This window comes from Elephas maximus, chromosome 2, assembly GCF_024166365.1.
Source record: "Elephas maximus indicus isolate mEleMax1 chromosome 2, mEleMax1 primary haplotype, whole genome shotgun sequence".
Lineage (NCBI taxonomy): Eukaryota > Metazoa > Chordata > Mammalia > Proboscidea > Elephantidae > Elephas > Elephas maximus.
Window position 1 is genome coordinate 216,546,675 of NC_064820.1, and position 559,575 is coordinate 217,106,249.

General features: G+C 41.6%; 3 protein-coding genes and 1 long non-coding RNA gene across 12 annotated transcripts; 3 read left to right on the plus strand and 1 right to left on the minus strand.

Annotated features, from left to right (window-relative positions):
- Positions 1-51,885: 51,885 nt before the first annotated feature.
- On the plus strand, positions 51,886-457,940 carry LOC126070537 (zinc finger protein 420-like). Of its 9 annotated transcripts, XM_049874810.1 has the most exons (10): positions 51,886-52,205; positions 68,567-68,817; positions 134,228-134,478; positions 186,268-186,518; positions 213,496-213,622; positions 214,551-214,701; positions 225,258-225,333; positions 452,379-452,505; positions 453,586-453,646; positions 454,510-457,938. In XM_049874810.1, the coding sequence occupies exons 4-10, from the start codon at positions 186,516-186,518 to the stop codon at positions 455,714-455,716; spliced, it is 1,752 nt and encodes a 583-aa protein (XP_049730767.1). In that variant the 5' UTR covers positions 51,886-52,205; positions 68,567-68,817; positions 134,228-134,478; positions 186,268-186,515; the 3' UTR covers positions 455,717-457,938. The 9 variants fall into 9 exon arrangements, with proteins under 9 accessions (XP_049730767.1, XP_049730765.1, XP_049730763.1 ...); XM_049874808.1 differs by lacking the exons at positions 134,228-134,478; positions 186,268-186,518; positions 213,496-213,622; ... (3 more) ...; positions 453,586-453,646; positions 454,510-457,938 and adding exons at positions 99,677-99,803; positions 100,888-100,948; positions 101,813-105,784; XM_049874806.1 differs by lacking the exons at positions 51,886-52,205; positions 68,567-68,817; positions 134,228-134,478; ... (2 more) ...; positions 453,586-453,646; positions 454,510-457,938 and adding exons at positions 100,888-100,948; positions 215,567-219,859.
- LOC126070539 (zinc finger protein 345-like) lies at positions 157,192-161,254 on the plus strand. Its single transcript, XM_049874812.1, has 2 exons — positions 157,192-157,495; positions 158,373-161,254. The coding sequence occupies exons 1-2, from the start codon at positions 157,323-157,325 to the stop codon at positions 160,441-160,443; spliced, it is 2,244 nt and encodes a 747-aa protein (XP_049730769.1). The 5' UTR covers positions 157,192-157,322; the 3' UTR covers positions 160,444-161,254.
- Positions 332,449-348,135, minus strand: LOC126070544 (carbonyl reductase [NADPH] 1-like). The gene is made up of 3 exons (XM_049874820.1): positions 347,847-348,135; positions 347,233-347,340; positions 332,449-332,885 (listed from the first exon to the last, which is right to left on the minus strand). Exons 1-3 carry the CDS (start codon positions 348,133-348,135, stop codon positions 332,449-332,451), a joined length of 834 nt encoding a protein of 277 aa, XP_049730777.1.
- On the plus strand, positions 430,535-452,371 carry LOC126070547 (uncharacterized). Its single transcript, XR_007516216.1, has 5 exons — positions 430,535-430,603; positions 431,126-434,034; positions 441,481-441,592; positions 443,440-443,690; positions 452,299-452,371. It is a non-coding gene; the product is annotated as an uncharacterized LOC126070547 (long non-coding RNA).
- Positions 457,941-559,575: the final 101,635 nt, after the last annotated feature.

Consider the following 559,575-nt stretch of genomic DNA (forward strand, 5'->3'; position numbering starts at 1 on the left):
GTGGACTGTGATTCCATTCAGGTATGGCAATGTTACCCCTTCAGCTTTTTCATAACAAAATGGATCCCGTACTAAGCTAGGTTGCCTCCCCATGACTCCATTCCAGATTCAGGGGTGATTAATGGTAGGTGTCTGAAAACGATCAGTATCCCTCTCTCCCCTCTACTTCTGCTACTTGGCCATGGCAATACAAGTTTAAAAACTGGGAAGGAGATAGTTTTGTTTTGAGGTTTAATGTTTAAATAGCATCTCAGGGCTATAGTTTCAAGGGTTCATCCAACTTCACTGGCTCCAGAAGCTTTTGATTCCACTGAAAATTTGAAATTCCGTTCCTTAGTTTTCTGCCTTTTGATTCAGATTCTTCTATAGAATATGTGATCAAAATTACCCCCCTGAAGTCTTCTTTGAACCAAGCAATAGTTTCACTTATTTGTAAAGCCTGTCTGCCTTGAGAATTGTTGTCTTGTAAAGAATTATCTATGTGGAATAAATTGGTAACGGCAACTCGAAAGGTTAAATGGAAAGCTAAGGTGGCAGTAAGTTTATATTAATGGTAGTGGAATCATTTGAAAGAGGATAGAGAGAATGATTGCATACCTTGAAGAATATAATCAACATCACTGAGTTGTCCATGTAGAAATTGTGAATCTTTTCCTATACGTATTTTCACCAAAAAATAAGTTAAATGTAGAAAACAAGCTGGGAAGGAATACCCTGCTGGGAATACCTTTCGGAAGCAGATGTTGGGCTTACTGGTTTAGTATATCCAGAGCCTCACATAATGTCTGGCAGTTGTGCAGGTGCTCAGGAAATACCCATTAAATGAATGATCAGACCAGACCAGCAGACTACCTTACCAAAAAAACACAGAAGAAGAGGTTATGTCTTTCTCATCTTTGGATCTCTGGAGCTACACTATCCAATGTGTCACCCATGAGCCAGATTTGCCTGCTTGAAACTAATATAACACATCCATTCATTAATTCAGTTAAATTCAATAAAAGAAAACATCCAATCCTTCAGTCACACTAGCCACATTCCAAATGCCCAGTAGTCTTACGTGCTAGTGGCTGCCATACTGGGCAATATAGCAAGAACATTTTTATCATCACAGACTTCTGTCTTGGAGAGATTCTGTGAGCCTGTCACTGAGCTTATTCATTGACCTCACCTAACCCATAGCATGCTCACAACAGTTGGAATATCCAGTTGGTAAGATTAGAATTTCAGGTTAATAAAATCACCCCACAGTGAATCTGATCAGATGGAGAGTTTCCGTGAAAATGCAGGTCCCATCATCTCACTCCTCCAGTAGCTCCCCATTCCTTTCAGAGTGGCAGAGCTACAAGGCTCTGTTTGCTCTTGCCATGAGAGCTATAACGTTCCAGTGAAAATGGGGAAAAGGGAAGATGAAAGGGATTCCTTTACTTGATCTCTCATTTCAAGGTTTGCAAACGTCAGCAATGTCCTGTAGAAGTCCTCTACCTTTAAAAGCCAAAGAAAGGTCTGAGAACCCAGGGGGAACAACTGTGATGATCTTGCACAAGGCAATATGGTCTCAACTGAACAGGGAAGAATGGGTGTAGAACTCCTTCTGATATCTTTCTTGTTGATGTTTGTGTTTCTAAAGACTGCATGGTGGAGAACATATACTATTTGAGGAGCAATGATGAAGATGCTACAGGTAGGTAACAACACTCGAGCTAGGATCCAATAGGAGAAGGTTCAAGGGAACGGTCAGGTTACCCCTGACCTATGAGAGGGGGATGTAAAGGAAGAATGAAAAAGGCAATGCATGAGGTCTGCTTGATTCTTTTTCTTATCTTAGTGACATAATACTAAGAGATATTGTGAACTTGAATGCTCTGGGTTCATAAACATCTTGTTTTGCTATAAAATATGACCTTTCTCACAAGCCCTGAAGTTTCTACCAAACTTGGAAATATCAAAGCCTTTTGTTTTGTTGGTTTTATTTGGGAATTGAGCACGAGAAAATCTTTTTTGGATTTTGGGTTGAGCTATGATGCTGTGAATGCAGTGAGACATAATCTACTTACTTGAACCTGGAGACACAGTTCTAGTGTGTGCCAAGTAGAGGTTGGAGAGTAGACCTTATGCCTTCTGCATTTCTAGGTCTCATAACAACACCTTCATGTTTTTGACTCCTTGTTAACTTCTGTTTAAAGGGCACTTCCAGGGTTGGATGATGTAAATAATATTTGCTCTGGGCTTCTTATGCAAGGTCCCTTGCCCTGGAGAAGTGAAGTGGGAAGCATAGCATTCAGCACATTTTTAGCTTCCGTTCTACACCTTCATTTATGCCTAGAAGTATCCAAGGCTACAGTGAGCCTAAACAATGTCCATCATCATTAGTAGCCTCTTCGTTTTTTTTTTGTTGTTGTTGTTGTTGTTGTTCACATGGGGCCCTGTGGCACAGTGGTTAAGCATTTGGCCGCTAAGCAAAAGGTCAGCAGTTCGAACCCACCAGCCACTCTTTGGAAACCCCATGGGGTGATTCTACTCGACCCTATAGGGTTGCTATGAGTCAGAATCAACTCTATGGCAACAGTTTTGGCTTTTTGATTTTGTTCACATCGACCAAGGTAGCTATTCAATCATATTACTGCAGACTTCATCATAGTCATTAGTGTGAAAAGCACATAGAAATCCCACATGTTTCCAGTCAGCTCACAGTTCTGAGTTTTGAGGCACCAATAGGGTCGCTATGAGTAGGAATCAACTCAAAGGCAGTTGGTTGGATTTTTTCTTTTTTTTTTTTTTTTTTGTAGGACAGTTTAGATCTCCCTCTGTCAATGCTGTGGTCATCCCTCAGCAATGTTTCTTTTTGTGAGGTAGATGTGTTGCTTTTTAAGGTTCCTTTCTTTTATAATAAAATTGAGAATTATGGTGTGTATTTAAATGCCATTTGCAGATTGACTATTTCAATTTGCTTTAAGCTGCCTTTAGTTACAAAGCCAATGCCTGTCTCTCACTCTTCCTGCGCCTCTCATTTGCCGTCCTTCTTCCATCAGATAGGACGACCCAGCAACAATTCAGTCTATGCTTGTTAACCAATCACTTCGATATACTATAACCTTGTTCAAGTAAAGCAAATACCCTGAATAATTCATGAGTGATAACAGTAATATATTGTCAGCTAATCTGTGTCCTCCTAGCTCCTCATGATGATTCATTGGAGATAATTGATCTGGAGAATACAGATCATGAGGTCTCATCTGATGGCAAGGTAATGCTGCCTTTCTTTTTCTAAGTTACGATTGTTGTTTTCTTGGGGTCTTCCTTTTTCAATTGAATCAGGTATGAAATTGTAACCATTTAAACTACACATCATATACACGGTTTCCTTGATGAGGTGTGAGTAAAGAATTTCTTACCAACCCTTAGCTTATCTGAGAGACCATACACAAATGGCAGCGTGAGGTCTTTAACTGTATGGTAGGGGGCCTTTCCTCTGCAGTGATTTCTCCTTGGATTAAGAATTCTATAACTGTCATACAAAATGGATATGACAGATATGGCCTTAAGGAAAATGTTGAACCTCTTCCAGAGGTGTGCTCTATGCTTCCCTTGGGGGCCTTAGACTCAACCGCTTTTTCTAATCTGCTTTTCTAAAATCACCAAAAGAATATAAGAGTTCTGTTTAAACACTACACAACGTGCTCTGATTCTCATATTGCCTTCTTTAATTTCAGATGGCCTCAAGTACAAACAAAAATGGTAGGTATTCTAGAATTAGTCAATTTCTGAGGAAAAATATAGGTAAGAGGTGGGGCTTTCTTGCTGGCTTTTATCTGAAGAGTCACCCTGATTTAAGCTTCCTGGCAAGGATAAGAATTGGGGATGGGATTGAAGAAAAGTGATTTTCTAGGTAAAGGACCATGGACATGTTTCTACAAGCACCTATGTTCCCTTCAGTTGTTGTGGTTTGTGTGCCTGGCAGAGAAGTGTATCTACATGTAAACCTACATGGTGTGATTCTCAGTGAACATGTGTTTGCGTTTCCCTAAATAGAAAATTGCTAATATACACATTCTCAATCAAAATGCCCATCCGAATATATATGAGTATATATTATATTGAAATTTATCAAATTCTGTGCTTTAAATATGAGCAGTTTATTGTATGTAAGCCATACCTCAATAAATACTAGGCGGAAAATTGAATCATCACCCAGGAAAATGTTCACAAGGTTTTAAAAGCACAAGAATTTGTTTGAGATTCATCATAACTGGGTCAATAATTTAATAATAAATCTCACTCTGAGTAGGCCCTCATATTTCCTCATGATATTCTGATCAATCATGATATAAGAAAAACAATGATAACTGTCTTTATTTCAAATTTAATAAAAGCAGGTCTTGAGAATACAAATGAATTAGGCAGGGTCAGAAAGACAGCAACAGGGGAACCAGGTACTACAGTTTAGGCCCCATAATCTCAGTTGACATATACTTCCTCTCAAGCCTCTACCGCCTGAGGAAAAAATCCCATTGCTGTTGAGTCAATTCCAACTCATGACAACACTATGGTAGAGCTGCCCCATAGGTTTCCAAGGAGCCGCTGATGGATCTGAACTGGCAACCTTTTGGTTAGCAGCCCAGCTCTTAACCAAAGCACTCCTACTGACTGAGAGAAACTGTAAAGTGGCACTACGGAAAATGTGTCTCCAGTTACTAGTGCCACACATGGCTTTTGTGTGTTGGGGCAAAAAAGTTAGGTAAAATGAAAAGAAACAAAATATTCTTTTCAGGGACTGAGCATCAGGGTAGGCACTTGACTTCCTTCCTAGGGTAGAGAAAGATAAATTCAGCAGCGTGATAGGAAAATCGTAGTCATATCTTCTGTGAAACCTGCTAGTTGAAATAGGTTTTTGGTTTCTTCAGAGGGCCTTTGCTAGGAAACAAGTCAAGGTGCTCATTTTACATAAGTGCAAATGTAAAATGAGACGAATTATAGCTTTACTTTAAGATTATGAGCACTGTGCATTGTATTTTAGTAGAATTTGATTACACTCTAGGTATCAATATTTTTTCCCTACAAAACAAAAATATTACACAGTACAATTAAAAAATGTCACTTGTTTACCCCAGAAACTATCTTCTGAAGACAAGATTGTTCTAGAAATTCTTAATCTCTAGATCACATTATCTCAAAGGTACTGTGGGGATCTCTGCTGTGTGAGATTAAATGTGCAAATGAGTGATACCAGCAGTGAGGACCCTAAGAAATCAGAGATAGCTTCCTAATGGGCTCCCTGGTTGAGACCAGGACGCAGAGCTTTGCACTGAACCAGACGAGGAATGAAATTTAGAGGCACAGAGAAAGACAAAAAATAAAAAACAAACATATCATGAGAGGCCGGGTGGATTCCAAGATTTCAAGATCAGGAAGATTCATACAACATGATCACCTGAGCTATCCTTACAATGATATTCATTCTCCTTCTAAGTGAGAATGAGGCAGGACTCAGCCATCATGTCTGGTGTGAGCGTTGTATAGACATCTTCCTAAAATCCTGGGGAGAGTATTTCCTTCCTCTTCCATCATCTCCATCTACCTGTGTGACATACCAGGCTCTTTGCCTTGTGCCCCAGATGATTACAATTTCACCAACAGAAATTGGTGAGAGGCAGAGACTAGATATCAGGTGTCCACTTTTCCAACCCCGACTGGCCAGGAGGTGGGTCATCAGGGATGGAATAAAGGGTTGGGCCAGAGACTTAGAGTTTCTAAGGCCTATTCTCCCTCAGCCAGGGCAGAGACCAGTTTTTACATTTCATTTGCTTCTGGAAATCTGAAAATCATTTACAATCTAGATACTGTTATTCAAGGATTCTATGGGCCAGAACATGTTTAAATTGAAAGCTGTCTGGCAAGAAATGTCTGATGAATACATTTGTGGACTGTGATTCCATTCAGGTATGGCAATGTTACCCCTTCAGCTTTTTCATAACAATTGGATCCCATACTAAGCTAGGTTGCCTCCCCATGACTCCATTCGAGATTGAGGGGTGATTAATGGTGGGTGTCTGAAAACAATCAGTATCCCTCTCTCCCCTCTACTTCTGCTACTTGTATTGCCAGGCCATGGTTTTACCTCTGTTTGAGAATTGGGAAGGAAATAGTTTTGTTTTGAGGCTTAATGTTTAAATAGCATCTCAGGGCTATAGTTTCAAGGGTTCATCCAACTTCACTGGCTCCAGAAAGCCAGATTCCATCGAAAATTTGAAATTCCTTATTTTTCTGCCTTTTGATTGAGATTCTTCTATAGAATATGTGATCAAAATTACCCCCCTGAAGTCTTCTTTGAACCAAGCAATAGTTTCACTTAATTTGTAAAGCCTGCCTGCCTTGAGCATTGTTGTCTTGTAAAGAATTATCTATGTGGAATAAATTGGTAACAGCAACTTGGAAGGTTAAATGGAAAGCTAAGGTGGCAGTAAGTTTATATTAATGGTAGTGGAATCATTTGAAAGAGGATAGAGAGAATGATTGCTTACGTTGAGGAATATAGTCAACATCACTGAGTTGTCTGTGTAGAAATTGTAAATCTTTTAGTATATGTATTTTCACCAAAAAATAACTTAAATGTAGAAAACAAGCTGGGAAGGAATACCCTGCTGGGAATTCCTTTGGGAAGTAGATGTTGGGCTTACTGGTTTAGTATATCCAGGGCCTCACATAATGTCTGGCAGTTGTGCAGGTGCTCAGGAAATACCCATTAAATGAATGATCAGACCAGACCAGCAGACTACCTTACCAAAAAAACACAGATGAAGAGGTTATGTCTTTCTCATCTTTGGATCTCTGGAGCTACACTATCCAATGTGTCACCCATGAGCCAGATTTGCCTGCTTGAAACTAATATAACACATCCATTCATTAATTCAGTTAAATTCAATAAAAGAAAACATCCAATCCTTCAGTCACACTAGCCACATTCCAAATGCCCAGTAGTCTTACGTGCTAGTGGCTGCCATACTGGGCAATGTAGCAAGAACATTTTTATCATCACAGACTTCTGTCTTGGAGAGATTCTGTGAGCCTGTCACTGAGCTTATTCATTGACCTCACCTAACCCATAGCATGCTCACAACAGTTGGAATATCCAGTTGGTAAGATTAGAATTTCAGGTTAATAAAATCACCCCACAGTGAATCTGATCAGATAGAGAGTTTCCGTGAAAATGCAGGTCGCATCATCTCACTCCTCCAGTAGCTCCCCATTCCTTTCAGAGTGGCAGAGCTACAAGGCTCTGTTTGCTCTTGCCATGAGAGCTATAACGTTCCAGTGAAAATGGGGAAGTGGGAAGATGAAAGGGATTCTTTTACTTGATCTCTCATTTCAAGGTTTGCAAACTGTCAGCAATGTCCTGTAGAAGCCCTCTACCTTTAAAAGCCAAAGAAAGGTCTGAGAACCCAGGGGGAACAACTGTGATGATCTTGCACAAGGCAATATGGTCTCAACTGAACAGGGAAGAATGGGTGTAGAACTCCTTCTGATATCTTTCTTGTTGATGTTTGTGTTTCTAAAGACTGCATGGTGGAGAACATATACTATTTGAGGAGCAATGATGAAGATGCTACAGGTAGGTAACAACACTCGAGCTAGGATCCAATAGGAGAAGGTTCAAGGGAACGGTCAGGTTACCCCTAACCTATGAGAGGGGGATGTTAAAGAAAAATGAAAAAGGCAATGCATGAGGTCTGCTTGATTCTTTTTCTTATCTTAGTGACATAATACTGAGAGATATTGTGAACATGAATGCTCTGGGTTCATAAACATCTTGTTTTGCTATAAAAGATGACCTTTCTCACAAGACCTGATGTTTCTATCAAACTTGGAAATATCAAAGCCTTTTGTTTTGTTGGTTTTATTTGGGAATTGAGCACGAGAAAATCTTTTTTGGATTTTGGGTTGAGCTATGATGCTGTGAATGCAGTGAGATATAATCTACTTACTTGAACCTGGAGACACAGTTCTAGTGTGTGCCAAGTAGAGGTTGGAGAGTAGACCTTATGCCTTCTGCATTTCTAGGTCTCATAACAACACCTTCATGTTTTTGACTCCTTGTTAACTTCTGTTTAAAGGGCACTTCCAGGGTTGGATGATGTAAATAATATTTGCTCTGGGCTTCTTATGCAAGGTCCCTTGCCCTGGAGAAGTGAAGTGGGAAGCATAGCATTCAGCACATTTTTAGCTTCCATTCTACACCTTCATTTATGCCTAGAAGTATCCAAGGCTACAGTGAGCCTAAACAATGTCCATCATCATTAGTAGCCTCTTTGTTCACATGGGGCCCTAGTGGCACAGTGGTTAAGTATTTGGCTGCTAATCAAAAGGTCAGCAGTTCGAACCCACCAGCCACTCTTTGGAAACCCCATGGGGTGATTCTACTCGATCCTATAGGCTTGCTATGAGTCAGAATCAACTCTATGGCAACAGTTTTGGTTTTTTGATTTTGTTCACATAGACCAAGGTAGCTATTGGTTCATATTACCGCAGACTTTGTCATAGTCATTAGTGTGAAAAGCACATAGAAATCCCACATGTTTCCAGTCAGCTCACAGTTCTGAGTTTTGAGGCACCAATAGGGTCACTATGAGTAGGCATCAACTTAAAGGCAGAGGGTTTTTTTTTCTTTTTTTTCCGTTGGACAGTTTCAGTCTTCTTCTGTCAGTGGTGTGGTCATCCCTCAGCAATGTTTCTTTTTGTGAGGTAGATGTGTTGCTTTTTAAGGTTCTTTCTTTTATAATAAAATTCAGAATTATACTGTGTATTTGAATTCCATTTGCAGATTGACTATTTCAATTTGCTTTAAGCTGCCTTTAGTTACAAAGCCAATGCCTGTCTCTCACTCTTCCTGCGCCTCTCATTTGCCGTCCTTCTTCCATCAGATAGGACGACCCAGCAACAATTCAGTCTATGCTTGTTAACCAATCACTTCGATATACTATAACCTTGTTCAAGTAAAGCAAATACCCTGAATAATTCATGAGTGATAACAGTAATATATTGTCAGCTAATCTGTGTCTTCCTAGCTCCTCATGATGATTCACTGGAGGTAATTGATCTGGAGAAGACAGATCATGAGGTCTCATCTGATGGCAAGGTAATGAATGTTGCCTTTCTTTTTCTGAGGTATGATTGTTCCTTTCTTGGGGTCTTCCTTTTTCAATTGAATCAGGTATAAAATTCTAACCATTTAAACTACAGATGATATACACAGTCTCCTTCATGAGGTGTGAGTGAAGAATTTCTTATCAACCCTTAGCTTATTTAAGAGGCCATTCACAAATGGCAGCATGAGGTCTTTAACCGTATGTTAGGGGGCCTTACCTCTGTAGTGATTTCTCCTTGGATTAAGGATTTTGTAAATGTCAAACAACATGGATATGACATATATGGCCTTAAGAAAAATGTCAAGCCTCTTCCAGAGGTGTGCTCTATGCTTCTTCAGCAGCCTTAGACTCAACCGCTTTTTCTAATCTGCTTTTCTAAAATCACCAAAAGAGTAAGCGTTCTGTTTAAACACTACACACAACATGATCTGACTCTCATATTGCCTTCTTTATTTTCAGATGGCCTCAAGTACAAACAAAAATGGTATGTACTATGGAATTAGTCAATTTCTGAGGAAAAATATAGGTAAGAGGTGGGGCTTTCTTGCTGGCTTTTATCTGAAGAGTCACCCTAATTTAAGCTTCCTGGCAAGAATAAGAATTGGGGATGGGGTTGAAGAAAAGTCATTTTCTAGGTAAAGGACCATGGACATGTTTCTACAAGCACCTATGTTCCCTTCAGTTGTTGTGGTTTGTGTGCCTGGGGGAGAAGTGTATCTACATGTGAACCTACATGGTGTGATTCTCAGTGTACATGTGTTTGTGTTTCCCTGGGTTTATGTACCCTAAATAGAAAATTGCTTACGTAGACATTCTCAGTCAAAATGCCCATCCCAGTATATATGAGTATATATTCTTTTCAAATTTATCAAATTCTGTGCTTTAAATATGAGCAGTTTATTGTATGTAAGCCATACCTCAATAAATACTAGGCGGAAAATTGAATCATCACCCAGGAAAATGTTCACAAGGTTTTAAATACACGAGAATTTGTTTGAGATTCATTGTAAATGGGTCAATAATTTCATTTAATAATATATCTCACTCTGAGTAGGCCTTTATATTTCGTCATGATATTCTGATCAATCATGATATAAGAAAAACAATGATAGCTGTCTTTATTTCTAATTTAATAAAAGCAGGGCTTGAGAATACAAATGAATTAGGCAGGGTCAGAAAGACAGCAAAAGGGGAACCAGGTACTACAGTTTAGGCCCTTTAATCTCGGTTCCCATATACTTCCTCAAGCCTCTACCGCCTGAGGAAAAGATCCCATTGCTGTTGAGTCAATTCCAACTCATGACAACACTATAAATGATGGATCTGAACTGCCAACCTTTTGGTTAGCAGCCCAGCTCTTAACCAAAGCACCCCTACTGACTGAGAGAAACTGTAAAGTGGCACTACGGAAAATGTGTCTCCAGTTACTAATGGCACACATGGCTTTTGTGTGTTGGGGCAAAAAAGTTAGGTAAAATGAAAAGAAACAAAATATTCTTTTCAGGGTAGGCACTTGACTTCCTTCTTAGGGTAAAAATAGGGTAGAGAAAGATAAATTCAGCAGCATGATAAGAAAATCATAGTCATATCTTCTGTGAAACCTGCTAGTTGAAATAGGTTTTTGGTTTCTTCAGAGGGCATTTACTAGGAAACAAGTCAAGGTACTCATTTTAAATAAGTGCAAATATAAACTGAGACCAATTATAGCTTTACTTTACTTTAAGATTATGAACACTCTGCATTGTATTTTGGTAGAATTTGATTATACTCTAGGTATCAATATTTTTTCCCTACAAAACAAAAATATTAGATACTGCAATTAAGAAATATTACTTGTTTACCCCAGAAACTATCTTCTGAAGACAAGATTGTTCTAGAAATTCTTAATCTCTAGATCACATTATCTCAAAGGTACTGTGGGGATCTCTGCTGTGTGAGATTAAATGTGCAAATGAGTGATACCAGCAGTGAGGACCCTAAGAAATCAGAGATAGCTTTCCAATGGGCTCCCTGGTTGAGACCAGGGCCCAGAGCTTTGCACTGAACCAGACGAGGAATGAGATTTCGAGGGACAGAGAAAGACAAACAAAACAAAACAAAAACCACCATATCATGAGAGGCCAGGTGGATTCCAAGGTTTCAAGATCAGGAAGATTCATACAACATGATCACCTGACCTATCCTTACAATTATATTTGTTTTCCTTGTAAGTGAGGATGAGTCAAGACTCAGCCATTATGTCTGGTGTGAGCATTGTATAGACATCTTCCTAAAATCCTGGGGAGAGGTATTTCCTTCCTCTTCTATCATCTCCATCTACCTGTGTGACATACCAGGTTCTTTGCTTTGTGCCCCAGAGGATTAAAATTTCACCAACAGAAATTGGTGAGAGGCAGAGAGTAGGTATCAGGTGTCCACTTTTCCAATCCCAACTGGCCAGGAGGTGGGTCATCAGGGATGGAATAAAGGGTTGGGCCAGAGACTTAGAGTTTCTAAGGCCTATTCTCCCTCAGCCAGGGCAGAGACCAGTTTTTACATTTCATTTGCTTCTGGAAATCTGAAAATCATTTACAATCTAGATACTGTTATTCAAGGATTCTATGGGCCAGAACATGTTTAAATTGAAAGCTGTCTGGCAAGAAATGTCTGATGAATACATTTGTGGACTGTGATTCCATTCAGGTATGGCAATGTTACCCCTTCAGCTTTTTCATAACAATTGGATCCCATACTAAGCTAGGTTGCCTCCCCATGACTCCATTCGAGATTGAGGGGTGATTAATGGTGGGTGTCTGAAAACAATCAGTATCCCTCTCTCCCTCTACTTCTGCTACTTGTATTGCCAGGCCATGGTTTTACCTCTGCTTGAAAATTGGGAAGGAGATAGTTTGGTTTTGAGGCTTAATGTTTCAAATAGCATCTCAGGGCAATAGTTTCAAGAGTTCATCCAACTTCACTGGCTCCAGAAAGTTTGGATTCCATTGAAAATTTGAAATTCCATTCCTTATTTTTCTGCCTTTTGATTGAGATTCTTCTATAGAATATGTGATCAAAATTACCCCCCTGAAGTCTTCTTTGAACCAAGCAATAGTTTCACTTAATTTGTAAAGCCTGTCTGCCTTGAGCATTGCTGTCTTGTAAAGAATTATCTATGTGGAACAAATTGGTAACAGCAAGTTGGAAGGTTAAATGGAAAGCTAAGGTGGCAGTAAGTTTATATTAATGGTAGTGGAATCATTTGAAAGAGGATAGAGAGAATGATTGCTTACCTTGAAGAATATAATCAACATCACTGAGTTGTCCATGTAGAAATTGTGAATCTTTTCCTATATGTATTTTCGCCAAAAAATAAGTTAAATGTAGAAAACAAGCTGGGAAGGAATACCCTGCTGGGAATTCCTTTGGGAAGTAGATGTTGGGCTTACTGGTTTAGTATATTCAGGGCCTCACATAATGTCTGGCAGTTGTGCAGGTGCTCAGGAAATACCCATTAAATGAATGATCAGACCAGACCAGCAGACTACTTTACCAAAAAACCAGAGATGAGGAGGTTATGTCTTTCTCATCTTTGGATCTCTGGAGCTACACTATCCAATGTGTCACCCATTAGCCAGATTTGCCTGCTTGAAATTAATATAACGCATCCATTCCTTAATTCAGTTCTGTTCAATAAAAGAAAATATCCAATCCTTCAGTCACACTAGCCACATTCCAAATGCCCAGTAGTCTTACGTGCTAGTGGCTGCCATACTGGGCAATGTAGCAAGAACATTTTTATCATCACAGACTTCTGTCTTGGAGAGATTCTGTGAGCCTGGCACTGAGCTTATTCATTGACCTCATCTAACCCATAGCATGCCCATAACAGTTGGAATAACCAGTTGATAAGATTAGAATTTCAGGTTGATAAAATCACCCCACAGTGAATCTGATCAGATAGAGTTCCCGTGAAAATGCAGGTCCCATCATCTCACTGCTCATTAGCTCCCCATTCCATTCAGAGCGGCAGAGCTGCAAAGCTCTGTTTGCTCTTGCCATGAGAGCTATAACGTTCCAGTGAAAATGGGGAAGTGGGAAGATGAAAGGGATTCTTTTACTTGATCTCTCATTTCAAGGTTTGCGAACTGTCAGCAAGGCCCTGTAGAAGGCCTCTACTTTGAGAAAGCCAAAGAAGGTCTGAGAACCCAGGGGGAACAACTGTGATGCTCTTGCATGAGCCAATATGGTCTCAACTGATCAGGGAAGAATGGGTGTACAACTCTTTCTAATATCTTTCTTGTTGATGTTTGTGTTTCTAAAGAGTGCGTTGTGGAGAGCATACACGATTCGAGTAGCAATGATGAAGGTGCTACAGGTAGGTAACAACACTCAAGGTAGGATCCAATAGGAGAAGGTTCAAGCGAATAGTCAGGTTACCCCTCAGTGTTTACAGACTAGGAGAGGGATATAAAAGAAGAGTGAAAAAAGAAATGCATGAGGTCTGTTTGATTCTTTTTCTCATTTTGATGACATAATACTAAGAGATATTTTGCACATACATGTTCTGGGTTCATAAACATCTTGTTTTGCTATAAAAGATGACCTTTCTCACAAGACCTGATGTTTCTATCAAACTTGGAAATATCAAAGCCTTTTGTTTTGTTGGTTTTATTTGGGAACTGAGCACCAGAAAACCTTTTTTGGATTTTGGTGTTGACCTATGATGCTGTGAATGCAGTGAGACATAATCTACTTACTTGAACCTGGAAACACAGTTCTAGTGTGTGCCAAGTGAAGGTTCGAATGTAGACCTTATGCCTTCTGCATTTCCAGGTCTTATAACAACACCTGCATGTTTTTGATTCATTGTTATCTTCTGTTTAAAGGGCACTTCCAGGGTTGGATGATGTAAATAATATTTGCTCTGGGCTTCCTATACAAGGTCCGTTGCCCTGGAGAAGTGAAGTGGGAAGCACAGCATTGAGTACATTTTTACCTTCCATTCCACACCCAAATCCCAAATCCTCAGAGTAGAAATAAAACCTAAGTTTCCTTCCAGTTGAGAGAGACCTGTGTCCAGTTGCCTCTCGAGACTGTGCATTGCCTGGTAGGAATTCTAAAAGACTTGTATGAAGGAGCTTCTGGGCTTGCTTCACACACTTGCTTTCACAGTTCCATTAACCTGGTTTCCTGGAATTGACCAAATACAGGACAGAGCCTCTGGCAGCAGGGTCAGGTGTTTCTGCTCCTCTCTGAATACAGTACTCGTCTCAGAATCTACTGCTCCCCAAGTTAGTCTTTACTCCACTCATGCCCCCCGCCCCGTACCCTTTCATCAATCCTTCCCAAGTGCCGTTACTTATAAGTCCATCCAAAGCCTGGTGAAAACGCTGGTAGATATCGTTTATTTACGTGATCACTCCTGCTGTGGAAACCTTATTGCCGCATTTGCAGACCAAGGGATATTGGACAATTTACATCTAATCTTGTGTTCATCTTTTATAATAGTCTAGGAAACTTATGGGGTACTTGTGAATATCAAATATCTACCAAGCATCTAAGGCCATACTAGGCACAGACAAGTCTCTCAACATGTGGGGTTGGTTGTTCCTTTCTCTACCGCAAGGTCTGTCTTAGTTGCCTAGTGCTGTAACAGAAATACCACAAGCGGATGCCTTTAACAAAGAGAAATTTCTTCTCTCACAGTCTAGGAGGCTAGAAGTCCAATCTCAGGGTACCAACTCCAAGGGAAGGCTTTCTGTCTCTGTCAGGGCTGGGGGAAGGTCTTTGTCATCAATCTTCTCCTGGTCTAGAAGCTTCTCAGTGCAGAAACCCTGGAACCAAAGACACGCTTCCCTCCTGGTTCTTTATTCTTGGTGTCACGAGATCCCTCTCCTCTTTGCTCAATTCTCCCTTTTATATCTCAAAAAAGATTGACTCCAATTACAACCTAATCTTGTAGATTGAGTCCTGCCTCATTAACATAACTCCCTGTAATTTTGCCTCATTAACGTCATAGAGGTAGGATTTGCAACACATAGGAAAATCACATCAGATCACAAAATGGTGAACATTCATACAGTACTGGAAATCACGGCCTAACCAAGTTGACACACATTTTTAGGGAACACAATTCAACCCATAACAAGGTTCAACACAAAGCCAGGCCCTTTATAGGTGTTCCCTGGATAGGTTGGATTGCTTAATTTATCAGTTAATTAATTGGAGATGTTGGCAGTATATTCTTGATATTTTCTCCAATATCTCTAAAACTGAGAACAATATATATTGGTGGAGGCTGACAAGGAAATGGACAGTAATTAGGAGATAGAAACCATGTAGGAAAGAAGTGAGGGAGGCAAGAAGAGGAGGGCAATGCCAAGCACCAAGGCATTAAGACAGTAATTGCCTTTTTGGGTGACATGATGACACAGGTATTACTTCCTCCTCAAAGTTATAGAATTTGAGACCTGGAAAAGTACTCTGCAAAGATTGGGGTCCAGAGGAGGCTAAATCCCTCCATGAGCAGCAGGGGCCCAAGTTCTCACCTCAAACCTAACTCTTCCCTTTCCTTACCCAAGGCCAACCTGTCAAGGTAGATACCGAAGACTACTTTGCAGACAGTGAGGAGTCAAACCTAGGGAATGGCAATCTGCAGGTAATTTATTCCCTGTCTTTTTTGTAATCCTCGGTCTTATTCAGAAGCTGTTCTTTTAGCTCTTCCCCAGTCCCTCTTTTCATGGTCTCATCTAGGTAGTTGAAGTCTTTGGATTGTTATTTAGATGCTCAACATTAAGATTCAGCACTTCATAGATGCACATTTGGTGTTTGTTGAGAGGTGACCATATCAAGGCTGAACCATTTGGAGATGCAATGCAGGGTGAGATACACTCTCATCTGAGCCTCTGCGACAGGTGACAGATGCACTGATGTTGATGGAAACTTGGTTGTAATGTATCTCAGATTTGGTCAATATTAATTTGCCTTCATAGGCTCACTTGTTCATTCATTTTTTTGAGGACCCCCTATGCTGAAAATTGCTTTTAAGATTTAGAGAGGGGTGAATAAGACAAAGTCCCTGCCCTCATGGGTCTTATATTCTAATCTGGAGATAAAAGAAATAAGTGAGGTAATGAATGAATAAATAAATAATGCAAGATGATAAACCACGCAAAGGGAGCCTAGAAGGAGGTGATCGAGAACAACAGGAGAGATTTGTGTAGAGAGAGGAGTCAAGGAAGATCTGTCTGAGAAGGTAACAGCAAAGTTGAGACATGAATGGTGAGAAGGAGGAAGTGATGTCCAGATTTGAAGATCGTTGTAAGCACAAGGAAGAGTAGATTCAAAGGCCTTGGGATAGGAACAAGCATGGCCAAGACGAGGAAGAGAAAGTGTGTGGTTGAGGCCAAAGGAAAATTAATGCTTACGTGTCTAACTGCCACCCTGCCCCCACCAAGTCTCAAAGGTAATGGGAATGTCTTGATTTCCCTCTTTTAGGCCTTGATTTAATTAACATGTCCCCAGCTTCATTTCTATCCCTAGCCATAACCATCACCTTTTGACTGGATGATTGCAACAGGCTTATAAAGTGGGTCTCCACTCTTGTTTCCATGCCCTGATACCCATTCTGTCAGTTTGTGAATATATCAAGATCTTTCTTCTTTGAAGTTCAGAGGATCCAGCCCTCTCCAGCTTTCCCCTTCTCAGTTTGCTTGTTTCATAACCTTTATCATATTTTTCCCTGTTTAGATAATTTGTGCTTTTTAATTAAAACATTTCATTCTGTTTTTGGTGAAAGTTTACACAGCACATTAGGTTCCTACTTAACAATTTTTACACAATTTGTTCAGTGACGTTGGTTACATTTTTCACAGTGTGTCAACTTTCTCATTTCTGTTCTGATTGTTCTGTTTCCAATAATCTAGATTCCCTGACCCCTTGCCTTCTTGTCTTTGGTTTTGAGTAAATGTTGACTATTTGGTCTCATATAGATGATTTTTTAAAGGATCACAGTACTCTAAGTAATATGAAGGCATAGGAGGAATTTAAGTAGGGGAGGGCTGTATTCATATTTATGCTTCAGAAATACACAGTGATGTGTATAGAAAGTGGTGGAATGGGGAGACAGGTCCATAAGAATATAGATCATAGGACAACCCTGTCATGGCCACCCCTGGGAACTTACAGCCAATCTCTGTTAGTGAACATGTTACAGTCCTTTACCATCATGTCTCTGGGGCTGTGACGATTGCAAAGCTTCTCATCCTAGAACCTTACTGTCTGTTACTCCACGGAAGTTACTCTAGCTTCCATCTTCTCTTTCAATGTCCAGGTGAAACCACCAAATTTGGCAGAGGAAGGCCTTAAGTAATTTGAGGTTGGCTTCTAAAGTGCTGCGGGAAGACCTGAGCCCCAGGAAGGAGGGTTTCCAACACGAGATGCCACCGTAAAGAAGATCTTGTTATCGCCTAAAGGGCTATCTGCTGAGCAGCTGCTGCTCTCCACCTGGCTCCTGGAAGAAGGGATGCAGGACCGGGCAGCCCTCTGCAGCCACGTGCCCAGATATCCATGTTCAACATTGAAATGGAACTCTAGGGGTTGACTGGGAGTATCCAGGCCTCCTCTCCTAACTGTATCACTGTCATCTGGGCATCCCTTGCTTTCTGGAAGTGTAACAGGGGCAGGGGAAAGTATCCAGATAGTTATAGTTGTCTACTGTCTCTAAAGTTTCCCCATTTTTGTGACAACTATATAATTTATAACTCTCCCCCAAAGCATTCCTAATAAGTAAATGTATTTCATGGAGAAATTATTTGTCATAAGAAGAAGTAGAATTAACTCACCCATTTTTACTTTAGGCACAAAAAAAATAAATAAAATTTTTATTAAATATGACCCTGGGCCTGGAGATTTATATACATTTGATTATTTAGTCCTCAAAATAACCCTATTGATTAGGTTTATTTACCAATTTAACGAATTCTTTCAATTTAGCAGAGGTTCAGAAAACATTAGTAATATGACAAAATTATATAGCTAGACAATTACATAGCTAGAATTTGCTCTGCCTGCCTCCCAACTTAATAGTTACACACCACACCTAGATTTTACCTGGAGTCTCACCTCTCACATCAATAATCACAGGCCTCAGCCTGTTATTCCACACATGTCTCACTGCTTTTTCACAAAATTACACCCTATACCCAGGATCTCCTGCCCCACAAAAACCTCCGGTGCATTGATTCCACTTCCCAACTATTAGCCACTATCTCTTTTCATTTTTACTGCCCAGTTTAATCCACTCATGTCCAACACACAGTTACCAAGACCAGCATTTCTTATGCCCTTGTGGCTGTTTATGGCATCTGCTGATCAAGACACCAATAGAAGGTGATACCAAATTCATCCATGACTGCATCTGACATGGATCATAACTACAGTGTTGTTCCTAATCTAAGCATAGTCACAACTCCTAGTATCTTTCAAATCTGACAATCTCAGTAATTTTCCATGCTCCATAAAGTTCTCAAATCTTCTCTATGCCTTTTAAATCTTACAGATTCTCGATGATCTCCTACTAAGAAGATGAATGACATAAGTCAACAAATTAGCTTATCACCAAAATATCTATAAACATTCCTGCAATCACACCCATGGGTTACTCTCTACTATTAAGTTGGAGACTCATCTTTACCCCAGGTTAAGTCCAAGGCCTCGAGTTGAAACTCTTTCTTTCCTGGTTTGTCAGGAAAGATAATGGATTATAAATTATAATCCTTTACCAGCAGCCTCTGCCTCTTTTCACAATCTACCTCATCGTTTAAATTTATTATGCCTCTTCCATCTTGAAACAAAAATCTTTATTTAAATAATATTTTATTGTGTTTTCGGTGAAAGCTGACACAGCAAATTGGATTTCCATTTGACAATTTCTATACAAAGTGTTCAGTGATACTGGTTCTTTTTTTCACAATATGTCAATATTCTCTTTAATTCCATTCTTATTGTTCTATTTCTAGTATTCTAATTTCTCTGTCTCCTTATTTTCTATTAGGATGAGGCTGGCTTCATAGAATGAGTTTGGGAGTATTCCTTCCTCTTCTATATTTTTGAAGAGTAAGAGCAGAATTGGTATCAACTCTTCTCTGAATGTTTGGTAGAATTGCCCAGTGTAGCCATCTGGTCCTGGGCTTTTGTTGTTGTTGGCTTTTTTTTTTTTTTTAATGATATCTTCAATCTCTTCTTTCATTATGGGTCTGTTTGGATTTTCTACCACAATTTGTGTGAGTTCAGGTATGCAGTGTGTTTCTAGAAGTTTGTCCATTTCATTTAAGTTTTCCAATTTGTTGGAGTATAATTTTTCATAGTGTTATGATCCTCTTTATGTCAGTTGGGTCTGTTGTAACATCTCCAATTTTGTTTCTTATTTTGGTTACTTGTTTCTTCTCATGCTTTCTTATGTTTGTCTATTTTATTGATCCTTTACAAGAACCAACTTCTGGTTTTGTTGATCCTTTCTATTATTTTTCTGTTTTCTATTTCATTTATTTCTGCTCTGATCTTTATTATTTCCTTTCTTCTGGTAGCTTTGGTCTTCTTTTGCTCTTTAAGTTTTTGGTTTAAGTTTTTGACTTTGGATCTTTGTTTTTAACGTGGGCATTTATTGCTGTGAATTTCCCCCTGAGCGCTGCTTTCGCTGTGTCCCAAAGTTTTGATGTGTAGTGTTTTCACTATCATTTGAGTCTAAGTATTTATAAATCTCACTTTTGATTTCTTTGGCATCCCAATAGTTTTGTATTTAGTTTCCATGTAATTTTTTCCCCCTTATTCCTCCTGTTGTTGATATCTAGCTTCATACTGTTAAGTTTAGAAAGGATGCTTTGTATGATTTCCGTATTTTTAAATTTGTTGAGACTTCTTTTGTGACCTAGCATATGGTCTATTCTGGAAAATGATCTGCGTGCACTGGACAAAAATGTATTGTTCTGGTGATGGCTAGAATGGTCTATATATGTCTGTTAGGTCAAACTGACCTATGGTTTTATTAAGTCCTCAGTGTCCTTACTGATCTTCTGTTTCGATGTTCTGTCTAGAATTAAAAGTAGTATGTTAAAGTCCCCAACTATTGTTGTGGAGTTATCTATTTATCCTTCCATATTATAAGTATTTATTTCATGTATTTGGGAGCACTGAAGTTAGGTACGTATATAGTTATAATTGTTATGTCTTGCTGGTTTGGCCCATTTATTATTATGTGATGTCCTTCTTTATTTGTTGTAATACATTTTACTTAAAAAGTCTATTTTATCTGTTATCAGTATGGCCACCCCTGCTCTTTTTTGCTTACTCATTGCATGGAATATTTTTTTCCATTCTTTTATTTTTAATATGTTTGTGTCCTTATGTCTAAGGTGACTTTCTTGTAAGCAGCAAAAGGATGGATCATGTTTTGTGTGTGTGTGTGTGTGTGTATGTGTGTTTGTTTTTAATCCATTCCATCACTACCTTTTGCATGAGGATTTTCTACCATTTACATTTAGGGTTATTACTGAAAATGGAGTATCTACACCATGCATTTTGCTGATTGTTTTTGAGTGTCTTATATCTTCTTTGACTTTTTATTCTCATTTTTCTGTTATTTTTTTGTGCTTAGCTGGTTTTTTGTGAGCAGCCTTTTTGATTTCTTCCTTCTTCTGGGTATTTTTTCTAGGTGTTCTCTTAGTGTTTACCACAAATATTACATTATACAACTTGTGATTGCAACAATATTTAACATACAAACAACAAGTGACATACAACATTGACATACTAAAAGTATTCTCATTTTCCTCCTTTTCTGTTGGTGAGTCTCCATTGACATCATTGTATATCTTATATCTGGTAGGTTTAATTTGAATTTATTTCTTACACACTTGATGTTGTATTCCCTGTTGAGTTTATTTCCTGAAAATATTGTATATTTGGACCTTTTATTTGCCTGTGCTGTTACATTTTTTTGGAAATGTCTTTCTCTGTCTATTTCTTTTTATTTTCCATGTGTAGATTTGAGCGTTTGTTTAATGTTCTCTCCTTTCTATTTAGAGAGTGCCCTTAAGTAATACTTGCAGAGCTAGTCTGGTAGTGACAAATTTCCAGAGCTTCTGTTTATTTGGGAATGTCTTGATTCTCCCTTGTTTTTGAATGACAGCTTTGCTAGGTAAAGAATTTCTTTTTTTATTGTGCTTTAAGTGAAAGTTTACAAATCAAGTCAGTCTCTCATACAAAAATTTATATACACCTTGCTATATACTCCTAATTGCTCTCCCCCTAAGGAGACAGCACACTCCTTCTCTCCACTCTCTATTTTTGTGTCCATTTGGCCAGCTTCTGACCTCTCTGCCCTCTCATCTCCCCTCCAGACAGGAAATACCAACATAGTCTCATGTGTCTACTTGATCCAAAAAGCTCATTCTTCACCAGTATCATTTTCTATCCCATTGTCCAGTCCAATCCCTGTCTGAAGAGTTGGCTTTGGGAATGGTTCCTGTCTTGGGCTAACAGAAGGTCTGGGGACCATGACCACCGGGATCCTTCTAGTCTCAGTCAGACCATTAAGTCTGGTCTTTTTATGAGAATTTGGGGTCGGCATCCCACTGCTCTCCTGCTCCCTCAGGGGTTCTCTGTTGTTTTCCCTGTCAGGACACTCATTGGCTGGAGGCAGGCACCATCTAGTTCTTCTGGTCTCAGGCTGATGTAGTCTCTGGTTTATGTGGCCGTTTCTGTCTCTTGGGCTCATAATTACCTTGTGTCTTTGGTGTTCTTCATTCTCTTTTGCTCCAGGTGGGTTGAGACCAATTGATGCATCTTAGATGGCAGCTTGCTAGCATTTAAGACCCCAGACTCCACTCTCCAAAGTGGGATGCAAAATATTTTCTTGATAGATTTTATTATGCCAATTGACTTAGATGTCCCCCGAAACCATGGTTCCCAAACGCCTACCCCTGCTATGCTGGCCTTCAAAGCATTCAGTTTATTCAGGAAACTCCTTTGCTTTTGGTTTAGTCCAGTTGTGCTGACTTCTCCTGTACTGTGTGTTGTCTTTCCCTTCACCTAAAATAGTTCTTATCTACTATCTAATTAGTGTGAATACCCCTGTCCTTCCCTACCTCCTTCCCTCCCTCCTTCCCCACTTTGATAACCATCAAAGAATATTTTCTTCTCTGTGTAAACGACGGGTAAAGAATTCTTGATAGGCAATTGTTTTCTTTCAATTATTTTGTATATGTTCCTCCATTGTGTTCTGGCCAACAGGGTTTCTGGGGAGAAATCCACACTAATTCTTATGAAGGATCCTTGATATTGTGTTTTCGTCTTACTATTTTCAGAACTCTCCTTGTCTTTGGTTTTCCAAAATTTTAGTTTGATGTACTGTGGGATTGACCTCTTTGTATTTCTTTTGATCTGAGTTTTGTAGCTTCCTGTATTTGCTGGCTTGGTTCTTTATTCAGGTCTGGGAAATTCTCTATGATTATCTCTTGGAAAATTCTTTCTATGCCTTTATTATTATCATGATGTTCTGGAATTCTAAAAATCCTGTTAGGTTTCTTAATAGAATCCCACATTTCCATTTGGCTTTGTTCACTTTTCTTTGTTCTTTTATCTTCCTTCTCCTGAGACTTAATAAGTTCAGTTACTCTGTCTTCTAGTTCACTTTTTCCATATTATCTGTTTGAGTCTATTGTTGAATGTTTCCTTTGCATTTTCTAAGTCAATATTTTATTGTTCATTTACAGTATTTCTCTTTTTTTAAAACATTTTTATCTCTTTATTGAGTTTCTAATTTTGTATATAATTTTGTTTCCTGATCTCCATTAGTTTGTTTTCTCTGTGCTCTTTGCTTTCTTTAAACATGTTTAACACTAGTGTCTGCAAGTCTTCAATTTTTTCTGTTATCCTGATCTCCATAGGAGAAATTTCTGCTTCATGTTTTTATTGGGCCCTCTTCTCTTGTAATTTTGTACGTCTCATTATTTTTTGTTGAACATGACCACATTAATATCTTATTGTGATACTTTGGAATTTTCTGTCTGGCAAGAAATTGTTTTTCTTAGGTTTACCTCCACTACCTTCTCCTAAGTTCCACTATAGCATACTGTGGCCTTTAGGCTCTTTCAGTGCTAAGCCTGCAGCTCTCTGGAGATTTATCTCTGTTACTATCTTTTTTTAGTCTACATCTACAGCTTTTAGGTATTTTGGAAAGTTCTAAGTCTCTGGGTTCTTACTTTGGCTGGTTCACTCTAAGGTGACCGACTTTACTGTTGTGTGAGGGTCCATCTGTCTTCTGTGGATTTGGCTGTAGCACAGACTGTACTCCTAGGGCTGGATTCATTCACTTCCCTCTGTAGGATTGAGGCATGGTTTTTCCTCCTTGGCTAATTGTACATGCATAGGAGTTTTCTGCTCTCTGCAGGAGGAAGTAGTGGGACTTGGATTTCCTGAGGCTGAGGTGGTGAGTGCTTTATATTCTTCCCTCACAGGCTACCCTGAGTAGGCTCTCCTGGGATCCCTGTTTGTGGGTAGGAAGCCAGTTGTTTTCTGCTGTGTTGCCTGTTTGATATATTTTTCTCACCCTGGCTGATGGATGGGTTCCACAACTCTTCTGTGGATCAGGGCCTCAGGGTCCTGGTGTCCTCCTATCTCTGGTTTCAGTGAGATTCAATAGCACTCACTTGCAGCACCTTGGCCTTCCTGTGCCCTTTCCTGAGTGCGTAGCTTGTGAATTACAATAACCAATCTATGTGAACTTGATGGGATTACATTTTCCTCAGTTTAGCTTCTTTTCTGCTTTCTTTGTTCAAGGTGTTGTCTGTCCTCTTCTCAATGGTGAATCAAGACCTCTGGATGCCAGCAGTTAGAAAATTCTAGATTCCCTACCAACACTTCTATTTCTCTCCCCTGTTTCAGGAATAACACTAGGCTTTCCTGCACCTCCACTGCTATCCAGAGCTCTGAGATCTCAGTTTGTGGTTGTTTTAATGTTATTCAGTGGGTTAGTTGCAGGGAGATAAATGGGAGCAACTGCTTGCTCCATGATCTTGTTCTGCCTCTTCAAAAAAAAAAAAAAAACCTTCTGCTCTCCTGTTCCTTACTTCACAAGCAAACTGAAAGTGCAGTTACCACTTCTTCACATCCCCCTCACACTTTGATTTACTAAGATCACCAATGATTTCCTCATAAATATATCTTAGTAACATAACCAATGATATCTCCATAGATAAATCCAACGAGTGTGTCTCAAGTTTTTACTTGGAACCAAAGAATTGAACCATTGTCTTCTTTGGAGAACTAATATTTCCCTAGACTTTTCTGTCTTCTCATTCTCCTGACTGTTTTCAGAGTACTCTAGTGACTATTTTCACATGTCCTCTGCGAACAGTTCTTCAAACAAAACTATTGGAAGTCTCAAAATTCAATCCTATCCCCTCTTCTCCCTCTTTCTATACACTGTCATGGTACTCTCACACATTTATTCACATTTATTGCTAGCTCTAAACTGAAAGTGATAAAACTCTTATCTGGATTTCATTTCCAAGTTATCATCTCTAACTGAAAATTTGCATGCACCCAGAATGGAATATATCTCAGGACATTACCTCTCTTCCAAAAAAATATAAAAATCATGCCTCCTCTACAATCTCATTTAATAAATCCACCAAGAAACCAGGATTGATATCTCACATGCCCTGTCAAAACCACACAAACAGCAATTAAACATTGCTATGTATCTTTTTTTTATGTATCTACACTGAATGCTATTATCATCCTTCATTTCCACCCCGATCCATGATATAATCTACCAACAATCTTTCAGACTGTGAGGGTAAGTATGACTCTATATAAATAGAAATATCCGTGCTGAAAAAAAATGCGTATGTTCGTATAAAAATATTTTCTGGTTTCTATAATGTGTATCAATACCGTAATTCAAATGCATCAATTCTTCAGTCTTCATAATTCATTGTCCAGGTTTGCATGCATATGAGGTGTTTGAAAATACAATGCCTTGGGGAAGTTGCACCTTAGTCTCAAAGTGACATTTTTGCATTTGAATTATGGCATTGGCAAGGAATACTGAATATATCATGGACTGCCAGAAGAGCAAACAAATCTGTCTTGGAAGAAGTACAACCAGAATGCTCCTTAGGAGCGAAGGTGGTGAGACTTCGTCTCACATATTTTGGACATGTTATCAGGAGGGATCAGTCCCTGGAGAAGAATATCACGCTTGGCAGAGCACAGGGTCAGCGGAAAAGAGGAAGACCCTCAACGAGGTGGATTGACACAGTGGCTGCAGCAATGAGCTCAAGCATAACATCCATTATAAGGATGGCTCAGGAGCAGGCAGTGTTTCGTTCTGTCGTGCGTAGGGTGACTATGAGTCGGAACTGACTCGGTGGCACCTAACAACAACAACAACAAACTAATTTTTAAAAACAAAAATAAACATTTAAAAATCTTAGGGCCTATCAGAGGGCATGTTATATCTGAAGAAAAAATCAAGCAATGTGTTTTCATTCAGGTACAGCTATTTGAGCCCATAAGGAATATTTTGTCATTTTCTTGTTTTAAATTCACTCTTCTAAAATTACAAAAATGTTGTAGTATGTATTATTTTAGTATTAATCATTTTAGATTATTAATATTCAGCCTCTTGGTTCTTTTATCTGTCCTTATATCTTTTTTTTTAATTATTTTTGTTGTGTCCTAGGTATAAGTTTACAGAACAAGTTAGTTTCACATTCAATAGTTTGTGTACAAAGCGTTCCATGACATTGGTTGCATTTCCCTCAGTGTGTCAGCACTCTCCTCATTTCTGCCCTGCGTTCCTTGTTTCCTTTTGTCCAGATTTTCTACTCCTTCCTGACTTCTCATCTTTGCTTTTGGGCAAATGTCCTTTTGATCTCATATAACTGATTGTTCTAAGGAACATGTTCCTCTCAGGTGTTATTGCTTATTTTATGGGCCTGTTTATTGTTTGGCTGAAAGGTGGTCTCCAGGAATGGCTTTAGTTCCAGGTCAGAAGGGTGCCTTAGGGCCATAGTCTTGGGGGGTTCCTCCAGTCTCTGTCAGAACAGTAATCCTGGTCTTTCTTGTGAATTTGATTTTCTTGTTCTACATTTTTCTCCTCTGTCCGGGACCCTTTGTTGTGATCCCAGTCAGAGTCAAGTGGGTAGTGGTAGCTGAGTACCATCTATTTCTTCTGCTTTCAAGGCTGTGTAGGCTGTAGTTCATGTCCTTTGCACTAACTGCTTGCTTGAGTCTTCAGTTTTCTTCACTCTCCTTTGCTCCAATCAGAAGAGATCACTAGTTGCATCTTAGATGGCCACTTGCAATTTTTTAAGACCCCAGACACTATTCGCCAAAGTAGGATGCAGAACATTGTCTTTATGAACTATGTTGTGCCAATTGATGTAGAAGTCCCCTGAGTCTATGGTCCTTCACCTTTGAGCCTAGGAAATTTGTCCTGTGAGGTGTTTGGTTATATCTAAGGAGTTTCCGTGACTGTGGCCCATGTGTGCTCTATTATCTTTATTAATATACAATATTGCAACATTCTTGAGGTAAGTGATAACCTCTTTTTATTGTAAGTGAATATATGTTTTAGGTTAGCTTTGAGCCACACTTGTCTCAGGGAGTGGTATTACACTGAAAATAAAACAGACAGATTTTGTGTCACTGTGGAGTTCAAGTAGTTTAGAAGAGATTATTTAAAGAAATAATGACCACAATTCTTTGGGTACATATACCAAAGGATTTCACTTATGAAGATGAGAAACCTCTTTTTAAAGTGTCTATCAAGGTGTACTATATCATTTTATTGCCTTCTCACTCAGAATTGATGTTTATATATTTGAGTGTAAATCAAAGGTTTTCCTTTTATACTTCCCTATTTTTGGTTTTGTTTTATCTGAATATCATTGTGAACACTTACTGCAAACATGTGTGAGAAACATAAGCTTTTGTTAAAGTTTAAAAATATACACAAGAAAATAGTTGTCTTTGATTAAAAAGTATATAGGATTTGTGCTTTTGACATTCTGGTTTTTTTCTTTTAATTTTTATTGCACTTTAAGTGAAAGTTTACAAATCAAGTCAGTCTCTCACACAAAAACTTATATACACCTTGCTACATACTCCTAATTGCTCTCACCCTGATGAGACAGCCCGCTCTCTCCCTCCACTTTCTCTTTTCGCATCCATTTCGCCAGCTTCTAACCCCCTCTACCCTCTCATCTCCCCTCCAGAGAGAAGATGCGAACATAGTTTCAAGCGTCCACCTGATCGAAGAGGCTCACTCCTCACCAGCATCCCTATTAAACCCATTGTCCAGTCCAATCCCTGTTTGAAGAGTTGGCTTTGGGAATGGTTCCTGTCCTGGGCCAACAGAAGGTCTGGGGCCATGACCACCAGGGCCTTTCTAGTCTCAGTCAGACCATTAAGTCTGGTCTGTTTATGAGAATTTGGGGTCTGCATCCCACTGCTCTCCTGCTCCCTCAGGGGTTCTCTGTTGTGCTCCCTGTCACAGCAGTCATCCGTTGTAGCCGGGCACCATCTAGTTCTTCTGATCTCAGGCTGATGTAGTCTCTAGTTCATGTGGCCCTTTCTGTCTATTGGGTGTAATTACCTTGTGTCCTTGGTATTCTTCATTCTCCTTTGATCCAGGAGGGTTGAGACCAATTGATGCATCTTAGATGGCCGCTTGCTAGCATTTAAGACCCCAGACGCCTCTCTCCAAGATGGGATACAGAATGTTTTCTTAATAGATTTTATTATGCCAATTGATTTAGCTGTCCCCTGAAACCATGGTCCCCAAACCCCCACCCCTGCTATGCTCGCCTTTGAAGCATTCAGCTTATTCCAGAAACTCCTTTGCTTTTGGTTTAGTCCAATTGTGCTGACCTCACCTGTATTGTGCGTTGTCTTTCCCATCACCCAAAGTAGTTCTTATCTATTATCTAATTAGTGAATACACCTCTTCCACCCTCCCTCCCTCTGCCCTCTCATAACCATCAAAGAATATTTTCTTCTCTGTTCAAACTATTTCTCAAGTTCTTATAATACTGGTCTCGTACAATATTTGTCCTTTCGCAACTGACTAATTTCACTGAGTGTAATTCCTTCCAGATTCCTCCATGTTATGAAATGTTTCGCAGAGTCCTCATTGTTCTTTATCGGTGCGTAGTATTCCATTGTGTGAATATGCCATAAATTATTTATCCATTCATCCGTTGAAGGGCATCTTGGTTGCTTCCATCTTTTTGCTATTGTAAACAGTGTTGCAATGAACATGGGTGTGCATGTATCTGTTTGTGTAAAGGCTCTTATTTCTCTAGGATTTATTTCAAGGAGTGGGATTGCTGGATCGTATGGTAGTTCTATTTCTAGCTTTTTAAGGAAGCACCAAATTGATTTCCAAAGTGGTTATACCATTTCACATTCCCACCAGCAGTGTATAAATGTTCCTATCTCTCCACAGCCTCTCCAACATTTATTGTTTTGTGTTTTTTGGATTAATGCCAGCCTTGTTGGAGTGAGACACAATCTCTTTGTACTTTTCATTTGCAATTCTCTAGTGGCTAATGATCGTGAGCATTTCCTCATGTATCTGTTAGCCAGCTGAATGTCTTCTTTAGTGAAGTGTCTATTCATATCTTTTGCCCATTTTTTAATTGGAATGTCTTTTTGCAGTTGAGTTTTTGCAGTACCATGTAGTTTTTAGAGATCAGGTGCTGATTGGAAATGTCATAGCTAAAACCTTTTTCCCAGTCTGTCGGTAATCTTTTCACTCTTTTGGTGAAGTCTTTGGATGAGCATAGGTGTTTGATTTTTAGAAGCTCCCAGTTATCTAGTTTTTCTTCAATCTGCATATTTTTTAATGCAGATGTTTCCCATGTTACATCATATACTCTAAGGCATTGGATCTCAAACGTCTCTGCACAACAAAATCATCTTTGAGCTTCAAAGAACTTTGAGGCCTTGGTTCCATCTCCAGAAAATCTGATTTAATTGCTTGTGGGTGAGGAGTGGGCACAGGACCCAGGGGATTCCAATAGCAATCTGTGTTTGAGAATCACTTCTCTAAAGCATTGAGAACCAAAACAGGGTTTTGCTATTCATAGTATATGGTACGTGGACCAAAAGCATCAGCACATCCTGGGATCTCGGTAGAAAAGTGAAATCAAAGGCCCTATCCCAGACCTACTATGTTAGAATCTGCAATTTGACAATATCCTGGGAGATTCATATGCATGACACAGTATGAGAAGCACTGGTTCTGAATCTGCCTTTTAGATTCTCCACCGCTATGCAAAAAAAAACCTGCAAAAACTAAGGATACTGCCCCTGCTTGGTTAAGTTCATAAATAAATGAATCTATGCTGAAAGAGAATATAACCATTTTCAGGGATTTTGCCTACTTTAATAACTGAGCTACCCTGACCTTGATGCTAAGCCTCCAATTTTCTGAAAGGCTTTCCTGTGCTTTGGGTGTTGGCTCAAAATACTCTCACTTTAAAAGATTGAATAATACAGTCAGGCTTAGAATGACAGAGAAGAGTGTCCTGCTTGTCCTCTTTTTCTACATTTTCTGCTCCAGTTCCCAAAGGTAACTGTTGCAAATTATTTTAACTCTTCTTGTATATATCTCCAAGTTTTGGTTATATGTATTCATTTTTAAAATTGATCTTTCTCAGTTTATACTTAACATACTGACTTAATGGTTCCTGGGTGGCACAAACAGTTTGTACTCGACTACTAACTGTGAGGTTGGCAGTTCGAATCCACCAAGTGGTGCCACTAAAGAAAGGTTTGGTGGCCTGCTCTCATAAGACTAGAGCCAAGAAAAACTTGTGGAGCATAATTCTACTTTGAAATACATGGGGTTACCATGCATCAAAATTGACTGGACAGCAAAGTGTTTGGCTTAGTTTAATTGACTTATTACGGAATTCAATAGCATATCCTACAACTTCCAGAGCCCAATACTTCCAAAACACGGAAAGCACGATTTCAGTTACATTAATTCAATTTTACATCAAAATGTAAATGTGACAATGATGTAAATATTATTACTGCAGTTGGCTGTGCTTTCTTGTATAATTATTTTTCTGAAATTAATGGTTACATTTGTCATTTGTTTCATTTTTCGTTTGTTATTTATGGTCTCAATTTTCCAATATAATCGTAAAATTATTCCCATTGTTCTGATTTAACTAGTCAAACTATTTCAAATTATTTTGTCCAAATTTTGCCCCTGGGAATGTCTGCTGTGACTTGAGGCCCACTCATACTTTGTTTCCACATGCCTTATGTCAGTGAGAATCATAGTTATCTTCATCTACTTTTCTCTCTCTTGTCTCCTGTTTTCACTACCCTCCAGTGTGGGGTGGACAGGTATTATTGTCCCTCTCAAATTCTTTTTTTTTTTAAATTTATTATGCTTTAAAGTTTACAAATCAAGTCAGTCTCTCATACAAAAATTTATATACACCTTGCTATATACTCCTAATTGCTCTCCCCCTAAGGAGACTTTTTTAAGGAGACAGCACACTCCTTCTCTTCACTCTCTATTTTTGTGTTCATTCTGCCGGATCCTGACCCCCTCTGCCTTCTCATCTCCCCTCCAGTTAGGAAATGCCAGCATAGTTTCAAGTGTCTACTTGATCCAAGAACCTCATTCTTCACCAGCATCTTTTTCTATTCCGTAGTCCAGTCCAATCCCTGTCTGAAGAGTTAGCTTTATGAATGGTTCCTATCTTGGGCTAACAGAAGATCTGGGGGCCACAACCTCTGGGGTCCTTCTAGTCTCAGTCAGACCATTAAGTCTGGTCTTTTTACGAGAATTTGAGGTCTGCATCCCACTGCTCTCCTGCTCCTTCAGGGTTCTCTGTTGTGTTCCCTGTCATGTCAGTCATTGGTTGTAGCCAGGCACCATCTAGTTCTTCTGGTCTCAGGCTGATGTAGTCTCTGGTTTATGTGGCCCTTTCTATCTCTCGGGCTCGTAATTATCTTGTATCCTTGGTGTTCCTCATTCTCCCTTGCTCCAGGTGGGTTGAGAGCAACTGATGCATCTTAGGTGGCCGCTTGCCAGCATTTAAGACCCCAGACTCCACTCTCCAAAGTGCGATGCAGAATGTTTTCTTCATAGGTTTTATTAAGCCAGTTGACTTAGATGTCCCCTGAAACCATGGTCCCCCAACCCACGCTGTTGATATGCGGGCCTTCGAAGCATTCAGTTTATTCAGGAAACTCCTTTGCTTTTGGCTTAGTCCAGTTAGGCTGACTTCTCTTGTATTGTGTGTTGTCTTTCCCTTCACCTAAAGTAAATTTTATCTAGTACCTAATTAGTGAAACACGTTTCCCTCCCTTCTTACTTTCCTCCTTTTCTCCCCCTCTTGTAACCATCACAGAATATTTTCTTCTCCATTTAAACTATTCCTCGAATTCTTATACTAGTGGTCTCATACAATTTTGTCCTTTTGCAGCTAACTAATTTCACTCAGCATAATGCCTTCCAGATTCCTCCATGTTATGAAATGTTCCACAGATTCATCACTGTTCTTTATCGATGCATAATATTCCATTGTGTGAATATACCATAATTTATTTATCCATTCACCCATTGCTGGGCACCTTGGTTGCTTCCATGTTTTTGCTATTGTAAACAGTGCTGCAGTGAACACGGGTGTGCATATATCTGTTCGTGTAAAGGCTCTTATTTCTCTAGGATATATTCCAAGGAATGGGATTGCTGGATTGTATGGTAGTTCTATTTCTAGCTTTTTAAGGAAGCACCAAATCGACTTCCAAAGTGCTTGTACCATTTTACATTCCCATCAGCAGTGTATAAGTGTTCCAGTCTCCCCACAACCTCTCCAACATTTATTATTTTGTGTTTTTTGGATTAATGCCAGCCTTGTTGGAGTGAGACACAATCTCTTTGTACTTTTCATTTGCAATTCTCTAGTGGCTAATGATCGTGAGCATTTCCTCATGTATCTGTTAGCTACGTAAAAGTCTTCTGTAGTGAAGTGTCTGTTCATATCATTTGCCCATTTTTTAATTTGGTTATTTGCCTTATGTAGTTGAGTTTTTGCAGTGTCATGTAGATTTTAGCGATTAGGCACTGATCAGAAATGTCATAGCTAAAATCTTTTTCCTAGTCTGTAAGTAATCTTTTGACTCTTTTGGTGAAGTCTTTGGATGAGCATAGGTGTTTGATTTTTAGGAGCTCCCAGTTATCTAGTTTTTCTTTTGCATTCTTTATAATGTTTTGTATACTGTTTATGCCATGTATTAGGGCTCCTAAAGTTGTCCCTATTTTTTCTTCTGTGATCTTTTATCATTTTAGATTTTACATTTATGTCTTAGATCTATTTTGAGTTCTTTTTTGTGCATGGAATGAGGCGTGGGTCTTGTTTCATTTTTTTGCAGATGGATATCCAGTTATGCCAGCACCATTTGTTAAAAAGATTGCCTTTTCCCCCATATAACTGCTTTGGGGCCTTTGTCAAATATCAACTATTCATACGTGGATGGATTTATGTCTGGATTCTCAATTCTGTTCCATTGGTCTATGTATCTGTCGTTGTACCAGTACCAGACTGTTTTGACTACCGTGGCAGTACAATAGGTTCTAAAATCAGGTGGAGTGAGGCCTCCCACTTTGTTCTTCTTTTTCAGTAATGCTTTGCTTCTCCGGGGCCTCTTTCCCTTCCATATGAATTAGGTGATTTTTTTCTCCATCTCATTAAAGAATGTCGTTGGAATTTGGATCGGAATTGTATTAAATCTATATACCGCTTTTGACAGAATAGACGTTTTTACAGTGTTAAATCTTCCTATCCATGAGCAAGGTACGTTTTTCCACTTATGTAGGTCTCTTTTGGTTCCTTGCAGTAGTGTATTGTAGTTTTGTTTGCATAAGTCTTTTACATCTCCGGTAAGATTTATTCCTAAGTATTTTATCTTCTTGGGGGCCACTGTAAATGCTATTGATTTGGTGATTTTCTCTTTGATGTTTTTTTTTGTTGGTGTAGAGGAATCCAACTGATTTTTGTATGTTTATCTTGTATCCTGATACACTGCTGAACTCTTCTATAGTTTCAGTAGTTTTCTGGAGGACTCCTTAGGGTTTTCTGTGTATTAGATTATATCATCTGCAAGTCAAGATACTTTTACTTCATCCTTGCCAATCTGGATGCCCTTTATTTCTTTGTCTACCCTAATTGCTCTGACTAGGATCTCTAGCACTCTGCTGAATAAGAGTGGTGATACAGGGCATCCTTGTTTGTTTCCCAGTCTCAAGGGGAATGCTTTCAGACTCTCTCCATTCAGGATGATGTTGGCTATTGGCTTTGTATAAATGCCCTTTATTATGTTGAGGAATTTTCCTTTTATTCCTATTTTACTGAGAGTTTTTATCATGAATGTGTGTTGAACTTTGTCAAATGCGTTTTCTGTATCAGTTGATAAAATCATGTGATTCTTGTCTTTTGTTTTATTTATATGATGGGTTACATTAATTGTTTTCCTAGTTTTGAACCATCTTTGCATACGTGGTATGAATCCAACTTGGTCATGGTGAATTTTTTTTTTGATATGTTGTTGAATTCTATTGGCTAGAATTTTCTTGAGGATTTTTGCATCCAAGTTCATGAGGGATAAGGTCTGTAATTTTCTTTTTTTTTTTGGTGTCTTCACCTGGTTTTGGTTTCAGGGATATGCTGGCTTCACAGAATGAGTTTGGGAGTATTCCGTCCTTTTCTATGCTCTGAAATACCTTTAGTTAACAAACTGTTCTCTGAAAGTGTGGTAGAACTCTGCTGTGAAGCTGTCTGGGCCAGGGCTTTTTTTTTTGTTGGGTGTTTTGGATTACCTTGTCAATCTCTTGTTATATAGGTGTATTTAGTTGTTCTATCACTGTTTGTGTTAGTTTAGGTAGGTAGTGTGTTTCTAGAAATTCATCCTTTTCTTCTAGGTTTTCATATTTGTTAGAGTACAAATTTTTATAGTAATCTGATGTGATTCTTTTAATTTCAGTTGGGTCTGTTGTAGTATCACCCATCTCATTTCTTATTTGAGTTATTTGCTTTCTCTCTTGTTTTTCTTTTGTCAGTTTGGCCAATGGGTTATCAATTTTGTTGATTTTTTCGAAGAACCAGCTTTCCGTCTTGTTAATTCTTTCAATTGTTTTTCTGTTTTCTATTTCATTTTGTTCTGCTCTAATTTTTATTATTTATTTTCTTCTGGTGCCTGAGGGTTTCTTTTGTTGTTCTCTTTGTATTTGTTGAAGTTGTAGGGATAATTCTTTGATTTTGGCCCTTTCTTCTTTTTGGATGTGTGCATTTATTGATATAAATTGACCTCTGAGCACTGCTTTTGCTGTGTCCCAAGGGTTCTCATAGGAAGTGTTTTCATTCTTATTGGATTCTATGAATTTCTTTATTCCATCCTTAATGTCTTCTATAATCCAGTCTTTTTTGGGAAGGATATTGTTCATTTTCCAAGTATTTGATTTCTTTTCCCTGCTTTTTCTGTTATTGATTTCTACTTTTATGGCCTTACAGCCAGAGAAGATGCTTTGTACTATTTCAGTGTTTTGGATTCTGCTAAGGCTTGCTTTATGACCTAATATGTGGTCTATTCTAGAGAATGTTGCATGTGCCCTAGAAAAGAAAGTATACTTGGCTGCTGTTGGGTGGAGTGTTCTATGTATGTCTATGAGGTCAAATTGGTTGATTGTGGCACTTAGATCTTCCGTGTCTTTATTGAGCTTCTTTCTGGATATCCTGTCCTTCACTGAAAGTGGTGTATTGAAGTCTCCACTATAATTGTGGAGCTATCTCAATTTTCAATGCCGGTAGAGTTTGTTTTATTTATCTTGCAGCCCTGTCATTAGGTGCATAAATATTTAATATGGTTATATCCTCCTGGTATATTGTCCCTTTAAGCATTATATAGTGTCCTTCCTAATTCTTTATCATGGCTTTAACTTTAAAGTCTACTCTTTCAGAAATTAATATTGCCACTTCTGCTCTTTTTTGATTGTTGTTTGCTTGATATATATTTTTTTCCATCTTTTGAGTTTTAGTTTGTTTGTGTCTCTAAGTCTAAGGTGTGTCTCTTGCAGGCAGCATATGGATGGATCGTGTTTTTTAATAGCATCTGCCACTCTCTGTCTCTTTATTGGTGTATTTAGTCCATTTACATTCAGTGTAATTATGGATAGATATGCATTTAGTGCTATAATTTTGATGTCTTTTTTCATATGTTGTTGACAGTTTCTTTTTCCAACTTAATTTTTTGTGCTGAGTAGTTTTTTTTTTTTTTTAGTTTATCTTTATATATTGTCCTTTCCTCATATTTGTTGTTGTTGATTTTGTTTCTGCTGAGTCTCTATTTTTTTCTTGTATTTTATTTTGATGTGTAGGATAGTTTGTCTCCTTTGTGGTTACCTTAACATTTACCCCTATTTTTCTAAATTTAAACCTAACTTTTATTTCTTTGTATCACCTTTTCATCCTCTCCATATAAAAGATCTATGACTGCATTTCTTAGTCCCTTTTTATTGTTTTAATGTTGTCTTGTTTCACATAATGAAATTGCTGTTTCCGTGTTTTGAGCATTTTTTAATCTTCTTTATTTTTGTGATTTCCCTGTCTGGGTTGACTTCTGATTGCTCTGCCCAGTGTTCTGGTCTTGGGTTGATAGCTGATATTATTGATATTCTAACCAAAGAACTCCCTTTAGTATTTCTTGTAGTTTTGGTTTGGTTTCTACAAATTCCCTAAACTTCTGTTTATCTGGAAATATCCTAATTTCACCTTCATATTTGAGAGACAGTTTTGCTGGATATATGATTCTTGGCTGGCAATTTTTTTCCATCAATGCTTTATATAAGCCATCCCATTTCCTTCTTGCCTGCATGGTTTCTGCTGTGTAGTCCAAGCTTATTCTTATTGGCTCTCCTTTGTAGGTGACTTTTCCTGTATCCCTAGCTACTCTTAAAATTCTCTCTTTATCTTTGGTTTTGGCGAGTTTGATTATAATATGTCTCGGTGACTTTCTTTTAAGATCTACCTTATGTGGAGTTCAATGAGCAACTTGGATAGATATCGTCTCATCTTTCACGATACCAGGGAAGTTTTCTGCCAACAAATCTTCAACAATTCTCTCTGTATTTTCTGTTATCCCTCCCTGTTCTGGTACTCCATTCACTCGGAGGTTATTCCTCCTGATAGAGTCCCACATGATTCTTAAGTTTTCTTCATTTTTTAAATTCTTTTATCTGATTCTTCAAATACATTGGTGCCAACTGCTTTTCTTCAAGTTCACAAATTCTGCCTTCCACTTGCTCAATTCTGCTCCTCTGACTTTGTACTAAGTTGTCTAATTCTGTAATTTTATTGTTAATCTTCTGAATTTCTGATTGTTGTCTATGGATTTTTTCCTGGTTATTAAATTTTTCATTATGTTCCTGAATAATCTTTCTAATTTCTTCAACTGCTTTATCTGTGTGTTCTTTGGCTTATTCTACGTATTGCCTGATTTCCTTCCTGATGTCTTGAAGGGTTCTTTATATTAATCTTTTGTATTCTGCCTCTGGTAATTCCAGAAAGGCACTTTCATCTTGAAGATCCACTGATTCTTTGTTTTGAGAGCTTGTTGAGTTGATCATGGTCTGTTTCTTTATGTGACTTGATATTGACTGCTTTCTCCAAGCCATCTATAAGTTATCGTACTAGTTTGTTTCATGTTTGCTTACTGTTTCGTAGCTTCTTCCTTTGTTTTGTTTTGATATGCCCAAAGGGGTTGATTGAGTGAGCTAGTTTGATTATTTTCACCTTCGGAGCGCTGACGTCCTGTGTCCAGATGGTTAGAGCTGTTATTAGGTATATCAGTCTAGGAGTCCATTCACTTTTCTTGTATGAATTCAGCTCAGGTGATCATCAAGTGTGTGGTATAGGCTCTGTCCTACAGTCTTAGAGGACAAGGGTGATTGGTGTAGGTACTGGTATCTAGTTATGGTAGGGGGTCATGCTCTGAAAAAGGCAGGGGGCTGAGAATCGTCCCCCAAGTGTCTCTGAGGAAAGCGCATCCATCTTCCCTAGAGTGTACAGGTGGGTGTGTCCTGCAGACCATGGGCACCCAAAGCTTTTGGTTGTAAGGACTGGGTGGTACCAGTTATCCTTGAATCCCTGTCATGGGTGGCTGGGTGACCTGAGTGAAGCCAGCAGTCCTTAGGTCCCTGATGTGAGTAGGCAAGGACTCTGTTTTACAGGCAAAGCAGTGTCAGACATCAAACACCCACCTCTACCACACAGCTGAAATGGTTGGAGTCTGCCAACAAGGGCCTATTCTCCTGAAATAGGCCCACACAGGTCTATGCAGGGGGGAAAGGTACTCAAAGTCCACAGACTGTTCATGCCTGGACAGGAGCCACTCTGTCCTGAGCTCATCTGGTTAGTGGAGCTGGCAGTTTTCTTTTCCCACAATTGAGAATTTATTCCTTCTCCAAGGCCAAGAGGATGGCTCTAAGTACTCAACAGGGCCTATCTCAGGCCCAGGGAAATCAACAGCCACTGAAGCAGGCTTGGGGGTGGGGCCTGGTAAAGTATACGCAAGTGTTTAACTTTTGCCGAGAGCGCCATTCTTCTCTCATTCTGGAGGTGTGAATAGGCTGTGCGGCTGGCTGCTTCTCCCTGAGGAAACTGCAGCCAAATGCTAGTACCAGCCCGCCACTGCTCCTGGGAATGGTGCCTTAGTGGTTCCAGTGATTCAGGTCTGGTAGCTCCTCTCCTCTTCTGAACCATCTCTTCGTCCCCCTGCCACTCAGTTTGTTTTCTAACTTTGCCTTTGACGTTCAGGAATCCTAGCTTGTCATAAATATACTTGTTTCACTTGTTTTTTTGGGTCGTGGTTGTAAGAGGGCTTGCCGGAAGCATCTGTCTATTCCGCCATCTTGGCTCCACCTCCTCTAATTTTTAATATGAGAAATATGTTCATCAATTTATACAACTCTTTTTACATACATAAAGAACATATTTCAACATTTTAACATGTCTATTATCAAGTTAACACAATGAAACTCCACTAAAAATCCCCACCACCTTTATTGAGAATCTTTTTTTTTAATTATTGTTGTTGAAAATATACACAACAAAACGTACACCAATTGAATGAATTACTTCTACATGCACAATACAGTGACATTGATTACATTCTTTAAATTTTGCAGGCATTCTCACCCTCATTTTCCAATTTGTTCTTCCCCCATTGACAAAAACTCAATTCCCCCTAAGTTTTCTAAACTTTCAAGTTGCTGTTAATAATTTGGTGCTGTTTAGTAAGTTCTTTAAAAGAGAACAGCGCTCACAGCAGACATTCTTTACTAGTTAAGCTAGCCTGTGGTTTGGTTTTGTGAAATCAAATCATAAGTTTTGCTTTACGACGAAAGAGTTCCCTTGCTCATAACACAAAAGGTCATTTCATTAAATGATAGAAAACCATGTACTGTATTATACATAATTTTTAAAGCTTATAGTTAAGCCTTGGAAACCCTGGTGGTGTAGTGGTTAAGTGCTACAGCTGTTAACCAAGAGGTCAGCAGTTTGAATCTGCCAGGCGCTCCTTGGAAACTCTACGGGGCAGTTCTACCCTGTCCTATAGGGTCACTATGAGTCGGAATCGACTCGACGGCAGTGGGTTTGGGTTTTGGTTATAGTTAAGCCTTAAACTGTAAGTAAACTTTAGAAGCAGCTTGTCTAGTTTCACAAAATTATATTTAGGTAATCACGTTCACTGAAACAATTGAAACGTATTCTTTATTTTTTTATTGTACTTTAGATGAAGATTTACAGAGCAAACTTGTTTCTTATTAAACAATTAATATGCGTATTGTTTTGTGACATTGTTTGCCAGCCCTGTGACATGTCAACACCCTCCCATTCTCGACCTTAGGTTCCCCATTACCAGTTTTACTGTCCCCTCCTTCCTTCTCCTCCTTGCCCCTGGGCTGGTGTGCCCATTTAGTCTTGTTTTGTTTTATGGGCCTATCTAATCTTTGGCTGAAGTATGAATCTCAGAAGTGATTTCACTACTGAGCTATAAGTGCCTCCAGGCCATACTTTCAGGGTTTCTCTAGTCCCTGTCAGACCAGTAAGTCTTTTTTTTTTAATATGAGTTAGAATTTTGTTCTACATTTTTCTCCAGCCCTGTCCAGGATCCTCTATTGTGATACCTGTCAGAACAGTCGGTGGTGATAGCTGGGCATCATCTAGTTGTGCTAGACTCAGTCTGGTGAAGGCCATGGTACTTGTGGCCCATTAGTCTTTTGACTAATCTTTCCCATGTGTCTTTGGTTTTCTTCATTCTCCCTTGTTCCAGACAGGGTGGGAGCAGTGGAGTATCTTAGATGGCTGCTTATCAGCTTTTAAGACCCTAGACGCTGCTCACCAAAGTAGAATGTAAAACATTTTGTGTATAAACTATGCTATGCCAATTGAGCTAGATGTTCCCTGAGACCACAGTCCCCAGCCTTCAGCTCAGTAGTTTGGTCCCTCGGGGAGTTTAGATGTGTCTATGGAGCTTCCATGACCTTGCCTTAGACAAGTTGTGCTGGCTTCCCCAGTATTGTGTCCTGTGTTACCCTTCATCAAAGTTACCACTTATCTATTGCCTATTTAGTATTTTTCCATCCACCCTGTCATAACCACAAAGATTGTTTCTTTTTGCGTATAAATCTTCTCGTGAGTTTTTATAGTAGTTGTCTCATACAATATACATCCTTTTGTGATTGACTTATTTCTCTCAGCATAATGCCCTCCAGATTCATCCATGTTGTGAGATGCTTCCCAGATTCATCATTATTCTTCATTGTTGCTTAGTATTCCATTCTGTTTATGTACCATAGTTTTTCTATGCATTCATCTGTTGATGGGCACCTAGTTGTTTTCATCTTTTTGCTTTTGTGAATAACGCTGCAATGAACATGCATGTGCATATGTCTATTTCTGTGGTAGCTCTTATTTCTCTAGGATACTCCTAAGAGTGGGATTGCTGAATCATGTGGTATTTCTATTTCTAGCTTTTTAAGGAAGCACCATATTATTTTCCAAAATGGTTGTACCATTTTGCATGCCCAGCAGCAGCGCATAAGACTTCTAAATCCCCCCAGCCTCTCCAACATTTGTTATTTCCAGTTGTTTTTTGATTAGTGCCAGTAATGTTGATGTGAGATGGTATCCCATTGTGGTTTTGATTTGCATTTTTCTAACGGCTGGTGATCCTGAGCATTTTCTCATTTGTCTGTTAGCTACTTGAATGTCTTCTTTGGTGAAGTGTCTGTTCAGATCCTTTGCCCACTTTTTAATTGGATTATTTGTCTTTTTGCTGTAGAGGTGTTGGAAATTCCTGTAGAGTTTAGAGATTAGACCTTTGTTGGATTCGTCATAGCCAAAATTTTTTTTTCCCAGACTGTAGGTTCTCTTTTTACTCTTTTGGGAAGCCGTTTGATGAGCACAGGTGTTTAATTTTAAGAAGCCCCAGTTATCTAGCTTATCTTCAGGTGTTTGTGTTTTGTTAGCTATGGTTTGTATCCTGTTAATGCTGTGTATTAGGCCCTCTACCAATGATCCTGTTTTTTTTCTTCTATGATCTTTTTAGTTTCAGATTTTATATTTAGGTTTTTGATCCATTTTGAATTAATTTTTATGTATGGTGTGGGGTATCGTTCCTGTTTCATTTTTTGCAGATGGACATCCAGTTTTGCCAGCACCATTTGTTACGAAGAATGTCTTTTCCCCATTTGATGGACTTTGGGACTTTGTCGAAGATCAGGTGATTGTAGATGGATGGATTTACATCTGGGTTCTCAATTCTGTTTCTTTGGTCAATATATGTGTCATTATAGCACTAGCAGACTGTTTTGACTACCATAGCTATATAGTAGGCTCTGAGTTCACATAGTGCAAGTTCTCCTGCTTTATTCTTCTTCAATAAAAAACAAAACAAAACCTGCTGCTGTCAAGTCAATTCTGACTCAGAGATGCCCTATAGGACAGAGTAGAACTGCCCCGCAGTGTTTCCAAGGAGCTGCTGGTGGGTTTGAACTACCAACCTTTTAGTTAGCAGCCAAACTCTTAACCGCTGTGCCACCAGGGCCTCTCTTTTTCAATAGTGCTTATCTGGGGCCTCTTCCCTTTTTATACAAAGAGAGTTTTTCCATTTCTTTAAACAATGCTGTTGGTATTTAGATCGGGATTGCATTATATTTGCAGACTGCTTTGGGTAGAATTGACATTTTCACAATCTTAAGTCTACCTATCCATGAGCATGGTATGTTTTTCATTTTATGTAGGTCTCTTTTAGTTTCTTGCAGTAGACTTTTGTTTTCTTTGTATGGGTCTTTTACATCCCTGGTTATATTTATTTCTAAGTATTTTATTGTTTTAGGGGTGAAACGTATTCTTTCAGAAAACAATCAAAGATTAATGAACATGTGCTGTTTCTAAGATTCCAGAGGTCTTAAAATCATGGCTCACTGAACCTGTGATTGTCTTAGTGTAGTTTCTATTTTTCTATTCTTTATGATGTTTAAGCACGTACTGGTCTCTTATAAGATGTGCGTATTCTGACATAATCATCAGTCAGTCAAAACTTTTTGTTCAAAGTTCTTGATGGAATTATATATTAGTTGTTGTTAGACGCCATCGAGTTGGTTCTAACTCATAGCAACTCTATGTACAACAGAACAAGACAGTGACCAGTCCCGAGCCATCCTGACAATCATTGGTATGTTTGAGCCCATTGTTGCAGCCATTGTGTCAGTCCATCTCCTTGAGGATCTTCCTCTTTTTTGAGGGCCCTGTACTTCACAACGCATGATGTCCTTCTCCAGGGTCACTCCTGATAACATGCCCAAAGTACATGAAATGAAGTCTTGCTATCCTCCCTTCATAGGAACATTCTGGCTGTACTCCTTCAAAACAGATTAGTTTATTCTTCCGGCAGCTTATGGTATATTCAATATTCTTCACCAACACCATAATTCAAAGGCATCAATTCTTCTTCAGTCTTCCTTATTTATTGTCCAGCTTTCACATGCATCTGAGGTGATTGAAAATACCATGGCTTAGGTCGGTTTACCTTAGTCCTCAAAGTGACGTCTTTGCTTTTTAACACTTTAAAGAGGTCTTTTGCAGTAGATCTGTACAACATAATGTGTTGTTTGATTTCTTGACTGCTGCTTCCATGGTCATTGATTGTGGATCCAAGTAAAATGAAATCATTGACAACTTCAATCTTTTCTCTGTTTACCATGATATTCCTTATTGGTCCAGTTGTGAGGATTTTTGTTTTCTTTATGTTGAGGTGCAATCCATACGGAAGGCTGTAGTCTTTGCTCTTCAAATCCTTTTCACTTTCAGCAAGCAAGGTTGTGTCATCTGTATATCGCACGTTGTTTATGTAACTTCCTTCAATCCTGATGCCACCTTCTTCTTCATATAGTCCAAATTCTTGGATAATTTGATCAGCACACAGATTGGATAAGTATCATGAAAAGATACAACTTCAACTTTATTTATTTATTTATTTTTATTGTGCTTTAGGTGACGGTTTACAGAGCAAATTAGTTTCTCATTAAACAATACACATATTGTTTTGTGACATTGGTTGCCAACCAAGTGACATGTCAACACTCTCCTCTTCTCGAGCTTGGGTTCCCCATTATCAGCTTTCCTGTCCCCTCCCGCTTTCTCATTCTTGCTTCTGGGGTGGTGTGCCTGTTTAGTCCAGTTTTTGTTTATAGGCCTGTCTAATCTTTGGCTGAAGGGCGAACCTCGGGAGTGACTTCAGTACTGATTTAAAAGGGTGTCTGGGGACCACACTCTAGGGGTGTCTCCAGTCTCTGTGAGACCAGTAAGTCTGGTCTTTTTTTTTTTTTATGAGTTACAATTTTGTTCTACATTTTTCTCCAGCTCTGTCTGGGACCCAGTATTGTGACCCCTGACAGAGCAGTTGGTGGTGGTAGCCAGGCACCATTTAGTTGTGCTGGACTCAGTCTGGCAGAGGCTGTGGTACTTGTGGCCCATTAGTCCTTTGGACTAATCTTTCCCTTGTGTCTTTAGTTTTCTTCATTCTCCCTTGCTCCAGACAGGGTGAGGCCAGTGGAGTACCTTAGATGGATGTTAGTCAGCTTTTAAGACCCCAAATTCTACTCACCAAAGTAGAATGTAAAACATTTTCTTTATAAACTACGTTACGCCAATTGAGCTATATGTACCCCGAGACCGTGGTCCCCAGCCCTCAGCCCAGTATTTTGGTCCCTCAGGGAGTTTGGAATGTCTATGAAGCTTTCATGACCTTGCTTTAGTCATGTTGTGCTGACTTCTCCAGTGTTGTGTACTATCTTATTCTTCACCAATGTTACCACTTATCTATTGTCTAGTTAGTGTTTTTCCCTACTCATTCCTGTCCTTCCTTGTAACCATCAAAGATTATTACTTTCTATGTATAATCCTTATCTTGGGTTTTTATATTAGTGGTCTCATATGGTATTTGTTCTTTTGTGATTGTCTTATTTCACTCAGCATAATGCCCTCCAGATTCATCCATGTTGTGAGATGTTTCAGGAATTCATCATTGTTCTTTATCATTGCATAGTATTCCATTGTGTATGTACCATAATTTGTTTATTCATCTGTTGATGGACACATAGGTTGTTTCCATGGTTTTGCTGTTGTAAATAATACTGCAATGAACACGGTTGTGTGTATGTCTATATGTGTGATGGTCTTATTTCTCTAGGCTATATTTCTAGGAGTGGGACTGCTGGATCATATAGTATTTCTATTTCTAGCTTTTTAAGGAAGCGCCATATCATATTCCGAACTGGTTGTACCATTTTACATTTCCACCAGCAGTGCATAAGAGTTGCAATCTCCCCATAGCCTTTCCAACATTTGTTATTTTCTGTATTTTTTGTTTCATGCCAGTAATGTTGGGGTAAGATGGTATCTCATTGTGGTTTTGATTCACATTTCTCTAATGGCTAGTGAACACGGGCATTTCCTCATGTGTATGTTATCTACTGGAATGTCTTCTTTGGTTAAGTGTCTATTCATATCCTTTGCCTATTTTTTAATTGAATTATTTGTCTTTTTTTTTTGTAAAGATGTTGGATTTTCCCATAGATTTTAGAGATTAGAACTTTGTTGAATTTGTCATAGCCAAAAATTGTCTGCCCAGTCTTTAGGTTCTCTTTTGGTGAAATCTCTCTTTTTTTTTTTTTTTTAATAATTTTTATTGTGCTTTAAGTGAAAGTTTACAAATCAAGTCAGTCTGTCACCTATAAGCTTATATACACCTTACTCCATACTCCAACTTACTCTCACCCTAATGAGTCAGCCCGCTCCCTCCTTCCAGTCTCTCCTTTCGTGATGATTTCGCCAGTTTCTAACCCTCTCTACCCTCCTATCTCCCCACCAGACAGGAGATGCCAACATAGTCTCAAGTGTCCACCTGATACAAGTAGCACACTCTTCATCAGCATCTCTCTCCAACCCATTGTCCAGTCCCTTCCATGCCTGATGAGTTGTCTTCGGGAATGGTTCCTGTCCTGGGCCAACAGAAGGTTTGGGGACCATGAATGCTGGGATTCCTCTAGTCTCAGTCAGACCATTAAGTCTGGTCTTTTTATGAGAATTTGGGTTCTGCATCCCACTGATCGCCTGCTCCCTCTGGGGTTCTGTGTTGTGCTCCCTGTCAGGGCAGTCATCAGTTGTGGCCGGACACCATCTAGTTCTTCTGGTCTCAGGATGATGTAAGTCTCTGGTTCATGTGGCCCTTTCTGTCTCTTGGGCTCTTAGTTATCGTGTGACCTTGGTGTTCTTCATTCTCCTTTGATCTAGGTGGGTTGAGACCAATTGATGCATCTTCGATGGCCGCTTGTTAGCATTTAAGACCCCAGACACCACATTTCAAAGTGGGATGCAGAATGTTTTCATAATAGAATTATTTTGCCAATTGACTTTGAAGTCCCCTGAAGCCATAGTCCCCAAACCCCCGCCCTTGCTCCGCTGACCTTTGAAGCATTCAGTTTATCCCGGAAACTTCTTTGCTTTTGGTTCAGTCCAGTTGAGCTGACCTTCCATGTATTGAGTATTGTCCTTCCCTTCACCTAAAGTAGTTCTTATCTACTAACTAATCAGTAAATAACTCTCTCCCACCCTCCCTCCCTCCCTCCCCTCCTCGTAACCACAAAAGTCTGTGTTCTTCTCAGTTTATACTATTTCTTAAGATCTTATAATAGTGGTCTTACACAATATTTATCCTTTTGCCTCTGACTTTTTGGTGAAATCTTTTGATCAGCGCATGTTTAATTTTTAGACTCCCAGTTATCTGGCTTATCTTCTGGTGTTTGTGTATTGTTAGTTATGGTTTGTGTCCTATTTATGCCGTGTATTAGGGCCTCTAGCTTTGACCCTATTTTTTCTTCTATTGTCTTCATAGTTTTTGGTTTTATATTTAGGTGTTGACCCATTTTGAATTAGTTTTTGTGTGTGGTGTGAGGTATGGGTCCTGTTTCTTTTTTTTTTTTTACAGATGGACATCCAGTTTTGCCAGCACCATTAGTTAAAAAGACTATCCTGGAAATGTCCTAATTTCACTCTCATATTTGGGGGATAGCTTTGCTGGATATATAATTCTTGGTTGGCAGTTTTTTTTCTTTCAAGGTTTTATATATATTATCCCATTGCCTTCTTGACTGCATGGTTCCTGCCAAGTAAGCAGAACTTAGTCTTATCAATGCCCCATGATAAATGATCTATTGTTTTTCTCAAGCTGCTTTCAGGATTCTTTCTTTGTTTTTGGTTTTGCAAAGTTTGATTATGATATGTCTTGGTATTCTTCTGTTGGAATCTATTCTATATGGGGTTCCTCATGCTTCTCGTATGGTTATGTTATCATCTTGTATGATATTATGGAAGTTTTCTGTCAGCGTATCTTTGACAATTTTCTCTGTGCTTTTTGTTGACTCCTCCTTTTCTGGGGTTCCAGTCATGTTTAAAGTTAGTCCTTTGATGGTGTCCCACGTAATTCTTAGGCTTTCTTTGGTGTTTTTTTTTTTGGGGGGGGGGATTGTTCCTCAAGCAGATTAGTGTTAAGAGATTTGTCTTCTATTCTGTTGATCCTGTCTTCTGTTTTTTCAATTCTGCTCCTATGACTTTCCATTGAGTTGTTAATTTCTGCAATTTAATTGTTAAGCTTCTGGATTTCTAGTTGCTATTTATGCATCAATTCCCATTGTCTATTTATTCTGTCATTTTGTTCTTGTATTGTTTGCCTGAATTCTTCTAGTGTTTTGACTGTGCTTTCCTTGGTTTTGTCTGTGTTCTCCATAGTTTTGTGTGTGTTTTCCTTGATTTCTTTGAGGGCCCTATACATAAGCTTTTTGAATTCCTTATCAGGGAGCTGCATGATCTTTTCTTCCTCAGAGAGGATTTTTTGCTTTTTATTATGGTCACCTGCTGGAGGCATCTTGCCCTGCTTCTTTAGGTGGTTTGTTATTATCTTTTGTCTCTGAGACATTAAGGGCTTATTGTATTCATTTTTTATTTTTATAATTTTTTTTTTTTTTTTGTGATTCCTGGAAGGCGTGGCTAGGGTCATACTCTGGTTGCTGGACTGGCCGTGCTGTCTTCGAGCAAGTGAAGTGGCAGGTAGGTGTGGGTATCTCAGGTCTCTCTTCACTGATCTTTTGGGGCAGCTGAGGGTGGGTTGATTGGGCTTTGACCTCCATCTGTCTTAGGTTCGGTGGCTCAGGAGCAGGGAATGGTGCTCTCCATGCAGGTTGAGCAGTTGGTGTGGTGCGTGAGTGGGAACATGTACATCACCTCTCACTGGTGGAAGGAGGTGTGGCTGGTAGAGAGGAGTGTCAGGTGGACATTCACACAGTCACTATACCTCCACCTCTTTCTCAGCAGGGGGATGGAGGAAGGAACAGCAGGCGGATGTTCATCAGTCTGGCTGTATCTGTCTGTTGGTGGATGGGGAAAGGGAGGAAGGTGCAGCAGGTGGGTACCCCTGCACTCACTCTTCTTCTGTTCTGTGCTGGGCAGGGGGAGGGAGAAAAGGACTTCAGGGGGAATGCACACATAGTCATAGCTCCTCTTCCCCTTGCTGGGCTGATTAAGGGATGGAGTCATGCCTGACAGATGTACACACAGTGGTGCTGCCTCCAGTCAGTTCGGGGAGGGACGATGGGGCTGCTGGGGACTGTGCGAACAGTTGTGTCTCCCCTGCCCCTCGCTGGATGGATCAAGAGAGTTGCACCTGGCAAATGTGAGCGCAGTGTTGCCACCTCATGTCAGCTGTTGGAAGGTAGGAAGGAAGGGGCTGTCGTGGGATGTGCGCACAGTCACGACTCTTCTACCCCTCACTGGGCGGGTTAAGGGAGATAGTCGCATCTTGTGGATGCAAATACAGAGGTAGCAGAGGGGCGGGGTGGACAGAGGAAGGAGCTATGGGGGGATGCATGCACAGTCATGGCTTTTCAATTCCTTGCTGGAAAGGTTAAGGGATGGAGTCGCACATGGTGGTTGTGTACACAGAGGTGTTGCTTCACAGTGCATGGGGGTTAAGGAGGAGGGAGCAGTGGGTGAGTTCTCTTGCTGTCCCACTGTCACTGGCCTCCATTGGGCCCTTGGGGGAGGGGTACTTGGAAGGTGGGCACACACACAGGGAGGTGTCCGTAGTCTTGCTTGTCCGGTGGGCAAGAGGGCTGGCTGATGGGGTTTGGTGGGGTAGGCGGAAAAGAATAGGCTCACGTTATGTTCCCCCTCCAGTCAGGCAAGGTGGTCAGAGTATGGGACTCTCTGCCACCTCTGGTCAGGAAGATAGGTTGAAGAGGAATGGGTTCCTCTGGCTTGGATATGTGGGTGCCGAGGCACCTTGCATCTGCTGCAGCCAGGAAGCAGGACGTGTTCCTCTCTTGAGTACACAGGGAGGGGTTGCTGCCTGGAGACCATTTGGGTGGGAGAGCTCCTGCTGGCACTCCATGGGTCTACCGCCTTGTGCAAGCCACTTACCTCTGAGATCAAGGGCTGCCACTCCTGAGTATCTGTGGTTCTGGATCTGGCACCCTCCCTGTCTCTGCTTCTTTCCTTGCATATCTATAGAGAGTCTCTGTCCCTTTTGGGAAAGCCGTGAAGTTACTTTGCTATTTTCTTCACCCAAGGTTGCTGTTGGCTTTTTCATAAGTTAGCTGCGGCGCGCAGGACGGCTGACTGAGCTCCTCCGTTCCGTGTTACTCTCTCTCGCTGCCTTCCTTATTTCTTCCAATCAGTGTTCTGTTCAGTTCTTAGGTTTTCTTTTTCGATGTTCAGGGTCCTGGATTGTTATGTTTCTATTTTGCCTGGTTTTCTGGGTCTTTGGAGCAGTGGGAGGTTATGGTGCTTGTGACTAATCCACCATCTTGGCTCCACCTCCCGAGGAAACATTTTAACACCTTCAACAAACAATTCCTCATTCAAGCTAGAAATTCTGACCCCTATTCCCTTTTTGTTACAAGTAGTTAAACTTTTACAAAAAGGCTGAATTGTCTCTTTAGAAAGGTAGAAGTGAAGGTTTCATTTTAACTCAGAATGGAGTTTTAATTTAGGCCATTGCAGTTATGCCAGTACCTCAGTTTTGAGGTTCACATATACACTACCTTGGAAACCCTGGTGGTGTAGTGGTTAAGTGCTATGGCTGCTAACCAAAGGGTCTGCAGTTTGAATCTGCTAGGTGCTCCTCGGAAACTGTATGGGGCAGTTCTACTCTGTTCTATGGGGTTGCTATGAGTTGGGATCCACTCGATGGCACTGGGTTTGGTTTGGTTTTATACACTACCTTAGGGTCAGTCTCATTGGTTTTGAATACAGGTGGTCCCCGACTTACAGTGTATTTGAGTGACAATGAACCACAGTTACGACTGTCCTTTTATGTATATACATATATATATTATCAGTAATATGTACTACATACAGTGTTGCAGTGCATAATTTGCTGATGTTATGATTCTCAGATGTTTACTTATAGATGTTCAATGTTATGATTTACTGATCAAAAAACACTGTCCAATAACAGCCCTGGCCTGGTCTGTAATGAAGTCTGTGTTGGTGTTTGTGTAGGGTGTCGTAATGGATAGAACGTTGGGTAATGTTCAGCTGTAATGACATACGACAGTTGATGCCATCAGGACTTCAACTTCATTGTTATGACACTGAGGCCAACAAATAAAGATTGGATTTATAAAGATTCTGATAATAAAAGGCAATAATAATAAAAGAAAAAAAAGGAGGTATTGACTTACATCATCACCATGTTACAACAGAGTCATTGGAACATAAGCCCGTGGTAAGTTGTGGACTACCTATACCATTAAATAGAGGAGCATGTTTTGTTTGATACAGGAAACACAGCTCACTCTTGAATAATCACAATCCATACCCACAGCCACTGAGTCATTGCTATGCTTGAACCCATTATTGCAGCCACTGTGTCAGTTCATCTCTCTGAGAGTCTTGCTCTTTTTCATTGGCCCTCTACTTTACCAGGCATGATGTCCTTCTCCAGGGACTGGTTCCTATTGATAACATGTTCAAGGTACGTGAGAATAAATCTCACCATCCTCTCTTCTAAGGAGCATTCTGGTTGTACTTCTTCCAAGACAGATTTGTTTGCTCTTCTGGCAGTATATTCAATATTCTTTGCCAACACCATAATTCAAATGGATCAATTCTTCTTCAGTCTTCCTTATTCATTGTCCAACTTTTGCATGCATGTGAGATGATTGCAAACACAATACCTGGGGTCTGGCTCACCTTAGTCCTCAAAGTGACATCTTTGCTTATAGTCTAGGAAACCCTATTTGGCAGCTCTACTGTCCTATAAGTGGAAACCCTGGTGGCATAGTGAGTGGTTAAGTGCTAGGGCTGTTAACTAAAAGGTCGGCAGTTCGGATCCGCGAGGTGCTCCTTGGAAACTCTATGGGACAGTTCTACTCTGTACTATAAGGTCGCTATGAGTCGGAATCGACTCAACAGCAGTGGGTTTGGTGGGGTTTACTGTCCTATAGAGTCACTATGAATTGTAATTGACTCCAGGACAGACAAAAACAACAACTACATGGAAGGAGGAAAACACCTTAGCTTCCAGTACATGTGACTTACACAACTCCTCTTTTACTTAAATTGTTGGAAACGTTAATGGAAGTAGCTCTGATCCTTAAGACCTCAAAGATGTTGAAATGGTTCAAAAAGAGGAGGATTAACTTCTGTTGGGAGGGCAGAAACTGAAAACCCATGGAGTGGTGGGAGGGAGGGGAGCTCAGGCCTAGCCTGTGCCCTTCTGTAACCGAACTTGGGTTCTTGTCTTGTCCTATTAGCTGACTGAAACAAGATGGTTGCCACACCACCAGCTGCACGGGAAACAAAGTGGAAATGTCTTCTTTGTGCAAACAGGGAGCAATGTGGGGCCTAGCAGCTTGAAAACCAGGGGCTGTCTGCCCCAGGGGAGCTCCAAGGTTTTATGCCCTCAGTCCCCAGCGGGCGGGATTGGCACCCAAAATTCTACACCGCAATCCCTCCCATGTCCATATTCAGAGATCCAGGTGCTGAGTCATTTAGCAAAGGAAGGGACATTTCACTGTGCAAATGGGCTCGGACACAGCTGTGTGCCTGCGAGCATCTTCCTTTCTGGTGAAGTTCAGGTCTGGGGTCAATTTCCGGCCATGGTTCTTCAGGTCCTGCTCAGGTGCCAAGATCTTGGTTTGTGCATGCTCGAGATTTCGGTGCCAAATTCAAACCGCAGTTAGGGCTGCAGTGCGGTGGTGCCAAACCTCAGTAAGAAACCGAAATTTGGCGGGCTGCAAGTGGGGAAAAACTGCGGAGAAGATGGGGACGCCACAGCAGTATCTTCAATTCCATTCCCAAACCCTCTGTCTGAGGCCGTGCCCACTGCACAGCCCTGACCCTTGCCATCCCAGGGCCCACCCCCTGCACAGCCCCACCCCGCCTCTTGCCTTCCCAGGGTAACCAACGGGGTTAAACTGTTTCCCCTCCATCTATCAAGCCCCTGGTCTGTGGTCTGATAAGGCATCCTGTGTAGCAGCCCAAGGCCACTTCATTGCTCCCTCTTCATTCGGACATGTGCAATAAGCAGCAAAGCTGTCCTCAGATAAATTTCATACGTCACACCCCGAAAAACACACCCCCTAGTCGCCCTGATACTGCACCTCCACACATGTTAATTAGTTCCTGAAATTGCCCACCTGGTCTCAGAAGCTTTACGCGTAACTTCCTTATCTAGAGCCTTATAACTACCCTGGAATCCCAAGCCTCAGGGAGCTTGATTGGAGGCCTAGCCTCCGAAGCTCCGTGCTTGACTGGCTTGCAGTAAAGTCTACTTTGTTTTTCTCAAAGGCCTAGTGTCTTTCAATTGACTTTAGGGGTTGCAGGGAGCAGGGACACCCTGATAGGGTTACACTAGGCCCCGCCCCCTGCACGGCCCCGCCACACCCCTCCTCGTCCCTTTCCATCCCAGGCCCCGTCCCCTGCACCGCCGGCCCCGCTCCTTGCTATCCCAGGCCCGCCCCCTCCGGGTACCCCGACTGCGGCGCCATTTCCTGCCCACTCGGAAGAGGCTCCCTCCGAGCGACAATCCCACGAAGTTAGCAGTCTTTTTTCTAATTCAAAGCCGCGCTTTACGTCCCCTGCAGGCCCGCGTCCTCCCCGTTCGGAGTCCGGGGTCCCTGTGGACGCTGAAGTCCGCACACCCGCCCGGCTCCCGCCCCGGATCCGCGTCCGTTTCCTGTTAAAGCAGCTCAGTGGTGCGCCCGGCCTCCCCCTCTCCGGCCGGTGACCCACCTGCCCCCTTTCCTGGGGGAGCCCTTCCCCGACCCCTCCCCGGAGAGGCCCCGCGGGGTGGTCGCCCTGTGCCGGCAGCCCGGTCCCCTGGGCTCTCAGGGCGGCGCCGGCCGCGCCCCGTGCCGCGAATCAGGTAGTTTTGTTTATTTCGTCAGTTTCAGTCAGATAATCTGTGTCTTCATTTCATTGTTGAAGCTTATTTCTGTGCAGTTTTATTGATATTTACTTTTTAATATGAAATTTGGGCTTTCTTTTTCGCAGTTTTGGTTTACAGATTTGAAGTCTTGTTTATTTCTTTTCAACCCCTCCCACCCCTTTTTTCTTTTTTTGAAGTTCCCTGGGTGGCCCAGAAGGTTTTTGCTGGTGTACTAACCTAAAAAAAAGGATGGCGGTTTGAATCTGGCAGGTGACACTGCGGGAGACGCCTGTGCTTTGGTGAAGATTGCAGCCTGGAAATCCTGTGCTGCATTTCTGCTCTGTAACGCGTGGGGTCGCCAGTGAGTCAGAATCGATTCCAGGGCAGTGGGTTTTTGTTTTCTTCTTTTTTTAATGTTATGTTTTTAAAGATACACATATTTCAAGATCATTGCTTTGACCACATTCCATGGTTTCTTCATGGTGACAGTGACTTTAAGTTGGTCATTTAGCAGTTGTCCCATAGATCATAAAAAACTTTTTCGTAATCACATTCTAAGTATATAAACTGTCTTTCGCTTTTTGTTGTGTTTCGTTTTGCTTGCACTGTCTGACTGGTTCACTGTCATTTTGATTTCACTGGAAGAACTGTGGCCTCCTCAATGTCTCTTTTTATTTTTTGAGATTGTTTCACAGCTTTGTTTCTAGTTGAAGACAACACAATAGCCAGAGGTAGGAGAATTGTTAAATTCGGTGAGGTCTTGTCTTATTTGAAATTAGCTGACATTTTCTGTATGACTCTTTCAGGGTCATATTTGATGAGTGTTCAATCAGTGTATCCAAATGTCTTTGATAAAGGTTCAGTTTGTATTCACTGATTTGTTGTTGTTAGGTGCCCTCAAGGTGATTACGACTGATGACACCGTGTGACAGAGTAGAACTGCCCCATAGAGATTTCTAAGCTGTAATCTTCATGGACACGTACTTTGGACATGTTTTTAGGAGGGACCAGTCCCTGCAGACGGACATCATGCTTGGTAGGGAATCAGCGAAAAAGAGGAAGACCCTCAAGGATGTGGACTGACACAGTGGCTGCAACAGTGGACTCCAACATAGCAAGGATTGTGAGGATGACGCAGGACTACGCAGTGTTTCGTTCTGTTGTACCTAGGGTCGCTATGAGTCAGAACCTACTAAGTGGCGTCTAACAACAACAATCATCTTTATGGGAGTAGATTGCCAGGTCTTGAGTTCGAATGGCCAACCTTTCATTTAGAAGCCCAGCATTTAACCATTGTGCCATCAGGTCTCCTTATTCACTAATTTAGATACACTAAATTCTCAATATGCTTACGTTTCATTGCATTATAGACATGGTGATTTCACTGGGAATTGTTTTTAATTTTGCCATTTAGGCTTAATGATTAATCAATTTTTCTTTAATCCATGTGTTTCTATTTATTCATGTTTCGGGCATACATTTTTATGTGCTTACATAGACATGAATATCCTATCTTTATGTTTAATTTTCCCTTTTGTTAATTGCCATTGATTCTGTCTCATGACAACCCCATGGCTATAGGGTGGAACTGTTCCAAAGGGTTTTCTTGGCAATAGTTTTAATAGAAAATGAAGGCATTATTTGTTTACTGTGGGGCCTTATTGCAGCAGGGATGCTCTAATAGGCAGTCATGTTGTTTTCTCTTGTAATCCACACAAACGTCCCAAGAGCAATCTTCGTTCTTCTTTTTTTTTTTAAAGATAATTAAATTAAATACTACCGGAGTTAAAGTACTACCATAGCTGGCCAAACTCACTGTGCTCCAGACTGCCAAATCTGTGTGAGATATCTGACACCAACTGCAAGTTAGGAGTTTACTAAAACCACCCTCAGATTTCATATAGACTCTCAGAACTCATTGGAAGCCATTAGACTCTTGAGCACGTTTTTACAGGGAAAACACAGAAATTAGAACTAGCCAAAGAGACGCATAGGGCAGAGTATAGGAGGGTTCCAAATGCCAAGTAGAAACATCCTCGGGATGTGATCAGTGGCATTAATGGTGACAATACCCATGGGTTATTGTCAACCCTAGATGCTCACATGAACGTCGGTGTCCAGAATTTTTTTTGAGTCTTCATCACATAGGCATGACTGATTGAATTATTGCTCATGGGGCTGAACTCCAGCCCTCCACTTGCCTCCCCATCCCCCAAGTCAGCCTGGTATCTTGGGGCCCAAAGCCCTGTCATAAGAAACCCAAACTCCGTTTTGTAAATGCCTCGGCATCCCTTTCCTTCCAACCTGTGCTTAAATATTACTTATTTCAAAAGAGCAGGTGTGCTCGCCTTCATTATCAACTTGCCATCACATCCATATGTAAAATCCCAGATAACTGTCCAGAGGAATCTCCTCCCCTCACTGGTTCTCCTTTTGCCTGCCCACATGTCACATCTGGGAACCCGGATGAGAAATCCATGCCCTCCGCCAACTTTGCATCCACTAGACCCCCAAGTTTCCTGCCACTTGTTTTAAATTTGGCAGTATTCCCTAAGTTCATGAAATAACGTGCACTCCCCCCACCTCCAGACCCTATTAAAGGCTGAGCCCACATCTGTCTGCACTCTTTGATTCTTCCCTTCTTTGGCTCTCATATGAACTCTGTGTGGCCCTCAAGTGTGTGCCCCTCTAGGTTTTGTGAGTAATGAACAGTCATTTCTTCATTGTGATTGTTGCATGTTAAAGTGCAGCTTTGTAACCAAAGAAACCCCCACCTGATTACTGCACAGGTGGTCTCACCAGCTGACCCCCTCTGGGTAGCTGTGTGTTTCCTCCTGCAGTGGGCTCTCATTTACCTGTTCATATTTGTCTAGTATTAACAGAAGCCCCAACTCTAACCACATGGCCAGCTTCTACCTCTTCAGTATAAACTATTAGGTGTGGGGAAGCCCTGGTGGCATAGTGGTTAAAAGCTACAGCTGCTAACCAAATGGTCGGCAGTTCGAATTCACCAGGTGCTCCTTGGAAACCCTACGGGGCAGTTCTGCTCTGTCCTGTAGGGTCAGGATGAGCTGGCATCCGCTCACAGCAATGGGTTTGGTATGGGTTTTATTAGGTGTGGACAAAGGGGTCCACCACGAATCACAAAGGTAGTCCTATCACTCCAGAAATTCCAAGGGTTTAGAGATTACCTCCCAGGAGCCAGGACAAAGGCCAGACCTCGCTTTGTTGTTTTTAGTTGCCATTGAGTCCATTCTGACTCATGGTGACCCCGTTGTGCAGAGTAGAACTTCTCTATATGGTTTTCAATCCTGTAACTTTCTGAAATCAGATCACTAGGCCTGTCTTCCAAGGAACCTCTGGATGTGTTCAAACCAACAACCTTTTGGCTAGTAGTCAGCACTTAACTGTTTGTGTCTCCCAGCCACCACAGTGCTCTCTTTAGGTGAGATTGCAACTGAACAAGGGTTCTTGTCCTGTCCTATGAAGCAGTTGAAATAAGACGGATGCCACAGCTGCAAGGGAAACAGAAAGTAGAAATTTATTATTTGCACAAACAAGGAGCAGTGTGGGCCCTAGCAGCCGAAAGACCAGGTGCTCCAGCCCCAGGGGAACTTTTATGCCTTCCAGTCCCCAGGGGGCAGTATTGGCACCCAAAATCCAACACCCTGATCCCTCCCATGTCCATAGTTGGAGATCCAAGTCAGAGTCATTTGCAAAGGAAGGGAACTCTCACTTTGCAAATGAGCTTGGGTGCAGCTGTGTGGGGGGAAAGCATCTTCCTCTCCAGTGAAGTTCAGGTCCGGGGTCAAGTTCGGGGCCACAGCTCCTCACGTCCTCTGCATATGCCAAGATCTTGGTTTGCGCATTGCGCATACTCAGAATTTTAGCAACCCGGTTAGGGCCTGTCACACAGTGGGGCCAAGCCACAGTTAGGAACTGCGGCTTGATGTGTTACAAAGTCAGGGGGAGGGGGGGCTGCGGTGGAGCAGGAGGAACCTCGGTGGTGGCTTCCTTACTACAGAAGTAGAATTTAAACATGTCCGTTGTACTAAAATACTAAAAAACATCAACAGAAAATGATAATGAAAATCCAGCCAGAACAGGCATGATTGAGAGACAACTGCTCTAATTTTGGTCGATTATACTGTTGGTTTGCATGCACCATAGGTTTCTTTAAAAGACATTTTATCATTTCATAAACAAATTTAATGTATTTTTCCCATAGTATTAAATATTTTTGTACTATCATGCTAATGAAGAGCCCTGGTGGTGGAATGGTTAAGCGCACAGCTGCTAATTGGTGGTTTAACCTGCCCAGCTGCTCTGTAGAAGAAAGACCTGGCAATCTACTTCTATAAAGATTACAGCTTAGAAAACCCTATGGGGCAGTAGTACTCTGTCACATGGGTTTGGTAGGAGTCAGAATTGACTTGACTGCATCTAATATCAACAACAACAACATCATGTTAAAACCAGAAAAGCCAAACCTGTTGCCGTTGAGTCGATTCTGACCCCCAGCAACCCTATAGGACAGAGTAGAAATGTCCTATAGGGTTTCCAAGGAGTGGCTGGTGGATTCAAACTAATGACCTCTTGGTTAACTGGTGAGCTCTGAACCACTGTTCCACAAGGGCTCCGAAATCATGTTAAAAGTAGTAAAAATGTTGTTTTTGTTGTTGTTAGGTGCTGTCAAGTTGGTTCTGACTTCTAGCGACCCTGTGTACAACAATGAAACACTGCCTGGTCCGGTGCCATCCTCACAATCATTGCTATGCTTGAGCCCATTGTTGCAGCCACTGTGTGAATCCAGCTCATTGAGGGTCATCTTCTTTTTTGCTGTCCCTGTACTTTACCAAGCATGATGTCCTTCTGCAGGGACTGGTCCCTCCTGATAACATGTCCAAAGTACGTGAGATGTCTCACCTTCCTCGCTTCTAAGGAACATGCTGACTGTACTTCTTTCAAGACAGATTTGTTCTTCTGGCAGTCCATGGTATATTCAGTATTCTTCACCAACACCATAATTCAAATACACCAATTTTTCTTCAGTCTTCCTTATTCATTGTCCAGCTTTCATCTGCATATGAGGGAATTGAAAATACTATGGCTTGGATCAGGCGCACCTTAGCCCTCAAAGTGACATCTTTGCTTTTTAACACTTAAAAGCAGTCTTTTGCAGCAGATTTGCCCAATGTAATGACTGCATTGTTTGGCTTCTTGACTGCTGCTTCCTTGGACGTTGATTGTGGATCCAAGTAAAATGAAATCCTTGACAGCATCAATCTTTTCTCCCTTTATCGTGATGTTGCTTACAGCTGCAGTTGTGAGGATTTCTTTTCTTTATGTTGAGGAGTAATCCATACTAAAGGCTGTGGTCTTTGATCTTCATCAGTAAGTGCTTCAAGTCCTCCTCACTTTCACCAAGTAAGGTTGTGTCGTCTGCATATTGCAGGTTGTTAATAAGTCTTCTTCCAATCCTGATGCCACATGCTTCTTCATATAGTCCAGCTAGTTGGATTATTTTGCTCAGCATACAGACTGAGTAAGTGTGGTGAAAGAATGCAACCCTGGTGCACACCTTTACTGATTTTTAAACTGTGCGGTGTATCTCCTTGATCTGTTCAAACGACTGCCTCTTGGTGTATGTACAGGTTCTGCATGAGCACAGTTAAGTGTTCTGGAATTCCCATTTTTCACAGTGTTATCCATAATTTGTTTTGATCCGTACAGTTGAATGCCTTTGCATAGTCAATAAAATACAGGAAACCATCTTTCTGTTACTTTGTGTGTTCAGCCAATATCCATCTGACATCAGCAATGATATCCCTTGTTCTACATCCTGTTCTAAATCCAGCTTGAATTTTTTGACAGCTCCATGTCAGTGTATTGCTGCAACCGTTTTTGAATTATTTTCAGCAGAATTTTACTGATGCGTGAAATTACTGATATTGTTTGATAATTTCCACTTTCTATGTCTTCCAGTCAGTTGACCAGGTAGCTGTCTTCCAAATTTCTTGGCATAGATGAGCAAGCACTTCCAGCACTGCATCCATTTGTTGAAATATCTCAGTTGGTATTCTGTGAATTCCTGGACACTTGTTTATATGTGTGTGCATATATAATGACCTCTTAACTACTTCTTCATTGTTGCTTTTTCACTTGTTCAAGTTATCTCAATTAGGAAACCTGCTGCCAATGTCATTTCAATAGCATATATTTTACTTGACTTTTTGATTCCTTGGGTTCAATTCCAGAACCCAACCATCTGCATTCTGCCAGTTATTAAGATGTTTGACTCAAGGCAAGTTAGAGTCTATGACACAGTTTTTATCTCTCTCTAATGAGAACAGATGATTTCTGTTGTGATCACAAGGTTAGATCCTAACCTTTCTTAAAAGACTCTTATTGATGTGTTGTCATCCATAATGGGATGACTTGTTGGTCTTACTCATCTGAGAAATTATACGTCCCCTGGTGGATACCAAAACCAGTAAACCAAACCCATTGCCATCTAGTTGGTTCTGACTCATAGCAACATTATAGGACAGAATACAATGCACCATGGGGTTCCCAGGGAGTGGCTGGTGGATTTAAACTGCTGACCTTTTGGTTAGCAGCCTTGGTAAAGAAAACCACTTGTTGAATTGTTTTTTCATTTCTATATTTGTTTTATTCTCCACACAAATATAAAATCCACAGTGGATCTCGTATCCTTGGTGTCCCTCAAGCAATAACTCCCCATTCTCTCCTCCCCTGATTCCCTGGTACCAACAAGTAAACTTTGGTCTCTGTGCTTTAATCATAGATTAAAATTAGGGATCTATAACTTGCCCAGAATTATCTTACATGGGCACATCCATGCACTTACCTCAATCAAAACTGATTCATATACCTCTTGCCTCCCCTCATAAAAATAGCATGTGAAAATAAAAACAACCCTCCCACCACCAACACCACTCTGTGGACCATTGGAAAAATGTATTTTCCATGTTAGCTACCATTGATATACAAGGATTTGACCCTAGATTTCCCCCGGAAGGAGTGGGTATGTTTGGATCCTGCTCAGCAGGCTTTGTAAAGGGGCATAATGTTGGAGAAATACAGGACCTGGTCTACCTGGTGAGGTGGGAGAAGCCAGGATCTACCCTTAAATGTCTGTGCATTTTCTGTTTTGAGTCTCTTGAGAGCCCCTGCCTTTCTTGACTGAGTTTCTGTTCCCTTCTTTATGCGAATGATTGAGGTTTCGTTGATTGGGAACTGAAGAGCTTCATAACCTGGCATCTGGACTTCTACCTTCTCCTTTCTTCAAATGATCTGCCCTGAACTGATGGTGGTTCCAGAACTTGAGTGTGGGTAAAATCTGTGGCCAGCATTTCAAACATCCATTGTCCTGGTTATTCCCCTGTGCTTTTGATTTAGTAGTTCATAGAAGAAGAGTGCTTAGAGGTCTGCGCCTTTAAAATGATCCCTAAGCATTTAGGAGGAAGAGGGCAGTGGCTTCTTCTTGTAAAAAAAAAAAAAAAATTATAACTAAAATTTTGCTGTTTTCACAGTTTTTAAGTGTACAATTCAGTGACATTAAATATATTAACAATGGTGTGTTTCCAAGTCCACCATCTAATTCCAAAACTTCTTCTTCATTCCTAACAGAAACTCAGTACCCCTTAAGCAATAACTCCCCATTCCCTCCTCCCTGAATCCCTGGGAGCCACTAACAAACTTTAGTCTGTATGCTTTTGCTTATTCTGCTTGTTATCACGTAGGTTATATCGTGGAATATTTTGCCTGTTGTGTCTCATTGACTTCATTCAGTATCATGTTTTCCAGGTTCATCCATGGTGAAGCATGAACACAATTTCTTTTATGACTGAATAAAATTTGATGGCATGTGTTTTTTTTTAATTTCAATCCATTCATCTGTTAATGGACACTTGAGTTGTTTCCACCTTTTGGCTATTGAGAATAGTGTCGCAATGAGATTTGGTTTAAAAGTATCTTTTTGAATCCCTGATTTCAAGTCTTTTGGTTGGGTTCAAATGGCCAGTCTAGGAGTGGAGTGTCTGGGTCATATGGAAATTCAATGTTTAAGTTTTTGAGAAACTGCCAAACTGTTTCCACAGTGGTTGTGCTATTTTACATTCTTACCCACAGTGTGTGAGGGTTCCAATTTCTCTACCTCCTCACCAACACTTCTTCTTTTCCATTTTTCTAATAAGAGCCATCCTGGTGGGTGAGAAACGTTATCTCATGTGGTTTTGATTTACATTTCCCCTGTGACTAGATGACACTGAGCATCTTTTCATGTGTTTGTTGGACATTCGGTTATCTTCTTTGGAGATATGTTTATTTAAGTACCTTGACCATTTTTTAAATTTGGAAGTAGATTGCCAGGCCTTTCTCCCTAGTTTTTTTTAGTGTGGAAACTCCATGGAAACCTCTTTAGCATCATAGCAACATGCAGGTCCCCACTGACAAACGGGTGGTGGCTGTGTATGAGGTACACTGGCCTAGAATTGAAGCTGGGTCTCCCATGTTGGAGGTGAGAGTTTCGCCACTGTCTTAGTCATCTTGTGCTGCTATAACAGAAATACCACAAGTGGATGGCTTTAAAAAAGAGAAGTTTCTTCTCTCACAGTCCAGTAGGCTAGAAGTCCAAATTCAGGGCACTGGCTCCAAGGAAAGGCTCTCTCTGTCGGCTCTGGAGGAAGGTCCTTGTCGTCAGTCTTCCCTTGGTCTGAGGGCATCTCAGCACAGGAACCTCAGGTCCAACGGACGTGCTCTGCTCCCGGCACTGCTTTCTTGGTGGTATGAGGTTCCCCTGTCTCTCTGCTTGCCTCTCTCTTTTGTATCTCAGAAGAGATTGGCCCAAGACCCTACCTAATCTTGTAGACCTTGTCAGTATAATTGCCACTAATCTATCTTATTACATCATAGTAATAGGATTTACAAAATACAGGGAAATCACTTAAGAAGATAAAATGGTAGACAGTCATACAATCATACAAAGGAATCATGACCTCACCAAGTTGACAGATATTTTGGGGGGACGCCCTTCAATCCATGACATTCCACCCTTTGGCCCCTAAAAATTCATGTCCTTGCCACACGTAAAACACATTCACCCCATTATAGCAAAAGTCTTAAATCAACTCCAAGTCCAAAATCCAAAAATTCTTCTTCACTGTGAAATCTAGAATACAAGTTATCTTCTTTCAAAAGTACAATGGCAGAACAGGCACAAGCTAGACATTTCCATTACAAATAGGAGAAATTGGAGGGAAAGAAGGCATAACAGGCAGCAAGCAAGTCAGTAGAACATATTAGCCCTCAAGGCTTTGCAAATAATTCTCTGTTCTCTTAGACAATTTACACAATAACCCTGCCCTCCAGACTATAGGTGTTGGCCACACTCTCCAGATTCTGAGTGGAGGCCCCTCAGCTCTGGGCTTCAGCTCCCTCTTCCAGGCCCACTGGGACTGCAACTCTGCTCCCTCAGCTTTAGACTCACCATTTTCCTGGTCCATCTGAGTGGTGACTCTACCCTTAGAAACACCAGAGGCCACAGCTCCACCCTTTGCAACCCCAGAGGTCATGGCCATACCTTTTTTTTTTTTTAATTTTTATTGTGCTTTAAGTGAAACTTTAGAAATCAAGCCAGTCTCTCATGCAAAAATTTATGTACACCTTGCTATATACTCCTAGTTGCTCTCTCCCTAATGGGACAGCACACTCCTTCTTTCCACTCTATATTTTCATGTTCATTTGGCCAGCTCCTGACCCCCTCTGCCCTTTCATCTCCCATCTAGACAGGAGCTGCCCACATAGTCTCATGTGTCTGCTTGATCCAAGAAGCTCACTCCTTACCAGTATCATTTTCTGTCCCATAGTCCAGTCCAATCCCTGTCTGAAGAGTTGGCTTTGGGAATGCTTCCTGTTTTGGGCTAACAGAGGGTCAGGGGACCATGACTTCTGGGGTCCTTCTAGTCTCAGTCAGACCATTAAGTCTGGTCTTTTGATGAGAATTTGAGGTCTGTATCCTTCTGCTTTCCTGCTCCCTTAGGGGTTTTCTGTTGTGTTCCCTGTCAGGGCAGTCATCAGTTGTAGGCAGGCATCATCCAGTTCTTCTGGTCTCAGGCTGTTGTAGTCTCTGGTTTATGTGGCCCTTTCTGTCTCTTGGGCCCATAATTACCTTGTGTCTTTGGTGTTTTTCATTCTCCCTTGCTCCAGGTAGGTTGAGACCAATTGATGCATCTTAGATGGCTGCGTGCTAGTGTTTAACACCCCAGACGCCAGTCTCTGAAGTGGGATGCAAAATGTTTTCTTAATAGATTTTATTATGTGACCATACCTTTTCAGATTGAGGCAGTTCAGCTTCTTGTGTTCCTTGTCTCTTCAGCTTCTGCTTCCTGGTTTCTTGGCCTCTCGGCCCTGGGCCCTCACACCCGCATCTACCCTGCTGGGGCAAATGTTTCAAAGCTCTCTGTAGCTCCACCAATAAGTGCCTGGAGGCACCCCACTCCACCAGTAGACTTTGGCCAGAAGGCAGTCAGCTCTCTTGCTCCATGGTTCAGCAAGCCTAGCTCCACCGATAAGTGCCCGGAGGCACCCCACTCCGCCAGGAATCCTCCTGCGCACAGGCACTCAACTCTCTCGCTCTGTGGGTTGGCTCCAGCGCTGTGTGGCGCTGGTCTCCTGGTTCTGCTGCTATTGGTTCTCTGCTGCCGCGGGTTCTCAGCTGCTCCTGCTTCTCTGCTGCTGCCATTTCTCTGGTGCTGCCGGTCCTTTGCTGCTGCCAGTCCTCTATCCATTCACAGTTTGAAAACCGCTTTCAAATTTTAGGTTGGGCCAGCACCCCACTCCCAGTACCAAATTCTGTCTTAGTCATCTAGTGCTGGTATAATAGAAATACCACAAGTGGATGGCTTTAATAAAGAGAAGTTTATTCTCTCACAGTTCAGTAAGCTATAAATCCAAACTCAGGGCACCAGCTCCAGGGAAAGGCTTTCTTTCTCTGTTCTCTCAGGAGGAAAGTCTTTGTGATGCATCAATCTTCCCTTGGTCTGGGAGCATCTCAGCGTAGAAAACACAGGTTCAATGGATGCACTCTGCTCCCAGCACTGCTTTCTTGGTGGTATGAGGTCCCCAACTCTCTTTTTGCTTCCCTTTCCTTTTTATCTCTTGAGAGATAAAAGGTGGTGCATGCCACACCCCAGGGAAACTCCCTTTACGTTGGATTAGGGATGTGACCTGGGTAAGGGTGGTGTTACAATCCCACCCTAATCCTCTTTAACATAAAATTACAATGACAAAATGGAAGACAACCACGCAATACTGGGAATCATGGCCTAACCAAGTTAATACACACGTTTTTTCTGGTAGGGGAGACATAATTCAATCCATGGCAACCACTGAACAACCAACATCCCAATTTTCTATTACAGTAAGGGTGGCTATTCGACACAGAACTTGCCAATAACATAGACAAAGTCACTGGGTCTCATACTTTTGCATATAAACAACGCAAAGCCCAAGAAGGAAAAAACAGGCTTTTCCCTCCTCCTTCAGCCTTACTCTTTCTCGTACAGCAGCCAGCTCGCCACAGTGAGAATGTAGGTTGTGTGGTAACGTAGGCAGAGTAGGCAGAAGGAGGGAGCCTGCCTCACTGATTGCTTCACAGAGCACCTGTCTCCTCCTAAAGTGTAACCTCTTGTTATATGAGGAGATAAAATGATAAAGTTCTTAGGTGTTTCAGTTTTCCAGGTGTTTTGTCACTCACAAAGAAAAACGTTCCCACCTGACCAATGAGATTGTTATTTTGTGTTGAGAGATTATGAACATTGTTAATTTTGTGCCTTAGAAAAATGTCATGAAAACCTTCCTACTTTGTGAATGAGAGGGAGTGGCTACAACTAATCTTCTCTTTACGAGTAAATTTTCAATTGGCCTTCTACCTTTCATCTTTCTATTTCCTCAGTCCTTGTGGCTTTTACCTATAGTTCTTGGCTAAGACAGTTAAGACAGTAATATCCTGGTGTTTAAGTTCAAGACTCACACCTAAGGTCGATATTACTGTTAGTCTCAACCATCTGTGATACTGTAGACCACTATTCACTGTGTTTATATGAGAATATATCATATTGTTGTACTGTTAAGTCGGTTCAGACTCATAGAAACCTCATGTACAACAGAATGAAACACTGTGGGCCTGTGCTGTCCTCACAATTGTTGTTATGTTTGAGCCTGTTGTTGCTGCCCCCGTGTCAGTCAATCTTGTTAAGGATCTTCCTGTTTTTCACTGACCATCACTTTGCTAAGCATGATGTCCTTCTCCACGGACTGATCCCTTCCCGTAACATGTCCAAAGTACGTGAGACGAAGTCTCACCATATTGCTTCTAAGGAGCATTCTGGCTGTACTTCTTCTAAGACATATCATATAAATATGTGTAATTATTACTCTAAGACATATCATATATATATGTGTAATTAATGTTATAAATAACAGTAATTATTAAATGTAATCTAACACCCCAATAGACATAATGTGCCTCCCTTTGTATGCTATGCTGTTGTTAGCTTTTGAGTTGCTCTGACTTATGGTTACCCCATGTGCTGTGGGATGAAATGGACCCTTGTAACTCATAGGATTTTTAATTGGCTGATTTTCACAGAAGTAGGTTACAAGGCCTTTCTTCCTAGTCCATCGTAGTCTGAAAGCTCCTCTGAAACCTATTCAGTATCACAGCATCACAGAATCCTCCACTGAAAGATAAATGGTGGCTACATCTGAGGTGCGTTGGCTGGGAATCGAAGCTAGGTCTCCCAGATGGAAGGTGAGAATTCTACCACTGAAACACCAATGCTTCCCCGAGTTTTGAGAAATCTGCAAAATGTTTCCCGTAGAGGCAGTACCATTTTAAATTGCTACCATTGCTAATAGCCATCCTAGTATATGTGAAGTGGTATCTCACTTTTGTCTTGATTTGCATTTTCCTAATCACTAATGACTTTGAACATCTCATGTGCTTATTGGCCATTTGTGTATCTTCTTTGGAGAAATATCTATTCAGATCCTTTGACCATTTTTTATTGTGTTGTTTATTTGTTGTTGAGTTGTAAGAATTTTGTATGCATTCTGGATATTAAGCCATTATCTGATACATAATTCCAAAACATTTTCTTCAATCTGTAAGTTGTACTTCACTTTCTTGATAAAGTCTGATGCACAAAAGTTTTAATTTTGATGAAGTCCAATTTATCTACTTTGTCTTTTGTTGCTCATGATTTTGATGTCATGTCTAAGAATCTGTTGACAAAAAGTAGGTCTTGAGGCACTACCCATACGTTTTTACCCTAAAAGTTTTATAGTTTTAGTTTGCATGTGGTAATTATTCTGTTCCAAGTTAATTTTCATATATGGTGTGATGTCTGGGTCCAGCTTCATTGTTTTGCATGTGGAGACCCAGTATTCCCAGCCCCATTTGTTCAAGAGAATTTTTTTCACACAATAGATTATTTACCTTTGTGGTAAATCAACTGACCCTAAATGTGTATGTTTATTCTGGCCTCTCAGTTCTATTCCATTGGTCTTTATGTCTGTCCTTATAGCAGAACCAGACTGTTTGGATCATTGTAGTTTACAGTACATTTTTTGATACAGATGGATTCATTGCCCTACTTTGTTCCTCTTTTTAAGATTGCTTTGGATTGATTCATGTCTTCTTGCAATTCCATATGAATTCAGGATTTGCTTTTGGCTTTTAGAATTTTAATAGGGATTGCAGTGAATCAGTAGATCGCTTTGGGTACTGTTGACATCTTAGCAATATTAAGTCTTCCAATCCGTGAACACAGGATTTCTTCCCATTTACTTAAACTGAAAAAAAAAAAAAAAAAAAGCCTTTGAGTTGATTCTGACTCATGACCACCTCGTATGTTTCGGAGTAGAACTGCACTCTGTAGGGCTTTCAATAGCTGGGACTTTTGGAAGTAGATCTCCGGGCCTTTGTTCTGAGGTGGCTTCCGTTTCTTTAGAGCTTTTGAATTTCTTTCCGTCATGTTTTATAGTTTTCCGTGTACAAGTCTTTCACCTCCCTGGTTTAATTTATTCCTAGGTGTTTCTTTTCTTTTAGATAACCGTTTTCTGGAAGGGTTTAAAAATGAATCAAGCCTCAGAGAAAGAGGGCTGGCCAAGATGGGGCCTGGAGGTCGAGCTCCCTCTGCACCCTGCCTGCCTCAGAGCCCTGGGACTGAAACCTGAACTTGGGGCCTGAGGGAGCAGTGAGCTTCACGAGGCAAACATGCGTGATGGCAATGCGAGGGAAGGAAGGGGTCTAAAACAAGTTGTGCACTTCTCTAGTAGCCTGGCCTTTGTTGATCAGTTTGTTATGGGCCCTCACCCACACCCTCATCCTGCCACAGCCTCCTCAGGCCTCTCAGCCTTCCACAGCTCCCTGAGGGTGGGAAAAGGGCAGTGCTGAGGGTCTCTAACCAGCCCTCCCTATCCAATGACCCCCTCCTGTCCTCTGGCACAGCCTTTCCCCATGACACTCCTTTTGTCCACTCCCCTCTCTCTAGGCTCCTGGTGGGCCATGATCTATGGTCTCTACCCTCAGAATGAGAGCTGGGTGCTGATCTCTTCTCCTCTCCCAGGAAAGGGAGGCTATCACAGAGGCACCATGGAGCCATGGTCAGTCGCGCCCTCCTCCCTGCCTTCAGCTGCCACCTGTCAGCCTCTCTTCACAGGCTTCCATTTTAGGTTCAGCCAAGGTGGGGGAGCAGCTGATTGGGTCCCTCTTTCCTGGATCCTTCATAGGCACCTCATGGCCTCTGTCCTTACCTTGGCCCTTGGCACCCCCTCTTCACCAAGCCCTGGCCATGTCTGGGCTGCAGGGAGCAGCTCCCAGTCTTTCCAGGAAGGCCGAGATTCTGGATACCCTCAGACTCACGAGCTGTGGAGGCTAGGAAGGAGGCAGCCCTGAGGGCCTGTGTCCTAGTTATGGGATGGCTCTGTCCTGGCCCAGGCTCCTCCAGGGATTCTCTGTGTCTCCTGGTATCTGGCTGTCCACCTCTGGGACAAGTTTCATTGGTAACCTGCATTCTGCTTTGGAGACAGCTGTGGGAGTGTGCATCGTCTCGCACTACCCGCTCAGGCCTTTCTCCACACACAGCGCGCTCTAGCCACAGGGATGCGGGGGCACTGGGATGGCATCTATCTTCAGTGATAAGCCCAGTGTGGGCCAGAGCCTGGAACAGGCGAGCAGGACCCAACTGGACCACCAAAGCCAGCCAGGGAGTGGGGGGCTTGGACCTGGTTAGTAGAGCAGGCTGAGACATGGCGTCTATGATAGAATGTTCCTTTCTTCAGTTACAGGCTCTGGAGCAGGGAGCACTTGGATGTGGATACCCCAGGGATCTTGTGCAAATGCAGAGTTTTATCTTGGGTGGGGCTTGAGAGTCTCTGTGTGTCACAAGGTCCCGGTTTAAGCTGAAAATAACTATTATAGATGTAGGATGTAGCCACTGGTACACAGATCACGTGAGAGTGAGAGAAAACATTTACACCAAGACCAAAATAAAAGAGTATGAGACAGCTGCATGGGGTAGTGAGGAGAAAAGAAGTGGGAGCAGACTGCTTCTCAGAGGAAACGTAATGATTTTCTGATTTACTGGTTGAGCGATTTTTATAAGGTTGAAAGAGAATGGGTTCGGGAATTCTCCCAGGGTTCTGGAAAGCTGGTGGTGTCATGGTCAAAAAGTGAAGAAAAACAAAGAAATTAAAAACCTCAAAGGGAAGAAAGAAATGTTAGTTGCAAAATCAGCAGGAAAAATACTGATCACATATTACCGTGCTATAAATGAAAAGTTTTTTAAAAAACAAAGCACAACAGAAGAGTTTTAACTGCACATAATTAGAAATTATTGACGCATGATGAGTTCATTGACTTGAACTTGAAAAATATATTCTCCCTGAAAATTCACCTATGTTGATAATCAAATAAAATGTGTGGGTTAATGTCATAGGCAAACCCTCAACCTAAGCCACGGGCCCTGATGCCCTGCGGGAAGCGGGGCTCATGTTCCCCAGCCTGGGCAGGCCTGGATGCCTTTCCTGCTCTGGGATGAGGAGGCCCCTCCTTCTGTGACTTTGTTCCCAGAGGAAGAGGCCTGTGGAGCTGCATGAAGAATTCAAATGTGTGCTCTGGAAGGCTGGAGCAGGATCTGCCTTAAATGCAAACATCCTCAGAGTGGAGCATGGCCCTGAGCCTGGGGGAAAGCCCTACTCAGGGAAAGGGCTGAAGGCCAGGAAGCTGTCTCTTCCTCCTTACCCAGCACTGTCTCCTTCTTCCATTTCAGGTCCCAGGAGTGGCACAGGGAGAGCTAGTGCAGTCTAGGCAGCGGGGGACTGAGGGTGACCGTCCTGCCCATCCATGCAATCACAAGTAAGGATTTTCACTGCTCTGACTGGCTGTGTGGACTGAACATCATTCATCTGCCTCCGGACTGCCTAGTAGCCCTGCTTCCACTGCCATCCCTCTTCCTGAAGTGGCTTCTTGGGCTTAGAGAGCACATTCGCATTGACTTCCAGAAGCGGGAGCCAGGAAATGGTGAGTCCTACAGAGAGCTGGGGTAATGTTACTGCAAGGGGAGAGGCTAGATATGAATTGTTGGGGGACCATGTGCTCCTGGCCTTGTGCTTCTCAGTGAGGTAAAAAGGTGGCAGAGGAGGCTAAGGCACTGAGCCCTAAGAGGCCTCCTGCGGCCCTTTTGCACTGTCGCTGGGCCCTTTCTCTACACACACAGGGATTTTCAAGCCTTGGAAGCCTGGGGCCGCCTTCCTTATATGACTGTCAGGACTGGCATCATGGGGCGTTAACATCCCTCTCCTGGGTCTTGGTTCTCTGCGTTGAATGACAGAATCTCCTGACCAGAGTCTGAAGCAGAGCAGCTGTGACTGAGGAGACCAAGGCCAGGTCCTCCAGAGCCACCCTTGTCCCATCCTGCAGTTTTCTTGGCTTCCACCAGGCACTGGAGCCTTTTCTGTGCAGTTGTAAAACTACAGGTCCCCCCTCACACTGTGTGGTTTGGTGGAAAATGGGGGAGAGGCTGGTAGCAGAAGGCCCTGACTATTAATGGGATCCTCAGCGGGGCTTGGTCCGCTCGTGAATTCACCACTGAAATAAGGCGAGGGACAGTGAGTGCAGCTGGATCGTGTATGGGGCCTCTAGTTCCGTCCTTTTGGAGGGATGCTTTTTCCTTGAGGCTTTCAGATGTGTGAGCAGTATGTGTCCCCAGTCTGAGTCTTTGTCCTCCCACCCGTCTCTGCTAGAGCTGATATTAAACCCAGTGCCGTCGAGTCAATTCCAACTCATAGTGACCCTATTAGGTCCCTATAATTTTCACCTGATCTCCACCTTCTCTCCACAGTCTTGATTTGGAATCTAAAATAAAAGTGTTCTTTTTTGCTAGACAGGCTCACCTTACGAGGTGGTATTTTTAACTTCTTGGGTTTAGTTTCCAGTTGGAGAAAATTTCTAGATCACTTTCTGTTTGTACTGAGAATTTTTCAGTTTTTTTCATATATAATTTATTTTATTTTTATTATTTTTGTTGAGAATATACACATCAGAACCTACACCAATTGAACAATTTCTACACGTACAATTCAGTGGCATTGATTAGATTTTTTTGAGTTTCTCAACAATTCTCACCCTCCTTTTCCCACTTGTTCCTCCCCCACTGATGTAAATTCACCCCCCCAAGTTTCCTACCTAACCACTTTCTAATCGTGCACATATCTAATAAACATTCTTTTTTGTCCTTCAAAAATTGCAGCTCTTTTATTCTTAAAAAGTTTTACATAATATATACAAATTTAGTAATCCATAAAACACCTTTTCAGAATTGCTAATATGAGTTGAATAGAGTTCATTATAATAGTTTTAAATTGCTTTCCAATTTTTTTTTTTTTAATTTTTCTTATGCTTTAAGTGACAGTTTACAAACCAAGTCAGTCTTTCATACAAAAACCTGTATACACCTTGCTATATACTCCTGGAAACCCTGGTGGTGTTGCGGTTAAGTGCTACGGCTCTTAACCAAGAGGTCAGCAGTTCAAATCCACCAGGAAACTCCACGGGGCAGTTCTATGCTGTCCTATAGGGTCGTTATGAGTCGGAATCGACTTGACGGCAGTGAGTTTTTTCTTTTTTTTTTTTATACTCCTAGCTGCTCTCCCCCTAATGAGACAGCACACTCCTTCCTTCCACTCTTTATTTTCATGTCCATTTGACCAGCTCCTGACCACCCCTGCCCTCTCATCTCTTCTCCAGACAGGAGCTGCCCACATAATCTCATGTGTCTACTTGATTCAAGAAGCTCACTCTTTACCAGTATCATTTTCTATCCCATAGTCCTGTCCAATCCCTGTCTGAAGGGAATGGTTCCTGTCTTGGAGTAACAGAAGGTCTGGGGACCATGACCTCTGGGGTCCTTCTAGTCTCAGTCAGATCATTCTTTTTACAAGAATTTGGGGTCTGCATCCTATTGCCCTCTTGCTCCCTCAGGAGTTCTCTGTTGTGTTCCCTGTCAGGGCAGTCATTGGTTGTAGCCGGATACCATCCACTTCTTCTGGTCTCAGGCTGATGTAGACTCTGGTTTATGTGGCCGTTTCTGTCTCTTGGCCTCATAATTACCTTATGTCTTTGGTGTTCTTCATTCTCCTCTGCTCCAGGTGGGTTGAGATCAATTGATGCATCTTAGATGGCCGCTTGCAAGCATTTAAGACCCCAGACCCCACTCTCTAAAGTGGGATGCAGAATGTTAATAAATTTTATTATGTCAATTCACCTAGATATCACCTGAAACCATGGTCCCCAAACTCCCACCACTGCTACGCTGGCCTTTGAAGCATTCAGTTTATTCAGGAATCTTTGCTTTTGGCTTAGTCCAGTTCTGCTGACCTCTCCTATATTGTGTGTTGTCTTTCCCTTCACGTAAAGTAGTTCTTATCTACTACCTAGTTAGTGAAAACCCCTCTCCCTCCCTCCCTCCCCACTCTCGTAACCATCAAAGAATATTTTCTTCTCTGTTTAAACTATTTTTTGAGCTCTTACGATAGTGGTCTCATACAATATTTGTCCTTTTGCATGTGACTAATTTCACTCAGCATAATGCCTTCCAGATTCCTCCATGTTATGAAATGTTTCACGGATTCATCATTGTTCTTTACTGATGCATAGTATTCGCTTGTGTGAATATACCGTAATTTTTCCATTCATCTGTTGATGGGCACCTTAGTTGCTTCTATCTTTTTGCTATTGTAAACAATGCTACAGTGAACATGGGTGTACATGTATCTGTTCATGTAAAGGCCCTTATTTCTCTAGGATGTATTTATGTATTCCAAGGAGTGGGATTGCTGGATTGTATGGTAGTTCTGGAAACACTGGTGGCGTACTGGTTAAATGCTATGGCTGCTAACCAAAAGGTCAGTAGTTTGAATCTGCGAGGCGCTCCTTGGAAACCCTGTGGGGCAGTTCTGCCCTGTCCCGTAGGTTCGTTATGAGTCAGAATTGACTCTACGGCAGTGGGTTTGGTTTAGTTTGGTTTATGGTAGTTCTATTTCTAGCTTTTTACGGAACCGCCAAATTGATTTCCAAAGTCATTGTACCATTTTACGTTTCCACCAGCCTTGTATAAGTGTTCCAGTCTCTCCACAACCTCTCCAACATTTATTATTTTGTGTTTTTGGATTAATGCCGGCCTTGTTTTTGTTGGAGTGAGATGGAATCTTATTGTAGTTTCGATTTGCGTTTCTCTAATGGCTAATGATGGTGAGTGTTTCCTCATGTATCTTTTAGCTACCTGAATGTGTTCTTTAGTGAAGTGCCTGTTCATATCCTTTGCCCATTTTTTAACTGGGTGTTTGTCTTTTTGTGTCGAGTTTTTGCAGTATCATAGATTTTAGAGATCAGATGCTGATCAGAAATGTCATAGCTAAAAACTTTTTTCCCCAGTCTGTGGGTAGTCTTTTTACTCTTTTGGTGAAGTCTTTGGATGAGCATAGATGTTTGATTTTTAGAAGCTCCCAGTTATCTAGTTCTTTTGCATTGTTAGTAATGTTTCGTATACTATTTATGCCATGTGTAGGGCTCCTAATGTTGTTCCTATTTTTTCTTACATGATCTTTATCATTTTAGATTTTATATTTAGGTCGTTGATTCATTTTGAGTTAGTTTTTGCACATGGTGTGAGGTATGGGTCTTGTTTCATTGTTTTGCGGATGGATATCCAGTTTTGCCAGCACCATTTGTTAAAGAGACTGTCTTTTCCCCATTTAACTGACTTTGGGCCTTTGTCAAATATCACCTACTCATATGTGGATGGATTTATGTCTGGATTCTCGATTCTGTTCCGCTGGTCTATGTTTCTGTTGTTGTACCAGAACCAGGCTTTAGTAAAGATTTTTCATAATAAATCTTTGTACATCCTTGATTTTTTTCCCTTAGGACTAATTACTATAATTATGATTATTATGTCAAAGAGGAGAAATCATGTTTTTTTTTTATATATATTTTGACAATTTGACTTCTGGAAAACTGGCTTCATCTTACTCCCTAGTAACTTATGAGGCTGTGTTTCCCTATGTTCTTGAGAAATTTGATTCTTTTTTTTTTTTTTGACCATTTTGATGTGTGAAAAATTTTGTTATTCTGCATTTATATTTCTTTTTTTATTGTAGAACTGTGAATTTCTCTTTTCAGTACTGTTAGAATTTGTTTTATGTACTTGGGAGCCCTGTCATTGGGTGCAGAGGTGTTTATTATCGTTAAGTCTTCATGATGGATAATCCCTTTAATCATCGTATAGTGCTCTTCTTTGTCTTTTATGGTGTATTTTGTTTTAAAGTCTATTTTATCTTAGATTAGTATTGCCACTTCTGTCTTTTTTTTTTTTTTTGGAAGTTATTTGCTTGATATATGTGTTTCCATCCTTTGATTTTTAATGAATTTACATCTTTGTTTCTAAGGTGTGTCTCTTGTAAACAGCATAGTGATGGATCCTGTTTTTTTAATCCATCCTGTCACTCTCTATTTCTTTGTGGGTGCATTTAGACCGTTTACATTTAGTGTAATTATTGATAGTTGTGAGTTTATTGCTGTTATTTTGTAGTGCTGTTTTTTGTGGTGCTGACGTTATCTTTGTTTCTCTTACTCTTCTGTGCTGAGTTCCTTTTGTTTGTGGATTTCTTTTTCATTTCTTTTGTTTTTGTAGATTTTGTTCTTATTGACAGTTTATGTTTTTCTTCTTTTGATGAGTAGGTTTGTTAACTTTCTTTTTGATTACCTTGAAATTTACCCTTATCTGCCTAGGCTTCAACCAGTCTATTAAGAGAATTTTTCAATTTAATGTATATAAACTTCTCAAATACTGAGAATTGCCTTCTTAAACTGATTTAAGTATAAAAATTTAAATGTGAAGCACATTATTTCTCCTCTGTTAAACAAAGGGTAGCTTGGAATTTGTATTTGGTTTTTAATTAACAAAATTTTTATATTTTTATAACAATACATAGAGAACTTAAATCTAAATTCTTATAAAACTTCACAGTACTGCATATGGTTGATCTTTGTTTGTTTGTTTTGACCATACCGCCACCAGTGGACACCTGGATTGTATCCAGTATTTTGCTCTTACAAAGCTTGCTCTAAGTGAAGGTAAATGTAAATTTCTGAGATCCAAGTATTAAAAGTTTAGACATGTAAGTCGTTCTGAACTAAAACAAGTTAAATCAGAGTGAAAGGGTTTTCACATGACTTTGTAAAATTGTTATATGAAAATTACGTTTCATGTTTTAAGCCACTGCTTTAAGCTTTTTTTGTCAACTGTATCATAAACAAGGAGTGCATAAATGGCTCATGTATAGTTTAAGTAACAGGAATCTAAATCCCTGATTGTAAATAGGCCTTGTCAGTTTTTATGGCCTCCCAGTGTGTCCCACCCTGATCTGGTCTATTTCCTGCCTGGACATAATATCTATCTGCATTTGAGGAGTTTATTATTGTTACAGTTATTATATCTTTGACACCCAAGTCTTTTATTTATTTATTTTTTAAATAGCATTTTGTCATTTTTTCAGTAAAGGTTTACACAGCAGTTTAGGTTCCCTTTCAACAATTTCCACACAAATTGTTCAGTGACGTTGGTGACATTCTTCACAATTCATAAACATTCTCAGTATTTCTGTTCTGGTCGTTCCCTTTCCACTAATCTAGTTCCCCTGTCCTTACCTTCTTATCTTTGTTTTAAAATAATTCTTGACTGTTTGGTCTCCTATAGATTATCTTTTAATGGAGCATAGTACTCAAAGGCAATATTCTTTATTACGTGAGCCAATCTGTTATTTAGTTAAAAAGAGACCTCAGGGGCTAGTTTTGACTCAGGGTTTAAAGAGTATCTCAGGGCAACAGTCTTCGGGAGTCCCCAGTCTCAACTGGTTTTTTGGGGGGGAATTTGAAATTCTTCACATTTTTCTCCCTTTCTATCAGGGTCCATCTACTGTGGCCCTTGTCAGAATGGCCAGTAATGGTAGCCAGATACCATCTCATCTGGTACTTTAGGTCTGAGGTTTATGTAGACCCTTAGTCCTGTAGACTAGTTTCTTCTTTGAGTCATTGGTTTCCTTCTTTCTCTTTTGCTCCAGACGAGTAGAGACTAGATGGCCCTTGTTAGCATTTAAGACTCCAGACATTACTCGTGAAATTTGGCTATAGAACATTAACTTTATGAAGTATATTATATCAGTTGCCCGAGATGTCTCACAACAGTGTGGTCCTAATCCTTCAATCCCAGCAAACCAATCCTGCTGGTGGTTTGGTTACATCTAAGAAGCATCCATAAACGTGGCACCTAAGTTTTAATCCATAATCTCTGTATTGGTTGGTTTTGCCTCTTTCCAGCTGTTTGTAAATTTAATTATAACTGTGTCGGGTTCTTCCATGACTTGTTTTCCTCAGAATGCTTTTGAGTTTCATACATGTTGTCTGTAGCTCTACTCTCCCCAAGTTGCTATGTATGCTTGCGTTCATACAGTGGGCCAGCATTTATCTACCCTTTGTAGGGTTTACAGGATTTGGGTGGTTCAGGTGTAACTTTTGTTCTTGTGAATATTGCTTCATTCTCTTTCTGAACTCCAAGTGCAATCACTCTCTAGTGAAGGAGAAATCACTGAGTTATAGATCATAAAAGCCTGTTGCTGTTGAGTCGATTGCAACTCATAATGACCCTATAAGACAGAGTAGAACTGCCTCACAGGGTTTCCAGGGAACAGCTGGTGGATTCCAACTTCAAATTTTTGGTTAGCAGGTGAGCTCTTAAACACTGCACCGCCAGGACTTCTGTAAATCGTAGCCAAGTTCTAATTTACTAAAAGAACTGATGCATTTTTCAAATTTTCTCTCCCATGAAGTATACATATATATCTTATTTGTCCCATGTGCTTATCTGATGAAGTAATTTTTGATCTTGTAATCAGTGTATAAAACCATATCTGGCTTTGATTTCATTGTTCAAGCCCCTTACTCTACTCCATTATTGAAAAGGCTGTGCGTATTTTCCTGTTGTTCATTTATATCTCTATGACTTTTTAGGGCTTCTTTCTAAACTTGGGAAAATTTTCCACTCTTGTGTAACTTCTCACTCATTTTGTTGCCCTTTGATGAACTGTGAATTTTAATATATTGGAATTTGGCCAATCTTTTCCCTTATGTCTTAATCTTCTTATTTAAAATTTGTTTCTCTGTTCTAATATCATAAGATCATTTGCTTTTAACTTCTCAAAGTATTAAAATTTTACGTTCTCGTGACTAAAACTGACCCATGTGGAATCGATTTTTGCATGTGGAGTACATAGGAGTAGACTGTTCCAATTAGGTAATTATTTTATAAAAAATAAGCCTTTTGCCTTCTGCTTGATTCCAGCTTATGGTGACCCCATGTGTTTCAGAGTAGAATTGCACTCCATAGGATTTTCAGTGGCTGATTTTTTGGAAGTAAATCATCAGACCTTTCTTCCAACATGCCTGTACCTTGCCTTCAACCTCCAACCTTTTCTTTGTATGAGCAATTAATCGTTCACCCAATCCAGGGACTCCAAGTAGTTGATTCTTCCCCACATATTAAAGTGTGAGTGCTTTCTGTCTCTGCCCTGCAATGCTTGCTGTGTCATGAATCAACTTTCCATAGATATGGGTGGGCCTTTTCTGGGGCCATTTATTTTTTTTCTGTTGGTCAATTATGTATGCTTATAATGATATTATACTGTCTAATATATTATAGCTCCATTTGTAAAATTAGTATGTGTGAATACAATTTTATATACGTGTGTGGAGAAGCCCATTCTTTCCTTATTTCTTAGAATACCTTGGCTCTTTGTGGACATTTGCAGTTACATATATATGTTTGAAGAAATTTTTGTGAAGTTCAAAAAAGATTGGTTGGAATTTTATTGAAGTGCATTGGAAATAATGATCTATTTGTAGAGAACAGTTGTCTAAGAGTATGCACTGTGTTTTCATTTATTTCAGTCTATTTACCCAGCCCACCAGTGCCCTCAGTCTATTTAGATGTCCTTTAATAATGTTTTATAATTTTCTCATTAGGATCGCTTGTTAATTTTTAATTACACTTCTTTTCGATGCCTTTTATCCTTACTAAAAATATGTTATCTTTTTAAAATTAATTTCACCAATGGCTGGTGCTAGCATATATAAATGAAATAGTTAAAATAAATCTTAACTTGATATTTATTTTGTAACCTAAATACTCTCAGTCCTATAATCATCTGTACCATCTTTAGGGGTTCTACATATACAGTTACTTAACCTAAAAATATAGGTTGGGTGCTTTTTTAATCTTTAACATCCTCCTTTATTTTCTTTTTTTGGTATGTATTGGCTACAACCTCTAGGATAACGTTGACTAGGAATGGAATAATGGGTATCCTTGTTTCTCACCTCTTACTAGAAAAGTTTTGACATTTTCAGTATGTTCTTTGGTATACATTTTTGTATATGCCCATTTTTATCATTTCTTATCTGATTATGTCCATAACCTTCTAGCACGTCTCCCAGCTTTTACGTTTGCCCCCACACACAGTTTCTTTAAGTTCTTTAAGTGCTCTCATGTCATTTTCCATCTCTGCTCAAAGGCATACAGTTGCTCTGCGTGTCACTCGGATGGGAAGCCTGGTCTTTTCAGAAGCCAGCATGTTCCCCAGAGTATTATATGCACACTGGCTCCAATCCCCTTTCCAAACTACCATCACTTTCCAGGTTCTCACTTTGCTCAGGCCAAGCTGGGGTTCAGGTCTCCCTGAAACATACGACGCACACGTCCACCTGCTGGCCTGTGCTCTGGCATTCCTCCTCCTGGAACAGTCTCTTCTCAGCTATCCCTTGAGTCATTTCTTCACACCTTTCAAGTCTTAGCTCAGATCGTTCTTCTCAATGAAGCCCACCCTGAATATCCTAACTCATACTGCTACTTGCATCGTCAGCACTGTCAGTACTCTGCATTCCAGTAATCAGGTCTCAGTCTTTTAGTGAACTTGGGCCCCTGGGCAGTGACTCACTTGTGCTTCTCTCCCTCCATCTCCCCCACTGTGGTGAGACAAGAAGCCCTGATGGGGCTGAGGTTGGGTATGTCACCGCTCCAGGTCTGTTAGACTCCGGTAAAACAGTTTCCCTTGAGAGCAGGCCTTGTGAAGCAGAACAGAATGCTCTGAGCGAGTTTCAGAATGGCTGCTTTTCTACTGGTCCCCACTAGCAGGACAAGGGAGTTTTTCTCTGATCTTCACACTGTGGAGGTTGTAGGATACATGGTGGTAAAACTCACAAAACTGTGTGGGTCTCCCTAAGGTCGGCCTCCTGGCGTATTTATCCCTGAAGCTTGTGCACACCAAGCATGGTACTGATCCTAGCAATGGTTTTTGCTCTTGGGCTGCTGCTCTGGAATGATTGGCGTATGGTTCCCTCCAGGGCTGGGAACAGTCGTTTGCCCTGTGACCACAGTACTCTGAGTTCAGTATGTTCAGCTTTTTTTTCTTGAGGATGATGGGAGTGATGACTTCCAGGCTCCTTTCATATCGGACTAAAACCTGACAATCTTCATTTGTGTTTTGTATAATTGCTGTTGTCTGTTTTCTTTTACTTTCTTGATAGTGTTTATCCATGCTGCTTTTATTCTTCCAGTGCCCCAGTGTATGTGTTTACCCTTTGCTAACGACTGTTTCATTTTGTGAATAACCAGTGCATCTTCCCTTTCCCAGCCATGAAGGGCAGTGGTGCTGTTTGACTCCTGTGCCTCTCTGCTGGGAGTTGTTGAAGTCAGTGAACCTCAGAAATCTGTATGAGTGTTTGCAAAATCATCACAGAGTTCCCCCAAGTCTTTAGAATTGAAAGCGTGATTTTTTTGTCCTTACCAGCCAGGTTTCAGTAGCCAGTGTTTCCTAAAATGATTGTTTTGCTTTTATCTGCACTAACTCACTAAGATACATATGCTTGTGTTACTGTTTATTCCATTATTGTTGTGCATTTTTCATAGAACTTACCAGTATTTGGCATCTTGTTCTTGTTGCTGTGGTCAGTTCCGACTCATAGCAACCCCATATGTGCAGAGTAGAAGTGCTCCATAGGGTTTTCAAGGCTGTGGCCTCTCAAAGTAGATTACCAGGCTTGTCTTCCAAGGAAACTCTGGGTGGCTTTGAAATGCCAGCCTTTCAGCTTGCAGTCAAGCACTTCACTAGTTGCATCACCCAGGGAACTTGGCATTGTATTTTCTTAACTGCCGCTCCCAAGGAAGTTATGATCCATGTGCATCTGGATATTTCTGTTTTGTTCGGTGCTATATCTTCTTTGCCCATTTGAAGTAGGCTCTGTGTCAATATTACATAAATCAATTTTAATGAATGAAAAAGCCAAATATAAGGCCTGAAGGGAAACAGTCTTGCCTGACACATGGGGCTCTGCCAGGAGGAGATTCAGGTTGTCTGAATGGAATAGGATGTTTCCTTTGTCACCTCTCCCTGCTACCCAGTAGGCTCAAGATCACCCGTGTAATTGAGGATTAACAGCCAGAATGAAAAGCACACTGTAGGTATAGGAACAGAAAGGGAGGTGTCAGGGAGGATATTAGTCTCAGGCATGTAGACCTGCATTGTGACTCTGGCTCAGCAACATACCATTTGGTCAATATTGAGCATATGATTAATAAATTGTAACTTTCCTCAGCTATAACCTCTTTGAAGCAATATGTGCTTAAGAGAGGCATGAGGAATAAATGAACTGGGGTGCTGAAAGCTTTCTGCAGATTCCTTCAAGTATAGTAGTTGCTCGATAATTGCAACATTTTATCATGAACGTATTGTAGGAATGGAAGTTAGGGCTTTTGATGGCTTTAACATGTGTAGCCTGGTCTACAGCAGTGGAGGAGACTTTGAATGTGGTACTAGATTAGAGTTTGTTGTCACATTGTCATACCTGGATTGATTAGGTGATGACCTTGACAGCTCACTTCACCCCGTAGCCTATCTATTCTATAGCTGCTTGGCTGTTCAGTAAAACTGCAGCAGCAGCAGTGCGGTGTAGAAGCCTTTTGTGTCCTCACCACATGTGGGAGCCAAAGGGTTAATGGCATTTTACAGATGCCAGTCCTACAGCTCAGAGGTCAGGGTTCAGGTTGTCATGCCTGTGCGCATTCCCAGGGCTGCACGTGAGAGAAGAATTTGGAGTGGAGCGTCTAGAGGATTGGTGTATAATCTCTGTTTCCTGGAACACACAAGCTGTTCAACAGCTAAATCCCCTGTACTTCAGTGAACTTACCAGAAAACGTGAATTTTAACCCCTTGTTCCTGGTCAATAAACACAGTGCCATTTTGGTTCTACAGAGATTGGGCTCTTTCTCATCCTGTAAAATTAGCGTGTGTTTGTGTGGGTGTCTGGCTGTGTGTGTTGAGTGGAGCAGTAACTAATCATTGCTGTACAGTAGGTTTGGGTCTCAAAGTTTGAAAATTGTGATGATGTCTGGATTCTATTTTTTACTCTGTCTCACCTGAGCTCCGTTTACCTGTTTTTTTTTTTTTATATATAAATTTGTTTTCATTGTGCTTTAAGTGCAAGTTTACAAATCAAGTCAGTCTTTCATACAAAATATTATATAACCCACCCAAACCCAGTGCCCTGAGTAGATTCCAGGTCGCTATATGTATTATATACACCTTGCTATTTACTCCTAGTTGCTCTCCCCTTAATGAGACAGCACACTTCTTCTCTCCACCCTGTATTTTCTGTGTTCATTCAAGCTATCTTCTGTCCCCCTCTGCGTTCTCTCCCCTCTAGACAAGAGCTGCCCACATAGCCTCATTTGTCTATGGGAGACAAGAAACTCACTCCTCACCAGTATCATTTTCTGTCTTACAGTCCACTCCAATCCCTGTCTAAAGAGTTGGCTTTGGGAATGGTTCCTATCTTGGGCTAACAGAATGTCTGAGGACTATGACCTGCAGAGTCCTTCCAGTCTCAATCAGACCATTAAGTCTGGTCTTTTGACGAGAATTTGAGGTCTGCATCCCACTACTCTCCTGGTCCTTCAGGGGTTCTCTGTTGTGTTCCCTGTCAGGGCGGTCATCCGTTGTAGCCGGGTACCGTCTAGTTCTTCTGGTCTCAGGCTGATGTAGTCTCTGGTTTATGTGGCCCTTTCTGTCTCTTGGGGTCATAATTACCTTGTATCTTTGGTGTCCTTCATTCTCCTTTGCTCCAGGTGGGTTGAGACCAACTGATGCATCTTAGATGGCCGCTTGCAAGGGTTTAAGACCCCAGAGGGCACACACACCAAAGTGAAATGCAGACTGTTTCCTTAACAGATTTTATTATGCCAATTGACCTAAATGTCACCTGAAACTGTGGTCTCCAGACCCCTGCCCCTGATACTCTGGTTTTTGACTCGTTCAATTTTTTCAGGAAACTCCTTTGCTTTTGGTTTAGTCCAGTTGTGCTGACTGCTCCTGTATTGTGTGTTGTCTTTCCTTTTACCTAAAGTAGTTTTTGTGAACTATGTAATTAGTGAATACCCCTTTCCCTCCCTCCCTCCCCACTCTCATAACCATCAATTTTTTTTTTCTGTGTTTAAACTATTTCTTGAGTTCTTATAAAAGTGGTCTTATACAATATTTGTCCTCTCAGCTGACTAATTTCACTCAGCATAATGCCTTCCAGATTCCTCCACGTAATAAAATGTTTTACAGATACATCATTGTTTTATATCGATTCGTGGTATTCCATTGTGTGAATATACCGTAATTTATTTATCCATTCATCCATCGATGGGCACCTTGGTTGCTTCCATCTTTTTGCTATTATAAACAGTGCCACAGTGAACATGGATGTGTATATATCTGTTCCTGTAAAGGCTCTTATTTCTCTAGGATATATTCCAAGGCCCCCACATGTTTGTCAGTTTGTCGTAGTGTGGGGGCTTTCATGTTGCTGTGCTGCTGGAAGCTACGCCACCTGTATTCAGATACCAGCAGGTAGTTCTATTTCTAGCGTTTTAAGGAAGTGCCAAATCAATTTCCATTTTACATTACCACCAGAAGTGTATAAGTGTTCCAGTCTCTCTGCAACCTCTCTAACATTTCTAATTTTGTGTTTTTTGGCTTAATGCCAGCCTTGTTGGAGTAAGAGGGTATCTCATTGCAGTTTTCGTTTCTACTTCTCTAGTGGTTAATGATCCTGAACATTTCCTCATATTATCTGTTAGCTGCCTGAATGTCTTCTTTGGTGAAGTGCCTGTTCATATCCTTTGCCCATTTTTTAATTGGGTTATTTGTCTTTTTTTTGTTGAGTTTTTGCAATATCATGCAGATTTTAAAGATCAGATGCTGATCAGAAATGTCATAGCTAAAAACTTTTTCACAGTCTGCAGGTAATCTTTTTACTGTTTTAGTGAAGTCTTTGGGTGAGCATAGGTGTTTGATTTTTAGGAGCTCCCAGGTGTCTAATTTGTCTTCTACCGTTTGTGCATTTTTAGTAATGTTTTCTATACTGTTTCTACCATGGATTAGGCTGCTAGTGTTGTCCCTATTTTTACTTCCATGATCTTTATCATTTTAGATTTTTTATTTATGTCTTTGATGCATTTTGAGTTAGTTTTTGTGCATGGTGTGAGGTATGGGTCTTGTTTCATTTTTTTTTTCTTTTTTTGCAGATGGATATCCAATTGCATCAGCACCATTTGTTAAAGAGACTCTTTTCCCCCTTTAACTGACTTTGGGCCTTTGTCAAATATCAGCTACTCATATGTGGATGGATTTATGTCTGCATTCTCAATTCTGTTCCATTGGTCTATGTATCTGTTGTTGCACCCGTACCAGGCTGTTTTGACTACTGTGGCAATATGATATGTTCTAAAATCAGGTAGCGTGAGCCCTCCCACTTTGTTGTTCTTTTTCAGTAATGCCTTATTTATCTGGGGCCTCTTACCGTTCCATATGAAGTTGGTGATTTGTTTCTCCATCTCATTAAAAAATATCATTGGAATTTAGATGGGAATTACATTGTATCTATAGATCACTTTTGGTAGAATAGCCATTTTTACCATGTTGACCTTTCCTATCCATGAGCAAAGTATGTTTTTCCACTTATGTAGGTCTCTTTTGGTTTCTTGCAGTAGTTTTTCTTTTTTCTTTTTTTTTGTACTTTAAGTGAAAGTTTCCAAATCAAGTCAGTTTCTCACACGAAACCCATACACACCTTGCTACACACTCCCAATTACTCTCCCCCTAATGAGACAGCCCACTCTCTCCCTCCACTCTCTCTTTTCGTGTCCATTTTGCCAGCTTCTAACCCACTCCACCCTCTCATCTCCCCTCCAGGTGGGAGATGCCGCCATAGTCTCAAGTGTCCACCTGATCCAAGAAGCTCACTCCTCACCAGCATTCCTCTCCAACCCATTGTCCAGTCCAATCCATGTCTGAAGAGTTGGCTTTGTGAACAGTTCCTCTCCTGGGCAACAGAAAGTCTGGGGCCCATGACCTCTAGGGTCCTTCTAGTCTCAGTCAGACCATTAAGTCTGTTCTTAGGAGAATTTGGGGTCTGCATCCCACTGCCCTCCTGCTACCTCAGGGCTTCTCTGTTGTGTTCCCTGTCAAGGCAGTCATCAGTTGTAGCTGGGCACCATCTAGTTCTTCTGGTCTCAGGATGATGTAGTCTCTGATTCATGTGGCCTTTTCTGTCTCTTGGGCTCGTAATCACCTTGTGTCCTTGTTGTTCTTCATTCTCCTTTGATCCAGGTGGGTTGAGACAATTGATGCATCTTAGATGGCTGGTTGCTAGCATTTAAGACCCAGACACCACTCTTCAAAGTGGGATACAGAATGTTTTCTTAATAGATTTTATTATGCCCATTGACTTAGATGGCCCCTGAAACCATGGTCCCCAGACCCCTGCCCCTGCTATACTGGCCTTCGAAGCATTCTCTTTATTCAGGAAAATTCTTTGCTTTTGGTTTAGTCCAGTTGTGCTGACCTCCCCTGTATTGTGTGCTGTCTTTCCCTTCCCCTAAAGTAGTTCCTATCTACTGTCTAATTAGTGAATACCTCTCCCCCACTCTCCCTCCCTCCCCCCTCTTGTACCCACAAAAGAATGTGTTCTTCTCAGTTTAAACTATTTCTGAAGATCTTATAATAGTGGTCTTATACAATATTTGTCTTGTTGCAACTGACTAATTTCACTCAGCGTAATGTCTTCCAGGTTCCCCCATGTTATGAAATGTTTCACAGATTCCTCATTGTTCTTTATTGATGCACAGTATTCCATTGTGTGAATATACCATAATTTATTTATCCATTCATCTGTTGATGGGCACCTTGGTTGTTTCCATCTTTTTGCTATTTTAAACACTGATGCAATAAATATGGATGTGCATGTATGTGTTCGTGTAAAGGCTCTTATTTCTCTAGGATATATTCCAAGGAGTGGGATTGGTGGATCGTATGGTAGTTCTATTTCTAGCTTTTTAAGGAAGTGCCAAATCAATTTCCAAAGTGATTGTACCATTTGACATTCCCACCAGCAGTGTAGAAGTGTTCCAATCTCTCCGCAGCCTCTCCAACATTTATTATTTTGTGTTTTTTGGATTAATGCCAGCCTTGTTGGAGTGAGATGAAATCTCATTGTAGTTTTGACCTGCATTTCTCTAATGGCTAATGATTGTGACCATCTCCTCATATATCTGTTAGCTACCTGAATGTCTTCTTTAGTGAAGCGTCTATTCATATCTTTTGCCCATTTTTAAATTGGGTTATTTATCTTTTTGCAGTTTTATGTAGATTTTAGAGATTAGGCACTGATCAGAAATGTCATAGCTAAATACTTTTTCCAAGTCTGTAGGTAGTCTTTTTACTCTTTTGGTGAAATCTTTGGATGAGCATAGGTGTTCGATTTTTAGGGGTTCCCAGTTATCTAGTTTTTCTTCTACATTCTTTATAATGTTTTGTATACTGTTTATGCCATGTACTAGGGCTGGATATATGATTCTTGGCAGGCAATTTTTTTCCTTCAGTTTTTTAAATATGTCATCTCATTGCCTTCTTGCCTGCATGGTTTCTGCCGAGTACTCCAAGCTTATTCATATTGGCTCCCCTTTGTATGTGACTTTTCGTCTGTCCCTCGCTGCTCTTATAATTCTTTATCTTTGGTTTTGGAAAGTTTGATTTTAATATGTCTCAATGACTTTCTTTTAAGATCTACCTTACGTGGAGTTCGATGAGCATCTTGTATAGATACCTTCTCATCTTTCCCAATATCAGGGAAGTTTTTTTGCTTACAAATCTTCAACAATTTTCTCTGTATTTTCTGTTTTCCCTCCCTGTTCTGGTACTCCAATCACTCGTAGGTTATTTCTCTTCATAGAGTCCCACATGATTCTTAAGGCTTCTTCATATTTTTAAATTGTTTATCTGATTTTTCAAAAACATTAGTGCCAAGTGGTGTATCTTCGAGTTCAAAAATTCTAGCTTCTACTTGCTCAGTTCTGCTCCTCTGACTTTCTGCTGAGTTTTCTAATTCTGTAATTTTATTGTTAATCTTCTGAATTTCTGCTTGCTGTCTTTCTGTGGCTTTTTCCAGCTTAGTAAACTTTTCATTATGGTCGTAAATAATCTTTCTAATTTCTTCAGTTCCTTTATTTGTGTGTTTCTTGGCTTGTTCTGCGTATTGCCTCATTTCCTTCCTGATGTCTTGAAGGGTTCTGTATATTAAACTTTTGTATTCTGGCTCTGGTAATTCCAGGAATGCACTTTTATCTAGAAGATCCCTGGTTTCTTTGTTTTGAGCACCTGTTGAGGTGATCATGGTCTGCTTCTTTATGGGACTTGATATTGGCTGTTATCTCTGAGTCATCTTTAAGTTATTGTATTAGTTTATGCTTGCTTACTGTGTCGTAGGTGCTTGCTTTGTTTTGTTTTGGTATACCCCTATGGGTTGCTTGAGTGAGCTAGCTTGATTATTTTCGCCTTGGGAGCTCTGGTGTCCTGTCCCCAGCTGGCTAGAGCTGTTATCAGGCCTATTAGTCTAGAAGTCCATTCACTTTTCTTGTATGAATTCAACTCAGGTTTCCAGGTAGCTGATCATCAAGTGTGTAGTACAGGCTCTGTCCTACAGTCTTAGAGGGGCAGGGGTTATTGGTGCATATACCAGTATCTGATTGCAGCAAGGGGTCACGCTCTGAATGAGGAAGGCGCTGAGAACTGACCCCCAAGTGTCTCTAAGGAAAACGCCTCTCTGTTCCCTAGAGCGTGCTGGTGGGTGTGTTCTGCAGAGGAACCATAGGCACCCAAAGTTTTTGGTTGTAAGGACTGGGAGGTACCAGTTATCTTTGTACCCCTGTCACAGGTGGCTGGGTGACCTGAGTGGAGCCAGCAGTCCTTAGGTCCCTGATGCAGGTAGGTGAGGACCTTGTTTAATGGGCAAGGCAATGTCAAATGTCAAACACCCACCTCTCCACCGCACAGCTGAAATGGTTGGAGTTTGCCAACAAAGGCCTATTCTCCCGAAATAGGCCCACACAGGTCCATGCAGGAGGGAAAGGTGCTCAAGGTCCACAGATGGTTTATGCCTGGACAGGAGCCGCTCTGTCCTGAGCTCCCCTGGTTAATGGAGCTAGCAAATTACCTTTTCTCCCCAATTGCAAATTTTTTCCTTCCCCAAGGCTGGGAGGATGGCTGTAGGTGCTCACCAGGGTCTATCTCAGGCCCAGAGATTTAGCTGCTGAAGCCGGCTTGGGGGTAGGGGGGCGCAGTAATATATATGCAAGTACATAGCTTTTGCTGAGAGTGCCGTTCTCCTCCATTTCCAGAGGTGTGAGTAGGCTGTGTGGCTGGCTGCTTCTCCCTGGGGAAACTCCAGCCTGAACGCTAGTACCAGCCCGCCGCCGCCACTCCGGGAGTGGTGCCTGAGGGCTCCCCGTGATTCAGGTCGGGTAACTTCTCTCCATTTCTGAACAGTCTCTTCCTCCCCCAGCCCCTGAGTTTGTTTTCTAAGGTTGCCTTTGATGCTCAGGGCTCCCAGCTTGTCACAGATATCCTCTTTTCACTTGTTTTTTCGGGTCTTTGTTGTAAGGAGTGCTCGCTGGAAGCATCTGTCTATTCTGCCATCTTGGCTCCACCTCCAGTAGTGTTTTATAATTTTCTTATTATAGGTCTTCTACGTCTCTGGTTAGATTTATTCCTAAGTATTTAATCTTCTTCAAGGTTATTGTAAATGGTATTGATTTGGTGATTTCTTTTTCAACGTTCTCTTCATTGGTGTAGAGGAATCCAACTAATTTTTGTATGTTCATCTTGTATCCTGCTGCTCTGCTGAACTGTTGTATTAGCTTCAGTAGTTTTCTTGAGGATTCTTTAATGTTTTCTGTGTATAAGATCATGTCATCTGGAAATAAAGATGGTTTTACTTCATCCTTACCAATCTGTATGTGCTTTATTTCTTTATTTAACCTAATTGCTCTGCCTATGACCTCCCGCAGAGTGTGGAATAAGAATGGTGATAAAGGGCATCCTTGTCTGGTTCCCTTTCTCAAGGGGAATGCTTTCAGACTCTCTCCATTTAGGATGATGTTGGTTGTTGGCTCTGTAAAAATACCCTTTATTATGTTGAGGAATTTTCCTTCTATTCCTGTTTTGCTGAGAGTTTTTTTGTGATGAATGTGCATTGGACTCTGTCAGATGCCTTTTCTGCATAAATTGATAAGATCATGTGGTTCTTGTCTTTTGTTTTATTTCTATGATGGATTACATTAATTGTTTTTCTAATGTTGAACCATCGTGTATACCTGGTATGAATCCCACGTTGGCCATGGTGGGATTTCTTTTTTTGTGCTGTCTTTACCTGGTTTTGGTATCAGGGATATGCTGGCTTCATAGAATCAGTTTCGGAGTATTCCATCCTTTTGTATGTTCACAAGTACCTTTAGTAGTAGTATTGTTAACTCTTCTCTGAAAGTTTGTTAGAACTCTCCTGTGAAGTTGTCAAAACTAAGGGTTTTTTTTTGTTGGGAGTTTTTAAAGTACCTTTCCAATCTTTTCTTTTGTTATGTGTTTATTTAGTTGCTCTACCTCTGTTTGTGTTAGTTTAGGTACGTGGTGTGTTTCTAGAAATTCATCCATTTCTTCTAGGTTTTCAAATTCGTTAGAGTATAATTTTTCATAGTAATCTGGTATGATTCTTGTAATTTCAGTTGGGTCTGTTGTGATATCACCTAATTTCTTATTCAGTATTTTGCTTCCTTTCCTGTTTTTCTTTTGTCAGTTTAGCCAGTGGTTTCTTAATTTTGTTAATTTTTTCAAAGACCAGCTTTTGGTCTTGTTAACCTTTGCATTGTTTTTCTGCTCTCTATTTTATTTAATTGTCCTGTAGTTTTTATTATATGCTTTCTTCTCGTGCCTGAGGGTTTCTTTTGTTGCTCTCTTTCTATTTGTTCAAGTTGTAGGGATAATTCTTTGGTTTTGGCCCGTTCTTCTTTTTGGATGTTTGTGCTTATTGCACTGCTTTAGCTGTGTCTCACTGGATTCTATGAATTTCTTTATTCTGTCCTTAATTTGTTCTGTAACCCAGTCGTTTTTGAGGAGGGTGTTGTTCAGTTTCCAAGTGTTTGATTTCTTTCCCCGGCTTTTTCTTTTTTTATTGATTTCTACTTTTATGGCTTTATGGTCAGAGAAGATGCTTTGTAATATTTTTTGATGTTTTGAATTCTGTTAAGCCTTGCCGTATGTGGTGTATTCTAGAGAATGTTCCATGTGCGCTAGAAAAGAAAGTATACTTGGTTGCTGTTGGGTAGAGTGTTCTGTATATGTCTATGAGGTCCAGTTGGTTGATTGTGGCATTTAAATCTTCCATGACTTTATTGAGTTTCTTTCTGAATGCTCTGCCCTTCACCAAAAGCAGTTCCGTAAAAGTTTCCTACTGTTATTGTGGAGCTGTCTATCTCACTTTTCAATGCTGTTAGAGTTTGTTTTATGTATATTGAAGCCCCATCACTGGGTGTGTAAATATTTAACATGCTTATATCCTTCTGGTATATTGTTCCTTTAATCGTTATAGAATTCCCTTCCTTACTTTGTGGTAGATCTAACTTTAATGTCTATTTTGTCAGAAATTAATATTGCCCCTTGTGCTGTTTTTTGTTTGTTGTTTGCTTAATATATTTTTTCCATCCTTTGAGTTTTAGTTTCTTTGTTTCTTTACATCTAAGACGTGTCTTTTGTAGGCAGCATATAGACGGATCATGTTTTTTATCCATTCTGCTGTTCTCTGTCTCTTTGTTGGTGCATTTAGTCAATTTCCATTCAGTGTAATTATGCACAGGTATGAGTTAAGTGCTGTCATTTTGATGTGTCGTTGACAGTTTCTTTTTTCCACTTAGTTTGTTGTACTGAATAGTTTATCTTTATATGTTGTCTCTTGCACTTATTTTTTGTTGTTGATTTTGTTATTGTTGAGTTTTTATGCTTTTCTTATGTTTTATTTTGATGTGTAGAATCATTAATCACTTTTTTGGTTACCTTAATATTTACCTGTATTTTTCTAAGTTTAAACCTAACATTTATTTCTTTATATCACCTTGACTGCCTCTCCATAGGAAAGATGTATGACTACATTTTTTATGCCTTCTTTATTGTTTTTAATGTTATCTCTTACATGATGATACCGCCGTTTCCCTGTTTTGAGAGTTTTTTTATCTTAATTTTGTGATTTCCCCATCTGGGTTGTTAGCTGGTTGCTCTGTCCAGTGTTCTAAGTCTTGAGTTGGTATCTGATATTATTGATTCTCTAACCAGAGAACTCCCTTTAGTATATCTTTTAGTTTTGGTTTGGTTTTTACAAATTCCCTAAACTTCTGTTTATCTGGAAATGTCCTAATTTCACCCTCATATTAGATAGACAGTTTTGTTGGATATATGATTCTTGGTGGCAATTTTTTTCCTTCAGTGCTTTATATAAGTCATCCCATTGCCTTCTTGCCTGCATGAATTCTGCCGAGTAATCCAAAATTATTCATGTTGACTGTCCTTTTTAGGTGACTTTTCATTTATCCCTAGCCCCTCTTAAAATTCTCTCTTTATCTTTGGTTTTGGTAAGTTATTATATGTCTTGGTGACTTTTGAGATCTACCTTATATAAATATTTGAATACCATAACAATTCTCTCTGTATTTTCTGTTATCCTTGCCTGTTCTGGTACTCCAATCACCCATAGGTTATTTCTCTTGATAGAGTCTTACATAATTCTTAGGGTTTTTACATTATTTTTTTTAAATATATTGGTGCCAAGAGCTTTATTTTCAATCTCACTAATTCTGCCTTCCATTTCCTCACTGCAGCTCCACTGATGTTCTATTGAGTCGTCTAATTCAGCAATTGTATTGTTAATCTTCTGAATTTTTGATTGCTGTCTCTCTATGGATTCTTGCAAGTTATTAAATTTTTCATTATGGTCTTGAATAACCTTTTTGATTTTTTTCTACTGCTTTATCTGTGTGTTCCTTGGCATATTCTGCATTTTGTCTGGTTTCTTGATCTCTTGAAGAGTTCTGTATATTAATCTTTTATATTCTACATCTGGTAATTCCAGGAATACATCCTTATCCAGAAGATTCCTTGTATATTTGTTTTTGACATTTAAAAAAATAATTTTTATTGTGCTTTAATTGAAACTTTACACATCAAACCAGTCTATCACACAAAAACTTATATACACTACATACTTCCAATTACTCTCCCCCTAATGAGACAGCCTGCTCCCTCCCTCCAGTCTCTCTTTTAGTGTCCATTTTGCCAGCTTCTAACCCCCTCCACCCTCTCATCTCCCCTCCAGGCAAGACATGCCAACATAGTCTCAAATGTCCACCTTATCTAGAAGCTTACTCCTCACCAGCATCCCTCTCCAACCCATTGCCAGTCCAATCCATGTCTGAAGAGTTGGCTTCGGGAATGGTTCCTCTCCTGGGCCAACAGAAGGTCTGAGGGGCTATGACCACCGGAGTCCATCTAGTCTCAGTCAGACCATTAAGTCTGGTCTTTTTATGAGAATTTGGGGTCTGCACCCACTCCTCTCCTGCTCCCTCAGGTGTTCTCTGTTGTGTTCTCTGTCAGGGCAGTCATTGGTTGTAACTGGGCACCATCTAGTTCTTCTGGTCTCAGGATGATGTAGTCTCTGGTTCTTGTGGCCCTTTCTGTCCACTGGACTCGTAATTACCTTGTGTCCTTGGTGTTCTTCATTCTCCTTTGATCCAGGTGGGTTGAGACTCGTTGATGCATCTTAGATGGCCGCGTGCTACCGTTTAAGACCCTAGATGCCACTCTCCAAAGTGGGATGCAGAATGTTTTCTTAATAGATTTTATTATGCCAGTTGACCTAGATGTACCCTGAAACCATGGTTCCCAAACCCCTGCCCCTGCTATGCTGGCCTTCGAAGCATTCAGTTTATTCAGGAAAGTTTTTTGCTTTTGGTTTAGTCCAGTTGTGCTGATCTCTCCTGTATTGTGTGCTGTCTTTCCCTTCACCTAAAGTGGTTCTTGTCTACTATCTAGTTAGTGAATACCACTTTCCCACCTTCCCTCCCTCCCCCATCTCGTAACCACAAAAGAATGTTTTCTTCTCAGTTTAAACTAATTCTCAAGTTCTTATAATAGTGGTCTTATACAATATTTGTCCTTTTGCAACTGACTTATTTCACTCAGCATAATGCCTTCCAGGTTCCTCCACGTTATGAAATGTTTCACAGATTCCTCACTGTTCTTTATCGATACATAGCATTCCATTGTGTGAATATACCATAATTTATTTATCTATTCATCCATTGAAGGGCATCTTGGTTGCTTCCATCTTTTTGCTATTGTAAACAGTGCTGCAATAAACGTGGGTGTGCATTTATCTGTTCGTGTAAAGGCTCTTATTTCTCTAGGATATATTCTGAGGAGTGGGATTGCTGGATTGTATGGTAGTTCTATGTCTAGCTTTTTAAGGAAGCACCAAATTGATTTCCAAAGTGGTTGTACCATTTTACATTCCCAGCAGCAGTGTATAAGTGTTCCAGTCTCTCCACAGCCTCTCCAACATTCATTACTTTGTGTTTTTTTTGATTAATGCCAGCCATGTTGGAATGAGATGAATTCTCATTGTAGTTTTGATTTGCTTTTTTATAATGGCTAATGATGGTGAAAAAAAAAAATTTTTTTTTTTTTAATGATGGTGAGCATTTCCTCATGCATCTGTTAGCTACCTGAATGTCTTCTTTAGTGAAGTGTCTGTTCATATCTTTTGCCCATTTTTTAACTAAATTGTCTTTTTGTAGTTGAGTTTTTGCAGTATCATGATTTTAGAGATGAGGCACTGATTGGAAATGTCATAGCTAAAAACTTTTTCTCAGTCTGTCGGTAGTCTTTTTACTCTTTTGGTGAAGTCTTTGGATGAGCCATAGGTGTTTGATTTTTAGGAGCTCCCAGTTATCTAGTTTTTCTTCTGCATTCTGAATAATGTTTTGTATACCGTTTATGCCGTGTATCAGGGCTCCTAACGTCCTTGTTTTTTATTCTGTGATCTTTATCATTTTAGGTTTTATGTTTTGGTCTTTGATCCATTTTGAGCTCATTTTTGTGCATGGAGTGAGGTATAGGTCTTGTTTCAGTTTTTCAAAGGTGCATATCTGGTTATGTCAGCACCATTTGTTAAAAAGACTGTCTTTTCCCCATTTAACTGTTTGGGGGCCTTTGTGAAATATCAACTGCTCGTATGTGGATGGATTTATGTCTGGATTCTCAATTCTGTTCCATTGGTCTCTGTATCTTTTGTTGTACCAGTACCAGGCTCTTTTGACTACTGTGGCAGTATAATAGATTTTAAAATCAGGTAGAGTAAGACTTCCCACTTTGTTCTTGTTTTTCAGTAATGCTTTATCCAGGGCCTCTTTCCTTTCCATATGAAGTTGGTGATTTTTTCTCTCCATCTCAGTAAAGAATGTTGTTGGGATTTGGATCAGAATTGCATTAAATGTATAGATCTCTTCAGGTAGAATAGACTTTTTATAATGTTAAGTCTTCCTATCCATGAGCAGGGTATGTTTTTCCACTTATGTAGGTCTCTTTTGGTTTCTTGCAGAAGTGTATTGTAGTTTTCTTTGTATAAGTCTTTTACATCTCTGGTAGGATTTATTCTTAAGTATTTCATCTTCTTGGGGGCTACTGTAAATGGTATTGATTTGGTGATTTCCTCTTCGATGTTCTTTTTGTTGGTGTAGAGGAATCCAACTGATTTTTGTGTGTTTAACTTGTATCTCGATACTCTGTTGAGCTGTTCTATTAGTTTCAGTAGTTTTCTTGAGGATTCTTTAGGGGGGTCTGTGCATAAAATCATGTCCTGTGCAAATAGAGATAATTTTCCTTCTTCCTTGCCAATCTGGATGCCCTTTATTTCTTTGTGTAGCCTAATTGCTCTGGCTAGGACTTCCAGCACAATATTGAATAAGAGCAGTGGTAAAGGGCATCCTTGTCTGGTTCCCATTGTCAACAGAAATGCTTTCAGGCTCTCTCCATTTAGGATGATGTTGGCTTTGTATAAATGCCCTTTATTATGTTGAGGAATTTCCTTCCATTCCTATTTTCCTGAGAGTTTTTATCATGAACAGGTGTTAAACTTTGCCAAATGCCTTTTCTGCATCAATTTTTAAAATCATGTGATTCTTTTCTTTTGTTTTAGTTATGTGATAAGGATTACATTAATTGTTTTCCTAATTTTGAATCATCCCTGAATGCCTGGTATGAATCCCACTCGGTCATGGTGAATTATTTTTTTGATATGTTGTTGAATTCTATTGGCTAGAATTTTGTTGAGAATTTTTGCATCTACGTTCATGAGGGATATAGGTGTGTAATTTTCATTTCTTGTGGTATCTTTATCTGGATTTGGTATCAGGGTTATGCTGGCTTCATAGAATGAGTTTGGGAGTATTCCTTCCTTTTCTATGCTCTGAAATATCTTTAGCAGTAGTGGTGTTAACTCTTCTCTGAATGTTTGGTAGAACTCTGCAGTGAATCTGTCCAGACCAGGGCTTTTTTCTGTTCGGAGTTTTTTGATTACCTTTTCAATCTCTTCTTTTGTTATGGGTCTATTTAGTTGTTTTTACCTCTGTTTGTGTTATTTTAGGTAGGTAGTGTCTTTCTAGGAATTCATCCATTTCTTGGTGTTCAAATTTTTTAGAGTACAATTTTTCATAGTAATCTGATACGATTCTTTTAGTTTCAGTTTGGTGTGTTGTAATATCACCCATCTCATTTCTTATTTGGGTTATTTGCTTCCTCTCCTGTTTTTCTTTTGTCAGTTTGGCCAATGGTTTATCAATTTTGTTGATTTTTTCAAAAAACCAACTTTTGGTCTTGTTAATTCTTTCAATTATTTTTCTGTTTTCTATTTCATTTATTTCAGCTCTAACTTTCATTATTTGTTTTCTTCTGGTGCCTGTGGGTTTGTTTTGTTGCTCTCTTTCTGTTTGTTCAAGTTGTAGGGGTAATTCATTGATTTTGGCCCTTTCTTCTTTTTGGATGTGTGCATTTATTGATATAAATTGACCTCTGAGCGCTGGTTTTGCTGTGTCCCAAAGGTTCTGATGGGAAGTATTTTCATTCTCTTTGGGTTCTGTGAATTTCTTTATTCTATCCTTAATGTCTGCTATAACTCAGTGTTTCTTGAGCAGGGTATTATTCAGTTTCCACGTGTTTGATTTCTTTTCCCTCCTTTTTCTGTTGCTGATTTCCATTTTTATGGCCTTACGGTCAGAGAAGATGCTGGTAATATTTCATTGTTTTGGATTCTGCTAAGGCTTACTTTATGACCTATTATGTGGTGTATTCTAGAAAATGTTCCATGTGCACTAGAAAAGAATGTATACTTGCTTGCCGTTTGGTGGAGTGTTCTGTTTATGTCTATGAGGTCAAGCTGGTTGATTGTGGCATTTAGATCTTCTGTGTCTGTATTGAGCTTCTTTGTGGGTGTCCTGTCCTTCACCAAAAGTCATGTGTTGAAGTCTCCTACTGTCATCGTGGGGGTGTCTATCTCACTTTTCAATGCTGATAGAGTTTGTTTTATTTATCTTGCAGCCCTGTCATTGAGTGCATAAATATTTAATATGGTTATATCGTCTTGGCATAGTGTCCCTTTAATCATTATATAGTGTCCTTCCTTATTCTTTATGATGGATTTAACTTTGAAGTCTATTTTGTCAGAAATTAATATCACTACTCCTGCTCTTTTTTGATTGTTGTTTGCTTGATATATTTATTTCCATCCTTTGAGTTTTAGTTTGTTTGTGTCTCTAAGTCTAGGGTGTGTCTCTTGTAGGCAGTATATAGACAGATCTTGATTTTTAATCCATTCTTCCACTCTCTGTCTCTTCATTGGTGCATTTAGTCCATTTACATTCGGGGTAATTATAGATAGGTACGAATTTAGTGCTATCATTTTGATATCTTTTTTTGTGTGTTGTTGACAGTTTCCTTTTCCCACTTAATTTTATGTGGTGAGTAGGTTATATTTATATATTGTCCTTTCTTTATATTTGTTGTTGTTGATTTTGTTTTTGCTGAGTCTCTATTTTTTTCTTGTATTTTATTTTGATGAGTAGGATAGTTTGTCTCCTTTGTGCTTACCTCATTATTTACCCCTATTTTTCTAAATTTAAAACTAACTTTTATTTCTTTGTGTCCCCATATCTTCCTCTCCATAAGGAAGATCTATGATTACATTTCTGAGTCCCTCTTTATTGTTCCAATGTTGCTTTCTTTTATATATGATAACATTGCTGTTACCCTGTTTTGAGGGTTTTTTTTTTATAATCTTCCTTTATTTTTTTGATTTTCCTGTCTGGGTGACTTCTGATTGCCCTGCCCAGTGTTCTAGTCTTTGATTGATAGCTGATATTATTGATTTTCTAACCAAAGAACTCCCTTTAGTATTTCTTGTAGTTTTGGTTTGGTTTTTACGAGTTCCCTATAGTTCTGTTTATCTAGAAATGTCCTAATTTCACCTTCATTTGGAGAGACAGTTTTGCTGGAGATATGATTCTTGGCTGGGAATTTTTTCCTTCAATTTTTTATATATGTCATCCCATTGCCTTCTTGCCTGCATGGTTTCTGCTGAGTAGTCTGAGTTTATTCTTATTGGCTCTCCTTTGTAGGTAACTTTTCGTTTTTCCCCAGCTACTCTATAAATTCTCTCTTCATATTTGGTTTTGGCAAGTTGGATTATAATATGTCTTGGTGACTTTCTTTTAACATCTACCTTATGTGGAGTTCGATGAGCACCTTGCATAGGTACCTTCTCATCTTTCATGATATCAGGGAAGTTTTCTGCCAACTAATCTTTAACAGTTTTCTTTGTATTTTCTGTTATACCTCCCTGTTCTGGTACTCCAATCACTTGTAGATTATTTCTCTTGATAGAGTCCCACATGATTCTTAAGGTTTCTTCATTTTTTAAAATTCTTTTATGTGATTTTTTTCAAATATATTAGTGCCAAGTGATTTATTTTCGAGTTCAGGAAGTTTTGCTTCTACTTGCTCAATTTTCCTCTTGCTTTCTATTGAGTTGTCATCTTCTGTAGTTTTATTATTTAATCTTCTTAATTTCTGATTGTTGTCTGTTGGTGGCTTTTTCCAGCTTGTTAAATTTTTCATTATGTTCCTGAATAATCTTTCTAATTTCTTCAGTTGCTTTATCTGTTTTCCTTGGCTTGTTCTGCATATTGCCTGATTTCGTTCCTGATGTCTTGAAGGATTTTGTATATTAATCTTTGTATTCTGCATCTGGTAATTCCAAGAAGGCACTTTCATCTAGAAGACCCCTGGATTCTTTGTTTTGAGAGCTTGTTGAGGTGATCGTGGTCTGTTTCTTTATGTGACTTGATATTGACTCTTGTTGCAAGCCATCTGGAAGTTATTGTATTGGTTTGTGCTTGCTTACTCTATCGTAGCTTCTTGCTTTGTTTTGTTTTGATATGCTGAAATGGGTTGCTTGAGTGAGCTACCTTGATTATTTTCACCTTTGGAGCTCTGATGTCCCGTCCCCAGATGGCTAGAGCTGTTATTAGGCATATCAGTCTAGGAGTCCATTCACTTTTCTTGTATGAATTCAGCTCAGGTTTCCAGGTAGCTGATGATCAAGGGTGTGGTACCGGCTCTGTCCTACAGTCTTAGAGGGGCATGGGCGATTGGTGTAGGTTCTGGTGTCTGATTGCAGCAGGAGGTCACACTCTGAACAAGGCAGGGGGCTGGGAACTGACCCCCTGGTGTCTCTGAGGTAAGTGTGTCCGTGTTCGCTAGAGCTTGCAGGGGGATGGGTTCTACAGATGGACCATTGGCACCCAAAGTTTTTGATTGTAAGGACTGGGAGGTTCCAGTTATCTTTGGACCTCTGTTGCACATGGTTGTGTGACCTGAGTTAAGGTACCTGTCCTTGGGCCCCTGATGTGGGTAGGTGAGGACCTTGTTTAATAGGCAAAGGAATATCAAACATCAAACACCCACCTCTCTGCCACACAGCTGAAATGGTTGTAGTCTGCCAACAAGGGCCTAGTCTACCCAAATAGGCCCACACAGGTCCATGCAGAAGGGAAAGGTGCCCAGAGTCCATAGACCATTTATACCTGGACAGGAGCTGCTTTTGTTCTGAGCTCCGCCAATTAGTGGTGCTGGCAAATTATGTTTTCTTCCAATTGCAAATTATTTCCTTTTCCAAGGCCAGGAGGATGGCCCTAGGTGCTCAACAGGGCATAACTCAGGCTCAGGGAATTCAGTCGCTGAAGCCGGTTTGGGGGTGGTGGGGGCATGGTAAAATATACACAAGTGCTTAGCTTTTGCCAAGAGCAGCGTTCTTCTCAGGTTCTGGAGGTGTGAGTAGGCTGTGTTGCTGGCTGCTTCTTCCTGAGGAAACTGCGGCTGAATGCTAGTAGCAGCCTGCCTCTGCTGCTCTGGGAATGGTGCCTGAGGCCTCCCCACAATTCAGGTCCGGTAATTCCTCTCTGGCTCTGAACCATCTCTTCCTCCCCCTACCCCTCAGTTCATTTTCTAAGGTTGCCTTTGAAGCTCAGGGCTCCCAGCTTGTCACAAATATACTCATTTCACTTATTTTTTGGGTCTTTGTTGTAAAGGGGGCTCACTGGAAGCGTCTGTCTATTCCACCATCTTGGCTCTGTCTCCTGTGTATTTGTTTTGAGAGGTTGTTGAAGCGATGTTTATGTGATTTGGTAGTTACTGTTATCTCTGAATCATCTATAAGTTATTGTATTAATTTATTTTTTGTTTGCTTATTGTATTCTAGCTTCTTGCTTTGTTTTGTTTTTATTCACCCAAATAGGCTACTTGAGTGACCTAGCTTAATTATTTTTGCCTTTGAAGCTCTAACGTCCTGTCACCAGATAGCTAGAGCTGTTACCAGGTATATGAGCCTAGGAGTCCATTCACTTTTCTTATATGGATTCAGCTCAGGCCCACACAGGTCCATGCAGGGGAGAAAGGTATTCAAAGTCCGCTGACCATTTCTGCCTGGACAGGAGCTGCTTCTGTTCTGAGCTCCACATCTTAGTGGAGCTGGCAGATTATCTTTTCCTTAAATTGTTCATCTCCAAGGCCAGGAGAATGGCTCAGGATGCGCAGCAGGACCTATCTCAAGCCCAGGGAAATCGACAGCCACTAAAGCTGGGGGCACAGTGAAATAATGCAAGTAGTTAACTTTTTCTAGGAACAGTGTTCTTCTCTGGTTCTGGAGGCTGGAAAGACTGTCCGACTCACTGTCTGTCTGAAGAAACTGCATCCCACTGCTACCGGCAACCTCACCACTGTGGCTTCTGGTGGTTGTGCCTGAGGGGCGCTGGTTTCCACCAGATCAGGTCCGGCAGCCTCTTGTCACTTCTGAACCGTCTCTTACTCCCCCTGCCACTCAGTCCGATTTCCTAACTTTGTTTTTGATGTCCAGGGCTCCCAGCTTGTCATACATATAATCATTTCATTTGTTTTTTGGATCTTTCTGGTAAGAGGGATCACCAGTAGCATCTGACTACTCTGCCATCTTGGCCCTGCTCTCCATTTACCTTTTTAATAGCATTGCCTCTCTCTGTGAAAGGACAGACTATATGAAAAAATATATATATATGATAGCGCAGCAGTAAAAACTAGGTGACAGACATGTAAAAGTTTATGCTGCCCCAAAATAATATTCCCTTTTCTTCTGGTGGTCCTGTCAGCTCTTGATCACCTGGGGTTCTTTAATAAAATACTGCAAGCTCAGGGCCTTGGGTTGTCCCTTTGTGGAGGCCACTGTGCTTTTCATGGCAGATGAGGGGAAAATGAAAAACTACCAGTCCTGCAGTGTTTCCCAGTTGTTATTATCTCATCCTGTTTTCACCCTGTGCTTCATATTTTGTCAGATATTCTGATGGGTCCTGTGCAAGGAGGTCAACCTTCTTTTTTTTCCCCCACAAGGGAAAGATGATCTGAATATAGAAATAAGGCTTCATTGTAGAATATTTCTGTAATTTATTCTAAGTGTTCTGAATGTTCTAAACCATAGAGATAGAGAGGAATGAGGCTGGAATTGGTCACAGTCAAACTGTGGGGAGATAAGTTCATTGTGGTAAAAGTATTGTTAAGTGTAATAGAGAGGATTCAATTAGTGAGAAGTGAATGTAAACAGTGAAGGGATGAGGCTGATGGCCAAATTGTAGAGTAGACCCTAGTATAACAGAGAACCCTGTGTCAAACCCCCATGAAATCTCCATTCCCCAGACCCAAGGGTCTCACCTTTCTTTTCACACATGTTGGAGTACATGGTACCTTGCTGAACCAGAAAATTTGGAATGTTTTAGGACTCAGTGAGTGTTGAGGATGTGGCTGTGGACTTTACCCAGGAAGAGTGGGCACTGCTGGATCTTTCTCAAAGGAAACTCTACAGAGATGTGATGATGGAAACCTTCAGAAACCTGGCCTCAGTAGGTATGGATGGGTTCATTTTTTAAAATTTATACTTTAGTCATCAAATATGTCATACTTATAGATGTTACTCCAGTATATGGGCCGAGAAATGGGAATACATTGTTAAATAAAACAGCTATTTTCATTTTTTCTCTGGAGCATTCATATCCTGGCCTCCTCATGAATTCAAAGCTCTGTGTATTTAATTGACTTCTCATTTCAATTGTGGTTGAAAGCCTTAACGTTCTATGTATTGTAAGTGTGAGCACTGACATCAGGGGTTTCTTTGGTGCACAGAGAGAATATTTGTTGTGTGGGACCTTGTAAACTTTCTTACTGTGTTTATTACAAGCTTGCCATGATTATTTTGGTATACATAAATTCATACTTCCTCACCACCAGAGACCCCGAGGACCAAAGTATTGGCTCAGTGTCAGGGAAGTGTTCATTGTTCTTCCCTGTCTTCCCACATGATATGCCTTTTCCATGAGCACCATGTCAGCTAACTCATTTGTCCTCCCAGAGTAGGAATAGAGACACCTAAGGAGCCTACAGGTAGCAGTCATCCAAGACTACAGTGTCGGGGGCACCAGGAGGCATTAGAGAATAGGTCTGCATGGAAGGAATGAGATTTGAATAAATCCGCTAGAAAAATTCTCTTTTGTGTTGAAGAGTATGTACTTCACAGATACCTGAGCTTGCTTTTCTGACTTTCATCACTCCTAACACACCTGTGTTCATGGAAAAAGACTATCCCTCTTGCCTTTTTTAATATTCTGTGTGCATTGTGTCCAATGCCTTTGTACTTTGCTCTTGTAATTATACCCTGTTTATTGTACTATCACTCCCAATCTTCATGGAATTATTTCCTAGTAAATTCCTTTTGACCATTGCCAAAGTTCTGAAACAGCAAAATGTATCAAAGCCTTTCTTTTCTTACAGCTACGTTTTCACTCTGAGTAATTCTTTTCCTTTTTGTTTCATATTTGAACCTCACCTTAAATTAGTGGGGCAGCTTCTCAAAACCTTAATGATGGAGAAAAGCTATTCACTGAAATTACAGTAGTACAATTCATGAAAAATAACACCTGGCTCTTCATGGTAGGAGAAGTCTGTGAACTGCGTGACATTGAAGATCAGGATAACAACCAGAAAATACATGTGAGGTGAGTGATATTCATTCTAGAGACAGCAGTGCTTCAGGAGACAGTCCTAAAAAGGTATTACGGCATTAAAATATTTATATAAGGAGCAAAAGTGGCACAAATATTTGAGCACTCCACTGCTAACTGAAAGATTGGCAATTCGAACCTACCTAGTGGCTCTGCAGGGTAACTATCTGGCAGTCTGCTTCCATAATAATTGTAATGCGGAAACCCCTATGGGGCACTTCTGTTCTTTTATATGGGGTCACTATGAGGTCCAGTTGACTGACTCAACAGCGCCTTACAACATCTATATACACACAAACACACATGCACACACACGTACTTAATCTGCATATATATGTATATATACTCCCTTTGCTTGGGAGTCTGTTCCGACTCATACATAGTGATCCTATAGGACAGTGTAGAACTCTACCCCGTGGGGTTTGCAAAGCATACACACACATGGGCACACGCACACACACATATACATATATCTCAAACCCGTTGCCATCAAATCGATTCTGACTCAGCAGTCATGCTGGGTGTGTTCAAACCACTTTAGATTCTAGTTGAGTGCAAACATTTTGTGCTATCCAGGTATCTTACATACGTATATAAAACGAGCTCTAATACTGTATGTTCACAAAACTTTCACAGTGCAATATTTTCATAAATATGGCTCAGATATTGAATATTTGATAATATAATTCCTTTATATACAATTATGAGAAAGCCCCATATTTTAGAAACACAGTAAAAATAATGGTAACATCTCTGCCAGATAATTTAATCTTTGAAACATGAGACAATTCAGGGCAAAAAAATACATGTTTACTGTGTATGGTGATGGTGAAACGGTAACAAATTTGTATCCAACAGCATGCTGCCTATTTTTAAGAGAAGACATATTGTAGAGAACATCTGTGAAACTACTGAAGATGATCAATGTGAGCAGACCTTCAGCTGGATTCCAAATCTTTTCATGTTCCAGAGAACTCCTGTGGAAGAGTATCCCTCTGAATGCCTTGAGTGTGGAAGATGCTTGATTGTTCATTCCTCACTTAGGCATCGTATGAGCTCCCACTCTGGATGCAAGGTCTATCAGTGTAAGGAAAGTGGAGAAGCCTGCAGTTGTCACTCTTACCTCCACACTCCTGTGAGAAATTTTACTAGAGGGAAACCCTATGAATGTAAGGAATGTGGCAAAGCCTTTAGTCGGTCCTCATACCTCATTGTACATTCAAGAATTCACAGTGGAGAGAGGCTGTATGAATGTAAGGAATGTGGCAAAACCTTTCGTTATTCTTCAAGCTTCACTAGACATAAGAGAATTCACAGTGGAGAGAGGCCTTATAAATGTAAGGAATGTGGGAAAGCCTTTAGTCAGTCTTCAGACCTCACTGTACATGTAAGAATTCACAGTGGAGAGAGGCTTTATGAATGTAAGCAATGTAGCAAAGCCTTTCGTCATCCCTCAAGCTTCACTAGACATTTGAAAACTCACAGTGGAGAGGGGGCTTATAAGTGTAAGGAATGTGGGAAAGCCTTTAGTTGGTCCTCAGACCTCACTGCACATACAAGAATTCACAGTGGAGAGAGGCTTTATGAATGTAAAGAATGTGGGAAAGCCTTTAGTTGGTCCTCAGACCTCTCTGCACCTATAAAAATTCACAGCGGAGAGAGGATGTATGAATGTAAGGAATGCGGCAAAGCCTTTAGTCATTCCTCAAGTTTCACTAGACATTTGAGAACTCACCATGGAGAGAGGGCTTATAAATGTAAGGAATGTGGGAAAGCCTTTAGTCAGTGTTCAGATCTCGGTGCACACATAAGAATTCACAGTGAAGAGAGGCTTTATGAATGCAATGAATGTGGGAAAGCCCTTAGTCAGTCCTCAAACCTCATTGCACATGTAAGAAATCACACTGGTGAGAGGCTTTATGAATGTAAGGAATGCGGCAAAGCCATTAGTCATCCCTCAAACCTTGCTAGACATATGAGAACTCACAGTGGAGAGAGGCTTTACGAATGTAAGGAGTGTGGAAAAGCCTTTAGTCAGTCCTCAGATCTTGCTGCACATATAAAAGTTCACAGTGGAGAGAGGCTGTATGTTTGTAAGGAATGCAGCAAAGCTGTTAGTCACCCCTCAAACCTTCGTAGACATATGAGAACTCACAGTGGTGAGAGGCCTTATGAATGTAAGGAATGTGGGAAAGCCTTTAGTCAGTCTTCACACCTCGCTATACATATGAGAGCTCACTATGGAGAGAAGCCTTATGAATGTAACGAATGTGGGAAAGCCTTTCGTCAGTCCTCACATTTCAAGTCACATATAAGATCTCACAGTGGAGAGAGGCCTTATGAATGTAACGAATGTGGGAAAGCATTTAGTCAGTCGTCAGACCTCACTGCACATATGAGAACTCACAGTGGAGAGAGGCCTTATGAATGTAGGGAATGTGGGAAAGCCTTTAGTCAGTCCTCACACTTCACTGAACATAAAAGAATTCACAGTGGAGAGAGGCCTTATGAATGTAAGGAATGTGGCAAAACATTTATTCGGTCCTCACATCTCACTACACATATAACTCACTGTAGAGGGAGGCCTTTTGAATGTAAGGAATGTGGCAAAGCGTTTAGTCATTCTTCACACTTCACTACACATATGAGAACTCACTGTAGCAGGAGTCCCTATAAATGTAAGGAATGTGGCAAAGCCTTTAGTCAGTCCTCACACCTCACTACACATATGAAAACTCACAGTGGTGAGAGGCCTTATGCATGTAAGGAAATGTGAGAAAGCCTTTAGGTACCCCTCACACCTCACTGAGTGTATAAGAACTTATAATGGAGAGAGGCCTTATGAATGTAAGGAATGTGTAAGCCTTTCCTCAGTCCTCACATTTCACTGCACATTAAAGAATTCATAGTGGAAAGAGGCCTTAAGTAAGGAATGTGGAAAAGACTTTTTGTCAGTCTCTGGTGCTTACTGAACATAAATAACCTTACAGTGGGGGAGACTTTATGAATGTAAGGAACGTGGGAAAGCATTTAGTTATTGCTGATGCCCTACTGAATACATAAGAAATCACCCTGGAGAGAAGCTTTTTGAATATCTGGAATATGGGGATTCTTTTGTGCATGCTCAAACCTCACTGATCTTAAAAAAATTCACACTGGAGAGATGCTTTATAAATGTAAAGAATTTGTCTGTATGTATAAACTGTTCTGATGATACAGCCAATGTTCAATTGCAGACATTCACTTCACCCTTTAATAGAAGCATGCATCTCCTACAAATAAGGCCAGTTTCCTACCAAAAAATCCCAGATCTTTATTGTTACATATAATAAATGAAAATTTGTCCACTTGTCCATTAAGTATCTGTTATAGTTGTTGGGTTTTTTGAAGTTAATATCCAAATAAGATTTCCATGTTGCCTTTTCGTTTGCAAATCTGTTTAATCTGTCTTACACAGAAACGTTCTCCTGTCTTGTAAAATGTTAAAATGTTTGGCATTCTCATACAGTAAAACCTGTGATAGTCAGAACCTGTGAAAGTCAGAAACCTGTCAGAGACTCAGAAAAACAAGGCAGCCCCATTGAGTGCCAGCTCTCACAGATTTCACTGTATTTGTTTTGTCGTGATTTCATTTAATTAGTTTGTCTTCTGTATTTTTTGTAATGTAGAATTGAGTATAGCAGAGGTCTGTATAGTATAAGTGTAATGTAAGTCAAAGATGTAATTTAAAATATTTCAGTAGCCATATTACCTGTTCCTGTCGAGTCGATTCTGACTCATTGCGACTCTATAGGACACAGAAGGACTGCCCTAGAGGGTTTCTGAGGAATAGCTGGTGAATTTGAACTACCGACCTTTTCTTTAACAGGCGGGCTCTTAATTACTATGCCACCAGGGCCATGTTAGAAAATTAAAAACATTTAAGTGTGAAATTTTTAATGAAAAATTTTACTTAACCCAATATATTCAGTTATTTTCAATGCAAAAATTGTAAATGAAATTGACAACTGGAGTAATCAATATAAATTTATTTATGGGACATTTTACATTTCCTTTCTTTTGTACTCATAGGTCTTCCAGAATCCAGAAGCAGCATATCTCATAAATATTACTGTTGAAAAAGTAGATTCACAACCCCGGGTTACGCCAAACATACTTTTCCAATAATTGAGTCAAGTTTATTGTTATATTTAAATTAATTAAAGTTAATTCAGTTTCTTTGTTTCACTAGCCACATAGGTTTTTTGCACAACACTATTAACGTTTGAATCCAAAAGAAGTCCATGGATCACTTTGTAGTTTCCTTTTGCAGACCTGGAATCAACAATTTCTCTCCAAACCTCTAGTTCATTTTGAAAATACATGCCTGTGCAATACATGGGCTCAGTGCTAAACCAAAACCTGTTGCCATTGAGTCAATCTTGTCTCGGCCTTTCAGTGAACATCTAAAATACATATTTTCTTACATCGTAAATATGTATTCTTATTCCCAGTACAAATTTAAGATTTTAAGTTTTTTTTTTTAAATGTGAAAGAAATGATGCTGAACAATGTTAAGTAGGCAAACTAAACTTTATTCAGGCTGTTGCGATATGAGAGAGACCTCAGCATAAGTCTGACTTCAGTTCATAAGAGTGAAGTAAGGCAAGGGTTTTTAAAGTGAGTTTTGCGTGACATGGGGCACTGGAAACTTACTAAGTAGAAGTTGGCAAGCAAAGATTGGGCAGGAGGATGGGTTTTAGGCAAGAATTCTAATAGTTTTCAGAAGTATTTGCTCAAGGCTGATTTATTAGGCTGAAGCAAGGAACATTCATAGGGTAAGTGGTATAAATGGGCAAATCTTGTCACTTTGTTATTTTATATTAGTATCTTTTTTTTTAAATAATAAAAACGTTGGTTCCTAGTAACATTTAAATAGTTTCAATATAATTACACTAAAGTTCTACTAACTAAAAACATACTCTGTGAAGTATTGAGTTTTTTCCCCCTCTCTTTTTGTACTTACTGTTTACACATTTACGTTAAGGACGTTAACACAAGTTTACCATGCCCAAACATTGGCTGGAGCACAAACTCTCTTCTGCACGGTTATGTGATTAGTTTGATATTTTTTCCTGCTATCCACTTGGCTCCAGCTTGTGGTGACCTTACGTATGTTGTTTCTGTGTGCTGTGGATTCAGTTCCAACTCATAGCGACCCCATGTGACCACAGAACTGTCCTGTGAGGTTTTCTTGGCTGTAATCTTTACAGAAGCAGATTGTTAGGTCTTCCTCCCATGGAGCCGCTGGGTGGGTTTGAACTGTCAAGCTTTCTATCAGTAGCCAAGTGCTTAACTAATTGCTTAACCAGGGCTCCTTGACCTTATGCATAACAGAACAAAATGTTTCCCAGTCCTGCAGTATCTTTGCAGTCATTGGTATGTGTCATGGATTGAATTGTGTCCCCCAAAAATATGTGTATCAATTTGGCTAGGCCATGATTCCCACTATTGTGTGATTGTCCACCATTTTGTCATCTGATGTGATTTTCCTATGTGTTGTAAATCCTACCTCTATGATGTTAATGAGGAGGCATAGGTGGCAGTTATGTTAATGAGGTACAGCTCAAAATCTACAGGATTGGGTTGTGTCTTGAGCCAATCTCTTTTGCGATATAAAAGAGAGAAGTGAGCAGAGAGACAGGGGAACCTCATACCACCAAAAAAGGAGCAGAGAGCAGAGCCGGGAGCAGAGTGTGTCCTTTAGACCCAGGGTTCCTGCATGGAGAAGCTCCTAGTCTAGGGGAAGATTGATGACAAGGACCTTCCTCCAGAGCTGACACAGAAAGCCTTACCCTGGAGCTGACCTGAATTTGGACTTCTGGCCTCCTAGACTGTTAGAGAATAAACTTCTTTCTTGCAGCTATCCACTTGTGGTATTTCTGTTATAGCAGCACTAGATAACTAGATAACTTCCAAACTGGGGGTCATCTTCTCAGCCCTATGTTAGACAGTGTTATGTTGTGATCCATAAGCTTTTCATTGATTGATTTTCTAAAGTAGGTTGCCAGGCCTTTCTTCCTAGGCTGCCGTAGTCTGGAAGCTCCACTGATACCTCTCCACCATGGGTAACCCTGTTGGTATTTGAAATACTGGTGGCATAGCTTCCTGCATCAGCAACATACCAGCCACCACAGTATGACAGACTCACAGATGGGTGGTGGCAGTTTGATAGGCTGTAATGTTTGTTTGTGTTTACATTTAATATCCAGGTATGCTTTCCTTTTGAATTACTCCCTTAACACATAAAACTTTCACATGATTCAGAATTTAAAAACTATATGAAAAGATGTAATCAGAAGGCTGACTTCCTCCTATACTACCTGTGTTCTGTTAATATCAGCACCATTTGCTAACTATGTCCATTTTAATTGTTTCCTGTGTAACCTTCCAGTGTTTCTGAGAAAATCTCTCCCCCATAATACACAAATACATACATAAATGTATGTTGTTTATCATGTTTTCTTCACATAAGTGTATTGTTGCCCACCAAATATATGCTGGACATCAGTCTATCTCAGTTCATAGTATTGAGAAGGCCAAGGCATTGGCGTTGGCAAAAGCTGTGCATGGGTGTGGTAGAGCTCAGGAGGGTTGGTGGGCGTTTTACTTCTGTCTCAGAATGTCCTTAGTCAATGTAGTTGTATGCTGTTGCATCCATTCCAATTCATATTGACCATATATGACAGGGTAGAACTGCCGCATTGGGTTTCCTAGCTTGTAATCTTTATGAGAACAGATCTTTAGGTCTTTTCTCTGGTAGCATCTGGTGGGTTCTAACTATTGGTTAGCAGCGAAGTGCTTAACCACTGTACCACCAGGGTCAGTAAACCGTGTGTAAATATCCTGACAGTTTGCCTGATAGTCCCTTGTTAGGTTGTGCTCATCAAGTGCTGAAGACAAGAATCAAACCCCTTAAAGTCTTTGTTTTTTCGTTTTGCATGTAGATTGAAAATTTTCTGTTTTAAACATATGGTTCAAATGTTTACCTTTAATATCAATGATACAATCCCTAGCAATTTAAGGCCCTTCTGTTTGTGGACTGGTATTTTATGTAGGCTAGTCTCTGTGAGAAGGTATGGTGGTGCAGTGGTTAAGAGCTACAGCTGCTAACCAGAAGGCCGGTAGTTCGAATCTACCAGCTGCTCCTTGGAAACTCAAAGGGGCAGTTCTACTCTGTCCTGTAGGGTCACTATGAGTCGGAATCGACTTGACAACAATGACTTTTTAGTTTTTAGTCTCTGTGAAGAAGCCCTGGTGGCATAGTGTTTAAAGCATTTAACTGCTAACTGAAAGGCTGGTGATTCGAACCTACCAGTTGTTCCTTGGGAGAAAGATGTGGCAGTCTGCTTCCGCAGAGATTTACAACCTCGGAAATTCTATGGGGCTGTTCTACTCTGTCCTTTGGAGTCACTGTGAGTTAGAATCGACTCCACGGCAATGGTTTTTTTTTTTTTTAATTTAGTCTCAGTGAGCCACCACCCATCTCTCACTTTGTTGTACTGTGGTGGCTTATATGTTGCTATGGTGCCTGGAAGGTATGCCACCAGTATTTCAAATCCCAGCAGGGTCACCTAAATGGTCAGGTTTCAGTGGAGGTGCCTGATTAAGATGGGCTAGGAAGAAAGGTCTAGCCATCTATTTCCAAAAATCATCCAACGAAAAATGTACGGATAAGAACAGGATATTGTCTAACGAGAATCAAACAGATGTTGCAGGACCTAGCAACTTTTCATTCTGTTATACATAGAATTGCCATGGGGTGGAGCCTAATGGACAGCTAATAACTAAGTCTCTGTGAGAGGCACACACAGACAGAAGGGGTTGAGATTTCTCAGCTACACATCTGCAGTTCTGAGGGGCTCCATTAAATAATGCTAATGATCCTCTTAGCCATTCTTAAATCCTTCTGTGTTTATGCAGGTATTTTATTCATGTGGTGTCTGAGGAGGGGACAAAGAAAGGGATATTGAGTTCTTTTAAATCTCTGTTTTATGAGCCCTGGTGGCACAGTGGTCAAGAGCTATGGCTGCTAACCAAAAGGCCGGCAGGTCAAATCCACCAGCCGCTCCTTGGAAACACTATGGGGCAGTTCTACTCTCCCCAGTAGGGTCACTATGGTTCAAATGGACTCCATGGCAACCAGTTTGCGGTTGCTTTTTTTTTTTTTTGGTTTAAAGGTAGTAATAACAACAACCTTTCAAAGTACTAAAACTGATCTTTTCTCTGCCATTAGAGTTGAGACTTTCAGTTTTAAACCCACCGTTCTGATTGTGCAGACATAATTGTCAGCCTCCACCTGGCCCTGAGAGGATCACATTTCTAGGTGTGTGATTGAAAGTGCTGTGGAGACCCTTAGCTTTTAAATACCTGGGTTTGATTGTTTAAGTTGGAGCCTGGACAAAAGGATCCCTGACCTCTAGGGATCCTCAGGTCTTTGCCCATGGAGAGGAGAGGGGACAAGGAACCCACAGGTGGGTTCGTAGTGAGTGAGATGTGACCCTTGGACCTCTTTTCCCTTGCAGCTATCCAGTCCCCTTTTTGCCTGGGGACCCCTGTATTTTCCCTGGCGGAGACCTGCTGACCCCTTTACATAGCTATTTGGCCATGAGCAAATTACTGGACTTGCTCTGCCTGTATTTCCTCATTCTTAAAAATGAGTAAATAACATCTCTCTGGCACAATCATTGCCCTAACTCTAAGAAACTGCTACTTGGCCCCACAGCTCAGACTCGCTCCCCAGGCCACCCCAGCCGTATGCAACAGCCCCCTCCACCTCTCTGAGATCTCACCACATTTCTGCTTTCAGCCTGTAGGTCTAAATACATGTTGGGATGGTCAGGCCCTTGGATGCTTACTGCACTGGGGCCAGTGGAGCGGCCTGAAGAGGGAGGGGGGGTTACCACCAGGGAAGACATGGGCTCACACTGCTGTCCAGTTAGAGGGGCCCCCTCGTCAGGCTGAGTGACCCTCAGGAAACCACTGTGCTTTCCTAGGGCTGTAGTCTCTCCTGAAAGTAAGATTAGTTCAATAGGCAGTGTTTCTGAGGACTGCCTAGAATATCACCTCCGCAAAATGTCAGTTCCACTTAGAAGTTCCACCACCCAGACGTTTGAGTCACACTGGCCTCACAGCACAGATGCCTCCATCTGCCCTCAGAAAGGCCTTTGATTTAATATTTTTTCCCATTTTTATGAGGAAACTATCTCAGCTTCCAATATAATGTGGCCGACACGACGCTACTCTCTGACCCTACAGTTTGAGACATTAGGGAGGCAGGAGTCCTGATCCACAGGACACCAAAGAGATGCCTATGGATGAGAAGGGTGAGAATAAAGCTCTCTTGTGCTTAATGACCTGCAGGCCCAGGAAGTCAGGGAGTCCTGGAGGGAGGATAAGGCCTCGCCTTGTGCTAGTCCCGCCCCGTCCCCACCCAGCTTCTGCAGCAGCCACGCCCCATTCAAACAACCTCCCGCCCAGGCCTGGTCACTGTCGAAGCCTCGCCCCCTGCACTGCACCACCTACATCCTGCTTCCCTCCACTTTCCTGCTAAACTGGAAGCCCGCTGCTCTGAGCAAAGACCCCGCAGGTGAGTTTCCGTCTTTGCAATTCAGACCTGGGCTTGTGTCTTTCCAGCACTCTTCCTCACCCTATACTCCACACCCGGACAGGGGCTCCTGCAGATGTTAAAGTCCCTGCACCGACCGCCCCACACAGGTCCCGCCCCACCGCACAAGCCTCCTCAGCTGGCCCAACCCTGTCTTGTGGTGAACTGGCCCTTTATTAAAAATGGAAATCCGGTGGCTTAGTAGTTAAGAGCTAAGGCTGCTAACTAAAAGGCCAGCGGTTCGAATCCATCATGCACTCCTTGGAAACCCTATGGGGCAGTACTACTCTGTCCTGTAGGGTCGCTATTAGTTGGAATCCACTTCATGGCCAAGGCTTTGGTTTTTTTTGCTACTGTTGTTTTTTATCAAAAGCTCTGCTTTAAAAAGTCAGCCTAGAGAGGAGGAGCCAAGATAGCAGAATGGACAGACGCTTCCATCCAGCCCTTTTTTTCGCAAAGACCCGAAAAAACAAGTGAAAGGAGGATATTTGTGACAAGCTTGGAGCCCTGAGCTTCAAAAGCAAGCTTAGACAACGAACTGAGGGGGCAGGGGAAGGAAGAGACTATTCAGAAGTGGAGAGGAGTTACCGAACGTGAATCGTGGGGAGCCCTCAGGGACCATTCCTGGAGCTGCGGGGGCAGGTCCTAGCATTGGGCTGCAGTTTCCTTAGGGAGAAGCAGCCAGCCACATAGCCTACTCACACCTCTGGAACCGGAGGAGAACAACGCTCTTGGCAAAAGCTAAGTACTTTCATATATTTTACTGCGCCCCCCCACCCCCAAGCCAGCTTCAGTGGCTGAATCCCTGGGCCTGAGATAGACCCTGGTGAGCACCTGGAGCCATCCTCCCAGCCTTGGGGAAGGAAAAAATTTGCAATTGGGGAGAAAAGATAATTTGCTAGCTCCATTAACCAAGGGAACTCAGGACAGAAGCAGCTCCCATCCAGGCATAAACCGTCCGTGGACCTTGAGCACCTTTCCCTTCTGCATGGACCTGTGTGGGCCTATTTCGGGAGAATAGGCCCTTGTTGGCAAACTCCAACCATTTCAGCTGTGGGGTGGAGAGGTGGGTGTTTGACGTTTGACATTGCCTTGCCCATTAAACAAGGTCCTCACCTACCCACATCAGGGACCTAAGGACTGCTGGCTCCACTCAGGTCACCAAGCCACCCGAGACAGGCATCCAAAGATAACTGGAACCTCCCAGTCCTTACAACCAAAAACTTTGGGTGCCCATGGTCCCTCTGCAGAACTCACCCACTAGCATGCTCTAGGGAAAGAGACACGTTTTCCTCAGAGACACTCGGGGGTCGGTTCTCAGCCCCCTGCCTTGTTCAGAGTGTGACGCCCTGCTGCAATCAGATACTGGTATATACGCCAATCACCCCTGCCCCTCTAAGACTGTAGGACAGAGCCTGTACCACACACTTGATGATCAGCTACCTGGAAACCTGAGCTGAATTCATACAAGAAAAGTGAATGGACTTCTAGACTAATAGGCCTGATAACAGCTCTAGCCAGCTGGGGACAGGACACCAGAGCTCCCAAGGCGAAAATAATCAAGCTAGCTCACTCAAGCAACCCATAGGGGTATACCAAAACAAAACAAAGCAAGCACCTACGACACAGTAAGCAAGCATAAACTAATACAATAACTTAAAGATGACTCAGAGATAACAGTCAATATCAAGTCCCATAAAGAAGCAGACCATGATCACCTCAACGGGTGCTCAAAACAAAGAAACTAGGGATCTTCTAGATAAAAGTGCATTCCTGGAATTACCAGAGCCAGAATACAAAAGTTTAATATACAGAACCCTTCAAGACATCAGGAAGGAAATGAGGCAATACGCAGAACAAGCCAAGAAACACACAGATAAAGGAACTGAAGAAATTAGAAAGATTATTTACGACCATAATGAAAAGTTTACTAAGCTGGAAAAAGCCACAGAAAGACAGCAAGCAGAAATTCAGAAGATTAACAATAAAATTACAGAATTAGAAAACTCAGTAGAAAGTCAGAGGAGCAGAACTGAGCAAGTAGAAGCTAGAATTTTTGAACTCGAAGATACACCACTTGGCACTAATGTTTTTGAAGAAAAATCAGATAAACAATTTAAAAATATGAAGAAGCCTTAAGAATCATGTGGGACTCTATGAAGAGAAATAACCTACGAGTGATTGGAGTACCAGAACAGGGAGGGATAACAGAAAATACAGAGAAAATTGTTGAAGATTTGTAAGCAAAAAAACTTCCCTGATATTGGGAACGATGAGAAGGTATCTATCCAAGATGCTCATCGAACTCCACATAAGGTAGATCTTAAAAGAAAGTCATCGAGACATATTAAAATCAAACTTTCCAAAACCAAAGATAAAGAATTATAAGAGCAGCGAGGGATAGACGAAAAGTCACATACAAAGCAGAGCCAATAAGAATAAGCTTGGAGTACTCGGCAGAAACCATGCAGGCAAGAAGGCAATGGGATGACATATTTAAAAAACTGAAGGAAAAAAATTGCCTGCCAAGAATCATATCCAGCAAAACTGTCTCTTAAATATGAAGGTGAAATTAAGACATTTCCAGATAAACACAAGTTTAGGGAATTTGTAAAAACCAAACCAAAATTATAAGAAATACCAAAGGGAGCTCTTTGGTTAGAATATCAATAATACCAGCTATCAATCCAAGACTAGAACACTGGGCAGAGCAACCAGAAGCCAACCCAGACAGGGAAATCCAAAAAATCAAAGCAGGATTATAAAAAAACAAAAGCCCAAAACAGGGCAACAGTGATGTTTTTATATAAAAGAAGACAAAATTAAAATAATAAATAGGGACTAAGAAAGGTAATCATACACCTTCCACATGGAGAGGAAGATACGGCGATACAAAGAAATAAAGGTGAGTTTTAAATTTAGAAAAATAGAGGTAAATAATAAGGTAACTACAAAGGAGACAAACTATTCTACTCATCAAAGTAAAATACAAGGGAAAAATACAGACTCAGCAGAAACAAAATCAACAACAACAAATATAAGGAAAGGACGATATATAAAGAAAATCTACTCAGCACACGAAATTATGTGGGAAAAAGGAACTGTCAACAACACACAAAAAAAGACATCAAAATGATAGCACTAAATTCATACCTATCCGTAATTACCCTGAATGTAAATGGACTAAATGAACCAATAAAGAGACAGACAGTGGCAGAATGGATTAAAAAACAAGATCCGTCTATATGCTGCCTACAGGAGACACACCTTAGACTTAGAGACAGAAACAAACAAAAACTCAAAGGGTGGAAAAAAATATATCAAGGAAACAACAATCAAAAAAGAGCGGGAGTGGCAGCATTAATTTCTGACAAAATAGACTTTGAAGTTAAATCATCAGAAGAGATAAGGAAGGACACTATATAATGATTAAAGGGACAAAATACCAAGAAGATATAACCATATTAAATATTTACGCACCGAATGACAGGGCTGCAAGATACATAAAACAAACTCTATCAGCATTGAAAAGTGAGATAGACAGCTTCACAATAATACTAGGAGACTTCAACAGACCACTTTCGGTGAAGGACAGGACATCCAGAAAGAAGCTCAATAAAGATACGGAAGATCTAAATACCGGAATCAACCAACTTGACCTTGTAAACATATACAGAACACTCCACCCAACAGAAACGAAGTATACTTTCTTTTCTAGTGCACATGGAACGTTATCTAGAATAGACCACATATTAGGTCCTAAAGCAAGCCTTAGCAGAATCCAAAACATTGAAATATTACAAAGCATCTTCTCTGACCATAAGGCCATAAAAGTGGGAATCAATAACAGGAAAAGCAGGGAAAAGAAATCAAACACTTGGAATCTGAACAATACCCTGTTCAAGAAAGACTGGATTATAGAAGACATTAAGGATGGGATAAAGAAATTCAGAGAATCCAATGATAATGAAAACACTCCCTATCAGAACCTTTGGGACACAGTGAAAGCAATGCTCAGAGGTCAATTTATATCAATAAATGCACACATCCAAAAAGAAGAAAGGACCAAAATCAAAGAATTATCCCTACAACTTCAACAAATAGAGAGCAACAAAAGAAACCCACCGGCACCAGAAGAAAACAAATAATAAGAATTAGAGCTTAACTAAATGAAATAGAAAACAGTAAAACAATTGAAAGAATCAAAAAGACCAAAAGCTGTTTTTTTGAAAAAAATCAACAAAATTGATAAACCACTGCCCGAACTGACAAAAGAAAAATAGGAGAGGAAGCAAATAACCTGGATAAGAAATGAGATGGGTGATATTACAACAGACCCAACTGAAATTAAAAGAATCATATCAGATTACTATGAAAAAGTATACTCAAACAAATATGAAAACCTAGAAGAAATGGATGAATTCCTAGAAACACACTACCTACCAAAACTAACAGGTATGCAGTGATGGTTCAACATTAGAAAAACAATATAATCCAGACGAACTAGATGGTTCCCAGCTACAAGGGATGACTGCCCTGACAGGGAACACAACAGAGAAACCCTGAGGGAGCAGGAAAGTAGTGGCATGCAGACCCCAAATTCTCATAAAAAGACCAGACTTAATGGTCTGACTGAGACTGGAAGGACCCCAGAGGTCATGGCCCCCAGATCTTCTTTTGGCCCAGGACAGGAACCGTTCCCGAAGCCAACTCTTCAGACATGGATTGGACTGGACAATGGGTTGGAGAGGGATGCTGGTGAGGAGTGAGCTTCTTGGATCAGGTGGACACTTGAGACTATGTTGGTATCTCCTGCCTGGAGGGGAGCTGAGAGGGTAGAGGGGGTTAGAAGCTGGCGAAATGGACTCGAAAAGAAAAAGAGAAAGTGGAGGGAGAGAGCGGGCTGTCTCATTGGGGGGAGAGTAACTGGGAGTGTGTAGCAAGGTATATATGGGTTTTTGTGTGAGAGACCGATTTGATTTGTTAACTTTCACTTAAGGCACAATAAAAATTATAAAAAAAAGAAAAGTCAGCGTGTTCCACACACAAAAACATCTGTATTTAAACAATGACAAAAGAAATAGACATGGTGTTTGGAAAACGTATGAAATAGTTTTCAGATGTGTAACAGTGAAGATTTGCTGCCTGCCCAAGGACCTTGTGGTAAACTGCTCTTAGCTTGGCCTTGCCTGACCAGATGTTTTATGTGCACTATGTATGCGCTTTGTACGTTTATATTGGTGTCATTTTCAACATTACCAACAGGGACCGAACACTGCTCCTGTGTAGCTGTGGCGACCGCTGTGGAGGGAGGGGCCCAGCTTCAAGCTGCAGTCATGGTGTGTCCTGGCGGCTCCTACAGGGGAAGGCGTGGGTGGGACTTGTTTCCTGGGCCAGGCAGGTGTATGGTGTTCGTGAGGAACACCGTGACATGTGACGCATCCTCGCCTGGCTGGAGTCACTGGGCCCTGAGGCAGCTAGCAGAGTCAGGGTGGCCGGAGGCCCACTGTCTCTAGACAGGTGACTCCACCCTGAGCACGCACCTCTCCTGTAAAGAGGATGTTGAGGTGTGGATCTTTGTCCAGCGCAGCCCCTGCACTCCTCCTTAGCGCCTCCTGACCAGCACCTGTGCCTCCACAGAGGAAGTGACAGCGGCAATGTGAATGAATGCCTTCTCTGATGACCACAGAAGCTAGGGGGTCTGCAGGCGAACTAAGAAAAGTTACTGCCCTAATGTCACCTTTGAACCCAGAACTGTGCCGTCTTGGGGGAGTCGCCCCACAGTGCCTGGGCTTCAGGGGAGCTGTCAGGGACTTGGTCCTCATGGGAAGTGGACGTGTCCCTAAATTCCCTGTACCGTACATTAGGCGTTAAGCACTTGTTGGGGCTGTGCAGGGCGGTGTTATGGGGGTGAGGAGGTCTTTGGTGTGCTTTCCTTTGCTTTTTGAATAATGGTCACTTCCCATCTGCCTCAGGGAGACACGTGCCTCACCTGGACCCTAGGTCCTGAGTGGCCTCAGAGTTTGTCTGCAGCCACTCAACTACTCTCTCTGCCTATCCACTCCACACACACCTGCCTCAGGACATTTGCGTGTGCTACATCATACACCCAGAAAGTCCTTTTATTGTCCCAGGAGCCATCAGTCTTTGTTCAGTCATCATATTTACCCCTGGCTGCCTTGAATACCCAGGTGTGCTCCTGCCCCCCAGCCAGCTTTGTTTTCTTCAGTGTGTTTCTTCTCCCCTGGAGGTAACCCGTGAGGGCAGGCTCTGTGTATCCCAGGCTGTGTAATGAGGTAGCATGCACAGACCAGGTGCATAAGCAGGCAGATGTCAGTCTTCCACCTGAACTGATAATTAACGCCCTCCCACAGGTGTTTGCTGCCCTCACACCCCCTTTGTAGACCTGCTGGGGGGTACGTATTATCCACCCTGCGTGCCTGGGAGGAATGGGTCTCAGCCTCCCCTTTCTCCTTCAGGAAGCTATGCCTTGGACATTTGCCTTCCCCAGCGTACTCGCACTCTGATGTAGTGGACAGTGGCAGCCTGGCTTGGGGGAGTGGAGTGGCAGAGGCTTTCCCTCTCCTGCCCTCAAATGCCTGCGACAGACTGATCTTTTTATTGTCTCTAGTTTTATCTTTTGTATAGTGTCTTCATTCAATTAGCAATATACACTTAAGGTTCACTCATATAATTCTATGGCTTGATAACTCAGTTTTTAAAAATTCTTTAGTGGAATTCCATCATTTATATGTACCACAGGTTGTTAATTCATGCACCCACTGAAGGATATCTTGGTTGCTTCCAGTTTCTGGCAATTTTGAATAAAGCTGCTATAAACATTTGTGCAGCTTTTTTATGTAAGCATACATTTTCAACTTATTTGGATAAGTACTGAGAGGAAAGATTGCTGAGTCACATGGTGTGATGGTTAAAGTTCTGTGCCAACTTGGCTGGGTCATGATTCTGTGGTTTGTCAGTTATGTAATGATGTAGTTTGGTAGTTACGTAATGATGCTGTTTGGCAGTTATGTAATGATGTCATCATCCTCCATAATGTCATCTGATTTGATCTGCCAATCAGTTTAAGGGGAATTCCTTTGGGGGTGTGGCCTGCATGCAATATATATATGGACGTTCTGGCGAAGCTTGCTTGCTTGCTCTGGATACTATATCTGGCTTGTCATCATCTGACCCTCGTATTGCCGGCCATCTTGGGATTCATTGGCCTCCATGACCCGTGAGACAGCGGCCTGCCAGCTGACCTGGCAATCTTGGGTTCATCAGCTCTTGCAGCTGCGTGAATCAGGAGAAGCCCCCAGCCTGATGCCTGACCCACAGACTTGGGATTTGCCAGCCTCTTCAATTGCATGAGTCATTTTCTTGAGATTAAATGCTCTCTCTCTCTATATATGTGTACTTCACTGGTTTTGCTTTTCTAGAGAATCCAGCCTAAGACATATGGGTAGCCTACGTGTAGCTTTGAAGAACCTGCTGGACTGTCTTCCAAAGTAGCTGTATCATTTTGTGTACCCAGCAGCGATGAATGAGAGTTCCTGTTGCCCCACATCCTCACCAGCGCTTGGTGTTGTCAGTGTTTTAGATTTTAGCCATTCTAATGGACATGTAGTGGAAAATGTGATGGAAAACTCAATGGGATGTCCTCATTTAGATATTTATGAAGGACATATGGCCTTCCCAGATATTTGGGTTCAATCACGAAATCTCCACATGGTGTGCATTGTCATCTAAAAGAGGGTTGATTCCAATAGATCTCAGAAGGAAGTCTTCCAGATAAAACCACCTCAAAGACCAGCTTATCTACTTGGGGATGAGGAGCTTAAGAGGAATTTTAACAAAACTGAGGATAAGATTCGACTTATAAGTCAAGAATTCCTCAAGCAAAATAATGAGAGGGGCCAAGAGCCTGCTGTCCACAACTCATCACTGAAGAGTGCAGCCAGGAGTTTCCTCAGCTGTGCTGCTCTCCCGTGTGCCCATAAGCCACACATTCCAACATGGAGTGAGGGGGGTCAGTGTGCTTGAGGAGGACTTTTTGGGCCAAGACATCCACGAAGCTCTACATATCTGTTGGCAGCTCAGTATGAGATACTACATGGGACATCCACCTTTGCATTAGGCCTGTACACACATTAAAGAAACACTTGCAATATTGTTCAGTGACATCACTGTTCACTCTCTCTGAACTTAAGGCAGCCTCCTTGGCCCCATAAAGCATCCAAACATCTGAGAGCTGAAGGAACAGATGCCTTGAGGAGAAGATCCAGGTAATCCAAGCCACCAATCCATATGGCCTTTGTCAGGCTGGGTTGGGACCTGGTTAGGGAATGAACCACAGCTGGAAACCCCTCAGGGCACCCAGCACTCAGGAAGCCACCATATCTGTAAGAGTAAGGGAACTCTTGAGCGTAAAGAGTGAGGTGTGTGGGAAGACGGGTGACAGGGCCCAGCAGGGCCAGGATGATGAAGTCCTGTAAACCCAGGACCTAAAAGCAAGATAAACATTGTCCCCAACCTCCTGACTTAGTCAACGCAGGCTCAGCCTTGCAAAACTCCCTAGATTAGGATGCACCAAAACTGTGTTGGGGGATGAAGGGGTTGAAGAAAACCTCAGTTCCTTTCCAGAGTCAACCATGGTGGGTTCACAAGCCAAAGCAGCAAATAAGACCCAGCTCAACCCTGGTCCGGTCTCCTCTCTTTCCCTCACCATTATTCAAAGAGGACCCTGTTTTAGGATCTAGGAAAGGAAGACCCTTCTCATTCTGTCACCTGGGGACAAAGGTAAAGACCTGAAGGCAGTGAATCTAAAAGAAGCATCCCAATCCTCTTACTTTCACCAATAATAGAAACCCACAGGACGCCACAGAAGAAACGCTGCCTCCTGAAGGGAGTTTCCTAAAACTCCAGCATACCTAACTGGAAGCTAGTTACAGATGCTAGCATAGATTTTTGCAGCTATCCTGGCCCAAATGACTACTGACCGTTGACACTGCCTACCTGTTGGAGTTTGTGAATAGTAATATGGCCTTGGGCTCTTCACATAAAGAATTAAAGCAGAACTAAAAGTGTGAAAATCAAAGTGAATTAACTAAACTTTCATCTAAACTGAAAATTTTGCCAGCTTAGAGCTGCAGCAGTGTTTCCAAACTTTAGCATATAAAACATGGATCCCGCGGAGGGCCTCTTAAAGGCATTGCTGTACCTGTGTTCTTGTGATCAGCCCCACTCTGCCCCTCGCCATCCCAGGCCCCACCCCCTGCACCGCCCCACTCCCCTGCACCGCCCCTCTCCAAGCCTTTGCATTTCTCGTCCCCGCCCTTGCTCAGCTCCGCCTTGCCTCACCCCGCCCTTTGCTATGCCAGGCTGGCCCCCGGTACATTCCCGCCCCGCCCCTTCCTACTCCAGGCCCCGCCCCTGCGTAGCCCCGCCCCTGGGCGCCGTTTCCTGTCCAAACGGAAGAGGGTCTTTCGGAGCGACGATCACACGAGGTTAGTTGGGTGTGTTTTTTCTGATTCATATCCACGCTTGGCGACCATCCCAGCCCCACCCTTCCCGCTCGGAATCCGGGGGTTCCTGCGGACGTCGAAGTCCCCGACCCGCCCGGCTGCCGTCCCGGATCCGGGTCCGTTTCCTGTTAAAGCAGCTCAGAGTGGTCCGCCCGGCCTCCCCCTCTCCGGCCGGTGACCCACCTGCCCCCTTTCCTGGGGGAGCCCTTCCCCGACTCCTCCCCGGAGAGGCCCCGCGGGGTGGTCGCCTGCGCCCCCAGCCCGGTCCCCTGGGCTCTCAGGGCGGCGCCGGCCGCGCCCCATGCCGCGAATCAGGTAGTTCATTTTGTCATTTTTAGTAAAATAACCTGTTTCTTCATTTTATTCCTAAAGTTTATCATTTCTTTAACGTTGTTTTGGTATTTACTTAATTTTTAATATGAAATTTGGGTTTTCTTTGTTTTTTGGTTTACAGATTTGAACAGTCTGTTTCGTTTCAAACCGCCCCCCCCCACACACATTTTCTTTTGTTTTTTGAAAGTCCCTGGGTGGCCCAAAAGGTTTTTGCTGGTGTTTGTTGTTGTTAGGTGCCGTCGAGTTGGTTCCGACTCATAGCGAACCTGTGCACAACAGAATGAAACACTGCCCAGTCCTGTGCCATCCTTAAAATCCTTGTTATGCTTGAGCTCATTGTTGCAGCCACTGTCAGTCCACCTAGTTGAGGGTCTTCCTCTTTTCCGCTGACCCTGTACTCTGCCAAGCATGATGTCCTTCTCCAGGGACTGATCCCTCCTGACAACATGTCTAAAGTATGTAAGACGCAGTTTCCCCATCCTTGCCTCTAAGGAGGATTCTGGCCGCACTTCTTCTAAGACAGATTTGTTCGTTCTTTTGGCAGTCCATGGTGTACTCAATATTCTTTATCAACACCACGATTCAAAGGCATCAATTATTCTTCAGTCTTCCTTATTCATTGTCCAGCTTTCACGTGCATATGATGCGATTGAAAATACCATGGCTTGGGTGAGGTGCACCTTAGTCTTTGAGGTGACAGCTTTGCTCTTCAACACTTTGAGAAGTCCTTTGCAGCAGATTTACCCAAAGCAATGTGTCCTTTCATTTCTTGACTGCTGCTTCCATGGCTGTTGATCGTGGATCCAAGTAAAATGAAATCATCGACAACTTCAGTCTTTTCTCTTTTTATCATGATGTTGCTTATCGGTCCAGTTGCGAGGATTTTTGTTGTCTTTATGTTGAGGTGCAATGCATACTGAAGGTGTGGTCTTTGATCTTCATTAGTAAGCGCTTCAAGTCCTCTTCACTTTAAGCAAGCAAGGTTGTGTCATCTGCATAATGCAGGTTGTTAATGAGTCTTCCTCCAATCCCAATGCCCGGTTCTTCTTCATGTAGTCCAGCTTCTCGGAGTATTTGCTCAACATACAGATTGAATAGGTATGGTGAAAGAATACATTCCTGATGCACACCTTTCCTGACTTTAAACCAATCAGTATCCCCTTGTTTTGCCTCTTGATCTATGTAAAGGTTCCTCGTGAGCACAATTAAGTGTTCTGGAATTCCCATTCTTAGCAGTGTTATCCATAGTTTGTTATGATCCACACAGTCGAATGCCTTTGCATAGTCAATAAAACACAGGTGAACATCCTTCTGGTATTGTCTGCTTTCAGCCAGGATCCATCTGACATCAGCTATGATATCCCTGGTTCCACGTCCTCTTCTGAAACCAGCCTGAATTTCTGGCAGTTCCCTGTCAATACGCTGCTGCAGCCGTTTTTGAATGATCTTCAGCAAAATTTTGCTTGGGTGTAGTATTAATGATATTGTTCTATAATTTCCACATTTGGTTGGATCACCTTTCTTAGGAATAGGCATAAATGTGGATCTTTTCCAGTCAGTTGGCCAGGAAGCTGTCTTCATATTTCTTGGCATAGACGAGTGAGCACGTCCAGTGCTGTATCTGTTTGTTGAAACTTCTGGTGTACTAACCTAAAAAAAAGGATGGAGGTTTGAATCCAGCAGGTGACACTGCGGGAGATGCCTGTGCTTTTGTAAAGATTGCCACCAGGAAATCCTGTGCTGCATTTCTGTCCTGTAACACGTGGTGTCGCTCTGAGTGGGAATCCACTCCAGGGCAGTGGGGGTTTTTTTTTTTCTTCCATTTTATAATGTAAGTATTTTTCAAGATACATCTGTTTCAAGATAACTGAGCACATTCCCTGGTTGAATGCTTTGATTCTTTCTGGCAACAACGACTTTAAGTTGGTCGTTTTCCAGTTTTCACATAGATTATAAAAAGCGTTTTTGTAATCGCATCATATGTATATAAACTGTCTTTTGGTTTTTGATTTCTTTAATTTTGCTTGCACTGAGTTATGTTTACTTTCATTTTGATTTCACTGCAAGAACTGTGGCCACCCGAATGTCTCCTCTTTTTTTTTTTTTTAACAAGATTGTTTCAAAGCTTTATTTCTAATTGAAGACAACACAATATACAGTAGCAGAAGAAGTGAGGTATTGTCTTATTTGAAATTAGCTGACATTTTCTTTATGACTCATTACAGGCTCATATTTGATGAGTGTTCAGCCAGTGTATCCAAATGTCATTAATAAAAGTTCAGTTTGTATTCCCTGATGTGTTCTTAGGTGATTTCAAGTTGATTCTGACTGATAATGACATCATGTGATGGAGTAGAACTGCCCCATAGAGATTTCTAAGGTGTAATCTTTCTGGACACATACTTCGGATATGTTATGAGGAGAGACCAGTCCCTGCAGAAGGCCATCATGCTTGGTATTACCATAGTTGGCCAAACTCAATGTTAAGGGTACTGTCCTCCAGACTGCCAAATCTGTGCAAGACATCTGACACCAGCTGCAAGTTAGGAGTTTACCAAAACCACCCTCAGGTTCTGTTTAGAAAGACTCTCAGAAATCACTGGAAGCGATTATACTCTTGATCACGTTTTTACAGGGAAAACATAGAATTGAGAACCAGCCAAAGAAAAGACACGTAGGGCAGAGTATAGAAGGCTCCCAAATACCAGGTTTCCACGTCCTTAGGATGTGATCAGTGGTATTGATGGTGACAATACCCATGGGTTATTGCCAACTCTAGCTGCTCACATGAGCTTCAGTGTCCAGAAATTTTTTTTGAGTATTCGTCACATAGGCATGACTGATTGAATTATTACTTTTGGGGCTGAACTCCAGCCCTCCACTTGCCTCCCATCCCCTAAATCAGCCTGGTATCTTGGGGCCCAAAGCCCTGTCATAAGAAACCCAAACTCCATTTCGTAAATGCCTCGGCATCCCTTCCTTTCTAGCCTGTGCTTAAATATTACTGTGTCCAATCCCAGATAACTGTCTGGAGGAAGTTCCTCTCCTAACTGGCTCTCTGTCTTCCCGCCTACGTGTCACATCTGGGAACCCAAAAGAGGAACCCAGGCCCTCTGCCACATTTGCATCCCCAGACCCCCAAGTTTCCTGCCACATGTTTTAAATTAGCCAGTAGTCGCTAAACTCATAAAAGAAAGTGTACTTCACCCACTTGGACACTGTTAAAGGCAGAGCCCAGGTCTGTCTGCACTCTTTGATTCTCCACTCCTTTGGCTCTCATGTGAACTATGTGTGGCCCTCGAGTGTGTGCTTCTCCAGGCCCTGTGAGTAATAAACAATTGTTTCTTTGATTTGGTTGTTAAATGTTAAAGGGCAGCTTTGTAGTCAAAGAAACCCCCACCTAATTTCCACACAGCTGATCTCACCAGCTGACCCCCTCTGGGTGGCTGTGTGTTTCCTCCTGCAGTGGGCTCTCATTTGTCTGTACATATTTGTCTAGTATTAACACAAGCCCTAACTCTAATCACATGACCAGTTTCCACCTCTAACTATCAGGTGTGGGGAATCCCTGGTGGCATAGTGCTTAAGACCTACAGCTGCTAACTAAAAGGTCAACAGTTCAAATCCACCAGGCTCTCCTTGGACATCCTATGGGGTAAGTCTTCTCTGCCCTGTGGGGTCGCTATGAGTTGAAATCAACTCATGGCAATGGGTTTGATAAGGGTTTAATCATGTGTGGACCAAGGGGCCCACCAGTAAACACAAAGGCAGTCCTATCACTCTGGAAATACCAAGGGGTTAGGAGTTACCTCCCAGGAGCTAGGACAAAGGGCAGACCTCTCTTTGTTGTTATTAGTTGCTATTGAGTCCATTCTGACTCATGTTGACCCCATCCTGCAGAGTAGAGCTGCTCCATACGGTATTCAAGGCTGTGACTTCTTGAAATAATATGGCTAGGCATGTCTTTCGAGGAAGCTCTGGGTGGGTTCAAACCACCAATCTTTTTGCTAGTAGCCAGCACTTAACTGTGCCATCTAGCCGCCAGAGCGCTCTCTTTAGGTGAGATCACATCTTCTACTAAAGAAAAAAAAAAAACTAAAGAAGCAGTACTTAAATGTGTCCATTGTACTAAAATACTGAAAAACATCAACAGAAAATGATAATGAAAATCCAGCCAGAAAATCCATCATTGAGAGACCACTGCTCTTAATTTTGGTTAATTATACCATTGGTTTGCATGCAGCATAGGTTTCTTTAAAAGACCTCATTTCATGAATAAGTTTTATGTATTTTCCCCATGGCATTAAATATTTTTACACTATCGTGTGAATGAAGAGCCCTGGTGGTGGAATGGTTAAACGCACAGCTGCTAACTGGTGGTTTAACCTGCCCAGCTGCCCTGTAGGAGAATGACCTGGCAGTCTACTTCTATAAAGATTACAGTTTAGAAAACCTTATGGGGCAGTTGTTCTCTGTCGTATGGGGTCACTAGGAGTCGGAATTGACTTAACCGCACCTAATAACAACAACATAACAACAACAGCAACTACATGTTAAAAATAAACCAAACCCGTTGCCGTGGAGTCAATTCTGACTCCTAGTGAACCTATAGTACAGAGTAGAACTGCCACATAGGATTTCCAGGGAGCAACTGGTAGATTCAAACTGAAGACCTTTGGGTTAGCAGGTGAGCTCTTAAATGCTGTGCCGCCAGGGCTCCAAAATCATGTTAAAAGTAGTAAAAATGTTCTTCTTTTTATTGTTAGGTACTGTCAAGTTGGTTCAAACTCCTAGCCACCCTAAACACAGGAGAACGAAAGACTACGTGATCTTGCGCCATCCTCCCAGTCATTGCTATATTTGAGCCCATTGTTGGAGCCATCGTGTCAATCCATCTCATTGACGGTCTTCTTCTGTTTCGCTGACCCTGTACTTTACCAAGCATGACGTCCTTCTGCGGGGACTTGTCTCACCTGATAATGTGTCCAGAGTACACGAGACGAATTCTTAACCTTCCTCACTTCTAAGGAGCATTCTGATGGTACTTCTTTCAAGATAGATTTGTTCATTTTTCTGGCAGTCCATGGCATATTCAGTATTCCTCACCAACAATGTAATTTAAATGCATCACTTCTTCAGTCTTCCTTATTCATTGTCCAGCTTTCACATGCATTTGAGGGAATTGAAAACACCATGGCTTGGGTCAGAAGCACTTTAGCCTGCACAGTGACATCTTTGCTTTTTAACACTTTAAAGAGGTCTTCTGTAGTAGATTTGCCCAATGCAATGAGTCTCTTGATTTCTTAACTGCTGCTTCCACAGGTGTTGATTGTGGATCTAAGTAAAATGAAATCCTTGACAACTTTAGTCTTTTCTGCATTTATCATGATGTTGCTTATCAGTCCACTTGTGAGGATTCTTTTTTTCTTTATGTTGAGTAATCTGTACTGAAGGCTGTGGTCTTCGATCTTCATCAGTAAGTGCTTCAAGTTCTTTTCACTTTCAGCAAGCAAGGTTTGTTATCTGCATACCGCAGGCTGTTAATGATTCTTCCTCCAATCCTCAGGCCTCATTCTTCTTCATATAATCCAGGCTCTCAGATTATTTGTTTAGCATACAGATTGAGTAAGTGTGGTGAAAGAATACAACCCTGATGCACACCTTTCCTGATTTTAAACCACGTAGTATCCCCTTGTTGTGTTCGAACAACTGCCTCTTGGTCAGTTTACAGGTTCTGCATGAGAGCAGTTAAGTGTTTTGGTATTCCCATTTTCTGCAGTGTTATCCATAATTTGTTATGATCCATACAGTTGAATGCCTTTGCATAGTCAGTAGAACACAGGAAGCCATCTTTTTGGTATCCTCTGCTCTCAGCCTATAGCCATCTGACATGAGCAATGATATCCCTCGCTCTACATCCTCTTCTGAATCCAGTTTGAATTTTCTGGCAGCTCCCTGTCAATGTATTGCTGCAACCATTTTTAAATTATCTTCAGCAGAATTTTACTTGTGTGTGATAGTATTGATATTGTTCAATAATTTCCATATTCTGTTGGATTACATTTCCCTGGAACGGGCACAACTATGTATGTCTTCCAGTCAGTTGGCCAGGTAGCTTTGTTCCACATTTTGTGGCATGTCCTGGTGAGCGTGTCTAGCACTGCATCCATTTGCTGAAACATCTGAATTGGTATTCCCATCAATTCCTGGACTCTTGTTTTAAAAAGCAGTAGTAGTAAAAGTAGTAACTAATTCTGTATGTGCATATGTGTGTGCTTACATAGTGACCTCTTAATTTGTTGTTGTTGGTTCATAACTTGTTTCAAGTTGCCTCAGTTTGGAAACCCTCTGCCAATATCATTTCAATGGTGTATATTTTACTTGATGTTTTGATTCCTTGGGTTCAATTCTAGAACCCAACCCTCTGCATTCTGCCAGTTATTAAGATGTTTGACTCAAGGCAGGTTAGATTTTGTGAGACAGTTTTCTTCTCTGTCAAGTGAGAACAGATCATTTCTGTTATGGCCACAAGGTTAGATCCTGACCTTTATCTAAAGACTCTTATTGACACTTTGTCATCCATAATAGGATGACTTTTTGGTCTGGTTTATCTGAGAAATTATACGTCACTTGGTGGATACCAAAACCAAGAAGCCAAACCCATTGCCTTCAAGTTGATTGCGACTCATAGTGACCCAGTCGGACGGAATAGAGCTGCCCCATGGGATTTCCAAGGAGTGGCTTTTGGATTTGCACCGTTGACCTTTTGGTTAGCAGCCTTGGTAAAGAAAGCCACTTGTTGAATTGCGTTTTCATTTCTATTTTTATTTTATCCTCCACACAATTATAAAGTCCACAATGGCTCACATATCTTTAGTGTCCCTCAAGCAATAACTCTCTGTTCTTTCCTCTCTTGAGTCCCTGGTAGCAACTAGTAAACTTTGGTCTCTGTGCTTTAATCATAGGTTAAAATTAGGGATATATAACTTGCTCAAAATTACCATCCTTACGGTTTCCTTAATCAAAAATGATTCATATACCTATTGCCTCCCCTCATATTATGTGCGAATAAGAACACCCCCCACTGCCAACATTGCTCCATGGACCATTGGAGAAATGTGTTTTTCATGTTAGCTACCACTGATATACAAGGATTTGTCCCTAGATTTCCCCCAGAAGGTGGGGTATGCTTGGATCCTGCTCGGCTGGCTTTGTAAAGGGGCATAATTTTGGAGAACTACAGGAACCTGGTTTACCTGGTGAGGTGGGAGAAGCCAGGATCTGCCCTTGGATGTCTTTGCATTTTCCATTTTGAGTCTCTTGAGAGCCCCTGGAAACCCTGGTGGCATAGTGGTTAAGTGCTACGGCTGCTAACCAAAGGGTTGGCAGTTCGAATCTACCAGGCGCTCCTTGAAAACTCTATGGGGCGGTTCTACTCTGTCTTATAGGGTCGCTATGAGTCAGAATCGACTCGATGGCACTGGGTTTTGAGAGCTCCTGCCTTTTTTGACCGAGTTTCCATTTCCTACTTTACGTGTATTATTGAGGCTTTGTAAATATGGCATCTGGACTTCTACCTTCCCCTTTCTTCAAATGATCTGACCTGAATTGATGGTCATTCCAGAACTTGAGTGTGGATAAAATCTGTGGCCAGCATTTCAAACATCCATTGTCCTGGTTAATCCCCTGTGCTTTTGATTTAGTAGTTCACAGAAGAGTGCTTAGAGGTCTACACCTTTAAAATGATCCCTAAGCATTTAGGTGGAAGAGTGCAGAGGCCCCTTTTTTTAAACAAAAATCTTGTACGATGTATATAACTAAAATTTTGCTGTTTTCACCATTTTTATGTGTACAATTTAGTGACATTAAATACATCAACAATGGTATGTGGCCAAGTCCACCATCTAATTCCAAAACTTCATCATTCCTCACAGAAACTCAGTACCCTTAAGTAGTAACTCCCCATTCCCTCCTCACTGAGTCCGTGCAGCCACTAATAAACTTTGGTCTTTATGCTTTTGCCTGTTCTGCTTGTATCACGTAGGTTATATTGTGGAATGTTTGGCCTGTTGTGTCACCCTGATTTCACTTAGCATCACGTTTTCAACGTTCATCCATGGTGAAGCATGAACAGAATTTCTTTTATGCCTTAGCAATATTTCATGGTATTTTTTTTTTTTAATCCATTCATCTGTTGATGGGCACTTCAGTTGTTTCCACCTTTTGACTATTGTGAATAATTTCTCAGTGAGCATTGGTTTACAAGTATCTTTTAGAATCCTTGATTTCAAGTCTTTTGGTTGGGTTTAAACTTTCAGTTTAGGAGTGGAGTGTCTGGGTCATATGGTAATTTTAATGTTTACTTTTTGAGGAATTGCCAAACTGTTTTCCACAGTGTTCATGCTGTTTTACATTCTCACCCACAGTGTGTGAGGGTTCCAATTTCTCTACATCCTCACCAACCCTTCTTTTCTGTTTTTTTCTGATAAGAGCCATCCAAGTGAGTGTGAAATGTTCTCTCATGTTGTTTGGATTTACATTTTCCCATTTACATTTTGATTTACATTGTGACTAGTTGACAGGGAGCATTTTTGCATATGTTTCTTGAGTATTTTGTTATCTTCTTTGGAGAAATGTCTAAGTCCCTTGACCATTTTTTAAGTTTAGATGTAGATTGACAGGCCGTTGTTCCTAGTTTTTCTTGGTCCAGATACTCCCTAGAAATCTGTTTAGGATCATAGCAATATGCAGGTCCCCACTGACCAAGGGGTGGTGGCTCAGCATGAGGTATGCTGGCCTAGAATTGAAGCTGGGTCTTCCATGTCAGAGGGGAGAGTTTTACTTCTAACTATCAACCTCCCCGTTTTCCATTATAATAAGGGTGGCTATTCCACACAGAACTTGCCAGTAAGGTAGACAAAGCTACTGGCTCTCATACTTTACCATGGAAAAAATGCAAAGCCTAAGAAGGAAAAAATCGGCTTTTTCCCCCCTCCTTCAGTCTTATTCTTTTTCATACAGCAGCCAGGTAGCTTACCACAGTGAGAATGCGGGTTGTGTGGTAACCTAGGCAGAGTAGGCAGAAGGAGGGTGCCTGTGTCTCTGATTACTTCACAGAGCACCTGTCTCGTCCTGAGCTGTAATCTCTGGAACTTCGTGTTATAGGAGGAGATAAAATGATAAAGTTCTTAGGTGTTTCAGTTTTCCAGGTGTTTTGTCACTCACAAGGAAAAACATTCGCACCTGACCAGTGAGATTGTTATTTTGTGTTGAGAGATTGTGAATGGATTGTTAATTTTGTGCCTTAAAAAAATGTCACGAAAACCTTCCTTCGTTGCAGATGAGAGGGAGAGAGTACAGTTGATCTTCTCTTTATAAGTAAACTTTGAATTGGGCTTCTACCTTTCTATTTCCTCAGCCCCTGTGGCGTTTACCTATAGCTCTTAGCCACCCACCCCAGTGCTGTCGAGTCGATTCCGACTCATAACCACCCAACCAACCCATAGCTCTTAGCAGATACAGTAAAATCCTGGTGTTAAGCTCAAGACGCACACCTAAGGTCTATATTACTATTATAAGAATTTGTGATAGACCACTCTTCACTGTGTTTATGTAAGAATATATCATATTGTTGTTGTCAGGTACTGTGGAGTCGGTTCAGACTCATAGCGACCCCATGCACAACAGACCGAAACACTGCTGATCCTGCTCCATCCTCACTAAGATTGCTATGGTTGAGCCCATCGTTGCAGGCCCTGTGTCAGTCCATGTCGTTGAGGGTCTGTCTCTCTTTCACTGACCCTCTACTTTGCCAAGCGTGATGTCCTTCTCCACGAATTGATCCCTCCCCAAAGTATGTCTAAAGTATGTGAGACAAAGCCTCAGCACACTCGCTTCTAAGGAGCATTCTGGCTATGCTTCTTCCAAGACATACGAATACGTGTAATTATCACTCTTAACATAATTAAGAGTAGTTCTTTCATGTAACCTAATTCCCAAATAGACATAATGTGTTTCCCTGTGTATGTTCTGCTGCTGCTGTTAGCATGTGAGTTGGCCCTGACTTAGATACCCCATGGGCTACGGAATTAAATGGACCCTTGCGATTCATAGGATGTTCAGTTGGCTGGTTTTCAGAAGTAGGTCACCAGGGCTTTCTTCCCAGCCCATCATACTCTGAAAGCTCCCCTGAAACCTGTTGAGTATCACAGGATCCCCCAAGCCTCCACTGACAGGTACGTGGTGGCTCCATGTGAGGTGCATTGTCTGGGAATCAAAGCCGGGTCTCCCACGTGGAAGGTGAGAATTCTACCACTGAACCACCAACGCCTCCTAAGTTCTTGAGAAATCTCCAAAATGATTTCCGTAGAGGCAGTACCATTTTAAAATGCTACCATTAATAATAGCCATCCTAGTAGGTGTGAAGTGGCATCTCAGTGCTGTTTTGATTTGCATTTCCCTAAGCACTAATGATTTTGAACACCTTCTCATGTGCTTATTGGCCGTTTGTGTGTCTTCTTTGGAGAAATACCTGTTCAGATCCTTTGACCATTTTTTATTGTGTTGTTTATCTTTTTGTTGTTGAATTGTAGGAATTATGTATATATTTGGATATTAAACTGTTATCTGATACATAATTCCTAAATATTTTCTTCAATCTGTAGGTTGTATCTCCCCTTTCTTGATGAAGTTCAGTGCACAAAAGTTTTAATTTTGTTAAAGTCCAATTGATTATTTTATTTCTTTGCTCATGATTTTGATGTCATGGCTAAGAATCTATTGTCAAAAACTATTTCCTGAAGCACTACCCATATGTTTTTACCCTAAAAGTTTTAAAGTTCTAGTTTATATACGGTAATTATTCTAAGTTAATTTTCATATATGGTGTGATGTCTGGGTCCAGCTTCATTCTTTTGCATGTGGAGACCCAGTATTCTCAGCCCCATTTGTTCAAGAGACTGTTTTTTTCACAGAATAGATTTTTCACCTTTGTGATAAATAGTTGACCGTAAATGTATAGGTTTATTCTGGACTCTCAGTCCTATTCCATTGGTATTTATGTCTATCCTTGTACCAGAACTGTTTGGATCATTGTAATTTACAGTACATTTTTTGATACAGATGTGTGTGTTGTCCTACCTTGTTCCTCTTTTTAAGAATGCTTTGGGTTGATTCATCTCGTCTAGCAACTCCGTATGAATTTCAGGATTTACTTTTGGCTGTTAGAATTTCGATAGGGATTGCAGTGAATCACTAGGTCACTTTGGGTACTATTGACATCTTAACAATAGTAAGTCTTCCAACCCATGAACACAGTATGTCTTCCAATTTCCTTCAGTTAAAAAGGTGAAAGAAAAACAAAAGCCTTTGAGTAGATTATGACTCATGACCACCTGGTATGTTACAGAGTAGAACTGCACTTTGCAGGGCATTCAATAGGTGGGACTTTTGGAAGTAGATCTCCAGGCCTTTGTTCTGAGGTGACTTCCGTTTCTTTAGAGGTTTTGAATTTCTTTCTGTCATGTTTTATAGTTTTCCGTGTACAAGTCTTTCACCTCCCTTGTTTAATTTATTCCTAGGTGTTTCTTTTAGATAACCGTTTTCTGGAAGGGTTTAAAAATGAATCAAGCCTCAGAGAAAGAGGGCTGGCCAAGATGGGGCCTGGAGGTCGAGCTCCCTCTGCACCCTGCCTACCTCAGAGCTCTGAGACTGAAGTCTGGCCTTGGGGGCTGGGAGAGCAGTGAGCTTCACGAGGCAAACATATGTGATGGCAATGCGAGGGAAGGAAGGGGTCTAAAACAAGTTGTGCACCTCTCTAGTAGCCTGGCCTTTGCAGATCAGTTTGTGTTGGGCCCTCATCCACACCCCCATTCCTTCACGGCCTCCTCAGGCCTCTCAGCCTTCCACAGCTCCCTGAGGGTGGGGAAAGGGCAGTGCTGAGGGTCCCCAACCAGCCCTCACTGCCTGATCACCCCCTCTTGTCCTCTGGCACAGCCTTTCCCCGTGGTACTTCTTTTGTCTGCCCCTCTCTCTCCAGGCGTCTGGTGGGGCATGGTCCACAGTCTGAACCTTGGGAATGAGAGCTAGGCGCTATTCTCTTCCCCTCCCCCAGGAGAAGGAAACTATCACAGAGGCACCCCGGAACTTGGTCAGCCACACTTGCCTCACCACCTCAGTTGCCACCTGTCAGCCTCTCTTCACAGGTTTGGCTAAGGTAGGGGAGCGGCTGATTTGGCCCCTCTTTCCTGTATCCTTTCCAGGTACCTCATGGCCTTTGTCCTCACTTTGGCCTTTGGTACCCCCTCTTCGCCACGCCCTGTCCATCATGGGCTGCGAGGAGCAGCTCCCAGTTTTTCCAGGAAGGCTGAGATTCTGAACACTCTCAGACTCATGAGCTGGGATGGTGGGAAGGAGGCAGCCGTCAGGGCCTGTGTTCTAGTTGTGTGATGGCTCTGTCCTGGCCCAGGCTCCTCCATGGATTCTTGCTGTCTTGCGGTGTCTGAGTATCTACCTTTGGGACAAGTTTCACTGGTAACTTGCACTCTACTTTGGAGACAGCCGTGGGTGCGTGCATGGGCTCCCACCGCCCCTCAGGCCTTTCTCCACGTGCAGTGCATTCTAGCTGTAGGGGTGCAGGGTCACTGGGGTGGCATCTCCCTTTGGTGATAAGGCCAGCATGGGCTAGAGGCTGGGACAGGCCAGCAGGAGTCAGCTGGACCATGAGAGGCAGCCGAGGAGTGGTGGGCTTGGACCTGGTTAGTAGGCAGGCTGAGACAGGGCATCTATGATAGAATGTTCCTTCCTTCAGTTACAGGCTCTGGAGCAGGGAGCAGTTGGATGTGGATACCCCAGGGATCTTGTGCAAATGCAGAGCTTTATCTTGGGTGGAGCTTGAGGTTCTGCGTGTGACACAATTTCCTAGTTTAAGCTGAAAATAACTATTACAGATGTAGGGTGTAGGCACTGGTACACAGATCATGGGAGGGAGAGAGAGAAAACATTTACACTGCGACCAAAATAAAAGAGTACGAGACAGCTGCATGGGGTGGTGGGGAGAAAAGAAGTGGGAGCAGACTGCTCCTTAGAGAAAATGTAATGATTTTCTGATTTACTGGTTTAAAGAGAATGTGTTCAGAAATTCTTCCTGGTTTCTGGAAAGCTGGTGGTGACATGGCCAAAGGGTGAAGAAAAACAAACTAAAAACTTCAAGGGGAAGAAAGAAATGTTAGTTGCAAAATCAACAGGAAAAATACTGATCACATATTACCGTGCTATAGATGAAAGTTTAAAAAAACAAAGCAAAACAGAAGAGTTTTAACTGTACATAATTAGAAATCATTGACATATGATGAGTTCATTGACTTGAACTTGAAAAATATATTCTCCCTGAAAATTCACCTATGTTGATAATCAAATAAAATGTGTGGGTTAATCTCATAGGCAAACCCTCAACCTAAGCCACGGGCCCTGATGCCCTGGGGGAAGCGGGGCTCATGTTCCCCAGCCTGGGCAGGCCTGGATGCCTTTCCTGCTCTGGGATGAGGAGGCCCCTCCATCTGTGACTTTGTTCCCAGAGGAAGAGGCCTGTGGAGCTGCATGAAGAATTCAAGCTCTGGAAGGCTGGAGCAGGATCTGCCTTAAATGCAAATGTCCTCAGAGTGGAGCATAGCCCTGAGCCTGGGGGAAAGCCCTACTCAGGGAAAGGGCTGAAGGCCAGGAAGCTGTCTCTTCCTCCTTACCCAGCACTGTCTCCTTCTTCCATTTCAGGTCCCAGGAGTGGCACAGGGAGAGCTAGTGCAGTCTAGGCAGCGGGGGACTGAGGGTGACCGTCCTGCCCATCCATGCAATCACAAGTAAGGATTTTCACTGCTCTGACTGGCTGTGTGGACTGAACATCATTCATCTGCCTCCGGACTGCCTAGTCGCCCTGCTTCCACTGCCATCCCTCTTCCTGAAGTGGCTTCTTGGGCTTAGAGAGCACATTCGCATTGACTTCCAGAAGCGGGAGCCAGGAAATGGTGAGTCCTACAGAGAGCTGGGGTAATGTTACTGCAAGGGGAGAGGCTAGATATGAATTGTTGGGGGACCATGTGCTCCTGGCCCTGTGCTTCTCAGTGAGGTAAAAAGATGGCAGAGGAGGCCAAGGGACTGAGCCCTAAGAGGCCTCCTGCGGCCCTTTTGCACTGTCACTGGGCGCTTTCTCTACACACACGAGGATTTTCAAGCCTTGGAAACCTGGGGCTGCCTTCTTTCTATGGCTGTCAGGGCCGGCATCATGGAGCGTTAACATCCCTGTGCTGGGCCTTGGTTCTCTATGTTGAATGACAGATCCTCCTGACTAGAGTCTGAAGCAGAGCAGCTCTGACTGAGGAGCCCACGGCCCCGGTCCTGCAGAGCTATCCTTGTCCCATCTGTGCAGTTTTCTTGGCTTCCCGCAGGCACTGGAGCCTTTTTTTTTTTTGCAGTTGTAAAGCTACAGCTCCCCTCTCAGACCATGTGGTGTGGTAGAAAAGGGGGAGAACCTGGTGGCAGAAGGCCCTGTTAATGGGGTCCCGGGTAGGGCTGGGTCTGATCATAAATTCAGCACTGAAATGAGACAGAGGACAGTGAGTGCAGCGGGATTGTGTATGGGGCCTCTAGCTCCATCCTTTTTGGAGGGATGCTTCTTCCTTGAGGCTTTCAGGTGTGTCAGCAGCATGTGTCCCCAGTCTGAGTCTTTGTCCTCCCACCCGTCTCTGCTAGAGCTGATATTAGGTCCGTATAATTTTCACCTGCTCTCCACAGTCTTGATTTGGAATCTAAAATAAAAGTGTTCTTTTTGGCTAGACAAGCTCACCTTATGAGATGGAGTTTTTAAGTTCTTGGGTTTAGTTTCCAGTTGGAGAAGATTTGTAGATCACTTTCTGGTTGTACTGAGAATGTTTTAGTTTTTTTTTCTTAGATGATTTATTTCATTTTTATTATTGTTGAGAATATGTAGAGCAGAACCTACACCAATTGAACAATTTCTACATGTACAATTCAGTGTCATTGGTTAGATATTTTTGAGTTTTTCAACAGTTCTCACCCTCCTTTTCCCACCTGTTCCTTCTCCATTAGCATAAGTTCACTCCTGCCTAAGTTTCCTATCTTACCACATTCTAATCACAGATATATCTAATAAAAATTCTTTTTTTTTCTCAAAAATAGCAGCTCTTTTATTCTTTTTAATGTTTTACGTAATGTGTAGAAATTTTATAATCCACAAAACGCCTTTTTGGAATTGCTAATATGAGTTGAATAGAGGTCATTATATAGTTTTAAATTGCTTTTCAATTTTTAAAAAAAAATTTTATTGTATTTTAAGTGAAAGTTTACAAGCCAGGGCTGTTTCTCCTACAAAAACCTATACGTACCTTGCTATATACTCCTAGGTGCTCTCGCCCTAATGAGAGAGCATACTCCGTCCCTCCACTCTCTGTTTTCATGTCCATTTGTCCAGCTTCTGACCCCCTCTGCCTTCTCATCTCTTCTCCAGACAGGAGCTGCCCACATAGTCTCATGTGTCTACTTGATTCAAGAAGCTCATTCTTCACCAGTATCGTTTTCTATCCCATAGTCCAGTCCAATCCCTGCCTGAAGAGTTCACTCTGAGAATGGTTCCTGTTGGACTAACAGAAGGTCTGGGGACTGTTACCACTGGGGTCAGTCTAGTCTCAGTCAAACCATTAAGTCTGGTCTTTTTACAAGAATTTGGGGTCTGTATCCTATTGTCCTCCTGCTCCCTCTAGGGTTCTCTGTTGTGTGCCCTGTCAGAGCGGTCTTCAGTTGTGGCTGGGTACCACCTAGTTGTTCTGGTCTCAGGCTGATGTAGACTCGGGTTTATGTGGCCGTTTCTGTCTCTTGGACTCATAATTACCTTGTGTCATTGGTGTTCTTAATTCTTCTTTCCGCCAGATGGGTCGAGACCTGTTCATGCACCTTAGATGCCCACTTGCTAGCATTTAAGACGCCAGACACCGCTTTCCAAAGCGGGATGCAGAATGTTTTCTTAATACATTTTATTATACCCATTGACTTAGATGTCCCCTGAAACCATGGTCCCCAAACCCCCACCTCTGCCAAGCTGGTTTTCGAAGCATTCAGTTTATTCAGGAAACTTCTTTGCTTTTGGTTTAGTCCAGTTGTGCTGACCTCTCCTGTATTGTGTGCTTTCTTTCCTTTCACCTAAGAAAGTTCTTATCTACTATCTAATTAGTGAAAACCCTTCCCCCTCCCTCCCTTCCCACTCTCGTAACCATCAAAGAGTATTTTCTTCTCTGTTTAAACTGTTTCTTGAGTTCTTATAATAGTGGTCTCGTACAATATTTGTCCTTTCTTTTTCTTTAAATAATTTTTATTCTGCTTTAAGTGAAAGTTTACAAATCAAGTCAGTCTCTTACACAAAAACCCACATATACCATGGTATACACTCCCAATTACTCTCCCTCTAATGAGACAGCCTGCTTTCTCCCTCCACCCTCTCTTTTCGTGTCCTGTTCGGCAGCTTCTATCCCCCTCCACCCTCTCATCTCCCCTCCGCAGGAGATGCCAACATAGTCTCAAGTGTCCATCTGATCCAAGAAGCTCACTCCTCACCAGCATTCCTCTCCAACCCATTGTCCAGTCCAATCCATGTCTGAAGAGTTGGCTTCGGGAATGGTTCCTGTCCTGGGCCAGCAGAAGGTCTGGGGACCATGACCACTGGGGTCCTTCCAGTCTCAGTCAGACCATTAAGTCTGTTCTTAGGAGAATTTGGGGTCTGAATCCCACTGCTCTCCTGCTCCCTCAGGGATTCTCTGTTGTGTTCCCTGTCAGGGCAGTCATCAGTTGTAGCCGGGCGCCATCTAGTTCTTCTGGTCTCAGGATGATGTAGTGCCTGGTTCATGTGGCCCTTTCTGTCTCTTGGGCTCGTAATCATCTTGTGTCCTTGGTGTTCTTCATTCTCCTTTGATCCAGGTGGGTTGAGACCAACTGATGCATCTTAGATGGCTGCTTGCTAGCGTTTAAGACCCCAGATGCCACTCTTTAAAGTGGGATGCAGAATGTTTTGTTAATAGATTTTATTATGCCAATTGAGTTAGATGGCCCCTGAAACCATGGGCCCCAGACCCACCCCTGCTACACTGGCCTTTGAAGCATTCATTTTATTCAGGAAACTTCTTTGCTTTTGGTTTAGTCCAATTGTGCTGACCTCCCCTGTATTGTGTGCTGTCTTTACCTTCACCTAAAGTAGTTCCTATCTGCTGTCTAATTAGTGAATACCTCTCCCCCACCCTCCCTCCCTCCCCTGTCTTGTACTACAAAAGAATGTTTCTTCTCAGTTTAAACTATTTCTCAAATTGTTATAATAGTGGTCTTATACAATATTTGTCCTTTTGCAAGTGACTAATTTCACTCAGCATAATGTCTTCCAGATTCCCCTATGTTGTGATATGTTTCACGGATTCATCATTGTTTTTTATTGATGCGTAGTATTCCAGTGTGTGAATATACCATAATTTATTTATCAATCCATCCGTTGCTAGGCATCTTGGTCGCTTCCATCTTTTTGGTATTGTAAACAATGCTGCACTGATTGTATGTGTCCTTATACCTGTTCCTGCAAAGGCTCTTATTTCTCTAGGATATATTCCAAGGAGTGGGATTCCTGGATCCTATGGTAGTTCTATTTCTAGCTTGTAACGGAAACACCAAATCGATTTCGAAAGTGATTATACCATTTTACATTCCCGTCAGCAGTGTATAAGTGTTCCAGTCTCTTCACAACCTCTCCAACATTTATTATTTTGTGTTTTTTGGATTAATACCACCCTTGTTGGAGATGTTGGAGATGGAATCTCATTTTCATTTTGATTTGCATTTCTCTAATGGCTGATGATCATGAGCATTTCCTCATGTGTCTGTTAGCTACCTCATGTCTTCTTTCATGAAGTGTCTGTTCATATCCTTTGCTGATTTTTTAATTGGGTTATTTGTCTTTTTGTAGTGGAGTTTTTGCAGTATCATCTAGATTTTAGAAATCAGATGCTAGTCGGAAATGTCATAGCTAAAAACTTTTTCCCAGTCTGTAGGTGACCTTTTGACTCTTTTGGTGAAGTCTTTGGATGAGCTTAGGTGTTTGATTTTTAGGAGCTCCCAGTTATCTAGTTTCTGTTTTGCATTGTTAGTAATGTTTTGAATGCTGTTTATGCCATGTATTAGGGCTCCTAGCATTGTCCCTGTTTTTTCTTCCATGATCTTCATCGTTTTAGATTTTATATTTAGGTTTTTGATCCATTTTGAGTTAGTTTTTACACATGATGTGAGGTATGGGTCTTGCTTCATTTTTTTACAGATGGATATCCAGTTATGCCAGCAGCATTTGTTAAAGAGACTGTCTTTTCCCCATGTAACTAACTTTGGCCATTTGTCAAATATCAGCTGCTCATGTATGCATGGATTTATGTCTGGATTCTCAATTCTGTTCCATTGGTCTATGTATCTGTTGTTGTGCCAGTACCAGGCTGTAATAAACATTCTTAATGATAAATCTTTGTGTACATCTTTGATATTTTCTTAGGATTAATTACTGTAATTATGGTTATTATGTCAAAGTGGAGTAATGATATGTTTTTTGATACATTTTGACAATTTGACTTCCGGAAAACTGGCTTCGTCTTACTCCCTAGTAACTTATGAGTCTGTGTTTCCCTATGTTCTTGAGAAATTTGATTCTTTTCTTTTTTGACCATTTTGATGAGAAAAAAATTTGTTATTCTGCATTTATATTTCTTTTTTTGTTGTAGAATTGTGAATTTCTCTTTTCAGTGCTGTCAGAATTTGTTTTATGTATTTGGGAGCCCTGACATTGGGTGCGGAGGTGTTTATTATGGTTAAGTCTTCATGATGGATCATCCCTTTCATCATTGTACAGTGCCTTTTTTTGTCTTTTATGGTGTATTTTGTTTTAAAGTCTATTTTATCTGAGTTTAGTATTGCCACTCCTGTTTTTTTTTTTTTGGAAGTTAGTTGCTTGAAATATGTGTTTCCATCCTTTGATTTTTAATAAGTTTACATTTTTGTTTCTATGGTGTGTCTCTTGTAGACAGCATAGTGATGGATCTTGTTTTTTTAATCCATTCTGTCACTCTGTATCTCTTTATGGGTGCATTTAGACCATTTACATTTAGTGTAATTATTGATAGGTGTGAGTTTATTGCTGTTATTTTGTAGTGCCGTTTTTTGTGGTGTCATATTATCTTTGTTCCTCTTACACTTCAGTGCTGAGTTCCTTTTGTTTGTGGATTTCTTTTTCATTTCTTTTGTTTTTGTAGATTTTATTCTTATTGAACTTCATATTTTTCTTCTTTATTTTGTTGAGTATGTTTGTTAACTTCTTTTGTGGTTACCTTGAAGTTTACCCTTATTTTCCTAGGTCTCAACCAGTCACTTAGGAGAATTTTTTGATTTAATGAATATAAACTTCTCAAACGCTGAGAAGTGCCTTTTTTTTAAACTGATTTAAGGGTAAAAATTTAAAAGTGAAACACGTTATTTCTCTTCTATTAAATAAAGAGTAGCTTGGAATTTGTATTTGGTTTTTAATTAACAAATTTTCCTGGGGATCCTTTTTAACAGTTCATTTGTTGTTGTTAGGTGCTGTCGAGTCAGTTCTGACTCATAGCAACCCTGTGCACAACAGAAGGAAACACTGCCCGGTCCTGAGCCATCCTTACAATCGTTGTTATGCTTGAGCCCATTGTTGCAGCCACTGTGGCAGTCCACCTCATTGAGGGTCTTCCGCTTTTCCACTGACCCTGTACTTTGCCAAGCATGATAACCCTCTCCAGAGACTGATCCCTCGTGACAATATGTCCAAAGTATGTAAGACGCAGTCTCTCCATCCTTGCTCCTAAGGAGCATTCTGGTTGTACTTCTTCCAAGACAGATTTGTTCGTTCTTTTGGCAGTCCATGGTATATTCAATATTCTTCGCCAGCACCACAATTCAAAGGCATCAACTCTTCTTCGGTCTTCCTTATTCATTGTCCAGCTTTCACATGCATATGATGCGATTGAAAATACCATGGCTTGGGTCAGGCACACCTTAGTCTTCAAGGTGACATCTTTGCTCTTCAACACTTTAAAGTGGTCCTTTGCAGCAGATTTACCCAATGCAATGCATCTTTTGATTTCTTGACTGCTGCTTCCATGGCTGTTGATTGTGCATCCAAGTAAAATGAAATCCTTGACAACTTTAGTCTTTATTCGGTTTATCACGATGATGCTCATTGATGCAGTTGTGAGGGTTTTTGTTTTTATGTTGAGGTGCAGTGCATACTGAAGGCTGTGGTCTTTGATCTTCATTAATAAGTGCTTCAAGTCCTCTTCACTTTCAGCAAGCAAGGTTGTGTCATCTGCATAATGCAGGTTGTTACTGCGTCTTCTTCCAATCCTGATGCCCCATCCTTCTTCATATAGTCCAGCTTCTTGGATTATTTGTTCAGCATACAGATTGAATAGGTATGGTGAAAGAACACAACCCTGACACACACCTTTCCTGGCTTTAAACCAATCAGTATCCCTTTGTTCTGTCCGAACAGCTGCCCCTTGATCTATGTAAAGGTTCCTCATGAGCACAATTCAGTATTCTGGAATTCGCATTCAATTCATAGAGAACTTAAATCTAAATTCTTGTAAAACCTCATAATACTGCATACGTTTGATCTTTGTTTGTTTGTTTTGAGCATATGACCACCAGTGGACCCTTGGATTGTGTCCAGTAGTTTGCACTTAGAAAGCTTGCTCTGAGTGAACATAAATGTAAATTTCTGAGATCCAAATATCAAAGTTTTAGACATGTTAAGTCCTTCTGAACTAAAACAAGGAAATCAAAATGAAGGGGTTTTCACATGACTTTGTAAAATTATTATATGAAAATTACATTTCTTTCATGTTTTAAGCCATTACTTTAAGCTTCTATTGTCAACTGTATCATAAACAAGGAGTGCATAAATGGTTCATGTATAGTTTAAGTAACAGGAATCTATATCCCTGATTATAAATAGACCTTGTCAGTTTTTATGGCCTCCCAGTGTGCCCTACCCTGATCTTGTCTTAATTCCTGCCTGGACGATATACCTATCTGCATTTGAGAAGTTTATTATTGTTACAGTTATTATACTTTGACACTGAAGTCTTTTATTTATTTTTTTAATACCATTTTATCATTCATTCAGTAAAGCTTTACGCAGCAGTTTAGGCTCCCTTTCTACAGTTTCTACACAAATTGTTCAGTGACATTGGTGACGTTCTTCACAATTCATAAACATTCTCAGTATTTCTGTTCTGGTTGTTCCGTTTCCATTAACCTAGTTTCCCTGCCCTTACGTTCTTATCTTTGTTTTAAAATAATTGTTGACCGTTTGGTCTCCTCCAGATGATTTTTTAGTGGAGCACAGTATTCACAGGTCATATTCTTTATTGTGTGAGCCAATCTGTTATTTAGCCCTCAGGGGCTAGTTTTGATTCAGGGTTTAAAGAGTATCTCAGGGTAACAGTCTTTGGTTGTCCTCCAGTCTCAACTGGTTTCTTCTTTTCTTTTTGGAATTTGAAAGTCTGTTCCAGATTTTTCTCCCTTTCTTTCAGGGTCCATCTGTTATGGTCTTTATCAGAATGGCCAGTAATGGTAGCCAGATACCATGTCAGTTAGTACTTCACGTCTGAGGTTCACGTACACCCCTAATCCTGTAGGCTAGTTTCTTCTTTGAGTCTTTGTATCTTAGATGGCCCTCAAACTAGGCTATAGAATAAAAACTTGAAGTACTGTATTATATCAATTGACCGAGATGTCTCACAACACCATGGTCCTAATCCTTCAATCCCAGCAAGCCAATCCTGCTCATTGTTTGCTTACATCTAAGAAGTATCCGTAAATGTGGCACCCAAGTTTTAATCCATAATCTTTATATTGGATAGTTTTGCATATTTTCAGCTTTTTGTATATTTAATTATAACTGTGTCTGGGTTCTTCCATGACTTGCTTTCCTCAGAATGTTTTTAAGTTTTATACATGTTGTCTGTAGCTCTACTCTCCCCAAGTTGCTATGTATGCTTGCATTCATACAATGGGCCAGAATTTATCTACCCATTGTAGAGTTTACAGGATTTGAGTGGTTCAGGTGTAACTTTTGCTCATGTGAATATTGCTTCATTCTCCTTCCAAACTCCAAGTGCAGTCACTCTCTAGTGAAGGGGAAATCAGTGAGTTGTAGATCATAAAAATTTGTTGCCATTGAGTCGACTCTAACTCATACTGATTGTATAAGACAGAGTAGAGCTACCCCATAGGGTTTCCAGAGAGCGGCTGGTGGATTCCAACTTTGAAGTTCTGGTTAGTGGCTGAGCTCTTAAACACTGTACCACCAGGACTTCTGTAAATCATAGCCAAGTTCTAATTTACTAAGAACTGATGCATTTTTCAAATTTTTTGTCCCACAAAGTATATGTATATATCTTATTTGGTCCATGTGCTTATCTAATGAAGTAATTTTTAATCTTGTAATCAGTGTATAAAACCATATCTGGCTTTGATTTTATTGTTCAGGTTCCTTACTCTACTCCATTATTGAAAAGGCTGTGCATATTTTCCTGTTGTTCATTTATATCTCTATGACTTTTTAGAGCTTCTTTCTAAACTTGGGAAAATTTTCCACTCTTGTTTAACTTCTCACTCATTTTGTTGCCCTTTGATGAATTGTGAATTTTAATATATTGGAATTTGGCCAATCTTTTCCCTTGTGTCTTAATCTTCTTACTTAAAATTAGTTTCTCTATTCTCATGTCATAAGATCATTTGCTTTTAACTTCTGGTAGTATTAAAATTTTCCATTCTCGTAACTAAAGCTCACCTATGTAGAATCGATTTTGGCGTGTGGGGTACATAGGAATTGCATTGCCATCGAGTCAATTCCGATTCATAGTGAATAGACTATTCCAATTAGATAATTATTTGACAAAAAAAGTAAACCTTTTACCTTCTACTTGATTCCAGCTTATGTTGACCTTGTGTGTTTCAGAGTAGAATTGCACTCCACAGGATTTTCAATGAGTGATATTTTGGAAGTACATCGTTAGACCTTTCTTCTAGCGTGCCTGTAGCTTGCCTTCAAACTCCAGCCTTTTACTTTGTACAAGCACTTAAATCGTTTACCTAACCCAGGAAGTCTGAGTAGTTGATTTTTCCCCACAAATTAAAGTGTGAGTGCTTTCTGTCACTGCCCTGCAGTGCTCGCTGTGTCATGAGTCAACTTTCCATAGAGATGGATGGGCCTTTTCTGGGGCCATTTTTTTTTTTTCTGTTGGTTGATTATGTATGTCTATAATAATACTATACTGTCTAATATAGCTCCATTTGTAGAATTAGTATGTGTGAATACAATTTTATATACGTGTGTGGAGAAGCCATTCTGTCCTTATTCCTTAGAATATCTTGGCTATGTGTGGACATTTGCAGTTGCATATATATGTTTGAAGAACTTTTTGTGAAGTTCAAAAAAATTGGTTGGAATTTTATTGAAGTACATTGGAAATAATGATCTGTTTGTGGAGAACAGTTTTCTAAGAGCATGCACTATCTTTTCATTTATTTCAGTCTGTTTAGATGTCCTTTAATAATATTTTATAATTTCCTCATTAGGATCTGTTGTTAATTATACTTGTTTTTGATGGATTTTATCCTTACTAAAAATATATGTTGTCTTTTAAAAACTAATTTCACAAATGGTCGGCACTAGCATGTAAATGAAATATTTAAAATGAATCTTAACTTGATATTTATTTTGTAATCTGAATACTCTCAGCCCTGTAATCATCTGTATCATCTTTAGGGGTTCTACATATACAATTATTTAACCGAAAAATATAGATTGGGTGCTTTCTTAATCTTTAACATTGTTACTTCTTTACCTGTTTTCTTCCATTTTCTTTTTGGGTAGGTATTGGCTACAACCTCTAGGATAACGTTGAGTGGGAATGGAATAATGGGTATCCTTGTTTTTTACTTTCTGTTACTAGAACGGGAAACCCTGGTGGCGTAGTGGTTAAGTGCTACGGCTGCTAACTAAAAGGTCAGCAGTTTGAATCCACCAGGCGCTCCTTGGAAACTCTATGGGGGGCAGTTCTATTCTGTCCTGTGGGGTCGCTGTGTGTCGGAATCAACTCGATGGCACTGGGTTTGGTTTTGGTTTTGGTTACTAGAAAAGTCTTGACATTTTCACTAACCCAGCCTTTTCACTAAGTATATTCTCTGATACACATTTTTGTATACGCCCATTTTCATCACTTCTTATTTGATTATGGCCATAACATTCTAATATGTCTTCAAGCTTTTACATTTGCCCCCACACACAGGGTCTTTAAACTCTTTAAGAGCTGTCATATCATTCTCCATCTCTGATCAGAGGTATAAAATTGTTCTGCATGTCACTCAGATGGGAAGCTGGATCTTTTCAGAAGCCAGCACATCCCCCAGAACATATGTCCCCTGGCTCCCATCCTCTTTCCAAACTACTGTCACTCTCCAGCATCTCACTCTGCTCAGGCCATACTGGGGTTCAGGTCTCCCTAAAACATACCAGGCACACTCCCACCTGCTGGCCTGTGCTCTGGCATTCCTCCTCCTGGAACAGTCTCTTCTCAGCTATCCCTTGAGTCATTTCTTCAAACCTTTCAAGTCTTAGCTCAGATCGTTCTTCTCAGTGAAGCCTACTCTTTATACCCTAATACTGCTACTTGCATCGTCAGCACTGTCAGTACTCTGCATTCCAGTAATCAGGTCTCAGTCTTTTAGTGAACTTGGGCCCCTGGGCAGTGACTCACTTGTGCTTCTCTCCCTCCATCTCCCCCATTGTGGTGAAACAGGAAGCCCTGATGGGACTGAGGTTGGGTATGTCACCGCTCCAGGTCTGTTAGACTCCGGTAAAACAGTTTCCCTTGAGAGCAGGCCTTGGGAAGCAGAACAGAATGCTCTGAGCGAGTTTCAGAATGGCTGCTTTTCTCCTGGTCCCCACTAGCAGGACAAGGGAGTTTTTCTCTGGTCTTTACATTGTGGAGGTTGTAGGATACATGGTGGTAAAACTCACAAAACTGTGTGGGTCTCCCTAAGGTGGGCCCCCCTGGCATATTTATCCCTGAAGCTTGTGCACACCAAGCATGGTACTGATCTTAGCAATGGTTTTTGCTCTTGGGCTGCTGCTCTGGAATGATTGGCGTATGGTTCCCTCCAGGGCTGGGGACAGTCGTTTGCCCTGTGACCACAGTACTCTGAGTTCAGTATGTTCAGCTGTTTTTTCTTGAGGATGATGGGAGTGATGACTTCCAGGCTCCTTTCATATCAGACCAAAACCTGACAGTCTTCATTTGTGTTTTGTATAATTGCTGTTGTCTGTTTTCTTTTACTTTCTTGATAGTGTTTATCCATGCTGCTTTTATTCTTCCAGTGCCCCAGCGTATGTGTTTACCCTTTGCTAACGACTGTTTCATTTTGTGAATAACCAGTGCATCTTCCCTTTCCCAGCCATGAAGGGCAGTGGTGCTGTTTGACTCCTGTGCCTCTCTGCTGGGAGTTGGTGAAGTCAGTGAACCTCAGAAATCTGTATGAGTGTTTGCAAAATCATCACAGAGTTCCCCCAAGTCTTTAGAATTGAAAGCGTGGTTTTTTTGTCCTTACCAGCCAGGTTTCAGTAGCCGGTGTTTCCTAAAATGATTGTTTTGCTTTTATCTGCACTAACTCACTAAGATACATATGCTTGTGTTACTGTTTATTCCATTATTGTGGTGCATTTTTCATAGAACTTACCACCATTTCACATCTTGTTCTTGTTGTTGCCAGGCTTGCAGATAGCCAGGCTTGTCCTCTGAGGAACCTCTGCTTGGCTTTGAACTGCCAGCCTTTCGGCTTGCAGTCAAGCACTTAACTATTAACTATTTGCATCGCCCAGGGAACTTGACATTATATTTCATTTAGTAACTGCCCACACCCAAAAAGTTACGATCCATGTGCATCTAGATATTTCTGTTTTGTTCGGTGCTGTGTCTGGTTTGGCCAATTGAAGTAGGCTCTGTGTCAGTATTACATAAATCAGTTTTAATAAATGAAAGAGCCAAATATAAGGGCTGAAGGAAAGCAGTAATGCCTGAAACACAGGGCTCTGCCAGGAGAAGTTGATCCAGGTTGTCTGAACTGAATAGGATGTTTCCTTTGTCTCCCCTCCCTGCTACCCAGTAGGCTCAAGATCACCCATGTAATTGAGGATTAACAGCTAGAATAACAAGCACACTGAAGGTATAGGAACAGAAAGGGAGGTGTCAGGGAGGATACTAGTCTCACACACCTAGGCCTGCATTGTGACTCTGGCTCAGCGGCATATCATTTGGGCGACACTGAGCATGTGATTAATACGTTGTAACTTTTCTTGACTGTAGCCTGTCGGAAGCAATATCTGCTTAGGAGAGCCATGAGGAATAAATGAACTGGTGTGCTGAAAGCTTTTTGCAAATCCCTTAAAATATCCTAGTTGCTCGATAATTGCAACATTTTATCATGAACATATTGTAGGAATGGAAGTTAGGGCTTTTGATGGCTTTAACATGTGTAGCCTGGTCCACAGCAGTGGAGGAGGCTTGGAATGTGGTACTAGATCAGAGTTTGTTGTCATATTATCATACCTGGATTGATTAGGTGATGACCTTGACAGCTCAATTCACCCCATAGCTTATCTGTTCTACAGCTGCTTGACTGTTCAGTAAAACTGCAGCAGCAGCAGTGCGGTGTAGAAGCCTTTTGTGTCCTCGCTACATGTGGGAGCCAAAGGGTTGATGCTGTTTTACAGACACCGGCCTACAGCTCAGAGGCTGCCAGCGGTCAGGGTTCAGGTCGTCATGCTTGTGCGCATTCCCAGGGCTGCACATGAGAGAAGAATTTGGAGTGGAGCGTCTAGAGGATTGGTGTGTAAGTCTCTCTTTCCTAGGATGCAGAAGCAGTTCAACTACATCCCCTGTACTTCAGTGAACTTATTAGAAAACGTGAATTTTAACCTCTTGTTCATGGTCAACAAACAATGCCATTCTGATTGTTCAGTGATTGGGCTCTTTGTCACACTATAAAACTTGTGTGTGTTTGTGTAGGTGTCAGGGTGTATGTGTGTTGAGTGGAGAGCAGTCACTAGTAATTGCTGTACAGTAGGTTTAGGTCTCAAAGTTTGAAAATTGTGATGATACCTGCATTTTCTTGTTTCTGGTGTCTCACCTCAGCTCCATTTATCTTTTTTTATTGTGCTTTAAGTGAAAGTTTCAAATCTAGTCAATCTCTCATAAAAAAAAATGTATATACACCTTGCTAGTAAGACAGTACACTGCTTTTCCCTACCCTGTATTCTCTGTGTCCATTCACCTCGCTTCTGCCCCCCTCTGCCTTCTCTTCTCCCCTCCAGACAAGAGCTGCCCAGATAGTCTCATGTGTCTACTTGAGCCAAGAAGTTCACTCCTCACCAGTATCATTTTCTGTTTTATAGTCCAGTCCAATCCCTGTCTGAAAAGCTGGCTTTGGGAGTGATTCCAGTCCTGGGCTAACAGAAGGTCTGAGTACCATGACCTCTGGAGTCCTTCCAGTCTCGGTCAGACCACTAAGTCTGGTCTTTTTATGAGGATTTGAGTTCTGCATCCCACTGGACTTCTGCTCCATTAGAGATTCTCTGTTGTGTTTCCTGTCAGGACAGGCATTGGTTGTAGCTGGACACTATCTGGTTCCTCTGATCTCAGGCTGATGTAGTCTCTGATTTATGTGGCCCTTTCTGTGTCTTGGGTTCATAATTATCTTGTGTTTTTGGTGTTCTTCATTCTCCTTTGCCCCATGTGGGTTGAGACCAATTTATGCATCTTAGCTGCTTGGTAACATTTAAGACCCTAGTCGCCACTCACCAAAGTGAAATGCAGAATGTTTTCTTAATAGATTTTATTATGCCAGTTGAACTAGATGTCCCCTGAAACCATGGTCTGTAGACACCTGTCCCTGCTACCTGGCCTTTGAAGTGTTTGGTTTATTCAGGAAACTTCTTTGCTTTTGGTTTAGTCCAGTTGTGCTGACCTCTCCTGTTTTATGTTTTGTCTTTCCCTTTACCTAAAGTGGTTCTTGTGTACTACCTAATTAGTGAATACCCCTCTCTGTCTCTCCTGCCCCCCCCATAACCATCAAAGAATAGTTCTGTCTGTGTTTAAACTATTTCTTGAGTTCTTGTCATAGTGGTCTCATACAATATTTGTCCTTTTCAGCTTACTAATTTCACCCAGCATAATGCCTTCTAGATTCCTCCATGTTATGAAATGTTTCACGAATCCATCCTTGTTCTTTATTGATGAGTAGTATTCCACTGTGTGAATACACCATAATTTATTTATGCATTCACCCATTGATGGGCGCCTTGGTTGCTTCTGTCTTTTTGCTGTTGTAAACAGTGCTGCAGTGAACATAGGTGTGTATATATCTGTTCACGTAAAGGCTCTTATCTCTCTAGCATATATTCCAAGGAGTGGGATTTCTGGATCCTATGGTAGTTCTCTTTCTAGCTTTTTAAGGAAGTACGAAATCGATTTCCTAAGTGGTTGTACCATTTTACATTCCCACCAGTAGTGTAGAAGTGTTCCAGTCTCTCTGCAACCTCTCTAACATTTATTATTTTGTGTTTTTGGATTAATGCCAGCCTTGTTTGAGTGCGAGCGTATCTCATTGCAGTTTTCATTTCCATTTCTCTAATGGCTAATGATCCTGAGCATTTTCTCATATATCTGTTAGCTGCCTGTATGTCTTCTCTGGTGAAGTGCCTGTTCATATCCTTTGCCCATTTTTAAATTGGGTTATTTGTCTTTTTGTTGTTTGTTTTTGCAATATCATTTAGATTGTAAAGATCAGACACTGATCGGAAATGGCGTAGCTAAAAACTTTCTTCCAGTCTGTAGGTAATCTTTTTACTCTTTTGGTGAAGTCTTTGGATGAGCATAGGTGTTTGATTTTTAGGAGCTCCCAGTTGTCAAGTTTCTCTTCTAGTGTTTGTGCGTTGTTAGTAATGTTTTCTATACTGTTTGTGCTGTGTATTAGGGCTAGTGTTGTCCCTATTTTTTCTTCCACAATCTTTATTGTTTTAGCTTTTATATTTCGTTCTTTAATGTATTTTGAGTTAGTTTTTGTGCATGGTGTGAGGTATGGGTCTTGTTTCATTTTTTTGCTGGTGGATATCCAGTTACGCCAGCACCATCTGTTAAAGAGATTGTCTTTTCCCCATTTAACTGACTTAGGGCCTTTGTCAAATATCAGCTACTCATATGTGGATGGATTTATGTCTGGCTTCTCAATTCTGTTCCATTGGTCTACGTATCTTTTGTTATACCAGTACCAGGCTGTTTTGAGTACTGTGGCAGTATAAAAAAAAAAAAAAAGTATGTTCTAAAACTGGATAGTCTGAGGCCTCCCACTTTGTCCTTCTTCTTCAGTAATGCTTTACTTGTCCGGGGCCTCTTTCCTTTCCATATGAAGTTGGTGATTCGTTTCTCCATCTCCGTAGAAAATGTTGGAGTTTGTATGGGAATTGCATGGTATGTATACATTGCTTTTGGTAGAATAGCCATTTTTGCAATGTTGAGTCTTCCTATACTTGAGCAAGATGTTTTTCCACTTATGTAGGTCTCTTTAGGTTTGTCTCGGTAGTATCTTGTAGTTTTCATTTTATAGGTCTCTTAAATCTCTGGTTAGATTTATTTCTAAGTATTTTATTTTGTTTGGGGCTACTGTAAATGGTATTGATTTGGTGATTTCCTCTTCGACTTTCTCTTTGTTGGTGTAGGGGAATCCAACTAATTTTTGTATGTTTATCTTGTATCCTGATAACTCTTCTAAATTCTTGTGTTAGTTTCAGTAGTTTTTGTGAGGCTTCTTTAGGGTTTTCTGTGTATAAGACCATGTCATCTGCAAATAGAGATACTTTTACTTCTTCCTTACATTCTGGATGCCCATTATTTCTTTATCTAGCCTAATTGCTCTGGGCAGGATGGTAATAAAGGGCGTCCTTGTCTGGTTCCCGTTCTCGGTGGAAATGTTTTCAGGCTCGCTCCATTTAGGATGATGTTGGTTGTTGACTTTGTATAAAGGCCCTTTATTATGTTGAGGAATTTTCCTTCTCTTCCTGTTTTGCTGAGACCTTTTATCATGAATGTGTTTTGGACTTTGTCAAATGCCTTTTCTGCATCAGTTGATAAGATCACGTGGTTGTTGTCTTTTGTGTTATTTATATGATGGGTTACATTGATTGGTTTTCTAAGGTCGAACCATCCCTGCATACCTGGTATGAATCCCCCTTGGTCCTGGTAAATTAATTTTTGGTATGTTCTTTAATTCTGTTGGCTAGAGTTTTGTTGAGGATTTCTGCATCTAAGTTCATGAGGGATATAGGTGTATAATTTTCTTTTTTTGTGGTCTCTTTATTTATTTATTTTTTATCAGGGATATGCTGGCTTCGTAGTGTGAGTTTGAGAATATTGCATACTTTCCTATGCTCTGAAATACCTTTAGTAGTAGTGGTGTTAAGTCTTCTCTGAAAGTTTCGCAGGACTCTCCTGTCAAGTCGTCAGAGCCAGGGGTTTTTTTTTTCCTTGGGAGCTTTTAAATTACCTTTTCATTCTTTTCTTTCGTTATGTGTTTATTTAGTTGTTGTACCTCTGTTTGTGTTAGTTTAGCTAGGTAGTGTCTTTCTAGAAATTCATCTATTTCTTCTAGGTTTTCAAATTTGTTAGAATATAATTTTTCCTAGTAATCTGATATGAATCTTTTAATTTTAGTTGGGTCTCTTGTGATATCACCCATCTCATTTCTTACTTGGGTTATTTCTTTCCTGTTATTCTCTTGTCAGTCTGGCCAATGGTTTATCAATTTTGTTAATTTTTTCAAAGAGCCAGCTTTTGGTCTTGTTAACTCTTTCAGTTGTTTTTCTGTTTTCTAATTTAATTCTGCTCTAATTTTTATTGTTTTTTTTTTCTTCTGTGGCTGAGGATTTCTTTTGTCGCTCTCTTTTTGTTCAAGTTGTAGGGATAATTCTTTGTTTTTGGCCCTTTTTTTCATTTTGGATTATGTACTTATTGGTAGAAATTGATCTCTGAGCACTGCTTTAGTTGTGTCCTAAAGGTTCTGATAGAAAGTGTTTTATTCTCATTGGATTCTATGAATTTCTTTATTCCGTCTTTAATTTCTTCTATAACCCAGCCGTTTTTGAGCAGGGTGTTGTTCAGTTTCCATGTGTTTGTTTTCTTTTCCCTGCTTTTTCTGTTATTGATTTCTACTTAATGGCTTTATGGTCAGAGAAAATGGTTTGTATGTATTTCAGTATTTTTGATTCTGTCACGGCTTCGTTTATGTTGTGTATGCTAGAGAATGTTCCATGTGTGTTGGAAAAGAAAGTGTACTTGGGTGTTGTTGGGTGGAGTGTTCTGTGTATCTCTATGAGGTCAATTTGGTTGATTTTTGCGTTTAGATCTTCCGTGTCTTTATTGAGCTTCTTTGTGGATGTTCTGTCCTTCACCGAAAATGGTGTGTTAATGTCTCCTAGTATTGTTGTGGAGCTGCCTATCTCACTTTTCAGTGATGTTAGAGTTTGTTTTATGTATCTTGAAGCCCTGTCACTGGTTGAGTAAATATTTAATAAGGTTATGTCCTCTTGTTATATTGTCCTTTTAAGGTTTATAGTGTGTGCTTCCTTATCCTGTGGTGAATTTAACTTTAAAGTGTATTTTGTGAGAAATTAATATTGCCACTCCTGCTCTTTTTTGGTATCTGTTTGCTTATTATATTTTTTCCATCCTTTGAGTTTAGTTTGTGTCTTTAAGCTTAAGATGTGTCTCTTATAAGCAGCATATAGGCAGATCATGTTTTTTATCCATTCTGGCGCTCTCTGTCTCTTTATTGGTGCATTTAGTCTACTTACATTAAACATAACTATGGATAGATACGACTTTAGTGCTGTCATGTTGATGTCTTTTTTTTTGTGTGTTGTCAGTTTCTATTTTTCACTTAATTTTTGTGTTGAGTAATTTATATTTATAGACTGTCTTTTCCTCTTATTTTGTTGCTGTTGATTTTGTTTTTACTGAGTTTTTATGCTTTTCTTGCATTTTATTTTGGTGTATAGGATTGTTAATCGCCTTTTTGGTTACCTTAATATTTACCCCTGTTTTCCTAAGTTTAAACCTAACTTTTATTTCTCTATATCACCTTGACTGCCTTTCCATATTAACGATGTATGACTACATTTTTTAGTCCCTCTGAAAAAAAAAAAATTTTTTTTTTTTTATTGTTTTAACATTGTGATTTTTTTACATGATGACATCTCTGTTGCTGTTTTGAGGGTTTTTTTAATCTTCGTTTTTTGTGTGTGTGATTTCCCTATCTCGGTTGATATCTGGTTGCTCTATTCTGTGTTCTAGTCTTGATGTGATGTCTGATATTATTGACTTTCCAACCACAGAACTCCCTTTAGTATTTCTTATAGTTTTGGTTTGGTTTTTACAAATTCCCTAAACTTCTCTTTATCTGGAAATGTCCTAATGTCTCCTTCAAATTTGAGAGACAGTTTTGTTGGATATATGATTCTTGGCTAGCAATTTTTTTCCCTCAGTGCTTTATATAAGTCATCCCTTTGCCTTCTTGCCTGCATGGTTTCTGCCGAATAGTCCGAGCTTATTCTTATTGACTCTCCTTTTTAGGTAGCTTTTCCTTTATCCCGAGCCACTCTTAAAATTCTCTCTTTATCTTTGGTTTTGGCAAGTTTGTTATACTGTGTCTTGTTGACTTTTGAGATCTGCCTTATATGGGGTTCAATGAGCATCTTGGATAGATAGCTTCTCCTTTTTCACTATATCAGAGAAGCTTTCTGCCAACAAATCTTCAACAATTCTCTGTGTATTTTCTGTTATCCCTTCCTGTTCTGGTACTGCAGTCACTCGTAGGTTATTTCTCTTGATAGAGTCCCACATGATTCTTGGTATTTCTTCATTTTTTTAAATTCTTTAATGATTTTTCTTGGAGTAAATTGGTACCAAGTCCATCATCTTCAGTCTCACTAATTCTGAGATTCTCCTGCAGTGTCATTCTATTGAGTTGTGTACTTCTGTAATTTTATTGCTAATCTTCTGAATTTCTGATTGCAGTCACTCTCTCTATGAATTCTTGTATCCTGTTAAATTTTTAATTATGCTGTTGAATAACCTTTTTAATTTCTTCGACTGCTTTATCTGTTTTCCGTGGCTTGTTCCACATTTTGCACGCTCTCCTTCTTGATCTCTTGAAGAGTTCTGTATATTAATCGTTTGTAGCTTATGTCTGGTAATTCCATGAATACATCTTCATCTGAAAGACTCCTTGATTATTTGTTTTGAGAGCTTGTTGAAGCAATCGTGTTCTGCTTCTTTATGTGTTTTGATAATGAGTGTTGTCTCTGAGCTGTCGATAAGTTATTGAATTAATTTATTTTCTGTTTGCTTGTTGTATTGTAGCTTCTTGCTTTGGTTTGTTTTCATATGCCCAGATAGGCTGCTTGAGTGATCTAGCTTGATTACTTCCACCTTTGAAGCTCTAACCACCTGTCATCAGAGGGCTAGAGCTGCTACCAGGTGTATGAGCCTAGGAGTTCATTCACTTTTTTTGTATCAGTTCAACTCAGGTGTTCAGGTATTTGGTTATCAAGTGTTTGGTACAGGCTCTGTCTTACAGTTTTAGAGGGGAAGTGGTGATTGGTGTAGACACAGGTATCTGGTTGCAGCAGGGGGTCATGCTCTGAATAAGGCAGGTGGCTGGCAACTGTCCCCTTGAGTGCCCGTGAGCAAAGTGCATCCATATACTCTACAGAGCACAAGTGGGTGGATTCTGCAGCCAGATGATGTGCACCTAGTGATTTTTGTTGTAAGGACTGGGAGGCACCAGTTATCCTTGGACCCCTTCGTGGGTGGCTAGATGAGGCAGGTGTAGCCACCAGTACTAAGGCCCCTGACGTGGATAGGTGAGAATCCTGTTTAATAGGTTAAGCAGTGTCAAACATAAAAAACACACCTCTCCACCACACAGCTGAAACAATTGATGTCAGATGTCAAGCACATACACTGTTGCAGTAACAAGGGCCTAATCTCCTGAAATGGGCCCACACAGGTCCATGCAGGGGTGAAAGGTATTCAAAGTCCGCATACCATTTGTGCTTGGGCAAGAGCTGCTTCTGTCCTGAGCTCCCCAGCTTAGGGGAGCTGGCAGATTATCTTTTCCCCCAATTGTTAATTTTTTCCCTCTCCAAGGCCGGGAGAATGCCTCAGGGTTCATAGCAGGACCCATCTCAGGTCTAGGGAAATCAACAGCCAGTGAAAACTGGCTCGGAGGCTGGAGGCATGGTAACAAACACAAGTGCTTAGCTTTTACCGAGAATACCGTCCTTCTCTGGTTCTGGAGATGTGAGTAGACTGTGTGGCTTGCTGTCTCTGCAAGGAAACTGCGTCACGAATGCTCCCGGCAGCGCCACTGCTGTCACTCCAGGTGATTGTGCCTGAGGGGCCCTGGTTTCCACCGAGTCAGCTCCTGCAACTCCTTGTCCCTTCTGATCCATCTCTTCCTCCTCCTGCTGCTCAGTCCGATTTCCTAACTTTGCTTTTGATGTACTGGGCTCCCAGCTTGATATATATGTAATAATTTCACTTGTTATTCGGCATTTGTAGTAAGAGGGATCACCAGAAGCATCTGACTAGTCTGCCTTCTTGGCCCCGCTCTCTCAGTTTACCTTTGTAATAGTATTGCCTGTCTCCATGAAAGGACAGACTGCATAATAGCGCGGCAGTGAAAACTACATGACAGACATGTAAGAGATTATAATGCCCCAAAATAATATTCCGTTTTCAGCTGGTGATCCTGTCAGCTCTTAATCACCAGGAGTTCCTTAAAAAAATACTGCAAGCTCATAGCTCTCGGTTTCAGATTTGTCTAGGCCACTAGGCCTTTCATGGCTGATGAGGGGCAAAAGGAAAAACTGCCAGTCCTGCAGTGTTTCGTGGTTATTATTATTATCTCATCATGCTTTCACCCTGTGCTGCTTGTTCTGTCAAATGTTCTTCTGGGTCCTCTGCAGGGAGCTGAACTTTTTTTTTTTTTCCTACAATGGAAAGATCGTCTAAATGTAGAAATAAGGCTTCATTTTAGAAGAGTTCTCCAATTTATGCTAAGTGTTCCGACTGTTATAAACATAAAGATGGAGAGCAATGAGAATGGAAGTGGTTGCAGTCAAACTGTGGGGGAGATAACTTCATTGCAGTAAAAGTATTGTTAAGTGTAGGAGACAGGATGCAATTAGGGAGAAAGTGAAAGTAGATACTGAAGGGATGAGGCTGATGGCCAAACCCTGGAGTAACCTTAGTAGAACACAGAACCCTTTGTCAGACCCCCATACTGTCTCTGTTCCCCAGGCCCGTGAGTCTGACCTTTCCTTACACACACTTTGGAGTACTTGGCACCTTGATGAGCTAGAAAATTTGGAATGTTTTAGGACTCAGTGGCTGTTGAGGATGTGGCTGTGGACTTTACCCAGGAAGAGTGGGCACTGCTGGATCTTTCTCAGAGGAAACTCTACAGAGATGTGATGATGGAAACCTTCAGAAACCTGACCTCGCTAGGTATGAGTGGCTTCATTTTTTTAAAATTTATTCTTTAGTGGTCAATTGGAAACACTGGTGGTGTAGTGGTTAAGTGCTACAGCTGCTAACCAAGAGGTTGGCAGTTCGAATCTGCCAGGGGCCCCTTGGAAACTCTATGGGGCAGTTCTACTCTGTCCTATAGAGTTGCTATGAGTCAGAATCAACTTGACGGCAGTGAGCTTGGTTTTTTTTGGTTTGAGTGGTCAGATATGTCATAATCATAGATGTAACTCCAGTATGTGAGCTGAGAAATGGGAATACATTGTTAAATAAAACAGGTATGTTCATTTGCTCTCTGGAGTATTCATATCCTGGCTTCCCAGTGAATACAAGGTGTTGTGTATTAAATTGGCTTCTCATTTCAGTTGTGGTTAAAGCCTTAAGGCTCTAAATAGTACAAGTGTGAGCACTGACTTCAGGGGTTTCTTTGGTGCCCAGAGAGAATATTTAGGGTCTGGGACCTTGTAAACCTTCTTACTTTGTTCATTATAAGTATGCCATTATTAATTTGCTATAAATAAGTTCATACCTGATCATCAAGAGAGACCCTGAGGACCAAAGTATTGGTTCAGTCTCAGGGAAGTGTTCATTGCTCTTCCCTGTCATCCCACATTATACTCCTCCATGAGCACCATGTCAGCCACACCCATTTGTTCTTCCAGAGTAGCAATAGGGACACCTAAGTAGCCTGCAGGTAGCACTCATCCAACTCTACTGTGTCAGGGGGTACCAGGAAGCAAGAATCCTTTGACGGACAAGGTCTGCATGGAGGGAATGAGATTGGAGTAAATCAGTTAGAAAACGTCTCATTTGGCTTGAAGAGTATGGACTTCACAGATACTTGTGCTTGCTTTTCTGACTTTCATCAATCCTACCACACCTGTGTTCATGGAGAAAGACTGTCCCCCTTTCCGCTTTTAATATTCTATGTGCATTGTGTCCAGTGCCTTTCTACTTCGCTCTTGTAATTACACCCTGTTTATTGTACCATCACTCCCAATCTTCATGGAAGCATTTCCTAGTGAATACCTTTTTGACCATTGCCAAAGTACTGAAACAGCTAGCTTTTCCCTCTGAGTAATTGCTTTCCTTTTTGTTTCATGTTTGAAACCATTGGGGCAGTTTCTCAAAACCATAATGATGGAGAAAATCTCTTCCCTGAAATTACAGTGGTACGATTTGTGAAAAATGACACCTGGTCCTCCATGGTAGGAGAAGTCTGCAAACTGCATGGCGTTGAAGATCAGAATTACAACCAGAAAATGCATGTGAGGTGAGTGACATTCACTCGAGATACAGCAGTGCTTCAGGAGACAGCCCTAAAAAGGTATCATGGCATTAAAGTATTTATATAAGGAGTGTAAGTGGCACAAATGTTTGAGCACTCCACTGCTAACTAAAAGATTGGCAATTTGAACCTACCTAGTGGCTGTGCAGGGTAAATATCTGCTGTATGCTTCCATAATAATTGTAACATGGAAAATCCTATGGGGCACTTCTGTTCTTTTATATGGGGTCACCTGGAGGTCCAGTTGACTGACTCAGCAGCGCCTTACAACAAGTATATATACACAAACACACATGTACACACATACATTTAATATGCGTATATATGTATACATAGTCCCTTTGGTTTGGATTCTGTTCTGACTCGAACATAGCGATCCTATAGGACAGTGTAGAGCTACCCCATAGGGTTTTGAAAGCATACACACATATGTGCGTGCACACACACACCCAGACACACACACATATGTATTGTAAACCCGTTGCCATCGAATCTATTGCGACTCATAGCAGTCCTACTGGGTGTGTTGGAACCACCAACGTTTAGATTCTAGTAGGGTGCAAACCTTTTGTGCTATCCTCGTATCTTATATATGTATATAAATGAGTTCTAATATTGTGTGTTCACAGAACTTTCACAGTACAGTATTTTCATAAATGTGGGTCAGGTATTGAATTTTTGAGATATATTTCCCTAATGTACAATTATGAGAAAGCCCCATATTTTAGAAACACAGTGAAGATAATGGTAACAGCTCTGCCAGATGATTTAATCTTTGAGTCATGAGACAATGCAGGGCAAAAAAAATACATGTTTACTGTGTATGGTGATGGTGAAACGGTAATAAATTTTTCTCCAACAGCATGCTGTCTGTTTTTAAGAGAAAACATATGGTAGAGAACATCTGTGAAACTAATGAAGACAATCAACGTGAACAGACCTTCAGTCGGATTCCAAATCTTTTCATGTTCCAGAGATCTCCAGTGGAAGCATATCCCTCTGAATGCTTTGAGTGTGAAAGATCCTTGATTGTTCATTCCTCACTTAAGCATCATATGAGCTCCCACTCTGGATCCAGTGCCTATCAGGGAAAAGAATGTGGAGAAGCCTGCAGTTGTCCCTCTCACCTCCGCACTCCTGTGAGGACTTTTACTAGAGGGAAACTCTATGAATGTAAAGAATGTGGCAAATCCTTTAGTCGGTCCTCCTATCTCACTGTACATATAAGAACTCACAGTGGAGAGAGACTGTATGAATGTAAGGAATGTGGCAAAGCCTTTCGTTATTCCTCAAGCTTCACTAGACATAAGAGAATTCACAGTGGAGTGAGGCCTTATAAATGTAAGGAATGTGGGAAAGCCTTTATTAGGTCTTCAGACCTTATTGTTCATGTAAGAACTCACAATGCAGCGAGGGTTTATAAATGTAAGGAATGCAGCAAAGACTTTTGTCATTACTCAGGTTTCACTAGGCATATGAGAGCTCACACTGGAGAGAGGGATTATAAATGTAAGGAATGTGGGAAAGCCTTTAATCAGCGTTCAGACCTCACTGCACATGGAGGAATTCACAGTGGAGAAAGGCTTTTTGTATGTAAGGAATGTGGGAAAGACTTCAGTTGGTCCTCAGACCTCACTGCACCTATAAAAATTCACAGTGGAGAGAGGATGTATGAATGTAAGGAATGCAGCAAAACCTTTAGTCGTCCCTCAGACCTTGCTAGACATATGAGAACTCACAGTGTATTGATGCTTTATGAATGTAAGGATTGTGTGAAAGCCTTTAGTCGGCCCTCAGACCTCACTGCACATATAAGAACTCACAGTGGAGAGAGGCTGTATAAATGTAAGGAATGTGGCAAAGCCTTTTGTTATTCCTCAAGCTTCAGTAGGCATATGAGAACTCACCATGGAGAGAGGGCTTATAAATGTAAGGAACGCGAGAAAGCTTTTAGTCAGTCCTCAGACCTCACTGCACATATAAGAATTCACCGTGGAGAGAGGCTTTATGAATGTAAAGAATGCGGCAAAGCTGTTCGTCATCCCTCAAACCTTCGTAGACATATGAGAACTCACAGTGGCGAGAGGCCTTATGAATGCAAGGAATGTGGGAAAGCCTTTAGTCAGTCTTCACACTTCACTGAACATAAAAGAATTCACAGTGGAGAGAGGCCTTATGAATGTAAGGAATGTGGCAAAACATTTATTCGGTCCTCACACCTCACTGTACATATAAAAATTCACAGTGGAGGGAAGCCTAATGAATGTAAGGAATGCGGCAAAGTTTTTAATTGTTCCTCAAACCTTCGTAGACATAGGAGAATTCACACTGGTGAGAGGCCTTATGAATGTACAAAATGTGGGAAGGCCTTTAATCAGTACTCACACCTCGCTACACACGTGATAACTCACTATGGAGAGAAGCCTTATGAATGTAAAGAATGTGGGAAAGCCTTTCGTAGGTCCTCAGACCTCACTGTACATATAAAAATTCACAGTGGAGGGAAGCCTAATGAATGTAAGGAATGCGGCAAAGTTTTTAGTTCTTCCTCAAAGCTTCGTAAACATATGAGAATTCACACTGGTGAGAGGCCTTATGAATGTAAGGAATGTGGGAAAGCCTTTCGTTGGTCCCCAGACCGCACTGTACATATAAAAATTCACAATGGAGAGGTGTCTAATGAATGTAAGGAATGCGGCAGAGTTGTTAGTTCTTCCTCAAACCTTCGTAGACATATGAGAATTCACACTGGTGAGAGGCCTTATGAATGTAAGGAATGTGGGAAGGCCTTTAATCAGTACTCACACCTCACTACACACGTGATAACTCACTATGGAGAGAAGCCTTATGAATTTAAAGAACGTGGGAAAGCCTTTCGTCAGTCATCATATTTTAAGTCACATATAAGAACTCAGCAGAGAGAGGCCTTATGAATGTAAGGAATGTGGGTACGAGTGTAGTCAGTCATCAGAACTCGCACATAAAAGAACTTACAGTGGAGAGAGTAAAATGTAAAAACTGTGGCAAAACCTTTAGTCCATCCTCGCACCTCACTACACATATAACTCACTGTAGAGGGAGGACTTTTGAATGTAAGCAATGCGGCAGAGCCTTTAGTTGGTCCTCACACTTTGCTACACGTATGAGAACTCACTGTAGAGGAAGGCCCTGTAAATGTAAGGAATGTGGCAAAGCGTTTATTTGGTCCTCACACCTCACTGCACATACGAGGACTCAAAGTGGTGAGAGTCTGTGTACGTGTAAGCCAACCTGAGAAAGGTTTTAGTTACCCCTCAGACCTCATTGAGTATATAAGAACTCATAATGGAGAGAGGTCTTACGAATGTAAGGAATGTGTAAAACCTTTCATCAGTCCTCACATCTCACTGCGCATTAAAGGATTCATAGTGGAAAGAAGTCTTACGTAAGGAATGTGGAAAAGCCTTTTGTCAGTTTCTAGTGCTTACTGAACATAAATAATCTCACAGTGGGGGAGACTTCATGAATGTAAGGAATGTGGGAATGCATTTTGTTATTTCTCATCCCCTAATAAATACATAAAGAAATCACCCTGAAGAGAAATATTTTGAATACCTGGAATATGGGAATTCCCTTGTGCATTCTGAAACCTCACTAATCGTATAAAAATTCACAGTGGAGGGAGGCTTTATAAGTATAAGGAATTTTTCCATATACATAAATTATTCTGATGAAACAACCAATGTTCAGTTGCAGACATTTACTTCACCCTTTAATATAAGCATGCATCTCGTACAAATAAGGCCAGTTTCCTACCAAAAAAACCCATATCATTGCTGTTCCTTACAAGTAATGAAAAGTTTTCTACCTATTCATTAAGTATCTATTATAGTTGTTTGGTTTTTTGAAATTAGTATCAAAATAAGATTTCCACATTGCCTTTTTGTTTGTAAATCTGTCTTACACAGAAACATTCTCCTGATTATCTTGTAAAATGCTAAAATATTCAGCATTCTGATACATTAAAACCTGTGACAGCCAGAACCTGTGAAAGTCAGAAACCTGTCAGAGACTCAGAAAACAAGGCAGCCCCATTGAGTTCCAGCTGTCACAGGATTCACTGTATTTGTTTTGTCATAATTTTGTTATAATTAGTTTGTCTTCTTTTATTTTTTGTAATGTAGACATTGAGTCTTAACACAGTTCTGTGTAAGTATAATGCAAATTAAAGATCTAATTAAAAATGTTTTAATAGCCATATTAACCGTTTCTGTCAAGTCCATTCTGACTCTTAGCGAGTCTATAGGAACAGAGTAGAACTGCCCTAGAGGATTCCTGAGAAGCAGCTGGTGAATTCAAACTACCAGCCTATTGTTTAACAGCCGGGCTCTTAGTCACTGTCCCACCAGAGCCGTATTAGAAAATTAACAACTTAAGTGTGAAATTTTTAATGAAAAATTTTACTTAACCCAATATATTCAGTTATTGTCTGTATAAAAATTTAAATGAAGTTAACAACTAATCAAAACAAATTTATTTGTGGGACATTTTACAATTCCTTTCTTTTGTAGTCAGCATTCCAGAGTCCAGAAGCAACACATCTCATAAATTTTACTGTTGAAAAAGTATATTCACTATCCCAGGTTACTCCAAACATACTTTTCCAATAACTGAGTCAAGTTTATTGTTATATTTAAATTAATTAAACTTAATTCACTTTCTTAGTTTCGCTAGCCACATAGGTTGTTGGTGCAACCCTATTAGTGTTTGAATGCAAAAGAAGTCCATGGATTACTTTGTACTTTTCCTTTTGCAGACCTGAAATCCATAATTTCTGTCCAAACCTCTGGTTCTTTTTAAAAATGCACATCTGTGCAATACATGGGCTGAGTTCTAAAGCAAAACCTGTTCCATTCAGTCAGTATTTTCTTGGCCTTTCACTGAACATTTAAAATCCATATTTTCTTACATCAGAAATACATATTCTTATTCCCAATACAAACTTAAGAGTGTAAGTTTTTTTCAAATTCGAAAGTAATGATGCTGAACACTGTTAAGTAGGTAAACTAAACTTTATTCAGGCTGTTGGGATAGGAGAGAGATCTCAGCATAAGACTGACTTCGGCTCATAACAGTGAAGTGAGAGAAGGGTTTTTTTTAGTGAGTTTTGAGTGACATGGGGCACTCGAACCTTACTAGGAGGACGTTGGAAAGCAGAGTTACGGCAGGAGGATGGGTTTATAGACACGAATTCTAATGATTTTCAAAAGTATTTGCTCAAGGCTGATTTATTAGGTTGAAGCAGGAAATATTCATAGGGTAAATGGTGTGAATGGGGAAATCTTACCACCTTCTGTTACTTTATATTAGTTTTTTTTTTTTTTTAAATCTTGGTTCCTCATAACATTTAAAATGGTTTCAATGAAATTATAGTACTACTAAATAAAAACATATTCTATGAAGTGTTGAGTTTCTCCGCCTCTCTTTTTGTACTTACTGGTTATACATTTCCATAAGGATATAAACACAAGCTTACCGTGCTCAAAGATTGGCCTGAGTACAGACTCTCTTCTGCACGGTTATGTGGTTAGTTTGATATTGTTTCGTTCTATTGAGTTGGCTCCAGCCTGTAGTGACATTATGTATGTTTTTGTGCACACTGCAGTCAATTCCAACTCATAGCGACCCCATGTGACCGTAGAGCTGTCCTGTGAGGTTTTCTTGGCTGTAATCTTTACAGAAGCAGATTGTTAGGTCTTTTCTTCCATGGAGCTGCTGGGTGGGTTTGAACTGTCAAACTTTCTATCAGTAGCCAAGTGCTTAAGGAGGGCTCCTTGACCTTATGCATAACAGAACAAATTGTTGCCCAGTCCTGCACTGTCTTTGTGGTCGTTGGTGTGTGTCAGGGATTGAATTGTGTCCCCCCAAAATACGTGTATCAATTTGGCTGGGCCATGATTCCCACTATTGTCCACTGTTTCGTCATCTGATGTGGTTTTCCTATGTGTTGTAAATCCTACCTCTATGATGTTAATGAGGAGGCATAGGTAGCAGTTATGTTAATGAGGTACAGCTCAAAATCTACAGGATTGGGTTGTGTCTTGAGCCAATCTCTTTTGCGATATAAAAGAGAGAAGTGAGCAGAGAGACAGGGGAACCTCGTACCACCAAAAAAGGAGCAGAAAACAGAGCCAGGAGCAGAGTGTGTCCTTTAAACCCAGGGTTCCTGCATGGAGAAGCTCCTAGTCCAGGGGAAGATTGATGACAAGGACCTTCCTCCAGAGCTGACACAGAAAGCCTTACCCTGGAGCTGACCTGAATTTGGACTTTTAGCCTCCTAGACTGTCAGAGAATAAACTTTCTTGAAGCCATCCACTTGTGGTATTTCTGTTATAGCAGCACTAGATAACTTCCAAACTGGGGGTCATCTTCTCAGCCCTGTGTTAGACAGTGTTATGTTGTGATCCATAAGCTTTTCATTGATTGATTTTCTAAAGTAGGTTGCCAGGCCTTTCTTCCTAGGCTGCCGTAGTCTGGAAGCTCCACTGATACCTCTCCACCATGGGTAACCCTGTTGGTATTTGAAATACTGGTGGTATAGCTTCCTGCATCAGCAACATACCAGCTACCACAGTATGACCAACTCGTAGACGGGTGGTGGCAGTTTGACATGCTGTTACGTTTACTTGTTTTGTGTTTTCATTTAATATCCAGGTGTGCTTTCCTTTTGAATTACTCCTTTAACACGTAAAACTTTCCCAAGGTTCAGGATTTAAAAAGTATATGAAAAGATGTAATGAGAAGTTTGACTTCCTCCTGTACCACTTGTGTTCTGTTAATATTACCACAAGTTGCTAACTGTTTCCATTCGTTTTCTGTGTAACCTTTCAGTGTTTCTCAGAAGATCCCTCTCCCAGAATACATACTTAAATATGTTATTTATCATGTTTTCATCACATAAGTATAGTTTTTCCCACTGAATATATACTGGATATCAGTTTATCTCAGTTCATAGAGTAGAGGAGGCCAAGGCATAGGCGTTGGCAAAAGCTGTGCATGTGTGCGGTAGAGCTCAGGAGGGCTGGTAGCCTTTTAACTTATGTCTCAGAATGTCCTTGGTCAACGTTGTTGTGTGCTGTCGAGTCCATTCCGATCATACTGACCATATAGGACATGGTAGAACTGCCCCATAGGGCTTCCTAGCCTGCAGTCTTTACGAGAACAGATCTTTAGGTCTATTCTCCTGTAGGGTCTCTTGGGTTCTAACTGCTAGTTAGAAGAGATGCACTTAACCACTTTACCACCAGGGCTGTTTCCTTGGTCAGTAACCGTGTGTAAATATCCTGACAGTTCACCTAATAGCCCCTTCGTAGCTTGTGCTCATCAAGTGGTGAAGATAAGAACCAAACCCCTTAAAGTCCTTGTTTTTTTGTTTTGCATGTAGATTGAAAATTTTCTGTTTTAAACATATGGTTCAAATATTCACCTTTAATATCAGTGATATAATTCCTAGCAATTTAAGGCCCTTCTGTTTAGGGACAGGTATTTCACGTAGGCTGTCTCTGTGAGAAGCCCTGGTGGTGTAGTGGTTAAGAGCTACACGTGCTAACCAAAAGGTCGGTAGTTCGAATCCACCAGCTGTTCCTTGGAAACCCTAAGGGGCAGTTCTACTCTGTCCTGTAAGGTCAGTATGAGTCAGAATCAGCTTGACAGCACTGAGGTTTTTTTTTTTTTTTTTGGTGTTTAGTCTCTGTACAGAAACCCTGGTAACATAGTGTTTAAAGCACTCGACTGCTGACCGATAGGCTGGTGATTTGAACCCCCCAGTCTTGTTTGGGAGAAAGATGTAGCAGCCTGCTTCCGTACAGATTTACAACCTCAGAAATCCTTTGGGGCTGTTCTACTCTATTTTCGTGTCGCTGTGAGTCGGAATCGACTCCATGGCAATGGGTTTGTATTTATTTTTGGTTTAGTTTCTGTGAGCCACCACCCATCTGTCACTTTGTTGTACTGTGGTGGTTTACATGTTACTATGGTAGCTGGAAGGTATGCCACCAGTATTTCCAGTCCCAGCAGGATCACCTAAATGGTCAGGTTTCATTGGAGGTGCCAGATTACGATGGGCTAGGAAGAAAGGTCTGGCCATCTATTTCTACCACCCATCTGTCACTTTGTTGTACTGTGGTGGCTTACATGTTGCTGTGGTAGCTGGAAGGTATGCCACCAGTATTTCCAATCCGAGCAGGGTCACATAAATGGTCAGGTTTCAGTGGAGGTGCCAGATTACGATGGGCTAGGAAGAAAGGTCTGGCCATCTATTTCCAAAAATTAGCCAGTGAACATCCTACAGATCAGAACAGGATATTGTCCACTGAGAATCAAACATGCCAATGATAGTGAAGATGTCACAGGACCGAGCAACTTTTCATTCTGTTATATATAGGATTGCCATGGGGTAGAGCCTAATGGGCAGCTAACAACAAAGGCTCTGAGAAAGGACACAGAGCCAGAAGGGGTTGGAATTTCTCAGCCACAGATCTGTGGTTCTCAGTGTCTCCATTAAATTATGCTATTGATTTTGTTAACCATTCTTAAATCCTTCTGTGTCTAAGCACTTGTTTCATTCACAGGGTGTCTGAAGGGGGGACAAAAAAGGGATATTTAGTTAAAATCTCTGTTTTAGGAGCCCTGGTTGCACAGTGGTTAAGAGCTATGGCTGCTAACCAAAAGGTCAGCAGTTCAAACCCACCAGCCGCTCCTTGGAAACCCTATGGGGCAGTTCTACTCTGTCCTATAGGGTTGCTGTGAGTCTCAATCGACTCCATGGCAACGAGTTTGGGGTTTTCTTTTTGCTTTTTTGGTTTAAATGTAGTAATAATAACCACCTCAAAGTAGCATAAAACTCGTATTTTCTCAGTTACTGTTGAGACTTTCACTTTTAAACCCAGGGTTCCAACTGTGCAGATGTAATTGTCAAACCCCACATGGCCCTGACAGGATCACATTTCTAGGTGTGTGATTTAAAGTGCTGTGGAGACCCACAGCTTTTAAATACCTGGATTTGATTAAGTCTGGACAAAGGATTCCTGACCTCTGGGGGCCCTCAGGTCTTTGCCCATGGAGAGGAGAGAGGTAAAGGACCCCACAGGAGGGTTCCCAGGGGCAGGATGTAAGTCTTGGACCCCTTTTCCTTTGCGGCTATGAGTCCCCTTTTTGCCTGGGTGCTCCTGTATTTCCCCTGGCAGAGACCTGGAGTCAAGTTCCTGCCAACCCATTTACTTAGGTATTCGAACATGAACAAATTACTGGACTTGCTCTGCCTGTATTTCTTTATTCTTAAAAGTGAACAAATAACATCTCTCAGGCACATTCACTGCCCTAACTTTAAGACACTGCTACCTGGCCCCACCTCTCAGCCCTGCTCCCCATGCAGCCCCAGCCTTATGCAAACACCCCCTCCACTTCTCTGAGATCTCACCGCGTTTCTGCTCTTAGCCTGTAAGTAAAATAGATGTTGGGATACTCACGCCGCTGGATGCTCACTGCACTGGGGCCACTGGAGCTGCCTGAGGGGTGAGGGGCGGTTACCACCAGGGAAGACATGGGCTCACACTGCTGTCCAGGTAGAGGGGCCACCTCATCAGGCTTAGTGACCCTCATGAAAACACCATTCTACAAGCACTGTGCTTACCTGGGGCTGTAGTCTCTCCTGAAGGTAAGAATAGTTCAACAGGCAGTGTTTCTGCGGACTGCCTAGCACCCCACCCCTGCCCCACATCACGTCCTCTCTGATGTTCCACGACCTGGATGTTTGAGTCACACCAGCCTCACAGCTCAGAAGACTGCACCTGCCCTCAGAAAGGCCTTTGAATTAATAGTTTTTCCCCTTTTGATGAGGAAATGTCTCAGCTTCCAATATGATGTGGCCGACACAACACTAGTCTTTGACCCTACGGTTTGAAACATTAGGTAGCAGCTGTGATCCACAGGACACCAAAAAGATTCCTGTGGATGAGAAGGGTGAGAATAAAGTCCTGTTGAGCTTAATGACCTGCAGGCCCAGGAAGTCAGGGGGGCCTGGAGATAGGATCAGGCCCCACCCTGTGCTGTTCCTGCCCCCGTCCCCACCCTGCTTGTGCACCAGCCACGCCCCATTCAAACAATCTACCTCCCATGCCTGGTCACTGTCTAAGCCCTGCCTCCTGTACCACACCTCCTACATCCTGCTTCCCTGCACTTTCCTGCTAACTGGGAAGTCTACTATGAGTAAAAGTTCCTTGCGGTGAGTGAGTTTCCATCTTTCTAGTTCAGACCTGTGCTTGCCATCGTTTCCAGCAGTCTTCCTCACCCCATACTCCACACCCGGACAGGGGTGGCTGAGGATGTTAAAGTCCCACCACCACCCACCCCATGCAGGTCCCAGCCCACCACTTAAGTCTCCTTGGCTGGCCCAATCCTGTTATGTGCTGAAGTGGCCCTTATTAGTGAATCTTTATCAAAAACGGAAATCCTGGTGACTTCGTAGTTAAGAGCTAAGGCTGCTAACTAAAATGCGAGCAGTTGTAATCTACCAGGTGCTCCATGGAAACCCTATGGGGCAGTTCTACTCTGTCCTATAGGGTCAGTATTAGTCGGAATCCACTTCACCGCCAAGAGTTTGATTTTTTGCTGCTTTTTTTTTTTTAATCAAAAACGCTGCTTTCAGAAGTCAACCTGTTGCACACACAAAAACATCTGTTATTTAAAAAATGACGAAATAAATACACATGGTGTTTGGAAAATGTATCAAATAGTTTTCGGATGTGTAACACTGAAGATTTCCTGCCTGCCCAACGACCTCCTCGTGGTAAACTGCTCTTAGTTTGGCCTTGCCTGACCAGATGTTTTATGTGCACTACGTATGCGATTTGTACATTTATATTGGTGTCATTTTCAACATTACCAACAGGGACGGCACACCACTCCTGTGCAGCTGTGGCGACCGCTGCGGAGGGAGGGGCCCCAGCTTCAAGCTGCAGTTATGGCCTGTCTTGGCGGCTCCTGCAGGGGAAGGCCTGGGTGGGACTTGTTCCCTGGAGGACCAAGGACCACATAGGTGTATGGTGTTGGGGAGGAACACCTTGACAAATGATGCGTCCAGGGCTGGCCAGAGTCACTGGGCTCTGAAGCAGCTAGCCAGGGTCAGGGTGGCCCAAGGCCTACCGTCTCTAGACAGGTGACTCCACCCTGGGCATGTACCTCTTACCTGTAAAGAGGATGTTGAGGTGTGGATCCTTGTCCGGCACAGCCCCCGCACTCCTCCTTAGCGCCTCCTGACCAGCACCTGCCCCTCCACAGTGGGAGAGACAACAGCTTGGTGAATGAATGCCTTCTCTGAAGACCCCAGAGGCCTGGGATCTGCAGGCCCAACTAAGAAAAGTTACTGCCCTAATGTCACCTTTGAACCCAGAACTGTGCCATCTTGGGGGAGTCGCCCCACTGTTCATGGGCGTCAGGGGAGATGTCATGCATGACCTCGGTCGCCATGGGAGGTGGATGTGTCTCTAGACCCCACGTACCCTAACTAAGGCGTTAAGCACTTGTTGCGGCTGTACAGGGTGGGGATATGGGGGACAGGAGGTCTTTGGTGTGTTTTCCTTTGCTTTTTGAATAATGGCCAGCTCCTCTCTGCCTATCCACTCTGCACATACCAGCCTCAGGACCTTTGCACGTGCTGCATCATACACCTAGAAAGTCCTTTTACTGTCCCAGGAGCCATCAGTCTTTGTTCAGTCATCATATTTACCCTCAGGCTTCCTTGACCGCCCAGGTGTGCTCCTGCCCACCAGCCAGCTTTGTTTTCTTCAGTGTCTTTCTTCTCCCACTGGAGCAATCCCGTGAGGGCAGGCTCTGTGTATCCCAGGCTCTGCAGAGAGGTAGCATGCACAGACGAGGTGCATAACCAGCCAGATGCCAGCCTTCCACCTGACCTGATAGTTAACGCCTTCCCACAGGTGTTCGGTGCTCCTACACCCACTAGGTAGACCTGCTGGGGTCACATCTTACCCGCCGTGCATGCCCAGGAGGAGACCCTCTCAGGGGCACCTTTGATGCCTCACAGCCTCCCCTTTCTGTCTCAGGAACCTATTCCCCGGATATTTGCCTTCCCCAGCATACTTGCGCCCTGCGCCCTGCTATACTGGACAGGGGTAGCCTGGCGTGTGGGATTAGAGTGGCGTAGGCCTTCCCTCTCTTGCCCTCAAATGTGTGGCACGGGTGATCTTTTTATTGTCTCTAGTTTTGTCTTTTCTATATAGTGGCTTCTTTCACTTAGAACATACACTTGAGGTTCACTCATAGGATTCCATGGCTTCGTAACTCAGTTTTTAAAAATTGTTTAGTGGAATTCCATCATCTACATGTACCACAGGTTGTTAATTCATGCACCCACTGAAGGATATCTTGGTTGCTTCCAGTTTTTGGCAATTTTGAATAAAGTTGCTATAAACACTTGTGCAGCTTTTTTTATGTGAGCATACATTTCAACTTACTTGGATAAGTACTGAGAGGAAAGATTGCTGAGTCACATGGTGTCATGGTTAAAGTTATGTGCCAGCTTAGCTGGGTCATGATTCTGTGGTTTGGCAGTTATGTAATGATGGTATTATGTAATGATGTAGTCATCCTCCATGATGTTATCTGATTTGATCTGCCAATCAGTTTCAGGGGAATTTCTTCAGGCTTGTGTCCTGCCTACAATATATATATGGACGTTCTGGCAAAGCTTGCTTGCTCGCTCCAGATCCTATGTCTGGCTTATCATCATCTGACCCCCAGTACTGCATGCCATGTTGGAATTTGTTAGCTTCCACAGTCCGTGAGCCAACAGCCTGCAAGCCTGCCAACTGATGTGGCAATCTTGTGTTCATCAGCTCCTGTGGCTGCGTGAATCAGGAGAAGCCCCCAGCCTGACGCTTGACCCACACACTTGGGATTTGCGAGCCTCTTTAATTGCATGAGTCATTTTCCTGAGATTAAACTCCCTGTCTATGTATATATATATATGTGTGTACCCCACTGGTTCGCTTTTCTACAGAATCCAGCCTAAGACATATGGGTAGCCTATGTGTAGCTTTGAAGAACCTGCTGGACTGTCTTCCAAAGTAGCTGTATCATTTTGTGTACCCAGCAGGGATGAGTGAGAGTTCCTGTTGCCCCACATCCTCACCAGCGCTTGGTGTTGTCAGTGTTTTAGATTTTAGCCATTCTAATAGACGTAGTGGAAAATGTGATGGAAAATTCAATAGGATGTCCTCATCGAGATATTTATGAAGGACATATGGCCTTCCCAGGTATTTGGTTTCAATCACGAAACCATCATATGGTGTGCATTGTCATCTAAAAGAGGGTTGATTCCAATAGATCTCAGAAGTCTTCCAGATAAAACCACCTTAAAGACCAGCTCATCTACCTGGGGATGAGGCAGCTGAAGAGGAAATTTAACAAAACTGAGGATAATACTCGACTTATAAGTCAGGAATTCCTCAAGCAAAATAATGAGAGGGGCCAAGAGCCTGCTGTCCACACAACTCATCACTGAAGAGTGCAGCCAGGAGTTTCCCCCTCTGTACTGCTCTCTCGTGCGTCCTGAAGCCACACATTCCACAATGGGGAGGCGGGCTCAGTGTCCAATAGGTCTACTTTCTGGGCCAAGACATCCAGGAAGCTCTCTGTATCTTGTGGCAGCTCAGTATGGGATACTACATGGGGCATCCACCCTTGCATTAGGCCTGTATACACATTAAAGAAACACTTCCAGTATTGTTCAGTGACATCACTGTTCATTCTCTGAACATAAGGCAGCCTCCTTGGCCCCACAGAGCATCCCAATATCTGAGAGCTGAAGGAACAGAAGCCTTGAGGAGAAGCCTCCGGGCCACCACTCCACATTCCCCTTGTCAGGCTGGGCTGGGACCCGCTTAGGGAATGAGTGACAGCTGTAAACCCCTCAGGGCACCTAGCACTCAGGAAGCCTCCATGTCTGTCAGAGTCAGGGAACTCTTTGAGTGTAAAGAGTGAGGTGTGTGGAAAGACGGGTGACAGGGCTCAGCGGGGACAGGAAGATGAAGTCCTGTAAACCTAGGACCTGAAAGCAAGATAAACATTGTCCCCAACTTCCTGACTCAGTAAACACAGGCTCAGCCTTGCCATACTCCCTAGATTAGGCTGCATGAACATTTTGTTCTGGGATGAAGGGGTTGAAGAAAGCCTCAGTTCCTTTCCAGAGTCAACCACGGTGGGCTCACAAGCCAAAGCAGCAAATAAGACCCAGCTCAACCCTGGTCCAACCCTCCTCTCTTTCCCTCACCATTATTCAAAGAGGACCCTGTTTTAGGATCTAGGAAAGGAAGACCCTTCCCATTCTGTCACCTGGGGACAAAGGTAAAGACGTAAAGGCAGTGAATCTAAAAGAAGCATCCCAATCCTCTCACTTTCACCAATAATAGAAACCCACAGGACACCACAGAAGAAACGCTGCTTCCTGAAGGGACAGTTTCCTAAAACTCCAGCATACCTAACTGGAAGCTAGTTACAGATGCTAGCATAGATTTTTGCAGCTATCCTGGCCTAAATGACTACTGACCGTTGACACTGCCTACCTGCTGGAGGTTGTGAATAGTAATATGACCTTAGGCTCTTCAGATAAAGACTTAAGTAGAACTAAAAGTGGAAAAGTCAAAGTTAAGTAACGTTCATCCAAACTGAAAATTTTTTTACTGGGTTTTAGACCTGGAGCAGTGTTTCCAAGCTGTAGCATATAAAACATGGAACCCGTGGAGGGCCTCTTAAAGGGACTCCTGGGCCTACGTTCATGTGATCAGCTCCACTCTGCCTCTTGTCATCGCAGGCCCCACCCCCTGCTCCGCCCTCCTCCGTTCATTTGTGTTTCTCGTCCCCGCCCTTGCTCAGCTCCGCCTTGCCTCACCCCGCCCTTTGCTATGCCAGGCTGGCCCCCTGCACATTCCCGCCCCACCCCTTCACACTCCAGGCCACGCCCCCGAGTAGCCCCGCCCCGGTGCGGCGTTTCCTGTCCAAACGGAAGAGGCTCCCTGGGAGGACAGTTCCGGGAGGTTAGGTGAGTGACTTTTTCTGATTCAAATCCAAGCTTCGCGACCACCCCCAGCCCCATCCTTCCCGCTCGGAATCCGGGGGTTCCTGCGGACTTTGAACACCCCTACCCACCCGGCTCCCGCCCCGGATCCGGGTCCGTTTCCTGTTAAAGCAGCTCAGTGGTCCGCCCGGCCTCCCCCTCTCCGGCCGGTGACCCACCTGCCCCCTTTCCTGTCGGAGCCCTTCCCCGACCCCTCCCCGGAGAGGCCCCGCGGGGTGGTCGCCCTGTGCCGGCAGCCCGGTCCCCTGGGCTCTCAGGGCGGCGCCGGCCGCGCCCCGTGCCGCGAATCAGGTAGTTTTGTTTATCTCGTCATTTTCAATCAGGTGATCTGTTTCTTTCATTCCTGAAGCTTATCATTTCTCTAAGGTTTTATTGATATTTAGTTCATTTTAATACGAAAATTGGGTTTTTCTGTTTTGTCTTCTTTGGATTACAGGCTTGAACAGTCTGTTTCGTTTCAATCCCCTCTCTCCTTTTTGTTTTTTTTTTTTTTTTGAACGTCTCTGGGTGGCCCCTAAGGTTTTTGCTGGTGTCAACCAAAAAAACCAAACCCAGTGCCGTCGAGTCAATTCCTATTCAAAGCGACCCTATAGGACAGAGCAGAACTGCCCCGTAGAGTTTCCAAGGAGCGCCTGGCGGATTCGAAGTGCTGACCCTTTTGTTAGCAACCTAGCACTCCACCACTAAGCCACCAGGGTTTCCTTTGCTGGTGTACTAACCTAAAAAAATGGATGGCGGTTTGAACTGGCAGGTGACACTGCGGGAGACGCCTGTGCTTTTATAAAGATTGCAGCCAAGAAAATCCTGTCCTGCATTTCTGCTCTGTAACGCGTGGGGTCGCCCTGAGAGGAAATCCACTCCAGGGCAGTGGGTTTTTAATTTTTTTGTAAGGTTTTGTTTTCAAAGATACAATTATTTCAAGATCATTGCTTTGAGCATGTTCCCTGGTTGAATACTTTGATTCTTAGTGGTGACAATGACTTTAAGTTGGTCGTTTTCCACTTTTCACATAGATTATAAAAAGCGTTTTTGTAATCACGCCTATGTATATAAACTGTTTTCGCTTTTTAATGTGTTTCGTTTCGCTTGCACTGTCTGACTTTTGTTTACTTCCATTTTGATTTCACTGCAAGAATTGTGGCCTCCCGATTTTCTTTTTTTTTTTTTTAAAAAAAAAAAAGCAAGATTGTTTCATAGCTTTATTTCTAATTGAAGACAACACAATATCCAGAAGTAGGAGAATTGTTAAATACGGTGAGATATCATCTTATTTGAAATTAGCTGACATTTTCTTTATGACTCATTACAGGGCCATATTTGATGAGTGTTCAGTCAGTGTATCCAAATGTCTTTGATAAAGGTTCAGTTTGTATTCACTAATTTGTTGTTGCTAGGTGTCCTCAAGTTGATTCCGACTGATGACACTGTGTGACAGAGTAGAACTGCCCCATAGAAATTTCTAAGCTGTAATCTTTATGGGCACGTACTTTGGATATGTTATCAGGAGGGGCCAGTCCCTGCAGAAGGACGTCATGCTTGGTACAGGATCAGTGAAAAATAGGAAGACCCTCAGCGACATGGATTGACACAGTGGCTGCAACAATGGGTTCAAACAGCAACAATTGTAAGGATGATGCAGGACCAGGCAGTGTTTCATTCTGTTGTAGATACGGTTGCTGTGAGTCAGAATGTACTGTATGGCATCTAACAACAACAACAGTCTTCATGGGAGCAGATTGCCAGGTCTTGAGTTCAAATGCCCATCCTTTCATTTAGTCACCAGTGTTTAACCATTGTGCCATCAGGGCTCCTTGTTCACTAATTTAGATATACTAAATTCTCAATATTCTTAACATTTTATTGCATTATAGACATGGTGATTTCACTGGGGATTGTTTTTAATTTTTCCCTTGAAGCTTAATGATTAATGAATTTTTCATTTATATGGGTGTTTCTATTTAGTCATGTTTTCAGCATAGGTTTTTATGTGCATACATAGACTTGAATAGTTTATCTTCATGTTGCCTTTTCCCTTTTGTTAGTTGCCATTGAGTTGATTTTGCCTCATGACAAACCCATGTGTTACAGAGGACTGTTCCATAGGTTTTCTTGGCTATGTTCTTCGTAGATAATGAAGGCACTGTTTGTTCACTGTAAGTTCTTATTGCAATAAGGATGCTCTAATGGGCAGTCATGTTGCTTTCCTTTGTAATGCACACAGATGTCCCAAGAGCAATCTTCCTTTATTATTTTTTTTTAGAAGATAATTAAATTAAGTACTACTGGAGTTAAAGTACTGCCATAGTTAGGGAAACTTGACGTTAAGGGTATTGTCCTCCAGACTGCCAAATCTGCAAGACATCTGATACCAACTGCAAGTTAGGAGTTTACCAAAACCACCCTCAGGTTCCATATAGAAAGACTCTCAGAACTTACCGGGAGTGATTATACTCTCGATCACATTTTTATGGGGAAAACATAGAAATGAGAACCAGCCAAAGAAAAGACACATAGGGCAGAGTACAGAACGGTTCCAAATACCAAGCTTCCATGTCCTTAGGATGTGATCAGTGGCATTGATGGTGACAATACCCATGGGTTATTGCCAACCCTAGCTGATCACATGAACCTCAGTGTCCAGAATTTTTTTTGAGTATTCGTCACATAGGCATTACTGATTGAATTGTTGCTCATGGGGCTGAACTCCAGCCCTCCACTTGCCTCCCATCCCCTAAATCAGCCTGGTATCTTGGGGCCCAAAGCCCTGTCATAAGAAACCCAAACTCCCATTTTGTAAATGCCTCGGCATCCCTTTCCTTCCAGCCTGTGCTGAAATATTACTTATTTCTAAAGAGCAGGTCTGCTTGCCTTCCTAATCAACTCACCCTCACACCCCTGTACACAATCCCAGATAATCATCCAGAGGAAGTTCCTCTCCTCACTAGGTCTCTGTTTCCCTGCCCACATGTCACATCCAGGAACCCAGATGAGGAACGCATGCCCTCTGCCACATTCGCGTCCCCAGACCCCCAGGTTTCCTGCCGCGTGTTTTAAATTAGCCAATAGTCACTAAGCTCATGAAAGAAAGTGTACTCCACCCCCTTGAACACTGTTAAAGGCAGAGCCCAGGTCTCTCTGCACTGTCTTTGATTCTCCACTTCTTTGGCTCTCATGTGAACTCTGTGGCACTCCAGTGTGTGTTTCTCCAGGCCCTGTGAGTAATAAACAATCATTTCTTTGTTTTGGTTGTTGAATGTTAAAGGGCAGCTTTGTAATCAAAGAAACCCCATCTAATTTCCACACAGCTGGTCTCACCAGCTGACCCCCTCTGGGTGGCTGTGTGTTTCCTCCTGCAGTTGGCTCTCATTTGTCTGTACATATTTGTCTAGTATTAACACAAGCCCCAACTCTCTAATCACATGACCAGTTTCCACCTCTAACTATCACATATGGGGGAACCTCGGTGGCGTAGTGCTTAAGACGTACAGCTGCTAACTAAAAGGTCAGCAGTTCAAATCCATCAGGCTCTCCTTGGACATCCTATGAGGTAAGTCTTCTCCGTCCTGTAGGGTCGCTATGAGTCGAAATCAGCTCACGGCAATGGGTTTGGTATGGGTTTAATCACATGTGGACCAAGGGGCCCACCAGTAAACACAAAGACAGTCCTATCACTCTGGAAATACCAAGGGTTTAGGGATTACCTCCCAGGAGCCAGGGCAAAGGGCAGACCTCTCTTTTTTGTTGTTAGTTGCCATTAAGTCCATTCTGGCTCATGTTGACCCCATCCTGCAGAGTAGAGCTGCTCCATACGATATTCAAGGCAGTGACTTCTCGAAATCATATGGCTAGGCATATCTTCCAAGGAACCTCTGGGTGGGTTCAAACCATCAACCTTTTGGCTAGTAGTCAGCACTTGACTGTGCTGCCCAGCCGCCAGAGCGCTCTCTTTAGGTGAGATCACATTCTCTGCTAAAGAAGCAGTACTTAAACGTGTCCATTGTACTAAAATACAGAAAAACATCAACAGAAAATGATAATGAAAATCTAGCTAGAAAATCCGTCATTGAGAGACCACTGCTCTTTTTTTGGTTAATTTTGCTGTTGGTTTGGGTGCACCGTAGGTTTCTTTAAAAGACCTCATTTCATGAATAAGTTTTATGTATTTTCCCCATGGCATTAAATATTTTTACACTACTGTGTGAATGAGGAGCCCTGGTGGTGGAATGGTTAAACGCACAGCTGCTGACTGGTGGTTTAACCTGCCCAGCTGCCCTGTAGGAGAAGGACCTGGCAGTCTACTTCTATAAAGATTACAGCTTAGAAAACCCTATGGGGCAGTTGTACTCTGTCACATGGGGTCACTAGGAGTCGGAATTGACTTGACCACAGCTGATAACAACAGCAACTACATGTTAAAAATAAACCAAACCCATTGCCATGGAGTCAATTCTGACTCCTAGTGATCCTATAGTACAGAGTAGAACTGCCCCATAGGATTTCCAGGGAGCAACTGGTGGATTTGAACTGAAGACCTTTTGTTTAGCAGGTGAGCTCTTAAATGCTGTGCCGCCAGGGCTCCAAAATCATGTTGAAAGTAGTAAAAATGTTCTTCTTTTTATTGTCAGGCACTGTCAGTTTGGTGCAGACTCCTAGCCACCCTATGCACAGCAGAAGGAAATACTACCTGGTCTTGCACCATCCTCCCAGTCATTGCTATGTTTGAGCCCATTGTTGGAGCCATCGTGTCAATCCATCTCATTGAGGGTCTTCTTCTGTTTCGCTGACCCTGTACTTTACCAAGCATGATGTCCTTCTGCAGGGACTGGTGCCGCATGGTAATATGTCCAAAGTACATGAGACTAAGTCTTACCTTCCTCGCTTCTAAGGAGCATTCTGACGGTACTTCTTTCAAGATAGATTTGTTCGTTTTCTGGCAGTCCATGGTATATTCATTATTCTTCACAAATATCATAATTTAAATGAATCACTTCTTCAGTCTTCCTTATTCATTGTCCAGCTTTCACATGCATTTGAGGGAATTGAAAATACCATGGCTTGGGTCAGAAGCAACTTAGCCTCCACAGTGACATCTTTGCTTTTTAACACTTTAAAGAGGTGTTTTGTAGCAGATTTGCCCCATGCAATGAGTCTCTTGATTTCTTGACTGCTGCTCCCATGGGTGTTGATTGTGCATCCAAGTAAAATGAAACCCTTGACAACTTCAGTCTTTTCTCCATTTATCTTGTGGTCTTTGATCTTCATCAGTAAGTGCTTCAAGTTCTTTTCACTTTTAGCAAGCAAGGTTTGCTATCTGCATACCGCAGGCTGTTAATGATTCTTCCTCCAATTCTCAGGCCACATTCTTCTTCATATAGTCCAGGTTCTCAGATTATTTGTTCAGCATACAGATTGAATATCATCATAGGGTCGCTCTGAGTGGGAATTGACTCGACGGCAGTGGGTTATACAGATTGAATAAGTGTGGTGAAAGGATACAACCCTGATGCACACCTTTCCTGATTTTAAACCATGCAGTATCCCCTTATTCTGTTCAAACAACTGCCTCTTGGTCAGCGTACAGCTTCTGCATGAGAGCAGTTAAGTGTTTTGGAATTCCCATTTTCTGCAGTGTTAAAAAAAAGAAAAAAAAATTTTTTTTTTTTTATCCATAATTCCTTCTGATCCATACAGTTAAATGCCTTTGCATAGTCAGTAGAACACAGGAAGCCATCTTTTTGGTGGTATCCTCTGCTCTCAGCCTATAGCCATCTGACATGAGCAATGATATCCCTCGCTCTACATCCTCTTCTGAATCCAGTTTGAATTTTCTGGCAGCTCCGTGTCAATGTATTGCTGCAACCATTTTTAAATTATCTTCAGCAGAATTTTACTTGTGTGTGATAGTATTGATATTGTTCAATAATTTCCATATTCTGTTGGATTATGTTTCCTTGGAACGGGCACAACTATGTATGTCTTCCAGTCAGTTGGCCAGGTAGCTTTGTTCCACATTTTGTGGCATATACTGGTGAGCGTGTCTAGCACTGCATCCATTTGTTGAAACATCTGAATTGGTATTCTTATCAATTCCTGGACTCTTGTTTTAAAAAATAGTAGTAGCAAAAGTAGTAACTAATTTGTATATGCATATGTGTGCACATATATCCTAAAACCCACTGCCATTGAGTCGATTCCGACTCATAGCGACCGTAAAGGACAGAGTAGAACTGCCCCATGGAGTTTCCAAGGAGCGCCTGGCGAATTCGAACTGCTGACGTCTTGGTTAGCAGGTGTAGCACTTAACCACTGTGGCACCGGGGTTTCCATGTGCATACATGGTGACCTCGTAATTCTTTGTTGTTGCTTTTTAACGTGTTTCAAGTTGCTTTAGTTAGGAAACTGTCTGTCAGTGTCATTTCAATAGTGTATATTTTATTGATGTTTTGATTCCTTGGGTTCAATTCTAGAACCCAGCCCTCTGCATCCTGCCAGTTATTAAGATGCTTGACTCAAGGCAAGTTAGATTTTGTGAGACAGTTTTCTTCTCTGTCAAGTGAGAACAGATCATTTCCGTTATGATCACAAGGTTAGATCCTAACGTTTATCTAAAGACTCTTATTGACGGTTTGTCATCCCTAATGGGATGACTTCTTGTCTGGTTCATCTGAGAAATTATACGTCACTTGGTGGATACCAAAACCAAAAAGCCACACCCATTGCCTTCAAGTCAAATCCGACTCATAGCGACCCTAGCGGGCAGAAGAGAAATGCCCCATGGGTTTTCCAAGGAGTGGCTTTTAGATTTGCACTGTTGAACTTTTGGTTAGCAACCTTGGTTAAGAAAACCACTGGTTGAATTGAGTTTTCATTTCTATTTTTGTTTTATCCTCCACACAATTATAAAGTCTACAGTGGATCTCATATCTTTAGTGTCACTCAGGCAATAACTTCCTGTTCTCTCCTCGCCTGAGTACCTGGTAGCAACTAGTAAACTTTGCTGTTTGTGCTTTAATCATAGGTTAAAATTAGGCCTATATAACTTGCTCAAAATTATCTTATATGGACCCATCCATACTCCTTAATCGAAACTGATTCGTATACCTCTTGCTTCCCCTCATATTATGTGCAAATAAGAACACCCCCCACCACCAACACTGCTCCATGAACCATTGGAAAATGTGTTTTTCATGTTAGCTACCATTGATACACAAGGATTTGTCCCTAGATTTCCTCCAGAAGGAGGCGTATGCTTGGTTCCTGCTTAGCGGGCTTTGTAAAGGGGCATAATGTTGGAGAACTACAGGAACCTGGTCTACCTGGTGAGGTGGGAGAAGCCAGGATCTGCCCTTGGATGTCTTTGCATTTTCCATTTTGAGTCTTTTGAGAGCCCCTGCCTTTTTTTGATCGAGTTTCCATTTCCTTCTTTATGTGAATGATTGAGGTTTTGTTGGTTCGGATCTGAAGAGCTTTAAAACATGGCATCTGGTCTTCTACCTTCCCCTTTCTTCAAATGATCTGCCCTGAATTCATGGTGGTTCCAGAACTTGAGTGTGGATAAAATCTGTGGCCAGCATTTCAAACCCATTGTCCTGGTTATTTCCCTGTGGTTTTTGATTTAGTAGTTCACAGAAGAGTGCATATAGGCCTGCATCTTTAAAATAATCCCTTAGCATTTAGGTGGAAGAGTGCAGGGGTCCCTTTTTTTACACAAAAATATTGTATGATATATATAACTAAAATTTTGCTGTTGCCACCATTTTTAAGTGTGCAGTTTAGTGACATTAAATACATTAACAATGGTATGTGGCCAAGTCCACCATCTGATTCCAAAACTTCTTCATCATTCCTCACAGATAGTCCATACCCCTTTAGCAGTAACTCCTCATTCTCTCCTCAAGGAGTCCCTGCAGCCACTAATAAACTTTGGTCTCTATGTTTTTGCCTGTTCTGCTTGTATCATGTAGGTTATATTGTGGAATATTTCACCTGTTGTGTCTTCCTGATTTCACTTAGCATCATGTTTTCAAGGTTCATCCATGGCGAAGCATGAACAGAATTTCTTTTATGCCTGAGCAGTATCTCATGGTATGTGTTTTTTTTTTTTAAGTCCATTCATCTGTTAATGGGTACTTGAGTTGTTTCTACCTTTTGACTATTGTGAATAATTTCTCAGTGAGCATTGGTTTACAAGTATCTTTTTGAATCCCTGATTTCAAGTCTTTTGGTTGGGTTTAAACTGCCAGTCTAGGAGTGGAGTGTCTGGGTCATATGGTAATTTTAATGTTTAACTTTTTGAGGAATTGCCAAACTGTTTTCCACAGTGTTCATGCTGTTTTACATTCTCACCCACAGTGTGTGAGGGTTCCAATTTCTCTACATCCTCACCAACCCTTCTTTTCCATTTTTCTGATAAGAGTGATCCAAGTGAGTGTGAAATGTTATCTCATGTTGTTTTGATTTACATTTTCCCTGTGACTAGATGACGGAGAGCATTTTTGCATATGTTCCTTGCGCATTTTGTTATCTTCCTTGGAGAAATGTCTAAGTCCCTTGACCATTTTTTAAGTTTAGATGTAGATTGACAGGCCATTGTTCCTAGTTTTTCTTGGTCCAGATACTCCCTAGAAATCTGTTTAGGATCATAGCAATATGCAGGTCCCCACTGACCAAGGGGTGGTGGCTCAGCGTGAGGTATGCTGGCCTAGAATTGAAGCTGGATCTTCTATGTCAGAGGTGAGAGTTTTACTTCTGAACTATCAACCTCCCCGTTTTCTGTTATAATAAGGGTGGCTATTCCACACAGAAGTTGCCAATAATGTAGACAAAGTCACTGGGTATCCTACTTTACCATGGAAAAAATGCAAAGCCTAAGAAGGGCAAGTAGGCTTTTCCCCTCCTCCTCCAGTCTTCTTCTGTCTCATACAGCAGCCAGGTAGCTCACCACAGTGAGAATGCGGGTTGTGTGGTAACCTAGACAGACTAGGCAGAAGGAGGGAGCCTGCCTCACTGATTACTTCACAGAGCACCTGTCTCGTCCTGAGCTGTAACCTCTGGAACTTCGTGTTATAGGAGGAGATAAAATGATAAAGTTCTTAGGTGTTTCAGTTTTCCAGGTGTTTTGTCACTCACAAGGAAAAACATTCCCACCTGACCCATGAGGTTGTTATTTTGTGTTGAGAGATTGTGAATGGATTGTTAATTTTGTGCCTTAAAAAAATGTCACGAAAACCTTCCTTCATTGCAGATGAGAGGGAGAGAGTACAGTTGATCTTCTCTTTATAAGTAAACTTTGAATTGGCTGTCTCCCTTCCTTCTTTCTATTTCCACGGGCCCTGTGGCATTTCCCTATAGTTCTTAGCAGGGACAGTAAAATCCTGGTGTTTAAGCTCAAGACCCACACCTAAGGTCTATATTACTATTACTCTTAAGAATTTGTGATACTGTAGACCACTCTTCACTGTGTTCATATAAGAATATATCATATTGTTGTCAGGTACTGTGGAGTCAGTTCAGACTCATAGCGACCCCGTGTACAACAGACCAAAACACTGCTGATCCTGCTCCATCCTCACTAAGATTGCTATGGTTGAGCCCATCGTTGCAGGCCCTGTGTCAGTCCATCTCGTTGAGGGTTTGCCTCTCCTTCACTGACCCTCTACTTTGCCAAGCGTGATGTCCTTCGGCACGAATTGATCCCTCCCCAGAGTATGGCTAAAGTATGTGAGACAAAGCCTCAGCACCCTCGCTTCTAAGGAGCATTCTGGCTGTACTTCTTCCAAGACATAGCAGTAGGTGTAATTATCACTCTTAACATAATTAAGAGTAGTTCTTTCATGTAATCCAATTCCCAAATAGACATGATGTGTTTCCCTGTGTATGTTCTGCTGCTGCTGTTAGCGTGTGAGTTGGCCCTGACTTAGTTACCCCATGGGCTACAGAATTAAATGGACCCTTGCGATTCACAGGATGTTCAGTTGGCTGATTTCCAGAAGTAGGTCACCAGGGCTTTCTTCCCAGCCCATCATACTCTGAAAGCTCCCCTGAAACCTGTTGAGTATCACAGGATCCCCCAAGCCTCCACTGACAGGTACGTGGTGGCTCCATGTGAGGTGCACTGTCTGGGAATCCAAGCCGGGTCTCCCACGTGGAAGGTGAGAATTCTACCACTGAACCACCAACGCCTCCTAAGTTCTTGAGAAATCTCCAAAATGATTTCCGTAGAGGCAGTACCATTTTAAAATGCTACCATTAATAATAGCCATCCTAGTAGGTGTGAAGTGGCATCTCAGTTCTGTTTTGATTTGCATTTCCCTAAGCACTAATGATTTTGAACACCTTCTCATGTGCTTATTGGCCGTTTGTGTGTCTTCTTTGGAGAAATACCTGTTCAGATCCTTTGACCATTTTATATTGTGTTGTTTATCTTTTTGTTGTTGAGTTGTAGGAATTATGTATATATTCTGGATATTAAACCATTATCTGATACATAATTCCTAAATATTTTCTTCAGTCTGTAGGTTGTATCTTCCCTTTCTTGATGAAGTTCAGTGCACAAGAGTTTTAATTTTGATAAAGTCCAATTGATTATTTTTTTTCATTGCTCATGATTTTGATGTCATGGCTAAGAATCTATTGTCAAAAACTATTTCCTGAAACACTACCCATATGTTTTTACCCTAAAAGTTTTAAAGTTCTAGTTTATATACGGTAATTATTCTAAGTTAATTTTCATATATGGTGTGATGTCTGGGTCCAGCTTCATTCTTTTGCATGTGGAGACCCAGTATTCTCAGCCCCATTTGTTCAAGAGACTGTTTTTTTCACAGAATAGATTTTTCACCTTTGTGATAAATAGTTGACCGTAAATGTATAGGTTTATTCTGGACTCTCAGTCCTATTCCATTGGTATTTATGTCTATCCTTGTACCAGAACTGTTTGGATCACTGTAGTTTACAGTACATTTTTTGATACAGATGTGTGCGTTGTCCTACCTTGTTCCTCTTTTTAAGAATGCTTTGGGTTGATTCATCTCGTCTAGCAACTCCATATGAATTTCAGGATTTACTTTTGGCTGTTAGAATTTCGATAGGGATTGCAGTGAATTAATAGGTCACTTGGGTACTATTTACATCTTAACAATAGTAAGTCTTCTAAGCCATGAACACAGTATGTCTTCCAATTTACTTCAATTAAAAAGGTGAAAGAAGAACAAAAGCCTTTGAATAGATTCTGACTCATGACCACCTGGTATGTTACAGAGTAGAACTGCACTTTGCAGGGCTTTCAATAGGTGGGACTTTTGGAAGTAGATCTCCAGGCCTTTGTTCTGAGGTGACTTCCGTTTATTTAGAGCTTTTGAATTTCTTTCTGTCATGTTTTATAGTTTTCCATGTACAAGTCTTTCACCTCCCTTGTTTAATTTATTCCTAGGTATTTCTTTTCTTTTAGATAACAGTTTTCTGGAAGGGTTTAAAAATGAATCAAGCCTCAGAGAAAGAGGGCTGGCCAAGGTGGAGCCTGGAGGTCGAGCTCCCTCTGCACCCTGCCTACCTCAGAGCTCTGAGACTGAAGTCTGGCCTTGGGGGCTGGGAGAGCAGTGAGCTTCACAAGGCGAGTATGCGTGATGGCCATACAAGGGAAGGAAGGGGTCTAAAACAAGTTGTGCACTTCTCTAGTAGCCTGGCCTTTGCAAATCAGTTTGTGTTGGGCCCTCACCCACACCCCCATTCCGTCACGGCCTCCTCAGGCCTCTCAGCCTTCCACAGCTCCCTGAGGGTGGGAAAAGGGCAGTGCTGAGGGTCCCTAACCAACCCTCACTGTTCGTTGACCCCCTCTTGTCCTCTGGCACTGCCTTTCCCCATGACACTCCTTTTGTTTGCCCCTCTCTCTCCAGGCTGCTGATGGGGCATGGTCCACAGCCTGAACCCTGGGAATGAGAGCTAGGCGTTAGTCCCTTCTCCTCCCCCAGGAGAAGGAAACCATCACAGAGGCACCCTGGAACCTGGTCAGTCACACTTTGCTCACCACCTCAGTTGCCACCTGTCAGCCTCTCTTCACAGGTTTGGCTAAGGTAGGGGAGCAGCTGATTTAGCCCCTCTTTCCTGTATCCTTTCCAGGTACCTCATGGCCTCTGTCTTCACGTTGGCCTTCGGTACCCCCTCTTCACCATGCCCTGTCCATCCCTGGCCTGTGGGGAGCAGCTCCCAGTCTTTCCAGGAAGGCTGAGATTCTGGAAATCCTTAGACTCATGAGCTGGGATGGGTGGGAAGGAGGCAGCCGTCAGGGCCTGTGTTCTAGTTGTGTGATGGCTCTGTCCTGGCCCAGGCTCCTCCATGGATTCTTATTGTCTTGCAGTGTTTGAGTATCTACCTTTGGGACAAGTTTCACTGGTAACTTGCACTCTATTTTGGAGACAGCTGTGGGTGTGTGCATGGGCTCCCACCGCCCCCTCAGGCCTTTCTCCACGTGCAGTGCATTCTAGCTGTAGGGGTGCAGGGTTACTGGGGTGGCATCTACCTTTGGTGATAAGGCCAGCATGGGCTGGAGGCTGGGACAGGCCAGCAGGAGTCAGCTGGACCACGAGAGGCAGCCGAGGAGTGGTGGGCTTGGACCTGGTTAGTAGGCGGGCTGAGACAGGGCATCTATGATAGAATGTTCCTTCCTTCAGTTACAGGCTCTGGAGCAGGGAGCAGTTGGATGTGGATACCCCAGGGATCTTGTGCAAATGCAGAGCTTTATCTTGGGTGGGGCTTGAGGTTCTGCGTGTGACACAATTTCCTAGTTTAAGCTGAAAATAACTATTACAGATGTAGGGTGTAGGCACTGGTACACACATCATGTGAGAGAGAGAAAAAAAAATTTACACTGCGACCGAAATTAAAGAGTACGAGACAGCTGCATGGGGTGGTGGGGAGAAAAGAAGTGGGAGCAGACTGCTCCATAGAGAAAACTTAATGATTTTCTGATACGGGTTGAAAGAGAATGTGTTCAGAAATTCTTCCTGGTTTCTGGAAAGCTGGTGGTGACATGGCCAAAGGGTGAAGAAAAACAAACAAAAACTTCAAGGGGAAGAAAGAAATGTTAGTTGCAAAATCCACAGGAAAAATACTGATCACATATTATCGTGCTATAAATGAAAGTTTTAAAAAAAAACAAAGCAGAAGAGTTTTAACTGTACATAATTAGAAATCATTGACATATGATGAGTTCATTGACTTGAACTTGAAAAATATATTCTCCCTGAAAATTCACCTATGTTGATAATCAAATAAAATGTGTGGGTTAATCTCATAGGCGAACCCTCAACCTAAGCCACGGGCCCTGATGCCCTGGGGGAAGCGGGGCTCATGTTCCCCAGCCTGGGCAGGCCTGGATGCCTTTCCTGCTCTGGGATGAGGAGGCCCCTCCATCTGTGACTTTGTTCCCAGAGGAAGAGGCCTGTGGGGCTGCATGAAGAATTCAAGTGTGTGCTCTGGAAGGCTGGAGCAGGATCTGCCTTAAATGCAAATATCTTCAGAGTGGAGCATGGCCCTGAGCCTGGGGGAAAGCCCTACTCAGGGAAAGGGCTGAAGGCCAGGAAGCTGTCTCTTCCTCCTTACCCAGCACTGTCTCCTTCTTCCATTTCAGGTCCCAGGAGTGGCACAGGGAGAGCTAGTCCAGTCTAGGCAGCGGGGGACTGAGGGTGACCGTCCTGCCCATCCGTGCAATCACAAGTAAGGATTTTCACTGCTCTGACTGGCTGTGTGGACTGAACATCATTCATCTGCCTCCGGACTGCCTAGTAGCCCTGCTTCCACTGCCATCCCTCTTCCTGAAGTGGCTTCTTGGGCTTAGAGAGCACATTCGCATTGACTTCCAGAAGCGGGAGCCAGGAAATGGTGAGTCCTACAGAGAGCTGGGGTAATGTTACTGCAAGGGGAGAGGCTAGATATGAATTGTTGGGGGACCATGTGCTCCTGGCCCTGTGCTTCTCAGTGAGGTAAAAAGGTGGCAGAGGAGGCCAAGGGACTGAGCCCTGAGAGGCCTCCTGCGGCCCACTGTCGCTGGGCCCTTTCTCTACGCACACGGGGATTTTCAAGCCTTGGAAGCCTGGGGCTGCCTTCCTTATATGACTGTCAGGGCTGGCATCATAGGGCGGTAACATCTCTGTCCTGTGCCTTGGTTCTGTGTTGAATGACAGAACCTCCTGACCAGAGTCTGAAGCAGAGCAGCTGTGACTGAGTAGCCCACGGCCCAGGTCCTGCAGAGCTATCCTTGTCCCATCTGTGCAGTTTTCTTGGCTTCCCCCAGGCACTGGAGCCTTTTCTGTGCAGCTGCAAAGCTACAGCCCCATCTCACACTGTGTGGTGTGGTGTGGTGTGGTAGAAAACGGGGGAGAACTGGTAGCAGAAGGCCCTGACTGTTAATGGGGTCCCGGGTGGGGCTTGGTCCGACGATAAATTTTCCACTGAAATGAGGCAGAGGACAGTGAGTGCAGCGGGATTGTGTATTGGGCCTCTAGTTCCATCCTTTTTGGAGGAATGCTTTTTCCTTGAGGCTTTCAGGTATGTGAGCAGCAAGTGTCCCCAGTCTGAGCCTTTGTCCTCCCACCCGTCTCTGCTAGAGCTGATATTAGGTCCCTATAATTTTCACCTGACCTTCACCGCCCATCCACAGTCTTGAGTTGGAATCTAAAATAAAAGTATACCTTTTTCCTGGACAAGGTCACCTTATGAGATGGTGTTTTTAACTTCTTGGGTTTACAGTTTCCAGTTGGAGAAGATTTGTAGATCACTTTCTGGTTTTACTGAGAATTTTTTAGTTTTTTTCTCATATAATTTATTTCATTTTTAGTATTGTTGTTGAGAATATACAGAGCAGAACCTACACCAATGGAACAATTTCTGCATGTACAATTCAGTGACATTGATTAGATTTTTCTGAGTTTTGTAACCATTCTCACCCTTCTTTTCCCACCTGTTCCTCCTCCATTAACATAAATTCACTCCTGCATAAGTTTCGTGTCTAACCACGTTCTAATCACACATATATGTAATAAAAATTCTTTTTTTTAAAGTTGCAACTCTTTTATTCTTTTTAATGTTTTACATAATATGTAGAAATTTTATAATCTACAAAACACCTTTCCAGAATTGCTAATATGAGTTGAATAGAATTCATTATATAGTTTTAAATTGCTTATAAATTTTTTTTTTTTTAATATTTATTGTGCTTTAAGTGAAAGCTTACAAACCAAGGCTGTTTCCCATACAAAAACCTATGTGTACCTTGCTATATACTCTGCTCTTGCCCTAATGAGACAGCACACTCCGTCCCTCCACTCTCTGTTTTCATGTCCAGTTGTCTAGGTTCCGACCCCTCTGCCCTCTCATCTCTTCTCCAGACAGGAGCTGCCCACATAGTCTCATGTGTCTACTTGATCCAAGAAGCTTACTCTTCACCAGTATTATTTTCTATCCCATAGCCTAGTCTAATCCGTGTCTGAAGAGTTGGCTTTGAGAATGGTTCTTGTCTTGGGCTAACAGAACGTCTGGGGACTGTGACCTCTGCGGTCCTTCTAGCCTCAGTCAGACCTTTAAGTCTGCTCTTTTTACAGGAATTTGGGGTCTGCATCCTAATGCCTTCCTGCTCCCTCAGAGGTTCTCTGTTGTGTTCCCTGTCAGGGCAGTCTTCAGTTATAGCTGGGCACCATCTAGTTCCTGTAGTCTCAGGCTGATAGAAACTCTGGCTTATGTGGCTGTTTCTGTCTCTTCGGCTCGTAATTAATTACCTTGTGTCTTTGGTGTTCTTCATTCTCCTTTCCTCCAGGTGGGTTGAGACCAGTTGATGCATCTTAGATGGCTACTTGCTAGTGTTTAAGACCCCAGACGCCACTCTCCAATGTGGAATGCAGAATATTTTAGTAGATTTTTTTTTTTAATAATTTTTATTGTGCTTTAAGTGAAAGTCTACAAATCAAGTCAGTCTCTCACACAAAAACCCATATACACCTTGCTACACACTCCTAATTACTCTGCCCCTAATGAGACAGCCCACTTTCTCCCTCCACTTTCTCTCCTTGTGTCCATTTCACCAGCTTCTAACTCCCTCCACCCTCTCATCTCCCCTCCAGGCAGGAGATGCCAACATAGTCTCAAGTGTCCACCTGATCCAAGAAGCTCACTCCTCACCAGCATCCCTCTCCAACCCATTTTCCAGTCCAATCCATGTCTGAAGAGTTGGCTTCGGGAATGGTTCCTGTCCTGGGCCAAGGAGAAGGTCTGGAGGCCATAACCACCGGGGTACTTCTAGTCTCAGTCAGACCATTAAGTCTGGTCTTATGAGAATTTGGGGTCTACATGCCACTGCTCTCCTGCTCCCTCAGGGGTTCTCCGTTGTGTTCCCTGTCAAGGCCATCATCGGTTGTAGCCAGACACCATCTATTTCTTCTGGTCTCAAGATGATGTTGTCCCTGTTTCATGTGGCCCTTTCTGTCTCTTGGGCTCGTAATCGCCTTGTGTCCTTGGTGTTCTTCATTCTCTTTTGCTCCAGGTGGGTTGAGAGCAATTGATGCATCTTAGATGGCTGCTTGCTAGCGTTTAAGGCCGCATATGCCACTCTTCAAAGTGGGATGCAGAATGTTTTCTTAATAGATTATGCCAATTGACTTAGATGTCCCCTGAAACAATGGTCCCCAAACCCCGCCCCTGCTCCCTGGCCTTCGAAACATTCAGTTTATTCAGGAAAGTTCTTTGCTTTTGGTTTAGTCCAGTTGTGCTGACTTCTACTGTATTGTGTGTTGTCTTTCCCTTCACCTAAAATAGTTCTTATCTACTATCTAATTAGTGAAAATCCCTCTTCCTCCCTCCCCACATGTAACCATCAAAGAATATTTTGATCTCTGTTAAAACTGTTTCTTGAGTTCTTATAATAGTGGTCTCATACCATATTTGTCCTCTTGCATGTGACTAATTTCACTCAGCATAATGCCTTGCGGAGTCACCCATGTTATGAAATGCTTCATGGATTCATCATTGTTCTTTATTGATGCGTACTATTCCGTTGTGTGAATATACTATAATTTATTTATGCATTCATCCATTGATGGCCACCTTGGTGGCCTCCATCTTTTTGCTATTATAAACAATGCTTCAGTGAACAGGGGTGTGTGTATCCCTGTTTGTGTAAAGACTCTTATTTCTCTAGGATATATTCGAAGGAGTGGGTTGCTGGATCATGTGGTAATTCTATTTCTAGCTAATTCAGGAAGCGCCAAATCGATTTCCAAAGTGTTTGTACCATTTTACATTCCCACCAGTTGTGTATTAGTGTTCCAGTCTCTCCACAATCTCTCCACCATTAATTTTGTGTTTTCGGATTAATGCCAGCCTTGTTAGAGTGAGATGGAATCTCATTGTTGTTTTGATTTGCATTAAAAAAATTTTTTTTTTTAATGGCTAATGATGGTGAGCATTTCCTCATGTATCTGTTAGCTACCTCATGTCTTCTTTTGTGAAGTGTCTGTTCATATCCTGTGCCTATTTTTTAATTGGGTTGTTTGTCTTTTTGTAGTTGAGTTTTTGCAGTATCATGTAGATTTTAGAGATCAGATGCTGATCGGAAATGTCGTAGCTAAAGACTTTTTCCTAGTCTATAGTTAATCTTTTTATTTTTTTGTTGAAGTCTTTGGATGAGCATGGTTAGTTTTATTTTTAGGAGCTTCCAGTTATCTAGTTTCTCTTTTGCATTGTTAGTAATGTTTTGTATACTGTTTATGCCATGTATTAGGGCTCCCAGCGTTGTCCCTGTTTTTTCTTCCATGATCTTCATCGTTTTAGATTTTATATTTAAGTTTTTGATCCATTTTGAGTTAGTTTTTGCGCATGGTGTGAGGTATGGGTCTTGTTTTATTTTTTTACAGATGGATATCCAGTTATGCTAGCAGCATTTTTTTAAAGAGACTGTCTTTCCCCCATGTAACTAACTTTGGCCGTTTGTCAAATATCAGCAGCTCATATATGGATGGATTTATGTGTGGATTCTCAATTCTGTTCCATTGATCTATGCGTCTGTTGTTGTACCAGTACCAGGCTGTAATAAACATTCTTAATGATAAATCTTTGTGTACATCTTTGATGTTTTTTCCTTAGGATTAACTTCTGTAATTATGATTATTATGTCAAAGAGGAGTAATCATATGTTTTTTGATATATTTTGACAATTTGACTTCTGGAACACTGGCTTCATCTTACTCCCTAGTAACTTATGAGTCTGTGTTTCCCTATGTTCTTGAGAAATTTGATTCTTTTCTTTTTTGACCATTTTCATGTGTGAAAAATTTTGTTATTCTGCATTTATATTTCTTTTTTTATTGTAGAACTGTGAATTTCTCTTTTCAGTGCTGTTAGAATTTGTTTTATGTATTTCGAAGGCCTGACGTTGAGTGCGGAGGTGTTTATTGTGGTTAATCTTCATGATGGACCGTATCTTTAATCATTTTATAGTGCCCTTCTTTACTTTTATGGTGTATTTTGTTTTAAAGTCTATTTTATCTGAGATTAGTGTTACCACTCCTGTTTTTTTTTTTTTTTTTGGAAGTTAGTTGTTTGAAATACGTGATTCCATCCTTTGATGGATCCTGTTTTTTTAATCCACTCTTTCGCTCTCCGTCACTTTATGGGTGCATTTAGACCATTTACATTTAGTGTAATTATTGATACGGGTAAGTTTATTGTTATTTCGTAGTGCTGTTTTTTGTGGTGCTGAGGTTATCTTTGTTCGTGTTCGTCGCCTGTGCTGAGTTCCTTTTGTTTGTGTATTTCTTTTTTTTTTTTTAATTAATTTTTATTAAGCTTCAAGTGAACATTTACAAATCCAATCAGTCTGTCACACGTAAGTTTACATACATCTTACTCCCTTCTCCCACTTGCTCTCCCCCTATTGAGTCAGCCCTTTCAGTCTCTCGTTGCGTGACAATTTTGCCAGCTTCCCTCTCTCTCTATCTTCCCATCCCCCCTCCAGACAAGAGTTGCCAACACACTCTCAAGTGTCCACCTGATTTAATTAGCTCACTCTTCATCAGCATCTCTCTCCCCCCCGCTGACCAGTCCCTTTCGTGTCTGATGAGTTGTCTTCAGGAATGGTTCCTGTCCTGTGCCAACAGAATGTCTGGGGAGCATTGCCGCCGGGATTCCTCCAGTCGCAGTCAGACCCTTAAGTATGGTCTTTTTATGAGAATTTGGGGTCTGCATCCCACTGATCTCCTGCTCCCTCAGGAGTTCTCTGTTGTGCTCCCTGACAGGGCAGTCATCGATTGTGGCCGGGCACCAACTAGTTCTTCTGGTCTCAGGATGATGTAAGTCTCTGGTTCATGTGGCCCTTTCTGTCTCTTGGGCTCTTAGTTGTCGTGTGACCATGGTGTTCTTCATTTTCCCTTGCTCCAGGTGGGTTGAGACCAACTGATGCATCCCAGATGGCCGCCTGTCAGCATCCAAGACCCCAGACGCCACATTTCAAAGTGGGATGCAGAATGTTTTCATAATAGAATTATTTTGCCAATTGACTTAGAAGTCCCCTCAAACCATGTTCCCCAAACCCCCACCCCTGCTCCGCTGACCTTTGAAGCATTCATTTTATCCCAGAAACTTCTTTGCTTTTAGTCCAGTCCAATTGAGCTGACCTTCCATGTATTGAGTGTTGTCTTTCCCTTCACCCAAAGCAGTTCTTATCTACTGATTAATCAATAAAAAACCCTCTCCCTCCCTCCCTCCCTCCCTCCCCCCTTTGTAACCACAAAAGTATGTGTTCTTCTCAGTTTTTACTATTTCTCAAGATCTTATAATAGTGGTCTTATGCAATATTTGTCCTTTTGCCTCTGACTAATTTTGCTCAGCATAATGCCTTCCAGGTTCCTCCATGTTATGAAATGTTTCACAGATTCGTCACTGTTCTTTATCGATGCGTAGTATTCCATTGTGTAAATATACCACAATTTATTTACCCATTCATCCGTTGACGGACACCTTGGTTGCTTCCAGCTTTTTGCTATTGTAAACAGAGCTGCAGTAAACATGGGTGTGCATATATCTGTTTGTGTGAAGGCTCCTGTATCTCTAGAGTGTATTCCGAGGAGTGGAATTTCTGGGTTGTATGGTAGTTCTATTTCTAACTGTTTAAGATAACGCCAGATAGATTTCCAAAGTGGTTGTACCATTTTACATTCCCACCAGCAGTGTATAAGAGTTCCAATCTCTCCGCAGCCTCTCCAACATTTATCATTTTGTGTTTTTTGGATTAATGCCAGTCTAGTTGGTGTGAGATGGAATCTCATCGTAGTTTTAATTTGCATTTCTCTAATGGCTAATGATCGGGAGCATTTTCTCATGTATCTGTTGGCTGCCTGAATATCTTCTTTAGTGAAATGTGTGTTCATATCCTTTGCCCACTTCTTGATTGGGTTGTTTGTCTTTTTGTGGTTGAGTTTTGACAGAATCATGTAGATTTTAGAGATCAGGCGCTGGTCTGAGATGTCATAGCTGAAAATTCTTTCCCAGTCTGTAGGTGGTCTTTTTACTCTTTTGGTGAAGTCTTTAGATGAGCATAGGTGTTTGATTTTTAGGAGCTCCCAGTTATCGGGTTTCTCTTCATCATTTCTGGTAATGTTTTGTATTCTGTTTATGCCTTGTATTAGGGCTCCTAACGTTGTCCCTATTTTTTCTTCCATGATCTTTATTGTTTTAGTCCTTATGTTTAGGTCTTTGATCCACTTGGAGTTAGTTTTTGTGCATGGTGTGAGGTATGGGTCCTGTTTCATTTTTTCGAAAATGGATATCCAGTTATGCCAGCACCACTTGTTAAAAAGACTATCTTTTCCCCAATTAACTGACACTGGTCCTTTGTCAAATATCAGCTGCTCATACGTGGATGGATTTATATCTGGGTTCTCAATTCTGTTCCCTTGGTCTATGTTCCTGTTATTGTACCAGTACCAGGCTGTTTTGACTACTGTGGCTGTATAGTAGGTTCTGAAATCAGGTAGAGTGAGGCCTCCCACTTTCTTCTTCTTTTTCAGTAATGCTTTGCTTATCCGGGGCTTCTTTCCCTTCCATATGAAATTGGTGATTTGTTTCTCTATCCCCTTAAAATATGACATTGGAATTTGGATTGGAAGTGCATTATATGTATAGATGGCTTTTGGTAGAGTAGACATTTTTACTATGTTAAGTCTTCCTATCCATGAGCAAGGTATGTTTTTCCACTTGAGTATGTCCTTTTGAATTTCTTGTAGTAGAGCTTTGTAGTTTTCTTTGTATAGGTCTTTTACATCCTTGGTAAGATTTATTCCTAAGTATTTTATCTTCTTGGGGGCTACTGTGAATGGTATTGATTTGGTTATTTCCTCTTCGGTGTTATTTTTGTCGATGTAGAGGAATCCAAGTGATTTTTGTGTGTTTATTTTATAACCTGAGACTCTGCCAAACTCTTCTATTAGTTTCAGTTGTTTTCTGGAGAATTCCTTAGGGTTTTCTGTGTATAAGATCATGTCATCTGCAAATAGTGATAACTTTACTTCCTCCTTGCCAATCCGGATACCCTTTATTTCTTTGTCTAGCCTAACTGCCCTGGCTAGGACTTCAAGTACGATGTTGAATAAGAGCGGTGATAAAGGGCATCCTTGTCTGGTTCCCGTTCTCAAGGGAAATGCTTTCAGGTTCTCTCCATTTAGAGTGATATTGGCTGTTGGCTTTGCATTGATGCCCTTTATTATGTTGAGGAATTTTCCTTCAATTCCTATTTTGGTAAGAGTTTTTATCATAAATGGGTGTTGAACTTTGTCAAATGCCTTTTCTGCATCAATTGATAAGATCATGTGGTTTTTGTCTTTTGTTTTATTTATGTGATGGATTACATTAATGGTTTTTCTGATATTAAACCAGCCTTACCTGGTATAAATCCCACTTGATCAGGGTGAATTATTTTTTTGATGTGTTGTTGGATTCTATTGGCTAGAATTTTGTTGAGGATTTTTGCATCTATGTTCATGAGGGATATAGGTCTATAATTTTCTTTTTTTGTAATGTCTTTACCTGGTTTTTGGTATCAGGGAGATGGTAGCTTCATAGAATGAGTTGGGTAGTATTCTGTCTTTTTCTATGCTTTGAAATACCTTCAGTAGTAGTGGTGTTAAGTCTTCTCTGAAAGTTTGGTAGAACTCTGCAGTGAAGCCTTCTGGGCCAGGGCTTTTGTTTGTTGGAAGTTTTTTGATTACCGTTTCAATCTCTTTTTTTGTTATGGGTCTATTTAGTTGTTCTACTTCTGAATGTGTTAGTTTAGGTAGGTAGTGTTTTTCCAAGAATTCATCCATTTCTTCTAGGTTTTCAAATTTGTTAGAGTACAGTTTTTCGTAGTAATCTGAAATGATTCTTTTAATTTCATTTGGTTCTGTTGTGATGTGGTCCTTCTCGTTTCTTATTCGGGTTATTTGTTTCCTTTCCTGTATTTCTTTAGTCAGTCTAGCCAATGGTTCATCAATTTTGTTAATTTTTTCAAAGAAGCAGCTTTTGGCTTTGTTAATTCTTTCAATTGTTTTTCTGTTCTCTAATTCATTTAGTTCAGCTCTAATTTTTATTATTTGTTTTCTTCTGGTGCCTGATGGGTTCTTTTGTTGCTCAGTTTCTATTTGTTCAAGTTGTAGGGACAGTTCTCTGATTTTGGCTCTTTCTTCTTTTTGCATATGTGCATTTATCGATATAAATTGGCCTCTGAGCACTGCTTTTGCTGTGTCCCAGAGGTTTTGATAGGAAGTATTTTCATTCTCGTTGCATTCTATGAATTTCCTTATTCCCTCCTTGATGTCTTCTATAACCCAGTCTTTTTTCAGGAGGGTATTGTTCATTTTCCAAGTATTTGATTTCTTTTCCCTAGTTTTTCTGTTATTGATTTCTAGTTTCATTGCCTTGTGGTCTGAGAAGATGCTTTGTAATATTTCGATGTTTTGGACTCTGCAAAGGTTTGTTTTATGACCTAATATGTGGTCTATTCTAGAGAATGTTGCATGTGCGCTAGAAAAAAAAGTATATTTTGCAGCAGTTGGGTGGAGAGTTCTGTATAAGTCAATGAGGTCAAGTTGGTTGATTGTTGTAAGTAGGTCTTCCGTGTCTCTGTTGAGCTTCTTACTGGATGTCCTGTCCTTCTCCGAAAGTGGTGTGTTGAAGTCTCCTACTATAAATGTGGAGGTGTCTATCTCACTTTTCAATTCTGTTAAAATTTGATTTATGTATCTTGCAGCCCTGTCATTGGGTGCATAAATATTTAATATGGTTATGTCTTCCTGATCAATTGTCCCTTTTATCATTATATAGTGTCCTTCTTTATCCTTTGTGGTGGATTTAAGTCTAAAGTCTATTTTGTCAGAAATTAATATTGCTACTCCTCTTCTTTTTTGCTTATTGTTTGCTTGATATACTTCTTTCCATCCTTTGAGTTTTAGTTTGTTTGTGTCTCTAAGTCTAAGGTGTGTCTCTTGTAGGCAGCATATAGATGGATCGTGTTTCTTTATCCAGTCTGTGACTCTCTGTCTCTTTATTAGTGCATTTAGTCCATTTACATTCAGCGTAATTATAGATAAATAAGTTTTTAGTGCTGTCATTTTGATGCCTTTTCATGTGTGTTGTCGGCCATTTCATTTTTCCACATACTTTTTTGTACTGAGACGTTTTTCTTATTAAATTGTGAGATCCTCATTTTCACAGTGTTTGACTTTATGTTTGTTGAGTCGTTATGTTTTTCTTGGCTTTTATCCTCAGTTATGGAGTTGTTATACCTTTTTGTGGTTACCTTATTATTTACCCCTATTTTTCTAAGTAAAAACCTAACTTGTATCCTTCTATATCGCCTTGTATCACTCTCCATATGGCAGTTCAATGCCTCCTGTATTTAGTCCCTCTTTTTGATTATTGTGATCTTTTACCTATTGACTTCCTTGATTCCCTGTTATGTGTATTATTTTATTTATTTATTTATTAAAATTAATCTTAATTTGTTTGTTTTTGTGATTTCCCTATTTGAGTTGATATCAGGACGTTCTGTTTTGTGACCTTGTATTGTGCTGGTACCTGATATTATTGGTTTTCTGACCAAACAATCTCCTTTAGCATTTCTTGTAGGTTTGGTTTGGTTTTTGCAAATTCTCTAAACTTGTGTTTGTCTGTAAATATCTTAATTTCGCCTTCATATTTCAGAGAGAGTTTTGCTGGATATATGATCCTTGTCTGGCAGTTTTTCTCCTTCAGTGCTCTGTATATGTCGTCCCATTCCCTTCTTGCCTGCATAGTTTCTGCTGAGTAGTCTGAACTTATTGATTCTCCCTTGAAGGAAACCTTTCTTTTCTCCCTGGCTGCTTTTAAAATTTTCTGTTTACCTTTGGTTTTAGCAAGTTTGATGATAATATGTCTTGGTGTTTTTCTTTTTGGATCAATCTTAAATGGGGTTCGATGAGCATCCTGGATAGATATCCTTTCGTCTTTCATGATGTCAGGGAAGTTTTGTGTTAGGAGTTCTTCAACTATTTTCTCTGTGTTTTCTGTCCCCCCTCCCTGTTCTGGGACTCCAATCACCAGCAGGTTATCCTTCTTGATAGAGTCCCACATGATTCTTAGGGTTTCTTCATTTTTTTTAATTCTTTTATCTGATTTTTTTTCAGCTATGTTGATGTTGATTCCCTGGTCCTCCAGATGTCCCAGTCTGCATTCTAGTTGCTCGAGTCTGCTCCTCTGACTTCCTATTGCGTTGTCTAATTCTGTAATTTTATTGTTAATCTTTTGGATTTCTACATGCTGTCTCTCTATGGATTCTTGCAACTTATTAATTTTTCCACTATGTTCTTGAATAATCTTTTTGAGTTCTTCAACAGTTTTATCAGTGTGTTCCTTGGCTTTTTCTGCAGTCTGCCTTATTTCATTTGTGATGTCTTGAAGCATTCTGTAAATTCGTTTTTTTATTCTGTATCTGATAATTCCAGGATTGTATCTTCGTTTGGGAAAGATTTTGATTCTTTTGTTTGGGGGGTTATAGAAGCTGTCATGGTCTGCTTCTTTATGTGGTTTGATATGGACTGCTGTCTCCAAGCCATCACTGGGAAACTAGTTTTTCCAGAAAATCCGCTAAAATAAACGTGCAGTCAGATCCCTATCAGAGTTTTCCCTCTGGCTCAGGCTATTCGGATGTTAATGGAGCTGCCTGGGGATGGTGGGGGAGGGATCAGAGAGCTAGGAGAGTAGCACCTCAGAATATAGCCAGAGTTGCTTGTCTTGCTTGGAATGACTATTATATCTGAGATTTCTGCGGGGCGCGTCGCCTATGTGTAGTGGCTGTGTGGGGATTGCCCCCGCAGGGTCTGGCCCACTTGAGTCACGGTCAGATCCTCCAGTGTCAGCCGCACCCCCTAGGTTAAGGCTCCCCTACTGGGACACTGCACTTCTGACTCCAAAATCAGTCGCTGCCTCCCGGGGTCTCCCCGTCCCGCCAGCCGCATCGCGCGCCACCCCCGCCAACCAGATGGGACCCCCCCCGGGGTCAAATCAGGGGGATGGAGCTGATTCCCGCGCTCACAGCACGCCTGCTCCCGCCAAAATCCCGGCGGGACGGCTCCCCGGCTGGGACGCTGCTCTCCCCGCTCCAACACCGGTCACTGCCTCCCGGGGACTTCTCCCACCGGCTACGCCACTGTGCCGCCTGTGCGAACCGGCTGGGCCCCCCCCCGGGGTCAATTCAGGGGGGTGTAGCTGCTCCCCGCGCTCACGCCACGCCCGCGCCTGCCAAAATCCCGGCGGGACGGCTCCCTGGCTGGGACGCTGCTCTCCCTGCTCCAAGACCAGTCGCTGCCTCCTGGGGACTTCTCCCACCGGCTGCGCCGCCACGCGGCTCGCGCGAACCAGCTGGGCCCCCTCCTGGAATGAGTTCGGGGGCTAGGGCTGGGCCCCTTGTCTGTGCCGTCTGCCCCCCTGGGCTCTGCCCGGAATCGGGCTCCGAAGGTCACCTGACTGGTACGCTAGCTCCAGGCTCTGAAAACAATCGCTGCCTCCCCGTATTTGTTCGTTCTCTGTCTCTAAATCTGTGTTTGTTGTTCAGAGTTCGTAGATTGTTATGTATGTGATCGATTCACTTGTTTTTCCGAGTCTTTGTTGCAAGAGGGATCCGCGGTAGGGTCCACCTAGTCCGCCGTCTTGGCCCCGCCTCATTTCTTTTGTTTTTGTAGATTTTGTTCAGATTGAGACTTTATGTTTTTCTTCTTTATTTTGATGAGTAGGTTTGTTGACTTCTTTTGTGGTTACCTTGAATTTTACCCTTATCTTCCTAGGTTTCAACCAGTCTATTAAGATAATTTTTCAATTTAATGGATATGAACTTTTGAAACACGGAGAAATACTTTTTTTTTTTTTAAAGAATGTTTATTGTGCTTTAAGTGAAAGTTTACAAATCAAGTCAGTCTCTCACGTAATAACTTATATACACCTTACTGCATACTCCCAATTACTCTTCCCCCAATGAGACAGCCCGCTCCCTCATTCCAGTCTCTCTTTTCGTGACCATTTTGTCAGCTTCTAACCCCCTCTACCCTCTCATCTCCCCTACAGACAGGAGATGCCAGCATAGTCTCAAGTGTCCACCTGATGCAAGTGGCTCACTCCTTATCAGCATCTCTCTCCAACCCCTTGTTCAGTCCAATCCATGTCTGACCAGTTGACTTTGGGAATGGTTCTTGTCCTGGGTCTGTATAATAGGTTCTAAAATCAGGTAGAGTGAGGCCTCCCACTTTGTTCTTCTTTTTCAGCAATGCTTCGCCTACTGGGGTTTCTTTCCCTTCCATATGAAGTTGGTTATTTGTTTCTCCATCACATTAAAAAATGTCGTTGGAGTTTGGATCATTATTGCATTGTGTATATAGACGGCTTCTGGTAATATAGACGTTTTTACGATGTTAAGTCTTCCTATCCGTGAGCAAGGTATGTTTTTCCACTTGTGTTGGTACTTTTTGGTTTCTTGCAGGAGTACCTTGTAGGTTTCTTTGTATAGGCCTTTTGCATCTTCGGTAAGATTTATTCCTAACTATTTTATCTTCTTGGGAGCGCTGAATGGTGTTGATTTGGTGATTTCCTCGTCGAAGTTCTTTTTGTTGATGTAGAGGAATCCAACTGATTTTTGTATGTTTACCTTGTAACCTGATAGTCTGCTGAGCTCTTCTATTAGTTTCAGTAGTTTTTTTGCAGATTCCTTAGGGCTTTCTGTGTATAAGATCATGTCGTCTGCAAATAGAGATAATTTTATTTCTTCTTGCCAATCCAGATGTCCTTTATTTCTTTGTCTTGCCTAATTGCTCTCGCTAGAACCTCCAGCACAATGTTGAATAAGAGCGGTGATAAAGGGCTTTGTAATTTAATTATAACCATGTCTGGGTTCTTCCATGACTTGCTTTCGTCAGAATGCTTTTGAGTTTCGTACATGTTGTTGTCTCTAGCTCTCTTCTCCCCAAGTTGCTATGTACGCTTGCATTCATATGATGGACCAGAATTTATCTATCCATGGTAGGGTTTACAGGATTTGAGTGGTCCAGGTGTAACTTTTGCTCTTTTGAATATTGCTTCATTCTCTTTCCAGACTCCAAATGCAGTCACTCTGCAGTGAAGGGGAAATCATTGAGTTATAGATCATAAAAACTTGTTGCTGTTGAGTCGATTCCAACTCATAGTGACCCTATAAGACAGAGTAGAGCTACCCTATAGGGTTTCCAGAGAGCAGCTGGTGGATTCCAACTTTGAAGTTTTGGTTAGCGGCTGAGCTCTTAAACACTGCACCACCAGGACTACTGTAAATCATAGCCAAGTTCTACTTTACTTAAAGAACTGATGCATTTTACAAATTTTCTGTCCCATAAAGTATACATGTATATCTTACTCGTTCCATGTTCTTATCTAATGAAGTAATTTTTAATCTTGTAATCAGTGTCTAAAACCGTATCTGGCTTTGATTTCATTGTTCAAGTCCCTTAATCTACTCCATTATTGAAAAGGCTGGGCGTATTTTCTTGTTGTTCATTTATACCTCTATGAGTTTTTAGGGCTTCTCTCTAAACTTCGGAAAATTTTCCACTCTTGTGTAACTTCTCACTCATTTTGTTGCCCTTTGATGAATTATGAATTTTAATATGTTGGAATTTGGCCAGTCTTTTCCCTTATGTCTTAATCTTCTTATTTAAAATTTGTTTCTCTATTCTAATGTCATAAGATCATTTGCTTATAACTTCTGAAAGTATTAAAATTTTCCATTCTCGTAACTAAAGTGACCGACGTGGAATCTATTTTTGCATGTGGAGTACATAGGAATCCCATTGCCATTGAGTCAATTCTGAATAGACTATTCCAATTAGAGAATTATTTGATAAAAAGATAAACCTTTTGCCTTCTACTTGTTTCCAGCTTATGGTGGCCCCATATGTTTCAGCGTAGAATTGCACTCCACAGGATTTTCAGTGGCTGATTTTTGGAAGTAAATCATGAGACCTTTATTCCAGCTTGCCTGTACCTCGCCTTCAACCTCCAACCTTTTACTTTGTATGAGCGCTTAAATCGTTTACCCAACGCAGAGACTCCGAGTAGTTGACTCTTCCCCACGTATTAAAGTGTGACTGCTTTCTGTCACTGCCCTGCAGTGCTAGCTGTGTCATGAATCAACTTTCCATAGAGATGGATGGGCCTTTTCTGGGACCATTTTTTTTTTTCTGTTGGTTGATTATGTATTCCTATGATACTATACTGTCTAATATATTATAGCTTCATTTGTGAAATTAGTATGTGTGAATACAATTTTATATACATGTTTGGAGAAGCCCATTTTTTCCTATTTCTTAGAATATCTTGGCTATTTCTGAACATTTGCAGTTACATATACATGTTTGAATAAATTTTTGTGACGTTCAAAAAAAATTGGTTGGAATTTTATTGAAGTGCATTGGAAATAATCTGTTTGTGGAGAACAGTTTTCTAAGAGGATGCACTACCTTTTCATTTATTTCAGTCTGTTTAACACAGAAAACCCAGTGCTTAACTCTATGGGGCAGTTCTACTCTGTCCTATAGGGTCGCTATGAGTCAGTCTGTTTAGATGTCCATTAATAATATTTTATAGTTTTCCTTATTAGGATCTCTTGTTAATTACACTTGTTTTTGGTGCATTTTATCCTTACTAAAAATATGTTATCTTTTAAAAACTAATTTCGCAAATGGTCAGTAGTAGCATATAAATGAAATATTTAAAATGAATCTTAACTTGATATTTATTTTTTAATCTGAATACTCTCAGCTGTGAATCATCTGTATCATCTTTAGGGGTTCTACATATACACTTATTTAACTTAAAAATACACATTGGGAGCTTTTTTAATCTTTAACAGTGTTACTTCTTTACCTATTTTCTTCCGTTTTCTTTTTGGGTATGTATGGGCTATAACCTCTAGGATAACATTGACTAGGAATGGAATAATAGGTATCCTTGTTTTTTACCTTCTGTTACTGGAAAAGTGTTGACATTTTCACTAAGTACGTTCTTTGATATACATCTTTGTATATGCCTAGTTTCATCACTTCTTGTCTGATTATGGCCATAACCTTCTATTATATCTCCCAGCTTTTATATTTGCCCCTACACACAGCTTCTTTAAACTGTTCAAGAGCTGTCGTATTATTTTCCATCTCTGATCAGAGGCATAAAATTGTTCTGCGTGTCACTCAAGTGGGAAGCTGGATCTTTTCAGAAGCCAGCACATCCCCCAGGTCATATGTCTCCTGGTTACCATCCTCTTTCCAAGCTACTGTCACTCTCCTGCATCTCAGTCTGCTCAGGGCATGCTGGGGTTCAGGTCTCCCTAAAACATACCAGGCACACTCCCACCTGCTGTCCTGTGCTCTGGCATTCCTCCTCCGGGAACAGTGTCTTCTCACCTATCTCTTAGGGCATTCCTTCACACCTTTCAAGTCTTAGCTCAGATCGTTCTTCTCAGTGAAGCCCACTCTGAATACCCTAATACTGCTACTTGCATCGTCAGCACTGTCAGTACTCTGCTTTCCAGTAATCAGGCCTCAGTCTTATGGTGAACCTGGGCCCTGGGCAGTGACTCACTTGTGCTTCTCTCCTTCCATCTCCCCCACTGTGGTGAGACAGAAAGCCCTGATGGGGCTGAGGTTGGGTATGTCACCGCTCCAGGTCTGTTAGACTCCGGTAAAACAGTTTCCCTTGAGAGCAGGCCTTGTGAAGCAGAACAGAATGCTCTGAGCGAGTTTCAGAATGGCTGCTTTTCTACTGGTCCCCACTAGCAGGACAAGGGAGTTTTTCTCTGATCTTCACACTGTGGAGGTTGTAGGATACATGGTGGTAAAACTCACAAACTGTGTGGGTCTCCCTAAGGTGGGTCCCCTGGCATATCTATCCCTGAAGCTTGTGCACACCAAGCATGGTACTGATCCTAGCAATGGTTTTTGCTCTTGGGCTGCTGCTCTGGAATGATTGGCGTATGGGTCCCTCCAGGGCTGGGGACAGTCATTTGCCCTGTGACCTGAATACTATGAGTTCAGTATGTTCAGCTGTTTTTTCTTGAGATTGGAGTCATGACTTCCAGGCTCTTTTCATATCAGACCAAAACCTGACAGTCTTCATTTGTGTTTTGTATAATTGCTATTGTCTGTTTTCTTTTACTTTCTTGATAGTGTTTATCCATGCTGCTTTTATTCTTCCAGTGCCCCAGCGTATGTGTTTACCCTTTGCTAACGACTGTTTCATTTTGTGAATAACCAGTGCATCTTCCCTTTCCCAGCCATGAAGGGCAGTGGTGCTGTTTGACTCCTGTGCCTCTCTGCTGGAAGGTGTTGAAGTCGATGAACCTCAGAAATCTATACGAGTGTTTGCAAAATCATCACAGAGTTCTTCCAAGTCTTTAGAACTGAAAGTACGGTTTTTTTTGTCCTGAAGCAGCCAGGTTTTTGGTAGCTAGTGCTTTCTAAAATGATTGTTTTGCTTCAGCCTGCACTAACTCACTAAAAAATACACTTGTGTTTCTGCCTATTCCCTGATTGTGGTGCATTTTTCATAAAACTTACCACTATTTGAGATCTTGTTCTTGTTGTTGCCAGGCTTGCAGATAGCCAGGCTTGTCCTCTGAGGAACCTCTGCTTGGCTTTGAACTGCCAGCCTTTCGGCTTGCAGTCAAGCACTTAACTATTAACTAGTTGCATGACCCGAACTTAGCATTATATTTCATTTAGTAACTGCCCACACCCCAAAAAGTTATGATCCATGTGCATCTAGATATTTTTGTTTTGTTCAGTGCCCATTTGAAGTAGGCTCTGTGTCAGTATTACATAAATTATTTTTAATAAATGAAAGAGCCAAATATAAGGGCCTGAAGGGAAGCAGTAATGCCTGAAACACAGGGCTCTGCCAGGAGAAGTTGATCCAGGTTGTCTGAACTGAATAGGATGTTTCCTTTGTCTCCCCTCCCTGCTACCCAGTAGGCTCAAGATCACCCGTGTAATTGAGGATTAACAGCTAGAATAACAAGCACACTGAAGGTATAGGAACAGAAAGGGAGGTGTCAGGGAGGATACTAGTCTCACACACCTAGGCCTGCATTGTGACTCTGGCTCTGCAGCATATCATTTGGGCGACACTGAGCATGTGATTAATACGTTGTAACTTTTCTTGACTGTAGCCTGTCGGAAGCAATATCTGCTTAGGAGAGCCATGAGGAATAAATGAACTGGTGTGCTGAAAGCTTTTTGCAAATCCCTTAAAATATCCTAGTTGCTCGATAATTGCAACATTTTATCATGAACATATTGTAGGAATGGAAGTTAGGGCTTTTGATGGCTTTAACATGTGTAGCCTGGTCCACAGCAGTGGAGGAGGCTTGGAATGTGGTACTAGATCAGAGTTTGTTGTCATATTATCATACCTGGATTGATTAGGTGATGACCTTGACAGCTCAGTTCACCCTGTAGCTTATCTGTTCTACAGCTGCTTGACTGTTCAGTAAAACTGCAGCAGCAGCAGTGCGGTGTAGAAGCCTTTTGTGTCCTCGCTACATGTGGGAGCCAAAGGGTTGATACTGTTTTACAGACACCGGCCTATAGCTCAGAGGCTGCCAGCGGTCAGGGCTCAGGTCGTCATGCTTGTGCGCATTCCCAGGGCTGCACATGAGAGAAGAATTTGGAGTGGAGCGTCTAGAGGATTGGTGTGTAAGTCTCTCTTTCCTAGGATGCAGAAGCAGTTCAACAGCTACATTGCCTGTACTTCAGTGAACTTACTAGAAAATGTGAATTTTAACCTCTTGTTCATGGTCAACAAACAATGCCATTCTGATTGTTCAGTGATTGGGCTCTTTGTCACACTATAAAATTTGTGTGTGTTTGTCTAGGTGTCAGGCTGTGCGTGTGTTGAGTGGCGCGGTCACTAGTAATTGCTGTACAGTAGGTTTAAGCCTCAAAATTTTAAAATTGTGATGATATCTGCATTTTCTTGTTTCCGGTGTCTCACTTCAGCTCCGTTTATGTTTTTTCTTTTATTTTTATTGCGCTTTAAGTGAAAGTTTCAAATCAAGTCAATTTCTCATAAAAAAATGTATGTACGCCTTGCTATTTACAGCTAGTTGCTCTCCCACTAGTAAGACAATGCATTGCTACTTTCTACCCTGTATTTTCTGTGTCCATTCACCTTGCTTCTGCCCCCCTCTGCCTTCTCTTCTCCCCTCCAGACAAGAGCTGCCCAGATAGCCTCATGTGTCTACTTGAGCCAAGAAGTTCATTCCTCACCAGTATCATTTTCTGTTTTATGGTCCAGTCTAATCCCTGTCTGAAAAGCTGGCTTTGGAAGTGATTCCAGTCCTGAGCTAAGAGAAGGTCTGAGGACCGTGACCTCTGGAGTCCTTCCATTCTCGGTCAGACCACTAAGTCTGGTCTTTTTACAAGAATTTGAGTTCTGCATCCTGCTGCTCTCCTGCTCTATCATTGATTCTCTGTCGTGTTCCCCGTCAGGGCAGGCATCGGTTGTAGCTGGACACCATCTAGTTCCTCTGGGTTCAGGCTGATGTAGTCTCTGATTTATGTGGCCCTTTCTGTCTCTTAGGCTCATAATTACCTTGTGATTTTGGTGTTTTCATTCTCCTTTGCTCCATGTGGGTTGAGACCAATTTATGCATTTTAGATGGCCGCTTGCTAACATTTAAGATCCCAGTCGCAGTCACCAAAGTGGAATGCAGAATTTTTTCTTAATAGATTTTATTATGCCAGTTGACCTAGATGTCCCCTGAAACCATGGTCCGCAGACCTGTGCCCCTGCCACTCTGGCCTTTTAAGTGTTTGGTTTATTCAGGAAACTTCTTTGCTTTTGGTTTAGTCCAGTTGTGCTGACCTCTCCTGTTTGATGTTTTGTTTTTCCCTTCACCTAAGGTAGTTCTTGTGTACTATCTAATTAGGGAATACCCCCTCCCTCTCTCCTGCCCCCCCATAACCATCAAAGAATATTTTTTCTGTGTTTAAACTATTTCTTGAGTTCTTAAAATAGTGGTCTCATACAATATTTGTCCTCTTCAGCTTATTAATTTCACTCAGCATAATGCCTTCCAGATTCCTCCATGTTATGAAATGTTTCACGAATCCATCTTTGTTCTTTATCAGTATGTAACATTCCACTGTGTGAATATACCGTAATTTATTTATGTGTTCATCCATTGATGGGCGCCTTGGTTGCTTCTGTCTTTTTGCTGTTGTAAACAGTGCTGCAGTGAACATTGGTGTGTATATATCTGTTCACGTAAAGGCTCTTATCTCTCTAGGATATATTCCAAGGAGTGGGGTTGCTGAATCCTATGGTAGTTCTCTTTCCAGCTTTTTAAGGAAGTGCGAAATTGATTTCCTAAGTGGTTGTACCATTTTACATTCCCACCAGCAGTGCATAAGTATTCCAGTCTCTCTGCAACCTCTGTATCATTTATTACTTTGTGGTTTTGGATTAATGCCATCCTTCTTTGAGTGCAGGGGTATCTCATTGCAGTTTTCATATCTGTTTCTCTAATGGCTAATGATCCTGAGCATTTTCTCTTATATCTGTTAGCTGCCTGTATGTCTTCTTTGGTGAAGTGTCTGTTCATACCCTTTGCCAGTTTTTAATTGGGTTATTTGTCCTTTTGTTGCTGAGTTTTTGCAGTGTCGTTTAGATTGTAAAGATCAGGCACTGATCGGAAATGTCATAGCTGAAACACTTTCTCCCAGTTTTTTGTTTTTTTTTTTTTTGTAGGTAATCTTTTTGCTCTTTTGGTGAAGTCTTTGCATGAGCATAGGTGTTTGATTTTTAGGAGCTCCCAGTCGTCTAGTTTCTCTTCTAGAGTTTGTGCATTGTTAGTAATATTTTCTATACTGTTTATGCCATGTATTAGGGCTAGTGTTGTCTCCATTTTTTCTTCCATGATTTTTATCGTTTTTGGCTTTATATTTCGTTCTTCGATATATTTTGAGTTAGTTGTGCATGTTATGAGGTATGGGTGGTGTTTCATTTTTTTTGCCGATGGATATCCAGTTATGCCAGCACCATCTGTTAAAGAGATTGTCTTTTCCCTATTTAACTGACTTTGGGCCTTTGTCAAATATCAGCTACTCATATGTCAATGGATTTATGTCTGATTTCTCAATTCTGTTCCATTGGTCTACGTGTCTGTTGTTGTACCAGTACCAGGCTGTTTTGACTACTGTGGTACTATAATATGTTCTAAAATCGGGTAGTCCGAGGCCTCCCACTTTGTTCTTCTTTTTCAGTAATGCTTTACTTATCTGGGGCCTCTTTCCCTTCCATATGAAGTTGGTGATTCGTTTCTCCATCTCATTAAAAAATGTTGTTGGAATTTGGATGGGAATTGCATTGTGTGATTAGATCACTTTTGTTAGAATAGCCATTTTTGCAATGTTGAGTCTTCCCATTCGTGAGCAAGATATGTCTTTCCTCTTATGTAGGCCTCTAGGTTTCTCTCGGTAGTGTCTTGTAGTTTTCTTTCTATAGGTCTTTTACATCTCTGGTTAGATTTATTTCTGAGTATTCTATCTTCTTTGGGGCTACTGTAAGTGGTATTGATTTATGATTTTCCTTTTCGACTTTCTCTGTTGGTGTAGATCCAACTAATTTTTGAATGTTTATCTTGTGTCCTGATACTCTTCTAAATTCTTGTATTAGTTTCAGTAGTTTTCTTGAGGATTCTTTAGGGTTTTCTGTGTATAAGATCATGTTATCTGCAAACAGAGATACTTTTACTCCTTCCTTACCAATCTGGATGCCCTTTATTTCTTTATCTAGCCTAATTGCTCCGGCTAGAATGGTGATAAAGGGCATCCTTGTCTGGTTCCTATTCTCAAGAGAAATGCTTTCAGACTCTCTCCATTTAGAATATGTTGGTTGTTAGCTTTTTGTAAATGCCCTTATTATGTTGAGGAATTTTCCTTCTATTCCTGTTTTGCTGAGAGCTTTTATCATGAATTTGTTTTGGACTTTGTCAAATGCCTTTTCTCCATCAATTGATAATATTATATGGTTGTTGTCTTTCGTTTTATTTATATGATGGATTACATTGACTGGTTTTTTTATGTTGAACCATCCTGCATAGCTGGTATGAATCCCACTTGGTCATGGTTAATTACCTTTTGATACGTTGTTGAATTTTGATGGGTAGAGTTTTGTTGAGGATTTCTGCATCTAAGTTCATGAGGTGTGTAATTTTCTTTTTTTGTGGTGTCTTTCCTTGGTTTTGGTATCAGGGATATGCTGGCTTCATCAAATGAGTTTGAGAATATTACATCCTTTTCTATGCTCTGAAATACCTTTAGTAGTAGTTAAGTCTTCTCTGAAAGTTTGGCAGATCTCTATTGTCAAGAGGTCAGAGCCAGGGGTTTTTTTTTTTTTTTCCTTGGGAGTTTCTAAATTACCTTTTCAATCTTTTCTTTTGTTATGTGTTTATTTAGTTGTTGTACCTCTGTTTGTGTTAGTTTAGGTGCATGGTTTTTTTTCTAAAAATTCATCCATTTCCTTTAGATTTTCAAATTTGTTAGGGTATAATTTTTCCCAGTAATGGGATATGATTCTTTTTATTTCAGTTGGGTGTGTTGTGGTGTTACTCATCTCATTTCTTATTCAGGTTATTTGTTTCCTTTCCTGTTTTTCTTTTGATAGTCTGGCCAGTGGTTTATCAATTTTTTTAATCTTTTCAGAGTGCCAGCTTTTGGTCTTCTTAACTCTTTCAATTGTTTTTCTTTTCTCTAATTCATTAATTTTGCTCTAATTTTAATTTTTTGTTTTCTTCTGGTGCCTGAGGGCTTCTTTTGTTGCGCTCTTTCTATTTGTTCAAGTTTTAGGGGTAATTCTTTGTTTTTGGCCCTTTTTTTTTCATTTTGGATGTGTGTACTTATTGGTACAAATTGACCCCTGAGCACTGCTTTAGCTGTGTCCTAAGGGTTCTGATAGAAAGTGTTTTATTCTCTTTGGATTCTATGAATTTCTTTATTCCATCTCTAATTTCTCCTATAACCCAGTTGTTTTTGAGCAGGGTGTTGTTCAGTTTCCAAGTGTTTGTTTTCTTTGCCTGCTTTTTCTGTTATTGATTTCTACTTAATGGCTTTATGGTCAGAAAAAATGCTTCGTAAGATTTTGATGTTTTTGATTCTGTCACTGCCTCCTTTATGTGGTATATGCTAGAGAATGTTCCATGTGTGTTGGCAAAGAAAGTGTACTTGGCTGCTGATGGGTGGAGTGTTCTATGTATGTCTGTGAGGTCATTTTGGTCGATTTTGACATTTAGATCTTCCGTGTCTTTATTGAACTTCTTTCTGGATGTTCTGTCCTTCACTGAAACCGGTGTCAAAATCTCCTACTATTACTATGGAGCTGTCTATCTCAGTTTTCAATGATTATTAGAGTTTGTTTTATGTGTCTTGAAGCCCTGTCACTGGGTGAGTAAATATTTAATATGGTTATGTCCTCTTGGTATATTGTCCTTTTAAGCTTTATTGAGTGTCCTTCATCATCCTTTGTGGTAGATTTAACTTTAAAGCATATTTTGTCAGAAATTAATATTGCCATTCCTGCTCTTTTTTGATATATTTGCTTACTATATTTTTTCCGTCCTTTGAGTTTTAGTTTGTGTCCTTAAGTCTAAGATGTGTCTCTTGTAAGCAGTATATAGATGGATAGTGTTTTTTAATCCGTTCTGCTGCTCTCTGTCTCTTTATTGGTGCATTTAGTCTACTTACATTAAGTATAATTATGGATAGATATGAGTTTAGCGCTGTCATTTTGATGTCTTTTTTTCTGTGTTGTCGTCAGTTTCTTTTTTTCAGTTAACTTTTTGTGCTGAGTAGTTTATTTTTATAGATTATCTTTTCCTCTTATTTGTTGTTGATTTTGTTCTTGCTGAGTTTTTATGCTTTTCTTGCATATTATTTTGATATGTAGGATTGTTACCCTCCGTTTTGATTACCTTAATATTTACCCCTATTTTTCTAAGTTGAAACTTCACTTTTATTTCTCTATATCACCTTGACTGCCTTTCCATATTGAAGATGTATGACTACATTTTTTAATTTGTGTGTATAGTTTTAATGTTTACATCTCTTACGTGATGACATCACTGTTGCCGTGTTTTGAGAGTTTTTAAAATCTTCATTAATTTTTGTGGTTTCTTTATCTTGGTCGATATCTGGTTGCCCTGTCCTGTGGCCTTGATTTGATGTCTGATGTTACTGATTTTCTAACCACAAAACTTCCTTTAGTATTTGTTTTAGTTTTGGTTTGATTTTTACAATTTCCCTTAACTTCTCTTTATCTGGAAATGTTCTAATTTCGCCTTCATATTTGAGAGACAGTTTTGTTGGATATGTGATTCTTGGCTGGCAATTTATTTCCTTCAGTGCTTTTTATGAGTTGTCCCATTGCCTTCTTACCTACATGGTTTCTGCCGAGTAGTCTGAGCATATTCTTACTGACTCTCCTTTGTAGGTAGCTTTTCCTTTATCCCAAGCCACTCTTAAATTTCTCTCTTTATCTTCGATTTTGACAAGTTTGTTATAAAGTGTCTTGGTGACTTTTGAGATCTACCTTATATGGGGTTCGATGAGCATCTTGGATAGATATCTTCTCATCTTTCACGATATCAAGGAAGCTTTCTGCCAGCAAATCTTCAGTAATTGTCTCTGTATTTTCTGTTATCCCTTCCTGTTCTGGTCCTCCAATTGCTCGAAGATTATTTCTCATGATAGAGTCCCACATGATTCTTAGGGTTTGTTCTTTTTTTAAAAATTCTTTCATGATTTTTCTGAGTAAATTGGTGCCAAGTGCTTTGTCTTCAATCTCAGTAATTCTGCATTCGAGTTCCTCGATTCTCCTACAGTGTCGTTCTATTGAGTTGTCTACTTCTGTAATTTTATTGCTAATCTTCTGAATTTCTGACTGCAGTCAGTCTTACTATGAATTCTTGCAGCCTATTAAATATTTAATTATTTTCTTGAATAGACTTTAATTTCTTCAACTGCTTTATCTCTGTTTTCCTTGGCTTGTTCTGCATTTTGCTTGATCTCTTTCTTGATCTCTTGAAGAGTTCTGTATATTAATCTTTTGTAGTCTACATCTGGTAATTTCTAGAATACATCTTCGTCGGGATGATTATTTGTTTTGCGAACTTGTTGAAGCGATCATGTTATGCTTCTTTATGTGATAATGATTGTTGTCTTTGAGCCATCTATAAGTTACTGTATTAATTTATTTCCAGTTGCCTTATTGTATCCTAGCTTCTTGCTTTCTTTTGTTTTGATATGCCCAAATAGGCTGCTTGAGTGAGCTGGCTTGATTACTTGCACCTTTAAAGCTCTAACCACCTGTCCTCAGATGGCTAGAGCTGTTACCAGGTATACGAGCCTACGAATTCATTCACTTTTTTTGTATCAGTTCAGCTCATGTGTTCAGGTAGTTAGTCATCAAGTGTTTGGTACAGGTTCTGTTGTACAGTCTTAGAGGGGAAGTAGTCATTGGTGTAGGCACAGATATCTCGTTGCAGCAGGGGGTCATGGTCTGAATAAGGCAGGTGGCTGACAACTGTCCCCTGAGTGTCTGTGAGGAAAGCACATCCGTATTCCCTAGAGCACACAAGTGGGTGGATTCTGCAGCCAGACGATGTGCACCTAGTTATTTTTGTTGTAAGGATTAGGAGTCATCAATTATCCTTAGACCCCTTCATGGGTGGCTAGATGACGCAGATGGAGCCACCAGTCCTAAGGCCCCTGACGTGGGTAGGTGAGAACCCTGTTTAATAGGTTAAGCAGTGTCAAACATCAAAATCCCACCTCTCCAGCACACAGCTTAAACAATTGAAGTCAGATGTCAAACACATACACTGTTGCAGCAACAAGGGGCTAATCTCCTGAAATGGGCCCACACAGGTCCATGCAGGGGTGAAAGGTATTCAAAGTCTGCATACCATTTGTGCTTGGACAGGAGCTGCTTCTGTCCTGAGATCCCCAGCTTAGTAGAGCTGACAGATTACCTTTTTCCCAGTTGTTAATTTATTCCTTCTCCAAGGCAGGAGAATGCCTCAGGGTTCATAGCAGGACCCATCTCAGGTCTAGGAAAATCAACAGCCAGTGAAACTGGCTCAGAGGCTGGAGGCATGGTAAGATAAACACAAGTACTTAGCTTTTACGAAGAATGCCGTTCTTCTCTGGTTCTGGAGATGTGAGTAGACTGTGTGGCTTGTGGTCTCCAAGGAAGCTGCATCATGAATGCTCCCAGCTATGCCACCGCTGTCACTCCAGGTGATCGTGCCTGAGGGGTGCTGATTTCTGCCAAGTCAGGTTCAGCAACTCCTTGTCCCTTCTGATCGGTCTCTTTGTCCCCTGCCGCTCAGTCTGATTTCCTACCTTTGCTTTTGATGTCCAGGATTCCCAGCTTGACATATATACAATCATTTCACTTGTGTTTCTGCATTTGTAGTAAGAGGGGTCACCAGAAGCATCTGACTAGTCTGTCTTCTTGGCCCCGCTCTCTCAGTTTACCTTTTTAAAAGTATTGCCTGTCTCCATGAAAGGACAGACTACATAATAGAGCAGCAGTGAAAAGTATGTGACAGACATGTAAAAGATTATAATGCCCCAAAATAATATTCCGTTTTCAGCTCGTGGTCCTGTTAGCTCTTAATCACCCGGCATTCTTTAATAAAATACTGCAAGTTTAGGGCCTTAGGTTGCCAATTTGTGCAGGCCATTGGTCTTTTATGGCTGATGAGGGGCAAAAGGAAAAACAACCAGTCCTGCAGTGTTTTCAGTTGTTATTATCTCATCGTGCTTTCACCCTATGCTGCTTTTTTGTCAAATGTTCTGCTGGTTCCTGTGCAAGGAGCTGAACTTATTCCCTCGCCCCACAAGGGAAAGATGGTTTAAATGTAGAAATAAGGCTTCGTTTTAGAAGAGTTCTCCAATTTATGCTAAGTGCTCTGACTGTTATAAAGATAGACAGGAATGAGACTGGAATTGGCTACAGTCAAGCAATGGAGAACTAACTTTATCTAACTTCATTGTGGTTAAAGTATTAAGTCTAGGAGACAGGATGCAATTAGGGATGAAGTGAAAGTAGATACTGAAGGGATGAGGCTGATGGCCAAACCCTGGAGTAACCTTATTAGAACACAGAACCCTTTGTCAGACCCCCATACAGTCTCCGTTTCCCAGGTCCGTGAGTCTGACCTTTCCTTTCACACACGTTGGAGTACTTGGCACCTTGCTGAGCCAGAAAATTTGGAATGTTTTAGGACTCAGTGGCTGTCGAGGATGTGGCTGTGGACTTTACCCAGGAAGAGTGGGCACTGCTGGATCTTTCTCAGAGGAAACTCTACAGAGATGTGATGATAGAAACCTTCAGAAATCTGGCCTCACTAGGTATGGATGGCTTAATTTTTTTTAATTTATTCTTTAGTGGTCAAATATGTCATACTTATAAATGTTACTCCAGTATGTGAGCTGAGAAATGGGAATGCATATTTAATACTCTCTGGAGTGTTCATATCCTGGCATCCCAATGAATACAAAGCCCTGTGTGTTAAATTGACTTCTCATTTCAGTTGTGGTTAAAGCCGTATGGCTTTAAATACTTTACGTTGGAGTGTTGACTTCAGGGGTTTCTTTGGTGCCCAGAGAATATTTAGGGTCTGGGACCTCGTAAGCCTTCTTACTGTGTTCATTATAAGTTTGCCATTATTAATTTGCTATAAATATATTCATACATGCTCATCACCAGAGTCCCTGAGGACCAGAGTATTGGCTCAGTCTCAGGGAAGTGTTCATTGCTCTTCCCTGTCAACCCACATTATAATTCTCCATGAGCACCATGTCAGCTACACCCATTTGTTCTTCCAGAGTAGCTATAGGGACACCTGCAGGTAGCACTCATCCAGCTCTACTGTGTCAGGGTGTACCAGGAGGCAAGAATCCTTCAACAGACCAGGTCTGCAGGGAGGGAATGAGATTGGAGTAAATCAGTTAGAAAACATCTCGTTTGGGTTAAAGAGTATGTAGTTCACAGATACCTTTGCTTGCTTTTCTGACTCTCATCAATCCTAACACACCTGTGTTCATGGAGAAAGACTGTCCCCCTTTCCTCTTTTAATATTCTGTGTGTATTGTGTCCAGTGCCTTTCTACTTCTCTCTTGTAATTACACCCTGTTTATTGTACTATCACTCCCAATCTTTATGGAAGCATTTCCTAGTGAATACCTTTTTGACCATTGCCAAAGTACTGAAACAGCTAGCTTTTCCCTCTGAGTAATTGCTTTCCTTTTTGTTTCATGTTTGAAACCATTGGAGCAGTTTCTCAAAACCTTAATGATGGAGAAAATCTATTCCCTGAAATTACAATGGTACGATTCGTGAAAAATGACATCTGGTCCTCCATGGTAGGAGAAATCTGCGAACTGCATGGCATTGAAGATCAGAATAACAACCAGAAAATACATGTGAGGTGAGTGACATTCACTCAAGAGACAGCAGTGCTTCAGGAGACAGTCCTAAGAAGGTATCATGGCATTAAAATATTTATATAAGGAGTGTTAAGTGGCACAAATGTTTGAGCACTCCACTGCTAACTAAAAGATTGGCAGTTTGAACCTACCTAGTGGCTGTGCAGGGTAAATACCTGGTAGTCTGCTTCATTAATAATTGTAACGTGGAAAATCCTATGGGGCACTTCTGTTCTTTTATATGGGTTCACTGTGAGGTCCAGTTGTCTGACTCAGCAGGGCCTTACAGCAAGTATACATACACAAACACACATGCACACACGTACATTTAAGATGCACACATACATATCCATACTCCCTTTACCTGGGAATCTGTTCGAGCTCAAAACATAGCGATCCTATAGGGCAGTGTAGAACTACCCCATAGGGTTTGCAAATCATACACACATTTGCACACACACACGTACATATGTATTGCAAACCTGTTGCCATCGAATCTCTTCCGACTCATAGCAGTCCTACTGGGTGTTTTCAAACCACGAACCTTTAGATTCTAGTTGAGTTCAAACCTTTTGTGGTATCCACATATCTTATATATGTATGTAAACAGTTCTAATATAGTGTGTTCACAGAAATTTCACAGTGCAAAATCTCCATAAATGTGGATCAGATATTGAATTTTTGAGATATATTTCCCTAATGTACAATTATGAGAAAGCCCCATATTTTAGAAACACTGTGAAAATAATGGTAACAACTCTGCCAGATGATTTAATCTTTGAGTCATGAGACAATGAAGGGCAAAAAAAAAATACATGTTTACTGTGTATGGTGATGGTGAAATGGTAATAAATTTTTCTCCAACAGCATCCTGTCGGTTTTTAAGAGAAAACAAATGGTAGGGAACATCTGTGAAACTAGTGAAGACAATCAATGTGAACAGACCTTCAGTCGGATTCCAAATCTTTTCATGTTCCAGAGATCTCCAGTGGAAGCATATCCCTCTGAATGCGTTGAGTGTAGAAGATCCTTGATTGTTCATTCCTCACCTAAGTATCATATGAGCTCCCACTCTGGATCCAGTGCCTATCAGGGAAAAGAATGTGGAGAAGCCTGCAGTTGTCCCTCTCACCTCCGCACTCCTGTGAGAACTTTTACTAGAGGGAAACGCTATGAATGTAAGGAATGTGGCAGAGCCTTTCGTTATTCCTCCAGCTTCACTAGACATATGAGAATTCACAGTGGAGAGAGGCCTTATAAATGTAAGGAATGCGGGAAGGCCTTTATTCAGTCTTCAGACCTCACAGTTCATATAAGAACTCACAATGGAGAGAGGCTTTATAAATGTAAGGAATGCGACAAAGACTTTAGTCATTTCTCAAGCTTCACTAGACACATGAGAACTCACAATGGAGAGTGGGCTTATAAATGTAAGGAATGTGGGAAAGCCTTTAGTCAGTGTTCAGACCTCACTGCACGTTTGAAAATTCACAGTGGAAAAACGCTTTTTGAATGTAAGGAATGTGAGGAAGCCTTTACCTGGTCCTCAGACCTCACTGCACCTATAAAAATTCACAGCAGAGAGAGGATGTATGAATGTAAGGAATGCAGCAAAACCTTTCGTCTTCCCTCGACCTTCACTAGTCATATGAGAACTCATCATGGAGAGGGGGCTTATAAATGTAAGGAATGTGGGAAAGCTTTTAGTCAGTCCTCAGACCTCGCTACACATGTAAGAATTCACAGTGGAGTGAGGCTGTATGAATGTAAGGAATGTGGCAAAGCCGTTAGTCGTCCCTCAGACCTTGCTAGACATATGAGAGCTCACAGTGGAGAGAGGCTTTATGAATGTAAAGAATGTGGGAGAGCCTTTAGTCGGTCCTCAGACCTCACTGCACATACAAGAATTCACAGTGGAGAGAGGCCGTATGAATGTAAAGAATGTGGCAAAGCCTTTTGTCATTCCTCAGGCTTCACTAGGCATATGAGAACTCACCATGGAGAGAGGGCTTATAAATGTAAGGAATGTAGGAAAGCTTTTAGTCAGTCCTCAGACCTCACTGCACATATAAGAATTCACCGTGGAGAGAGGCTTTATGAATGTAAAGAATGCGGCAAAGCTGTTAGTCATCCCTCAAACCTTCGTAGACATATGAGAACTCACAGTGGTGAGAGGCCTTATGAATGCAAGGAATGTGGGAAAGCCTTTAGTCAGACATCACACCTCACTGCACATATTAGAGCTCACTATGGAGAGAAGCCTTATGAATGTAAAGAATGTGGGAAAGCCTTTCGTCGGTCCTCATACCTCGCTGTACATATAAAAACTCACAGTGGAGAGAGGCTTTATGAATGTAAGGAATGCGGCAAAGTTGTTAGTTCTCCGTCAAACCTTCATAGACATATGAGAACTCACAGTGGTGAGAGGCCCTATGAATGCAAGGAATGTGGGAAAGCCTTTACTCGGTCCTCACACCTCACTAGACATATGAGAGCTCACTGTGGAGATAAGCCTTATGAATTTAAAGAATGTGGGAAAGCCTTTCATCAGTCCTCAAATTTTAAGTCACATATAAGAACACACAGCGGAGACAGGCCTTATGAATGTAAGGAGTGTGGGAAAGCGTTTAGTCAGTCATCAGAACTCACTGCATGTATAAGAACTCACAGTGGAGAGAGGCCTTATGAACGTAAGGAATGTGGGAAAGCCGTTAGTCAGTCCTCACACTTCACTGAACATAAAAGGATTCACAGTGCAGAGAGGCCTTATAAATGTAAAAAATGTGGCAAAACCTTTATTTGGTCCTCGCACCTCACTACACATATAACACACTGTAGAGGAAGGCCTTTTGCATGTAAGCAATGCAGCAAAGCCTTTAGTTGGTCCTCACACTTCACTACACACATGAGAACTCACTGTAGAGGAAGGCCCTATAAATGTAAGGAATGTGGCAAAGCGTTTAGTTGGTCCTCACAGCTCACTACACATACGAGAACTCACAGTGGTGAGAGGCCTTATGCGTGTAAGGAAATGTGAGAAAGCCTTTAGTCAGCTCTCAAACCTTACTAAGTATATAAGGACTAATAAAGAAGAGAGGCCTTATGAATGTAAGGAATGTGGAAAACCTTTTCATCAGTCCTCACATCTCACTGCACATTAAAGAATTCACAGTGGAAGGAGGTCTTATGTAAGGAATGTGGAAAAGCCTTTTATCAGTTTCCAGTGCTTGCTGAACATAAATAACCTCATAGTGGGGGAGACTTTATGAATGTAAGGAATGTGGGAATGAATTTTGTTATTTCTCATCTCTCAGTGAATATATAAGAAATCACCCTGAAGAGAAATATTTTGAATACCTGGAATATGGGAATTCTTTTGTGCATTCTCAAACCTCACTAATCTTATAAAAATTCACAGTTGAGTGAGGCTTTATAAAAATAAGGAATTTTTCCATATACATAAATTACTCTGATGAAACAACCAATGTTCAGTTCCAGACATTTACTTTACCCTTTAATATAAGCATGCATCTCGTACAAATAAGGCCAGTTTCCTACCAAAAAAACCCAGATCTTTCTTGTTCCATAAAACAAATAAAATATCCACCTGTCCGTTAAGTATCTATTACAGTTGTTTGGTTTTTTGAAGTTAGTATCAAAATAAGATTTCCACGTTGCCTTTTTGTTTGTAAATCTGTTTAATATGTCTTAAACAGAAACGTTCTCCTGACTGTCTTATAGCATTCTGTTACATTAAAACCTGTGACAGCAGAGCATGTGAAAGTCAGAAACCTGTCAGAGACTCAGAAAACAAGGCAGCCCCATTGAGATCCAGCTCTCACAGGTTTCACTGTATTTTGTCACAATTTTGTTTAGTTTGTCGTCTGTATTTTTTGTAATGTAGACATTGAGTCTAGCACAGTTCTGTGTAAGTGTAATGCAAATTAAAGATGTAATTTAAAATGTTTTAGTAGCCATATTAACCATTTCCGTTGACTCAGTTCTGACTATTAGCGACTGTATAGGACAGGGTAGAACTGCCCTAGAAGGTTCCTGAGGAGCAGCTGGTGAATTCAAACTATCTACCTATTGTTTAACAGCCGGGTTCTTAATCGCTATGCCACCAGAGGCATATTAAAAAATTAACAACTTAAGTGTGTAATTTTTAATGAAAAAATTTACTTAACCCAATGTATTCAATTATTGTCCATGTAAAAATTGTAAATGAAATTAACAAGTAGAATAATCAATACAAATTTATTTATGGGACATTTTACATTTCCTTTCTTTTGCCATCAGTATTCCAGAATCCAGAAGCAGAAATCTCATAAATTTTACAGTTGAAAAAGTATATTCACAATCCCAGGTTACTCCAAACATACTTTTCCAATAATTGAGTCAGGTTTAGTGTTATATTTAAATTAATTAAAGTTAACTCAGTTTCTTAGTTATACAAGCCACATCGGTTGTTGGTACAACCCTATTAGTGTTTGAAATCCAGAGAAGTCCATGGATCACTTTGTACTTTTCCTGTTGCAGAGCTGGAATCAACAATTTCTGCCCAAATTGCTGGTTCTTTTTGAAAATGCATGTCTGTGCAATACATGGGCTCAGTGCTAAACCAAAACCTGTTGCCATTCAGTCAGTGTTTTCTCGGCCTTTTGCTGAACGTCTAAAATTCATATTTTCTTACATCACAAATACATATTCTTATTCCCAGTATAAATTTAAGATTATAAGTTTTTTTTTTTTTTTTAATTTGAAAGAAATGATGCTGAACACTGTTAAGTAGGCAAACTAAACTTTATTCAGGCTGTTGTAATAGCAGAGAGACCTCAACGTAAGTCTGACTTCAGCTCATAAGAGTAAAGTGAAGCAAGGGTTTTTTTAGTGAGTTTTGGGTGACATGGGGCAGTAGAACCTTACTAAGAGGACGTTGGAAAGCAAAGATAGGGCAGGAGGATGGGTTTCAGACAAGAATTCTAATGATTTTCAAAAATATTTGCTCAAGGCTAATTTATTAGGTTGAAGTGGGAACATTCATAGGGTAAATGGTGTGAATGGGGAAATCTTGTCACTTTCTGTTATTTTATATTAGTATTTTTTTTTAAACCTTGGTTCCTAATAACATTGAAATAGTTTCAATATAATTACAGTACTACTAAATAAAAACATATTCTATGAAGTGTTGAGTTTCTCCGCCTCTCTTTTTGTACTTACTGGTTATACATTTCCATAAACATATTAACACAAGCTTACCGTGCTCAAAGATTGGCCTGAGTACAGACTCTCTTCTGCACGGTTATGTGGTTAGTTTGATATTGTTTCGTTCTATTGAGTTGGCTCCAGCCTGTGGTGACATTATGTATGTTTTTGTGTGCAGTGCAGTCAATTCCAACTCATAGCGACCCCATGTGACCGTAGAGCTGTCCTGTGAGGTTTTCTTGGCTGTAATCTTTATATAAGCAGATTGTTAGGTCTTTCTCCTGTAGAGCCGCTGGTTGGGTTTGAACTGTCAAGCTTTCTATCAGTAGCCAAGTACTTAACCAAGTGCTTAAGGAGGGCTCCTTGACCTTATGCATAACAGAACAAATTGTTGCCCAGTCCTTCACTGTCTTTGCGGTCATTGGTATGTGTCATGGATTGAATTGTGTCCCCCAAAACTATGCATATCAATTTGGCTAGGCCATGATTCCCACTGTTGTGTGATTGTCCACCATTTTGTCATCTGATGTGATTTTCCTATGTGTTGTAAATCCTACCTCTATGATATTAATGAGGAGGCATAGGTGGTAGTTACATTAATGAGGTTGGGCTCAAAATCTACAGGATTGGGTTGTGTCTTGAGCCAATCTCTTTTGTGATATAAAAGAGAGAAGTGAGCAGAGAGACAGGGGAACCTCATACCACCAAAAAAGCAGCAGAGAGCACAGTTGGGAGCAGAGTGTGTCCTTTAAACCCAGGGTTCCTGCATGGAGAAGCTCCTAGTCCAGGGGAAGATTGATGACAAGGACCTTCCTCCAGAGCTGACACAGAAAGCCTTACCCTTGAGCTGACCTGAATTTGGACTTCTAGCCTCCTAGACTGTTAGAGAATAAACTTCTTTCTTGAAGCCATCCACTTGTGGTATTTCTGTTATAGCAGCACTAGTTAACTAAAACAGTATGTTTGAGTATTGCCTTCCAAATTGGGGGTCATCTTCTCAGCCCTATGTTAGACTAGTGTTATGTTGTGATCCATAAGCTTTCATTAATTTTCTAAAGTAGGTTGCCAGGCCTTTCTTCCTAGGCTGTCAGAGTATGGAAGCTCCGTTGATACCTGTCCAGTATGGGTAACCCTGCTGGTATTGAAATATTTTTGGCATAGCTTCCTGCATCAGCAGCATACCAGCTACCACAGTATGACCAACTCACAGATGGGTGGTGGCAGTTTGACATGTTGTTATGTTTACTTGTTTGTGTTTACATTTAATATCCAGGTATGCTTTCCTTTTGAATTACTCCTTTAACACGTAAAACTTTCCCAAGGTTCAGAATTTAAAAGCTATATGAAAAGATGTAATCAGAAGGCCGACTTCCTCCTATACCATCTGTGTTGTGTTAATAATCAGCACAAGTTTCTGTTTCCATCTGTTTCCTGTGTAACCTTTCAGTGTTTCTCAGAAATCCCTCCCCCAGAATACATAAATACGTTATTTATCATGTTTTCTTCACATAAGTATACTTTTTCCTACTGAATATATACTGGATATCCGTCTATCGCAGTTTATAGTATCGAGGAGGCCAAGGCATAGGCGTTGGCAAAAGCTGTGCATGTGTGCGGTAGAGCTCAGGAGGGTTGGTAGCCGTTTAACTTTTGTCTCAGAATGTCCTTGGTCAACGTTGTTGTGTGCTGTCGAGTCCATTCCGATCATAGTGACCATATAGAACACGGTAGAACTGACCCATAGGGTTTCCTAGCCTACAGTCTTTATGGGAACAGATCTTTAGGTCTTTTCTCCTGTAGGGTCTTTTGGGTTCTAACCGCTAGTTTGCAGCAAAGCACTTAACCACTGCACCACGAGGTCTCCTTCTTTGGTCAGTAACTGTGTGTAAATATCCTGACAGTTCACCTAATAGCCCCTTGTTAGGTTGTGCTCATCAAGTGGGGACGAAAAGAACCAAACCCCTTAAAGTCTTTGTTTTTTCATTTTGTATGTAGATTGAAAATTTTGTTTTGAACATATGGTTCAAATATTCATCTTTAATATCAGTGATACAATTCCTAGCAATTTAAGGCCCTTCTGTTTATGGACAGGTATTTCACGTAGGCTGTCTCCGTGAGAAGCCCTGGTGGTGTAGTGGTTAAGAGCTACAAGTGCTAACCAAAAGGTCGGTAGTTCGAATCCACCAGCTATTCCCTGGAAATCCTAAGGGGCAGTTTTACTCTGTCCTGTAGGGTCACTATGAGTCAGAATTGACTTGATAGCAATGAGGCTTTTTTTTCTTTTTTTGGTTTTTACTCTCTGTGCAGAAACCCTGGTGACATAGTGTTTGAAGCACTTGACTTCTAACCGAAATGCTGGTGATTCGAACCCCCCAGTCTTGCTTGGGAGAAACATGTAGCAGTCTGCTTCCATAGAGATTTAGAACCTTGGAAATCCTATGGGGCTGTTGTACACTGTACTTTGGTGGTGCTGTGAGTCGGAATGGACTCCATGGCAATGGGTTTGCATTTGTTTGTTGTTGTCATTTAGTCTCTGTGAGCCACCACCCATCTGTCACTTTGTTGTACTGTGGTGGCTTACATGTTGCCGTGGTAGCTGGAAGGTATGCCACCAGTATTTCCAATCCGAGCAGGGTCACCTAAATGGTCAGGTTTCAGTGGAGGTGCCAGATTACAATGGGCTAGGAAGGAAGGTCTAGGCATCTATTTCCAAAAATTAGCCAGTGAACATCCTACAGATCAGAACAGGATATTGTCCACTGAGAATCAAACATGCCAATGATAGTGAAGATGGCTCAAGACCGAGCAACTTTTCGTTCTATTATATATAGGATTGCCATGAGATAGAGCCTAATGGGCAGCTAACAACAAAGGCTCTGTGAAAGGACACAGAGCCAGAAGGGGCTGGGATTTCTCAGCCACAGATCTGCGGTTCTCAGTGTCTCCATTAAATTATGCTATTGATTTTGTTAACCGTTCTTAAATCCTTCTGTGTCTAAGCACTTGTTTTATTCATGGGGTGTCTGAAGGGGGGACAAAAAAGGGATATTTAGTTAAATCTCTGTTTTAGGAGCCCTGGTTGCGCAGTGGTTAAGAGCTACGGCTGCTAACCAAAAGGTCAGCAGTTCAAACCCACCAGCCACTCTTTGGAAACCCTGTGGGGCAGTTCTACTCTGTCCTGTAGGGTTGCTATGAGTCTCAGTCGAGTGCATGGCAACAAGTTTGGGGTTTTCTTTTTGTTTTTTTGGTTTAAATGTAGTAATAATAACCACCTCAAAGTAGTGTAGAGCTGGTATTTTCTCAATTACAGTTGAGACTTTCACTTTTAAACCCAGGGTTCCAACTGTGCAGATGTAATTGTCAAACCCCACATGGCCCTGACAGGATCACATTTCTAGGTGTGTGATTTAAAGTGCTGTGGAGACCTGCAGCTTTTAAATACCTGGATTTGTTTAATTTGGAGTCAGGACAAAAGGATCCCTGACCTCTGGGGGTCCTCAGGTCTTTGCCCATGGAGAGGAGAGAGGTAAAGGACCCCACAGGAGGGTTCCTAGTGGCAGGATGTGAGTCTTGGTCCCGTTTTCCCTTGCGGCTACGAATCTCCTTTTTGCCTGGGTACTCCTGTATTTCCCCTGGCAGAGACCTGGAGTCAAGTTCCTGCCAACCCATTTACTTAGGTATTCGAACATGAACAAATTACTGGACTTGCTGTGCCTGTACTTCCTTATTCTTAAAAGTGAACAAATAACATCTCTCAGGCACATTCACTGCCCTAACTTTAAGACACTGCTACCTGGCCCCACCTCTCAGCCCTGCTCCCCATGCAGCCCCAGCCTTATGCAAACACCCCCTCCACCTCTCTGAGATCTCACCACGTTTCTGCTCTTAGCCTGTAAGTAAAATAGATGTTGGGATACTCACGCCGCTGGATGCTCACTGCACTGGGGCCATTGGAGCTGCCTGAGGGGTGAGGGGCGGTTACCACCAGGGAAGACATGGGCTCACACTGCTGTCCAGGTAGAGGGGCCACCTCATCAGGCTTAGTGACCCTCATGAAAACGCCATTCTACAAGCACTGTGCTTACCTGGGGCTGTAGTCTCTCCTGAAGGTAAGAATAGTTCAACAGGCAGTGTTTCTGCGGACTGCCTAGCACCCCACCCCTGCCCCACATCACGTCCTCTCTGATGTTCCACGACCTGGATGTTTGAGTCACACCAGCCTCACAGCTCAGAAGACTGCACCTGCCCTCAGAAAGGCCTTTGAATTAATAGTTTTTCCCCTTTTGATGAGGAAGATGTTTCAGCTTCCAATATGATGTGGCCGACACTACACTAGTCTTTGACCCTGCAGTTTGAGACATTAGGCAGGCAGCAGCTGTGATCCACAGGACACCGAAAAGATTCCTGTGGATGAGAAGGGTGAGAATAAAGTTCTGTTGACCTCAATGACCTGCAGGCCCAGGAAATCCGGGGGGCCTGGAGATAGGATCTGGCCCCGCCCTGTGCTGTTCCTGCCCCCGTCCCCACCCTGCTTGTGCACCAGCCACGCCCCATTCAAACAACCTACCTCCCATGCCTGGTCACTGTCTAAGCCCTGCCTCCTGCACTGCACCTCCTACATCCTGCTTCCCTGCACTTTCCTGCTAACTGCGAAGTCCACTGCTCTGAGCAAAAGTTCTCTGTGGTGAGTGAGTTTCCATCTTTCCAATTTAGACCTGTGCTTGGTGTCCTTTCCACCACTCCTCACCCCATACTCCACGCCCGGACAGGGGTGGCTGAGGACCTTAAAGTCCCTGCACCACCCACCCCACCCAGGTCCCGCCCCACCACTTAAGCCTCCTCCGCTGGCCCAACCCTGTCATGTGCTGAACTGGCCCTTAATAACGGATTTTTATCAAAAATGGAAGGCCTGCTGACTTAGTAGTTAAGAGCTAAGGCTGCTAAGAAAAAGGCCTTTGGTTTGAATCCACCAGGCGCTCCTTGGAAACCCTACTATGGAGCAGTTCTACTCTGTCCTATAGGGTCAGTATTAGTCGGAATCCACTTCACCGCCAAGAGTTTGATTTTTTGCTGCTGCTGTTGTTTTTTTTTTTTTTGAAAAACGCTGCTTTCAAAAGTCAGCCTGTTGCACACACAAAGATATCTGTATTTAAAAAATGTCAAAATAAATAGACATGGTGTTTGCAAAATGTATCAAATAGTTTTCAGATGTGTAACACTGAAGATTTCCTGCCTGCCCAACTACCTCGCGGTAAACTGCTCTTAGCTTGGCCTTGCCTGACCAGATATTTTATGTGCACTACGTATGCGCTTTGTACATTTATAATGGTGTCATTTTCAACATTACCAACAGGGACCGCACACCACTCCTGTGCAGCTGTGGCGACCGCTGCGGAGGGAGGGGCCCCAGCCTCAAGTTGCAAGTCATGGTGTGTCCTGGCGGCTCCTACAGGGGAGGGCGTGGGTGGGACTTGTTTCCTGGGCCAGACAGGTATATGGTGTTCGGGAGGAACGCCGTGACATGTGACGCGTCCTCACCTGGCCGGAGTCACTGGGCCCTGAGGCAGCTAGCAGAGTCAGGGTGGCCGGAGGCCCTCTGTCTCTAGACAGGTGACTCCACCCTGAGCATGCACCTCTCAGCTGTAAAGAGGATGTTGAGGTGTGGATCTTTGTCCAGCACAGCCTCCGCACTCCTCTTTAGCACCTCCTGACCAGCACCTGTGCCTCCACAGAGGAAGTGATAGCAGCAATGTGAATGAATGTCTTCTCTGATGACCACAGAAGCTAGGGGGTCTGCAGGCCAACTATGAAAAGTTACTGCCCTAATGTCACCTTTGAACCCAGAATTGTGCCGTCTTGGGGGAGTCGCCCCACAGTGCCTGGGCTTCAGGGGAGCTGTCAGGGCCTTGGTCCCCATGGGAGGTGTACGTGTCTCTAGACCCCATGTACCCTACCTTAAGTGTAAAGGACTTGTTGGGGCTCTAGAGGGTGGGGATATGGGGGTGAGGAGGTCTTTGGTGTGCTTTCCTTTGCTTTTTGAATAATGTCCAGCTGCCATCTGCCTCAGGCAGACATGTCTCACCTGGACCCTAGGTCCCAAGTGGCCTCAGACTTTGTCTGCAGCCACTCAACCACTGTCTCTGCCTATCCACTCCACACACACCTGCCTCCGGACATTTGCACGTGCTGCATCATACAACTAGAAAGTCCTTTTACTGTCCCAGGAGCCATCAGTCTTTGTTCAGTCATCATATTTACCCTCAGGCTTTCTTGACCGCCCAGGTGTGCTCCTGCCCCCCAGCCAGCTTTGTTTTCTTCAGTGTCTTTCTTCTCCCGCTGGAGGAATCCCGTGAGGGCAGGCTCTGTGTATCCCAAGCTCTGCAGAGAGGTAGTATGCACAGATGAGGTGCATAACCAGCCAGATGCCAGCCTTCCACCTGACCTGATAGTTAATGCCCCCACACCCACTAGGTAGACCTGCTGGGGTCACATCTTATCCACCGTGCATGCCCGGGAGGAGACCCTTGCAGGGACACCTTTGATGCCTCGCAGTCTCCCCTTTCTGTCTCAGGAAGCTATTCCCTGAACAGTTGCCTTCCCCAGCGTACTTGCGCCCTGCTGTAGTGGACAGGGGTAGCCTGGCATGGGAGAGTGGATTGGCAGTCCTTCCCTCTCACGCGCTGAAACGCCTGGCACAGACTGATCTTTTTATTGTCTCTAGTTTTGCCTTTTCTATAGTGGCTTCATTCACTTACAATATACCCTTCAGTTTCCATGGCTTGATAAGTCAATTTTTAAATATTGTTTAGTGGGATTCCATCATCTAGATGTACCACAATTTGTTAATACGTGCACCCACTGGAAAACATCTTGGTTGCTTCCGGTTTGTGGCAATTTTGAAAAAAGCTGCTTTTGTGCAGCTTTGTTATGTGAGCATACATTTTCAACTTATTTGGATAAGTACTGAGGAAAGATTGCTGAGTCACATGGTGTGATGGTTAAAGTTCTGTGCCAACTTGGCTGGGTCATGATTCTGTGGTTTGTCAGTTATGTAATGAGGTAGTTTGGTAGTTACGTATTGATGGTATTTGGCAGTTATTTAATGATGTAGTCATTCTCCATGATGTCATCTGATTTGATATGCCAATCAGTTTAAGGGGAATTTCTTCAGGGATGTGGCCTGCTTGCAATATATATGGAGATTCTTGCAAAGCTCGCCTGCTTGCTCCAGATCCTATATCTGGCTTATCATCCTCTGACCCCCAGTAGTTCCTGTCATCTTGGGATTCGTTTGCGTTCACAACCCCTGAGCCAGCAGCCTGCCAGCTGACTTGCTGATCTTGGGTTCATCACCTCTTGCAGCTGTGTGAATCAGGAGAAGCCTCCAGACTGATGCCTTACCCACAGACTTGGGATTTGCCAGCCTCTTTAGTTGCATGGGAAACCCTGGTTGCGTAGTGGTTAAGTGCTATGGCTGCTAACCAAAGGGTCGGCTGTTCGAATCTGCCAGGCGCTCATTGGAAACTCTGTGGTGCAGTTCTACTTTGTCCTATAGGGTCGCTATGAGTCAGAATCGACTCTACGGCACTGGGATTGGTTTTTTGGTTTTTTTTTTTTGGTTTTAATTGCATGAGTCATTTTCTTGAGAATAAACTCTCTGTCTATATATATACATGTGTACTTCACTGGTTTTGCTTTTCTAAAGAATCTAGTCTAAGACATATGGTTAGCCCATGTGTAGCTTTGAAGAACCTGCTGGACTGTCTTCCAAAGTAGCTGTATCATTCTGCATACCCAGCATCAATGAATGAGAGTTCCTGTTGCCCCACATCCTCACCAGCATTTGGTGTTGTCAGTGTTTTAGATTTTATCCATTCTAATAGATATGTAGTGGAAAATATGGTGGAAAACTCAGTATGACATCTTCATCTAGATATTTGTGAAGGACATATGGCCTTCCCAGGTATTTGGTATCAATCATGAAACCACCGCATGGCGTTCATTGTCATCTAAAAGAGGGTTGATTTGAATAGACCTCAGAAGGAAGTCTTCCAGATAAATCCACCTCAAAGAGCAGCTCATCTACTTGGGGATGAGGCAGCTGAAGAGGAATTTTAACAAAACTGAGGTTAAGACTCAACTTATAAGTCAGGAATTCCTCAAGCAAAATAACGAGAGAGGCCAAGAGCCTGCTGTCCACAACTCATCACTGAAGAGTCCAGCCAAGAGCTTCCCCCTCTGTGCTGCTCTCTTGTGTGCCCTGAAGCCACACATTCCACAATGGAGTGAGGGGGCTTAGTGTCCATTAGGATGACTTTCTGGGCAAAGACATTCAGGAAGCTCTACATATCTGGTGGTATCTCATATGAGATAGTACATGGGGCATCCACCTTTGCATTAGGCCTGTACACACATTAAAGAAACACTTCCAGTATCGTTCAATGACATTACTGTTCACTCTCTCTGAACATAAGGCAGTCTCCTTGGCCCCATAGAGCATCCAAACATCCGAGAGCTGAAGGAACAGAAGCCTTGAGGAAAAGATCCAGGTGATCCAGGCCACCACTCCACATGCCCCTTGTCCAGCTGGGCTGGACCCTGGTTAGGGAACAAGTCACAGCTGGAAACCCTTCAGGGCACCCATTACTCAGGAAGCTGCCATGTCTGTCAAAGTAAGGGAACTCTTGAGTGTAAACAGTGAGGTGTATGGGAAGACAGGGGTGACAGGGCCCAGCAGGGCTAGGATGATGAAGTCTTGTAAACCCAGGACCTGAGAGCAAGACAAACATTGTCCCCAACCTCCTGACTTAGTCAACACAGGCTCAGCATTGCCAAACTCCTCAGATTAGGCTGCAGTAAAATTGTGTTGTGGGATGAGGGGGTTGAAGAAAGCCTCACTTCCTTTCCATATTTAACCATGGTGGGTTCACAAGCCAAAGCAGCAAATAAGACCCAGCTCAACCCTGGTCCAACCCTCCTCTTTTTCCCCCACCATTATTCAAAGAGGACCCTGTTTTAGGATCTAGGAAAGGAAGACCCTTCCCATTCTGTCACCTGGGGACAAAGGTAAAGACCTGAAGGCAGTGAATCTAAAAGAAGCATCCCAATCCTCTTACTTTCACCAATAATAGAAACCCACAGGACACCACAGAAGAAACGCTGCCTCCTGAAGGGACAGTTTCCTAAAACTCCAACATGCCTAACTGGAAGCTAGTTACAGATGCTAGCATAGATTTTTGCAGCTATCCTAGCCCAAATGACTACTGACCGTTGACACTGCCTACCTGTTGGAGTTTGTGAATAGTAATATGGCCTTGGGCTCTTCAGATACAGAATTAAAGCAGAACTAAAAGTGTAAAAGTCAAAGTGAATTAACTAAACTTTCATCTAAACTGAAAATTTTGCCAGCTTAGAGCTGCAGCAGTGTTTCCAAACTTTAGCATATAAAACATGGATCCCGCGGAGGGCCTCTTAAAGGGATTGCTGTACCTGTGTTCTTGTGACCAGCCCCCCTGTGCCCCTCGCCATCCCAGGCCCCACCCCCTGCACCGCCCCACTCCCCTGCACCGCCCCTCTCCAAACCTTTGCATTTCTCGTCCCCGCCCTTGCTCAGCTCCGCCTTGCCTCACCCCGCCCTTTGCTATGCCAGGCTGGCCCCCGGTACATTCCCGCTCCGCCCCTTCCTACTCCAGGCCCCGCCCCTGCGTAGCCCCGCCCCTGGGCGCCGTTTCCTGTCCAAACGAAAGAGGGTCTTTCGGAGCGACGATCACACGAGGTTAGTTGGGTGTGTTTTTTCTGATTCATATCCACGCTTCGCGACCATCCCAGCCCCACCCTTCCCGCTCGGAATCCGGGGGTTCCTGCGGACGTCGAAGTCCCCGACCCGCCCGGCTCCCGCCCCGGATCCGGGTCCGTTTCCTGTTAAAGCAGCTCAGAGTGGTCCGCCCGGCCTCCCCCTCTCCGGCCGGTGACCCACCTGCCCCCTTTCCTGGGGGAGCCCTTCCCCGACCCCTCCCCGGAGAGGCCCCGCGGGGTGGTCGCCTGCGCCCCCAGCCCGGTCCCCTGGGCTCTCAGGGCGGCGCCGGCCGCGCCCCATGCCGCGAATCAGGTAGTTCTGTTCATTTCGTCATTTTCAGTCAGATAATCTGTGTCTTCCTTTCATCCCTGAGACTTATTTCTTTAAGGTTTTATTGCTATTTACTTCATTTTTAATATGAGTTTTGGGTTTTTCTTTTCTGTCCTTTTTGGCTTACACGTTTGAACAGTCTGTTTCGTTTCAATCCCCTCCCTCCTTTTTGTTTTTTGGAAAGTTCCTGAGTGCCCAAAAAGGTTTTTGCTAGTGTACTAACCTAAAAAAATGGATGGCGGTTTGAATGGGGCAGGTGACACTGCGGAAGACGCCTGTGGTTTTGTAAAGATTGCAGCGGAGATAATCCTGTGCTGCATTTCTGCTCTGTAACGCCTGGGGCTACCGTGAGTGGGAATCCACTCCAGGGCAGTGGGTTTTTTTTTTTTTTTTAATGTTTTGTTTTTAAAGATACAATTTTTTAAGATCATTGCTTTGAGCATATTCCCTGGTTGCATACTTTCAGTCTTCGTGGTGACAATGACTTTAAGTTGGTCGTTTTCTAGTTTTCACGTAGATTATGAAAAACTTTTTTGTAACCACATTCTATGTGGTTACAAATTGTCTTTTCTCTTTTTGATGGGTTTTGTTTTGCTTGCAATGACTTTTTCTTTAAGTTAACTTTTATTGAGCTTCAAGTGAACGTTTACAAATCAAGTCAGACTCTCACATATAAGTTTATATACACCTTACTCCGTACTCCCACTTGCTCTCCCCCTAATGAGCCCTTTCAGTCTCTCCTTTCGTGACATTTTTGCCAGCTTCCAACTCTCTCTATCCTCCCATCCCCCCTCCAGACAGGAGATGCCAACACAGTCTCAAGTGTCCACCTGATACAAATAGCTCACTCTTCATCAGCATCTCTCTCCTACCCACTGTCCAGTCCCTTTCATGTCTGATGAGTTGTCTTCGGGAATGGTTCCTGTCCTGGGCCAACAGAAGGTTTGGGGACCATGACCGCCGGCATTCTTCTAGTCTCAGTCAGACCATTAAGTATGGTCTTTTTGTGAGAATTTGGGGTCTGCATCCCACTGATCTCCTGCTCCCTCAGGGGTTCTGTGTTGTGCTCCCTGTCAGGGCAGTCATCGGTTGTGGCCGGGCACCATCTAGTTCTTCTGGTCTCAGGATGATGTAAGTCTCTGGTTCATGTGGCCCTTTCTGTCTCTTGGGCTCTTAGTTATTGTGTGACCTTGGTGTTCTTCATTCTCCTTTGCTCGAGGTGGGTTGAGACCAATTGATGCATCTTAGATGGCCGCTTGATAGCATTTAAGACCCCAGACGCCACATTTCAAAGTGGGATGCAGAATGTTTTCATAATAGAATTATTTTGCCAATTGACTTAGAAGTCCCCTTAAGCCATAGTCCCCAAACCCCTGACCTTTGAAGCATTCAGTTTATCCCGGAAACTTCTTTGCTTTTGGTCCAGTCCAGTTGAGTTGACCTTCCATGTATTGAGTATTGTCCTTCCCTTCACCTAAAGCAGTTATTATCTACTAACTAATCAGTAAAAAACCCTTTCCCACCCTCCCTCTCTCCCCCCACATAACCACAAAAGTATGTGTTCTTCTCAGTTTATACTGTTTCTCAAGATCTTATAATAGTGGTCTTATACAATATTTGTCCTTTTGCCTCTGACTAATTTCGCTCAGCATAATGCCTTCCAGGTTCCTCCATGTTATGAAATGTTTCACAGATTCGTCACTGTTCTTTATCGATGCATAGTATTCCATTGTGTGAATATACCACAATTTATTTACCCATTCATCCATTGATGGACACCTTGGTTGCTTCCAGCTTTTTGCTGTTGTAAACAGAGCTGCAGTAAACTTGGGTGTGCTTGCCGTGACTTTTGTTTACTTTCATTTCACTGCAAGAACTGTGGCCTCCCGAATTTCTCCTTTTAAAAAAAAAAAAAAATGATTTTTTCATAGCTTTATTTGTAATTGAAGACAACACACTATCCAGAAGTAGGAGAATTGTTAAATACGGTGAGATATCATCTTATTTGAAATTTGCTGACATTTTCTTTATGTCTCGTTACAGGGCCATATTTGATGAGTGTTCAGTCAGTGTATCCAAATGTCTTTGATAAAGGTTCAGTTTGTATTCACTAATTTGTTGTTGCTAGGTGTCCTCAAGTTGATTCTATCTGATGACACTGTGTGACAGAGTAAAACTGCCCCATAGAGATTTCTAAGCTGTAATCTTTATGGGTACGTACTTTGGATATGTTATCGGGAGGGGCCAGTCTCTGCAGGAAGACATCATGCTTGGTAGAGGGTCAGTGAAAAAGAGGAGGACCCTGAACAAGGTGGATTGACACGGAGGCTGTAAAAATGGGTTCAAACATAGCAACAATTGTGAGGATGATCCAGGACCAGGCAGTGTTTCATTCTGTTGTACATAGGGTTGCTGTCGGTCAGAATATACTGTATGGCACCTAACAACAACAACAGTCTTCATGGGAGCAGATTGCCAGGTCTTGAGTTCAAACAGCGAACCTTTCATTTAGTCACCAGTGTTTAACCATTGTGCCATCAGGGCTCCTTATTCACTAATTTAGATATACTGAATTCTCTATATGCTTACATTTTATTGCATTATTGATATGGTGATTTCACTGGGAATTGTTTTTAATTTTTCCTTTGAGGCTTAATAATTAATGAATTTTCTTTTATATGGGTGTTTCTGTTTAGTCATGTTTTCAGCATAGGTTTTTAGACACGACTATTCTACCTTCATGTTGTATTTTCTCTTTTTTTAGTTGCCATTGAGTTGATTCTGTCTCATGGCAACCCCATGTATTACAGAGAACTGTTCCCTAGGTTTTCTTGGCTATATTCTTCATAGATAATGAAGGCAGTATTTGTTCACTGTAAGTTCTTATTGCAGTAGGGATGCTCTAATGGGCAGTCGTGTTGATTTCCTTTGTAATGCACACAGATGTCCCAAGAGCAATCTTCCTTCTTTATTATTATTATTTTTTAAGATAAGTAAATTAAGTGCTACCAGAGTTAAAGTATAACCATAGTTGGCCAAACTCAATGTTAAGGGCACTGTCCTCCAGTCTGCCAAATCTGTGCGAGACATTTGACACCAACTGCAAGTTAGGAGTTTACCAATACCACCCTCAGTCCCATGTAGAAAGACTCTCAGAATTCATTGGAAGAGATTGTACTCTCGATCACGTTTTTACAGGGAAAACATAGAAATGAGAACCAGCCAAAGAAAAGACACATAGGGCAGAGTATAGAAGGGTTCCAAATGCCAAGCTTCCACATCCTCAGGATGTGATCAGTGGCATTGATGGTGACCATACCCATGGGTTATTGCCAACCCTAGCTGGTCACATGAGCTTCAGTGTACGGAATTTGTTTTGAGTCTTCATCACATAGGCCTGATTTATTGAATTGTTGTTCATGGGGCTGAACCCCAGCCATCCACTTGCCTCCCCATCCCCCAAGTCAGCCTGGTATCTTGGGGCCCAAAGCCCTGTCATAAGAAACCCAAACTCCATTCTGTAAATGCCTCGGCATCCCTTTTCTTCCAGCCCATGCTTAAATATTGCTTATTTCTAAAGAGCAAGTCTGCTCACCTTCCCAATCAACTCACCCTCACACCCCTGTACACAATCTGAGATAATTGTTCAGAGGGAGTTCCTCTCCTCACTGGGTCTCTGTTTCCCCGCCCACATGTCACATCCCGGAGCCCAGATGAGGAGCACATGCCTTCTGCCACATTCGTGTCCCCAGACCCCCAAGTTTCCTGCCACATGTTTTAAATAAGCCAGTAGTCACTAAGCTCATGAGAGAAAGTGTACTCTACCCCCTTGTACACTGTTAAAGGCAGAGCCCAGGTCTCTCTGCACTGTCTTTGATTCTCCACTTCTTTGGCTCTCATGTGAACTCTGTGGCACTCCAGTGTGTGCTTCGCCAGGCCCTGTGAGTAATAAACAATCATTTCTTTGTTTTGGTTGTTGAATGTTAAAGGGCAGCTTTGTAATCAAAGAAACCCCATCTAATTTCCACACAGCTGGTCTCACCACCTGACCCCCTCTGGGTGGCTGTGTGTTTACTCCTGTAGTAGGCTCTCATTTATTTGTACATATTTGTCTAGTATTAACACAAGCCCCAACTCTCTAATCACAAGGCCAGATTCCACCTCTAACTATGAGGTGCGGGGAAACACTGGTGGTGTAGTGGTTAAGACCTACAGGTGCTAATTAAAAGGTCAGCAGTTCAAACCCACCAGCCTCTCCTTGGACACCCTATGGAGTAAGTCTTCTCTGTCCTATAGGGTCAGTATGCGTCGAAATCAACTCACGGTAATGGTTTTGGTATGGGTTTAATCACATGTGGACCAAGGGGCCCACCAGTAATCACAAAGGCAGTCCTATCACTCTGGAAATACCAAGGGTTTAGGGGTTACCTCCCAGGAGCCAGGGCAAAGGGCAGACCTCTCTTTGTTGTTGTTAGTTGCCATTGAGTCCATTCTGACTCATGGTGACTTCACTGTGCAGAGCAGAGCTGCTCCATATGGTATTCAAGGCTGTGACTTTTCAAAATCATATGGCTAGGCATGTCTTCCAAGGAACCTCTGGGTGGGTTCAAACCATCAACCTTTTGGCTAGTAGTCAGCACTTGACTGTGCCGCCCAGCCGCCAGAGCGCTCTCTTTAGGTGAGATCACATTCTCTACTAAAGAAAAAAAAAAAAAAAGTAGTACTTAAATGTGTCCATTGTACTAAAATACTGAAAAACATCAACAGAAAATGATAATGAAAATCCAGCCAGAAAATCCATCGTTGAGAGACCACTGCTCTTATTTTGGTTAATTATGCTGTTGGTTTGCGTGCACTGTAGATTTCTTGAAAAGACCTCATTTCATGAATAAGTTTTATGTATTTTCCCCATGGCATTAAATATTTTTACACTACTGTGTGTGAATGAGGAGCCCTGGTGGTGGAATGGTTAAACACACAGCTGCTAACTGGTGGTTTAACCTGCCCAGCTGCCCTGTAGGAGAAGGACCTGGCAGTCTACTTCTATAAAGATTACAGCTTAGAAAACCCTATGGGGCAGTTGTACTCTGTCACATGGGGTCGCTAGGAGTCGGAATTGACTTGACCACAGCTGATAACAACAGCAACTACATGTTAAAAATAAACCAAACCCATTGCCATGGAGTCAATTCTGACTCCTAGTGATCCTATAGTACAGAGTAGAACTGCCCCATAGAATTTCCAGGGAGCGGCTGGTGGATTCGAACTGAAGACCTTTTGTTTAGCAGGTGAGCTCTTAAATGCTGTGCCGCCAGGGTTCCAAAATCCTGTTAAAAGTAGTTCTTTTTATCATCAGGTACTGTCAAGTTGGTTCCGACTCCAGCGACCCTACGTACGGCAGTAGGAAACACTACCTGGTCTTGCGCCATGCTCCCAGTCATTGCTATGTTTGAGCCCATTGTCGCAGCCATCGTGTCAATCCATCTCATTGACGGTCTTCTGTTTCGTTGACCCTGTACTTTACCAAGCATGATGTCCTTCTGCAGGGACTGGTCCCACCTGATAATATGTCCAAAGTATATGAGACGAAGTTTTCCCTTCTTCGCTTCTAAGGAGCATTTTGACGGTACTTCTTTCAAGATAGATTTGTTCATTTTTCTGGCAGTCCATGGTATATTCACTGTTCTTCACAAACATCGTAATTTGAATGTGTCAGTTTTTCCTCAGTCTTCTGTATTCATTGTCCAGCTTTCGCACACATTTGAGGGAATTGAAAATACCATGGGTTGGGTCTGAAGCTCCTTAGCCTCCACAGTGACGCCTTTGCTTTTTAATACTTTAAAGAGGTCTTTTGCAGCAGATTTGCCCCATGCAATGAGTCTTTTGATTTCTTGACTGCCGCTTCCATGGACGTGGATTGTGGATCCAGGTAAAATGAAATCCTTTACAACTTCAGCTTTTTTTTCCATTTATCATGATGTTGCTTATCGGTCCACTTGTGAGGATTCTTTTTTGTTGTTGTTTATGTTGAGTAATCCATACTGAAGGCTGTGGTCTTTGATCTTCATCAGTAAGTGCTTCAAGGTCTTTTCACTTTTAGCAAGGAGGGTTATCTGCATACCGCAGGCTGTTAATGATTCTTCCTCCAATCCTGATGCCACTTTCTTCTTCATATAGTCCAGATTCTCAGATTATTTGCTGAGCATACAGATTGAATATCATCATAGGGTCGCTGTGAGTGGGAATTGACTCGACGGCAGTGGGTTATACAGATTGAGTAAGTGTGGTGAAAGGATACAACCCTGATGCACACCTTTCCTGATTTTAAACCATGCAGTATCCCCTTGTTCTGTTCGAACAACTGCCTCTTGGTCAGTGTACAGGTTCTGCATGAGAGCAGTTAAGTGTTTTGGAATTCCCGTTTTCTGCAGTGTTATCCATAATTTGTTATGACCCATACAGTTGAATGCCTTTGCATAGTCAGTAGAACACAGGAAGCCATCTTTTTGGTATCCTCTGCTCTCAGCCTATAGCCATCTGACATGAGCAATGATATCCCTCGCTCTACATCCTCTTCTGAATCCAGTTTGAATTTTCTGGCAGCTCCCTGTTAATGTATTGCTGCAACCATTTTTAAATTATCTTCGGCAGAATTTTACTTGTTTGTGATAGTATTAATATTGTTCAGAAATTTCCATATTCTGCTAGATTACATTTCCTTGAAACGGGCACAACTATATATGTCTTCCAGTCAGTTTGCCAGGTAGCTTTGTTCCACATTTTGTGGCATGTCCTGGTGAGCGTGTCTAGCACTGCATCCATTTGCTGAAACATCTCAATTGGTATTCTTATCAATTCCTGGACTCTTGTTTTAAAAAGCAGTGGTAAAAGTAGTAACTGATTCTGTATGTGCATATGTGTGTGCTTATATAATGACCTCTAAATTCGTTGTTGTTGGTTTATAACTTGTTTCAAGTTGCCTCAGTTCGGAAACCCTCTGCCAATATCATTTCAGTGGTGTATATTTTACTTGATGTTTTGATTCCTTGGGTTCAATTCTAGAGCCCAACCCTCTGCATTCTGCTAGTTATTAAGATGTTTGACTCAAGGCAAGTTAGAACCTGTGACACAGTTTTCCTCTCTCTCAGGTGAGAACAGATCATTTCTGTTATGATCACAAGGTTAGATCCTAACCTTTCTCTAAAGACTCTTTTGACTCTTTCTCATCATAATTTTCCTGTTTTCACCATTTTTCAGTGTGTGATTTAGTGACATTACAAACATTAACATTCGTATGTGGCCCAGTCCACCATCTAATTCCAAAACTTTTTCATCTTTCCTCACAGAAACTCAGTACCCCTTTAGCAGTAACTCCCCATACCCTCTTCCCTGAGTCTTTGCAGCCACTAATAAAGTTTGGTGTCTATGCTTTTGCCTGTTCTACTTGTATCATGTATGTTATATCATGGAATATTTGGCCTGTTGTGTCTCCCTGATTTCACTTAGCATCATGTTTTCAAGGTCCGTGGTGAAGCATTAACAAAATTTCTTTTATGTCTGATCAATATTTGATGGTGTGTGTTTTTAATCCATTCATCTGTTGATAGGCACTTCAGTTGTTTCCACCTTTTGACTATTGTCACTAATTTCCCAGTGAGCATTGGCATACAAGTATCTTTTAGAATCCTTGATTTCAAGTCTTTTGATTGGGTTTAAACTGCCAGTCTAGAAGTGGAGTTTCTGGGTCATATGGTAATTTTAATGTTTAACTTTTTGAGGAATTGCCAAACTGTTTTCGACAGTGTTCATGCTGTTTTACATTCTCACCCACAGTGTGTGAGGGTTCCAATTTCTCTACATCCTCACCAACCCTTCTTTTCCATTTTTCTGATAAGAGTGATCCAAGTGAGTGTGAAATATTATCTCATGTTGTTCTTGTTGTTTTTAATTTTTATTGTGCTTTAAGTGAAAGTTTACAAATCAAGTCACTCTGTCACATATAAGCTTATATACACCTTACTCCATACTCCCACTTACTCTCCCCCTAATGAGTCAGCCTACTCCCTCCTTCTAGTCTCTCCTTTCATGACGATTTTGCCAGTTTCTAACCCTCTCTACCCTCCTATCTACCCTCCAGACAGGATATGCCAACACAGTCTCAAGTGTCCACCTGATACAAGTAGCTCACTCTTCGTCAGCATCTCTCTCCAACCCATTGTCCAGTCCCTTCCATGTCTGATGAGTTGTCTTCGGGAATGGTTCCTGTCCTGGGCCAACAGAAGGTTTGGGGACCATGACCGCCGGGATTCCTCTAGTCTCAGTCAGACCATTAAGTACGGTCTTTTTATGAGAATTTGGGGTCTGCATCCCACTGATCTCCTGCTCCCTCAGGGGTTCTCTGTTGTGCTCGCTGTCAGGGCAGTCATCCATTGTGGCCGGGCACCAACTAGTTCTTCTGGTCTCAGGATGATGTAAGTCTCTGGTTCATGTGGCCCTTTCTGTCTCTTGGGCTCATAGTTGTCTTGTGACCTTCGTGTTCTTCATTCTCCTTTGACCCAGGTGGGTTGAGACCAATTGATGCATCTTACATGGCCGCTTGTTAGCATTTAAGACCCCAGACGCATTTAAGACCCCAGACGCCACATTTCAAAGTGGGATGCAGAATGTTTTCATAATAGAATTATTTTGCCAATTGACTTAGAAGTCCCCTTAAGCCATAGTCCCCAAACCCCTGACCTTTGAAGCATTCAGTTTATCCCGGAAACTTCTTTGCTTTTGGTCCAGTACAGTTGAGCTGACCTTCCGTGTATTGAGTATTGTCCTTCCCTTCACCTAAAGTCGTTCTTATCTACTATCTAATCAGTAAGTAACCCTCTCCCACCCTCTCTCCCTCCCCGCCTCATAACCACAAAAGTATGTGTTCTTCTCAGTTTATACTATTTCTCAAGATCGTATAATAGTGGTCTTATACAATATTTGTCCTTTTGCCTCTGACTAATTTCACTCAGCATAATGCCTTCCAGGTTCCTCCATGTTATGAAATGTTTCACAGATTCGTCACTGTTCTTTATCGATGTGTGGTATCCCACTGTGTGAATACACCACAATTTATTTAACCATTCATCTGTTGATGGACACCTTGGTTGCTTCCAGCTTTTTGCTATTGTAAACAGAGCTGCAATAAACATGGGAGTGCATATATCTGTTCGTGTGAAGGCTCTTATTTCTCTAGGGTATATTCCGAGGAGTGGGATTTCTGGGTTGTATGGTAGTTCTATTTCTAACTTTTTAAGAAAACACCAGATAGATTTCCAAAGTGGTTGTACCATTTTACATTCCCACCAGCGGTGTATAAGAGTTCCAATCTCTCCGCAGCCTCTCCAACATTTATTATTTTGTGTTTTTTGGATTAATGCCAGCCTTGTTGGAGTGAGATGGAATCTCATCGTTGTTTTAATTTGCATTTCTCTAATGGCTAATGATCGAGAGCATCTTCTCATGTACCTGTTAGCTGCCTGAATATCTTCTTTAGTGAAGTGTGTGTTCCTATCCTTTGCCCACTTTTTGATTGGGTTGTTTATCTTTTTGTGGTTGAGTTTTAACAGAATCGTATAGATTTTAGAGATCAGGCGCTGGTCGGAGATGTCATAGCTGAAAATTCTTTCCCAATCTGTAGGTGGTCTTTATACTCTTTTGGTGAAGTCTTTAGATGAGCATAGGTGTTTGATTTTTAGGAGCTCCCAGTTATCTGGTTTCTCTTCGTCATTTTTGGTAATATTTTGTATTCTCTTTATGCCTTGTATTACGGCTCCTAATGCTGTCCCTATTTTTTCTTCCATGATCTTTATTGTTTTAGCCTTTATGTTTAGGTCTTTGACCATTTGGAGTTAGTTTTTGTGCATGGTGCGAGATATGGGTCCTGTTTCGTTTTTTTGCAAATGGATATCCAGTTATACCAGCACCATTTCTTAAAAAGACTATCTTTTCCCCAGTTAACCGACACTGGGCCTTTGTCAAATATCAGCTGCTCATATGTGGATGGATTTATATCTGGGTTCTCAATTCTGTTCCATTGGTTTATGTGCCTGTTGTTGTACCAGTACTAGGCTGTTTTGACTACTGTGGCTGTATAATAGGTTCTAAAATCAGGTAGAGTGAGGCCTCCCACTTTCTTCTGCTTTTTCAGTAATGCTTTACTTATCTGAGGCTTCTTTCCATTCCATATGAAGTTGGTGATTTGTTTCTCCATCACATTAACAAATGTCATTGGAATTTGAATCGGAAGTGTATGTATAGATGGCTTTTGGTAGAATAGGCATTTTTACTATGTTAAGTCTTCCTATCCATGAGCAAGGTATGTTTTTCCACTTATGCAGGTCCTTTTTAGTTTCTTGCACTACTACTCTGTAGTTTTCTTTGTATAGGTCTTTTACATCTTTGGTAAGATTTATTCCTAAGTATTTTATCTTCTTGGGGACTACTGTGAATGGTATTGATTTGGTGATTTCCTCTTCGATGTTCTTTTTGTTGATGTAGAGGAGTCCAAGTGATTTTTGTATGTTTATCTTATAACCTGAGACTCTGCCGAACTCTTCTATTAGTTTCAGTAGTTTTCTGGAGGATTCCTTAGGGTTTTCTGTGTTTAAGATCACGTCATCTGCATATAGAGATAATTTTACTTCCTATGGATACTTTTTAGGTGTAACCAAACAACGAGCAGGATTCCTTTGCTGGGTTTGAAGGATTAGGACCACAGTGTTGTGAGACATCTTGGCCAACTGACATAATACGGTACATCAAGTTTATGTTCTACAGCCTAGTTTGGTAATGTCTAGAGTCTTAAATGCTTCTGAGGCCCATCTAAGATACAATTATTAGTCTCTACTTGTCTGGAGCAAAAAAGAAAGAAGAAAACCAAAGACTCAAAGAAGAAAGTAGTTTAAAAGACTAACAGGATACCTAAACCTGAGACCAGAAGAACTAGATGAGATGGTATCTGGCTACCACTTGTGGCCATTCTGATAAGGGGCACAACAGATGGATCCTGATAGAAGGGGAGAAAAATGTGGAACATAATTTCAAATTCCTAAAAAAAAATAAATAAAAAGCTGAAACTGGAGGACTCCCCAGGACTGCTGCCCTGAGATACTCTTTAAACCTTGAACCAAAACTAGCCCCTTAGGTCTCCTTTTAACTAAATAACGGATTGGCTCACACAATAAATAATATCGCCTGTGAGGGCTGTGCTCCATTAAAAAATCAATACAAAACCAGTTGGTCAACAATTATTTTAAAACAAAGAAAATAATGTAAGGGCACAGAAACTAGGTTAATAGAAAAGGAACAACCAGAAGAGAAATAACAAGAATGTTTACAAATTCTGAAGAATGTCACCAATATCACTGAATAAGTAGTGTGGAAATTGTTGAAAGGGAACCTAAACTGCTGTGTAAACCTTTACTGAATAGACCATAAAATGCTATTTAAATAAATAAATAAAAGACGTGGGTGTCAAAGATATAATAACTGTAATAATAATCCAGGCAGGAAGTAGATGAGATCACGGTGGGAATCACTGGGAGGCCATAAAAACTGACAAGCTCTATTTACTACCAGGGATTCAGATTCCCATTACTTAAACTATGGAAACCCTGGTGGCGTAGTGGTTAAGTGCTACGGCTGTTAACCAAGAGCTTGGCAGTTCAAATCCTCCAGGCACTCCTTGGAAACTCTATAGGGCAGTTCTACTCTGTCCTGTACGGTCGCTGTGAGTCGGAATCGACCTGATGGCAGTGGGTTTGGTTTGGTTTGGTTTGGTTCAGGAGGACTTACCTGTCTAAACTTCTGATACTTGGATCTCAGACATTTACATTTATATTCACTTAGAGCAAGCTTTGTAAGAGTAAGGTACTGTATACAATCCAAGTGTCCACTGGTGGCGATACGATCAAAACAAACAAAGATCAACTGAACGCAGTATTAAGAAGTTTTGTAAGAATTTAGATTTAAGTTCTCTTTGTTATAAAAAGATCTCCAGGAAAATTTGTGAATTAAAAACCAAGCATAAATTTGAAGATAACTTTTGTTTAACAGAGTAAGAGAAATAACCTGTTTCACTTTCAAATTTTCACTGTTACATCAGTTAAAATAGGCGTTTCTCAGTGTTTCAGAAGTTTATATCCATTAATTTCAAAAATTCTCAGTACAAACACAAAGTGGTGTAGAAATCTTCTCCAAATGGAAACTGTAAACCCAAGAAGTTAAAAACACCACCTTGTAAGGTGAGCTTGTCTAGCGAAAAAGAACACTTTTATTTTAGATTCCAACTCAAGACTGCGGAGAGGAGGTGGAGGTCGGGTGAAAATTATAGGGACATAATATCAGCTCTAGCAGAGACAGGTGGGAGGACAAAGACTGAGACCGCGGAAACATGCTGCTCACACACCTGAAAGCCTCAAGGAAAAAGCATCCCTCCAAAACGGATGGAACTAGAGGCGCCATACACAATCCCGCTGCACTCACTGTCCTCTGCCTTATTTCACTGGTGAATTTATGAACAGACCAAGCTCCACCCGGGGCTCCATTAACAGTCAGGGGCTTCTGCCACCAGCTTCTCCCCCATTTTCTACCACACCAAACCACACGGTGTAAGAAGGGACCTGTAGCTTTACAGCTGCAAGAAAAGGCTCCAGTGCCTGGGGGAAGCCAAGAAAACCGCACAGATGGGACAAGGATAGCTCTGCAGAACCTGGGCCTTGGGCTCCTCAGTCACAGCTGCTCTGCTTCAGACTCTGGTCAGGAGGTTCTGTCATTCAACACAGAGAACCAAGGCCCAGGACAGGGATGTTAATGCCCCATGATGCCAGTCATGACAGTCATAGAAGGAAGGTAGCCCCAGGTTTACAAGGCTTGAAAATCCCCATGTGTGTAGAGAAAGGGCCCAGTGACAGTTGGCCACAGGAGGGCCCTTAGGGCTCAGTCCCTTGGCCTCCTCTGCCACCTTTTTACCTCACTGAGGAAGCACAGGGCCAGGAGCACATGGTCCCCAACAATTCATATCTAGCCTCTCCCCTTGCAGTAACATTACCCCAGCTCTCTGTAGGACTCACCATTTCCTGGCTCCCGCTTCTGGAAGTCAATGCGAATGTGCTCTCTAAGCCCAAGAAGCCACTTCAGGAAGAGGGATGGCAGTGGAAGCAGGGCTACTAGGCAGTCTGGAGGCAGATGAATGATGTTCAGTCCACACAGCCAGTCAGAAAAAAAAAGGGCAGTGAAAATCCTTACTTGTGATTGCGTGGATGGGCAGGATGGTCACCCTCAGTCCCCCGCTGCCTAGACTGGACTAGCTCTCCCTGTGCCACTCCTGGGACCTGAAATGGAAGAAGGAGACAGTGCTGGGTAAGGAGGAAGAGACAGGTTCCTGGCCTTCAGCCTTTTCCCTGTGTAGGGCTTTCCCCCAGGCTCAGGGCCATGCTCCACTCTGAGGACATTTGCATTTAAGGCAGATCCTGCTCCAGCCTTCCAGAGCACACACTTGCATTGTTCATGCAGCTCCACAGGCCTCTTCCTCTGGGAACAAAGTCACAGATGGAGGGGCCTCCTCATCACTGAGCAGGAAAGGAATCCACTCCTGGCCAGGCTGGGGAACGTGAAACCCGCTTCCTCCAGGGCGTCAGGGGCCTGTGGCTTAGGCTGAGGGTTCACCTATGAGATTAACCCACACATTTTATTTGATTATCAACATGGCTAAATTTCAGGGAGAATGTTTTTCAGGTTCAAGTCAATGAACTCATCATGTGTCAATGATTTCTAATTATGTGCTGTTGAAATTCTTCTATTGTGCTGTTTTTTAAAAAACTTTCATTTATAGCATGGTAATATGTGATCAGTATTTTTCCTGTTGATTTTGCAACTAACATTTCTTTCTTCCCCTTGAGGTTTTCAGTTTGTTTTTTCTTCTTCACTCTTTGGCCATGACACCACCAGTTTTCCAGAAACCTGAGAGAATTCCTGAACCCATTCTCTTTCAACCTTATAATAATCGCTCAACCAGTAAATGAGAAAATCGTTACGTTTCCTCTGAGGAGCAGTCTGCTCCCACTTCTTTTCTCCTCACTACCCCATGCAGCTGTCTCATACTCTTTTATTATGGTCTGAGTGTAAATGTTTTCTCTCTCTCTCTTGCATGATCTGTGTAAAGGGGCTACATCCTACATCTATAATAGTTATTTTCAGCTTTAATGAGGAGCTTGTGACATCCAGAGAATCTCAAGCCCACCTAAGATAAAAATCTGCATTTGCACAAGATCCCTGGGGTATCCACATCCAACTGCTCCCTGCTCCAGAGCCTGTAAGTGAAGGAAGGAATACTCTATCACAAATGCCCTGTGATAGAGTATTCCTTCACCCAACTACTAACCAGGTCCAAGCCCACCACTCCTCGGGTGCCTCTCGTGGTCCAGCCGGGTCCTGCTTGTGTGACCCACCCTCCAGCCCACGAAAGGTAGGTGCTACTGCAGTGCCCCCACACCCCTACGGATACAGCGCATTTATGTGGAGAAAGGCCTGAGGGGGCAGAGAGAGCCCATGCACACACCCACAGCTGTCTGCAAAGTAGAGTGCAAGTTACCAGTGAATCTTGTCCCAAAGGTGGACACTCAAACACCAGAAGGCTGCGAGAAACCCTGGAGGATCCTGGGCCAGGACAGAGCCATCATACGACTAGAACACAGGCTCTGAGGGCTGCCTCCTTCCCACCCTCCACAGCTCGTGAGTCTGAGGGTGTCCAGGAACTTGGCCTTCCCTATCAAAAGACTGGGAGCTACTCTTTACAGCCCAGGGATGGCCAGGGCTTGGTGAAGAGGGGGTGCAAAGGCCAATGTGAAAACAGAGGCCATGAGATGCCTGTAAGGGATCCAGGAAAGTGGAGCCAAATCAGCCCCTAACTTAGCCAAACCTGATACAGAACCCTGTGAAAAGAGGCTCACAGGTGGCAGCTGAGGAGGGTGAGGAAAGTGCACCTGACCGGGCTCCAGGGGTAACGCTGTGATAGCCTCCCTCTCCTGGGGAGGGGGAAGAGACCAGTGCCCAGCTCCCATTCCCAGGGTTCACACTGTGGATAATGCCCCATCAGGGGCCTGGAGAGAGAGGGGCAGACAAAAGGAGTGTGCTGGGGTAAGGCTGTGCCAGAAGACAGGAGGGGGTCATCAGGCAGGGAGGGCTGATCGGGGACCCTCAGCACTGCCCTTTTCCCACCCTCAGGGAGCTGTGGAAGGCTGAGAGGCCTGAGGAGGCCGTGACGGAATTGGGGTGTGGGTGAGGGCCCAATACAAACTGATCTGCAAAGGCCAGGCTACTAGAGAAGTGCAGAGCTTGTTTTAGACCCCTTCCTTCTCTTGTATCGCCATCACGCATGCTGGCCTCCTGAAGCTCACTGCTCTCCCAGACCCAAGGCCAGGCTTCAGTCTCAGGGCTCTGAGGTAGGCACAGTGCAGAGGAAGCTTGACCTCCAGGCTCCACCTTGGCCAGCCCTTTCTCTGAGGACTGATTCATTTTTAAACCCTTCCAGAAAACTGTTTCTAAAAGAAAAGAAATACCTAAGAATAAAATAAACAAGGAAGATGAAAGACTTGTACACAGAAAACTGTAAAACACGATGGAAAGAAATTCAAAAGATCTAAATAAAAGGAGGTCACCTCAGAATAAAGGCTTGGAGATCTGCTTCCAAAAGTCCCAGCCTTTGAAAGCCCTACAGAGTGCAGTTCTACCCTGAAACATAGGAGGTAGTCTTAAGTCAGAATCAACTCAAAGGCTTTTGCTAATCTTTTTTCTTTTTACTTGAAGTAAATGGGAAGACATCCTGTGTACATGGATTGGAAGACTTACTATTGTTAAGATGTCAGTAGCACCCAACGTGACCTATTGATTCACTGCAATCCTTATCAAAATTCTAACAACCAAAAGTAAATCCTGAAATTCATATGGAGTTGCAGGACGACATGAATCAATCCAATGCATTCTTAAAAAGAGAAAAAAGGTAGGACAACACACACATCTGTATCAAAAAATGTAAACTACAGTGATCCAAACAGTTCTGGTACAAGGATAGACATAAATACCAGTGGAATAGGACTGAGAGTCCAGAATAAACCTATACATTTACGGTCAACTATTTACCACAAAGGTGAAGAATCTATTCTGTGAAAAAAATAGTCTCTTGAACAAATGGTGCAGGGAATACTGGGACTCCACATGCAAAAGAATGATGCTGGACCCAGACATCACACCATGTATGAAAATTAACTTAGAATAATTACCATATATAAACTAGAACTTTAAAACTTTTAGGGTAAAAACATGGGTAGTGCTTCAGCAGTTTTTGACAACAGATTCTTAGACATGACATCAAAATCATGAGCAATGAGATAAAATAATCAATTGGACTTTATCAAAATTAAAACTTTTGTACATTGAACTTCATCAAGAAAGGGAAGATACAACCTACAGACTGAAGAAAATATTTAGGAATTATGTATCAGATAACGGTTTAATATCCAAATATATACATAATTCCTACAACTCAACAACAAAATGATAAACAACAATAAAAAATGGTTAAAGGATCTGAATAGGTATTTCTCCAGAGAATATATACAAACGGCCAATAAGCACATGAGAAAAATAAAAATAAATTTAATTTTATTTTTTTATTTTTCTCATCTAATCATTAGTGATTAGGGAAATGCAAATCAACAAAGCTGAGATGCCACTTCACACCTACTAGAATGGTTATTATTAATGGTAGCATTTTAAAATGGTACTGCCTCTACGGAAATCATTTTGGAGATTTCTCAAAAAGTTAGGAGGTGTTGGTGGTACAGTGGTAGAATTCTTACCTTCCATGTGGGAGAGCTGGCTTTGTTTCCCAGACAATGCACCTCATATGTAGCCACCACGTCGTACCTGTCAGTGGAGGCTTGGGGGATCCTGTGATACTCAACACGTTTCAGAGGAGCTTTCAGAGTATGAAGGGCTAGGAAGAAAATCCTGGTGACCTACTTCTGAAAATCAGCCAACTGAAAATCCTATGAATCACAAGGTTCCATTTAATTCCACAGCACATGGGGTAGGTGTAAGTCAGGGCCAACTCAAAAGCTAACAGCAGCAGCATAACACACAGGGAAACACATTATGTCTATTTGGGAATTAGATTACATTAAAGAACTACAGTTAATTATGTTAAGAGTGATAATTACATCTATTGCTATGTATTGGAAGAAGTACATCCAGAATGCTCCTTAGTACCGAGTAGGGCGAGACTTTGTCTCCTGTATTTTGGGCATATTCTGGGGAGGGATCAATTCGTGGAGAAGGACATCACACTTGGCAAAGTAGAGGGTCAGTGAAAGACAGACCTTCGACGAGATGGACTGACACAGGCTGCAACGATGGGCTCAACGATAACAATCTTAGTGAGGATGGAGCAGGACCGGCAGTGTTTCGTTCTGTTGTGCATGGGGTCACAATGAGTCTGAACTGACTCCACAGTACGTGACAACAATATGATATATTCTTACATAAACAGTGAAGAGTGGTCTACAGTATCACAAATTCTTAAGAGTAATAGTAATATAGACCTTAGGTGTGGGTCTTGAGCTTAAACAGGATTTTACTGTCTCTGCTAAGAACTATAGGGAAATGCCACAGGGGCTGTGGAAATAGAAGAAAGGAAGAAGGCCAATTCAAAGTTTACTTATAAAGAGAACTTCAACTGTATTCTCCCTCTTGTTTGCAATGAAGGAAGGTTTTCATGACATTTTTTTAAGGCACAAAATTAACAATCAATTCACAATCTCTCAACACAAAATAACAATGTCATTGGTCAGGTGGGAATGTTTTTGTGAGTGACAAAACTGAAACACCTAAGAACTTTGTCGTTTTATCTGCTCCTATCACAAGAAGTTCCAGAAGTTACAGGTCAGGATGAGACAGGTGCTCTGTGAAGTAATCAGTGAGGCAGGCTCCCTCCTTCTGCCTACTCTACCTACGTTACCACACGACCCACATTCTCATTGTGGCAAGCTGGTTGTTATATGAAAAAGAATAAGACTGAAGGAGGAAGAAAAAGCCTATTTTTTCCTTCTTAGGCTTTGCATTGTTTCCATGGTAAAGTATGAGACCCAGTGACTTTGTCTAACTTATTGTCAAGTTCTGTGTCCAAGAGCCCCCCTTATTATAATGGAAAAAGGGGAGGTTGATAGTTCAGAAGTAAAAATCTCATCTCTGACATGGAATACCCAGCTTCAATTCTAGGCCAGTGTACCTCATGCAGAGCCACTACCCCTTGGCCAGTTGGGACTTGCATATTGCTGTGATGCTAAACAGGTTTCTAGGGAGTATCCATACCAAGAAAAACTAGAAACAATGGCTTGTCAATCTACTTCTAAATTTAAAAAATGATCAAGGGACTTAGAAATTTCTCCAAAGAAGATAACAAAATGCTCAAGGAACATGTGCAAAAATGCTTCCTGTGATCTAGTCACAGGGAAAATGTAAATCAAAACAATATGAGAGGAGGTGGGGCCAAGATGGCTGACTATGTAGAAGCTACCTCGGATCCCTCTTGCAAAAAAGACTCAGAAAAACAAGTGAATCGATCACATACATGACAATCTACAAACCCTGACTATCAAACACAGATCTAAAGAGTTTACCTGAGTGACAGAGACTGAGAACGAACAACCACGGGGAAGCAACAACTGCTTTAGGAGCCTGGAGCCAGCGTCCCAGTCAGGAAACCTTGGCGCCAAGCTTTGGACTGGGCGAAGGGGAGCTGAGCACGGCATCCTGAGACGGCGCAAACACGGGATGCAGCCCTAGCCCCCAGAAGTGACCTCGGGAGAAGCTCAGCCAGTGCAAGCAGGCAGCGCAGCGACGCGGCTGACAGGAGAAATCACCGGGAGGCAGCGACTGGTTTTGTAGCCTGGAGTGAGGCGTCCCACCCAGGGAAACTTGGCGCTGGGCTTTGAACTGGGAGCGGAAGAACTGACCGCAGCTTCTGAGACAGCACAAGCACGGGATGCGGGCCTGCCCCTCGGGGGCAATCTCGACCCAGCCAGGCTACACGCCCCTCAGGAATGTCAGATAAAACAGTGGTCACCAAACAAGATAAGTAACTTTGTCTATATTCCGGGGTGCTACTCTTTCCTATTTATCTAATTCCTCCCCTCCCCTTCCAAGGTGGCTTCATTAACATTGGAATTTCCTGAGCCAGAGAGTGAAGTGCTCTGCGGTTTTTCCTTTTTTTTTTTTTTGGTCTTTAACTAACAAATTTTCCTGGCCTGAGAGAAGCAGCTACAAAAAACCCAGGGACCAAAAATCCTTCCCTAATTGGACTACAAATACAGAACCAGCTCCAGCCAAGCATATGTGATCCACACTCTTGGGCTTTCATCCCTACAGGGGAAAAGGTGGCTATTATAATGCAAAGGCATTTCTGATAGGGATCTGACTGTAATTGTTTTAGTGGATTACTGGAAAGACAAGTTTCCCAGGTCTGATATCTGCATATTCAACAGAGTCCTTACTGGCCCACAACAGGGAACTGAGGACTGAAGCTCCCCCCAAGCCACCTAGCCTCCTGCCTTAGGGGTCTAAGGAGGGTGACACCTACCAATCTGTAGAGGTACTTGCATTGGGTGCCTAAGGTACACCTGCAGAGCCCACCCACCAAAGTGCTTTAGGAATAGAGACACACCTACCTCACTGGCACTTGGGGGAAGCCTGTCAGCATCCTGCCCCCCCCCCCAGAGTGTGACCCCCTCCTACTAGAATCTGGTGCACACAACTATCACCACTTCTCCTCTAGATGGTTAGGTGACAGTCTGCACCACACACTTGATGACCCAAAATTAGATTCTACTGAAGAATAGTGAAGAGACTCTTAGGCTTATATATCTGGTAACAGCCCAAACCAGCCAGTAATACGACATAAGTGATTCAAAGCCTATAACAATCAAGACAGAGCAATCTAGTAGCCCATCTATGTATATTGAAAGAAAACAAAACAAGATAAGACTCAGTGAGCAAATATAAACTAAATTACTACAATATCTTAGACATGCCTCGGAGACAGCAGTCGATATCAAACCACATAAAGAAGCAGACCATGATTGCTTTTACAACTCCTCAAACTAAAGAATCAAAATCTTTCCCAAATGAAGATACAATCCAGATGCAGAATATAAAAAACTAATTTACAGAATGCTTCAAGACATTGGGGATGACCTCAGAAATGAAATAAGGCAATCTACAGAAAAAGCCAAGGAACACACTGATAAAGCAGTAGAAGAAATAAAAAAGATTATCCAAGAACATAGTGGAAAAATTAATAAGCTGCAACAATCCATAGAGAGACAGCATTCAGAAATCCAAAAGATTAACAGTAAAATTACAGAATTAGACAACTCAATAGGAAGTCAGAGGAGCAGAATTGAACAATTGGAATGCAGAGTGGTGGATGTGGAGGACAAGGGAATTGACACCAACAGCTGAAAAAAAATCAGATAAAAGAATTTAAAAAACTGAAGAAACCCTAAGAATCATGTGGGAGTCCATCAAGAATAACTTGCCTGTGGTTGGAGTCCCAGAACAGGGAGGGATAACAGAATACAGAGAGAATAGTTGAAGATCTGTTGGCAGAAAACTTCCCTGACATCATGAAAGATGAAATGATATCTAAGCTGCTCATTGAACCCCATATAAGATTGATCCAAAAAGAAAATCACCAAGACATATTATCATCTAACTTGCCAAAACCAAATATAAAGACAAAATTTTCAAAGCAGCCAGGGATAAAAGAAAGGTCTCCTACAAAGGAGAATCAATAAGAACAAGTTCAGACTACTCAGCAGAAACCAATCAGTCAAGAAGGCAATCCGATGACATATACACAGCACTGAAGGGGAAAAACTGCCAGCCAAGGATCATACATCCAGCAAAACTCTCTCTCAAATATGAAGGTGAAATTAAAACATTTACAAATAAACACAAGCTTAGAGAACTTGCAAAACCAAACCAAAGCTACAAGAAATACTAAAGGAAATTGTCTGAACAGAACATCAATATCAGATACCAGCACAACACAAGGTCTCAGAACAGAACATCCTCATAGCAACTCAAATAGGGAAATCACAAAAACAAATTCAGATTAATTTTAGAAAGAAAACGAATGCTCAAAACAGGGAATCATTGAAGTCAGTATGTAAAAGATCACAATAATCAAAAAGAGGGACTAAATACAGGAGGCATAGAACTGCCATATGGAGAGGAAAACAAGGCGATATAGGACGATACAAGTTAGGTTTTTACTTAGAAAAATAGGGGTAAATATTAAGGTAACCACAAAGAGGTCTAACAGTTCCATAACTCAAAATAAAAACCAAGAAAAACATAACGACTCACAAACATAAATTCGACTACTATGTAAAGGAGGAACACACAATTTACAAAGAAAAACGTCTCAGCACAAAAAAGTAAGTGGAAAATGAAATTGTCAACAACACACACAAAAAGGCATCAAAATGACAGCACTAAACACCTATCTATAATTACACTGAATGTAAATGGACTAAATGCACCGATAAACAGAGCATCTACGACTGCATAAAGAAACACGATCCTTCTATATGCTGCCTACAAGAGACACACCTTAGACTTAAAGACACAAACTAAAACTCAAAGGATGGAAAAAAATACATGAAGCAAACAACAAGCAAAAAAGAGCAGGAGTAGCAATATTAATTTCTGACAAAATAGATTTTAAAGTTAAATCCACCACAAAAGATAAAGAAGGACACTACATAATAATTAAAGGGACAATAGACAAGATATAACCATATTAAATATTTATGCACCCTACATAAAACAAACTTTAACAGAACTGAAAAGTGATATAGACACCTCCACAATTATAGTAGGAGACTTCAACACACCACTTTCGGAGAACTGGACTTCCAGTAAGAAGCTCAATAGAGACACGGAAGACCTAATTTCTGCAGTCAACCAACCTGACCTCATAGACTTATACGGAACACTCCACCCAAGAGCTTCAAACAATACTTTTTTTTCTAGTGTACATGGAACATTCTCTAGAACAGACCACATACTAGGTCATAAAACAAAACTTTGCAGAATCCAAAACATGGTAATATTACAAAGCATCTTCTCTGACCACAAGGCCGTAAAAGTGCAAATCAATAACAGAAAAATCAGGGAAAAGAAATCAAATACTTGGAAATTGAACAATACCCTGCTCAAAAAAGACTGGGTTATAGAAGACATTAAGGAGGGAATAAAGAAATTCATAGAATGCAACGAAAATGAAAATACTTCCTATCAAAACCTCTGGGACACAGCAAAAGCAGTGCTCAGAGGTCAATTTATATCGATGAATGCACACATACTAAAAGAAGAAAGCCAAAATCAGAGAACTGTCCCTACAACTTGAGCAAATAGAAAGTGAGCAACAAAAGAATCCATCAGGCACCAGAAGAAAACAAATAATAAAACTTAGAGCTGAACTAAATGAATTAGAGAACAGAAAAACAATTGAAAGAATTAACAAAACCAAAAGCTGGTTCTTTGAAAAAATTAACAAAATTGATAAACCATTGGCCAGAATGACTAAAGAAATACAGGAAACAAATAACCCGAATAAGAAATGAGATGGGCCACATCACAACAGACCCAACTGAAATTAATGAATCAAATCAGATTATTATAAAAAATTGTACTCTAACAAATTTGCAAACCTAGAAGAAATGGATGAATTCCTAGAAAAACACTACTTAACTAACACAATCAGAAGTAGAACAACTAAATAGACCCATAACAAAAAAGAGATTGAAATGGTAATGAAAAAACTCCTGAGAAAAAAAGCCCTGGTCCGGATGGCTTCACTGCAGAGTTCTACGAAACTTTCAGAGAAGAGTTAGCACCACTACTACTAAAGGTATTTCAAGGCATAGAAAACGACAGAATACTACCTAACTCATTCTATGAAGCCACCGTATCCCTGATACCAAAACCAGGTAAAGACACCACAAAAAAAGAAAATTACAGACCTATATCCCTCATGAACATAGATGCAAAAATCCTCAACAAAATTCTAGCCAATAGAATTCAACAACATATCAAAAAAATAATTCACCACGACTAAGTGGGATTTATACCAGGTATGCAAGGCTGGTTTAATATTAGAAAAACCATTAATGTAATTCACCATATAAATAAAACAGAAGACAAAAACCACATGATCTCATCAATTGATGCAGAAAAGGCATTTGACAGAGTCCAACACCCATTTATGATAAAAATCCTCAGCAAAATAGGAATAGAAGGAAAATTCCCCAACATAATAAAGGGCATCTATACAAAGCCAACAGCCAACATCGCCCTAAATGGAGAGAGCCTGAAAGCGTTTCCCTTGAGAACGGAAACTAGACAAGGATGCCCTTTATCACTGCTCTTATTCAATATTGTGTTGGAGGTCCTAGCCAGAGCAATTAGGCTAGACAAAAAAATAAAAGGCATCCGGATTGGCAAGGAAGAAGTAAAATTATCTGTATCTGCAGATGACATGATCTTATATACAGAAAACCCTATGGAATCCTCCAGAAAACTACTGACACTAATAGAAGAGATTGGCAGAGTTTCAGGTTATAAGATAAACATACAAAAATCACTTGGATTCCTCTACATCAACAAAAAGAACATCGAAGAGGAAATCACCAAATCAATACCATTCACAGTAGCCCCCAAGAAGATAAAATGCTTAAGAATAAATCTTACCAAAGATGTAAAAGACCTATACAAAGAAAACTACAAAGTAGTAGTGCAAGAAACTAAAAAGGACCTGCATAAGTGGAAAAACATACCTTGCTCATGGATAGGAAGACTTAACATAGTAAAAATGCCTATTCTGCCAAAAGCCATCTATACATACGGTGCACTTCCGACCCAAATTCCAATGACATTTGTTAATGTGATGGAGAAACAAATCACCAACTTCATATGGAACGGAAAGAAGCCTCGGATAAGTAGAGCATTACTGAAAAAGCAGAAGAAAGTGGGAGGCCTCACTCTACCTGATTTTAGAACCTATTATACAGCCACAGTAGTCAAAACAGCCTGGTACTGGTACAACAACAGGCATATAGACCAATGGAACAGAATTGAGAACCCACATATAAATCCATCCACATATGAGCAGCTGATATTTGACAAAGGCCCAGTGTCAGTTAATTGGGGAAAAGATAGTCTTTTTAAGAAATGGTGCTGGCATAACTGGATATGCATTTGCAAAAAAATGAAACAGGACCCATATCTCGCACCATGCACAAAAACTAACTCCAAGTGGATCAAAGACCTAAACATAAAGACTAAAACGATAAAGATCATGGAAGAAAAAATAGGGACAACATTAGGAGCCCTAATACAAGGAAGGCATAAACAGAATACAAAACATTACCAAAAATGATGAAGAGAAAGCAGATAACTGGGAGCTCCTAAAAATCAAACACCTATGCTCATCTAAAGACTTCCCAAAAGAGTAAAAAGACCACTTACAGATTGGGAAGGAATTTTCAGCTATGACATCTCCGACCAGCGCCTGATCTCTAAAATCTATACGATTCTGTTAAAACTCAACCACAAAAAGACAACCCAATCAGAAAGTGGGCAAAGGATATGAACACGCACTTCACTAAAGAAGATATTCAGGCAGCTAACAGGTACATGAGAAAATGCTCTCCATCATTAGCCATTAGAGAAATGCAAATTAAAACAACGATGAGATTCCATCTCACTCCAACAAGGCTGGCATTAATCCAAAAAACACAAAATAATAAATGTTGGAGAGGCTGCGGAGAGATTGGAACTCTTATACACTGCTGGTGGGAATGTAAAATGGTACAACCACTTTGGAAATCTATCTGGCGTTTTCTTAAAAGGTTAGAAATAGAACTACCATACAACCCGGAAATCCCACTCCTCGGAATATACCCTAGAGAAATAAGAGCCTTCACACGAACAGATATATGCACTCCCATGTTTATTGCAGCTGTTTACAATAGCAAAAAGCTGGAAGCAACCAAGGTGTCCATCAACGGATGAATGGTTAAATAAATTGTGGTGTATTCACACAATGGAATACTACTCATCGATAAAGAACAGTGACGAATCTGTGAAACATTTCATAACATGGAGGAACTTGGAAGGCATTATGCTGAGTGAAATTAGAGGGAAAAGGACAAATATTGTATGAGGACACTATTATAAGATCTTGAGAAATAGTATAAACTGAGAAAAACACATACTTTTGTGGTTATGAGGGGGGGAGGGAAGAAGGGTGGGAAAGGGTTATTTACTGATTAGATAGTAGATAAGAATGACTTTAGGTGAAGGGAAGGACAATAGTCAATACAGGGAAGGTCAGCCCAACTGGACTGGACCAAAAGCAAAGAAGTTTCTGGGATAAACTGCTTCAAAGGTCAGCGGAGCAACGGCGGGGGTTTGGGGCCTATGGCTTAAGGGGGCTTCTAAGTCATTTGGGAAAATAATACTATTTTGAAAACATTCTTCATCCCACTTTGACATGTGGCGTCTGGGGTCTTAAATGCTAACAAGCGGCCATCTAAGATGCATCAATTGGTCTCAACCCACCTGGATCAAAGGAGAATGAAGAACACCAAGGTCACACGATAACTGTGAGCCCAAGAGACAGAAAGGGCCTCATGAACCAGAGTCTTACATCATCCTGAGACCAGAGGAACTAGATGGTGCCTGGCCACAACCAATGACTGCCCTGAGAGGAAGCACAACAGAGAAGCCCTGAGGGAGCAGGAGAATAGTGAGATGCAGACTCCAAATCCTCATAAAAAGAGCAACTTAATGGTCTGATAGTAGAGGGATCCTGGCGGTCACGGTCCCCAAACCTTCTGTTGGCCCAGGACAGGAACCATTCCTGAAGACAACTCATCAAACATGGAAAGGACTGGACAAGGGGTAGGAGAGAGATGCTGATGAAGAATGAGCTACTTGTATCAGGTAGACACTTGAGACTGTGTTGGCATCTCCTGTCTGGAAGGGAGATAGGAGGGTAGAGAGGGTTAGAAACTGGCAAAATCGTCATGAAAGAAGAGAGTGGAACGGCTGACTCATTAGGGGAAGAGTAAGTGGGAGTATGGAGTAAGGTGTATATAAGCTTATATGTGACTGACTTGATTTGTAAACGTTCACTTAAAGCTCAATAAAAATTATTAAAAAAAATAAAAAGTATCCATAAATGTGACGCCCAAGTCTTAATCCATAATCTTGTGACCCTAACATCCCTCAGCATGCTTTCTCCTTTTCAGAACAGGCAACTTAGGGCTTGACATAACTAATGCCATGATGAACCTATTAAGTTCTTCAGGTACTTCTGTTAATGACTTTTGACCGAATGTTAATGACTTTGTTATTTGTTTTAATCTCATAGAAATAACTTTGTTTTGTTCTGTCCAACCACCTGTGACTGACAACCCCCCATAGGAAAATCAGAGCCCAGGTGTCTGATATGTGTATCTTTGGCCTGATAAAGACATGTCCAGCATGTATCTTTCTAGTCTGTTAAGAGTCTTCGGTCATCTCTTGTAATGAATAACTCCTCCAGCCAGGCCATCTGTGGACTACAAAGATAATTCTAAGGCTTGCAATATTCTTTATAAGCTGTAATGTGAAATTGCTCTTTGGGACTCCATGGAGACAGCCTGTGCTTCTCTCAGGTCCCCGGTGATGTATGCATCTCCTTAATACACTTTCTCACTCTTTCTGACATGGAGTACGTTTCTTTGGCTTGAGTGCTCCAGGGCACGCACCCTAATCAGGTAACAGTCTCTATATTTGTTTAGTTTTGCACGTTTTGAACTTTTTGTAAATTTAATTATGACTGTGTCTGGGTTCTTCCATGACTTGTTTTCCTCAGAATGCTTTTGAGTTTCATAGGTGGTGTTGTCTGTAGCTGTACTCTCCCCACGTTGCTTTGTACGCTTGCATTCATACAGTGGGCCAGAATTTATCTACCCATTGTAGGGTTTACAGGGTTTGGGTGGTTCAGGTGTAATGTTTGGTCTTGTGAATATTGCTTCATTCTATTTCCAAACTCCAAGTGCAGTCACTCTAGGAAAGGGGAAATCATTGAGTTGTAGATCATAAAAACCTGTTGTCATTGAGTCAATTCTGACTCATAGTGACCCTATAAGACAGAGTAGAACTGCCCCGCAGGGTTTCCAAGGAGTGGCTGGTGGATTCTAACTTAGAAGTTTTGGGTAGCAGCTGAGCTCTTAAACACTGTGCCACCAGGACTCCTGTAAATCATAGCTAAGTTCTAATTTACTACAAGATAAAAGAGCTGATGCATTTTACAAATTTCCTCTCCCACAAAATGTGCGTATGTATCTTATTTGTTCCATCTGCTTATCTAATGAAGTAATTTTTGATCTTTAATCAGTGTATGAAACCATATCTTGCTTTGATTTCATTGTTCAGGTCCCTTACTGTCCACTACAGAAAAGGCTGTACATATTTTCCCCTTGTTTATATCTCTATGACTTTTTAGCACTTCTTTATGAACTTTGGAAAATTTCTCCTGTTGTGTATCTTATCTTCTCAGTTATTTTTTGCCCTTTGATGAACTGTGAATTTTGATATAGTGGAATTTTGTCAGTTTTTTTCCCTTACGTCTTAATCTTTTTATTTAAAATGCTTTTTCTCTATTGTGATGTCATAAGATCATTTGCATATAACTTCTGAAAGTATTATAATTTTACATTCTCATAACTTAAGCTGATCTATGTGGACTCAATTTTTGCATGTGAAGTACATAGGAATAGAATATTCCAATTAGATAATCTGATAAAAAACAGACCCTTTGCCTTGTACTTGATTCCAGCTTATGGTGGCCCCATGTGTTTCAGAGGAGAACTGCGCTCCATAGGATTTTCAATGACTGATTTTTTGGAAGTAAATCATCAGACCTTTATTCTAGGGTGTCTATACCTTGCCTTCAACCTCCAAGCTTTTGCTTCATAGCTGAACACTTAATCATTTACACAGCCAGGGACTCCAAGTAGTTGATTCTTCTCCACATTTTAAAGTGTGAGTGTTTTCTGTCACTGCCCTGCAGTGCTTGCTGTGTCATGTATCAACTTTCCATAGAGATGAGTGGTCCTTTTCTGGTACTGTTAATTTTTTCTCTTGGTCTCTTATGTATGCCTGTAATGATACTACACTGTCTGATATATTGTACCTCCATTCGTAATACAAGTATGTATGAATACAATTTTATATATGATATGTATGGACAAGGCCATTCCTTCCTTATTCCTTAGAATATCTTAGCTACTTGTTGACATCTGAAATTGCACATATATATTTGAAAATTTTTTGTGAAGTTCAAAAGACAAAATTGGTTGGAATTTTATTGAAGTGCATTGGAAATAATGATCTATTTGTAGAGAACAGTTATCTAAAAGCATGCACTATCTTTTCATTTATCAGTGTATTTAGGTGTTCTTTAATTTCCTCATTAGGTCTCTTGTTAATTACATTTCTTTTTGTAACTAAAAAATGTTATGTTTTTAAAATTAATTTCACAAATGGTTGGTGCTATCATATATAAATGAAAAATTTAAAGTAAATCTTAACTTGATATTTGTTTTATAATCTGAACACTCTTAGTCCTGTAATCATCTGTATCATCTTTAGGGGTTTGGCATATACAGTTATTTAACCTAAAAATATAGATTGGGTGTTTTTATTATCTTTAATATTCTTATTTCTATACCTATGTTTTTCCTTTTTCTTTTTTGGTATATACCAGCTACAACCTCTAGGAGAACGTTGACTAGGAATGGAATAATTTGTATCCTTGTTTTTTACTTCCTGTACTAGAAAAGTATTGGCATTTTCAGTAAGTGTTCTTTGATGTACATTTTTGTATATGCCCTTTTCATCATTTTTGTCTGATTATGGCCATAACCTTCTAACATACCTCCCAGCTTTTATGTTTGCCCGCACACACAGCTTCTATATGTTCTTTAAGTATTCTCATGTCATTTTGCATCTCTGCTCAAAGGCATAATAAAATTGCTCCTCATGTCACTCAGAAGCCAGCACATTCCGCGGAACGTGATATGCCCGTTGTCTCCAATGCCCTCTCCAGACTCCTCTACTGTCACTCTCCAGCATCTCACTCTGCTCAGGCCATGCTGGGGTTTGGGTCTCCCTAAAACATACCAGGTGCACTCCCGCCTGCTGGCCTGTGCTCTGGCATTCCCTCCTCCTGGAACAGTCTCTTCTCAACTATCCCTTAAGTCATTCCTTCACACCTTTCAAGTCTTAGCTCAGGTCATTCTTCTCAATGAAGCTCACTCTGAATACCCTAATACTGCTACTCGCATTGTCAGTGCTGTCAGTACTGTGCATTCGAATAATCAGGTATTAGTCTTGCTGTGAACCTAGGCCCCTGGGCAGTGACTCACCTGTGCTTCTCTGCTTCCATCTTCCCCACTGTGGTGAGATAAGAAGCCAGGGTGGGCCTGAGCTTGGGTATGTCACTATTCCAGGCCTGTTAGACTTGGGTTAAACAGTTTCCCTTCAGAGCAGGCCTCGTAAATCAGAATAGAATGCTCTGGGTGGGTGTCAAAATGGCTGCTTTTCCACTGCCCCCCACTAGCAGGACAAGGGAATTTTTCTCTGATCTTCAGACTGAGAAGCTGGTAGGATTCATGAAGATAAAACTCTCGAAACTGCGTGGGTCCCCCTAAGACGGGCCCACTGGCATATTCGTCCCTAAATCTTGTGTACCCCAAGCATCGTACAGATCCTAGCGTTGGTTTCTGCTCCTGAGCTTCTCTGTGGAATGATCTGCTTATGTGTCCCTCCAGGGTTGGGGGTAGCCTTTGGCCCCATGACCTCAATACTGTCAGTTCAGTATGTTCACGTTTGTGTTCTTGAGGATGGGAGTGATGATTTCCAAGCTCTTTACATATCGGACCAAAACCTGAAAGTCTTCATTTGTGTTTTGTATAATTAATGTTGCCTGTTTTCTTTTACTTTCTTGATAGCCCTCATCCATGCTGATTTTATTCCAATGCCCCAGTTTACATGCTTACCCTTTGCTAATGACTGTTTCATTTTGTGAATAACTGGTGTAACTTCCCTTTCCCAGCCATGAAGGGCAGGCAGTTTGACTCCTGTGCTTCTGTGCTGGGAGGTATTGAAGTTAATTAACATCAGAAATATATATGAGTGTTTGCAAAATCATCACAGAGCACTTCCAAGTTTTTGGAATTAAAAGTATGATTTTTTTTTCTGTTAACAGGCCAGGTTTAAGTAGCTAGTGTTCCCTGAAATGATGATTTTGCTTTTCCCTTTACCAGCTCACTAAGATAAACATGCTTGTGTTACTGCTTATTCCCTGATTGTAGTGCATTTCTCATAGAACTTACCACCATGTGACATCTTGTTGTTAGTTGCTGTGGAGTCAAATCCGACTCATCGCAACCGTGTGTGTGCAGAGTAGAACTGCGGCAAAGGTTTTCAAGACCATGGCCTCTGAAAGCAGATTGCCAGGTCTGTCTTCCGAGGAACCTCTGGGTGGCTTTGAACCACCAGCCTTTTGGTTAGCAGTCAAGCACCTAATTAGTTGTGTCACCCAGGGAGCTTGGCATTGTATTTCATTTCTTAACTTCCCACACCCAAAAAAGTTATGATCCATGTGCATCTGGATATTTGTTTTGTTCAGTAGTGTATCTGCTTTGCCCGTGTGAAGTAGTTTCTGGGTCATTATTACCTAAGTCAATTTTAAGAAATGTGTTAAGAGCCCGAAGGGAACCAGTCTTGCCTGAAACACAGGGGTCTGCCAGGAGAAGGAGGTACAGGTTGTCTGAAAGGAATAGGATGTTTCCTTTCTTTCCGCTCACTGTTACCCAGTAGGCTCAAGATCACCCGTGTAATTGAGGATTGACGCCTAGAATAAGAAGCGCACCGTAGGTATAGGAACAGAAAGGGAGGTGTCAGGGAGGATACTAGTCTCACACACCTAGGCCTGCATTGTGACTCTGGCTCAGCGGCATATCATTTGGGCGACACTGAGCATGTGATTAATACGTTGTAACTTTTCTTGACTGTAGCCTGTCGGAAGCAATATCTGCTTAGGAGAGCCATGAGGAATAAATGAACTGGTGTGCTGAAAGCTTTTTGCAAATCCCTTAAAATATCCTAGTTGCTCGATAATTGCAACATTTTATCATGAACATATTGTAGGAATGGAAGTTAGGGCTTTTGACGGCTTTAACATGTGTAGCCTGGTCCACAGCAGTGGAGGAGACCTTGAATGTGGTACTAGATCCGAGTTCGTTGTCACACTGTCATACCAGGATTGATTAGGGATGACCTTGACAGCTCCGTTCACCCTGTAGGCCATTATTCTAGAGCTGCTTGGCTGTTCAATAATGTTGTAGCATCGGGAGTGCAGTGTCGCAGCCTTCTGTGTCCTCACTACCTGTGGGAGCCAAAGGGTTGATGCTATTTTACAGACTCTGGTCCTACAGCTCAGAGGCTGCCAGCGGTCAGGGCTCAGGTAGACATGCTTGTGTGCATTCCCAGGGCGGCACATGAGAGAAGAATTTGGAGTAGAGCGTCTAGAGGATTGGTGTGTCTCTGTTCCTAGGACGCACCAGCAGTTCAACAGCTAAATCCCCTGCACTTTAGTGAACTTACTAGAAAATGTGAATTTTAACCTCTTGTTTATGGTCAGCAAACACAATGCTATTTTGGTTCTTCAGCGATTGGGCTCTTCGTCATCCTGTAAAATTAGCCTGAGTTTGTGTGGGTGTCTGGCTGTGTACATGTTGAGGGGAGCAATCACTGATAATTGTTGTACAGTAGGTTTTGGTCTCAACTTTTGAAACTCTTGATGATATCTGGATTCTCTTGTTTCCGGTGTCTCACCTCAGATCCATTTACCTTTTTGATACTGTTGCCTGTCTCCATGAAAGGACAGAGTGCATGGCAGAGCAGCTCTGAAAATCAGGTGGCAAAGATGTAAAAATGTATAATTCCCCAAAATAATATTCCCTTTTTAGCTGGTGGTCCTGTCAGCTCTTGATCACCTGGAGTTCTTTATGAAAATACAAGTTCAGAACCTTTGGGTGCCACTTTGTACAGGCCCCTGGGCCTCCCATGGCTGGTGAGGGGCAAAAGGGAAAACTGCCACACCTGCAGTGTTTCCCAGTTGTTAATATCTCATGCTGTTTTCACTCTGTACCTCATGTTTTATCAAATATTCTGCTGGGTCCTGTGCAAGGATCTGTAATTTTTTTCCCCCCACCGGGGAGAGATGGCCTGAATGTAGAAATAAGGCTTTATTGTAGAGCGTTTCCCTAATGTATGCTAAGTGTTCTGACTTTTCTAAACCATAAAGATAGAGAGGAATGAGACTGAAATTGATCACAGTCAGTCTGTAGAGCGATACGGTCATTGTGATGGAAGTATTGTTAAGTCTAGGAGACAGGATGCAATTCGTGAGGAAGTGAATGTAGACACTGAAGAGATGATGGTGATGGCCAAACTCTAGAGTAGACCTTAGTAGAACACAGAATCCTGTGTCAAACCCCTATAAAATCTCCGTTCCCTAGTACTGTCAGCCTCACCCTTCATTTCACACACGTTGGAGTACATAGTACCTTGCTGAACCAGAATATGTGGGATGTTTTAAGGTTCAGTGGCTGTTGCGGATGTGGCTGTGGACTTTACCCAGGAAGAGTGGGCACTGCTGGATCTTTCTCAGAGGAAACTCTACAGAGATGTAATGATGGAAACATTCAGAAACCTGGCCTCAGTAGGTATGGATGCCTTCATGTTTCAAAATTTATACTTTAGTGACCAAATAAGTCCTACTCATCAATAATGCTCTTGTATGTGGGCCGACAAATGGGAATACATTGTTAAATAAAATAGGTGTGGCCATTTGCTTTCTGCAGCATTCACATCTTGGCTTCACCATGAATACAAAGCTATGTGTATTAAAATGACTTCTTATTTCAATTGTGGTTAAAAAGCCTTAAGGCTCTAAACATTGTAAGTGTGAGCGTTGACTTCAGGGGTTTCTTTGGTGCACAGAGAGAATATTTGTGGTCTGGGACCTTGTAAACAGTCTTACTGTGCTTATTGCAAGTTTGCCACAATTATTTCACTACAAAGAAATTCATACCTGCCCATCACCAGAGACCCCAAAGACCAAAGTATTGGCTTAGTGTCAGGGAAGTGTTCATTGCTCTTCCCTGTCATCCCACATTATAATTCTCCATGAGCACCATGTCAGCTACACCCATTTATTCTCCCAGAGTAGTAAGAGGAAGACCTAAGGAGAGTGCAGATGGCACTCATTCGTGACCACTGTGTCAGGGGGTACCAGGAGGCAAGAATCCTTTGATGGACTACGTCTGCATGGAGGGAATGAGATTTGAATGAATCGGGTAGAAAAAGTGTCTTTTGGGTTGAAGAATATGTGCTTCACAAATACCTGAGCTTGCTTTTCTGACTTTCATCAATCCTTACACACTGTGTTCATGGAGAAAGACTGTCCCCCTTTCCTCTTTTAATAGTCCATGTACTTTGTGTCTAATAGCTTTGTACTTTGCTCTTCTCATTACACCCTGTTTATGTCACTGTCCCTCCTATTCTTCATGGACGCATTTCCTAGTAAATTGCTTTTTGACCATTGGCAAAGTGCTAGAACAGCAAAAAGTGCCATAGCCTTTCTTTTCTTACAGCTACCTTTTCCCTCTGAGCAATTCCTTTTTGTTTCATGTTACGAACCTCACCTTAAATCATTGGGTCAGTTTCTCAAAACCTTAATGATGAAAAGCTATCTCCTGAAAATACAGTAGTACCATTCCTGAAAAATGACACCTGGTCCTCCATGGTAGGAGAGATCTGCGAACTGCATGGCATTGAAGATCAGTATGACAACCAGAAAACACATGTGAGGTGAGTGACATTCACTCAAGAGACAGCAGTGCTTCAGGAGACAGTCCTAAGAAGGAATCATGGCATTAAAATATTTATATATATACGGAGCCCAGGGTGCCCAAATGGTTGAGCACTCCACTGCTAACTAAAAGATTTGCAGTTGCAACCTACCCAGTGGGTCTGCAGGGTAAATACATGGCAGTCTGCTTCCATAATAATTGTAGTGCAGAAAGCCCTGTGGGGAACTTCTCTGTCATATGGGGGCACTATGAGCTGAAATTGACTCAACAGTGGCTAACAAGAAGTATATATACACAAACACGCATACATACACATGCACATTTAATGTCTGTATGTGTATATACTCCCTTTGCTGTGGAGTCTGTTCCGACTCATACATAGCGACCCTATAGGACAGTGTAGAACTACCCCATGAGGTGCAGGCCATACACACACACAGACACACACATATATGTATGTATCTCAAACCTGTTGCTGTCGAATCTATTCCATCTCATAGAGTCCAACTCATATCCCACCAACCTTCAGATTCTAGTTGAGCGTAATCCTTTTGTGCTATCCAGGTGTCTTATATATGTATATAAAACCAGCTCTAATATTGTGTGTACACAAAACTTTCACAGTATATTTTCATAAATGTGGGTCAGATATGTATTTGAAATACATATCACTGATACACAATTATCAGAAAGCTCCATATTTTAGAAACACAGTTTAAATAATGGTAACACCCCTACCAGAAGATTTAATCTTTGAAACATGAGACAATTGAAGGCAAAAGAAGTACATGTTTACTGTGTATGGTGATGGTGAAATGGTAACAAATTTGTATCCCACAGTACGATGCGTATTTTTAAGAGAAGATGTATGGTAGAGAACCTCTGTGAAACTGATGAAGACAGTCAATGTGAAGAGACCTTCAGCTGGATTCCAAATCTTCTGTGTTCAAAAGAACTCCTGTGAAAGCACATCCCTCTGAATGCCTTGAGTGTGGAAGATCCTTGATTGATCGTTCCTCACTTAAGCCTTATATGAGATCGCACTGTGGATGCAATGCCTATCAGTGTAAGGAATATGGAGAGGCCTGCAGTTCTTCCTCTTACCCCAGGATTCCTGTGAGAACTTTTACTGGAGGGAAACCCTATAAATGTAAGCAACGTGGAGAGAGCCTGTATGAATGTAAGGAATGCGGTAAAGCCTTTCATCATTCCTCAGGCTTTGCTAGACATATGAGAACTCACAGTGGAAACAGGGCTTATAAGTGTCAGGAATGTGGGAATGCCTTTAGTCAGTCCTCAGACCTCATTGCACATATAAGAACTCATAGAGGAGAGAGGCTTTATGAATGTATGGAATGTGGCAAAGCCATTAGTCATCCTTCAAACCTTGCTAGACATATGAGAACTCAAAGTGGACAGAAGCCCTATAAATGTAAAGAATGTGGGAAAGCCTTTAGTCAGTCCTCAGGCCTCAGTGCCCGTATAAGAATTCACAGTGGAGAGAGGCTTTATGACTGTAAGGAATGTGGGAAAGCCTTTAGTCGGCCCTCACAACTCACTGCACATATAAACATTCGCAGTGGAGAGAGGCTTTATGAATGTAAGGAATGCAGCAAAGCCTTCAATCATCCTTCAAACCTTCATAGATATATGAGAACTCACAGTGGTGGGTAGGCCTTCTGAATGTAAGGAATGTGGAAAAGCCTTTACTCGGTCCTCACACCTCACTGAACATGTGAGAGCTCACTATGGAGAGAAGACTTATGAATGTAAAAAGTGTGGGAAAGCCTTTCGTCACTCCTCACATTTCAAGTCACATATAAGATCTCACAGTGGAGAGAGGCCTTATGAATGTGAGGAATGTGGGAAAGCATTTAGTCAGTCCTCAGTCCTCACTGCACATGTAAGAATTCATACTGGAGAGAGGCCATATGAATGTAAGGAATGTGGGAAAGCCTTTAGTCAGTCCGCACACTTTACTGAACATAAAAGAATTTACAGTGGAGAGAGGCCTTTTGAATGTGAGGAATGTGGCAAAACCTTTATTCGGTCCTCACACCTCACTACACATAGAACTAACTGTAGAGGGCGGCCTTATGAATGTAAGGAATATGGGGAAGCCTTTAGTCGGGCCTCACATCTCACTAAACATACGAGAACTCAAAGTGGTGGGAGGCCTTATGCATGCAAGAAAATGAGGAAAAGCGTTTAGTTAGCCGTCAAATCTCACTGAGTATATAAGAACTCATAATGGAGAGAGGCCTTATGAACGTCAGGAATGTGGTAAAGCCTCTCTTCAGTCCTCACATCTCATGGCACATTATAGAATTCACAGTGGAAAGCGGCCTTAACTAAGGAATGTGAGAAAGCCATTCTTCAGTCTCCAGTGCTTACAGAACATATATAACCTCACAGTGGGGGAGACTTTATGAATGTAAGGAATGTGGGAAAGCATTTTGTTATTCCTCATCCCCCAGTGAATAAAGTAAGAAATTACCCTAGAGAGAAACATTTTGAATATATGGAATACGGGAATTCTTCTGTGTATTCTCAAACCACACTAATCGTAGAAAAATTCACAGTGGAGAGATGCTTTGCAAATGTAAGAAATTTCCATATATATACATATAATTGTGGTGAAACAACCTTTAATACAGGCATGCACCTCCTACAAATAAGGCCAATTTCCTACCAAAACCCCCCAAATCTTTGTTGTCCCATACAGCAAATGAAAATCCCTGCAGTTGTCAATTAAGTATCTAATATAATTGTTGGGTTTTTTGAAGTTAGTATCCAAATAAGATTTTCATGTTGCCTTTATGTTGTTAGATCTGTGTAATCTGTCTTACACGGAAATCTGCTTGTCCTGTAATATGTTAAAATATTCAGCATTTTGACAGTAAAACTTGTGACAGGCAGAATCTGTGAAAGTCAGAAACCTGTCAGAGAAGGAAAACTCACTGTGTGTTTATGAGGTACGATTCTTATTAGAAAGTGAGAAAAAAGTGGTAAGCACCCAGTCCAAGATGGAAAACATGCAAGACTCGGAAAAACAATGCAGTCCCATTGAGTCCGGCTCTCACAGGTTTCACTGTATTTATTTTGACATGATTTTGTTTAATTAGTTTGTCTTCTGTATTTTTTGTAACGTAGACATAGATTCTAGCGCAGTTCTGTATAATACAAACGTAATGCCAAAAGAAGATGTAATTTAAAATACTTTGGTAGCTGTATTACCCGTTCCCGTCTAGTTGACGTCAACTCAAAGCAACCCTATAGGACAGAGTAGAACTGCCCTGGACGGTTTCCAAGGAGCAGCTGGTGGATTTGAACTACTGACCTTTTCTTTAGCAGCCAGGCTCTTAATCACTATGCCATCGGGGCCACATTAGAAAATTAAAAAGGCAAATATGAAATTCTGTTTATTTATTGTGTTTTACATGAAAGTTTACAAATCAAGTCAGTCTCTCATACAAAAACTTATACACACCATGCTATGTTCTCCTAGCTGCTCTCCCCATAATAAGACAGCACACTCCTCTCCACGCTGTATTCCCCATGTCCATTCAGCCAGCTCCTGTCCCCCCTTAAATATGAAATTTTTAATGAAAAATTTTATTTAACCCAATATATTCAGTTATTGTCAATGTAAAAATTGTAAATGAAATTAACAACTAGAGAAATCAATATAAATTTATTTATGGGACGCTTTACATTTCTTTTGTACTCAAGTCTTCCAGAATCCAGAAGTAGCACATCTCATAAATTTTACTGTTTAAAAAGTAGATCCACAATTCCAGGTTACTCCAAACATACTTTTCCAATAACTGAGTCAAGTTTGTTACATTTGAATTAATTAAAGTTCATTCGTTTCTTAGTTGCACTAACCACATAGGTTGTTGACACAGCCCCATTAGTGTTTGAATGCAAAAGAAGTCCATGGATCACTTTGTACTTTCCTTTTACAGACCTGGAATCCAGCATTTCTCCCCAAACCTCTGGTTCTTTTTAAAAATGAATGTCTGTGTAATATATGGGCTCAGTGCTAAACCAAAACCTGTTGCCATTGAGTCAGTGTTGTCTTGGCCTTTCAGTGAACATCTAAAATACTTATTTTCTTACATCATAAATACATATTCTTGTTCATAGTACAAATTTAAGGTTATCGTTTTTTGGGGTTTTTTTTAATGTGAAAGAAATGATGCCAGAAAATGTTAAATAGGCAAACTAAACTTTATCTAGGCTGTTGCGATAGGAGAGAGACCTCGACGTAAGTCTGAGTGCAGCTCCAAAGAGTGAGGTGAGGCAAGGGTTTTTAGTGAGTTTTGGGTGACATGGGGCACTGGAAACTTACTAAGAGGAAGTTGGCAAGCAAAAATAGGGCAGGAGGATGGGTTTTAGGCAGGAATTCTAATGGTTTTAAGAAATATTTGTTCAAGGCTGATTTATTAGGATGAAGCAAGGAGCATTCATAGGCTAAGTGGTTTAAATGGGCAAGTCTTGTCACTTTCTGTTATTTTATATTTGTATCTCTTTTTTCTTATAATAAAAATTTTGGTTCCTAATAACATTTAAATAGTTTCAATATAATTACACTAATAGTACTATGAAAAACGTATTCTGTGAAGTACTGAGTTTTTTTTTTACCTTTTTTTCTTACTGGTTACAGATTTCCATTAAGGATATTAGCACAAGATTACCGTGCTCAAACATTGGCTTGAGCACAATCTCTTCTAAATGGTTATGTGATCAGTTTGATACTGTTTGCTGCTGTCAAGTTGGCGCCAACTTGTGGTGACTTTACGTAGGTTGTTTTTCTGTGCCATGGAGTCAGTTCCAACTCATAGTGACCCCATGTGACAGTACAACTGTCCCATAAGGTTTTCTTGGCTGTAATCTTTACAGAAGCAGATTGTTATGTCTTTCTCCCGTGGAGCTGCTTGAGTGGGTTTGAACTGTCAGGCTTTCTATTCCTAGCCAAGTGCTTAACCAGGGCTCCTTGACCTTATGCATAACAACAAAACGTTTCCCAGTCCTGAACTATTTTCGTGGTCGTTGGTATGTGTCATGGATTGAATTGTGTCCCCCAAAAATATGTGTAACATTTTGGCTAGGTTGTGATTCCCACCATTGTGTGATTGTCCACCATTTTGTCATCAGATGTGATTTTCCTATGTGTTGTGAATCCTACCTCTATGATATTAAAGAGGCGGGATAGGCCTCATTGTGTTAATGAGGCAGGACTCAGTCTATAAGATTGGATTGTGTCTTGAGCCAATCTCTCTGAGGTAATAAAGAGAAAAGTGAGCAGAGAGATGGGAACCTCATACCACCAAGAATGCAGCAGAGAGCAGAGGCGGGAGCAGAGCGTGTCCTTTGGACCTGGGGTTCCTGGTGGAGAAGCTCCTAGACCAGTGGAAGATTGATGACAACGACCTTCCTCCAGAGCTGACAGAGAAAGCATTACCCTGGAGCTGACCTAGGCTGTCACAGAATAAACTTGTTTCTTGAAGCCATCCACTTGTGGTATTTCTGTTATAGCAGCACTAGATAATTAGGACAGTATGTTTGAGTGCTTCCTTCCAAACTAGGGGGCTCATCTTTCAGCACTGTATCAGACAGTGTTATGTCGACAAGGTTTTCATTAACTGATTTTCTAGATTTCCAGGCCTTTTTTCCTAGGCTGTCATAGGGTAGCCACCATGGGTAACCCTGCTGGTATTTGAAATACTGGTGGCATAGCTTCCTGCAGTAGCAACATACCAGCCACCACAGTATGACAGACTCACAGGTGGGTGGTGGTAGTCTGATACGCTATTATGTTTACTTGTTTGTGTTTACATTTAATTTCAAGGTTTCCTTTCATTTTGAATTATTCCTTTAGCATTTAAGACTTTCACATGCTTCAAAACTAAAAAACAATATGAAAGATGTATTCAGAAGGCTGGTTTCCTCCTATACTACCTGTGTCCTGTTAATATCACCACCATTTGCTAACCATTTCCATTTTAATTCTTTTGTGTGTAACCTTTCAGTGTTTCTCAGAAAATCCCTCCCCCAGAATACATAAATGTATGTTATTTATCATGTTTTCTTCACATAAGTGTACTTTTTCCCACTGAATGTATACTGGACATCAGTCTATCTCCGTTCATAGCGTAGAGGAGGCCAAGGCATAGGTGTTAGCAGAAGCTGTGCATGTGTACGCTAGAGCTCAGGAGGGTTGGTGGGCATTTTACTTCTGTCTCAGAATGTCCTTGGTCAGTGTTGTTGTGTGCTGTGAGTCCATTCCAACTCATAGTGACCGTATAGGACAGGGTAGAACTGCCCCATAGGGTTTGCTAGCCTGTAATCTTTACAGGAACAGGTCTTTAGGTCATTTCTCCCATGGGGCCTGTTGGGTTCTAACCGCTAGTTAGCAGTGAAGCACTTACCACTGCACCGCCAGGGCTCCTTCCTTGGTCAATAACCATATGTAAATATCCTGACACTTCACCTAATAGAAAGCCTTTATTTTTTCTTTTTGCATGTAGATTGAAAACTTTTTGGTTTAAACAAATGGTTCAAATGTTTCCCTTTAATATCAGTGATACAGTTCCCATCAATTTAAGGCCCTTTTATTTATGGACAGTTATTTTATGTAGGGTAGTCTCTGTGAGAAGCCCTGGTGGTGTAGTGGTTAAGAGCTACAGCTGTAACCAAAAGGTTGGTAGTTCGAATCTGGCAGATGCTTCTTGGAAACTCTGTGGGGCAGTTTTACTCTGTCCTGTAGGAATGGACTTGATAGCAATGGGGTTTTCTGTTTTGGTTTGGTTTGGTTTTTAGGCTCTGTGAAGAAACCTGGTGGCATAGTGTTTAAAGCACTCAACTGCTCACTGAAAGGCTGGCGGTTCAAACCTGTCAGCCACTCTGTGGGAGAAAGATGTGGCAGTCTGCTTCCGTGAAGATACCCTACAGGGCTGTTCTACCCTGTCCTTTGGGATCGCTATGAGTCAGAATCGACTCCACGGCAATGGTTTTGGTTTTATTTTGGTTTTGTCTCTGTGAGCCACCACCCATCTGTCACTTTGTTGTACTGTGGTGGCTTACATGTTTCTGTGGTGGCTGAAAGGTATGCCACCAGTATTTCCAATCCCAGCAGGGTCACCTAAATGGTCAGGTTTCAGTGGAGGTGCCAGATTACGATGGACTAGGAAAAAAGGTTTGGTCATCTATTTCCAAAAATTAGCCAGTGGACATCCTACAGATCAGAACAGGATATTGTCCACTGAGAATCAAACATGCCAATGATAGTGAAGATGGCTCAAGACCGAGCAACTTTTCGTTCTGATATGTATAGGATTGCCGTGAGGTAGAGCCTAATGGGCAGCTAACAACAAAGGCTCTGTGAGGCACACACAGGCAGAAGGGGCTGGGATTTCTCAGCCACAGATCTGCAGTTTTCTGAGCGGCTCCGTTAAATGATGCTGATGATCCTCTTAGCCATTCTTAAATCCTCTGTGTCTCTGCAGGTATTTTACTCATGAGGTGTCTGAGGAGGGGACAAAGAAAGGGATATCGAGTTTTTTTAAACCTGTTTTGGGAGCCCTGGTGGCACAGTGGTTTAGAGCTATGGCTGCTAACCAAAAGGTCGGCAGTTCAAATCCACCAGCCGCTGCTTGGAAACCCTATGGGGCAGTTCTACACTGTGCTATAGGGTCGCTATGAGTCAGAATCGACTCCATGGCAACCAGGTTTAGTGTTTTTTTTTTTTTTGGTTTAAATGTAATATTAAAAACCTCAAAGTACTATAAAACTGATCTTTTTTCTGCCACTAGAATTGAGACTTTGTTTTAAACCCAGGGCTCCAATTGTGTGGACACAATTGTCAAACCCCACCTGGCCCTGACAGGATCACATTTCTAGGTGTATGATTTAAAGTGCTATGGGGACCCTCAGCTTTTAAATACCTGGATTTGATTGTTTAAGTCCGAATCTGGACAAAAGGATTCCTGACCTCTGGGTGTCCTCAGGTCTTTGCCCATGGAGAGGAGTGAGGGGACAAGGACCCCACGGGAGGGTTCCTAGTGTGTGGGATGTGAGTCTTGGACCCCTCTTCCCTTGAGGCTGACCCCTCCCCTTTTTGCCTGGGGACCCCTCTGTTTCCACTGGTGGACCTTTTGGAGTCCAGTTCCTTTACTTAGGTATTCGACCATGAGCAAGTTACTGGACTTGCTTTGCCTCTTTTTCCTCATTCTTAGGAATGAAAAATGTCTTTCTGGCACATTTATCGCCTTAACTCTTAAGACACTGCTATCTGGCCCCACCTCGCAGCCCATCTCCCCAGGCTGCCCCTGTGTGGTCCCCCCCCCCCACCACCCCACTGCACACCACCCAACTCTCTGAGATCTCACCACATTTCTACTCTCAGCCTGTAGATCCGAGTAGATATCGGGACACTCCGGCCTCTGCATCCTCACTGCACTGGGGCCAGTGGAACGGCCTGAAGAGGGAAGGGAGGTTACCACCAGGGAAGGCCACTACTTTCCAGGTAGAGGGGCCACTTCAGGCTGAGTGACCCTCATGAAAACCACTGTGCTTATCTAGGGCTATAGTCTCTCCCGAAGGTAAGATTAATTCAATAGGCAGTGTTTCTGAGGACTGCCTAGAATACCACCTCTGCCCCACATCAGGTCCCTTTGGAAGTTCCAGTGCCCTGACGTTTGAGTTACACCAGCCTCTCAGTGCACAAGCCTCCACCTGCCCTCAGAAAGGCCTTTAACATTTTTCCTTCTTTTATGAGAAAAATGTCTCAACTTCCAGTATATGTGGCTGACACGACTCTATGACCCTACAGTTTGAGACATTAAAGTAGGCAGGCAGTAGCCCTGATCCACAGGACACCAAAGAGATTCCTATGATTCAGAAGGGTGAGAATCAAGTTCTGTTGGACTTAAGGAACTGCTGGCCCAGAAAGTCAGAGAGGGCCTAGAGGGAGGATCAGGCCCTGCCCCATGCTGGTCCCTCCCCAGCCCCCACCCCGCTTCTGCCCCACCCCCGCCCCATTGAAACAACTTCCCGCTCAGGCCTGGTCACTGTCGATACCCCCCTCCCTGCACCGCACTGCCTGTGTTCCCCTCCCCTGGACTTTCCAGGTAACCTGGAAGCCCACTGCTCTGAGCAAAGGTCCGCTGAGGTGAGTGCATTTCGGTCTTCCCAGTTCAGACCTGTGCTTGGCGTCCTTTCCAGCACTCCTCACCCCATACTCCATACCCAGACAGGGGTCACCGCACCGCCCGCCCCGTGCCGGTCGCCTCCCGCCGCGTATGTCTCCTCAGCTGGCCCAATCCTCTCATGTAGTGAACGGGCCCTCGTTAACGACCCTTTATCAAAAATAGAAACGCTGGTGGCATAGTGGTTAAGAGCAAAGCCTGCTAATGAAAAGGCCGGCAGTTCGAATCCACCAGGCGCTCCTTGGAAAACCTATGGCGCAGTTCTACTCTGTCCTATAGGGTCGGTATGAGTTGGAATCCACTAGACGGCAAAGTGTTTTTTTTGCTGTTGTTGCTATAGTTTTTTTTTATCAGAAACGCTGCTTTCAAAAGCGTGTTTTACGCAAAAACATCTGTATATAAAAATGATGAAATAAAAAGACCTGCTGGGTCCACATCCCATCTACTTTGCATGCCCGGGAGGAGAGCCTCTCTGGGGGACCTTTGATGCCTCACAGCCTCCCCTTTCTCTCTCAGGAAGCTATGCCCCGGACATTTGCCTTCCCCAACATACTTGCACCCTGCTGTAGTGGACAGGGGCAGCCTGGCATGGGGGAGTGGAGTGGCAGAGGCCTTCCCTCTCCTGCCCTCAAACGCCTGGCACAGACTGATTTTTTTATTGTCTCTAGTTTTTTCTATAGTGTCTTCATTCACTTAGCAATATGCACTTAAGTTTTACTCACATAATTTCACGACTTGATAATTCAGTTTTTAAAAATCGTTTAGTGCAGTTCCATCATCTAGATGTACCACAGCTTGTTAATCTCTGCACCCAGTGAAGGACATCTTGGTTGCTTCCAGCTTTTGGAAAGTTTGAATAAAGCTGCTTATAAACATTTGTGCAGGTTTTTTCATGTGAGCATACATTTTCAACTTATTTGGATGAGTACTGAGGAACAAGATGGCTGAGTCATACGGTATGATGGTTAAGGTTGTGTGCCAACTTGGCCAGGCCATGATTTCTGTGGTTTGGCAGTTATGTAATGATGTAGTTTGGTAGTTACGTAATGATGCTATTTGGCAGTTATGTAATGATATAGTCATTCTCCATATTGTGTTCTGATGTGATCAGTCAGTTGTAAGGGGAGTTTCCTCAGGGTCGTGGCCTGTTCCGATATATAGACGTTTTGCCAAAGCTCACATGCTAGCTCTGGATCTTGCTTCTGGCTTGTCATGATCTGATCCCCAGTATTGCTAGCCAATCTTGGGATCCATTGGACTCCACAGCCCATGAGCCAGCAGCCTGCCCTCTGACCTGCCGATCTTGGGTTCATTTGCTCCTGCAGCTGCGTGAAGCAGCAGAAGTCTCCAGCCTGACACCGGACCCCCGTACTTGGGACTTGCCAGCCTCTCCAATTGCATGGGCCATATTCTTGAGATAAAAGTCTCTCTCTCTCTTTCTCTCTATGTACGTATGTATGTATACTTCACTGCTTTTGCTTTTCTAGAGAATCCAGCCTAAGACATACGGTTAGCCCATTTGTAGCTTTGAAGAACTGCTGGATTGTCTTCCAAAGTAGCTGTATCGTTTTACGTATGCACCAGCAATGAATGAGAGTTCCTATTGCTCCACATCCTCACCAGCGTTTGGTGTTGTCAGTGTTTTAGGTTTTAGCCATTCTGTTTGTCATGGATTGAATTGTGTCCCCCCAAAAATATGTGTCTTAACTTGGTTTGGCCATGATTCCCAGTATTTTGTGGTTGTCTTCCATTTTGTGATTGTAATTTTATGTTGAGAGGATTAGGGTGGGATTGTAACACTCCCTTACTCAGATCCAATGTAAGGGGGTTTACCTGGGGTGTGGCCTGTACCACCTTTTATCTCTCAAGATATGAAAGGGAAGCTAGCAGAGAGTGGGAATCTCATACCACCAAGAAAGCAGCCCCAGGAGCAGATCACGTTCTTTGGGCCTGGGGTCTCTGCACCTGAGAAGCTCCTCGACCATGAGAAGATTGAGGACGAGGACCTTCTTCCCAAGGCTACAGAGAGAGAAAGCCTTCCATTGGAGCTGATGCCTTGAATTTGGACTTCTAGTCCACTTTACTGTTAGGAAAAAAATTTCTCTTGGTTAAAGCCATCCACTTGTGGTATTGTTACCAGTTGCCAATCTGACACAAAGGGTCCTTGTCTTTTCCCAATTTAGAATACACGCAAAAGACAAATTTTATCTTCAGCAAGGTTTATTTTGCTTGAGTCAAGCAAAAGGAGTCGGGGGATCTAACCCTCTCCAAAAGACTGACTCAAAAAGGGAAGCAAGTCTAGGGCTTATACGGGTTCGGTGGAGACAATAGAGTAATGAATAGTGAGCTTCTTTCAAGGGGTGGGTACTTCTCAGAACGGCAGTGTATGTTAATTAGGTTGCACGCGCATCTGGAATCTAAGATGGAACGCGTTGATATTCAAGATGGAGTCCTCAGCAGTCCTTGGCATTACTTATGGGATATGGCGCAAGTCCACTTGATCTTTGTCACTACATCGCCATCTTCAGAGAGCTAAGGAAGGTCAGACAGCAGTCACACTCTGCTCTTCTGTGCATTCGGAGTCTGCAAAGGAGGAGGGGACTAGAAAGACACTAAGAAGGAGATAGTAATTCACGGGCTGCTCCAGTCCTGTCTCACGTTGACGGGGTGGATTCCTAAAGCTCTTTTGTTCCACCAGTACGGTTAATCCTATCTGTCTCACAATAGGGTGTGGTTCCTGTTTATCCAACTTCTAGATGATAATCTTTTAAAAGCTCTTTTGTTCGGCCACCAGCACAGTTAACCCTATCTATCTCAGTATTTCTGTTGTGGCAGCACTAGGTGACTAAGACAGAATTTGGTACCGAGAGAGTGGAGTGCTGCTCTATCAGATACCTAAAATTTGGAAGGAGTTTTGAAACTGTGAATGGATAAAGCTGCAATGGTGGCAGAGGGCTAGTGCAGCAAAGAACCAGCAGCAGCAGAATCAGGAGACCAGCGCCAGACAGCGCTGGAGCCAACCCGTGGAGCAAGACAGCTGAGTGCCTGTGTGCAGGAGGCTTCCTGTCAGAGTGGGGTGCCTCTAGGCACTTACCAGTGGAGCTACAGAGCTTTGGAACACTTGCCCCAGCAGGGCAGGTGCAGGCATGAGGCCTGAGCAGCCTAGAGGCCAAGAAACCAGGAAGCAGAAGCCAAAGAAACAACACAAGAAGCCCAGCTGCCTCAGTCTCAAAAGGTATGGCCATGACCTCATGAGTTTCAAAGGGTGGAGCCATGGCCTCTGGTGTTTCTAAGGGTGGAGTTGCCACTCAGATGGAAGAGAAGAATGGTGCTCCTAAAGCCGAGGGAGCAGAATTGCCATCCCAGTGGCCCTGGAAGGCAGAGCTGAAGCCCAGGACTGGGGGGCCTCCACTCAGAACCTGGAGAATGTGGCCAATACCTAGAGTCTGGAGGCCAGGGCCATTGTGTAAATTGTCTCAGAGAATAGGAAATTATTTTCAAAGCTTTGAGGGTAATGTAATGTGTTCTGCTGACTTGCTTGGTGCCTATTATGCCTTCTTTCACTTCAGTTCCTCCCATTTGTAATAGAAATATCTAGTTTGTGCCTGTCCTGCCATTGTACCATTGGAAGCAGATAAATTGTATTCTAGATTTCACAGATGAAGAGGAACTTTTGGATTTTGGACTTACAGTTAAGACTTTTGCTATGATATGATGGGGTGAATATGTTTTGCATGTTACAAGGGTATGATTTTGGGGGGGCCAAAGAGTGGAATGTCATGGATTGAATTGTATTCCTCCAAAAATATGTGTATTAACTTGGTTAGGCCATGATTCCCAGTATTTTGTGGTTGTCTTCCATTTTATGATTGTAATTTTATATGTGAGAGGATTAGGGTGGGGTTGTAACACCACCCTTACTCAGATCCAATGTAAAGGGAGTTTCCCTGGGGTGTGGCCTGCACCACCTCTTATCCCTCAAGACATAAAAAGAAAGGGGAACTAGCAGAGAGTGAGGACCTCAAAAGACCAAGAAAGCAGCACCAGGAGCAGAGTATGTCCTTTGGCCCGGAATCCCTGTGCCTGAGAATCTCTTTGACCATGAGAAGATTGAGGACAAGGACCTTCTTCCAGAGCCTACAGAGAGAGAAGGCCTTCCATTGGAGCTGATACCTTGAATTTGGACTTTTAGCCTACTTCACTGTGAGAAAATGAATTTCTCTTGGTTAAAGCCATCCACTTGTGGTATTTCTGTTATGGTAGCACTAGATGAGTAAGACACTAATAGATGTGTAGTGGAATATATGATGGAAAACCCAGTAGAACATCCTCATCTGCACTTTTATGAAGCGTATATGACCTTCCCAGGTATTTGCTTTTAATCATGAAACAACCACATGGAGTAGATTGACACCTAAAAAAAGGTTGATTCCAATAGATGTCAGAAGGAAGTCTTCCAGATAAAACCACCTCAAAGAGCAGCTCATCTTAGGGATGAGGCAGCTAAAGAGGAATTTTAACAAAACTGAGGATAAGACTCGACTTATAAGTTGGGGATCCCTCAAGCAAAACAAGCAGATGGACCAAGAGTCTGCTTTCCCCAACTAATCACTGAAGTGTCCAGCCAGGAGTTTCCCCCTCTCTGCTGCTCTCTCGTGTGCCCTGAAGCCACACATTCCACAATGGAGAGAGGGGGTTCAGTGTCCATGTGGAGGACTTTCTGGGCCAAGACATCCAGGAAGCTCTATGTATCTGGTGGCAGCTCAGTGTGAGAAACTACATGGGGCATACACCCTTGCATTAGGCTTGTGCACACATCAAAGAAACACTTCCAGTATCGTTCAGTGACATCACTCTTCCCTCTTCCTTAACATAAGGCAGCCTTCTTGGCCCCACGGAGCATCCGAACATCTGAGAGCTGAAGGAACAGAAGCCTTGAGGAGAAGATCCAGGTGATCCAGGCCACCACTCCTCATGCCCCTTGTCCGGCTGGGCTGGGACCTGGTTAGGGAATGAGTCACAGCTGGAAACCCTTCAGGGCACCCAGCACTCAGGAAGCCGCCATGTCTGTCAGAGTAAGGGAACTCTTGAGAGTAAAGAGTGAGTTGTTTCCAGAAGACAGGGGTGACAGGGCCTAGCAGGGCCAGGATGATGAAGTCCTGTTCACCCAGGATCTGAAAGCAAGACAAACATTGTCCCCAACCTCCTGACTCAGTCAGCACAGGCTCAGCCTTGCCAAACACCTCAGATTAGGCTGCACTAAAATTTTGTTAGGGGTTCACAAGCCAAAGCAGCAAATAAGACCCAGCTCAAACCTGGTCCACCCTCCTCTCTTTCCCCCACCATTATTCAAAGAGGACCCTGTTTTAGGAGACAGGAATGAGATTCAGGAAAGGAAGATCCTTCTCATTTTGTCACATGGGGACAAAGGTAAAGACCTGAAGGCAGTGAATCTAAAAGAAGCATCCCAGTTCTCTTACGTTCAGCAATAATAGAAACCCACAGGACACCACAGCAGAAACAGTGCTTTCAGGAGGGACAGTTTCCTAAAACTCCAACATGCCTAACTAGAAGCTAGTTACAGATGCTAGCATAGATTTCTCCAGATATCCTGGCCCAAATGTCTACTGACAGATGGCATTCCCTACTTGTTGGAGGTTGTGAATAGTCATATGACCTTAGGGTCTCCAGATAAAGAATTAAAGCAGAACTAAAAGTGTAAAAGTCAAAGTGAATTAACTAAATTTTCATCCAAACTGAAAATTTTGCCAGTTTACCAAATTTTAGCATATAAAACATGAATCACCGGGAGGGCCTCTTAAATGGATTGCTGGGCCTATGTTAATGAAACTTATCTACTCTTCTCAAAAGGCCCTGACATGTTTATTGAAGAGAGAAAGATAGAAATTCTGAGCACAACAGAGAACTCATTGAATTGCAGAACCTATAATAACCCGCCAGAAAAAGTTCCCGTCTGACAAGTGTGCCTCCTTCCGTTCTCCCAGAAAACACCCTGCTACACCACTAAATATAGGAGGTGCCTCATCCATGACTTAGGGAGACATCTGTAAACTACAACTCAGGACTACCAGTTACCTTAAGGTCTGGCATGGAAATGAGAGCCTTCCATCCACCTGTAGATTTCATCTGTCAGAGATACCACTTCTTTCACACAGATACAGATTAATTCTGTAGCCAGTAGATATGTAGCAGTGAGGGATTACTTATAATCTACATAGACAGGGCTTGTACATCACAGCTGATGTAAGAATAGTATAGGTCAGGGGGAGGCCAACATGGAATAAAAACAAATCCTTGGAAAGAGCAGTCATTGGAGCTGATGGAACATCAAGTGTTCTCAGAAATCCACATGGGAAAAGATGGTCAATGAAAGACCACCAGGTGATAGGACTGCATGATAAAAATGCAGACCCATAGAGAAAATGAAGTTATATGTCTTAAAACCAAGATCATCTCATCAAAGTTCAGCCAAAGGGCATAGGTATTTGGTAAATCTAGAGCAATCTACAGATCAGAGGCATTAAATGCCTAGAGCTTAACTTCTCAGTAGATGCCTAAGATTCTATAGGTGGGCAGATATTCTGCCTCCCTCTGAGGACCAAATTTATGACCCACCATTTCTCCTGGCATCTCCACAAAGGAAGACAGAAAACACAAGTAGACAGGAGCAGTGGAAGTCAGGGTGGGTTTTGAATACATGAACTTCCAAGCCAGACGGCAGGTGGTGGTAATCCAGGAACTAACAACCTCATCTCATTCATAGTGGGTCAAACTCAGAATTGTCAAGTGCCCTTAGTAGAACATGCTTTGTCTATCCTAAAGGGTGAAACCTTGAAATTTGATCAAAAGAACGTGACTCTGACCATCAAAACGTCCCTAATCATTACTCTAAATAGATACCCAAACAATATGCACTTAATCCTGAGCTGGGTTTTTTATTCACTAGGGGGTTGCTAGTCACATTTATATACTTAGAGATCCAGAGACCTAACAAGCATATTGTTTGGCTGTATTTTGGTGTAGGAGACCATATCCTGACACTCAACACCCCCCGAGCTAATTGTTGGGCATCTTCTCATAGGTCCTGAACTCTAAAATAGAGGGAAATGAGTTTATCTTCTTCATTCCTAGGTGCCAGAAACACAGCCACTTTCAACTGATTCCAATTGTGCAGGCAGTACAGTACAACTTTGGCAATTCGACGACAAAAGAAACAGCAGGCCCTACAAGGTCACATACATGCATCTTCATATAGTAGGGAGCAATTTGAAGATTCCTGACAGTGCCCACTTCCCTCGGTATCCCCTGCAGGAGCAACTCACCAGACTCTGGCTGCATTCTACATTATGTTTTTGAGACCCTGTGCCCACGTTGGTCCAGGACACCACTTTTAGTACTTTCTCTTCCAGATTTGGGTGGCACAGCAAGCTGATTAAAAATACATGCAACTTATTTGGAAATCAAATTATTTCAAAATAAGGTTTAAGAAAGTACTGTGAAAATGGCTATTAGGAAAGAAAAGCATTGAGAATGACTTACGTAACGTCATAGACTTTGAGGTCATTGCCTTGACTCCTTACTGCCAGGTCTCCTGATGCTCAACTCAGCCATATTCCTACTCCCATGCCACACACACTCCCTGACTTCTAGGATGGGTTTGCATGTAACCTCTTGCTGCCTTAAAGAAAGTCAGAACATCCTCCCCTCCACTGCCACTTGATTCTGCCTAAAAGAGGGTCTTCCAGCACCAACCCTGAGCTGAGTTTTAACACATCTCTGATGGGACGAGGCCAACCCAATCCTGGATCCACAAGAGAATCAGAATGTGTGGGAACTAACGCCTTATGCAGAGTGAGGTTTCTTGATTAAAAAGTGACACAAATCCTCTGGGTCAGAAAATACCATTGTTCTGCTGCAGCACCTTGCTCTACCCTTGGTCTCCAAGGTGCCTCCAAGACCAGACAGAAGAGAAGGCATGTTGGGAAGAATTCCTCCAAGTCTACCCCATTGAATGCCAAAAGCGCAATTTCTGCAAAGCCACCTGCTGTAATTTCAGCATCCTCACCCCAGGCACCTGGCCCCAGAGCTACTCATAAGGAGACCTGCCATGTTGGCCATCATCATTGCACTCCGGGACATGGAGCAGAACCACTAAGATCCCAAGAAGCTCTTTAAGACTTCTTTTCCAGGTGGGTCCTGGAAATCCTTCAAAGTCCACACCCCGACCTGTGCTTCAGAGCACTGCCAACAGGGCTTTTTTTTTACAAGAGGCCAGTGAGGACTCTGTGATCAATCTGTTAGAAGACTCTAAACTATGTGTCTCTGCGGGGGGAGGGGGCATAGGGCAGGGATGGAAGACCATCAGGTCTGAGCACCCCTTATCCTCTTACCAGGAGTCTGGACATTGGACTTTGTCTTGTCCTGGGATACAGTCCCCAAATGTATGATGCAGTGGGAAAACAGAGGACTGAATAGGACATTTCTAAGACCACTCCCTCATTTTCAACCAAATTGCTGTGAATTCTTTGGGATTTCAGAATATGGGCACTGCTGATATCCCATTCTATTTAAGGGGGTAATCCTCATTAGGCCCCAGAACCGAGCAAACTAAAGTTGTTTATCAAATCTCCAAGTACTTCCAGCCAGGCAAATTCTACTTATATATACTCTCAGCTCTAGCCCTGTACCTGCATTCCGATGTGTGGCCCTTTCCTGGCCACTGTTCACACCAGCCTCAGCTGGGCACTTGGGTTTTAAAATCAAGTTATGTCCCTCAGGATTTTCAGGATGTGTTCCCTGTGTGGCTTCTGGCAAGGACACAGCTTGGTGTTGGCTCAGACTTGAGAAAGTCACTGAGTCCCACTGTGAGGACTCAGTCCATTGCCTACCTGGACACCTCGGATATCAAAGGGTGAGGAATGGGTGGGTGTGAGGGCAGGGAGACACTTCCAATATGATTTACTGGAAATAACAGCTGGTGCCCTTCTGTCTACCTTGCCCAGGTGGCCTGAAATGACCAACTCTCCTAGGATTGGATCCTGCTGATCCTCCCTTCCTTGATTCTGGCACTCCCTAGTGGGAGGAGTCCATGGGCCTACCCAACTGTCCCCATACACAAAGCTGACTGTTTCCCTCCTTCGCCCCTGTGTGTCTTCTTCAGATTCCTCGTTCACGTCAGGGACTCCTGCACTGACTCAGGCAAGTCAACAAGAGATCCAGATACAAACCTCAAAGAGCCACTGTGTCCAGCCTAAGAACCCTTCGTAAGAGAATGCTCATTTTGGAAAAAGTTGGGTAGGGGAGGTTCTATGACATATGACCCCGTAAGTGGTAGAGCCACCTTGTTCTTGGTGGCCTCAGAATGAAGGGTTTAAAAGAAGACAATAATTTGTACTAGAAATTGTTTGAACTTAATTTGATTTCATGTTTATCTCCATTACTTTACATTTAGTTAGCTTGAGTAATTCATTTGAGCATGTCACCACCTATTAGAACCCAGATCCCCATAAGCAGCCCATTTGATGTAGTTCAAACGTAATCTCTATATGGTTCACACAGAGAAAGGTCTTTCTATCTCTCTGGTTTTCTTCCCCCCAACCTTTATAGCACCTACAATTTGATGGACCATGACATCAAGTCATGTTTGGAATGAGGTCACTAGCAGACAAGCAAACAATATGTAAGTAGGAAGGAAAGTTGGTGCAGCATCTTACCCCTTCACGGCAAACTTGTGTGTCTGTCTCCATCTCCCACCCCAGGTCATCACCACCAAGAACGGAGGATTTTTAATCATTGAAACTACAGCATTAATGTGATACAGATGTCTTGCAACTACCTGGCAAAGTGATGCAGAGGAGGGAGCTTCAGAAGAGCCAGGACAAGGTGACCCCTGTCTGGTGTCCCTTGGAGAGCAATAAAAGACCTAAACACCAAGTCCTGAGCTTCCTTCCTTCCTCAAACTAGGGGACACAATTTCCATTTTCCATCTGAAACTCAAACATAAGGAGTGAATGCTGTGATCCGAATATTAGAATTTGCAGCTCATCTAAAGGGGCTGGGCCTGGGACCAAGGAGACAGGAGATTGCTTCCCTGTGGGATGTGCTTTTAGAGACAATTAAAATCTCCTGAGATCTTTGTTGCAGTCTTGCAAAAGAAATAACACCCAGCCTGATTGACTGATTTACAGCAAACGAGGTAGATAAACATGCTGAACCCCAACAGGATGCAGCCAGCAAAAGTCAGACTGAAAAGCTCACAAACACTGAAGGTGTCCACACATTATGTTCCCATGTTGCCTTCTCCAAGGAAAGTCCTGCAATATCCAAGAAAGTGAGGCCTCCAGCTGCTTACTACATTTAATGCACTGAGAGGGTTTTTCTCTAGTGTGAGCTGTCAGATTTTCCAAATGGAAGTGGAAACAGCAAAGGTTTTCTGTATTGGTGATACAGAAAGGACCTCTGTCTAATAATGCATATCATCTAAGGAATAAGAGACAATTCAAGGTACGCCAATGGTCACTGCATTTGGGGAGTTTCTCTCCAGTGAGTCCCACATTCCCTACATTCCTAGGGTTTCTTTCCCATATGAGTTCTCTCCGGTTTCTTTCAGGATGAATGCTCACTGAAGGCTATTCGCACTAATGACATTCAAGGAATTTCTCTCAATGACAGTCATCCCATGCCTCCTAAGGTATAAGGAACCACCGAAATCTTTCTCAGTTATTGCATTCATGGAGTCTTCTTGGTCCAACCAGGGATCAGACTTGATTTGTCTCATTGATACCCTACCGAGATGGGGTACCCAGAGTTCAAGCATCATCTCTGTATGCTTCATGCTGAGAAAGGTCTGGCAAGTCCCTATTTCTTTTGGTGATTTCCACAGCCACACACCAAAGCCTACTGATTCTTGTAATCAGCCTATTACTCTAGCTATCTACCTGTGACAACATCATGGTAACAGTTAAGATCTAGAGAAGCCTGAACACACAAGGCGGATGGAACAGAAAACAGCTGCCACTCTGTGGGACTGGCAGTGAGTTTGCTTGAACAACAGGGTTTTTGAAAAATCCTGAATTGGCTCCCAGGCTACTGAGGACAGAACACACAGAAGTCCACAGGTCAGCAAGGCAAAGGCTGGAAGGTGAAGTCTCCATACTCTGCATCTACACATCTGCTGTGTCTCACAGAGAGCAAGTCCCGGAAATTAGCCAGTGTTGCATCTCTGAATGGTTCCTCTGGGTAAATGCTATACTAAGTAGGCACCAAGTCCGTTTCACTAGGGTCAGCCTCTTGAAGGCTCTGTTGCTCTTCTGCCCTCTTTTACCTTCACAAGTCTGACTTTCCCCTGAGAATGGCCCCCAGCAAGAGGAGACTGCTTGAAGGCATTGCAGAGATCTGTGTAGGGCCACAGCAGTCAGTGGGACTTATTTTTGGGCAGAAGCTCTGGCTTCCCCAGTTTCTGTAATCCTCTTCAGACCCGGAAAGGAATCTCTGTACTCAAAGCCTGATATGTGCTCAAACTGAGGGTGTAGAAAAGTCAGCCCTGGTGCCTAAGATAAACACCTTTTCTTTTTAAACCTAAATACAGCCTTTGCCTGAGAACTCCAGACAAAGCCATGTTTAGTGCTCCAGCTGCCACAACATCGACATGGCCCATGCACATTAAAAGCGGTGGTAGCCATAATGCATGCTGACTTCAGCCAACCCAGGCACAAAACAGACTTCTTGCTTATGCAGCCCACACCATGAAGGACAAGCACAAGCCTGAGAGAACAGAAGCAGCTTTCCAAAGCCATCCCAGGAGGCTCACGTTCCCATCCCATATTGACCCCCAGCTGTGTCACCTACAACTAGATCATTAAAGCAATGCATTTGGTGGGGAAGTAGGAAGCCTCATTCCAGGCTGGAATCTAAACCAAGTTGATGGAATTCATTCATCTCAATTTGTTACTGATTCCTTAGGTGCACTGTCTTCTGAAGCCCTGAAGGGGAAGGGGTGGAGGGTTGGTTTGGAGCACCAGCACTCTACTCCAACCCATGTTACGGATGGGATTGTGTCTCAAAAATATGTGTTGTAAATCTTAACCCCTACACCTGGGGAAGTAATCCCATTTGGGAATAGGGTTTTCTTTATTATGTTAATGAAGACATAGCAGTGTAGGATGTGTTTTAAGCCAGTCACTTTAGAGATAAAAAGAGCAAATTAGGCACAGAAGCAAGTGAGCAGAGATGGGGGAAGATTGATACATCATGCCACATGAAGATCGCCAAGGAACCTAGAAACAGAAGCAGAAAAGAGACAAGGACCTTCCCCCATAGCCGACAGAGAGAAAGGCTTCCCCTAGGAGCTGGTGCCCTGAATTCAGATTCTAGGCTCTTAAATTGTGAGAAAACTTGTTTGTTTAAGCCACTTGTGGTATTTCTGTTATAGCAGCATTAAGAAATTAGTGGGTCCCCATGCATCTGTCAATTTGTCATACTGTGGGGGCTTGCATGATGCTGTTACGGTGGAAGCTGTTGCACTGGTATTTCAAATACCTGCATGGTCACCCATGGTGAACAGATTTCAGTGGAGCTTCCAGACTAAGACAGACTAGGAAGAAGGACCTGGCAGTCTACTTGTGAAAAAATTGGCAGTGAAAACCTTATGAATGGCAGTGAAACATTGGTATGGTGGCGGAAGATGAACCCCTACCTAGGGTTGGAAGGCACTCAAAATAAGACTGGGGAGAGCTGCCTCAAAATAGAGTTGACCTTAATACTGTGGATGGAGCCTCGCTTTCAGGACCTTCATTTGCTTATGGAACATGACTCAAAATGAGAAGAAAGCTGCAAATATCCATTAATAATTGGAACTTGGAATATATGAAGTATGAGTCCAGGAAAACTGGAAGTTGTCAAAAATGAAATGAAACGCATAAACATTGTTATCCTAGGCATTAGTGAGTTGAAATGGACCAGTATTGGCCATTTTAAATTAAAAAAAAATCATATGGAGAGGTGGAGCCAAGATGGCAGACTAGTCAGACACACTAAGCCATCCCGCTGCAACAAAGACCCAAAAAACCAAGTAAAAGAGGTACAGATGTCAGTCCTAGGACCCTGAACCTTAAATGAAGAGATAAAGTATTAGATTGGAAGTCACTGAGAAGAAACTGATAGAAAATGGGAAAGGAATAGAGATACAGAGTGGAGGTCCCTGACCAAATGGCATGAGTTGGCATTACCATCTTGGAATAAAGCCAACAACCATACTTGCAGAAAGGCACCTCCAGGATTTCCCAATAGGAGGTAGAAGTATGGCACAGATACACCCAGGACTAAGTAAAACCACGTTTGCTGGCTGCAACTCAAGTAGAAGCCCAGACTCTCATCCAGTAACCACAGAAGCATGCTCCTACAACCCCTACCCATCTGGTGAACAGCAGCTATGACCGCCACATGGTAGCAACCATGACTGCCAGGAACCAGGATACCGACCCACCCTACTACCCTCCATCTAGCCCCATCTACCCCTGCCTTTGCCCCCCTCCTACTTCTCTCTGCCCCACTATCCAAAGGGACCTGGCATGAACCCTGACCCCTTCCCACAGGCTCCAGACCCCTCCTTTGCTGCCCTTTGCCCCAAGAGGACCCAACCCAGACCCCAGGCCCCTTCCTGCTGGCTCTGGACCCCTCCCATTGCCCACTGCAGTAACCAGGGGACCTGGCTCAAACCCCAGACCACTTCGGCCAGCTTCAGACCCTTCCTGACTCCCAGATGGCCCTGAGGGAACACAGCCCAGAGCCCAGGTCCTTCCCCACTATCTCAGGACCCCCCTGCAGGCCACAACAGTCACGCTTCAGCCCCTGGCCTGGTTCACACTGTAGACAAATGGCGCATTTCTGCTCCATCCCTTCTTGCTGGACCTGCCCTGCTGCACATACCTGAGCAACTAGCCCCACACATCAGGGCAATGTGATGAGAACTATCATTCCCACAGAAAAGCAAACAAAGCACTCCCAGCCCACTCACCCAGACATAACCAAACCAAACAAAAAAAGCAGAAAGAAACAAACCTACAATCAATAAATAATACCTGAATGTCTCAAGACACCATAAAATATCAAAACATTTAAAAAGCAGAACAAGATGACTCCAGTAAGCTACCAGAATAAAGCACCAGATGACCTTCCATCAGAAGAAAAGGCACTAGAACTACCTGATAGGGAATTCAAAAGTCTAATATTCAAGGCTTTCCAAGAAATTAGGAAGGAGATCAAGGAGAATGCAGACAAAATCATGGAAAACAGACAAAACGAACCAAAACGTAGCCAAAATTAAGGAAAACATGGACAAAGAATAGGATACAGGAAAATAATTCACGAAAAAAAAGTCAAAATAAACAACTTGAAATCATAGAAAAACACCAATTAAAAATCCAAAAGATAAACAAAATTTCAGAAATGGACAACGCAATAGAAGGTTTTAGGAGTAAATTTGAAACAATGAAAGAATCAGGGAAATTGAAGACAAATCCATGGATACCACTTTAAGGAACAATATCAGAGAAAAGAGCAAACAAAACCTAAGAATTATGTGAGAGAGGGACTTCTGGCCAACAAGGCACCATAGAAGCAAACATGCCATCCCTCCATAGCAAAGATCAAAAAAACTAAGTAAAACAGAGACAAACATCATTTCTGGAACATGAGGTGTCAAGTGAAGACATGAAGAACTCAGCCAAGCACCGAATGGAATAAGAAACTGACAGAAGACAGAGAGCAAGGAGAGGTACGTGCGGAGGGCCCCATCAGCTAGTGCAGCACAGATCCACCATCTTGGACTCCTGTCAGGGATTGACAGACAGGAAGCACAGGAAATCAGCCCCATGGAACTCCCAACAGGAGACAGAACACCTGGTAACCAGCAATACACACTTTCCCACCCCCCCATTCTCTTCCCACTGTTCTACCTCCAAGCTTCCTGGTTGGCTGCGGTGGGTGGCTGGCCAGGAAGTGCAGCATCATTGCCACTTGGATCTGCCCCACCCACGTCAGAGATTGGCAGACAGGGAATACGGGAAAGCAGCTTCACGAAGTTCCCAGCAGGAGACAGAGCACCCAGTAAAAAGCGATATATACTTTCTAACCCACTCCGTTCTTCCTCCCTGCCTTCGGCCTCCTCTGCTTCTCACCAGCCGCAGTCTTGGCCAGGAGGCAGCTGCTTTGGCGTCTGGCTGCTTGGATTCACCTGCCTACTCTGGCCGAGCCCCTGAGATGGTGATGTTTCTTTCCATATCTTTCAATTTCTTCTGTGCATCCTACCATCTCCCCCTCCTTTCTCTGGAACACCTGGCTCCATGTGCCATTTTTGCTTCTTCCTGGAAGGCTGCAAAGCCATGCTCGACTGCGTAACCACTCCCCGGCCTGTGACACCACACTGGTGGGGTCCCTGGGCTTTTTTTTTCCCCCTTGTTTTGCTTTGTTCTGTTTTGTTTGTTTTCTTTTTCTGTTCACAGCTTGGGAGCCCCTTCTAGCCAGGCTCCACTTCATGGCTTAGGAGCCGCTCCCCAAACCTGCACAGCCGAATAGGTGGGATCCCTGGGGGCATTTCTTTTTTTCTTTTTTTTTTTTCCTTTCTCTCTTTTTCCCTTTCTGTCTTCATTTCTCAGTTCTCATCTCTCTACATTTATCTTCTTTTCCTGTCTGCTGAACACCTGGTGCTGTGTGACGTCTATACCACCTTGTCCAGTCTATATTGTGCAGCCTGGGAGCCACTTCCCTGGTCTTAGCACCCCACTGGTGGGACTCTGGGACTCCTGGGAGCTTTTCTTTACCAAATTTTTATCTAGTTATTCTTTTTCCTTGCCTTTCTACATTTCTATTTCTCATCTATCCACTCCAATGGCAAGCTCCCTTAGCACTCATTTTTTCTTTGCTTGCTTGTTTTTGGATCCGATTTCTCTCTCTTTCCTCTTTTCCATACCCATATTAGCTCCACACATCACAACCTCCTCCCTCTTTCATACTTACCTGCACCATTAACTGAACATCATACACCCGAGCAGCACAGCCACGGCCTACTGGAATCTGTCCAGCACTGATTCCTGGCCCGCCCTGTTGGCCCAAGTACATGTCACAAACAACCCATCCCAGCCACTCCCCTTCAGCTCGACCTGCCCTGCTGCACCGTAGCTGAATGACTGGCACTGCCCATTGGACAAGGAGGTGAAAAGTATCGTGACTACAGATGAGCAACAACAAAGAGTGCACAGCCTGCCTGCTCAGACATAACCAAATAAAACAAAAAAGCAGAATGAAACAAATCTACAATCAAGAAACGAAGAAAATAACTATGGAATGTCCCAAAGACAGCAGACAATATCAACACATATAAGAACACAGGACAGGATGGTTCCAGTAGGTGTCCAAAATAAAACACCAGATGACGTTCCAGTAGAAGAAAAGGCACTAGAACTACCTGACAGGGAATTCAAATCTCTAATATTCAGAGGAATCTAAGAATTGAAGCAAAAAAGCAGACAAAAATGAGGGAAAAAAGGGAGACAAATTCATGTAAAATATAGGCAAAAAATAGAAAAATTCAGGAGAGTAATACAAGAACAAAATTCCAAAATAAATTCACAGCTAGAAATCTTACAAAACAATGATTAGAAAACAAACAGATAACAAGATTTCAGAAATGGACAGTGTCATAGAAGGGCCGAGGAGCACGTTTGAAATGATAGAAGACAGAATCAGCAAAAATGAAGACAAACACGTGGATACAACTCTGAGGAAAAATCAGAAAAAAAGAATGAAAAAAAATGAAGAATCACTGAGAAATCCGTGGGATACAATCAAAAGCAAACATTTGAGAATGATCAGAGTCCCACAACAGGGAAAGAAAAGGGAAAAAACAGGATCATTGAAGAATTGCTGACAGAAAACTTCCCTAATATCACAAAAGATGAAAACCTGACCACCCAATAAGCTCAATGAACCCCATAGAGGACAGACCCCAAAAGAAAAACACCAAGGCATATCATAATCACACTTGCTAAAACCAAAGACAAAAAATCCTGAGAGCAGTTCAAGAAAAACAAAAAGTCACATACAGAGAAGAAACAATAAGACTAAACTCTGATTATTTACCAAAAACCATGCATACAAGAAGACAATGGGATGACATATGTAAAACTTTGAAAGAAAAAAATTGCTAACAAAGAATAATACGTACTGCAAAACATCTGTTCAAATATGATGGTGAAATTAGGACATATCCAGATAAACAAATTAAGGGAATATGTAAAAACCAAACCTACAAGAATTATTAAAGGGAGTCCTTTGAGAACAAACATCAGGCGAAAGACTGAACCTGGGATGCAAGATTGTACCAGGCAGATACCAACTTAGGAAATGAATGGTCAAGGACTATCCAAAATCAAAACAATTTTAACAGGGAACCAGAGAAGTTAATCTGTAAATGACAACAATGTCAAAACAATAAAAGAGGGAATAAACAATATAGAACTTTCTAATGGACAGGAAAGCAAGATGATACCAAGTAATAATAGACTGGTTCAAATCTAGAAGATAAGGATAAATGTCAGGGTAAAAACAAAGCAAGTGAACAAACCTACTCATCAAAATAAAGAAGAAAAAGTCTCAATAAAAAGAAAATCTACAAAAACAAAAGAAATGAAAAAGGAATCCACAAAAGGAACTCAGTACAGGAGAGTAAGAGGAACAAAGAAAATGTTAGCACCACAAAAAAGCACTACAAAATGACAGCACTAAACTCACGTCTATCGATAAGTACACTGAATGTGAATGGCCTAAATGCACCCATAAAGAGACAGAGTGATAGACTGGATAAAAAAAATCAGGATCCATCATTATGCTGTCTACAAGACACAAGACTTAGAAACAAAGAAGTAAATTTACTAAAAATCAAAGGATGGAAAAAAATATATCAAGCAAATAATTACCAAAAGAGAGCAGAAGTGGCAATACTAATCTCAGATAAGATAAACTTTAAAACAAAATTCACTGTAAAAGACAAAGAAGGGCACTATATAATGATTAAAGGGATGATCCATCATGAAGACTTAACCATTATAAACATCTACGCAACCAATGACAGGGCTCCGAAATACATAAAACAAATTCTAACAGCACTGAAAACAACTTGACAGTTCCACAATAATAGTAGGAGACTTTAACACACCACTATCAGTAAAGGACAGAACATCTAAAAAGAAATTCAACAAAGATACAGAAGAGCTAAAGAGTACAATCAGCCAACTTGACCTCACAGGCAAATATAGAACACTCCACCCAAGAGCTGCAAAATACACATTCTTTTCCAACACAAGTGGAACGTTCTCCAGAAGAGACCACGTCTTAGGCCACAGGGCAACACTCAACAAAATCCAAAACATTGAGATAATACAAAGTATCTTCTCTGACCACAATGCCATCAGAGAAATTAACAGGAAGAGCAAGGAAAAAAAAAAATCAATTACATGGAAACTGAGTAACACTGTGCTTAAAAAACCTGTGGGTAATAGAAGAAACCAAAGATGGAAACCAAAAGTTCCTAGAATCAAACAAGAATGAAAACACATCATAAAAAAACCTTTGGAACACACATCAAAGGCAGTCCTCAGAGGTCAATTTATAGCACTAGATGCACACACCAAAAAAGAAGAGACAAAAAACATTATTTACACAACGTGAATAAATAGCAGCAAAAGAAGCCCACAGCCAGCAAAAGAAAGGAAATAATAAAGGTCAGAGCAGAAACAAATGAAATAAAAAGAGAAAAACAATAGAATCAAGAAAACCAAAAGTTGGTTCTTTGAAAGGATCAACAAAATTGACAAACCACTGGCCAAACTGACAACAGAAAAGCACAAGGAAATGCAGATAACCTAAATAAGAAATGAAATGGGGAACGTCACAACAGACCTGACTGAAATAAAAAGGATCATAACAGAGTATTATGAAAAACTATAGTCCAACAAATTTGAAAACCTAGAGAAAATGGACAACTTTCTAGAGACACACTGCCTACCCAAACTAACACAAAATGATGTTGAAAATCTGAACAGACCCGTAACAAGAGAAGAGATTGAAAAAGTAATTAAAAAAAAACTCCGGGGGGCCAAGATGGCTGACTAGGTAGAAGCTACCTCGGATCCCTCCTGCAAAAAAGACTCGGAAAAACAAGTGAATCAATCACATACATGACAATCTACAAACCCTGACCATCAAACACAGATCTAAAGAGTTGACCTGAGTGACAGAGACTGAGAATGAACAACCATGGGGAAGCAACGGCTGCTTTTGGAGCCTGGAGCCAGCGTTCCAGTCAGAAAACCTTGGCGCCAGGCTTTGGACCAGGCACAGGGGAGCTGAGCATGGCATCCTGAGACGACACAAACACGGGACGCAGCCCTAGCCCCCAGAAGTGAGCTCGGGGGAAGCCCAGTCAGTGCACGCGGGCAGCGCAGTGACGCGGCTGACAGGAGGAGAAGTCACTGGGAGGCAGTGACAGATTTTGGAGCCTGGAGTGCGGTGTCCCAGCCTGGGAACCTTGGCGCTGGGCTTTGGACTGGGAGGGGAGGAACTGACCACAGCTTCTGCGAGAGCACAAGCACAGGATGCGGGCCTGACCCTCAGGGGCAATCTCAACCCAACCAACGCACACAGCCTACACACCCCTCGGATATCTCAGATAAAACAGTCATCACTAAACAAGATAAGTAACTTTGTCTATATTCCGGGGTGCTACTCTTTCCTATTTATCTGATCCCTCCCCTTCCCTTCCCAGGTGGCTTCATTAAAATTGGAATTTCCTGAGCCAGAGAACGAACTGCTCTGTGGTTTTTCTTTTCTTTTTTTCTTTTTTTTTTTTGGACTTTTCCTAACCCATTCTCCTGGCCTGAGAGAAGCAGCTACAAAAAACTCAGGGACCAAAAATCCTTCCCTAATTGGACTAAAAATACAGAACCAGCTCCAGCCAAGCATATGAGATCCACAGTTTTGGGCTTTCATCCCTACAGGGAACAAGGTGGATACTATAAGGCAAAGGCAATTCTGATAGGGACTGTAATTGTTTTAGCGGTTTACTGGAAAGACAAGTTTCCCAGGTCTGATATCTCTGCATATTCAACAGAGCCCTCACTGACCCACAGTGGGGAACTGGGGGCTGAAGCTCCCCTCAGACCACCTAGCTTCCTGCCTTAGGGGTCTAAGGATGGTGACACCTACCAATCTGTAGAGGTACTGGCATTCGGTGCCTAAGGTATAGCTGCAGAGCCCACCCACCAAAGTGCTTTAGGAATAGAGACACACCTACCTCACTGGCACTTGGGGGAAGCCTGTCAGCATCGTGCCCCGCCCCCGGAGTGTGAACCCCTCCTGCTACTAGAATCTGGTGCACACAACTATCACCACTTCTCCTCTAGGTGGATAGGTGACAGTCTGCACCACACACTTGATAACCCAAAATCAGATTCTACTCAAGAATAGTGAATGGACTCTTAGGCTTATATATCTGGTAACAGCCCAAAACAGCTGGTAATAGGACATAAGTGATTCAAGGGCTACAACAATCAAGACAGCACACTCCAGTAGCCCACCTAAGTATACTGAAAGAAAAAAAAAAGATAAGACTCAGTGAGCAAATATAAAATAAGTCACTACAATATCTTATAGATGACTCGGAGATAGCAGTCGATATTAAATCACATAAAGAAGCAGACCATTATTGCTTCTAAAACTCCCCAAACGAATCAAAATCCTTCCCAGATGAAGATACAATCCTGGAATTGCCAGATGCAGAATATAAAAAACTAATTTACAGAATGCTTCCAGACATCAGGGATGACCTCATAAATGAAATAAGGCAATCTACAGAAAAAGGCAAGGAACACACTGATAAAGCAGTTGAAGAAATCAAAAAGATTATTCAAGAACATAGTGGGAAAATTAATAAGCTGCAAGAATCCATAGAGGGACAGCATTCAGAAATCCAAAAGATTAACAGTAAAATTACAGATTTAGACGACTCAATAGGAAGTCAGAGGAGCAGACTCGAGCAATTGGAATGCAGAGTTGGGGACCTGGAGGACAAGGGAATTGACACCAATATAGTTGAAAAAAAATCAGATAAAAGAATTAAAAAAAAATGAAGAAACCCTAAGAATCATGTGGGACTCTATCAAGAATAACTTGCGTGTAATTGGAGTCCCAGAACAGAGAGGGATAACAGAAAATACAGAGAGAAAAGTTGAAGATATGTTGGCAGAAAACTTCCCTGACATCATGAAAGACGAAAGGATATCTATCCAAGATGATCACTGAACCCCATTTAAGATTGATCCAAAAAGAAAATCACCCAGACATATTATCATCAAACTTGCCAAAATGAAAGATAAAGAGAAAATTTTAAAAGCAGCCAGGGATAAAAGAAAGGTCTCCTACAAGGGAGAATCAATAAGTTCAGACTACTCAGCAGAAACCATGCAGTCAAGAAGGCAATGGGATGACATACATAGAGCACTGAAGGAGAAAAACTGCCAGCCAAGGATTGTATATCCAGCAAAACTCTCTCTCAAATATGAAGGCGAAATTAAAACATTAAGATAAACACAAGCTTAGAGAGATTGCAAAAAGCAAACCAAAGCTACAAGAAATACTAAAGGAAATTCTTTGGACAGAAAATCAATAATATCAGATACCAGCACAACACAAGGTCTCAGAACAGAACATCCTGATAGCAACTCAAATAGGGAAATCACAAAAACAAGATTAATTTTAAAAAGAAAACAAATGCTCAAAACAGGGAATCATTGAAGTCAATATGTAAAAGATCACAATAATCAAAAAGAGGGACTAAATACAGGAGGCATAGAACTGCCATATGGAGAGGAAAACAAGGAAATATAGGCCGATACAAGTTAGATTTTTACTTAGAAAATTAGGGGTAAATATTAAGGTAACCACAAAGAGGTCTAACAACTCCATAACTCAAAATAAAAACCAAGAAAAACATAACAACTCACCAAACATAAATTCAACTACTCTGAAAATGAGGAACACACAATTTACAAAGAAAAACGTCTCAGTGCTCAGAGGTCAATTTATATCGATAAGTGTAAAAATGAAATTGTTGATGAGACACACAAAAACGCATCAAAATGACAGCACTAAACACATATCTATAATTACGCTGATGTAAATGGACTAAATGCACCAATAAAGAGATAGAGCATCTCAGACTGGATAGAGAAACACGATCCATCTATATGCTGCCTACAAGAGACACACCTTAGACTTAGAGACACAAACAAACTATACTCAAACAAAGGGAAAAAAATAGATCAAGCAAACAAGCAAAAAAGAACAGGAGTGGCAATATTAATTTCTGACAAAATAGATTTTAAAGTTAAATCCACCACAAAGAATGAAGTAGGACACTACATAATGATTAAAGGGACAATAGACCAGGAAGATATAACCATATTAAATATTTATGCACCCAATGACATGGCTGCAAGATACATAAAACAAACTTTTAACAGAACTGAAAAGTGAGATAGACACCTCCACAATTATACTAGGAAACTTCAACACACCTCTTTTGGAGAAGGACAGGACTTCCAGTAAGAAGCTCAATAGAGACACGAAAGACCTAATTGCTACGATCAACCAACTTGACCTCATACACTTAAACAGAACACTCCACCCAACTGCTGCAAAGTATACTTTTTTTCCTAGTGCACATGGAACATTCTCTAGAATAGACCACATCCTAGGTCATAAAACAAACCTTTGCAGAATCCAAAACATCGAAATATTACAAAGCATCTTCTCAGACCACAAGGCCATAAAAGTGGAAATCAATAAGAGAAAAATTAGGGAAAAGAAATCAAATACTTGGAAACTGAACAATACCCTGCTGAGAAAAGACGGTTATAGAAGACATTAAGGAGGGAATAAAGAAATTCATAGAATGCAACGAGAATGAAAACACTTCCTATCAAAACCTCTGGGACACAGCAAAAGCAGTGCTCAGAGGTCAATTTATATCGATAAATGCACACATACATAAAGAAGAGCCAAAATCAGAGAACTGTCCCTACAACTTGAACAAATAGAAAGTGAGCAACAAAAGAATCCATCAGGCACCAGAAGAAAACAAATAATAAAACTTAGAGCTGAACTAAATGAATTAGAGAACAGAAAAACAATTGAAAGAATTAACAAAGCCAAAAGCTGATTCTTTGAAAAAATTAACAAAATTGACAATCCATTGGCCAGACTGACTAAAGAAATACAGGAAAGGAAACAACCCGAATAAGAAACGAGATGGGTCACATCACAACAGAACCAACTGAAATTAAAAGAATCATATCAAATTATTATGAAAAATTGTACTCTAACAAATTTGCAAACCTAGAAGAAATGGATGAATTCCTAGAAAAACACTACCTACTTAAACTAACACAATCAGAAGTAGAACAACTAAATAGACCCATAACAAAAAAGAGATTGAAACGGTAATCAGAAAACTCCCAACAAAAAAAAGGCCTGACCCGGACGGCTTCACTGCAGAGCTCCACCAAACTTTCAGAGAAGAGTTAACACCACTACTACTAGAGGTATTTCAAAGCATAGAAAATGATGGAATACTACCTAACTCATTCTATGAAGCCACCATATCCCTGATATCAAAACCAGGTAAAGACACCACAGAAAAAGAAAATTACAGACCTATATCCCTCACGAACATAGATGCGAAAATCCTCAACAAAATTCTAGCCAATAGAATTCAACAACATCAAAAAAATAATCCACCACGACCAAGTGGGATTTATACCAGATATGCAAGGTTGGTTTAATATTAGAAAAACCATTAATGTAATCCACTATATAAATAAAACAAAAGACAAAAACCACATGATCTTATCGATTGATGTAGAAAAGGCATTTGACAAAGTCCAACACCCATTCATGGTAAAAACTCTCAGCAAAATAGGAATTGAAGGAAAATTCCTCAACATAATAAAGGGCATCTATAGAAAGCCAACAGCCCACATCACCCTAGATGGAGAGAGCCTGAAAGCATTTCCCTTGAGAACGGGAACCAGACAAGGATGCCCTTTATCACTGCTCTTATTCAACATTGTGCTAGGGGTCCTAGCCAGAGCAATTAGGCTAGACATAGAAGTAAAGGGCATCCGGATTGGCAAGGAGGAAGTAAAATTATCTCTATTTGCAGATGACATGATCTTATACACAGAAAACCCTAAGGAATCCTTCAGAAAACTATGGAAACTAATAGAAGAGTTTGGCAGAGTCTCAGGTTATAAGAGAAACATACAAAAATCACTTGGATTCCTCTACATCAACAAAAAGAACATCGAAGAGGAAATCACCAAATCAACACCATTCACAGTAGTCCCCAAGAAGATAAAATACTTAGGAATAAATCTTACCAAAGATGTAAAAGACCTATACAAAGAAAACTACAAAGTACTACTGCAAGGAACTAAAAAGGACCTACCTAAGTGGAAAAACATACCTTGCTCATGGATGGGAAGACTTAACATAGTAAAAATGCCTATTCTACCAAAAGCCATCTATACATACAATGCACTTCCGATCCAAATTCCAATGACATTTTTTAAAGTGATGGAGAAACAAATCACCAACTTCATATGGAAGGGAAAGAAGCCCTGGATAAGTAAAGCATTACTGAAAAAGAAGAAGAAAGTGGGAGGCCTCACTCTGCCTGATTTTAGAACATTTTATACAGCCACAGTAGTCAAAACAGCCTGGTACTGGTACAACAACAGGCACATAGACCAATGGAACAGAATTGAGAACCCAGATATAAATCCATCTACATATGAGCAGCTGATATTTGACAAAGGCCCAGTGTCAGTTAATTGGGGAAAAGATAGTCTTTTTAACAAATGGTGCTGGCATAACTGGATATCCATTTGCAGAAAAATGAAACAGGACCCATACCTCACACCATGCACAAAAACTAACTCCAAGTGGATCAAACCCCTAAACATAAAGACTAAAACGATAAAGATCATGGAAGAAAAAATAGGGACAACCTTAGGAGCCCTAATACAAGGCATAAACAGAATACAAAACATTACCAAAAATGATGAAGAGAAACCAGATAACTGGGAGCTCCTAAAAATCAAACACCTATGCTCATCTAAAGACTTCACCAAAAGAGTAAAAAGACCACCTACAGATTGGGAAAGAATTTCCAGCTATGACATCTCCGACCAGCGCCTGATCTCTAAAATCTATATGATTCTGTTAAAACTCAACCACAAAAAGACAAACAAGCCAATCAAAAAGTGGGTAAAGGATATGAACACGCACTTCGCTAAAGAAAATATTCAGGCAGCTAACAGATACATGAGAAAATGCTCTCGATCATTAGCCATTAGAGAAATGCAAATTAAAACTATGATGAGATTCCATCTCACTCCAACAAGGCTGGCTTTAATCCAAAAAACACAAAATAATAAATGTTGGAGAGGCTGCGGAGAGATTGGAATTCTTATACACTGCTGGTGGGAATGTAAAATGGTATAACCACTTTGGAAATCTATCTGGCGTTTTCCTAAAAAGTTAGAAATAGAACTACTATACAACCCAGAAATCCCACTCCTCAGAATATACCCTAGAGAAATAAGAGCCTTTACACAAACAGATATATGTACACCTATGTTTATTGCAGCTCTGTTTACAATAGCAAAAAGCTGGAAGCAACCAAGGTGTCCATCAAAGGATGAATGGTTAAACAAATTATGGTATATTCACACAATGGAATACTACTCATCGATAAAGAACAGTGAGGAATCTGTGAAACATTTCATAATATGGAGGAACCTGCAAGGCATTATGCTGAGTGAAATTAGTCAAAGGCAAAAGGCCAAATATTGTACAAGACCAGTATTATAAGATCTTGAGAAATAATATGAACTGAGAAGAACACATAGTTTTGTGGTTACAAGGGGGGGAGGGAGGGAGGGTGGGGAGGGTTATTTACTGATTAGTTAGTAGATAAGAACTAATTTAGGTGAAGGGAAGGACAATACTCAATACAGGGAAGGTCAGCTCAACCGGACTAGACCAAAAACAAAGAAGTTTCCAGGATAAACTGAATGCTTTGAAGGTCAGCGGAGCAAGGGCAGGGGTTTGGGGACTACGGCTAAGGGGACTTCTAAGTCAATTGGCAAAATAATTCTATTATGAAAACATTCTGCATCCCACTTTGAAGTGTGGCGTCTGGGGTCTTATATGCTAACAAGCGGCCATCTAAGATACATCAATTGGTCTGAACCTACCTGGATCAAAGGAGAATGAAGAACACCAAGGTCACACGATAACTATGAGCCTAAGAGACAGAAAGGAACACATGAACCAGAGACTTACATCATCCTGAGACCAGAAGAACTACAGGGTGCCCGGCCACAACCAATGACTGCCCTGACAGGGAGCACAACAGAGAACCCCTGAGGGAGCAGAAGATCAGTGGGATGCAGACCCCAAAGTCTCATAAAAGACCAGACTTAATGGTCTGACTGAGACTGGAAGAATTACAGCAGTCATGGTCCCCAAACTTTCTGTTGCCCCAGGACAGGAACCATTCCCAAAGACAACTCATCAGACATGGATTGGACTGGACAATGGGTTGGAGAGCGATGCTGATGAAGAGTGAGCTACTTGGATCAGGTGAACCCTTGAGACTGTGTTGGCATCTCCTGTCTGGAGGGGAGATGGGAGGGTAGAGAGGGTTAGAAACTGGCAAAATTGTCACGAAAGGAGAGACTGGAAGGGCTGACTCATTAGGGGGAGAGTAAGTGGGAGTATGGAGTAAGGTGTATATAAGCTTACATGTGAGAGACTGACTTGATTTGTAAACTTTCACTTAAAGCACAATAAAAATTATTAGAAAAAAAAAAACTCCCAATCAAAAAAAGCCGTGGTAAAGATGGCTTCACTGGAGAATTCTACCAAACATTCAGAGAAGAGCTTACACTAGTACTACTCAAGCTATTTCAGAACAAGAAAAGGAAGTGATACTTCAAATGCATTCTACAAAGCCAGTGTAACGCTGATACCAAAACCAGGCAAAGACACCACAAAAAAAGAAAATTACACACGTGTATCTCTCATGAATATAGATGCAAAATTCTCAACAAATTCTAGCCAACAGAATTCAGCATCATATCAAAAACAATACAGCATGACCAAGTAAGATTCATTCTAGGTATATAAGGATGGTTCAACATTAGAAAATCAATGTAATCCACCACATAAATAAAAGGAAATAAAAGAATCACACAATCATCTCATTTGACACAGAAAAGACATTCGACAAAGTCCAACACCCATTCCTATAAAAATTCTCTGTAAAACAGATATAGAAGGGAAATTTCTCAACATTATAAAAGGCAGTTGAGCAAAACAAAGGACCAACATCATTCTTAATGGAGAGAGGCTGAAAAAATTCCCCTTAAGAACAAAATAAGATGCCCTTTATCACCACTCCTATTTAACATTGTGTTGGAAGTCTTAGCTAGAGCAATAAGGCAAGAAACAGAAATAGAGGGCACCCAAATTGGTAATGAAGAGGTCAAACTGTCCCTATTTGTGGATGATATTCTACTATACTTAGAAAATCCAAAAGACTCCACAAGAAAATGACTGGAACTAATAGTATCCAGCAAGTAGCAGGATAGAAGATAGACGTGCAAAAATCAGTTGGATTCCTGTACACCAATAAAGAGAAGGTTGAAAAGGAAATCAGGAAAACAATACCATTTAGCCCCTAAAAATTCAAATACTTGGGAATAAATCTAAGCAGGAATGTAAAAGTCCTATGCAAAGAAAACTACAAAACACTACTGCAAGAAACTAAAAGAGATCTGCATAAATGGAAAAAGATACCATGTTCATGTACAGGTAGACTCAACATTGTGAAAATGACAATTCTACCAGAAGGGATTTACAAATACAGTGCAATACTGATCCAAATAGAAGCAACATTCTTTAAAGAGATGGAAAAACTTATCATTTACTTTATATGGAAAGAGAAGAGGCCCAGGATAAGTAAAGCACTATTTGAAGACGATGAAAAACCTGTTGTCATCAAACTGTGTTTTATTGACTATGCAAAAGTATTCTACTGTGTAAATCATGACCAATTATGGATTACATTGCAAAGAATGGCAATTCCAGACTTAGGTGTACTCATGAGGAACATGTACACAGACCAAGAGACAATGATTGTGGGAGGGGTCAGATGCAATAATTTAGAAGGAATTTTTTTTTATCTTGACATGTTATGATCACATAGTATCTTTCTCTGTCTCTTGCATGTTTATGGAATCAATATGGCATCTGGCCAACCCCACTTCTATATCTGTTTCCGGCGGGAAGGAATGTGGTATCTCCTTCTGTGGCACAAGAAGGGGAACGTGCCAGATTGTAGAACCTGGCCTCGAGAGGTGGACTGAAGAGGAAATAGGGTTTCCAAGGCTGAGCATGAGCACCCTCATGTGGTCTGCTAGTTTACTACAGTTTGCTGAGTCATATTTAAGTAAGATCCTGGCATTTAACCACTGTTGTCCACTACTGCAATAAAACCTCTGCCTTCTCACTGCAGAGGGTGGAAATCTTTTTGGTCCTGTGGCCACCCAGGACTCAATCATATGTAAGTCTCCCTAATAAACTCCTTTGCTGCCACCACACTTGAGTTTCCCACTTCTTCAGTTTCTCAATGCCCATCATTTTTGGAGGCAAGTTTCAAGTCATTTGTGCATGCCTGGACATGTATATAGGGTCACTATGAGTCGGCACTGAATCAGTGGCACCTAACAACAACACGTATATATGTATATATATATATACACATATACATATGCTTATAAGATGTCATCTTGAGGACTAAAGTGTGCCTGACCCAAGGCATGATATTTTCAGTTGCCTCATAGACATGCGAAAGTTGGACAATGAGTAAGGAAGACTGAAGAAGAATTGATGTCATTGAATTACAGTCTTGGCAAAGAATATTGAATATACCATGGACGGACAGAAGAACGAACAAACCTATCTTGCAAGATGTACAGCCAGAATGCTCCTTAGAAGGAAAGATGGCAAGACTTCATCTTACCTACTTTGGACATGTTATCAGGAGGGACCAGTCCCTGGAGAAGGACATCATGCTTGATAAAGTAGAGGGCTAGCAAAAAAAGAGGAAGACCATCAACAAAATGGATTGAAACAGTGACTGCAACAATGAGCTCAAACATAGCAATGACGGTGAGAATGGCATAGGACTGGGCAGTGTTTTGTTCTGTTGTACGTGGTGTCACTATGAGTCAGAACTGACTGGAGGCACCTAACAACAATTAACAACATGGTTAGGGAGGGTAAAGATTTTAGACTTAGGGTTAGGGTTTAGCATTAGGGTTATAGGGTTAGTGTTTTAAGAGAGAGCATTGGGGTTAGGGTTATAGTTTAGGGGTTAGTCTTTAGAGATTAGGGTTTAGCGTTAGAGGTTAGAGTTTAAGTGTCAGAGTCAGTATCTAGTGTCTTTTTAGAGTCAGGGCCAGTGTCTAGGGACTAGGTTATAACTGTTGGTGTTTCTTAGGTGCTGTTGAGTCAATTTCAGCTCATAGTAACCCCATAGGATAAGGTAGAACTTCCCCTAGGGTTTTCTTGGCAGTAATTATTACGGAATCAGAATGCCAAGTATTTCCCCTGCAGAACCTCTGGATAAGTTCAAATTGCCAATAGTTATGCTCAACTGTTTGTGCCACGCGTGCTCCTTATATATATATTTTATAGAAAAGCTTAAACGCTGTTTCAATTTAAATCAGAGAAGTTTATTAAGGGTTTAAAACAAGTGCAATTGGAGAACTATGTAGGTCATTGAAAATGGAACCAAGTAGTCCTGGGGCAGTATTGTTACACAAGTATTCTTATGGGGTGAAAGGAGGAATCAAACCATAGAGAGTGCAACTACAGGAAAATCATTGAATGTTTTAATAATCCCACTCTGGTTACTGATTATTAATAGTATAGTTAGTGATCTTGTTGTACTGGACTCTGTCTGGTGGAGGCCGTGGTAGATGTGGTCCATTAGTCATTTGGACTAATCTTTCCCTTGTGTCTTTAAGTTTTCTTCATTCTTCCTTGCTCCTGAAGGGGTGAGACCAGTGGAGTGTCCTAGATGGCTGCTCACAGGCTTTTAAAACCCCAGACGCGACTCACCAAAGTAGAATGCAGAACATTTTCTTTATAAACTCTGTTATACCAAATGAGCTACGTGTTCCCTGAGACCATGGTCCCCACAGCCCTCAGTCCAGCAATTCTGTCCCTCGGGGAGTTTGGGGGTGTCTATGGGGCTACCATGGCCCTGCCTTGTACAGGCACACCAGCCAATACAGTAACTCCCTTCTTTGCCTGTTGATCCAGAGGCATGAGGAGCCCAAAGTGTCCAGGTGGCGTTCTTAACTTCCAATTCAATGAAATGTGTTGTGTCTCCTGGTGGGAGTATTCCTACCTTTGGAGCTAAGACCTCTAGACCCATGAATGGGTCTGTAGGATAATAATAATTGATTGGCGTCACTCCCTTTTCCACCCTTTGATCCCTGGAACCATGAATGCTGGCTAAGGGAGAAACAGCACTACATTATTGGACATTGGTTCAAGAGTATACACAGCCTCCTGGAGAACACTGCCCCAACCCTGCAAGGTGTTGCTACCTAGCTGGTGTCCTAATTGTGTCTTTAGAAGGACACTCTGTCGTTCTTTCAAGCCAGCTGCTTCAGGATGATGGAGAACATGATAAGACCAATGAATTCCATGAGCATGAGCCTGTTGCCACACTTCAATTCCTGGGAAATGAGTCACTTGATCTGAGGCAATAGTGTGTGGGATACCATGACGGTGGATAAGGCCTTATGGAAATCCACTGATGGTAGTTTTGGCAGAAACATTGTATGTAGGGAAGGCAGATCTGTATCCAGGGTAGGCGTCTATTCCTATAAGAACAAAATGCTGCTCTTTCAGTAATGGAAGCAGGCCGGTGCAATCAACCTCCCCCCAGGTTGCTAGCTGATAACCTAGAGGAATGATGCCGTATCGGGGACTCAGTACTGGTCTCTGCTGCTGTCAGATTGGGCACTCAGCGTTGGCTGTAGCCAAGCCGGCCTTGGTGAGTAGAAGTCCATGTTGCTGAGCCTATGCATAACCACCATCCCTGCTGTCATTCATTGAATTGTGTTCCCCCAAAATATGTCAACTTGACTAGGTTATGATTCCCAGTATTGTATGACTGTCTACCGTTTTGTCATTTGAAGAAATCTCCCCATGTGTTTTTAAATCATATTGCTATGATGTAATGAGTTGGATTAATGGCAGTTATATTGATGAGATCTACAAGATTAGTGTCCTAAGCAAATGTCTTTTGAGATATAAAAGAGAAGAGAAACAGGGAACCTCACACCACCAAGAAAGCAGTGCTGGGAGCAGAGCATGTCCTTTGGACCCAGGGTCCCTGCGTGAAGAAACTCCTGGTCCGGGGAAGATTGATGAGAAGGCCGACAGAGAGAGAAAGCCTTGCCTTGGAGCTGACGCCTTGAATTTGGACTTCTAGCCTACTAGACTGTGAGAAAATAAACTTTTCTTTGTTAAAACCATCCACTTGTTATAGCAGCAGTAGATAACTAAGACACCTGCCACCAAGGCCACTTCGTTCACGAGCCCATTGGGCAATGACAGGAGTGGATGGGGAAGGAGGATGACTAATTTTCAGGGAACACATCATTCTATTCACTTGATTGTTAAAATCCTCCTCTGCCAAGGTCACTATTTGGTGAGTGTTCACATGAGACACAAATATCTTCACTTCTTCGGCCCATTCAGAGATGTCAATCCACATACCTCTTCCCCATACCTCCTTATCTCCAATTTTCCAATCATGTTCCTTCCATGTCCTTGACCATCCAGCCAAACCATTGGTCACAACCCATGTATTAGTACACATTCACACATCTGGCAATTTCTCTTTCCAAGCAAAGTGAACAACCAGGTGCACTGCTCAAAGTTCTGCCCTTTGGGAGGATTTTCCTTCACCACTGTCCTTCACTGAGGTCCCAGAAAGGGGCTGTAGTGCTACCACTGTCCACTTTCAGGTGCTGCCTGCGTATAGCACAGAACCATCTGTAAACCAGGCATGAGTTTTCCTCAGTCAACTGATCCTAAGGAAGCCCCCATGAGACCATAGGTGCAGACTGGGAGAGGACAGACAATGTAACAGGAGTGGAAACCATGGACATTTGGGCCACATTCTCATGCAGTTACTTGTGCCTTCAGGTCCTACTTGGGCCCGATCTTGTATGTACCAGTTCCATTTAATGATGGAGTGTTGCTATGCACTTCCAACTTTATAACCGTCAGGGCGCATGGTGACTTGGTATCCCATGGTTAAGCATTCAGTCTCTACTAACACCCAGTGACAGGCCAAAAGCTGTTTCTCAAAGAGAAAGTAGTTATCTGCAGAGGATGGTAGGGCTTTGTCCAAAATCCTAAGGGTCTGTGCTGTGATTCACCAATGGGGGCCCAATAAAACTTTCAAACAGCATCTCTATCTGCCACTGCCAGTTCAAGCATCATTGTATTAGCCAGATCATATGGCCCAAGTGGGAAAGTCACATGCATGGCAGCCTGAACCTGTTGAAGAGCCCCACTCAAACCTGTCTGGGCCCCACTCAAAACTAACACCTTTTCAAGTCGCTTTATAAATAGGCTGGAGTAGAACTCCCAAATGATTAATATGTTCCCTCCAAAATCTAATGAGGCCCACCGGGTGTTGTAGCTCCTTTTTAGTTGTGGGAGGGGTCAGAGGCAATAATTTAGCCTTCACTTTAGAAGGAACATCTTGCCATGCCCCAGACCACTGGACCCCTCGAAATTTCACTGAGGTGGAAGGCACCTGAATTTTTGTCATTAATTTCCCACCGTTTGGCACACAAATGTTTTTTCCCAGTAAGTCCAAAGTCGTTGACACTTCTTTCTTACTAGGTCCAATTACCATAATGTCATTCAAACTATAATGGACCAGTGTGAAATATTGTGGAAGGGAAAGGTGATCAAGGTCCCTGAGGACTAAATTATAACATGGGGCTTGAGAGCTGTTATACCCCTGAAGTAGGACACTGAAGGTGTATTGCTATCCTCACTAGCTGAAGGCAAACTGCTTCTGATGGTCCTTTGAAATGGGTATGGAGAAAAAGGCATTAGCCAGATCAATAGCTGTATATTAGGTATACTAAGAGATGTATTAATTTGTTCAAGCAATGAAACCACATCTGGAACAACAGCTGCAATTGGAGATACCATCTGGTTAAGTTTTTGATAATTCACTGTCATTTTCCAAGATCCAAATGTTTTTTGCACATGCCAAATAAGTAATTGGAATGGTAATGTGGTGGAAATCATAACTCCTGCATCTTTCAAATCCTTGACAGTGGCAGTAATCTCTGCAGTCCCTCCAGGAATGCAATATTGCTTTTGGTTTAATATTTTCCTCAGTAGGGTCAGTTCTAATGGCTTCCACTTGGCTTTTTCTACCATAATAGCCCTTATTCCCCTTGTCAGGGATCCAGTGTTGGAGTTCTGCCAGCTGATGACTATATCTAATCCAATTATGCACTCTGGAGCCAGGGAAATCACTACAGGATGAGTTCAGGGACGCACTGGACCCACTGTGAGCTGAACTTGAGCTAAGACTCTATTAATAACCTGACCTCCATATACCTCCACTCTGATTGGTGGGCCACAGTGACATTTTGGGTCTTCTGGAATCAGTGTCAGCTCAAAGCCAGTACCCAGTAATCCCAGAAAAGTCTGATTATATTCTTTTCCTCAGTGAACTGTCACTCTCATAAAAGGCCATAGATCCCTTTGGCAAAGGCTGGGAGAAAGAGTAACAGTATAAATTGACAGTGTAATGGGGTTCTTTTAAAGGGGACTCAGCCTCCATTTCATTCAAGAGGTTGTGGCTCTGTAAATGGGCTCAAGTCTGGGATTTGAATGAGGGGCCAAGACCTGCTATTCTGGCAACTGAAGTTTGACTACTGCTCACTTGACCTAGAATTATTCTGCTTGTACAGATAAAGTAAATATTTAGTAGATTTCCAATCTATTTCACTCCTAGGGACACCATGACTAAGTAGCAATACCATAAGTCCATAGCAGTCAGACTATTTTGATTACTGCCTTGACTCCACTGTCCATTATGGTAACCACAGTCCCCTTATTTTTGTTGACTGAGTACAGCCACTTGGCCCAGCCCCTTTATAGTTAGGTGTTTTAATTCATTTAGGGAAGTTACAACTGTCAAATCTGACTTACATAAAATAGCAATCACAACAGTCTTTAATGATACTGGGGCACCCTTCACAAATTTTTTTTCTCTGAAATGTATTTTTTTATTGTCCTTTAGATAAAGGTTTGCAGAGCAAATTACTTATTAAACAATTAATACGCAATGTTTTATGACATGGTTGCCAACCCCATGATATGTCAACTCTCTCCCTTTCTTGACCTTGGATTCCCCATAATCAGCTTTCCTGTCCCCACCTGCCTTCTTGTCCTTTCCCCTGGGCTGGTGTGCCCATTTAGTCTTGTTTTATTTTATGAGCCTCTCTAATCTTTGGCTGGAGTGTGAGCCTTACGAGTGACTTCAGTAGTGAGTTAAAAGGGTATCTGAGGGCCATACTCTTGGGGTTTCTCAGTTCTTTGTCAAACCAGTAACTCTGGTCTTTTTTTGTGAGTTAGAATTTTGTTCTACAATTTTCTCCAGTTCTGTCCAGAGTCCTCTCTTGTGATCCCTGCCAGAGCAGTTGGTGGTGGTAGCCAGAAACCATCTACTTGTGCTGGACTCAGCCTGGTGGAGGCTGTGGTAGTTGTGGTCCATTAGTCCTTTGGACCTTTCCCTCGTGTCTTTGGTTTCCTTCTTTCTCCCTTGCTCCAGATGGGGTGGGACCAGTAAGAATATCTTAGACGGCCATTCACAAGCCTTAAAGACCCCAGATGCTATTCACCAAAGCAGGATGTAGAACATTTTCTTTATAACCTATGTTACCTCACTTGAGCTAGATGTCTTCTGAGGCCATGGTCCCCTGCCCTCAGCCCAATAATTCAGTCTGTCGGGGATTTTGGATATGTCCATGAAGCTTCCATGACCTTTCCTTGGGTAAGTTGTGCTGGCTTCCCCAGTATTGTGTACTGTCTTACCCTTCACCAAAGTTACCTTTTATCTATTGTCTGTTGTTGTTGTTGAGTGCCATCGAGTCAGATCCAACTCATAGCAACTCTATATACACCAGAACAAAACACTGCCTGGTTGCACCATCCTCACAATCATTGTTATGGTTGAGCCCATTGTTGCAGCCACTGTGTCAATCCATCTCGTTGAGCGTCTTTGTCTTTTTTGCTGACCCCCCACTTTACCAAGCATGGTGTCCTTCTCCAGTGACTGATCCCTTCTGATAACTTGTCCAAAATATGTGAGTCTTTATCTTGCCATCCTTGCTTCTAAGGAGCATGCTGGTTGTACTCTTTCAAGACAGATTTGTTCTCTCTTTTGGCAGTCCATGGTATATTTAATATTCTTCACCAACACCACAATTCGAAGGCATCAGTTCTTCTTTGGTCTTTCTTATTCATCGTCCAGCTTTCCCATGCATATGAGGCGGTTGAAAACACCATGGCTTGAGTCAGTTGCACCTTAGTCTTCAAAGTGACATCTTTGCTTTTTAACACTTTCAGGAGGTCTTTTGGAGCAGATTTGCCCAATGCAATGCGTCTTTTGATTTCTTCACTGCTGTTTCCATGGCTGTTGATTGTGGATACAAGTAAAATGAAATCCTTGACAACTTCAATCTTTTCTTCATTTATCATAATGTTGCTTATTGGTCGAGTTGTGAGGATTTTTGTTTTGTTTGTGTTGAGGTGTAATCCCTGTTGAAGGCTGTAGTCTTTGATCTTCGTCAGTGTTTCAAGTCCTCTTCACTTTCAGCAAGCAAGGTTGTGTTATCTCCATGACACAGGTTGTTAATGAGTCTTCCTCCAATCCTGATGCCACGTTCTTCTTCAGAGTCCAGCTTCTCAGATTATTTGCCTACCATACAGATTGAATAGTGTGATGGTTAAGATCGCGTGCCAACTTGGCTGGACCATGATTCTCATTGTATCTATGTGATAACTCTCATGATTGAATCTGCTGTGAGTAGCCAATCAGTTGAAAAGGAGTTTCCCTAGGGGTGTGGCCTGCATCCGAATATAAGCTGATGTTCTGGCTTTTTTGCTCATTTTAGATCCTGCGGCTACCTTCTGCTCATCTGACCTCCGGCTTTTGGGGCTTGAGGTATCAGCTTATCTCCCGATCTTGGGAGTCATCGATCTTCACAGTCTGAGAGCGGGAGCCATGCTCTCTGACCCGTTGATCTTGGGTTCGCCAGCCCCTCCAGCTACATGAATCGAGAGGAGCCTCTATCCTTATCCATGGACTTGGGACGCTCTAGCCTCTACAATCACATGAGTTGCTTCCTTGATATAAATCTCTCTTTATATATATTTATACGCTTTACTGGTTTTGCTTCTCTAGAGAACCCAGCCTAAGACAAATAGGTATGGTGAAAGGATACAACACTGACGCACACTTTTCTTGACTTTAAACCACGCAGCATCCCCTTGTTCTGTTTGGACAACTGTCTCTTGGTTTATATACAAGTTCTTCATGAGCACAATAAAGTGTCCTGGAATTCCCATTCTTCACAATTTTATGCATAATTTGTTATGATCCACACAACCAAATGCCTTTGCATAGTCAGTACAACACAGGCAAACATCTTTCTGGTATTCTCTGCTTTCAGGAAGGATCCATCTGACATCAGCAATGACATCCCTTGTTCCACATCCTCTTCCAAATCCAGCTTAAATTCCTGGTAGTTCCCTGTCAAAATACTGCTGCAGCCACTTTTGAGTGATCTTCAGCAAAATTTTACTTTTGTGTGATATTAATGATAAAAAAATAAAAAATGATATTGTTCGATAATTCCTGCATTCGGTTGGAACACCTTTCTTGGGAATAGGCACAAATATGAATCTCTTCCAGTTGGTTAGCCAGGTAGCTGTCTTCCAAATTTCTTGGCTTAGATGAGTAAGCACTTCTAGCGCTCCACTCATTTTTTGAAACCTCTCAATTGATTTTCCGTCAATTCCTGAAGACTTGTTTTTGCCAATGCCATCAGCGCAGCATGGACTCTGTCCTTCAGTATTACCTTTATCTCAGCAAGCATCTCATCTGGTCTTGGTTCCTTGCCTTGTGAGGTGACCCAAACTTTCATTCCTGAAGGATCTGGGCCTTTAGTAATCATGTCAGAATTGGGTTGCTGTAGTTTTCCACTGGCTTTAATCACAAGGTATGGTAGTACTAAGAGACTTCCTAAATGATCTCCTGTATTCCAGACATACTCCTCTTTACCTCCATTATGTAGTGTTTTTTCCTTTCCACCTTCCTCTCCCTCATAACCATCAAAGATCATTCCTTTTTGTGTGTAAACATATTCATGAGTTTTTATAGTAGCGGTCTCTTACAATATTTGTCCTTTTGTGATTGACTTATTTCACTCAGCATAATGCCCTCCAGATTCATGTATGTTGCAAGATGTTTTGTAGATTCATCGTTGTTCTTTATCATTGTGTACTATTCGATTGTGTGTATGTACCTTAGTTTGTTTATCCATTCATCTGTTGATGATAACTTAGGTTGTTTCCATCTTTTTTGCTATTGTGAATAATGCTGCAGTGAACATGGGTGTGCGTATATCTATTCATGGGATGGCTCTTATTTCTCTAGGATATATTCCGAGGAGTGGTATTGCCGGATCATATGGTATTTCTATTTTTTTAAGAAAGAACCACACCGTTTTTCAAAATGGTTGTATCCTTTCGCATTCCCACCAGCAGTGCATAAAGATTCCAATCTCCCTGCAACCTCTCCGACATCTGTTATTTTCTGTTTTTTTCTTTTTGATTCATGCCAGTAATGTCAGAGTGAGATGGTATCTCATTGTGGTCTTGATTTGCATTCCTCTAATGGCTAGTGATCGTGAGCATTTCCTCATGTGCCTTTTAGTCACCTGAATGTCTTTGTTAAGTGTCTATTCATAGCCGTTACCCATTTTTTAGTTGGATTGTCTTTTTGTTGTAGAGGTGTTGGATTTTCCTATAGATTTTAGAGATTAGACCTCTGTAGGATTTGTCATCGTCAATTTTTTTTTTATCTTTTGGTGAAGTCTTTTGAGGAGCATAAGTGTTTAATTTTTAGATGATCTCAGTTATCTAGCTTATCTTCTGGTGTTTGTGTATTACTAGTATGGCTGTCTATGCTGTATATTAGGGCCTCTAGCACTGACCCTATTTTTTTTCTATGATCTTTGTAGTTTTTTGTTTTATATTTAGGCCTTTGATCCATTTTGAATTAGTTTTTGTGTATGGTATAAGGTATGGATTGTTTCTTTTTTTGCGGATACACATCCAGGTTTTGCCAGCACCATTTGTTAAAAAGACTCTCTTTTCCCCATTTAATGAACTTTGAGCCTTTGTCGAAGATCAGGTGACCATTGGTGGATGGAGTCCTTCACAAAATTGTTCCTAACTGTCTTGGTGAAAGATGTGTCCTTGGGGCACTCTATGTGTGGGTCTGTGGGTCTAACCTGATAAATCCACTCTAACAAGCCAATTTCCTAAGCATTTGAATTCCTTCTTTGACAGTATATCAAGGCAGATCTGGCACTTCAACTTGTTTTAGCATAGGCCACTGTGTAATCCATGCTTCGGCAACCCAACCAAATAAACTATTAGATCCTTTCCTAGCTTCTTGAGCGGAAACATTGAATGAAGAATCTGTCCTTAGTGGACCCATAACAATAAACTCAGACTGATTCAACTTGATGTTCCTTGCACCATTATCCCACGCCTTTAATAGCCATTCTCACACATATTCCTCAGGTTGCTGTTTATATATATTACAAAACTCAAGCAGTTCTTTTGGAGTGTAGCATACCTTCTCTTGGCTCATGCTTTGTACTTCACTCTTGGTGCTCACTGGGACTTAAGTCTAGTTATAGATTTAGAAGTAAACGGGGTGGTGGGGATGTGTTCTGGGATCATTCAGCAACGTTTTGTAAGGCACCCGCCTCAAGTAATTCCCCAGACAATAAGTCAGAGAAAGGCTCTTCAGTCACAGCTGGGTTAATCTCATCAGGTGGGGGTAGATGGCCTAATGGTTTTGCTGGGGAGGGTGCCTTAGCAGACAAAGATGGAGTAATCTCTTCAGATGATAGTGAGAAGGCTGGTCTGTTCACAGGTGTGATTCAACAGGATTTAGGGCCTCAGGGTCTCTGGCTTCTTGATTATCTGCCCATATGCCCCTCCCCAAGTTTCAGGATCCTATTTCTTCCCAATCAATGCCATCACTTTAACTTCAGACACCACTCAAGACTGGGAATTCAGTTGGCATTGTAATTCAGCCACTCTTATGATAAGACTCTGGGTTTGATTTTTTTTTTGCAATATCAGCTCTTTTACTACAAGAAATAAGGCTTTCTTTCATGGCACAAGTGGAAACTCTAAGGTTGTTTATGCGACCCTTGAGCTGTGACTCTGAAGCCCTGAGCTCATCTGTTTCTTTCACCAATTTGTCCAGCAAAAGTAGGACCAACCAACCAGCTTTCTTATACTTCCCATTCTGACAAAATTGTAGAAAGGTATCAAACATCCAATCACCGAGAGCCTTGTCTCTCACCGATACCTGATCTATTGATGGTGATATTTTGCATATTTCTATTGTCACCTCATGCCATGGATTAACAGTGCCCTCTTTACTATTGGAAGCAGAGTCATCAACATCTTTAAGAGTAACCAGACGTGAGAACAAATTTAGAAAACTTACCTTTACAATTTTGTTTCTCTAGACCCCACTCTCGGTACCAAATGTCTTAGGCTGGGTTCTCTAAAGAAGCAAAACCAGTGGAGTGTATAAATATAAAAAGAGTGAAATTTATATTCAGAAAATGGCTCACATGGTTGTATAGGCTGGAAAGTCCCCAGTCCGTGCTTCAGGTTGGAGGGTTCTCCTGCCTCATGTACCTGTAGGGGCTGGTAAACCCAAGATCAGCAAGTCCGACAGCATGCCTCTGGCTCACAGGCTACAGAGGCTTGCTGATCCCAAGATCGGCAGGTAAGCTTCTATCTACCTCAAGTCCCAGGAACTGGAGGTCAGATGAATAGGAGCCAGGTGCAGGGTCCACAGTGAGCAAAAGCCAGAGAACTTTGCCAGAAAGTCTACCTACATTGGAGACAGGCCACACTCCCAAGTAAATTCCCTTCTAACTGATTGGCTGCTCATAACATATCTCATCATGAGGTGGTTACATCATTATACAACTACCAAATTACATCTTAACTGCCAAACCACTGAGAATTATGGCCCAGCCAAGTTGACACACAACCTTAACCATCACACAAAGTTAATAAGGTGCACATGAAAAAGGGAGTCACTTAATTACAGTGTTTCCCCTCTGCTGGGTAAGGGGCATATGCAGCAGATGAATATCCCAATCGTCATGAAGCCAACCCAGAACGGCTTACAGACGCAGCATATCAGCTGCTTCATCTGGGATGTTCCACTTGGCATTTATAGAAGGAGAAGGATAGTCCCCCTTCTTCAGGTACACAAACTTCACAGCACCTTTTATCTAATCCACCAGATGAGGTGTCCCCTCAGGGATAACCTGCCGTGCACCTGGATCATGTATAGCCATTTGTGCTGGGCACTGAAGTTGCAAAGAGGAACCAGGCAAAGTCCCCACCTCAAAAATTTCAGAGCCCAGTGGGGAAAGAAACAAGGCCATCAATGTCATGCTCTGACAACGATGTCTCCAAGTGTAAAGAGGGAATGAGGAAATGGAAAACAAGTGAGGTTTCAGTTCCGCCTCTGGAAGGAGAAAGCAAGAATTTGTACCACGGTGTGGGGAGATGGGTGATGCTGGCAAGACAGGCCAGGGGATACATCATGGGCCTGGAGAGAAGAGCAGAGGAACAGGGTAAAAGAGAAAGGATTCCAGGAAAGCGTGGGTCAGGAAGAAAGATGGAAGCATACCTGACAACAGGTTGGTCTAACAGGTTTACTTAAAGCCAGCTATGCCTGGTTATGCTCAAAATTCAGTCATGTTTCTACATGTTTTGGGTCCTTCCTATCCAAATAGAACATTCACCCTGATGGATTTCTCACCTGGACATCTGGACTGTGATTCAGCAGATCCAGGCATGGGGCAAGCACACACCTGTCCCGCTCTGTGGAGAAGCACCCGCACGCTGCCCGTTCCGCAGGTACACTGTTCTGGTGTTAACAGTGCACCAGCCCACAGAAGGGTGATGTAAGTGAGGATGCTTTCAACTGCCTCTGAGCAGAGAGGCTGCAGGGAGGCGGAAAAGCCTCTGGAGAATGCAAAACACTTCTGAAAGCAGCTCCTCTGCTCTTGGACCATTGCTCTTAAAGGCCTGGGGAGAAGATTCACCGCTTCTGGTTCCAAACAAGAAGGTCAGGTGTAGGCCTTGGGCAGAGTCTCCAGGTAAGGCTTCCAGGGAGAATGGCCCCTAGCATGCTTTGCTGAGACTAGAGCAATGTGTAAAGTCAGCAGAGATGAAGGCAGCTTCCTCCTGGTAAAATTAAACAGGTTTAAAGGAATTACTGTTACTCAAAATACGGAATAAGCTAAATGTAATAAATATCCTAGTGGTTTGTTTTGCAATCAGAGGGATTGTGCTCAAACCGTCAATCACTCCAAGTTTATTTAAGAGACCCAATAGTTTCTTCTGTCCTCAGTGCTTCACTCTCTGAAGCACACACTGCAACTGTTCTGAGCAAGTCCTGTTGATGAGAGAGGAACTAAACCACTAGATCAAGTTCTAGATCTGTTTACAAGAGATTCCTCTTTTCACAAACCTCTTTCCAGTTTGAGCACTTTTGCTGTAAGTCCACTTATATCACTTAGATAAAAACATAAAAGTTGGTGTAAAGAACCTAGACCTACACCACACAATACAGGAGCCACTTGCTAACCCAAAACAAAAACCAAACGCATTGCCACCAAGTCAATTCTGATTGACTTGTGTTGTAGAGTAGAAATGCTCCACAGGGTTTTCTTGTCTGTAATCATTACAGAAGCAGATTGACAGGGCTTTCTTCCGTGTCACTGCTGCCTGGGTTCTAAACCACCAAGCTTTATGTTAGTAGTTGAGCACAAACCGCTTGCATCACCTAGGGACCTAGCAACTAGCTACATGTGGCTATCTCAATTCTATTTAATAAAAATTAAGCAATATTTAAAATGAATTCCTCTGTCATACAAGCCACAAATCAAGTGCTAAATAGCTGTGTGTGACTAGTGGCTACTATACGAAACAATGCAGAATAAAACATCACAATCTTTGCAGAAAGATTAATTGGGTGCCACAGACCTAGACCGAAAGCAGAATATGCTCGTTATATACTTGTTACACTTCTAAAGCATTTATTTCCAAACTTACCTTACTTGATTGCAAATTACATACTGCAGTATTTTTATTTATTTCTATAGTTACCAAAAAAATACATTATGTTGCATGAAAGTATTTAGCATATACTTCAAAATCTGGATTTGTGTATTGCCAAACATTCTATGCAAAATTTCCGAATAATACAGAAAATGTGAATTTTAAGAGCATCTTTGCCTTTATTCAAGCCTATGAGTATATCTGCCCTCTAATAAAAACATGCCAGGGTGGAAAAAAATCCAGAATTTACCTTGAGATTAAAAATCCATCTAGACAGCTCTCTCACCCCTCATAATTAGATGTCCCACTGTTGAGGATCTCACTTACTCTGTCCTCAAAAAGGCCCCAAAATAAAGGTGCACAGTAATATGTACCAGGAAATACTCAACTCCCTCTTTGGTTTCCTCTCCCCTATGCTAAGTAAAACTAATTCTTTCAAAGGTCAACAGCTCTTCATTTGAAGAAGAATCCAAGCAAGTCCAAGTAAGGGTAAAAGTCAAAGAGAAGTAACATTTGTCAAGACCTACTGTGATGGTGGAGAGGTCGCTATGGGTCAAGGCACCCTGTCTGTGACTTACATATATCATGTCCTTTAATCTTCATTTTCAAATAAGTGATGGATCAGGACTCAACCCATATCCCAGGCAGCCTAGAAAAACCTTAAAAATTCAGTTTACAATTAATTAATGTAAAATGAATTAAGAACAAACTTAGGGACAGAATACACCTTTCAAGTAATTAGGAATATTTATTAGTTATGCAAAGGGACTAGGTCCTAATGAACTATGTCTGAGATGATGTACTTGCAGATGATGAAGACCTTAAAAGGCAAACGCATCTACCATATGAGCACATCTGCCATCATTAACTTAATAATATATGCCTCTAGGTAGCTTCTAATCACCATGTCCATGATGGGCGGGCAACTCTCAGGTAAAAAAAAAAAAAATCATCTGTCCCACCATACCAGAATAAATAAATAAATAAAGTTTAGAATGCCCAAGCTTTAGAATGACCTCCAATTACGAGTTTTGTAAAATCACTGATTCCGCCATTATCTACCAAGACTCCACTACAAGCCAACCACACTGTTTTCCGATATTATCCACCAAGACTCCACTACAACACAACTGTGCTGATTCCACCAAGACTCCACTACAACCCAACCACTTTGATTCCACGATTATACACCAAGACTCCACTACAACCCAACCTCACTGATTCCACCATTATCCGTCACAAGCCAACTACACTGATTCCACCATTATCTACCAAGATACCACTACAACCCAACCACACTGATTCCACCATTATCCACCAAGACTCCACTACAACACAACCACACTGAGTCCACCATTATCCACCAAAACTCCACTACAACCCAAACACATGATTCCTCCATTATCCATTATGTGCTAGCAAATTGACATACTTCCTGGCTGAAGTCTAGCCTCTTACATGTATTTTCACTGTAATCCTAACCCTTGCTCTTATCCCTCTAAATGCTGTAATTCCACCAAGGAAAGCATGGATTTGTAGCAGTCACCTGGGGACAAAAATTAAGGGGTATTTTGAAATGGGAACAAAATCCCTAATATTCAATGATCAAAATTCTTTATTGGTATGCAGAAGCGTCAAAAAAAATTCAGATTTGAAACTGCATCTTTACAATATAGCTTAACCAAAACTAATGATAATAGATTATGCCTGAATGCATAAATTGGAGAATATCGTTTATTCTTAGTTTTAGTCTGATTTGGATCTATTGTCCTCTCAAAACACTGGATACTGTAGATGAGACTAGAAACCCTGGTGGCAAAGTGGTTAAGAGTTTGATGGCCAACCAAAAGGTCAGCAGTTCGAATCCACACGGTGCTTCTTGGAAACCCAGTGGGGCACTTCTACTCTGTGCTACAGGGTCTCTATGAGTTGGAATTGACTTGACGGCAATGGGTTTGTGGGTAGCTGAGACAAGGGAGTTGTTTTCCAATGTAATTTACTTTTGCTAATCAAGCCTCATAATATGGGTTTAATACACTGACAAACAACAAAAGGTGTATAGTAAAATTGGCCCCAGTGTCTATACCCAAGTATTGCTAAAGAAGCTTCAAAAAGAAATTCAGATTCAAAATTTCATCTTTACAATACACCTTAGCTAAAGGTAATGAAAAAGGTGAAATTCCATATTCTACTTTTAACCTCACATGGAAAAATGTGTCTAAACATGAAAGGACAAACTTGCAAATTCTTAATTGACATAGGTATTACACACAACCACAAACCCACCGTTATCACACGACCCCTGTTATGGATTGAACTGTGTCTGCCAACCTAAAAAAAAAAGATATGTTGAAGTGCTAGCCCTTGTGATGGTGAATGTGACCTTGTTTGGAAATAGGGTATTTATTTTATTAGCCATTAACAAGGTCATACCAGAGTAGTGTGAGCACTAATCCCTTTTGAGTTGTGTCTTAGTTATCTAGTACTGCTATAACAGGAATACCAAAAGTGGATGACCTTAACAAATGGAAATTTATTTTCTCATAGTTAAGAAGGCTAGAAGTCAGAATTCAAAGCACCAGCTCAAGAGGAAAGCTTTCTCTCTCTGTGGGCTCTGGAGGAAGAACCTTATCTTTTCAGCTTTTGCTTTCTGACTGCTTGGAAATCTCCACGTTTCTTGTCCTCTATCCTACCCCATCACTCTCTCTGCTCGCTTCTTTACTCTTTTATATCTTAAAACAGATCGACTCAAGATACACTCTAGACTAATCCTTCCTCATTAACATAATAAAGGCAGACCATTCTGAAATGGGATTATAAACACAGATGTGGAGGTTAGGATTAACAAAACGTATTCTGGGGAGACACAAATCAATTCATAACATTCCACCCTTTGCCACTTACAATTTCATGTCCTTGCCACATGGAGAACACATCATCCCAAAAGTCTTATATCAACTCCAAGTCCAAAATCTCATCTTCTGAATTATCTAAATCAAATATGGGTGAGACTTTAGGTATGTTCCATCCTGGGCAAAATTTCTCTTCATCCATGAACCTGTGAAATTGAAAATACAACCCACCTGTTTTGAAAGTACAGTGGCGGTACAGGTACAAAACAGACATTTTCATTACAAATGGGAGAAATTGGAGTGAAAGAAAGGATAACAGGCACCTAGCAAGTTCAAAACCCACCAAGACAAATTATATTAGCTCTCAAGCATTGAAAATACTCCCCTGTTCTCTAAGAACATCTGGACAATGGCCCTTCCCTCCAGATTCTGGGAGTTAACCACACACTCTAGATTCTGGGTAGTGGTCCCTCAACCCTAGGCTTCGGCTCTCCCTTCCCAGACCTTTGAAATGGCAATTCTGCTCCCTCTGCTTTCTGTGGCCCCATTCTCCAAGTCCACCTGAGAGGTGACCCCAACACCTCGCTACTGAAGGCCCCGTTCTTCTGCCCCTTGGACATGGCAGCCCCACCCCCTCAGCTGTGGGCAGTGACCCCATCCACTTGGCATACCTTAATGGCAGCCCCATATTTCCAAATTGAGTTGGTGAAAATCTGACCCTTTGAAACCTAGGAGGCTATGGTCCACCGTTTGAGATCCAGGACACCGTTGCCTCACGTTTTTGAAACTGAGAAAGCCTACCTCCTGTGCTCCTCCCAACAGTTCTGCTGATCTCCAAACTTCTACAGGGAGGGTCCTTTTCTTTCATCAGAGGACAACAGGTCTAGCTTCTTTGGTCTGTTTTCTGCCTGTAGAATTCCAAGAAGCAGAGAACTTTCTTTCCTTTAGTCCAGTCTCTGTCTCCTTCAGTCTAAGCTGATGGGTTTTCTGCTGTAGTAGTTGGTGAGATCCATCAGTCACAGGCTTAACCTCTTTAACAAAAGATTATGTGGCCATGTCATTGGTAAAAATTCTGGGACACTTGTCCTTAGTTAGTAAAACAGAATTTTCCAAATCTTTAAGTTCTGTTTTCATTTTGCACAGTTGATATTAAGTCTACCTCTTTCCTCTCAGATTACTACAAGTGACAAGGAGAAACCACACTGCCCCTTTAAGATCTGGCTTAGAAATCTCATAAGCCAGATATCCACGTTGGTCATTTAGAAGTTCTACCTTCCTCCAAATATTTGAACATAATTCGGACAAGTTCTTTGCCACTGCATAAAAAGCATCACCCTTCCTCCATTGTCCAATCACGTGTTCATCATTTTCTTTTAAAGCCTCACCAGAAGCACATTTAACATCCACATTTCTAACAACATTCTGTTGCTGGTGCCATATGTCCTCTCTAAGACGATAGAAACTTTCTCTATAGCTCTCCTCACTTCCTTCTGAGCCCTCACCAGAATTGCCTTTGATAATAATTCTACCAACTGTCTCTTCAAGGCAATCTAGGCTTTTACTATTAAAAAATTAGGCACCTTAAAACTCTTCCTGCCACTACTCATCATCCAACTCCAAAACCACTGCCACATTTTAGGTATCTGTTAGAGCAGCACTCCACTTCTTGGTAACAAATTCTGTCTTATCTAGTGGAGCTCTAACAGAAGTAACACAAGTAGGTGGCTTTAATAAACAGAAATTTAGTTTCTCACAGTTTAGGAGGATAGAAGTCCAAATTCAGAGCGCTGACTCTGGAGAATGGCTTTCTCTCTGTGTTGACTCTGGAGGAAGGGTCTTGTCTCTTTGGCTTCTGCTTCCTTGGAGAATTCCATGTGTCTTGGCATCTATCTTACCCTGTCTCTCCTTGTTAGCTTGCATTTAATCTCTTATATCTCTGAAGAGATTGGCTCAAGATGTACCCTACACTAATCCTGCTGCATTGACATAACAGACGATGCATTCGCAAATGGGATTATAAATACAAGCATGCTGTTGCTGTTGTTAGGTACTGCCAAGTCAGTTCCAACTCATAGGGACCCTATGAACAACAGAACAAAACACTTCCCAGTCCTGTGCCATCCTCACAAATGTTGCTGTGTTTGGGCCCGTTGTTGCAGCCACTGTGTAGATCCATCTCATTGAGGGTCTTCCCCCTTTTCACTGAATCTCTACATTACCTAGTATGATGTCTTTTTCCAGGGACTGGTCCCTCCTGATAACATGTCCAAAATACAGGAGATGAAGTCTTGCCATCCTTGCTTCTTCCAAGCAAAACAGGTTTGTTAATTCTTTTGGCAGTCCATGGTATATTCAGAATTTTTCACCAGCACCATAATTCAAAGGCATCAACCTTTCTTCGGTCTTCCTTATTCGTTGTCCAGCTTTCACAGGCATATGAGGTGATTGAAAATACCATGGCTTGGGTCAGGCACACCTTAGTCTTCAAGGTGACATCTTTGCTTTTCAACACTTTAAAAAAGTCAGTTGCAGCAGGTTTCCCAATGAAATGCATCTTATAATTTCTTGGTTGCTGTTTCCATGGGTGTTGATTGTGGATGCAAGTAAAATGAAATCCTTGACATCTTCAATCTTTTCTCTGTTTATCACGATGTTGCTTATTGTTCCAGTTGTGAGGATTTTTGTTTTCTTTATGTTGAGGTGTAATCCTTACTGAAGGCTGTGGCCTTTGATCTTCATCAGTAAGTGCTTCAACTCCTCTTCACTTTCAGCAAGCAAGGTTGTGTCTTCTATATAATGCAGGTTGTTAATGAGTCTTCCTCCTATCCTAATGCCCCATTCTTCTATATATAGTCCAGGTTCTCAGGTTATTTGCTCAGCATACAGATTGAATAGGTATGGTGAAAGGATACAACCCTGACGCAAACATTTCCTGACTTTAAACCACATAGCATCCTCTTGTTCTGTCCAAACAACTGCAGCAGTATATCAACAGGAAACTGCCAGAAATTCAACCAGGATTCAGAAGAGGACGTGAAACAAGGGACATCATTGCTGATGTCAGGTGGATCCTGGCCAAAAGCAGAGAATATAAAAAAAAGGTTTAAAACCATTGCCATTGAGTAAATTTTGAATCATAAGCACCCTATAGGACAGAGTAGAACTGCCCTATAAGGTTTCCAAGGAGCGCCTGGTCGATTCAAACTGCTGACCTTTTGGTTCCAGCCATAGCTCTTAACCACTACACCACCAGAGATTCCAAAGATTAAAAACCTGTTGCCATCAAACTGTGTTTTATTGACTATGCAAAAGTATTCTACTGTGTAGATAATAACAAATTATGGATTGCATTGCAAAGAATGGTAATTCCAGACTTAACTGTACTCATGAGTAACATGTATACAGATGAAGAGGCAATTGTTGGAACAAAACAAGGGGATACAGTGTGGTTCAAAATCAGGAAAGGCGTGTGACAGCGTTATATCATTTCACCATACTTATTCAATGTGTATGCTGAGATAATCCAAGAAACTGAACTATATGAAGAAGAACACAGCATCAGGATTGGAGGAAGACTCATTAACAACTTTTTTTATGCAGATGACACAACCTTGCATGCTGAAAGTGAAGACTTGAAGCACTTACAGATGAAGATCAAAGACCATAGCCTTCAGTATGGATTACGTCTCAACATAAAGAAAACAAAAATTCTCACAACTGGGCCAAATAAGCAACATCACGATAAATGGAGAAAAGATTGAAGATGTCAAGGATTTCATTTCACTTGCATCCACAATTGACACCCATGGAAGCAGCAGTCAAGAAATCAAAAGACGTATTGCAATGGGCAAATCTGCTGCAAGAGACCTTTTAAAATGTTAAAATGCAGAGATGTCACCTTGCAGAGTAAGGTGTGCCTGATCCAAGCCGTGGTGTTTTTTGTTTTTTGATAATTTTTATTGTGCTTTAAGTGAAAGTTTACAAATCAAGTCAGTCTCTCACATAAAAACACATACTCCCATTTACTCTCCCCCTAATGAGTCAGTCTGCTCCCTCCGTCCAGTCTCTCCTTTCTTGACTGTTTTGCCAGTTTCTAACCCCCTCTACCCTCCCATCTCCCCTCTAGACAGGAGATGCCAACACAGTCTCAAGTGTCCACCTGATACAAGTAGCTCACTCCTCATCAGCATCTCTCTCCAACCCATTGTCCAGTCCAATCCATGTCTGATGAGTTGTCTTCAGGGATGGTTCCTGTCCTGGGCCAGCAGAAGGTTTGGGGACCATGACCACCGGGATTCTTCTAGTCTCAGTCAGACCATTAAGTCTGGTCTTTTTATGAGAATTTGGGGTCTGCATCCCACTGTTCTCCTGCTCCCTCAGAGGTTCTCTGTTGTGCTCCCTGTCAGGGCAGTCATCGGTTGTCACTGGGCACCATCCAGTTCTTCTGGTCTCAGAATAATATGTCTCTGGTTCATGTGGCCCTTTCTGTCTCTTGGGCTCATAATTAACTTGTGACCTTGGTGTTCTTCATTCTCCTTTGATCCAGGTGGGTTGAGGCCAATTGATGCATCTTAGATGGCCGCTTGTTAGCATTTAAGACCCCAGACACCACACTTCAAAGAGGGATGCAGAATGTTTTCTTAATCGAATTTATTTTGCCAATTGGCTTAGATGTCCCCTGAAGCCATAGTCCCCATACCCCCACCCCCTTGCTCCGCTGACCTTCGAAGCATTCAGTTTATCCCAGAAACTTCTTTGCTTTTGGTCCAGTCCAGTTGAGCTGACCTTCCCTGTATTGAGTGTTGTCCTTCCCTTCGCCTAAAGTAGTTCTTATCTACTATCTAATCAGTAAATAACCCTCTCCCACCTTCCCTCCCTCCCCCCTCTCGTAACCACAAAAGAATGTGTTCTCAGTTTAAACCGTTTCTCATGATCTTATAATAGTGGTCTTATACAATATTTGTCCTTTTGCATCTGACTAATTTCACTCAGCATAATGCCTTCCAGGTTCCTCCATGTTATGAAATGTTTCACAAATTCATCACTGTTCTTTATCCATGAGTAGTATTCCATTGTGTGACTATACCATAATTTATTTATCCATTCATCCGTTGATGGACACCTTGGTTGCTTCCAGCTTTTTGCTGTTGTAAACAGTGCTGCAATAAACATGGGTGGCCATGGTGTTTTCAATTGCCTCATACGCATGTGAAAGTTGGAAGATGAGTAAGGAAGATGGAAGAAGAATTGTTGCCTTTGAATTGTGATATTGGTGAGAAATATTGAGTATACCATAGACTGCCAAAAGAAAGAACAAATCTGTCTTGGAAGAGGTACAAACAGAATGCTCCTTAGAAAGAAGGATGGCAAGACTACGCCTTACATACTTTGGACATGTTACCAGGAGGGATCAGTCCCTGGTCAAGGACATCTTGTTTGTTAGAGAGTCATCGAAAAAGAGGAAGACACTCAACAAGATGGATTGACACAGTGGCTGCAACAATGGGCTGTGAGGATGGTACAGGATGGGACAGTGTTCCATTCTGTGGTACCTAGGGTTGCTATGAGTTGGAACAGACTTGATGGCACCTAACAACAGTAACAAAATATGTATTGTAAAACCTAACCCCTGCACCTGTGGTTATAATCCCATTTGAGAATAGATTTTCTTTGTTATGTTAATGAGGCAGTATTAATGTAGGGTGTGCTTTATGTCAATCTCTTTTGAGATATAAAAGCAGATTAAGCCAGCAAACAAGAAAACAAGCAGAGGTAGGGGAAGCTAGATGCTATGCCACATGAAGATCACCAAAGAGCCAAGGAGCAGAAGCTGAAAAGAGACAAGGACCTTCCCCCAGAGCCAACAGAGAAAGAAAGCCTTCCCCTTGAGGCAGCTATATGATTTCAAACTTCTAGCCTCCTAAACTGTGAGAAAATAAGTTTCTGTCTATTAAAGTCATCCACTTGTGGTATTTCTGTTATAGTAGCACTAGATAACTAAGAATTTGATACCAATAAGTGGGAATGCTGCTCTATCTAAAATGTGGAAGTGACTTTGAAATTGGTTAATGGGTAGAGGCTGAAACAGTGTTAAGGTATTTAATACTTCTGATGCAGTGGCAAAAAACTTGTCTGGATTATATTCAAATACTTGGTGGAAGGTAAAACTTGTACGTGATGAACTTGGGTATTGGCTAAGGAAATTTCTAAGCAAGATCTCAAAGGGGCTGCATGGTTTCTCCTTGCTGCTTTAGTAAAATGCTAGAGGAAAGAGATGAACTTAAAAATGAACTGTTCAAAGTGAAAACAAGACTTGGAAAACTCTGTTGTACAAATTAAGGACACGTGTCCTAGAATGTTCACCAAGGACATGGCTCCATAATCTTTTGATAAAGAGATTAAGCCTATGACTGATGGATCTAACCAGCTACCACAGCAGAAAACCCATCAATTTAGACTGAAGGGACACAGAAAGAACAAAAGGAAGGAACACTGCCTCTTGGAATTCTACAGGAAACAGGCCAAAGAAGCTTCATCTACTGTCCTCTGAAAAGAAAAGAACCCTCCCTGGAGAAGTTTGGAGATCAGCAGAACTGTTGCAAGGAGCTAAGGAAGAGGGTTGACTTGGTTTCAAAGGGTGGAGTCATAGCTTCCTAGGTTTCAAAGAGTCAGATCTTTACCAACTGGGTTCTGGAGTATGGGGCTGCTATTCAGTTTGGCCAAGAGGATGGGGCCTCCCAGCAAAGCTGAGGGGGCAGGGTTGCCATGCACAAGAGGCAGAAGAATAAGGTCTGCTGGAGCTGAGGGGATGGGGTTCCCATTGCTCAGGTGGTCTCAGAGAACAGGGGATTATTTTCAATCATTGAGAAGTAATTTGTCCTGATGGATTTTGTACTTGCTTGGTACCTGTTGTCCCTTTTCCCTGTCAATTTCTTCCACTTGTAATGGAAATATCTACCTTGTACATGTTCCACCGTTGTAGTGTGGAAGCAGAGAGTTTATATTCTAGATTTCACAGGTTGATAGATGAAGAGGAATTTTGCCCCAGGATGGAATATGCCTAAACTCTCACCCATATTTGATTTAGATGATTCAGAAAATGAACTTTTGGATCTGGAGTTGATTTAAGACATTTTCAATGATGTGATGGAATGAATGTGTTTTGTATGTGAGAAGAACATGAACTGTGGGCAGCCAAATGGTGGAATGTTATGAATTGAATTGTGTCACCCAAAAATACGTGTTGTAAATCCTAACCCTTATACTTGTGGTTACAATCCCATTTTGAAAACGGGGTTTCTTTCTTATGTTAATAAGGCAGAATTAGTGTAAGGTGTGTTTTAAGGCAGTATATATGTTTTTTAATTTTTATTGTGCTTTAAGTGAAAGTTTACAGATCAAGTCAGTCTCTCATACAAAAATTTATATACACCTAGCTGCCCTCCCCATAATAAGACAGCACACTCCTTCTCTCTACCCTCTATTTCCATGTCCATTCAGCCAGCTTCTGTCCCCTTCTGCCTTCTACCTTCTCATCTCCCCTCCAGACAGGAGCTGCTCACATAGTCTCATGTGTCTACTTGATCCAAGAAGCTCACTCCTCACCAGTATCGTTTTCTATCCTATAGTCCAGTCCAATCCCTGTCTGAAGACTTGGCTTTGGGAATGGTTCCTGTCTTGGGCTATCAGTAGGTCTGGAGACCATGACCTCTGGGGTCCCTTCTAGTCTCAGTCAGACCATTAAGTCTGGTCTTTTTACAAGAATTTGGGGTCTGCATCCCACTGCTCTCCTGCTCCCTCAGGGGTTGTCTGTTCTGTTCCCTGTCAGGACAGTCATTGGTTGGAGCCAGGCACCGTCTAGTTCTTCTGGTCTCAGGCTAATGTAGTCTCTGGTTTATGTGGCCCTTTTTGTCTCTTGGGTTCATAATTACCTTGTGTCTTTGGTGTTCTTCATTCTCCTTTGCTCCAGGTGGGTTGAGACCAATTGATGCATCTTAGATGGCTGCTTGCTAAGGTTTAAGACCCCAGACACCACTCTCCAAAGTGGGATGCAGAATGTTTTCTTGATAGATTTTATTATGTCAATTGACTTAGATATCACTTGAAACCATGGTCCCCGAACCCCTGCCCCTGCTATGCTGGCCTTCGAAGTATTCAGTTTATTCAGGAAACTTCTTTGCTTTTGGTTTAGTCCAGTTGTGCTGAACTCTCCTGTATTGTGTGTTGTCTTTCCCTTCACCTACAATACTTCATGCCTACTATCTAATTAGTGAATACCCTTCTCCCTCCCCACTCTCGTAACCATCAAAGAATATTTTCTTCTCTGTTTAAACTATTTCTCCAGTTCTTATAATAGTGGTCTCACACAATATTTGTACTTTTGCAACTGACTTATTTCACTCAGCATAATGCCTTCCAGATTCCTCCATGTTATGAAATGTTTCATGGATTCATCATTGTTCTTTATCAATGCATAGTATTCCATTGTGTGACTATACCATAATTTATTTATCATTCATCTGTGATGGGCACCTTGGTTGCTTCCATCTTTTTGGTATTATTTATAAACAATGCTTCAATGAATATGGGTGTGTATATATCTGTTTGTGTGAAGGCTCTTATTTCTCTAGGATATATTCCAAGGAGCAGGATTGCTGAATCGTATGGTAGTTCTATTTCCAGCTTTTTAAGGAAGCACTAAATCGATTTCCAAAGTAGTTGTACCATTTTACATTCCCACCAGCAGTGTATAAGTGTTCCAGTCTCCTCACAACCTCTCCAATATTTATTATTTTGTGTTTTTTTGGGCTAATGCCAGCCTTGTTGGAGTGAGGTGGAATCTCATTGTAGTTTTGATTTGCGTTTCTCTAATGGCTGATGATTGTGAGCATTTCCTCATATCTCTGTTAGCTACCTGAATGTCTTCTTTAGTGAAGTGCCTGTTTATATCCTTTGCCCATATTTTAATTGGGTTATTCGTCTTTTTGTAGTTGAGTTTTTGCAGTATCGTGTAGATTTTAGAGATCAGACGCTGATCAGAAATGTCATAGCTAAAAACTTTTTCCCAGTCTGTAGGTAATCTTTTTACTTTTTTGGTGAAGTCTTTGGATGAGCATAGGTGTTTGATTTTTAGGAGCTCTGAGTTATCTAGTTTCTCTTCCTGTGTTTGTGCATTAAGTCAATCTCTTTTGAGGTATAAAAAGGAGTTAAACACAAAAACAAGGAAACAGAGATGGGGGAATATAGATGCCAAGCCACATGAAGATCGCCAAGGAACAGAAGAGATAAGGACGACAGAGAGAGAAAGCCTTCCCCTAGAGCCGGCACCCTGAGTTCAGACTTCTAGACTCTTAAACTGTGAGAAAACAAATGTTTTTCAAAGCTACCCACTTGTGGTATTTCTGTTATAGCAGCACTAGATAACTAAGACAGCAGGTCAGTGCTGCTAAGCCCTATTCCAGAAGTACAATTCAGGACCTGTGGGTATGCTTCTCAAAGGTGGATATCATAGCTCTATTATCATCACAGTCTTCGGATGAGCCAAACCTCATTTTCTTTTTTTCCCTCCAGGCTGTTTCTCTCCCAGCTGTACCAGTAAAAGCCTTAAGCATCTCTGGTTTCCTACCCAAGTCCAAGAAGAGATAAGCACGGGTTTGGAATCTGATCTCAAGTCTAGAGTCTTCACGCCATGAGGACCTCACTCAATTCAGCTGCTGAAAGGAAGATATTGTCCACATTGGTCGCACACCCCATTTTTGGCTGGACGCACCTAGTTTTCCTTTTCTTTCTTTTATTGCTTTTTAACGCCACAAAGTAACTGCGTTATTACATTCTCATTGTAAAAGATGTAAATCACACAGCAGCACAGGAAGTAAACTTGGAAACGTCCTGTTACATCCTGTCATGGATTGCACTGCGTCCCCCCAAAATGTATGTCAGTTTGGCTACGTCATGATTCCCTTGTGTGATTGTATGATTGTCTACCATCTTATCATCTGATGTGATTTCCCTGTATGTTGTAAATCCCATGACTATGATGTAATAAGATGGATTAATGGCAGTTATATTGATGAGGTCTACAAGATTAGATAGTGTCTTAAGCCAATTTGTTTGAGATATAAAAGAGAGAAGTGAGCAGAGAGACACAGGGATCTCTTACTACCAAGAAAGCAGCACCAGGAACAGAGCACATCCTTTGGACCTGAGGTTCCTGCGCTGAGATGCTCCCACACCAAGGGAAGACTGATGCATCACAAGGACTTTCCTTCAGAGCCAACAGAGAGAAAGCCTCCCCCTGGAGCTAGTGCTCTGAATTCAGACTTCTTGTCTACTGGACTGTGAGAAAATAAACTTTTCTTTGTTGAAGCCATCCACTCATGGTATTTCTGTTATAGCAGCACAAGATGACTAAGACACATCTGTTCGTGTTTCCTCATCTCATTCCTTGTTGCAACAAAAACCTTTAGTCCAGGCAAGTCTTCTTTCTTCCCACCAAGGAAGGGGACTTGCTGCTGTCAATGCAATTGGGCAGAGCAGCTTCTCCATCATGTTCAGCCACTCACCTCAGTTCTGAGACGGGAGTTCACCATGTGCAGAGGTATCGATGGCAAGAGCCAAACATCAGAGATGGCGTTTTCATTTCCTAGGGCTGCCATAACAAAGTGCCACCAACTGGTTGGCTTAAAACAACAGAATTCCATTCTCTCACAGTTCTGCAGGCTGGAAGTCTGAAATCAACATGTCAGCAGGGAAGTAAGATACTGACACAGTGAAGATCACTTCATTCTGGAATCTCTCTCACCTTGGCTCCACTCAAGGTTGTACTTTTCCTGGATTCTCCTTCTCCCTTTCTGGCCTCTCCTCTGTTACTTTGCTACCCCGTCTTCGTCCTCCCACTGATTAAATATGGGCATCTTTACCTTCTGTCCTTTGAACTCTTTCCCTCAGTGATTCGGTCCACCTTTATAGATTGCTTGTGCTACATAGCTTGCCTTATAAAAAATTTTAAAAAGTTTTAATTTTGTCCCCATCTGCCTTGTGAACAATAGTTCTGCATTTCTAAGATGCAATTGGCTTTCCCCACAAACCTGCTCTTTCTCCTGACTTCCTATTTAGTTCCTTCCTCCTTCCTGTATCTAATTAGTATTTAGAAGTCACAAAATTATGTAGAGCTGTTACAGTGATCTCTTAATGAGTCTCCTGCACTCTGGTATTTTCTTTCTTTTTGCCAACCACTACCATCTTCCTGCCCAACCAGCTGAATCGTTCTAAAGTATAACTGGGCTTGTGCCATATTTCTGCTCACCAGCCTGGCTTTGAAGACTTTCTACCACCCAATTCTAACCTGCTTTTATTCCTTTTCCTTATCTACATAAGTTGTCTCCATTGAGAGAAATCATCCACTCTTCCTACCACCTCTAAGCTTTGTTTCATGCCTGCTACTCTAAAGGGCATTTACCACCCTATCCCCCCAAACACTCCCATGGTCACTTTTACTTGGGTCTCAAAGTCCAGTCTTACCAGGAAGCTGATGCACTTGACACAAAAGACCACACTGCCTCTTCTGAACTCCTACAGGTTCTTGATTCCATTTCATGGTGCCCCTCTGTTGCTGTGAAGCATTACATCTGTTAGCGTATGTCTGTTTTCCTCCAGTACACTGAACTTTGGAGAGGCGGAGCTGTAGCTTCCTGAGTTTCCAGCCCTTCACATCACCCAGCTCAGCATCACGCCCATAGCAGGGGCCCAATGAGCAGGGCAATTGTCATTAAAGCCTCATGTAGTCCATGGGCTGAAGTTAGAGACATGCACAGCTATGTCAACACCAAGCCCCTCACACTCTGCTTTCTTCTTCCTTGATCAGTGCAGAGGTCAGAGAGAACTAGCTGGACAACATGACTTAGGAGCACATGGTAAGGCTGAAGATAATTGAAAGTAGCCACCCAGCTAGCATAGAAGCTCCTATAAAGGGGAGAAGTGGTAAAATTCCAAGGACAGGGGCAGAAAATTAATCAAGTCTGAGAGAGGCCTGTTTAGACGAAAAACATGGCAGTGAGGCTTGGGTCAAGAGTCTAATTTTGTTCATGTCCCAGCTGAGCCTGCCAGTCTTTGGGACACCTGGTTTCACTTATCTCTCCCTTCTTTATAAAATCCACTTAGGGTTGTGAGGTGAAAAAAGAGGTAAAAAGAAAAAAAGAGTATTTAGTATCTGGAGCAGAGTAGTAACAGCCCTTATTATTTTAGAGGCAGAACCCGATCTGAACAGGGAAGACAAGTTCAGTTCATCTAGAGCAGTTAGGTGAAAGGGAGCAACCACCCTAGAGAAGGAATATTCCAGAAGCTGACCCTCAAAGGAGCAGCAGCAGCAGCACCTGACATTTACTGAGCACTGTTCTAAGGATTTTACCTGACAACATGCTCAGCTGCTAACTAAAACGTTTACGGTTTGAGTCCACCTCGAGGTGCCCCAGAAGAAAGGTCTGGCAATCCACTTACGAAAAATCAGCCACAGAGAATCCTATGGAGCACAGTTCTACTCTGACATATGTGGGGTCACCATGAGTCAGAATCAACTCAATGGCAATTTTTTTAAAGTCATTTAGTCTTAGAAGTAACCACTATGTAAAAGAGCTTTAGCTTGTTTGGTGAGCTACGGGAAATGAGAGAAAAGGCAGACAGGAACTCCAGGTTGCATTTGAGTTGTCTTGAGAAAGTCACTGCCTGTCCTGAGTCACAGATTGTGCTAATAGTTATGGGCCTAGCCCTCACTTCACACAGTAGCTGCAATGACTCTGATGATAGAAGTCATTCCCTGGCAAAGTTGCCTTTGTCAGTGTTTCTGTTGCACCAGAGGTTGCAAAATGATAACCCATGGGTCAAACCCAGCTATCCTCATTTGTTCACGTGCTGTCCTGCTACAATGGCAGATCTGAGTAGCTGTGACAGAGACCATGTGGCCTGCAAAGCAAAAATACTTAGTATCTGGCCCTCTACAAAAAGAGGTTGCTAAACGCTGGGTTGTACTGTCCTTTCCTCTGACCTAACTTTTGGGTTTTATTATATTTCTTAACGTACTCAGTTGCTAACTAAAAGTTTGGAAGTTGGAGTCCACCCAGAGGCACCTCAGAAGAAAGGCCTGGTGACCTATGGAAAAATCAGCCACGGAAAACCCTATGAAGCGCAGTTCTACTCTGACACACACGAGTTTGACAGGGGTGGAGTTGAATCTAATCGACAGCAACCGGTTGGAATTTTTTTTTTAAAGTGGAGCTGGTTCAGCACGTGAACAATCCACAAAAACAGGCATTTATCAAGAACCATTTTTATTTGTCTATTGATTCTCAGTCATTATTTTCACTGATTACACACAGTTTTCCATGTAAGATATCACGGAGGAAATCACAAAAGAATGCATAGAATTAGTCGGCAGCTGAAGTGCGTGCTTGATAGGGATGTTGATGACAAATGTCAGTGCCCTGTGGTTTAATCAGGACAGGAGCAAAATGGCGCTCAAGAATGGCACTGGGAGTCAAGTTCACCACTGCTCAACTCTTTTCTCTGTAACAAACTGTCCATGAGGCCCGTCAGCATCTGAGGGCAAAAGGGCCAAGTACACAGGGGTCTCCGCTCCTTCTTCTGGGCTTTTGGGGGCCCTGGGCCCTGCCATGTCAGTTCTCACCCATCCTGGGCAGCAGGCATTTAGGAGGATCTTGTCACCTCCCCTCTGGGCACTCAGGTTCCTGGCGTAGATTCTGGACAGAACCGTGACGCCGATCTTCGACACACCGTATGAGGTGTCTGGCCAGCCCTCCTTCTGGTCCACCCTATTCTTCGCATCTTCCACGAACGCATTCATGAGTGCCACCAGCTCCTCCTCTGTGATGGTCTCACTACGGAACTTCTGCTGCAGCTCTGAGCTACAGGATTTAAGGGCTTGGAAACTAGCCAGGCTGGACACATTCACCACTCTGCCTGAAACACAGCACACATCGTTACACAGAAAGACATGCATAGGAAAGACCAAGACCAAAACACCAAGACTGCCAAGCTTGATTTAGGCTCCTGATGGGGCAAAAATGGCAACTTTTCTCATGATTGTTACATGGAAAACATCGTAACACTTCATTTTGGGGTGACGAAAAAGATCTGGAACTAGGGGGTGTTGACAGTTGTTCAACACTTTGAGCGTACTTTATGACACCGAATTGTACACTAAACCACAACTGTTTGTGCAGTGACTGGCCTCTCACAGTCCTGTAAACACCCATAAGGCCCCAGTATCGGGGTCTCAATCTTTAAACTCTCAGTGCCCAAAACAAGCAGCCAAGTCACCTGGGATAACAACCGATACCGTAAAGGTGTCACCTCTTTTGAGTAACAAACCTCAAACACTTTACTGGATTCTAATAGTCCAGACAGGGAACTAAGTCTCTGCCTGGCTCCTCTAGACCGGTTAAGGGTTTGTATTCATCACATTCCCTCTGTCTTTTCTTATTCCAAGAGTACCTGCTATCAACGTCAATGGAATGCAAAGCAATTTTCACCGTACACTGCAGTGCTTTTACCATACGCTCCTGTCTCCTGGAGCACTTTGGGTTCTCTGAGGTGTCCTGGAGGCCACTGTGATGATAAAGATGGGGCCTCAATCAATGGGAGGTCCCCTTCCATCAGCTGTCACACTGGCCTGCTAGGTACTCCTTTACTTGAAGAAAGGGTTCCTCGGTAAAAAAAAAAAAATTGAGAGCTTTTGTGTAGGGGAAGAACAATTTGCTTGGGAAGTCCAAGGACCTAGGTCTAGATCGCGGCTCTGTGTGTGACCTTGAGATATTTTTTGCCTCAATGCTCTTCTCAGTAAAATGAGAAAATATATACAAAATGCCTCGCACACAGCATCAAGCAGTCTATTCCATCCATGCTTTGTAGACCCAAAAAGTGTTAGAAGTAGATGTTATAGATTGAACTGTGTTCCCCCAAAATATGTCCTGAGGTCCTGTCCCCTGTGTCTCTGACTTGATTTTGTTTGGAAACAGGGTTTTTCTTTTCTGATGCTAATGAGGTCACTTCAGTGTAGGATGGGTCTTAAACCCAATCCCTTCTGAGTTATGAAAAAAGCGGAGTAGACACGGAGACACTCACACAGGGCACAGATGTCATGTAACGGCCCATCTCCAAGCAAAGGATGCCAAAGACCGTCACTAGACACAGCAACCACTGACACAGCCAAGACCTGATCTGAACTCTTAGAGTCCAGGATTGTGAGGAGATAAATATCTGTTTCTTAGTGCCACCCACTTGTGGTGTTTGTGTTACAGCAAAAAAAAAAGAAATGAAACCAGTTGTCACCAAGTTGATTCCTACTCATAGTGACCCTGTAAGACAGAGTAGAACTGCCCCATAGTGTTTCCAAGGCTGTAATCCTTATGGAAGCAGACTGTGACATTTTTCTCCCATGGAGTGACTGGTGGGTTTGAACCGTTGACCTTTCGGTTAGCAGCCAAGTGCTAAGCCACTGTGCTACGAGGGCTCCTGTGAAAATAAAATAGTAGATCCCTTACTACCATGTTTCCTAACAATTGTCTGGTGACTTTCAGATTTTAGAAAGTGGAAAAGCAGTACCTCCTTAAATTAGAGTTTTTTAACACCTGCTTTTCAAAATATTTTTAATATTTTACTTAAAAAAACAAACAAATAAAAAACCCATAGCCTACCAGGATTAAATAAAGCATTCTTCCAAACTCAGTATGGTGGCTTGCAGGAATGTGAAGGAGTGAAGGTAGGAAGGGGTTAATGGGCTAAAAGGGCATTGATGTCTCATTTTTTAAGTCGGGCTGACACAGATAAGGTTAACTGTGCTGGCAGAACAAAAGTGCTATTAAAAGGCTACCATCAAGGCGAGGCCAAGATGGCTGACTACGTAGAAGCTACCTCGGACCCCTCTTGCAACAAACACTTGGAAAAACAAGTGAATCAATCACATACATGACAATCTACTAACCCTGACCATCAAACACAGATCTAAAGAGTTGACCTGAGTGACAGAGACTGAGAACGAACAACCAGGGGAAAGCAGCAACTGTTTTTGGGGCCTGGAGCCAGCATCCCAGTCAGGAAACCTTGGCGCCGGGCTTTGGACTGGGCGCAGGGGAGCTGAGCATGGCATCCTGAGATGGCGCAAACACGGGAAGCGGCCCTAGCCCCCAGAAGTGACCTCAGGGAAGCCCAGCCAGTGCACGCAAGCAGCGCAGCGATGCGGCTGAAAGGACGAGAAGTCACTGGGAGGCAGCGACTGGTTTTGGAGCCTGGAGTGCGGCGTCCCAGCCAGGGAACCTTGGCTCTGGGCTCTGGACTGGGAGCAGAGGAAATGACCACGGCTTCTCAGACGGCACAAGCACAGGATGTGGGCCTGACCCTCGGGGGTAATCTCTACCCAGCCAGCGCACATGGTCCACATGCCCCTTGGGAATCTCAGATAAAACAGTCATCCCAAGCAAGATAAGTAACTTTGTCTACTTATCTTGCTTGGGATAGGGTGCTACTCTCTCCTATTTATCTGAGCCCTCCCCTCCCCTTCCCAGGCAGCTTCATTAACATTGGAATTTCCTGATCCAGAGAGTGAACTGCGCTGTGGTTTTTCTTTCGTTCTTTCTTTTTCTTTTGGTCTTTTCCTAATCCATTCTCCTGGCCTGAGAGAAAAAAAAAAAAAAAAAAAAAAGGAGCAGCCACAAAAAACCCAGAGACAAAAATCCTTCCCTAATTGGACTAAAAATACAGAACCAGCTCCAGCCAAGCATATGTGATCCACAGTCTTGGGCTTTCATCCCTACAGGGAACAAGGTGGCTATGATAATACAAAGGCATTTCTGATAGGGATCTGACTGTAATTGTTTTAGTGGATTACTGGAAAGACAAGTTTCCCAGGTCTGATATCTCTGCATATTCAACAGAGCCCTCACTGACCCACAACAGGGAACTGAGGGCTGAAGCTCCCCCAAAGACCACCTAGCCTCCTGCCTTAGGGGTCTAAGGAGGGTGACACCTACCAATCTGTAGAGGTACTTGCACTGGAGGCCTAAAGTACAGCTGCAGAGCCCACCCACCAAAGTGCTTTAGGAATAGAGACACACCTACCTCACTGGCACTTGGGGGAAGCCCGTCAGCATCCTGCCCCCCCCTTGGAATGTGACCCCCTGCTGTTACTAGAATCTGGTGCACACAACTATCACCACTTCTCCTCTAGGTGGATAGGTGACAGTCTGCACCACACACTAGATGACTCAAAATCAGATTCTACTCAAGAATAGTGAATGGACTCTTAGGCTTATACATCTGGTAACAGCCCAAACCAGCTGGTAATAGGACATAAGTGATTCTAGAGCTACAACAATCAAGACAGCGCAATCTAGTAGCCTGTCTACGTATATTGAAAGAAAACAAAACAAGATAAGACTCAGTGAGCAAATATAGAATAAATCACTACTACAATATTTTAGTGATGGCTCGGAGACAGCAGTCGATATCAAACCACATAAAGAAGCAGACCATGATTGCTTCTAAAACTCCCCAAACTAAAGAATCAAAATCCTTCCCAGATGAAGATACAATCCTGGAATTGCCAGATGGAGAATATAAAAAACTAATTTACAGAATACTTCCAGACATCAGGGATGACCTCATAAATGAAATAAGGCAATCTACAGAAAAAGGCAAGGAACACACTGATAAAGCAGTTGAAGAAATCAAAAAGATTATTCAAGAACATAGTGGAAAAATTAATAAGTTGCAAGAATCCATAGAGAGACAGCATTCAGAAATCCAAAAATTAACAATAAAATCACAGATTTAGGCAATGCAATAGGAAGTCAGAGGAGCAGACTCAAGCAATTGGAATGCAGGGTGGGAGATCTGGAGGACCAGGGAATTGACACCAATATAGCTGAAAAAAAAATCAGATAAAAGAATTAAAAAAAAATGAAGAAACCCTAAGAATCATGTGGGACTCTATCAAGAAGAGTAACTTGCGTGTGATTGCAGTCCCAGAACAGGGAGGGATAACAGAAAACACAGAGAGAATAGTTGAAGATCTGTTGGCAGAAAACTTCCCTGACATCATGAAAGACAAAAGGATATCTATCCAAGATGCTCATCAAACCCCATTTAAGATTGATCCAAAAAGAAAAACACCAAGACATATTATCATCAAACTTGCCAAAACCAAAGATAAAGAGAAAATTTTAAAAGCAGCCAGGGATAAAAGAAAGGTCTCCTACAAAGGAGAATCAATAAGAATAAAGTCAGACTATTCAGCAGAAACCATGCAGTCAAGAAGGCAATGGGATGACATATATAGAGCACTGAAGGAGAAGAACTCCCAGCCAAGGATCATATATCCAGCAATAAAAAAGAAAAAAACTCTCTCTCAAATATGAAGGCGAAATTAAAACATTTACAGATAAACACAAGCTTAGAGAATTTGCAAAAACCAAACCAAAGCTACAAGATATACTAAAGGAAATTGTTTGGTCAGAAAACCAATAATATCGGATACCAGCACAACACAAGGTCACAGAACAGAACATCCTGATATCAACTCAAATAGGAAATCCCAAAAACAAATTAAGATTAATTTTTTAAAAAATGGTCAAAACAGGGAATCGTTGAAGTCAATATGTAAAAGATCACAATAATCAAAAAGAGGGTCTAAATACAGGTGGCATAGAACTGCCATATGGAGAGGGAAACAAGGCGATATAGGACAATACAAGTTAGGTTTTTACTTAGAAAAATAGGGGAAAAATATTAAGGTAGCCACAAAGAGGTCTAACAACTCCATAACTCAAAATAAAAACCAAGAAAAACGTAACGACTCAGCAAACATAAAGTCAAATACTATGAAAATGAAGAACACACAATTTACAAAGAAAAATGTCTCAGCACAAACAAGTAAGTGGAAAAATGGAAGTGTCAACAACACACAAAAAGGCATCAAAATGACAGCACTAAACACATACTTATCTATAATTACGCTGAATGTAAATGGACTAAATGCATCAATAAAGAGACAGAAAGTCTCAGACTGGATAAAGAAACAAGATCTGTCTATATGCTGCCTACAAGAGACACACCTTAGACTTAGAGACACAAACAAACTAAAACTCAAACGAAGGAAAAAAATATATCGAGTAAACAACCATCAAAAAAGAGCAGGAGTAGCAATATTAATTTCTGAGAAAATAGACTTTCAAGTTAAATCCACCACAAAGGACAAAGAAGGACACTACATAATGATTAAAGGGACAATTGACCAGGAAGATATAACCATATTAAATATTTATGCACCCAATGACAAGGCTGCAAGATACATAAAAGAAACTTTAACAGAACTGAAAAGTGAGATAGACACCTCCACGATTATAGTAGGAGACTTCAACACACCACTTTCGGAGACGGACAGGACTTCCAGTAAGAAGCTCAATAGAGACACGAAAGACCTAATTGCTACAATCAACCAACTTGACCTTATAGACTTATACAGAACACTTCACCCAACTGCTGCAAAGTATACTTTTTTTCCTAGTGCACATGGGACATTCTCTAGAATAGACCACATATTAGGCCATAAAACAACCTTTGCAGAATCCAAAACATCGAAATATTACAAAGCATCTTCTCAGACCACAAGGCCATAAAAGTGGAAATTAATAACAGAAAAATTAGGGAAAAGAAATCAAATACTTGGAAACTGCAAAATACCCTGATGAAAAAAGACTGGGTTATAGAAGACATTAAGGAGGGAATAAAGAAATTCATAGCATGCAACCAGAATGAAAACACTTCCTATCAAATCCTCTGGGACACAGCAAAAGCAGTGCTCAGAGGCTAATTTATATTGATAAATGCACACATACATAAAGAAGAAAGAGCCAAAATCAGAGAACTGTCCCTACAACTTGAACAAACAGAAAGTGAGCAACAAAAGAATCCATCAGGCACCAGAAGAAAACAAATAATAAAAATTAGAGCTGAACTAAATGAATTAGAGAACAGAAAAAACAATTGAAAGAATTAACAAAGCCAAAAGCTGATTCTTTGAAAAAATTAACAAAATTGATAAACCATTGGCCAGACTGACTAAAGAAATACAGGAAAGGAAACAAATAACCCGAATAAGAAACGAGATGGGCCACATCACAACAGACCCAACTGAAATTAAAAGAATCATATCAGATTATTACGAAAAATTGTACTCTAACAAACTTCCAAACCTTGAAAAAATGGATGAATTCCTAGAAAAACACTACCTACCTAAACTAACACAATCAGAAGTAGAACAACTAAATAGACCCATAACAAAAAAAGAGATTGAAATGGTAATCAAAAAACTCCCAAAAAAAAAAAAGCCCTGGCCCGGACGGCTTTACTGCAGAGTTCTACCAAACTTTCAGAGAAGAGTTAACACCACTACTACTAAAGGTATTTCAAAGCATAGAAAATGATGGAATACTACCTAACTCATTCTATGAAGCCACCATATCCTTGATACCAAAACCAGGTAAAGACATCACAAAAAAAGAAAATTACAGACCTATATCCCTCATGAACATAGATGCAAAAACCCTCAACAAAATTCTAGCCAATAGAATTCAACAACATATCAAAAAAATAATCCACCACGACCAAGTGGGATTTATACCAGGTATGCAAGGTTGGTTTAATATTAGGAAAACCATTAATGTAATCCACCATATAAATAAAACAAAAGACAAAAACCACATGATCTTATCAATTGATGCACAAAAGGCATTTGACAAAGTCCGACACCCATTCATGATAAAAACGCTCAGCAAAATAGGAATTGAAGGAAAATTCCTCAACATAATAAAGGGCATCTACACAAAGCCAACAGCCCACATCACCCTAGATGGAGAGAGCCTGAAAGCATTTCCCTTGAGAACGGGAACCAGACAAGGATGCCCTTTATCACTGCTCTTATTCAACATTGTGCTAGACGTCCTAGCCAGAGCAATTAGGCTAGACAAAGAAATAAAGGGCATCCAGATTGGCAAGGAGGAAGTAAAATTATCTCTATTTGCAGATGACATGATCTTATATACAGAAAACCCTAAGGAATCCTCCAGAAAACTACTGAAACTAATAGAAGAGTTTGGCAGAGTCTCAGGTTAAAAGAGAAACATACAAAAATCACTTGGATTCCTCTACATCAACAAAAAGAACATCGGAGAGGAAATCACCAAATCAATACCATTCACAGTAGCCCCCAAGAAGATAAAATACTTAGGAATAAATCTTACCAAAGATGTAAAAGACCTATACAAAGAAAACTACAAAGTACTACTGCAAGGAACTAAAAAGGACCTACTTAAGTGGAAAAACATACCTTGCTCATGGATAGGAAGACTTAACATAGTAAAAATGTCTATTCTACCAAAGCTATCTATACATACAATGCACTTCTGATCCAAAGTCCAATGACATTTTTTAAAGTGATGGAGAAACAAATCACCAACTTCATATAGAAGGGAAAGAAGCTTCGGATAGTAAAGCATTTTGGAAAAAGAAGAAAGTGGGAGACCTCACTCTACCTGATTTTAGAACCTATTATACAGCCACAGTAGTCAAAACAGCCTGGTACTGGTACAACAGGCACGTAGACCAATGGAACAGAATTGAGAACCCAGATATAAATCCATCTACATATGAGCAGCTGATATTTGACAAAGGCCCAGTGTCAGTTAATTGGGGGAAAGATAGTCTTTTTAACAAATGGTGCTGGCATAACTGGATATCCATTTGCAAAAAAATGAAACAGGACCCATACCTCACACCATGCACAAAAACTAACTCCAAGTGGATCAAAGACCTAAACATAAAGACTAAAACGATAAAGATCATGGAAGAAAAAATAGGGACAACGTTAGGAGCCCTAATACAAGGCATAAACAGAATACAAAACATTACCAAAAATGACGAAGAGAAACCAGATAACTGGGATCTCCTAAAAATCAAACACCTATGCTCATCTAAAGACTTCCCAAAAGAGTAAAAAGACCACTTACAGATTGGGAAGGAATTTTCAGCTATGACATCTCCGACCAGCGCCTGATCTCTAAAATCTATATGATTCTGTCAAAACTCAACCACAAAAAGACAAACAACCCAATCAAGAAGTGGGCAAAGGATAGGAACACGCACTTCACTAAAGAAGACATTCAGGCAGCTAACAGATACATGAGAAAATGCTCTCGATCATTAGCCGTTAGAGAAATGCAAATTAAAACTACAATGAGATTCCATCTCACTCCAACAAGGCTGGCTTTAATCCAAAAAACACAAAATAATAAATGTTGGAGAGGCTGTGGAGAGATTGGAACTCTTATACACTGCTGGTGGGAATGTAAAATGGTACAACCACTTTGGAAATCTATCTGGCGTTTTCTTAAACAGTTAGAAATAGAACTACCATACAACCCAGAAATCCCACTCCTCGGAATATACCCTAGAGAAATAAGAGCCTTCACACGAACAGATATATGCACTCCCATGTTTATTGCAGCTCTGTTTACGATAGCAAAAAGCTGGAAGCAACCAAGGTGTCCATCAACGGATGAATGGTTAAATAAATTGTGGTATATTCACACAATGGAATACTACTCATCGATAAAGAACAGTGACAAATCTGCGAAACATTTCATAACATGGAGGAACCTGGAAGGCATTATGCTGAGTGAAATCAGTCAGAGGCAAAAGGACAAATATTGTATGAGACCACTATTATAAGATCTTGAGAAAGAGTATAAACTGAGAAGAACACATACTTTTGTGGTTATGAGGGGGGGAGGGAGGGTGGGAGAGGGTTATCCACTGATTAGTTAGTATATAAGAACTACTTTAGGTGAAGGGAAGGACAATACTCAAGACATGGAAGGTCAGCTCAACTGGACTGGACCAAAAGCAAAGAAGTTTCCGGGATAAACTGAAGCCTTCAAAGGTCAGCAGAGCAAGGGCTGTGGTTTGGGGACCATGGTTTAAGGGGACTTCTAAGTCAATTGGCAAAATAATTCTATTATGAAAACATTCTGCATCCCACTTTGAAATGTGGTGTCTGGGATCTTAAATGCTAACAAGCAGCCATCTATGAAGCATCAATTGGTCTCAACCCACCTGGATCAAAGGAGAATGAAGAACACGAAGGTCACACGATAACTATGAGCCCAAGAGACAGAAAGGGCCACATGAACTAGAGACCTACATCATCCTGAGACCAGAAGAACTAGATGGTGTCCAGCCACAACTGAAGACTGCCCTGAGAGGGAGCACAACAGAGAACCCCTGAGGGAGCAGGAGACCAGTGGGATGCAGACCCCAAATTCTCATAAAAAGACCATACTTAATGGTCTGACTGAGACTAGAGGAATCCCGGCGGTCATGGTCCCCAAACCTTCTGTTGGCCCAGGACAGGAACCATTCCCGAAGACAACTCATCAGACATGGAAGGGACTGGACAATGGGTTGGAGAGAGATGCTGATGAAGAGTGAGCTACTTGTAGCAGGTGGACACTTGAGACTGTGTTGGCATCTCCTGTCTGGAGGGGAGATGGGAGGGTAGAGAGGGTTAGAAACTGGCAAAATCGTTACGAAAGGAGAGACTGGAAGGGCTGACTCATTAGGGGGAGAGTAAGTGGGAGTATGGAGTAAGGTGTATATAAGCTTATATGTGACAGACTGACTTGATTTGTAAACGTTCACTTAAAGCTCAATAAAAATTACTAAAAAAAAAAAAAAAAAGGCCACCATCTAGAAGTTGGGTAAACAGGAACCACACATTGTCAACATGAGCTAAGGTTGAAACAATCCATAAGTTTCTAGTCCCTTCCCCGTTACAGGCTCTGCATGTGCAGAAGAACAAAGTTTTTAACCTTCCTTAGCCCTCCAAAGATGGCGATGTAGTGCCAAAGATCAGTGCGCTTGTGTCATATTCCATAATAAGTGATGCCAAGGGCTGCCAAGAGGACTCCATCTTGAATATGAGCGGGTTCCACCTTGGATTCCAGATGCACAAGCTACCTAATTAACATACACCGTCATTCTGAGAAATACCCGCCCCTTGAAAGAAGCCCACTGAATATTCATCACTCTGTTGTCTCCGCTAAACCCATATAAGCCCTAGCCTTGCTTCCCTTTTCGAATCAGTCTTTTGGAGAGGCTTAGTACCCCGCTGACTCATTTTACTTGACTCAAGCAAAATAAGCTTGCTGAAGATAAAGTTTGTCTTTCACGTGTATGCTTACCCGGGAAAAGACAAGGACCCTTTGTGTCAGATTGGAGACTGGTAACATGGTGGTGGGTACATGGGGTTGTAGTAGTATACTTATCTTTCTGTGTGGTTAGAGCATTTTTTAATACTTTGTTTTTAAAGAAAGGATTGAAAAAACAAACGGAAATCCACATTTATGTGTAAACAGTTATCCCTCAGGAATCCTTAAGGTCACACGCACCTTGTTTTCTCCTCCACACAAAACAGTACACTGAACGTTGCCCTTTTGGACATTTTCTGCCACCCACAGAGGTCATGTGGTTGTTCTTAGTGCCCCAGGTTCTGAGATATCGGGGATGTTATAGATTGAATTGTGCCCCTTCCCCCCACCCCCAAATATGTGTTGGGATCCTAACCCCTCTGTCTGAGGATGCGATTCCGTTTGGGAAGTGGGGTTTCTTGTGCAGAGTGTGGCCTAAATTGGCCACTTCTGAGCCATAAGGAGCAGCACAGGCACAGAGACAGCAAGCACAAGGGGGCAGATCTTAGCACCGACCACAGAGGAATGCTGGAAGAGAAGAGGGTCTTCCCCAGAGCTAAGACAGACTTCCCCCAGAGCTGAGACAGACTTCCTCCAGAGCTGCTGCCCTGAATTTGAACGTCTAGTCTCCTAAACTGTGAGAAAATAACTCTGGGACCTGTGTTACATTAGCCCTAGGAGACCAGGACAGGGGAAGAAGGACGGTATTTCCTTCTGGTTATCCTGCCTAGGCCTTATCCTGAGTTTTCTCCCAAAGAGGGCTAGAATAAAGTCACAGCAACAGGAACCACTGTGGCTACCTCTTTCTAACAAAATGGAAGAAATGTCCTATTTCAAAAGGAGAGAAAACTTTGCTCTCATGGTGAGATGAATATAGCACTTACGTAAATGTCCATTAAACTCTAGCTTTCCTCGGGCAAGAAACATTGTTTGAATACAGCCTGCCTTACAAACCCAGGAGCACCCCCACTCCTCACGCTGGGACCAAGCTCCGACACAGTAGCACTAACACAGCCCAGCTAAGCAAGCACGATGGACCAGGACGAAGCCTGAGTTCTAAGACGACTGTGGGTAGAAGGTGCGGCAGTTGCACAAGGAGCTAGTTATGTACTGAATGTGTCTCACAAAAATTTATGTTAAATTCTAACCTCTGGGACCTATGAACATGACTTTGTTTGGAAATAGGGTCTTTGAAGACGTTATCAGTTAAGCTAACAGGAGGCCACACTGGAGCAGGGTGGGGCCCGATCCAGGCAGTGGTGTCCTTAGGAAAGAGAAGAGACACATGGAGGTAAAACAACCATGTGACAATGGAGTCCTGCTGCAGCCGGAAGCCAAGGAACCCTGGGCTACCAGAAGGCAAGGCAGGCAAGGATCCGCCCCTGGAGCCTTTGGAGAGGACATAGCCCTGCTGACACCCTGAAGTCGGACTCTTAGCTTCCAGAACTGTGAGAGAATAAGCTTCTGTTCTTAAAAGTCACCAAGTTGTGGGTCTGTGACACGGCCACCCAGGGCATTAATACAGAGCTCTAGGCCTGCCTTCAGTTGCTGGCTTGATTAAGGAGTCAGGGGACATATGAAAGAGCCACCTTCAAGGCTCTACTGAGCCAGTCTTAGCAGAAGGCGCCTTCTAGGGGGACCAGACAGGGTGAAGAGGGCGGGGTGGGAAAGTGGAGAGAACCAGCCCCACAAAAGCAGACTGGAGACCAACTGTACACGCAGGCACTCAGCTCAAAACCACTCACTTTAACCTTTCTAACTGTGGCAGCTTGCCTTAACTGCTGTGTATTTATTGGGATGGAGGGCCTCTCCCATCCCATGACCTTGGGGTAAAGATTATAGTAGTTTACAAGGAAAAAATAAGGTAATTATTATGGCCAGAACACTGAGCATGCCCAAGACAGTAAACAGGAGTCCGGAGTTAGGACGGCTCAGGTTACAGAGATCCCTATACACTGGCTAAGCAGCTTGGACTTGTTCCTGAGGGGTTTTCAGAAGGGGACTGTCTGCAGAGACAGTATAGACAATGCAGGGAAAGGAAGACCCAGGAAAGGCCATCACTCAGGTGGGCTTGCCCTTGCCCAGAAATGACAGTGGAGGGCCTGAGCTGGAGCTGGGATGGAGGCAATGAACTGGGGAGAAACTGACAGACAAAATCTTAAGACCTGATAAATGATTTTCAGGGGGTTGGGCATGGTGGCTTTCAGGGTACTGGCCTGGTGGATGGTGGCATCCCTGAGCAAGATGGCTGAAGAGAGAGGAGGAGCACCCCTTCGGAAATGTCTGCTTTAGATGTGGACGGAAGGGTGGGGTGGGGGAGGGAGGGCAGTCAGGTGGAGATGAGAGGCAGGAAGACAAATATGTGGGTCTGGAGCTTTGGGAGTATTGTGGACAGATGACAGATTTAGGAGGGTCTAATGAACTGATGGCACAAACACTTAAGTGCTAGGCTACTAATTGAAAGGTTGGCAGTTGGAATGCACCCAAGGGTGCCTCAGAAGAAAGGCCTTCTGGTCTGCTACTCAAAAGTCACAGCCATGAAAATCACATGGCGCAGTTCTGCTCTAAAACATATTGGGTCTTCAAGAGTCAGAACTGACTTGACGGCAACTGGTTTAATGAATTGGTGGAGTCCCTGGGAGGTGCAAACACTTAAAGTGCTAACTGATAACTGAAAGTTTGGACGTTTGTGTTCTCCCAGAGGAGCCTCAGAAGAAAGGCCTGGAGATCTACTTTTGAAAAATCAGCCATCAAAGCCCAGTGCAGCAAAGTTCTACTCGGAATCACATGGGATTTTATAAGTCAGAATTGACTGGACAGCAACAGTTTTTTGTTGTTGTTGTTATTTTAAAGTTTTTACTAGGGGTTTAAAAACTTCCGAGTGGCCATCTAAGATACAACTATTGGTCTCTATCAGTCTGGAGCAAAAGAGACTGAAGGAAACCAAAGACTAAAAGAAGAAACTAGTCTGCAGGACTAATATTCTACATGAACCACGGCCTCATCTACCCTGAGACCAGAAGAACTGGGTGGTGTCCAGTTACTCCCAGCCATTCTGATCAGGGTCACAACAGGTGGAGTTAGAATTTTGTTTTACATATTTCTCCAGCTCTGACCAGGACCCTCTACTGTGATCCCTGTCAGAGCAGTCGGTGGTGGTAGCTGGGCACAATCTAGTTGAGAAAAATGTGGACTAGAACCTCAAATTCTCAGAAATATCCAGACTTACTGGATAAGCTGTGATTGTAAGACTCCCAAGACTATTGCCCTGAGATACTCTTTAAACCTTGAACCAAAACTAGCCCTAAGGTGACCTTTAATTAAATAACAGATTGGCTCACAGAATAAAGTATATCACCCATAAGTACTGTGCTCCTTAAAGAAATCATCTATAGGAGACCAAATGGTCAGTAATTATTCTAAAGCAGATGAGAAGGTAAGGGAACAGGGAAATTAGATTAATGGAAACAACCAGAACAGAAATAATGAGACTGTTCATGTATTGCAAAGAATGTATCCAATGCCACTGAAAAATGTGTGTAGAAATCATTGAATGGGAACCTAAACCGCTATGTAAACCTTCACCAAAAACACAATAAAATATGATTTAAAAAATTATTTAATGAATTGGTAACAATGCTTCCATCACCAACTGGAGTCCAGCTCCCCTGGACTGAATATGATCACTCTGGGACCAGAGAGGAAGGAGAGAGGACAACAAGTCAATCCTAAGGGAATCCAACGTGTGAGGGGCATCTGAGCTAAGACCTGAAGGATCAGAAAGAGCCAGGTGTGCAAAGATCTGCAGGACGGAGCACCCACGATGGCCCTTGGAGGAATACAAAGTCCTGAAGGAGAACGACACCTGGCAGGGTGGAGACACAGGGAGGGGCCGGTGTAGCTGGGGCTCTGTGAGCAAGCAGGAGCTGGGGAGATGGGTCAGGGGCCGGCAAAGGGCAGCTCCAGTGGGCTGGGCGCTAGAACGGTGTTCCTCATCACAGACTTACCTTGGGGTTTCATCAGGGGCAGCAACTCCGTGCAGACATCTCGGGTGCCGAAAAAGTTTGTTTTCAGTGTCACCTCTGCTTTAATATGAAAGGATGTAGGATCAGCTCCTTTTGGGGAGAAAAGAACAGAGTTAATAAACTGTAGCAATGTACCAAAGTCATAGAGCGATTAGTCCCCAACACCCCCCAAAAAGAGTTACTGTGAAATCTGGTGAATTCTGAAAAGCCTGGCACCGGTTAATAGCACTGCGCCAATGCCAATTTTCTGGTTTGGATGATGCCCTGTAATTTATAGGATGGTACGAGGCTGGATAACCAGGTGCACATGACCTTGTGTACTTTTTTTGCAATTTCTTGGTGATTGCAAAATACAAAGTTAAAAGTTCATCCAACTGCCCTAAAGTCCAATAGGAGACGAACTGTTTGAAAAAACCCTGGAAAAGACACCCAAGAATCCCACCAGTGAAACAAGTCCTCCAACTTCGGACAGCCTCGGCTCTTCCCCCGCCCCCTGCCTGCCCCCCGTTCCCTCCTTCCCTTCTCAAAGGAGGGCTCCCCCATCGCAGCGTCCTCCGAGGCGGGCATCCCCGGGACGCCAGCCCCCAGCACCTTACTCCTGAAGGCGATGCCTGCGTTGTTGACCAGCACGTCAAGACCCCCGTACTCGCGTCGCAGGAAGTCGCGCAGGGCGCGGATGCTCTGCAGGTCGTCGACGTCCAGCTGGTGGAAGCGCGGGCTAAGGCCCTCGGCCTGCAGCTGCTGCACCGCCGCCCGGCCCCGCGCCTCGTCCCGCGCCGTGAGCATCACGTCCCCCGAGAACTGCCGGCACAACTCGCGCGCGATGGCGAAGCCGATGCCCTTGTTGGCCCCGGTCACCAGGGCCACGCGGCTGCAGGACGACATGGTCGGGTGCGGAGGCGGCGGCGCGGACCAGAGACCCGAAGATGAGGTGTAGGGCGTCTGTGCGGAGAGCGGACTAGGCTGTGCGCTCCAGGGGCGCGGCAGACTGACTGCTGGAGGCTGCCTGGCGTGCACAAGCCTGATGCCTGCCAGGGCCCGCCGGGGCGCAGCGTGCAGGTGGGGATGCGGGCAAGGCCCTCGCCCAGGGGCAGTGGCCTGCGGTATAGCTCCACCCTCCCAGGGCTCAGTTGTTCCAGGCGCCACTTGCGGAGAACGTCCAAGAGAGCCGCCTGGGAGGACTTTGCAAAACCTCCCTGGGGCTTCAGTGGTGGTAGCTGCCTGCCTTGCAGTAAAAAATCTGCCGCTGACACTTCAAGCACCTTTGGATCAGCCAGATCATGTGGCCCAAGTGGCAGAGCGACTTGCATGGTAGCCTGAACCTGTTGCAGTGCCTTCTCTTATTCTTGGCCCCACTCAAAACTAGCAGCTTTTGGAGTCAGTTGAGAAATAGGCCAAAGTAGCACACCCAAATGAGGAATATGTTCCCTCCAAAATCCAGCAGGACGCACTAAGCATTCTGGCTCCTTTTTAGCTGTGGGAGGGGCCAGACGTAATAGCTTATCCTTCACTTTAGAAGGAATATCTCAACATCCCCCACACCACTGGACCCATAGAAATTTCACTGAGGTGAAAAGTGCCAGAGTTTTTGTGGGATTAATTTCCCACCATCTAGTATGCAAATGTTTTACTAGTTAGTCCAGAGTCCTTGACACTTCTTCCTTACTAGGTCCAGTCAGCATAACATCATCAATGTAATGGACCAGTGTGACGTCTTGTGGAAGAGAAAGGCGATCAATGTCCCTGAGGACTAAATTATGGCATGGGGATGGAGAATACATCTAGCCCTGAGGTAGGCAACTGAAGGTCTATTGGTGGCCTTGCCAGCTGAAGGCAAACTGCTTCAGGTGGTCCTTCAAAACGGGTATGGAGAAAAAGGCATTAGCCAAATCAGTAGCTGCATGCCAATTACCGGGAGATGTATGAATTTTCTCAAGCAATGAAACCACATCTGGAAGAAGAGCTGCAATTGGAGTCACCACCTGGTTAAGTTTCCAATAACCCATTGTCATTCTGCAAGATCCGTGTTTTTTGCACAGGCCAGATAGGCGAGTTGAATGGCAATGTGGTGGGGATCACAACACCTGCATCCTTCAAGTCCTCAGTGGTGGCAGTAATCTCTACAATCCCACTAGGAATGTGGTATTTCTTTTGGTTTACTGTTTTCCTAGGTAGGGGCATTTCTAATGGTTTCCACTTGGCTATTCCTACCATAATAGTCCTTCCTCCATTTGTCAGGGATTCAATGTGAGGGTTCTGGCAGTTTCTGAACGTATCTATTCCAACTATGCATTCTGGAACTGGGGAAATCAATACCGGATAGGTTTGGGGACCCACAGGACCTACTGTGAGAAAGACATGAGCTAAGATTCCATTAATAACCTTACCTCCATATGCCCCCACTCTGAATCTGGGTCGCAGTGACATTTTGAGTCTTCTGGAATTACGGTCAGTTCACAGCCAGTATCTGGCAATCCACAAAAGGTCTGATTATTTCATTTTTGCCAATGAATAGTCATGCTCATATGAAGCCGTTGATCCCTTTGGAGAAGGCTGAGAGAAAGATTCACTGTATAAGTTTTTGGCAGTGTTTTGGACTCCTTCAAGGAAATCAGGTCTAGCCTTCATTCAAGCGGTTAAAAAAAAAAAAAAAACTCAGTGTTCAAGGGGTTATGAGTCTATAAATTTGCTCAAGTCTGGGAATTGATTGTGGGGATGTGACTCCCTAGTCTGGCTTTTCAAGTTGGACTCCTGTTCACTTGATCTAGAATTCTTCCACTTGTACAAATCAAGTAAATATTTAGTAGATTTCCCATTTCACTCCTAGGGACACCATGTCTAAGTAGCCAATGACCTAAGTTCATACAAGTCAGACTATTCTGATTACTGCTTTGAAACCACTGTCTGTTATGGTAATTGCACCCAACTTGTCCTTTTTGATTGAGTACAGCCACTTCGCCCCTCCTACCCTGGAGTCAAATCCACCCCATTGTAGTTACTGTCTTAACTCAGTCAGGGCAGTTCCCACTGTCAAATCTGACTTACATAAAATAGCAATCACAGCAGTTCTCAAGGATGCTGGGGCTCTCTTCAAAAGTTTTTTCCTCACTGTTGTGGTGAAAGGTATTTTCTTTGGGAACTCTGTGTGTAGGTTTGTGGGTCTTACCTGATAAATTCACTCTAGGATGCCAATTTCCTAAAGCTTTGGATACCTTCTTCTACAGTATATCAAGGCAGGTCTGGTACTTCAACTTGATTTAGTGTAGGCCACTGTGGAACCCATGCTTCAGCAACCCAACCAAATAAACTATTAAATCCTTTCCTAACTCCTGGAGCTGAAACATTGAATGAAGAATCTGTGCTACAGATTCAGATTGATCCACCTTTATATTCCTTGCACACTATCCCACACCGTTCATAGCCATTCCCACACATATTCCTCAGTTTTCCATTTGCACATATTCGAAAAGTCAAGCAGTCTGTTGGATTGTAAAGTACCTCATCTTGGGTCACACATAATACTTCACCTTTGGGGGTTTGCTGGGACTTAAGTCAAGTTACAGGTCTAGAAGCCAAAATCGGAGGTGGGGATGTGTTTTGAAAACACTCAGCATTGTCTTTTAAGGCATCTGTGTCAGCCGATGCCCCAGACAATTACTTAGACAAAAGCTCTTTAGACACAGCTGGGTTAATCTCATTAGATGAGGGTGGAGGAGAAAATGGTTTTACTGGGGAGGGTGGTTTAGCAGACAAAGATAGAGTAACCTCCTCAGATGGTGTAGAGAGGGCTGGCTCTGTTGGCAGAAGCAATTCAATAGACTTTAAGGGATCAGTGTTTCCAGCTTCCTGATTACCTGCCCATATGTCTCCATCCCAAGTTTTCAGATCCAATTTCTTCCCAATCAATGCCCTCACTTTAACTTCAGACACCTCTCGAAGTTGGTATTTGAGTTGGCATTGTAATTCAGTTGCTTTTACAATAAGACTCTGGGTTTGGCTTTTGATAATATCATCTGTGTTACTATGAGAAATAGGCTTTCTTTTCAGGCACAAGTGGAAACTTTGAGGTCCTTTATGTAACACTTGAACTTTGAGTTTGAAGCCCTGAGCTCATCTCTTTCTTTCTTCAGTTTGTCTAGCAAAAGTAGACCCAACCATCCAGCTTCCTTATACTTCTCCTGAAAAAGCTATAGAAAGGCCACACACATGTGATCACCCAGGGCCTCGATTTTCACCAATAGCTAATCTATTGGTGATGATATTTTGTGTATTTGCATTGCCACCTCCTGCCATGGATTAGCAGTGCTCTCTTTACTACTGGAAGCAAATTCATTCAACATCTTTAAGGCTAACCAGATGTGAGAATGCATTTAGGAAACTCATTCCTACAATTTTTTTTTCTCTAGAACCACTCTTGGTACCAAATGTCTTAGGCTGGGTTCTCCAGAGTAGCAAAACCAGAAAAGCATATAAATAGCTATACAAAGAGACTTACATCAAGGAAATAGCTCATGCGGTTGTAAGGGCTGGAACGTCCACAGTCCGTGAGTCAGGATAGAGGCTTCTCCTGATTCACATTGCTGCAGGTGCTGGCAAATCCAAGATCAGCAGGTCAGACAGCTGGGCTGTTGCTCACAGGCTGTGAAGACTGACAAATCCCAAGAACAGCAAGCCAGACTTCAGGTAAACTGCTAACTTAAATCCCAAGAACCAGAGGTCAGACGAACAGGAGCCAGCTACAGGACTTAGAGACAGCAAAAGCCCAAGAGCCTTGCCAGAGATTCCACTCATATTTGATGCAGGCCACACCCCAAAGAAACTCCCTTTCAACTGATTGACTACTCACAGCAGATACCATCATGGTGGTGATCACAATATATCAAATCTCATTATGAAAGTGATCACATCATCATACAACTGCTTAAGTACATCATAACTGGCAAACCACTGAGAATCATGGCTCAGCCAAGTGGACACCTTAATAGTTACAACATTCTTTTCCAATGCTCGTGTATCATTCTCCAGGATAGACCACATTTTAGGCCACAAAGCAAGCCTCAACAACTCCAAAAACATTGAAATAATACAAAGCATCTTCTCTGATCACGATACCATAAAAGTGGAAATCACTAAAAGGAAGAGCAAGGAAAAAAAATTTATGCATGGAAACAGAATAACACCCTGCTTTAAAACTGCTGGGTAATAGAAGAAATCAAAGAAGTAATCAAAAAATTCCTAGAATCAAATGAGAATGAAAACACAGCATGCCAAAACCTTTGGCACATAGCAAAAGCAGGGCTCAGAGGTCAGTTTAGAGCAATAAACACACACATCAAAAATGGAGAAGGGGCAAAACCCAAAACATTCATGCTACAAATCAAACAAATAAAAGAACAGCAAAAGAAGCCCACAGTCAGCAGAGAAACAAAATAATAACAATTAGAGTAGAAATATATTAAACAGAGAACAGAAAAAAAAAAATAGAATCAACTAGATTAAAACCTGCTTCCACTAAAAGATCAATAAAATCCACAAACCACTGGCCAAGTTGACAAAAGACAAACAGGAGAAAATGGGGATAACCTGAATAAGTAAGGAGATGAGGGACATTGCAACAGAACCAACTGAAATAAAAAAGATCATAACAGAATACTATGAAAAATTATACTCCAACAAATTTGAAAACCTAGAGGACATGGATGAATTTCTATAAAAACACTACCTACCAAAACTAACACAAACTGAGGTAGAAAATTTGAACAGACCCTTAACAAAAGAAGAAATTGAAGGAGTCATAAATTAAAAAAAAAAAACAAAAACTCCAAACAAAAAAAGCCCTGGCCCAGACGGCTTCTCTGGAGCATTCTACCAAACATTTAGAGAAGAGCTCACACCAGTTCCACTCAAACTATTCCAGAACATAGAAAAGGAAGGAACACCCCCAGATTCATCATACGAAGCCAGCATAACCCTGATACCAAAACCAGGAAAAGATACGACTAAAAAAGAAAACTACAGAACAATATCCCTCAAGAATATAGACAACAAAATTCTCAAAAACAATCCTAGCCAATAGAATTCAACAGCATATCAAAAAAATAACACATCATGACCAATTGGGATTCACCCCAGACATGCAAGGATGGTTCAACATTAGAAAATCAATCCACGTAATACAACACATAATAAAACAAAGAAAAGGAGTCACATGATCATCACAATAGATGCAGAAAAGACATTTGATAAAGTCCAACACCCATTGCTTATAAAAACTCTCAGCAAAGTAGAAATAGAAGGTAAATTTCTCAACATAATAAAGGGCATTTATACAAAACCAACAGCCAACATTATCCTCCATAAAGAGAATCTGAAACCATTCCCCTTGGGAATGGGAACCAGACAAGGATGCCCTTTATTACCACTCCTATTCGCCTGAATTTAGAGACTATCTCAAGTTTAGGTTTGACGTGTTGAGCACTACTAACCAAAGACCAGACAAGTTGTGTAATGAGAGCAAGGCCATCATACATGAAGAAAGCAAGAGGTCATTAAAAAGACAGGAGAGAAAGAAAAGACCTAAATGGATGTCAGAAGAGACTCTGAAACTTGCTTGTGAATGTTGAGTAGCTAAAACAAAGGAAAAAAATGATGAAGTAAAAAAGCTGAACAGAAGATTTCAAAGAGCGGCTCCAGAAGACAAAGTATTATGATGATATGAGCAAATACCTAGAGATAGAAAACAAAGCTGAAGAACATGCTCAGCATTTCTCAAGCTGACAGAACTGAAGAAAAAATTCAAGCCTCGAGTTGCAATAGTGAAGGATTCTACTGGGAAAATAATAAACGATGCATGAAGGATCAAAAGGACATGGAAGGAATACACAGAGTCACAATTATCAAGAAGAATTGGTCTACACGCAATCATTTCAGAAGGTAACATACCATCAGGAACCGATGGTACTGAAAGAATACTTCCAAGCTGCACAGAAGGTATTGCTGAAATACAAGGCTCTGGGAATAGACGGAATACCAACAGAGATGAGATGTTTCAAGAAACGGATACAGGGCTGGAAGTGCTCACTCATCTATGCCAAGAAATTTGGAAGACAGCTACCTGGCCAACCAACTGGAAGAGATTCATATTTATGCCTATTCCAAGAAAGGTGATCCAACTGAACGCGGAAATTATCGAACAATATCATTAATATCACAAGCAAGCAAAATTTTGCAAGATCATTCAAAAGGGCATTGACAGGGAACTGCCAGAAATTCAGGCCAGATATAGAAGAGGACGTGGAACCAGGGATATAACTGCTGACGTCAGATGGATCCTGGTTGAAAGCAGAGAATACCAGAAAGATGTTTACTGGTGTTTGTTTTATTGACTATGCTAAGGCATTTGACTGTGTGAATCATAACAAATTATGGATAACATTGCAGAGAGTGGGAATTCCAGAATGCTTAATTGCGCTCATGAGGAATCTGTACGGAGATCAAGAGGCAGTCCTTCGAACAGAACAGGGGATGCTGTATGGTTTAAAGTCAGGTAAGTTGTGTGTCAGGGTTGTATCCTTTCGCCATACCTATTCAATCTGTATGCTGAGCAAATAAGTCGAAAAACTGGACAATGTGAAGAACAGGGCATCAGGATTGGAGGAAGACTTATTAACAACAAGTGTTATGCAGGTGACACAACCTTGTTCACCGAAAGTGAATAGGACTTGAAGCACTTACTGATGAAGATCAAAGACCACAGCCTTCAATAGGGAATATAAAGAATATATTTCAATATAAAGAAAACAAAAATCCTCACAACTGGACCAATAAGCAACATTATGATAAAGGGAGAAAAGATTGAATTTGTCAAGGATTTCATTTTACTTGGATCGCAATCAACACGAACGGAAGCAGCAGTCAGAAAATCAAAAGACATGTTGCATTGGGCAAATTGGCTGAAAAAGACCTCTTTAAAGTGTTGAAAAGCAAAGATGTCACCTTGAGGACTAAGGTGGGCCTCACTCAAGCCATAGTGCTTTCAGTTGCCTCATGTGCATGTGAAAGCTGGACAATTAATAAGGAAGATCAAAGAAGAATTGATGCCTTTGAATTGTGGTGTTGGTGAAGAATATTGACTATATCATGGACTGCCAAAAGAATGAACAAATCTGTTTAGGGAGAAGAACAAACAGAATGCTCCTTAAGAGCAAGGATGATGAGGCTACATCTCACGTACTTTAGACATATTATCAGGAGAGACCAGTCCCTGGAGAAGGACATCATGCTTGGTAAAGTGGAGGGTCAGTGAAAGAGAAGAAGACCCTCAATGAAATGGATTGACATGGTGGCTGCAAAGATGGGCTCAAGCATAGCAACGGTGCAGGACTGGCACTGTTTTGTTCTGTTGTGCTTGGGGTCGCTATGAGTTGGAACCTACTCGATGGCACCTAAAAACAATGACATTCAACACCATATCGAAAGACCTAGCTAGACTAATAAGACAAGAAAAGGAAATAAAAGGCATCCTATTTGGTAAGGAAGACATAGATCTATCCCTACTCACAGATGATAGGATCCTATACATAGAAAATCGCAAAGATTCCACAAGAAAGCTACCAGAACTAATTGAAGATTTCAAGAAAGTGGAAAGATACAAGACCAAAATTAAAAAATCAGTTGGATTCCTCCATATCAACAAAGAGAACCTTGAAAAGGAAACCAGGAAAGCAATACTATTTACAATAGCCCCTCCAAAGAATAAAATACTTAGCAATACATTTAACCAGGGATGTAAAAGACATGCACAAAGAAAACTACAAAACACTACTGCAAGAAACCAAGACACCTACATAAATGGAAAAACATACCACGCCCTTGGATAGGAAGACTTAACATTGTGAAAATGTCTTTGCTACCCTAAGCGATATGTAGATAAAATGCAATTCCGATCCAAATCCCAACAGCATTCTTCAATGACATGGAAAAACTAATCACTAACTTTATATGGAAGGGAAAGAAGCCCCGAATATGTAAAGAATTATTAAAGAAAAAGAACAAGTAGGAGGCCTCACACTACCTGGTCTCAGAAGCTACTCTGCAGCCATGACAATCCAAAGAGTCTCGTACTGGAAAAACAACAGACCCACAGACCAATGGAACAGAATTGAGAACCAAGACATAAATCATCCAGCTATGGACAGTTGATCTCCAACAAAGGACCAAAGTCCAGTAAATGAAGAAGAGACAGTCTCTTCAACAAACGGCGCTGGCAAAACTGGTATCTATCTGTAGAAAAATGATGCAGGAGTCATACCTCACACCATACAAAAACTAACTCAAAATGGATCAAAGACCTAAGTATAAAACCTAAAACTAAAAAGATCATGGAGGAAAAACTAGAGACAACTCTAGGGGCCCTAATTTATGACATAAATAGAATACCAAACACAACTTAAAATGCACACACAACAGAAGATGAACTACATAAATAGGACTTTCTCAAAATTAAGAACAAAAGAATTCTGCAAAAGAGTAAAAAGACAATCTACAGATTGTGAAAACTTTTTGGCTATGACATATCCAACAAGGGTCTAATCTCCAAAATTTATAGAAAACTTCAACACCTCAACAACAGAAAGATAAACAATACATTTTAAAAGTGGGCAAAGGATATGAAAAGACACTTCACCAAAGAAGAGATCCAGGCAGCTAACAAACATGTGAAGAAATGCTCGTGATCATCAGCAATTAAACCAAACCCAAGCAAACCCGTTGCTGATTCTGGCTAGTATGGACCCTATAGGACAGAGTACAATCGCCCCATAAGGTTTCCAAATGTCAGTTGGGGGATTCAAACCGCCAACTTTTTGGGTGGATTCAAACCGCCAACCTTTTGGTTAGCAATTAGAGAGATGCAAATTGAAACTACGATGAGATACCATCTTACCCTGACATTACTGGCATGAATCAAAAAAAAAAAAAAATGTTGACGAGGCTGTGGAGATATTGGAAATCTTACACTTTGCTGGTGGGAATGTAAATGGTACAACCACTGTGGAAAACAGTATGGCACTTCCTCAAAAAGCTAGAAATGGAAATACTATATGACCCACCAATCCCAACCCTAGGTATATACCCTAAAGAAATAAGAGCTGTGACACGAATAGATATATGCACACCCATATTCATTGCAGCATTATTCACAATAGCAAAAGGATGGAAACAACCTAAATGCCCATCAGCAGATGAATGGATTAACAAACTGTGGTACATACACACAACAGAATACTACGCAACGATAAAGAATAATGACGAATCTGTGAAACATCTCACAACATGGATGGATTTGGAGGACATTTTGTGAGTGAAATAAGTCAGTCACAAAAGGACAAATATTCTATGAGACCACAATTACACGGTAAGAACAAAAGGTTTGCACACAGGAAAAAAAAAAGCATTCTTTGATAGTTAACAGGAATGGGAGGGGCAGGGAGGGAAATTACCAAATAGATAGAAGACACATGTTGATATCGGTGAAGGAAAAGGCCATACGCAATGTGGAGGAATTCAGTATAACATGACCAAGGCAAGAGAAGATACTGAGAGAAAACTCTGGTGGTGTAGTGGTTAAGAGCTACGGCTGGTAACCAAAATGTTGGCAGTTCAAATCCACCAGGCACTTCTTGGAAACCGTGTGGGGCAGTTCTACTCTGTCCTATAGGGTCCCTATGAGTCAGTATCGACTCAACGGCAATGGGTTTGGTTTTTGGTTTGTGGTAACTACTGAAACCCTGGTGGCGTAGTGGTTAAGAGCTATGGCTGGTAACCAAAAGGTTGGCAGTTCAAATCCACCAGTGGCTCCTTGGAAACCCTAGAGGGCTGTTCTACTCTGTCGTAGAAGGTCACTATAAGTTGGAATGACTCAACAGCAAAGAGTTTGTTTTTTGGGGGGGAGGGGAGGGGAGTTTATATGGTAACAACTATAGCATAGACAATCATGAAACAATATTATTAACAAACAATAATTTACAACAAGGTATATAGGTTAATAGATATTCCAAGAGGTGAGGGAGGGAATAAGGGTGCACACCTACTGCTAGATACAGGGTTTGGTGGAGGATAATTCTACAAACACGACTGTAGGCTCTCTTCGTTTATTTATATAGATAATAGAGCATACAGGGCACAGTCAGGGAAACCTGTTAGATAGAAACAGCTTGTGGAATGAAGTTCCTAGGCTTGAGTGCAAATGACCATAGACTTGGGGGACATCTATGTCAATTGACACAATATAAAGACAATGTTTTGCATCCTACTTTGGTGAGTAGCATCAGGGGTCTTAAAAGCTTTTGAATGGCTGTCTAAGGTACAACTGTGGTCTCTTCCCATTCGCAACAAAGAAAAGCAAAGACTCAAGGGTGCAATTTGTCCAAAGTACTAGTGGTCCACATGAACCTCAGCCTACCTGACCCCAAGACCAGAAGAACTAGATGATGCCCAGCTACAACTACCAACAGCTCTCACTAGGATCACAACAGAGGGCCTGGACAGAGCAGGCGAAAAATTAAGAACAAAAAAATCAAATTCACATAAAAGACCAGACTTATCGGTCTGACAGAGGCTGGAGAAACCCCTAAGGCTATGGCCTTCAGACATCCTTCTGACTTGGGACTGAAGCCATTCCTGGGTACCATTATCCAGCCAAAAAGGCAAGTCCATAAAAGAAACAAGAATGGGCTCCTTAGAACCATCAATTACATAAGATCAGAAAGGTAATATACGGCCAAAAGCAAAAATGAGAATGCAGGAAGGAAGGAGCAGAAAATCAGGATGAAAGGTAACGGAGAACTCATGGCGGAAATGGGGAGAGTGCTGACACATTGTAGGAAATAAAACCAAGACCATGAAACACTTTGTGTACAAACTATCGAATGGGAATTGAATTTGCTCTGTAAACTTTCACCTAACGTACAAAAAAAAAAAAAAAAAATCCTAACAACTGGACAAATAAACAACATCATGATAAACAGAGAAAAGACTGAAGTTGTCAAGGATTTCATTTTCCTTGGGTCCAGAATCAATGCCCGGGGAAGCAGCAGTCAAGAAATCAAAGAGCACATTGCACTGGGCAAATCTGCTGCAAAGAAAACCTCTTTATAAGTGTTTAAAAGCAAGGATGTCACTTTGAGGACTAAGGTGTGCCTGACCTAACTCATGGTATTTTCAATGGCCTCGTATGCGTGTGAAAGCTGGACAATTAATAAGGACGACCTAAGGAGAATTGATGCATTTGAACGACGGTGCTGGCGAAGAATATTGAATATACTGCGGACCGCCAAAAGAATGAAAAATCTGTCTTGGAGGAAGTACAACCAGAATGATCCTTAGAGGTCAGGATGGTGAGACTTCATCTCGCATACTTTGGACATGTTATCAGGAGGGATCAGTGCCTGGAAAAGGACATAGTGCTTGGCAGAGGATCAGAGAAAAAGAGGAAACCCGTCAATGAGATGGACTGACACAGCAGCTGCAACAATGGGCTCAAACGTAGCAATGATTGTGAGGATGGTGCAGGACCAGGCCTGTTTCATTCTATTGTACTTACAGTTTCTGTGAGTCGGCACCAACTCAATGGCACCTACCAAAATATCAACAACCTTTAAGGGAGAAGATCACCAAGTCATTTCTCCCACTTAGCGGCTAGTGTGTTCAAACCTTTCAGGTAGGAGCGCAGTGCTTAACGATTATGTCACCAGCGCTCCTTACTCAGACTTTTTAATTTTTCCTTTTTATCGAACTTTAGGTGACGGTTTACAGAACAAAGTAGTTTCTCATCAAACAATTAGTACACATATTGTTGTATGACATTGGTTAACAACCCCACAACATGTCAACATTCTCCCTTCTCAACCCTGGGTTCCCTATTACTAGCTTTCCTGTTCCCTCCTACTTTCCAGTCCCCGCCCCAGGGCTGGTGCACCCCTTTAGTCTTGTTTTGTTCCATGGCTTGTTCAATCTTTGGCTGAAGAGTGAACCTCAGGAGTGGCCTCATTACTGAGCTGAAAGGGTGTCCAGGGTCCATACTCTCAGGGTTTCTCCAGTCTCTGTCAGGCCATCAAGCCTGGTCTTTCTTTTTGAGCAAGAATTTTGTTCTACATTTTTCTCCAGCTCTGTCCAGGGCCCTCTACTGTAATCCCTGTCAGAGAACTCAGTGGTGGTAGCCGGGCACCACCTCATTCTGGTGGAGGCAGTGGCAGGTGTGGTCCATTAGTCCTTTGACCTAATCTTTCCCTCGTGTCTTTAGTTTTCTTCATTATTCCTTGCTCCCGAAGGGGTTAGACCAGTGGAGTGTCCTAGATGGCCACTCACAGTCTTTTAAGACCCCAGACGCTACTCACCAAAGTAGAATGTAGAACATTTTCTTTATAAACTCTGTTCTGCCAATTGAGCTAGATGTTCCCTGAGACCATGGTCACCATAGCCCTCATCCCACCAGTTCAGCCCCTCAGGGAGTTTGGGTGTGTCTATGGAGCTACCATGGCCCTACCTTGTACGGGCTGTGCTGGCTTCCCCAGTATTATGTACTGTCTTAACCCTTCACCAAAGTTACCGCTTACCTGTTGTCTATTAAGTGTTTTTCCATTCCCACCTCTCCCTACCCTTGTAACCATCAAAGATTGTTTCTTGGGGGCCAAGATGGTGGACTAGGTGGATGCTACCGCGGATCCCTCTTGCAACAAAGACTCGGAAAAACAAGTGAATCGATCACATACATAACAATCTACGAACTCTGAACAACAAGCACAGACTTAGAGACGGAAAACGAACAAATACAGGCAGACAGCGACCGTTTTCAGAACTAGGAGCCAGCGTACCAGGCAGGTGACCTTCGGAGCCCGATCTGGGGCAGAGCCCAGGGGGGCAGACGGCACAGACAAGGGGCCCAGCCCTACCCCCCTGAACCCATCCGGGAGAGAGTCTAGCTGGTTGGCGCGGGCAGCGTAGCAGCGCAGCCGGAGGGAGAAGCACCCGGGAGGCAGTGACTGATCTTGGAGCAGAGAGAGCAGCGACCCAGCCAGGGAGCCGTCCCGCCAGGAGTTTGGCGGGAAGCGGGCAGGGCGCGAGCACGGGGGGGGTCAGCTATATTTTCCTAAAGCGACCCCGGGGCGGGGCCCACACGTTTGTGTGGGGGAACGCCCACCCACATTGCGCGTGTGGCGTGGCGCACCGGAGGGAGAAGTCCCAGGGAGGAAGTGACAGGTCTTGGAGCGGGGAGAGCAGCGTCCCAGCCAGGGAGCCGTCCCGCTGGGATTTTGGCGAAAGCGGGCGGGGCGTGAGCGCGGGGTGCAATTATATTCTCCTGAATAGACCCTGGGGGCGGGCCCACCCGTTCGTGCGGGAGACGCCCACACAGTTCGCGCGAGCGGTGCCACGCACCAGAGGGAGAAGTCCCTGGGAGGAAGTGACTGGTCTCGGAGTGGGGAGAGTAGCATCCCACCCGGGGAGCCGTCCCGCCCGGATTTTGGCAGACGGGAGTGGAGCGTGAACGCGGTGATCAGCTCTATATTCTGTGGTGCTATGCTCCTAGCTCTCTGATCCCTCCCCCACCCTCCCCAGGCGGCTCCATTAACATCCGAATACCTGGAGCCAGAGGGAGAATTCAGATAGGGATTTGACTGCATTTTTTTTAGCTGATTACCCGGAAAATCTAGTTTCCCAGTGATGGCTCGGAGACAGCAGTCCATATCAAACCACATAAAGAAACAGACCATGACAGCTTCTCCAATGCCCCAAACAAAAGAATCAATATCTTTCCCAAATGAAGATACAATCCTGGGATTATCAGATACAGAATATAAAAAACTAATTTACAGAATGCTTAAAGATATCACAAATGAAATTAGGATAAATGCAGAAAAAGCCAAGGAACACACTGATAAAACTGTTGAAGAACTCAAAAAGATTATTCAAGAACATAGTGGAAAAATTAATAAGTTGCAAGAATCCATAGAGAGACAGCATGTAGAAATCCAAAAGATTAACAATAAAATTACAGAATTTGACAATGCAATAGAAAGTCAGAGGAGCAGACTCGAGCAATTAGAATGTAGACTGGGACTTCTGGAGGACCAGGGAATCAACACCAACACAGCTGAAAAAAAATCAGATAAAAGAATTTAAAAAAATGAAGAAACCCTAAGAATCATGTGGGACTCTATCAAGAAGGATAACTTGCGAGTGATTGGAGTCCCAGGACAGGGAGAGGGGGACAAAAAACACAGAGAAAATAGTTGAAGATCTGCTGACACAAAACTTCCCTGACATCATGAAAGACAAAAGGATATCTATCCAAGATGCTCATCGAACCCCATTTAAGATTGATCCAAAAAGAAAAACACCAAGACATATTATCATCAAACTTGCCAAAACCAAAGACAAACAGAAAATTTTAAAAGCAGCCAGGGAGAAAAGAAAGGTTTCCTTCAAGGGAGAATCAATAAGAATAAGTTCAGACTACTCAGCAGAAACCATGCAGGCAAGAAGGGAATGGGACGACGTATACAGAGCACTGAACGAGAAAAACTGCCAACCAAGGATCATATATCCAGCAAAACTCTCTCTGAAACATGAAGGAGAAATTAAGATATTTACAGATAAACACAAGTTTAGAGAATTTGCAAAAACTAAACCAAGACTGCAAGAAATGCTAAAGGAGATTGTTTGGCCTGATGACCAATAATATCAGGTACCAGCACAATACAAGGTCGCAAAACAGAACGTCCTGACATCAACGGAACTCAAATAGGGAAAGCACAAAAACAAACAAATAAAGACTAATTCTAAAAAATAAATAAATAAACAAAATAATACACATAACAGGAAATCATGGAAATCAATAGATAAACGATCACAATAATCAAAAAGAGGGACTAAATACAGGAGGCATTGAACTGCCAGATGGAGACTGATACAAGGCGATATAGAAGGATACAAGTTAGGTTTTTACTCAGAAAAATAGGGGTAAATAATAAGGTAACCACAAAAAGGAATATCAATTCCATAACTCAAGAAAAAAGCCAAGAAAAACGTAACGACTCAACAAACACAAAGTTAAACGTTATGAAAATGAGGATCTCACAAGCTACTAAGAAAAACGTCTCAGCACAAAAAAGCATGTGGAAAAATGAAAAGGCCAACAACACACATGAAAAGGCATCCAAATGACAGCACTAAAAACTTATTTATCTATAATTACCCTGAATGTAAATGGACTAAATGCACCAATAAAGAAACAGAGAGTCACGGACTGGATAAAGAAACACGATCCATCTATATGCTGCCTACAAGAGACACACCTTAGACTTAGAGACACAAACAAACTAAAACTCAAAGGATGGAAAAAAATATATCAAGCAAACAATAAGCAAAAAAGAAGAGGAGTAGCAATATTAATTTCTGACAAAATAGACTTTAGACTTAAATCCACCACAAAGGATAAAGAAGGACACTATATAATGATAAAAGGGACAATTGATCAGGAAGACATAACCATATTAAATATTTACGCACCCAATGACAGGGCTGCAAGATACATAAATCACATTTTAACAGAATTGAAAAGTGAGATAGACACCTCCACATTTATAGTAGGAGACTTCAACACACCACTTTCGGAGGACAGGACATCCAGTAAGAAGCTCAATAGAGACACGGAAGACCTACTTACAACAATCAACCAACTTGACCTCATTGACTTATACAGAACTCTCCACCCAACTGCTGCAAAATATACTTTTTTTTCTAGTGCACATGGAACATTCTCTAGAATAGACCACATATTAGGTCATAAAACAAATCTTTGCAGAATCCAAAACATCGAAATATTACAAAGCATCTTCTCAGACCACAAGGCAATGAAACTAGAAATCAATAACAGAAAAACTAGGGAAAAGAAATCAAATACTTGGAAAATGAACAATACCCTCCTGAAAAAAGAATGGGTTATAGAAGACATCAAGGAGGGAATAAGGAAATTCTTAGAAAGCAACGAGAATGAAAATACTTCCTATCAAAACCTCTGGGACACGGCAAAAGCAGTGCTCAGAGGCTAATTTATATCGATAAATGCACACATACAAAAAGAAGAAAGAGCCAAAATCAGAGAACTGTCCCGACAACTTGAACAAATAGAAAGTGAGCAACAAAAGAACCCATCAGGCACCAGAAGAAAACAAATCATAAAAATTAGAGCTGAACTAAATGAATTAGAGAACAGAAAAACAATTGAAAGAATTAAGAAAGCCAAAAGCTGGATCTTTGAAAAAATTAACCAAATTGATAAACCATTGGCTAGACTGACTAAAGAAAAACAGGAAAGGAAACAAATAACCCGAATAAGAAACGAGAAGGACCACATCACAACAGAGCCAAATGAAATTAAAAGAATCATTTCAGATTACTACATAAAATTGTACTCTAACAAATTTGAAAACCTAGAAGAAATGGATAAATTCTTGGAACAATACTACCTACCTAAACTAACACATTCAGAAGTAGAACAACTAAATAGACCCATAACAAAAAAAGAGATTGAAACGGTAATCAAAAAACTTCCAACAAAAAAAAGCCCTGGCCCAGACGGCTTCACTGCAGAGTTCTACCAAACCTTCAGAGAAGACTTAACACCATTACTATTGAAGGTATTTCAAAGCATAGAAAAAGACGGAATACTACCCAACTCATTCTATGAAGCCACCATCTCTCTGATACCAAAACCAGGTAAAGACATTACAAAAAAAGAAAATTTTAGACCTATATCCCTCATGAACATAGATGCAAAAATCCTCAACAAAATTCTAGCCAATAGAATCCAACAACACATCAAAAAAATAATTCACCATGATCAAGTGGGATTTATACCAGGTATGCAAAGCTGGTTTAATATCAGAAAAACCATTAATGTAATCCATCACATAAATAAAACAAAAGACAAAAACCACATGATCTTATCAATAGATGCACAAAAGGCATTTGACAAAGTTCAACACCGATTTATGATAAAAACTCTTACCAAAATAGGAATTGAAGGAAAATTCCTCAACATAATAAAGGGCATCTATGCATGCAAAGCCAACAGCCAATATCACTCTAAATGGAGAGAACCTGAAAGCATTTCCCTTGAGAACGGGAACCAGACAAGGATGCCCTTTATCACCGCTCTTATTCAACATCGTACTTGAAGTCCTAGCCAGGGCAATTAGGCTAGACAAAGAAATAAAGGGTATCCAGATTGGTAAGGAGGAAGTAAAGCTATCACTATTTGCAGATGACATGATCGTATACATGGAAAACCCTAAGGAATCCTCCAGAAAACTACTGAAACTAATAGAAGAGTTTGGAAGAGTCTCAGGTTATAAAATAAACATACAAAAATCACTTGGATTCCTCTACATCAACAAAAAGAACACCGAAGAGGAAATAACCAAATCAATACCATTCACAGTAGCCCCCAAGAAGGTAAAATACTTAGGAATAAATCTTACCAAGGATGTAAAAGACAAAGAAAACTATAAAACTCTGCTACAAGAAATTCAAAAGGACATACTTAAGTGGAAGAACATACCCTGCTCATGGATAGGAAGACTTAACATAGTAAAAATGTCTATTCTACCAAAAGCCATCTATACATATAACGCACTTCCAATCCAAATACCAATGTCATATTTTAAGGGGATAGAGAAACAAATCACTAATTTCATATGGAAGGGAAAGAACCCCCGGATAAGCAAAGCATTACTGAAAAAGAAGAAGAAAGTGGGAGGCCTCACTCTACCTGATTTCAGAACCTATTATACAGCTACAGTAGTCAAAACAGCCTGGTACTGGTACAACAACAGGCACATAGACCAGTGGAACAGAATTGAGAACCCAGATATAAATCCATCCACGTATGAGCAGCTGATATTTGACAAAGGCCCAGTGTCAGTCAATTGGGAAAATGATAGTCTTTTTAACAAATGGTGCTGGCATAACTGGATATCCATTTGCAAAAGAATGAAACAGGACCCATACCTCACACCACGCACAAAAACTAACTCCAAGTGGATCAAAGACCTAAACATAAAGACTAAAACGATAAAGATCATGGAAGAAAAAATAGGATCAACCCTAGGAGCCCTAATACAGGGCATAAACAGAATACAAAACATTACCAAAAATGATGAAGAGAAACCAGATAACTGGGAGCTCCTAAAAATCAAACACGTATGCTCATCTAAAGACTTCACCAAAAGAGTAAAAAGACCACCTACAGACTGGGAAAGAATATTCAGCTATGACATCTCAGACCAGCGCCTGATCTCTAAAATTTACATGATTCTGTCAAAACTCAACCACAAAAAGACAAGCAACCCAATCAAGAAGTGGGCAAAGGATATGAACACACATTTCACTAAAGAAGATATTCAGGCAGCCAACAGATACATGAGAAAATGCTCTCGATCATTAGCCATTAGAGAAATGCAAATTAAAACTACGATGAGATTTCATCTCACACCAACTAGACTGGCATTAATCCAAAAAATACAAAATAATAAATGTTGGAGAGGCTGCGGAGAGATTGGAACTCTCATACACTGCTGGTGGGATTGTAAAATGGTACAACCACTTTGGAAATCCATCTGGCGTTATCTTAAACAGTTAGGAATAGAACTACCATACAACCCAGAAATCCCACTCCTCAGAATATACCCTAGAGATACAAGAGCCTTCACACAAACAGATATATGCACACCCATGTTTATTGCAGCTCTGTTTACAATAGCAAAAAGCTGGAAGCTACCAAGATGTCCGTCAACGGATGAATGGGTAAATAAATTGTGGTATATTCACACAATGGAATACTACGCATCGATAAAGAACAGTGACGAATCTCTGAAACATTTCATAACATGGAGGAATCTGGAAGGCGTTATGCTGAGTGAAATGAGTCAGTTGCAAAGGGACAAATATTGTATAAGACCACTATTATGAGATCTTGAGAAATAGAAAAAACGGAGAAGAACACATACTTTTGTGGTTACAAAGTGGGGAGGGAGGGAGGGAGGGAGAGGGCTTTTTATTGATCAATCTGTAGATAAGAACTGCTTTGGGTGAAGGGAAAGACAACACTCAATACAAGGAAGGTCAGCCTAATTGGACTGGACTAAAAGCAAAGAGGTTTCCGGGATAAAATGAAAGCTTCAAAGGTCAGCGGAGCAGGGGCTGGGGTCTGGGGAACTTGGTTTGAGGGGACTTCTAAGTCAATGGGCAAAATAATTCTATTATGAAAACATTCTGCATCCCACTTTGATTTGTGGCGCCTGGGGTCCTAAATGCCAACAAGCGGCCATCTAAGATACATCAATTGGTCTCAACCCACCTGGAGCAAAGGCAAAGGAAGAACACCAAGGTCACACGACAACTAAAAACCCAAGAGACAGAAAGGGCCACATGAACCAGAGACCTACATTATCCTGAGACCAGAAGAACTAGTTGGTGCCCGGCCACAATCGATGTCTGCCCTGTCAGGGAGCACAACAGACAACTCCGGAGGGAGCAGGAGACCAGTGGGATACAGACCCCAAATTCTCATGAAAAGACCATATGTAGTGGTATGACTGCAACTAGAGGAATCCCAGAGACAATGCTCCCCAGAACTTCTGATGGCACAGGACAGGAACCATCCCCAAAGACAAATCATCAGGCATGAAAAGGACTGGTCAGTGGGGGGGGAGAGAGATGCTGATGAAGAGTGAGCTAATTAAATCAGGTGGACACTGGAGAGTGTGTTGGCAACTCTTGACTGGAGGGGGGATGGGAAGATAGAGAGAGAGGGAAGATGGCAAAATTGGCACGAAACGAGAGACTGAAAGGGCTGACTCAATAGGGGGAGAGCAAGTGGGAGAAGGGAGTAAGATGTATGTAAACCTACATGTGACAGAATGATTGGAATGGTAAATGTTCACTTGAAGCTTAATAAAAATTAATTAAAAAAAAAAAGATTGTTTCTTTTTGTATGTAAAACTTTTCATTAGTTTTTACAGTAGTGGTCTCATACAATATTTGTCCTTTTGTGATTGACTTATTTCACTCTGCATAGTGTCCTCCAGATGCACCCATGTTATGTGATGCTTCACAGATTCATCGTTTTTCTTTAGCGTTGCGTAATACTCCATTGTGTGTATGTACCACAGTTTGTTTATCCATTCATCTGTTCATGGGCATCTAGGTTGTTTCCATCTTTTTGCTATTGTGAACATCGCTGCAATGAACATGTGTGTACATACATCTACTCATGTGAAGACTCTTATTTCTTGAACGATATATTCTTAGGAGTGGGGTTGCTGAATCATATGGTATTTCTATTTCTAGCTTTCCACGGAAGCGCCATATCATTTTGTATTCCCATGAGCAGTGCATAAGAATTCTGATCTCCCTGCAGCCTCTCCAATATTTGTTATTTTCTGTTTTATTGATTCATGCCAGTAATGCCGCGGTGAGATGGTGTCTTATCGTAGTTTTGATTTGCATTTGTCTGATGGGCAAAGATCATGAGCATTTCCTCATGTGTCTGTTGGCTGCTTGAATATCTTCTTTGGTGAAGTGTCCACATCCTTTGCCCATTTTTTAATTGGATTATTTGTCTTTTTGTTGTGGAGTTGTTGGATTTTTTTTAATAGATTTTAGAAATTAGACCTTTGTCTGATTTGTAATAAACAAAATTTTTTTTCCCAGTCTGTAGGTTCTCTTTTTACTCTTTTGGTGAAGTCTTTTGATGAGCATAAGTGTTAAATTTTTAGAAGATCCCAGTTATCTAGCTTATCTTCTGGAGCTTGTGCATTGTTGGTTGTGATTTGTATCCTGTTAATGCCATGTATTAGGGCCTCTAGAATCGACTCGAGGGCACTGGGTTTTTTGGGGAGCATTGGTCCTGTTTTTCCTTCTATAAACTTCATAGTTTCTGGCTTTATATTTAGGTCTTGATCCATTTTGAGTTAGTTTTTGTATATGGTGTGAGGGATAGGTCCTGTTTCATTTTTTTGCAGATGTTCATCCAGTTTTGCCAGCATCATTTGTTAAAAAGACTGTCTTTTCCCCATCTGATGGACTTTGGGCCCTTGTCAAAGATCAGGTGACCATAGGTGGATGGATTTACTTCTCAATTCTGTTCCATTGGTCAATGTGTCTGTTGTTGTACCAGTACAAGGTTGTTTTGACTACCGTAGCTGTGTTGTAGATTCTGAAGTCAGGTAGTAAGAATTCTTCTACTTTCTTCTTCTTCTTCAGTAGTGCTTTACTTATCCAGGGATTCTTCCCTTTCCCTATAATGCTAATGATAAGTTTTTTCATTTCTTTAAAGAAAGTTGCTGGTATTTGGATCGGTATTGCATTGTATTTGTAAATCGTTTTGGGTAGAATTGTCATTTTAACAATGTTGAGTCCACCTATCCACGAGCATTGTATGTTTTTCCATTTATGTACATCTCTTTTGGTTTCCTGCAGTAGTGTTTTGTAGTTTTCTTTGTATAGGTCCTTTACATCTCTTATTAGATTTATCCCCAAGTGTTTTCTTTTTTAGGGGCTATTATAAATGGTATTTTTCCCTTGATTTTCTTTTCAATGTTCTCTTTATTGGTGTATAGGAATCCAACTGATTTTTGCATGTTGATCTTGTATCCTGCTACTCTGCTGAATCTTTCTATTAGTTCCAGTAGTTTTCTGGTGGAGCCTTTTGAATTTTCTAAGTGTAGTATCATATCTGCAAATAGGGAGAGTTTGATTTCTTCATTACCAATTTGGATGCCCTTTTTGTTTCTTGCCTTATTGCTTTAGCTAAGACTTGCAACACAATGTTAAATAGGAGTGGTGATAAAGGGCATCCTCGTCTTGTTTCTCTTCTTGGGGGGAATGATTTCAGCCTCTCTCCATTGAGAACCATATTGGCTGTTGGTTTTGCATAGATGGCCTTCATTATGTTGAGAAAGTTCCCTTCTATACTTATTCTATTGAGAGTTTTTTATCAGGAATTGGTGTTGGAATTTGTCAAATGCCTTTTCTGTGTCGATTGAGATGATCATGTGATTATTTTCTTTCTTTTTATTTACATGGTGGATTACATTGATTGATTTTCTAATGCTGAACCATTCTTGCACACCCGGTATGAATCTACGTGATCATGGTGTATTATTTTTTGATATGATGTTGAATTCTCTTGGCTAGAATTTTGTTTATAATTTTTGCATCTATATTCATGAGAGATATTGGCCTGTAATTTTCTTTTTTTTCTGGTGTCTTTGCCTGGTTTTGGTGTCAGAATTATGGTGGCTTCATAGAATGAATTTGGAAGTATCGCTTCCTTTTCTATGTTCTGAAATAGTTTGAGTAGTACTGGTGTAAGCTCTTCTCTGAATGGTTGGTAGAATTCTCCAGTGAAGCCATCTGGGTCAGGGCTTTTTTATTACCTCTTCAACCTCTTCTCTTGTTATGGGTCTGTTCAGATTTTCAACATCATTTTGTGTTAGTTTGGGTAGGCAGTGTGTCTCTAGGTATTTGTCCATTTCCTCTAGGTTTTCAAATTTGTTGGAGTATAATTTTTCATAATACTCTGTTACGATCCTTTTTATTTCAGTTGGGTCTGTTGTAGTGTCCCCCATTTCATTTCTTATTTGGGTTATTTGCATTCTCTCCTGTTTTTCTTTTGTTAATTTGGCCAGTGGTTTGTCTATTTTGTTGATCCTTTCAAAGAACCAACTTTTGGTTTTATCGATCCTTTCTATTGTTTTCCTACTCTCTATTTTAGTTATTTCTTCTCTGATCTTTCTTATTTCCTTTCTTCTGGTGGCTGTGGGCTTCTTTCGCTGTTCTCTATTTGTTCTAGTTGTGTAACTAATATTTTGATTTTGTCCCTTTCTTCTTTTTTGATGTGTGCATCTAGTGCTATAAATTGACCTCTGATGACTGCCTTTGCTGTGTCCCAAAGCTTTTGGTATGATGTGTTTTCATTCTCATTTGATTCTAGGAACTTTTCGATTCCATCTTTGATTTCTTCTATTACCCAGTGGTTTTTAAGCAGGTGTTATTCAGTTTCCATGTAATTGATTTTTTTTCCTTGCTCTTCCTGTTGTTAATTCTACTTTGATGGTATTGTGGTCAGAGAAGATACTTTGTGTTATCTTACTGTTTTGTTTTGTGTTGAGGGTTGCTCTGTGGCCTAAAATGTGGTCTATTCTGGAGAGGGATTCGTGTGTTGGAAAAGAATGTGTACTTTGCAGCTGTTGGGTGGAGTGTTCTCTATGTCTGTGGGGTCAAGTTGGCTGATTATGCTCTTTAGCTCTTCTGTATCTTTGTTGAGTTTCTTTGTAGATGTTCTGTCCTTTACTGAGAGTGTTGTGTTGAAGTTTCCTACCATTATTGTGGAACTGCCAATTTCTGTTTTTAGTCCTGTTAGAGTTTATGTATTTTGGGGCCTTGTCACTGGGTGTGTAGATGTTTATTATGGTTAAGTCTTCATGATGGATCATCCCTTTAATCATTATATAGTGCCCTTCTTTGTCTTTTATGGTGGATTTTGTTTTAAAGTCTATTTTATCTAAGATTAGTATTGCCACTCCTGCTCTTTTTTGGTAGTCATTTGCTTGATATATTTTTTTTCCATCCTTTGATTTTTAATAAATTTACATATTTTTTTCTAAGGTGTGCCTTTTGTAGACTGCAAATTGATGGATCCTGATTTTTTTAATCCATTCTCTCACTCCGTGTCTCTTTATGGGTGCATTTAGGCCATTTACATTCAGTGTAATTATTGATAGTTGTGAGTTTATTGCTGTCTTTTTGTAGTGGCTTTGTGTGTGTGTGTGGTGCAGTGGGTTTTTTGGTTTTAACATTTTCTTTGTTCCTCTTACTCTCCTGTGCTGAGTTCCTTTTGTTTGTGGATTTCTTTTTCATTTCTTTTGTTTTTGTAGATAATGTTTTTTATTGAGACTTTATGTTTTTCTTCTTTATTTTGATGAGTAGGTTTGTTAACTTTCTTTGTGGCTCTCTTGAAATTTACCCTTATCTTCCTTTGAACCTGTCTATTGTTACTTGGTATTGCCTTGCCTTCCTCTCCATTAGAAAGTTCTATACGTATACTGTTTATTGTTCTGATATTGTTGTCATTTACAGATTAACCTCTCTGGTTCCCTGTTGCAATTGTTTTGGTTTTGGATAGTCGTTGAGGGTTCATTTCCTAGGTTAGTATCTGGCTGGTACAATCTTGCCTGCTAGATTCAGGCTGTGGTCTCATGTTGTTTGTTATCAGACCAAAGAACTCCTTTTAACAATTCTTGTAAGTTTGGTTTGGTGTTTACATAGTCCCTTAATTTCTGTTTATCTGGGAATGTCCTAATTTCACTATCATTTTTGAATGAAGGTTTTGCAGGATATATTATTCTTGGTTGGCAATTTTTTTTCTTTTAGGGTTTTATATATGTCATCCCATTGCCTTCTTGCCTGCATGGTTTCTGTCAAATAATTAGAGCTTAGTCTTATTGTTTCTCCTCTGTATATGACTTTTTGTTTTTCTGGAGCTACCAACAGGATTTTTTCTTTGTCTTTGGTTTTAGCAAGTGTGATTATGACTTGCCTTGGTGTTTTTCTTTTGGGGGTCTATCCTATATGGGCTTTGTTGAGCTTCGTTGATGGTCTGCTTTTCGTAATTCATGATATTAGGAGGTTTTCTGTCAGCGATTCTTCAATGATCTTCTCTGTGTTTCCCGTTTTCTCTCCCTGTTCTGGAACTCCGATCACTCACAAGTTTTTGCTTTTGATTGTATCCCACATAATTCTCAGGGTTTCTTCCCTATTCTTTGTTCTTTTTTCTGATTTTTCCTCAGAGTTGTATCCAAGTGTTTGTCTTCAATTTCACTGATTCTCTTTCAGACCTGCTCCTCAGCCCTTCTATGACACTGTCCATTTCTGAAATATTGTTATTTATGTTTTGGATTTCTGATTGTTTTTGGTATGATTTCTACTTGTGAATTTATTTTGGCATTTGGTTCCTGTATTACTTTGTTGAATTATTCCCTTATTTAATTTTTTTACTGTATTTTCCATTAATTTGTCTGCCTTTTCCATAAATTTGCCCATTTTTTCCTCATTTTTGTCTTCTTTTTGCTTCAAGTCTTTGATTGCTCTGAATATTAGAGATTTGAATTCCCTGTCAGGTGGTTCTAGTGCTTTTTCTTCTACCGGGAATTCATCCGGTGTTTTATTTTGGACACCTACTGGAATCATCCTGTCTTTTTTTTTTTTTTTAAATATGTTTTGATATTGTCTACTGTCTTTTGGACTTTCAGTAGTTATTTTCTTCATTTCTTGATTGTAGATTTGTTTGTTTCATCCTGCCTTTTTGTCTTATTTGGTTATGTCTCAGCAGGCAAGCTGTGCATTCTTTGTTGTTTGCTTGTCTGTAGTCACAATACTTTTCACCTCCTTGTCCAATGGGCAGGGCCAGTCAATCAGCTATGGTGCAGCAGGGCAGGTCCAGCTGAAGGGGAGGGGCCAGATGGGTTTTTGTGGCACATACTCTGGCCAACAGGGCGGGCCAGGAATCAGTGCTGGGCAGGTTCCAGTAGGCTGTGCCTGTGTTGGTCGGGTGTGTGATGTTCAGTGCATGGTGAAGGTAGGCAGGCAGGAAAGAGGAGCGAGGTTGTGATATGTGGAGCTGATATGAGTAAGAGAAAGAGGAGAGAGAGGAGAGAGAAACAGGAGATAAAAACAAGCACGGAAAGAAAGAAGGAAAAAAAAGAGTGCTAAGGGAGCTTGCTGTTGGAGTGGAGAGAAAGGAAACCGAGAAAGGGAGAAAAGAAAGAAAAAATAACTAGATAAAAATTTGGAAAAGAAAAGCCCCGAGGAGCCCCGGAGTCTCACTGGTGGGCTGCTATGACTACAGAAGTGGCTCCCAGGCTGCACAGTAAATCCTGGCTGGGGGGGGTACAGGTGTTACACAGCATGAGGTATTCAGGACACAGGATAAGAAGGTAAGTGTAGAGAGAAGAGAATTGAGAAATGAGGAAAGACAGAAAGGGAAAAAGAGAGAGAAAAGAAAAAAAAAGAAATGCCCCCAGGGATCCCACCTATGTGGCTGCACAGATTGGGGGAGTGGCTCCTAAACCGTGCAGTGCAGCTCGGCTAGAAGGGCCTCCCAAGCTGGGAAAAGAAATAGAAAACAAACAAATAGAACAAAGCAAAACAAGGCAAAAAAAAAAAAAAAAAAAAAAAAGCCCCAGGGATCCCACCGGTGTGGAGTTGTGGGCTGGGGGCGTGGTTCTCCAGTTAAGCGTGGCTTCACAGCCTTTCAAGAAGAAGCAAAGATGGCACAGAGAGCCAGATATTCCAGAGAAAGGAGGGGGAGGTGGTAGGAGGCAGAGAAGAAACCAAAAGAAACAGAAAGAACCAACACAAGCTCAGGAGCCTGGGCCAGCGTGGGCAGGGCAAATCCAAGCAGCCTGAGGCCAAAGTAGTTGCCTCCCGGCCAACAGACTGCAGCTGTGGGGAAGCAGAGGCGGCCAAAGGGGGAGGAAGAAGCGGGGTTGGGATAGCACATATCGCTAGTTACAGGGTGCTCTGTGTCCTTCATGAAGCTGCTTTCCTGCACTACCTGTCTGCTGTTCTGCTACATGGGTGGGGAGAATCCAAGCGGTACGGACGCTGCACTTCCCAGCCAGCCGAGCCACCGCGGCCAGCCCAGAAGCTTGGAGGTAGAGCAGTGGGGAGTGAACAGGGGGTGGGAAAGCATGTATCGCTGGTTACCAGGTGCTCTGTCTCCTGCTGGGAGTTCCGTGAAGCTGCTTTCCCGCGCTCCCTGTCTGCCTCGACAGGCGTCCAAGATGGCAGATCTGTGCTGCCTTAGCTGATGGGGCCCTCCACAGGTATCTCTCCTCCTGTCTGGCCTCTGTCAGTTCCTTATTCCATTCCATGCTTGGCTGAGTCCTTTATCTCTTCATTTGACACTTCAAGTTCCAGGAATGGTGTTTGCCTTTATTTTACAGGTCTTTGCTATAGAGGGACGCGTGGTGCTCCTGTCTATGGTGCCATGTTAGAGGGAAGTCCACCTAACAGACTTTTTTTTTAATCAGTGAAACCAGAATTTTGGAATGCCTTCTAAAATGGAAGAAAATGGCAAGAGATTAGGTTTCTATGCTTTTTCCCTTCTAAGTACATGAAAGCAAAGCTACTGACTTATCCTTGGCTGGTGGGGCAATAATGCTGGGAATTTACATTACGATTACCTCTCTGGGTACTTGCAAAGCCACTCCTTTCCACCTGTGTCCAGACCTTACCTTTGTCCATCTTACCTGTATCAGGGCCCTGGAGTGTATGTGTGCAAGGCGGCTTTGAAGCCTTCTCTCACACTCAGAATAAGACCTCAAGACGTGTATTATTATCCCCATTACAAGATGAGGAAATAGCTCCTCAGAAAGTTCATAAATTAGTTGGGCAATAGAAAATGAGTTTTTTCCCTTACTCTTACTACTTAGAACAGGGAGAACGGAACTACAAGCCCAAGTTTCATTCTTTTGCTGTCCCATATGGTAGCTACTAGCCACAAGGAGCCGTTTAAAGATAAATTTAAATTAATTGTAATTAAATACAATTTAAAATTCAGTTCTCACTTCCCCTAGCCATATTTCAAGCGCTCAGTCATGGCAACTGACAACACAGCCACAAAGTTAGTGGCCCATATCTCCTGTATTACTGCTAAGGGCTAAGTTGGAAGATGCACCTTAGTTCTGAGAGCCAAAGGGTTGAGACCATCTTGGCTGGTAGATTGAGAAAGAATTTACCATCTCAGTTAGCTTTTAGGATAAATAAACGTCTTTCCTACCCACTGGTCTGAAGCAATTATTCTGTTTATGAAAATATACATAGTTCTGTGGTGACTCTTCAAATAAAAGATGTTGGACCAGAATTTTGTCAAATTTTAACTAATTAAGCTCACAGAATTTTCCCTTGCCCGTATTTATTTACCCTCACAGAACTCTAGTTGATGCTGACCTTTCTTCCTACTTTTTATGCTTGCTTAGGATGTTCAGTAAGCCTCCCTGAATGGTCAGAGAATGGAATTTGAGTCCTGGGTTCAAATTCAGTCTGAGATGCTTAGTAGATGTATCACTTCAAATGATTTACTTACTTCCCATTTGTAAAATGTATACATTGTTTTCCTTTCTGATGAAAGAAAAACCTTCTTTTCATCTGCTGTTTTTCTTCCTTTCTTTACTCCAGTTGTGTGAGAGTGTGAGGCCTGGGGCTGCAGCAACCATCTTGCTACCATCACGAAACAAACTTAAGGATGAATAGCCAACTCACTACAGATTCTTTAAAGCATGCGGAAGATAGGGTTATGATAATGTAATATTTTCCTACCTCCAGATGGTATTAACAATTAGGTTATAATACTCCTTCAAAGAGCTTTATTCTGATTGTTTTAAGAGATAAACAAGTACCTAGATAAATTGAATAGTCCTAATATTACCAGGAATTAAAGTGACTTTGCTCTGACAGAAGTTTTTATGTTTTGTAGTATGTTGATTTAAAAGCAGTTACAAGATCTTTGTGGTAACTTAGGCTAGACTGAGTGTATGCAGGATGTGTTTTATAAAGGAAAAAACATAGTATTTTGTCCTAAGATAAAGAGTATGGTTTTTCCAAAGTGAGAATAAGGGAATCATAAGACAAAACCTAGATAGAAAAACATAGGTTCCTTTACAAAATTTCTAAAGAGCTTTGGTAATTACTGGGTTGCTCTTAGTAAATAATGAAAAATGTTATGATAAAGAAATAAGGCTACACTGATTACGAAGAGAATGGTAAGAACTGGAGTGAAGAGACTCCTCCCAACAGGATGGAGATCTTTAAGTATATTTAAAAAATCGGAGAAACAAGGGGGACCCTGATGGGGTTAAAATGAACAAATACTGTTTTGATACACTTATCAGAAATTGGGTGGATTCCCAACATTAAAAAACCATCAACAAGTCCTCTCTATTATAGAATTTGAAAAAACCCAAAAGGTACAAATAAAAGCAGAGTACACCCGAGATTGCCTAGGGAGGTTTTTGGCACAGATATGGATTAACAAAGGGCAAGTGCTCTTCCACCCTAGTCAGACCTAAGGTCATATGCATATCAGTGAGTAAAATGAAAAGGCGTGAAAGGACTTGTTTCCAAAATCAGATGATGAAACCTTAAAAGGTTAGATTTTTTAAAATATGGACAATGAAATAAAGATAAAAGTTTGGATAAAAAGTCAGAATATTTAAACAAACTTTATTTCAATAGTAATTATGTTTTGTGGTATGTACCCATTGTCATCGAGTTACTTGCAACTCATAGCAACCCTATAGGACAGAGTGGAACTGCCCCATAGAGTTTCCAAGGAGCACCTGGTAGATTCGAACTGCTGACCCTTTGGTTAGCAGCCATAACACTTAACTGCTAACAGGCTTGAAAATAATTTCCAAGACTAAATTGGGTTCATATTATACTTTTTTTTTTTTTGCATTTTTATACCTCAGAGAGGACATACATATATATTTGGGTCTGGTTTTAAATGTGTTCATTTTTTGCCACTTTAAAAGGTTGTTCTATAGGAGTTGTGATAAAGACAAAAAGCTTAAATGGTTTATAAAAAAGGACATTCTATTTGATGTGCTCCGAGCATGTAACTGTCCTGCCTGAGTCTGATAGGGTAATTTATGAGAATTTTTAAAAGCTTTAGTATCAAAATAGTATTTAAAGCCAAATAAATTTTTTTTTTCAGTTTCAGTTAAAATGACAAAATTTTCTTTAGTTACTGGATTGAAGTGTTAATTTTATCTTCTGTGTAATCTGCCTAGAAGGCAAAGGTTCTGTGTCTCATTAGAATGAGCAAAGGTCATGCTGACTTTTACGGTCTTGACTGAAAAAAAAAATAAACATCATGGCTTGTGAAAAAGCTCAGATTTTTGCTTTAAAATCTTTTATTGTCACTTTGGTTAAATAGCTCAGCAGCCTGTGATAAACTCTTGACAATCTTAAAACTTCACAAAAATCCACCAAAGATTTGCTCCCGGTTTATAGGAGGAAAGGACTAGAAATAATAAATTTCATTTAGTGTTTTGTGAGTCACATGAAACATGCTGTCAAATCAAGAGAAGTGTCTAATTTGCTTAGGATTAAATTCCACTCCCCCCCCAGCCAATTTCAGGTGTGCTTTCAGTGTGACTTACATTTTATGTGTGTTTTGCCTGATACAAGACAAGGTTTTTACATTGCTAACTTGGTCACCTGGGAAACCTAGTGGTGTAGTGGTTAAGTGCTATGGCTGCTAACCAAAGGGTCAGCAGTTCAAATCCACCAGATGCTCCTTGAAAACTCTATGGGGCAGTTCTACTCTGTCCTATAGGGTCGCTGTGAGTCAAAATCGACTCGATGGCACTGGGTTTTTTGTTGTTGTTGTTGTTTTAACTTGGTCACAGTTTAGCTGGGAATTCACGTAGTTTACCTATGGAATTTTAGTACTATTCAGATGTCTAGAGACTTGATAACTTTGGTAATTCTTGGCATGCTATTATGTCTCAGGATTATTGTATGTTATATACTGAAGATCTTGAAAATAAGATTAATTATTATGTTTATTTTTCTAAGCTTAAACCAATCTTTTATTTCTTGATATCACCTTGACTTCCTCTCCATATGGAAGTTCTATGACTACACTGTTAAATACCTCTTTTTTTGTTTCAATATTGTCATTGTTTGCATATCGATGTCTCTGTTTCCCTATTTTCAGTCTTTTTAGAGCTTCTTGGGTATGTATCTTTGACTTGTTTTTGGAACTTCCCTACCTGGGTTGATGTCTGGTTGTTCTGTCCTGTGTTCTAGTCCTGGGTTGTTATCTGATATTGTTGGTTCTCTAACCAGAGGACACCCTTTAATATTTCTTGTAATTTTGGTGTGGTTTTTACAAATTTCCTCAACTTCCGTTTATCTGGAAAAACCCTAATTTTGCCATCATATTGAGAGACAGTTTTGCTGGATATATAATTCTTGGCTGGCAATTTTTCTCTTTCAAGGCTGGCACCCCATTGCCTTCTTACCTGCAAGGTTTCTGCTGAGTAGTCAGAGCTTAGTCTTATCGATTCTTCTTTTTAGATGACTTTTCATTTATCCATAGCCACTCTCAAGATTGTATCTTTGGTTTTGGCAAGTTTGATTTTAATATGTGTTGGTGGCTTTCTTTTGGGGTCTACCCTATGTGGGTTCATTGAGATTCTTGGATGGATATCTTCTCGTCTTTTTCAATATCAGGAAAGTTTTCTGCCAGCAAATACTCAACAATTCTCTCTGTACTTTCTGTTATACCCCCCTGTTCTGGGACTCCAGTCACTTGTAAGTTATTCCTCTTGATAGAGTTCCACATAATTCTTAGTGTTTCTTCATTTCCTTAAACTCTTTTTTCCTCAAATTGTTGTCAAGGGATTTATCTTCAATCTCACTAATTCTGACTTGTGTTGCCTCAATTCTGCTCCTATGACTTATTGAGTTGTCTAATTCAGAAAGTTTGTTTTTGTATTTCTAGTTGCTGTCTCTCTATGGATTCTAGCAGCCTGTTAAGTTTGTCATTCTGTTCTTATACAGTTTTCCTGAATTCCTCTATTGCTTCTTGTGTTCCTTGGCTTGGTCTGAGTTTTGCCTGATTTCCTTCCTGTTCTCCTGAAGAGCACTGTATATTAATATTTTGAATCCTAACTGTGGTAATTCCAAGAATTTATCTTCCTCTGAAAGATTTCCTGGTTCTTTATTTTGGTCACATGCTGGAGCCATCTTGTCCTGCTTTTTTATGTAATTTGATATTGACTGTTGTCTTGGAGGCATCAATAAGTTATTATATTTATTTAGCGTATGTTTGTTTACTGTGTCCTAGCTTTTTGTTTTGTTTTAATATGCTTAACTAGGCTGTCTTTGAAGTTTTCATGTTCTGTCACCAGGTGGTTACAGCAGCTACTAGGTGTGTGAACCCTAAGTCTATTCATTTTTCTTGTGCAGATTCAGCTCAGGTGTCCAGGTTGTCAGTCACCAAGTGTGTGGTGCAGACTGTCACCTGCAGTCCTAAACATCCAGGGCTGTGTAGATGTGTTTGTATAAGGCACAGGGATCTGGCTGCAGTAGGGGGCTATGCAATGAGCAAGGCAGGGGGCTGATGGTGGCCCCCAAGTTCCTGGATGGAGAACGTGTCCCTATTCACTACAGCACGTATGGGGATGGGTTTTGCAGCCAGTCCTTGGCTACCCAATGCTGTTTGCTGTAGGGACCAAGAGGCATCACTTATTCTGAGACCTCTGTGGTGGGTGGTTAGATAAAATGGGTGATACTGCCAGCCATCAGGCCCTGATGGTGGTGGGTGAAGACCCTCCTTAATGGGCAGGGTGGTGTCAAATGTCATGAATCTGCAACTCCCCCTTGGCTGCTGCGTTGAAAATAGGCTTCAGGTGTATGCCTGGTTGTTCTGTGCTAATGAGAGCCTGTGGTATTGAATCAGCCCACACAGGTCTAGGCAGTGGTGAAGGGGGCTACAAGTCCATGAACTCCTTATGTCAGTGCCTGGGCAAAGGGGCAGTACCTGCCCTGAATTCCAGGCTTAGTGGGTATGGTGAATTTCTAAAGATGTGAGACTGATTTGGGTGAGGATATCCCTGAATTCTGGCTTAGGGGCGTGGTGGTTGTTGAATACTGCCAAACAGGTGTCAGACCTGAGCAGCGTAGGGGATGGGTGAGGAGAAAGATGCACTTCTCTGCTGTGAATGTCCCAGAGGGGGAGGTGTTATTTTGACACCGTGCAGAAAGTTAGACACTTGTCCTTAAATTTTGCAAGTCCAGCACTGCTTCCCGCCAGCTCCAGAGGCTCGTGCAGCCTCTCTGCCACCCAGCCTCTCCTGATGTGGTGAAACGTATCCCAAACACTACTTCCGGGAGACCTTGACACAAAGATTCAAGTGCAAGTCATTAATTTGGGAGAGACAGAGAGCACAGGGATAGGGTAGGCTCGGGAGACAGGGAAGGAAGGCAGTAAAAAAATGGTGTTACAGCAACATAAAATCCACAGGGAGACTTTGGGGAATAATATGAAATGCAGAATTCTACCCATGGTGTCTAGTTTCCTAGAGCTGTTACAAAAATACAAGTGAATGGCTTTAAAGGACAGAAATTTATTTTCTAACAGTTCTGGAGGCTAAAAGTCCAAGTCAGGATATAAGTGGTGTCAGTTGCTTCCTTATAGGTAGTCCTGGGTGTTCCTTGGTTTGTAGCTAATCCTGACATGGCTTCTGTCTTCCTCTGGTGTATGTGTATCTCAGTGTCTAACCTGCCCTTTTATAACTCAGAAGTAATTAGATTTAGAACCCACCCTACTTGAGTATGATATAATTAACATAATAAAAGATACCCTATTTCTAAACAGGATCACGTCCACAATTATGGGGGTTAGGATTCCAGCACATATTTGGGAGAGGGAGGGGACACGCAACTGAATCTGTGACATCTAGGGAGAGGGAGCTGGGATATTTATACTTCAATTCCCAAGAGACATTGACTGTGAGTGGTTCTGACTGTCCTAGCAGTCTTCTGGGGTTCTATAAAGAAGCTCATGGGCACAGGGAGGCATTCTGTTGCATCTAGAAGTTGGCAGAAGCATGCTGAGTGGGCAGAGGGACATGAGCATACCATTCACAGATGCCAGGCCCCCTCTGATGCTGTGTGGCTTTGGAACTTCTGTGAATACTGACATGAAGAACTGTTTAAATGTTCCCCTGGGGCTAAGAGGGTATGTGTTTCATTTAATATGTGAACAGTAATATATAGGACGGGGGGAAGGGGACTCCCAGTTCCCTGTCCAAGATGGGCAGCAGCACCAGTCCTGTGGCAGACAGGGAATGCTAAGTACTGTTTTTGTGTGGTCTACTGGACCTATTCCATTTGCAGTCCAGAGACGGGCCTCTCATGCTTGTACTCCAAAGGGCTGACATGTGTGGACACAACAGTGGGCTCCCTCAGACTCCCTCTGGGTTCTAGTTGAGTTGGTATGATGGAGTCTTTGGGAGAGAATGGTGGGAGGGAGGATATTGAGGCCAAGATTGTGCCCCTCATCACAGAGATCCCTTTCCTCTGGTCCGCTAAGTATTCCCCCATCCCTGTGTCCCTTAGGATTAGGGGTGATAACAGTGCCCAGTCCCATCCCAGCCCTGATAATTGTTGTTATTATTTACTGCTGAGTTGATTCTCCCTCATGTGGACCACAAATACAACAGAATGAAACACTGCCTGATCCTACCCCATTTTCATGATTGTTGGTATGCTTGAGTACATTGTTGCGGCCACTGTGTACTTTGAGTACCTTCTGATCTAGGAGCTCATCTTCTAACACTATATTGGACACTTTTGTTATCCATTAGGTTTTCATTGGCTAATTTTGAAGTAGATTGCCAGGCCTTTTTTCCTAGTCTGTCTCAGTCTGGAAGCTCTACTGAAACCTGTCCACAATGGGCCCTGCTGTCGAGTCGATTCTGCCTCATAGTGACCCTATAGGACAGAGTAGAACTGCCCCATAGCATTTCCAAGGAATGCCTGGCGGATTTGAACTGCCAACCTCTTGGTTAGCAGCCGTAGCACTTAACCACTACGGCACCAGGGTTTCTATACTGGTTGCATAATTTTCAGCACCAAAGCAATACAAAAGCCACCACAATATGGCAAACTGACAGACTGATGGTGAACTACTAGCCTAACTCTGGTGTATATTTTATACGCATATATATAAAATCTCATAAACCTCTCAGCATAATTCCTTCATATCACTAAATATCCAGTCAGTGTTCAAGGTTCTGTATTTAACTCTTGTATTTGTTTTTCTTCATAGCTCTACTGAGATATAATTCACATACCATAAAATTCACCTATTTAAAGTTTGTAACTCAAGCGTTTTTAGTATACTCACAGAGTTGTACAACCATCACAAATACCTTTAGAACATTTTCATCAACCCCAAAATCATAAATCGCTTTTTAATGTTGGACTGTGGAAATGAAAACCCAAGCAGGTCCCCATACTGCATTTAGTTGATACCCTTTTCTGTTTCTTATCATCTTACCATTTTCCTGCCTCCTCCAGCCCCTTTTTCGCCTTGCCATTTATTTGTTGGAGAAACTGGGCCATTTATCTTGTAGAATTTCCTACATTTTGGTAGGTGTGTGTCTATTCCTAAAGCACTTTGATGGGTGGGCTCTGCAGCTGTACCTTATGCACCTGTACAGATTGGTAGGTGTCACTATCCTCAGACCCCTTTGGCAGGAGGCTAGGTGGTTTGGGTGGAGCTTCAGCCCTCAGTTCCCCATTGTGGGTCAGTGAGGGCTCTGTTTAATAGGTAGAGATATCAGACCTGGAAAACTTGTCTTTCCAGTAACCCGCTAAAACAATTACAGTCAGATCACTATCACAATTGCCTTTGCATTATAATAGCCACCTTGTTCCCTGTAGGGATGAAAGCCCAAGACTGTGAATCTCATATGTTTGGCTGGAGCTGGTTCTGTATTTTTATTCCAATTTTGGGAAGTCAGGGAAGAATTTGTGGTCCCTGGGTTTTTTGTAGCAGCATCTCTCAGGCCAAGAGAATGGGTTAGGAAAAGACAAAAAAAAAAAAAACTGCAGAGCACTTCACTCCCTGGCCCAGGAAAATCCAATGTTAATGAAGCCGCCTGGGAAGGGAGGGAGGGGGTCAGATAGGAGAGAGTAGCACCCAGGAGTATAGACAAAGTTACTTATCTTGCTTGGTGATTACTGTTTCATCTGAGATTCCTGAGGGAATCTGTGTAGCCTGTGTGCACTGACTGGGTCGAGATTGCCCCCGAGGGTCAGGCCTGCATCCTGTGCTTGTGCTGTCTCAGAAGCCGTGGTTAGTTCCTCCGCTCCCAGTCAAAGCCCAGCGCCAAGGTTTCCTGGCTGGGACGCCACACTCCTGGCTCCAAAATCAGTCGCTGCCTCCTGGTGACTTCTCCTCCTGTCAGCCACGTTGCTGCGCTGCCTGCATGCACTGGCTGGGCTTCCCCCAAGGTCACTTCAGGGGGCTAGGGCTGCATCCCGTGTTTGCACTGTCTCAGGAAGACGTGCTCAGCTCCCCTGCGTCCAGTCTAAAGCCCGGCGCCAAGGTTTTCTGACTGGGACGCTGGCTCCAGGCTCCGAAAACAGTTGCTGCTTCCCCATGGTTGCTCATTCTCTCATTAGCCCTGTCAGTGTGCAGCCTGCTTGCGCTGGCTGAGTCTCTACTGAGGTTACCCCAGGGCGCTAGGGGTTAGGGCTGTGTCCCGTGCCTGCCCCGCCTCAGCAAGCCGCAATCAGCCCCGCCACTCGGCACCAGGCAACTGCGAGGCCTCAAGGCTGTGGCACTGGATGCCGGCTCCAGAAGCAGTTGCTGCTTCAGGATGCAGCTTTTCGCTCGTCTGTCACTCAGGTCAACTCTTTAGATCTGTGTTTGATGGTCAGGGTTCGCAGATTGTCATGTATGTGATCCATTCACTTGTTTTTCGGAGTCTTTGTTGCAAGAGGGATCTGAGGTAGCTTCTACTTAGTCAGCCATCTTGGCCCAGCCTCCTCAGAATTTCCTACATTTTGGATTTTGCTGATTAGAAATGTACCTCCACCCGCTCTATTTCTTACAAGCTGATACTAGTTTTAGAGCTCTGATCAGATTCAGGTTTTCAGTTTGCCAAGGATTCTGCATTGGTGGTGCTATGCATGTTCTTTTGCCTGGAATCAGGAGACATAGGTTAGTTGTCCCCTTTGTTTTGAGATGTTAAGATTGATCAGTGGATTCAGGTGACACCAGCTTGATGCATCCATTTTGAAATTCCCCTCAGCTTTTTATTAATTCGTTTTCCAAACATTTATAATAACTGGAAGGAGCCTGGTTGTACTGGTTAAAGTGCTCGGCCGCTAACTGAAAGGTCAGTGGTTTGAACCTACCAGCTTCTCCTCAGGAGAAAGATGTGGCAGTCTGCTTCCGTAAAGATTCTATAAAGATTACAGCCTTGGAAACCTTATGGGGCAGTTCTACTCTGTCCTATAGGGTCACTATGAGTCGGACTCGACTCTATAGCAATGGGTTTGTTTTTTTGTTTTGTGTAGTTTGTATGATAACTAACTAGACCTAGTTATTTGTCGTAGTTATTGTTAGTCGCATTAAGTTGTCCCTGACTTGTGACATCCTTATGTGTAATAGAACAAAATGTTACCTGGTTCTGTGCCATCTTTTAAGGATTGTAAAATGGTGATTTTTAAAATTCATTCATTCCTTTTGCATCCATTAACTTATGAGTTCATCTATTTAAGACCATTCCTTTATCAGTCAGTTGATTAATGTGAAATACAGTGAGTTCATTCAGGAAAGGTAGGATAAATATATGATTATTTTCCTTTGTTTACCAGTTTTCAGAATAATGAGTTAGACTCCAGTTTGGGCTCTGACCAGTAAAAAGCTTAGAATTTGTCACTTCCATGTTTACAAGTAAAAACTGAAAAACATAAAATCAACAACTTTTCTTGGACCCATCAGAGAACTGATGTTGCAAGGCAAACTCCCATACCAAAATCTGGACAGAGAGGCAAATCCAGAGAGTTACAGCTTAGATCTGTTTACCAGAACGATAAAGTGATAGGAACACTTAATAGTAATTTTGACAAATTCCTGGAGTCTGAGTGTAGACTAGTGTGAGAGTGAGAAACTCCCATAGTTTCTTGGGCTTTTACCCCCGGAAACTCCACCAGGTTCTCACAGTAAAGATTCAATAAAGATCCTTTCATGGCTTTATGGAGGGAAGGAATAATCTTTGTGAATATGCCCAGAGTGTTCTCCATAACAGAGCAGAAAAGAGTTTACCTGAGTCTTATCCTACAAGAGGAAAAGGCATTCCTCCTACTTCATACCCATCTAGTTGTCCTGTCTCATCAAAGCTGTGCCATTGGAAAAACACTTGTGAAGGTCATACCCTAGAGAAACAGCCCCACTAAAATATACAGATTTAATCATAAGATCATAGAATTCTTCCTATCCCCTACATCATACCACCACATCAAAAGGCTCTAATATTATAAAGGTGGATTACAGCTGAGAAAACTGAAAGATGCACATTCTCTCTGAGGAGGAATAGTTAGGGAAGCTCAAAGCCACAGAGTAAACAAAATCAAGGCCACTAGAAGAATTCAAAACCTCTGGCAACTACACAATTACACAGTCCAAATACTAGTGTGGTTACCATATATCCTCATAATAAAGGCTTATTTACCTCAGTTCCTATTAACTGAGACTATATGTCTGACTTTCAACAGAAAATTAGAAGGAAAAAAAAAAAACAGTCTCGAGACAGGACAAGCATCAGAATCAGAATTAGATATGATATAGTGATTGAAAATAGAAAACATAGAATTTAGAATAACTATGATTAATATGTTAAGGGCTCTACCACACCCAAAAAACCTATTGCTGATGAGACAATTCCTACTCATAGTAACGCTACATGACAGATTAGAACTGCCCCATAGGGCTTCCAAGGAGTGGCTGGTGGATTCATACTGCTAACCTTTTGATTGGCAGCCAACTCTGAACCACTGTGCCACCAGAGCTCCATTAAGGGCTCTATGGGATGGGAAATATAATCAGAGAGATGGAAACTTTAAGGCAGAAACAAAGGAAATGCTAAAAACAAGGAAAAAAAAACAAAATACAATGTAATGAAAATAGAGAATGTGGTTGCTGAGTTTCATCACTAAACTGGACATGCTTGAAGAATCAGCTAGTGAGCTTGAAGATAGGTCAATAGAAACTTTCAAACCTGAAATGGCAAGAGAAAAAAAATGGAAACAACAAAAACAAAAATCAGAAGAGCTAAGAAAACACCAAGCAGGATAAAAACACCTATAACAACTGCACTTAGTTATATAATATTCAACTTGCAGAAAACCAAAGAGAAAGAGAAAATCTTGAAAGCAATCTGAAGGAAACACAAAATTTATCTCGTAGGAGCAGGGATATGAATTATAATGGACTTCTTGTCAGAAACCACTCAAGCAAGAAGAGAGGGGAGTATCCTACTTAAAGGATTGTTAAAAAAAAAAAAAAAAGTCCCCAACAACCTTGAATTCTATATCCAGCAAAATTATCCTTCAAAAGTGAAGAAGTAAAAGCATTCATTGACAAACAAAAACCCAGGAAATTCATCACCACCAGAACTTCTTTGCAAGAAATGTCAAAAGAACCTTCTCATTCAGAATGAATAGGGCAGAAACTCAGATCTAAATAAAGGAAGGAAGAGCACTGGAGAAGGAATAAATGAATGTAAAATTAATTACTTAAAATTTATTTTATTTTATTTATTTTATTCTTCAAGGTGGGGTCAAGAGGGCAGAATAGACAGATGCTTCCGGAGAACGCTCTTACAACAAAGACCCGAAAAAGCAAGGTAGGAGCCCTGAATATCAAAGGCAAAGGTAGAAAACAAACTGAGCAGTAGGGGGAGGAAGAGACAGTTCGGAAGCAGGGAGGAGTCACCGGACCTGAATTGCCGGGATCCCTCAGGCACCATTTCCAGGAGCTGTACTAGCATACGGCCGCAGTTTCCTCAGGCAGGAGCAGCCAGCCACACAGCCTATTCACAGCTCTGGAACCAGGGAAGAATGGCACTCTCGGCAAAAGCTAAGTACATGTGTATATTTTACCGTGCCTCCCGCCCCCAAGCTGGCTTCAGCAGCTGTTTATTTCCCTGGGCCTCAAATAGGCCCCATTGAACACCTAGAACCATCCTCCTGACCTTGGAGAAGGAATAAACTCACAACTGGGGAAAAAGATAACTTGCCAGCTCCACTAACCAGGGAAGCTCAAGACAGAAGCAGCTCCTGTCCAGGCATAAATGCTCCGTGGGCTTTGAGTACCTTTTCCCCCTGCATGGGCCTGTGTGGGCCCATGCAGGAGAATAGGCCATTGTTAGCAGACTACAACTGTTTCAGCTATGTGGTGGAAAGGTGGGTGTTTGATGTTTGACAACAGTTTGCCTATTAAACAGGGTCCTCACCTACCCACATCAGGGGCCTAAGGACTGGTGGCTCCACTCAGATCACCCAGCCACCCGTGACAGGGGTCCAAGGATAACTGGTACCTCCCAGTCCTTACAACCAAAAACTTTGGGTGCCCATGGTCTGTCTGCAGAACCCATCCACCTGTATGATCTAGGGAAGAGAGACACGCTTTCCTCAGAGACACTTGGGGGATGATTCTCAGCCCCCTGCCTTGTTCAGAGCGTGACCCCCTGCTGCCACCAGATGCCAGTACCTACACCAATCACCCCTACCCCTCTAAGACTGTAGGACAGAGCCTGTACCACACACTTGATGATCAGCTACCTGGACACCTGAGCCGAATCCATACAAGAAAAATAAATGGACTTCTAGACTGATATACCTGATAACAGCTCTAGCCACCTGGGGACAGGACGTCAGAGCTCCAAAGGTGAAAATAATCAAGCTAGCTCACTCAAGCAACCCATTTGGGCATATCAAAACAAAACAAAGCAAGAAGATACAATACAGCAAGCAAACAAAAGAAACTAATACAATAACTTATAGATGGCTTGGAGACAACAGTCAATATCAAGTCACATAAAGAAACAGACCATGATCACATCAACAAGCTCTCAAAACAAAGAATCAAGGGATTTTCTAGATGAAAGTGCCTTCCTGGAATTACTAGAGGCAGAATACAAAAGATTAATATACAGAACCCTTCAAGACATCAGGAAGGAAATGAGGCAACATGCAGAACAAACCAAGGAACACACAGATAAAGCAGTTGAAGAAATTAAAAAGGTTATTCAGGAACATAATGAAAAATTTAATAAGCTGGAAAAGTCCATAGACAGCAATCAGAAATTCAGAAGATTAACAATAAAATTACAGAAGTAGACAACTCAATAGAAAGTCAGAGGAGCAGAATTGAGCAAGTGGAAGGCAAAATTTGTGAACTTGAAGATAAAGCAGTTGAAAGCTTAAGAATCGTCTATAAAATCAGGAGAAATAACCTATGAGTGATTGGAGTTCCAGAACAGGGAGGGATAACAGAAAATATAGAGAGAATTGTTGAAAATTTGTTCCCAGAAAACTTCCCTGATATCACAAAAGATGAGAAGATATCTATCCAAGATGCTCATCAAACTCCACATAAGGTAGACTTTAAAAGAAAGTCACCAAGAAATATTATAATCAAACTTGCCAAAACCAAAGATAAAGAGAGACTTTTAAGAACAGCTAGAGATAAACGAAAAGTCACCTACAAAGGACAGTCAATAAGGATAAGCTAAGACTACTCGGCAGAAACCATGCAGGTAAGAAGGCAATAGGATGATTTATATAAAGCATTGATAGGAAAAAATTGCCAGACAAGAATCATATATCCAGCAAAACCGTCTCTCAAATATGAAAGTGAAATTAGGATATTTCCAGAAAAACAGAAGTTTAGGGAACTTGTAAAAACCAAACCAAAGCTACAAGAAATGCTAAAGGGAGTTCTTTAGTGAGAAAATCAGTAATATCAGGTATCAACCCAAAACTACAACACTGATCAGAGCAATTAGAAATCAACCCAGACAGGGAAATCACAAAAATAAATCAAGATTAAAAAACACTCAAAACAGGGAAACAGTGATGTTATTGTGTAAAAGAAGACAACATTAAAACAATAAAAAAGGACTAAGAAATGTAGTTATGGATCTTCCATATGGAGAGGAAGACAAGGCAATACAAAGAAATAAAAGTTAGTTATGTTTAAATTTAGAAAAATAGGGATAAATAATAAGGTAACCACAAAGGAGACAAACTATTCCTCACAACAAAATAAAATACAAGAAAAAAAAAATAGACTCAGCAGAAACAAAATCAACAACAAAAATATGAGGAAAGGACAATGTACAAAGAAAATCTACTCAGCACATAAAATTAAGTGAGAAAAGAAACTGTCAACAACACACAAAAAAGACATCAAAATGATAGCACTAAATTCGTACCTATGTATAATTACAATGAATGTAAATGGACTAAATGCACCAATAAAGACACAAACAGTGGGAGAATGGATTAAAAAACACGATCCACCTATACGCTTCCTACAAGACACACAACTTAGACTTAGAGACACAAAGAAACTAAAACTCCAAGGATGGAAAAAAATATATCAGGCAAACAACAATTAAAAAAGAGCAGGAGTGGCAATATTAATTTCTGACAAAATAGACTTTAAAGTTAAATCCATCAGAAAGGATAAGGAAGGACACTATATAATGATTAAAGGGACAATATACCAAGAGGATATAACCATATTAAATATTTATGCACCCAATGACAGGATTGCAAGATACATAAAACAAACTCTGTCAGCATTGAAAAGTGAGATAGCGCCACAATAATAGTAGGAGACGTTAACACACCACTTATGGTGAAGGACAGAACATCCAGAAAGAAGCTCAATAAAGACATGGAAGATCTAAATGCCACAATTAACCAACTTGACCTCAAAGACGTATACAGAACACTGCACCCAATAGCAGCCAAGTATACTTTCTTTTCCAACACAAAGGGAACGTTCTCTAGAATAGACCACATATTAGGTGATAAAGCAAGCCTTAGGAGAATCCAAAACATGGAAATAGTACAAAGCATCTTTTCTGATTATAAGGCCATAAAAGTAGAAATCAATAACAGAAAAAGCAGGGAAAAGAAATCAAATACTTGGAAACAGACCAATGTCCTGCTTAAAAAGACTCAATTATAGAAGACATTAAGGATGGAATAAAGAAATTCATAGAACCCAATGTGAGTGAAAGCACTTCCTATCAGATTCTTTGGGACACAGCGAAAACAGTGCTCAGAGGTCAATTTATATCCATAAATGCACATTTACAAAAAGAAGAAAGGGCAAAATCAAAGAATTATCCTTACAACTTGAACAAATAGAAAGAGAGCAACAAAAGAAATCCTCAGGCACCAGAAAAGAGCAAATAATAAAAATAAGAGCAGAATTAAATGAAATAGAGAACAGAAAAACAATGGAAAGCATTAACAAGACCAAAAGCTGGTTCTTTCAAAAAATTGGCAAAACTGACAAAAGAAAAACACTAGAGGAAGGAAATGACCTGAGTAAGAAGTGAGATGGGCAATATTACAACAGACTCAACTGAAATTAAAAGAATCATATCAAATTACTATTAAAAACTGTACTTTAACAAATTTGAAAACCTAGAAGAAATGGGTGACTTCCTAGAAACATACTACCTCCCTAAACTAACACAAACAGAGGTAGAACAACTAAATAGACCCATAACAAAAGAAGAAATTGAAAAGGTAATAAAAAAAACTCCCCCCCCCCAAAAAAAATGCCCTGGCCTGGAAGGCTTCACTGCAGAGTTCTAGCAAACTTTCAGAGAAGAGTTAATACCACTACTACTAAAGGTATTTCAGAGCATAGAAAAGGATGGAACAATCCCAAAGTCATTCTATGAAGCCAGCATATCCCTGATACCAAAACAAGGTAAAGACACCAAAAAAGAAAATTGCAGACCTATATCCCTTATGAACTTAGATGCAAAAATCCTCAACAAAATTCTAGCCAATAGAGGCGGAGCCAAGAAGGCAGAATAGGCAGACGCTTCCGGCGAGCCCTCTTTACCACAAAGACCCGAAAAAACAAGTGAAACGAGTATATTTGTGACAAGCTGGGAGCCCTGAGCATCAAAGGCAAGCTTAGACAATGAACTGAGGGGCGGGGGAGGAGGAGACCTTTCAGAAGTGGAGAGAAGTTACCGGACTTGAACCGCAGGGAGCCCTCAGGCACTATTCCCGGAGCAGCGGCGGCGGCAATGGCGGGCTAGTCCTAGCGTTCAGCCGCAGTTTCCCCAGGGAGAAACAGCCAGCCACACAGCCCACTCACACCTTTGGAACCTGAGGAGAATGGTGCTCTCAGCAAAAGCTTAGTACTTGCATATATTTTACCGCGTCCCCCCACCCTCAAGCCGGCTTCAGTGGCTGAATCCCTGGGCCTGAGATAGACCCTGGTGAGCACCTGGAGCCGTCCTCCTGGCCTTGGGGAAGGAAAAAATTTGCAACTGGGGGGAAAAGATAATTTTGCTAGCTCCATTAACTGGGGGAGCTCAGGACAGAAGGGGCTCCTGTTCAGGCATAAACCATCCATGGACCTTGAGCACCTTTCCCTTCTGCATGGACCTGTGTGGGCCTATTTTGGCAGAATAGGCCCTTGTTGACAGCAAACTCCAACCATGTCAGCAGTATGGTGGAGAGATGGGTGTTTGACGTTTGACATTGCTTTGCCTATTAAACAAGGTCCTTGCCTACCCACGACAGGGACCTAAGGACTGGTGGCTCCACTTGGGTCACCCAGCCACCCAAGACAGGGGTCCAGGGGTAACTGGTACCTCCTAGTCCTTACAACAATAACTTTGGGTGCCCATGGTCCCTCTGCAGAGCCCACCCACCAGCACGTTCTAGGGAACAGAGACGCGTTTTCCTCAGAGACACTTGGGGGTTGGTTCTCAGCCCCCTGCCTTGTTCAGAGCGTGACCCCCTGCTGCAATCAGATATGGGTATATACGCCAATCACCCCTGCCCCTCTAAGACTGTAGGACAGAGCCTGTACCACACACTTGATATCAGCTACCTGGAAACCTGAGTTGAATTCATACAAGAAAACTGAATGGACTCCTAGACTGATATACCTGATAACAGCTCTAGCCAGCTGGGGACAGGACACCAGAGCTCCAAAGGCAAAAATAATCAAGCTAGCTCACTCAAGCAACCCAAAGGAGTATACCAAAACAAAACAAAGCAAGCAGCTACAACATAGTAAGCAAGCATAAACTAATACAATAACTTACAGATGGCTCGGAGACAACAGTCAATATCAAGTCACATAAAGAAACAGGCCATAATCACCTCAACAGGCTCTCAAAACAAAGAATCCAGGGATCTTTTAGATGAAAGTGCGTTCCTGGAATTATCAGATGCAGAATACAAAAGTTTAATATACAGAACCCTTCAAGACATGAGGAAGGAAATGAGGCAATAGACAGAACAAGCCAAGGAACACACAGATAAAGCAACTGAAGAAATCAGAAAGATTATTCAGGAACATAATGAAAAGTTTAATAAGGTGAAAAAATCCATAGACAGAGCAATCAGGAAATCAGAAGATTAACAATAAAATTACAGAATTAGACAACTCAATAGAAAGTCAGAGGAGCAGAATTGAACAAGTAGAAGCTAGAATTTCTGAACTCGAAGGTAAATTACTTGGCACTAATATATTTGAAGAAAAATCAGATATAAGAATTAAAAAAAAAGAAGAAATCTTAAGAATCCTGTGGGACTCTATCAAGAGAAATAACCTACGAGTGATTGGAGTACCAGAACAGGGAGGGAATAACAGAAAATACAGAGAAAATTGTTGAGGATTTGTTGGCAGAAAACTTCCCTGATATTGTGAAAAATGAGAAGATATCTATCCAAGATGCTCATCAAACTCCACATAAGGTAGATCTTAAAAGAAAGTCCCCAAGATGTATTATAATCAAGCTTGCCAAAACCAAAGATAAAGAGACAATTATAAGAGCAGCGAGGGATAAAAGAAAAGTCACCTACAAGGGATAGCCAATAAGAATAAGCTCAGACTACTCAGCAGAAACCATGTAGGCAAGAAGGCAGTGGGATGACATATTTAAAAAATTGAAGGAAAAAAATTGCCTGCTAAGAATCATATATCCGTCAAAACTGTCTCTTAAATATGAAGGTGAAATTAAGACATTTCCAGATAAACCAAGTTGAGGGAATTCATAAAAACCAAACCAAAACTACAAGAAATACTAAAGGGAGTTCTTTGGTTAGAAAATCAGTAATATCAGGTGTCGACCCAAGACTAGAACACTGGGCAGAACAACCAGATGTCAACCCAGACAGGGAAATAAAAAAAAAAAAAAGCAAGATTAAAAAAAAAAAATGCTCAACACAGGGTAACGGCGATGTTCTTAACAAATGGTGCTGGCATAACTGGATATGTACCTGCAAAAAAATGAAACAAGTCCTATACCTCACACCATGCACAAAAGCTAATTCAATATGGATCAAAGACTTAAATATAAAAACTAAAATGATAAAGTTCATGGAAGAAAAAATAGGGACAACGTGAGGAGTCCTAACACGTGGCAGAAACAGTATACAAAACATTACTAGCAATGCTGAAGAAAAAGTAGATAACTGGGAGCTCCTAAAAATCAAACACCTATGATCATCAAAAGAGTAAAAAGATTACCTACAGATCAGGAAAAGTTTTTAGCTATGACATTTCCAATCAGTGCCTGATCTCTAAAATCTACATGATACTGCAAAAACTCAACTACAAAAAGACAAATAACCCAATTACAAAATAGGCAAAAGATATGAATAGACACTTCAGTAAAGAAGACATTCAGGTAGCTAACAGATACATGAGTAAATGCTCACGATCATTAGCCATTAGAGAAATGCAGATCAAAACTACAATAAGATTCCATCCCACTCCCACAAGGCTGGCATTAATCCAAAAAACACAAAATAATAAATGTTGGAGAGGTTGTGGAGAGGCTGGAACACTTATACACTGCTGGTGGGAATGTAAAATGGTAGAATGACTTCGGAAATAGATTTGGCACTTCCTTAAAAAGCTAGAATTAGAACTACCACACGATCCAGGAATCCCACTCCTTGGAATATATCCTAGAGAAATAAGAGCCTTTACACCAACAGATAAATGCACACCCATGTTTATTGCAGCACTGTTTACAATAGCAAAAAGATGGACGCAACCAAGGTGCCTATTGACGGGTGAATGGGTAAATAAATTATGGCTTATTCACACAATGGAATAGTATGCATCAATAAAGAATAGTGAGGAATCTGTGAAACATTTCATAACATGCAGGAATCTGGAAGGCATTATGCTGAGTGAAATTAGTCAGTTGCAAAAGGACAAATATTGTGTAAGACCACTATTACAAGAACTCGAGAAATAGTTTGAACAAAGAAAATATTCTTTGATGGTTACAACAGGGGGGAGGGAGGGAGGGTAGGTGAGGAGTATTTACTAATTAGATAGTAGATAAGAACTACTTTAGGTGAAGGGAAAGACAACACACAGTACAGGAGAGGTCAGCACAACTGGACTAAACCAAAAGCAAAGAAGTTTCCTGAATAAACTGAATGCTTCGAAGGCCAGCATAGCAGGGCAGGGGTTTGGGAACCATGGTCTCAGGGGACGTCTAAGACAATTGGCATAATAAAATCTATTACGAAAACATTCTGCATCCCACTTTCGAGAGTGGCTTCTGGGGTCTTGAATGCTAGCAAGTGGTCATCTAAGATGCATCAATTGGTCTCCACCCACCTGGAGCAAAGCAGAACAAAGAACACCAAAGACACAAGGTAATTATGAGCCCAAGAGACAGAAAGGGCCATATCAACCAGAGACTACATCACCCTGAGACCAGAAGAACTAGATGGTGCCTGGCTACAACCGATGACTGCCCTGACAGGGAACACAACACAGAACCCCTGAGGGAGCAGGAGAGCAGTGGATGCAGACCCCAAATTTTTGTAAAAAGACAAGACAATTGTCTGACTGAGACTAGAAGGATCCTGGTGGTCATGGCCCCCAGACCTTCTATTAGCCCAAGACAGAAACCATTCCCAAAGCCAACTCTAGACAGGGATTAGACTGGACAATGGGATAGAGAATGATGCTGGTGAAGAATGAGCTTCTTGGATCATGTAGACACTTAAGACTATGTTGGCATCTCCTATCTGGTGGGGAGATGAGAGGATAGAGGGGGTCAGAAGCTGGCAGAAAGGACATGAAAAGAGAGTGGAGGGAAGGAACACGGTGTTGCATTAGGGGGAGAGCCATTAGGAGTATATAGCAAGGTGTATATAAATTTTTGTATGAGGGACTTACTTGATTTGTAAACTGTCAATTAAAGCACAATTAAAAAATTTTTTTTAAATTTTAGTTTATTCTTAACTGATCTAAAAGATAGCTGTTTGATTAGGGTAATAATAGTAACAATCTCTTGCATGGTTATAGTATATCAATAAGTGAAATGAATAACAGCAATAGGAATTAGTTTGTGTGATGGTTAAGATTGTGTGTCAACTTGGGTGGGCCATGATTTTCAGTGTTTTGGCAGTCGTATAATGTTGTGATCACTTCCCTTGAGATTTGATGTGTGATTGCCCCCATGATGGGATCTGCTGTGAGCAGCCAATCAGTTGAACGGGAGTTTCCTTGGGCATGTGGCCTGCATCGAGTGTTGGTGGACTTTCAGACAGGGCTCTGGGGTTTTTCTCATTATGGATCCTGCAGCTGGCTCCTGTTCTTCCGACCTCTGGTTCTTGGAACTTGAGCTGGCAACTTACCTGTGGTCTTGGCTACTGATCTTAAGATTCATCAATCTTCACAGCCTGTGAGCAGCAGCCCTGCTCTCCAGCCTGCTGACCTTGGGTTCTCCACCCCCTGCAGCTACATGAATTAGGAGAAGCCTCTTTCCTGACCCAAAGACTTGGGACCTTCCTGTCTTTACAATTGCATGAGCCATTTCCTTGATATAAGTCTCTCTCTATATATATTTATATGGTTTACTGGTTTGGCTTCTCTAGAGAACGCAGTCTAAGACATTTGGTACTGAGAGTGGCTCTAGAGAAACAAAATTGTAAGGATGAATTTTCTAAATGCGTTCTCAAGTCTGGTTCCAGTAGTAAAGAGGGCACTGCTAGTCCGTGGCTTGAAGTGGCAATCCAAATATGCAAAATATCACCACCAATATGTCACCTATTGCTAAAAATAAGGCTCTGGGTGATTGCATATATAGTACCTTTCTACAATTTTGACATAATGAGAAGTATAAGGAAGCTGGTTGATTGGTCCTTCTTTTGCTAGACAAACTGGTGAAAGGAAGAGATGAGCTCAGGGCTTCAGAGTAAAAGCTCAAGTGCTGCATAAATGACCTCAAAGTTTCCACTTGTGCCTTGAAAGAAAATTCCTTTAGTAACTCAGCTAATATTGCTGAAAACCAAACCTAGAATCTTATTGTAAGAGTGGCTGAATTATAATGCCAACTAAACTGCCAACCTCAAGAGGTGTTTGAAGTTAAAATGAGGGCATTGATTGCGAATAAATGGGGCCCTGAAACCTGGGATGGGGACATACGTGCAGATAATCAGGAAGATGGAGACACTGAGCATCTAAAATCCTTTGAATCACTCCTGTCAACAGAACCATTAGCCACTCCAGTCTCATCTCCTATTAACCCAGCTGCATCTGAAGCACCTTTGTCTGAGTCATTGCCTGGGACATCGCCTGAGGTAGATGCTTTACAAGACAATGTTGAATGTTCAGAAAACATTCTCCCACCGATTTTGTCTTCTAGGCCTATAACTATACTTAAGTCTCAGCGGGCCCCAAAAGGTGAAGTACAAAGTGTAACACAAGATGAACTATGCCACACTCCAAAAGAACTACTTGACTTTTCTAATATGTACAAACAGAAACCTGGTGAATATGTGTGGGAATGGCTATTAAGGGTGTGGGGCGAAGGTATAAGGAACATAATGATGGATTGGTCTGAGTCTATTGATATGGACACACTAAGCACAGATTCTTCATTCAATGTTTCAGCTCAAGAAATTAGGAAAAGATCTAATAGTTTATTTGGTTGGGTTGCTGAAGCCTGGACTACATGGTGGCCTACACTAAATCAAGTTGATATACCAGACGTGCCATGAAATGCTATAGAAGAAGGTATCAAAATGCTTAGGGAAATTGGCATGCTAGCATGGATTTATCAGGCTAGACCCACAGACCCACACGTGTAGTGCCCAGAGGACACACCTTTTACCATAACAGCGAGGAACAAATTTGTGAAGGGAGCCCCAGCATCCTGGAAGACTGCTGTTATTGCTCTTTTTTTGTAAGTCAGATTTGACAGTGGAAACTGCCCTAACTGAATTAAGACACCCAACGACAATGGGGAAACCCTGATGGCACAGTGGTTAAGTGCTACGGCTGCTAACCAAAGGGTCGGCAGTTTGAATCCACTAGGCGCTCCTTGGAAACTCTGTGGGGCAGTTCTACTCTGTCCTATAGGGTCGCTATGAGTCAGAATGACTCGATGGCACTGGGTTTTGGGCTGGAATGACAGTGGGGCTGATTGGAGCCTTTGGTGGTATGGGCCAAGTGGCAGCAATCAGTTGGTAAAAACAAGGTGGGCGTGGTTACCATAATGGACAGCAGAGTCAAAGCAGTAATCAGAATAGTCTGACTCATACAAACTCAGGGCATTGACTACTTAGTTGTGGTTTCCCTAAAAGTGAAATAGATAGGAAGTCTACTAAATATTTACTTGATCTCTACAAGTGGATGAATTCTAGGTCAAGTGAAAAGCAATCTAACTTGAATGGCCAGAATAGAGAGTCACTGCCCCTCAATTAATTCCCAGACTTGAGGAAGTTTACAGACTCACAACCCCTTGATTGAAGGGGAGGGTGAGTTTCCTTGAGGAAAGACTCCAATACACTGCCAAAAACTTATACTTTTAATCTCTCTCAGCCTTCCCCAAAGGGATCTATGGCCTATTATAAGACTGTTCACTGGGGAAAAGGAAATGATCAGACTCTTCAGGGATTACTGGATACTGGCTCTGAAATGACACTAATTCCAGGAGACCCAGAACGTCACTGTGGCTGACCAGTCAGAGTAGGGACATATGCAGGTCAGGTTATTAATGGAGTCTTGGCACAAGTCTGTCTCACAGTATATCCAGTGGTCCCTGAACCCATCCTGTAGTGATTTCCCCAGTTCCAGAACGCATAATTGGATTAGATATACTCAGGAACTGGCAGAACCCCACATCGAATCCCTGACAAATGGAGTAAGGGTTCTTATGGTAGGAAAAGCCAAGTGGAAGCCATTAGAACCGCCCCTACCTAGGAAAATAGTAAACTAAAAGCAGTACCACATTCCTGGAGGAATTGCAGAGATTACCGCCACCATCAAGGACTTGAAGGATATAGGGATGGTGATTCCCACCACATTCCTATTTAACCTCCCAGTTTGGCCTGTGCAAAAAACAGAATGACAGTGGAATACTGAAAATTTAACCAGGTGGTGACTCCAGCTGCTTTTCCAGATGCAGTATCATTGCTTGAAATTCATATATCTCCCAGTACCTGTTGATCTGGCCAATGCATTTTTTCTCTTTACCTGTTTTGAAGGACCAAGTGAATCAGTTTGCCTTTTGCTGGCAGGGGGAGCAGCAGCACATTTTCAGTGCCTACCTCAGCACTCCATCAATGCTTCAGTCCTATGTCATAATTTATTCAGAAAAGACCTTGATTGCCTGCCCTTCCACAATACTGGTCCATTATATTGATGACACTATGCTGATTGGACCTAGTAAGGAAGAAGTATCAATGACTCAGGACTTATTGGTAAAACATTAGCATGTTAAAAAAAAAAAAAAAAAGCATGTTAGAGGGTGGGAAATCAGTCCCTCAGAAATTCAGATGCCTTCCACCTCAGTGAAATTTCTAGGGTTCCGGTGGTGTGGGGCATGTCAAGATATTCCTTCTAAAGTGAAGGAAATGTTATTGCACCTGGCTCCTCCCACAACTAAAAAAGAGGCACAGTGCCTAGTGGGCCTCTTTGGATTTTGGAGGCAACACATTCCTCATTTCAGTGTGCTACTCTGGTCTATTTATCAAGTGACTCAAAAAACTGCTAGTTTTGAATGGGACCCAGAACAGGAGAAAGTTCTGCAACAAGTTCTGGCTGCTGTGTGAGCTGCTTTGCCACTTGGAACACATAATCTGGCTGATCCAATGGTGCTTGAAGCATCTGTGGCAGATAGAGATGCTATCTGGAGTCTTTGGCAGGCCCCTATTGGTGAATCACAGACCCTTAGGATTTTGGAGCAAAGCCCTGCCGTCCTCTACAGATAACTACTCCCTTTTGAGAAGCAGCTTTTGGCTTGTTGCTAGGCCTTAGTAAAGACTGGAACACTTAACCGTGGGCCACCAAGTCGCCATGTGGCCTGAGATGCCCATCGTGAACTGGGTGTTGTCTGACCTACAGAGTTATAACGTTGGTCATGCACAGCAGCACTCCATCATTAAATGGAAGTGGAATATACAAGATCAGGCCCAAGCAGAACTTGAAGGCACAAGTAAGTTGCGTGAAGAAGTGGCTCAAATGCCATGGCCTCCACTCCTGTCACATTACTTCCCATCTCCCTTTCAGCATGTATGGTCTCACAGGGAGTTCCTTATGATCAGTTGACCGAAGAAGAGATAACTCATGCCTGGTTAACAGATGGTTCTGAGTGATTTTGCAGGCACCACTCGAAAGCAGACAGCGGCAGCACTACAGCCCCTTTCTGGGACCTCCCTGAATAGCAGTGGTGAAGGGAAATCCTCAGTATGGGCAGAACTTCAAGCAGTGCACCTGGTTGTTCACTTTGCTTGGAAGGAGAATTTTCCAGATGTGCAACTGTATACTGATTCATGGGCTGTGGCCAATAATTTGGCTGGATGGCCAGGGACTTGGAAGGAACGTGATTGGGAAATTGGAGACAAGGATTGATGGGGAAGAGGTATGTAGATAGACTTCTTTGAATGGGCTGGAGAAGTGAAGATATTCGTGTCATGTGAATGATCACCGAAGGGTGATCTCAGCAGAGGAGGATTTTAAAAATCAAGTGGATAGGATGATGCATTCTCTGGAAGCCAATCATTCTCTTTCCCCAGCTATTCCCATCAGTGCTCAATGGGCTTATGAATGAAGTGACCATGGTGGCAGGGATGGAAGTTATGCATGGGTTCAGCAACATGAACTTCCACTCACCAAGACCAGCTTGGCTACAGCCACTGCTGAGTGCCTAATCTGACAGCAGCTGAGACCAACAGAGCCCCTGATACGGCACCATTCCTCGAGGTTATCAACCCGCAAACTGGTGGTGGCAAGTTGATTACATTGGACTGCTTCCATCATGGAAAGGACAGCATTTTGTCCTTACTGAAATAGACATTTACTCTGGATATGGATTTGCTTTCCTGCATGAAATGCTTCTGCCAAAACTACCATCCGTGGACTTACAGAATGCCTTATGCACCATGATGGTATCCCACACAGCATCACCTCCAATCAAAGGACTCACTTCACAGTAAATGAAGTGTGACAGTGGGCCCATGTTCATGGAATTCACTCATCATGTTCACCATCATCCTGAATCAACTGGCTTGATAGGATGATGGACTGGCCTTCTGAAGACACAATTATGGCATCAGCTAGGTGTCAATACCTTGCAGGGTTGGGGCACTGTTCTCCAGGAGGATGTATATGCTATAAACCAGCATCCAATATAGGGTGCTCTTTCTCCCATAGCCAGTATTCATGGGTCCAAGAATCAAGTGGTGGAAATGGGAGCAACACCACTCACTGTTATCCCTAGTGAACCACTTGCAAGTTGTTTGCTTCCTGTCCCCGAGACCTTATGCTTTTCAGGTCTTTGTTCCAAAGGGAGGAATGCTCCCACCTGGAGACACATCACTGATTCCATTGAACTGAAAGCTAGGAATGCCACCTGGCCACTTTGAGCTTCTTATGCCTCTGGATCAACAGGCAAATAAGGGAGTTATCATACTGGCTGGTGGGATTGATCCTGATTACCAAGAGGAAATCAGATTGATATTACATAATAGAGGTAAAGAAGAGTATGTCTGGCATGCAGGAGATTCTTTAGGGAGTCTCTTAGTACTACCATGCCATGTGATTAAATTCAACAGAAAGCTACAGCAACCGAATTCCAACATGACTACTAATGGCCCAGGCCCTTTCAGGAATGAAGGTTTGTGCCACCCCACCAGGCAAAGAACCATGACCAGCTGAGGTAATTGCTGAGGGTAAAGGGAATATGGAATGAGTTGTGGAAGAATGTAGTTCTAAATACCAGTTATGGCCATGTGATCACTTGCAGAAAAGAGGACTGTAATTGTTATGATTATTTCTGCTTTGTATGTGTGCATCAAATATTTTTGTTTTCTTCCCTTATAAAATATAGGATGTAAACAGGGCTATTGCGTTTTTGGTTTATGTGTTCATTGTATCATGTCAGCCCCAAGTACGACTTTGTAGTTATCTTTATTCAGACGTTATATACAGTTTAAGGAAAAGTGTGCAGGTGCCATGTTGACAAGGAGTGGACTGTGATGGTTAATATTGTGTGTCGACTTGGCTGGGCCATGATTCTCAGTGTTTTGGTGGTTTGTAATGTTGTGATCACTTTCCTGTTGAGATTTGATATGTCATCACCCCCATGATGGAATCTGCAGTAAGTAGTCCATCAGTTGAAGGGGAGTTTCCTTGGGCATATGGCCTGCATCAAGTTCAGCCAGGGCTGGGAGGCTTTTGCTCATTATGGGTCCTGCAGCTGGCTCCTGTCCATCTGACCTCTTGATCTTGGGACTTGTGCTAGCAGCTTACCTGCAGTCTCGCTTACCAATCTTGGGATTCACCAATCTTCACAGCCCGTGAGCAAGAGCCCTGCTCTCTTATCCACTGATCTTGGGTTCGCCAGCCCCTGCAGCTATATGTATCAAGAGACATCTCTATCCTGACCCATGGACTTGGGGCATTACAGCCTCTACAACCACATGAGCCATTTCCTTGATAAATATATAAATACACACGTACATACAAACATACACTTTACTGGTTTTGCTTCTCTAGAGAACCCAAGCTAAGACAATTTGGGAAGAAGGGATGGGAAGGATGAATTGGTAATAATCTGTTATAAAGTTATCTGCACTACATGTGAAATGGCATAGTCCGTTTTGAAGGTGGACTTAAGATTAGTTAAAAATTTATATTGAAAACTCTAAGGTAAACAATAAAAACATTTACAAGAAAAGCATAATTAATATGCTAAGAGAGGAGATAAAATGGAACCGTATAAAATGCTCAACTAAAACCAGAGAAATTAGAAAAAGACAGAGGGGAGAAAGAATAAATGGAAGGATTCAAAAACAGTTACAAACATGGTAGATATTAATCTAATTTTATCAATAATCACCTTAAGAGTGAATGATCTGAATATACCAATTAAAAGAGAAAGATTGTCAGAGTGGTTAAAAAACAAGACTCAGCCATATGTTGTCTGTAAGGAACCCACTTTAAATATAAAGACTCAGATTGGTTAAAGGTACCTTTTACAGGTACAGGAGTTAGGATTTCTAAAATCTCTGAAACCTGAGTCACAGTAATAAGTTTAATGTTTCCTCCAGAAGAAGGCTCGTTCACATTTGGAGAGTGATCATCCATGAGGAGGAAGTGATGTCTGAGGAAGAAACTTTGTCCAGGTTTTTAATGCAGTGCCTGAGGAGAATGACTGCTGCCATAGGAAGTGAGGAATGACAGATAATGCATTTGTTATAAACCTGAGTTTGAAGTGATAGTTGGTGATGATGGAAACAGAAAAAGGTTCAGTAGTCAGCAGGAAACGTGAACCTGTAAAAATCCTTTTGCTAATTAACATCAAGACATAGTGCTGAGGGACCCTGTTCTCTACAATCATGAACTGTCAGAAATATTGCTGTCTAAAATCACATGATGAGGGTGGAATATCCCACTGTTGTCTGCACGATCTTGACCACCTCAGGTGCTTTCATACACAGAGCTAACCTTGATTTTCAGTAAGGTGCAAAACTCAGATAAGGTGTTTTGGACACATTTCACATTTGTCTTGCTTTCAAAGTTTCCAAGAAAACAGGCCTCTGAGTCCTTCTCAGACCAGATGTTAACTCTTCCATACTCCGTTCCTCTTTGCTGTACCTGTAGCAAAAAACAAAACAAAAAAACACTGCTTCGTTTAATTTTTTGTTTAAACTCTACCTTTCCCTCAAATCTTATAAGAAACCTGTTTTTTCCTGTTTGATGAAGTACCCCATGGTTCTTCTGGTGTGTGGTTTCCTTTGCTGCAGCAAATCAAGTTTATCTCTGATAATCTTTGGTTGTTGGGTTTTATCAGAATTATGGCAACAGATGGGAGATGCAGGGCCTCAAAAGATGAATGCGTTCATTTTCTCATTGTTATTTCTGTGATCATATGGCTTCTCACAGATGCTGAATAATCACATGCACATGTAACTCTTCTATCAGTCTCTTAAAATGTGTTCCACACCAGTCTTTTCCTGAGAGCTGGCACAATTGGGCAATAGGTCAAACTCAAGTTTCTGGAGCGGCAAGCTGAGTAGTGGCCCTGGGTCCTGGCGACCCATTCTGAGCGGTGCTGTTTTGTCCAGAATACCTTTGTGCCCACTCTCAGTGGCTGTATTTAAGGATGCAGGGGACATAACAGCAAGGGTACTTATGGACAAAGCAATGGTAATCAAAAGCAGCACTATCTGAGAACACAGGGGGCGTATTAACTGTGCCTGGTGCTCTGTCCCTGAATTCCTGTTCCATCTCAAACCAACAGGCCTTGATCAGAATAGAACACCCAGCACAGCTTCTACAGATGAAATGCTGCAGTCACGAACTGTGTCTCTAACAACTGCAGGTGTGAGTGATGCAGGGGTTGCAAAACGCAAAACAATTTGGTGCACTAGTAGATTTGGTTCTGTGGTAAAGAAAAACTTGAAAACAGTTTCACGTTAAAACAGGGAGGTTTATTAAGGGTTTAAATCAATTGTGATTGGGGAACTACGTAGCCCATTGAAAATGGAGCCACGTAGTCCCAGGGCAGTTTTGTTATACAAGTATTCTTATGGGGTGAAAATAGGAACCAAATCATGTTCTTGTTGTTGTTAGGTGCCTGTCAAGTCAGTTACAACTCATAGCAACCCTATGTACAACAGAACTGACACCAGACCGATGGGTCCTTACCCAGCATGCAGGAAGTCAAACACTCAGACGCCAGTTTTAAGAGGAAGAGTTTATTTCACAGGCTAGGAAGTGGGAACTCAGAGGTATTGACCTCAGACTGAGTTCATTGATTTGAAGAAGCATTCACATTTTATAATTAGGCGTATTCATATTGGGGTGGAGTAAGGCAGTGGATAGGGTCAAGGAGTTTTAACTATTCATAATTTCTATTGATTATTCATTATGAGGTGGGGCTAAGACTCCGCAAGGTAGTGGCCAACGGACTCTTCACTTTTCAAATGGCCTCGGCTTTTGAAATGGCCTTGACTACTGCAGATGACTTATGTCTGGTGACTTTGGATCCTTGATATGGGTCTTTTACTTCCTTGACATGAGTTCTGTTGTGTATTGAGCATGAGTGGTAGCCCGGGATCATCTGTTGGTCGTCTTCGTCTTTTCTGCATGTCCGACCACTCTGAGGCGGTTAGACCTGGACCCATCTGGGACTCTCCTGAAGGTCTGCAAAACAACTTAGAGGAAGTGAGTGATGTGGTGGTGAGGTGACTGGAAATGGCCTCATAACTGGTAGAGTATTAATTAATTAGGTGTCTTCAGCTGCTAACAATTCCTCCTGTGATTTGTACCATTGCCAATCAGGGGATTGGGGGTGACAACCGCTCATGGCTGCTTCCGGCTGAAGGGGAGCACTGTTGGATGAACGTTTTGGCATAGGTTTGAATCTGAGACCTCTGATCTACAGGCTGAAGAGGCATATACCCCTCGCTCTGGGGAGGAGTTCGGAGGACAAAAATGCCGGTGGCCTTTAACCTATTTTTGATAAATTGGGTGAGATAACAGAGAAGACACGGGCTGAAAACCAGGAGGAGTATAAGGGTTAGTAGTGGTCCTCAGAAAGGAAGGAACCAGGCTGTAGAGGGAGACATTGGTTTAACAGTGTTCCAACTGGCAGTTGAACCTGGGCTCTGACTGAATTTATGTAGCCATTTAGCTTCAGTATAAATCTTTTGCACATTAATTTCTACCTTACCTGAAGAGTTGATATAAGTGCAACAGGAGGTATTAGCTACTACACAAACCCCCCTTGTTCAGCCAATACATAATCTAGTGCAATGTGGAATGAGAACTAATAGAAAGGTGTTGGAAGGTAAGAAAGGGCTATGTTGAAATCCCAGATTAGCCATGATTAAGAGAACTACTGATTATTTATCTGAGCAATCTAGTAAGTACAGCATGCAGGTATAGGAAACAATACTAACACCAAGGTCATTAGCAGTGTTAAGAGTCTTTGGGGGATCTCACCCACGTAGGGGCATGTTGGTAAAAATGTTCTGGACTGACTCACAAGTCCAGTTCTCACAGTTCTGGCGAGTTTGTCCCTTGGCGCCCAGGAGAGGAGAGAAGTATTCTGGCTCTTACTTGAAGCAGAGAATATGGTTAAGTCCAGCAGGGAGGACACAGAAAAGCATACAAGCCCAGAATCTGACAAGTGGTATAGTAAATAGAGTCACACTAAGACAACAACAGTATGTCCTCTTAGGGCACGTTGGGCCTGGTGCACGGAAAATATCAGCAAATAAAAGCTGGGGCTACTTAGCTGTTAGGAACTTCTTTATTTTTAAACAGGAATCTTAGTCCATCAACAGGTTCAATATTCTATTCTGGTTTTCCAGGTTGATGTGACCAGTGAAGATTAGGGTGGTGGTCTCCACTCGACTCACTGTCTCTGGTCTGTCCATTCCCGGTGTCGCAGGGATAGGTGACCTGGTTGATTCAAGGAGAATCAGTCTCGTATCAGGCCAGACAACTGAGTCTGGAGTGATGTATCCAAGGTTGGAAGGTCGGAAGGTCAGACCCCCTTCAACTTGGTCGAGGAGTGGGTGACCAGGAGAACTCCATAAGTTCCTTCCCATCGTGCCCATGGTTTTTGGCTGGGGGTCTGTCCGGTCATTCCAGTTTTTGAGCAACTCCCTGTCTCCAGGGCTCAGTTTATGGAGCGGGTTATCTGTAAGAAACATAAATCTGCTGGCTGCATAATGGTTAATAGCCTTCAAAGTAATAGAAAGAGTTTGTAGGTAGCTGATTTTATCTAGTTCCCTGGTCACACAGGCAAGTCTGCGTGACTCCAGTACAGGTCCCCGGGTTTGATGAAGGGTCTCCCATATAACATTTTGTATGGACTCAGTTGGAGTCTGGTTCTAGGGGCTACCCTAATTCTGAAAAGAGCAATGGGAAGAAACTGAAGCCACATAAGGTTGGTTTCCTGACAGATTTGGGCCATTATTTTCCTTAAGGTATGATTCATCATTCAGTCTTTCCTGATGATTGTGGCCTCCAGGAGGCATGCCAAACCAAACCAAACCAAACCCAGTGCCGTCGAGTCAATTCTGACTCATAGTGACCCTATAGGACAGAGTAGAACTGCCCCCATAGAATTTCGAAGGAGGGCCTGGTGGATTCAAATTGCCAAGCCTTTGGTTAGCAGCCGTAGCACTTAACAACTTCACCACCAGGGTTCCCAGGAGGCATGCAGCCTCCATTAATTCCTAAAAGTCCTGAAACCTGTTGAAGCACTTGAGCCACAAAGGCTCTTCCATTGTCACTCTGAATGGAGACAGGTAAACCAAACCTTGGGATGATTTCTCTCAGTAAGGCTTTACTTACTTCAGCGGCCTTCTCCGTTCTGCAAGGGAATGTCCTTTCCAGTTAGTGAAAGTATCTACAAAACAAGTAAGAATTTAATCCCTCCAGTCATTGGTGGCATGACAGTGAAGTCTATCTTCCAGTCTTCTCCGGGTCTCGTACCTCTGGTTTGCACTCCTACCATAGGTGGGGGTGGTCCTGTCTTGGGATTATTTTTGTGCAGAGCATGCACTGTTGAGTGACCAGTTGGATGTTTTTATACAAGTCGGATCCTATGAACAGCTTTTGTAACCAGGTGGCCACAGGATCCCTTCCACATTGGGTGGTGAGGTGGGCGGCTTGTACTACATCATATATTAGGTGTGCTGGTACTAATATTTGTCCGTGATCATTACACACCCTCCTGTCTTTTAGTTTATCTTCTGAGAAACCCCATTCTCCTCCTTTCTCCTTATCTTGTTGAGAATATCCAGGGGTAAAGATCTGTAGGTCTATGTTAGGCAGAAGAGCCAAAGCCTGTGCTGGGGTTTTGAATCCGTATAAAAGTCAATCATTTTACCTCTTCCCAGTTTTCATGCTCTAGTCAGTGCGATCAGTTCAGCCTTCTGGGCTGAAGTTCTGGGAGGAAGGACTTTTCACTCTAAGGCCTCCTGAAGGGACGCTACAGAGTTACCAGCCTGTCGAATTCCTTGATCCATGAAGCTGCTGCCATCTGAAAAAGCTTCGAGGTCTGGGTTAGCAAGCGGGGTATCTTGAAGATCTGGTCTGCTGGAAAAAACTTCATCTATTATTTGAATGCAGTCATGCTCTGGCCCTTCTTCCCTTGGCTCTGGCAAGAGGGACACGGGGTTAAGGGTTGAGATTACTTTAAGATAGAGGTTGAGATTATCAAGGAGGATAGCCTGGTATTTTCCTAACCTTCCCGCAGTGAGCCAATGTCCCCCTTTTTGTCCAAGGACTATGAAGGCCGAATGAGGGGTGTGAACAGTAGTGGGTCAACTCCTCAGCTTCCTGCGCAATGTCACATAAGGCAGCCACTGCCCGCAAACATGAAGGCCAGCCTTTTGCTGCCCGATCCAATTCTCCAGAAACGGGCAATAGGTCTTTTCTACGGCCCCAGCTGTTGGATAAAGACTCCTAAACTTATCCCTTGTCTCTCATGTGCATATAAATCAAAAGGTTTCCTCAGATTACGTAGTCCAAGAGCTGGAGCACTCAATTTGAACTTAATGGTGAGGAAAGCTTGAAGGCATTCTGGAGTCCATTCTAGAAGGTCGGAGTCTATCCCCTGAAAGCCTGGTACAGGGGCTTGGCAATTAGTTCAAAATTGGGTATCCAAATTCTGCAGAACCCGGCCATTCCTAGAAACCTGCGGAGTCGTGTCTTTGTTTTAGGAACTGCTATTTTGGCTAATATGGAAACCCTGGTGGCATAGTGGTTAAGTGCTACGGCTGCTAACCAAAAGGTCGGCAGTTTGAATCCACCAGGCGGTCCTTGGAAACTCTATGGGGCAGTTCTACTCTGTCCTATAGGGTTGCTATGAGTCGGAATCGACTCGACGGCACTGGGTTTGGTTTGGTTTGGGTTTATTTGGCTAATGGCGAGTTGCCTTTCTGGTAAAAGGTCACTTTGTCCTTTAGATAGGTTATATCCCAAATCCTTAACTTGTTGTTGGGAGATTTGAGTCTTTTGTTGGGATACTTTATATCCCAGTTTTGCAAGGAAATGTCTTTTTTTTTTTTTTTGACTTTTTTTTAATGAACTTTAAGTGAAACTTTATAATTCAAGTCAGTTTCTCATACACAAACTTATATACATACTGTTATGTGAACCTAGTTGTTCTCCCTACAATGTGACAGCACACTCCTTCTCTCCACCATGTATTTCCTGTGTCCATTCAATGTGCTCCTGTCCCCCTACGTTATCTCATCTCACCTCCAGACAGGAGCTGCCCACATAGTCTCATGCATCTACTTGACCTAAGAAGCACACTCCTCACCAGTATCATTTTATGTCTTATATTCCAGTCTAATCTTTTTCTGAAGAGTTGGCTTTGAGAATGGTTTTAATTTTGGGCTAACAGAGAGTCCGAGGTCTATGACCTCTGGGGTCCCTCCAGTCTCAGTCAGACCATTAAGTCTGGTCTTTTCACTAGAATGTGAGGTCTGCATCTCACTTTTTTCCTGGTCCATCAGAGATACCCTTGATAGTTATGAAGGGAGGGAAGGGAGGGAGGGAGTGTTCCCTGTCAGGGCAATCATTGGCATTAGCTGGAAACCGTCTAGTTCTCCCAGTCCCAGGCTGATGGAGTCTCCAGTTTATGTTGCCCTTTCTTTCTCTTGGGCTCATATTTTCCTTGTGTCTTTGGTGTTCTTCATTCTCCTTTGCTCCAGGTGGGTTGAGACCAATTGATGCATATTAGATGGCCACTTGCTAGCTTTTAAGACCCCAGAGGCCAGTCAACAAAGTGGAATGCAAAACATTTTCTTAATACACTTCATTATGTCAATTGGCCCAGATGTCCCCTGAAACCGTGGTCCTGAGACCCCTGCCCCTGATACTCTGACCCTTGAAGTGTTTGGTTGAATTCAGGAAACTTCTTAGCTTTTGGATTAGTCCGGTTGTACTGACTTCTCCTGCATGCATTGTGTGTTGTCCTTCCCTTCTCCTAAAATAATTATTGTCTGCTAACTAGTGAATACTCCTCCCCTCCCTCCCTCCCTCCCTTCATAACTATCAAGGAATATTTTCTTCTGTGTCTAAACCTTTTCTTGAGTTCTTATAATAGTGGTCTCATACAATATTTGTCCTTTGGTGACTGACTAATTTCACTCAGCATAATGCCTTCCAGATTCCTTCAAGTTATGAGATGTTTCAACGGATTCATCATTGTTCTTTATCATTGCGTAGTGTTCCATTGTGTGAGTATACCACAATTTGTTTATCCATTCATCCGTTGATGGGCACCTTGGTTGTTTCCATGTTTTTGCTATTGTAAGAAGTGGTGCAATGAACATGGGTGTGCATGTATCTATTCCTGTGAAGGCTATTATTTCTCTAGGATATATTCCAAGGAGTGGGATTGCTGGATCGTATGGTAGTTCTAGTTCTAGCTTTCTAAGGAAGTACCAAATCGATTTCCAAAGTGGGTGTACCATTTACATTCTCACCAGCAGTATATAAGTGTTCCAGTCTCCCCACAACCTCTCCAACATTTATTATTTTGTGTTTTTTGGATTAATGCCAGCCTTGTTGGCCTTGTAGTTTTGATTTGCATTTCTTTAAAGGCTAATGATTGTGAGCATTTCCTCACGTATCTGTTAGCCACCGGAACATCTTCTTTGGTGAAGTGCCTGTTCATATGCTTTACCCATTTTTTTAAGTGGGTTATTTGTCTTTTTGCTGTTGAGGTTTTGCACTATCTTGTAGATTTTAGAGATTAGATGCTGATCAGATTTGTTGTAGCCAATATGTTTTCCCTATCTGTAGGTCGTCTTTTTACTTTTTTGGTGAAGTCTTTGGATAAACATAAGCGTTTGATTTTTAGGCACTGCCAATTATCTAGTTTCTCTTCTAGTGTTTGTGCATTGTTAGTAATGTTATGTATACTGTTTACACCATGTATTAGGGCTCCTAGCATTGTCCCTATTTTTTCTTCCATGATCTTTATTGTTTTAGATTTTGTATTTAAGTCTTTGATCCATTTGAGTTAGTTTTTGTGCATGGTGTGAGGTGTGGGTCTTATTTCTTTTTTTTTTTTTTGCAGATGGATATCCAGTTATGCCAGCACCTTTTGTTAAAGAGACTGTCTTTTCCCCCATTTAACGGCCCTAGTCAAATATCAGCTGCTTATAGGTGAATGAATTTATGTCTGGATTCTCAATTCTGTTCCACTGGTGTTTGTATCTGTTGTTTTTATACCACTACCAGGCTGTTTTGACTACTGTGGTGGTATAATAGGTTCTAAATCAGATAGTGTGAGACCTCTGACTTTGTTTTACTTTTTCAGTAGTGCTTTACTTATCTAGGGCCTCTACCCTTTCCATATGAATTTGGTGATTTGTTTGTCCATCTCATTAAAAAATGCCATTGGAATTTGAATCTGGACTGCATTGTATCTGTAAATCGCTTTGGGTAGAACAGACATTTTCACAATGTTGAGTCTCCCTATCCATGAGCAAGGTATGTTTTTCCACTTATGTAGGTCTCTTTTGGTTTCTTGGAGTAGTGTCTTGCAGTTTTCTCTTTTACATCTCCGGGTAGATTTATTCCTAAATATTTTATCTTCATGGGGGCTATTGTAAATGGTATTGATTTGGTGATCTCTTCTTCAACATTCTCTTTGTTGGTGTAGAGGAATCCAACTGATTTTTGTGTATTTATCTTGTATCCTGATACTTTGCTGAACTCTTCTGTTAGTTCCAGTAGTTTTCCTGAGGATTCTTTTGGGTTTTCTGTGTATAAGATCATATCATCTGCAAACAGAGGTACTTTCACTTCTTCATTACCAATTTGGATGCCCCTTAATTCTTTTTCTAGCCTAATTGCTCCAGATAGTAACTCCAGCACAATGTTGAATAAGAGTTGCGATAAAGGCCATCTTTCTCTGGTTCCCATTCTCAAGGGGAATGCTTTCAGGCTGTCTCCATTTAGGATGATGTTGGCTGTTGACTTTGCATAAATGCCTTTTATTATGTTGAGGAATTTCCCTTGTATTCCTATTTTGCTGAGAGTTTTTATCATGAATGGGTGTTGGACTCTGTCAAATGCTTTTTCTGCATTAATTGATAAGATCACGTAGTTCTTGTCTTTTGTCTTATTTATGTGGTGCATTACATTGATTGTTTTTCTAAAGTTGAACCATCCCTGCATACCTGGTATAAATCCCACTTGGTTATGGTGAATTATTTTTTGATATGTTGTTGAATTCTATTGGCTAGAATTTTGTTGAGGATTTTCGTGTCTATGTTCATGAGGGATATTGGTCTGCAATTTTCTTTTTTTGTGGTGTCTTTACCTGATTTTTGGTATCAGGGATATGGTGGCTTCATAGAATGGTTTTGGGAGTATTCCATCCTTTTCTATGCTCTGAAATACCTTTAGTGGTGGTAGTGTTAACTCTGAAAGTTTGGTAGAATTCTCCAGTGAAACTGTCAGGGCCAGGGCTTTTATTTTGTTGGAAGTTTTTTAATTACCTTTTCAATCTATTCTTTTGTTTTAGGTTTATTTAGTTGTTCAACCTCTGTTTGTGTTAGTTTAGGTAGGCAGTGTGTTTCTAAAAATTTGTCCATTTTGCCTAGGTTTCCAAGTTTGTTAGAGTACAATTTTTCATAATATTCTGTTATGATTCATTTAATTTCAGTTGGGTGTGTTGTGATAGCGCCCATCTCATCTCTCATTTGGGATTTTGCTTCCTCTCCTATTTTTCTCTTATCAGTTTGGCCAGTGGTTTTTGAATTTTATTGATCTTTTCCAAAAGTCAGCTTTTGGTCTTCTTAACTCTTTTGATTGTTTTTCTATTCTCTATTTCATTTAATTCTGCTCTGATTTTTATTATCTGCATTCTTCTGGTGCCCAAGTGTTTATTTTGCTGGTCTCTATTTGTTTGAGTTTTTGAGTTAATTCTTTGATTTGGGCCCTTTCCTCTTTTTGGATGTGTGCATTTACTGATATAAATTGACCTCCGAGCACGGCTTTTGCATTCTCATTTGATCCTATGAATTTCTTTATTCCGTCTTTAATTTCTCCTATAACCTAATAGTTTTTGAGCAAGGTCTTGTTCAGTTTCCATGTGTTTTTTTTTCCCCCCTTGCTTTTTCTGTTATTGATTTCTACTCTAATGGTTTTATGGTCAGAAAAGATGCTTTGTAATATTTTGATGTTTTGGATTTTGTTAAGGCTTGCTTTATACCCTAATGTGTGGTCTATTCTGGAGAATGTTCCTTAGGCATTGGAGAAGAAAGTACACTTGGTTGCTGGTGGGTGGAGTGTTCTCTATGTATCTATGAAGACAAGTAGGTTGGTTGCAGCATTTAGATTTTCTGTGTCTTTATTGAGCTTCTTTCTGTACGTTCTCTCCTTCACCCAAAGTGGTGTGTTGAAGCCTCCTACTTTTGTTGTGGAGCTGTCTATCTCACTTTTCAATGCTGTTAGAGTTTGTTTCACATATTGTGGAGCCCTGTTGTTGGTTGTGTAAATATTTATTATGGTTATGTCCTCCTGGGTTATTGACCCTTTCTTGAATCATTATATAGTGTCCTTCCTTATCTTTGTGTTGGATTTTACTTTAAAGTCTATTTTGTCCAAAATTGATATTGCCACTAGTGCTCTTTTTTGTTTGTTGTTTGCTTGATATATTTTTTTCCATCCTTTGAGTTTTAGTTAGTTTGTGTCTTTAAGTCTAAGGTGTGTCTGTTGTAGTCAGCATTTAGAAGATTGTGTTTTTTAATCCATTCTGCCACTCTCTGTCTCTTTATTGGTGTGTTTAGTCCATTTACATTCAGCATAATTATTGATAGGTATGAGTTTAGTGCAGTCATTTTGATGTCTGTTTGTGTGTGTGTGTTGTTGACAGTTTCTTTGTTCCACTCAATTTTCTGTGCTGAGTCATTTTTCTTTATATAATTTCCTCTTTTTCATTGTTGTTGATTTTGTATTTGATGAATTTTTATCTTTTTCTTGTTTTTCATTTTGATGTGTAGGATTCTTAGTTCCCTTTGTGATTACCTTAATGTTTACCCCTATTTTTCTAAGTTGAAGCCAATCTTTTATCTCCCTATAGCACCTTGACTCCTCTCCATATGAAAGATCTATGACTATATTTTTTAGTCCCTCTTTTTTGTTTTAATGTTGTCATCTTGTACATAATGACATTTCATTTTCCATATTTTGAGCATTTAAGCTTTGATTTATTTTTGTATTTCCCTATCTGAATTGATATCTGGTTACTCTGTCCTATGTTCTAGTTTTGGGTTGTTATCTGATGCTATTGACTTTCTAACAAGAAGACTTCCTTTAGTATTTCTTGTAATTTTGGTTTGTTTTTTTCAAATTCCCTAAACTTCTGTTTGTCTGGAAATGTCCTACTTTCACCATCATATTCGAGAGGCAGTTTTGCTGGATATATAATTCTTGGCTGGCAATCTTTTTTCCTTCAAGGCTTTATATATGTCATCTCACTGCCTTCTTGCCTGCATGGTTTCTGCAGAGTAGTCCAAGCTTAGTCTTATTGACTCTCCTTTGTAGGTGACTTTTCGTTTATTCCTAGCCACTCTTAAAATTCTGTTTTTATCTTTGATTCTGGTAAGTTTGATTTTCATATGTCTTGGTGACTTTCTTCTGGAATCTACCGTGTGTGGGGTTCAATGAGCATCTTGGATAGACATCTTCTCATCTTTCACGATATCAGGGAAGTTTTCTGCCAACAAATCTTCAACAATTGTCTCTCTATTTTCTGTTATCCCCCCTCCCCCCCCATTCTGTTACTCCAGTAGGTTATTCCTCTTGACAGAGTCCCACGTAATTCTTAGGGTTTCTTCATTTTTTAAAATTGTTTTATCTGATTTGTTCTGATATATGTTGGTGCCAAGTGCTTTATCTTCAATCTCACTTATTCTGACTCCCATTGCCTCAGTTCTGCTCTTATGACTGTATTGAATTGCCTAATTCTGAAATTTTATTGTTAATCTTCTGAGTTTCTGTTTGCTGTCTGTCAGGGATTCTTGCAGGCTATTAAATTCATCATTATGCTCTTGTCTAACCTGCTTAAGTTCCTCTAATGCTTTTTCTGTGTTTTCATTGGCTCGTACATTTTGCCTGATCTTCTTCCTGATCTCTTGAAGAGGTCTGTATATTAGTCTTTTGTATTCCACCTCTGGTAATTCCAGGAAGTTCTCTTCATCTGGAAGATTTTTTGATTCTATGTTTTGGGAGCTTGCTGAAGCCATCGTGGCCTACCTCTTTATATGATTTGATATTGACTGTTGTCTCCAAGCCATCAATATGTTATTGTATTTATTTATTTTTTGTTTGCTTACTGTATCCTAGCTTCTTCTTTTGTTTTATTTTGATGTGCCCAAATAGGCTGCTCAAGTGAGCTACTTTGATTATTGGTGTCTTTGAAGCTCTCACATCCTATCACCAGGTGGTTAGAGCTGTTACTAGGCATGCGAGCCCAGGAGCCTGTTCACTTTTCTTGTATGGACTCAGCTCGGGTATCCAGATAGTCATCAAGTATGTGGAACAGGCTCTCACCTACAGTCCTAGATGAGCAAGGGTGATTGGTATAGGCACAAGTATCTGGGTGTAATACGGGGTCACACACTGAGCAAGGCAGGGGCCTGACAACTGCCCCTGAGTGTGAGGAAAGTGGTCCCTGTTCCCTAAAAAAAAAAAAAAAAATTTTTTTTTGTTCCCTAGAGTGCATAAAATTTTTTTTTTTTTTTTAATCTGGACTATGGGTACCCAATGCTGTTGGCTGTGAGGACTGGGAGGCACCACTTATTCTTGGACCTCTGACATGGATGGCTAGGTGGCATGGGCGGAGTCACCAGTCCTCAGGCCCCTGATGTGGGTAGTTGAGGACCCTGTTTAATAGGGATAGGGGTGTCAAATGACACTAACTTGTATCTCCACTATGTAGCTGAAACAGTTGAAGTTGGACTTCAGGTATATACCCTGTTGTACTGTGCTAATGAGGGCCTACACTGTTGAAATGGGCCCACACAGGTCTATGCAGGGGTGAAAGGCATTCAGTGTCTGTGGACCTCTTATGCCTATGTCATAGACTGAATTATGTCCCCCCAAAAATGTGTTTTTCAATTGGGCTGGGCCATGATTCCTGGTATTGTGTGATTTTCCTATATCTTGTAAATCCTGCCTCTATGATGTTACCGAGGGAGGATGGGTGGCAGTTGTGTTAGTGAGGCAGGACTCAACCTACAGGATTAAATTGTGTCTTGAGGCAATCTCTTGAGGTATAAAAGATAGAAGCAAGCAGAGAGACAGAGGGAGCTCATACCACCAAGAAAGCAGCACCGGAAGCAGAGCGTGTCCTTTGGACATGGAGTCCCTGCACCTGAGAAGCTCCTCGACCAAAGGAAGATTGAGGACAAGGACCTTCCTCCAGAGCCGACAGAGCACAAAAATCTTCCCCTGGAGCCGGTGCCCTGAATTTGGATTTGTAACCTACTAGACTATGAGAAAATAAATTTCTCTTTGTTAAAGCCATCCTTTTGTGGTATTTCTGTTATGGCAGGACTAGATAACTAAGACAGCCTGTGACTAGGTAAAGGAGCTGTTCTGCCCTGAGTTCCCAGCTTAGGGGAACTGGCAGATTATTTTTTCCCTGTGTGTTAATTTGTTCCCTCTTCAAGGCCAGGAGAATGGCTCAGGGCAAGTGCAGAGTCCTTCTTCTGGCCCAGGGGATGCAGCTGGCTGGGAGACAGTTCAGAGCGAGAAGGGAGCAGTTAAGTGGGTGAGAGGTTTCTCCTGAAGGGATATTTTGGATTGCGGTAGGTTAAATGTAGGTACTTATTGTTTGCAAATTGTGGGCTGGTTCTCACTTGTTCTGGAGGGTTGAGCAGAATCTCTGCCATCCGGCCTCCCCCAATGGGGAAAACGTGTCCCAAACGCCTCTGCTTGCCTCACAGTGCTTGCGGCAGCAGCAGAATTGGCCTGCAGGGTGCCGGTTCCTGCTGGGTCATGTCTGGGAACTCCTCGCTGATTCTGAACTGTTTCTCCCTCCCCCTGCCACTCAGTCTAATTCCTCAACTTTGCCTTTGATGTTCAGGTCTCCTAGCTTGCATATATAATTGATTCACTTGTTTTTTCAGGTCTTTGTTGTAAGAGGGACCGCAGGAAGCATCTGACTACTCTGCCGTCATGGCCCCTCCTCTTCTGCAGTAGACTTTTGTATTTTTCTTTGTATGGGTCTTTTACATCCCTGGTTAGATTTATTCCTAAGCATTTTATTTTTTCAGAGGTGAAATGTATTCTTTCAGAAAACAGTCAAAGATTAATGAACATGCCCTGTTTCTATGATTCCAGAGGTCTTAAAATCATGGCTCACTGATCTTGTGATTGTCTCATTGTGGTTTCTATTTTTCTATTCTTTATGATGTTTAAGCATGTACTGGTCTCTTATAAGATTTGTGTATTCTGACATACTCCTCAGTCAATCAAAATTTTTTGTTCAAAGTTCTCGATGCAATTATATATTAGTTGTTGTTACACACCGTTGAGTTGGTTCCAACTCGTAGCAACCCTGTGTACAACAGAACAAAACACCGCCTGGTCCCGAGCCATCCTGTCAGTCATCACTATGTTTGAGCCCATTGTTGCAGCCACTGTGTCGGTCCATCTCCTTGAGGATCTTTCTCTTTTTCACTGACCCTCTACTTTATTAAGGATGACGTTCTTCTGCAGGTACTGGTCCCTCCTGATAATATGTCCAAAGAGCGTGAGACGAATGTTCCTTCAAAGGAACATTCTGGCTGTACTCCTTCAAAACAGATTTGTTTGTTCTTCTGGCAGTTCATGGTATATTCAGTATTCTTTACCAATACCATAATTTAAAGGCATCAATTCTTCTTTGGCCTTTCTTATCCACTGTCCAGCATTCACATGCATATGAGGCAATTGAAAATACTACAGCTTGGGTCAGGTGCACCTTAGTCCTCAAAGTGACATCTTTGCTTTTTAACACTTTAAAGAGGTCTTTTGCAGCAGATTTGCACTTTTTTTTCCTTTTTTGCAGCTTTTGATTTCTTGATTGCTGCTTCTACGGGCATTGATTGCGGATCCAAGCAAAATGAAATCCTTGACAACTTCAGTCTTTTCTCCATTTATCATGATGTTGCTTATTGGTCCAGTTGTGAGAATTTTTTTTTTTATATGTTGAGGTTCTATCCATACAGAAGGCTGTGGTCTTTGAAAGCACTTTGTAAGTGCTTCAAGGCCACTTCACTTTCAGCAAGCAAGGTTGTATCATCTGCATATGGCATGTTGTTCGTGTATCTTCCTTCAATCCTGATGCCATGTTCTTCTTCATATAGTCCAACTTCTCAGATAATTTGATCAGCATACAGGTTGAATAAGTACAATTAAAGGATAAAACCCTGACAGACACCTTTCCTGACTTTGTATATTTATTTATTTTTATTGTGCTTTAGATGAAGGTTTACAGAGCAAATTAGTTTCTCATTAAACAATTAATACCCATATTGTTTTGTGACATTGGTTGCCACCCCACAACCTGCCAACCCCACAACCCCACAACACTCTCCCCTTCTCTACCTTGGGGTCCCCATTATCAGTTTTCCTGTTTCCTGCACCACGAGAGTCCTTGCCCCTGGGCTGGTGTGCCTGTTTAGTGTAGTTTTGTTTTATGGGCCTGTCTCATCTTTGGCTGAAAGGTGAACCTCAGGAGCGACAGCAGTACTGAGTTAAAAGGGTAGCCAGGGGCCATACTCTCAGGGTTTCTCCAGTCTTTACCAGGCCAGCAAGCCTGGTCTTCCTTTTTGAGTTAGAATTTTGTTCTACATTTTTCTCCAGCTCTGTCTGGGACCCTCTATTGTGAACCCTGTCAGAGTAGTCAGTGGTGGTAGCCAGGCACCATCTAGTTGTGCTGGACTCAGTCTGGTGGAGGCCGTGGTAGTTGTGGTCCATTAGTCCTTTGCACTAATCTTTCCCTTTTGTCTTTCGTTTTCTTCATTCTCCCTTGCTCCAGACAAGGTGAGACCACTGGAGTTTCTCAGACAGCCACTTACCAGTTTTTAAGACTCCAGACACTACTCACCAAATTAGAATGTAAAACATTTTCTTTATAAACTATGTTTTGCCAGTTGAGCTAGATATTCCCCAAGACCATGGGCCCCAGCCCTCAGCCCGGTAATTTGGTCCTTCAGGGAGTTTGGATGTGTCTATTAAGCTTCCCTGACCCTGCCTTGTTCATGTTGTGTTGACTTCTCCAGTATTGTATACTGTCTTACCCTTCACCAAAGTTACTACTTATGTATTGCGTAGTTGGTGTTTTTCTTTACCCATTCCTCCCCTCCCTTGTACCCATCAACAAATGTTTCTTTCTTATGTATAAACCTTTTCTTGGGTTTTCATATTAGTGGTCTCATAGGGTATTTGTCCTTTTGTGATTGACTTATTTCACTCTGTATAATGCCCTCCAGATTCATCCATGTTGTGAGATGTTTCAGGGATTCATCGTTGTTCTTTATCATTGTGTGTATGTACCATGATTTGTTTATCCATTTATCTGTTGACGGACACTTAGGTTGTTTCCCTCTTTTTGCTATTGTGAACAATGCTGCAGTGAACATGGTTGTGCATATGTCTATTCGTGTGATAAGTCTTATTTCTTTAGGATATATTCCTAGGAGTGGGATTGCTGGATCATATATTTTATTTCTAGCTTTTTAAGGAAGCACCATATTGTTTTTCCAAAATGGTTGTACCATTTTACAGTTCCACCAGCAGTGCGTAAGAATTGCAATCTCCCCACAGCCTCTCCAACATTTGTTATTTTCTGTATTATGCCAGTAATATTGTAGTAAGATGGCATCTCATTGTAGTTTTGATTCACATTCCTCTAATGGCTAGTGGTCACAGCATTTGGTCATGTTTCTGTTAGCTGCCTGAATGTCTTTTTTGGCTATGTGTCTATTCATATCCTCTGCCCATTTTTTAACTGGATTATTTGTCTTTTTGTTGTAGAGGTGTGGATTTTCCCACAGATTTTAGAGACAAGACCTTTGTTGAATTTGTCACAGCCAAAAATTTTTTTCCCAGTCTTTAGGTTCTCTTTTTACTCTTTTGGTGAAATCTTTTGATGAGCATGTTTTTAATTTTTAGACGATCTCAGTTATCTAGCTTATCTCCTGGTGTTTGTGGTTTTTTAGTTAAGGTTTGTGTCCTACTTATGCCATGTATCAGGGCCTCTGGGTTTGACCCTGTTCTTTCTTCTAAGATCTTCATAGTTTTTGATTTTATATTTATGTCTTTGACCCATTTTGAATTAGTTTTTGCGTGTGGTGTGAGGTATTTGTCCTGTTTAATTTTTTTTTACAGGCAGACATCCAGTTTTGCCAGCAGCATTTGCTAAAAAGCCTATCTTTCCCCCATTTGTGATGGTTAGGGTTGCGTGTCAACTTGGGTGGGGCATGATTCTCAGTGGTTTGGCAGTTATGATGTAGTTTGGTAGTTGTCTGATGTTGTGATCACTTCTATAATGAGATTCGATATAATGTAATCACTTCCATGATGGGATGTGCTGCAAGTAGCCAATCAGTTGAAAGAGAGTTTCCTTGGAGTTTGGCCTGCATCAAATATAAGTGGGCATTTTGGCAAGCCTCAGGGGCTTTTGCTCACTCTGGATCCTGCAGCTGGCTCCTGTTCATCTGACTTCCCGTCCTTGGGAGTTGAGCTAGCAGTTTGCCTGCCATCTTTCCCTCTGATCTTGGGATTTGTTGGTCTTCGCAGCCTGTGAGCCAGAGCCCTGCTGTCTGACTTGCTGATCTTGGGTTTGACAGCCCCTGTGGCTACGTGAATCAGGAGAAGCCTCCAGCCTGACCCATGGACTTAGGATGTTCCAGCCTCTACAACTGCATGAGCCATTTCCTTGACATAAATCTCTCTCTATATATGTTTATATGGTTTACTCATTTTACTTCTTCACAGGACCCAGCCTAAGACATTTGGTACTGGGTGTGTGGTGATGCTTTAACAGATACCTAAAATGTGGAAGCAGTTTTGAAACTGTGAATGGATAGAAGCTGAAAGACAATTCTGGTGAGTACTCAGAAGGAAATGAGGAGAGCTGTTTCACTGGAGATGGCACAGATGGTGAGAAGCAGCAGCAGAACCAGGAGACCAATATGAGACAGCGCTGGATCCAACCCACAGAGTGAGAGAGCTGAGTGTCTTTGGCAGGAGGCTTTCCTGCTAGAGTGGTGTGCCTCTGATCACTTTTCAGTGGAGCTAGGCTTGCCAACCCATGGATCAATAGAGCTGAGTGCCTTCCTACTGAAGTTTACTGGCAAAGTGGGGTGCCTCCAGGCACTTATCAGTGGAGCTAAAGAGCTTTGGAACATTTGCCTGACCAGGGCAGACATGGGTGGTGAGGCCCGAGGGACCCAAAGAAACCAGAAAGCAGAAGCTGAAGAGACAAAGAACACAGGCAACAGAGCTGCCTCAGTCTCAAAGAATAGGGCCACGACCTCTGAGGTCTGAAAGGGTGGAGCTGCAACTCAGATGGACTAGGAGAATGGGGCTACCCATTTTCCAGGAAGCAGACTTGCCATCCCAGTGGGCCTGGAATGCAGAACTGCAGCCCAGGGCTGAGAGGCCTCCACTCAGAATCCAGGGAGTGTGGCCAATACCTAGAGTCCGGAGGGCAGGGCCATTGTGTAAATGGTCTCAGAGGACAGAGGATTATTTTCAAGACTTGAAGGTTAACGTATTTTATTCTGCTGACTTGCTTGGGGCCCATTTTCCCTTCTTTCCCTCAAGTTTCTCTCATTTGTAATGAAAATGCCTCATTCATGCCTGTTCCACTGCTGTATTTTGAAAGCAGGTAACTCGTATTCTAGATTTCGCAGATGAATAGGAATTTTTGGATTTTGGACTTGGGGTTGATTTTAGACTTTTGCTATGATAAGATGGGGTGAATGTATTTTACATGTGGCAAAGACATGAATTTTTGGAGGCCAAAGACTGAAATGTTCTGGATTGAATTGCATCCCCCCAAAATGTGTGTCACCTTGGCTAAGCAATGTTTCCCAGTACTGTGTGATTGTTCACCATTTTGTCATCTGATGTGATTTTCCTGTGTTGTAAATCCTACCTCTATGATGTTAATGAGGCAGGATTAGAGGCAATTATGATAATGAGGCAGGATTGAATCTATAAGATTAGATTTTATCCTGAGTCAATCTCTTTTGAGATATAAAAGAGAGAAGTGATCAGAGAGACAGGGGGACCTCATACCATCAAGAAACAAGAGCCAGGAGAACAGCACATCCTTTGGACCTGGACTGCCTGTGCTGGGAAGCTCCTCAGTCAGGGAAGATTGATGACAAGGACGTTCCCCCAGAACTTCCCCCAGAGAGAGAAAGCCTTCCCCTGGAGCTGACATCCTGAATTCAGAGTTCTAGCCTTCTAGAGTATGAGAGAATACATTTCTCTTTGTTAAAGCCATCAGTTGTGATATTTTTATTATAGCAGCATTAGGTAACTAAGACACATGTATCAGAGTTTTTTCCCTTGCTCTTCCTGTTATTTCTACTTTTATAGCATTTTGATCAGAGAAGATGCTTTGTATTATTCTGATGTTTTTGAATTTGTTGAGGCTTCCTTTGTGGCCTAAAATATGGCCTATTGTGGATAATGATCCATGAGCATTGAAGAAGAATGCTTACTTTGCTGCTGTTGGGTGATGTGCTCTGTATATGAGGTCAAGTTTTCTAATCGTATATTTAGATTTTATGTGTCTTTGTTAATTTCCTTCTAGTTTTTCTGTCCTTCACTGAGAGTGGTGTGTTAAAGTCTCCTAGTATTGTTGTGGAAGTATCTCTTTCTCTTTTCAGTTCTGTTAGGGTTTGTTTTATGTATTTTGTAGCTCTATCATTGGGTGAATATGTATTTATTCTGGTTATGTCCTCTGGGCAAATTGACCCTTTAATCATTATATAATGCCCTTCCTTGTCTTTTATAGTGGATTTTGCTTTAAAATCTATCGTATCAGAGGTTAATATTGCCACTCCTGCTTTTTTTGGTTATTGTTTGCTTGCTATATGTTTTTCCATCTTTTAAGTTTTAGTTTATTTGTATCTTTGTGTCTAAGGTATATCCCTTGCAGACAGAGTATTGATGGGTAGTATTTTTTTTTTTTAATCCATTCTGCAACTCTGTCTCTTTACTGGTGCATTTAGGCCATTTACATTCAGTGTGATTATCAATAGGTATGAGTTTATTGCTGTCATTTTCTTGCACTTTTTTTTTTTGTGGTGTTGATTTCTTTGTTCTGCTTTATTTTCCTTGCTGACTTTTTTTTTTTAGTGTAGCTCATTTCTTCATTTCCTTTGTCATTTTTGGTTTTGTGTGTACTGAATCTTTATGATTTTGTCCTGTTATACTTTGATAAGTAGGTTTGTGGACTTTCTTTGAGGTTACCCTGAAATGTAGCTTTATCTTCCTCTAAGTTTAAAGGATTAATTTATTTCTTGATAACACCTTGACTTCTTCTCCATGTAGAAGTTCTAAACCTATATCCTTTATTCCCCCTGATGTTTTGAAGTAGTCATCAGTTACAGATTGACATCTCTCATTCCCTGTTTTCTGTCTTTTAACTTTATTTCATTTTAAGAGTTCTTTATCTGGGTTGATACCTGTCTGATACTGTCATGTGTTTTAATTTCAGGCTGTTGTCTGGTGTGTTGTTAGTTTTTTGTCCAAAGGATTCCCTGTAATATTTGTTAGAAAGTTGATTTTTACAAATTCCTTTAATTTCTGTTTATCTGGAAATGTCCAAATTTCACTATTATATTTGGGGGATAATTTTGCTGGATATGTAATTCTTGGTTGGCAATTTTTTCTTTCAAGGTTTTATATATATTCTCCCATTGCCTTCTTGCTTGCATGGTTCTTGCCTGCATGGTTCTCAGAGCTTAGTCTTATGATGCCTCTTTGTAGGTGATTGTTTGTTTTTCTCAATCTACTTTCAGGATTTTTTCTTTGTCTTTGGTTTTGCAAAGTTTGATTATGATATGTCTCGGTGTTCTTCTGTTGGGATCTATCCTGTACAGGGTTCCTTGTGCTCCTCATATGGTTATGTTCTCATCTTGTATGATATTAGGGAAATTTTCTGTCCGCATATCTTCAACAATTCTTTTAGTGCTTCTTGTTGATGCCTCCTTTTCTGGGATTCCAATCATGTGTAGTTATTCCTTTGATGGTGTCCCACATAACTGTTAGGTTTTCTTCAGGTTTTTTTTTTTTTTTTTGATCATTCCTCAAACAGATTAGTGTTAAGGGATTGGTCTTCTATTCCATTGATCCTGTCTTCTGTTGTTTCAATTCTGCTCCTATGACTTTCCACTGAGCTGTTAATTTCTGCAATTTAATTGTTAAGATTCTGGAATTTAGTTGCTATTTCTGTATCCATTCCTATTGTCTATTTATTCTGTCACTTTGTTCTTGTATTGTTTGCCTGAATTCTTCTAGTGTTTTGTCTACGTTTTTCTTGATTCCTTTGAGGGCCCTATACATAAGCCTTTTGAATTCTTTATCAGGGAGCTGCATTATCTTTTCTTCCTCAGGGAGGATTTTTATTATGGTCACTTGCTGGGGGCATCTTGCCCTGCTTCTTTAGGTGGTTTGTTATTGTCTGTTATCTCTGAGACATTAAGGGGTTATTCTACTCATTTTTTATTTTTTAATTGTTTGTTTTGGTGAGTCCTGGAAGGTGTGGCTGGAGTGGTGCTCTGGTCACTGGACTGGCCATTCTGCAGCACTCCCTGCCTTTGGACAAGTGGAGTGGTGGGTGGGGGTAGGTATCTCAGGTCTCTCTTTACTGATCTTTCAGGGCAGCTGAAGGTGGATTGATTGGGCTTTGGCCTACATCTTAGGTTCAGTGACTCAGGAGCAGGGAGTGGTGCTCTCTGTGCAGGTGGAGCATCTGGTGTGGCGCGTGAGTAGGGACATGCTCAATCACCTCTCACTGGTCGGGGGGAGGTGTGGCTGGTAGAGGGAAGTGTCAGGAAGATGGTCACACATTCGCTGTACCTCCATCTCCTTCTGGACAGGGGTAGGGAGGAAGGAACAGCAGGTAGATGTTCATCGGTCTGGCTGTATCTGTCTGTTGGTGGTGGAAAGAGGGAGGAAGTTGCAGCAGGTGAGTACCTGTACATTCACTCTTCTTCTGCCCTGTGCTGGGCAGAGGGAGGGAGGAAAGAGCCTCAGGGGGAATGCACACATAGTCATAGCTCCTCTGCCCCTTACTGGACTGATTAAGGAATGGAGTCGCGCCTGGCAGATGCACACAAAGTGGTGCTACCTCATGTCAGATCGGGGAGGGAGGAAGGGGCTGCTGGGGGATGTGTGTGGAGTCACATCTCCTCTGACCCTCTCTATGCAAGTTCAGGGATGGAGTTGAGCCTGGCAAACATAGGCACAGAGGTGCTTCCTCACATCAGGCAAGAGAAAGGAGAAATGGGCTGCTGGGGGATGCGTACGTATTTGTGTCTCCTCTGTCCCTCCCTGGGCAGGTACAAAGACGGAGTCATGCCTGGTGGATGCGCACACAGTGTTGCTGCCTCCAGTCAGATGGGGGAGGGAAGAAGGAGTTGCTTGGGAATGCTTGCACAGTCATGCCTCCCCTGCCCCTCGCTGGAAAGGTTAAGGGAGAGAGTTGGGCCTGGCAAATGTGAGCACAGTTGTGCAACCTCATGTCGTCTCTTGGAACATAGGGAGGAAGGGGCTGCAGTGGGATGTACACACAATCAAGACTCTTCTACCCCTTGCTGGGTAGGTTGAGTCGCACCTGGTGGATGTGAGTACAGCGGTGCCACCTCATGTCGAGTTGAGGGGTGCAGGAAGGAGCTACGGGAGGAGGCACACACAGTCATGGCTCTTCAACCATCACTGGAAGGGGTGTAATTGCATCTGGAGGATGCTCACACAGATTTTTTGCCTCATGCTGCATGGGGGGTAAGGAGGAGGGAGCAGTGGGTGAGTTTTCTTGCTGTCCCACTGCTCCTGCACTCCATCGGGCCCTTGGGGGGAGGAGTAGTTGGCAGGTGGGCAGACGTGGGCATACCTAGTCTTGCTTGTCAGGTGGGCAAGGAAGGTAATGGATGGGGTTTTTGGGGTGGGGGAAAAAGAATAGGCTCTTGTTATGGTCCCCCCAGTCAGGCAAGGTGGTCAGAGTATGGGACTTTCTTTTGCCTCTGATCAGGAAGATGGGTTGTGGAGCAATGCGTTCCTCTAGCTTGGATACATGGGTGCCAAGGCACCTCGTGTCCGCTGCAGCCAGCGAGCAGGACGTATTCCTCTCTTGAGTGCGAGGAGGGGGTGCCACCCAGGGTCCGTTTGATTGGGAGAGCTCCGATAGACACTCCCTAGGTCCACTGCCTTGTGTGAGTCACTCACCTCTGAGATCAAGGGCCGCCACTCCTGAGTATCTCTGGTTTTGGCTCTGGCACCCTCCTTGTCTCCGCTTTTTTCTTTGTGTATCTGTAGAGGTTCTCTGTCCCTTTTGGGAAAGTCTTGAAGTTGTTTTGCTATTTTCTTCACTCAAGGCCACTGCTGGCTTTGTCATAAGTTAGCTGTGGTGAGAAGAATGGCTGACTGAGCTCCTCCATTCCGTGTTACTCCTCTCTCGCTGCCTTCCTTATTCCTTCCAATCAGTGTTCTATTCAGTTCGTAGACTTTCTTTTTGATGTTCGTAGACAAGTACCACAACATTATGGTACTTGTGACTGATCCACCATCTTGGCTCCACCTCACTGAGTAAACATTCTTAACAGACACCTTCAACAAACAATTCCTCATCCAAGCTAGAAATTCTGACTCCTATTCTCTTTTTGTTACAAGTAGTTAAATTTTTACAGAAAGGCTGAATTGTCTCTTTAGAACAGTAGAAGTGAAGATTTCAGTTTAATTCAGAATGGAGTTTTAATTTAGGCCATTTCAATTATGCCAGTACCTCAGTTTTAAGGTTCACATATACACTACCTTAGGGTCAGTCTCATTGGTTTTGAATACAGGTAGTCCCTGACTTACAGTGTATTCAAGTGATGATGGATCACACTTATGACTGTATGTGTGCTTATATATGTATATATCTTATTAGTAATATGTACTACATACAGTGTTGCAGTGCATAATTTGCTGATGTTATGATTCTCAGATGTTCACTCATATATGTTCAATGTTATGATTTACTGATCAAAACACTGTCATATAGCAGCCTGTGGCCTGGTCTACAATGAAGTCTGTGTTGGTGTTGGTGTAGGGTGTCATAATGGATAGGAATTTGGGTAATGTTCAACTCTAATGACATACAATTGAACTTTGCATGAATCCAACAGCCATGAGGACTTCAACTTCATTGTCATGACACTGATGCCAACAAATAAAAATTGGATTTATAGAGATACTGATAATGAAAGGCAATAATAATGAAAGAAAAGAAGAGTTATTGACTTACATCAGAACCAAGTTACAATGGAGTCACTGGAATGTAAGCCCTTGGTAAGTCGTGGACTACCTGTACCATTAAATAGAGGAGTATGTTTTGGTTGATACAGGAATAACAGCTCACTCTTGAATAATCACAACTTGTACCCACAGCCATTGAGTCATTGCTATGCTTGAACCCATTATTGCAGCCACTGTGTCAGCTGATCTCAGTGAGTCTTGCTTTTTTTCACTGACCCTCTACTGTACCAGGCATGATGCCCTTCTCCAGGGACCAGTCCCTATTGATAACATGTCCAAAATACATGCGACTAAGTCTCTCCATCCTTGCTTCTAAGGAGCATTCTGGCTGTACTTCTTCCAAGACAAATTTTTTTTTTTTTTTTTACACTTCTGGCAGTATATTCAATATTCTTTGCCAACACCATAATTCTAATGCATCAATTCTTCTTCAGTCTTCCTTATTCATTGTCCAGCTTTCGCATGCATGTGAGATGATTGAAAATACCATGGCTTAGGTCAGGCTGATTTAGGAAATAATACTGACGTCATTATTCCCTGTCCTTGAGCATAGAGAATGTGACCCAGTTGGAGCTGGGCTCACAAGGGCACATACTGGGGCCTGAGATAAAGACAATAAAATAATCTTGGAAAATATCTTTTAGGGAATCTTTCACATAAAGCAATCAAACAGATCACAAAAAATTTTCCACTCTTATCTTTTTCCATTGGCATTTAACCAAAAAACTCACTGCTGTCGAGTCAATTCCGACTCATAGCAACCCTATAGGACAGAGTAGAACTGCCCGATAGAGTTTCCAAGGAGCGCCTAGGGGATTCGAACTGCCGATCTCTTGTTAGCTGCCGTAGTACTTAACCACTATGTCACCAGGGTTTCCTAATAGAAAATTTGTCGGACCAATGAAGACCCTCCTGCTGTCATTACTGAAACCTGGATCAATGATTGTTAAGAAAGACAATTCAAAATGTAGTTTCTTGCCAATCTGTGAAAAGGTGAAGCTTTCGATGGTTTTGCCCATTTTGTCATGTTAATATATACTGATGACTCTGTAAAGTTCTTTGGACTCAGGCAGGCATAGCTGTGGCAGCCTGCTTGTCTATTTTCCCATTCTTGCTTAGTGTATAATATCTCGTTGGACTCGGGCAGACATGGCTCTAGCAAAATGCTTGCCTGCTTCCTACTCTTGCCTTTTTGAATATATGCTGAATAAAACTTTGTTTTGCTTTACTAAACTTTGTGATGCTTTTTCCCGTACAACAAGGCACACCTTAGTCCTCAAAGTGACATCTGTGCTTACAGTCTAGGAAACCCTATTTGGCAGCTCCGCTGTCCTATTGAGTCGCAGTGAATCGTAATTGACTCCAGGACACACAAAAACGACCACCGCATGGTAGGACGAAAACATCTCAGCTTCCAATATATGTGACCTACACAACTCTCCTGTTTTACTTAAATTGTTTGAAACTTTATTGGAAGCAGTTCTGGTCCTTAGGACCTGAAAGACTTTGAAATGGATCAAAAAGGGGAGAATCAAGTTGTGTTGGATGGGCAGAAACTGAAAACCCACGTGGTGGGGGAGAAAGAAGGGGAGCCCCCCACCCCTCTGTGTGTGGCCTTGCCCCGCCCACTGCATAGCCCCACCCCTCCCCTTGCCGCCCCAGTGTAACCAACAGTGTTGAACTGTTTCCTGTCCACCCATCACCACGCCCCCCCCCTCCGTCTGTGGTCGATTAGTTCCTGATAAAGAATCCTGTGAAGTAGCCCAAGGACACTTCACTGCCCCCTCCCCCATTCGGACATGGGACGTGTGCAAAAAGCAGCAAAGCTGTCCTTAGATGAACTTCATGCGTCACACCTGGAAAAACACACCCCCACACATGTTAATTAGTTCCTGAAATTGCCCTTCTAATCTCAGACGCTTCATGAATTATGGATAACTTCTCTATCCCTTTTTTTTTTTTTTTTTTTCTCTATCCCTAACTACCCTGGAATCCCCAGCCTCAGGGAGCTTGACTGACGGCTTAGTCTCCAAGATCCTTGCTTGACCTGCTGGCAATAAAGTCTACTTTGTTTTTTTCAAAGGCCTGGTGTGTGTCAATTGACTCGAGGGGTCGCAGGGGCACAAACGCCCTGATAGAGTTACACTAGGCCCTATTCCCTGCATAGCCCCACCCACCCCCTTGCCATCCCAGGCCCCGCCCCCTGCACAGCCCCACCCCGCCTTTGCCATCCGGGGCCCGCCCCCTGCACAGCCCCACCCCCTGCCATATCAGGGCCCGCCCCCTGCATAGCCCCACCCCGCCGCTCCGTTTCCTGCCCTGACGGAAGAGGCTAGCTGCCTGCGACAGACAGTCCCACTAGTTTTGGTGAGTGTCTTTTTTCTAATTCAAAGCCACGCTTTACGTCCCCTGCAGGCCCGCGTCCTCCCCGTTCGGAGTCCGGGATCCCTGCGGACGCTGAAGTCCGCACACCCGCCCGGCTCCCGCCCCGGATCCGGGTCCGTTTCCTGTTAAAGCAGCTCAGTGGTCCGCCCGGCCTCCCCCTCTCCGGCCGGTGACCCACCTGCCCCCTTTCCTGGGGGAGCCCTTCCCCGACCCCTCCCCGGAGAGGCCCCGCGGGGTGGTCGCCCTGTGCCCGCAGCCCGGTCCCCTGGGCTCTCAGGGCGGCGCCGGCCGCGCCCCATGCCGCGAATCAGGTATTTTGTTGGTCAGTTTCAGGCAATCTGTTTCTTCCTTTCGTTCTTGAAGTTTATCATTTCTTTAAAGTTTTATTGATATTTATTTAATTTTTAATACGAAATTTGGGTTTCCTTTTTCCCTCTTTTGGTTTACAGATATGAACAGTCTTGTTAATTTCTTTTCAACCTCCCCTTCCTTTTTGTTTTGAAGGTCCCTGGGTTGCCCAGAAGGTTTTTGCTGGTGTACTAACCTAAAAAAAGTGTTGGCTGTCTGAATCCGGCAAGTGATACTGCGGGAGACGCCTGTGCTTTTGTAAAGATTGCAGCCAAGAAATTCTGTGCAGTGTATCTGCTCTGTAACGCGTGGGGTCGCCGTGAGTGGGAATCCACTCCAGGGCAGTGGGGTTTTTTCTTTCTTTAATGTTATGTTTAACCTTTCATTTAGCAGCCCTGCATTTAACCATTGTGCCATCCGGGCTCCTTATTCACTAATTTAGATATACTAAATTCTCAATATGCTTACATTTTATTATTGCATTATAGACATGGTGAGTTCACTGGGAATTGTTTTTAATTTTTCCGTTCAGATTGAATGATTAATCAATTTTTCTTATTTTCTTTGTTTCTATTTAGTTATGTTTCCAGCATACATTTTTATGTGCTAATATGGACATGAATATGCTGTGTTCATGTTTAATTTTCCCATTTGTTAATTGCTACCAAGCTGATTCTGTCGTATGACAACCCCATGTGTTACAGAGGAGAACTCTTTTCACAGGGTTTTATTGGCTATATTCTTAAAATAGAAAATGAAGGCATTATTTGTTTACTGTGGGGTCTTATTGCAGCAGGGATGTGCTAGTAGACAGTCATGTTGATTTCTTTTGTAATCCACACAGATGTCCCAAGAGCAATCTTCTTTTTTTTTTTTTTGGTTAATTAAATTAAGTACTGCTGGAGTTAGAGCACTACCATAGTTAGCCAAATTTAAGGTTAAGGGCACTGTCCTCCAGACTGCCAAATCTGTGCGAGACATCTGACACCAACTGCGAGTTAGGGAGTTCGCCAAAACCACCCTCAGATTCCGTTTAGAAAGACTCTCAGAACTTGTTGGAAGCTATTGTAGTCTGGATCACATTTTTACAGGGAAAACATAGAAATGAGAACCAGCCGAAGGAAAGACACATAGGGCAGAGTATAGAAGAGTTCCAAATGTCAAGCTTCCACGTCCTCAGGATGTGATCGGCAGCATTGATGGTGACAATACCCATGGGTTATTGCCAACCCTAGCTGCTAACATGAGCTTCAGTGTCCAGAATTTTTTTTTGAGTCTTCATCACATAGGCATGACTGATTGAATTACTGCTTATGGGGCTGAACTCCAGCCCTCCACTTGCCTCCCAATCCTCCAAGTCAGCCTGGTATCTTGGGGCCCAAAGCCCTGTCATAAGAAACCCAAACTCCATTTTGTAAATGCCTCAGCATCCCTTTTCTTCCGGCATGTGCTTAAATATTACTTATTTCAAAAGAGCAGGTCTGCTCACCTTCCTAATCAACTCACCCTCATACCACCATGCAGAATCCCAGTTAACCATCCAGAGGAATTTCTTCCCCTCACTGGCTCTCCCTTTCCCCGCCCACAGGTCACATCTGTGAACCCAGATGAGAAACCCATGCCCTCTGCCAAATTCGCATCCCTCAGACCCCCCAGTTTTCTGCCACTTGTTTTAAATTAGTAGTCCCTAAGCTCATGAAATAAAGTGTACTACCCTCCTTGGACCCCATTAAAGGCCAAGCCCAGGTCTGTCTGCACTCTCTTTGATTCTCCCCTTATTTGGCTCTCATGTGAGCTCTGTGTGGCCCTCAAGTGTGCGCTCCTCCAGGCCCTGTGAATAATAAACAATCATTTCTTCGTCTTGGTTGTTGAATGTTAAAGTGCAGCTTTGTAACCAAAGAAACTCCACCCAATTTCCACACAGGTGGTCTCACCAGCTGACCTCCTCTGGGTGGCTATGTGTTTCCTACTGCAGTGGGCTCTCATTTACCTGTTTGTATTTGTCCAACATTAACACAAGCCCCTACTCTCTAAACACAGGATCAGCTTCCACCTCTTTTGTATAAACTGTCAGGTGTGGGGAAGCCCTGGTGGCATAGTGGTTAAGAGCTAAGGCTGCTAACCAAAAGGTCTGCAGTTTGAATCCACCAGGTGCTTCTTGGAAACCCTATGGGGCAGTTCAGCTCTGTCCTGTAGGGTGGCTATGAGTCAGAATGGATTCCGGGCAACTGGTTCGTCATGGATTTTATTAGATGTGGACCAAGGGGCGCACCATGAATCCACAAAGGCAGTCCTATCACTCCAGAAATTTCAGCTGTTTAGAGGTTACCTCCCTGGAGCCAAGAGTTGCCATTGAGTCCATTCTGACTCATGGTGACCCCATTGTGCAGAATAGAGCTGCTCCATATGGTTTTCCGTAGCCTCCTCTAGTGAGATCACATTCCTTACTACAGAAGTAGAATTTAAACGTGTGCATTGTACTAATTTTTTTTTTTATTGTACTAAAATACTGAAAAACATCAACAGAAAATGATAATGAAAATCCAGCCAGAAAGTTCATCATTGAGAGACCACTGCTCTCATTTTGGTTAAGTATACTGTTGGTTTGCATGTACCACAGGCTTCTTTAAAAAGCATTTTATCATTTCATAAACAAGTTTTATGTATTTTTCTCATGACATTAAATATTTTTATATTATCATGTTAATGAGGAGCCCTGGTAATGGAATAGTTAAGTGCACAGCTGCTAACCAAAAGGCTGGTGGTTGAACCTACCCAGCTGCTCTGTAAGAGAAAGACTTGGCAGTCTACTTCTGTAAAGATTACAGCCTAGAAAACCCTGTGGGGCAGTTCTGCCCTATCACATGGGGTCGCTAGGAGTCAGAATTGACTTGACCGCACCTAATAACAACAACAGCATCATCATGTGAAAACTAAAAAAACCAAACCCCTTGCCATCAGGTTGATTCTGACTCCCAGCGACCCTACAGAACAGAGTAGAACTGCCCCATAGGATTTCCAAGGAGCGGCTGGTAGATTCGAACTGATGACCTTGTGGTTAACAGGTGAGTTCTTAACCATTGTGCTACCAGGGCTCCAAAATCATGTTAAAAGTAGTAAAAATGTTGTTAGGTGCTGTCGAGTTGGTTCCGACTCCTAGCGACCCGATGTACAAAAAAAAAAGTACAACAACAGAACAAAATACTGCCTGGTCCTCCACCATCCTCAGAAGCATTGCCATGTTTGAGCCCATTATTGCAGCCACTGTGTCAATCTGTCTCACTGAGGGTTTTTTTGCTGACCCTGTACTTTGCCAAGTACAGGGTCTGGTCCCTACTGATAACATGTCCAAAGTGTGTGAGACAAGTCTCACCTTCCTCGCTTCTAAGGAGCATTCTGACTGTACTTCTTTCTTCTAAGACATACTTGTTTGTTCTTCTGGCAGTCCATGGTATATTCAGTATTCTTGGCCAAACACCATAATTCAAATGCATCAATTCTTCTTCAGTCTTCCTTATTCATTGCCCAGCTTTCACATGCGTATGAGGTGACTGAAAATACTACAGCTTGGGTCAGGTGTACCTTAGTCCTCAAAGTGGCATCTTTGCTTTTGGACACTTTAAAGGGGTCTTTTGCAGCAGATTTGCACCATGCAGTGCATCCTTTGATTTTTTGACTGCTGTGTTCTTGGACATTGGTTGTGGATTCAAGTAAAGTGAAACCCTTGACAACTTCAATGTTTTCTCCATTTATTATGATGTCGCTTATTGGTCTAGTTGGGAGGTTTTTTTTTGTTTGTTTGTTTCTTTCTTTCTTTATGTTGAGTAATCCATACTGAAGGCTATGGTCTTTGATCTTCATCAGTAAGTGCTTCAAGTCCTTTTCACTTTCAGCAAGCAAGGTCGTGCCCGCTGTGTATTGCAGGTTTTTAATGAGCCTTCCTCCAATCTTGATGCCCCATTCTTCTTTATATAGCCCTGCTTCTGGGATTATTTGCTCAACGTACAGATTCAATAAGTGGTGAAAGGATACAACCCTGACCCACACCTTTCCTGATTTTCAGCCATGCAGCACTGCCTTGTTCTGTTCCAACGCCTGCCTCTTGGTGTATGTACAGGTTTTGCATGAGAACAACTAAGTGTTCTGGAATTCCCATTCTTCGCAATGTTATCCATAATTTGTTATGATACATATAGTTGAATGCCTTTGCATAGTCAATAAACACAGGAAACCATATTTCTCTTATTCTCTGCTCTCAGCCAATATCCACTGACATCAGCAATGATATCCCTTGTTCTCCTCCTCTTCCAAATCCAGCTTGAATTTTCTGGCAGCTCCCTGTCAGTGTATTGCCGCAACCGTTTTTTAGTTATGTTCAGCAGGATTTTACTTGCGTGTAATATTATTGTTCGATTATTTCCACATTCTGTTGGATTACCTTTCTTTAGAATGGGCACAACTATGTATCTCTTCCAGTCAGTTGACCAGGTAGCTGTCTTCCAAATTTTTTGGCATAGGCTATTGAGCACTTTCAGCACTGCATCCATTTGTTGAAACATCTCAATTGGTATTCTGTCAATTCCTGGACACTAGTTTGAGAAAATGGTAGTAGTAAAAGTAGTAAATAATTATGTATATGCGTATGTGTGTGCATATGTAATGATCTCTTAACTAATTCTCTGTTTTTGGTTTTTAACTTGTTTCAAGTTTTCTCAGGAAACCTGCTGCCAATGACATTTCAATGGTGTATATTTTACTTGACTTTTTGATTCCTTGGGTTCAATTCTAGAACCCAACCATCTTCATTCTGCCATTTATTAAGATGTTTGACTTAGGGCAAATGAGAGTCTGTGACACAGTTTTCTTCTCTCTCAAGTGAGAACAGATCATTTCTGTTATGATCACAAGGTTGGATCCTAACTTTTCTTTAAAGACTCTTATTGACGCTTTATCATCCATAATGGGATGACTTGTTGGTCTGTTTCATCTGAGAAATTATACATCACTTGGTAGATTATCCAACCAAAAAACCAAATCCGTTGCCGTTGAGTCAATTCTGACTCATAGCGACTCTATAGGACAGAATAGAACTTCCCCATGGGGTTTCTAAGGAGTGGCCCGTGCATTTGAACTGCCGATCTTTTGGTTAGCAGCCTTGGTAAAGAAAACCACTTATTGAATTGGTTTTTTTCATTTCTATATTTGCTTTATCCTCCACACGATTATAAAGTCCACAGTGGATCTCTTATCCCCAGTGTCCCTCAAGCAATAACTCCCCATTCTCTCCTCCCCTGAGTCCCTGGTAGCAACTAGTGAACTTTGGTCTCTGTGCTTTAATCATAGGTTAAAATTAGGGATATTTACTGAAAATTATCTTATATGGACCCATCCTTGCACTTACCTCAATCAAAACTGATTCATATACCTCTTACTTCTCCTCATATTATGTGAAAATAAGAACAAACCTCCCCCACCACCACCACCACTCCATGGACTGTTGGAGAAATGTGTTTTTCATGTTAGTTATCACTGATATGCAAGTTTTGTCCATACATTTCCCCGAGAAGGAATGGGTGTGCTTGGATCCTGCTCAGCGGGCTTTGTAAAGGGGCATAATGTTGGAGAGCTACAGGAACCTGGTCTACCTGGTGAGGTGGGAGAAGCCAGGATCTGCCCTTGGATGTCTTTGCATTTTCTGTTTTGAGTCACTTGAGAGCCCCTGCCTTTCTTGACTGAGTCCATTCCCTTCTTTATGCGAATGATTGAGGCTTCGTTGATTGAGAACTGAAGAGCTTCATAACCTGGCATCTGGACTTCTACCTTCCCCTTTCTTCAAATGATCTGTGCTGAATTGGTGGTGGTTCCAGAACTTGAGTGTGGGTAAAATCTGTGGCCAGCATTTCAAACATCCATTGTCCTGGTTAGTCCCCTGTGCCTTTGATTTAGCAGTTCACAGAAGAGTGCTTAGAGGTCTGCGCCTTTAAAATGATCCCTAAGCGTTTAGGAGAAAGAGGGCAGTGGCTCCTTTAAAAAAAAAAAAAAAAATTGTAAGATATATAAAACTAAAATTTTGCTGTTTTCACGATTTTTATCTGTACAATTCAGTGACATTCAATACATTAACAATGGTGTGCGGTGGCCCAGTCCACCATCTAATTCCAAAACTTCTTCATCATTCCTCACAGGAACTCAGTACTCCTTTAGCAATAACTCCCCATTCCTTCCTCCCTGAGTCCCTGCAGCCACTAATAAACTTTGGCCAGTATGCTTTTGCCTGCCAGCTTGTATCATGTAGGTTATATCGTGGGATATTTGGCCCGTTGTGTCTCACTGATTTCATTTAGCATCACGTTTTCAAGGATCCTCGTGGCGAAACATGAACAGAATTTCTTCTATGACTGAGTAATATTTCATTTTTTTTTTAATCCAATCATCTGTTGTTGGATACTTGAGGTTTTTCCATCTTTTGGCTATTTTGAATAATGTCACAGTGAGCATTGGTATACAAGTATCTTCTTGAATCCCTGATTTCAAGTCTTTTGATTGAGTTCAAACTGCCAATCTAGGAGTGGAGTGTCTGGGTCATATGGTAATTCAATGTTTAACTTTTTGAGGAATTGCCAAACTGTTTCCACAGTGGTTGTGCTATTTTACATTCTCACCCATAGTGTGTGAGGGTTCCAATTTCTCTACCTCCTCACCAAAACTTGTTCTTTTCTGCTTTTCTGATAAGAGCCATCCTAGTGGGTGTGAAATGTTATCTCATGTGGTTTTGATTTACATTTCCTCTGTGACTAGATGACACTGAGCATCTTTTCATGTGTTTGTTGGGCATTTGGTTATCTTCTTTGGAGAAATGTCTATTTAAATTCCTTGACCATTTTTTAAATTTGGATGTAGATTGCCAGGACTTTCTTCCTAGTTTTTCTTGGTCTAGAAACTCCATGGAAACCTCTTTAGCATCATAGCAACATGCAAGTCCCCACTAACAAACGGGTGGTGGCTGTGCATGAGGTACACCGGCCTAGAATTGAAGCTGGGTCTCCCACGTCAGAGGTGAGAGTTTTGCTGCTGAACAATCGACGTCCCCATTTTCCATTATGATAAGGGTGGCTATACGACCCAGAACTTGCCAATAACATAGACCAAGTCACTGGGTCTCATACTTTTGCACATAAACAATGCAAAGCCTAAGAAGGAAAAAATAGGCTTTTTCCCTCCTCCTTCAGTCTTTCTTGTACAGCAGCCAGCTCGCCGCAGTGAGATGTGGGTTGTGTGGTAACGTAGGCAGAGTAGGCAGAAGGAGGGAGCCTGCCTCACTGATTACTCCACAGAGCACCTGTCTCCTCCTAAACTGTAACCTCTGGAACCTCTGGTTATATGAGGAGATAAAATGATAAAGTTTTTAACGTATTTCAGTTTTCCAGGTGTTTTGTCACTCACAAAGAAAAACATTCCCACCTGGCCAATGAAGTTGTTATTTTGTGTTGAGAGATTCTGAACATCGATTGTTAATTTTGTGCCTTAGAAAAATGCCACGAAAACCTTCCTCCATTGCGGATGAGAGGGAGAAACTACAATTGATCTTCTCTTTATAAGTAAACTTCGATCTTCTACCTTTCATCTTTCTATTTACTTAGCCCCTGTGGCATTTAACTACAGTCCTGGGCAGAGACAATAATATCCTTGAGTCACACCTAAAAGTCGATGTTACCGTTACTCTCAAGAATTTGTGATACTGTAGACCACTCTTCACTGTTTATATAAGAATATATCATATTGTTGTTCTCAGGTACTGTGGAGTCAGTTCAGACTCATAGTGACCCCGTGTACAACAGACCGAAACACTGCCGGTCCTGCGCCATCCTCACTAACATTGCTATGCTTGAGCCCGTCATTGCAGCCCCTGTGTCAGTCCATCTCATTAAGGGTGTTCCTCTCTTTCACTGACCGTCTCCTTTGCCAAGCGTGATATCCTTCACAGACTGATTCCTCCCCATAATATGTCCAAAGTACGTGATACGAAGTCTCTCCATACTCACTTCTAAGGAGTGTTCTGGATGTACTTCTTCCAAGACATATCATAAATACACATAATTACCACTCTTACCATAATTAACAATCATTCTTTAATGTAATCTAATGCCCAAATAGACGTAGTGTGCTTCCCTTTGTATGTTATTCTGTTATTGTTAGCTTTTGAGTCGGCTCTGACTTATGGTTACCCCATGTGCTATGGAATGAAACGGACCGTTGTGAATCATAGGATTTTTAATTGGCTGACTTTCAAAAGTAGGTCACCAGGCCTTTCTTCCTAGTCCGTCATAGTCTGAAAGCTCCTCTGAAACCTGTTCAGCATCAAAGCGTCACGCAAGCCTCTCTGACAGATATGTGGTGGCTACAAATGAGGGGTGTTGGCTGGGAATCAAAGCCGGGTCTCCCACATGGAAGGTGAGAATTCTACCACTGAACCACCAACACCTCCTAACTTTTTGAGGTGTCTCCAAAATGTTTTCCTTAGAGACAGTATGATTTTATTTATTTATTTATTTTTTATTGCGCTTTAAGTGAAAGTTTACAAATCAAATCATCTCTCATACAAGAATTTATATACACCTTGCTATATACTCCTAGTTGCTCTCCCCCTAATGAGATAGCACTCTCCCTCTCTCCACCCTGTATTCCCGTGTCCATTCAGCCAGTTTCTGTCCCCCTCTGCCTTCTCATCTCCCCTCCAGTCAGGAGCTGCCCACACAGTCTCATGTGAGACAGTCCCATTTTAAATTGCTACTATTAATAATAACCATCCTAGTAGTTGTGAAGTGGTATCTCATTTTATTTTGATTTGCAATTCCCTATGAAATAACGAAATAATAACTTTGAACATCTTCTCATGTGCTTATTGGCCATGTGTATATCTTTTTTGAAGAAATATCTATTCAGATCCTTTGACCATTTTTTATTGTATTTATTTGTTGTTTTAGGAGTTATTTATATATTCTGGATATTAAACCCTTATCTGATATATAATTTGTAAATGTCTTCAATCTGTAGGTTGTACCTTCACTTTCTTGATAAAGTCCAGTGCACAAAAGTTTTAATTTTGATGAGGTCTAATTTATGTATTTTGTCTTTTGTTTCTTATGGTTTTGATGTCACATCTAAGAATCTATTGTCAAAACCCAAGTCCTGAAACAGTACCCATATGTTTTTACCCTAACAGTTTTATAGTTTTAGTTTAAAAAAACCCACTGTCATCGAGTTGATTCTGACTCATAGCAACCCTATAGTTTTAGTTTATATATGGTAATTATTTTAAGTTAATTATATGGTAATTATTCTAAGTTAATTTTCATGTATGGTGTGATGTCTGGGTCCAGCTTCGTTCTTTTGCATGTGAAGACCCAGTATTCCCAGCACCATTTGTTCAAGAGACTATCTTTTTTTTCTCAAAATAGATTTTTCACCTTTGTGGTAAATCAGTTGACCATAAATGTATAGGTTTATTCTGGACTCCCAATCCTATTCCATTGGTCTTTATGTCTATCCTTATACCAGAACCAGACTGTTTGGATCGTTGTAGCTTTACAGTATCTTTTTAATAGGGGTGTGTGAGTTTTCCTACTTCATTCCTCTTTTTAAGATTGCTTTGGATTGATTTATGTCTTCTTGCAATTTCATATGAATTTCAGGATTTGCTTTTGGCTGTTAGAATTTTGATAGGGATTGCAGTGAATCAATAGATCACTTTGGGTAGTGTTGACATCTTAACAATACTAAGTCTTCCAATCCGTGTACACAGGGTGTCTTCCCATGTACTTAAACTAAAAAAATAAATAAATAAAAAGCCTTTGAGTTGATTCTGACTCGTAACCACCTCGTATGTTTCAGAGTAGAACTGCACTCTATAGGGCTTTCAATAGCTGGGACTTTTGGAAGTAGATCTCCAAGCCTTTGTTCTGAGGTGACTTCCGTTTATTTAGAGCTTTTGAATGTCTTTCCATCATGTTTTATAGTTTTCCGTGTACAAGTCTTTCACCCGCCTTGTTTAATTTATTCCTAGGCTTTTTTTTTTAGGTAACAGTTTTTTGGAAGGAGTTAAAAATGAACCAAGCTTTAGAGAAAGACAGCTGGCTAAGGCAGGGCCTGGAGGTCAAGCTCCCTCTGTACCCTGCCTGCCTCAGAGCCCTGGGCCTTGGGGGCTGGGAGAGCAGTGAGCTTCACAAGGCCACCATGCGTGATGGCAATATGAGGGAAGGAAGGGGTCTAAAACAAGTTGTGCACTTCTCTAGTAGCCTGGCCTTTGCAGATCAGTTTGCAATGGGCCCTCACCTGCTCCCCCTATCCCATCATGGCCTCCTCAGGCCTCTCAGCCTTCCACAGCTCCCTGAGGGTGGGAAAAGGGCAGCGCTGAGGGTCTCCGACCAGATCTCCCTGCCCCATGACCCCTTCCTGTCCTCCGGCACAGCCTTACCCCACCACACTCCTTTTGTCTGCCCCTCTCTCTCCAGGCTGCTGGTGGGGCATGATCCACAATCTGAACCCTGGGAATGAGAGCTGGGCGCTGGTCTCTTCTCCTCCCCCAGGAGAGGGAGGCCATCACAGAGGCACCCTGGAGTCCAGGTTAGTTGTGCCCTCCTGCCCACCCTCAGCTGCCACCTGTCAGCCTCTCTTTAGAGGCTTCCATCTCCGGTTTGGCCAAGGTGGGGAAGCGGCTGATTTGGTCCCTCTTTCCTGGATCCTCCCCAGGTACCTCGTGGATTCTGTCTTCACTTTGGCCTTTGGCACCCCCTCTTTACCTACCCTTGGCCATCCCTGGGCTGTGGGGAACAGCTTCCAGTTTTTCCAGGAAGGCTGAGATTCTGGACACCCTCAGACTGATGATCTGGGGTGGGTGGGAAGGAGGCAGCCCTCAGGGCTTGTGTCCTAGTTATGGGATGGCTGTGTCCTGGCCCAGGCTCCTCCAGGGATTCTCGCTGTCTGTCTCCTGGTGTCTGGGTGTACACCTCTGGGACAGGTTTCACTGGTAACCTGTTCTCTACACCGGAGACAGCTGTGGGTGTGTGCATGGGCTTCCACCGCCTCCTCAGGCCTTTCTCCACACACAGCACGCTCTAGCTGTGGGGGTGTAGGGGCACTGGGGTGGCATCGACCTTTGGCGATAAGCCCAGCATGGGCTAGAGGCTGGGACAGGCGAGCAGAACCCGGCTGGATGGACCATCAAAGCCAGCTGAGGAGTGGGGGCCATGGACCTGGTTAGTAGGCGAGCTGAGACAGGGCATCTTTGATAGAATATTCCTTCCATCAGTTACAGGTTCATTAGCTTGGATGTGGATACCCCCAGGGATCTTGTGCAAATGAAGATTTTTATCTTGGGTGGAGCTTAAGATTCTGTATGTAATACAAGCTCCCAGTTTAAGCTGAAAATAACTATTATAGATATAGGATGTAGCCACTGGTGCACAGATCATGCAAGAGAGAGAGAAAAAACATTTACACTGAAACCAAAATAAAAGAGTATGAGTCAGCTGCATGGGGTAGCGGGGAGAAAAGAAATGGGAAGAGACTGCTTCTCAGAGAAAACTTAATGATTTCCTGATTTACTGGTTGAGTGATTATTATAAGATTGAAAGAGAATGTGTTCAGGAATTCTCCCTGGTTTCTGGAAAGCTTGGGGACTATTGGTGTCGTGGCCAAAGAGTGAAGAAAAACAAACTAAAAACCTGAAGGGGAAGAAAGAAATGTTAGTTGCAAAAACAATAGGAAAAATACTGATCACATATTACAATGCTGGAAACCCTGGTTTTGTAGTGGTTAAGTACTAGGGCTGGTAACCAAGAGGTCAGCAGTTCGAATCCACCAGGGGCTCCTTGGAAACTCTATGGGGCAGTTCTACCCTGTCATAATAGGGTTCCTATGAGCTGGAATCAAATCGACGACAGTGAGTTTGAGTTTTTGATTACCAAGCTATAAATGAAAGTTTTAAAAAAAGCAAAGCACATCTGCCACATAATTAGAAATCATTGAGCCATGATGAGTTTATTAACTTGAACTTGAAAAATACATTCTCCATGAAAATTCACCCATGTTGATACCAAATAAAACGTGCGGGTTATTCTATACAGGTGAATGATTAACCACATAGGTGAACCCTCAACCTAAGCAATGGGCTCATGACTCCCTGGAGGAAGCGAGGTTCACGTTCCCCAGCCTGGGCAGGCCTGGATGCCTTTCCTGCTCTGGGATGAGGAGACCCCTCCATCTGTGACTTTGTTCCCAGAGGAAGAGGCCTGTGGTGCTGCATGAAGAATTCAAGTGGGTGCTCTGGAAGGCTGGAGCAGGATCTGCAAATGTTCTCAGAGTGGAGCATGACCTTGAACCTGGGGGAAAGCCCTACACAGGGAAAGCGCTGAAGGCCAGGAACCTGTCTCTTCCTCCTTACCCAGCACTGTCTCCTTCTTCCATTTCAGGTCCCAGGAGTGGCACAGGGAGAGCTAGTCCAGTCTAGGCAGCGGGGGACTGAGGGTGACCATCCTGCCCATCCATGCAATCACAAGTAAGGATTTTCACTGCTCTGACTGGCTGTGTGGACTGAACATCATTCATCTGCCTCCGGACTGCCTAGTAGCCCCGCTTCCACTGCCATCCCTCTTCCTGAAGTGGCTTCTTGGGCTTAGAGAGCACATTCACATTGACTTCCAGAAGCGGGAGCCAGGAAATGGTGAGTCCTACAGAGAGCTGGGGTAATGTTACTGCAAGGGGAGAGGCTAGATATGAATTGTTGGGGGACCACGTGCTCCTGGCCCTGTGCTTCTCAGTGAGGTAAAAAGATGGCAGAGGAGGCCAAGGGACTGAGCCCTGAGAGGCCTCCTGCGGCCCACTCTCACTGGGCCCTTTCTCTACACACACGGGGATTTTGAAGCCTTGGAAGCCTGGGGCCACCTTCCGTATATGACTCTCAGGGCTGGCATGGAGCGTTAACATCCCTGTCCTGGGCCTTGGTTCTCTGTGTTCAATGACAGAACCTCCTGACTAGAGTCTGAAGCAGAGCAGCTCTGACTGAGTAGCCCAAGGCCCAGGTCCTGCAGAGCTATCCTTGTCCCATTTGTGCGGTTTTCTTGGCTTCCCCCAGGCACTGGAGCCTTTTCTGTGCAGCTGTAAAGCTACAGCTCCCCTCTCATACTGTGTGGTATGGTAGAAAATGGGAGAGAAGCTGGTAGCAGAAGGCCCTGACTGTTAATGGGGTCCTGGGTGGGGCTTGGTCTGATCATAAATTCACCAGTGAAATAAGGCAGAGGACAGTGAGTCCAGCCGGATCGTGTATGGGGCCTCTAGTTCCATCCGTTTTGGAGGGATGCTTTTTCCTTGAGGCTTTCAGGTGTGTGAGCAGCATGTGTCCCCAGTCTTTGTCCTCCCACCCGTCTCTGCTAGAGCTGATATTAAACCAAACCAAACCCACTGCCGTCGAGTCAATCCGGACTCATAGCGACCCTATAGGACAGAGTAGAACTGCCCCATAGAGTTTCCAAGGAGCGCCTGCCAGATTCAAACTGCTGACACTTGGTTAGCAGCTGTAGTACTTAACCAATAGGTCACCAGAGTTTCCAGAGCTGATATTAGGTCCCTAAAATTTTCACCTGATCTCCACCCCCTCTCCACAGTATTGAATTGGAACCTAAAATAAAAGTGTTCTCTTTTGCTAGACAAGCTCACCTTATGAGATGGTGTTTTTAACTTCTTGGGTTTATAGTTTCCCACTGGAGAAAATTTCTTGATCACTTTCTGTTTGTACTCAGAATTTTTCAATTTAATGGATGTAAACTTCTGAAACACTGAGAAGTGCCTATTTTAACTGATGTAAGAGTAAAAATTTTAAAAGGGAAACGTTATTTTTCCTACTCTGTTAAACAAAGGTTATCTTAGAATTTATACTTGGTTTTTAATTCACAAATTTTCCTGGAGATCTTTTTATGAGAATACAGACCCCATTGCCGTCGAGTCGATTCCAACTCATAGCAACCCTCTAGGACAGAGTAGAACTGCCCCATAGAGTTTACGTGGAGCATCTGGTGGATTTGAACTGCCGACCTTCTGGTTAGCAGCCGTAGCACTTAACCACTATGCCACCAGGGGTTCCATGACAATACACAGAGAACTTAAATCTAAATTCTTGTAAAAGTTCATAATACTGCATGCAGTTGACCTTTGTTTATCGCCATCAGTGGGCACTTGGATTGTGTCCAGTATTTGTTCTTACAAAGCTTACTCTAAGTGAATATAAATGTAAATTTCTGAGATCAAAGTGTCAGAAATTTAGACATGTAAGTCCTTCTGAACTAAGACAAGTGAAATCAAAATGAGGGGGTTTTCAAATGACTTTGGAAAATTATTATATGAGAATTACATTTCTTTCGTGTTTTCAGCCATTAAGCTCTTATTGTCAACTGTATCGTAAACAAGGAGTGCATAAACCGTTCATGTATAGTTTAAGTGACAGGAATCTAAATCCTTGGTAATAAATAGACCTGGTCAGTTTTTATGGCCTCCCAGTGTGTCCCACCCTGATCTCGTTTACTTCCTGCCTGGACATTATAGCTATCTGCATTTGAGAAATTTATCATTATTACAGTTATTATATCTTTGACACCCATGTCTTTATTTTTTTAAATAGCATTTTATCATTTTTTCAGTAAAGGTTTACACAGCAGTTTAGGTTCCCATTCAACAGTTTCTACACAAATTGCTCAGTGACATTGCTGACGTTCTTCACAATTCATAACCGTTCTTAATATTTCTGTTCTGGTTGTTGCCTTTCCATTAACCTAGTTTCCTTGCACCTTACGTTCTTATCTTTGTTTTAAAATAATTGTTGACCATTTGGTCCCATATAGATGATTTTTTAATGGATCACACTATCCACAGGTGATATTCTTGATTATGTGAGCCACTCTGTTATTTAGTTTAAAGGAGACCTCAGGGGCTAGTTTTGGTTCAAGGTTTAAGGAGTATCTCAGGGCAACAGTCGTGGGAGTCCTCCAGTCTCAACTGGCTTTTTTTTTTTTTTTTAGGAATTTGAGATTCTGTTCCACATTTTTCTCCCCTTCTATCAGGGTCCATCTATTGTGACCCTTATCAGAATGGCCAGTAATGGTAGCCAGATACCATCTCATCTGGCTCTTCTGGTCTCAGGTTCATGTAGACTGTTAGTCCAGTAGACTAGTTTCTTCTTTGAGTCTTTAGTTTCCTTGTTTCTCTTTTGCTCCAGACGAGTAGAGACTAATAGTTATATCTTAGTTGGCCATCAGAAGCATTTAAGACTCCAGACATTACTCACCAAACTAGGCTGTAGAACATAAGCTTGATGAACTGTATTATGTCAATTGCCCAAGATGTCTCACAACACTGTGGTCCTAATCCTGCTGGTGGTTTGGTTACATCTAAGAAGAATTCATAAATGTGACACCCAAGTCTTAATCCATCATCTCTACATTGTTTAGTTTTGCCCCTTCTGAGGTTTTTATATATTTAATTATAACTGTATCTGGGTTCTTCCATGACTTGTTTTCCTCAGATTGCTTTCGAGTTTCATACATATTGTTACCTCTAGCTCTACTCTACCCAAGTTGCTATGTACGCATGCATTCATATCATGGGCCAGAATCTACTTAGCCATTGTAGAGTTTACAGGATTTGGGTGGGTTCAGGTTTAACTTTTCCTCTTGTGAGTATTGCTTTACTCTCTTTCCAGACTCCCAAGTGCAATCACTCTCTAATGAAGGGGAAATCATTGAGTTGTAGATGATAAAAACCTTTTAAGTTTGAGTCGATTTCGACTCGTAGCGACCCTATAAGACAGAATAGAACTGCCCCATAGGGTTTCCAAGGAGCAGCTGGTGGGTTCTAACTTTGAATTTTTACTTAGCAGCTGATGTCTTCAACACTGTACCACCAGGACTTCTATATATAGGCAAGTTCTAATTTACTAAAAGAGCTGATGCATTTTACAGATTTTCTTTTCCACAGAATATGCATATAGATCTTATTTGTTCCATCTGCTTATCTAATGAAGTAATTTTTGATCTTGTAATCAGTGTGTAAAACCATATCTTGCTTTGATTTTATTGTTCAAGATCCTTACTCTACTCCACTATTGAAAAGGCTGTGCGTATTTTCCTATTGTTCATTTATATCTCTATGACTTTTTAGGGCTTCTTTATAAAATTTGGGAAATTTTCCCCCATTGTGTAACTTCTCACTCATTTTGTTGCCCTTTAATGAATCATCGTGAATTTTAATATAGTGGAATTTGGCAGTCTTTTCCCTTAGGTCTTAATCTTCTTATTTAAAATTTTTTGTCTATTCTGATGTCATAAGATCATTTACATATAACTTTTGAAAGTATTATAATTTTACATTCTTATCATTAAAGCTGATCTATGTGAAATTGATTTTTGCTTGTGGAGTACATAGGAATAGAGTATTTCAGTTAGATAATTATTTGATCAAAAACAAACCTTTTGCCTTCTGCTTGATTCCAGCTTATGGTGACCCCATGTGTTTCAGAGTAGAATTACACTCCATAGGATTTTCAGTGGCTGATTTTATGGAAGTACATCATCAGACCTTTCTTCCAATGTGCCTGTACCTCATCTTCAACCTCCAACCCTTTGCTTAGTAACTGAGCACTTAATCCTTTATGCAACCAGGGACTCCAAATAGTTGATTCTTCCCTACATATTAAAGTGTGAGTGCTTTCTATCACTGCCCTGCGTTGCTTGCTATGTCATGAGTCAACTTTTCCATAGAGGTTGGTGGGCCTTTTCTGGGGTTGTTTATTGCTTTCTGTTGGTCTCTTATGTATGCCTATAATGATAATGATACTATACTGTCTAATATATAGCACCATTTGTGAAATAAGTATGTATGAATAATTGAATAAAAAATGTATGAATACAGTTTTATATATGTGTGGACAAGCCCATTCCTTCCTTATTCCTAAGAATATTTTAGCTATTTATGGATATTTGCAGTTACGTATACATATATGAAGAATTTTTGTGAAGTTCAGAAAACAATATTGGTTGGAATTTTATTGAAATATGATGGAAATAATGATTTATTTGTAGAGAACAGTTGTCTAAGAGCATGCACTATCTTTTCATTTATTCCAGTCTATTTAGATATCCCTTAATATTTTATAATTTCCTCATTAGGATCCCTTGTTAATTATACTTCTTTTTGATGTATTTTATCCTTACTAAAGATATACATTATCTTTTAAAAATTATTTTCACAAATGCTTGGTGCTAGCATGTATAAATGAAATATTTAAAATAAATCTTAACTTGGTATTCATTTTGTAATCTGAATACTCTCAGTCCTGTAATCATACGTGCCATCTTTAGGCATTCTACGTATGCAGTTATTTAACCTAAAAATATAGATTGTGTGTTTTTATTATCTTCAACATTCTTATTTCTTTACCTATTTTCTTTTTCTTTTTTGGTATATATCAGCAACCTCTAGGGTAATGTTAACTAGGAATAGAAAAATGGTTATCCTTTGCTTTTTACCTCCTGTTACTAGAAAAATGTTGACATTTTCAGTAAGTATGTTCTTTGATGTACATTTTTGTAAATGCCCATTTTCATCTTTCTTATCTGCTTATGGTCATAACCTTCTAACATATCACCCAGATTTTACATTGGTCCCCACACACAGCTTCTTTAAGTTCTTTAAAAGCTGTAATATAATTTTCCGTCTCTGTTCAAAATCATAAAATTGCCCAGCACGTTGCTTAGGTGGGAAGCCTGGTCTTTTCAGAAGCCAGCATGTTCCTCAGAATATTATATGCCCACTGGCTCCAATCCCCTTTCCAAACTACCATCACTCTCCAGCATCTCACTCTGTTCAGGCCATGCTGGGGTTTGGGTCTCCCTGAAACATACGAGGCACACTTCGACCTGTTGGTTTGTGCTCTGGCGTTTCCTCCTCCTGGAACAGTCTCTTCTCACCTATCCCCTAAGTCATTCCTTCACACCTTTCAAGTCTTAGCTTAGATCATTCTTCTCAGTGAAGCCCACTCTGAATACCCTAATACTGCTACTCGCATTGTCAGCACTGTCAGTACTGTGCATTCCAGTAATAAGCTCTCAGTCTTGTAGTGAACCTGGGCCCCTGGGCATTGACTCACCTGTACTTCTGTGCTTCCATCTTCCCCACTGTGGTGAGACAGGAAGCCTGGATGGTGCTAAGCTTAGGTATGTCACTACTGCAGGTCTGATAGGCTCAGGCAAAACAGTTTCCCTTGAGAGCAGGCCTTGCAAAGCAGATCAGAATGCTCTGGGTGAGTTTCAGAATGGCTGCTTTTCTATACACCCCCACTAGGAAGACAAGGGAGTTTTTCTCTGATCTTCACACTGAGGACCTGGTAGGATTCATGAAGATAAAACTCACAAAACTGTTTGGGTCGCCCTAAGATGGGTCCCCTGGCATATGTATCCCTGAAGCTTGTGCACACCAAGCATGGTACTGATCCTAGCGATAGATTCTGCTCCTGGGCTTCTGATGTGGAATGATCTGCCCTCCAGGGGACACACAGTCGTTTGCCCTGTGACCTCAGTACTCTGAGCTCAGTATATTCAGCTTTTTTTTCTTGAGGATGATGGGAGTGATGACTTCCAAGCTGTTTACATATTGGTCCAAATCCTGAAAGTCTTCATTTGTGTTTTGTGTAATTACTGTTGTCTGTTTTCTTTTACTTTCTTGCTAGCATTTATCCATGCTACTTTTATAATTCCAGTGCCCCAGTTTACATGTTCATCCTTTCCTAATGCCTGTTTGATTTTGTGAATAACCAGTGTATCTTCCCTTTCCCAGCCATGAAGGGCAGTGGTGCTGTTTGACTCCTGTGCCTCTGTTCTGGGAGGTGTTGAAGTTAATGAACGTCAGAAATCTATAAGAGTGTTTGCAAAATCATCACAGGCTTCTTCCACGTTTTTGGAATTGAAAGTGTGATTTTATTTTTTCCTTACGCAGCCAGGTTTCAGTAGCTAGCATTTCCTAAAATGATGATTTTGCTCTTCCCTGCACTAGCTAAAGATAAATATGCTTGTGTTACTGCTTATTCCCTGCCTGGGGCATTTTTCATAGAACTTACCACCACGTGACATCTTGTAATTAGTTGCTATGGAGTCACTTCCGACTCACAGCAGCCACCTGTGTGTGGACCAGAATTGCTCCCTGGAGTTTTCAAGGTTGTGGCCTCTCAGAGTAGATTGCCAGGCCTGTCTTCCGAAAAACCTTTGGGTGGCTTTGAACTGCTGGCAGTCAAGGAGTTAAGTAGTTGCGACACCCAGGGAACTTGGCATTATATTTCATTTATTTACTGCCCACTCCCAAAGAAGTTATGAGCCATGTGCATCTGGTTATTTCTGTTTTGTTCAGTACTGTATCTGTTTTGCCCATGTGAAGTAGGCTCTGTGTCAGTATTACCTAAATAAATATTAATAAATGAAGGAGCCAAATGTAAGAGCCTGAGGGGAAGCAGGCAGTCTTGCCTAAAACACAGGGCTGTGACAGGAAAAGGAGATCCAGGTTGTATGAATTGAATAGGGTGTTTCCTTTGTCTTCCTCCCTGCTACCCAGTAGGCTCCAGATCACCCATGTACTTGAGGATTAACAGCCAGAATAACAAGCACACTGTAGGTATAGGAACGGAAATGGGGCCGTCAGGCAAGGTACTAGTCTCAGGCATGTTGATCTGCATTGTGACTCTGGCTCAGCAACATACCACTTGGGCAATATTGAGCATGTGATTAATAAATTGTAGCTGTTTTCAACTGTAGCCTGTTTTAAGCAATATCTGCTTAGGAGAGGAATGAGGAATAAATGAACTGGTGTGCCAAAAGCTTTTTGCAGATCCCTTCCAATATCCTAGTTGCTCAATAATTGCAACATTTTATCATGAACATATTGTAGGAATGGAAGTTAGGGCTTTTGATGGCTTTAACGTGTAGCCTGGTCTACAGCAGTGGAGGAGACTTTGAATGTGGTACTAGATTAGAGTTTGTTGTCACGCTGTCATACCAGGATTCATTAGGGATGACATTGACAGCTAACATCACCCTGTAGCCTATCTATTCTACAGCTGCTTGACTGTTCAGTAAAACTGCAGCAGCAGCAGTGCAGTGTAGAAGGCTTTTGTGTCCTCGCTACATGTGGGAGCCAAAGGGTTGATGCTATTTTACAGACACCGGTCCTACAGCTCTGAGACTGCCAGTGGTCAGGGTTCAGGTCGTCATGCTTGTGCGCATTCCCAGGGCTGCACATGAGAGAAGAATTTGGAGTGAAGTGTCTAGAAGATTGATGTGTAAGTCTCTCTTTCCTAGGATGCAGAAGCAGTTCGACAGCGAAATCCCCTGCACTTTAGTGAACTTAATAGGAAATGTGAATTTTAACCTCTTGTTCATGGTCAGCAAACACAGTGGTTCTTCAGTGATTGGGTTCTTTGTCATCCTATAAAATTAGCATGTGTTTGTGTGGGTGTCTGACTGTGTGTGTGTTGAGGGGAGCAGTCACTAACAATTGCTGTAAGTTTGAAAATTGTGATAATACCTGGATTCTGTTGTTTCCTGTGTCTCACCTGAGCTCCACTTACCTTTTTAATATGCTTGCCTGTCTCCATGAAAGGACAGACTGCGTGTCAGCACAGTGCTGAAAAGTAGGTGACAGACAAGTAAAAATTCATAATTCCTCAAAGTGATATTCCCTTTTCAGCTGGTGGTCCTGTCAGGTCTTGATCATCTGGAATTCTTTAAGAAAATACAGCGAGTTCAGGGCCTTGGGCTGCCACTTTGTATAGGCCACTGGGCCTCCCGTGGCTGGTGAGGGGCAAAAGGAAAACTGCCAGTCCTGCAGTGTTTCCCAGTTGTTCATATTTCATCCTTCTTTCACCCTGTGCTTCATGTTTTGTCAGATATTCTGTTGGGTCCTGTGCAAGGAGGTGTACTTTTTTTTTTCTACAAGGTAGGTGGTGGTCTGAGTGTAGAAATAAGGCTTCATTGTAGAACATTTCTCTAATTTATGCTAAATGCTCTGACTGTTTTAAACCATAAAGATAGAGAGGGATGAGACTGGAATTGGTCACAGTCAAACTGTGCAAAGAAAACTTCATTGTGGTACAAGTATTAAGTCTAGGAGACTGGATGCAGTTCATGAGGAAGTGAATGTAGACACTGAAGGGATGACACTGATGGCCAAACCCTAGAGCAGACCTGAGTAGAACACAGAACCCTATGTCAAGCCCTCATGAAATCTCCATTCCCCAGGACCATCATCCTCACCCTTCCTTTCACACACATTGGAGTACATGGTACCTTGCTGAACCAGAATATGTGGGATGTTTTAGGACTCAGTGGCTGTCGAGGATGTGGCTGTGGACTTTACCCAGGAAGAGTGGGCACTGCTGGATCTTTCTCAGAGGAAACTCTACAGAGATGTGATGATGGAAACCTTCAGAAACCTGGCCTCAGTTGGTATGGATGGTTTCATTTTTTAAAATTTATTGTTCAGTGATGAAATATGTCATACTCATCAATGTTTCTCCAGTATGTGGGCTGAGAAATGGGAATACATTGTTAAATAAAACAGGTATGGCCATTGGCTCTCTGGAGCATTCATATCCTGGCTTCCCCATGAATACAAAGCTATGTGTATGAAACTGACTTCTCATTTCAGTTTTGGTTAAAAAGCCTTAAGGTTCTCAATATTGTAAGTGTGAGCATTCACCATGGGTGGGTTTGGTGCACAGAGAGTAGGTTTGTAATCTGCAGCCTTGTAAACAGTCTTACTGCATTTATTAAAGTTTACCATGATTATTTTGCTACAAATAAATTCATACCTGCCCATCACCAGAGACCCCAACGACCAAAATATTGGCTCAGTTTCAGGGAAGTGTTCATTGCTCTTCCCTGTCATCTCACATTATAATTCTCCATGAGCACCATGTCAGCTACACCAATTTGTTCTCCCAGAGTAGTAAGAGGAAGACCTAAGGAGAGTGCACATGGCACTCATCCATGACCACTGTGTCAGGGGTACCAGGAGGCAAGAATCCTTTGATGGACGAGGTCTGCATGGAGGGAATGAGATTTGAATAAACCAGTTAGAAAAAGTCTCTTTTGGGTTGAAGAATATGTACTTCACAGATACCTGATGAGCGTGCTTTTCTGACTTTCATCAATCCTAACACACTTGTGTTCGTGGAGAAAGACTGTCCCCCTTTCTCTTCTAATATTCCATGTGCATTGTATCCAGGACCTTTGTAGTTTGCTCTTCTAATTATACCCTATTTATGTTACTATCACCCCCAATCTTCATGAAATAATTTCCTAGTAAATTTTGTTTTAACCATTCAGCAATGAAACCACAAAATGTGTCAAAACCTTTCTTATAGCTGTCTTTTCTCTCTGAGTAATTCCTTTCCTTTTCCTTCATATTATGAACTTCACCTTAAATCATTGTGTCAGTTTCTCAAAACCTTAATGATGAAAAGCTATCCACTGAAAATACAATAGTACGATTCATGAAAAATAACACCTGGTCCTCCATGGTAGGAGAGGTCTGCAACCTGAATGGCATTGAAGATCAGGATAACAACCAGAAAACACATGTGAGGTGAGTGACATTCACTCGAGAGACAGCAGTGCTTCAGGAGACAGTCCTAAGAAGGTATCATGGCATTAAAATATTTATGTATATAAGGAGCCCAGGTGGCACAAATGAGCACTCCACTGCTAACTGAGATTGGCAATTCGAACCTACCCAGTGGCTCTGCAGGGTAAACATCTAGCAACCTGCTTCCATCATAATTATAGTACAGAAAACCCTGTGGGGCACTTCTACCGTGTTGTATGGGGGCACTGTGAGCTGGAATTGACTCGACAGTCCCTAACAACAACTTTATGTATACACAAGCACACATACACACACACACGCACATTTAATATGCATATATGTGTGTATTTACTCCCTTTGCTGTGGAATTTGTTCTGACTCATACATAGAGACCTATAGGACAGTGTAGGACTACCCCATAGATTTGCAAGGCATACACACACACACAGGCACACACACACGTACATATATATCTCACACCTGTTGTCATCGAATCTGTTCCAACTTATATCAGTCCTGCTGGGTGTGTTTGAACCACCAACCTTTAGATTCTAGTTGACTGTAAACCTTTTGTGCTATCCAGGTGTCTTATATATGTATATAAAACCAGCTTTAATATTGTGTGTTCACAAAACTTTCACAGTACAATTTTTTCCTAAATGTGGGTCAGATATTGAATATTTGAAATATATTTCACTGATATACAATTATCAGAAAGTACAATGTTTTAGAAATACAGTGAAAATAATGGTAACATCTCTGCAGATGATTTAATCTGTGAAACATGAGACAATTCAGGGCAAAAAAATACATGTTTACTGTGTATGGTGATGGTGAAATGGTAACAAATTTGTATCCAACAGCATGCTGCCTATTTTTAAGAGAAGACATAAGGAAGAGAGCCTTTGTGAATCTAATGAAGACCGTGAGTGCGAACAGACCTTCAGCCGGATTCCAAATCTTTCTGTGTTCGAAAGAACTCCTGTGGAAGCATATACCTCTGAATGCCTTGAGCGTGGAAAATCCTTGATTATTCATTCCTCACCTTGGCATCATATGAGATCTCACTCTGGATGCAATGCCTATCAGGGTAAAGAATGTGGAGAAGCCTGCAGTTGTCTCTCTTACTTCAGGACTCCTGTAAGAACTTCTACTGGAGGGAAACCCTGTGCATGTAAGCAATGTGGAGAAAGGCTCTATGAATGTAAGGAATGCAGCAAAGCCTTTGGTCATTCCTCAGGCTTCACTGGACGTATGAGAACTCACAATGGAGAGGAGGCTTATAAATGTAAGGAGTATGGGAAAGCCTTTAGTCAGTCCTCAGACCTCACTGCACATATAAGAGTTCACAGTGGAGAGGGGCTTTGTGAATGTGAGGAATGTGACAAAGCCATTAGTCATCCTTCAAACCCTGCTAGACATATGAGAACTCACAGTGGAGAGAGGGCTTATAAATGTAAGGAATGTGGGAAAACCTTTAGTCGGTCCTCAGACCTCAGTGCCCATATAAGAATTCACAGTGGAGAGAGGCCTTATGAATGTAAGGTTTGCAGCAAAGCCTTTAGTCATCGCTCAAACTTTCGTAGACATATGAGAACTCACAGTGGTGAGAGGCCTTACAAATGTAAGGAATGTGGGAAAGCCGTTAGTCAGTCTTCACACCTCACCATACATATGAGAGCTCACTATGGAGAGAAGCCTTATGAATGTAAAGAATGTGGGAAAGCCTTTCGTCAGTCCTCAAACCTCAAGTCACATATAAGAACTCACAGTGGAGAGAGGCCTTATGAATGTAAGGAATGTGGGAAAGCATTTAGTCAGTCCTCAGAGCTCACTGTACATATAAGAATTCATAGTGGTGAGAGGCCTTATGAATGTAAAGAATGTGGGAAAGCCTTTAGTCAGTCCTCAAACCTCACTCAACATAAAAGAATTCACAGTGGAGAAAGGCCTTATGAATGTAAGGAATGTGGGAAAACCTTTAGTCGGTCCTCATATCTTACTACACATATGAGAACTCACAGTTGTAAGAGGCCTTATGCATGTAAGGAAATGTGGGAAAGCCTTTAGTCAGCCCTCAAACCTCACTGAGTGTATAAGAACTCATAATGGACAGAGGCCTTATGAATGTAAGGAATGTGTAAAGCCTTTCATCAGTCCTCACATCTCATGGCACATTATAGAATTCTCAGGGGAAAGAGGCCTTAACTAAGGAATGTGGGAAAGTCTTTAGTCAGTCTCCAGTGCTTACTGAACATAAATAACCTCACAGTGGGGGAGACTTTATGAATGTAAGGAATGTGGGAAAGCACTTAGTTATTCCTCATCTCCCACTAAATACATAAGAAATCACCCTGGAGAGAAACATTTTGAATATATGGAATGTGGGAGATCTTTTGTGAATTCTTAAATCGCACTAATCATATAAAAATTCACAGTGGAGAGTGGCTTTTTAAATATAAGGAATTTGTCCATATGTGTACATTATTATGATGAAAGAACCAGTGTTCAATTGCAGACATACACTTTACTCTTTAATATAAGCATCTACCTCCTACAAATAAGACCAGTTTCCTACAAAATACCCCAGATCTTTGTCGTCCATGTAATAAATGAAAATTTCTTCAGTTGTCCATTAAGTATTTATTATAGTTGTTGGGTTTTTTGAAGTTAGTATCCAAATAAGATTTCCACATTGCCTTTTTGTTTCTAGATATGTTTAATCTGACTTAACACAAAAATGTTCTCTCGCTTTCTTGTAAAATGTTAAGATGTACAGCATTCTGAAACAGTAAAACCTGTGATGGCCAGAGCCTGTGAAAGTCAGAAACCTCTCAGAGAAGGAAAACACACTGCTTGTTTATGAGGTAGGATTCTTAATAGAAAGTAAGAGAAAAATGGTAAGCACCCTGTCAAAGATGGAAAATGGGTGAGACTTAGAAAAACAAGGCAGCCCCATTGAGTCTGGCTGTTACAGGTTTCAGTGTATTTGTTTCGTTATAATATTTTTTAGTTTGTCTTTTTTTTTGTAATATAGACAATTGAGTCTAGCAGAGTTCTGAATAATACAAATGTAATGCAAATCAAAGATGTAATTTAGAATATTTTAGCAGCCATATTACCTGTTCCCGTCAAGTCGTTTCCAATTCATAGCCACCCTGTAGGACAGAGTAGACCTGCCCTGGTGTTTCCGAGGAGCAGCTGGTAGATTCCAACCATCAACTTTCTGGTTAGCAGCCAGGCTCTTAATCACTATGCCGCCAGGGCCACATTAGAAAATCAACAGTGTAAACATCAAGTTTTTATTTAATCCAGTATATTCAGTTATTTTCAATGTAAAAATCGTAAATGAAATTAACACCTAGAGTAATCCATATAAATTTATTTGTAGGACATTTTGCATTTCCTTTTTTTTTGTTCTCAGTCTACCAAAATCCAGAAGCAGCACATCTTATAAATTTTACTGTTGAAAAAGTAGATTCATAATCCCAGGTTACTCCAAACATACTTTCCCAATAATTGAGTCAATTTTATTGTTATATTTTGATTAACTAAAATTAAAGTTAATTCAGTTTCTTAGTTACGCTAGTCACATTGGTTGTTGACACAGCCCTATTAGTGTTTGAATACAAAAGAAGCCCATGGATCACTTTGTACTTTCCTGTTGCAGACCTGGAATCAACCATTTCTCCCCAGACCTCTCGTTCTTTTTAAAAATGCATGTCTGTGCAATACGTCAGCTCAGTGCTAAACCAAAACCTGTTGCCATTGAGTCAGTGTTGTCTCAGCCTTTCAATGAACATCTAAACTACATATTTTCTTAAATCATAAATACGTAGTCTCAATACAAATTTCAGATTATAGGTTTTTTTTTTTTAATATGAAAGAAATGATGCTGAGCAATGTTAAATAGGCAAACTAAACTTTATTCAGGCTGTTGTGATAGGAGACCTCAGCATAAGTCCAAGTTCAGCTCCAAGAAAGGAGGTGAAGCAAGGGTTTTTTAGTAAGTTTTGGATGACATGGGGCACTGAAAAGTTACTAAGAGGAAGTTGGAAAGCAAAAAAAGGCAGGAGGATGGGTTTTAGGTAAGAATTCTAATGGCTTTCAGAAATATTTGCTCAAGGCTGATTTATTAGGCTGAAGCAAGGAACATTCATAGGGTAAATGGTATAAATGGGCAAATCTTGTCACTTTCTGTTATTTTATATTTGTATCTCTTTTTTCTTATAATAAAAACCTTGGTTCCTAGTAATATTTAAATAGTTTCAATATAATTATACTGATAGTACTAAATAAAAATGTATTCTGAAAAGTACTGTTTTTTTCGCCTTTCTTTTTGTACTTACTGGTTACACATTTATATTAAGGATATTAACACAAGATTACCATGCTCAAACATTGGCTTGAGCACACACTGTCTTTTGCTTAGTTATGTGGTCAGTTTCATATTGCTTGCTGCTATCAAGTTGGCTCCAACTTGTGGTAACCTTATGTATGTTGTTTTTGTGTGCCGTGGAGTCAATTCTAACTCATAGCAACCCCATGTGACAGTAGAACTGTCCCATAAGATTTTCTTGGCCGTAATCTTTACAGAAGCAGATTGTTAGGTCTTTCTCCCATGGAGTCACTGGGCGGGTTTGAACTGTCAAGTTTTCTGTTAGCAGCCAAGTGCTTAACCAGGGCTCCTTGACCTTATGCATAACAACAAAATGTTGCCCAATCCTGCATCATCTTCTTGGTCATTGGTATGTGTTGTGCATTGAACTGTGTCCCCCAAAATTTGTGTATTACTTTGGCTAGGTCATGATTCCCACTATTGTGTGACTGTCCACCATTTTGTCATCTGATGTGATTTTCCTATGTGTTGTGAATCCTACCTCTATGATATTAATGAGGTGGGATAGGCCTCATTATATTAATGAGGCAGGACTCAATTTACAAGTTGAATTGTGTCTTGAGCCAATCTCTTTCGAGATATAAAAGAAACGTGAGCAGAGAGACAGGCGAACCTCATACCACCAAGAAACCATCAGAGAGCAGACCCAGGAGCAGAGCGCATCCTTTGGACCCAGGGTTCCTGCACGGAGAAGCTCCTAGTCCAGGGGAAGATGGATGACAAGGACCTTCCTCCAGAGTCTGTAGAGAAATCCTTCCCCTGGAGCTGACCTGAATTTGGACTTCTAGCCTCCTAGACTGTCAGAGAATAAAGTTCTCTTTGTTGAAGCCATCCACTTGTGGTATTTCTGTTATAACAGCACTAGATAACTAAGTATGAGTATTGCCTTGCAAACTAGGGGGCTAATCTTTCAGCACTGTATCAGATAGTGTTATGTCGTGATCCACAAGGTTTTCATTGACTGATTTTCTAAAGTAGAATGCCAGGCCTTTCTTCCTAGGCTGCCATAATCTGCAACCTCCACTGATACCTGTCCACCATGGGTAACCCTTCTGGTATTTGAAGTACTGGTGGGATAGCTTCCTGCATCAGCAACATACCACCCACCACAGTATGACAGACTCACAGACAGTGGTGGCAGTTTGATATGCCATTATGTTTACTTGTTTGTGTTTACATTTAATTTCAAGGTTTTCTTTCATTTTTAATTGTTCCTTTAGCATATAAAACTTTCACATGCTTCAAAACTAAAAAACTATATGAAAATATATATTCAGAAGGCCGACTTCCTCCTATACCACCTGTGTTCTGTTAATATAACCACCAGTTGCTAACCTTTTCCATTTTAATTGTTTTCTGTGTAACCTGTCAGTGTTTCTCAGAAAACCCCTCCCCCAGAATTCATAAACACATAAATGTATGTTAGTTATCATGTTTCCTTCACAAAAGTATACTTTTTACCACTTAAAATATACTGGACATAGTCTATGTCAGTTCACAGTGTAGAGGAGGCCAAGACATAGGTGTTGGCAAAAGCTCTGCATGTGTACAGTAGAGCTTAGGGGGGTTGGTGAGCATTTTAGTTCAGTCGCAGAATGTCCTTGGTCAGTGTTGTTGTGTGCTGTCGAGTCCATTCCAACTCATAGTGACCATATAGGACAGGGTAGAACTCTCCCATAGGGTTTCCTAGCCAGTAATCTTTACAGGAACAGATCTTTAGGTCTTTTCTTCCATAGGGTCTGTTGGGTTCTAACTGCTAGTTAGCAGTGAAGCACTTAACCACTGCACTACCAGGGCCCTTTCTTGGTCAGTAACCGTGTGTAAATATCCTGACAGCTCACCTAATAGTCCCTTGTTAGGCTGTGCTCATCAAGTGGTGAAGAAAAGAATCAAACCCCTTAAAGTCTGTTTTTTCGTTTTGGACGTAGATTGAAAATTTTCTGTTCTAAACATATGGTTCAAATGTTTACCTTTAATATCGGTGTTACAATCCCTAGCAATTTAAGGCCTTTCTGTTTGTGGACAGGTGTTTTATGTAGGCTGGTCTCTGTGAGAAGCCCTGGTGGTGCAGTGGTTAAGAGCTGCAGCTGCTAACCAAAAGGTTGGTAGTTCGAATCCAACAGCTGCTCCTTTGAAACCCCACAGGGCAGTTCTACACTGTAGTGTAGGGTCAGTATGAGTCAGAATGTACTTGACAACAATGGGTTTTTTTGTTTTGTTTTTGGTATTTAGTCTCTGTGAAGAAACCCTGGTGGCATAGTGTTCAAAGCACTCGACTGCTATCAGAAGGCTGGTGGTTCAAACCCACCAGCTGCTCCTTGGGAGAAAGACGTGGCAGTCTGCTTCCATAGAGATTTACAGCTCCAGAATCCCTATGGGGCTGCTCTGCTTTGTCCTTTGGGGTCGCTATGAGTCAGAATTGACTCCACAGCAATGGGTTTAGTTTTTTTTTTTGGCTTAGTCTCTGTGAGCCACCACCCATCTGTCACTTTGTTGTACTGTGGTGGCTTACATGTTGCTATCTATAGTGGCTGGAAGAAGCACCACGAGTATTTCAAATCCCAGCAGGGTCACCTAGATGGACAGGTTTCAGTGGAGGTGCCAGATTACGATGGGCTAGGAAGGAAGGTCTGGGAATCTATTTCCAAAAATTAGCCAGTGAACATCCTACAGATCAGAACAGGATATTGTCCACTGAGAATCAAACATGCCAATGATAGTGAAGATGGCACAGGACCGAGCAACTTTTCATTGTTATATATAGGATTGCCATGAGATAGAGTCTAATGGGCAGCTAAGAACAAAGGCTCTGTGAGGCACACACAGACGGAAGGGGCTGGGATTTCTCAGCCACGGATCTGCAGTTTTCTGAGCGGCTCTATTGAATGATGTTAATGATCCTCTTAACCATTCTTAAATCCTTTTGTGTAATCAGGTGTTTTATTCATGGGGTGTCTGAAGAGGGCACAAAGAAAGGCATATTGAGATTTTTTAAATCTCATTTTGGGAGTCATGGTGGTGAAGTGGTTAAGAGCTACAGCTGCTAACCAAAAGGTCAGCAGTTCAAATTACTAGCTGCTCCTTGGAAACCCTATGGGGCAGTTCTACTCTGTGCTATAGGGTTGCTATGAGTCAGAATCAACTCAATGGCAAAGAGTTTGGATTTTTTTGTTTGTTTAAATGTAGTAATAATAACAATCTGAAAATAGTATAAAACTGATCTTTTCTCTGCCACTAGAGTTGAGACTTTAAGTTTTAAACCCAGGGTTCCGATTGTGCAGAGTTAAGAGTCAGACCCCACTTGGCCCTGACAGGCCCACATTTCTAAGTGTGTGATTTAAAGGGCTGTGGAGACCCTCAGGTTTTAAATACCTGGATTTGATTGTTTAAGTTGGAGTCTGGACAAAAGGATCCATGACCTCTGGGGGTCCTCAGGTCTTTGCCTATAGAGAGGAGAGGGGACAAGGACCTTACAGGAGGGTTCCTAGTGGGCGGGATGTGAGTCTTTGGCCCCTTTTTCCTTTCCATTTCCCAATCCCGTTTTTGCCTGGGGACCCCTGTATTTCCCCTGGTGGTAACCTCTGGAGTCAAGTTCCTGCTGACCCCTTTACTTAGCTATTTGACCATGAGCAAGTTGTGGGACTTGCTGTGCCTCTATTTCCTCATTCTTAAAAATGAATAAATAACATCTTTCTGGCATATTCATCACCCTAACACTAACCCTAACCCTAATCTAGGCCCACCTCTCAGCGCTGCTCCCCGGTCCGCTCCTGCGTGATGCCCCCTCCACCTCTCTGAGATCTCAGATCAGATTTCTGCTCTCAGCCTGTCGGTCCAAATAGATGTTGGGTTGCTCAGGCCCTTGGATGCTCACTGCTCTGGGACCAGTGGAGTGGCCTGAAGAGGGAGGGGCAGGGAAGATGTGGGCTCACTCACACTGCTCCCCAGTTGGATGGGCCACCTCATCAGACTGAGTGACCTTCATGAAAATGCCATGCTAAAACCACTGTGCTTACCTAGTGTTGTAGTTTCTCCTGAAAGTAAGATTAGTTCAATAGGCAGTGTTTCTGAGGACTGCCTAGAATCCCACCTCTGCCCCACATCAGGTCCGCTTGGAAGTTCCAGCTCCCTGACGTTTGAGTCACACCGGCTTCACAGTGCACAAGCCTCCACCTGCCCTCTGAAAGGCCTTTTTTTTTCCATACATTTTCTTTCTTTTTTTTTGTTGTTTATACTGTGCTTTAAATGCAAGTTTACAAATCGAATCAGTCTCACATACAAAAATTTATATACTCCATGCTACGTACTCCTAGTTGCTCTCTCCGTAATGAGACAGCACACTCCTCTCCAACCTGTGTTTCCCGTGTTCATCCAGCTCCTGTCCCCCTCTGCCTTCTCATCTCCCCTCCAGACAGGAGCTGCCCACATAGTCTCATGTGTCTACTTGAGCCAAGAAGCTCACTCCTCACCAGTATCATTTTCTGTCTTATAGTCCAGTCCAATCCTTGTCTGAAGAGTTGGCTTTGGGAATGGTTCTAGTCTTGGACTAACAGAAGGTCTGGGGACCATGAACTCTGGAGTCCCTCCAGTCTCAGACCATTAAGTATGGCCTTTTTATGAGGATTTGAGGTCTACATCCTCAGGAAGGCCTTTGATTTAACATTTTTCCCCTTTTATGAGCAAAATGTCTCAGCTTCCACTGTATGTGGCCAACACGATGCTAGTCTTTGACACTACAGTTTGAGACATTAAAGCAGGCAGCCAGTATAGCCCTGATCCACAGGACACCAAAGAGATTCCTATGGATTAGAAGGGTGAGAATCAAGTTCTGTTGGGCTTAAGGACCTGCAGGCCCAGGAAGTCAGGGGGGCCTGGAGGGAGGATCAGGCCCCGCCCCGTGCTGTTCCCGCCCCTGTCCCCACCCTGCTTGTGCACCAGCCACGCCCCATTCAAACAACCTCCCGCCCAGGCCTGGCCACTGTCGAAGCCTCGCCCCCTTAACCACACCGCCTGTGTTCCCCTCCCCTGGACTTTCTAGTAACCTGGAAGCCCACTGCTCTGAGCAAAGGTCCCCTGCGGTGAGTGAGTTTCCATCTTTCCAGTTCAGACCTGTGCTTGGCGTCCTTTCCAGCACTCCTCACCCCATACTGCATACCCGGACAGGGTCTAGCTGCCGACTTTGAAGTCCCTGTACGGCCGACTTTAAAGTCCCTGTACGGCCCGCCCCACGCAGGTCCCGCCCCACCGCGCAAGCCTCCTCGGCTGGCCCAACCCTGTCATATTCTGAACTGGCCCCTACTAAATAATCTTTATCAAAAATGGAAGCCCTGGTGACTTAGTAGTTAAGAGCTAAGGCTGCTAACTAAAAGGCCAGCAGCTCGAATCCACCAGGCGCTCCTTGGAAACCCTAGGGGGCATATCTACTCTGTCATAAAAAATAGAGTCGTTATTAGTCGGAATGAATGGATGGCAACGGATTTGTTTGTTTTTTATCAAAAACGCAGCTTTTGTTACCACAAAACAGGGATTCGAGCTGCCTGCTGCAAAGCCAGTTCTGAGACAGGGATGAGGTAAGTAGCAAGGGAGCTTTACTGTATATGGGTGTACAAGAGGTGGAGGGGAATGGGCTCCTCCAAAGATTGTCAGAGACTGACTTGAGGGTGCTATAGGGTTAGGGCTTAGGGTTGAGGAATCTGGAGAAGGGCAGTTCCCCTTTGAGGGGGCATGTTGATCACTTTTCAGACAAGTTGACCTGTGGGAATTCTTAGAGGTCCTCTGATGCCATCCTGGTTTGGTCACAAGATGGGTCCTCATTGTGTCATTGTCTTGTCCCAGATCTTATTGATTGTTGTTCTGCTTCTTCAAGAGGAGCATAGGTTAATTTTAAACTTTACAGAATCATGGAGAATGGGAGAGGGAAGGGAGGAAAGAAACCACAAATCACAAAATCACCGGGATCTGTAAAAGCTAACTCTGCAAGCCATGCAGAAACAATCCTACAACACCCAGGACGTTAGGCCCCTACAAGCTCTTTCTCACGCTGCCTCTTTCACTTTCAAAACTTAGCCTGGTGCACACACAAAAACATCTGTATTTAAAAAATGATGAAATAAAAAGACATGCGGTTTGGAAAATGTATCAAATAGTTTTCAAATGTGTAACACAGTGAAAATTTCCTACCTGCCCAACGACCTCGTGATAAACTGCACCTAGCTTGGCCTTTCTTGACCAGATGTTTTATCTGCATTATGTATGCACTTTGTATTGGTGTCATTTTAAACATTACCAATAGGGACAGCACACCACTCCTGTGCAGCTGTGGCAACTGCTGTGGAGGGAGGGGCCCCAGCCTCAAGCGGCACACATGGCCTGTGGTCAAGCTCCTGCAGGGGAAGGCGTGGGTGGTACTTGTTCCCTGGATGACCAAGGGCCACACAGGTGAATGGTGTTGGGGAGGAACACCATGACAAGTGACGAGTCCTGGGCTGGCAGGAGTCACAGGGCTCTGAGGCAGCTAGCCAGGGTCAGGGTGGCCCGAGGCCCACTGTCTCTAGACAGGTGACTCCACCCTGAGCATGCACCTCTCAGCTGTAAAGAGGATGTTGAGGTGTGGATCCTTGTCTGGCACAGCCCCCGCACTCCTCCTTAGCACCTCCTGACCAGCACCTGCTGCCTCCACAGTGGGAAAGGCAGCGGCTCAGAGAACAAACGCCTTCTCTGGTGACCCCAGAAGCTAGGGGTCTGCAGGCGCAACTAAGAAAAGTTACTGCCTAGATGTCACCTTTGAACCCAGAACTGTGCCATCTTGGGGGAGTAGCCCCACAGTGCATGGGCTTCAGGGGAGATGCCAGGGCCTTGGTCCCCATGGGAAGTGGATGTGTCCCTAGACCCCCTGTACCCTATCTTAGGCATTAAGCACGTGTTGGGGGGGGGATATGGGGTCAGAAGGTCTTTGGTGTGCTTTCCTTTGCTTTTTGAGTAATGGCCAGCTCCCATCTCCCTCAGGGAGATACATGCCTCACCTGGACCCCAGGTCCCGAGTGGCCTCAGACCTTGTCTGCAGCCACTCAACCACTCTCTCTGCTTATCCACTCCACACACACCTGCCTCAGGACCTTTGCACCTGCTGCATCATATACCTGGAATGTCCCTTTCTTATCCCTGGAGCCATCAGTCTTTGTTCAGACATCATATTTACCCCTAGGCTGCCTTGATCACCCAGGTGTGCTCCTGCACCCTTGCTGGCTTTGTTTTCTTCACCCACTGGAAGGAACCTGTGAGGGCAGGCTCTGTATCCCAGGCTCTGCGATGAAGTAGCATGCACAGAGGAAGTGCATAACCAGCTAAGTGTCAGCCTTCCACCTGACCTTATAGTTAAAGCCCTCCCACAGGTGGTTGGTGCCCCCACACCCCCTATGTAGACCTGCTGAGGACACATCCTATCCACCCTGCATGCCTGGGAGGAGAGCCTTGCTGGGGCACCTTTGATGCCTCACAGCCTCCCTCTTCTCTTTCAGGAAGCTATGCCCCAGACATTTGCCTTCCCCAGCATACTTGCACCCTGCTGTAGTGGACAGGGCAGCCTGGCATGGGAGGGGGCAGTGGTGGAGGCCTTCCTTTTCCTGCCCTCAAATGCCTGGCATGGACTGATGTTTTTGTTGTCTCTAATTTTGTCTTTTCTGTAGTGTCTTCAGTCACTTAGCAATATACATTTAAGGTTCATTCATATAATTCCATGGCTTGATAACTCACTTTTTAAAAATTGTTTAGTGCAATTTCATCATCTAGATGTACCATAGTTTTTAATCCATGCAGCCATGCACAAAGGACATCTTTGTTGCTTCCAGTTTGGGGGAATTTTGATTTAAGCTGCTATAAACATTTGTGCAGGTTTCTTATGTGAGCGTATATTTTCAACTTATTTGGCTAAGTACTGAGGAGCAAGATTGCTGCATCATATGGCATGATGGTTAAGGTTGTGTGCCAGCTTGGCTGGGTCATGATTCTGTGATTTGGCAGTTATATACTGATATAGTTTGGTAGTTATGTAATGATGCAATTTGGCAGTTATGTAAATGATGTAGACATCCTCCATGATGTGATCTGATGTGATCAGCCAATCAGTTTTGAGGGGAGTTTCCTCGGGAGTGTGGCCTGCATCCAATATATATATGGATGTTCTGGCAAAGCTCGCTTGCTTAGTTTGGATCCTTCATCTGGCTTGTCATCATCCGACCCCCAGTACTGCCTTCTGATCTTGGGATTCAGTGGCCTTCACAGCATGTGAGCCAGCAGCCTTCCTTCTGACCTGTTGATCTTGGGTTCATCAGCTCCTGCAGCTGCGTGAATCAGGAGAAGCCTCCAGCCTGACACCTGACCCACAGACTGGGGATGTGCCAGCCTCTTCAATTGCATGAGCCATTTTCTTGAGATTAATCTTTCTTTCTACATATATATATATACATATATACACATATGTACATATATATATATACATATATATATACACTTCACTGGTTTTGCTTTTCTGGAGAATCCAGCCTAAGACATATGGGTAGCCTACGTGTAGCTTTGAAGAACCTGCCAGACTGTTTTCCAAAGTAGCTGTATCGTTTTGTGTACCCACCAGCAATGAATGAGAGTTCCAGTTGCTCCACATCCTCACCAGCGTTTGGTGTTGTCAGTGTTTTAGATTTTAGCCATTCTAATAGACATGTAGTGGAAAATATGGTGGAAAACTCAGTAGGATGTTCTCATATAGATATTTATGAAGCATGTGTGACCTTCCCAGGTATGTGATTCCAATCATGAAACCACCACATGGAGTAGATTGTCATTTAAAAGCGGGTTAATTCCAATAGACCTCAGAAGAAAGTCTTCCAGATAAAGCCACCTCAAACACCAGCTTATCTACTTGGCGATGAGGCAGCTGAAGGGTAAGACTTGAGTTGTAAGTCAGGAATTCCCCAAGCAAAATAATCAGAGTGGCCAAGAGCCTGCTCTCCATAACTTATCACTGGAGAGTCCAGCCAGAAGTTTCCCCAGCTGTGCTGCTCTCTCGTGTGCCCTGAAGCCACACATTGCACCATGGAGAGAGGGGGCTCAGTGTCGGTGAGGAGGACTTTCTGGGCCAAGACATCCAGGAAGCTCTACGTATCTGGTGGCAGCTCAGTATGAGATATTACATTGGGCATCCCCAGCCTTGCACTAGGCCTGTACACACAGTAAACAAACACTTCCAGTATTGCTCCGTGACATCACTGTTCCATCTCTCAACATAAGGCAGCCTCCTTGGCCCCATAGAGCATCCAAACATCTTAGAGCTGAAGGAACAGAAGCCTTGAGAAGATCCAGGTGATCCAGGTCACCAATCCACATAACCTCTTGTCAGGCTGGGGTGGGACCTAATCAGGGAATGAGTCCCAGCTGGAAACCGTTCAGGGCACCCAACACTCAGGAAGCTGCCATGTCTGTCAGAGTAAGGGAACTCTTGAGAGTAAAGAGTGAGTTGTTTCCGGAAGACGGGTGACAGGGCCCAGCAGGGCCAGGATGATGAAGTCCTGTCCACCCAGGATCTGAAAGCAAGACAAGCATTGTCCCCAACCTCCTGACTCAGCCAGCACAGGCTCAGCCTTGCCAAACTCCTCAGGTTAAAAAAAAAAAAAAAATAGGCTGCATCAAAATTTTGTTGGGGGATGAAGGGGTTGAAGAAAGCCTCACTTTCACTAGTCAACCATGGTGGGTTCACAAACCAAAGCAGCAAATAAGTTGCAGCTCAACCCTGGTCCAGCCTCCTCTCTTTCCTTCACCATTATTCAAAGAGGACCCTGTTTTAGGAGAGGGGAACCAGATCCTGGAAAGGAAGACCCTTCTCATTCTGTCACCTGGGGACAAAGGTAAAGACCTGAAGGCACTGGATCTAAAAGAACCATCCCAATCCTGTTACTTTCACCAATAATAGAAACCCACAGGACACCACAGAAGAAACGCTGCCTCCTGAAGGGACAGTTTCCTAAAACTCCCACATGCCTAACTGGAAGCTAGTTACAGACACTAGCATAGATTTCTCCGGATATCCTGGCCCAAATGACTACTGAGAGATGACATTCCCTACCGGCTGGAGGTTGTGAATAGTAATATGATCTTGGGCTCTTCAGATAAAGAATTAAAGCAGAACTAAAAGTGTAAAAGTCAAAGGGAATGAACTAAACTTTCATCCAAGCTGAAAATTTTGCCAGCTTAGAGCTGGAGCAGTGTTTCCAAACTTTAGCATATAAAACATGAATCAGCCGACAGCCCCGCTCTGCCCCTTGCCATCCCAGGCACCACCCCCTGCACCACCCTGCTCCGCCCCTTGCCGTTCCAGGGCATATCCCCTGCACCCCTTCTCTCCGCCCTTTTCATCCCAGTCCCCGCCCTCTGCACAGCCCCACCTTGACCTGCCCCCCCCTTTTTTGTCCTCACAGGCCCCGCCCCCTGCATATTACGCCCCGCCCCTTCCATCTCCCCCCCGCCCCCCGCCGCTCCATTTCCTGCCCAAAGAGAAGATGCTCACTCAGAGCAACAATCCTAGGAGGTTCGGTGAGCGTCGTTTTTCTAATTTAAACCGTCCGTTCTAGCTGCGGGTTCTCCCCGCTCGGTGTCCGGGGTTCCCTCTGATGGTGAAGTCCCCTACCCGCCGGGCTGCCGTCCTGCCCCCTTTCCTGGGGGAGCCCTTCCCCGACCCCTCCCCGGAGAGGCCCCGCGGGGTGGTCGCCTGCGCCCCAGCCCGGTCCCCTGGGCTCTCAGGGCGGCCCCGGCCGCGCCCCATGCCGCGAATCAGGTAGTTTTGTTCATTTCGTCAGCTTCAGTCAAATAATCTGTTTCTTCCTTTCGTTCCTGAAGTTTATCATTTCTTGAAAGTTTTACTGATATTTACTTAAATTTCGACACGAAATTTGGGTTTTCTTTTTCATTTTTTTTGTTTACGGATTTGAACAGTTTATTTCTTTTCAAACCGCGTCCTTTTGTTTTTTTGAAGGTCCCTGGGTGGCCCAAAAGGGTTTTTGCTGGTGTACTAACCTAAAAAAAAAAAGGATTGCAGTTTGAATCCGGCAAGTGACACTGCAAGAGAGGCTTTTATAAAGACTACCCACCAAACCAAACCCACTGCTGTCTAGTGGATTCTGACTCATAGTGACCCTACAGGCAGAGTAGAACTGCCCCACAGAGTTTCTGAGGAGCACCTGGTGGATTTGAACTGCCAACCTTTTGGTTAACAGCCGTAGCTCTTAACCACTACACCACCAGGGTTTCCATAAACACTACAGCCAAAAAAAATCCTATGCAGCATTTCTGCTCTGTAAGGCCTGCAGTGGCCAGTGAGTCAGAATCGACTCCAGGACAGTGGGTTTTTTTTTTTTTTTTCTTTTTTTAATGTTTTGTTTTTAAAGATACACACATTTCAAGATCATTTCTTTGAGCACGTTCCCTGGTTGAATACTTCGATTCTTTGTGGTGACAATGACTTTAAGTAGGTTGTTTACCAGTTGTCACATAGATTATAAAAAACTTTTTTGTAATCACATTCTAAGTATATAAACAGTCACTTTTTTGTTTCGTTTGCTTGCACTGCCTGACTTTGGTTCACTGTCATTTTGATTTCATTGCAAGAACTGTGGCCTCCTCAATGTCTCCTTTTTTTTTCTTTTTGAGATTGTTTCACAGCTTTATTTCTAGTTGAAGACCACACAATATCCAGAGGTAGGAGAATTGTTAAATATGGTGAGGTCTTGTCTTACTTGAAATTAGCTGACATTTTCTTTTTGACTCACTACAGGGCCATATTTGATGAGTGTTCAGTCAGTGTATCCAAATGTCTTTGATAAAGGTTCAGTTCGTATTCATTAATTTGTTGTTGTTAGGTGCCCTCAAGGTGATTCTGACTGATGACACTGTGTGACAGAGTAAAACTGCCCCATAGAGATTTCTAAGCTGTAATCTTCATGGACACGTACTTTGGACATGTTATTAGGAGGGACCAGTCGCTGCAGAAGGACATCATGCACAGTAGAGGGTCAGCGAAAAAGTGGAAGACCCCCAACGAGATGGATTGACACAGTGGCTGCAACAATGGGCTCAAACATAGCAACGATTGTGAGGATGACGCAGGACCAGGCAGTGTTTCGTTCTGTTGTACCTAGGGTCGCTATGAGTCAGAACCTACTCAATGGCACCTAACAACAACAACAATCTTTATGGGAGTAGATTGCCAGGTCTTGAGTTCAAACGTCCAAACTTTCATTTAGGGACCCTGCATTTAACCATTGTGCCGTTAGGGCTCCTTATTCACTAATTTAGATATACTAAATTCTTACATTTTATTGCATTATAGACATGGTGATTTCAGTGGGAATTTAAAAAAAATTTTCCCTTCAGGCTTAATGATTGCTCAATTTTTCTTTAATTCGTATGTTTCTATTTAGTCATGTTTCCAGCAAAGATTTTTACATGCATACATAGGCATGAGTATCCTATCTTTGTGTTTAATTTTCCCTTTTGTTAATTGCTGTTGAGTCAGTTCTATCAAATGACAACTCCATGTGTTACAAAGGAGAACTGTTCCACAGGGTTTTATTGGCTATATTCTTAATAGAAAATGAAGGCACTATTTGTTTACCGTAGATTCTTATTACAACAGGGATGTGCTAACGGGCATGTTGATTTCCTTTGTAATCCACACAAATGTCCCAAAAGCAATCTTCCTTCTTTTTTTTAAGATAATTAAGTACTACCAGAGTTAAAGTACCACCGTAGTTAGCCAAACTCAAGGTCAAGGGTACTGTCCTCCAGACTGCCAAATCTGTGTGAGACATCTGACACCAACTGCAAGTTAGGAGTTTACCAAAACCACCCTCAGGCTTCATATAGGAAGACTCTCAGAACTCCTTGGAAGCAATTATACTCTTGATCACATTTTTACAGGGAAAACATAGAAATGAGAACCAGCCAAAGAAAAGACACGTAGGGCAGAGTATAGAAGGGTTCCAAATGCCAAGCTTCCACGTCCCCAGGATGTGATCAATGGCATTGATGGTGACAATACCCATGGATTATTGCCAACCCTAGCTGCTCACATGAGCTTCAGTGTCCAGAATTTGTTCTGAGTCTTCATCACATAGGCCTGATTGATTGAATTGTTGCTCATGGGGCTGAACTCCAGCCCTCCACTTGCCTCCCCATCTCCCAAGTCAGCCTGGTATCATGGGACCCAAAGCCGTGTCCTAAGAAACCCAAACTCCGTTTTGTAAATGCCTCAGCATCCCTCTCCTTCCAGTCTGTGCTTAAATATTACTTATTTTGAAAGAACAGTTCTGCTCACCTTCCTAATCAACTCACCCTCATACCGCCATGCAAAATCCCAGATAACTGTCAAGGTGAAGTTCCTCCCATCACCGGGTGTCCCTTTCCCCGCCCACATGTCACATCTGAGAACCCAGGTGAGGAACCCATGCCCTCTGCCAAATTTGCATCCCCCAGGCCTCCCAGCTTCCTGTCACTTGTTTTAAATTAGTCAGTAGTATCTAAGATCATGAAATAAAGTATACTCCCCTCCTTGGACCCTATTAAGGCTAAGCCCATGTCTGTCTGCACTCTCTTTGATTCTACCCTTCTTTGGCTCTCATGTGAGCTCTGTGTGGCCGTCTAGTGTGTCCCTTCCAGGCCCTGTGAATAATGAACAATCATTTCTTCATTTTGGTTGTTGAATGTTAAAGTGCAACTTTGTAACTGAAGAAACCCCCACCTAATTTCCATACAGGTGGTCTCACCAGCTGCCCCATCTGGGTGGCTGTGTTTCTTCCTGCAGTGGTCTCTCATTTACCTGTTCATATTTGTCTAGTGTTAACACAAGTCCCACCTCTAATCACATGACTAACTTTCACCTCTTTAGTGTAAACTATCTGGTGTGGGGAAACCATGGTAGAGTGGTGGTTTAGAGCTACAGCTGCTAACCAAAAGGTCTGCAGTTCAAATCTACGAGGCACTCCTGGGAAACCCTGTGGGGCAATTCTTCTCAGTACTGTATGGTCACTATGAGTTGGAATCAACTAATGGCTGTGGGTTTGGTATGGGTTTGCTCAAGTGTGGATCATGGGGCACACCAGGAATCACAAAGGCGGTCCTATCACTCCAGAAATACTAACGGTTTAGGAGTTACATCCCAGGAGCCAGGACAAAGGCCGGACCTCTGTTTGTTATTGTTAGTTGCCAGTGAATCCATTCTGACTCATGGTGACCCCATTGTGCGGAGTAGAACTGCTCCATATGGTTTTCAAGGCTGTGAGTTTTCGAAATCAGATGGCTAGGCCTGTCTTCCAAGGAACCTCTGGGTGGGTTCATACTACTAACCTTTTGGCTAGTAGTCAGCATGTAACTGTTGGTGCCACCCAGCCATCATAGTGCTCTCTTTAGATGAAATCACATTCCTTACCACAGAAATAGAATTTAAATGTGTTGGTTGTACTAAAATACTGAAAAACATCAACAGAAAATAATAAAGAAAATCCAGCTAGAAAATGCATCAAGGGACTACTGCTCTTATTTTGTTTAATTATGCTGTTGGGTTGAAGGCACTGTAGGTTTCTTTGAAAGGCATTTTATCATTTCATGAATAAGTTTTATGTATTTTTCCCATGGCATTAAATATTTTTACACCATCATGTTAATGAAGAGCCCTGGTGGTGGAATGGTTAAACGCGCAACTGCTGACTGGTGGTTTAACCTACCCAGCTGCTCTGTATGAGAAAGACCTGGCAATCTACTTCTATAAAGACTACAGCTTAGAAAACCCTATGGGGCAGTTCTACTCTGTCACATGGCGTCACTAGGAGTTGGAATTGACCTGACCGCACCTAATAACAACAACAGCAACAGAATGTTAAAACCAAGAAAAAAAACAAACCTGTTGCCATTGTGTAGATTCTGACTCCTAGTGACCCTATAGTACAGAGTAGAACTGCCCCCTAGGGTTTCCAAGCAGTGGCTGGTGGATTCGAACTGACGACCTTTTGGTTAGCAGGCGAGCTCTTAACCGCTGTGCCACCAGGGCTCCAAAACCATGACGAAAGTAGTAAAAATGTTTTTCTTGTTGTTATTAGGTGCTGTCGAGTTTGCTCCAACTCCTAGCAACCCTGTGTACAACAGAAGGAAACACTACCTGGTCCTGCACCATCCTCCCAATCATTGCTATATTTGAGCCCTTTGTTGCAGCCACTGTGTCAATCTGTCTCATTGAGGGTTTTCTTTTTCACTGACCCTATATTTTACCAAGCGGGGACTGGTCCCTACTGATATGTCCAAAGTATGTGAGAGGAAGTCTCACCTTCCTTGCTTCTAAGGAGCATTCTGACTGTACTGCTTCCAAGACAGATTTGTTTTTCTGGCAGTCCATGGTATATTCATTATTCTTTGACAACACTGTAATTTAAATGGACCCATTCTTCCTAAGTCTTCCTTATTCGTTGTCCAGCTTTCACATGCGTATGAGAGAATTGAAAATACCATGGCTTGGTACCTTAGGCACCTTATGCTGCAAAGTGACATCTTTGATTTTTAACACTTTAAAAAGGTCCTTTGCATCAAATTTGCGCCCTGCAATGTGTCTTTTGATTTCTTAGCTGCTGTTTCCATGGGTGTTAATTGTGGATCCAAGTAAAATGAAATTCTTGACAACTTCAGTCTTTTCACCATTTATCCTGATGTTGCTTATCAGTCCACTTGTGAGGATTCTTTTTTTTTCTTTATGTTGAGTAATTCATACTGAAGGCTGTGGTCTTTGATCTTCATTAGTAAGTGCTTCAAGTCCTCTTCACTTTCAGCAACCAACATTGTGTTATCTGCATATTGCAGGTTGTTAATGATTCTTCCTCCAATCCTGATGCCACATTCTTCTTCATATAGTCCAGCTTCTTGGATTATTTGCCCAGCATACAGATTGAATAAGTGTGGTGAAAGGACACAACTGTTATACACACCTTTCCTATTTTTAAACCATGCAGTATCCCCTTGTTCTCTTCAAATAACTGCCTCATGGTCTATGAACATGTTCTGCATGAGCACAATTAAGTGTTCTGGAATTCTCATTCTCCACAATGTTATCCATAATTTGTTATGATCCATACAGTTGAATGCCTTTGCATAGCCAATAGAACACGGGAAACCATCTTTTTGGTATTCTCTGCTCTCAACCTAGAGCCATCTGACATCAGCAGTGATATCCCTCGCTGTACATCCTCTTCTGAATCCATTTTGAATTTTCTGACAGCTCCCTGCAGTGTATTGCCGCAACCATTTTTGAATTATCTTCAGCAGAATTTTACTTGTGTATGATATTATTGATATTTTTCAACAATTTCCATATTCTGTTGGATTACCTTTCTTTGGAACGGGCACAACTATGTATCTCTTCCCATCAGTTGGTCAGGTGGCTGTGTTCCAGATTTCTTGGCATAGACGAGTGAGCACTTCTAGCGCTGGATCCATTTGTTGAAACATCTCAGTTGGTATTCTGTCAATTCCTGGACACTTGTTTTAAAAAATAGTAGTAGGAGACAGGCCCAAGATGGCGGAGTGGTCAAACGCTTCCGGTGATCCCTCTTACAACAAAGACCTGAAAAAACATATGAAATGATTATATATATGACAAGCTAGGAGCCCTGAACATCAAAGGCAAAGTTAGGAACTTGGACTGAGCAGCAGGGGGAGGGAGGGATGGCTCAGAAGCAGCAAGGAGTTGCCAGACCTGACTGGGTAGGAACTGGCACCCCTCAGGAACGATTCCATAGAGCGACTGCAGCAGGGATGGTGGTAACATTTGGAACAGGGTTTCCTCAGGGAGAGACAGCAAGCCGCACAGTCTACTCACAGCTCTGTAACCAGAGAAGAACGTTCCCGACAAAAGCTTAGTACTTGGGTTTATTTTACTGCAGTCCTGGCCCCCAAGCTGACTTCAGTGGCTGTCAATTTCCCCGGGCCTAAGATCCTGCCAGTCTTCCTGATTTGGTGGAGGAATAAATTAACAAGTGAGGGAAGAGATAATCTGTCAACTCCACCAGGCTGGGGAGCTCAGGAGAGAAGCGGCTCCTATCCAGGCGCAAACAGTCTGCAGACTTTGAATAACTTTCACCCCTGCGTGGACCTGTTTGGGCCCATTTTAGAATAGGTCCTTGTTGGCAGACTGCAACAGTGTATGTGCTTGAGATCTGACTTCAGCTGTTTCAGCTGTGTGGTGGAGAGGTGGGTTTTCAATGTTTGACACCTCTCTGCCTATTAAACAGGGTCTTCACCTACCCACATCAGGAGAGGACTGCTGGCTTCACCCACGTCACTTAGCCACCCACAACAGGGTTCCAAGGATAAGTGGTGCTTCCCAGTCCTTAAAACCAAAAGCATTGGGTGCCCATGGTCTGGCTACTGAAGCCAGCTGCCTGTGTGCTCTAGGGAACAGGGACACACTTTCCTCACAGACACTCAGGGTACAGTTCTCAGCCCCTGCCTTGTTCAGAGCATGACCCCTTCTGCAACCAGATACCTTTCCCTACACCAATCACCCCTGTCCCTCTAAGACTGTAGGACAGAGCCTGTCCCACACACTTGATGACCAGCTACCTGGACACTTGAGCTGAATCCATACATGAAAAGTGAGTGGACTGCTAGGCTCATATACCTGCTAACAGCTCTAGCCATTTGGCAACAGGATGTTAGAGTTTCAAAGGTGCAAATAATGAAGCTAGCTCACTCAAGCAGCCTATTTGGGCATATCAAAACAAAACAAAGCAAGAAGTAGGGAAACATAAAATAAATTAATACAATAACTTCTAGATGGCTTGGAGACAACACTCCATATCAAATCACATAAGGAAGCAGACCATGATCGCTTCAAGAAGCTCTCAGGAAAAACACTCAAGGAATCTTCTGGATGGAGATGTCTTCCTGGAATTACCAGATGTAGAATACAAAAGATTAATATATAGAAATCTTCAAGACATCAGAAAGGAGATCAGGCAAAATGCAGAACAAGCCACAGAAAACACAGATAAAGCAGTTGAAATTAAAAAGGTTATTCAAGAACAGAATGAAAAATTCAGGGGGTTGCAAGAACACATAGAGAGTCTGCAATCAGAAATTCAGAAGATTAACAATAAAATTACAGAATTAACTGAATGGAAAGAGGAGTAGAATTGAGGAAATGGAAGGCAGAGTTAGTGAGACTGAACATAAAACACTTGGCCCCAATGTATTTGAAGAAAAATCAGATAGAAGAATTTCAAAAATGAAGAAACTATAAGAATCATGTGGGACTCTATAAAGAGAAATAACCTATGAGTGATTGGTGTTCCAGAACAAGGAGAGATAACAGAAAATACAGAGGGAATTGCTGAAGATTTGTTGGCAGAAAATTTTCCTGACATTGTAAAAGATGAGAAGATATCTATCCAAGATGCTCATCAAAACCCACAGAAGGCAGATCTCAAAAGAAAGTCACCAAGACATAATCAAACTTGCCAAAGCCAAAGATAGAGGGAATTTTAAGAGCACCTAGGGTTAAACAAAAAGTCACCTGCAAAGGAGAGTCAATAAGAATGAGCTCAGACTACTTGACAAAAACCATGCAGGCAAGAAGGCAATGGAATGACTTATATAAAGCATTGAAGGAAAAAAATTGCCAGTCAAGAATCATATATCCAAAAAAACTGTCTCTCAAATATGAAAGCAAAATTAGGACATTTCCAGGTAATCAGAAGTTTAGGGAATTTGTAAAAACGAAATCAAAACTACAAGAGATACTAACGGGAGCTCTCTTGTTAGAAAATCAATAATATCAGATATCAACCCAAGATTAGAACACAAGACAGAGCAACCAGATATCACCCCAGATAGGGAAATCACAGAAATAAATCCATATTGAAAAAATGCTCAAACACGAAAACAGCAATGTCATTGTGTAAAAGATAACAACGTGAACACAATAAAGAGGGACCAAAAAAGGTAGTCATAGATCTTTCATATGGAGAGGAAGTCAAGGCGATATAAAGAAATATAAGTTTGGTTTAAACTTAGAAAAAAAAGGGGTAATATTAAGGTAACCACAAAGGAGCTTAACAATCCTACACATCAAAATTGAACACACACAAAAAAATAATCAGCAAAAACAAAATCAACAACAACAAATAAGAGGAAAAGATAATATATAAACTACTCAGCACATAAAATTAAGTGGAAAAAAGAAACTTTTAACCACACACACAAAGACATCAAAATGACAGCACTTAATTCATACCTATCCATAATTATGCTGCATGTAAATGGACTAAATGCACCAAGAAAGAGACAGAGAGTGGCAGAATGGATTAAAAAAAAAAAGACCTGTCTATATGCTGCCTACACGAAACACACCTTAGAGTTAAAGACACAAACAAACTAAGATGCAAAGGTTGGAAAAAAATATGTCAAGTATACAGCAATCAAAAAAGAGCAGAACTGGCAATATTAATTTCTGGCAAAATAGACTTTTAAGTTAAGTCCACCACAAAGGATAAGGAAGGACACTATATAATGATTAAAGGGACAATATACCAAGAAGATATAACCATATTAAATCTTTATGCACCTAATGACAGGGCTTCAAGGTACATTAAAAAAAAAAAACAGCATTGAAAAGTGAGAGAGAGAGCTCCATAATAATAGTAGGAGACTTCAACGCACCACTTTCGGTGAAGGACTGAATATCCAGAAAGAAGTTCGACAAAGACACAGAAGATTGAAATGCCGCAATCAACCAACTTAACCTCATAGACATATACAGAACACTCCACCCAGCAGCAGCCAAGTATACTTTCTTTTCCAACACACATGGAACATTCTCTAGAATAGACCACATATTAGGTGACAAAGCAAGCCTTAGCAGAATCCAAAACATTGAAATAGTACAAAGCATATTCTCTGACTATAAAGCCAAAAAAGTAGAAATCAATCACAGAAAAAGCAGGGAAAAGAAATCAAACACTTGGAAACTGAACAATACCCTGCTGAAAAACAACCGAGTTATAGAAGAAATTAAGGATGGAATAAAGAAATTCATAGGATCCAATGAGAATGAAGACACTTCCTAACAGAACCTTTGGGACACAGCTAAAGCAGTGCTCAGAGGTTAATTTATAGCAATAAATGCACACATCCAAAAAGAGGAAGGGGCCAAAATCAAAGAATTATCCCTACAATTTAAACAAACAGAGAGCAACAGAAGAAACCCTCAGGCAACAGAAAAAAACAGATAATAAAAATTAGAGCAGAACGAAATGAAATAGACAACAGAAAAACAATTGAAATAATTAACAAGACCAAAGTCTGGTACTCTGAAAAAATTAACAAACTTGATAGATCTTTGGCCAAAATGAAAAACAGGAGAGGAAGCAAATAACCCACATAAGAAATGAGATGGGTAATATTACAACAGAACCAACTGAAATTTAAAAAAGGATCATATCAGACTACTAAGAAAAACTGTACTCTAACAAATTTGAAAACCCAGAAGAAATAAACCCATAACAAAAGAAGAGATTGAAAAGGTATTTAAACTCCACCCCCCCGCAAAAAGCTCTGACCCAGATGGCTTCACTGGAGAGTTCTACCAACCTTTCAGAAAAGCGTTAACACCACTACTGAAGATATTTTAGAGCATCGAAAAGGATGGAATACTCCCAAACTCATTCTATGAAGCCACCATATCCCTGATACCAAAACCAGGTAAAAACACCACAAAAAAAGAACATTACAGACCTATATCCCTCATGAACACAGATGCAAAAATCCTCAACAAAATTCCAGCCAATGGAATTCAACAACGTATCAAAAAAGTAATTCACCATGACCAAGTGGGATTCATAGCAGGTATGCACAGATACTTCAACATTAGAAAAACAATCAATGTAATCAATTACATAAATAAAACAAAATATAAGAACCACATGATCTTATCAATTGATGCAGAAAAGGCATCTAACAAGGTCCAACACTCATTCATGATAAAAACTCTCAGCAAAATAGGAAAAGAAGGGAAATTCCTCAGCATAATAAAGGGTATTTTTATAAAGCCAACAGCCAACATCCTAAATAAAGAGAGCCTGAAAGCATTCCCCTTGAGAACGGGAACAAGACAAGGATGCCCTTTATCACCACTCTTATTCAGCATTGTGCTGGAAGTCCTAGCCAGAGCAAAAAGGCAAGAAAAAGAAATAAAGGGCATCCACATCAGTAAGAAAGAAGTAAAAGTATCCCTATTCGCAGATGATATGATCTTATACACAGAACACCCTAAAGAATCCTCAAGAAAACTACTGAAACTAATAGAAGAGTTCAGCAGAGGATCAGGATACAAGATAAACATACAAAAATCAGTTGGATTCCTCTACACCAACAAAGAGAACTTCGAAGAGGAAATCACCAAATCAGTACCATTTACTATAGCCCCCAAGGAGAGAAAATACTTAGTAATAAATCTAACCAGAGACGTAAAAGACCTATACAAAGAAAACTACAAAACACTACTGCAAGAAACCAAAAGAAACCTATGTAAGTGGAAAAGCATACCTTGCTCATGGATAGGAAGACTTAACATTGTAAAAATGTCTATTCTACTGAAAGCAACCTATAGATACACTACAATTACAACTCAAATTCCAATGACACTTTTTAATAAGATGGAGAAAGAAATCAGCAACTTCATATGGAAGGGAAAGATGCCCCAGATAAGTAAAATATTACTGAAAAAGAAGAACAAAGTGGGAGGCCTTACTCTCCCTGATTTTAGAACCTATTATACTGCCACAGTACTCAAAACAGCCTAGTACTGGTACAAAAAACAGATATAGTCCAATGGAACAGAATTGAGAATCGAGAAATAAATCCATCCACATATGAGCAGCTGATATTTGACAAAGCCCCAAAGTCAGTTAAATGGGTTAAAGACAGTCTATTTAACAAATGGTGCTGGCATAACTGGATATCCATCTGCAAAAAAATGAAAGAAGACTCATACCTCACAGCATGCACAAAAACTGACTCAAAATGGATCAAAGACCTAAATATAAAATCTAAAACGATAAAGATCATGGAGGAAAAAATAGGGACAATGGTAGGATCCTTAATACAGGGCATAAACAGTATACAGAACATTACTAACAATGCACAAACACCAGAAGAGAAACAGATAACTGGGAGCTCCTAAAAATCAAACACTTAAGCTCATCCAAAGACTTCACCAAAAGGGTAAAAAGATTCTCTACAGACTAGGAAAATGTTTTTAGCTGTGACATTTCTGATCAGTGTCTGGTCTCTAAAATTTACATTATACTGCAAAAACTCAACAACAAAAAGACAACCCAGTTAAAAAATGGGCAAAGGGAGGAGGGGGCCAAGATGGCTGACTAGGCAGATGCTACCTCGGATCCCTCTTGCAACAAAGACTCAGAAAAACAAGGGAATTGATCACATACATAGCAATCTACGAACCCTGACCGTCAAACACAGATCTAAAGAGTTGACCTGAGTGACAGGTGAGCAAAAAGCTGTGCCCTGAACCAGTGACTGCTTCTGGAACCCGTGCCCACCCCACAGCCTTGAGCCCCCGCGGTTCCCTGGTGCCGAGTGGTGGGGCTGATTGCAGCTTGCTGAGGCGGGGCAGGCACGGGACACAGCCCTAACCCCTAGCCCCCTGGGATAACCTCCGTAGAGACACAGCCAGCGCAAGCAGGCTGCACACTGATGGGGCTAACGAGAGAATGAACAACTACGGGGAAGCAGCGACTCTTTTTGGAGCCTGGAGCCAGCGTCCCAGTCAGAAAACCTTGGCGCCGGGCTTTGGACTGGGCACAAGGGAGCTGAGCATGGCATCCTGAGACGGCGCAAACATGGGGCACAGCCCTAGCCCCCTGAAGTGACCTCGGGGGAAGCCCAGCCAGTGCACGCAGGCAGTGCAGCGACGCGGCTGACAGGAGGAGAAGTCACTGGGAGGCAGCGACTGGTTTTGGAGCCTGGAGTGCGGTGTCCCAGCTGGGGAACCTTGGCGCTGGGCTTTGGACTGGGAGCGGAGGAACTAACCACGGCTTCTGGGACAGCACAAGCACAGGACGTGGGCCTGACCCTCAGGGGCAATCTCTACCCAGCCAGCGCACACAGTCGACACGCCCCTCGGGAATCTCAGATAAAGCAGTCATCCCAAGCAGGGTAAGTAACTTCGTCTGTATTCCTGGGTGCTACTCTCTCCTATCTATCTGATCCCTCCTCTCCCCTTCCCAGGCGGCTTCATTAACATTGGAATTTCCTGGGCCAGAGAGTGAAGTGCTCTGCATTTTTTTTTCTTTCTTTGTTTTGTCTTTTCCTAATCCATTCTCCTGGCCTGAGAGAAGCAGCTACAAAAAACCCAGGGACCAAGAATCCTTCCTTGACTTCCCAAAATTGGACTAAAAACACAGAAACACCTCCAGCCAAACATTTGTGATTCACAGTCTTGGGCTTTCATCCCTACAGGGAACAAGGTGGCTATTATAATGCAAAGGCAATTCTGATAGTGATCTGACTGTAATTGTTTTAGCGGATTACTGGAAAGACAAGTTTCCCAGGTCTGATGTCTCTACCTAATAAACAGAGCCCTCACTGACCCACAATGGGGAACTGAGGGCTGAAGCTCCACCCAAACCACCTAACCTCCTGCCATAGGGGTCTGAGGATAGTGACATTTACCAATCTGTAGAGGTACATGCACTGGGTGCCTAAGGTACAGCTGCAGAGCCCACCCACCAAAGTGCTTTAGGAATAGAGACACATCTACCTCACTGGCACTTGGGGGAAGCCTGTCAGCATCCTGCCCCCCCTGGAATGTGACCCCCTGCTGCTACTAGAATCTGGTGCACACAACTATCACCACTACTCCTCTAAGTGAATAGGTGACAGTCTACCCCACACACTTGGTAACCCAAAATCAGATTCTACTGAAGAATAGTGAATGGATTCTTAGGCTTATATTTCTGGTAACGGCCCAAACCAGCTGGTAAGAGGACATAAGTGATTCAAAGCCTACAACAATCAAGACAGCAATCTAGTAGCCCATCTACGTGTATTGAAAGAAAACAAAACAAGATAATACTCAGTGAGCAAATATAAAAGAAATCATTACAATGTCTTATAGAAGGCTCGGAGACAGCAGTTGATATCAAACCACATAAAGAAGCAGACCACGATTGCTTCTACAGCTCCCCAAATTAATGAATCAAAATCTTTCCCAAATGAAGATACAATCCTGGAATTGCCAGATGCAGAATATAAAAAACTAATTTACAGAATGCTTCAAGACATCAGGGATGACCTCAAAAATGAAATAAGGCAATCTACAGAAAAAGCCAAGGAACACACTGATAAAGCACTTGAAGAAATCAAAAAGATTATTCAAGAACATAGTGGAAAAATTAATAAGCTGCAGGAATCCATAGAGAGACAGCATTCAGAAATCCAAAAGGTTAACAGTAAAATTACAGAATTAGACAACTCAATAGGAGGTCAGAGGAGCAGAATCGAGGAATTGGAATGCAGAGTGGGGGAGCTGGAGGATAAAGCAATTGACAATATAGCTGAAGAAAAATCACATAAAAGAATTAAAAAAAAATGAAGAAACCCTAAGAAACATGTGGGACTCTATCAAGAAGAATAACTTGCGTGTGATTGGAGTTCCAGAACAAGGAGGGATAACAGAAAATACAGAGAGAATAGTTGAAGATCTGTTGGCAGAAAACTTCCGTGATATCATGAAAGACAAAAGGATATCTATCCAAGATGCTCATCGAACGCCATATAAGATTGATCCAAAAAGAAAGTCACCAAGACATATTATCATCAAACTTGCCAAAACCAAAGATAAAGAGAAAATTTTAAAAGCAGCCAGGGATAAAAGAAAGGTCTCCTACAAAGGAGAATCAATAAGAATAAGTTCAGACTACTCAGCAGAAACCATGCAGGCAAGAAGGCAATGGGATGACATATATAGAGCACTGAAGGAGAAAAACTGCCAGCCAAGGATCATTTATCCAGCAAAACTCTCTCTGAAATATGAAGATGAAATTGAAACATTTACAGATAAACACAAGCTTAGAGAATTTGCAAAAACCAAACCAAAGCTACAAGAAATACTAAAGGAAATTGGTCAGAAAATCAATAACATCAGATAGCAACACAACACAAGGTCACAGAACAGAACATCCTGATATCAACTCAGATAAGGAAATCACAAAAACAAATTAAGATTAATTTTAAAAAGAAAAAAATGCTCAAAACGGACTCATTGAAATCATTATGTAAAAGATCACAATAATCAAAAAGAGGGACTAAATACAGGAGGCATAGAACTGCCATGTGGAGAAGAAAACAAGGTGATATAGGATGATACAAGTTAGGTTTTTACTTAGAAAAATAGGGGCAAATATTAAGGTAACCACGAAGAGGTCTAACAATTCCGTAACTCAAAAACCAAGAAAAACATAATGACTCAGCAAACATAAATTCGACTATTATGAAAATGAGGAACACACAATTTATAAAGAAAAACATCTCAGCACAAAAAAGTAAGTGGAAAAATGAAATTCTCAACAACACACACAGCAAGGCATCAAAATGACAGCACTAAACACATTCTTATCTATAATTACGCTGAATGTAAATGGACTAAACGCACCAATAAAGAGACAGAGTCTCAGACTGGATAAAGAAACATGATCCATCTATATGCTGCCTAGAAGAGACACACCTTAGACTTAGAGACACAAACAAACTAAAACTCAAAGGAAGGAAAAAAATATATCAAGCAAACAACAATCAAAAAAGAGCAGGAGTAGCAAAATTAATTTCTGACAAAATAGACTTCAAAGTTAAATCCACCACAAAGGATAAAGAAGGACACTACATAATGGTTAAAGGGACAATAGACCAGGAAGATACAACCATATTAAATATTTATGCACCCAATGACCGGGCTGCAAGATACATAAAACAAACAGAGCTGAAAAGTGAGATAGACACCTCCACAATTATAGTAGGAGACTTCAACACACCACTTTCGGACAAGGATAGGACTTCCAGTAGGAAGCTCAATAGAGACACGGAAGACCTAATTGCTACAATCAACCAACTTGACCTCGTAGACCTATAGAGAACACTCCACCCAACAGCTGCAAAATATACTTTTTTTTCTAGTGCACATGGAACATTCTCTAGAATAGATCACATATTAGATCATAAAACAAACCTTTGCAGAATCCAAAACATTGAAATATTACAAAGCATCTTCTCAGACCACAAGGCCATAAAAGTGGAAATCAATAACAGAAAAATCAGGGAAAAGAAATCAAATACTTGGAAACTGAACAATAGCCTGCTGAGAAAAGACTGGGTTATAGAAGACATTAAGGAGGGAATAAAGAAATTCATAGAATGTAACGAGAATGAAAACATTTCCTATCAAAACCTCTGGGACACAGCAAAAGCAGTGCTCAGAGGCCAGTTTATATTGATAAATGCACACATACATAAAGAAGAAAGAGCCAAAATCAGAGAACTGTCCCTAAAACATGAACAAATAGAAAGCGAGCAACAAAAGAATCCATCAGGCACCAGAAGAAAACAAATAATAACAATTAGAGCTGAACTAAATGAACTAGAGAACAGAAAAACAATTGAAAGAATTAACAAGTCCGAAAGCTGGTTCTTTGAAAAAATTAACAAAATTGATAAACCACTGGCTAGACTGACTAAAGAAATACAGGAAAGGAAACAAATAACCCGAATAATAGACGAGATGGGCCATATCACAACAGACCTAACTGAAATTAAAAGAATCATATCAGATTATTACGAAAAATTGTACTCTAACAAATTTGCAAACCTAGAAGAAACGGATGAATTCCTGGAAAAACACTACCTACCTAAACTAACACAATCAGAAGTAGAACAACTAAATAGACCCATAACAAAAAAAGAGATTGAAAAGGTAATCAAAAAACTCCCAACAAAAAAGAGCCCTGGCCCAGATGGCTTCACTGCAGAGTTCTACCAAACTTTCAGAGAAGAATTAACACCACTACTACTAAAGGTATTTCAAAGCATAGAAAATGATGGAATACTACCTAACTCATTCTATGAAGCCACCATATCCCTGATACCAAAACCAGGTAAAGACACCACAAAAAAAGAACATTGCAGACCTATATCCCTCATGACCATAGACGCAAAAATCCTCAACAAAATTCAAGCCAATAGAATTCAACAACATATCAAAAAAATAATCCACCACCAAAAAGTGGGATTTATACCAGGTATGCAAGGCTGGTTTAATATCACAAAAACCATTAATGTAATCCACCATATAAATAAAACAAAAGACAAAAACCACATGATCTTATCAATTGATGCACAAAAGGCATTTGACAAAGTCCAACACCCATTCATGATAAAAACTCTCAGCAAAATAGGAATTGAAGGAAAATTCCTCAACATAATAAAGGGCATCTATACAAAGCCAACAGCCAACATTACTCTAAAGGGAGAGAGCCTGAAAGCATTTCCCTTGAGAACGGGAACCAGACAAGGATGCCCTTTATCACCGCTCTTATTCAACATTGTGCTAGAGATTCTGGCCAGAGCAATTAGGCTAGACAAAGAAATAAAGGGCATCCGGATTGGCAAGGAGGAATTAAAATTATCTCTATTTGCAGATGACATGATCTTACACACAGAAAACCCTAAGGAATCCTCCAGAAAACTACTGAAACTAATAGAAGAGTTTGGCAGAGTCTCAGGTTATAAGATAAACATACAAAAATCACTTGGATTCCTCTACATCAACAAAAAGAACATCGAAGAGGAAATAACCAAATCAATACCATTCATAGTAGCCCCCAAGAAGGTAAAATACTTAGGAATAAATCTTACCAAAGATGTAAAAGACCTATACAAAGAAATCTACAAAGTACTACTACAAGAAACCAAAAGGGACCTACATAAGTGGAAAAACATACTTTGTTCATGGATAGGAAGACTTAACATAGTAAAAATGTCTATTTTACCAAAAGCCATCTATGCATACAATGCACTTCCGATCCAAATTCCAATGACATTTTTTAATGTGATGGAGAAACAAATCACCAACTTCATATGGAAGGGAAAGAAGCCCCTGATAAGTAAAGCATTACTGAAAAAGAAGAAAGTGGGAGGCCTCACTCTACCTGATTTTAGAACCTATTATACAGCCACAGTAGTCAAAACAGCCTGGTATTGGCACAACAACAGGCATATAGGCCAATGGAACAGAATTGAGAACCCAGATGTAAATCCATCCACATATGAGCAGCTGATATTTGACAAAGGCCCAGCGTCAGTTAATTGGGGAAAAGATAGTCTTTTCAACAAATGGTGCTTCCATAACTGGATATCCATTTGCAGAAAAATGAAACAGGACCCATACCTCACACCATGCACAAAAACTAACTCCAAGTGGATCAAAGACCTAAACATAAAGACTAAAACGATAAAGATCATGGAGGAAAAAATAGGGACAACGTTAGGAGCCCTAATACAAGGCATAAAAAGAATACAAAACATTACCAAAAATGACAAAGAGAAACCAGATAACTGGGATCTCCTAAAAATCAAACACCTATGCTCATCTAAAGACTTCACCGAAAGACTAAAAAGACCACCTACAGATTGGGGAAAATTTTTCAGCAATGACATCTCAGACCAGCGCTTGATCTCCAAAATCTATATGATTCTGTTAAAACTCAACCACAAAAAGACAAACAACCCAGTCAAGAAGTGGGCAAAGGATATGAACATGTACTTCACTAAAGATTTTCAGGCAGCTAACAGACACATGTGAAAATGTTCTCGATCATTAGCCATTAGAGAAATCAAATAAAACTATGATGAGATTCCATCTCACTCCAACAAGGCTGGCATTAATCCAAAAAACACAAAATAATAAATGTTGGAGGGGCTGCGGAGAGATTGGAACTCTTATACATTGCTGGTGGGAATGTAAAATGGTACAACCACTTTGGAAGTCTATCTGGTGTTTTCTTAAAAAGTTAGAAATAGAACTACCATACAACCCAGAAATCCCACTCCTCGGAATATACCCTAGAGAAATAAGAGCCTTTACACGAACAGATATATGCACACCCATGTTTATTGCAGCACTGTTTACAATAGCAAAAAGCTGGAAGCAACCAAGGTGTCCATCAATAGATGAATGGTTAAATAAATTATGGTACATTCACACAATGGAATACTACTCATCGATAAAGAACAGTGACAAATCTGTGAAACATTTCATAACATGAAGGAACCTGGTAGGCATTATGCTGAGTGAAATTAGTCCGAGGCAAAAGGACAAATACTGTATAAGACCACTATTATAAGATCTTGAGAAATAGTATAAACTGAGAAGAACACATTCTTTTGTTGTTACGATTGGGGGGAGGGAGGGAAGGTGGGAGAGGATTATTTACTGATTAGTTAGTTAGTAGATGAGAACTACTTTAGGTGAAGGGAAGGACAATAGTCAATACAGGGAAGGTCAGCTCAACTGGACTGGACCAAAAGCAAAGAAGTTTCTGGTATAAACTGAATGCTTCGAAGGTCAGTGGAGCAAGGGCGGAGGTTTGGGGACTATGGCTTAAGGGGACTTCTAAGTCAATTGGCATAATGAACTGTATTATGAAAACATTCTGCATCCCACTTTGAAGTGTGGCGTCTGGGGTCTTAAATGCTAACAGGCGGCCATCTAAGATGCATCAGTTGGTCTCAACCCATCTGGATCAAAGGAGAATGAAGAACACCAAGGTCACACGATAACTATGAGCCCAAGACAGAAAGGGCCACTTGAACTAGAGACTTACATCATCCTGAGACCAGAGAAGAACTGGATGGTGCCCGGCCACAACCGATGACTGCCCTGACAGGGAACACAACAGAGAACTCCTGAGGGAGCAGGAGAACAGTGGGATGCAGACCCCAAATTCTCATAAAAAGACCAGGTCTGACTGAGACTAGAGGAATCTCGTTAGTCATGGTCCCCAAACCTTCTGTTGGCCCAGGACAGGAACCATTCCTGAAGACTACTCGTCAGACATGGAAGGGACTGGACAATGGGCTGGAGAGAGATGCTGATGAAGAGTGAGCTACTTGTATCAGGTGGACACTTGAGACTGTATTGGCATCTCCTGTCAGCAGGGGAGATGGGAGCGTAGAGAGGGTTAGAAACTGACAAAACGGTCCTGAAAGGAGAGACTGGAGGAAGGGAACGGGCTGACTCATTAGGGGGAGAGTGAATGGGAGTGTGTAGTAAGGTGTATATAAGCTTATATGTGACAGACTGACTTGATTTGTAAACTTTCCCTTAAAGCACAATAAAAATTATTTTTTTAAAAAATGGGCAAAGGATAAAAATAGGCACTTCCCCAAAGAAGACAGTCAGGTAGCTAACAGATACATGAGGAGATGCTCATGATCATTACCCATTGGAGAAATGCAAATCAAACTGCAGTGAGGTACCACCTCATTCCAAAAAGGCTGGCATTAATCCAAAAAAAGCAAAATAATAAATGTTGGAGAGGTTGTGGAGAGACTGGAACGCCTGTACACTGCTGGTGGGAATGTAAAATGGTACAACCACTTTGGAAATTGATTTGGTGCTTCCTTAAAAAGCTAGAAATAGAACTACCACATGATCCAGTAATCCCACTCCTGGGAATATATCCTAGAGAAATAAGAGCCTTTACACAAACAGATACATGCACACCCATGTTCTTTGCAGCACTGTTTACAATAGCAAAAAGACAGAAGCAACCAAGGTGCCCATCAATGGATGAATGGATAAATAAATTATGGTGTATTCACATAATGGAATACTAAGCATCGATAACAGTGATGTTTCACAGGAAACATTTCATAACATGCAGGAATCTGGAAGGCATTATGCTGAGTGAAATCAGTCAGTTGCAAAGGGACAAATATTGTATGAGACCACTATTAGAACTCAAGAAATAGTTTCAACACAGAAGAAAATATTCTTTGATTGTTGCGAGGGTGAAGAGGGAGGTAGGGAGGGGGGTATTCAGTAATTAGATAGTAGACAAGAACTATTTTAGGTGAAGGGAAAGACAGCACACAATACAGGAGAGGTCAGCACAACTGGACTAAACCAAAAGCAAAGATGTTTCCTGAATAAACCAAATGTTTCGAAGACCAGAGTAGCAGGGATGGGTGTTTGGGGACCATGGTTTCAATGGACATCTAGGTCAATTGGCATACTAAAATCTATTAAGAAAATATTCTGCATCCCACTTTGTTGAGTGGCATCTGGGGTCTTAAATGCTAGCTAGTGGCCATCTAAGATGCATCACTTGGTCTCAGCCCACCTGGCGCAAAGGAAAATGAAGAACACCAAAGACACACAGTAATTATGAGCCCAAGAGAAAGAAAGCATATATAAATCAGAGACTTCATCAGCCTCAGACCAGAAGTAGATAGAGCCTGGCTGCAATCGGTGAAGGCCTTGACAGGGAACACAACAGAGAATCCCTGATGGAGCAGGAGAGCAGTGGGATGCAGACCCCAAATTCTCGTCAAAAGACCATACTTAATGGTCTGACTGAGACTAGAAGGACCCCAGAGGTCACGGTCCCCAGACCTTCTGTTAGTTTAAGACTGAAACCATTTCCAAAGCCAACTCTTTAGACAGGGATTGGACTGGACTATAAGACGGAATATGATACTGGTGAGGAGTGAGCTTCTTGACCCAAGTAGATGCATGAGACTATGTGACCAGCTCCTGTCTAGAGGCAAGATGAGAAGGGAGAGGGGGACAGAAACTGACTGAATTGACATGGGATAATACAGGGTGGAAAGAAGGAGTGTGCTGCCTCATTAGGGCAAGAGCAACTAGGAGTACATAGCGAGGTATATATAAACTTTTGTATGAGAGACTGACTTGATTTGCAAACTTGCACTTAAAGCACAATAAAAATAAGAAAGACAATAGTATTAAAAATAGTAACTAATTATGTATATGCATATGTGTGTGCATATATAATAACCTTTTAATTCTTTGCGGTTGGTTTTTAACTTGTTTTCATTTTCTCAGGAAACCCTCTGCCAATGTCATTTCAATGGTGTATATTTTACTTGACTTTTTGATTCCTTGGGTTCAATTCTAGAACCCAACCATCTGCATTCTGCCAGTTATTAAGATGTTTGACTCAAGGCAAGTTAGAGTCTGTGACACAGTTTTCTTCTCTCTCAGCTGAAAACAGATCATTTCTGTTATGATCACAAGGTTAGATCCTAACCTTTCTTTAAAGACTCTTCTTGATGCTTTGTCATCCATAATAGGATGACTTCTTGGTCTGGTTTATCTGAGAAATTATATGTCACTTGAGGGATACCAAAACCAAAAAACCAAACCTGTTGCCGTCTAGTCGATTCCAACTCACAGCGACCCTTTCAGACAGAATAGAGCTGCCCGGTGGGGTTTCCAAGGAGTGGCTGGTGGATTTGAACTGCTCATCTTTTGGTTAGCAGCCTTGGTAAAGAAAACCACTTGTTAAATTGTTTTTTCATTTCCGTATTTGTTTTATCCTCCACACAATAATAAAGTCCACAGTGGATCTCTTATCCTCAGTGTCTCTTAAGCAATAACTCCCCGTTCTCTCCTCCCCTGAGTCCCTGGTAGCAACTGGTAAATTTTGGTCTCTGTGCTTTAATCATAGATTAAAATTAGGGATATATAACTTACTGAAAATTATCTTATATGGACCCATCCATACTCTTACCTCAATCAAAACTGATTCATATACCTCTTTCCTCCCCTCACAGCATGTGAAAATAAGAACCCTACATCACCAGCACCGTCCTTGGACCATTGGAGAAATGTGTTTTTCATGTTAGCTACCATTGATGTACAAGGATTTGTCCCTGGATTTCCCCCAGAAGGAGGGGAATGCTTGGATCCTGCTCAGCGGGCTTTGTAAAGGGGCATAATGTTGGAGAGCTACAGGAACCCGGTCTGCCTGGTGAGGTGGGAGAAGCCAGGATCTGCCCTTGGATGTCTTTGCATTTTCCGTTTTGAGTCACTTGAGAGCCCCTGCCTTTCTTGACTGAGTCCATTCCCTTCTTTATGCGAATGATTAAGGCTTCGTTGATTGAGAACTGAAGAGCTTCATAACCTGGCATCTGAACTTCTACCTTCCCCTTTCTTCAAATGATCTGTGCTGAATTGGTGGTGGTTCCAGAACTTGAGTGTGGGTAAAATCTGTGGCCAGCATTTCAAACATCCATTGTCCTGGTTAGTCCCCTGTGCTTTTGATTTAGCAGTTCACAGAAGAGTGCTTAGAGGTCTGCGCCTTTAAAATGATACCTAAGCGTTTAGGTGGAAGAGGGCAGGGGCCCTTTTTTTTACAAACAAATATTCCAAGATATATATAACTAAAATTTTGCTGTTTTCACCATTTTTAAATGTACAATTTAGTGACATTAGAAACATTAACAATAGTATGCGGCCAAGTCCACCATCTAATTCCAAAACAACTTCATCATCCCTCACAGGAACGCAGTACCCCTTTAGCAATAACTCCCCATTCCTTCCTCCCTGAGTCCCTGCAGCCACTAATAAACTTTGGTCTCTATGCTTTTGCCTGTTCTACTTGTATCATGTAGGTTATATCGTGGGATATTTGGCCTGTTGTGTCTCACTGATTTCACTTAGCATCATGTTTTCAAGGTTCATCCGTGGTGAAGCATGAACAGAATTTCATTTATGACTGAGTAATATCTCATGGTGTGTGTGTGTGTGTGTGTGTGTGTGTGTGTTTTTAATCCTTTCATTTGTTGATGGACACTTGAGTTATTTCCACTTTTGGCTGTTGTGAATAATGTCACAATGAGTGTTGATATACAAGTATCTTTTTGAATCCCAGCTTTCAAGTCTTTTGGTTTTGTTCAGACTGCCAATCTAGGAGTGGATTTTCTGGGTCATATAGTAATTCAATGTTTAACTTTTTGAGGAACTGCGAAACTGTTTCCCACAGTGCTGGTGCTATTTTACATTCTCACCCACAGTGTGTGAAGGTTCCAATTTCTCTACATCCTCACCAACCCTTCTTCTTTTCCATTTCTCTGATAAAAGCCACCCAAAAAAAAAAGTGGGTGTGAAATGTTATCTCATGTTGTTTTGATTTACATCTCCCATGTGACTAGATAGCACTGAGCATTTTTGCATATGTTTGTTGAGCATTGTGTTATCTTCTTTGGAGAAATGTTTATTTAAGTATCTTGACCATGTTTTAAATTTAGAAGTAGACTGCCAGGCCTTTCTTCCTAGTTTTCTTGGTCTGGAAACTCCATGGAAATCTGTTTAGCATCATAGTAACATGCAAGTGCCCACTGACAAACGGGTGGTGGCTGTGCATGAGGTACACTGGCCTAGAATTGAAGCTGGGTCCTCCATGTCGGAGGTAAGAGTTTTGCCACTGAACAATCAACATCCCTGTTTTCCATTTTAATAAGGGTGGCTATTCCACCTAGGGAAACCCTGGTGGCATAATGGATAAGTGCTACAGCTGCTAACCAAAAGGTCTGTAGTTCGAATCCACCAGGTGCTCCTTGGAAACTCTGTGGGGCAGTTCTACTCTGTCCTATAGGGTTGCTATGAGTCAGAATCGACTTGACGGCAATGGGTTTGGTTTTGGTTTTTATTCAACCTAGAACTTGCCAGTAACATAGACCAAGTCACTGGGTCTCGTACTTTCCCATGTAAACAATGCAAAGCCTAAGAAGGAAAAAAATAGGCTTGTTCCCTCATCCTTCAGCCTTGCTCTTTCTCATACAGCAGCCAGCTCGCCACAGTGAGAATGTGGGTTGTGTGGTAATATAGGCAGAGTAGGCAGAAGGAGGGAGCCTGCGTCACTGATTACTTCACAGAGCACCTGTCTCATCCTGACCTGTAACCTCTGGCTACATGAGCAGAAAAAATGATAAAGTTCTGACTAGTTTCAGTTTTCCTTGGTCTTTTGTCACTCACAAAGAAAAACATTCCCACCTGACCAAGGAGATTGCCATTTTGTGAAGAGAGATTATGAACACTGATAGTTGATTTTGTGCCTTAGAAAAATGTCATGAAAATTTTCCTCGATTGCAAATGAGAGGGAGAGCGTACAATTGTTCTTCTCTTCATAACTAAATTTTGAATTGGTCTTCTGTCTTTCATCTTTGTATTTCCTGAACCCTTGTGGATTTTGCCTACAGTTCTTGACAGAGACAGTACTATCTTGGTGTTTAAGCTCAAGACTCATGCCTAAGGTCTATATTACTGTTGTTCTCAACGATCTGTGATGCTGTAGACCACTATTCACTGTGTTTATATAAGAATATATCATATTCTTGTTGTCAGGTACTGTCAAGTCAGTTCAGACTCATAGCAACCCCATGTACAACAGAACGAAACACTGCTGGTCCTGCATCGTCCTCACAATTGTTGATATGCTTTTACTCATTGTTGCAGCCCTTGTGTCAGTCTATCTCGTTGAGGGTGTTCCTCTCTTTCACTGACCCTCTACTTTTCCAAGTGTCATGTCCTTCTCCACGGAGTGATCCCTCCCCATAATGTGTCCAAAGTACTTGAGACGAAGTCTCCCCATACTCCCTTCTAAGGAGCATCCTGGCTGTACTTCTTCCAGGACATATAAATACTTGTAATTATCACTCTTAACATATATAACATTAGTTCTTCAATGTAATCTAATGCCCAAATAGGCATAATGTGTTTCCCTGTGTATGTTATGCTGCTGTTAGCGTTTGAGTTGGCCCTGACTTACGGTTACCCCATGCACTGTGGAATTCAATGGACCCTTGTGATTTGTGAGATTTTTAATTGGCTGATTTTCAGAAGTAGGTCACCAGGACTTTCTTCCTAGTTTGTCATAGTCTGAAAGTTCCTCTAAAAATCTATTCAGTGTGCAAGGCTCCACTGACAGATACGTGGTGGCTACATATCAGGTGCCTTGGCTGGAAACCAAAGCCAAGTCTCCCACATGGAAGGTGAGAATTCCACCACTGAACCACCGCCTCCTAACTTTTGAGAAATCTCCAAAATGTTTTCCATGGAGGCAGTACCACTTTCAATTACTACCATTAATAATAGCCATCCTAGTAGATGCGAAATGGTATCTAATTTTTGTTTTGATTTGCATTTCCCTAATCACTAATGACTTGAACACCTTTTCATGTGCTTATTGGCCATTTGTATATCTTCTTTGGAGAAATGTCTATTCAGATCCTTTGGCCATTTTTTATTGTGTTGTTTATCTTTTGTTGTTGAGTTGTAGGAATTATTTTTATATTGTGCTTATTAAACCCATATCTGATATATAATTCCTAAAGATATTCTTCAGTCTGTAGGTTGTACCTTCCCTTTCTTGATAAATTCCAGTGCAGAAAAATTTTAGTTTTGATGAAGTCCAATTTATTTTGTCTTTTGTTGCTTGTGATTTTGATCTCACATCAAGGAATCTATTGTCAAAAACTAGGTCCTGAAGCACTACCCATATGTTTTACTCTAAAAGTTTTATAGTTTTAGTTTATATATGATAATTATTCTAAGTTAATTTTCATATATGGTGTGATGTCTGGGTCCAGCTTCATTCTTTTGCATGTGGAGACCCAGTATTCCCAGCCCCATTTGTTCAAGAGACCATATTTTTTCTCAAAATAGATTTTTCACCTTTGTGGTAAACCAGTTGACCATAAATGTATAGGTTTATTCTGGACTCTCAGTCCTATTCTGTTGGTATTTTTGTCTATCCTTGTACCAGAACTGTTTGGATCATTGTAGTTTACAGTATATTTTTTGATACAGATGTGTGCGGTGTCCTACTTTGTCCCTCTTTTTAAGAATGCTTTGGATTGATTCATGTTTTCTTGCAATTCCATTTGAATTTCAGGATTTGCTTTTGGCTGTTAGAATTTCAGTAGGGATTGCAATGAATCAATAGGTCACTTTGGGTACTATTGACGTCTTAACAATAGTAAGTCTTTCAGTCCGTGTACACAGGATGTCTTCCCATTTATTTAAACTGGAAAAAAAAAAGACCAATAAAAAAGCCTTTGAGTTGATTGTGACTCATGACCACCTCATATGTTTCAGAGTAGAGCTGCACTCTGTAGGGCTTTCAGTAGCTGGGACTTTTGGAAGTAGATTTCCAAGCCTTTGTTCTGAGGTGACTTCCATTTCTTTAGATCTTTTGAATTTCTTTCCATCATGTTTTATAGTTTTCTGCGTATAAGTCTTTCACCTCCCTTGTTAAATTTATTCCTAGGTGTTTCTTTTCTTTTAGATAACAGTTTTCTGGAAGGGGTTAAAAATGAATCAAGTCTTGGAGAAAGAGGGCTGGCCAAGGTGGGGCATGGAGGTCGAGCTCCCTCTGCACCCTGCCTGCCCTAGGGCCCTGGGACTGAAGCCTGGCCTTGGGGCCTGGGGGAACAGTGAGCTTCACGAGATAAACATGCATGATGGCAATGCGAGGGAAGGAAAGGGTCTAAAACAAGTTGTGTACTTCTCTAGTAGCCTGGCCTTTGCAGATCAGTTTGTTATGGGCCCTCACCTGCTCCCCCCATCCCGTCACGGCCTCCTCAGGCCTCTCAGCCTCCCACAGCTCCCTGAGGATGGGAAAAGGGCAGTGCTGAGGGTCTCTAACCAGCCCTCCCTGCCCGATGACCCCCTCCTGTCCTCCTGCACAGCCTTTCCCTACCACACTCCTTTTGTCCGCCTCCCTCTCTCCAGGCTGCTGGCGGATCATGATCTACAGTCTCCACCCTGGGCATTAGAGCTGGGCACTGGTCTCTTCTCCTCCCCCAGGAGAGGGAGGCCATCACAGAGGCACCCCGGAGCCCTGGTCAGTCGCGCCCTCCTCCTTGCCTTCAGCTGCCACCTGTCAGCCTGTCTTCACAGGCTTCCATCTTAGGTTCAGCCAAGGTGGGGAAGCGGCTGATTTGGCCTCTCTTTCCTGGATCCTTCCCAGGCACCTCATGGCCCCTGTCCTCACCTTGGCCTTTGGCACCCCCTCTTCACCTAGCCCCAGCCATCCCTGGGCTGCAGGGAGCAGCCCCCAGTCTTTCCGGGAAGGTCGAGATTCTGGACAATCTCAGACTCATGAGCTGGAGAGGGTGGGAAGGAGACAGGCCTCAGGGCTTGTGTCCTAGTTATGAGATGGGCATGTCCCGGCCCAAGCTCCTCCAGGGATTCTCGCTGTCTTCCGATGTCTGGGGTGTCCACCTCTGCCACAAATTTCACTGGCAACCTACACTCTGCTTTGGAGACAGCTGTGGGTGCATGCATGGGTTCCCACCTCACCCTCAGGCCTTTCTTCACGTACAACACGCTCTAGCTGTGGGGGTGTGGGGGTACTGGGGTGGCATCTACCTTCGATGATAAGCCAAGCATGGGCTGGAGTCAGGGAGAGGTGAGCAGGACCCGGTTGAACCACCAAAGCCAGCTGAGGAATGGGTGGCATGGACCTGGTTAGTAGGTGGTCTGAGATAGGGCATCTGTGATAGAATGTTCCTTCCTTCAGTTACAGGCTTTGGAGCAGGGAGCATGTGGATGTGGCTACCCCAGGGATCTTGTGCAAATCCAGATTTTTATCTTGGGTGGGGCTTGAGGTTCTCTGAGTGTCATAAGCTCCCAGTTTAAGCTGAAAATAACTATTATAGAAGCAGTATGTAACCACTGGTCCATAGATCATGTGAGAGAGAGAAAGAAAACATTTACACTGACACCAAAACAAAGGAGTGTGAGTCAGCTGCATGGGGTAGTGGGGAGAAAAGAAATGGGAAGAGGCTGCTCCTCAGAGAAAACTTAGTGATTTCCTGGCTGACAGATTATTATAAGGCTGAAAGAGAATGTGTTCAGGAATTCTTGGAGATTTCTGGAAAGCTTGGGGACTGGTGGTGTCATGGCCAAAGAGTGAAGAAAAACAAACAAAACCTCAAAGGGCAGAAATGTTAGCTGCAAAATCAACAGGAAAAATACTGCTCACGTATTAACATGCTATAAATGAAAGTTTAAAAAAAAAAAACCACGACAGAAGACTTTCAACTGCACATAATTAGAAATCATTGACACATGATGAGTTCATTGACTTGAACTTGAAAAATATATTCTCCCTGAAAATTCACCCATGTTCATATCACATAAAATGTGGATTAATGACATAGGTGAACCCTCAAGATAAGCAATGAGCCCCTGACACCCTGGAGGAAGCAGGGTTCACATTCTCCAGCCTGGGCCAGCCTGGATGCCTTTCCTGCTCTGGGATGAGGAGACCCCTCCATCTGTGACTTTGTTCCCAGAGTCAGAGGCAGGTGGAGCTCCATGAACAATGCAAGTGTGTGCTCTGGAAGGCTGGAGCAGGATCTGCATTAAATGCAAATGTCCTCAGAGTGGAGTATGGCCTTGAGCCTGGTGGGAAGCCCTATGCAGGGAAAGAGCTAAAGGCCAGGAAACTGTCACTTCCTCCTTACCCAGCACTGTCTCCTTCTTCCATTTCAGGTCCCAGGAGTGGCACAGGGAGAGCTAGTGCAGTATAGGCAGCGGGGGACTGAGGGTGACCCTCCTGCCCATCCATGCAATCACAAGTAAGGATTTTCACTGCTCTGACTGGCTGTGTGGACTGAACATCATTCATCTGCCTCCGGACTGCCTAGTAGCCCTGCTTCCACTGCCATCCCTCTTCCTGAAGTGGCTTCTTGGGCTTAGAGAGCACATTCGCATTGACTTCCAGAAGCGGGAGCCAGGAAATGGTGAGTCCTACAGAGAGCTGGGGTAATGTTACTGAAAGGGGAGAGGCTAGGTATGAATTGTTGGGGGACCATGTGCTCCTGGCCCTGTGCTTCCTCAGTGAGGTAAAAAGGTGGCAGAGGAGGCCAAGGGTCTGAGCCCTAAGAGGCCTCCTGCGGCTCACTGTCACTGGGCCCTTTCCCTATACACATGGGGATTTTCAAGCCTTGGAAGCCTGGGGTCGCCTTCCTTATATGACTGTCAGGGCTGGCATCATGGGGCATTAACATCTCTGTCCTAGGCCTTGGTTCTCTGTATTGAATGACAGAACCTCATGACCAGAGTCTGAAGCAGAGCAGCTGTGACTGAGTAGCCCAAGGCCCAGATCCTGCAGAGCTATCCTTGTCCCATCTCTGCAGTTTTCTTGGCTTCCCCCATGCACTGGAGCCTTTTCTGTGCAGTTGTAAAACTACAGGTCCCCCTTCACGCTGTGTGGTTTGGTAGAAGAGGGGGAGAAGCTAGTAGTAGAAGGCCCTGACTGTTAATGGGTCCCTGCTGGGGCTTGGTCCGATGATAAATTCACCACTGAAATGAGGCAGAGGACAGTGAGTGCAGCAGGATCATGTATGGGGCCTCTGGTTCCATCCTTTTTGGAGGCATGCTTTTTCCTTGAGGCTTTCAGGTCTGTGAGCAGCATGTTTCCGCAGTCTGAGCCTTTGTCCTCCCACCCGTCTCTGCTAGAGCTGATATTAAAAAAAAAAAATTTTTTTTAGGTCCCTATAATTTTCACCTGACCTCCACCTTCTCTCCGCAGTCTGGAGTTGGAATCTAAAATAAAAGCGTTCTTTTTTGCTAGACAAGCTCACCTTACGAGATGGTGTTTTTAACTTCTTGGGTTTACAGTTTCCAGCTGGAGAAAATTTCTAGATCACTTTCTGGTTGTACTGAAAATTTTTCAATTTAATGGGTATAAACTTCTGAAACACTGAGAAGTGCCTATTTTAACTGATGTAAGAGTAAAAATTTAAAAGTGAAACACGTTATTTCTCCTGCTCTGTTAACAGAGGTTATCTTGGAATTTATACTTGAGTTTTCATTCACAAATTTTCTTGGAGATCTTTTAATAACAATACATAAAAACGAAAACTAAACCCACTGCCGTCGAGTCGATTCTGACGCATAGCAACCCTATAGGACAGGACCGCCTGGCGGATTCGAACTCCCAGCCTCTTGGTTAGCAGCTGTAGCACTTAACCACTGTGCCGCCAGGGTTTCCAAACAATACATAGAGAACTTAAATCTAAATACTCATAAAGCTTGGTAATACTGCTTACAGTTGATCTTTGTTTGTTTTGACCTATTGCCACCAGTGGACACTTAGATTGTGTCCAGTACTTTGCTTTTACAAAGCTTGCTCTAAGTGAATATAAATGTAAGTTTCTGAGATGTAAGTATCAGAAGTTTAGACATATAAGACTTCTGAACAAAGACAAGTTAAATCAAAATGAAGGGGTTTTCACATGACTTTGTAAAATTATTACATGAAAATTACATTTCTTTCATGTTTTATGCCATTGCTTTAAGCTTTTGTTGTCAACTGTATCATAAGCAAGGAGTCCGTAAATGGTTCATGTATAGTTTAATGGATATCTAAACCCCTGGTGATAAATAGACCTTGTCACTTTTTATGGCCTCCCAGTGTGTCCCACCCTGATCTCATCTCCTTCCTGCCTGGACATTATGCCTATCTGCATTTGAGAATTTTTTTTATTATTATAGTTATTATATCTTTGACACCCAACTCTTTATTTTTTTTTAAAAAGCATTTTATAATTTTTTCAGTAAAGGTTTACATAGCAGTTTAGGTTCCCATTCAACAATTTCCTTACAAATTGTTCAGTGACATTGGTGACTGAATTCTCAATTTGTAAACATTCTCAATATTTCTGTTCTGGTTGTTCCCTTTCCACTAACCTAATTTCCCTGTCCTTACATTCTTATCTTTGTTTTAAAATAATTGTTGACCATTTGGTCGCATATAGATGATTTTTTAATGGCGCATAGTACTCACAGGCAATAGTCTTTATTATGAGAGCCACTACGTTATTTTGTTAAAAGGAGCTGATTCTGGTACAAGGTTTAAAGAGAATCTCAGGGCAACAGTCCTGGAGAGTTCTCCGATCTCAAGTGTCTTTTTTTTTTTTTTTTTAGGAATTTGAGATTCTGTTCCACATTTTTCTCCCATTCTGCCAGGATCCATCTATTGTGGCCCTTGTCAGAATGACCGTTAATAGTAGCCAGATACCATCTCATCTAGTTCTTCTGGTCTCAGGTTCATATAGGCTGTTAGTCCTGTAGACTAGTTTCTTCTTTGAGTCTTTGGCTTCTTTGTTTCTCTTGCTCCAGACAAGTAGAGACTAATATTTGTATCTTAGAGGACCCCCAGAAGCATTTAAGAATCCAGACATTACTCACCAAACTAGGATGTAGAACATAAACTTTATAAACTATGTTTAATGGATGTTTGCAGCTGTTTCTTCTCATTTTCAGTCATGCCACATCACCTAAGGAAGGTCCCAAAAGGTTGACTACCTCCACGTCATTAAGGTCAACTCTACTTTGAGGAGGTAGCTCTTCCCCAGTCGTGTTTTGAGTACCTTCCAACCTGGGGGAGGTCATCTTCCAGCAGTATATCAGACAATGTTCCATTGCTATTCATAAGGTTTTCACTGGCTAATTCTTTTCAGAGGTAGACTGCCGGGGTCCTTCTTCCTAGTCTGTCTTAGTCTGGAAGCTCAGCTGAAACCTGTCCACCATGGGTGACCCTGCTAGTATCTGAATATGGGTGGCATAGCTTCGAGCATCACAGCAGCATGCAACCCCCACAGTACAGGAAACTGAGAGACACGTGTGGGAATAGCAGTCTAGGGTGTGTTTTAAGCCAGTCACTTTTGAGATATAAAAAAGCAGATTTGGCACAGAAGCAAGCGTGCACAATTGGGGGAAGACTGATGCACCATGCCACGTGAGGATCGCCAAGGAATGTAGAAACTGAAGTAGAAAAGACACAAGGACCTTCCCGCAGAGCAAAGACACAAGGACCTTCCCGCAGAGCCGACAGAGAGAAAGCCTTCCTCTAGGAGCTTGTGCCCTGAATTCAGAATTCTAGGCTTTTAAACTGTGAGAAAATTTGTTTGTTTAAGCCACCTACTTGTGGCATATCTGTTACAGCAGCACTAAGAAACTAGTGCATCCCCATGCATCTGTCAGTTTTTCATACTGTGGAGGCTTGCATGGTGCTGTAATGCTGGAAGCTATGCCACTGGTATTATAATACTAGCAGGGTCACCCATGATGAACAGGTCTCAGTGAACCTTCCAGACGAAGACAGACAAGGACGAAGGACCTGGCAGTCTACTTCTGAAAAAATTGTCTGGTATGGTGCTGGAAAATGAGCCCCTCAGGTCGGAAGGCACTCAAAATACGACTGGGGAAGAGGTGCCTCAAAATAGAGTTGGCCTTAATGACATGAATGGAGTCAAGCTTTCAGAACCTTCATTTGCTGATGGAACATGATGCAAAATGAGAAGAAAGAGCTGTAAACATCCACTAATAACTGGAACGTGGAATGTGTGAAGTATGAGTCTAGGAAAACTGGAAGTTGACAAAAATGAAATGAAACACATAAACATTGTTATCCTAGGCATTAGTGAGCTGAAATGGACTGATATTGACCATTTTGAACAAAAAATCATATGGAGAGGCGGAGCCAAGATGGCAGACTTCTTAGATGCACTAAGCCATCCCGCTGCAACAAAGATGCAAAAAAACAAGTAAAACAGATACAGATGTCAGTCCTAGAACTCCTGAACCTTAAATGAAGGGATAAAGTATTAAATTGGAAGTCACTGAGGAGAAGAAACAGATAGAAAATGGGAAAGGATAGAGATACAGAGTGGAGGTTCCTGACCAAATGGCATGACTCAGCGTTACCATCTTGGAATAAAGCCAACCACCTCACACGCAGAAAGGCACCTCCACAGATTTCCCAATAAGAGATAGAGGTATGACACGGACACATAGAGGACTAAGTAAGACCATGTTTGCTGGCTGCAACTCAAGAAGAAGCGCAGACTTTCTCACCCGGGAACCATAGGAGCGTGCTCCTACAACCCCCACCCCTTGGGTGAACACCAGCTATAACCACCCCATTGTGGAAACTTTGACTGCCAGAAACCAGAATACCATCCCACCCTACTGCCCTCCTCCATCTAGGAGCCTTTGCCCCTACCTTCCCCCCACCCCCACCCCCACTTCTCTCCTCTATCCTGTCACCTGAGGGGACCTGACCCAGATCCCAAGCCCCTTCCTGCAGACTTCAGACCCTTCTTGCCGCTGCCCAGGGCCCAAGGGGACCTGGCCCGGACCCTAGGTCCCTTCCCACCATTCCAGACTACTCCCACCTCCACCCACGGCCTTGAGTGCCTGGACCCGAGGCCCCTTCCCATCACCTCCAGGGTCTTCCTGCTGCCCACACAGCGCCCATGGGACCCAGCCCAGACCACAGGCCACTTCCCACTGGCTCTAGACCCCCTTCTGCAGCCCCCCAAAGCAAACAGGAAACCGGGCCCAAACCCAGACCAAGTACTTCAGCCAACTATGGACCCTTCATGCCTCACACATGGCCCTGAGGGAACTCAGCCCAGACCTCAGGCCCTTCCCCAATGGCCCAGGCCCCCCCTGTAGACCACAACAGTCATGCTCCAGCCCCGGGCCTGCAGACAAATGACTCATCTCCACCCCTTCCCTTCTTGCTGAATCTGCCCTGCTACACATAGCTGAGCAACCAGCCCTGCACATCAGGATAAGGTGGTGAGAACTATCATTCCAACAGATGAACAAGCAACAGAGTGTGCCCAGCCCACTCGCCCAGACATAACCAAACAAAACAAAAAAGGAGGAAGAAACAAACAAACCTACAGTCAATAAATAAAGGAAATAATACCTGAATGTTTCAAAGACAGCAGACAATATCAAAACATATATATAGATATTAAAAAAAAAATTTTTTTTTTTTTTTTTAAAAAAGGACAAGATGGCTCCAGTAAGTGGCCACAATAAAGCACCAGATGACCTTCCATCAGAAGAAAAGGCACTGGGACTACCTGATAGGGAATTTAAAAGTCTAATATTCAGGACTCTCCAAGAGATTAGGAAAGAGAACTAGGAAAATGCTGACAAAATCATGGAAAACATGACAAAGCCAACCAAAACACAGCCAAATATAGGAAAACACAGAGAAAGCAATAGAAGCATTCAGGAAAATAAGTCAAGAAAAAAAAGTCAAAATAAAGCATTAGAAATCATACAAAAGCAGCAACTAGAAATCCAAAAGATAACAAAATTTCAGAAATGGACAATGCGATAGAAAGTTTTAGGAACAAATTTGAAACAATGGAAGACAGAAGCAGCAAAATTGAAGACAAATCCATGGATGTCACCTTGACAGAGAAAATAATGAAGAAGAAGAAAACCTAAGAACAGTGTGAGATACAATCAAGAGCAAAAATTCGCACGTGATCAGAGTTCCAGAAAAGGGGGAGAATATTGAAAACACAGAGAGGATCATTGAAGATTTGGTGTTAGAAACTTCTCTAATATCGTGAAAGATGAAAAGCTGACCATCCAAGAAGCTCAGCGAACCCCAAATAAGATAGACCCAAAGAGAAGGTCACCAAAACATCATAATCACACTCGCCAAAGCCAAACACGAATCCTGAAAGCAACCCAAGAGAAATGAAAAGTCACATACACAGGGGAAACAATACGAGTAAGCTGTGATTACTTGGCAGAAAGCATGCAGGCAAAAAAGCAATGGGAGGATATATATATAAAACCCTGAAAGAAAAAAATTGCCAATAAAAAATAATATATCCTACAAAACTCTCTCAAATGTGATGGTGAAATTAGGACATTTTCAGATAAACAGAAATTAAGGCCATTTGTAAAATCCAAACGAAACTTCCAAGAACTAGTAAAGGGAGTCCTTCAGCTAGAGAAACAACAACATCAGACAAAAACGAGAATCAGGGCACAGGTGAGTATCAGCCAAATACTGACCTAGGTAATGAACTGTCGAGGATAAAACAAAGCTATAAGACTAAGCGAAGTAGCGACGTCAAACTGTAAATGATGACAGTGTCAGAACAATAAAAGGGGGAGTATATGATGTATACACAGAACTTTCAAATGGAGAGGAAGTCAAGGCAATATCAAGTAATAAAAGACTGGTTCAAACTTTGGAAGATAAGAGCAAATTTCAAGGTAACCACAAAGAAAGCTAGCAAATCTACTCATCAAAATAAAGAAGAAAAACAGAAATTCTCAGTAAACATAAAATCTACAATAATGAAAGAAATGAAAAAAATTACAAAGGAAAGGAACTCAGCACAGGAGAGTAAGAGGAACAAAGAAAACATCAGGACCACACACACACACACACACACACAAACCGATAAAGTAACAGCAATAAATTTGCACTTATCGATAAAATTACACTGAATGTAAATGGTTTAAATATACCTGTAAAGAGACACAACAGAATGGATAAAAAACCTGAGCCACCAACATGCTGTCTACAAGAGACACATATTAGACACAAACACATAAATATATTAAAAATCTGAGGATGCAAAAAATACATATATCAAGAAAACAGCAACCAAAAAAGAGTAGAAGTGGCGATAGTAATCTCAGATAAGTATTGAGATAACACTTGTATTATCTCAATTTTAGTGAGGCAATACTAATCTCAGATAAGTGCTAAGGCAAAATCCACCATAAAAGACAAGGAAGGACATTATATAATTGTTACAGGGACAGCCCACCAAGATGACATAACCACAGTAAATATCTATGCACCCAATGACAAGACTCCAAAATACATAAAACAAACTCTAACAGCACTGAAAAGATAAATTGAGAGTTCCACAGTAATAGTAGGAGACTTCAATACACCATTCTTGGTAAAGGACAGAACATTTAGAAAGAAACTCAGCAAAGATACAGGTCTTAAGGCCACAATCAACCAATTTGACCTTGTAAACATACTTAGAACACTCCACCCAACAGCAGCAGAGTATACATTCTTTTCCAACACACATGGAACATTTTCCAGAATAGACCACATCTTAAGCCACAAAGCACGCTCCACAAAATCCCAAACATTGAGATAATACAAAGCATCTTCTCTGATCACAACAGCATAAAAGTAGAAATTAATAACAGGAAGAACAAATAAAAAATCAAATACATGGAAACTGAATAACACCTTGCTTAAAAACCACTGGGTAATAGAAGAAATCGAAGATGGATTAAAAAAATTTCTAGAATGAAAACACATCATACCAAAACCTATGGGACACACTTGAGGCAGTGCTGAGGGGTCAATTTGTAGCAATAGGCACACACATCAAAAAAAGAAGAAAGAGACAAAATCATGACATTAGCCCTACAACTTGAACAAGTAGAAAAAAGAACAGCAGAAGCCCACAGCTGCCGGAAGAAAGGAAATAATAAGGATCAGAGCAGAAAAAAAAGAAATAGAGAATAGAAAAACAATAGAGAGAATTAACAAAGCTGAAAGCTGGCTCTTTGAAAGAACCAACCAAATAGACAAACCATCAGCCAAATTGACAAAAGAAAAAACAGGAGAAGAAAATAACCCAAATAAGACATAAAATGAGGGACATTATGACAGACCCAACCAAAACAAAAAAAGATCATAACAGAGTACTATGAAGAACTGTACTTCCAACAAATTTGAGAAAGTAGAGAAAATGGAATAATTTATAGAAACCCACTAGCTACTTAAAACTAACACAAACTGACATAGAAAATCTGAACAGACCCATAAGAAGAGAAGAAATTGAAAAGGTAATTAAAAAAAAAATACTTGCAGCAAAAAAAAGTCCTGGCCCAGATGCCTTCACTGGAGAATTCTGCCAAACGTTCAGAAAAGAGCTTACACCAGTACTATTCAAACTATTTCAGAACGTAGAAAAGGAAAGGATACTTTTGAATTCATTCTGTGAAGCCAGCATAACCCTGATACCACAACCAGTTAAAGACAACACAAATAAACAAAATTACAGATCAATATCTGTCATGAATATACTTGCAAAAATTCTCAACAAAATTCTAGCAAATAGAATTCTGCACCATATTAAAAAAAATAATACATCTTGACTAAGTGGGATTCGTATCAGGTATGTAAGGATGGTTCAACATTAGAACATGAATCAGCGTAATCCACCACATAAATAAAATTAAAGAAGAGAATCACATGATCATCTCAAATGATGCAGAAAAGACATTCAATAAAGTCCAACACCTCTTCCTGATAAACACTCGCAATAAGATAGGAATAGAAGGGAAATTCCTCAGCATAGTAAAGGGCATCTATACAAAATCAGCAGCCAACATCATTCTCAACAGAGAATTCCCCTTGAGGATGGGAAGAAGACAAGGATGCCCTTTATCACCACTCCTATTTAACATTGTGCTGGAAGTTCTAGTTAGATCAGTAAGGCAAGAAAAAGAAAGGGCATCCAAATTGGTAAGGAAGAAGTAAAACTATCTTTGTGGATGATATGATACTATATATATAAAAAAAAAAAAAACAAAAACCAAACTCAGTGCCATCGAGTCAATTCTGACTCATAGCAACCCTACAGGACAGAGTAGAACCGACCCATAGAGTTTCCAAGAAGCGCCTGGCGGATTCAAACTACCAACATTTTGGTTAGCAGCCGTAGCACTTAACCACTGTGCCACCAGGGTTTCCATGATACTATACATTTTTTTTTTTTTTTATACATAGAGAACCCTAAAGACTCCACAAGAAAACTACTGGAACTGCAGGATACAAGATAAACATACAAAACCCAATTGGATTCCTATACCCCAAGAAAGAAAACAATGAAAAGGAAGTCAGAAAAGCAATACCATTTATAATAAAAATTTATAGCCACTAAAAAATAAAATACTTAGGAATAAACCTAACAAAGAATGAAAAAGCCCTACACAAAGAAAAGTACAAAGCAGTACTGCAAGAAACCAAAAGAGACCTACATGAACGGAAAAACATACCATGCTCATGGATAGGTATACTCAACATTGTGAAAATGTCAATTCTACCCAAAGCAATGTACAAATACAGTGCAATCGCTATCCAAATACCAACAGCATTCTTTAAGGAGATGGAAAAACTAATCATTAACTTTATATGGAAAGGAAAAGGGCCCCACATAAGCAAAACATTATTGAAGAAATAAAACAAAGCAGGTGTTCTCAGAACCTGAGAACCTACTACATACCTATGGTAGTCAAAACAACCTAGTATTGTTACAACGACAGATACATTGACCAATGGAACAGAATTGAGAACCCAGATGTAAATTCATCCACCTACAGTCATCTGAACTTTGACAAACGCTCAAAGTCCATTAAATAGGGAAAAGACATTCTTTTTAACAAAAGGTGCTGGCAAAACTGGATGTCCATCTGCAAAAAAAATGAAACAGGACTCATACCTGGCACCACACAAAAACTAATTGAAAAGGGATTGAAGACCTAAATAAAAAACTATGAAGATCATGAAAGAAAAAACAGGGTCAACACAAAGGCCCTGATATACAATGTAAACAGCATACAAACCATAATTAACAATACAAAAACACCAGAAGATAAGCTAGATAAATGGGATCTCCTAAAAATTAAACACTTAAGCTCATCAAAAGACTTTACCAAAATGGTAAAATGAGAACCTTCAGACTGGGAAAAAAATTTTGGCTATGACTTATCTGACAAAGGTCTAATCTCTAAAATCTATAGGAAAATCCAATACCTCTACAATAAAAGACAATCCAGTTAAAAAATGGGCAAAGGATATGAACAGACACTTCACCAAAGAAGAGATTCAGGCAGCTAAAAGACACATGAGGAAATGCTCAAAATCACTAGCCGCTACAGAAATGGAAATGGAAACTACAATGAAATACCATCTCACCCTGACATTATGGGCATGAAACGAAAAAACAGAATATAAGAAATGTTGGAGAGGTTGCTAGTGATTGGAACTTCTGTGCATTGCTGGTGGGAATGCAAAATGGTAGAATGATTTTTGAGAACAATATGGCACTTCTTTAAAAAGCTAGAAATAAAAACACCATATGACCCAGCAGTCCCACTCCTAAGAATATATCCTAGGGAAAAAAGAGCGTTCACACAAATGGACATATGCACACTTGTGTTCACTACAGCATTATTCACAACAGCAAAAAGATGGAGACAACCCAAGTGCCCATCAAAAGTTGAATGAATGAACAAACCCTGGTATATACACATAACGGAATACTACGCAGTAATGAGGACGAATGATGAGGCTGCAAAACATCTCACAACTCAGATGAATCTGGAGGGCATTATGCTGAGTAAAAGAAGTCAATCACAAAAGGACAAATACTGTATGAGACCACTATTATAAAAACACATGAAGATGTTTCCACACAGAAAGAAACAACCTTTGATGGTTACCACGGAGACGGTGAGTGTGGAGGGAAAATCACTAACTAGATCGTAGATAAATGGTAACTTTGGTTTAGGGTAAGACAGTACACAATACTGGGGAAGTCAGCACAACTTGACCATGGCAAAGTCATAGAAGCTTCACAGAGACATCCAAAAGCTCTGAGTGATCTAGCTACTGGGCTGAGGGCTGAGGACCATGGTCTCGGGACATCTAGCTCATTGGTGTAACAGTCTCTAAAGAAGATGTTCTGTATCCGCATGTGGTTAGTAGCAACTGGAGTCTAAAAAGCCTGCAATCAGCCATCTAAGATACCTCTCCTGGTACCACGTACTCCAATGTGTTTTAAAGGAAGAGTGAGGCTGACAGTCCTGATAACAGAGATTTCATGGGGGTTTGACACAGGGTTCTGTGTTCTACTAAGGTCTACCCTAGGGTTTGGCCATCAGCCTCATCCCTTCACAGTCTACATTGACTTCCTCTTGAATTGCACCCTATCTCCTAGACTTAACAATACTTCCATCACAGTGAGCTTATCTCCCCACAGTTTGACTGTGACCAATTCCAGCCTCATTCCTCCTTATCTTTATGGTTTAGAATGGTCAGAATACTTAGCATAAATTAGAGAGATCTTCTACAATGAAGCCTTATTTCCACATTCAGACCATCTCTTCCTTGTGTGTGTGTGTGTGGGGGGGGGGTGCAGTTCACCACCTTACACAGGACCCAGCAGAATATTTGACAAAACATGAAGCACTGGGTGAAAGCAGGATGAGATATAAACTGGGAAACACTGCAGGACTGGCAGTTTTTCCTTTTGCCCCTCACCAGCTGTGGGAGGCCCAATGGGCTGCAGAAAGTAGCAACTTAAGGCTGAGCTTGTTGTATTTTCATAAAGAACTCCAGGTGATCAATAGCTGACAGGACCACCAGCTGAAAAGGGAATATTATTTTGGGGAATTATGAATTCTTACAAGTCTGTCACCTACTTTTCAGTGCTGCGCTCAGGCACTCTGTCCGTTCATGGAGACAGGCAAGAGTATTAAAAAGGAAAACGGAGCTGAGGTGAGACACCGGAAACAAGACAATCCAGATATCATCCCAATTTTCAAACATTGAGACCTAAACCTACTGTACAGCAATTATTAGTGGCTGCTCCCCTCAACACACACACAGCCAGACACCCACACAAACACACACTAATTTTATAGGACGACAGAGTCTAACCACTGAAGAACCAGAATGGCATTGTGTTTGTTGACCATGAACAAGAGGTTAAAATTCACATTTTCTAGTAAGTTCACTAAAGTGCAGGGGATTTAGCTGTTGAACAGCTTGTGTGTTCCAGGAAACAGAGACACACCAATCCTCTAGACGCTCCACTCCAAATTCTTCTCTCATGTGCAGCCCTGGGAATCCACACAAGCATGACGACCTGAACCCTGACCACTGGCAGCCTCTGAGCTGTAGGACCGGTGTCTGTAAAATAGCATCAACCCTTTTGTGAGGACACAAAAGGCTGCCAAAATGTACTCCTGATGCTGTGATTTTACTGAACAGCCAAGCAGCTATAGAATAGATAGGCTACGGGGTGAAGTGAGCTGTCAAGGTCATCCCTAATCAATCCTGGTATGACAGTGTGACAACAAACTCTGATCTAGTACCACATTCAAAGTCTCCTCCACTGCTATAGACCATGCTACACATGTTAAAGCCCTCAAAAGCCCTAACTTCCATTCCTACAACATGTTCATGATACAATGTTGCAATTATCGAGTGGGTACAATATTGGAAGGGACTTGGAAAAGCTTTTGGCACACCAGTTCATTTATTCCTCATGCCTCTCCTAAGCAAATATTGCTTTAAACAGGTTATAGTTGAAGAAAGTTACATTTTTTTTTAATCACATGCTCAATATTGCCCAAATGGTATGCTGCTGAGCCAGAGTCACAATGCAGGTCTACATGCCCGAGACTAATATCCTGCCTGACTACATTTCTGTTCATATACCTACAGTGTGCTCGTCATTCTAGCTATTAATCCTCAATTACATGGGTGATCTAGAGCCTACTGGGTAGCAGGGAGGGGAGACAGAGGGAATATCCTATTCAGTTCAGACAACCTGGACCTCCTGCTCCTGGCAGAGCCCCATGTCTCAGGCAAGACTGCTTCCCTTCAGGCCCTTACATCTGGCTCTTTCATTTATTAAAATTGAGTTATGTAATATTGACACAGAGCGTACTTCCCATGGGCAAAGCAGGTACAGCACTGAACAAAACAGAAGTATCCATATGCACATGAATCATAACTTTTTAGGGAGTGAGTAGTTAAGAAAATACAATGCCAAGTTCCCTGGGTGATGCAACTAGTTAAATGCTTGACTGCCAGCCAAAAGGCTAGCAGTTCAAAGCCACCCAGAGATTCCTCAGAAGACAGGCCTGGCAATCTGCTCTGAGAGGCCACAGCCTTGAAAACCCTATGGAGCAGCTGTACTCTGCACACATGGGATTGTTCTGAGTCAGAATTGACTCCACAGCAGCTAACAACAAGAAGATGTCACGTGGTGGTAAGTTCTATGAAAAATGCACCACAGTCAGGGAATTAGCAGTAACAAAGCGTATTTATCTTTAGTGACTCAGTGCAGGGATAAGCAAAATCATCATTTTAGGAAACACTAGCTACTGAAACCTGCCTTGGGAAGGAAAAAAAAAATTGCACTTTCCATTTTAAAGACTTGAAAGTGCTCTGTGATGATTTTGCAAACACTCATATAGGTTTCTGATGTTCATCAACTTCAACAAGTCCCAGTGTAGAGGCACAGGAGTCAAACAACACCACTGTCCTTCATGGCTGGGAAAGGGAAGTTGCACTGGTTATTCAGAAAATGAAACAGTCATTAGCAAAGACTAAGCATGTAGACTGGGGCACTAGAAGAATAAAAGCATGGGTAAAAACTATTGTAACAGAACGTGGGTTCTTGTCCTGCCCTATTAGCTGATCCAGATAAGGTGGACGCCACACCACCAGTTACAAGGGAAACAAAGTGGAAATTTATTGTTTGTGAAAACAAGGAGCAACGTGGGGCCCAAGAGCCTAAAGACCACTTGTTCCCTGCCCCAGGGGAGCTGGGAGCTTTTGTGTTCTCCAGTTCCTGGAGACAGGGATTGGCACCCAAAATCCAAAACCCTGTGCCCTCCCATGCCCAAATTAGGACATCCAGGTACTGAGTCATTTTGCCAAGGAAGGGACCTTTTGCTTTGCAAATGGGCTTGGGTACCTTGGTGTGCTGGAAAACATCTTGCTGTCCAGTGATGTTGAAGTCCTGGGTCAAGTTCAGGGCCACGGCTCCTCACATGTACCAAGATCCTGGTTTGTGCTTGTTGGGGATTCTGGCACCAAATTCAAACTGCGGTTAGGACCACCATGTGGTTGTGCCAACGTGCAGTTGGAAATCACTGCTTGGCGGGTTCAAGGTGGGGTTGTGGGAACCGCGGTGGAGCAGGGGAAATGTTGGCAAGGGCTTCACTATTAGGAAAGTAAAAGAAGATAAACAACAATAATCATACAAAACACAAATGAAGACTTTCAGGTTTTGGTCTGATATGTAAAGAGGTTGGAAGTCGTCATTCCCACCCTCAAGAAAAAAAAGCTGAACATACTGAACTCAGAGTATAGAGGTCACAGGGCAAGCGACAGACCTGAGCCCTGGAGGGACACATAGATTATTCCTGAGCAGAAGCCCAGGAGCAGAAACCACCGCTAGATTCAGTACCATGCTTGGTGTGCACAAGGTTCAGGAATAAATATGCCAGGGGGCCTGTCTTAGGGGGACTCACACAGTTTTGTGAGTTATATCTTCATGAATCCTACCAGGTCGCCAGTGTGAAGGTCAGTGAAAAATTCCCTTGTCCTGCTAGTGGGGGTCAGTAGAAAAGGAGCCATTTTGATACTCACCCAGAGCATTCTGTTCTGCTTCACAAGGCCTGCTCTGAAGGGAAATTTTTTCCCAAGTCTAACAGACCTGGAGTAGTGACGTACCCAACCTCAGGCCCATCTGGGCTTCCTATCTCACCACAGTGGGGGATAGGGGAGCAGAGAAGCACAGGTGAATCACTGCCTGGGGGCCCAGGTTCACCACAAGACTGAGACCTGATTGTTGGAATGCACAGTACTGACAGTGCTGACAATGCAAATAGCAGTATTAGGGTATTCAGAGTGGGCTTCATTGAAAAGAATGATCTGAGCTAAAACTTGAAAGGTGTGAAGGCATGACTTAAGGGATAGCTGAGAACAGAGCGTTCCAGGAGGAAGAAAAGCCAGAGCCCAGGCCAGCAGGCAGGAGTGTGCTTGATATGTTTTAGGGAGACCCAAACCCCAGCATGGCCTGAGCAGAGTGAGATGCTGGAGAGTGATGGTATTTTGGAAAGGGGATTGGAGCCAGTGGACATACCATGTCCTGGGGAATGTGCTGGCTTAAGAAAAGACCCTGCTTCCCATCTGAATGACATGCGGAGAAATTTTATGCCTTTGAGCAGAAATGGAAAATGATAGGACAGCTCTTAATGAAGCTGTGTGTGTGGCGGGGGGGATGTAAAATCTGGGAAATATGTTAGAAGGTTATGGCCATAATCAGATAAGAAATGATGAAAATGGGCATATACAAAAATGTACATCAAAGTACATACTGAAAATGGCCTTACTTTTCTAGTTAAAAAAAGAAAAAAAACAAACCCACTCCGTCAAGTTTGACTCATAGTGACCCTATACCAACTCTATAGGACACAGTGGAACTGCCCCACAGGGAGCAGCCGGTGGAATTGAACTGCTGACTCTTTGGTTAGCAGCCGTAGCTCTTAACTACTGTACCACCAGGGCTTCTTTCTAGTAAAAGCAGGTAAAAACAAGGATACCCATTATTCCATTCCTATTCAATGTTATCCCAGAAGTTGTAGCCGATACACACCAAAGAAGAAAAAGGAAGAAAAAAAGGTAAAGAAGTATAAGAAAGTTGATTAAGAAAAAAAAAATCTACATTTTCAGGTTAAATAATTGTATATGTAGAACCCCCAAAGATGGCACAGATGATTATAGGACTGAGAGTCTTCAGATTACAAAATATCAAGTTATGATTTATTTTAAATATTAATATACTAACCAAGCATTTGAGAAATTAATTTTAAAAAGAGAACATACATTTTTAGTAAGAATAAAAGGTATCACAAATCAGTGTAATTCAGTAGTCCCAAACTGAAAGGAACCCAAACGTCCATCGACAGTGAACAGATACACAAGTTGTGGGACATCTATAATATGGAATACTATCAGCAATAAAAAGGAAGGAGCTGCACATCCAGGCCTCAACGTGGATGAGTCTCAAAATCATTATCCTGTGTGGAAGAAGCCAAAGACAAAAGACTACATACTGCATGATTCCGTTTATATAAATCCAGGCTAATCTGTAATGACAAAAAGCAGATCAGAAGGGGGCCAAGATGGCTGACTAGGTAGACGCTACCTCGGATCCCTCTTGCAACAAAGACTCGGAAAAACAAGTGAATTGATCACATACATGACAATCTACGAACCCTGAACAACAAACACAGATTTAAAGAGTTGACCTGAGTGACAGAGACGGAGAACGAACAACTACGGGGAAGCAGCGACTGTTTTCAGAGCCTGGAGCCAGCATCCCAGTCAGGTAACCTTGGCGCCAGGTTTTGGACTGGGCGCAGGGGAGCTGAACACAACACCCTGTGATGGCGCAAACACAGGGCACAGTCCTACCCCCCTGAACTGACCCCAGGAGGGGGCCCAGCCAGTCCGTGAGAGCGGCGCAGTGACGCGGCTGGCAGGAGGAGAAGTCCCTGGGAGCCAGCGACTGGTTTCGGAGCCGGGAGTGCAGCGTCCCAGCTGGGGAACCTTGATGCTGGGCTTTGGACTGGCAGCAGAGGAACTGACCACGGCTTCTGCGGACCAGACCCTTGGGAGCAATCTCTACCCAGCCAGCACACATAGGCGACACGCCCCTCGGGAATCTCAGATAAAATAGTCATCCCAAGCAAGATAAGTAACTTTGTCTATATTCCGGGGTGCTACTCTCTCCTGTTTTTCTGAACCCTCCCCTCCCCTTCCCAGGCGGCTTCATTAACATTGGAATTTCCTGAGCCAGAGGGAGAACGGCTCCACGGCTTTTCTTTTCCCTTTTTTTTTTTTTTGTCTTTTCCTAACCCATTCTTCCAGCCTGAGAGAAGCAACCACAAAAAACCCAGGGACCAAAAATCCTTCCCTAATTGGACTAAAAACACAGAACCAGCTCCAGCCAAGTACATGCGATCCATATCTCAGGCTTTCATCCCTACAGGGAACAAGGTGGCTATTATAATGCAAAGGCATTTCTGATAGGGATCTGACTGCATTTTTTTTTTAGCGGATTTACTGGAAAAACAAGTTTCCCAGGTCTGATATCTCTGCGTATTCAACAGAGCCCTAACTGACCCACAACAGGGAACTGAGGGCTGAAGCTCCCCCCAGACCACCTAGCCTCCTGCCTTAGGGGTCTAAGGAGGGTGACACCTACCAATCTGTAGAGGTACTTGCATTGGGTGCCTAAGGTACAGCTGCAGAGCCCTCCCACCAAAGTGCTTTAGGAATAGAGACACACCTACCTCACTGACACTTGGAGGAAGCCTGTCAGCATCCTGCCCCCCCGGAGTGTGAACCCCAGCTGCTAATAGAATCTGGTGCACACAACTATCACCACTACTTCTCAAGGTGGACAGGTGTTAGGGTGTAGCACACACTTGATGACCCAAAATCAGATTCTACTCAAGAATAGTGAATGGACTCAGGCATATATATCTGGCAACAGCCCAAACCAACTGGTAATAGATCATAAGTAAGTCAAGGGCTACAACAATCAAGACATCACAATCTAGTAGCCCATCCACGTATATTGAAAGAAAACAAAACAAGATAAGACTCAGTGAGCAAATATAGAATAAATCACTACAATATCTTAGTGATGGCTTGGAGACAGCAGTCAATATCAAACCACATAAGGAAGCAGACCATGACAGCTTCTACAACCCCCGAAACAAAAGAATCAAAATCTTTCCCAAATGAAGATACAATCCTGGAATTATCAGATACAGAATATAAAAAACTAATTTACAGAATGCTTCAAGACATCAGGGATGACCTCAGAAATGAAATAAGGCAAACTGCAGAAAAAGTCAAGGAACACACTGATAAAACAGTTGAAGAACTCAAAAAGATTATTCAAAAACATAGTGGAAAAATTAATAAGTTCCAAGAATCCATAGAGAGAGAGCATGCAGAAATCCAAAAGATTAACAATAAAATTACAGAATTAGACAATGCAATAGGAAGTCAGAGGAGCAGACTTGAGCAAGTAGAATGCAGAGTGGGAAATCTGGAAGACCAGGGAATTAACACCAACATAGCTGGAAAAAAATCAGATAAAAGAATTTTAAAAAATGAAGAATCCCTAAGAATCATGTGGGACTCTATCAAGAAGGATACCTTGTGTGTGATTGGTGTCTCAGAACACGGAGGGAGGACAGAAAACACAGAGAAAATAGTTGAAGATCTGCTGACAGAAAACTTCCCTAACATCATGAAAGATGAAAGGGTATCTATCCAAGATGCTCATCGAACCCCATTTAAGATTGATCCAAAAAGAAAAACACCAAGACATATTATCATCAAACTTGCCAAAACCAAAGATAAAGAGAAAATTTTAAAAGCAGCCAGGGATAAAAGAAAGGTCTCCTACAAGGGAGAATCAATAAGAATAAGTTCAGTCTACTCAGCAGAAACCATGCAGGCACGAAGGCAATGGGATGATATATACAGAGCACTGAAGGAAAAAAACTGCCAGCCAAGGATCATATATCCAGCAAAACTCTCTCTGAAATATGAAGGCAAAATTAAGATATTTACAGATAAACACAAGCTTAGAAAATTTGCAAAAACCAAACCAAAGCTACAAGAAATACTAAAGGAAATTGGTCAGAAAACCAATAATATCAGATACCAGCACAACACAAGGTCACAGAACAGAACATCCTGATATCAACTCAAATAGGGAAATCACAAAAGCAAATTAAGTTTAATTCTTAAAAAAATGCTCAAAACAGGGAATCATTGAAGTCAATATGTAAAAGATCACAATAATCAAAAAGAGGGACTAAATACAGGTGGCATAGATCTGCCATATACAGAGGGATACAAGGTGATATAGGACAATACAAGTTAGGTTTTTACTTAGAAAAATAGGGGTAAATATTAAGGTAACCACAAAGAGGTATAACAACTCCATAACTCAAAATAAAAACCAAGAAAAACGTAATGACTCAGCAAACATAAAGTCAAATACTATGAAAATGAGGATCACACAATTTACAAAGAAAAACGTCTCAGCACAAAAAAGTAAGTGGAAAAATGAAATTGTCAACAACACACATAAAAAGGCATCAAAATAACAACACTAAACACTTAAAAAAATTTTTTTTTTACTTATCTATAATTACGCTGAATGTAAATGGACTAAATGCACCAATAAAGAGACGGAGAGTCTCGGACTGGATAAAGAAACAAGATCCGTCTATATGCTGCCTACAAGAGGCACACCTTAGAGACACAAACAAAGTAAAACTCAAAGGAAGGAAAAAAATATATCAAGCAAACAATAAGCAAAAAAGGAGTAGCAATATTAATTTCTGACAAAATAGACTTTAAACTTAAATCCACCACAAAGGATAAAGAAGGACACTACATAATGATAAAAGGGACAATTGACCAGGAAGATATAACCATATTAAATATTTATGCACCCAATGACAGGGCTGCAAGATACATAAATCAGATTTTAACAGAACTGAAAAGTGAGATAGACACCTTCACAGTTATAGTAGGAGACTCCAACACACCACTTTCGGAGAAGGACAGGACATTTAGTAAGAAGCTCAATAGAGACACGGAAGACCTAATTACGACGATCAACCAACTTGACCTCATTGACTTATACAGAACTCTCCACCCAACTGCTGCAAAGTATACTTTTTTTTCTAGTGCAAATGGAACATTCTCTAGAATAGACCACATATTAGGTCATAAAACAAACCTTTGCAGAATCCAAAACATCGAAATATTACAAAGCATCTTCTCAGACCACAAGGCCATAAAAGTGGAAATCAATAACAGAAAAACTAGGGAAAAGAAATCAAGTACTTGGAAACTGAACAATACCCTCCTGAAAAAAGACTGGGTTACAGAAGACATTAAGGAGGGAATAAGGAAATTCATACAATGCAACGAGAATGAAAATACTTCCTATCAAACCTCTAGGACACAGCAAAAGCAGTGCTCAGAGGCCAATTTATATCGATAAATGCACACATACAAAAAGAAGAAAGAGCCAAAATCAGAGAACTGTCCCTACAACTTGAACAAATAGAAAGTGAGCAACAAAAGAATCCATCAGGCACCAGAAGAAAACAAATAATAAAAATTAGAGCTGAACTAAATGAAATAGAGAACAGAAAAACAATTGAAAGAATTAACAAAGCCAAAAGCTGGTTCTTCGAAAAAGTTAACAAAATGGATAAACCATTGGCCAGACTGACTAAAGAAATACAGGAAAGGAAACAAATAACCCGAATAAGAAACGAGAAGGGCCTCATCACAACAGACCCAACTGAAATTAAAAGAATCATATCAGATTATTATGAAAAATTGTACTCTAACAAATTTGCAAACCTAGAAGAAATGGATGAATTCCTGGAAAAACACTACCTACCTAAACTAACACAATCAGAAGTAGAACAACTAAATAGACCCATAACAAAAAAAGAGATTGAAACGGTAATCAAAAAACTCCCAACAAAAAAAAAGCCCTGGCCCGGATGCCTATACTGCAGAGTTCTACCAAACTTTCAGAGAAGAGTTAACACCATTACTAGTAAAGGTATTTCAAAGCATAGAAAATGACGGAATACTACCCAACTCATTCTATGAAGCCACCATCTCCCTGATACCAAAACCAGGTAAAGACATCACAAAAAAAGAAAATTACAGACCTATATCCCTCACGAACATAGATGCAAAAATCCTCAACAAAATTCTAGCCAATAGAATTCAACAACATATCAAAAAAATAATTCACCACGACCAAGTGGGATTTATACCAGGTATGCAAGGCTGGTTTAATATCACAAAAACCATTAATGTAATCCACCATATAAATAAAACAAAAGACAAAAACCACATGATCTTATCAATTGATGCACAAAAGGCATTTGACAAAGTCCAACACCCATTTATGATGAAAACTCTCAGCAAAATAGGAATTGACGGAAAATTCCTCAACATAATAAAGGGCATCTATACAAAGCCAACAGCCAACATGACTCTAAATGGAGAGAGTGTGAAAGCATTTCCCTTGACAACGGGAACCAGACAAGGATGCCCTTTATCACCGCTCTTTTTCAACATTGTGCTAGAAGTCCTAGCCAGAGCAATTAGGCTAGACAAAGAAATAAAGGGCATCCGGATTGGCAAGGAGGAAGTAAAATTATCTCTATTTGCAGATGACATGATCTTATACACAGAAAACCCTAAGGAATCCTCCAGAAAACTACTGAAACTAATAGAAGAGTTTGGCAGAGTCTCAGGTTATAAGATAAACATACAAAAATCACTTGGATTCCTCTACATTAACAAAAAGAACATCGAAGAGGAAATAGCCAAATCAATACCATTCACAGTAGCCCCCAAGAAGATAAAATACTTAGGAATAAATCTTACCAAAGACATAAAAGACCTATACAAAGAATACTACAAAGCACTAGTACAAGAAATTAAAAAGGACATAAGTGGAAAACATACCTTGCTCATGGATAAGAAGACTTAACATAGTAAAAATGTCTATTCTACCAAAAGCCATCTATACATACAATGCACTTCCGATCCAAATTCCAATGTCATATTTTAAGGGGATAGAGAAACAAATCACCAATTTCATGTGGAAGTGAAAGAAGCCTCGGATAAGCAAAGCATTACTGAAAAAGAAGAAGAAAGTGGGAGGCCTCACTCTACCTGATTTCAGAAGCTATTATACAGCCACAGTAGTCAAAACAGCCTGGTACTGGTACAACAACAGACACATAGACCAATGGAACAGAATTGAGAACCCAGATATAAATCCATCCACATATGAGCAGCTGATATTTGACAAAGGCCCAGTGTCAGTTAATTGGGGAAAAGATAGACTTTTTAACAAATGGTGCTGGCATAACTGGATATCCATTTGCAAAAAAATGAAACAGGACCCATACCTCACACCATGCACAAAAACTAACTCCAAGTGGATCAAACCCCTAAACATAAAGACTAAAACGATAAAGATCATGGAAGAAAAAATAGGGACAACCTTAGGAGCCCTAATACAAGGCATAAACAGAATACAAAACATTACCAAAAATGACAAAGAGAAACCAGATAACTGGGAGCTCCTAAAAATCAAACACCTATGCTCATCTAAAGACTTCACCAAAAGAGTAAAAAGACCACCTACAGACTGGGAAAGAATTTTCAGCTATGACATCTCCGACCTGCGCCTGATCTCTAAAATCTATATGATTCTGTTAAAACTCAACCACAAAAAGACAAACAACGCAGTCAAGAAGTGGGCAAAGGATATAAACACGCACTTCACTAAAGAAGATATTCAGACAGCTAACAGATACATGAGAAAATGCTCTCGATCATTAGCCATTAGAGAAATGCAAATTAAAACTACGATGAGATTCCATTTCACTCCAACAAGGCTGGCATTAATCCAAAATACACAAAATAATAAATGTTGGAGAGGCTGCGGAGAGATTGGAACTCTTATACACTGCTGGTGGGAATGTAAAATGGTGCAACCACTTTGGAAATCTATCTGGCGTTATCTTAAACAGTTAGAAATAGAACTACCATACAACCCAGAAATCCCACTCCTTGGAATATACTCTAGAGGTACAAGAGTCTTCACACAAACAGATATATGCACACCCATGTTTATTGCAGCACTGTTTACAATAGCAAAAAGCTGGAAGCAACCAAGGTGTCCATCAACGGATGAATGGTTAAATAAATTGTGGTATATTCACACAATGGAATACTACACATCGATAAAGAACAGTGAGGAATCTGTGAAACATTTCATAACATGGAGGAACCTGGAAGGCATTATGCTTAGTGAAATGAGTCAGAGGCAAAAGGACAAATATTGTATAAGACCACTATTATAAGATCTTGAGAAATAGTATAAACTGAGAAGAATACATACTTTTGTGGTTACAAGGAGGGGAGGGTTCTAGGGTGGGAGAGGGTTTTTTACTGATTAATTAGTAGATGAGAACTGCTTTAGGTGAAGGGAAGGACAATACTCAATACATGGAAGGTCAGCTCAACTGCACTGGACCAAAAACAAAGAAGTTTCTAGGATAAACTGAAGGCTTCAAAGGTCAGCGGAGCAAGGGCGGGGGTTTGGGGACCATGGTTTGCGGGGACTTGTAAGTCAATTGGCAAAATAATTCTATTATGAAAACATTCTGCATCCCACTTTGAAATGTGGAGTCTGGGGTCTTAAATGCTAACAAGCGGCCATCTAAGATGCATCCATTGGTCTCAACCCACCTGGAGCAAAGGAGAATGAAGAACACCAAGGTCACACGATAACTAAGAGCCCAAGAGACAGAAAGGGCCACATGAACCAGAGACCTACATCATCCTGAGACCAGAAGAACTAGTTGGTGCCCAGCCACAACCGATGACTGCCCTGAGAGGGTGCACAACAGACAACCCCTGAGGGAGCAGGAGATCAGTGGGATGCAGACCCCAAATTCTCACAAGAAGACCATACTTAATGGTCTGACTGAGACTAGAGGAATCCCGGCAGTCATGGTCCCCAAACCTTCTGTTGGCCCGGGACAGGAACCATTCCCGAAGACAACTCATCAGACATGAAAGGGACTGGACAGTGGGTAGGAGAGAGATGCTGATGAAGAGTGAGCTATTTATATTAGGTGGACTTGAGACTGTGTTGGCATCTCCTGTCTGGAGGGGGGATGGGAGGATAGAGAGAGTTGGAAGCTCGCAAAATTGTCACGAAAGGAGAGACTGGAAGGGCTGACTTATTAGGGGGAGAGCAAGCGGGAGTATGGAGTATAATATAATATAAACTTGATTTGTCTGACTTGATTTGTAAACGTTCACTTGAAGCTCAATAAAAGTTATTAAAAAAAAAAAAGCAGATCAGAGATTGCCTGGAGCCAGTGTAGAGGGAGGGTGGACTACAAAAGGGAGCTAAAAAATCATTTGGGAGTGATGGAAATTTTCTGCCTTGATCGTAGTGGTAGTTTCACAGAAATATGCAATTGTCAAAACTAAATTTCATACTTTAAACATATGAACTTTATTTTACATAATCCTCAAAGAAATTGGTAAGAAAAAAAAGTGTAATTAACAAGAGATCCTAATGAGGAAATCATAAAACATTATTAAAGGACATCTGAATAGACTGGAAGAAATGAAAAGATAGTGCAAGCTTTTAGACAACTGTTCTCCACGAATAGATTATCACTTCCAATGCACTTCAGCAAAATTCCAACCAATTTTATTTTTTTCAACTTGACAAAAATTATTTCAATATGTGTATATAATTGCAAATGTCCACAAATAGCCAAAATATTCTAGGGAATAAGGAAGGAATGGTCTTGTCCACACATATCATATATTAAATTGTATTCATACATATTTATTTTATAAGTGGAGCTATAATATATCAGACAGTGTAGTATCGTTATAGGCATACATAACAGACCAAGAGAAAAAAAGTAAGCAGCCCCAGAAAAGGCCTACCCATCTCTAAGGAAAGTTGATTCATGATGTAGCAAGCACTGCAGGGCAGTGACAGAAAGCACTCACACTTCAGTATGTGGGGAAGAATCAACTACTTGGAGTCCCTGGTTGCGTAAACGATTAAGTGCTCGGCTCCTGAGCAAAAGGCTGGAGGTTGAAGGCAAGGTACAGATGCCTTAGAAGAAAGGTCTGGCGACCTACTTCCAACAAATCAGCCATTGAAAATCCTACGGAGTGCAGTTCTACTCTGAAACACATAAGGTCACCATAAGTGGGAATAAAGTAGAAGGCAAAAGGTCTTTTTTTTTTTAAATCAAATAATTGTCTAATTTGAATAATCTATTCCTACGTAGTCCACATGCAAAAATCAGTTTCACATAGATCAGCTTTAATTATGAGAATGTAAAATTATAATACTTTCTGAAGTTATAAGGAGATCTTACTACACCACAGTAGAGAAAAATTTGAGAAGATTAAGACATAAGGGAAAAGATTGACAAATTCAACTATACGAAGATTCACAATTCATAAAGGGCAGCAAAAATGAGTGAGAATGTAAGTTACATATTAGCTGAAAAATTTTGAAGGTATATAAAGAAGCCCTGAAAAGTCATGGAGATATAAATTAAGAGTGGGAAAATATGCACAGCCTTTTCAGAAGTGGAGTAGAGTAAGGGACCTGAACAATAAAATCAAAGCCGGATATGGTTTTATACACACTGATTACGACCCCAAAATTATTTCATTAGGTAAGCAGAAGGAACAAATAAGACATACGTGCATATTTTGATTACTCCTTCACAGAATGTACTGGGAATTTTCCCATCTTTGTAACCCAATGTGTACTTCAAGAACATGAAGAACTTTGGTGGCTTCATGTACTTGAATGGGAGAAACTGTACATTCTCTTCTGAATCACAGAATGTAAACAAATCCGTCTTGGAAGAAGTACAACCGAAATGTTCCTTAGAAGCAAGAATGTTGAGATTATGTCTCATATACTGTAGACATGTTATCAGGAGGTCTCAGTGCTTGGAGAAGGACATCACGCTTCGTAAAGAAAAGGGTCAGCAAAAAAGGGGAAGTTCGTCAATGAAATGGATTGCCACAGTAGCTGCAACAATGGGCTTAAGCACAACAATGATTGTGAGCATGGCTCAGGACCAGGCACTGTTTCGTTCTGTTCTGCATAGCATGGCTAGGAATCGGAACCGACTCAATGGCATGTAACAACAATAACTTTAATGAGGGAAATTGTGTATTGGCTTCTCAATGAAACAATGTATTGGGAACTTTGTGTCCTTGTAACACAAAGCATACTTTGAAATAGTATAAGGTTTTTGACATCCCGTACTTGAATGAAAGAAACTCTACATTGTTTTCTCCTTCACAGAACGTATTGGGAACTTTCCCATCCTTGTAACAGGAAGTGTATTTTGAGAGCATGTAAATCACTGCTGGCTTCCTGTACTTGAATATTAGAAACTGCACGTTGTTTTCTCAATCACATAATACATAGGGAACATCCCCAAGCTTCAGCAGGAAGTGCTTTTTGGTAACAGGTAAAAATTCTTTTGACTCCATCTACTTAAATGAGAGAAACTGTATATTGGTTTCTCACTCACACAATGTATTGGAACGTTTCGAGTCCTTGTGACATAAGGTGGACTTGGAAAACCTAAAAGCTTCTGACATTATGTATTTGAATGGGGGAAACTCTACATGCTCATCTAAAGACTTCACCAAAAGAGTAAAAAGACCACCTACAGACTGGGAAAGAATTTTCAGCTATGACATTCACAGAACGTATTGGGAACTTTCCTGTCTTTGTAACACAGAGTCCTTTGATGATATGAAAACTCTGGTGGCTGTATGTACTTAAATGGCAGACACTGCACATTGTTTCTTAATCACATTTGTTTAGGGAACATTCCCAGTCTTGACAGAAACTATTTTTTGATAACAGGAAAAACTCTTTTGATTTCACCTACTTGAATGAGAGAAACTGAATACTGGTTCTCATTAATACAATGTACTGGGAAATTTTCTGTCCTTGTAACTCAAAGTATACTTTGAAAACATAAAACCCTTTTACCATCATGTACTTGAGTGGGAGAAACTTTACATTCTTTTCTTCTCCACAGAATGTACTGGAAACTTTCCTGTCCTTGTAGCACAAATGGTACTTTGATAATATGAAAACTCTGATGGCTTCATGTAGTGGAACAGGAGAAACTGCATGGTGGTTTCTCAATCACTCAATGCGTAGGCAACATTCCCGTCATTGTATTGCAGTGTTTTTGATAACAGATAAAACTCTTTTGACTTTATCTACTTGAATGAGAGAAACTGTATATTGGTTTCTAATTCACACAGTGTATTGGGATCTTTCCCGACCTTGTAACACAAGGTGTACTTTGACAACCTCAAAATGATTTTAACATCATGTGCTTGAATGGGAGAAACTCTACGTTGTTTTCTCCTTCACAGAATGTATAGAGAACACTGCCATGCTTTAGCACAGTGTTTTTTGTTTTTTGTTTTTTGTTTTGGTAACAGATAAAACACTTTTCACTTCATCTACTTGAATGAGAGAAAGTGTATATTTATTTCTCATCCACACAATGTATTGGGAACTTTCATGTCCTCGAAACTCAAGAAGTACATTGAAAACATGAAATGCTTTTGATGTAGTGTATTTGAATGGGGAAAACTCTGCATTGTTTTCTCCTTAGCAGAATGTATTGGTAGCTTTCCATCCTTGTAACACCAGGTGTACTTTCAGAATATGTAAAACTATGGTGACTTCATGTACTTGAATGAGAGGAACTCTACATTGTTTTCTCCATCACAGAATGTATAGGTAACTTTGCCATGCTTATAATACAAAAGGCTTTTTGATAACAAGGTAAACTCTTTTGAGTTCATCTACTTGAATGAGAGAATCTGTATACTGGTTTCTCATTCATAAAATGTATTGGGTATTCTCATGTACTTGTAATACAAGCTGTACTTTGAAAACGTAAAACATTTTTGATGCCACATACTTGAATAGGAGAAACTCTATGATGTTTTCTCCTTCACAGAATGTATTGGGAACTTTCCTGTCCTTGTAACAAAAACAGTGCTTTCATAATATGAACACTGTCATGGCTTCATGTACTTGAATAGGAGAAACTGCATATCGTTTTCTGAATCACATATTGTGTAGGAAACATTCTAGTGCTTATAACACGAAGTGTTTTTTGATAGTAGCTAAAATTCTTTTGACTTCATCTACTTAAATGAGAGAAACCATATATTGGTTTCTCATTCAAACAATGTATTAGGACATTTTGTATCCTTGTAACACAAGGTGTACTTTGAAAACACGCTTTTGACGTCATGTACTTGAAAGGGAGAAGCTCCACATTGTTTTCTCCTTTACAGAATGTATTGGGAACTTGCCCATACTTTATCGGCAGTGAGCCCTGCTGACACAAATAGTTAAGCACTTGGCTGCTAACCAAAAATTTGGTGGTTTGAACCCACACAGCAGCTCCATGGAAGAAAGACCTGGCTATCTGCACCCATAAAGGTTACAACCTAGAAAACCCTATGGGGCTGTGCTACTCTATCACATAAAGTCACTATGAGTTGGAATTAACTCAATGGCACCAAACAACAACAATCCTACTCTATCTTTGGTAACAGTGACAATGTCTTGGTACAAAAAAATTCCATTTCTTTCCAACTATTTACATTTATTTCCTTAACAGTTTCCTTCTCTTCCATTCTGTGTTCTAAGCTGATGTCATAAAGCTTTCCTCATTTCTTATCCTCAATATCAATCTAAGCTTTGTAGTTTTTCCTTTAACACTGAAATTACACAGTAAGAGTAAGGCTTGGCCTATCTAGGAGAAGATAAATGATGTGCGTATGTGCTTCAGGAGTCCCTAGGTGGTGCAAACAGTTAAGCACTTGGCTGTTAACCAAAAGGCTGGGAGGTTCAAGTCCACCTAGAGGTGCCCCTGAAGAAAGTCCTGGCAATCTACTTCTGATAAATCAGCCACTGAAAACCCTGTGGAGAACAGCTACCATGAGCTGGAATTGACTCCACAGCAACTGTGCTTTAAGGTTTTGCTATTTTTATTAAAACTTAAAATAACCATACCTCCAGATTGGAAAAAAAAAAATTGTATTGTTTAGTGATAAAACCAACTCAAGGAGAAGCCCAGACTCTCTCACCCGGTAACCACAGGAGCACACGCCTACAACCCCCAGCCCTCTGGTATACAGCAGCTGTAACCACCCCATTGTGGCAACCCTGACTGCCAGGAACCAGAATACCAACCCACCCTACTACCCTCCTCCCTGCCTTTGCCCCCGCCCTTCTACTTCTCCACCCCAACACCCAAGGGGTCCTGGCCTGGATCCCAGGCCCATTCCCACAGCTTCTGGTCCATTTATTGTGGCGCTTATCAGAATGGTTAGAAACGGTAGCCAGGCACCGTCTCATCTAGCTCTTCTGGTCTCAGGTTGATGTAGGCTGTTAGTCCTGTTGAACAGTTTCTTCTTTGAGTCTTTGGCTTCCTTGTTTCTCTTTTGCTCCAGACGAGTAGAGACTAATAGTTGTATCTTAGATGGCCCTCAGAACCCTTTAAGTCTCCAGAGATTGCCCACCAAACTAGGATGTAGAACATAAACTTTCTGAACTATGTTTAATGGATTTTCGCAGCTGTTTCTTCTCATTTTGAGTCATGCCACGCCAATTTAGGGAGGTCTCGAAAGGTTGACTCCATCCACATCATTAAGGTCGAATCTACTTTGAGGAGGCAGCTCTTCCCCAGTTGTCTTTTGAGTGCCTTCCAACCTGGGGGGCTCATCTTCTGGCGCTATATCAGACAGTGTACCACTGCTATTCATAAGGTTTTCACTGGCCAATTCTTTTCAGAAGTAGACTGCCAGGTCCTTCTTCCTATTCTGTCTTAGTCTGAAAGCTCAGCTGAAACCTGTCCACCACGGGTGACCCTGCTGGTATCTGGATGCCGGTGGCATAGCTTCTAGCATCACAGCAACACGCAAGCCCCCAGAATACAAGAAACTGACAGACGTGTGGGAATATCAGTCTAGGGTGTGTTTTAAGCCAGTCACTTTTGAGATATAAAAAGAGCAGATTAGGCACAGAAACAATTGTGCACGATGGGGGAAGATCGATGCACCATGCCACATGAAGATTGCCAAGAAAGCTAGAAACAGAAGTAGAAAAGACAAGGACCTTCCTGCAGAGCCAACAGAGAGAAAGCCTTCCCCTCGGAGCTCATGCCCTGAATTCAGAATTCTAGGCTCTTAAACTGTGAGAAAGTTTTCTTGTTTAAGCCAGCTACTTGTGGTATTTCTGTTATAGCAGTACTAAGAAACTAGTGCATCCCCACGTATCTGTCAGATTGTCATATTGTCAGAGTTTGCATGGTGCTGTAATGCTGGAAGCTATACCACTGGTATTTCAATACCAGCAGGGTCACCTATGGTGAACAGGTTTCAGTGGAGCTTCCAGACTAAGACAGATTAGGAGGAAGGACTTGGCAGTCTACTTCTGCAAAGATTGTTTGGTATGGTGGTAGAAGATGAACCCCTCAGGTTAAAAGGCACTGAAAATATGACTAGGCAAGTGGTGACTCAAAACAGAGTTGACCTTAATGATGTGGAGTCAAGCTTTCAGAACCTTCATTTGCTGATGGAACATGACTCAAAATGAGAAGAGCTGCAAATATCTGTTAATAATTGGAACATGGAATGTATGAAGTATGAGTCTAGGAAAACTGGAAGTTGTCAAAAATAAAATGAAACACATAAACATTGTTATCACAGGCATTAGTGAGCTGAAATGGACTGGTAGTGACCATTTTGAATAAAAAAAATCATATGGAGAGGCGGAGCGAAGATAGCAGGCTAGTCAGACTGCACTAAGCTGTCTCACTGCAACAAAGATGGAAAAAAAAAAAAAGTAAAACAGATACAGATGTCAGTCCTAGAACTCTAAACCTTAAATGAAGGGATAAAGTATTAGATTGGAAGTCACTGAGGAGAAGAAACTGATAGGAAATGGGAAAGGAATAGGTATAGAGTGAAGGTTCCTGACCAAATGGCATGACTTGGCATTACCATCTTGAAATAAAGCCAACAACCCCACATGCAGAAAGGGACCTCCACAGATTTCCCAACTGGAGATAGAGATGTGACACAGACACATTCAGGACTAAGTAAGACCATGTTTGCTGACTGCAACTCAAAGAGAAGTGCAGATTTTCTCACCCGGTAACCACAAGGGCATGCTCCTACCACCCCCACCCCTCTGGTGAACACCAGCTATAACCATCCCACTGTGGCAACTGACTGTCAGGAACCAGAGTACCAACCCACCCTATTGCTGTCTGCCATATAGCGCCCTCTGCACCTGCCTTCACAACCTCTCCTATTCTCTCCTCGATCCTGCCACCCAAGGGGACCTGACCTGGATCCTAGGCCCCTTCCCACTGTCTTCAGACACCTGATGCTGCCCCCGGCCCCAAGGGGACCCAGCCCAGACCCTAGGCCCCTTCCCACCAGCTCCAAACTCTTCCTGCCCCCATCCATGGCCTTGATGGGACCCAGTCTGGACCACAGGCCACTTCCCATTGCCTCCAGGCCCCTCTTGCTGCCTGCTACAGCACCCAGGAGACCCAGCCCAGACCCCAGGCTTCTTCCTGCTGGCTCTGGACTCTTCCTGCTGCCCATCCCAGCAACCAGGTTACTTTCAACTATGGACACTTCATGCCTCCCACATGGCCCTGAGGGGGCACAACCCATACCCCAGGCCCTTTCCCACTGGCTCAGGACCCCCCTGCAGGCCATAATGGTCACATTCAAGCCCCTGGCCTGGTTCACACTACAGACAAAAGACTCATTTCTGCCCCTTCCCTTACTGCTGAACCTGCCCTGCTGCACATAGCTGAGCAACTGGCCCTGCATATCAGGAAAGGTGGTGAGAACTATCATTCCCACAGATAAGCAAGCAACAAAGCATGCCCAGCCCACCCATCCAGACATAACCAAACAAAACAAAAAAGCAGGAAGAAACAAACCTATAATCAATAAATAAAGGAAATAATACCTGAATGTTTCAGAGACAGCAGACAATATCAAAACATAAAAAAAAAAAAAAAAAAAGAAGATGCCAGTAAGCAACAAGATAAAACACCAGATAACCTTCCATCAGAAGAAAAGGCACTGGAACTACCTGATAGGAAATTCAAAAGTCTAATATTCAGGGCTCTCTAAGAGACTAGGAAAGATATCAAGGAAAATGCTGACAAAATCATGGAGAACACAGACAAAGCCAACCAAAACATAGCCAAAATGAAAGAAAACATGGACAAAGCAATAGAAGAATTCAGGAAAATAGTTCAAGAAAAAAATGTCCAAAGAAACAATTAGAAATCATACAAAAACAGCAATTAGAAATCCAAAAGATAAACAACAAAATTTCAGAAATGGACAATGCAATGTTTTAGGAGCAAATTTGAAACAATGGAAGACAGAATCAGTGAAATTGAAGACAAATCCATGGATGCCACTTTAAGGAAGAAAATCAGAAGAATGAAGAAACAAGAACAATGTGAGGTACAATCAAGAGGAAAAAAGTGCACACGACTGGAGTTCTAGAAGGGGGGAGAAAATTGCAAATACACAGGATTATTGCAGATTTGCTGTTAGAAAACTTCTCTAATATCATGAAAGATGAAAAGCTGATCATCCAAAAAGCTCAATGAACCCCAAATAAGATAGACCCCAATAGAAAGTCACCAAGACATCATAATCACTCTCGCCAAAACCAAACACAAAGAATCCTGAAAGCAACTCAAGAAAAATGAAAAGTCACATACACAGGGGAAACAGTAAGAGTAAGCTGTGATTACTTGGCAGAAACCATGCAGGCAGAAAAGGAATGGGAGGATATATATAAAACCTTGAAAGAAAAGAATTGCCAACCAAGAATAATATATCCTACAAAACTCTCTCAAATGTTACGGTAAAATTAGGACATTTTCAGATAAACAGAAATTAAGGTAATTTGTAAAATCCAAACAAAACTTCCAAGAACTAGTAAAGGGAGTCCTTCAGTTAGAGAAACAACAACATCAGACAAAAACCAGAATCAGGGTTCAGGTCAGTTTCAGCCAAATACTGACCTAGGTTGTGAACCATCAAGGATAAAATAAAACTGTAAGACTCAAAACAGAGAACTAGAGGCATCAAACTGTAAATGATGACAAAGTCAGAACAATAAAGGGGGAATATATATGATGTAGATATAGAACTATCAAATGGAGAGGAAATTAAGGCAATATCAAGTAATAAAAGACTGGTTCAAACTTTGGAAGGTGAGAGTAAATTTCGAGGTAACCACAAGGAAAGCTAAGAAATCTACTCATCAAAATAAAGAAGAAAAACAAAGTCGCAGTAAACACAAAATCTGCAATAACAAGTGAAACGAAAAAAATTTACAAACAAAAGGAACTCCATAAAGGAGAGTAAGAGGAACAAAGAAAACATCAGCACCACAAAAAACCCTACAAAATAACAGCAATAAATTCACACCTATCGACAATTACACTGAATGTAAATGGTTTAAATGCACCCATAAAGAGGCAGAGAGTAACAGAATGGATAAAAAAAACATGACCCACCAATACACTGTCTACAAGAGACACATCTTAGACACAAAGATATAAATATATTAAAAATATAAGGATGCAAAAAATATATATATCAAGCAAACAGCAACCAAAAAAGATCAGGAGTGACAATACTAATCTCAGATAAGTATCGAGATAATACTTATATTATTCTAAATTAGTAGTGAGGCAGTACTAATCTCAGATAAGTATTAGGGCAAAATCCACCATAAAAGACAAGGAAGGACATTATATAATAATTAAAGGGACAGCCCACCAAGATGACATAACCACAATAAATATCTATGCACCCAATGACAAGACTCCAACATGCATAAAACAAACTGTAACAGCATTGAAAAGATAAATTGAGAGTTCCACAATAACAGTTGGAGACTTCAACACACCATTCTTGGTAAAGGACAGAACATCTAGAAAGAAACTCAGCAAAGATACAGAAGATCTCAAGTCCACAATCAACCAGCTTGACCTCATAAACATACTTAGAATACTCCACCCAACAGCAGCAGAGTATACATTCTTTTCCAACACGCATGGAACATTCTCCAGAATAGGCCACATCTTAAGCCACAAAGCAACACTCCACAAAATCCAGAACACTGAGACAATACGAAGCATCTTCTCTGATTACACACCAAATAAGTAGAAATTAATAACAGGAAGAATGATTTAAAAAATCAAATACATGGAAACTGAATAACACCTTGCTTAAAAACCACTGGGTAATGGAAGAAATCACAGATGGAATTAAAAAATTTCTAGAATCAAATAAGAATGAAAACACATCGTACCAAAACGTATGGGACATGCTTAAGGCAATGCTCAGAAGTCAATTTATAGCAATAGGCACACACATCAAAAAAAGAAGAGACAAAATCATAACAATAGCCCTACAACTTGAACAAACAGAAAAAGAACAGCAAAGGAAGCCCACAGCCACCAGAAGAAAGGAAATAATAAGGATCAGAGGAGAAATAAATGAAATAGAGAACCAATAAAGAGAATTAACAAAGCTGAAAGTTGGTTCTTGGAAAGGATCAACCAAATCAACAAACCATTGGCCAAACTGACAAAAGAAAAACAGGAGAGAACACAAATAACCCAAATGAGACATGAGGGACGTTACAACAGATCCAACCAAAATAAAAAGGATCATAATAGAGTACTATGAAAAACTATTCCAACAAATTTGAAAACATGGAGAAAATGGACAAATTTATAGAAACCCACTAGCTACTGAAACTAACACAAACTGAGGTAGAAAATCTGAACAAACCCATAACAAGAGAAGAGATTGAAAAGGTAAAAACAACAACAACAACAACAAAAAGTCCTGCCCTAGATGACTTCACTGGAGAATTCAACCAAACATTCAGAGAAGAGCGTACACCAGTACTATTCAAACCATCTTAGCATGCAGAAAAGGAAGGGATACTTCTGATTTCATTCTATGAAGCCAGCATAACCCTGATACCAAAACCAGGTAAAGAGAACATGAAAAAAGAAAATTACAGACCAATATCTCTCATGAATTGCAAAAATTCTCAACAAAATTCTAGCCAATAGAATTCTGCACCATATTAAAAAAATAATACACCACAACCAAGTGGCATTTATATGTAAGGATGGTTCAACATTAGAAAATCAATCTACATAATCCACCACATAAATAAAATTAAAGAATCACATGATCGTCTCAACTCATGGAGAAAAGACATTTGGTAAAGTCCAACACCTATTCCTGACAAAAACTCTCAGTAAGATAGGAATAGAATGGAAGTTCCTCAACATAATAAAGGACATCTATACAAAATCAACAGCCAACATCATTTTCAACAGAGAAGGGTGAAAACATTCCCCTTGAGGATGGGAACAAGACAAGGATGCCTCACCACTCCTATTTAACATTGTGCCGGAAGTTCTAGTTAGAGCGATAAGGCAAGAAAAAGAAAGAAAGAGCATCCAAATTGGTAAGGAAGAAGTAAAACTATATTTGTGGATGATATGATACTATACGTAGAGAACCCTAAAGACTCCGCAAGAAAACTACTGGAACTGCAGGATACAAGATAAACATACAAAAACCAGTTATATTCCTATACCCCAAGAAAGAGAACAATGAAAAGGAAGTCAGGAAAGCAATACCATTTATAATATCCCCTAAAGTATAAAATACTTAGGAATAAACCTAACAAAGGATGTAAAAGACCTACACAAAGAGAAGTACAAAGCACTACTGCAAGAAACCAAAAAAGACCTACACGAACTGAAAAACATACCATGCTCATGGATAGGTATACTCAACATTGTGAAAATGTCTATTCTACCCAAAGCAATGTACAAATACAATGCAATCCCTATCCAAATACCAACAGCATTCTTTAAGGAGATGGAAAAACTAATCACTAATTTTATGAGGAAAGAAAAGAGGCCCCAGATAAGCAAAACATTATGGAAGAAATAGAACAATGTAGGTGTTTTCACACTACCTGACCTCAGAACCTACTACACAATTACGGTAGTCAAAACAGCCTGGTATTGGTATCGGCAGATACATTGACCAATGGAACAAAATTGAGAACCTAGATGTAAATTCATCCACCTACAGTCACCTGAACTTTGACAAACGCTCAAAGTCCATTAAATAGGGAAAAGACATTCTTTTTAACAAATGGTGCTGGCAAAACTTGATGTCCATCTGCAAAAAAGAAAAGAAAAGTGAAGCAGTACCCATACCTCACACCATACACAAAAGCTAACAGAAAGTGGATGGAAGACCTAAATATAAATAAAAAATCTATGAAGATCATAGAAGAAAAAGCAGGGGTCAACACAAGGGCCCCAATATACAGCATAAACAGCATACAAACCATAATTAACAACACACAAACACCAGAAGATAAACTAGATAAATGGGATCTCCTAAAAAGTAAACACTTAAGCTCATCAAGACTTCCCCAAATGGGGAGGTGGAGCCAAGATGGCAGAAGAGACAGATGCTTCCGGCAAGCCCTCTTACAACAAAGACCCGAAAAAAACAAGTGAAACGAGTACATGTATGACAAGCTAGGAGCCCTGAACATCAAAGACATGCTTAGAAAATGAACTGAGGGGCAGGGGGAGGAAGAGACGGTTCAGAAGCAGAGAGGAGTTACTGGACCTGAATCCCAGGGAGCCCTCAGGCACCATTCCTGGGAGTGGCGGCGGCACACAGCCTACTCAGACATCCGAAACCAGAGAAGAATGGCGCTCTCGGCAAAAACTAAGTGCTTCGTGTATATTTTACCGCACCTCCCCCCCGCTTCCAAGCTGGCTTCAGCAGCTGACTTCCCTGGGCCTGGGATAGGCCCTGCTGAGCGCCTAGAGCCATCCTCCTGGCCTTGGAAAAGGAATAAACTTGCAATTGGGGGAAAAGATGATTTGCCAGCTCCACTAACCAGGGGAGCTCAGGACAGGAGCAGCTCCTGTCCAGGCATAAACGGTCCATTGACTTTGAGTACCCTTCCCCTCTGCATGGACTCACGTGGGCCTATTTCAGGAGAATAGGCCCTTGTTGGCAGACTCCAGCCATTTCAACTGTGTGGCAGAGAGGTGGGTGTTTGATGTTTGACATTGCTTTGCCTATTAAACAGGGTTCTCACCTACCCACATCAGGGGCCTAAGGACTCGTGGCTCAACTCAGGTCACCCAACCACCCACGACAAGGGTCCAAGGATAACTGGTACCTCCCAGTCCTGACAACCAAAAACATTGGGTGCCCATGGTCCATCTGCAGAACCCACCCACGTATGCTCTAGGGAATGGGGGAGGGGACACGCTTTCCTCAGAGACACGTGGGGGATGATTCTAAGCCCCCTGCCTTGTTCAGAGTGTGACCGCCTGCTGCAACCAGATACCAGTACCTACACCAATTACCCCTGCCCCTCTGAGACTGTAGGACAGAGTCCGTACCACATGCTTGATGATCACCTACCTGGACACCTGAGCTGAATTCATACAAGAAAAATGAATGGTCTCCTAGACTGATATACCTGATAACAGCTCTAGTCATCTGGGGACAGGATGTCAGAGCTCCAAAGGCGAAAATAATCAAGCCAGCACAGTCAAGCAACCCATTTGGGCATATCAAAACAAATCAAAGCAAGAAGCTATGACACAGTAAACAGACATAAAATAAACTAATACAATAACTTATTGATGGCTCGGAGACAACAGTTGATATCAAGTCACATAAAGAAACAGACCACGGTCGCCTCAACAAGCTCTCAAAACAAAGAAACAAGGGATCTTCTAGATGAAAGTGCCTTCCTGGAATTACCAGAGGCAGAATACAAAAGATTAATATACAGAACCCTTCAAGACATCAGGAAGGAAATCAGGCAATACTCAGACCAAGCCAAGGAACACACAGATAAAGCGATAGAAGAAATTAAAAGGATTATTCAAGAACATGAGGAAAAAATTAAAAAGCTTGAAAAATCCATAGACAGACAGCAATCAGAAATTCAGAAGATTAACAATAAAATTTCAGAACTAGACAACTCAATAGAAAGTCAGAGGAGCTAAATTGAGCAAGTGGAAGGCAGAATTGATGAACTTGAAGATAAAGCACTTGGCACTAATATATTTGAAGAAAAATCAGATAAAAGAATTTTAAAAAATGAAGAAAACTTTAGAATCATATGAGACTCTATCAAGAGAAATAACCTATGGGTGATTGGAGTACCAGAACAGGGAGGGATAACAGAAAATACAGAGAGAATTGTTGGAGATTTGTTGGCAGAAAACTTCCCTCGTATTGTGAAAGATGAGAAGATATCTATCCAAGATGCTCATCGAACTCCACATAAGGTAGATTTTAAAAGAAAGTCACCAAGACATATTATAACCAAACTTGCCAAAACCAAAGATAGAAAATTTTAAGAGTAGCTGGGGATAAATGAAAAGTCACCTTCAAAGGAGAGTCAATAAGAATAAACTCGGACTATTCAGCAGAAACCATGCAGGTAAGAAGGCAATGGGATGACATATAAAAAATTGAAGGAAATAAATTGAGAGCCAAGAACTTTATATCCAGCAAAACTGTCTCTCAGATATGAAGGTGAAATTAGGATATTTCCAGATAAACAGAAGTTTAGAGAATTCGTAAAAACCAAACCAAAAGTACAAGAAATACTAAAGGAAGTTCTTTGGTTAGAAACTAAATAATATCAGGTATCAATCCAAGACTAGAACACTGAGCAGAGCAATTAGAAGTCTAACCCAGACAGGGAAATCAGAAAAATAAATCAAGATAAAAAAGACGCTCGAAACAGGGAAACAGTGATGTTGTTGTGTAAAAGAAGACAACATTAAAACAATAAAGAGGGACTAAGAAACATAGTCATGGATCTTCCATATGCAGAGGAAGACAAGGCGATGCAAAGAAATAAAAGTTAGGTTTAAATTTAGAAAAATAGGGGTAAATAATAAGGTAACCACAAAGGAGACAAACTATCCTACACATGAAAATGAGATACAAGAAAAAAGTAGAGGCTCAGCAGAAACAAAATCAGCAACAACGAATAGGAGGAAAGGACAATATATAAAGATAATCTACTCAGCACATAAAATTAAGTGGGAAAAAGAAACTGTCAACAACACACAAAAAAAGACATCAAAATGATAGCACTAAATTCAAACTTATCCATAATTACCCTGAATTTAAATGGACTAAATGCATCAATAAAGAGACAGAGAGTGGCAGAATGGATTAAAAAACAAGATCCGTCTACATGCTGCCTACCATAGACACACCTTAGACTTAGAGACACAAAGAAACTAAAACTCCAAGGATGGAGAAAAATAAATCAAGCAAACAACAATCAAAAAAAGCAGGAGTGGCAATATTAATTTCTGACAAAATAGACTTTAAAGTTAAATCCATCATAAAGGATAAGGAAGGACACTATATAATAATTAAAGGGACAATATACCAAGAAGATATAACCACATTAAATATTTATGCACCCAATGACAGAGCTGCAAGATACATAAGACAAACTCTATCAGCACTGAAAAGTGAAATAGACAGCTCCACAATAATAGTAGGAGACTTCAACACACCACTTTCAGTGAAGGACAGGACATCCAGAAAGAACCTCAATAAAGACATGGAAGATCTAAGTGCCACAATCAACCAACTTGACCTCATAGGCATATATAGAACACTCCACCCAAAAGCAGCCAAGTATACTTTCTATTCTAGTACACATGGAACATTTTCTAGAACAGACCACATATTAGGTCATAAAGCAAGCCTTAGCAGAATCCAAAACATTGAAATATTACAAAGCATCTTCTCTGACCATAAGGCCATAAAAGTGGAAATCAATAACAGAAAAAGGAGGGAAAAGAAATCAAACACTTGGAAACTGAACAATACCCTGCTCAAAAAAGGCTGGATTACAGAAGACATTAAGGATGGAATAAAGAAATTCAGAGAAGCCAGTGAGAATGAAAACACTTCCTATCAGAACCTTTGGACACAGCGAAAGCAGTGCTTAGAGGTCAATTTATATGAATAAATGCACACATACAAAAAGAAGAAAGGGCCAAACTCAAAGAATTATCCCTACAACTTGAACAAATAGAAAGAGAGCAACAAAAGAAACCCTTAGGCACCAGAAGAAAACAAATAATAAAAATTAGAGCAGAACTAAATGAACTAAAAAACAGAAAAACAATTGAAAGAATTAACAAGACCAAAAGCTGGTTCTTTGAAAAAATTAGCAAAATTGATAAACCATTGGCTAAACTGCCAAAAGAAAAACAGGAGAGGAAGTAAATAACCTGAATAAGAAATGAGATGGATGATATTACAACAGACCCAACTGAAATTAAAAGAATCATATCAGATTATTATGAAAAATTGTACTCCAACAAATTTGAAAACCTAGAAGAAATGGATGAATTCCTAGAAACACACTACCTACCAAAACTAACAAAAACAGAGGTAGAACAACTAAATAGACCCATAACAAAAGAAGAGATTGAAAAGGTAATCAAAAAACTCCCAACAACAAAAAAAGCCCTGGCCCAGACTGCTTCACTGCAGAGTTCTACCAAACTTTCGAAGAGGAGTTAACACCACTACTGCTAAAGGTATTTCAGAGCATAGAAAAGGACAGAATACTCCCAAACTCATTCTATGAAGCCACCATATCCCTGATACCAAAACCAGGTAAAGACACACACACACACACAAAATTACAGGCCTATATCTCTCATGAACTTAGATGCAAAAGTCTTCAACAAAATTCTAGCCGATAGAATTCAACCACATATCAAAAAAATCATTCACATGACCAAGTGGGATTCATACCAGGTATGCAAGGATGGTTCACCATTAGAAAAACAATTAATGTAATCCATCATACAATTAAAAGACAAGAATCACATGATTTTATCAATTGATGTAGAAAAGGCATTTGACAAAGTTCAACACCATTTGTGATAAAAATTCTCAGCAAAATAGGAAGAGAAGGAAAATTTCTCAACATAATAAAGGGCATTTATACGAAGGCAATAACCAACATCATCCTAAATGTAGAGAGCCTGAAAACGTTCCTCTTGAGATCGGGAACCAGACAAGGATGCTGTTTATCACCACTCTTATTCAACATTTTGCTGGAGGTCCTAGCCAGAGCAATTAAGCTAGATAAAGAAATAAAGGGCATCCGGATTGGCAAGGATGAAGTAAAAGTATCTCTATTTGCACATGACATGATCTTATACAGGGAAAACCCTAAAGAATCCTCAAGAAAACTACTGAAACTAATAGAAGAGTTCAGCAAAGTATTGGGATATAAGATAAACATACAAAAATCAGTTGGATTCCTCTACACCAACAAAAAGAATATTGAAGAGGAAGCCACCAAATCAACACCATTTACAGTAGCTCCCAATAAGATAAAATACTTAGGAATAAATCTTACCAGAGATGTAAAAGACTTACACAAAGAAAACTACAAAACACTTCTACAAGAAACCAAAACAGACCTACATAAGTGGAAAAACATACCTTGCTCATGGATAGGAAGACTCAACATTATAAAAATGTCTATTCTACCAAAAGCGATCTACAGATTTAATCCAATTCCAATCTAAATTCCAACGACATTTTGTAATGAGATGCAGAAACAAATCACCAACTTCAGATGGAAGGGAAAGGCCTCAGATAAGTAAAGCATTACTGAAAAAGTACAACAAAGTGGGAGGCCTTACTCTACCTGATTTTAGGACCTATTACATCACCACAGTAGTCAAAACACCCTGGTACTGGTACAACAACAGATACATAGACCAATGGAACAGAATTGAGAATCCAGACATAAATCCATCCACATATGAGCAGCTGATATTTGACAAAGGCTGCAAAACAGTTAAATGGGGAAAAGACAGTCTTTTTAACAAATGGTGCTGGCATAACGATATCCATGTGCAAAAAAATGAGACAAGACCCATACCTCATACCATAAACAAAAACAAGTTCAAAATGGATCAAAGACCAAAATATAAAATCTAAAATGATGAAGATCATGGAGGAAAAAATAGGGACAATGCTAGGAGCCCTAATACATGGCATAAACAGTATACAAAACATTACTAACAATGCAGAAGAAAAACTAGATAAGTAGGCGGTCCTAAAAATCAGACACATATACTCATCCAAAGTTCTCACTAAAAGAGTAAAAAGATTACCTACAGGCTGGGAAAAAGTTTTTAGCTATGACATTTCTGATCAGCACTTGATCTCTAAAATCTATGTGATACTGCAAAAACTCAAGTACAAAAAGACAACCCAATTAAAAAACAGGCAAAAGATATGAATAGACACTTCAGTAAAGAAGACATTCGAGTAGCTAACAGATACATGAGGAAATGCTCACGATCATTAGCCATTAAAGGAATGCAAATCAAAACTACAGTGAGATTCCACCTCACTCCAACAAGGCTGGCATTAATCCAAAAAACACAAAATAGTAAATGTTGGGGAGGCTGTGGAGAGATTGGAACATTTGTACAGTGCTGGTGGGAATGTAAAATGATACAACCACTTTGGAAATGGATTTGGCGCGCTTCCTTAAAAAGCTAGAAATAGTACTACCATACGATCCAGCAATCCTAACCCTTGGAATACATGCTAGAGAGATGTGAGCCTTTACACGAACAGATATATGCACACCCATGTTCATTGCAGCACTGTTTACAGTAGCACAAAGATGGAAGCAACCAAGGTGCCCATCAACGGATGAATGGATAAATAAGTTATGGTGTATTGGAATACTATGCATTGATAAAGAACAGTGAGGAATCTGTGAAACATTTCATAACATGGAGGAATCTGGAAGGCATTATGCTGAGTGAAATTAGTCAGTTGCAAAAGGACAAATATTGTTTAAGACCAGTATTATAAGAACTCAAGAAATAGTTGAAACAGAGAAGAAAATATTCTTTGATGGTCATGAGAGGAGGAGGGAGGGATGATGGGAGAGGGGTTCACTAATTAGATAGTAGATAAGAACTACATTAGGTGACGGGAAAGACAACACACAATACGGGAGAGGTCAGCACAATTTGACTAAGCCAAAAGCAAAGATGTTTCTTGAATAAACTGAATGCTTTGAAGGCCAGTGTAGCAGGGGCGGGGGCCTCGGGACCGTGGTTTCAGGGGACACCTAAGTCAATTGGCATGGTAAAATCCATTTAGAAAAAAAAAAAAAAAGACTTCACCGAACGGGAAAAATGAGAACGTACAGACTGTGAAAAAAAATTTGGCTATGACGTATCTGACAAAGGCCTAATCTCTAAAATCTACAGGAAAATCTAATACCTCTACAGTAAAAAGACAATTAACCCAATTAAAAAATGGACAAAGAAGACATTCAGGCAGGTAAAAGACACATGAGGAAATGCTCGAAATCACTAGCCACTACAGAAATGAAAATTACAATGAAATACCATCTCGCCCTGACATTACTGGTACGAAATGAAAAAACAGAAAATAAGAAGTTGTGGAGAGATTGGTAGTGATTGGAACTTTTGTGCACTGCTGGTGGGAATGCAGAATGGTACAACCATTTTAGAAAACAATATGGCACTTCCTTAAAAAGCTAGAAATAAAAATACCGTATGATCCAGCAATCCCAGTCCTAGGAATATATGCTACAGAAATAAGAGCCATCACACAAATAGGTGCACACTGTCATGGATTGAATTGTGTCCCCCCCAAAATATGTGTCAACTTTGTAGGCCATGACTCCCAGTATTGAGTGGTTGTCCTCCATTTTGTGATTGTAATTTTATGTTGAGAGGATTAGGGTGGGATTGTAATGCCACCCTTACCCAGGTCACCTCCCTAATCCAAGCTAAAGGGAGTTTCCCTGGGGTGAGGTCTGCACCACCTTTTATCTCTCAAGAGATAAAAGGAAAGGGAAGCAAGCAGAGAGTTGGGGACCTCATACTACCAAGAAAGCAGCACCAGGCACAGAGCGCATCCTTTGGACCTGGGGTCCATGTGCCTGAGAAGCTCCTCATCCAGGGAAAGATTGATGACAAGGACCTTGTTCCAGAGCCAACAGAGAGAGAAAACCTTCTCCTGGAGCCGATGCCCTGAGTTTCGACTTGTAATCTACTAATACTAGACTGCGAGAAAATAAATTTCCCTTTGTTAAAGTCATCCACTTGTGGTATTTCTGTTATGGCAGCACTAGATGACTAAGACAGACACCCATGTTCATTGCAGCATTATTTACTACAGCAAAAAGGTGGAAACATCCTACGTGCCCATCAAAAGATAAATGAATAAACAAACCATGGGACATACACACAATGGAATACTATGCAACAATAAGGGACCCTGCTGAATTTGCAAAACATCTCACAACACAGATGAATCTGGAGGGTATTATGCTGAGTTAAACAAGTCAATCACAAAAGGACAAATACCGTATGAGACCACTATTACAAAAACACATGAAAATGTTTCCACACAGAAAGAAACAATCTTTGATGGTTACAAGGGAGAGGGTGATTGGGGAGGGAAAATCACCAATAGATAGTAGATAAGTGGTAACTTTATTTTAGGGTAAGACAGTACACAATACTGGGGAAGTCACCACAGCTTGACCAGGGCAAAGTCACAGAGGCTTCACAGACACATCCAAAAGCTCTGAGAGACTGAGCTACTAGGCTGAAGCCTGGGGACCATGGTCTCAGGGGACATCTAGCTCCATTGGGGTAACATAGTCTCTAGAGAAAATGTCCTACATCTGAATGTGGTGAGTAGCAACTGGCATCTTAAAAGCCTGCAGTTGGCCACCTAAGATACATCTACTGGTCCCATCCCAGCTGGAGCAAAGGAAAATGAAGAAGACCAAGGATACAAGGGAAAGATTAGTCCAGAGGACTAATGGACCACTACTACCACAACCTCCACCAGACTGAGCCCAGAACAACTAGATGGTGCCCGGTTACCACCACTGACTGCTCTGGCAGGTATCACAATTGAGGGTCCTGGGTAGAGTGGGAGAAAAATGTAGAATGAAATTTAAATTCACACACAAAAAAGAAAAAAGAACAGGCTTGCTGGTCTGACAGAGACTGGAGAAAACCTGAGAGTATGGCCCCAGACACACTTTTAACTCAGTACTGAAGTCACTCCTGAGGTTCACCCTTCAGCCAAAGATTAGACAGGTCTATAAGGCCAACAATAACACACATGAGGATCGTGCTTCATAGTTCAATCATGTATATGAGACTAATGGGCACAGCAGCCCAAAAGCAAAGACAAGAAGGCAGTAAGGGACAGGAAAACTGGACAAATGGAAACAGGGAACATAGGGTGGAGAAGGGGAGAGTGTTGACACATTGTGTGGTTAGCAACAATTTAGAGGATGACCCAGGACCAGGCAATGTTTCATTGTGTTGTACAGTTGGGGGAATGGTCTGCCTCTGTACCATGCATCCAGGGTACCTAAGTAATGGATTTGGGACCAGCACATTCTCTGATGAAGAGGCTGGGAATTGGGTCACCTTCTCTCCCCCAGTTCCTTCTTATCACAGAATCCTTCCCCCTGTTCTGGGCACACAGTAACTCTCTCTGTCTCTTGCATATGTATGGGCATCATAGGGCACCTGGCCAACCCCACTTTTTTTATCTGTTTCCAGTGGGGAAGGAATATCTGTGGCACAAGAGGGGCAACGTGCCAGATTGTCGGAGCTGGCCTCAAGGGTTGGACTAAAGGGGAAATAGACTTTCCAAAGCTGAACGTAGGCACCCTCATCAGTCTGCTAGTTTGCTACGGTTTGCTAAGCCATCCTTATGTAAGTCCCTGGCATGTAGCCACTATTGTCTACCACTGCAATAAAACACCTGCCTTCCCACTGCAGAGCACGGAGATTTGCTTGGTCCTTCAGCCACCCAGGACTCATGTCATATGTAAGTCTCCCTAATAAACTCCTTTGCTGCCGCCACCCTGGAGTTGCCCACCTGTCTCTTTGGTTTCTCAATGCCCATCATTTTTTGAGGCAAGTTTTGTGTTATTCGTCCATGCCTGGATGTGTATATAGGGTAACTCTGAGTTGGCACTGACTCGATTGCACCTAGCAACAACAACACATATATATGTATGTAAATACATATCCATATAAGATGTCACCTTGAAGACTAAGGTGTGCCTGACCCAAGTCATGATGTTTTCAATTGCCTCATACACATGCAAAAGCTGGACAATGAGTAAGGAAGACTGAAGAAGAATTGATGCCTTTGAATTACGGTGTTGGTGAAGAATATTGAATATACCATGGACTGACAGAAGAACGAGCAAATCTGTCTTGCAAGATGTGCTGCCAGAATGCTCCTTAGAATGGAAGATGGCAAAACTTCATCTTACCTACTTTGGACATGTTTTAAGGAGGGACCAGTCCCTGGAGAAGGACATCATGCTTAATAAAGTAGAGGGCCAGCAAAAAAGAGGAAGACCATCAACGAAATGGGCTGAAACAGTGACTGCAACAATGGGCTCAAACATAGCAATGATTGTGTGAATGCCACAGGACCAGGCAGTGCTTTGTTCTGTTGTATATGGTGTCGCTATGAGCCAGAACTGACTGGATGCACAACATAGTGAGGGGAAAGATTTTAGATTTAGGATTAGGATTTAGCATTACAGTTGTAGGCTTAGGGCGAGGGTTTTAAGGTTAGGGTTTTTAGAGGTAGCATTGGGATTAGGGGTATAGTTTAGGAGTTAGTCTTTAGAGATTAGGGCTAGGGGTTAGAGTTCAGGGGTCAGAGTCAGTATCTAGTGTCTTTTTAGGGTCAGGGTCAGTGTCTAGGGACTAAGTAGTAGCTGTTGGTGTTTGTTAGAAGCTGTTGAGTCAATTCCAGCTCATAGTGACCCCATATGATAGGGTCGAACTTCCCTATAGAGTTTTCTCGGCAGTAATTATTATGGAAGCAGATTGCCAGGTATTTCTCCTGCAGAGCCTCTGGGTAGGTTCAAATTGCCAATCTTTTGGTTAGCAGTAGAATGCTTAACCATTTGTGCTATGCAGGCTGTTTATATATGTGCTGTACAGAAAAACTTAAATGCTGTTTCAAGTTACATCCAAGAAGTTTATTAAGAGTTTAAAACAAGTGTAATTGGGCAACTAAATAGTCATGCGGCAGTTTTGTTATACAAGTATTCTTATGGGGTGAAAGGAGGAACCAAACCATAAGAAGTGTGATTACAGAAAAATCAGTGTATATTTTAGTAATTGCACTCTGGTTACTGATTATTAATAGTATAGTTAGTGATTACGGATAGTTTCACAGGATGTTTAGATCATGGTCACAAGATGCTTACATGTATTTTTTTTTTTTTTTTGTCTATCTTGCAAAAATATCCTGTTGGCAGTAGCACCCAGACAGCACTCTTCTGAGCGTGTATACTATGAGGGGTGCAGATGGTCACTTGATTAAGACTACTTAAGGTATGTGGTTTCCCATCCTGGTTTTGATCACCAAGGAAAAGCATGTTTTTTCTCAAAGAACATAGCTGTTAGTCTAGAAATCCAGACTAAAATTAGAATCTCATTTTCCCTCCATGCAAACCTGGTCCGTCAAGGGATTCTTGCCTGCTGGTACCCCCTGACACAGTGGTCTGTCTGAGTGCCATCCCCACTCTCCTTAGGTCTTCCTCTTGCTACTGTGGGAGAACAAATGGGTGTAGCTGACATGGTACTCATGGAGAAAGGCATATCATGTGGGAAGACAGGGAGGAGCAATGAACACTTCCCTGACACTGAGCCAATAGTTTGGTCCTCAGGGTCTCTGGTGCCGGGCAGGTATGAATTTATTTATAGTAAAATAATCATGGCAAACTTGTAATAAACACAGTAAGACTGTTTACAAGGTCACAGACCACAAATATTCTCTCTGTGCACCAAAGAAACCCCTGGAGTCAATGCTCACACTTAAAATATTTAGTGCCTTAAGGCTTTTACCCACGATTGAAATGAGAAGTCAGTTTCATACACAGAGCTTTGTATTCATGGAGAAGCCAGGATATGAATGCACCAGAGAGCAAATGACCATACCTGTTTTATTTAACAATGTATTCCCATTTCTCAGCCCACATACTGGAGTAAAATCGATGAGTATGACATCTTTGGTCACTAAAGAATAAATTTAAAAAAATGAAGCCATCCATACCTACTGAGGCCAGGTTTCTATCATCACATCTCTGTAGAATTTCCTCTGAGAAAGATCTAGCAATGCTCACTCTTCCTGGTAAAGTCCACAGCCACATCCTCAACAGCCCCAAACCAAACCCATTGCCGTCAAGTCACAGCCCCAGACCAAACCTATTGCCATCGAGTCGATTCTGACTCACAGGGACCCTATAGGACATTGTAGAACTGCCCCATAGAGTTCCCATAGAGCATCTGGTGGATTCAAACTGCCAAGCTTTTGGTTAGCAGATGTAGCACTTCACCACTACGCCACCAGGGTTTCCAACATCCACTGAGTCCTAAAACATCCCACATATTCTGGTTCAGCAAGGTACCATGTACTCCAATGTGTTTTAGAGGAAGGGTGAGGCTGACAGTCCTGGGAATGGAGATTTCATGGGGGTTTGACACGGGGTTCTGTGTTCTACTGGGGTGTACTCTAAGGTTTGGCCATCAGCCTCATCCCTTCAGTGTCTACGTTCACTTCCTCACGAATTGCATCCTATCTCCTAGACTTAACAATACTTCCACCACAATGAACTTACTCCCCACAGTTTGACTGTGACCAGTTCCAGTCTCATTCCCCTCTATGGTTTGAACAGTCAGAACCATTAGCATAAATTAGAGAAATGCTCTACAATGAAGCCTTATTTCCATATTCAGACCATCTCTTCCTTATGGGAAAAAGAAAAAGTTCACCTCCTTGCACAGGACTCAGCAGAATATTTGACAAAACATGAAGCACTGGGCGAAAGCAGGATGAGATATTAACTGAGAAACACTGCAGGACTGGTAGTTTTTCCTATTGCCCTTCACCGGCCATGGGAGGCCCAGTGGCCTGCAGAAAGCGGCAACCCAAGGCTCTGAGCTTGTTGTATTTTCTTAAAGAACTCCAGGTGCTCAAGAGTTGACAGTGTCACCGGCTGAAACGGGAACATTACTTTGGGGAATTATGAATTCTTACATGTCTGGCACCTGCTTTTCAGTGCTGTGCTGTCATGTACTCTGTCCTTTCATGGAGACAGGCAAGCATATTAAAAAGGTAAACAGAGCTGAGGTGAGACACTGGAGAAAAGAGATTCCAAACATCATCACAATGTTCAAACGTTGAGACCTAAACCTACCTTACAGCCAGTATTAGTGATTGCACTTCTCAACATGCACACACAGCCAGACACCCACACAAACACACACTAATTTTGCAGGATGACAAAGAATCCAATCACTGAAGAACCTGAATGGCATTGTGTTTGTTGACCATGAACAAGAGGTTAAAATTCACGTTTTCTAGTAAGTTCACTGAAGTGCAGGGGATTTAGCTGTTGAACTGCTTGTGCATCCTAGGAACAGAGACTTACACACCAATCCTCTAGACGCTCCACTCCAAATTCTTCTCTCATGTGCAGCCCTGGGAATGCACACAAGCATGACGACCTGAACCCTGACCGCTGGCATCCTCTGAGCTGTAGGACCGGTGTCTGTAAAATAGCATCAACCCTTTGGCTCCCACATGTAGTGAGGACACAAAAGGCTGCCAAAATGCACTCCTGATGCTGCGATTTTACTGAACAGCCAAGCAGCTATAGAATAGATAGGCTACGGGGTGAAGTGAGCTGTCAAGGTCATCCCTAATCAATCCTGGTATGACAGTGTGACAACAAACTCTGATCTAGTACCACATTCAAGGTCTCCTCCACTACTGTAGACCAGGTTACACACGTTAAAGCCATCAAAAGCCCTAACTTCCATTCCTACAATATGTTCATGATAAAATGTTGCAATTATCAAGCAACTACGATTTTTGAAGGGATTTGCAAAAACCTTTTGGCACCCCAGTTCATTTATTCCTCATGCCTCTGCTAAGCAGATATTGCTTCAAACAGGTTATAGCTGAGGAAAGTTACAATTTGTTAATCACATGCCCAATATTGCCCAAATGATATGTTGCTGAGCCAGAGTCAAAATGCAGGTCAACATGCCTGAGACTAATACCCTGGCTGATACCTCCCTTTCTGTTCATATACCTTCAGTATGCTTGTTATTTTGTCTGTCAATCCTCAATTACATGGGTGATCTAGAGCCTACTGGGTAGCAGGGAGGGGAGACAAAGGGAATATCCTATTCAGTTCAGACAACCTGGACCTCCTGCTCCTGGCAGAGCCCCATGTCTCAGGCAAGACTGCTTCCCTTCAGGCCCTTACATCTGGCTCTTTCATTTATTAAAATTGAGTTATGTAATATTGACACAGAGCGTACTTCCCATGGGCAAAGCAGGTACAGCACTGAACAAAACAGAAGTATCCATATGCACATGAATCATAACTTTTTTGGGAGTGGGTAGTTAAGAAAATGCAATGCCAAGTTCCCTGGGTGATGCAACTAGTTAAGTGCTTGACTGCCAGTCAGAAGGCTGGCAGTTCAAAGCCACCCAGAGATTCCTCAGAAGACAGGCCTGGCAATCTGCTCCGAGAGGCCCCAGCCTTGAAGACCCTGTGGAGCAGCTCTACTCTGCACACATGGGATTGTTCTGAGTCAGAACTGACTCCACAGCAGCTAACAACAAGAAGATGTCACGTGGTGGTAAGTTCTATGAAAAATGCACCACAGTCAGGGAATTAGCAGTAACAAAGCATATTTATCTTTAGTGACTCAGTGCAGGGAAAAGCAAAATCATCATTTTAGGAAACACTGGCTACTGAAACCTGGCTTGGGAAGGAAAAATAATCGCACTTTCAATTCTAAAGACTTGAAAGTGCTCTGTGATGATTTTGCAAACACACATGTAGATTTCTGATATCCTTAACTTGAACAAGTCCCAGTGTAGAGGCGCAGGAGTCAAACAGCACCACTGCCCTTCATGGCTGGGAAGGGGAAGTTACACTGGTTATTCACAAAATGAAACAGTCATTAGCAAAGGGTAAGCATGTAGACTGGGGCACTGGAAGAATAAAAACTTCATGGATAAATACTATCGTAACCTAACACAGGTCCTTGTCCTGTCCTATTAGCCAATCGAAATAAGATGGACGCCACGCCACCAACTGCAAGGGAAACAGAAAGTGAAAATTTACTGTTTTGGCCAACGAGGAGCAATGTGCAGCCTAATAGCCTAAAGACCACTGGCTCCCCGCCCCAGGGGAGCCGGGAGCTTTTGTGTCCTCCAGTCCCCAGGGGCAGGGGTTGGCACCCAAAATCTGAAACCCTGAGCCCTCCTATGCCCAAATTAGGAGATCCAGGTGCTGAGTCATGTTGCAAAGGAAGGGACCTTTTGCTTTGCAAATGGGCTCTGGCACCATGGTGTGCTGGAAAACATCTTGCTGTCCAGTGATGTTCAAGTCCTGGGTCAAGTTCAGGGCCACAGCTCCTCACCTCTTGCTCATCCACCAAGATTCTGGTTTGCACTTGTGGGGGATTTTGGCGTCAAACTCAAACCATGGTTAGGGCCGCAACACAGTCGTACCAAGCTGCAGTAAGAAACCACGGTTTGGCAGCGTTCACCACAGAGGTGCACGAACCACGCCGGAGCAGGGGAAGCGTCGACAGTGGCTTCACTGTCAAGAAAGTAAAAGAAAATTAAAAAGAAGAAGAAGAAAGAAAATAGACAACAATAATTATACAAAACAGAAATGAAAACTTTTGGGTTTTGGTCTGATATGTACAGAGGTTGGAAGTCATCACTCCCATCCTCAAGAAGAAAAAAAAGCTGAACATACTGAACTCAGAGTACTGAGGTCACAGGGCAAACGACTGACCCCAACCCCTGCAGGGACACATAGGCAGATCATTCCAGACCAGAAGCCCTGGAACAGAAACCACCGCTAGATTAGTACCATGCTTGGTGTGCACAAGCTTCAGGGATACATATACCAGGGGGCCCGTCTTAGGGGGGCCCAAACAGTTTTGTGAGTTTATTCTTCATGAATCCTACCAGGTCATTGGTGTGAAGATCAGAGAAAAATTCCCTTGTCCTGCTAGTGGGGACCAGGTGAAAAAGAGCCATTTTGAAACTCGTCCATTTTGAAACTTGCTTCACAAGGCCTGCTCTCAAAGGAACCTGTTTTACCCGAGTCTGACAGACCTGGAGTAGTGACATACTCAACCTCAGCCCCACCCAGGCTTCCTGTCGCACTTCAGTGGGGGAGGGGGAAGCAGCGAAACACAAGTCAGTCACTGCCCAGGGGCCCAGGTTCACTAGAAGACTGAGACCTGATAATTGGAATGGAGAGTACTGAGAGCGCTGACAATGCAAGTAACAGTATTAGCTAGGGTATTCAGCGTAGGCTTCATTGAAAAGAATGATCTAAGACTTGAGTTGTGTGAAGGAATGACCCAAGAGATAGCTGAGAAGAGACTTTTCCAAGAGGAGTAAATGCCAAAGCACAGGCCAGCAGGTGGGAGTGTGCCTGGTATGTTTTAGGGGCGCCAACCCCAACATGGTGTGAGCAGAGTGAGATGCTGGAGAGTGACAGTAGAGGAGTCTGGAGAGGGGATTGGAGCCAGTGGGCATATCATGTTCTCAAGAACGTGCTGGCTTCTGAAAAGACCAGGCTTCCATCTGACTGACATGCAGGGCAATTTTATGCCTTTGAGCAGAGATGGGAAAGGACATGACAGCTCTTAAAGAAGCTGTGTGTGGGAGCAAATATAAAAGCTGGGTGATACGTTAGAAGGTTATGGCATAATCAGATTAAGAAATGATGAAAACGGACATATACAAAAATGTACATCAAAGAACATACTGAAAACAGCCTCATTTTTTAGTAAAAAAAAAAAAAAAAAAAGGCAGAACCATTCTGTCAAGTCCAATGCATAGTGACCCTGTAGCAACCCTATACGACAGACTAGAACTGCCCTGTAGGGTTTCCAAAGAGCAGCTGGTGGAATTGAACTGCTGACCTTTTGGTTAGTAGCCGTAGCCCTTAACTACTGTACCACCAGGGTTTCTTTCTACTAAAGGCAGGTCAAAAACAAGGATACCCATTATTGCATTCCTATTCAGCGTTATCCTAGAGGTTGTAGACAATACGTACCAAAAAAGAAAAAGGAAGAAAAAAGGTAAAGAAGTAAGAATGTTAATGAATAAGAAAAAAAAAAAAAACCCTATATTTTCAGGTTAAACTATTGTATATGTAGAACCCCCAAAGATGGTACAGATGATAATAGGACTGAGAGTCTTCAGATTACAAAGTAAATCTCAAGTTAAGATTTATTTTAAATATTTCATTTATATATACTAGCACCAAGCAGTTGAGAAATTAATTTTAAAAAGAGATCATATGTTTTTAGTAAGGATAAAAGGTATCACAAATCAGTGTAATTCAGTAGTCCCAAACTGAAAGGAACCCAAACGTCCGTCGACAGTGAATGGATACACAAGTTGTGGGACATCTATAAGATGGAATACTATCAGCAATAAAAAGGAAGGAGCTGCACATCCAGGCCTCAACGTGGATGAGTCTCAAAATTATTATCCTGTGTGGAAGAAGCCAAAGACAAAAGACTACATACTGTATGGTTCCATTTATATAAATCCAGGCTAATCTGTAATGACAAAAAGCAGATCAGAGATTGCCTGGAGCCAGTGTAGAGGGAGGGTGGACTACAAAAGGGAGCTAAAAAACCATTTGCGAGAGATGGAAATTTTCTGCCTTGATTGTAGTGGTAGTTTCACAGAAATACACAATTGTCATAACTAAAATGCATACTTTAAACGTATGAATGTTATTTTACATAGTTATTCCTCAATGAAATTGGTAAGAAAAAAAAGTGTAATTAACAAAAGATCCTAATGAAGAAATTATAAAACATTATTAAAGGACGTCTAAATAGACTGAAATAAATGAAAAGGTCTTAGACAACTGTTCTCCACAAATAGATCATTATTTCCAATACACTTCAATAAAATTCTGACCAATTTTATTTTTTTGAACTTGACAAAAATTCTTAAAATGTATATGTAATTCCAAATGTGCACAAAGAGCCAAGATATTCTAAGGAATAAGGAAGGAATGGGCTTGTCCACACATATCATATATAAAAATGTATTCATACATACTGATTATAAAAATGGAGCTATAATATATTAGTATAATATCATTATAGGCATACAAATAGAGCAACAGAAAAAAATTAACAGCCCCAGAAAAGGCCTACCCATCTCTATGGAAAGTTGATTGGTGACACAGCAAGCACTGCAGGGCAGTGACAGAAAGCGCTCACACTTTAATATGTGGAAAAGAATCAACCACTTGGAGGCCCTGGTTGCAGAAACAGTTAAGCGCTCAGCACTAAGCAAAAGGTTGGAGGTTGAAGGCAAGGTATAGGTGCCTTGAAAGAAAGGTCTGGCGACCTATTTCCAAAAAAACCAGCCATTGAAAATCCTATGGAGTGCAGTTCTCCTCTGAAATATATGTGGTCACCATAAGTAGGAATCAAGTAGAAGGCAAAAGCTTTGTTTTTGTTTTTTTTCCCAAATAATTATCTGATTGGAATAGTCTATTCCTACATACTGCACGTTGCAAAAATCAATTTCAAATTGATCAGCTTTAATTGTGAGAATGTAAAATTACAATACTTTCTGAAATTTTAAGCAAATGATCTTATGGCATCACAATAGAGAAAAAATTTAAATAAGAAGATTAAGACATAAGGGAAAAGATTGACAAGTTCAACTATATTAAAATTCACAATTCATAAAAGGCAGCAAAAATGAATGAGAATATAAACTACATATTAGCAGAAAAATGTTGAAAGTTTATAAAGAAACCCAAAAAAGTCATAGAGATATAAATTAAGCGTGGGAAAATATGGACAGTCCTTTCAGAAGTGAAGTAGAGTAAGGGACCTGAACAATAAAATCAGAGCCAGGTACGGCTTTATACACTGATTACAAGTCCAAAATTATTTCATTAGATAAGCAGATGGAACAAATAAAATATATGTGCATATTTTGTTTACTCCTTCACAGAACGTATGGGGAACTTTCCCATCTTTGTAACACAATGTGTACTTTAAGAACATGTAAAACTCTGGTGGCTTCATGTACTTGACTGGGAGAAACCGTATATTCTTTTCTGAATCACAGAATGTAACAAATCTGTCTTGGAAGAAGTACAACCGCAATGTTCCTTAGAAGCAAGGATGTCGAGATAACGTCTCACATACTTTGGACAAGTTATCAGGAGGGATCCGTCCTTGCAGAAGGACATCATGCCTGGTAAAGTATAGGGTCAGCGAAAAAAAGGAAGATCCTCAATGAGATGGATTGACACAGTAACTACAATAATGGGCTGAAGCCTAACAACTGTGAGCATGGTGCAGAATCAGGTAGTGTTTTGTTCTATTATACGTAGGGGTGCTCTGAGTCAGAACCAACTCGATGGCACCTAACAACAACAATAACTTTAATGAGAGAAATTTATATATTGGTTTCTCATTGAAGCAATGTATTTGGAACTTTGTGTCCTTGTAACACAAGATGTACTTTGAAATTCTCTAATGTTTTTGGCTTCCTCTACTTAAATGAGAGAAACTCTACATTGTTTTCTCCTTCACAGAATGTATTGGAAACTTTCCCATCCTTGTAACAGGAAGTGTACTTTGAGAGCATGTAAATCACTGGTGGCTTCCTGTACTTGAATATTAGAAACTGCGCATTGTTTTCTCAATCACACAATGTATAGGGAGCATTCCCATGCTTCAGCAGGAAGTGTTTTTTGGTAGCAGGTGAAATTCCTTTCAGTCCTCACTCACACAATGTATTGGAACCTTTCGAGTCCTTCTAACACCTAAGGTGTACTTGAAAAACTTAAAACACTTTTAATGTTATGTATTTGAGTGTGGAAAACTCTACATTGTTTTCACCTTCACAGAATGTATTCGGAACTTTCCTGTCTTTGTAACACAGAGTCCTTTGATGATATGAAAACTCTGGTGGCTGCATGTACTTAAGTGGCAGATACTGCACATGGGTTCTCAATCATGTTATATTTAGGGAACATTCCCAGTCTTGTAATGCAAACTATTTTTTTATTCCCCCCCTTTTTAAAAAATTTTTATTGTGCTTTAAGTGAAAGTTTATAAATCATCAGTCTCTCATACAAAAATTTGTGTGCACCTTGCTATATACTCCTAGTTGCTCTCACCCTAATGAGACAGCACACTCCTTCTTCCCACCCTGTATTTACGTGTCCATTCAGCCAGCTTCTGTCCCCCTCTCCACGCAGGAGCTGCCCACAAAGTCTCACGTGTCTACTTGATCCAAGAAGCTCACTCCTCACGAGTATCATTTTCTATCTTATAGTCCCATCCAATCCCTTTCTGAAGAGTTGACTTTCAGAACGGTTCCTGTCTTGGGCTAAGAGAAGGTCTGGGGACCATGACCTCCGGGGTCCTTCTACTCTCAGTCAGACCATTAACTCTGGTCTTTTTACAAGAATTTGAGGTCTGTATTCCACTGCTCTCCTGCTCGTTCAGGGATTTTCTGTTCTGCTCCCTGTCAAAGCAGTCATCAGTTGGAGGCAGGCACCATCTAGTTCTTCTGGTCTCAGGATGATGTAGTTTCTGGTTTATGTGGCCCTTTCTGTCTCTTGGGCTCATAATTACCTTGTTTCTTCGGAGTTCTTCATTCCTGTTTGCTCCAGGTGGGTTGAGACCAATCGATGCATCTTCAATGGCAGCTTGCTAGCCTTTAAGACCCCAGATGCCACTCTCCCAAGTGGGATGCAGACTGTTTTCTTAATAGATTTTATTATGCCAATTGACCTAGATGTCCCCTGATACCATGGTCCTCAAACCTCTGCCCCTTCTACACTGGCCTTCAAAGTGTTTGGTTTATTCAGGAAACTTCTTTACCTTTGTTTTGCTCCAGTTGTGCTGACCTCTCCTGTATTGTGTGTTGTGTTTCCCCTCACCTAAAATAGTTCTTGTCTACTATCAAGTTAGTGAATACCCCTCTCCCTCCCTCCCTCCCCACTCTTATACCATCAAAGAATATTTTCTTCTTTGTTTAAACTATTTCTTGAGTTCTTATAATAGTGGTCTCATACAATATTTGTCTTTTAGCAAATGACTAATTTCACTCAGCATAATGCCTTCCAGATTCCTCCATGTTATGAAATGTTTCACAGATTCATCATTGTTCTTTATTATTGCATAATATTCCATTGTGTGAATATACCATAATTTATTTATCCATTCATCCATTGATGGGCACCTTGGTTGCTCCTAACTTTTTGCTATTGTAAACACTGCTGCAATGAATATGGGCATGCATATATCTGTTCCTGTAAAGGATCTTATTTCTTTAGTATATATTCCAAGGAGTGGGATTGCCGGATCATATGGTAATTCTCTTTCCAGCTTTTTAGGAGGCGCAAAATTGATTTCCAAAGTGGTTTTACCATTTCACATTCCCACCAGCAGTGTACAAGTGTTCCAGTCTCTCCACAACCTCTCCAACATTTCTCATTTTGTGTTTTTTGGATGAATGCCAGCCTTGTTGGGGTGAAATGGAATCTATTGTAGTTTTGATCTGCATTTCTCTAATGGTTAATGATTGTGAGCCTTTCCTCATGTATCTGTTAGCTACCTGAATGTCTTCTTTAGTGAAGTACCTGTTCATATCCTTTGCCCATTTTTCAATTGGATTATTTGTGTTTTTTGTACTTGAGTTTTTGCAGTATCATGGAGATTTTAGAGCTCAGGCACTAATCGGAAATGTCATAGCTAAAAACTTTTTCCCAGCCTATAAGTAATCTTTTTACTCCTTTGGTGAAGTCTTTGGATGAGCATAGGTGTTTGATTTTTAGGAGCTCCCACTTATCTAGTTTCTCTTCTGGAGTTTGTACATTGTTAGTAATGTTTTATATACTGTTTATGCCATGTATTAGGGCTCCTAGCATTGACCCTATTTTTTCTTCCATGATCTTTATCATTTTGGATTTTATATTTAGGTCTTTGATCCATTTTGAGTTAGTTTTTGTGCATGGTGTGAGGTATGGGTCTTGTTTCATTTTTTTACAGATGGATATCCAGTTATGCCAGCACCGTTTGTTAAAGAGACTGTGCTTTCCCCATTTAGCTGACTTTGGGCCTTTGTCAAATGTCAGCTACTCATATGTGGATGGATTTATGCCTGGATTCTCAATTCCATTCCATTGGTCTATGTATCTGTTGTTGTACCAGTACCCGGTTGTTTTGACTACTGTGGTGATATAATAGGTTCTAAAATCAGGTAGTGAGGGACCTCCCACTTTGTTCTTCTTTTTCAGTAATGCTTTACTTATACGGGGCCTCTTTCCCTTCCATATGAAGTTGGTGACTTGTTTCTCCATCACCTTAAAAAATGTCAGTGGACTTTGGATCAGAATTGCATTGTATCTATAGATCGCTTTTGGTAGAATAGACATTTTTACAATGTTGAATCTTCCTATCCATGAGCAAAGTATGTTTTTCCATTTATGTAGGTCTCTTTTGGTTTCTTGCAGTAGTGTCTTGTAGTTTTCTTTGTATAGGTCTTTTACCTCTCTGGTAAGATTTATTCCTAAGTATTTTATCTTCTTGGGAGCTACGGTAAATGGTGTTGATTTGGTGATTTCTTCTTCTGTGTTCTTTTTGTTGGTGTAGAGGAATCCAAGTGATTTTTGTATGTTTATCTTGTATCCTAATACTCTGCTGAACTCTTCTATTAGTTTCAGTAGTTTTCTTGAGGATTCCTTAGGGTTTTCTGTGTATAAGATCATGTCATCTGCAAATAGAGATACTTTTATGTCTTCCATCCCAATCTGGATGCCCTTTATTTCTTTATCTAGCCTAATTGCTCTGGCTAGGACCTCTAGCACATGTTGAATAAGAGTGGTGATAAAGGGCGTCCTTGCCTGATTCCAAATCTCAAGGGGAATGCTTTCAGACTCTCTCAATTTAGGATGATGTTGGCTGTTGGCTTTGTATAAATGCCCTTTATTATGTTGAGGAGTTTTCCTTCTATTCTATTTTGCTGAGAGTTTTTATCATGAATGGGTGTTGAACTTTATCAAATGCCTTTTCTACATGATGTGATTCTTTTAATTTCATTTGGGTCTGTTGTAATATCACTAATCTCCTTTCTTGTTCAGGTTATTTGCTTCTTCTCCTGTTTTTCTTTTGTCAGTTTGGCCAACAGTTTATCAATTTTGTTAATTTTTTCGAAGAACCAGCTTTTGGTCTTGTTAACTCTTTCCATTGTTTTTCTATTCTCTACCCAGCACCCAGTGCCTTTGAGTCGATTCCAACTCATAGTGACCCTGTAGGACAGACTAGAACTGCCCCATAGAGTTTTCAAGGAGCACCTGGCAGATCTGAAATGCCGACCCTTTGGTTAGCAGCCGTAACACTATTTCATTTAATTCTGCTCTAATTTTTATTATTTGCTTTTTTCTTATGCCTCAGTGTTTCTTTTGTTGCTCTTTTTCTATTTGTTCAAATTGTAGGTATAATTCTTTGATTTTAGCCCCTTCTTCTTTTTGGATGTGTGCATTTATTGATATAAATTGACCCCTGTGCACTGCTTTAGCTGTGTTCCAAAGGTTCTGATAGGAAGTGTTTTCATTCTCGTTGGATTCTATGAATTTCTTTATTCCTTAAAGTCTTCTATAACCCAGTCATTTTTGAGCAGGGTATTTGTTCAGGTTCCAAGTGTTTGATTTCTTTTCCTTGCTTTTTCTATTACTTATTTCTGCTTTTATGGCCTTATGGTCAGAAAAGATGCTTTGTAATATTTTGATGTTTTTGGATTCTGTTAAGGCTTGGTTTATGACCTAATATGTGATCGATTCTAGAGAATGTTCCAAGTGCTCTGGAAAAGAAAGTAGACTTGGCTGCTGTTGGGTGGGGTGTTCTGTATATGTCTGTGAGGTCAAGTTGGTTGATTGTGGCATTTAGATCTTCCTTGTCTTTATTGAGCTTCTTTTTGGATGTTCTGTCCTTCACTGAAAGTGGTGTGTTGAAGTCTCCTACTATTATTGCGGAGCTATCTATCTCAGTTTTCAATGCTGCTAGAGTTCATTTTATGCATCTTGCAGCCCTGTCATTGGGTGCACAAATATTTAATATGGTTATATCCTCCTCTTATATTGTTCCTTTAATCATTATATAGTGTCCTTCCTTATCATTTTTGGTGGATTTACCTTTAAAGTCTATTTTGTCAGAAATTAATATGGCCACTCCTGCCCTTTCAGAAACTATTTTTTGATAACAGGAAAAAATCTTTTGACATGAGAGAAACTGAATACTGGTTCTCATTCACACAGTGTACTGGGGAATTTTCCGTCCTTTTAACTCAAAGTATACTTTGCAAATATAAAACCCTTTTACTATCATGTGCTTGAATGGGAGAAATTTCACATTCTTTTCTTCTTTACAAAATGTACTGAAAACTTTCCTGACCTTGTGTTACTGCAAATCACAGGTTCAAGCTGCCTGCTGCAAAGCCAATACTGAGACAGAAGGAGGTAAGCAGTAAGAGGGCTTTATTGAATACCGGTATTCAAGAAACAGAGGAGGTTAAGTTTCTCCCAAATTCTGTCTACCCTAAAGCATTGATGGGAGGGTTTTATATGGGGAAGATCAGGGTTACCTAATGTTTTGAGCATGTAGTCCACAGATGGTCTTATACATCACAAAACAACTACAAAAAAAAACTCTCTATTAAACTAAAGATATGCATGTCAGGCATCTGGACTCTAATCAGTATATTTTTAACAGGCTGAAAAACTCATAAGAATCTCTCGGCTAGTGGAACTGTTTTGCCAAGTCCACTGTGGCTGGGATAAGAAGCAAGAAAGAAAGTTGCAGATTAAAAATGCCAGACAGCCTTCCTGTCAGTTTGCAGGCTGAAGGCCATTTCTCAAGAGAACAAAAAAAGAAGAAGAGAGACTAAGGCCACAGGAGCTGAGATAGTTCTGCACCCCTTTGGAAAGGGACCAGTGCAGCTAGTGCAATAAAAAAATGTTTAGAGATTGCTTAGAGTATCCTTATGGCGTTGGTCATGTCAAGCTCTCAATCACCTATTCTGAATGGGAGAAAACATATTGTAAGGTATTAGGGTGTTTGTTAAGAGTGGAACAGACTTCTTGAGACTGAAAGGGCTGACTCAAGACGGGGAGAGTAAGTGGGAATAGGGAGTGAGATGTATGTAAACTTATATGTGACAGACTGATTGGATTTGTAAACGTTCACTTGAAGCTTAATAAAAGTTATTATAAAAAAAAAAAAAAAAAAGAGTGGAACAGACTTCTCAGCCATGTCTTGTACAGAACCTGCACCATTTTCCAAGGACTAGAGATTAATCACAGCTTATGCAGCTATACTAAAACAAATGAGAAAATATATTCTCTCTAATATTAAAACATTAAAGAAAATGCTTTTTCGCTACTTCACTTGTAACACGAAGAGTACTTTGATAATATGAAAACTCTGGTGGCTTCACGTAGTTGAACAGGAGAAACCGCATATTGGTTTCTCAATCACTTACTGCGTAGGCAACATTCCCTTCATCGTATTGCAGTGTTTTTGATAACAGATAAAACTCTTTAGACTTCATTTACTTGAATGAGAGAAACTGTGTATTGGTTTCTCATTCACACAATGTAT

What these genes read in the sequence shown, in the direction of transcription:
- LOC126070544 (XM_049874820.1), bottom strand. Translation starts at nt 348,135, where the DNA reads ATGTCGTCCTGCAGCCGCGTGGCCCTGGTGACCGGGGCCAACAAGGGC. An exon ending in CGCAGGCATCGCCTTCAGGA is followed by an intron (nt 347,341 to 347,846) that starts GTAAGGTGCTGG and finishes TCTCCCCAAAAG; the next exon opens with GAGCTGATCCTACATCCTTT. An exon ending in GCCCCTGATGAAACCCCAAG is followed by an intron (nt 332,886 to 347,232) that starts GTAAGTCTGTGA and finishes GCTGTGTTTCAG; the next exon opens with GCAGAGTGGTGAATGTGTCC.
- LOC126070537 (XM_049874806.1), top strand. An exon ending in CAGAAATCTGGCCTCACTAG is followed by an intron (nt 213,623 to 214,550) that starts GTATGGATGGCT and finishes CCATTGGAGCAG; the next exon opens with TTTCTCAAAACCTTAATGAT. An exon ending in AACCAGAAAATACATGTGAG is followed by an intron (nt 214,702 to 215,566) that starts GTGAGTGACATT and finishes TTTCTCCAACAG; the next exon opens with CATCCTGTCGGTTTTTAAGA.
- LOC126070539 (XM_049874812.1), top strand. Translation starts at nt 157,323, where the DNA reads ATGTTTGAAACCATTGGGGCAGTTTCTCAAAACCATAATGATGGAGAA. An exon ending in AACCAGAAAATGCATGTGAG is followed by an intron (nt 157,496 to 158,372) that starts GTGAGTGACATT and finishes TTTCTCCAACAG; the next exon opens with CATGCTGTCTGTTTTTAAGA.